The sequence below is a fragment of the Ictidomys tridecemlineatus genome, chromosome 1 (genome assembly GCF_052094955.1).
Source record: "Ictidomys tridecemlineatus isolate mIctTri1 chromosome 1, mIctTri1.hap1, whole genome shotgun sequence".
Taxonomy (NCBI): domain Eukaryota; kingdom Metazoa; phylum Chordata; class Mammalia; order Rodentia; family Sciuridae; genus Ictidomys; species Ictidomys tridecemlineatus.
In genome coordinates, this window is record NC_135477.1 from 132,585,768 (window position 1) to 133,162,483 (window position 576,716).

The 576,716-nt window shown below is 36.3% G+C and overlaps 3 protein-coding genes and 2 long non-coding RNA genes across 8 annotated transcripts; 2 read left to right on the plus strand and 3 right to left on the minus strand.

Moving 5' to 3' along the window:
* Nucleotides 1–40,118: 40,118 nt before the first annotated feature.
* Nucleotides 40,119–41,513, plus strand: LOC144367135 (sperm motility kinase-like). Its single transcript, XM_078022434.1, has one exon. It carries the CDS (start codon nt 40,119–40,121, stop codon nt 41,511–41,513), a length of 1,395 nt encoding a protein of 464 aa, XP_077878560.1.
* A 38,522-nt stretch (nt 41,514–80,035) lies between these two features.
* On the minus strand, nt 80,036–96,169 carry LOC110598042 (uncharacterized). The gene is made up of 3 exons (XR_002483831.3): nt 96,106–96,169; nt 93,386–93,489; nt 80,036–80,255 (listed from the first exon to the last, which is right to left on the minus strand). It is a non-coding gene; the product is annotated as an uncharacterized LOC110598042 (long non-coding RNA).
* A 132-nt stretch (nt 96,170–96,301) lies between these two features.
* Nucleotides 96,302–318,072, plus strand: Fbn2 (fibrillin 2). Of its 2 annotated transcripts, XM_005324144.4 has the most exons (65): nt 96,302–97,343; nt 98,123–98,205; nt 102,251–102,349; nt 105,235–105,330; nt 113,563–113,658; nt 159,604–159,801; nt 170,971–171,096; nt 199,678–199,803; nt 208,568–208,720; nt 210,139–210,372; nt 211,322–211,459; nt 219,762–219,881; nt 220,807–220,932; nt 221,764–221,886; nt 223,683–223,805; nt 230,008–230,160; nt 232,427–232,480; nt 234,168–234,293; nt 237,479–237,604; nt 242,314–242,433; nt 247,687–247,824; nt 248,356–248,406; nt 248,877–249,002; nt 252,116–252,343; nt 252,850–252,975; nt 256,488–256,616; nt 257,683–257,808; nt 259,683–259,808; nt 260,249–260,371; nt 260,483–260,608; nt 261,089–261,214; nt 263,050–263,172; nt 265,397–265,519; nt 267,439–267,564; nt 271,461–271,583; nt 272,136–272,258; nt 274,413–274,574; nt 275,272–275,340; nt 275,782–275,907; nt 277,633–277,758; nt 278,336–278,488; nt 279,623–279,691; nt 280,197–280,322; nt 280,510–280,635; nt 281,241–281,366; nt 283,059–283,175; nt 284,690–284,818; nt 285,307–285,426; nt 288,399–288,524; nt 289,058–289,210; nt 290,085–290,150; nt 290,446–290,571; nt 291,125–291,244; nt 292,198–292,320; nt 292,780–292,911; nt 299,938–300,063; nt 301,442–301,648; nt 302,615–302,740; nt 303,937–304,059; nt 305,615–305,731; nt 306,343–306,471; nt 308,721–308,840; nt 312,655–312,886; nt 314,072–314,243; nt 316,137–318,072. In XM_005324144.4, the coding sequence occupies exons 1-65, from the start codon at nt 97,090–97,092 to the stop codon at nt 316,509–316,511; spliced, it is 8,739 nt and encodes a 2,912-aa protein (XP_005324201.2). In that variant the 5' UTR covers nt 96,302–97,089; the 3' UTR covers nt 316,512–318,072. The 2 variants fall into 2 exon arrangements, with proteins under 2 accessions (XP_005324201.2, XP_077904122.1); XM_078047996.1 differs by lacking the exons at nt 96,302–97,343; nt 98,123–98,205; nt 102,251–102,349; ... (6 more) ...; nt 210,139–210,372; nt 211,322–211,459 and adding exons at nt 211,487–211,816; nt 218,466–218,494.
* Nucleotides 318,073–359,251: 41,179 nt separating this feature from the next.
* On the minus strand, nt 359,252–364,894 carry LOC144377341 (uncharacterized). Its single transcript, XR_013438252.1, has 2 exons — nt 364,441–364,894; nt 359,252–363,626 (listed from the first exon to the last, which is right to left on the minus strand). It is a non-coding gene; the product is annotated as an uncharacterized LOC144377341 (long non-coding RNA).
* A 30,342-nt stretch (nt 364,895–395,236) lies between these two features.
* Slc12a2 (solute carrier family 12 member 2) lies at nt 395,237–482,166 on the minus strand. 3 transcript variants are annotated; one of them, XM_021725649.2, is made up of 27 exons: nt 481,287–482,166; nt 458,738–458,857; nt 457,950–458,025; nt 457,548–457,643; nt 447,334–447,473; nt 444,661–444,771; nt 442,617–442,725; nt 437,394–437,521; nt 437,214–437,298; nt 434,866–435,017; nt 430,512–430,619; nt 429,270–429,393; nt 428,359–428,460; nt 427,194–427,349; nt 425,797–425,896; nt 422,484–422,595; nt 421,101–421,241; nt 413,727–413,833; nt 411,396–411,475; nt 408,903–409,028; nt 406,438–406,485; nt 404,916–405,038; nt 403,426–403,537; nt 401,462–401,548; nt 400,243–400,378; nt 399,726–399,793; nt 395,237–398,090 (listed from the first exon to the last, which is right to left on the minus strand). In XM_021725649.2, the coding sequence occupies exons 1-27, from the start codon at nt 482,019–482,021 to the stop codon at nt 397,955–397,957; spliced, it is 3,618 nt and encodes a 1,205-aa protein (XP_021581324.2). In that variant the 5' UTR covers nt 482,022–482,166; the 3' UTR covers nt 395,237–397,954. The 3 variants fall into 3 exon arrangements, with proteins under 3 accessions (XP_021581324.2, XP_077904146.1, XP_077904156.1); XM_078048020.1 differs by lacking the exon at nt 406,438–406,485; XM_078048030.1 differs by lacking the exons at nt 395,237–398,090; nt 399,726–399,793; nt 400,243–400,378; nt 401,462–401,548; nt 403,426–403,537 and adding an exon at nt 405,943–406,006 and having other exon boundaries at nt 404,954–405,038.
* Nucleotides 482,167–576,716: the final 94,550 nt, after the last annotated feature.

The window sequence follows — 576,716 nt, forward strand, 5'->3', positions numbered from 1 at the left end:
CTCATAAATTCAAAATATGAAGAACATTGTAATTGCAATAGCTTATAAAATGTTGTTGGTGTAATTATAAGTAATAACAAACCCTACATTTTTCTTATATACATGTCAAAACATGTAGTTTTTGTATATGTTACCTGTTCTTCAAAAGGCCTTACTAAAAACACTGTTCTCTCAGGGTTCTTAACCATTTTTAGTGACAGGTAAGGTCCTATGTGGACATGCAATTTTGCATGTTTTTTTAGAAACAAAAAATCCATCTGATTTAAAGGAATATATGCTTTTTGGAAATTGAGGATAATGCCAAAAGAGAAATAAAAAGTGCAACATAGGCAGTATGACTTAAATGCCTCAGTTTCTGAATCAGATTTGGATTTAAGTCTTGACCCAGCACCCAGTAGCTAGATGTTGTTGGGTAAATTACTTAGCCTAAGCATATTCATACAGAGAATATAATTGAAGTAACGGTTAAATTAGAAAGTAAAACATATGACCAATACATACATATAATCAATGTTTGTTTCAAATATTAGGGAAACAATTTCAATTAAATATCTTTAAAAGACATGAAGTTTTTCACTTTGATTTTGCTTTCTATGTCAAAATCCAGAAAGTTTTTGTTGAGAAACAAACAAACAAAAAAAGATAATCCAAAGATCTGACTTTTAATTGTTGAGTTTGATAGAAGCAATGTTACTGTGTTTGGATACACACTGCTCAGGCAGAGCCCAGCTCTTGTGGGGGGGATGATCTTCTAAGCATCATTTCTTTACCTCATGTCAAGACAGCAATATGTTAACAGGCACAGTTCTCTACATTTTAAATATCTCATGGAGTAGCATGCATTTTATAAGGTTGTTGCCAATATTAGTGGATTTAAGATAGCTAATCTGAATAGATGTTTAACATTGCCAAATACACACTTGCATATGTGAACTCACACACACACACACACACACATTGCATAGACAAGAATAATTGTGATAATTTTATCAAAATTATCTCCATCCTATGTGTCAATTCATTAAAGGTAATGTTCTTTGAATATAATAAAATAGGTAATAATTCTAGATTTTAAAACATATTATCAGGCTACAAGTTGAACACTGGTTTTGAAGGCTGTTCATCTGGCTGGTGTTGACATATTTGGCCTCCTGAAACGCTGCTCTCCCCAAAAGTCCTACTCTCAGACACAGCCACACTAAAGAGGGTGAGGTTTTAATTTGAATTTCCTTGTCTCTTCTCTTATTTCAACCAACTAGCAGTATCCTAGGGCTGTGTGCTGACCTCGGAACATAAGTCTAGACAGAACACTAAAAATTGCCTTTGAAAGGTGCCATGAACAGTATCCAAAATATCATCCTTCGAATGGGTTAGACAGTTTACTGTGCCAAAATCCTTCTATGCGTGGTTGCACCCAAAGCAGGTGCTTCTATGGAAAATAAATCCAAGGCCATTTCTGTCTCATTTTACTTTGAGCAAAGCCAGTTTTTAATTTAAAAAGTACATGCTTAGATGCCTCTAAGATGTTTTACTGACATAGTGATCCAAGGAACTTTGACTGAGGCTACGAGAAGGAATCTTTCTCTAAGGCTCCTTGTGAGAGAGTAAGAGCTTTGAAAGTGTTTTAAGAAAGCTATGCCCTTCTAAAATTGAATGTCATTCAGGATATTGAGATTTTTTTGAGAACATTTTGCCCTCTCACAAATTTTATTGTGCCACTAGTTTTTTATTTAAACTACAGATTCTTTTTTGTTTTTCTCTGCAAGAGGCTGGCATCAGATCACCTCCTGAGTAGAACAGACATTCCGAGGGATGTCCTGCCAACAATAATGGAAAGCTGGATAGAATTGAATGTATAAAATGGTACCTGAGATGCTTAGCAAATTGTAAAGTTTAATACTGCACATCCAGAGCAGATGCCAGTGGCTACAGCTGCTGATTCTTCATGAAGAGTTTGTGTGCATCTGTATAGACACACTTTTAACTCATGGCTTTTTTTTTTCTTTTGTGCTTATTAATGTCTGAACATCTGTGTTTTAAAATACCTTATTTGTAGGGTCAAAATTGTATGTTTAATGAGATGGACCAATAAGACCCATAACCATTCCCAGACTCAAGGAAAATGATGTCTGTCCCAAATAAAAGATTTAGCAGGAATTAGGTCTAAAATACTTTAAAAGTTCTCCAATAACATTTGCCAAACATAATTTTCAATATGTATTGAAGCTTTTTTTTTCACCCTGGGAGTTCTCCACTCATTTAAAATAAATAATACATCTTTGATGCCTTTTGGAATCTCAAAATGTTAAGATGTCTTTTCTAAATTCCAAAATTATTATATGGAAAAAAATTAAGAATCTATATTCTAGGGCTGGGGTTGTGGCTCAGTGGTAGAGTGCTTGCCTAGGATGTGTGAGGCTCTGGGTTTGATCTCGGCACCACATAAAAATAAATAAATAAAATAAATGTCTATCAACAATTAAAAAAGAGTCTATATTCTAAATTTAAACAAATGGCATTATACAGTCATATAACATTCATCCACCATAATCCGTAATCAACATTTGGAATACTAAGAACACATAATTGAAATGAAGTAAAATCCTACTTTCTCAGAAAAATCTGTGTTTCACAACAGAAGACATTTGGCCTTTCTGGAAGCTCAGGTTGTTGTGCTTTTAAAGGTGGTTCTTTTATTCAACCTTGACCTACAACACAAGACTCTGGTGAAGAATAACTTCAAAAATAAAATATATATATATTTTTAAAGTATAAAAATTACTAGAGACAAATATATGTCATGTAATTTCATTATTGAGGATTCTTCACATTAACATCGGATGCAAAAATAGTAATTGAACAGAAACAAAGACATAAATTGACTACACTTTAAGAAAGCCATCTTTTTAAATGAGTCTGAATTGGCAACAAAGACCTTGATACTGGGGGACCTGCTATAGTGTAGCTGATTTGAAACACCAGGGGTTTAAATGGTGGTCACAATATATTATTTTCGGTAAGTACACTTCTGGAATGTTTCAGTTTGGATTATGCATCCTGGAAACATGGATTTAATTAAAGGAGCCCTTCAGATAATTATGGGACTGATTTTCAAAGGCGTGCTAGATGATTCAAATTCCTAGCAACGTTCTGACTGCATCATTGCAGCCTGGTCTTGGAAAGGCCATCCTCTGAGAATTTACCATTTTCCAAGAACTAAAGAAATTTCCTGGCAGAACATCCAGAAGTCAAAAATTGAGATCTGGAGAATCTTTATCTTAAATACTATCAACTTTGGACAACTCTTAAAGGCCGCTCAGGTCTCAAAAGATCTAGCTGGAATTTATCAGGACAAGGCAGCATGTGATTGTCCAAATCCTAGCCAGGAATCTGGGACCCCTCTCAAAATATTGATCAGTGAAAAGATCCATGTGGGTATTTAAATATCTCTGCTCAAGGATACAAAACAACAGTGATCTCTAAAATTGAAGTTTATATACCCCCAAGAATTGAACAAACAATTTATTTGGGTCTGGTGAGAAAAAAAAATTAAAATTTCCACCTATATTTACTATTTTTAAACCCTTTTAAAAAATTTTTTATACATACATTTAGAATGTAACTAATACATAGGAATGGTAGTATATGTTACATAAGACATAAATAAATAGGTCTATTTACTTGCAGACACATGATCAACAACATGTCTAAGTGGATAACCCAAATTCTGAGACAGAACCACATTCTGGGACCTCTCAGCTTTCTCTCAGTAGGGTTCAGGATCACTGGCTCTGCTATCTGACATCAGCTCATGGCAAGCTGTGGAGGTCAGTTGTTCCACTTTATTCTAGAAAATCCTAGTTGAGTTTGTATTCATCCACCCACTCAATAAACATTTTCTAATCACTTGTCAGATTTGGTGCTGAAAGAGTAAACAAAGGAGACATAGAGTTTTCATGGAACTTACATTCTAACAGGAGAAAGAAGATAAACAAGCTAGAAAATGAGAAAAAATGCAACATCACATATGTCTGACATGAAAAAACCACATTATCTATTTAGTATTGCTGCCTAAAGTGTTTAACTAGACTCTAATCATGAGGGAATAAACATAGTAAAATTAAAAGATATTCCTCAAAGTTGTTAATAATGTGAAAGAGAATTGATCTAGATGAAAGGAGGCTGAAAAGATCGCTAAAAAGCAATGCATGATCTATGACAGGGAGCTAGATTAGAAAAAAAAATACAGGCATAAATAGCATTGTTGGGACAATTGAATAAGTATGGGTTAAAAATTAGATAATAGAATTGGTCTAATACAATGTTTCCTGATGTGACCATTTTATTGTGATTTATTTGAAAGGAATGTCCTTGTTCTTAGAAAATACACACTGATGTGGATAAAATCAGGTGATTGGTATAAAGTGTTCGTTAACTGTTCTTGATTCTTAGCATTTTAACTTTTCCAAATGATGATTTGTGGCATAATAAACAAACACTCTGTGTGTGTGTGTGTGTGTGTGTGTGTGTGTGTATGTATGTGTGTGATGTGTGTGCTCAGGTGCACGTATGTTTACAATATAAGGGGATAAGGAACAATGAGGACTGAAGGGGGGTATTATTTTGTGTTGATGAGAGAAATCCTGTTTAATACACACATTGACCTTTGAGTAGAGACATAGTAGCAGAGAGAAGTGAGGGAGTGGGCCATGCAAGGCTGCAAGCAGCACACCTGACATATTTGAGGAACAGAAAAGATGCCAACTGGTCTCAAAGTGAACAAGAGGGACAGAGGAAGGAGATGAGGTCAGACAAGCAGCTTAGAGTAATATCACTGAGCCTTACAAGGCATAATAAGTTTTTTTAGAAAGTTAATCTAAGAAGGAAAATCACTGGAGGTTTTGAACTATGATGTTATCTATGAAGATCCTACTGTAATGGGAATTTTTTGCTCAATTTTATTTTAGGATTATTTGTAGTATATAAAAATACCATTGATTTTTGTGCATTGATCTTATATCCTGCAAACTTTTTTTTTCTTTAACACTGATTAACATTTCATTGTGTGGATTTATCACTTTTTTTAACCATATGATTTATTTTTATTTTTTTTAGTCATACATGACAGCAGAATGCATTTTGACATATAATACATACATGGAATGTACATACATCAATCATAATGTCTATTCTATTCTGCTGCCCTTCCTATCCCCCCTACTCCTCCCGTCCTCTCCCATCCTTTCTCTCTATCCAATCTAATGTGACACACTTTTTTTTTCTTTTTCACATCACAACATCATTTATGTATTCTGTATAACAATGAGGTTCTCCTTCCATCTTCCATGCAACTCCCCTTCTCTCTCTTTTTCCCTCCCACGGATTTATCACTTTTTATCTGTTTACCTACTGAAGGACAGCTTGATTGTTTCCAAGTTTTGGCAATAATAACTTTTCTATGAAAAGTCATGTTTTGGTTTTTTGTATGGACATAATTTTCAGTTCATTTGGGTTAATACCAAAGAGCATGACTTCAGAATCCTATGGTAAGAATATATTTAATTTTCACCTCCAGAATGAATCCCAAAGTGGCTTTACCATTTTGCATTCGTATCAGCAATGAATGAGTTACTGATATTCCACATTCTTATCAGCATTTCATATTTTCAGTGCTTTTAATTTTATCTTTTCTAATGGATATGTAATAGAAATTACTTTTTTAGCCTCTGTAAACACGCACACACACACCACGAATTTAAAGCCAAATATAAAATATCAAGTCATTACTTTTTGGACTCAATATGAAATTCTTTTCCATAGAGGAATTTGTGCTAAGCTTGAATCTCACCACACTGTGTAGGAATAAAACATTGTAAGATTTTTCTGCTTTCATGACTACAAATGATAGATTATGCCACATTCATATCTTGTACAAACAGTTGGACACAAATGATGTACATAGTCTGAATAAAGTACCATGTACACATGCTCTTTAATTGGACTCCTTTTATTTTAACATTCTTAAAGAACATCTTGTAAGTGTGCAGCAAAATCTTTGACAACAATCTGCCATCATTTCTTATAAAACTTCAAATATTATTTTTCTTGATTTTTTTTAGTACTAGGTTATGAACCTAGGGTTGCTACACCCACAGTCCTTTTTTATTTTTTGAAAAAGGGGTCTCACTAATTTGCTGAGGCTGACCTGAGACTTGTAGTCCTTCTGCCTCAACCTCCTGAATTGTTGGGATTACAGGATTGCCCCATAGAACCAGCTTTTATTGAATCTTAAATGCCGAGAAAGACTTTAAAGATTATTTAGGCCAAATCTTTCATTTTCTACATGAGGCAACGGAGGCCCAGAAAGTTAAGTAATTTACCCAACTCATGTTTGAGGTCTCCTGTGAAGGAGCAGCTACAGAATCCTATTCCATATCCTTTCCATATACCATTGTGCCCCTTGAAAGTGACTGTGAAGAATGCTCATCTAGCTACAAATTCTGTTTGCCTGTCTTTCCTAAGCAATTATAGCTCACCCATAGTCTCCTATTCTGTTCAGTAAAAGCTCTCTTTTTGAAATGAAAATATTCTACTTATAACATTAGAATTGTTGACAGTGATAATTCTAAAACCATGACTCCTCCCATATTTTCACAAATACAACTTACCTTAAATTTCAAATCCTATAATCTATATATTTGAATAATTCAAGATTCCCAATACTTCTTTTCCTGTCATCTTTCTTTCTTAAAAGCTGTAAGCTTTCCCTGTCCTAGACTGTGCCCTGTTTTCTTTCTGTTTGTCCTGTACTTTGGGATCTCTTTCTTCCTAAGAGGCCTCTCTTCTAAATTTATGAAGTCACATAGCCTAATGGTCTCTTAAATATCTACCATTCACTTTTCTTTTGCAGACTTGTAGATTTTACTTCCTCTGTGAAAATCCTTAGATTCTAATCTGGAGATAACAGTGCATGGAAAATGTTCTTCCAAGTCGGTTATAAAACAACAGAGAATTATATCAGCAAAAAGAACAACAGCAATTTGTTTCCTGGTTACCTGAATTGAGGAAAACAGCATCTGAATGAACATAAAGAATATACCATTGGGCTGGGGATGTGGCTCAAGTGGTAACGCGCTCGCCTGGCATGCGCAGGGTGCTGGGTTCGATCCTCAGCATCACATAAAAATAAAGATGTTGTGTCCACCGAAAACTGAAAAATAAATATTAAAATAAATTCTCTCTCTCTTTAAAAAATATATATACCATTAATAATAAATCTCTTAAAGATGTAATTAATATGCTCAAATGAGAGGTTGTTGAAATATTGGGATTTATCACTAGAAAAATATAAAGGAAGTGCCATGGATGTCCTCTGGAAAAATTAAATATGATAAATAAATAAAGGGCCAGTAAGTAACTGTGAAAGAGAAGATGCAGATGTGTCATAGAAATAAAACATTGCCTTAATATTGTTATGACTGTATTTAAATATAAGAAGTCTACATAATGACAGATTGTCCCAAGACACTTAATGGAAAAGAGGTTATCATTATGAGACATTCATAATAGCTGGATTCTACTTCAATGTCTAATTGAAATATCAGACAAATAATACATGCTCAGCAGACATAATTATGCTAAAATGTGATCTATATACTAAAAGCATATGATGCTACGGGGTTGTATGAAGTTATGGAAGAAAGTTGAATTAGAAATGGAAAATATGGGGCTGTGGAAGTCATTCAGTGGTAGAACATTTATCTAGTAGTACAAGACCCAGCATCACCAAAAGGACAGAAAAAGGAAAAGAAATTAGTTCTCTTAAACATTAGTCTTTGCAATATTTAATTCAGTTTTATTTTATTAGTCTATTTAGACTAGTCACTTAGACTATTATTTTCTTTATGCAACATTTAATGATCTCAGCATTTGGACTTGTAAGAAAGTATAACAATTAAACCTTGAAACTATAATGGTTCTGTTAAGTCTTTTCCTATGATAAACTTCAAAGCATCTATTACTCTTCTACATAATTGCACTTGATTATTTAAAGCTGGTATTCCATGTTGCATTGCATAAGGTAATATTGAATAATTTTGGCAAATACAACTTATTCTTATTATGTAGTCTTAAAACATTTTTGTCCCCCACTGTCTGTTAATTTTATTTGGTGGGATTAGATTTGCCCTATCTTTGAAAGTAAAATATAGACAGTAAAATGTCCCAATATAAATGGTAAAATTCCAGAACCATGTAATTAAAGCTCTGAATTTGCTTTAAAGTTGAGGCCTCTCCAATCCTTTAGCATAGCTCATATAATCCTCTCTCAGCTCACAGGAATATGTTATTAGTTTCTCTAAGGTCCCTTCATCCCTCAGTCTAGGCTGCCCTCTTAGAACCTTACCCAATTTGATTTCCATTTCTACACCTGATTCACAGGTTAAACATGTATGCATCTCCTGACCCCAATAAAATGAAAGTGAAGACCACCCAGTGAGACCACTTACCCCTTGCTGTTGCTAACACTTGCATAACTTACCATCCCTCATCCTAGAGACTTCATAAGTGGGAGTAAATCCCCACTTTTGGAGTTGTCTCATTAAAACTTCCTTTGTGCATGTGAACCTAAGAGTAACACAATTCCAACCCTACACATTTGAGGAGAGACCTGGCTATCCACAGCACCCAGGGCTCTCTGCTTAGAAATTGTTGCTGTCCTCTAGTTAAGGGATGTTTTCCTAAGCTTAATGTTAAGAGATAGCACTTTCTCGCCAATTGGTTGCTCTAAAAGAAATTCTATCCAGATCCATTTTGAACTCCACACAAAATGTCCTTTTACTCTGTAAGTGTAGATGAAGGTTCTAAGAGACTCTATCTAGTTTTCTGTTCTTCCCTGAAGTATTTACATTTGTACTGGTACTTCTCTTTGCCATGTGTTCTCAGCTCCTCAGTTTAAATTACCAACTCATTAGCAATTCAGTAATGTCACTACAGTCCATAAAGTAAGATTAAATAATAAGACACTAAGTATTGATGGTGTGAATAATTTAAGAAATATATGCATTTCTTAAAAATTGACTTGACTAAGTTTGTATAAATATATCAGAATGGTTTCTACTGTCATATATAAATAAAAAGAACAAATAAATTTTTTAAAGCTTACTTGAGCCATTTAACATTTATAAATTAAATGGTCTACCTTCATGAAGCTACTAGATGATTGCCACTAGATGATATACATTCTTACATCAAAACTAGGTCCAGTGGACTTTGTGAAAATAAACCAAATAAATGCTCATAAGTAAAAGATGCAAGATGACCCACAGAACATTCTCCATCTGGGCCCTATTGCCCTTTGCATGTGGCCTGGTTGAAGTCATTAGGGATTCATAGGGTTTATGTCCAGAATAACTATAATGTTTAATCAGTCTGTCCACAGTAGTCTGTGATTACAGAACAAATTAGCAAGACCATCATTCCGACTTTTCAGTGTTTCAGGATCACTAGCGGTGAAACCATTATTACATCTGTGTTTGTTTGTGTGTCTGGTCCAGTGGACCATGTGCCTAAAGTTGTTAGTTTATTCACACCACCAGTCTCTTCAGAATGGACAATGTTGAAGAGCTAGTTTTGGCCACATACTTTATATCCAATTCTTATAGATCTGAAAGATGTCAGTGCTCTAGCTGAGAATGCATAAAGTTGGTGGAATGGATCTTTCACTAGTTCTCATCAAGACTGGGTCACTGTTGCCTTCCAACCTAATCACTAGCCCCCTTAGAAATGTTGACTCAAGTACCCTTGTATTGAATCTTCACCCGCCATCACCACCCCATTAACTCTAGGGTCCTGCACTGTTCCCTACAAGCAAAATACTCCACAAAGTTGGGTACAGGACTAGCCTTAAGTAATTCCTACTCTCCCCCAGTTTCTATGTGTCCTAAGGCAAGTCAACTGAGCTCTCTGGGATTTTGTTTCTCCCTCTCTAAAATTCCAGCAACAATCATACTTACCTCAGGGGTTCTTGAGAAGATTTAATGAGCTCATTTATACAACAACTCTAAGACATCAATCAATATTTTCAGTAGATACCAGAGATTTTATTGATTGAAGGGATCATATAAAAACTTCTTGTAACCAAACATGACACACCTAAGATATATATCATATAAACACATAATATAGTATAAACATATGGGCACAAATTTTGTACACTGACAAGTATTTAATATACTTCACCACATGCTTTAAAATATTCTGCTGTGATTATAGAATGACATTTCAAAAAATACACATAATGGTGAAAATATTTTGTTCATAATTCTAAGTAATTATTTCTGAAACATTACTTTATATATTTTGAAATTTGATATTAAATATCCATTTCTATTAAGGAACAGAAAGGGATAAGTTTATGTGTCGGGTCCAGAAGCAAATCTTTGCCAAGACCTGTTAAGTAAGTTTCCATCTTACAAAAAAAATGCTTTCTCCATATTAGTAAAACATGAAGGGGCAAGAAGAAGTGTTTCTTCCTTTCTTCTGTGGACCTTCAGGATTATATCAGAGAAATGAGGTTCTAGTTCTAACCCAGTTATTGGCTGTATTTAATGATAGAAAAATTTAATATCTGTGAACCTTAGTTTTCTCAGTGAAGGGTTTGGTAGTTGTATGTTGGGCTACAGTCACCAGAAAACCCTTAACTGTCATGTGGAATAATGAGACACCTCAAGAGCAAGACTTCCATAGTCTGAAAAATTTTGATGCACAGTAGCCCATGATCATTGTAATCCTCTCTGTGATTCTCTGGGCTGCATTCTTGACCATGTGTAAGCTTCAGCCCCACTGATTTTTCTCATAGTCACAAGATTGGGGTGACATAAGAAAAGTGTTGCTGTTTTAGGTCACCAAGTTTTGGGCTGATTCTTTAAATAAGAAGAAATAACTGAACATTATCTTTTTTAGACCTGGCATGATTTAGAACTATTTACTCTATAACAAAGCTTATATTTGGTTTCCAGTCCTCGTCCTGAGTTTAAAGTGTTTTTTCCATCCTGTCTGAATCTAACTTCATTTACATTAAAAACTGAGTAGATTCCTATAAAATGAGTAATAAAAGACCAGAGTCTTGCAAATAATACCGACCCACTCTACTCATGCATGCATAGGCTTTTTTGAAAATTTTGTTTTAATTAGTTATACATGACAATAGAATGCATTTTTACTTTTAACTTCCCATTCTTCTGATGCATAGGCTTTTGTATAATGCCTGCTATCTATCTTTCTACCTAGCCTCTCTTAAATTAGTGCCTAATCCTTAGGTATACAGAGATGAGTTTGCCATAGGCGAGAGGTCTCTTGAGGAAAAAAAAAAGATTACTATAATCAAAGCCTGTATTATCTCCACTAATTTCCATAATATATTGAATACAAAAATCTTACCAGTATTCTTTGCTACAGAGCATAGATATGATAGCCATAAAGTCTCTCAGCACATGAGAGGAGTAGTGCCCAACAGCAAGGGACTATCTTCAGAAAAGAAGCAGTAGTAATATCTGTTGGGAATGGCAGAACTTAGCAGATGCCAAATTGACGCCCATTGTCTCAACTGTGACTGGCTTGGTAGAATCCAGCAAAAATGATCGGGAAAAGAGGAATCAAACAGGAGTTTCACATGGTGATCACAGGTGAGCAGGTTAACAACCTCTCAGATTTTCAGAGGAAAACATTCAGGGAGCTGAGATCCTGCCAGTAGAGTGAGATCTATCAAAATGTGAAAATGTGTTCTCTTAACTCTGTTCCTCCTCATTCACTAACTTTCAGCATTCCCTATGTCAAACCATATAAATATGTTTGTGGTGTGCTCACTGCTCATTGCTAGAAAGCCAATTTATGGCTATGGCTTAGTTATTGTAATCGTTAATTTGAATTGTCAACTTGATTGGATTAAGAGATGTCAATGATTGAGGCTTCTGGATGTGTCAGTGAGGGTGTATCTAGGAATGATGGCATGTGGGATAGCCAAATGAAGTGGAGACCCTTCCTAAGGTGGGCAGCATCATCCAATAAGATGATGGCTTGGATGAAATAAAAGTTGGAAGAACAAGGAAGCAGTAGCAGGTGCAAGCTGGATTTTTCTTGACCAGGTTTTTGATGGCTGCTATGATCCTGTGAGGATATCAGTCTCTTGCTTCTTCACTCTTGCAAAGTGGACTCGCCAGTGATTCTCCATGGAGTTTCCAGAAATCTTTGGTTCCAGACTAAGGTAACACCATTGATCCCTCTTGTTCTGGGTCTTCAGCCTCTTAGACTGTGCAGCTACTGGTTCTCCCAGCTCTCTAGCCTACAGACGGCCATTGTGGATTATCCAGCTTCTGGCCATGTAAGCTAACCTAATAAATCCTCTTTTTATAATTATACCTCCTGTTCTGTTCCTCTAAAGAACTCTGACAAATACAGTTGTTATCAAGAATCAATCACTCTTCTACAAAATCTATACCAGCATATTTATTACCACAAAACAAATTTCTCTTCAGTGTTATGTAGAACAATGAAAAATGTGTGCAAAATTATTGTTTCTTTGAAACTTAGTTAAATAATTTTTCAATTTTCAAGTCACTATTAAAAAATTTTAATTTAAGCATCGATAATAAAAGATTGGAACAAAAATATAGAAAGATTCTGCACATATTTTTTTTTTACAACTTTAGATTCTTGTCAGTTTTGAAAGAAACCAAACCTGGAACTTATAGGGGGGAAATGTCTTGATATCTTCCAGGGCCATCCAAAATGAGCATCACTTCTCTTGCTTTTTTCTGGTTGCCTTTGAGAATCAAATGGCATTCTATACATCTACAGTAAACCAAAAGTAGAGAGACAGTGGATTTAGGCTAATATTCCTTTGTACACAACATACTAAATTTTTTAAATTTTTATAATCATTGATTTAACTTATTTTGTTGTTTCTTCTTTTCCTAGATGATTCTTGACCTTGATTTAAATCCAATATATATTTTCTATATTTTTAAATTTTCATTGCCTGTCAATATTAGAATTTTTCATTGGTCTAAATGTTATAGCTTTCATAATTTTGTTTGGAAGGAAGTTTCCCATACTCTTGTAGAAACCTGATTTCTTTAACTTTGATGTAGCATTATTGAGAAAATAAGGTTCATGATTTCAAAACTGCCCAGGAAACATTCTAAACCTTGGTTTTAAGTTGTATTCGTTATGATAAGAAAACTACCCTTCATACAAATAATCGCTCAGATCTCCATCACATACACAATATAAATTCACCTCTAATTTACACAAAGTCTTAATTCTGAGTTCCTTGTGGTTCACTCAAGAACCAAGATATTTTCCATTATGTGGTTCAATTATTCCTTCAGACCTAAAGGTACTCTGTTAGATTTTGAATATAAGCTCCAAAAACATAGAGAATAAATGTGGGAAATAGTACAGAAATTTTTAGTGGATCAGGCTTGACAGAGACATACATTAATTATATCTACATTGTATCAGACAATATTCCTTTGCTCAGCAACATAAACTGCAAAGGACACCAGAATATGTGATCTGTGTCTGCAAGAAGAAACTTTGAATGAGTATACAGCAGTCTATGTAAAGAATCCACTGCATCTAATATTTCCAAGACATAATGATAAATGAATCCTGTGTTCTAAAATTATTTTTAAAGGTAAACATAATAGGTTAGAGTAAATTTTATTCCTTCCAAATAGTTATTGCCTCTTTACCATAATCAAGAACTAAATTAAATTTTTAGAATAATAAACTATAATATACTCTGAATAACTGCCATCAATAAACAACCTACTTCACTATTATGTGCATTATAAATTGCCTTATGTAGTATTACACATGTTTTTTAAAATGTAATATTAATATTATAGTCATAAAAAGAAATGCTCAGAAAATATGATTTTTAAGAGAAATAAGCCCAAATTAAAGATAATTTTAAAAGAAAATTTTATTGTTATTTTATTTTCAACTGATGAAATATAGTTAGTTGTTTGACTGACTTGTTTGATTTTTAAAACTAATGATAAACAAACAGGATTTAATTATACAAAGACAATATTACAGATTACAGAAACTTGATCTGTGTTCATTTTACACTCTGGGATGCTGTATGAAAACCAAATGTGATATGAAAATAGAATAATAATTAAAAATCTGGACAATATATGTCATGGAGTTTTATTCCAAGGAAAACCAAGCTAGAATTACATAAATTAAAGTTCTAAAAACATTCTTCTTAATTTACAATTTAAAATAACCAAATCCAATTTAGAAGAAATATTTGAAATAATTATTTTAAGATGTTTAACCAAAAAATTCTTTAGATCTCCCAAGGGAACATAATGTTCTTAAACTATAATCCAGAAAACCTTTAACTAGGACAGAAAATATTTCAGTTGTGTATTTCTAATACTTTTGGTTAATATCCGGAATTAAGACATCATATGTCATGTAGCTATAATAACTGTCTTTATAAAACACCCCTTCTGCATTCCCTCTAGAAGAAAGATAGTCTGCTTGTCTTTCTGTCTTCTCTGAATGACCTTCTGGGAAAAAAGAAAACGATGCCTCCGTGGTACATTTAAAAAATCATTTTCCAGTCAGCAGAGCTTAATTTTCCTCATCCATTTATTCATCCAAGTACAGGCCAAGAATATTCTGGCATACTTCAAAGCGAGAGGATTGAATGGGTGGTGTCTGATAGTTGGTTCTTTGGAACAGTTATCATCACTGGTGGAATAATGATTTATTTAACTGAAATGTCAGAGGAACAAATTGGAGAGGCCTGGGAAGCAGAACTGCATGCAAGCAAAACAGTGGAGTAAGTAAGATTTATGCTCAGCATTCTTGATCACTTCACTTTGGTTAATTTCCCCTCTTTAAGTTCCTCACTGCACAGCTCAACTTGGACACAACCCTAGGCAGTGGACTGCAATCTGGGCCTTTTCTTCTCTTTGTTCTTTCATCTTGGATTCCATTTCCTTCAGACCCCCTCATTATCCCAGATGACATGTCCTGATAGAGTCCATTAATCTCCAGTGCACTCTACTGCCTTGATGTGCTACTCCCTCTACATACCCCTAGAGCTTTAACACAGACCTGTGAGACATGGGAAGCTTTGATTTCTCTCTTGGCAACTGATAGAGATTCTTAAGGCATAGGGATAAGAGGATCATTCCACAGCCTTCAAATATGAACCATATCTGTACTAGATTTGTAGCCTTCTCCTTTTTCAATGAGCCATTATTTTTATTTCCTCCCTAATATATAATGGGATAATGAGTTTGTATGAAAAGAACAGTCTCCTGTTAGATAGTTATATAATCCGTGTTCTAAGAAGACTGGTTATTGTGTTATTTTACACTAACATTATCTCTTTAACATAATGCTCACACTCTCAAATACCCATAGGATATAAGTAAGTAAAGTAGATATATGAATCTGGCAGCACATACTCTTACCTATAAGTATTTATCTTCAATTGTCTTAAACTTCATTGCGGCAAAATTAAATGTGCGTGCACTCTTTGTGGTTAAGCAGAGAAAGCCACACATTATTTTAAGAGACAGGAGCCTTAACAGAAGGACAAAGCAATGCCCTGGGAATAGAGAAGGGAGGACAGGCAAGCCCTCTGTCTACCAGGCCTTACCAAATACTTCCCACTAATTCTCTTAAACCACCCCAGTGGTTTACCTTTATAATTTTTCTTACTTTCTTTTTTAAAAATCTGATATGCTTTTTTTTCCCTCTTTGTATTCCTGGGCACCAAATCATTTATCTAAAGTCTCCCTGATAGCTCAAGGTCAGCTTCAAAAATCTTCCATCCTGAGTCATTTCCAGTGGGATACAGACCTCCTTTTATCATCCACAAAGAACAATGTAATATTTCTCTTGATGCCAACTAAGTTTTCCACTTTATTCTTTGTGTGTGGGACCTATTCAATGTTAGATGCCTGAAAGGCTATGACTGTGTCCCCATCTTTTGAGTTTAGTGGCACCTAGGATGACCTTCCCTACAAAGCAGTGCTACTCAAAGTCTGTCCACAGACCTGTGCCAGCCCACAAAATATTTGTTGCCTGCTCATGGTGAGTACAAAGTGATACTTAGAAAATTTTTATGGCAGTTTGATGTTAACATGTTATAAAAAAAGACATGGTTGTTTTTCTAAAAAATTGTTTCCATTATATAAAAAGCATTTTTTGTGATAGATGAGAAAATAGCTGATACTTTACTCCCAAATAATTTAAGACACACACTATTAGAGAAGGCACTGAGACTTCGTATTAGGTACACATTGATTTTCCCACATACTAGGTCCAATTCCCTCACTCATACAAGGTTCTCTATTCAAAGAGCACAGCATTTATTCTAAAAGGTTAGATAAATTTGGAACTAATTATCTATGCTTTAAAGGTCGATGATGATTGTTACTAAAATACACTGAAGTTAATTCTGTACTCACCTTACAAATCACAGCATTAGTAGCTATCATCAACAAATCGATGAATGACACACTTTGCACTTTCTGGAATTTCCCTAAAGAAAAGTGCTATCTTTCAATATGGGAGTTCTTTTAGGAGTTCTTTTAACTACTTTTAACTACTGTTAACAAGAAGGTCCACCAGCATAGGGCAGTACAAGTCTCCTGCATCTAAACAAGCTAAGGGTGCATTTCAGAAGGTCTGAGGTTTTCTCTAACCAAATGCATTGAATAAAGCAGAGCTTAGCTTTTCTCTTTCAACTTCAACCACAAATTGGGATGACCCACAGGCCTGGGCAGGGTTGCATGCTCAGAACTTTGTTTCACTTTAACCAAGCGGAACATTATTATTTGCTTGTTTAGGAGATATTTATTGAGGGCCTACCATGTGCTGAGAAATCTTCTCACATGGAGGTAAAGTAGCAGACCAAGTGCAAATCCCTGATCTCATGAAATACACCCAAGTGGAGAGCTATCATTCTGCAGGAGTAGGTCTGGGGATTGTGCATTTTCTTTATCCTTCTCTTTCATGGTGCATTCTCTTTGTCAATCCATTCCTTGCAACTCACTTAACTGAAACATTGTTTTTTTTAAAAAAAAATATACAAAACTGTGAGGCATACGAAGATCCAGTTCTGGAATTCTCTATAAAATTCCAGGTCCCTAAAATTTAGGCCCCTAAAAATACCTGGAGATATGGTTTTGGAGGGAAGAAAGCTAAGGTCCTGTGTCATAAGAGTGACAACTCTAATGCAATGAATTTAGGAAATGACGTGTTTGTGACTCTGTTTTTTCTAATAGGTGAAACCTTGGTTATATGCTTATGGCCCAATGACCCAATCTATTCTATCATCTTTCCTCACTTATAATGATTTATAATGTGAGTATTTAATAGAATGTATATTAATGATTAATTTTAATGATCCATATCTTCTACAGAGATAAAAATTTTGACCCTTATTTGGAATAGATGAAAACTTAGTTCTATAGGAAAACCATGTAAAAATCCATGATAGGAAAGTTGTTTGAAGAAGAGCAAAGGTACCTTCCAACAGAGGAGGACTAACTACATATTTCTTTATTCACAGATAAGTTATTGTCCAGATACAACCTCTTCTTGATCTACATCAAATAAGAAGTTTCCAGAGGGTAAATCATAGAAGAATATCTCTCTTTTAACCTTACTATGGCTATGATTATGATGTCTTTATTAGTTTCATGGTAATGGTTTAATTTCAGTTCAGTGTGGGTCCACTAATGTATATTTATGGCCTGCACTTAATAGAGTAATTTTCATTACAGAGGACTTACTTTTGAAAATGCTTTCTGCAATTGAAATGTGTGCATAAAATGTAGGCCTCAACTCATTTATTTACTGTTTGCACAGACTGTTAATAAATGTGCTTCTCAGAAACTTTTGTCTTGCATTAGTATTCACTAAGCATATTTATTCCATCTGGGCTTATGTAAAACAAAGATTCTTTACAAGTTTACACAGTGACAGATTGAACTATATAGCTTAGAGATATGTTCTTCTAGTTAACAGGAACAGAAAGCGTTAGATCCCCACTGAACTGAAGATAATGTAAATAGTTTGACCATATATAAAATGGTCTCCTCCCACACATATGCTATAAAAAAAGAGAAAGACAAAGAGAGATCAAGAAACAGAGAGAGAACATGAACTCTCAAGCAAGGTAGAAAGAGTTTTAACCAAAGCTTCAAAATTTCCCTCACTTTCACTTATATGTATCTCAATTCTCATGTACTGTGTGCTCTGTTATATACTCATGATGCCACCAAGGGCACAAGAAACAATTTAATCCAATGCTTTTTGCTTTATCCATGCATCTAGAAAGCAGGTGACTTCTCTAAAATAATATGGCTAACTAACATCAGAACATAGGCCTCAATTCTCAATTCCTAGAGCTTTCCAGAAAACGACATCCGAGTTATCATCACTGTAAGATTACTCTTCACCCTTCAGTTGTGACCAGTTAAATTAGCATGAACTTGACACTGTAGTCATTTAAAAGGAAGATTTGATTCCTACCTCCAAGGGGACAGTGGCTTGAACTGGCATGTAGATCCTCCTGATTTGCTCTGTGAGTGCCTCTGTGCATCACTTTCTTATCACTAACCATATGGCAGTGAGATTACCTTTGTGCATCGCCATCTCTAACACTGAACTCCTGGAAGACAGGGACTCTGCTTCATACATTCATTCATTTGGCACATGTTATTTCGTGCATTCTTGTGCATTCAGGACTCTATAACAAAATACCACAAACTGGGTGGCTTATAAACAACAGAAATTTATTTTTCACCGTTCTTGAGGCTACAAGTCCAAGACAAAGACACCTGCAGATTCTGTAACTGGTGAGAGCCAGCTTCCTAGTGCATAGGTGGAGCCTTCTCACGGTGTCCTCACATAGCAGAAGGAGCAAGGCAACTCTCTGAGGCCTCTTTTAAAATAACCTCCCAAAGGATCCACTTCAAAATACCTCACATTTAGGATTCAGTTTCAACGTATGAATTTGGTGGAGTGGGTAGGAGGAGACATGAGGGGATGCACACACCAAGGTTATAATACTCTTGGGGGCCTTGTGCCACAGATAGAGATACCATGGTAAAACAAACAAAAAAAAAAGTAGACACTATGGGATATGCAGTCTGATGGGCAGAGCAGATTTTAGGAAAATAATCACAGGGGGAAAAAAAGTAATTACAAAGTACAGTAAGGAATCAGAAGGAAAAGAGAAGAGTAGGCGATAAGAGAGAACAACAAGGAGCCTCAGTAAGGTAGAAGGGCAAGTGATGGTTTGCTTGTAGAAATAATATTTAACCTGAAACCTAAAAGAAGAAGAGGAGCTTTTCAGGAATAAACTTGGATGAGAATGATCCACACAATGGCAATATAAGTACAAGAGATGATGTGAACTTAAGCCAGAGAAGAAGACACGGGGAAATACGTCGAGGTGAGACCTCTTAGGGAAATGTTGAGGTTAGACCTCATGAGGCATGTTCACATTGCTGGATTTTTAAGTGCCATTACAAATATTAAAAGTTAAAAGAAGCAATGTGGTTAGAATAAATTTGAAAAAGTAATATCGGATATCTTGATTTCCACTGGGTAGAGAGATTCCTATGTCAAAATATTCACTTTAGTTTTAAAGACCTTAAAAATGCTATCAGATCATATTTTTTCTGGAAAATCAAAGAATGTCTCTTTCACTATAGATTGTCTTATTTGTAATGCTTAAATGGCTTAATTAAATACCATGCCTAAAATACTCACCCGCATCAACTGGGTCACTCTGGGTGATCAGAAAAATAATTCCCTTTTTCCTTTTCTTTATCTGTTTGGCTCCACAACACAGCATCATATGTGTGACACTCTGTTTAAACTATCATCTTTTCATCAAAAACCCAATACCATATAATATCCAAATGTTCTAATAATTCCATTACCAAAAATTTTTCCAAAGGACATTAAAGCTATATACTATTCACTCATACATGTAAAAGTACTGTATACAACAACACAAATCACCAAACAACTATTGGCTACATGATTCCTGAAAAAGATAAAGCTTTAGGAACATTCTTCTGAACTTCTTATTCCACTACTTCAAATTCAGCACCAATAAGACAGAAGTGATAAATGCGTTAGCATGACCCAGTACCAATAAATACTCTTCACATGGGTTTTATCCAAGGCAGTTCAAAATTTTTGAGGAGGAATAAATAGACCAGTGGCAGAGATCCTGGAAAACTAGAATATTTGGGGAAAATTTGGGAGACCTATAATCAGAATAACATCTAAAAAAGAATAAAGTAGATGAGATTAGGGAGACTGAACTATAAAAGTGTGAAGAAAATCAGTATGATTGACACACTGAATAAATTATTATTAAAATAAGGGGGTAAAACTTTCACTGATGATCACAAATGTGAGATTTAATGGACTTATATATTGATGCAGTTATTTGTTAATAACTAATATCACATTATATTTCAATTCTTCTGTTGTGCCAGAAATGTTTCACTTGTTCATAACCCTCCAAATTCCCTCTCCACCATTTTTACCTGGCTAACTATCCAGAGAGGCTGACTTGCCTGAGGTACACCAATGACTTCCCTGTGCCTTTGGCTCACACAAAGAAAGTGGGTGGAAATTGAGCACACTTGGGCTTCCTGTGTCCCTTAACAGAAGGTCACTTTTCCATTGAATGTTTGCTTTTTGAGAAATCCTTTCCTTCTGGGATATGATAATGTCTCCCTTTCTGCTTGAAGGTTTTGGATATATTATCTCTTCTCTTTCACCGTCACCCACACACACACCTTTGCAATTAGTCCTGTTTAGAAATAATCTCTCCCTGAATTATTCTAATTTTAGTGTGGTATCTGTTCCTTGGAGATCCTGCTTGCTGTCCCTTGTTCCTCATGAACTATGTTTCCAGATCCTCAGTTATTTATATATGGATCTAATAGCCAAAGAACTCTGAGTAACTGATCTTTGTTCTCATGCCATAGCACTGAGTTCAGAAATGTCTTTGGACCATATTTGGCCAGCCCAGGGTGGGATAAGGTGATAGATGGGGTCTGTGTTCCTGGCCTGAGTGTTCTGTACCAAAAAGTACTTTGTGGTCATACTGTATATTGTGTAACACTGAGACTGATGAGGTACACCTGCCAAGATAAAGGGGTCTCCAGCAAACAGCCAAAATAGCCTATCTGCAAAGGGCTTGAGCCTTATTTATTTAACTTTAACTTGGAGGGGACAAGTGAGCTTCCAGAAACACCAGTGTTAACTTTAGTGACGTGCTATTATCTGAAATTGTGTGACGCCTGAGGAATATTCTTAGGTTCCGAAGTCTGTATATCTGCCTGTCCTGAGAAATGTAGCTGATCTTGCTATGATAAATTGTGGCTGCTCTGGCCTCATTCCCCAACCATTGACTATGCAAACTTTGTCTAACACACTCCAGTAGCCTGTGTTTACTCTCACCATCAATTCAAGCCTACTTTTGAAATTTGTCAATACAGTAGTCATGGAGCATTCTGTCTTCATGATTTATGCTTAATCTGTTGGCCACTTTTTAATCAATTCTAAATCCACTTCTGATTTTAATATTACATTATGCAGAATATGAGAAAAAAATCAGAGACAAGCCTCAAGGCCCCCATCAAAAGGGAGAATCTAGGCAGGGAGTGACTTGGACTGTCAAGTTTTATGCTGCTTAAGGGTAAGTTGAAACACACTTCCCTCAAGGTTGATGAAAGAATATCAACTGTCCAGTACTTAGACACTGTGAGAAAAAACAAACATTGCTGATCATCAAAACCTAGAAACCATCCTTCTTTAGACTGAAACTTTATTACCTAGGCAGATTAAAATAATTCAATTTATAAATGTAACTAGAATGGTCAAAAAAAGTATAATATTCCCACATGGTTCCTTGAAGCAAATACAATCCTATTAGACAATGAGCTAAAGATATTTTCAGGTAAATGAACATTGAGTGAGTTTGTCACCTAATTTCAGGTCTCAAAGTCTTTCTGGAAATAAACTGACATGAATAATTAGAAAAATCATAAAATCACCTGAATTTCAGGTCTCAAAGTCTTTCTGGAAATAAACTGACATGAATAATTAGAAAAATCATAAAAATAAAATTATATTAATAAAAGACAAAGATAATTTTTTTGGTACCAGAGACTGAAACCAGGAGTGCTTATCCACTGAGCAACATCCAAGCACTTTTTTATATTTTATTTAGAGACAAGGTCTTACTGAGTTGCTTAGGGCCTCGCTAAGTTGCTGAAGCTGACTTTGAGCCCGAGATCCTCTTGCCTCAGCCTCCAGAGCCACCAGGATTACAGGTGTACACCACTGCACCCAGTAAGGTAAAAATAATTAATTACATATACAAAGAAGTAAAGCTCCCTGCAAAAGAATAACCAAAGAACAGATGATAGATACAGAAAGAAAGAAATTTCAGTCACTGAAAATATTAGGACAAAGATTATGAAAACAAAATGCTTTTCATGGTTCAAGAAATAGATAGCATAAAAAAATATATGTAGGTAGCAAGAAGTTATGAGGAAAGGCCAAACATTTCTAAGAATTAAACTTTCAGTAGGGAGTGGTGGTGCATGCCTATAATCCCAGAGGCTCTGGAAGCTGAGACAGAAGGATTGCAAGTTCAAAGCCAGCCTCAGCAGATTGGCAAGGCCCTAAGAACTTAGCAAGACTCAAAAAAAAAAAAAAAAAGAAAAGAAAAATGGGTTCGGGAGGTAGACTAGTGTTAAGTACTCCTGGTTCAATTCCAGATACAATATATATAATAAAATTATATGTGTATAATATATAATTTTAACAGCTGTTTGAACATATCTGAAAAGATAATGAGCTAATTGGAAGATAAATCTGAATCTCCCATGATGGCATCAGAAAAAGGCAAAAAGAAAATAAGACACATGAACCAAGTAAGCCTAACATATTGAGACACAGTTCCTTGTGGAAGAATGAATAAGACAGAAATAATTATTTGTCTATAATAATATTTGACAATACTCCAGAACTGATGAAAAACATAAACCTTTTTCAAAAAATAAACTTTATTCCAACAAACATTCAGCAGGAAAAATAAAAAGAAATCTTTTTCTAGATTTATTATAATAAAATTTCAAACACTAAAGAAAAAGTGAAAATCTTAAGAATAACCAGAATTTTTTTTTAAAAAAGTATTTTCAAGTGAACAAATGTTATATTCATAACTGATTGGCAGAGTGAAAATAAGTAGCTGGGATCATAAAACCAATCAATTATCTTTTAAGAATGACAATGAGCTAAAGATATTTTCAGGTAAATGAACATTGAGTGAGTTTGTCACCTAAAGATCCTTATTAAAAGAAATTTCTGACACATATTTAGCACGTAGAAAAATATCTGAAAACAGTTCAATTATAATAATTCATGTAACAAGTAAATCTTTGACATGATTGATCAGATAAAATAGAAAATTCTAAAACAACACAATGGAAAGGATAAATGCAGAGAAAAGAGACATTAAAAAATAAACTAAAGGAGCAGACCATGAATTATTTTAAGCTAATAAATTAAAAGCTTGAATAAAATAATAACTTTTCCAAAACATATTTACATAAAGAAATTGGCTCAAAAACTGGAAGTACTTAAATTAGCCTTTAAACATTAAAGAAATGGTACTGGAGGTATAAAATCTTTCAAATGCTAAAAAGGAATCCCTACTAAGACCATGTGGACAGACATATTCTAACTTATTTTCAGGGAAAAGATGATCATTCTTATACTTCTTCAGAGGATTAAGACATGGGGAAAGTTCCCCAAATTACTATATGCAATAACTATAATCTCACAAACTGAACCTGTCATGGTCAGTATAAGAACAGAAAAACTCAGAGCAAATTTAATTAGGATCATAGAAATAAAGAGTTCCAACAATATATTAGCATATTGAATCTAGTGAGTATACCTTACTCAAGTCATCACCAAGTAAGGCTCAGTACTGCAATGCAAGTCTGATGTAGTATTGTAAAATATATCGTGATAGTCACCACTACAATAGATTAAAGGAGTTATGTCATACAATGATCCTGGTAACCATAGAAATGCAATCAAAACCACTAGAGTTTGTTCTGTCTTGCTTCAATCACTGTTTTAGAGAAAAGCATTTTCTTTTAGAATTCAAAAAATTAGTGGAATTCAGAAACAATGAACACGGTATTGTGGTGGACCTAGTACACTTTATATCATTTCCAATGATATCAATGACAAGCCACATTTGATAAAATATAACCTCTATTCAACTAGACCAACTACAAATAATGGAAAAATCCCTTAACCTGTTAATGCTTATATACCAAAAATCACAGTGCCAGCCAGAAATCAAGCTGTTCTAACCCATTTTTTCTTGACAACAACCCTATGGCTTGAGTAATGTTGCTCTTGTCTTATAGATAAAACACCAAGTAAAAGAAGGGCTAAGTCACTGGCCTAAGGTAATATAGATAATAATTGGCAAAAATAACTGTAGTAATTTAGTTTTTTTAAAAAGAACCACTGTGCTAAGTCTCCAGAAGTATCATAGTTTCTATGTTTTCTTTAAATAAAGTACTCCTTGAGTCCCCACATGAAAGGTGGGGGGTGGGGGAGGGACTCAGACAATATTGGGGCACCAAATCAAATATTCCAGTTCTACAGGTTGTAAACCAACCCTGATGCAATCCTAGGTGAGTGCTTATGTGCAGTGGCTCTGAATTTTACTAAAAAATATCACAAATTAGGATGTGTCTCTAAAACAGGATTTTTTCCAAAGGACTAACTACTACAGAATTCCCAAAGGCCAGCCTACTATCATAGAAAGTTTATTATTCAAGTTTGTAAGACCTTTGTCTTCTCTATGGAAGAATCACAGAGGTACTATATAGGCCAGGACATTTGAGAAGGGTCCCCCTTGGTCTCTAAGTCCCCTTGGTCTTTAATTCAAACTGTTCACAGTGGAAATATGGATCATCAATCCTGCATAGTCCCTGGAACTCCAGGGTTCCAGGATGGAACATCACAATGACTGGTACCCAGTTTCAGAAGACCATTACTCAACCAGAACTATGGAAGTCTTGACCATCCCTGGAGTCCTAGGAGACAGCAGAGTACAAAAGTTCTCAGACATCTCCTACATATCCAGTCCTGGGAGAAGCTCCCCAAAACTTTCTCCTTCTGAGCTTTACCCAGTTCCTGGAGTACTTTCTCTCCTTAAACAATCTGATTCAATAGCTCCACAAACCTACTTTTAGTTAAAAAAAAAAAAAAAACTCAGTAGATATTATCATTTCTTTGCTTGGCAACATTTACTTCTGGCTCTGCCACACAAAAGTCATTATTAATTTACTTCAGTAAGGAAAATAAATGACTTGGCCACTCTCTTGGAATGTAGAAGGGAAAATTACCTTCAACAAGAGAACAAAAGGCAAATTAGTATCTCAATAAATTATCCTACCAATATATACATATTTTTTATTTTTAAATAATCCTGATGGATAGATTCCAAAATTAATCATGAGTATCATGAGATTTTTGTCTTTTTCTTTCTTTTATCATATTTTTCAACTTTCCTGTAATGAATGTAGATTCATGAATTTTTTTTAAAGTTGATCTCTTATTTATTTATTTTGGGGTTTTTAAAAACTAATCTCAAAATAATTTTTTGCCCTTACTTAAGAATGCCAAGAAAATTTTGCAGTTTGCAATCAGTCAAGTATGTCCCTATAGTGTATATGGTATGTGATTTCAATGGGTGATTACATGCATCAGATTCTTTTTTAACTCAAAAAATTAGGAAAAAATGCTAAAAGTGCTGTTTGGTTCCTGGGAAAAAAAGAGAATGAAATGACCACCCACTCACTGAGAAGGGGTAAAATGGAAGTCACATCAATCAAATCTTCATTCGCATGCAATCAAAACCACTAGAGTTTGTTCTGTCTTGCTTCAATCACTGTTTTAGAGAAAAGCATTTTCTTTTAGAATTCAAAAAATTAGTGGAATTCAGAAACAATGAACACGGTATTGTGGTGGACCTAGTACACTTTATATCATTTCCAATGATATCAATGACAAGCCACAGTTTGACAGGTGAGATTAAAATGTATCTCACAGCTATTCAATGCCAGTATATCTGGGGTTTTATAACCAGTTTCCCAATGTCATTTATCCTAACTGACACTGAAGGTCAGACAATTTTGAGTGTATGTGTACATGTGTGTATTTTTACAGAAGGGAAAACAGACCACCCCAGAAGTCAAGATTATTGCTAATATATTTTGTGGGCATGAATAGTTTTTCCAGAAGTTGGTTATAAGAATTATAAGTACTAGAATTTTCCATATTCTGATGTTTTTCCTAAAAAAGACTAAAAAACCAAGGATCTTAAGAATTACATTGCATTCCTAAGAAAGTTTTTAATTATCTGGCTTCCATATATAGCCTAGCAGTGAGGCACCAATTATATAAATTAAAATTCTTACACATTTTTTAGAAGGATGGCTTGCCAGCAGTGCATCCTTCCTATTGAGTTGAGTTAAAATAACCGAGTCTACCCTTGGTTTTCAATTATAATTAACTGTTAATTTAACTTCAATTTTACTATCTAGTTTGTTAAAGACTGTAGTGACTCATGTTTAAATATTTTCTTTTAGGGATGGGGAAGTAAGACTATCCAATAAGTTATACTCAAAAATATATATCCTGTGGCCAGGCATGGTGGTGCATGCCTATAATCCCAGAAGCTCAAGAGGCTAAGGATGGGGGGAAATCACACATTCAAGGTCAGCCAATAGCACAGACCACATTGCCTGCTGCCCTTCTGGATCCACCTTTGTGTTTGGTCCCTCCTCATGGATGGCTAAACATGGCTGTGCTACAATAATGGAGACTTGGCAACAACCATAACAAGCAACAGTGGCTTGAGGATACCCAGCTGGCCTGCCTCGGACTTTCTCAGAGCTTCTCTGAAGTCCTTGAATCTTCTTACTCGGTCCTTTGGTCTCCCTCTCCTTTGTAGGATTCACTCCCATAGGGCAATCTGAAGCTTCTCCCTGCCTACTCTGACTTTCTTCCCTTTTCCTTATGGGTATTTCTCTCAACAAATCTTTTATACATCTAGTCCTACCTTAATTACTTTTCAGAGGAACCAGACTTAGTGATAAAATGAAATGAGGAATATATTAAAGAAAATTTTCCAAAAAAAAATGTAGATTGAAAAAATTCAGTCACAAAAGAATAAATAGTATATAATTTCATTTACATGAATTTCTAAGGCATGTAAAACTAGTCTGGGATGAAACAAAATCAGAACCATAGTTGCCTCCAAAAGTCGAAGGATAGGCATGACTGGTAAGAGATATGAAAAGCCAAAGCAAAATCTTTTGATAGAAACAAAGAAGGATAATAGGTGAATAGATGCATGATAATAAGTATAGTAAAGTATTAAATTAGGATCTAGTGAAGAAGAATATAGGTGTTTACCATAAAATTCTATGAACTTTTCTATGACTAAAAATTTTCATAGAAAATTCCAAAATATTGGGTACTAAAAAGAGAAAATCCCATGGACTTCAAGAGGTCAAAACAAACAAACAAAAAAAAAGATGAAAAAAACATAATGGCTTCAGACTAGAAGCTAGAATATAATTTTGTTAGCCAACTTTCAATTACTATAATGAAATACTTGACATAATAAGTCTATAAAGGGAAAAAGATTATTTTGGCATATAATTTGGGAGATTTCATACATAATCAATTGACTCTATTGTTTTGGGCCTGCAGTGAGGTACATATCATGACAGGAGTACTCAGTGGAGCAAAATTAGTTAACTCATATACCAAAAGAAAAAGGAAATGAGGAGGGGGCCTGGATTCCACAATCTCCTTCAAGGGCACACACCAATGACCTTAAGAGTCTAGCCCCTGGCCTCCCAGTAGCACCACCAATAGCAAGCTTTTAAATACATGGATCTTTGGGGGACACTCAAGATCCATTCCATAGCAATAATATAAGAGTAAAACACAAAGGATCTCAGGAAATTTGCTAATAAGTAGTTTCTTAGTAGGATGTGCTTCATAAAAGGAAAAGTGTAAAGTCATTAAACAGAAGGATGCAGCAGCCAACAGAAAGAGATTCAATATAGAGAATTCCCAACTTTCCTGGGACAAGTAGCTACAGAACAACAGCCATTCAGTTGGTGTAGACAGCATATGTTGTAGGACAAAGAGATCAATGAATGCCCCTTGGGGAAAAAAATGAGATGTGATTTTTTACTACTTAATTTATGTCTTTATTGTAAAGAGTTTCTCATATCAATAGAATAATTTGTCAATTATTAGTATTAAGTATTTAAAATAAACAAACATGCAAAAAGAATTCATTATCAAACTTAAGAAAAACAAAAGTCTTTATAACGTTATAGTTAAAGCTTTGTCCCAGGGTTTCATAAACTGACTTCCAGACCACTCACGTGTAATCGAATCAAGCCTTTATTGAAGCACACCGGTGGCAGCTGACCAGAACATAAAGCTGTTTCCCTGATCAGCCCCGAACAATTGCAAGGGCACTCCTTATAATCCTGAAAACCGCAAAAGGGACGTTCGAGGGGTCTAGCCAATGCAAGCAAGCCAGGTTACAGAAGCAGGACAGTGCAGTCAAGCGGAGGGAAGCCTAACCAATCACAGTTAGCCCAGTCACCCCAGTTCCAGAAACAGAGCCCTATTACCCTAGTTACAGAAACAATGCCCCATTAGGTAGTTCCGTGTTCTTAAAGGAAAAGAACATCTTGCTCCAGGCATGGTTGTTTTACAGGATGAAGTCATAAAACAAAATGGAGTCACATTTGCTCCTACTATCACAATAAGAAGTAGATTATCACCATAATACAGCTCAGCTATTGACGATATTAATGTACTCAAAGGAACATAGACATTCGATATTGATTAAACCTAAAAATATTCTTTAACTATATTGAAAGTGATGAGAGATAGAAATTATGGGCACTGATAGTAAATAGTAGTAAAAAGAAAATTAATTACCATTCATAGCTGGAAATCAACAGATAATACTGAAATCTGAAAAATCAAGAAAGGAGAAAAAGAAGATTATCTAAAAATTCATCATAATAAAGATTTAAGAATTCACAGTCATCATCCCTGAGAGAAGAAATTGAGGGCAGAGGTATGTACAGGGTTGTGCTATTTCTTGTTATATTCCTGTTGTCTTATGTGGCTTCTAAAAGTATGTACATGAATAGGCTGGAAAGTTCTAGGCCAGCCTCAGCAATTCAGTGAAGCAACTTAGAGAGACCCTGTGTCAAAAATTTAAAAACAAATAAAGTAAAAAGGGCTGGGGATGTTGCTCAATGATAAAATACCCCTGGGTTCAATCTCCAGTAACCTAAATAAACGAATAAATAAATAAATAAATAAAGGCCACCAAAGTACAAATTAAATTCTTGACCTCTCACCCAATTCTTAGAACAAAATCATTTAGAAAGATTGAAGAGATGCCTTTAATAAAGAAGAATCTAATGACCATGAACAATAAAATCAGAAGTGACAAATGTGGAGAAAAGATGAATTGCATAGGGATAAGATTTTATGTCCTGAAGTTTAAATTGGGCCTCAACACTTGCTAGCAGTGTGACTTTTGGCATTTACCAAGGTAACTGTACTATAGGGAAAGAAAAATACCCAGATGTTTAGAGAAATACATAACAGTGCCCAAGAGCCAACACTAATTCCTAAGAATGTAAGATACCAGTACTATCTGTGGAATGATGTCCAATTGGCATTTTGTCTACCTCACATTAAGCTGACCATACAATCCTATACACCATTGCTCCTGACCAAGGCATTTACTTTACATTGGACATGACCAGGGGATATAATGGTTTTACCATGTGCCATCATGGTTTTATCAGGTTTTACAAAGAGGTAGCAAGTAGTGATTAGATTGAAAGCATCATGTGGAATAAATATCTGGGAAAGTGAGGGTACAGATCAATAATGTAGTTAACTGTGCTAAACCAGCCAGAAGAAGTAATTCTGCTTTTCCCAAGGCTCAATTGTATCAGCTGAGGAACCAATGGCTAGAAAGATGGTACTATTAACCCAGTTATAGATGGTATTTTCCATTCAATTGTCTTCAGGCTTTGTGGCAATTACAGAGAAAAGAGGAATGCTTTCAGTACTTGGTGGGACTAGTAGTACTTCGACTGGGCTACTTCAAAGTCTTTATGCCACTATGAAGACAGCAGGATAGGGAGAGGCACGAGGATTATTTTAGTCTGGCTCCATTGATTCTAATATTCAAGAAAAGAGGATTTTTGCTACACAAAGGGGCAGGGAGGGGAATAACTAGAGCAGCACTTTCTCACATTTCCATGTCCAGTACTGAAAGTTAATCAAAGACTCTGGCAATCTATTCAAGTAGAACCACTGAAAGCTTAGGTGCCACTGGAAAGAAGTTTTGAGTGGCTCCAGTGGCTAATGAATCCCAGCCAGCTGAAGTGCTCTCAGAGGGCAAGCAAACAGAGAGGCTTGATGGAGGAAGAAAGTCATAAACACCAGTGACAGCCTCATGGTCAGTTGAAGAAACAAAGACTAAAGATTCTATTTGTTTTTTCCTTATTGAGTCATGGCTGTATTTACCCATGTAAATTAAATTCCCTTTTCTTGGAGAAGTTATTAGTAGTAATTAAGATACAATGTATGCCATTCGTAGCCAAATCTGAAGTGAAATTGTATAGAACTAAATCAAAGGAACATCCTCAGAGATTCTGTACATCGGGCCTGACTCACTTGGGATTTTCTTTCTATTGAAAGAGAAAGGACACATTGCAAGTTGAGTGAGAGATTATTATTATATTATGCTAGGTGAAGGCATTTTGTAAACAGGTATAGAAGGTCACATATAGGTAGCCAAAAGGGTAAATTAAGGTGAATGCTTGTCATTTGCTGGCTGCACAAATCCCATCCTAGTGGGGAGCAATCTCCATTTTTGTGAGCCCTACAGGCACAGCCCTGCATACAAAGATCAAAGAAGGCTAAGTATGCCTTCTCATATCAAAAGCACAGTGCCTCAGATCACACAGGTCCTATCCCCAGCTTTTGTGCCATCAGTGAGTGATGCAGTGATAAAGGGACAGTGTATGGTGCAGTGTTAAGCAGCAAGGATGGGTAGTGAGAGTGTTATGGTTTGGATGTGAGGTATCCCCTAAAAGTTCATGTGTGAGACAATGCAAGAAGATTCAGAAGAGAAATGATTGAGTTGTAAAAGCCTTACCCCAATCAGTGGTTTACTCCCCTGATAGGAATTAACTGAATGATAAATGAGGTGATAGGGTGTGGTTGGAGAAGGTGGGGACTGGCATGTGGCTTTGGGTATATATTGGTATCTGGCAAGTTCTCTCTCTGTTCCTAATCACCATGTAAGCTGCACTCTTCCACTGTGATGTTGTGCCTCACCTCAAGACTGGAGAAATGGAGCCAGCCCTCTATGGACCTCTGAAACTGTGAACCCTCAAAAAGATTCTTCCTCCTCTACAGTTAGGTTATTTAGTCACAGCAGTGAAAAAGCTGACTTAAAACACAAATTGGTACTGAGGAGAGGGGTCATTGATGTGGCTATACTCATCATGTGGTTCAAAAGCTTTTTGAGTTTTTTTGGAATTGGTGGGAGGAATTTTGAGATGTTTAGCAGTGTAATCCGGAAATGCTTTGGATTGTTGTAAATTGAGAGTAATGACCATTTCTGGTGGTAGCTCAGAAGACCAGAATGGCAACAGGACCATGCTCAGTGAAGACAGGCCTCAAGAAGGTTCAAAAAAGGAGGACTCCATTGGAATTTGCAGCAGAGGCCATTCATGTTATGTTCTATTGAAAAGTTGCCTGCGTTTTGCCCACATCCTGAGACTTTCTGTGAGGCTGATTTTAAAAACAAGGATCTTCTTAATCTGGTAGAAGAAATTTCTAGGCAGCATAGCATTCAGGCAGGGGCATGGATATTGCTGGTGGCTTTTAGCCAAATTGAATCTGATAGTCAGGAGCAAAAAGAATAGCAGAAAGATTTGGAAAAAGTGAACTTGAAAGTTGGGAGTAAAACTGGGGCTAAGGAAGTTGTAGTTGTTAAAGACATTACCACCACTAAAGAAATACTAAAGACTTTGCCCAGAGACAATAATAAAAATGGCTTGAGGGCCACTCAGGAGCTGGCAAGAACACACACCATTTCAAGCTCAAGGGAAAAGATAAAAATTATCTTGAGAAGAGACCAGTGCAGAACTCTTCTAGTACAAAGGGGACTAGGAAAGTTTTCGACATGCTCAGCTACACAGGCACTCAGAGGCCACTTCAGCCAGGGTCTGTGGAGGCTTGGAAACTGCTGGAGATGGTGACAGACCTTAGCATCAACTATGTGGTTCTCATTGTTCGGGAATGCAGGATGCTGGCTGAGTTTGGGTGTCATGGAAATTAACCAGGATTACAAAAGAAAGCCTTGGAAGCCAGCAAAAATCCATCAGGGTTGGAGTCCTTGTGGGAATTCCCTGAGAAGGTAAAAGTATGGAGATTTGAGGAGGAAGCCAAAGCTTCATTGTAGACCCTCAGGATTAAGAAATGCCAATAACTTGGGGTATTGTCCTAAGGAAAGCTGCAGTAATTGAGCAGAGACAATCCAACCTAAAGGCCACTTGTGCTGCAACCAAAAAGGCCACAGGGATATAGGTATGCAAGCCCTTTGGAGCTACTTCATGATGCCATGTGCCAAGATGTGGGACATAGAGATACAAGACTTCTTTGCACAAATGAATTTTGGTCTTTATTTAGTCATATCCCTTCTTTCTATGCCCCTAATTTTATAAATGGAAATGTTTACTCCATACTTTTATGTCATGGATATTGGTAAACTGCTTTTATTACAGGAGCTAACAATGCAAGATCGTCCTGAGCTTCAGAGAAGACTTTGGACTTGAACTTTAAGCAATCTTGGACCTGTTGAGACTGTGAAAACTCTTGGGAATGGACTAAATGTATTTTGCATTGTGATATGGTTGTGAACTTTTGGGAGCTGGGGCAGAATGCTATGGTTTAGATGTGGTGTCCCCCAAAAGCTCACGTTTAAGACAATGCAAGGTTCAGAGAAGAAATAATGGGTTGTGATAATCTTAACCCAATCAATGATTGAATCCCCTGATAGGGAGTAACTTGTAAGGAGTTTGGTAGGGTGTAGTTGGAGTAGGTGGTGCATTGGGGGAATGATTTGGGTGTATATATTTTACATCTGGTGAGGAAAGTTGTCTCTCTGTTTGTTGATCATCATGTGAGCTGCTTCCTCTGTCATACTCTTCTCCCATGATATTCTGCCTCACCTCGAGCCCAGAGGAATGGACTAAGACCTCTGAAACACTGAGCCTTCAAGTAAACTTTTCCTCCTCTACAGTTGTGGTGATCAAGTCATTAATCATAGCAATGAAAAAGCTGATTAAAACAATTCCCTATCAACTTTATTTTGCCATGTGATTCAGCAAACTCAAAGGAGAAGCAACTTAAGTCCCCCTGGGTGCAATCTTCTCTATACCTGCTTCATTCACCTTCTGCTAGGTACACCCCAGGCCACAAGGGAGGGACTTGCCTGGACAGTGTGGAAGTGTTTGCTTTGATCTCCAGTCTCCAGCATCAACTGCAACTGTGACTCCCTCAAGAGGACTCCTTCTCACATTTCCACTGCCAGTTGAGAGACAGAGAGTACTTTTCAAGCATCGGTGCTACCATGCAGGCTCTGGATCAGCTAAGATCAAGCTGATTTTCTGATTTCATTTTTTCCATAGCAAATCTGTCATGTTTTTCTGTTTTTTCCCTCCCTCTATGGAGAACCAGCCCCTCTCCCTCTGCTGCTGCCACAACTGCCTTGGCTCTGATGTAGTCTTTCTACTTTGTTTAACATACCCACATTTCTGAGTCTCTATGAAACTCTGGCTATCCAATATTGAAGTTAGTGAAATCCCTCTTTCACCCACCTCATTGAGAAACAGTAATCCTGCTGCTTGAATCCTGAGCCTTGGAGTGACTAGGAATGCAGCCATCCATAATCTGCCATCTTCAGTCCTTCCCTAAAAGGAAATTAAGAGTATAATTTTTATTGGTAATAATATCATAAAGAATAAAATGCTTGGAATAAATTTAATCAAGGGGATGCAAGACTTATACACTAAAAAAAGCACAAAACATGACTGAAAGAAATTAAGATCTTAATTATGAAGACATTTTGTTTTTATAAATTGGAAGATTTAGATGGCAATACTCCCAAAGTGATCTACAGATTGAAAGCAATTCCTATCAAAATCACACCAGTCATTTTTCGCTCAAATAGAAATCGGAGTGACTGGGGAAGCTGATGCCAAATTTGAGACCAGCCTCAGCAATGTACTAAACCCTGTCTCAAAATAAACCCTAAAATATGCTGGGGTTGTAGCTCAGTATTAGAGCACCCCAGGTTTAATCACCAGTACCACAACAAACAAACAGATAAAAAGAAACTTTCAGAAACAGATGGCTTTGCTGGCAAATTCTACCAACAAGTAAGAATTAGGTAATGTGAATTCCACACAAATTGTTCAGAATAAAGAATAGGAAAGAATACTTCCCGACTCATTGTATGTTATAGGAACTGTCCTGATATGACCACAAAAGAACATTAGAAGAAAATAAAGTTAGAGGCTAATATCGTTCACGAACATAGCTGCAAATATTCTGAACAAAATGTTAACAAATCCAATCCAAGAATATAGGAAAAGGTCAATACAACAGGTCCAAGTGCCATTTATTACAGGAATTAAATGTTGATTCAACATGCAAAAATCAAGGAATGTAATTTACCATATCAGCAGGTTAAAGAAAAAAACATATGAGCATCACAATATATGCAGAAAAAATATTTTGATAATATTCAACATCTGTTGTTGTTTGCATCTGGATTGTGCCCCAAAGTCTCATGTTGTGAAAACTTGGTTCCCAATGCAGCGAAGTTCAGAAGTATGGGCTATAAGAGGTAATCTCTTCTTGAAAGGAGTAGATACTTAAAAGCATGCCCTTGGGGTCTTCACCTAGTCCCTAGCCCCTTCCTCTCTCTCTCTTTGCTTCCTGCCCTCAAAGAGATGAGCAATTCTGCCCCACCATGTCCTCTCTGCCATCAAGCTCTGCCTCTTCACAGACTCACAGCAGTGGAGCCAGCAGACCATCCACTGAGAACTCGGAGCTGATGAGCCCAGGTCTCTCCTCCTCTTAAGTTGTTCATGTCACGTAATTTTGTCCCAGTGATGAAAACATGACTGACACATGTTTATTTCTGATAAAAACTCCCAGAAAACCAGAAGTTGTAGGAAATAAGCTCAATGAATAAAGGGCATCTGCAAAAAGCTTACAGCTAGAGTCGTATTTGATGGCAAAATATTAAATTCTTTCCTCCTGAGAAACATGGAAAGAATGTCCATTCTCCTCTTCATCGTTATACTGGGAATCTTAGATACCACAGTAAGGCAAGAAAAAGAAATAAAAAACATACAGATGTTAAAAGAAGGGAAAAAATATCCATATTTGGAGATAAAATTGTTGTCTTTATAGAAAATGCCAAAGAGAAAAAACCTACACTAAATTACTTGAACTAAAAAACAAGTTTTGAAAGATCATAGGATACAGGACCAATACAAAAATAAATAAATTAATTAAAGCTGAAATTTACCTTTGTAAAAGTACTCTTTTCAATAAAGACCTAGTGGCACATGACTGTAATCCCATCAGCTCAAGGAAGAATAGCAAGTTCAAGGCCAGACTTGACAACTTAGCAGCACCTTGTCTCAAAATAAAGAACAAAAGGGCTCAGATGTAGCTCAGTATTAAAACACTACTGGGTTCAAGACCCCTTGTTCATCCCCCCCTCAAAAAAAGTGTTGTTTATAACAGCAATAAAAATTCCATGAAATACTTAGACGTGAATCTTAATTAAATATGTATGAGATCTGCATATATTCTACAAAACATTGAGGAAATTAATTAAAGAATAAAAAATAATACATGAGGATTATGGACTAGAAGTCTTGCTATTGTTAAGTATGTCAATTTTTTGGACATTTATCTATGAATACAACAAAATTCTAATCAGTATTCCCAGAGAAAATAAAAATTTTGTGTTGTAGCAATTAACAAGTTGGTTTACTTATTTTTTCCCTTTAGGAACATGAAAGAACAAGAATAGCTAAAACAGTTTTGGAAGGGGAGAACAAAATTGAAAGACTGATATTATTTGGTTACAGAATCCTAGAAAACTGCTGCATGGTACTGGAGAAAGGACACACACATATACAGCAATAGAGCCTAGGAATAGACCCACATGTGTGGTGTTAATTGCTTCTAAGCTAGAGATGTAAAGATAATTCAGTGAAGAAAATATACTGGGAGCTATCTAACTATTCCTTTGAAGTATAAATACCCTGTGGAGGTTCCAGGCCTAAGGCTAAAGATTTATCCAAGGCCTTGAAAGAGGAGCCAGTCCTTCCCCTTATCACACTCTGCTTCTAGAGACATGCTTCCTGCTAGACACCTTGTGCAAAACCGTATATCTTTTAGACTAGAAAAGAATGTGGGAATGATTAAATATCTATGTTCAAAAGAAAAATATCCAACAAGCATGAAAATCTATGATCTGTACACTAAACCCTATTCAAGAATTATCTCTAAGTGGGTTCATGTAAAATTATACAAATATTATAGGACGTAGAGAAAAACTTTGTTACCTTGTGATCTTGAGAATTAGAGTAAGAGTTGTTAAACATATGCTAAAGAAGATCCTTATCTGCTTACTGATCATCATGTGAGCCATTTCCTTCTGCAATACTCTTCTACCATGATTTCCTGCCTCACCTCAGGCCCCAAGCAATAGAGCTAGCTGACCATGTACTGAGATCTCTGAAACTTGCTTCTAATGAGAAATCAGATGAGGACCATATTGGGAAATTAAGGAAAAACCTTCCTCCCTCCCAACATCATAGGTGTTAAGAATGTGCTCTTGAACATCTTAAGGAACAGAAAATTTTGATATATTATCACTATGTGAGTGAGGTGATCCTTTTGACACCAATTATTTGCAAGAACAAGGAATTGAATACCCCAAGCACAGATATGATTAAGTCTTCCAAAGCCCAAATTTATTAAAAAATTTTTAGGCTTTTGATGACAAATTACTTTATGACTGAATTACTTTACAAATTTTAATTTTTAAACAAGTAAATAATAGTCTCCATAGCCCACTGAAACAAAAAATATGTCACTATAAACAATATCCAACAAAAAAATATGTCAATATAAACAATATCCCTTGCCATGAAGCAAAGTTACCAAATTGCAAAGAACTAAAATTATACTCAGGGTATTCTTTCACTTATTATAAAATTATACTCAGGGTATTCTTTATTCTTATTACACTCAGGGTATTCTTTCACTACAAAGAACTGAAACTTTAGAAATCAGTAAGAAAGATAAAATTTCCAAACCTTAGGAGGAAAAGCACACTTCTAAATAATCTATAGGTCAAGAAAGTTCCCAGAGAATAAAAATATACACTTAACCTAGTGAAAAATGATATTTAAAAATTTGTGGAACACATTTAAAGCAGTACTTGAAAATCGATAGCATTAAAAACACATTACAAATAAGGAATAGTCACAATTTAATAATGTAACTGGGAAATCTTGGTGTTGAGGGCAGGGTGTTTGAAGGGCAAATAAACCAAAATCAAGCAGAAGAAAGAATTAATGAAGATCAGAGATTAATTAAAGTAGAGACAATGGAAGAAATCAGGGAGATAAAGAGCTGCTTGCTTGAAATGATTAATAAAATTTACAAATTATAATAACATTGATGAAGAAAAGAAGAGACAAATTTTCAACATCGAGTATTAAATGGAATATTAATTATGACAGACCCTGAAGACATCAACAGCTTTTTAAGGAAATAGTGTCCCCTCTTTTCCCCACAGAGGGTTCATGTGTTGGCAGCTTTGTCCTCAGGGTGCTGATGTTGGTTGGTAGAATTGTTAAGAGGTGGAACAAGTGAAGGGTTACTGGGTCATGGGCATCAGGACTTGGCAAGACCATACCCACTAAAGATATGCACTTCATTCATGAGCCCAGGATGTCAGATGATTGAGTGGGTAGATGCAGAAGCGTCATAAGACAAAATTCCACACCTATGGATAAAAGCTCTTAGAAAAACAGGAATGGAGCAAATTATGCTTTAATTATATCTCTCAGAGCCGTTGTATAGGTTCTAATCCTGCACCTAGGAATAGGTCCTTTTTTCAGAAATAGCAATATTATGATGTAATTACCTAAGATGGGGTCATAAGGGAGTAGGGCAAGCTGTTGTTTCAGTGAGACGTGTGACCTTATAAGGAGAGCAGGGCAGGCTACTGATTCACTGTGCCTTATATCCTGATTATCTTCTTTCCTATCTAATAGATTTTTTATGTAAAATATTTGAATATCCATCCCTTTGGTTTTATGTATGTCCTAGGGGTACCTCTGTACAGTGTCCCTGGTGAGAACCTATATAGATAGCATCATAGCTTCAGGGTGATGACAAAACCAGACCTATTTGGGAAATGAAATTATAAAAATGTTATGGTGAGAAACTCATTCCTGGGGAAGGGGTCAGTTCCCTTTCCCTTGCTCAGAAAACCTGATGGACCATGGGTCCCCACCTTCTGGATTGTAAATAACTTCCCTTGGGAGTCTGACTCCTCCCCTTTGATCTGTAAATGTGGAAGCTCTGGGCCCAAGGAAAAAGATGTATCAAAGGCCTTGTAAGAGGAGCCACTTCTTCTCCATATCACACTCTGCTTCTGTAAACATGCTACCTCTAGAAACCACTTGCACAATTCTATGTCAAGTAGACTAGAAAATTTGACACTAGATACCTATAAATATTGTTAAAAACTGGACATAGGAGCTCAGAATTTGTTTTGTTTTCCTCTGGGCCCGCTGGTGTAAAATAAAATTTGAAGTTCTTTCCCTTGACTGCTGCTTGATGCTTCTGGACCAATCAGTTTCCCTCAGCATCAGTACCACAAAATGCTGATCTTTTGCATCTCTACCAATCTCCATCAATTACTAGTGTCACCTTGGAACACATACGCATTGTGTGTAGGACTGCATGGAGAAATTATGAGAAACTTTTCCCCATCTAACCCCCATAGGTGTTAATACTGTGCTCTGTGGTGTCTGAGGGAACAGAGAATCTTAATACTGTGCTCTGTGGTGTCTAAGGGAACAGAGAATCTTATCACAGTATCACATGTGACCGAGGCGCTACCATCCTTTAAATACCAGTTATTAGAAGTTGGAAGAAAAAAGGAATTGAATACCTTGAGCATAGATACATTCTGGTCTTACAAAGCCAAAAGTTATTACAGATTTTTAGAGTGAAAATGAAAAGGACATTGAAATTATATACAAATATTAATTCTTTAAAAATTAAATATCATCCTAAAAACTACTAAAGCAAAAAAAAAAAATGTCTGGAGTACTTTCTTATTTCTATTCCGAAATGGAAGCAGTTCTGGAGGCCCAAAAGGGAGATGACCACTGGGAGTTATGGCCAGGCATGCCTGGGCCACTGCTTGCTCTGATGTCACAAAGATCCACTGTGAGCAAGTGTCAAAGTACAGGTATATAAGAGAGTGGCTTTGGCTGAGTTTTTGTCCACAAGTACAGGAAGCTCTTGGTGGTGACCTGTCGGACTCCCAGATAGTTAGTGCGTTTGGTGGTTGGTGGTTGGCGGTTGTTGGTGGTGGTCTTTGGATATTGGTTCTTTGATTTGGGTTTGTTGTTTTGTCTTGTATTTGTTTTTCATTTGGGTTTGTTGTTTTGTCCTGTTTTTGTTTTTGATTTGGGTTTGTTGTTTTAGTCTGTTATTTTTTTTTAAGCTAGAATCCTTAGTTGGTGTTCCTGCTTAGGATGGATAGCCAGAGTAGTGAGAGTAGTGTAGTGGGGCAGGGGCCTAGCTCCTGCAAGTCTACAGTCCTGAGGGACCAGTATGAGGTCCTGAGGGACATTGGGCATGGTGGGTTTGGCCAGATCAAACTAGCCCGCCATTGCCTCACTGGGGCACAGGTGGCAGTGAAAGTTCTGCAGAAGAAAGGGCAGAAACTCCAGCTCCTCTCTGAACCGGATATGATGAGGAGCCTGGAGCATCCCAACATTATCCAGTTATTTCAGGTCATTGAGACCCGCGAAAATATCTACCTGGTGATGGAGCACGCAGGTGGGGGCCAGCTATTGGACCAAGTCCCTCCGGGTGGCATGCAGGAGGAAGAGGCGCGCAGACTGTTCCGGGAGGTGGTGTGTGCCGTAGCCTACTGCCATGACAAGGGCATGGTGCACCGAGACCTGAAGCCAAAGAACATCATGCTGGATGACAGGGGTCACATTAAACTTATCGATTTTGGCTTCAGCACCTGGGTCACACCAGGCCAGAAACTGAAGGAGTCCTGGGGCACTCTCTCACACATTGCCCCTGAAATTATCCAGAGGCAAGCATATGAGGGCCCCCCAGTGGACATCTGGAGCCTGGGCGTCACTCTGTATTTTATGTTGACAGGGAAGCTCCCATTTATGGGATCCACCCGTAAGGAGACGATGCGGCAGATCGTGCTGGGATTGTACCGTGACCCTCCCCATGTTTCTCTGGCAGCACGGATGCTCATTTACCAAATGCTGACCCTGGATCCCAGTAAGCGGCCCACAGCCAAGCAGATCCTTCGGCACATATGGCTGATGCAGGGTGAGCGGCATTTACCCCCTCATTATCAGGAGGCACTCCTCAAACAGCCAGACCTCGAAATACTGACCATAATGTTTGATATGGGTTATGATCTACACGAGACCTGGGTGTCCCTGGCCAAGAGAAAGTACAATGGAGCCATGGCTACCTACCTTTTACTTCAGCACCAGAAAAGCCATGGGCAGGGCTTCATGTTCCAGGGGAAGCCTGTGCCTCCCATGGTTCAGCCTCAGCCATGCCCCCTGGATTCTTCCCATTCCCCTGTCCCCTCAATAAGGAGCCCCAGTGAGCCTGCCCTGCGCACCTTCTCCTTGCCCTGTGAGCTTCCTCTGCCTGAGGAGGCCAAACACTCAGGGCAGAAGCACATTAGGACAGCCAGCCAGCCGCCTATTCACTTCCACTTTCCGCCTGCAAGAACCCCCACACCTGGGTTAGCTTCCCAGTCTGACTCTGGGCAACTCCACGCCAGCAGAAAGCTCTGGAAGAGGGTAACTAGGGGGATTGCTACCTGTGTCCGACAACTGTGCTGTTGCATACCACGTGTCAGCAATGGGGTGGCTCCAATGTAAGAGCAGAAACCTGCCAGATTCATGAAGTGAGGCTCCAATGAAGGGGAGAGCTGACCAGACAACACCAGGGGGCAGCCAGAGGACCCTGTTCTCTGTGGATCCTGACACCTTGCCTGGGCCTCAGTCATGTGGACTCTGAACAGCTGCAGGAGAAGATGTGCCAATCACCTCAGGTGTCTCTGCATGGGTTCCAGCCCAGAGCACTTCTGCATCCACCTGGACATCAGGAGTCTCCTCTGCCCCCACCTGCAGAAGACATCAGAGATGGCTTCCCCGGGACACTCCCCCTGCCCTGCTCCTCTGTCCTTTCTCCCATTCTCCTGAGGCATTTCTTAATATTTTTCAAATTTTGTAATAAAAGTATTGCTCAAAATGTTTATAGTTGCTTTATTTGTAATCACCTCAATCTGGAAACAATTCAATTGTCATTTAGGTGACGAACGGATAAGCAAACCATGGTATGTCCATACTGTAAAATGCTTCTCACCAATAACATGAATAAGTCTTGATTTAAAAAAAAATGGATGAAAATCAAATACTTTAAAAAAGAAACCAGATTCAAAAGGCTATGAAGTACATGATTCTATTCACATGGCTTTTGGAAAAGACAGGCCATTGGATGCCAGGGGCTGGAGGTAGAGAGAAGGGGTGGATTTCAGAGAACCCCAGGGGAATTGTTTCTTTGCAGTACTGGTACATTGAACCCAGGCCCTTGGGAAGGATAGGCAAGCTCTCTACCACTTAGCTGCAGCCCCAGCACAAAGGGGGGACTGTTTTAATTAGGGAACTGTGTCTGGATTGTGATAACATATGTGACTGTATATATTTGTCAAAAGCAGAACCAATACCCAGGTGTAGAGGTGCACATCTGTTACCTCAGAAACTTGGGAGGCTGAGGCAGTAGGATTACTAATTCAAGGCCAGTCTTGGCAACTTTGGCCCTAAGCATCTTAGTAAGACCCTGTCTCAAAATTTAAAAAAGGCCTGGGATGTAGGTCCATGGTAGTGCAATCCTTGGTTCCATTCCCAGTAAAAACAAAAACAAAAACAAATATACAGTACTAAAGATGAAAAGGGTGAATTTTGTAGTGTGTAAATAAAATGGAAAAATGTAAAGAGCCAAGAACAACCAAGAAAATTTTGAAGAAAACCAAAAAATTGAAAGTATTTATTAGATATCAAGAAATATAACAATTATACCATTAAAATAATTTATATTGGTTCATAGAAAAATGGAATGTTGATGCAAAATAAAGAACTTGGAAACATCTATGTATATGGAATCTTGATAAATGCTAATAGAGGGTGGGGCAGGTCTGTCTTTGCAATAAGAGGATACGGGATCATTAGTTTATTATGCAATTTTTTTAAAGTACAACTTATTTTCTGCATAACAACCTATACAGAAATCAACTCGCTTACCAAACGTTGTCTGGAATGTGGAACAACAGGAAATCTCATACGCTGCTGGTGAGAGAGTATAAAATGATCCAAGCATTTGGGGAAAGAGTTTAGCATTATTTTCATAACGTGAAAATGTGCATACCCCATAGTCCAACCAATTCCACTCCCTGGTAGGCACATATGCAACAGAAATATGTGCCCACACGTATCAAGACACATGGCAGCATTGGTCATTGTAGCCCCAAACTAGAAACAACCTGAATATTCATTAATAATGAAATGGATCAGTAAAAGTAGTGTTTTCTACAAGAGTGTAGCATAAAACAAAGGAAGGAGTAAAATATAAAATGGGTGCTATGGTTCATGATGGGAAACCTGTCCCTTTCTCTGGGTTGTCTTTTTCCTCTTTATGGTGATTGAAGAAATTTGCATTCATGGCCCCAGTTTTTCACTCTTTCCAGCAGTCAAGCACTTGGCATGTGACTTTGTAGTTCCCTTAGAATAAAAGGTGGAATCATCTCTCTGCCTCTTGATTCTGGGTTTCTTTGGCCAACAGAATGAGATGCAAATGAGAAGGATCCAGTTCTGCATGTGTCCTCAAGAGACACTGCATGGTTTTCCTTCCTTTCTTCCCCTATCCGCCCCCCCCAACTTCTTTGGCTTCTTATTTTTCTAACTTCACTATGAGAAAGACACATCAAGGGGTTTTCCTTTCATCCTATCCCTTTTTCCTATGCCCCTAATTCCTTTTTATATTGGATATATTTGTAAATGGCTTTTAATTTTATAGAAGCTCACAATGAGAGATTGCCTTGAGCTTCAGAGAGCACATTGGACTTGAACTTTGATCAATCTCAGAACTGTTGAGGCTGGGAGGACTCTTGGGAACAGACTAAATGTATTTTGCATTGTGAGATGGTTGTTAGCTTTTGGGGGTCAGGGGCAGAATGTTATGGTTTAGATGTGGTTTTCCCCAAAATTACATGTGTTGGACAATGCAAGAGGGTTCAGAGAAATGATTGGGTTGTGAGAGCCTTAACCCAATCCGTGATTTAATCCCCTTAGAGGAATTAGCTGAATGGTAACTGAAGTGGGAGGGTGTTGCTGGAGGAGGTGGGAACTGTGTGGCTTTGGATATGTACCTGTATTTGGTGTGTGGATTCTCTCCGTCTCCTGATCACCAGGTAGGCTGCTTCCCTCTGCCACACTCTTCCACCGTGATGTTCTGCCTCACCTCGAGACTGGACGAATGGCACCAGCCCTCCATGGGCCTCTGAAACCGTGAGCCCTCAAACTTTTCCTCCTCTACCGTTGTTCTGGTTAAATCTTTTGGTCACAGCAGCAAAAAAAAAAAAAAAAAAAAAAAGCTGACTAAAATAGTGGAGCGACAGTTACTGTCCTGGCTGCCACCAACAGAGGCAGGCCCCGTGGTGGTGTCCAAACCAGACCATTTTTAAAGCAGGAGTTTGCCTATGTTCCCACCACCTGGTCTCTTCTTTCCTACTTTATATTGTTCCAATTTCTTCTTAAATTAGATTCATGTCTCATTGTTTATAATACAGAGCCAGGTAAGGCAAAACTGTTTTCAGTACTTTAGCAGAAAGGCAGCCACTTTGTTGAGACAAGACCACCTGAAAGCACAAGGGAAGGATATATGGCTTTGCTAAAGGAGGCTCTTTCTGCCTACAGCCAGGAACCAGATATGTCAGAAAGTCAGATGATATTAAGTCAAAGTCTCTGCCTGCTTTAATTAGTTTTTGTGCTGCTGTGGCCAAAAGACTTGACCAGATCAATTGAGGGCAGGAAAAGTTTGTTTGAGGGATCCTGGTTTCTGAGTCCCAGTCCTGACTGACTCCATGGCTCTGAGCCCAAGATGTGACAGAACATCATGGCAGAAGAGTGTAGTGGAGAAAAGCACCTCAGGACATGGCCACCAGGAAGCACAGAAAGAGACTCTGAAGACCAGGGACAAAATAAATACCAAAAGGCACACCCCCAATGACCCTTCTCCTCCAATCATATCCTACCTGCCTAACAGTTACCACCCAGTTAGTTGATTCTAGTGGATTAAGCGTCTCAAAACCCAATCATTTTACCTCTAAACTTTCTTGAATTTTCACACATATGAGTTTTGGGGAGCTACCTCTTACCTAAACCATAACACTGCCCCAAGTTGCCATAAGTGAAAGAGCAGGAAGAGGACGTAAATATCACAGTATTTACAACAGAGATACGGGAAAGCCTGGCCCCAACCCCACCAAGCACTAACTCCAGGAAACTCTTTGACAAAGGTATCAACTGCTTATGCACAAACTTTTGTATGTAATGTCTGGGGTTCACGGATCCCCAAAGAATATTCCTGCCTCAGATACCTGAAAATGAATGTCATTCAAAAAATAATAATCAAGCACAGAAATGTAGCCACCAATGGGTTTGCCCAATTGGTTACTAAAGATTAAACTATTGATTCATTTAAAAAAAATACAGAACTGATCCTTACACTTAGCAGGAAAATGGAAAAACAAATCTACAGAGTGTACTTTTCAAATTCAAGAACAGTACAAACTTTTCACATAACTATCTTTTCTTTGGTATTCAGTAACTACACATAAAAGGGAGTTTTGCTATACAGTATATTAACTCCTCTTTATTTGGTCAATTTAAAAATTCCTCTTTCCCTTCAACAATATCCAAATGAAGATTTTTGTCTTTTCCTCTTCCAACTTTTGTTTTTCCAAATGGACCAGAGCCCAGTAATACTAAAGGAAGAGTTTTTCCTCCGGGCTCAGTGAGTCCATGGAGGACAATAATTCAGGTTTTCTCTGTTAATCTAAATCTAGCACCAGAAATAAAGCTTTGTTCCTGGCCTGTAATCCTCTCCAAAGCAGATTCAACTGAATTTGTTTGAAGTTGTACTGCTAAAGTAAAGACAACATGGTACCTAGAGGTAATCCCCATTCTTCCATACTTCCAGTAAGAAGCAGGATAATCAGCCAGCCTCCTCAAATGAAATGTATGTATTGAATTGAATTTCTACCTTTGCCCTCTTTGTCAGAGTTATCCATTACTCTCCATTCCCTTGAGAATATTCTTATCACATCACACAGGGATTACAACATCCTCTTAGAAGCTTGACCTACTCTTTTCCCACTCCCAACAGATTCTACATAGTACATCAAAATGACTTCTCTAAAACCAATCATTTTTCTTCTTCATTTTATTCAGTGGATACCCACTGCCTTACAAAGAAGTCTACACACCATAGCATTCCTGCAAGGCCATTCAGAATTTAATTCTCTCCTGACAGCAGAGTCTCTTTGGCACTTCTTCTCCTTCAGTTCCATTTACATTTCCCCAAATGCATTTTCTTTTTCTTGTGTCTGAGGCTTTGCCAGGGGAAGAGAAAGAGACTATGGTTGAATGTCTTTCTTTTCTGTTATTTCTTTCTCCTCCACCTCTTTCTTTCTTTCTTGTTCTCCTAGTGAAATCTGCTTCTCCTTCAGCCTCAGCTCACATGTTCCCTTCACTGGAAGTCTTGCAGACTGCCCAAACCTTAGCTCTGCATGTTGCTCCTTAAAGGCTATCACCATGTCGTATTTTCCTTTATGTCTGTATTCCCAACATAGACAACTGTGTGCTCTGCAGTCAGGCCTAGCGCTCAGCAAGCAATAGACATTGAACAAGTGATTTACAAACTTCTATGCTTTTTCTATTAATTCTTTATTTTTCTTCCGTAAGTGCACATTTGCGGATGACAAGACAAAATCTTGTGTTTTGATTCCTGATGCCATGTTAACCACCACTCTGCTCTTGATTTCTGAGATCAACCTTTTAAGATTCCTCAAAGATCACGTGCCTCTTGTCTCTCTGTGCCTAGTTTATTTCATTTAACAGAACTCCAGTTTCATCCATGTTGCTGAAAATGACAAGATGTCATTCTTTTTATGGCTTAATAGCATTCCATTGTTACATGTACCACTTTTCTTTCTTCCACTCATCAGTGGATAGAAGCTTAAGCTGCTTCCACTCCTTGGCTCTTGGCTCTTGTGGACAGTGCTGCAGTGAACATGGGAGTGCAAATATCTCTCAGACACAATGATGTTATTTCCTTTGGATATATACCCAGAGTGCAATTGCTGGACCATCGTTTGATTTTTAATTCTCTGAAAAATGCCACACTGTTTCCTTGAAGGATTGTACTTCCTACCAACCGATTGTGAGGGTCCTCTACTCTCACCATCCTCACAGCACATGTAATTGATAATTGCCATTCTTACTGGTGTAAGGTGATATCCGATGGTTTTGATTTGCATTTACCTGATGATTAGGCATGTAGAGTATATTTTATGTGACTGTTGGCCATTTTTATCCCCTTTTAAGAAATATCTATTTAGATCTATCGCCCATGTTTAATTGGGTTATTGTGGTTTTTGAGTTTTTGGAGTTACTTATATTTTCTGGATATCAATCCCTTGTCAGATGTATTATTCGCAAATATTTTCTTCCATTCTGTAAGTAGTCTCTAGATAAGGATTTGTCAGTTTTGTTTATATTTCCAAAGAGCCAGCCCTTTTGGGGGGTTAATTTTTTGTATTTTTTTTTCAGCCTTTACTTCACTTATTCTTGCTCTGATCTTTGTTATTTTTTCCATCTACTAATTTTTTCTTTGATTCATTACTGTTCTTCTAGTTTCATGTAATGCAGCAACAGGTTGTTATTTGAGATCTACATTTTTGAAGTGGACATCGATGACTATGAACTTCTCCCTTTTTATTGCTTTGGCCATAGTTTTTGGTATTGTATTTCTATTTTTATTTGCTTCCATACTTTTTCAATTTCCTTCTTGATTCTTTTTTTTTTTTTTTTTTGGTCCATGGCTTGTTCAAAAATAGGTTGTTTGATTTCCATGCATTTGTATAGTTTCTAAAGTTTTTCTTGTTATTAATTTCTAGTTTTATTACATTGTGGTCAAAAAAGATACCTGATGCAATTTCAATCTTTTTGTTAAAACATGTTTTGTGGGCTATCATGTGATTTATCCTGGAGAATGTTCCATGTGCTGATAAGAAATATGGGCATTCAGAAGCTGTATGGAATTTTCTTAGATGTCTACTAGGTTCATTTGGCCTAGGATACAGTGTAATTCTAATGTTTCTTTGTGATGTTATGGTTTGTATATGAGGTGTCCCCCAAAAGATCCTGTGTTAATGTAGGAGGTGAAATGCTTAGATTATAAGAGCTATAACCTAATCGATAGATTGATCCTTTGATGGATTAATAATTTGAAAGGACTGCTGTAGTGGGTGGTAGCTATAGGCAGATAGGGTGTGACTGGAAGAGGTGAATCACTGGGGCCATGTCCTTGGGGATTATGGGATTATATTTTGCTCCTCTGGCTCCTCCCCCCCACCCTCTCTCTATATATATATATCTATATTTTTTTTTCTATCTCTATCTTTATCTCTCTCTGCGCTTCCTAGCTGCCATATAGTGAGTGGCTTTCCTGAGCCTTGCACCTTTGGCTGTGATGTTCTCCCTCACCTTGAATCCAAAGTAATGGAGTCAGTCAACCATGGACTGAACCTCTGAAACCATGAGCTCAAATTAAACATTTCCTCTCTAAGTTTTTCTTGTCAGGTGTTTTGATTACAGTGATGTAAAGCTGACTCACAAAGATGATTTCTTATCTCACCAATTTTTGAATGTTAAAGTCCCCAAATTATACTGTACTAGATAGAGAGTCTACCTTCCCTATAGCTGTATTAATATTTGCCTTACATATTTGGAAGTTCTGATATTGGATGCTCTAAAATATATATATTTAGAGTTCTTATTTCTACTTCTTAGGATTACGGGATGTGGGGATCTGCTCGGTATTAGATTTCACCAGCCTAGTATTGAGTTCTAGTACAAAGGCTTGTGCTTACTAATGTTTCCTTCCCAAGTGAATGGGGTCTTGTACCACGTTTGCTACCTGAGGTTGAGGTAATATTGATGAAAGCAATCACTTAACTTCCTAGGCTGACACTAAGCTGAATCATATTGGAGTTTCACAGCTTCAAGAAACTGCACAGCCTCAGGGATGCACGAAGGCTCATGCTGCAGCTGTTAGTGATGCAGGCTAAAACACACTGTCCCACTAGGGCACAGGTCTGTCTGGTGCCTGGTTGGTTCTAGAATCTCATCTGCAAAAACTGGCCTGGTGATATTTGGGCTGTTTGAGATTAGGGAACAGGTGGAAGAGACAGTCCCTTAGCCAACAAGACTGAATCAGGTATCTGAGATCTGCACAGTCTCAGGAAAAGAATTATTAGGACTCAGGTCTACCCCAAGTTTGGAAATTCTGTAGGCAGAAATTAAAGTCTACTCCACTGGTGCATAAGCCTCTGCCTGATGCTGGCTGGGGTCAGTATAGAGGCTCTGCTGGGATCTCTGGTCTGTTTATTGGGCCTTCAGTGTTTGTAGTGCTGGGTCTCACTGTGGTGAACTTTGCACTGCAAGACAACCCCCTGTGCTGGCTTTCATGGCCTACTCCCCAGCAAGTGCAGTCTTGTTCTCGGTTCTTCTGTCAGAGGTTGGAGGAGGGTCGTGAATGCAATCATCTGACTGGCCTACAACAGTTTCAGCTACATAGTCCTTAGGTTTGGGGTTGCAGAGCTTTGCCCAGTACTGGGTTTCACTGTGGTGGGCCTGGTACTGGGTTTCAAGTCTAAGACATGGCCTAAATTCTCTCTCCCTTACTCAAGTGGGAAGCATCTCACTGCACAGTGGTCTGCCTAGAGTTGGGGAAGGTGTAACAGGGTCAACTTTCTTTCCTGACTTTTTCAATTTCATTTTGTTATGCTAAAAGCAGGCAGGATAGTCTCTCACCTGATTTCCATAGCTCTCTTGAGTGTAGATAGTTGTTCAAGTTGGTGTGTCTATAGGGAGACAACCACCAGAGGATCTTAGCCACTATCTTGCTCCAAATTCTATAGTAGAGTTTATACACAAAATTTAGTCTATTTTTTGTCGAAAAATTTGTTGTTTGCTTCCCCCCCCTGAAAATTCACATTTTTTAACCCCTAAATGGTCAAACACTTCAAGTTTGCATCACACTTCTAAAAGTTTCTGCTTAAAATAGAAGCCTGCCATTGTACACTATCCCCAAAGAGAAATGTACATTTGAATTAAAAATGAAGTCTCCAAGCCTATCTTCTCTGGCTATTCTTCTGCAACACAGGTAGAAATGAAAAAGTGGTAGTTTCCTGAGGTCTGGGTGAGACAATTTTTATGCTATGGAAGAATATGTGAGTACAACACCAAATTCCATTTTATAAGATGGATATTTCCACTCACAAACCTGATAACCTGTCTTTAAATTAAGTAAATTTATCCATATATCTAATTTAGGAAAATATATTTCAGAATTATTACTTTTTCAGTATGTTTAAAAGACATGGAAGGGAAAGAATATTAATGGTGCTAAATAAAACCATACTAGAGCAGTTGTGATAAAAGTCAAAAGATACACTAAGATTGTTGGAATTCTGGATTCATTTCTTTTTATTAAGGAGATAAAAGGTATTTGGAGTTCCCTGTCAAAATTGTCAAAATGCTATACCATTATAGCAACAGAAGTTCTACTAATAATTAGTTTTTTTAACAGCATATTTTTCTCTCTTCCATATTTTGTGAACTATGAGGAAGTAAGTGAAAGCTGAGGATTCAGAAAGGTTATGTATTCATGTGCCTCAAGGAAGTCTTACATTTTAATTTTGTAAAGCTTTTTAACAATAAAGAAAGATGTGTTCTTAGGAAAATATTTTTCCAACTTAACAAAATATTAATGAAAGTTAGAAAATTATGAATAAAAACATTTGAATCACAATGTTATGAAAACCTTTTTATGATCTAATCTTACAGTTGGAAATTCATTTCCAAAGAAGGATTAAAAGCTCCATTTATCTTTCAAAGTCCAGTAGTTGCAAACTTTCCATGAGTGTTAATATGAGTTAAGAGCAGATCTTTAGAATAAGTTTCCTAAATTGTTTTTATTATTTATATTTCATTTGAGACCAGAAGGAAAGTAGTATTCCCCATGAGCCAATGAGCAATGGTTAAAGTGTTTAAATGGGAAATGGGAAATCCATTAGTTATTAATATTTTGGAGTCCTAAATTCTAATTTTGCCCTTATCTCTCAGTTATGATCTTATTATTCAAACCTGGGAAGGGAATTTTGATTGAAAAAAGCCTTTATGAAATCACTGAGCAGTAGTAAGCAGGATGTGAGGATGTGCTGTGATTTCCCTAGTGCCCACATTATAACCCCTTTATTATAATACCAGATTGGTATCAAATGTGAGAGTGCAGTTGCATGTGATGTTTATGCATTTTGATACCATTAGTGCATTAAAAGACACTGTGGTTTGCCCCATCTGGGGGAAGTTAACAGTTCACACAGAAGTTTCATATTACACATCTTAGGGGCTGATCACTCTTAGGGACTCAGAGAGTGCTGGAGTTTTTATACAAATCTGAGCTGCCTTGAGTTACGTGTAAAAAGAGGATTCAAAGACTACTTCCATATTTGGACCATTGAATAAACCTTTTCTATAAGAAAAGACAATGATAATCATTCAAATTTCATTGTTCTGGCCAGCTTCACTGGGAGAAAAATAATACAGTGTAGTTGATCCTCCAATTCAGGTATTATGTCAAAAAAGCAATGAGAGTTGTTAATCTTGTGTGAGTTAGTATTGTATGACAACTTCCATTTCCTATCCAGGGTGGAAGGATTATCCTACTAAAGATATGATACCAAGTGCTTTTTTTTTTCCCAACTTCATTGAAAAACTGGTATTTTAACTATAGAAAAAAATTTCAATACTAGGAAAACTCACCCTTTTGCCTTTCCTTGGAGTATCAGATGAAATTATAGTATTTCTTCCACTCTCACATAGCACTAGAGAAAAGTGAACAGGATTTGTGCTGTTGCACATTGCACTGGTATGTGCTGTGCACGACGAGATCTATGCAAGGCCCCTGTGACATTTTACTTTCAGTACTGCATCCAGTGAGCACTTCTTTCCACCTCCTTCCTCTACCTCATTGCTTCCTTTAATTATTCAATGAAAAAGAGTGTTCATTCAAATTCCACCTCACAGATCCTTCTAAACACCTGGATTCCACATTGTTTTATTTACTTAAGTGGTGTCAAGAGCTACAAAAATTACTGGTGGCAAGCAGCATGGCATAGAAGAAGGAGCACAGATTTCATGGAGATTTCACTACCATTCTAGTCAAGTTCATCCTTTCTTAACTGTGTGGAAAGTGAAGGTTATTGCAATTTTATAGTCATCGTCAATTTCCCAGATTTACTATTACAATCATTTACCACTCTCTTCACGCTCGTTATTCTTCCCCCACCTGTTGACTCTCAACATATGATAATGTCCTGGTTTGACTGCATACAACAGAAAAAAAAAATGAGAGGCAGTAAGAGGGACCTCAGCTCCTTTTTACTGAACCTCCAACTGTGTCTATAACCTATGCATCTCATCCTAAGGGATCTGTGTATGTGGAGGTGTGAGAGAGTGCTTGGTTTATTGCCTCTTAGAATATTAGGTTTTACTTAAAGATATAGAATTTGAATTCTTTAACTTCTAAAATTTACTTACTATGTAACTAACATAAGCTAAATTAATTTTATTCTTGTCAGCTAATTTTACATATTTTTAGGAGGATGAAATGTAGATAGATTTTATTAGTAGCATTTAATTGAAAAACCTGGTTTAAAAATATTTAATAAACTTTAAATTATTATAGTAGATAATAATTTTAAATGGTTTCAAAAAGATATTAGAAATGTAATTTTATTTTACTCTATAGATAGATATTTCTATAAACATTTGTCAAATAATTTGATAAATATTCCCATAAAGTTCACAAACTTCATAATTGGATTTTCTAATATCAGTAGACATGAAAGAAACTCTGGGCTTGCCAAATCCAGATGATGGCATAAATGCAACATCCATTTTTGTTATCAGGGAATAAATTTATGAAATGAATGACCAGTAGAACATAGATACCAACCAATGAATCAAAAAGAATACTGGCTGTTACAAAATGCCAGTATGCACTAGCTAAATATCATGCATGGTTTTCATATTAAGCAATAGATTCAGCAAGGTTAGCAAGTTCCAGGAATATTAGACACATAGAAACCTCTAGCTGAAGCTTATTAATCATGGATCAAGAGAAATATCATTATTGGATGATGAGGATTTACTAGCTGTGTATAGCCAGTCATACTCTAGACACCTAACTTGAGACATCCACACTACAGAATCATGCTTCTGAGCCATTCCGCATACTTAGAAGTCCTTGAATGGAGACAAAGCCGTATATCTTGAGAAAGAATATATCGTAACACTTCACATAGATTCATTACTCCTTCTTCCCTGCGTTCCCCAAAGGAGCAGTTTTACACTATGAAAAGCAAGGAAAAGAATACCAAAATCTTTCAGGTAGGATTGGATACTGAATCTAACTAACCTTAATTCCAGCAACACACAAAATCAGTATTGTGATAGAGTGAGGCTTCTGGGATCATATAGCACAATGAAGAACTTGCCCAAGGTCAATGAAAAAACAAACCCATCCAATTTTATTTTTACAACTTATCACTATATTCTCCAATGATTGTTTTTGGCCACTGGAATAATCCTCACACTGACTCACTGACCCATGATGTAAAAGATATTTTAGGAGGAAGGGCCAAATGAAAGACATCGGTGTTCTTCTATCTGAAGCCTAATATACCCCAAGGTTTCAGGCATTTAAGCAACAGATGTAGATTTCTTTCTCATGTGATAGTTCAGTATGGGTGTTCCAAGAAGATGACTTTCATCCACACAGTGGTTCAGAGATCTATGAACTTTTCTTCTTAAATCTCTGCAACTCCCTAGGCATTCACACTTTCTACACTCACATGGGGGGCGGGCAGTGAGGAAGAGATTGCAAAAGAAGCACAAACACTTTGAAATGTCTTCATCTGAGGATGGCAGCCATCAGCTCTACTTAAGTAACATTTGCTAAAATACCGTGATATGATCACATCTAATTCCAAGAGAAGCTGGTAGATAGAGCCTAGAGGTGATTTCAGGAAGAATATTGATTTGGGTGAATAGACACTAGTCTGCCAAACAGAAGTTCTTGAGAGATTTATCTCGTGACTAACACTTAAAAGATGTACGTCCTAAACCCATGCCAATGGCTGCATTGGCAATTTCTTTTCACTAGATAGTTGAGGATGAAAAACTTGCTTGGTTTTCAGAGAGGTGGCTCCAAGAGCTAGTAGAGACTGCTATTGAATTACACTACTATTCAGGTATGGTCCTAAAAATGGTGAAAAAAGACAATCCTTCCCAGTAGGCACACTTTCAGGTTGCATCCCTCCCTATCTGCCAATTCTTTAAAGAAAAATAACCTGAGAAGAGTTTCTATACTGATGCATAGGCACTGGATAATGGTTTGCCCAAATGGAACTCTCAAAACAGACCAAAGCTAGTACTATTTATGTCCCATGTAAATGTTCACCAGAAAGCCATCCTTGCCTAAGAGATGTTTAGAAAAACAACAATGACAGCAGCAACAGAAACACATATAAAGAGTTCTGAAGGGAAGACATAAATTGTTGGTTAGGCTTTATGACCAGCTATAGAAACAAGGCAATATCATCTGGAGGTTTCAAACTTGAAGCTGAATGTGTTAAATAGGCATCATGAAGTTAGTAGGCTTCATGATGCTGAGATAATTTTTCTATTTGTGATAGATTTAATTATGTCAACTGGGGATGTTTTTACACATAAAGGAAAATGTGTGTGTGTGTGTGTGTGTGTGTGTGTTTGTACATACCTATGCTTATAGACTCTTGATAGAATCTGGTGGGCACATGTTGTTTTTCCTGTAGAGAGCACCCTCCTCATTTTTATGATTAATAAAAGCTCCACTTTTCTTTGGCGAAACTATCTCTCATTCATAGTAGTTACTGAAATGTATGAATAACCCAGTACATGCCTAATAGATAGCTCTTCTTGGAATTTGAATTTAATGCAGAGATGGAGAAGAATGTCAACACATGTTTTTAAAATGACCCTAAATATCTGGCCACTGAGATCAACAGTGACCCTCCTCTTTTGCTTATGGACTGATTATTTGGTACTTTCTTTGAAGAAATAACCAATAAAAAAAATTTCAGAATAAAACATTGTCTCTCTCTCTAACTGTTGTTTGTGCATCCATGGATTCAAACATAGATGAAAAATATTTGAAAAAATATTTAAACATGTATAGAAATTTTTCTTGTTATTATTCCCCAAACAATATAGTACACCAACAATTTACATTCTCTTCACATTGTGGATATGAGAGGATGTGTGAGGGCAATATGCAAATACTACACTATTTCATACAAGTGACTTGAGCATTATGATTTGGTATCTGCAGGGAGTCCTGGAACCAATTCCCCATGGATGCTGAGAGGCGGCTTTATCTGTTTTTGTTTGAAGTTGGATCTTTTTATGCAAATCAAAGAAGAGCAAGCATTAATTTAGTTTCTTAAATTAATGATGCTCTTACAAATAAGGTTTTATATAGAATCCAAATGTATCTGTTCCTTTTGTAACGATCATAACAATCCTGGAAAACCAGGTTACTAAGTAAAAATTATTAAATTAAAAAATGTGTCTGTGTCTATGTTGATCTAAGATGTGCAATAGTTTTCTCACATATGTAATGTATTAACAGAATCATCAAACATATTTATAAAAGAAAGTCAATTTGAAAGTGAATAGGTACAGCTTGTACATAAAAAGCAATGTCATGATGTTTCATTATATTTCCAAAGATGGAAGAGAAAGCTTGATAGAGGATGGGGCTGGAGGAGGAGGGCGAGAGATCACTCTTTGAAAGGTAGTGGAAAGTTAGTTTTTCTGAATATTTGACAGACATGCAATATTAGAAACATATGGGGTTAACAATTTCCTTTGCCTTGAGGCTTTAACCCTAAAATAACTGCCTGATATGGAGAGCTTTGATATAGAGGGAAAAAGAGTGAGGTCCAAAAATGTGTACTTCAAAACACGAACATACAGGTAGAAGAATGAAATGTAATAGAAGAAAATTCCCCTGTATCCCTCTTGCTTGCCATTCATAGTCAAAGCAAACCTTTGGGCCCATCCAAATATCATGCATTTCAAATCTGTTCCATGTAATATCGTTTGACTAGAAACTATTATATGAAATATATATAATAGTGAGTGTGCTTTTTGCTTGAAACACTAATGTTGAAATATAACTTTGTACAGCATGTTGATTTAATGGATTTTAAAGCAAAAAAAATCATTATCCTGGAAAAAACAAGTATCATTGTCTAAAAAGTGGTATAAATTTTCAAGAGCTATTATGGTAAGAAGTCTTTAAGGGAAAAAGTGATATATAAGATTGGACAGCATACAACACCAATAAAAACAACTTGTGGGGAGTGAGCTATACTTCCTTTTCTCTCCTCTCAGTTGCCACCTATGGCAACCACTTCCAGAATTCTGGCCAACTCATCTTCTGAGGTTTGTACAATATCTTTTCTTTTCCTGATTCTTGTCATCCACTGCCCACATCCAAACTGCCCTTCTTGTTAATCTTCAATCTGCTATGAACTTCCAGGCCTTCAAGGAATTGTTCATGTTCCCTTTTCACCAAATACCTTCACTTTCCTCTTAAACTTCAAGAAAAGCCTACTCATTTTTCAATTCCCAGCATATGTCACCCTTCATGAGCCCCACCTAAAGCAAAAATAAATACTTTGTCATGTATATTCTTATAGCTTATGATTGTTCTTCCAAGTCAGTACTTATCACATTTCATTATAATTAGCTGTTTATGTGGTTAATTCCCTTGTAAGTTCCTCAGACAGAGGAATTCTGCCTTATTTGTTTTTATACGCCCTATATCTAGCACAGTGTCTTGCTCATCAAAAAGTCAATCAATAAATACATGGTAAATTCTGGGTAAATAGAACAAGAGAAAAGAGTTTAGTGGTCAAATGTAGAAGATGAACAGAATTAAAAGTCTGGGAATGTTGAAGCTCATGTTTTACAAATGTTCTCTACTTGATTATGAAACAGTTAAGATTATATACAAAAGAAGCAACTTTAAGATAACCATGTTCAAGGTAACAAAACCAAAATAAAACAAAGCAAAACCTGATGTGGTAAGTATAGCTGAGGGCACAGGCTTCATGTTGTTGGCAAGCACAGATGGCCAGTTTATATCATGCATGATATTGGTGACTGTAAACTCTCTGTACGAGGAAATAAGTGGGAGCTGAACATACTTAGTGCCAGTGAGAATATGGAGAGGCATTTGAACATGGTAAAATGCTTGCACCTTATAATCCAACAAGAAAACCTTACACATGTGCACAGAGATTATCCCAAGGCAGTGAAGTGCATGTTGTTGGGACCAGATTTCTGGGCTCAAACCCTAGCTCTGCTGCTTTGAGTTATAGGACCTTAGACAATTATTTAACCACTCAATTCTTTGATTTTCTTGTCTTAAAAATGTAATAATACCTTCCTCTCAGTTTGGGGAGGATAAAAATGTGTTAAACATTTGTATAACTCTTAGGATAATGTCTGGCACATACTAAGCACTCAAATTTCAGCCATAAACATTATTATAGCAACATTGGTTCTAACAAGAAAAAATTCCAGCCAAAGGAAAATTCCATCACCAATTGAATAGTTAAATAAAATGCCATGTATTCATGCACCAAATTAACCACCATATTTAAAGTGTGCATACTAGATTTGCCTGTGTTCATATGGACAAATCTTAAGAACATAGCGTTTAAAAAATAAATAAAATACCTGAATATATATAGCATGATTTAAAAAATACAAAATAGCAGTGTTGTTACATATGCATGCATATGGTAAATGTTAAAAAAATGAGTAGGAAAGTCACAGAACAGCTTATATTAAAAATTGCCTCTGAAGGAATGATTAAAATAATAAGATTATGAGGTGGAACAAAGGAGTTTCAGTGTTTCATTATTTTTTCACTTTTCCAAAAGAATATTCAACAAAACCATAAAAAAGGAAGGAAATAATTATGCATAGGGTCAATCACTTTCTTCTTCTTTTGTATCGGTAGAAAGTGTATCTATGTTAAAGTGACATTCTCTAAAAATATGACTCCTATATTCTAATAAAATAAAACATTGTTTTTACAGAGCTTATCCTCCATATTAAGCTTATTTTTTAGAATTTCTAAATGTTAAATTTTCCTTTAGTAACTTAGAAGTGTGTTATTTCTTTGAAAGCCAAAAATAACAAAAATGAAGAAACTCAAATATGGCCCAAAATGATGTAATGCTAGCGTTACTTGACATAGGTATTTCAAAGGTGAACCACATTGATGGAGAACCCCCTAAGCTCATATTCAGTAGGGGAAAGGAAATTTCCCCAAAGAATATCAGGCTATTTCTGTTAGCCGAAGAATTTGAAGTGGTTATTAGATCTTCTGATTTCTCAAGAAAAATACTGTAATTTTTTTAATGTTTCTGAGACCAAGACCACCCTCAAACTCAGGGATTCTTAGGCAGACTTATGGGACTGAAGAAAGCTGTTATACTCAGGGTTAGGATTTGTTACAGCAAAAGAACAGAGTTCAGAACCTGTGTGGGGAGAAGGCATATAGGACACAGTCCAGAAGAAGCTAAGTGCAGGTTTCCAACTGTCTTGTTCCTGTGGAGGCACATGGAGAGGACTTAACGCTTCCAGTAATGATCTGTGACAACAAATGGAAAGTACTGCCAATCTGAGAGGTTCATTTGCGTGTTGGTCCCCAGGGTTTTACTGGGAGTCAGAGTGTAAGCATACAGCACATGACTGACTCCAGCCACTCAGTCTCCGGCTCCTCAGAAGCCAAATTGGTACAATCTGACTCAAGCCTTAAGTGTAATAAAAGAGGTGTCCACCACAAATCGTATTGCCTCCCTTCTCCTTATTTTAGTAATAGAATCTTCTTTTTCCTTTGGATAGTCTTTCTTTTCTCTCTTGACCTAGTGATTCAGGGTGAACTCTCCCAAGTTGGGCCACATGGCCTGTGCCTGGCTAAGGGAACACTGGACTAAACTCAGGGGTTGACTTACAGAAAACAAGAGATCCAAGTTGAGCAAATACAATCTCTCTTTGGGAATCCTTTCATTCCAGGTTGATAAAGTCTACAGAACCATGCAAACCTTGTTCTGGTACTGTCATCTTTACCAGCACGTAGTGATGCCCTGCCTAAGAATGAAACCAAGTAAGAAGACAGAGATGGGGGCAGAGAAAGAGAATCTAATTCCTGATGTTAATGGTGAAAAGTTCCTAGGTTCAGTCATAGTTGAAGTCACCAGGCTTCAACATTCCAGGAATCAACTAGTTTTGTCAGAACCAGATTAAGTGCATATCCATCATTTACAACACAGGGAATCCTTACATAAGGCAAGGCTATGGCCCACAGGAAGATACTGTAGGAAGGGAGAGGTGTTAGGATGTGAAAACTTACTAATGGGCACTGAAACATGTGCCTAAGCTAAACATGTGCTCCACATGCAATTCTAGTTATCAATATCTTACATTATTACAATGGATGAGTCAATACTGAAGTCAATACTGATGCTTTATTAATTGAAGTCCTGGTTTAATGCATGTCCCTTTCCTGTTGTAGGACCCCCATCCCAACATACCAAATTACACTTAATTGTTATGTCTCCTCAGACAACTCTTGTCTGTGAGAGTTTCTCAGAATTTTCTTATTTTTGATGACTAACAGTTTTAAGAAATACTGATAATTTATACCCCAGGATGCTCTGTTATTATGATTTCATGTTGTTGTTGTTGTTGTTGTTGTTTTTCATCCAACTGGAGTTGGTTATGAGTTTAGGGAGCAAATTCACAAAGGTTGAATATCATTTTCATCATATCTTATCAAGATTACATAATATGGACATGATTTATATTTATGAACGCTGAGCTTGATTGTCTGGTTGAAATCGTGTTTGTCAGGTTTCTCCACTGTAAAGTTAGTCTTGTTAGTCCATTTTTTAACTGCACTCTTTGGAAGTAGATAACTACATACAGCCCGAACTATAATGAATAATGAATTATTCATTGACATTCTGTTGCTGGGGAGAATGATGATCTCTCTCTTCTTTATTACTTTATTCAATATTTATATAAGTATGGATTCATGGGTGTTTATTTTATAATTTGGGTTACAATCTTATACTATATTTTTACTTTGTTGCTCCAATTTCTCAGGCCTGACTATTGGAAGTTCTTTCAGTTGGCTCCTGTGCCCTTTGGAACACTCGATTGATAGGAAGGGGTTTGAGGTTATTTATTTGTTTTGAGCACTTCAAGATGCTTCAGCCTCATCTTCTATAGTTCCTGTCCTACTCCTAGAAACAGTCATTTCTCCAAGGGATATTATCTCTTTTAATTAGACAGTGGTACTAGAAAACAAGCTCTGGTTCTAGGTGTGCTTATTGTTTACTATGATGTCTTCTTGAGGCCCTTTCAGGTAACAGAGCAAAGTAATATATGTATGAGTATGAACTCATGTTATGCACATGACTATAAGTGTTTCTGTGTATAATCATCTTTATCTATGTTATATTAAACAAATTCTTCCTGATGTTTCCATTGCTCAGTTATTAACATAAGAACTATTCTAGATGTCTCCCCTTGTTTACTTGTACATTTCCACTCCAACAATAAGAAAGTTAACTGACCACCATCATCTACTATTCATTTATGATTTGTTCAATTCTAATACATGGATAGCAATACTAGAATTTTCAACCTATATCCTTGATAAAGTAGAATTCACTTAATGAACTAGAATACAGTGCTTTTGTGTAGTTCTTTTGTCTTTAATCAGACTCTGTTTATTTCAAAGTTACTTAAGTCAGCACTGCCACACACATTCCAGCGAGATTGCTTCACACATTTGTGATACAATTGGATTCTCTTGTCATCATTTGCATTCAACATTGGGATCCCTGAACCCTTAAAAGATTTTTAAAATTTAAACTCATTAAACTTCATTCTTTGTGCTGCAAATTTCTAAGGGCTTCAATGAATGTATAATGTCATGCATCTACCATAACAGCATTTTACAAAATAGTTTTACCAATCCCCTGTTCTTCATCTATTCGTCCCCAACCTCCTTATATCATAAGATGGGTATGATACAGTATTCAACTTTTACTATTATTTTCTTTCACTTCATAATATTCATTTAAGTTTCCTCCATATCTTTTGTGACTTAATGGCTCCTTTCTTTACATACTGAATAACACCCCTTATCGTGATGTACTACTATTTGTTTATCCTTTCATCTACTGGAAGACAATTGGGGAGCTTATAGTTTTGGGGATGGTTATTAAAAAGCCTCTATAAATATCCATGTGCAAGTTTTTGCATAGATATATCTTCAACCAATTAAATTTATATCTGGGAACAAGATTGCTGGGTCATATGCTAAAATTATGTTTGGCTTTATAAGAAATTGCCAAACTGTCTCCCAAAGTGGCTATTACAGTTTGTTAAAATTCATGTGTGAGACAATGCAGGAATGTTCTGAATGTTCAGAGAAGACAGCTGTAATCTAATCAGTGGATGACCTAATCTATTTAAGGGGTTATCTATATAACCTAATCCATTTGATGGATTAATAATTTGAATGGTTTCATGGGTGGTAACTGTAGGCATGTAGGCTGTAGCTAGAGAAAATAGGTCACTGGGGGTATGGCCTTGGGGATTGTATCATCCCTGGCTTCTTACGCTCAAACTCTCTCTGCTTCCTGGCTGCCATGTCCCGAGCTGCTCTCCTCTGCCATGCCCTTCTGCATTGATAATCTGCCTAATCTTGGGCCAAAAGCAATGGAGTTAGTTGACCATGGACTGAACCTCTGAAATTATAGCCAAAATAAACTTTTCTTCATCTAAGTTGTTCTTGACAGATATATTAGTCACAGTGGCATAAAGCTGACTAATATAGTGACTGTGCCATTTTGCATTCCTACCATAGAATGAGAATTCCTGCTGCTCTACACATTCACCAACATTTAGTATTGTCAAATTTGGGGAATTTTAGCCATCTAGTAAGTGTGTAGTCTCATGTACACAGAATAAGAATGGATCACCTTAATTTCATTGCTGGTATCTATGATATATGTTTTCTTTCTTTTTGTCAGCTTAGGTATAAATTTATAAATTATATTGATCTCTTCAAAGAATTTGCTTTGGGTTTCATGGATTTTTCTCTGTTTATTTCCTATTTTAAATTTTATTGACTTTTTGGGGGGGTTACCAGGGATTAAACCCAGAGGTGCTCAACTACTGAGCCATATTCCAGTCCTTTCTTTATATATATATACATATACATATATATGTACACATAAATTATATATTTTCTTTATATATATTCATACATGTACACATAAATTGTATATAAACATATTTAATTAATACATATATATTATTATTTATATATATTATTTATAGACAGGCTCATACTAATTTACTTAAAGCCTTGCAAAGTTGCTGAGACTGGCTTTGAACTCATGATTTTCCTGCCTCAGCCTCCCAAGCTGCTCAGATTGCAGGTGTGCACCACTGTGCCCGGCATTTATATTGATTTTTTTCCTACTTTTATTATCTTTTATACTTGTCTTATGTTGAAGGACTTTTCTTTAGTTTTCTAATATGGAAGTATTAACTATTGATTTTATACTTCCTTTTTTTCTAATATATACATTCAATTCTGTACATTTCCCTTAATACGCTATAATCACTCTATCTTTTAAATTTTGATAAATTCTATTTTCTTTTTCCTTTTTAGATTTAGTTCCAAATAGTTTTTACTATCTCTTGAGATCTCTTTTTCAACTCATGTGTTATTTAAAATTATGTTGCCTCATCTCCAAACATCCTCAGACTTTTCCAGTGATCTTTTTGTTATGGATTTCTAAGTTAATTCTTTTGTGATCTTTGAACCAACTTTTATGATTCCAGTTGTTTTACATTTTTTAATTCCTTTGGGATCTTTGAATCAACAAAGTCTTTATGACTCCAATTGTTTCACATTTTAATTACTTTGTGTATTTGAACCAACTTTGCATGATTCCAATTGCTTTACATTTTTTAAGGTATGGTTTATGGTCTAGAATCTTGTCTGTTTTGCTAAATGTTCCAAGTTTGGGGGGAAAAAAAGTGTTGTCCTGTTATTAAGTGATTTATTCTATAAATGTCAATTAGATACAGTTGATTAATGGTGCCATTCAATGAACTATATCCTTATTTATATTCTGGTTGCTGAAAAGAAGTGTTGAAATATCCAACCAGAGTAATGGATTAGTCTATTTTCTTTGTAGCTTTATCAGTTTTTATGTCATATGTTTTGATGCCCTGGAGCCCTGTTAATGTGATAGAGGCTAAGGAAGGGGAAGTGTTCTATGATCTTCTGATTGCATTTCATTCCTTGAGTTGGCCTGAGTTCCTGGGCTGTGATCTTCCAAAGTGCTTGTTAGCCTTTTCCTTTTTCCCCTGAAGTAACAAAAGCAAGCCAGAGTGAGTTGGTGTTAGTTAATCATCCTTCCAGGGTCAGATAATGGTCTAGGTAAGTCCATTACAAAACAGGCCTTTGCCTTATAGAACACTAATCATACTTCAAAATGGTTACTCAACTCCTTCTGTCACAAACATGAAAAGATTTTTTTTTTAATCTTCCCCATGAGAACCTAGTGGGGTTGCTGGAGGCAAAACCCACAAATGTATGGAGATACCTTGAGAATAGGATCTTAAAAATTATTTACTCTCAAATTAGTCTACCGCTTAGCCTCCATCAATCCATTAAAATTATCATTTATGTGTTGCTATCAGTTTGCAGCTCCAGCAGCTTCTGTTCCAACTAAGCTAATCTTGATTGCAATTTTCTGTACTCATAGTCTCTTTAGATTTCTCCATGACAGTTTTCCCTTTGACCTTGATTCTCTGATGAGTCTAAGGAAATTCTGTTATTCAATTTATTGAGCATATTTCTTTTTGTGAGAAGGTTTTCATGGATGAGAACTGAAATGTCCTATCACTATGTAATTTGGAAAGGCACTCTGAGGTATAATCACTAGTAATTCAGTCAGATCAAGAGGACAATTTTATATTTTCTTTGGGCCAAGTGGAGTTGTACAAATGATAGGGAAACCTGAGGCTTTGAGTCCCTTATTCTGATGAAGCGGGTGAGCTTGTTACTTTTCTAGGATGGGTAGTTAGGGAAAATGGTTAGAGATGAAAATATGGCATTATTTGGGGAGGATTGGAGCCCCTACAGATGTGTCCATGCAGGTAAGTCACAGAAAGTGGATGTAAGGGGTACAGATTAATAAAATGAAAAATATTTATGTAAACAAAATTTTGACTATTTGCTCTAATATTAATAGTATAATTAAAGAATGTCTGAAAATAAGTTGCAACATTGCAAGAGAATGGAAGAGAATGGCATGCTTCTAGAGATGAATACAAACCGATCACAGAATTAGAATCAGTAGCATTATCTAGTAAGTCAGTCAGAGGGACAAGCATACTTGAAAAATTAGTCCTTAAACAAAGATACATGAAGTCTTCATGATTCATGGGAGGAAAGGAATAGGGTGTTTGTAGATTGTATAATATATTCACTTAGGTTGATTTACTGCTTCATAAAGTATTTGACAAAAAGATAAAAGGAGAAGGCATTTTTAAGTTTTAAACACGAACTGGCAAAAATATAGCAACATATATATTGTTGATGAAAAAGCAATGGCAGAAAAAAACACAGAAATAGTAGAAAAGCTGTTGCCAAAGTTCCTCCAAAGACTCAGCAGGTTTGATAGACAAGCACTGGCTGTTAAGAAAATGTAACATTATTGGAAATAGCAATAAATAAGACAAACTTGCTGTATTCAAAAGCAGTCTCCACATTGCAGAATTATCAGATTGAAGAACAATGATATGACAGTAAAATTAGAATACAGCAAAGTCTTCATGAAGCCTCCTTTGCTCTCCACCCTGTAATAATTAAAAGTCTCCTTCCTTTTGGTACAATTAGTGAGTTGGCAAGGGTACAACTTCATTTTCATTCTTGTTTTCACTTTGTGGAGGGGTAGAATAATGGATGGTAGGTGGTTGAGTTCTTTGTGGGTCTCTCAAGGGAGAAACAGCTAGTTTTCCCAACAATGAGACACATTTCCATAGACCTTTGTAGTTCAAGAAGGATGACCCTCTCCTGCATGTTTCTGGCTGGACTCATGGTGGCTAAGCTAGACCTCCCTTCTCTCCAAAAGGTAGAACCAGATATACAAGAAGGAACAGCAAGAGAAAGAAAGCCCTCTGCTTCTGGATAGGGCGTTTTACTCCCTCTGGCTTATCATGTAAGAAGCAGTCTTGACTGGCTTGAGTCAAGAATCTTTTAATCCATTCCTGCAGTCATATATTTGGTTAAGTTCAACAAATTGAGTACCTATTAAGTGCAATGAATTATCTTAGGTGCTGGGATCTAGCTATAAAGCACTCTAATCATGAATCCAAGAACCAACCCAGCCCAAGAGCCCCCAAATTAATGCTTTGTCTTAATCTTACCTGAGAGGGAGAAAGTTCTAGGATTTTTATTATACCAAGTTTCTTTAAGAATAAAAAGAATTCCCTGTTAATTCTTGAAAAAAATACTGTTATCTAAAAGTCTCTCAATGTAACTAAATTCAAATGAGTTTTATTAACGAAATCTCATACAACACCTGCCTGAAAGTTAGGCTCATAAAACACTAGGGGAAGGTAAGTACGCCTGCCATGAAGGTACAGTTGATAGCATGTGGATTTAAGGGGGAGGAGAAGGGCAGGGTTTGGAATCAGGTTCCCTGTCTCATTTCTTCTGCCTGATACATGAGTGCCTTCCCAATGCTTCCATCTAGTCCCCACATACAGCATCTCAGGAGTACCAGACTTATGACTCATGTGAGTGCAGAAAAATGGGAAGTGTAAGAAATGAAGCAAACAAACAAAGCAGTGTACCCTCAGAGCACCCTGTCATACAAATGCATCATGCCTTCATCCTAACTTCTTGCTGAAACCAAGACACACAATAGAACACATCAAAGTCCATTTCAAAGTATGCTTCAGTTTGATTAGGCATATGTCCTATCCACACTACTTCTTCTACATGTATGTTCTTCCCAAGAGCTCAACAGTATCAAGTCAGGGTGTGGTCTCTAGCAGGGGCCTTGGGCTGGCTGTGTGGAGTCAGTCAATGTGGAGTCTTTTCCAGCATCCTGCTTGCTTCCCAGGAGGTCCAATGGTAAGATGCTGAGTCATGTACCCAGCTTCAGGGAAGCCTCAGCTTTCCAGGATCAGCTAAGAAGCTACTAATAACTGAGAGTTCTTTTGGCTGGTCACATTTGTCTGGGGTTTACAAGCAATGCTTAGGCACAAGTCATCCACATACTAAAGTGCTCTAAGTAAATTCAGCTTCTAAAGCAATGTTCCTAACACCTTGCTACCAGGCTTGCTGCCAGCATCTCTCCAGTCTAAACCTAAGTGCACCATGGATCTCTGCTTCCTATTGACAGGCTCTCAAACAAACTACACAATGGAAACAAACTCTCCCCACTCCGTGGCACAACCACAAGCTCTTAACACAAGTTCTAAAACCATCACTTCCCTTCATTTGTCCTCTGCCAAGACTTGCCACCTTTGTCCCAGAAAGGTTAGACCATGACTCAGAGCCATCTGCCCTTGCAAGAATTATACTTCTTGAAAGCTGTTCTAGTTTCCGATAGTAGGTCCTGATTTCATGGTTCTTTTCAAGGTTGCAAATCTAGCTTGATGGTTTTCTCCACAGCAGGAAAAGCTGGGTCTCAGTGGCCTTCAGATGTTAGTTGACTAATAAATTATTATTAGAGAAATCTTATTATCTTACCCACTGCAGCACTATTAACATGTAAATTAAGTGATTTCTGACCTGTTTCTTAGTTTTTCTAGCCCTCAGTTTATTCATCACAAGACAGGAGGGCTAGACTAACTCAGAGAAGACAAACTTTCTTCACACCATGTGCCATTTCTGTTAGAGTAATAATAGTTACCCACTGAGAAAGATTTGAGAGTCAAGTTCAGGTGCAGAAGGAAGAAGACTGTTAGAGGTTTCAGAAAGGTCAGCAGCCAGTTATGTGTCTGTCTCTTCTGATGGTGTTAAAGATTTCTTCATTACCTGATCAAAACCACTGGTCTACTGGTCCACCTGCAGATGGGCCCACTAGCTAGCAAGCCATTTTGAATGTACTGGTCTGGAAAACAGAGACACCAGCCAAGGATCCAAATAATGCGGTAGGTGCTATCCCAGGCACTGTGAAATACCTTCTGGTAGTGTCTTTAGCTTGTCAATATCTACGAAGAACAATCACATCCATCTTCCTGTGGTTACTGTAAACATAACCACATGACAACTGTATTATCTGGCATGTTAGAAATGAATTTAAATTTCCTTCAATACTTTGTTTCCCTTAATCACTATTTAAAACTACAAATCACACTTTTATACTTCAAAATATGGGGATTGATGTCTGCAAAAGCTGATGTGCTGTGCTTTAAGTACACTTGCTCTTTTATGTCAATAGTAAAATACAAAGCCCCAAATGACCATTACTTAATTTTTTTTTTGTAAGACATATGTACAATATGTGAAGTATTTTACCCTGGGCTGTGGAAGGGAAGGGTGTAACTAACATTTCCTTTTCAGGCTGAACATTTACAGGAATGCACTAAGACATCTGTATGGAATTAACAGAGCTGATTCTATAGATTCATGTGACGCCCCAGTTCTAGTTTCTGTGCTTCCGAGACAAGCTTTTTTCCTTAATAAAAATATGACTTGTGTACATTATGAGTAACATAATTAAACCAAGATAATACAAACTTGTTTAAATATAAACTCCAGAACATCAAGTTGCTTCATATGTTTGCATTCACTTGTAAAATATGATCTCCTGAGATATCTTTCATTGGGCCAAGCACCAAAACAAGCACATGGATCCTGAAAAATAAAAAGACAGTATTCTGGGATTTTGAAGTTGATAAATTAAACTTTCCTATGTAATAAAATGATTTCATCTTGGAATCCTCTTTGGCTATTTAATTTATGGACTCCACATGATCCAAGCTTACATTTCTTAAACGTGTAAATATATTTAAGACAAATCACACTTGCTTCATTACTCATGCCATTAGACTTTCAACTCTTAACTGTAGGTCTTTCTTTTGTGGCTCCACTGGGGAATCCCTCTTGGTGTTAATATTTTTGACTCTCAAGGGATTATTTACTTCATTTTCTCTAAAAAAAATTAAAGTTCGAGTTCTTCACACCAGGAAGCAACTGAAAAGACTGATACAATTTAGCCACAGTGCATATCAGAAGCCAAAAGAAAAAGAATACTAGATTGCTTTTTTATTTTTCATACTATCAGTCCAAATTGCCAAATGAGCTCTCTTCCATCAATTAAATATATATATGATCACATAAATGTCATTTAAGAAGGAAATAAGCAAGTAAAAACTAACTTCAATTCTATGGAAGAATTTATGGTAAATTATGGTAAAAAGGAGTTAACCTAAAAAAGCAGTGTAGATCCTGTGTATTTTTAGATCCATTTTTTTAAATAAAAAGGGAAAGTTATATTCTAGATAAAGTGACACAGGTAGAAGTTTTCAGGTGGAATAACAGTGTAACTATAAAATTTCATGCTAGTGATTAATGATGATAATGACTATAATTGAACAACAGAGAGCAAGACCAGAGAAAAATCTCATTGGTTTGATAAGTATCAGGAATTTTGGAACATTAAAATGGAATTTTTTTGTATCCTGGAATACACTCTGAGAAGTTAAATTTTGTTTTAGAAGCTGTCAAAGGGGGCATATCATTTCTGAGCTGGGAATAAGGAAGGTGATTTGTTTAATCTCATTCTATATAATATACATCCATATAAGGTGGTATTTACCATGGCATGATGTTGCCAGGGAGGATAAGTAGAATATTTTGTTTTAGGGGAAAGTGAATTTGAAACAAGGCCAAAAACATAGAGAAGTAAAAAATCTGAAACTTTGTAAAGCAATATTCAGGCTGGAGAGAAACAAGATAGAGAAGTACTAAGGTTGTGACTCCAGGGAAATCAAAGTTGGCCTGTTTTTACAACAATCTCAAGACCATTGTGAAAAGTCAGTACATGAAGGAAGTGAAAATGTTCCAGGACCATTTTTTCAAAGAAGAAATAAACAAATCTAGTAAACACTAAAGGTAGCCACCAAATCTATGTTGTTCTTTTAAAATACTAAGAGGAGTGAACTTTAAAATTTTTTCAATAAAATTTTTAAAGTATCAATTAAAAAAATTTGTAGTTGTAGATGGAGAGAAAGGCTTTATTTTATTTGCTTTTTTTTTTTGTATGTAGTGCTAAGAATCAAACCCAGTGCCTCACATGTGCTACGCAAGCACTCTGCCACTGAGCCACAGCCACAGCCCCTAAAATATCAATTTAGTTATTAAGTCATTAAAAAGGTGTTCATATAAATAGAAGGAATTTAAAGAAAACAGAATTTTATTTCCCCCTGCCCTTGTTTTCATATTGGGGAATTGAATCCAAAGGCTTTACCACTGACCTACATCCTCAGCCCCTTTATTTTGCAGGGGGCTGGGGGGGGTGGTAACAGGGACTGAACTTAGGGGCACTTGACCATTGAGCCACATCCCCAGCTCTGTTTTGCATTTTATTTAGAGACAGGGTCTCACTGAGTTGCTTAGCACCTCACTTTTGCTGAGGCTGGCTTTGAATTTGTGATCCTCCTCCTCAACTTCCCAAACCACTGTGATTACAGGTGTGCAACACTGCGCCAGACCTCAACCCCTTCTATGTTTTTTTTTTTTTCTATTTTGCGACAGGATTTCACTAAATTGCTAAGTGTATCGATAAGTTACCCAGGCTAGCCTTGAACTTGTGATCCTCCTGCTTCAGCCTCCTGAGTCTCTGAGATTACAGGCATGTGCCATGGTGCCAGGTCTACGTGTTTTTACATATTCAGAAAAGGTGGACTTTTGAGAAATAATCCTCTTTAGAATGAACATGTATTAAAAGAGTAGCTTAACTTCCTCTTCATAGTAAGCAGGGACACATTCTACATTTGAGCAGGAAAATCTTATTTATAAAGGGTTGCCTCATCCAAGAATCTTAATGTACTATTACAGTTGGCTTCAAAAATTGATCCCATAAATTGCCTAATATAGTTTAAAGATGGGAAACTTGAAACTGCAGGACTTTATTTTCACAAGAAAGTTTCACTATTTCAGAGGGATGAAGGGAAAAAGAACCAAAATAACACAAAATGGAAGTTGTGAAGGAGAAATCTAAACAAGTCCATAATAAGTTTAAAATTTAAGGAAAAGATTAAAGACAAATTTGTTAGTGACATCCCATTACTTGTATATACTTTAAGGTTTCCAAAGGAAATACTTGTAATTGAGTAATCAGAAACACCTTTGTGAGATGTTGGGGTAAAAGCAAAAACTTGCATATTAGTTGTTTCTTTTTAAGTATAGCAAATAGAATTTGTGAAAATAAGGGGGTTTTATTGATAATAGGTCTGGAGAAAATTAAATCAAATTCCTGCATATTCTGCCAATGTAAAAGCCAAAGACTGATGTGGAAAAGGCATATAAAGATAAAAAGAATATAAAAGTATTTTAAAGTTTTTTTTTTAATAAGACAAAAGTTTGGGTTTTTTAAAATAAATTGGATGACTCAGAAAGTGGAAATATGCATTTTCATGATGAATGTTTTAGTAATAAAATGTTAAAACTACACTGCATGCCAATATTAAAGCAAATTAATGTATTCTTAAAAATATTGGTTTTGTTTCTACCAGTTGTAGGGAGAGATTCAGAAAAAAAGTCTCATGTATTTCCTTTAAAAATTAAAACTATCCAACAGGTAATGATTTAGAGAGTGACAGCAATGACTATTTTCACATTTAATATAATAATTTAAATTCTTTAGGATTACTTCATATTAATATCACTTATCAAATAGATAAAATTTAGAAGATCGCATACTTTACTTTAATGATAACTGCTTATTTTTAAAGTACTCTTAAAAATGTAGAAGTATATCAGTATGACTAAATTAAAAATAACGCTATAATGCCTGCTATATATTTATTCTAGCAATTAGTGTCATTTTAATAATGAAAATTGAAATATTTACTTTCAAAACCTAAATAAAAAAATTTTGTCCATATGAACAACACAATGCAAATTTTACACTATTGTGCTAGGATATTTTATAAAATCTTTTGTAAATAAAATATTATTTGATTTAGTAAACACAAATTTGTAACAATTGTGCAAATTAAAAAGAAATATTTTTAGAAAATTGTTTTCACCATCACAACAAAGCAGAAATTACCTTATAAAAGTCTTTCCAGAAAATGTACCTTAAGATTTCTATGAGCAATAAAGAGTAACAAGTGAAGATGTATTTCCCATTCCTGAATTTTTACTGAAATAATAAAATTTTCCATTCTAATTTTTACTAAAATAATACAATTTCTGTAGATGTCAACTGATATGGTTTGGATATTTTGTGTTCCCAAAGGTTGATGTGTTAGAAGCTTGGTCCTCAGAGGTGCTGGGACCTTGAAGAGGTAGAACCTAATTGGAGGTCACAGAATGGGCCCATTCCTCCCCCATCTCTGGGTTCCTATCTTGCGATTTGATCTCTTACTACATCATTGGGATCTAATCCTCCATAAGGCATAGAGCCAGGAAGGGCTTCGCCAGAGCCAGTGTCATTCTGTTTGTGCCAACAACCTCTATGAGCTAAACAAATATTTTCTTTCTAATTATCTAGTCTCAGACATTTTATGATAGTAACAGAAAAGACTAATATACTTCTGTGATTCTCAAGTTCATCTAGAATGATAGAATAAGTGCAATGGATATTTATTCTTTGGGATCCCCAACATTCATTTCCTATGTGTTGTTTTCTTGTTTTCACTCTTTTCACAAATGTCTTAAGTGCTACAAAAGAATTTCACTTCAACCAGGTCAGCAATGGCTCATGAGTGTTTCAAATCAATCCAGAGTTACTGTTTTAGGAAAAGTCCTGTGGCCTACTTCAGAGGATGCATATTTTGCTAGGAGCTTCAGAGGCAGAAAAGTCCTTGCTCTTCCCTAGAAGTTGCCTGAGACAAGTTTCCCTTGACTCTGTGTTGAAAAAACAATGCTTAAAACCAAGTGGACTTTCAAAACATTGTTGATTCAACTGATTAGAACACCATATTGCTCCTACAGAAGAAATCAAAAAGAAAATGCAGGGACCTACAGGAGAAAGCCAATTGAAACTGTAGGAAATGAAAAACCTAGGCAAAAAAAAAAAAATTTTTAAAAATGATTCAGCTCCTCTAGAGCGGATGCAGGCCATTTGTGACTGCCCAATATATTGTAAACTCCTTTAGACTTTGATGGTACTCTACATATATGAATCTTTTTTCACCGATATAGAAACAAAATTACCTTTCTCGGGTTCCTTTTCCTCAAATGTGAAGAAATAGGACTTCATTTCTGCAATCAAATGTACCAGTAGGAGAACTAAGTTACAATAAAACCACGTAAGGAACAGGTAGCATGGAGATCTCTTCTGGAGGTAGCAGTAGAGGTAACATGTTCTGAAGGTGGTGATGGTAGAGAAACCTAGCAGCTTTAACGAATGAGTCTGGGAGTTTTTCTGAGCACTGAGCCTCTTTTAACCCAATCTTTCCAGTTATTCCATGTGCTTTTTCTAATCCTTTGATAAACATCTTTTTATTAAAATAGGCACTGCACTGTAAATTCTTTTGTCTTCCCCTAAGAAGCGTGACCAATACCAAATCCCTCTTCTGTGTTCTCTTATTTTTTAATCCACTATTGGCTGCAAGTTCTGTTATACAGAATTCATCTCAAGGTAGCAAAGACAACCCAGAAGAAAGGATTAAGGAAAAGTAACATTAGTGCTAGAAGAGATTATTAATATCTGAAAATATCACCCGGGAAGGGATTTGTTTTGTTAGTTTTGTGTTACCGTGACTAATATACCAGATAAGAACAATTTAGTGGAATAAACATTCATTTTGTCTCATGGTTTCAGAGGTTTCGTCTATGGCTGTCTAACTCCCTGCTCTGGGCCCAAGATGAGGAGAACATCATGGTGAAAGGGCATGTCAGAGCAAAGAAGCTCAGGACATGGCAGCCAGGAAGCAGAGAGAGCTTGAAAGCAAGAATCCAGTGATAATATAATTCCCAACGCATACCCCCCGTGACCTACTTCCTCCAATCACACCCTACCTGCTCATAGTTAGCCTAGATTAAATCATTCAAATTATTAACCTATCAAATCCATTACGCTACTAATTAGATTCTAGTTTTTATGATCTAATCATTGAATTTCTGAATATTCCTGCACTATCTCACACGGGAGCTTTCAGGAGATACCTCATATTCAAACTATAAGAGTAATCAAAGAAAGTTAGTTGCCAGGTCCATTTAGAGGCTTGGAACAGGAAAAAAAAAGCCAACAAGAAGCTAAAATTGTTAAGTAATAAGGCTGGAGGAAAGGGAGAATGGCATGTTATAGGAGCAAAATCATCAAGAGCATTTCTCAAGGAAAAGGGGAATGGTAATTATTTCAAAGAGTCAGTAGAGTAAAATACAATGATGAAGTGAGGATGAGTTAAATAAACACTGGATTACAACCATTGGATTTAGCAACTTAGCATTCATTTGATGATCTTGAGAATGAGTAGTTTGTGTCCAGCAGAAACCTTAACTGGTATGGTTTTAAAATAATAGGTGTCCTCTGAGGAGGTTGCAGCTTTTCAGCAAAGCTAGGGTCCTCCTGACCCACAGCTGCTCACTCTCCCCAAGGTACAGGTTGGTTAGAAAGCAGTACCTTACTGTGGCTTTAAAAGATACTAGAAAGATTTCCATGGAAACAGAAATGCTGATTTGCCCAACTAGAATTGCCCCAGCCAGTGGTTATGTAAAATTCCCAGAGACGGTGCATGGTGATTTGATTAGAGGTACAAAGGAAAGGAATCTCAATGTGAAGAGACAGGTTTGCATGCTTACCAGAACTCTATGACACTCTGCAAGAAAAAATTCCTTGTGGTGAAGGTTCTAACCATTGGAATGGTCCCCAGATAAGAATCCTTAAGTGACGCATTGGCTTGAATGGTCCTTCAGAGATTAAGCAGATTACTTTCATCCATGAATTCCAGAAGTGAGCCAGGAATATAGGCTGAGGTCATCATTGAAGACACTTAAGTTGACTATTTTAATAAATTGATTATCAGTTGTTAAACAAATAAATAAATGGGGATAGAGAAGTAGGGACAGCAATGAAGCATCACAAAGAAATCTCACAGTAATTGGGATGAGGCATGAAGACAAAAAAGAATTACTTTTTTTAAAAGATGAAGAATGTTGGCATACTGATGCAGAAAAGAAGAAGAGCTGCAAGAGCCATGTTTTCCATTAAGCTAGAGGATATGGTGGAAAGTATTTAATGGAGGATTTAGCCTCAGGTCCTCTTTCAATATCAGATGAGATGAGGCAAGAAGGTTTAGATGCGGATACTATATTAGGTAGTAGAGAAATGTAAGTGTTCTTATTTTATCATCAGCTGACAGAGGGAGAAGCATGGAGAGAATAAAGGAAACATTAAATATTTGTGCTGACAAAAAGCAAATGAACCTATGCGGACATAGAACATTTCATCATTGCACAAACTTCTGCAGGACTGCACTGCTCCAGAATGACATATAACAATAAAAGTGGGTAGCTGACGTGGGGTGGAGAGAGTAACTGGAAATGAGGAAGTCCAGGAACCAGAACTCTAGGACTCCGGACTTATATTGGCCAAAGTCCATATGTTATTGACGTGAATGTTGTTCCATTAGAATTATGGCATCAGTGGAACTGGAGAAGATGAGATTAATCTAGGAAAGTTCAAGTACATGACAGGGAGTGATGAGGAATTGGAGCATATTGAGGAAGAACTTTTGAAGTTAAGGTCCAAAGGATCTGGGGCTTTGCAGACTGAAGAAAAGCTGTTTTGAGAGCCATAATGTGACACTAGGAGGACATTCATTTAAATACTCCCCTAAGGGACATGAGATATGGAAAAAAAATCAATAGCTTGGGCTGGGATGGTGGCTCAGTGGTAGAGCGCTCCCCTAGCATGGGTGGGGTCCAGGTTCGATCCTCGGCACCACATAAAAATAAAGGCATTGTGTTGTGTCCATCTACACCTAAAAATAAATATTTTTAAAAAATCAATAGCTAGTCTTCACTAAAGAGCAGTGCAAAGGAATTCTGAGTCAGGGGCATCTCCTCATTTTTCTTTTAAATCTAAAGGAATATAACATTATAGAGTTGTGATAAAAATACACAGAGAATGAAATAGAAGAGATAGAAAGGAATTATACCCTACTGTGTGCGTATGTGTGTATGTAGGTATATATGATATGTATGTAGGATATGCATGTATGTATGATATATGATATGTATTATATCTATAACAATTTATATATATATATATATATATATACAAAAATTGTTAAGAAGGGATTGTGTTTCTAATAATTAGTGCTGGCTACCCAGCCAACCAACTATCAGAATGATTATCACATACAGAATGCAAAACATTAGAAGATAATAAAAATAAATATATATATAAGGAAATGCTTTCTAATTTTTGAAAAAAAAGTGACACAAAAAATAGCCAAAAATTGTCAAATTAAAAAAAAATCTTTTGTAAGTAAAAATAGCATAATTTAAAAATAAAAAGATAGGTCAAACAGGAAAAATATTTCCAACAAATACTAAATAAAGTATTAACATTATTACATTTACAACTTTTTATGGGAATATCATGAATAAAATTTGCTTCTCATCCTTTCCTTGATTTGACTGGAAAAAAAAAAAAAGAAGAAACTCACAACAGTGAAAAGAACAGTAAGAGACACTGAAGAGTGGACTGAACCAGTTTAAATGAGGACCTTCCAAAATATACAATATTTGACTACGAGGAGTTTGAGAAAAGCAGAATGAAAAAGACGAAAGTGAATAATCAGAGAACTGAAGAACTCCATCACTCTTGAGAGTAGACTCCATGAGGAGTGATAAAAACCTTTCCTTTATCAGGAAATGAAATTTCAGAACCTCAGGGAATACGAAAAATCATCACATTTTGTAGAAAGAAAGGAAAAAGTCAGTTTCCTGAAGGAGGCACGAGAATCTTTTTGGCAATAGTCTTCATCAGTACACTGACTAGTAGAAAACAAAAGGGTAATTTAAGAAATAAAGACTCAGGGTGACAAAAAAAAACAAGATGTCTTACCCAGAAAATATACCAAATGAATTCAGGTCACAGCATCAAGTTTTTGAATTATTTAAAATTTTTTCGGTCATTTCATTTGGGTTGTTCATTTTACAACACATGGAGGGGAAGTTCTCATTTTACGCAGTATTGCAGGGACTCAGTTTTGTACCTTCAAATATGGAGGATAGATGAATAAACACTTCCTAGATTTTTTTTTTTGGATTGTTCCACTGAACACTGTTGTCCAGAAGTTGAATCAGAAATGAATGATGTAAGGAGAGGCAGAAATAATTCACTAGGGTAGCTGCAATAAAGTCTGGTGGTGACAACAAGTTTTCTCTCCTTTTAAAAACTAGTGACCGTTCTTCCAGCTTAAGTTGGCTTGCCTCCTGAACCTTGTTCTATATTCTTACCAAATTTGTAAGCTCTCCAAGCTCTTTATAATAGATTCTCTTCCTGCTACATAGAGATATTCAGTTTTTTTTCTGCCCACAACCAAGAATCCTAGCTTATTCTATAACTAAATCGGATTCCAGGTAACAACTTCAAAAGGGAAACAAACCTTCTGCTGGGAAATCGGCCTTCATGGTACTGAAGGCAAAGATCTGATTTCCATACTGCCTACTTGCTACTACCTTTTAAAGGAAGGTTTTAGTGGAATTCATTGGCTCTGCATATAAACATGATGAGGGGCATGAAGAATTCTAAGACTACTAAATAGTGTAGTTTCTTCAGACGGCCTCACATATGTTAAAAGCAAGGCTTATCTTGATCAAATCCCTAAGTTCTGAGTCAGACAAAAATAAAACCTAAGGAATGTCTATAACATTGCTAAAAATCATCTCATATCTCTTAAAGCCATAGAGTGAGCTGTCACAGAGCAAGATCAAATTTGAGATTTGACCATGAAGATTGCTAATATACAATGCCAATTAAATTTACCACCTAATCATGTCTTGATAAGGTACATGAACCACAGAAATGGAACTCATTTTTCACTTTGGAAAAGATAAATGAAGCTCTAGCTGCTTTCTTTATTGGTAAACAAAAATCATAGATTCATAGATTCCCAACGGTAGTCATCACTAAACAAAGTTTAGATGCCAGAAATTCCTTGCTATAATACAGAAGAATTCAGACACAGAGATATGGAAGTGCCGCAGTGCATTTATGAGAAGTGCATCATGCCTCCCAAAGTAACACTATGTCCCCAGAAAGATCCCAGAAAGCACTCCTTTCTGGCTTTTGATTGTTTTTGTTTAGGTTTGAACCATTCTACAGTGAGAAGAACAAGAACACATGAAAAATGAAGAAACAACAAGGTATAGTGGTGCACACTTGTGATCTCAGAAACTTGAGAGGCTGAGGCAGGAGGATCACAAGTTTGAGGCCAGTATCAGTGACTTAGTGGGAACCTGTCTCAAAATAACAAAATAAAAAGGACTCAGTGGTAGAGTGCCCCTGGGCTCAATCCACAATACAGGGGGAAAGAAAAACAAAAGAATGAAGAAACAGTAAATATGTGAGTAAACATAAAATGTTTTTATGTATCTTAGTTTTCAAGTGATAACTTAAATGTTTAAATAAAAATAATAACAATGTACTGAGTGCTTTATAACCTATGTAGAAGACAAATATATATCAAGAATAACACAAAGGACAGTAGAAAATGAATGGAATCACACACTGGGTCAGGAACTGTGAAGGGTATGAGATTCTAACCCATGGAAAGCTAATAAAGAAGCATATTACATGAATGTTGGTAGAAGGCATGAAACTCCTAGATAAAAGTCTTCATTCATCAGAGGATGAACAAAACAAATAAGTCAGACAGATGCTGTTCAGTGAGCTGATTGGTGACACAGTTATGTCAGAGAACTGGGGGGTATCTGATGTTTTATAGCATTCAGAAGCAAGCCTACTCATTCTTGGGAGGAAAAGAAAATATTCTTATCCCTCAATGTTGCTTACTGCAAATATGACCCTAAAAAATGGCCCAGAGGGCTGGGGATGTGGCTCAAGCTGCAGCACGCTCGCCTGGCATGCGCGGGGCGCCGGGTTCGATCCTCAGCACCACATAAAAAATAAAATAAAGATGTTGTGTCCACCGAAAGCTAAAAAATAAACACTAAAAAATTCTCTCTCTTTCTCTTTAAAAAAAAAAATGGCCCAGAAAGAGCATACAGGGGTTAAATCCTTACATTCTTGCATACTTAGCAAAAATGTGCAGGACACCTTTGACAAACTGCCATTTGCAACAAACTATTATGGTCTGAATGTTTGTGTCCCTCCAAAATTCATGGCAAAAGTTAGTTCCCATTATGGTATTGAGAGGTGGGACCTTTGGGAAGAGATTAAGTCATGAGGACTCCACTTTTATGTACAGGATTCATACCCTTATAAAGGAGGCCTTGGAGAACTGTCTGACCCTTCCAGCTCTTCTGCCATGCAATGACACGTGGTCCTTGCTCTTTCTGCCATGAAAGGACAAAGCAAGAGGTGCCGCATATGAAGTGGGAAACGTGTTCAGGAGATACCAAATCTTCTGAGTCTTCATCTTGGACTTTCCAGTTTGTACAACTATAATATATAAATATATATATTTCAACTGAGCCAAATCCTCAGCCTTTTTTTCTGTGATTTTTTTTTTTTTTAATTTTGAGACAGAGTCTTGCAAAGTTGTTAAGGCTGGCTTTGAACTTACAACCCTCCTGCCTCAGCTTCCTGAGCTGCTGGGATTCCAGGTGTGCACCACAACACCTGGCTGATATGTAATGTTTTGTTGTTTATAAATCATAGTCTCTATTATTTTTTATAGTAGCCTGAACTGACAAAGACACATTTGTAAGATTCTTATGTTTTATATAAAGTAAAACAAATTATATAAAGTTAGATTATAATAAGTTAAAGATGCATTTTGTAAAATCTATAGTAATGATCCAAAATAAATATAAAAAGAATGGCTAATAAGTTACTATATAAATGAAACATAATACTAAAATATATTAAAATAATTTGAGAAAAACAAAAGTAATAATAAAGAAATGAAATGAAAATAAAATACACAATATATTTGAAACATAAACCTTACTATGTCAAACAGTTATAGTAAATGCTTATAGAAAATGAAAATGTATTAATCACTTCAACTAAAAACAGTGACTGGTTTAAAAAGAAAAACAAGAACTAGTTATATACTATGTATATAAAATAAATATTATACATAAAGATCCAAATAGTTTAAAAATTGCAGATTGGAAAAAGATATATGACATATAAATTAATCTTAATAAAGTCAAAGTGGCTTTATTAATACTAGACAAAGTTGACTCCCAGACAAAAATAACTACCAGACATAAAGAAGATATTTAATCTGATTATACAAAAGACAGAAAATAAAGAAAAACCATCAGATTGGAAGGAAGAAATGAAACTTTCCTTTGCTATTGGTCATGTGGTTGTAAAGGTAAAAAAAAATCATATCTACAAAAAACTACTACAACTATTAAATTAAAACAGGAAGTTTGCAGGATCCATATTTCCTTATTTTAAGATCTGAGGGTTCCACCAGAGAAACAGCAGGGAGTAAGATACACGTAAATAAATTTATTGCAAGGAAGTGGCTTACATGATAGTTCGGGCTGGGTATTAAATCCAAAAATCTATTTGGTAGGCTGTCAGGAAGGCAGGCTGGAAACTCAGGCAGAAGCGAAGCTGCAGTCCACAGGAGGAATTTCTTCTTACTCAGAGAACCTCAGTTCTACTCTTCAAACTCACACAGATTAGCAAGGATAATCTTCTTTACTGAAAACTGACAGAATAGGATGTTGAATCTACAAAGTACCTCCACAGCAACACCTAGGTTAGTGATTGATTTAGTAAAAATCATAGCCAAATTAACATACAAAATTGACCATAACCTTAAACAACAAATACTGGAAAATAAAATTTAAAATACCATCTTCAATAGCATTGAAAATCATAAAATACTTAAGGTAAAGTTAATAAAATTACATTCAGGAGCTCTATAATGAAAATTATATGGTTAAGAAAATTAAAGAAGACTTAAATAAATAAACATTCTATGTCCATGGTTTGTTGACTCAAAGACTCGATACTAACACAATGTTCATTCCTCTAATCTTGATTTACAAATTTCCTGCAATCTCAGTCAAAATCACAGAATACCTTCAAAAAGAACTTGATAAAACTGATTCTAAAATGTATACAAAATGTAAAAGACCTAGGGTAGCCAAGAGAGTTTTGAAAGAACAAAGTTAGAAAACACAAATTCTTCCAAGACATAGTATCAGGTTACAGTAATCAAGACAATGTGGTACTGACCTCTGACAAAGGTGTCAAAGCCATTGAGTGGGGATAAGAAGGTCTTACCAAGAAACAGTGCTGGAGCAGAATGTATGTGTGTGCATCTGTCTGTCTATATATATACACACACACATACATACATACATACATACATACTCATTCCTTATAGTCTAAATAAAATTAATTCATAGGCATAATTATAGAAGAAAAAACCTTCAGGAGAAAATATGGGTTAGCTGGTAAGTTTTTAGCTAAGATTCACTATCCACAAAATAACAAAGAAAAGATAAATGTATACCTCATCAAAAGTTAAGTTTTCTACCCATCCAAAGTTACCATTAAGAAAACATATGGCAGCTGCATTCTGGGGAAAAATATTTACAATACCTATATCTAATAAAGGACTTGTGTCCAGAATAATAAACAATTTCTACAATTGAATAATAAAAGTAACCCACTAAAAAAAACAGCTAATTGGCCAGTGTGATGGATGGCATATGCCTATAATTCCAGAGACTTGGGAGGCTGAGACAGGAGAATCATAAGTTCAAGGCCAGTTTTAGCAATTAAGTGAGGCCCTGTCTCAAAATTAAAAACAAAATAAATCAGCTTAAAAAATACCCTGAAATGGCATTTCATGAAGAGAGTTATAGAAATAGTTAATGATCATGTAAAAAAAAAGTGTTTAACATCAATTATTTGTCATCAGAGAAACACATTAGAACCGCAATAGCACATACCACATAATCCTTAAAATGGTAAAGATGAAAAAGACTACCAAACGTTGTTGAAGATATGTAACAATCAAAACTCCCACACATTGCTGGGGTTAATATTAAATGATACAATCAGTTTGGAAATTTAAAGAAAAGTACACCTATTTTATGTCCCCAAATTCCACCTTTAGGTATTTCCTCAAGAGAAATGAAACTATAAGTATGTAGAAACATATGTATAAGAGTGTTCATAGTTTTATTCAAAGCAGCTCTAAGCTAGAAGCAACATAAATGTTTATCACCAAGAGAATGGATAAATAAATTAAATAGTTGAAATGCTACAACTGTACCCCATAAATATGTATAATTACTATGTGTCAAATTAAAAAATATATATTAATAACAAACAAATAAGGGAAGACATATAAAATTACCATGTGTCAGTTAGAATATATATTAGTAGAAACAGATAATGAGATACTTCACAGCAATGAAAAGCAATAGACCGGGTTAGAGTTGTAGCTCAGTGGTAGAGCGCTTGCCTTGCAAGTGTGAGGCACTGAGTTCAATGCTAGCATAGAACAAATAAAAACAAATAAAGGCATTGAGTCAATTTACAACTAAAAAAAATTAAAAAATAAAATAAAACAAAGAAAAAGTAATAGACTGTTTATACATGCTACATTATAAATGAAGTGCAAAAATTGTATGCCAAGTGAAAGAAGCTAGAAGAGTACACACTGTATGATTCAATTTATATGAAGTCTACAGTAGACACACTAATTTATAGTGAAAGAAAATCATGGTGATTTCCTCTGAGATGGGGGTAGGATTAACTGGGAATTGCAAAAGTGATCTTTCTCTGGTGATGAAAATGTTCTATATTTAAAATAAGGGGTTATAGGGGTCTGAGAAATTGTCACAACTCATCAAACTACACATTTCATCTATGTGCATTTTACAGTATGTAAATTTTTCCTCCATTTATAAAGAAAAAGAAAAAAAATCTCTGGGGAGTAATGTTTGCATTAAGCCACCCTGGAGCTGAGCTCAGTTGTTTCTTAACACAATATTTTTGCATGATTTGATTTGTGACCATTTGTTTATATTACTTTGATTGAAATTTATTTAAAGTACTCATACAGACTTCCAAGTTAAGATGGTAGAAGAAAAACATCTGAAACTCTCCCTTTCCCCAAACCTAATGATTGAATAACAAATAAGACCAGAGCAGTCAAAATACCTTAGACTCAAACAAAGGGAAAGGCAGAAATTTATGTCATACAATTAAAATATGCAACTCAAAGTGAGAGAAAGATTTCCTTGAATCCATTCATCTTGACTTCATTGCAGTAAAATATAATTTCTAATTCAAACCTCCTAATGCACATATATAGTGTGCAAAAATCTGAATAAAAAGTTTTAAAAATATATATTTTGTAACTGAGGATTGAACCCATGGGCACTTGACTCGCTAAGCCACACCCTCAGCCCTTTTTGTATTTTATTTTGAGACAGGATCTCACTAAGTTATTTAGGGCCTGGCTAAGTTGCTAAGGCTAGCTATGAACTTGCAGTCCTCCTGTCTCAGCTTCCTAAGCTACTGGGATTACAGATGTGTGCCACTGCGCCTGAGAAAAAGTTTTTAAAATGTTTATTAAGACCTTCAATGTGGCAAAGGGTGAGTCAACCCTTGATATTTGCACCTGCACAAGGAAAAGTATGAAGAAGGACATTTAATTTAAATGTCCTTGTGCCATTAGGAAGCTAAGAAGAAGAGCATCAGCCACTATTAGCTTATAAGAATCTGGGAAATGTTCCCTTTTAGCTGGGAACATTATTGTACTGAATAAAATGAATGGTCAGAACGTAAGTCAATTGAGAAGAATGGATATTGAGTAAGCTAATAGTGACATATGCTACAGACGACAAAGCTTAATGAGAAGAAAAATAACTGAACAGAAGAAAATTGCCATAGGAATTTTTTATGTTATAGAGCATATATGTGAGAATACATGTGAAACTAATAGAGACAGAATATTTTTTAAAAATAGAGATGATAACAACAGAGTTAAATGAAAACTTCAGACCTAAGAACTTCAGATATAAATTAAGAATTGAAATCAAACCAAACAAAAACATTGACTACATTTAAGAAGTAGAGAATTAGTTGAGAATCAAATTATTGACAAAGAAAAGAAAGTATAAGATAACCACAACAAAGGCAGAGGGGAACTAAAGCAAGCAAGCGGGTAGCAGACGACAGACCAAACCAAAGACAAATTGTGTCATGGAAATAAGGAACCCAAAACACAGAATTGTGAAAGATATTCATAGGCAGAACAAAAAAAAAAACCTTTTTTTTCCTTGTAAAAAGTATGAACTGAGGGGCTGGGGATGTTGCTCAAGCAGTAGCACGCTTGCCTGGCATACTCGGGGCACTGGGTTCGATCCTCAGCACCACATACAAATAAAAATGTTGTGTCCGCTGAAAACTAAAAAATAAATATTAAAAAATTTCTCTCTCTCTCTCTCTTTAAAAAAGGTAAGAACTGAATCTGTATGTAGATCAAACATTCTAATATATTCCAGGCATAAAAACATAATTGATGATATACACTGAAACATGTCTTAGGTAAGTTCATAAAACTTCAAAATTAGCAGACGCATTTCCCAAGGGAAAAAAATCAGGTTGAATGTGGCAGGGTGGTGGGAGAAGCAAATCAGGTTGGCCCCATACTGACCCACACCATGCTCAGTGCCATTAGGCAGGTGGTAATACTCTTGAGAGAACCAAGGAAAAGCACAGTAATATTACTCTTTACACCCAGCTCAGCAACTATTCAGCAATTATATAAAGTCAATAGGCACACATTTTTTTTAAGCAAGAGGCATTCTCAAATAACAAGCATTTAAAATAATCTTTAAGTTAGAATCAGATCATGAATATATAACAATTAATCATTCTTGGGGATAGGAGGAAGGGAAGCAATAATATCAAAATATTTTCCCAAGTAAGAAATGAAAGGAGAAAGCATAGAAACATGGGATTAATTTAAAGATATAAAGAGGGGCTGGAGTGTAGTTCAGTGGTAGAGAGAGATCATGGTTTTGTATGCACGCAGCATTGGGTTTGAGCCACTATACTGAAAAAATAAATATATATACACATATGTATATATGCACACACATATATAGACAATGAATAAAAACTGTTATAGAATGTACAATTAGAGAAAGGAAATGTTGCATAGGTAATTTTTTTTAGTTGTCAATGAACCTTTATTTTATTCGTTGATATGTGATGCTGGGGATTAAATCTACACAAGCATTCGGCCACTGAGCCACCACCCAAGCCCAGTAAATTATAACTTGTTAAAATAATAAGGAAAGAAGCCAAAATTTGGGAGAATTCACTTTGTGTTTCTTTAACAAATCAATAGCCATTTAAAGATAAGTAAATTGACAAATGATAATCTAAAGTGCATTGTGTATTATAATGATCATCACTAGAACTAAAAGTCATACTATAAAAAAATAATTAGAGGAATAAAGAGAAAAAAGTACAAAGTACAGTGTGCTCATTATCTGATCTTTCAAGAGGACATCAACAGATACTGTCTAAATCTGTTATTACAAGAGGTTGTGGATAGATAAAATCTACATACTGATAAATATTTCTACAGCAGCATCTAAAAAGAAGAAATAAACCTTTCAAACTACAAGAAGAGAAGAACACACTACATATGCTAAACCATGGTAACAGGAGGAAAATCCATTTACAGAAAGACAGGGGGTGGGGAGGAGCATTTAAAACAAACAAAAAACCCCATAAAATTGGATAAAAAATTAAAAAGAATCATAATTTGAAACCTAATGTAAATGGAATATATTCACACAAAGATTATAAGTTTGAATAAAAAACAGGCTGAAATATGTCATGTGCACAAAAAGAACCCAGTACTAAGAGACACATAATGGGTGGGGGGGGATACTAGTACCAAAAAGAAATCTGAGATATAAATTTAAAGGCTAAATTTAAAGCAAATGTAATAAAATTGATAGAAGTCCATTTTATGAATACAAGGTCTACAATTTACTATGAGGATAGAGTTGCCATAAGTGTATACATTTGTGGTAAAAGATAAAACACAGACTGCAGGTAAAATAAAAAAGAAGAAGGAGGAAGAAGAGGAGGAGGAGGAGGAGGAGGAGGAGGAGGAGGAGGAGGAGGAGGAGGAGGAGGAGGAGGAGGAGCAGAAACAGTATTAACAGCAGATTCTAACTGCCTTATTAACTTCGTAAATGGTTTAAATGGTTAGCTATACAACAGAAGAAAAAGAGGATTTAAATAATATAATTATTTTACTTCAGCTAATAGGTATGTCTCAAACTTTATAACATTAAAAAGTATTCCCTTTTTCCCCAAGCCCCTCTGGAACATCTACAAAAATTTATGCCATGTAAAGAATCATATAGTTTTCAAATATACATACAAATACAGAGTAAACAGGCCATATTCCCTGAATATACTTCAAGAAAATCAGAAATTAGTAATCTTAAATAGAAAAATGCCTAATCACAGGGAAATTGCACATATTTCCCTCAAACAGTTCAAATTCAAAACAAAAAATGAAGAAAATTTATAGGATAAAGATAACGAACACATCACATATCAAAAAAATTAAGAAGTACATAAAGCTCAGAAAGCAATGCACAGATTTATACTGGTAAGTGATTAAAGAGGAATCTAAACAATTAAAGTAAGCTATTGATTTAAAAAGTTAGAAATCAAACCATGTGTTCCCAAGGAAAACAGAAGGAATAAATGACTAAAGCAGAAATAACTGATTTCGGAAAACAGAAAAATCACTAAAATTAATAAAACCTATTTTGGGAATAAAGATTGGGGTTATCAATGGAAGGGAGAAAATAAGGAGCAGTGCACGGTTGAAGAAAGTCCCAAAGAAATCTTTTCATTATAAAAAACTTCAAATTACAAAAAATTAAAGAGAAGAGTATAATAAATACCCATGTACTCAATACCACGTTGTGTCCATTACTTCAGCTTTTGTAGTGAGTCTTGAAGTTGAATAATGTCAATCTTCTGGCTTCGCTCTTCTTCAGTGTTGAGGTGACTATTCTGTGTCTTTTGTTCTTCCATAAAAACTTTAGAATCAGTATATTAATAGGCACAAAATAACTTGCTGGGATTTTAGTTGGTATTGGGAAGAATAAACAAAGAAGTCAGGAAGAACTGACATATTGGCAATAATCCTACGGGTGGATGGAATATATCTTCACTTAGTTAAATCTTATTCCTCTCTTCAGAGCTCTGTCGTTTTCCTCAAATAGATATTGCACTTTTTTTTTTTAAATTTATACCAAAGTATTTCTTTTCCTAATTAATTCATTGGTGGTATATAGGAAGACAATTGACCTTTCTAAACTGATCTTGAATCCTGAAAAATTACTTTAATCAGTTATTAATTCCAGGGTTACTTCTGGGTTTTTTTAGAATTTCTACATATACAATCATGTCATCTGCAAATGTAATTTTAGTCTCCCCTTCCCAATGTACATAATTTTGTTTCCTTTTCTTGTTTTATTTTAGTGCAATGTTGAAGAGGAGTGGTGAGAGATGACATGCTTACTTATTTTCAATTGTGAAATAATCCCAGTCCAAATGTTTCCAAATTGGAAAGCATTCAGTTTCTCATCAGGTATGATGTTAGCTGAGGAGTTCTGTACATGTACTTTATCAATTTCAGGACAATTCCCTCTATTTCAGTGTGTTGAGAGCTGAGGTTTTTTTTTTTTTTAATCATGCATATTGGATTTTTGTCAAACACTTTTTTATTATGAGTGGGTATTAGTTGATAAAAGCATAAGATTTTTCTTCTTGATGTGACAGATTATGTTAATTAATTTTTAAATGCTAAACCTAGAATAAACACTCCTGGGTCGGAGTATGTAACTATTTTTATAAGTTGCTGGATTTGAATTGCTACTATTGCATTGAGGGTTTTGGCATCTATGTTCATGAGAAATACTGGTCTGTAATTTTCTTTTATGTTTCTGGTTTTGATATTAGAGGAATGTTGGCCTCAGAGAGATGAGTTTTAAAATGTTCTGCTTCTATTTTCTAGATAAGATTGTAGAGTAACAATATGGTTTGTTCCCTAAATGTTTGGTAAAATTCCAATGAATTTGTAGACAATACTACTGAAACCATATAGGCCTGGAGCTTTCTTCTTTAGAGAATTGCTAATTATTGATTCAACATCTTTAATAGACATGGGACAATTCAGATAACCTATTTACCTTACTGAGAGTTCTCAAATCAATATCATGCAAGGTATTAGTTCATTTCATTTAGATTATCAAATCTGTACCATACAGTGGTTCATACTATTCCTTAATTATCCTCTTTATATCCATGAGATAAAAGAAATGATGGTTCTTTGATTAAAATATTAGTATTGTTTGTCTTCTCTCTTTTCCCCTTGGTAGTGTGGCCAGAAGCTTATCAATTTTAATGGTTGTTATGGTTTAATATCAGGCATCCCCCAAAAGCTCACATGTGAGACAATGCAAGATGGTTTAGAGGTGAAATGATTGGATTATGGAAGCCTCAACCTAATTGGTGCATTGATCCACTTAAATGGATTAACTGAGTGGTAACTGTGGGCAGGTAGTGTGTGGCTGGAGGAGGCAAATCACTGGGAACATGCATTTGAGGTTTATATTTTGTCCCTGGTGAGCAAAGCTAGCCCTCTGTTTCCATGTTCTCAGCTGCTTTCTTTCTCCACACTCAATCTCAGGATGAAGGCTGCTAGCCTCTCTGGTTCTGAGGCTTCTGGATTCCTAGACTGAGCCCTGCTGTTGACTTCTTTGGCTCTCCAGCTTGCAGACAGTCTAATGTGATTTTCAGCCTCTGTGATCCTGTGAGTCACTCCTCCATTAAATCCCCTCATACAGAGATAAATATATGAACCTGATTACCATGGAGTGGAAGTCCATGTTCTCCACTGACATCCTGGGGAAGGAGTGGCTCGTTATTGTGCAGCAGAGATGAAAATCTGAGCTCTCATTTGAAGATGAGGGGCACCTTGTTACAGCCCAGTGCGGTTGAAAGTCTAGGCTCCCCACTTGGCCTTTGCTGGTGGGGGTGACCCAGTTCTCTCTGTGGTGTCCGACTGTCTGTACAGCACTTATTATCTAAAACTTTCCTGTCTTGTGAGGCTCCCCTTTCTTGTCCTTGTGCTGGAGATAGGAGACTTTTCTTCGGAGTTTCTATAAACTGTATCAGCACCTAGTTAGGGATATAGAAGGTACTCACTGCCCTGTTGTTCCTTGGGTTCCAAGATCACTGTCAGTTTTTCTTCTTCTTGCCACCATTGAGTGTCTTCCTATGTATGTTAATTGTCTTCTTTCTCTAAGGTTTTACCTAAGTATATTTAGCAAGAGTTATAAGGAAAAGTTCATCTAATCCATCTTTTCAGATCCCAGCCTTTGTTTTTCTTTCACTATTTAAATCAAATCCAGTTCTCATATTTCGTCCATAAAAACTTTAGTGGATATAATGTTAGTAGGTATATTATTTTAAAATAAAACCATATCATTTTACCCTCAAAAATTAAAAACAAAACTTTAATACCTAATGATTATCCTTTAATCTCCTCCTGGTCACATTAAAATGCCATTTTATACTTGCTATGTTCATATCAAAATTCCAGATAAGATACAAACATTTGGGGGTTGTCAGCCAAAACAATTCTCTCCCTTTCCTCTACTCCTGTCACTTATTTGAAGAAACCTGGTCTTGTGATATATCCCACATTCTAAATCTGGTTGACTAGATTTATGATCCCTCCTTACCATACTTCCTAAACTGGAATTAAAATGTAGAGGTGTTATTACATTCAGGTTCAACTGTTTTGTTAGAGATAATTCATAGATGGTTCCATATCCCTACTGTTGCACCACATCATAGATACATAATGTCTGGTTTTATTCCTCTTTTTAATGTTAAATTTGAACATTTAAAAAATTATATTTTTTAAAAAATTTTATTTATTTTAATTACACATGACAGTAGAATGCATTTATGCCCTTTTATATATCATACACAGATGGGGTATAATTTCTCATTTTTCTGAGTGTACATGTTGTAGAATCAATCACATTGGTCATGTGATGCTAAGCCAATCCCCATATCTTATCCCCTCCCCACCTTTTACTCCCCTCTACCTAATTTAAGATAATGCTATTCTTCCCTAGTGTCCCCTTTATTTGTAATTAGCATCTACATATTAGAGAAAACATTCGGCCTTTGGTTTCCTGGCTTATTTTGCTTAGCATGGTATTCTCCAACTCCAGCCATTTACCTGCAAATGCCATAATTTCATTCTTCTTTAAAGCCAAGTAATATCCCATTGAATCTATATACCACATTTTCTTTATCCATTGGCACCAAAACAGACACATAGATCAATGGTACAGAATAGAAGACACAGAGACAAACCCACACAAATACAATTATCTCATACTAGACAAAGGTGCCAAAAACATTCACTGGAGAAAAGATAACCTATTCAAAAATGATGCTATTAAAACTGAAAATCCATATGTAGCAAATTTTTAAAAATATTTTTATTTTTAGTTATAAATGACAATAGAATGTATTTTGGCAGAATACATGTACATAAAATATAACTTATTCTATTTAAGATCCCATTCTTAAATATCATGTGGAATTACCCTGGTTGTGTATACAACAAATACAAGGCTAGGAAAGTTATGTCCAATTAATTCTACTGTCTTTCCTACTCCTATCCCACCTCCCTTCCCTTCACTTCCCTTTGTCTATACTAATGGATTTCTACTATTTCCCTCCCCATCCCACCTTATTTTGGGTTAGCATCCACAAATCAGAAAAAAAATTCAGCCTTTGGTTTTGGAGATTATTTCATTTAACATTATATTCTTCAGCTCCATCCATTTACTGGCAAATGCCATAATTTTATTTTTCTTTATGGCTGATTAATATTCCATTGTGTATATATACCACATTTTATTTATCCATTCATCTAGGTTGTTTCCATAGTTTGTGAGTTGAAATGCTATAAACATGGATGTGGCTGCGTCACTGTATTATACTGTTTTTAAGTCTTTTGAGTATAAATTGAGGACGGGGATAACTGGATCAAATGACAATTCCATTTCAAGTTTTCTAAGGCAGCTCCTTATTGCTTTCCATAATGATTGCACCAATTTGTAGTCCCACCAACAGTATATGAGAATATCTTTCTCCCCAGATCTTAGCCAACATTTACTGTTACTTGTATTCTTTATAACTGCCATTCTGACTGGAGTGAGATGGAATCTCAGAGTAGTTTTAATTTGCATTTCTCTAATTGCTAGAGATGTTGAACTTTTTTTCACATACTTGTTGATCAATTGTGTATATTCTTCTGTGAAGTGCTTGTTCAGTTCTTTTGTCCATTTATTGATTGGGTTATTTATTTTTCTGGTGTTAAGTTTTTTGAGTTCTTTGTATATCCTGGAAATTGATGTTTCATCTGAAGTACTGAAGGTTAAGATTTTCTCCCAATCTGTAGGATCTCTGTACACATTCTTGATTTTTTCCTTAGCTGTGAAGAAGCTTTTCAGTTTGATACCATCCTATTTATTGATTCTTTATTTTACTTCTTGTATTTTAGAAGTCTTGTTGAGGAATTTGGTTCCCAAGCTGACATGTTGATATGAGAGTTGAGCCTACTTTTTCTTCTAGTAAGTACAGGGTCTCTGGTTTGATGCCTAGGTCTTTAATCCACTTAGAGTTGAGTTTTGTGCAGAGTGAGATGTAAGTGCTCAATTTCATTCTATTACACATAGATTTACAGTTTTCCCAGCACCATTTGTTGAAGAGGCTACCTGTCCTCCAATATACATTTATGGTGTCTTTGTTTAGAATGAGATAACTGTATTTATGTGGATATGTCTCTGTGTCTTTTATTGTGTTCCATTAATCTTCATGTTCATTTGTTGCCAATACCACGCTGTTTTTGTTACTATAGCTCTGTAGTATAATTTAAAGTTTGGTATTGTGATACCTCCTGCATCACTTTTCATGCTAAGGATTACTTTGGCTATTCTAGGCCTCTTACTTTTCCAAATGAATTTCATGATTGCTTTTTCTATTTCTGTGAAGAATGTCATTGGGATCTTTATAGGAATTACATTAAATCTGTATAATGCTTTTAGTAGTAAGGTCATTTTGATAATATTGATCCTGTCTATCCAGGAACATGAAAGATATTTCCATTTTCTGAGATCTTCTTCAATTTCTTTCTTTAGTGTTCTGTTTTCCTTATAGAGGTCTTTCACCTCTTTTATTGGGTTGATTTCCAATATTTTCTTTTTTTGAGGATACTGTGAAAGGGATAGTTTTCCTGATTTCCCTTTCTGCTGATATATACTTGGTGTATAGACATGCAATTGATTTATTGGTATTGATTTTAAAATCCTGCTACTTTGCTGAATTTGTTTATGAGTTCTAGGAGCTTTCTAGTAGAGTTTTTTAGTTCTTCTAAATAAAGAATCATGTCATCAGCAAATAAAGAGAGTTTGAACTCTTTTTTTCCTACTCATATAGCTTTAATTTCTTTCTTTTGTCTGGTTGCTCTGACTAGGGTTTCAAGGACTATGCTGAATAGTAGTGGTGAAAAAGGATGTCCCTGTCTTGTCCCATCTTAGAGGGAATGCTTTGAGTTTTTCTCCACTTAGAATGATGTAGCCTTGGGTTTAGCATAATAGCTTTTTAAATGTTGAGGTATGTTCCTACTATCCCTAGTTTTTCCAGTATTTTGAGCATGAATGGATGCTGAATTTGGTCTTGTTCCTTTTCAGAAGTTACTAATTTATCAATAGGTTCTGGTGATAATAGTTTCAATTATTCACTAAAACGTTCCCCAAAGACTTTTCACATAATTCACCACTTCTTAAAGAAATTGCTATTTTAGAACTGATATTGGTAGTACTTTGTAATGGGAGACTGCCCTGTGCATTAGAGGATGTTTACAAGCATTCCTCATATTCTCACCACTCTATTAGAATTGTCTTATGACAATAAAAAAAATGCCTCTGGATGAATAGCACCAACTGTCCATGGGGAGAAATTCACCACCACTAAGAATCTCTGACCTAGGGCTGGGGTTGTGGCTCAGTGGTAGAGCACTTGTCTGGCATGATTTTCAGCACCACATAGAAATAAATAAATAAAATAAAGGTCCACTGACTATACACACACACACACACACACACACACACACACACACACACACACATACACACACACAAAAGAATCTCTGACCTAGTGATTTTAAATCCTGCTACTTTGCTGAATTTGTTTATGAGTTTATTATGTCGAGTAGGGTTGGTAAAGAAGTGATTTTCCCCCCTACTTTTATCTTTCCTGACTTTACAGTCTGATTTTTTTTTCCAAAAATACTTTCTATGAGTCTTTCCAGTAAAGGCAGAATAATTGTTTGATTGTTTTATTTGTCAGTGTTTTAAATTTCATGTGTTGTACCTCAACAACCTCCACAGGAGACCAATTCACTGAAATATCATTTGGAAATATTGAATATTTACACGAATCACATATTTCAATTTCAATCCTTTGCAGTCATCTGTGTTGATGTTCAAGTTTCCTCATCTTTAGACAAAGTGATCTCTTTCAAGTTAGCTTTGGTTTCCTTTAAATGCGGCCCTAACAGTCTGATAATTTCCTTGATTTCAGGCATGACAAGATAGGCCAGACTCACCTCAAACATTCCTATTCCAGACCTGGCTGGAATCAGTCATTTACCCAAGGTGCCCCAATTCCTTTTACCTGGAAATGGTCTTTAGGAGCCATAATCTGGTAACAGTTGGTGTTTTTGGCTATTGTGTTGTCAGTGCTTCTGGATTTTTCAGTAGACAGAGTTAAGAAATGCACTTAAAAAATAGAGATAAAAGTTAAATTGGCATTTTAATTCAATTTAAATTTTAAAAGTTTTTATTTTTGCTTTATATTTAATCTTTCTTATTCTGAAATCATTGTAATGACATCAACACAATTCTATATTTGCTTTTTCTTTCTCTCTTTCCTACATTCATTACTACCACTGAAAGCAATTTCAGATTTTTTTGTGTTCTTTCATTCTTAAGTTACATTTCACCAAAGATGTCTAGTCCAAATATCATGTTTAAATGTCATTTTGAGTAATTATTTATTCTATGGCTATTCTATCAATGTGACAGTTTCATTTGTTATATTTTTATTTCAGTTCAGCATTGTTCTTTTAACATTAAATATTCTTTTTTAAGTATATAAAATATACACACGGTTTCAAAGTTAGAACTATAAAACTATAAATATTTAGAAGGGCTTCTAACTTCCCTTATTGTCTCTTACCATGTTCTCTTCTTTTCCTACAGATTAACCATTATTACTATATTTGGTTTATTCTTCTCATTAAAAATGCTTAACACGATAACATAATATATACAAAATTCTACACTTTGCATTTAAAAGTTGAAAAAAACCCCACAAAACAGAAAATTCACCATTTTAACCATGTTAAGTATATAACTCAGCAGCATTAAACATATCCACATTATCATGCAACCACTACCACTATCCATTTCCAGAACTTTTTCATCATCCTAAACAGAAACTCTGCCCCTAAAATAACAACTCACCCTTTTCTCCTCTAGCACCTGTTAAACTTTATTCTACTGACTCAATGAATTTCAGCACCTATTTTTTTAAATTGTCTACGCTAAAAATCATTTCATAAACGCATAAGAGTCTCACCCATTCATTTTTTTCATAGTTGTAAGGTGTTCCATAGAATGGACTAAACCATATTCAATGGTTTCCTTACTGATGGAATGTTTGTCTTTAGTCTTCTCCTACTGTAAACAATGCTGTAATAATCACACTAATGCATCCATCATTTCATGTTTTTCTCACTTATTTTCATGTGTATTCCTAAAACTGTTATTGCTAGGTCAAAGGGTTAAGGTGTATTTGATTTTAGAACATTAGATTTAACGTGATAGGTAGAAATGAACCATGAAGTTATTTAGGTATTAAATGAAAAATCACAGACAGGATGTTTCAAACCATTATTGTTAAAGCATTTTAGGTGCTTTAACCCAAGAGATAGTTTACTGCTAAAATGTTTAAAGAAAAATACCCTTATTGCTCTAATTTTATTTGATTTTAAGAAATAAATGCACCACCTGAAATTATGTACTTTTTTTTTTGGCTTTTGGAGACTAATGTTAAGAAAGGCTTTGAGTCTTTTGCTGATACATTGGGGTAATAAAGGAATGAGTTGTGCCAATTCTCAGAGAAGTTTGACTGTCAAATAGCACATCTGGGCAATTTGGGAGAATACAGAATTAATATATACGCATATATAGGTTTTATATATATAAAATCATACACATATGCTTTTTTTCCCTTTTAATGTAAGGTTCTCTAGGGTAGAATAATCCAGACATCGTTCTGCACCATTTCCCAAACTGCGTTCAGATGTTCATTCCTAGTCTTCAAGGGTGTTCATTTTTTCCAGTTATGAAATTCAATTGATTGAGAGATGACAAGGTCTTCAAAAAGACCTGATGAAAGCAAGGCCGCAAAAGACGACCCCACAGTCAAGCGGGCACAGAGGCACCCTAAAGGTACAGAGGAGTTACATCAACTGCCAGGATTTAATCATTAATAAGAAGGTGTCCAAGTCAGGAACTAAGGATATGGCACCAAGCCCTATTTACCTGCTGTGCCCCTACTCCAATCCCCCCAACAAAACTTCAGGATCTCTAACTCCTCCCTGGATGCAGACCCCGGCAGAGCTCTGCCTGCCAGGGGTCGCACCTGAGCACGTCCCTGCGCGAAATCTGCCAACCCGCGCCGGCGCGCAGCCACCGTCCCCCGCTGCCGCGTGAGCTCCCTCTTGGCGGCCGAGGACGCATTTCAATCTGGAAACTCCCAGCCCCTCTGAGGGTCCTACAAGACTGACGCTGTTCCCCGTGAGGTGATGGGGGTAGGAGAGATGGAGAGGCCCTGGCCTTCTCAGTTTAAAGCTACAATCCACTGAGCTCGAGCCTCTTTTCTGGCTGGCTGTGAATCCCCCCGACCTCGGGTCAGGGTCCTGGTCTTTGCAGGAGGATCCGTTCTCATCTTAAAATTTGAGGCCTGTGTCCGGCGGGGAAGTTCGGCTGTGCATCCAGAGGAATCAGAGCGCTTAGAGACCTCATCCCCAGTCCGCAGGACCCGCTAAGGCGGAGGAGAAGGGGAAGGGGGTTGCTGCCTCTTCTCCCAAATCCGGTCCCTAACCGCCCCCTCCCCCGCCGTCTGGTCGCTTTGTACAGGCAGTCAAAACAGAGCTAGCGGCCAATTGAGGGGGACGGGAAGCAAAGCCGCCTAGCGCCTCGCCCCCTCCAGCCGGCCCCCAGCCCCCTCCTCCTAACCCCCCCTGCTCCGCTTTCCCACTTCTCTCCTCGCCCCAACCTTCCCCCCCCATCCCCCGCTCATTTCCTCTCGCACCCGGGCTCGCCAACCTCGCTTTCCAAGTCCTTCTCTTCCAACCTCGGCTTTCCACTCAGGCTCGCCCCCTCCTTTTCCCCAATCTCTATCCTCTCCCCTCCCTTTGCCCTGCCCCCCCTTCCTTCCTTTTCCCCTCCCCCAGTCCTTCATTCCCCTGGTTCCTCCCCAACCGATCGCCCCTTTACTCTGTCCCCGCCCACTCTGCGCCGCCGGCCCCTAGGTTCGGGCTGCTCTCCACGTGTGGACGGCTGCGCCCCGGCCCCCACTGACAGCCGCCGCCCGCAGGCCCGCCCCGCGCCCCGCCGGGCCTCTAAAACCCCCGTGCCGCGCCCTCCTCCGCCGCATCTTCCCCGGCGTCCAGCCTCCTGCCCTCTCTCCGGCCGCTCGCTCCGGCCCCGCGCACCTCCGCCGGGCTCCACAGCCGCCGCCCGCGCGTCGCTGCCCCGTGGGACTCCAAGAGATCCCCGAGGAGACCTTGCTCTTCTTTGGGGGCAACTTTTGTTTGCTTGCCTGCTTTTTTCTGGTGACTTCTGCAGCTTTCCAAGATCTGTGCCCGGAGCGCACAGGAATCCGCTGAGCCGCTACGTGCAGGCCCCCCTTTTTTTTTTCTTGTGAGGTCCGCTTTCTTTGTAACTTTACCCCGCGGCTGCTCGGGTTACTTTTGTAATTTCCCGCCCCCACCCGCTGGCGGTCCTGGAGTCGCTCGGGGCCGTGGCCCGGGGGATGCAACGTGGACCGCGCGGGGCTGCGGGCTGCTTTGCCACCGCGCCTCGCCGCCCACTGCGCTAGATCCCGCGTCCTGTGCCCCACGCCGCCGGCAGCCAAGGGGCCAGCGCTCGGTCCCGGGCTCCCGCTAAGAGCAGGGAGCCCGAGCCCAAGGGAGTCCCGGCAGCTGACGAAGGGCTTAGTTAGACCCTGACTTTTTAAGGCCCGCGTGGATTTTGTCTTTGATCGCTCGCTCTTCGCGGGCCTTGGTCCGCGCGCTCTCGGCGCCGGCGATGGAGAGACGGAGGCGGTTGTGTCTCCAGCCCTACTTGGTGTGGCTGGGCTGCGTGGCGCTCTGGGCGCAGGGTACAGCCGGCCAGCCCCAGCCTCCACCGCCTAAGCCACTCCGGCCTCAGCCGCAGCCGCAACAGGTCCGGCCGGCTACTGCGGGCTCCGAAGGCGGGTTTGTGGCACCCGAGTACCGGGAAGAGGGCACCTCAGCGGCGAGCCGCGTCCGCAGGCGAGGACAGCAGGACGTGCTCCGAGGGTAGGTGGGCAGGCGGCCTTGTGCCTGGGGTGGCGGGTTTGTTGGGATCCTCAGCTTGGCGGCTTTCCATCCTACCCAATCTCTCAGTGAATCTTGTGCTGGCGGCTAGCGTTTCACTCCACTGTGCCAGAAGACCCCCAGGAGCGCCTCCCCCTTTTCCTTCCCAACCCCAAAGCTCGGCCAGCGGAAAGACCTCCCTCTGGGGGTTGGGCAAGGGGTGAGTTGGGGTCCCCCAGGTGCGGATCGCAGAGCGTTCCAGGCCTGCGGTGCTGGAACAGGTTCCGAATGTCTGGCAGAAGGCGGGCTTGGGTCCTCCCTGCGCTGGGGCCGGCGGAGCCTGCCTGCTCCCACCGTCGGGGGCGCCGCTCCGGAGCCTTTTGTTTGAGGACGAGTGCGGGGTTTACAACTCATTCTCTAATCATCAACCCGAGCGCTCCACCTTCTGACGCGCCTTCCTTGACACGTCCGGGCCGAAGTAACAGTAGATCAAGGAAGAATGGATTTGGGAACGAGAGAAAGGATTTTAGAAATGGAATGTCCCCTTTGTTCTCTACATCCGGAGGCTAGAATAGTAGCAAATTATATGTTTCCCTGTCTCCTTTCGCCCTTTAAAGGCAAGCAAAAGGGAACAGATGAAAGGGACGCTTTAGAGATTTCGGACCCTCCCCATTCCAACGTCTAGAGCATTTACCTCTATGTCTGCCCTCCATTCCTAAATTTCAGGAATTTAAAATGTGTTCCTACACCTACGTTTCTGACAAGGTGCTTGTCCCTTGCAGGCCAAACGTGTGCGGCTCCAGGTTCCACTCCTTTTGCTGCCCAGGATGGAAGACGCTCCCTGGAGGAAACCAGTGCATTGTCCGTGAGTGCTTGGTTGGGCCCACAGCTTGGGGCAGAACCCTCAGACCTATCTTTGGGTCAACCTAATGTTCTATCTTTTAGACACACAATTGCATGTAAAAATCCATTGCCCACAGAGCAGTGATAATGGGGATGAAGCCCCATGTGAATGGTGGCAAAGAAGTGGCCAGTTTTTCAGATCAGACTTCACTTATGGAATCTCTTGAAGAGTATTCATGACAAAGGTTTTAAAGGTGCCCGGAAGTTTTCTTTTTATGTCAATACAAAGAGAAGAGGGGTTGTGTTGGAGCAATTCCCTAGATAACTCAAAACCATTTTTCCTTTAAAACTCCAGATAAGACCACAGTGTTAATTATGTAAAGTATCTGGTTTTAGACTCTGCTGAGATTTAGGCCTTATGAAGATCAAGCATTCTTAGGCCTTTATACAAAACCACAGTTATTATCTCTGGTTTCATCTCAACAGCCTCATAACAGAGATGTGAAAGGAGCACACTCATGGTACTTTGAATGGACCTAGATTAACAAAATTTGTAGAGAGAACTCTTTCTAGTGGCTTGAACTTTGGGGGGGGATATGGTGGAGGAGACATTTAAATTTTGCATTTACAGATCCTAAATCCCATAGAGTACAGTTTTTCACAATTTGAATCTTAGAACTTGAAAATTTTGTGTTTCTGACCTAAAAGTTTGGTTATTTTATTCACTTTCCAACGTGTGTATGTAGGTCTCCCAAGTTCTAATTGGAGAACTCATTAGTCATCAGCCTCCTAGTCCAGTACTCTGCAGTGTCTTATTTTGCATGCCTGTGAATTTGTGACTTGAACTGTAGTGGACTTCTCCTGTGTGTTTGTTCAGAGGAGAGCCAGGTATCATATATAGACAACACATTCATTTGGAGGCAATCTTGACTTTGAATTGACCTCAGTGTTCTCCATGATTATGCAACTGTGAACAAAGAAAAAGGGCAAGCCACACTAGACCAGGGATAATATGGATGTAGTGGCATCTCCAACTCTATATTTATGGGTTTTGTGGCCCAAGATAGACCCTTAATGCTATTCCTAGGCATTTTTTTTAAAGGAACAAAATCTCAAGTACCGTGAAGACTAGTTTCTTCTTATTTTTCTGCCCTAAAGTCCCACAATATCTAATAATGATGCAAAAAGGAAACAGCAACTATATTCATAAATATTTTAAATAAACTCTCTGCTTATAAGCTTTCACTTTTATTAAAAAAGAGAAAAGGTGTTGCTTTCTTTTCTCTCTAGCAAAGAAAGTCATATGTGAGGCTTTTAGGGAAGATGCATTTACTCTTTCAGGCCAGTAGGGCATTACCAGGGCTGCTTTACACTTACATGGTTTCCTAGAATCCTGAAACAGCTAACGTCACTCACCACACACCTGCCATACTAGTCGTGAGTGACTTAGGCACTGCGGAAAGTCTGACTCACTAAATGTAATGAATGTGAATGCCATTATTGAGTTGGAAAACAGCCGAGGAGAAGGGATTGGTTTATGGTACGTGTTGAAAATCTGTAAAGTCAGGTTTTATTGGATCAGTGTGAAATGGGAATTCCAGAGAGCAGAGCCTTCCAGAATATTTGCAGTAGAAGTATATGCATGACCCCTTGAGTGTCAGCTTTAAATACTTTTGGTCTTTGAGTAACATTGTGCCCTTTAGTTGTTTAGAAGATCAGCTTTGAAAACCTGAGTAACACTAACTATTGTAGCTTATGCTTCTACTACTTGAAAAAAATGGGTGCTTGTGAGAAACACTGGGATTTGCCTGTATCAGTAATCCAGGCAAAAGCATACACCTTGAAATAGTATCTCCAAGAAATATTTATATTTGTGTCAAGAGAATATCTATGAAAATAGTTATTAAAAACATAAATTTAATTTTCTGAGTGTAAAATATAATGCAGAATAAAAGGAGAATATAATGCCTTTATAGCCTAATGCATGGGTCTCATCTAACTTTTAGCTTTAGTAGACTTCATTAAATTCAGCAATTCAATTATTTTGACATTTAAAAAAATAACATGTAGGGAAAATCACAAAATTAAAACTATTATAAACTTAAAGTCAATAATTTGAATTGTGGAATTAGACTGCAAACAGTATTTTGATCAGAGAAGAAACAGTTTGGGATAGGCTTGGTCCAGATTCATAGCATTTTGGGATCTGAAGACACATCAACACACTCCAATATAATCCCTCTATTTTATGTTACTAATATGAAAACTGAACCCAGAGAACATGTGGGTTTTTCTTGAGCTCACAGCAGGTCAGTGATAGAGTGAGAAATTGGCCTCTTCTGTGCCATGTATACTTGGTCCTGTCATTTCTCCTAGTACCACTGAAGCCCTAACACCTAGATCCTCTGTTCCTCTCCATCTAGTATTTATACATCTCACGGTTTTAATGTTTGTAGGAGGCACTCATATTTAGGTGAGGCAAACCATAGTCTGAGGCAGGTGCAGGAAGAAAGGGCCTGAGAGCTCTTGTTTGTCTCTGGCTCACAGATACACACTACACTCACTTTCTGAAGATTTCCAACTCTTCATACCTTCACTGGGTTTATGATCTGGATGAATGTGGACTCTTTGGATCTCCCCTAAACCTAGACTGTATATTTCCTGGGGAGTAGAGGGACTTAGAAATGTTTTAATGAGCACTGGAGAGTTATTGATGATCTGAAACTCTAGTACATTGCAGGAAGTATCAGTCAACTGTGTGGTGGGAATCATATTCTGGCCTAATATATTTTTAACTTCACACAATGATATTTAACACTGTTTTCATTTATAAGGAATTCTAATGGAGATGCTGGCCATATTATATGAATGTCAAAAGGCAATTTGAAGAAGGAAAACATTTATTGAATTAGTTTGCTTCTGTAGAACATGTCCTTTAAGTTATGAGGAGTACAAGATCTCTTTGAATGTTGTGTGCCTCCTCCCTAGGAAAAGATATACATGTATATTGCTGTAAATATTTACAGCTAGTTTCAGGGCATTCCCAGACTCCTCTTTTTGTCTTCATGATCCAGGCATGGAGCATGAATGCATGCAGACTTTGTGCTCAAAGAGAGAATTCAATTGTGGATATAGAGATAAATCTTTCAGCTCTTCAGTGAACTGACTCTAAATTTGGGAAAGACTTCCCACTTGAAAGCACTGGACTACAGGTTTTGAGTGTCTGTGGTATGTGTGGCGTCAGTGAGCCAAACATTCTTGGCTGTGATGACCTTCATACCTTTGTGTTTTGAGGTCACAGCTGCAGGAGGCTTTGATTCTCTCCCCATCTAAATGTCTCAGTGGCTTTTCTGAGCAGCAGGAATAGGCCGAGTTCTGGAGATAATATGGAGGAAGAAAGGCAAGAGGAAGGAGAGAGGGAATTATTAAGGGGAACAAAGATTGATGATGGGGCAGGTCAGATACCAGCCGGGAAGGAATGTGCATGGAACCCCTGAGGTTTGGCCAAGTCATTAGGGCCTGGAGTCTCTGGCTCAGCCATTTTCACATTCACTGTCCTGCAAAAGTTTTTTGGACAGAGGGCTGTGTTCTCTAAGGCTGTTTAGGATCTCTGTTTCCTTAATACAGCTTGCTAGGGGGATAAAGATTGCTTCTCAATGAACTCTGCATTTATGTACTTATTTATTTTGTTTGTTTATTTTTTGAACTCTGCATTTAAACTCAGTCTTGGATAAGAAAAAACACAACTTGTTCTAATAGGCAAATTAAGTAATTAGTATTATGGAATTTGAAATAACTTCCTTTATAGGGGCTGAGAACATAGCTCAGTTGGTAGAGTGTGTGTCTCATAAGATATTTGTAAAACTTATTCCCATGTTTTTAATGGGTAATTTCATTACATATCTAACATGAGACATTTTATATAACATGTTTATATCTTACATTTTTCTTTATGTTTTAAAAATTTAGATTTTTATTTTGCATCTTTATCTTATTTTTTATTTTGTGTATTTATTTTGTTTTTATCAGATAATTGTTCATTCACTTTTCTCTTGTGTTTTCTACAGCAATTTGTAGAAATAGTTGTGGAGATGGATTTTGCTCCCGTCCTAACATGTGTACATGTTCCAGTGGCCAAATATCACCGACTTGTGGAGCAAAATCAAGTATGTTTCTTATATGTGACCTTGTTTACTGTATTTTCATGAAGTTTTTGAGTAAATGATAAATGTCCTTTATAAGAAGTTATAAATCTGTGATTATTTCACTTGCCAAGTAGATTGATATTAATTTTTGGAGTAAGAACTTTTAGTGGCTTAGTTATTACTTCAAGTGGGTAATGGTTTTCAGTAAGAAAAAATGTTTTCATTGTGGCCCAGGAGCTGTATGTCTCAGCAATAGAAAAGCCAGAATTCAGTGATTCTTTGTGAATAATAGCTACAACTTAGTAGGTTGTTATTATGGGAAAGTTACAGTTTTAGATGTTTGACTACATTACTTTAGAGAGTCTTCACATCAACATTTTGGGATATTGTTATGTACTCATTTCACAGAGTAGGAAAGTAAGATGGACATAACTAACTGACCCAAGGTAATACAGACTTGAATCTGTGTTCTGATGCCTAAGCCTATAGACTCAAATATTAAGACTGTATTTATTGCCTCTGGGTAGCTACTGCAGCCCATATCCTGTTTTGTGGGTTAGCTGCAAGGGAAGGAGAACAGGATTAGAAAGACAACAGATAACTTATAGAGTTATGGTTTATACAGATTACCTTATTCTGCTTTACACACCAATTCTCAACACTATGAGATAACTGTAACAGTGGACTAAGATCATGTTATTCACCACCCAATTAAAAGTTGTTAGAACATTAAGGTCCAAGATGAATCTTTTAGGCAGATATTGGAGAAAATATTATAACAATGTGGAAACAGGTATTGTTTACTTAATCGCTCAGTATTTACACAAATGCTTGAGTCTGTTTCAAGTGAGTGTGAAGTTGTCATATTTTAATAGTTTCCTCCAGAATTTTCATTAAACTGACTCAATCTGGAGTCTGTCTGACTCAAGAATGAAGATTCAAGATTCATATAAGACATGTCCTTGTTTTCTGATGAAATTTCTTACGAAAAACTCAAGTTTCACTCTTTGAATGTAAAATGCATTTTCTAATTTGGACTAGTAAGTTTCCTTTTTTTTTTTGAAACCTTTCATTCAAATGCATCCAGACCTTCTTGATCATCTTGATCAGCACATTTTCTGTACAACTTATCTGAACCTTTCACCCTTGCCTGATTGTCTGCAAGATACCCCTGCAAATATCTTTATTATTCTGCTCTTGGTTTTCTTGGCAAAAAAAAATAACAAAACAAAAAACAAACAAACAAAAAAACATGAGTCTGGAGAAAGTTTAATTTCTTAAGTCATCTTCTTGGGCAGCTGAATACCCTCTGGCCCATTCTAAGCTCACAGTATATGCTTTAGCAGGGAATCCATGCACTTATTTGGCCTTGTAAATACTGAATTCCTTTCTACCAAGAGCTTTTCTGACCTCAGTTCTCAACCTTCTCGACTTTGCTAAAGTTTTTTTTACCAACACTCATCACTACTTACTTGAAATACTTGTTTCTTTGTAGTGTCCCTAATTTCTATTAATACCTCTAACCTGTATAACATATCTTGATTTTTATTTTTTTAGTCTTTTTTCTCTGTCTTCATCAGCCTTCCATTTAAAGTATGGTATTCTCAAGAGTTATGTCCTCCATAGAGGAACTTATTAGCATAGGTGTCTTCAACTCCTAATATTCTTCTTTTACTCATTATTTCCAGAGTAGATCCTTTCACTGAGCTTTACTCCTCATGTACCATTTCCTATTTGATGTCTCTGCTTAAACATATAGAAAGCATCTAAAACTCAGTAGCAAGTCTAAATTGGAGCTCTTCGTTCATTGTGGATCCCAGTGTACTTCCGCAGTTCCTCTTGCCCCAGCCAGTGGCAATGCCATCCACCCAGTGCTTAAGCAATTGCTTATTTTCTTTCTCCACTCAACTTTTTCAATCAGACCTATAAGGTTCTACTAGAAAATACATCTCTGCTCATTCTTTTCTTACCACTTCCACTGCTACCATGTAATTCAAACCATCCTCATTTCTTACCTGGACTCATGTAAACCTGCCCTCTTCAAATCCATTCTCTGCAGAGCAGCTAGAGTTATCTTTTAAAAACATAAAATACATAACTTCTCTTGATTTTTGAAATCTTTTCAATGACAACCATTTTGCCTTGGGGATATAGTTAAAGCCCTCTGTGGCTGAGGGGGCCCTTCATCCTCTGCTTGACCTCTGCCTGGCTCTCCAAAATCTCTCTCCATTTGCCTTTCTTTTTAATCCACACAACATTTTAGTCCTTCAGAAGAAACCCTTCATCATCGTAAGGTCTGTTGGTTTGCTGGTTCTTCTCCCTCGGAAATTCCTCCATGGTACTTCCCATGCCTGGCTCATTCTCATCCTTTGAAGCTCAGCATAAATGTCCCATCAAAATGGTCTTGTCTGATTCCTTTACCCAAGTTCCTCCTCAACTCTAGGTTATTCCCTTTCATATTAGTTTCTTTCAGATAGTTTATCACAGTCTATAATGACTTTGTGATATTGTTTACTGGAGTCTGATCTGTCTGCCTGTGGAATGCAGACTCTGTGAGGACCAATCCCAGATCCATCACGATAGCTGACATGTAACCCCTGTAGTCTGAATGGATGCGAGTGCCTCCTGTGTAGGCTGACACAGATGCTATTGGGAACTTTATAGTGATTTTCTCTAATGCTGGAAGTGTAATGTATTTTAAGTACATACCAAATAACATGTTCTAACATATATGCCTGTGTATGCACATATGAAAAATAATAAATAAAAATTTGTTGGATGGTAACGTTTAGTTCTGTAGAGTATATTTGTCATCGAATTGAACATGTAGTGTTTAGTTTTATAAGCTTTCAATACTATAATTTGGTAACAAATATGTGCATATTATTTGTTGCTCTCATTTGCAGTTCAGCAGTGCAGTGTGAGGTGCATGAATGGTGGGACCTGTGCAGATGACCATTGCCAGTGCCAGAAGGGATTTATTGGAACTTACTGTGGACAACGTAAGGAACCTTGGTGTAGACTTTACTATAAATAATTTAATTTAGTGGGTATTTCATATTAAGTTATAATTGAAGGTCTTATAAAGCCTCTGATACTTTGAGAAAGCAGATTTATGTATACTTAACAATTTCTAATATGTAACCTATAAGAATTTTTAATGTTTAGAATTTTTCTGTTAAAGTATTGATGTTATTGAATAGCATTAGTACTTTCTCAGATTATTCCTTATTTTCTTTTCGCTAGCTGCATAAAACACATACTTTTCTGAAAAACGGTGAGGTATGCTGGAAAACACTCCAACTTTCACTTGCCCAAATATATGATTTTTTTAGGAGATTCCAACATTAGCCCCAGGAGAGCCAATCTCATAATTTGTTCTTTGCTTAAATGTGTTTAATACCACGATACAAAAGTGGTTTTCAAAAATTAGATGTCATTATGAAAAAGGGAGCTTTAATCCAGCAAAGCTATCTTCATGGGATCCTATCCCACAGCAACTGAGAAAGCTTTGTAACAAGGATAGAAAGACTGTGGTTCCTGGATTGTGACACATCACTGGGGAATGCTTTTAGTTAATGCTTCCCAAATTGGGACTTTATGGGAATTCACATATTTTCAAGTATGGATGAGAAGAAATGCATGGCACTAAAGACAGTGGAATCACATGTAGTATGATGGTCTCTCTTTACTTTATTTGTATTTCATCAGAGACAGCATCTAGGTAGGATGCTAAATTTCATGGCTTCCCTAAGAAATATTGATCTCCTTTCTCAACAAGTCCTAGGTGTTCAGGAACATCTACCTTGCTTTGGATTAATATTATTGCATCTTTGTTGCAGCTTTAAATTTTTCTTAGTTGTAATAAAAGATGCATAACATATAATATACCATTTTAACCATTTTAAGCGTACAGTTCAGTGGTGTTAAATACGCTCACAGTATAGTGCAACATACCCATTAACCACCTCCAGAACCTTTTTCATGTTGTAAAACTGAAATTCTGTACCCACTAAACAACCCCTCATTTCTCATTCTGGGATGAGAATCCCAGCCCCTGGCAACCACCATTCTGCTTTCTATGTGTTATGAATTTGACTACTCTAGGCACTTCATTATGCACATCATAGAAATGTAATCTTATTGTATATGTCCTTTTGTGGTTTATTTAACTTAATACAATGTGTTCAAGGTCCATCAATGTTGTAGCCAGTGCCAGAATTTTCCTCCTTTTAAAGGCTGAATAATATTCCATCGTCAGTATATACACACTTTGTTTATTCATGTATCTGTTGATGGATATTTGAGCTGCTTCACCTTTTGGCTCTTGTGGGTAATCTGTGACAAATATGGCTTTGAAAATATCTACTTTCAGTACTTATGTAGATATATCCAGAAGTGGAGTTGCTGGTTTGAATGGTAATTCTAATTTTTAACTTTTTGAGGGACAACTATTCTGTTTTCCACATCAGTTGTATCATTTTTCATTCTCCTCAGTAGTACACAAGGAGTCCAATTTATCTGTATCCTTGTAAACACTTATTTTTTTCTCGTTTTTATTTTATATCCATCTTAAGGTGTGAATGGTATTTCTTTGTGATTGTTGCAGTTATTTTTATGATTCCTTTCTGGTTAGGGTAATTATAGCTTTCCATTTATAAGTGTTATGCAGTTTTCCTTCAAAATAGTTTTAAGCTATTCACTGATGTAGCTCAGTGAAAGAGTGCCTACTATGCATGTGCAAGACCCTAAGTTCTATCCACAGCCCCACCACAAGAAAAATAAATGAAACAATTGGAAGTAAAATAGGTGGATCAATTTAAGGAAAAATATTTCATTAAGATCAATAGTCAGCCAACTTCTTCTGTAAGGTCCAGGTAGTATATGGTTAAGACTTTGCATTTTCTGATGTGAGTACTGTGTGTATTCTGTCCTTGTAGTGCAAGTGACCATAGACAATGTACAATTGAAAGAGCTTGGTGTATTTCAGCAAAATTTTATTGCTGAAACAATTTATAGTCACTGAACTCGACAGTTTTCTCTTGTCATGGCATAGTATTCTTTTCATTTTTAACCATTTAAAAATGTGAAAACTTCATCTTAGCTCATGGGCAGCACAAAAGCAGGCAGTCAACTAGGCCATAGTCTGCAGACCCTTATGTGAGTGGTTCTCAGGTGTGACAGAAGTTGTCAGGGTAATCTGAGATGGACAGACGGTTAGAAATGCAACGTTAAAGTGCTTAAGAGAACAGGTTGCATTGAGGCCAGTTTTCTAGCAAGAATAGGAGGGGCCAGTCTAATAGTTTCTCTAAGCTAGTGTTGACCAGGGGAGAAGAAGACGGGTTTGGACGATGGTGAGGCAGAAAATCTCAACAAAATTTCTTTTTTATTTTTTTAACATATGATTCTTTTTCTATATTTTCTTTGTACATTAAGGTATTGCCTCAATTTTATACAACGGATTCCAGTTTATAACCAGAAAAAAAAACAAGATTGTTTTAGGAATGCAATACTGATAAGGAAGCGGATTTGTAATTTTTTTTAAATGCCTATTGAAAACTTAGGAGATCTAGTTGTAACTTGTAGAGAGTTCAGTAGCCATAGAAAAGACATGTTTATCCTTCTCAAAATTCAATCTTTGGCTCTATGGAAGAGAAAATGATAATTATTTGAGAATCCCAAGGGGGACAGCCTTGTGTCAACTGATACTTCAGAGTTGTTTCAGATCTATCCTGAAACTCAATATTTTCAGCCTGAATTCAGCTGATGAATTTGGATCCTGGGTATCCATGAAATGTATTTCCTGTCTATTTTGCAGAACAAGCTCTGGTAGGCACGTCCCGTCCCTTCTCTGCTTGTGAAACGTAAGAGGGAAGCCAGGGAATAGAAAGTACTTTCTCTTCATGAAGAGTGCTTTGAGGACCTTTTGCTCCTGTGTAAAACCATGTCAGTGCTACCACAGTCTCCAGTCAGATGAACATGTGTTCTCTGGATGTCTCATGGAATGAAGCTTCCCAAGTCTAATTTCATCTAGGTCAGAAAAACACAGGTGCAAGCAAAATATGTACCTAGCAAAACTTATTAATAAGCAAATATGATGAAAGTGTGATCACCAGTAGATAACAGCTCAAGAAATGGCTGAAGGATGACACTTTCTAAGTTGTCTAATATAGAAAAGGTGATACAATATTTAAAGTGAATATTGGATTCAGCTTGTGAATCCAGAAAAGCCCTGGAAATATGATGTTTGCTAAAATGAGTATGACAAAAACATTTAAACTGCTTAGCTGCTTTCCCAGAAATATAGAGAGCACTCTTTAGAAAGCATTCTTTCAATTTATTCAACAATGTGGAGTGTCTGCTGTTCCCTGACCCTTGCATGGTGCTGGGAGTGTGATAATGAATAAGCACAATGATGCCCTCGTAGAGAAGATGATTGACAAGTAAATGAAAAGGTAAACAGCCAGTGCAAATTCAGGCAATGAGAGGGTCTAGGATAAGAAGGAAACAGGGCCGAAGAGAGAGAGTGTGAGTCAGATTAGCAGTTCTCTGCTGTTTTACATTGTGGGTGTCTGAGAAGATGACATTTACACACAGACCTGAGTCTGTGCTTTTTGGTTCTATGAGAAAAGTGCTCTAGGCATAGGGGAAAGCAAATTCAAGGGCCTGCAACAGAAATCAGACTCCAGGCATTTCGGAAGCAATAAGAAAACCCCTATGGCTGGAATAAAGTGAGGACAAAGGATAATGGTAAGAGAGAAAGAGGTGTAGGGCCTCTGCGGTCAATGATGTTTATACCCTGAATATGATGGGAAGCCACTAGAGCATTTTGAGTCGTCATGTGAGGTGGTCATGTCATTTCCTGATTTGGGAATGAGTGAATGGAGAGTGAGTTGGGCAAGGGGTGGTGGGGCTGAAGACGAGAGTTTGGCTTTGTATTTTTTGGTTGGAGAAGTTTGTTAGACTTCCAAGGGAATGGCAATCTCTGTGAATTCAGATCTTAGGACAGAGGTCAGAGATAGAGAGACACAAATTAGGAATAGACTGATAATTTTTCAATCTTGGGCCAAAGTGAAGATCACTAGAAAGTTGTTATAGACAGAGGAGGAGAGGGTGGAAGCTAGATCCTTTGAATCAGCCCTGCATTTTGAGGTCTGGAGGAGAAAGCAAAGCCAGCAAAGAGGAGTAAAAGAGTGAACCACAGGAAAGGAGGAAAGCTGGGAGGGGGACTCTGGGAAGAAAGGACGAAGGCAGCACCCGTAGTGACCAGTCAGTCACACTGTCCTGCATCCAAGCCATGGACTTTTGTTTCTTTTTTAACGTTCGAACCTGTTTTAGAATGCTTTTCTTATGTGCTTGTGTTGAAGTCACAACCATAATTTGAAATTGGACTTATGCCTCAGTGTTGGCACTCTGCGGAGTAGCACAGGAGTGTGTGTAATAAATACGTGTGTGCCTGTCACATCACCCTGCACGGGGTAAGTGCTCAGGAAGCGTCTGTTGATAGAGTGTTCTTTACATACCTGGCTTATATAGTACTTAAGCAGTGTCCTGTTTCACAAGCTGAGGTTGCTGAACAACACCCCTTCCCCCTCACTGAGATTGTGGCAGCAGGGAACAGACCCTGAGCTCACATTTCCATCTCAGGGTCTTCTTCTCCCCAGCCTTCTTCTTACTGTCATGTTAGGGGTAAGTGTTTTTTTTTTTTTTTTTTTTTTTGTGGGTGGCCAGCATTCTTTTCCCAGAGGAAACTGTGGCATGTTGAATTTCTTTCCAACTCCAATCAAATGTAAATTATTATTTCCAATATGTTTTGTTAAAAAAATACTGTTTTATAAAATACCTTTTATTCTAACTCATTTGAAAGATGAAAATTCATGGGGTTTTTGTTTGTGGTTTTTTTTTTTTTTCTTCTACTTCTAACTATTTCCTGCTTTTCTTCTTTTGCTATTGCTCTTTCATCTTTCTCCTGGAGAACAAGTCTCCTTTTCATAGAAGTATTTGTTCTGTAGTTAAAAAAAAAAAAAAGAAAGGGAATTAATTGAGCATGCAGAAGAACACCTACAATACATAGCCACTGTACGGTTTGTCTTGTTTAATTTTATTTAGTTATCACACCATTTGTGAGGTAGGAGTGATTAACCATGTTTTACAACAGGAAAGCTGAGAATCAGAAAATTGATGTGATGATGGGAGTTCTAGGAACAACAGAGCAGAACTTGTCTATCCACTCCACTGATCTGCCTTGCAAAATAGTGGGCAAAGTGAAATTTTGTCAAGGTGCAGAATTTCATTGTGTTCCTACAGCATATTGAACACATTGATCGGAGTTTTAGAGCAACTCTGGTTCCTATGCTGGGAGAGCCTATTCTCAGATGAGTGATGAGATTACAGCCAAATGACTGTATTAGTGTACCTCAACCTTTCTGTTCACAGAACCCCTTATCAATATTTACAATATTCAAATATAAAATGATAAGTTTAAGAAATCGATATGTATTAATTAATTTAAAAGTGATAATAAACCCATGTTACATGTTAACAAAAATATTTTTATGAGCAATAGCTTGTTTTCCCAATTCCCAGAAAACAAATTTAACAAGAAGGAAAGCAAGGTCAGCTTAAACCAGAAAGGTTAAATTAGGTCTAACCTGTAATGGGCCAGATTTTTCTAGGAGAAGCCCAAAGTTTACCAGCCATGCCCTCCTTCTCGGGGTTTGGAAGCTCTGTCTTGAAAAACCCTGATGGAAGCCTGCCCTTCTTCCATTTCCCCATGTGAGTGTCTCCATCAGTGGTGGACATCTGCCTTTGCCTCGTTCTGTTTTAAAGGTTACTATAGCGATGAGAGAATATGCCTGGATAGATGACTTGCAACTTGATAACATTCAAAGAAAATTCCACACATTTTCATTAATCTCATTAGATTAGAGTTACCACTTTACAATTGGAATCTTCAAATCTTGGCAGTTACTTTTGTGGAACCACACTAATGTAGATTTTTCTGGTAGGTTTTGTTCTCTTTCACATTCCTATCCACCCCCATCTTTCTCATGCTCCTTGGGACCTTTAATCCTTTTCCCCTGTCTTTTATAATTACTCCTCTAATTTTCTTCCTGCCCCATGTTCCAAGGCAGTGATGAGTCGGAAGTGCCACAGTTGGGTCAGTCAGAGAAGGTGTGTTGTGGGGGAGATGAACTTGTGCAGAGGCATGCACAAGTGATCAAAGCATGACTGCAGACAAGCCACTGGCACAGAGACGCCTTACCATGAAGATACCTTTTGTTTCCCAGTCTGTTTTGGTCTTGCTCCCATCAGCAGCACAAGAATGCTGTCTGTGCACTTTGCATGGTATAGGCAATCCAGTTCACCAGTGCAGAGGAAGAATCAGCAGGATTGCACTGCACTTTGGGTGTCACTGTGCTTGTTGGACTGTACATGTTGACATTGTGTTCCTACAGCATATTGAACACACTTGAAGTGCCGATAAATATGTCTAGCCCCTCACTTCCTTTAAAACCAGTGTTCTTAAAGAGCATCATTTTTTGTACCCAGGTCATAAGATATATCCCTTGTTTCTTCTGTAAGGGCAGAGTGTCTGTTCAACAGGGCAGGCGGTTTGAGAGACAAGCTCTTGGTCTCAGTAGCAGACGTGGTTCTTGAATTGAGCTGCCCTTCCTCAGTACGGAGGCAGGATTACGTGTCTTCAAGAGTGTCAGGCTGTGGGTCTTGGGGAAACTTCCTTATTCCATATCCAGGCTGCTGAGCTGAGTTACATCGCAGAGCCTCATCGTGAGGAGAAGGGAATCTGGTTAGCTTCCCCTGGGCCCACTGAGCCCCAAATCCTGGTCTCCCACGTTACGATTATGCAGGAGTGAAACAGTGTGTATGATGCACATCTGCCACCAATAGAGTTAGCCCTCTGTATCCCTGGGTTATGGATCCAGGGATTCAACCAACCACAAACTAGAAAAACTATTTTTTTAAAAAAAATTGTGCTGGTACTGAACATAGATTTCTTCCCCTCCTCTTATTCGCTAAATAGTACAGTATAAAACTATTTGTGTAGCTTGTAAATTATATTAGTATTACAAGTAATCTAGTGCCGCAGTCCAGCTGTAGCAAAATAACCCTGGGGGGGGGGGCGGGTGGTGATGAGCAACTTGTGTAGATTGATACAGATGGAGTGGGAGCCCTTTATTGTAGGACAGGAGGGGTATTTATACATTCCACACAGCTTATCTTAATTAATATAAACTAGATACAGCAGTCAACCAATAAGGAATCTCCACACTTAATGGCTCGCTGGCGCCACCTCACAAATCACTCCCTCTGGCAAAATGCCAGGCACCATCCCGACTTGTTTACAGACCCTAACAAGCTAGAGATGATTTAATGTGTATGGAATATGTGTAGGTTATGTGCAAATATTACACCACTTTATCGAAGGGGCTTGAATGTCCTTGAATGTTGGTATCCGTGTGGGGTTCTAGAACCAAACCCCCATAAACACAAAGGGACAATTGTACCTGAAATAATTGGGATGCGGTTTAATTTTGTGTAAAATAACCCATCATATTAACAGGATTTTACTTTCTATTATTCTATGACCTGAACATACTTTCTACAGATTGGTTACTTCTCCTGACATTTTATAGCTAAAGTTGATGGTAATTTCTCCTTTTCATGATAGTTTTGCCTTTCCTCCCTTTTGCTTTTTTCCCTGGCTCCTTTCTCTGATTTTTTTTTTTTTTTTTTTTTTGCTTTTCCCATTTCATGTTACATCCCTTTATTTTTCCACATCACATTTTGTCTTCCTTTTCTCTCTCCTTGCTCCCTGGAGACTGCCTCTTTTTCCACTTTTTCTCATTATTTTATTTACTTTCTTATCTCTGAGAAGAATGATAACAGTGGTAGTAAAAGAAGAAAATTAGGTCAAATAGTGATATTCTTACTCTGAGCATCAAGAACCAGCCAATCCTTTTGATTATGATTAAAAAATAAAAAGCCTTTTTGCTAAATGCTTGCTTAACAATGAGATTTACATGAATTATGCAGGGTTTTGCTTTAATATGCAGTTAGATGCATTTACTTAACTGGATAAGGCCAATCGTGACTTGTGTTTTAGAGGCATAATTTCAAGGTATGACCCTTTGCTGGCACCGTCACCACACTATTACACTGAGCCTGGGAATTTGCTTCTCTAATGAGCTGCTTCTTTGTGTTTTCATGTGCAGCTGTCTGTGAAAACGGGTGCCAGAATGGTGGGCGTTGTATCGGACCCAACCGTTGTGCTTGCGTTTATGGATTCACCGGTCCACAGTGTGAAAGAGGTAAGAAGAGACAAGAAAAATGAGAACTTTTCTTTGAGGATGTCTGTTTTATTGTAAAATGTTTATGTTTTGTTATTCAGTGAAAATTCTTCTAGTGAAATGATATGATTGTGTCCATAACTTTGATTGTGTCCATAATGCCAACGGTATGATTGTGGGACCTAACAACAACAACAGAAACATCTCAGTTTTTCCTCCAGGGTGACTTCAGTTTGTGAGGCCAGCTCAGGGGCAGTAGCTGTAGGATGCTTTCAAGTGATTGACTTATGGCAAATTCTAATCATGTCTTTAATTCGTATTAGAGTACCTATTGAGAATATTACCTTTGTTTAAAAAAAATAGTTCTGGGATGTTCTTGGCTACAAAACCTACAAAATCTGACACAAATTTGCCCTCATCAATAAGGAAATGTATTACATTTCATAATTTAAAATTCAAGAGTTCCTGGGCTTCAGGTAGAATGTGATCAAGGCTGTCCCTGTGTTACTCTTATTCTCGTGCGCTCTGTTCTCCTTTTTGTTTCAGCTTTACCCTGTCTGGAGTTTTTTGTCTTTGTAAGATTGCCTTCAGCAGTTACTGAGGCAGGTTTTCTCAGTAATCATCTGTACAGAGAAAAGCTCTCCTGTAACCATGGGTCAGTAATAGCCCAGAGACATATTCATGCTAATTGGGATTAGCTTGGGATTTTTAAATGATCAAAGGCAAGCAATGGTGTTACTATGTTTGATGTAGACTTTTCAGGACCCATCTTTGCAACAGAGGATGATAAAAGCTTTTCCAAAGCCATCTGGGAGGGAAGGCTGAGTATATGAACACAGTAGGGTTTCATTTGGGCAAAGGAATGGATGGTTGGAGGTATGCACCCAGTGCTGTCCACGATATCCATGTAGATGGTTAGTCAAGCCAGTGTGAAACCAGCTTACCATGATTTGAATAGCAATTCCATCTCATGACCTACTGGCTGCTGGAAATTATTAGTGACCTAATAATTATGTCCTGATGTATGTGTTACCATGGCACATCAAAGAAGTTAAACTTTATAAAATATAATAAATAACTACTTAGCATTCAAGTAAAGATTAGAATGAGCTTAAACTAAAACAGATATGTAATCATTCATTATTACATATATCCTCAAATTTGTCTTCCCAAGGCTTATCATACCATCTAAAGTTATGTAGCACTTCATTGTGAAACTGCAGTCTATGGAGTTATGTCAGTGAAATAAGACAGTAAGTGGAAATGATGGTTTACATATGAAGAGAGACTTCGAACTGCAAAGAAACCTTATTTTAAAAATTGTAGTCATTATTCTGACCAAAATTTCATCTCAGTATTCAGGTTAAATCTCAAGAAGAAATTGAGAAATTAGAATTATATGGTGAATTTGAAAAGTGAGATGTGTGCAGCCTTTTAACATACATTTGCACATATATACATATCAAGATATTTATATTATTCCTAACTTAATTGATGTTTCTTGGGACTACAGTACATTCCACAAATGACAGAGTTTATAGTTAAAGCTTAGGATGAATTTAATGTCTTTACCAGATGTTTTTATTTGAGGAAGAAAAATTAATTATGAAATGTTAGCATAAAAAGATAAATTGTTCAGAATGGAATAAAACAAATTTCTTAAATGATGTTAAGTTTATTTAAATGCCATAGGCAGGAGAAGAGTTACATTTAAAATTTCAAACATATTCATAACTGGAGGAGATGATGTTCATTTTTCTGAAAATTAATGTAAACTTTGCAGTGCCTTAATCCTGAAGCAGATTTCAAGGTCAGTTCCTAATTGGCAGAGAAGTTGGGTAGCTAGTTTCAACTCAGAGGCTTCCAGGCATTACATCATTATTCTTCAACAGTTATTCATTCATTAGATTTGTTAGTTCTTACTAAATTTATGGGAATCCAATAAAGACTTACATGCATTTTACATGCACAGTAGCATGTTTTTAGAAGAAATTATAAAACTAATTAGTTAATGAATTGACCTTAAGGATATTTTTTTAAAATATGTGTTTGTTTCTTAAGTCTTTTTAAGTGTTGCCCTTCAGGTGAAAGTTCTAAAACTTCATTTCTTCCAAAAGATGCAGTTAGTAACTTCCGCACTTAGATCACAGCAGTGAACCTTAACATCTTTAAGAGACAAATTCAGTTCAGTGTTTTGTTTTTTTTTTAGAGAGAGAGAGAGAATTTTTTAATATTTATTTTTCAGTTTTCGGTGGACACAACATCTTTATTTTATTTTTATGTGGTACTGAGGATCGAACCCAGAGCCCTGCGCATGCTAGGCGAGCGCGTTATGGGAGCGCGTAACCACTTGAGCCACATCCCCAGCCCCAGTTCAATGCTTTCAATGTGTAGCAGCTAATTCCATTCGAGTTCATAATGATTCTTAAGAAATATTGTATCTACATAAATACAAAAGAATACTCATTTATAGTGAGGTTACTGAGTAGGCTCATGTGCCATGTTAACATTTAACATTCATTTATTTTAATTACTGAATTTCAAAATACATATTCTTTATTTTCTAAAGAAAAGGGGAGCTTTATAAAACTAGGGCTATCTTCCCTCTGTAATGTAGAGTACATGTAATTTTCCCTTAAACTGGCCTCTTGGGATCAGTTCTTTGATAAAGCATGGCTGCTTTTCAGGCTATCTGGGTTCTGGCAGACTGGTTTCCGGGATGGAGACAGAGGCTGAGTAGTAACTAATGACTGGCATGATTATGGTATTTAACTCAAGTCTTGGAGCTGGGTAAGCTGAGCCTCTTTGGAGTTCCCTTCTCACTCTTGCTGATATACACAATGACCTTTTATACTAAAAAAAAAAAAAAGAAAAAAAAGTTCTTGTGGCCACATGCTGATTATAAAATGCAAACAACTCAGCTACATCCAAAGCACATGAAAGTATTCAATTCTTACTTCTTTCTCCAAACACATGGTGGTTGAGGAAAAAATGAATTTCATATAGATCTGAGAATAAGTAGAAATACAATCATAATTATATAGCAAGATTAATTTTTTTCCCCTAATACTTAACATGTACCTCAGTATTTTGTCAACAAAAACTTGGAGGGGCAGGCAGGCAATAAGTGAGTTTACCTAAGGGATTTCTGGACTAAATAAATTGACTATTTGATTACTAATGTGGCCTTCTTAGAATCCTTTTTTCAAACTTCTCTGACTTAAATGATGGTTGAACTTTTATTTCATAATTGAATTTTCCTTGAAGCTTCTATAAAACATTTTATAAATATGTCCTAGACTCTTTTATTAGTTACACACAAATTACCACTACAAGTTGTTTTTATCATGTAAATATATCTTCCTTAGTGTGGAAATTCTGTAATATTTTGACTGATACCTAGTGGCATTTCCTTTAAAATGTACATCTTTCAGTGAAAAGAACCTTTCTTTAAAAAAGTGGACTAAAAAATTACATTTTGATCTATTGACATTTTAATTTTTCTTTTGTTAATCTGCATCTGCAACAAAGGAAATTATAAGATCAAATTGAAAAAGAGTTTATAAAATCTAAACTTTCAGACTTTTAGGTAAAATGTTAAGGGATTGATTTTATTTTGGAGCAATTTTATGATTTTCACAAAATCATCCAGGTATGGAGACCCATGGGTGAACTCAATGTCTAAAAGTGTCCTGAGAAGGGAACACAAGGGTCTCAAGAGACCTCCAGTCACTGGACACTCACTCACTCTATCATGCAGCAGGTTTATTGTCAGTCTTGTTTGTTGGAGCTCTGCATCATGATGCTGCTGCCCAGTCTTGGCATTTAACAGATGCACATAGCACCTGCCTCCTTGTCTAATTCAATAGCAACATTATGGTAGCAACCTCTCTAAAATAAGTCATCTACAATCTACCACTTAGGGTGTGTGATGGCAGCTGGAAGTCCCATTACAACGTTTAAATGATTCAACATATTTTTGCTCATCCATCCACATTTCAGGAGGTTAACCCACCACTCACCCTACTCGGGTGGAATCTAGATTCTCTAAGAACAGAAGTGGACATGGGAAAATTGGGGTTTTCCTAAATAGTGTGAATCATGTAGACCATAATGGGAATTATGTTTAGAAATAACTGATTCAGAAATTTTCATAAATAACTTGTTATATTAATTCTATGGACTTGGAATTTATTATAGAGTATGGAGGGGGAGTTTGTACAGTTTAGGGATATTCCAATAACAGAGCAGATCAGTAGTATGAAAATATGATGAAGAGAACAAGCTGGGCTTGTGAAGAATTCTGTACAATAGATTTTAATACCTTCAAGAAATATGTAAGCAATATTTTAATAAAAACTTTCATTATAATTGCCTTATTTGAAAGTAGTACATGTTTATTATAAATTAATTTAGAAAATAAGTCAAAAAGAGAAAATGCAGTTATTCATAAATCCTCCACTCAGGATCATTATGGACATTTTGGAGAATATTCTGTTTATTTTACGGAATGGATAATGTTTACAAAAAATGAGATCTTTCTATTTGAATTCTACTTTTTAAAAGTAATATGAAGTTACATCTTGCTTCTCCTTTTGTGTTGTTAAATGTGTGTGCATTGTAATGGTGTGCTTCATACTGTAATAATGAGGAATCTGCGTACTTTGCAACAACCTCATCAGGGTTATAAAGATATCTGCTCAGTCTCACAGATGAGGAGGATTTGCCCAGGTCAAACTTCTAGCACTGAGGATATGAAAAGAAGAGTACAATATTATTCAGTCTTATTCAAGATCTTAATTACTGTATCATTGTTGTCTGAAAGAGCTAAATTTCCTATGATTTGACATTTACAGTCATTTCCAAGTTTCCTTTTTTGTTTTGTTTGTTGTTTAGCTATGTGCAATCAAATTTTCTGTAGATAATCTGTGCACTGGGTTGTATACTCAGAATACAACCTAGAAATGTAATTTCTGAGCCATTGGGTATATGGAAATTTAGAGTCTTAGATACATTCTGTTCATTTTCCTCTAGAAAGACTTTTATGATTTGTTCCTTTGGTATCATGCTTAGAAAGTTCCTCTCTATTCCCAAATACTATAAACATCTGTAGTTTTCCCTAGTGCTTTTAATATTTTATTTCCATTTACCTTTATAACAATAAATTAGAATATACATAAGGAGCTAAACTAAACTTTTTATAGATATTTAATACTTATTCACCCAATATTTGTTAAGTAATTATTAAATATTAAGTTAGGTACTTGGAACTTGAGGCATAAAGAAAAATAATATATATTCCCTGTTGACGAGAAGTAAATTTAAAGACTAGAATTCATCATCTATTTTAAACATGAAGTTGCAAACTGACATAGTAAATATCATAATGGGAACAGAAATAAGCAGAGATCTTAGATATGGGATGAAGTAGAACAATCTTCTTATCAGTTAAATGAATGTAGAATGAAACAAAAGACATAGTTCATTAGAGTAGAGAAACAGTGTCAAACTAATTCCTGTATTGATATTATAAGATGTATTATGACTGAATCTTAAGCTAAGGTTATTTAAATTTCATAATTAATTACCAATTACTGTAGTCACTAAGACAGTATTTATTTAATAGAAATAAAATGTCTCCATTTACTTTGCACTCTGAAGATTTAACACAATGAAAGATTTAGTAGAACGGAAGTTACAAGGAACAGTGAGAGATATTACCAGCTACAAATGTCAAGCTCCCATGTGCCCACGAGCGCGCACACATTTCTGCACTTGTGAGGCCGTTAAGAACATTTTATAACCTTGCACTCTCTAAGCTAAACTTAGCCTTAAATGGGCATCAGAGAAGCACCAGAAGATTTGTGGGAACTTAACTTTTTGGCACTAGCTCAGATGACATCCTTATCTTGAATGCCATTAAGACGACAAGGGAAAGAAAACGAGAGAAGGAAAAGCAGACAGTGGAGTGGAGGAAAAAGAGAAGAAAACAAAGGTTGATAAAACAAAGGGAGACAGACAGACAGTGCTAAACCAGGAGTGAGGACAGGGAGGTTTTGTTGTATGAGGGGAGTGCTTAACTTTAGGAAGAAATCAGTTTCTTGATTGATCCAAGGCTTCCCCTTCTCAGTCCTTGGTTTAAGCCACTCAGTGTAGCTCTTCAGGGTAAGATTGAATATTTTGGCAGCCCATTAGAGTATGATTTTTTTTCTTCCTTTGAACAAAAGTAATGAGTATTTTCATTTATTCCATTATAAATGTGTGTTTGCATATGTATGTATGTATGAATATAAATATATCTATGTGTCCTTGTCTTGGATTCATCTACCTAGAGGTAGAAAAACATGCAATATAAAATAAAAAAATCTTTAAATATTTTATATTCATGTAACTCCCCAAATATTTTCGTATTTACCTATTTAAATGTCAAATAAGAAGGTATTTAGAGGTTAACTTCTATGGAAACTAGGCCAAGCTACCACACATACACACACACACACACACACACACACACACACACACACACACACATGCAAGTTAAGTATAATGAAATGCTATATACTATTTAGTTGAAAGTAATTCAATAAATGTGTTATATAATATATACCATATATTTCAAAAATCCTGAAAGTCATAAATTCCTCAAGAATACCTGTTTCCAGGAATTTCGGGTAAAGAATTGTGGACCTGTAATCACCTCATAGGTCACTGAGAGGGTCACAAGCAGTAATGTGTTTAGCACCCGACACATAATAAGCAGTGTGCCTGCCACAGGATAGGCTTCCACTAAGTGTTATTTGTTGTGTTTTAGAAACATGATATATAGTCAAAATCAGAGCTTAATATTAAGATCCATGTGATCTTGAAATCATGTTACCCTCTCTAACACCTAATCTGTACACAGATAATATATGTTATGTTAAACTTTGAATAATTTTAATGAGAATTAAATAATAATAGTACTGTGCCTTTCGCCCAGTAAGTGAGGATTGGTGATGCTTTGGAACAGCACTCCCCATTTATCAAAAGGATAGATGTGATGGTTGGCTGTTCAAAATCAAATATTCAAAAATGTAAGAAAGAAGGTTTTTGTGAACTGAGTCATAGAAGCAAAGTCAAAAGCTGTTACTATTTTTTTCCTTCATGATCAAGATGACCGGAAGGGTTGTATAAAACTAAAATGCACGTAGCTTAAGATGTTATAAGTTATTTGCAAATCAACTCGTTTCAGAAGTGAAAGATTCCTTGGGTCATTTCTTAATATCAGAATAAATGCAAGCTTCCCTTTTGAATGTTTTGGATGCTGTAAAGAGTAAATTGTACAGTCTTCTATTTTCTATTTTGTTTTGTTCAATTCTCAGTGGAAGGGAAGCTAGTGCAATACCATTATCCTGGACAAAGAGCATTGGATTTTATCTTTCCATCTCTTCTTTAATTTCTGTAGTAGCAGAGTTTCTTCCACATCTCTCCATATTATATTTAAATGCTGATCATAAGCAGTGATCTTCCTCAAAGCTCTTGTTCATTTCTCATCTTCATGTAGATTTCCTTATTGAAACTGAGCCTCATGTGATCCAGGGGCCCCTCTATGGTATTAGTAGTTTTTTGCTGTTCCGTGTCATCCACCATGTTTCAAATCTTGTGTCTTTTCTCCTAAAGTTGTTTTGGTTAAGAGTTGAGGGACTTGGACTAAATTGGATATTTTAAGAGGAGCTTCCATTTCCAATATGAGAAATAAATGAGAAATAAAATGCTTTCCCAGCATCTGGAACAGGGTGAAATGCTCAGTAAAAGGTAAGTCAAAATCATAAAAAAATAAATAAATTCAGGAAATAATATGCTGTGTTAGATAAAATTATCTTGGTGGGTGGGGGAGAGATTATCTCAGGATCACTGGGACTATTTCAGTTCAGGGTTCATGAGTTGTAAACGATGTCAGTTTTATTGTTTTCACTTTTGTGGAGTTTCTGAGAGCAATATGGGTTTACCAAAAATTATCATCTATCATTTTCACTACCTTACTTGTTATGCAGTTAAATTACTAGAATCTGCTCGTCCTGTTCTGATGTTTTTATCCTCTCAGTAGTTCCCATTTAACTGGCCTCTCTGATGTGTCTTAGCCCCTTCCTGATGCACAAGGTATGGTTCTTAGCATTGTACTGTGTAACTGTATTTGTAAAGTAAATTTCACACAAGACTTGCCTATTGCTAGACCTAATAGAAGAAGTAGTCAGAGGGGTCTTTGAACAATTCAGAGATAAGTTCTTCTGTGAAGCCCTCCCCACCCCCACCCTACTCATCTGGCAAAAGTTAGGCATACTCCCCTTTTATTTTCTCCATCATGTGTTCCATTCCTTTAAAACATCTCTCTTCATCTTTGTGATATGACTGCTTGTATATTTGGCTGGGAACTCCATGAGAGAGCGATTGCCTTTTTGCATCCTGTACTCCACCTGGTGCCATGCCACGGAAGCCATGCCATACATACAGATGGTGCACATAGGGACTCCATTGAGAAGAATCAAGATTAAAAATGGTGCAATAATAGTAAAGGTCCTTGAGTGTTCATGCAGCCTATTCATCAGGTATGGCCATAATGCACAGTTACTGAGAAGGAAGAGTAGAGGACAAGGCTGGAAAAATAAACTTGGACCTTCACATACAAAAGTCTAGAACGTCATAATCAAGAGGTTGCCCTCTCTTCAGGCTGCATTGGGGAGAGGTACTGTGAATGACTTCTGGACTTCAAAATAGTTGTCTACAGGGGTTAATTGGGATTGACAAGACAGAATGGAAAGCTGAAGGTAGAGAGGCCACTTCAGGGAATTCATTTATGTCACTGGAGCTTAACAGTGCATATTAAGTTTGTATGATGTATTAAATGAGATTATAATTTATATGTGAGTAAATTCGATTACTAGCATAAATGCAAAAAATGGAAAACTATGCAATTTTGACAAATAACAGTGAGTATTTACTATGATGAATGCTTCAGATGAATTCTTATACCAAACCAATGGTAGCATTTTTAAAAAATATCACATTACAAATAAGAAATTTGGGCAATAAGGAAGTTAAGCATTCAGCTAACAAATGAAGACAGTAGGATTTGAACACAGGAGGTATATCCTCAGAATCATATACTTAACCACAATCCCAAATGAAACAATACAGCAAAATAATGTATTTACTTTGTTTCAAACAACAGTGTGCCAGTTGTTCAGTATAAATAAGAATAACTGAAGGAAAAGGCTGACTTGCTTGTTTTGAATTCTGTTGTTAGCTTCCATAGATAAATCTTTTTATTATGTAAATTTCAGACTAGTCCCCCACATTCATACATCTAGAATTTGTTTTAATATGTGATTTGAAATATTTATTCAAAACTAATAATATTTAAAACAAAATTGTTATTTCCATTTCCAGTTAAGTTAGACTAACAAAACCCAGATTAACTCTCTTGCCTGAAAAGACAGAAAAACAGGACAAAATACATGAAGCCACAGGTTTTTTGTCTTGTTGTGTTTGGTACTGGGGATTGAACCCAGGGGTGCTTAAGCACTGAGCCACATCTCCAGTCCATTTGACTAACTTTTTATTTTAAGACAGGATCTCATTAAGTTTCTTATGGCCTCACTCATTTGCTGAGGTTGGCTTTGAACTTGGCATTCTTTTGCCTCAGCCTCACAAGCCATGGGATAATAGTTTTTAATATATTGGACACCAAGCAACAAAGGAGAGTAATCCCTGAGAGGAAGGAGACCAATGATGTGAACTATTTCGCTTTTACAGCTTGCTGCTGGAGATTTTTCCAGGTCCCACTATAATGAGAACCCAGACACAGTTTAATAGCTCTCCCAAGTTGAGAAGATGGAGTTGAGGCTCTTGGGAGAATGTGGTGGCTAAAGATCTCAGGGAAGAATTTTCGAGAGCAGTCAGGAGTAGGTAGAGAACCAGGTATAATACACAGAGGGTCTCCCTCAAGTTATCTGCAGAACTCTGCACTTACGTGTGAGGAACCTATCTGAGGCTGAGGAAGAAACTACCCAAAAGAACTAGAAGGACCAGTCCTCTGAGTGTACACAAGTCCGAATACTATTTTTTCTTCACACCAAACTGGAGAGTCACATAATTTGTGACGCATTGGTTTGAACAAATTAGAATAAATAATTTAATAAAAAAATAAAAATAAAGAAAATACTGTGTCATATAGGGTGTGTAAAAGATATGGTGATAAAATAGAATTTTAAAATAGCACAAATGCTGAGGAGTCTTACACTGTTTGTCAAATAGTATCATTACCTGAAGATTGACTCTGGTAAGTGGAAGGCATGTATACCAAATTCTAGAGCAACCCCCCAAAAATACAGAATTGTAACTAAAAGCCAACAAAATGTGATAAAATGAAATAACAATTTGAAAAAACGGCAGCAAAAGAATATAAAGAGAACTAGTAATATATAATAAGAAAATAAATAGAAATTGTAGATTTCAGCCTAGCCTTACTGATGACATCAAAGATAAATGGTCTCAACATTCTAATGAAAAGGCATAGTTTGTTAAATAAGATAAAAAAGCAAGATCCAGTTGTGTGTTGCTTATAATATATCAATTTTAACTGAAATACACTGTTAGATTAAAATTAAAAGGTGGAAAAGAGAAATAACTGCCTAATTCTAATTAAAAGGAGGATGGAGTGGCCAGATTAATAACAGAGTAGACTTCAGAGTAGTGAATAAAATCTGGCATAAAGATTTTATCATTTTATTATGATAAAGCAGATGCAACAATTCTGACTATTCACTTAACTTAAATGTAGCTTCAAAATGCATAGAGTAAAAATCAAGCTACAAGGAGGAATAGACCAATCACAATTACGGATATTTCGGGACCCTATCCTTAAGAATTGATAGAAGTCGACAAAAAGTCAATAAAATTTTAGAAACAGTTCTACTTGACCTGTTTGACCAATTCTTTGGAAACTTTTCTAGAAAATTGGAAAGAAGTTAAAACTTATCAACTCATTCTATAAGACCAAGTGACCTTGATACCAAAAACCAGAAAGACATTTCAAGAAAAAATGCAAATAATGCTCACGATGCAACATTTTTCAACAAAATTTTATCAAAATGAATCAACCATGTTAGAATCATAATATGGCTAGGCTCAGTGGCACATGCCTCTAATCCCAGTGGCTTGGGAGGCTGAGGCAGGTGGATCAAGAATTCAAAGCCAGACTCAGTAAAAGTGTGGCACTAAGCAACTCAGTGAGACCCTGTCTCTAAATAAAATACAAAATATGGCTGGTGTTGTGGCTCAGTGATGGATTACCCCTGAGTTCAATCACCAGTACCTCCCTGAAAAAAACCCAAACAAAAAATCATAATACATTTTAACTTATTGTGGTTTGTCCCATGACATTAAAAAATCAGTGTAATTTTGAATTATATCAAATTAAAATAATTAAGTGATCATTCAAATCGATACAGAAAAAAGCATTTGACAATATATGAAAATCTATTATTCAGTCAACAAACTAGGGAATAAAGGAAAACTTTCTCAGCATGACAAAAGAGCATTTCTGAAAGACCTGTAACCGACATCACTCTCCATGATGAAAAGCTGATTGCTTAGTCGTTAATATCAGATTGCTATCTCCTTAATATAGTCACTCATCACTGTTATTGAACATTGCACTCTGCATCTAATTAGGCAATAAGATGACAAAAAGAAATAAGAGTAAAAACATATTGGAAAGAAAGAAGTGAAACTGTCTTACTTGCAGCTGACATTTTTTTTCTATGTAGGAAATCTGATGGTCTTTGTAAAATAATTAGAACAAATAAGTTGATTTGACTGGGTGGTAAAATACAAGTGCAGTGCAGGATATCTGTTGTGTTTCTAAATAGCAGTGATCAGTCTAAGAATTGTGAAATTCTTGGGGATCATTCTGACAAAAGATAAGCAAGACCCATGTGCTGAAAACTACATTTTTTTTTTTTTTTGGTGTCAGGGATTGAACTCAGGAGCACTCGGCCACTGAGACACATCCCCAGCCCTATCTTTTGTAGTTTATTTAGAGACAGGGTCTCACTGAATTGCTCAGTGCCTCACTTTTGCTGAGTCTGGCTTTGAACTCTCAATCCTCTTGCCTCAACCTCCTGAGCTGCTGGGATTACAGGTGTGTGCCACCATGCCTGGCTGAAAACTACAGAATTTTGCTGGGCAAAATGAAGAAAATCTAATAAATGGAGATATGTATTTTGTACAATGGTTGGAAGCCTCAATTTTGCCTATTCTTCCCATATTGACTCACCATACTCCTTAACAAAATCACAGCAAAGTTTTGGAGAAATTGATGTAAAATGAAAATTTAGAGGATCTAGAGTAGCCAAAGTAGATTTGAAAAAGAACAAAATTGAAGGATTTACACTACCTGATTTAAAGACTTATTATCAAGCTTTAGTAACCCCGAGAGTTTGGCATAAAGATATACAAGTAAATAGAGAGCCCAGAAAGCAAGCCCATATATATATGTATATACATATATATATATATATACATATATATATATATACATATATATATATATGAACCACCAATTACCAATAGATGCATAAAGGTAATTCAATGAATTATATAATGATCTGTGGCTAATTCAGAAGATCTTTATGATCTTGGTTTAGACACAGATCATTACATATTATACCAAAAACATGACCACATTAAAATATTGATAAACTGTATTTTATCAAAATGAAAAATATCTGGTCTTTGAAAGGTAAGAGACTAAAAGACTAGGCATGTACCTCATTGGTAAAGTGCTTGCCTTGTTTGTATGAAGGCCTGGGTTTGAACCCCAGCACTGGAAAAAAAAAAGTCGAGCAATGAACTTGTGAAAATATTTGCAATATGTACATCTGATTGAGGATTTGTATTCGGTATATAAAGAAATATCAAAAATAAGTAGTTAAAAACCACACCACCCAGTTAAAAACAGGCACAGATTTATACAAACACTTCACCAAAGAAGATAGATAAATGGCAAATAAGTGCATAAAAATGTGTTCAACATCATTAGGCATTACAAAAAAAAATGCAAATTAAAATCACCATGTGATACCAACACAATGACAACGGACATTTCTGGTAAGAATGTAAATAATATAACCACTTTGAAAAACAGTTTTTTCTGTTTCTTAAAAAAAGCTAAATCATTACACTGCTAATTATTTGTCTAGTTATTGCTTTATGAAAGCATTTGTTTGTACAAGAGCTTGTGCTCAAGTGTTCTTGGCATCTTTATTGGTAATAGCCTTAAACTGTCAACCCAAATGTCTATCAGAAGGCAGATGGATAGACAAATCAGATGTTCATACAAATGGAATACTTCTTGCTCATAAAAAGTAATGAAATATTCATGCAATAATAATTGCATGCAGTATGGAAGACCTCAAAATATTTGTGCTGAATGAAAAAAGTAGATAAAAAGAATATATGTATTATGATTTCAATTTTGTAAAATTCTATATAACTCAAACTACTATATTATGAGGACTGGTGAATCAGTGGTTGTGTAGGGGTGGAAAAGTATGGACAGGCAGCATAGAGCAGTTACAAAGTGTCAATTGGATACTTTTGGGGGTGATGAATGTTCTTTATTTAGGTTGTAGTGATGATTTAATGGGTTTATAAATATACAAAAATGCCATATACCTTAATTATGTGCACTTTATTGTATGACAATTGTACCTCAGTAGAGCTCTTAAAAATTGAATAATGAAATTTCCCCCACTTTTTGTGAAAGTTGATTTAGGTTTTCAGATTACTGCCCCTGACTATATGTTTTTATCTGTTCAAGAAAACAAAACAACATCAACAACAACAACAACAACAAAAACAAACATTGCATGCTGGCTAAGCAGGGTAATGCACACGAGTAATCCCAGAGACTGAGGAGGCTGAAGCAGGAGAATCACAAGTTGGAGGCTATCCTCAGCAATTTAGTGAGGCCCTAAGCAACTTAGCAAGACTGTTTCTCAAAGTAAAAAATTAAAAGGACTGTGGATGTGACTTGGTGGTAAAGTGCCCCTGATTTCAATCCCCAGTGCCTAATAATAGTAATAATAATAATAATGCATGTATATTATCTGAATCTAACATTGATAGAAATAGTTGATGGCTGCACACTAATATGAAACGAATTCCAGTGCTTAACTCCCTGGAAGAAATATTTAATGTGTGGTAGGTGAAGTGGAAGAGTCTTAGGGGAATGGAAATTATAAATCTCTGAAGAAGTATATTAATATTATAATAAATATAATACAATCAGTTCTTCCCTAGAAAAATACAGTACTCCTTTATGCTTTCTTGATGTGCTCGAATTTGATCCATATTCACTTGCAACTAGGGAAAAGCAATTTCCTGATTCATTGGGCCCATTCTTTGGGGAACTTTTATTTGGGGACTTGAGAAAGCAATGTCACTGTTCATTGTCTGTGTAATCAGTGAAAGTTTGTCAAGGGACAGATGGCCAGGGAGCCAGGAAAGATGACTAGAAAAATCATAGGAATATATTTTTATTAGTTCCTGTCATACCAGGCACTTGCTCTTGAAGAGCCAAAAACTAAAAATATGTTGAACAAAGTGTTACATCAGTTAGGAAAGTGAAATTTTCTGACCAAATATTTTTCTTTACTGGGAGCTTCTGTCTTTATAAAATTAGTGCAAATTTGTAAAAATATTTTATTTTAGACTCACTTTCAATATTACACAAACTTCTTCCTAAGCTTATTATTTTGATTTAAAACTGTAAGATCTAATGAATATACGTAGGCCACACTATTTCTTGATTTATCAACACACGAGTAGGCAATTTCTGTTACCTCACCATCGTGAGGGGAGTTAAGTATTTTATTCATTATTATTGCTTTTTTTTTTCCACCCATATCCTTGGTTGATTAGATTCTATCATCAAGTAGATTTTCTAGGATTTGCTTGTGAGTACTTTCTTATTGTGGAGAATTTTGACATACATGAATTCCAAGTTAGATAGGTTTAGTTTAGTGGATTTATATTTTTTCCCATTCATATTTCCATGATTGGTATAATCCAATTATTTCTTGATATTTTATGCTATGAAGTCTGAATTTATACTTATTTTTAGTTCTCTCAAGTCAATTTTCCTGGGTGCCTGAACAATTTTAACTTGATAATTATGTAAATCATTTTTTCATTACACGTTTTATTGAAAATGATGTCATCATTTTATCTAAAATGATAGTTTTCTTTCTAAACTTACAGATGTTTTCTTCTATTCTATTATTGAGCACTTTTTTCGCTTTCTATATAGGTCCTCCATATCAAGTACCTTGACTTTTGTTGTTGTTGTTATTAGATTTATTTGATATCTTCTCTATAATTGTTTTGATCTTTGTCAGTAATTCTTTCTTAGGTATGTCTGTTCTCTTGTGTTTTCCTAATTCATGTACTGATTTTATAATTATGAGAGGTGTTTTGTTTTGTTTTCAGTTTTTTTCCTTAATTTAAAAGTTTCTATTTTATTTCACTCCTTTGTTTTTTCACTGTGGTTTTGTTGAACCCTTTTACTGTAAATTAATTTTCTTATGTAGTTCTCAGTAAATACTTCTGTGATGTAAAAAAAAAATGGTGCATTTCCTTTGTTTCCTGATTATGTTTTCTTTTTTTTCTTTATGGTGGATTTTGTTTCTTAGGATAAAGCAGTTACATCATTATGTTACATAGTTCCTATTTCAGTCCTCTTTGACTTCTGCTTGCTTTAAATAGGCAGCCCTGTCCCACACTTCTATTTGCACTAATGAGTGTAGTTGAATCTCTCTTTCTCCATTCAGATTTTGCCTAAGCATCATTTTCCTTCCTAGCTCCTGTTTGAGACCCAGATATTTCAGATAGTTCATATTCTGAGTTTGCAAAAGGCATGACACACCTCAACTAAGGTTTGGGCAGCATTCATGATGGAAACTAAGCTTTGAACTTCCTGTCTTTTGCCTTCCCTATGGGAGGATGATTCCATCTTGGAGATATTCTCTTTTCAATGAAAAGATTCGTGAATTTTGATGATTCCTCCCATTTTAAGGTGCAGTGGTAACAGCTCTGTTGTCAGAAAATGGTGCCTGTTTAGTTTTTCCCATTTGCCCCATCATCCCCCAGGATGAGTGCCTCTTCCCCATTGTGGTTTTAAGGGGCTTCAGCCCAGCTTCCTGCTCCCTAAGAATACTTTTTCCTTATGTTCCTTGTTTGTCCTCTTCTGTTTAATGCTGGGGATAACTGACCCTCTGTGGTGATGATCGGTCTGTCTTCACTGTCTGACTTCCTCCATCTGGTAGAGATCACAATGGCGGGGATTTTCTGGGGTTTTGCTTCTGATGAGATGCTGTGTTGGTAGGCAGGGACTTGTTCACCACAAGACTTTCCTCATTTCATAAGCTAAAGTCAAACTCAGCTTTGCAGGGAGGATTAATGAGATTTCTCAGGATTCTGAATAATTCATTCATTTCCTGTATGATTTGAGGGTTTGTGATGCTGTATTCTGTTCATTCCGTGGCTACTGTTTTTCAACTGTTATGAAAGTACTATGTTTCCTTCTGTAGGTGCTGACAGTAAATATTTTGTCATTTTTAGCTTGTTGTTACTGGTGTGTTCCTCTTAACTGTGAGAATGGAAAAGTCTGTGATATAGTTTCTATTTATTGCATTCTCCAGGAACTCAATATTACATTTGAAATTTTTGACTTGGATAATTATCTATAAAGTCACACAGAAATCCAGGTGAAATTACTTCTAATAGAGTATGATATAATTTGTGATCCTATAGCTGATATTTACAAATAAGATTATGGTAGTTTATTAAGTGCACATCATTGAACCAAGATACACTAATTCTATGGGTGCCTCATGTTCTGTGGATTAAAAATTATGTTTCCCATGACCATACTTAATGTCATGGTTTAATGCATGCAAACTTCTTCCATATGGGCAAAGCTGCATGTTTGTGAATGTCTTCATCTGATTTAGAAATAGCATGCAAGGCACATTCCAATCTTGAACAAGATTGTTTTCATCTTTTTTAAAAAAATTAAGTTCTGAATGTCATAGAAGGGACTTTAATTAGAATTTAACAGATTACTATGTTCCTGAGCAAGTCAACTCTTAAGTAATTTTTTGCCTTAAAAATGAAGACCTTGGGCTATGTGAGTGGTTATTCATCTTTCTTGGTCATAAGAGTCATAATTTCTATCTTTCTTTCTTTTTGGTAAAAAAAACATTGATTCCTATGCCTGAGTCCTAGAGATCGAGTGCTCAAATGCAATGATTTTCCAACCTTGGTTACATGTGATCACCACCAGGGAGATTTAAAAAAACAAAACAACAACAACAAAAAAACCCCGTAAAGCTCAGTGTACATTCCAGACCAATCATAAGAATTTCTGGAGCACTGGGACCTAAGCCTACCCACCCATCAGCACTTTTAAAGCCTTTTAAGTAATTTTCACTATAAAGTTAAGTAAGTTTGTAAAATACTGGCCTAGCATGAGGTCCTTCCAAAATATCCCAGGATGTTCTTATAATTGGGTAAGTTTAAGACATCATTTATAAAAATATCTCCAAGACTTTATCTAAGAATCAATTTTCTCATTAGATCCCCAAATGGAATCACACTGGATAAAATTTACTCCTGGATTATCTTGAATAGATTGATAATGTCTTAAAATTCTGCTATTAGAATAGTTTTTGCTTCCCTCTGGTATGACAAAATTGGATTTGAAAAAAGTCTTCTTTGTCTTAAAGTTTTCTCCCTATCTCCTATTTTTAAATTTCAATGACCTCAATCAGGAGGAGTACATACTCAAAATTGAGCCAACAATGTTTATGATGGCTTCCAATCCTGGCTTGGTTACTATGTGGTGGTAAAATAAGAAATCATCCAAATATGCTTTATAAATCTTATGTAGAAAGTGGAAAATTTTATCTAGTTTTTAAAAAGGGGAATCCTGCTTGTTTGAAGAAAATTTATGACATCATATCTTGCTAAAATTAAGCCCCATATCTTCTTCAGTAATTTCATTATAGATTTGTAGAGTAGTCTAAGATTGTAGTGTGTACATTGTAGTAAGATATATTAAAGGAATATACCATTTCAGACTTGTAGTTTTCATATTATACTTTGTAATACTTTACTTTTCTTTTTCTTTTGGTACTGGGAATTGAACCCAGGGCCGCTTAACCACTGAGCCACATGCCTAGCCCTTTTTATTTTGTATTTTGAGAGAATGTCTTGCTAAGTTACTTAGGATCTTCTAAGTCGTGAGGCTGGCTTTGAATTATGATCCTCCCGCTCTTGTCTCCAGAGCTGCTGGGATTACAGATGTGTGCCACCATATCCAGCCATACTTTCTCTTTTTAAAGATAATTTTTGGTTTTATTATTTATTTCTTACTATAGAATTATGTATTTCTCATTGTTTATGACTTTGCAAAATTAAATAAGTGTGGTTTGAGTGAGGGTAGAGGATTTTGATCCTTCCTGTGGTTGAGTCAGGTAGAGATGGTGTCTGAAGAACAATTGGAAAAAAGGACAGTTTGGAGGGCATGGCTGGTGCTGGGGAACACCAAGCATCATTTTTCAGACACATAGCACTTGAGGGAAAATCCTAGAGCCAGGACAGGGTAACATAGAACAGCTGAGCTCATAATGGAGGAGTTGAGAGAGTAAGGGAGTTACTTGGGGGAATCCCAGTGAAAAGTCTTCTGTTCGTTAGTTAAAAGTGTCACTCTTTGTTAAGATATTTAAGAGGTTCTTTACTTTTTTTTAAATTAATATGATGAAGAGAATATATAGGATTTGATAACAGTCCTAACCAGACTCTCCAGTAACTTCCAGGTCCCTGTGAGCGATGCAAGAATCCCTTTGATGGAGTTACCTCCATATTGGTTTGAGTTTGTGAGGTGATGCTTTTCAGAGACCCCTTGGGAGGCAGATAAGCCCTACCCTCTGCATCCACACTAAAGTATCTGTGCCAGGCCTATTTTACTTCCCTCTGACTTCCCATAGTGTCCCTCAGCACAAAGGGGCTGCCTGCCTCCCTCTTTTTCTCTTCCTTTCTCCCTCTGTCCCTCCCTTCTTCCTCCCTCCCTCCCTCTCTTTCTCCTCCTCCTCCTCCTCCTCCTTCCCGATTCCCTCTTCTCCCTTCTCTCCTTCTTTTCATCTTCTTAGTGCCAGATGGGTGCCAGAGAAGGGAAGGTCAGCCCAAGGATAAGGGGCTCTACGTTGGAAGTTATTTCACAATGTATACCGTAACATAAAGACTCTGGTGCCTTTCATGATATAATTGCCTAATAAATTATTTATCATTTAATTACTAAAATTATGAAGTAAGTTCATCCCATGATTCAATTAAATGCTATTTGGAGATTGTTAATTACTGCAAAGAATTTTGAAATATGGATCCAACCCTCTCTTTAGCCCAAAGACACCAGTCTGAAATAAAAGAATTTTTTTTTGGACACTGTACTGCTCAAAATTTGTCATAATGAACAGAAACTGAGATGACTGCATTATGATTCATCCCTGCCCTGAGACAGCAGTAACCTCTTGGTTTTATCAATTTGTTCTGGACGGGTCACACTACACTGTTGTCTGCTAGAATGACACTAAAGCAAATTCCACTTTGTAATTATCTAAATGCTGTGTAGACGTTCAGAATGGACTGTGGTCCCTGTCATTTCACCCCTCATTCATTTGGAATTAAACTGATGGGGACTACCAGACCAGGTCTAGGAAACTGAGCTGGCAATTAATTCATAGTAGTCCAGGGAAGTGTGGTCCACAAATCTCTGAGGATCTGGGGTTTCTTGAGTGCACTCATTCACAGTTCCACGTTATCGTGTGTTAAGTCATCCATGGTGCACATATGGCACATATGGAGGAGTAGTGCTTGGCATTCCAGGTGTTGATGGATCATTAAGCTGTCCTGGAACTCCTGAGCATCCATTTGGCAGTCAGCATACCTAGAGCAAGAGTCCTCCTTCCCCACTCACTCGCATTTGTGGAAAGAATACTCCATGGTCTTAAGTGACTGTTTCATCTGTGCTTTTTCTGTTTCTTTCTTTCAGTGACTGTCTTCTCATTTATTTACATTTACATTCTTTTCAGCGGTGATTTGTACACTTCAAAGTATACATTTTGTACTTCTTTTGTCAAAGTATTTCTGAATATTTTACTCTTTTTCATACTGTGGTAAATAGAATTGTGTTCTGAATTTAATCTTTAGTCATTTATTTCTAGGGCATAGACACATATTATGTGTATTAATTCATAGAAGTCCAAGGATATCTATCTCTCTATGCATATAAAATCAGGTCATCTACATAGTTTTATTTCTTTTATTCTAGTATGAATGTGTTCCCTTTTTTTGCATCATTCTTCTACTTAAAAAGCCTCCATGATAATGTTGAATAAAAAATGGCAAGAATAGATATGTTCTCCTTTTCCTGATCTTAGGGAGAAAGGATCCAATCTTTCACCATTATCTATGATATTTTCTGTGTGATTTCGTTTTTGGAAATGTCCTTCATCAAGTTGAGGAAATTTCTTTCTATTCCTAGCTTTAAAATATTTTTACTATGAAAGGTGTTGGATTTTGTTAAATGTTTTTTCTTTGTCTATCGAGATGATCATATAATTTTTTCTCTGTTATTGATATGGTGTATTATATTAATTGATTTCCACATGATGGGTCAACATTAGATTCCTTGTATTAACCCCATTTGGTCATGACATATAATCTTTTGTAAATGTTACTTGATTTGGTTTGCCATATCTTGTTGAGAAATTTTACATATATATTTACAAGGAATGTCCATCTGTAGTTTTCTTTCCTTGTAACATCTTGGTCTGTATTGGTATTAATGTAATTGTTACCTCATAGAATGATTGGAAAAGTATTTCTTACTCATAATTTTTGTAAAAGTTTGTTCAAAATTGGTATTGATTCTTATTTAAATGTTTGATTAAATTCACCAGTGAAGCCATCTGGGCTTGGGTCTGTCTTTTTGGACAGTTTTTGGATTCCTAAGTCAATGTCTTTACTTATTTCCATCTGATTTTCTAATTACTACAGAGCCAGTTTGGTTACTTTGAATCTTTCTAAAATTTGTCCTTTCCTCTAACTTATTGCTGTGCTGTTGTTCATGTTCATAGTTACTTATGATCATTTTTATTTCAACAAAATCAGTAATGACATCCCCTCTTTCACTTCCGATGTCAGCAAGTTGAGTGCTCTCTCTGTCTTGGTCAGTTCCCCTAAAGGTTTGCCAGTTTTTATCTGTCAAAAAACTAACTTTGGTTTCGCTGTTTTTTGTCTTATTTTTCTATTTATTGATTCACTAATTTCTGCTCCAATCTTCTTTATTTCCTTATTCCTACTTGCTTTGGGTTTAGCTTGGGTTTTGTTGTTGTTTATTTATTTTCACTGTCTTAAGGTCTTCTGTTCTCAGATTTTCTAATAAGTCAGCTGCTAAATGTATTGAGGTTCTTATGTATGTGAGGAATTATTTTCCTGTAGCCGCTGTAAAGTTTCTTTCTTGTTTTTTGACATTCTTACTAGGATAGACTAACAGTAAACAAAGACGAATGGGGGGAGAGAAAGGGAGAGAGAAGGGAAAGCATATGGAAATGGTAGGAGACCTTCAATGATACACAAAATTATAAGAGGTTATGAGGGGCAAGGGGGAGGGGAAAAAAGGGAGAGAATTGAACAACAGAATTTCTACTTTTTAAGAAATAATTTCTTATAATTATTGATAGTATCCTCACTTTGATTAAACATTGTCACATACTTGCTTTCTCAGCAAATTTCCTTTAGTTTGGTATGTATTCATGAGGCTGCTGTGAAGTCTGTGTCTGTCAAAGGGAAATGAAGGGAAGGGAGGGGGAATGGGAATAAGAAAGGTAGTAGAATGAATCAGACATTAATTACTTTCCAATGTGCATATATGATTACACGACCAATGTAATTCTGCATCATGTACAACTAGAAGAATGAGAAGTTATACTCCATATAAGTATAATATATCAAAATGCATTCTACTATCATGTATAACTAATAAGAACAACAACAAAAAAAGTGTGTGTCTGTTAAGTCTGGTCCTCTGTGTTGCCACCCAAGCCATATCTATTGCTTGCCTTTTCTCCTGTGTGCTGTGGTCACACTTTCCTGTTTCTTCATGTCTTTTTGGGGGGTGGGAAGGCTGGGTAGCAGGGATTGAACTCAGGGGCACTCAGTCACTGAGCCACACCCCCAACCTTATTCTGTATTTTATTAGAGACAGGGTCTCACTGAGTTGCTTAGCACCTCACTTTTGCTGAGGCTGACTTTGAACTCACGATCCTCCTGCCTCAGCCTCCTGAGCCACTGGGATTATAGGCATGTGCCACCATGCTCAGCTCTTAACATGTCTTTTAACAGTAAACAGTCATTGTGCAAGCAATATTTTAGGGATGCTGGGTGATCACTTGTCAGGCACTGTGCCACTGACACTCCACAACTTTCCTGATGCTCGTTGGCCACACTTAGGGTCTAAGGTTAGAAACGTAGGGGGTACATTTACTCAAGGAGGGTATTCTATATCAGGGAAGAAATGAGGAGTTTACCAGATCTACTGAGAGGAAGCCAACAAAAGTATTTTTTCAAGGAGAAAGCCAACAGAATGAACATCATACATTAACATTGCTTTCACTAAATGAATGCAGCTAAATCTGAACATTTCTAACTTAGTGAGATGGAGGGAAAACATAAGTTTTTAAGGCATGAATCTCAATATCTTTTGATTCTAGAAGAAGAGAAACTTTTCAGATTATAGTGTAATAAATTGAAGAGAACTTGTAGGTCATCAATCAAAATCACAAAAAAATGATTATGCTATTAATTAGAGGGAGTTGTGAAAGAGAAAATAGCTCAAAAAAGCAACTTTAAAAAAATCTCTCATTAATTCCCTCTATATAATATAAATATTTAAATATTTTTGGTTTTGGTTAAAAATATGACTGGTTTTGCACTTTTAAATTTGGTGGCATTTTTCCTTTCTTCATCAGGGTGGGCTTTTTCTTGGTTAGCTGCGATTGCTTTTGTTTTATTTTTCTCCCTATGCTTTACATTAGAGAGTGCCCTCTTCCGACCTTGGAGCAGCTATGGAAGAATAAGCTTAATGTTATTAAAGAGTAAAAAGGATTGTCTATCCAGTAAATGATAGCATTGTGCCAAAGCCGTCGGGCTCCTGGCTTGTACTGGGCTGTGGTAGCATTAATGACGGGGTAGCCCTGGCGGTCTTTGGTTGCTTCTAGTTCCTGTGCGGATGAAATGCAATTACTCCCTGTGCTCTGTAACCACCCCATTCTGCAAGGAAACATGCCAGAGGTGCCTTTGCCAATAACCTGCTTTAGTTCTCAGTAAATTGCAGAATCTCAAGGTCTATCAGTGCCTGGAGAATAGTTTACAGGGTTTTAAGAACACTTGATTGCATTGCAGAAAAATTAAATGTCTTATCAAGAAAATTTCAGTTATCCTTTGGAAAGTAAATGACTTACTGTCCTTTTCAAAGGTTATTCAAAGTTTTAAAGGACAGTTTTAAAACTTGTACAGTCTGTCTGTACTCAATCTTAATTCATAAAAGAAGTTCATGCCTCTTTCTGAAAATTATTTTTTCCTTCTGTTTTCAAGATCTGTAATACAAAATTATCTTTGCTCACCTTGTGTTTCTGTTTTCTCTGAAACTGAGGTGCTGGCCTCAGGTATTTGAAGAAATGACATGTGATGAAGGTTTTTATGAGATTTGGCTTAGATAACAATTGTGAAATTAGATCAGAACAAACTCAGAAGCATTCTGTACTTGAAAGGAAAAAAAAAACGCATTTCAAGATTTCTGCATCACTAGTGGTTAAGAAATTGATGAGTATGGGGCTGGGGATGTGGCTCAAGCTTACCTGGCATGCGTGCAGCCCGGGTTCGATCCTCAGCACCACAAACAAACAAAGATGTTGTGTCTGCCAAAAACTGAAAAATAAATATTGAAATTCTCTCTCTCTCCTCTCCCTCTCTTTAAAAAAAAAATTAAAAAAAAGAAATTGATGAGTAGCCTGTATAATCTTCATAGAAACCAGCAATCAGTAAAGTAGAAATTTTGCTCTTTATTGTCCATGTATTTATTACCACTAGCAAAAATAAAAAAATAATTTATTTTGCACTTATTTTTCAACAATAAAATTTTGTTGAACTTATACTATGTGCCAGACACAGTGTTAGTCTCAATATTTTTCTTATTCAAAATTTTAAAAATTTAAAATGACCATATACCTGGATATCAGTGAGTACATTGATATATGAAGTGTATTCCCTAGGAACACAGATCCATGTGAACACACGTGCATAATTGTTTGTACTTTATATTTCATGTGGACATTAATGTTGATGTTTACACTTCCTGGCACCTAAATCATTTTTAATTATGAAGGTGGAACATTGACCCCCCCACACCAGTCTTCACTTAAGAGAAAAAGTTGTGCAATTTTGAGAGACAAATTGGAGTCTATTATTATATTATTATCTTGGTTCATTTTACACTGTCTTCTTCTGCACCCATTGACCATAATTATACCTTCCTCACCATAAGGGTAAATAAGTTATTTTTCACAAAGCAGATAAAACAGTGCCCAGTATATGTAAGTACTTTGTGATTGCTTGTTAATATTTTGCTATTGTAAGGTAAAATAATTTTACTCTTTTTTATTTTTATAGAATAACGAATTCCTTCAGGAATTCATGTTATGTATACAATCATATTAATCAGAAAACCAGAGTTTTTAACTTAATTTAGAAGCATTCATTGCTTGAATATATGATAATTTCTAAATAGAATAAAAAGAAAATATCTTAAATGAGAGAACATAAAAATATAAAACTCAAATACATAAGAGAGGAAAACTCACCACCAGTCCATAGTCAATAGATATATTCATTGGCAAAGGTGTGGCTCCTGACAGAGACCTTTAGTATAGAGCAAGCCTCAGTTTCTACACCCTGACAGCTGAGCCAGAAAATTTAGGGCTTTAGTGAATGCCAACTTAAAATTCATTTGTGTAGAAGATTCTTGAGTCTGGACTTATTGAAGCATGAACTCCTAAGGTTTTATCCTGGCAACAAAATAAATGTGGGAAATGAAATAGTCATAAATATGACTGAAACGTTTATTAAATCACCAGCAGGAAAGTAAGGATCCTCACTTAGAATATGTATTCTTTACAACTTCAATAAAATATCATTTGTACAACTCCTGTTTCTTTAATGTTGGGTAACTTAAAGTCTACAGTGTTTACATGAACTGTCTGAGTTTATCTAAAATTATTTTTTATGATAAATCAAGAAATCTGCTCTCACAGTGTTCTCTAAATTGAAGTGGTTATATCCCGGGTATAAAAATCCATAATTTATATATCATATGGACGTTCCAATGTGAAACTTTTACATGTGTTGTGTGAAGTTATTGTGCATTTTTATACTTTGTTGTCATTGGAATTTCTTTGCCTAAGCATATTTGACTATGTGTAAAGATTTATAAGGCATTTAACATTAAACTGAAGTGACACATTTGTTAATTTTGCAAATGTTTACTAAGAATCCATCATCTGGGGCTGTGGTTGTAGCTTAGTGGTAGAACACTTGCGTAGCATGTGTGAGGCACTGGGTTCAAGCCTCAGAACCACAAGAATGTAAATAATTATATAAATAAAATAAAGGTATTGTGCCATCTACAACTAATAGTGTTAAAAAAAAAAAAAGAATCTGTCATCTGCTGGTTACTATGCTGGGTACTAGGGAAACCATTGGACCCAAGATATTTACAGTCTTTTATGTATGGTATTAGCAATCCATTTGGAAAAATTTAAAATAAGTGCATTTAAAACTTTTTACTCTGATAAATTCTCTGAAAGAAAAAAAGAGGTTTCTGAGATAGTGACTTAAAGGTATTTCAAATTATTGTACAGGAAATTGTGCTCTGAAGATTCTGTTTAATCTAAAACTTTGTATTAGTCAGCATGTAACAACCAGCCACAAATTTTCTGTGGTTCATTTTCTTACTAACAAAGGTTAATTGCAGTTAACCCTATATAAGAAAGTATCCAGTATGAATTAGTAGGGGAGCATTGGATATCATAGTTACTCAGGAAGGAAAACTCAATCTCAGCACATGCCTTCTACTAGGTTTATAAAAACAACTGTATTTTGTTTCTTCTGTGTTTGCATTTTCTATGAAAGAAAGAAGTCTAAAGATTAAAATTGTTGGGTAAGAGAATACAGGGAAGATATATCAATGTTTATAGCAGCTCAGTTCACAGTAGGGTAAGTTATGGCACCAACCTAAGTGCCCTTCAACAGATGAATAGATAAAGAAATTATGGTGTATATACACAAAGGAATATTATTCACGCATAAAAAGAATGACTTATGAATTTTGTTGGTAAAAGGAAGGATGTGGAGACAATAGTGCTAAGTGAAATAAGCCAATCTCCCCAAACCAAAGTTCAAATGTTCTCTAATATGCAGATGCTAACATACAACAAGGGGGTGGGGGAGGGAAGAATAGAAGTTCAGCAGATTAGACAAAGGGGAATGAAGGGAAGGGAGGGGGAATGGGAATAGGAAAGAAGGTAGGATGAATTGGACATTACTTTTCTGTGTTTATATATGAATACAGGACCAGCATAACTCCACATCACATACAACCACAAGAATGGGAAGTTATGCTCCATGTATGTATAGTATGTCAAAATACAGTCTACTGTCATGTATACTAAAAAGAACAAATAAAAAAAGAATATAGAGCAGATAACATGACATTAACACATCAAGTTCTTTATGTTTGTTTGTTTGTTTGGTACCAGTGATTGAACCCAGGGGCACTTAACCACTGAGCCACATCCCCAGCCTTTTTTTATATTTTATTTTGAGACAGGATTTTGCTAAGCTGCTTAGGGCCTCGGCTAAGTTGCTAAAGCTGACCTTAAACCTGTGATCCTCCTGCTTCGGCCTCCTGAGCCACTGGGATTACAGATGTGCGCTACCACACCTACCACAAGTTCTTTTTATATATGGGCATTAGTGAGATATGTCTAATCTCTTGCAGTCAAACGCTGAGAAATGCCTCCAAATAAATCCCATGCTTAAACGATAAGTTTGATTTGCTCCTGGAAAATCAGGCAGAATTTTTCCTGATGAGTTATTTAGGAAGGTTCTGTTCTTGATTAAGAAAGTAGTCTTAAGGATAATGCTTTGGGATAACTTTAAAAATCTGGCATACAACAAAGGACATTTTAAGAAATCTTTCAGATCACTTCTGGTCTTCTTCCCCCTTTTAGAAGAAATAAAGCTTTACAGATAAAATAAAAATTCTCACATTCCTTTCATTCCTCCTTTCCCCTCCTATACCCGAGGTAGCCACTATTAAGAATTTATGGCATATTTAATCTGTTCCTTTTTTGTTTGTTGGTGCAGTGCTGGCTGTCCACTGCAGCGCCTCACACATGCTAGGCAAGCACTCTAATGCTGGGCTGGAGCCTCAGCCCTTCAATGTTAAGATTGAAAGAGATATGAAAAAAGGAATATGAATGAGAATAAATGCACTCAAGTATGAATAATACAAGAGTGTGAAAAAAATCTGTAAAAATAAAAATGTAAAAAATCGAATGGACTTCTACACTAAACAATTACTTTTTCTGCCTTCCCTGCCCTTTGCCCATTCCATATGTAATTTCGTTTATGGAAGTGTGTTAGACAGCCCAATCCATCACAGGCTTCCATCACATATGTGGTGGAAAATGTTACATCATAGCACTCAAGTCAGACATGATTGCAGAATTGAAATGCTGTTAAGTAGCCTCTACTGGCAACCAGATTTGTCTACTCTATAAAAGAAGATTATGTTTTTGAAAAGAATTACTACATACTTTAAAATTTTTCCAGCTATTATCGCTTAAGATGTTTTAAGAACCATCACTTCCTATGAAATATTAAAATTCCCTGACATTTCCCCCTAAGACAACCCATTTTTTAATGCTTGGGGTATGTTTATAGATTCAGCGATATTACATTTTATGTATCCCGCAGACTTACCTGTCCTGAATATTTCATTAAAGTTTTAACATAGACTTAGTGGAAATTCAGAATTAAAAAATGGGCAGACCTTAAGCTTTCTTGAGTCTGCTGCCCCAAATGTAACAGACTGCTTTCGGACTGTGAGCCTGTTCCAAGATAACTTAGGAAGTCAGCCAACCTCAGGTGGTTTTCCAAAGGGCTGTCTCTCATTTTCAGCTAGTATGCATTCTCTCTGCGACTTTTTTGGATGTCACCTCTTATGAAGTACTTTTTATTCATAACCCAAAATCAGTGGAGCCCATCAAATTCTTTATTTTTATCTTTTGGAAATGTGATGGCTGGTCTCATCCTGGCTAGTAAGTTTAAAGGGGATGAGAGCAGTATTTCGCCTTATAATTATTACCAAGAGTCTTAGCTAAAACAAATATGCATACCATTGTAAGGGTTAAAATGAGATTTTTTTTGGGAGGGGTGGTACTGGGGATTGGACTCAGGGGCACTTGACCACTGAGCCACATCCCCAGCCCTGTTTTGTATTTTATTTAGAGACAGGGTCTCACTGAGTTGCTTAGCACCTCACTTTTGCTGAGGTTGGCTTTAAACTCACAATTCTCCTTCTCAGCTTCCTGAGCTGCTGGGGTTACAGGTGTGCGCCACCATACCTGGCTAGGGTTAAGCCTTATTTAAACACCTCAATATTGCAGGTGACAAGGGAGAGATTAAAAAATCGAGACTGTAGGGGAGAAAACTATTCATGTAATCAATGCTGTAAAATTTTAATCTAAATACACATGCAAAGAGTAATCATTGCCCAAGAACTTCACCCCCTACCTGCAAAGCATACAAATGAAAAAAATTATGTAGAATCCTTAAGTTATAACTAACACTTCAAACTTTAAAAAAATATATATCCATTGTGAATAGGGTACTACCTGCTTCAATTAGGGATCCATGTTGCCAAGCAAGCAGAAACCAAATCTGGCTCATTGAACTAAAAAATAGTAACAAAAAGAATGTGATGAAAAGGTATTGAGAGGAAGAGCATGGGAAGAAGATTACCTCTACATAGAGAAGAGCGGTGGAAGGGAAAGGGAGGGAGAAAGGGAATTGCATGGAAGGTGGAAGGAGACCCTCATTGTTATACAAAATAGATGTATGAAGATGTGAGGGGTAAAAAAAGAATAGCATTACCCTAGATTAGGTAGAGAGAAGTGATGGGAGGGGAGGGGAGGGTTTGGGGAGATAGAAAGGACAGTAGAATGAAGCAGACATTATTATTACTGTGTGTATATATGTGAATGCATGACCAATGTGATTCTGCAACCTGTACTCTCAGAAAAATGAGATATTATTTCCCATCTGATTCAAATGTATGATATGTCAAGGTCATTGCACTGTCATGTGTAACTAATTAAAACAAAATTTTTTAAAAAAGAAAAGGTATTGTGTAGACTGTAGGATCTTCACTCAGTCTATAGACGAACTTTGAGAATACGTGAGAGACACTGCCAACAGAAAATAGGCTGAGGTTCCTCTGGTTAGTCCCCTGTTTGTCCTTTGCTTCCTCCATTATCTTTAGTGCTGGGGAAAATTTCCAAATGTGTGTCTTTGATGAATTCCTCCCGCTGAAACTCACACAATGGAAATTTCCCTCAAATAGGAAGGAGGTTTGGATGCAGAACAGACCAAGTATATCTACATTTTCTCTACATACTCCATGATATATTTTGAGTATGACTTCCATGAGCTTTATAAATCCATTTTTGTGAGGAGTCCAGCTTTAGAATGACACTATATTGGGGGGGGGGGAAGTTAGAATAATTTTGGGAGGCTCAAATACTCAAACTTTCCAGCAATTAAAATAGAGCCTTTTTTGGTACATAACTTTTTGAGTTTACCCCTAAAATGTATGAAGGAAATCCACCCTATAGGATTTACTGTTTCCTTTCTCTATATTGACATAACCTGTCTGCAGTTACCTGGGAATTGGAAAAACTTGCTTACTGAGTAAAAACATGATCGGGACTACCCTTAGATAAAAAGTGTCCACATTGGATGTGTGAGTATACTGACAGAAATTTAAGGAAGGCATTTTTTTTTTTTAGTAGAAATTTTAAAGTTTTGTTTCTTTTACTAATTAAGGACATAGGGTGATACTATAAAATAGTAAGAATCACACTCCTCCAATTTCTGTGGTCAAGCAGAGACATGTACTCAACCTAGTAAACATCTGGTTAGAAATTTTAAAATGTTGGTTGACTCTCAGGCTGTTTGTGTGTATCTGGGACATCAGGGAAGTCTGGAAACACGTGGACGCAGCCAGGTTTCCCCTGATGCTCATCTGTAGGCAGTGAGAGCCTCGCCCATAAGCTCAGACCTGGACAATCGCTGTCTTCTGCACCCTGAATTCCTTCCTACGAGGGGCCTGCTCTTGGTGGCGCGAGGCAGAGTCTCCTGCCAAGGAGATGGAAGCTGCAGGTAGATGATCTGAAAACCAGATAACATCACAGCCAATCAGAAACCGACGGCGATGCTTTTGCTGTCAGGACAGAGCGGTACTGCTGGAAGGGAGACTTAAATCATGAATCAAAAGAGGTGCTCTCTTTTACAGACCACAGAAATGGATAAGTGCTGTGCTTTTATATTTGTTCATTGTACTTTCTGGCAAGGTAAAAAGGGAGTTTTTTTTTTTTTTTCCCTGAGTAAAAATTATGTGGGTCTGGTATTTCTCTTTGCAAAATAATTTATTTCTGGCTGCATAGTATTAATTTTCAGGCTGTGAAACCTGGCTTTGATTCCAAACAGATCTTTGGGAAAGAGGGAGCCTGAATAATAGAGAAAATAACTCCATAAGGAAGTATATTATTTCTTGGAAGGATCCTACTATTCATTTAAGTGGTTTCTTCCAGCTTTCACATCCAAGAAAATTTTATCCATATATTATGAGTAGGATCAAAGCCACCGTGATGTTTACGTAGACTTTCCTGCCTCCCTCGTCCTTCATCTTGCAATGTTCCTGTAATGGCATAATGAAATAAAGCACAGGAAGGTGTTGTGTCAACTGGAGGGCTCTGTAAGTTAGTTTGTAATGGCCACATACATAGCATAGCAGCCAGGAGTTGATCATTTATTAAGAGCCAGACCCGGTGCTGGGCACTGGAGGTTTTTATCTCTTCCCGTGCACACATCCACCATCATGTGCCATGAAGTGTTCTTATTACACCGTACTCCGCTTCCACAATGAGTGAAGGAAACTACTCAAGATCACAGGAAAGTAGTGGGTGAAGCTAGAGTTCGGTTTGAGTCCAGAGCTGTCTGGCTGCCACCCCTGATCTCAGTCACTGTGCTTCTATTCAGAGACACAGAAGATGGCACCTGATCTGTTGAAACTCCCAGTAGCAGAAAAACTGCTTGAAAATCTCAGTATCATGTGGAGTAAACCTCCCTCATGGTCATTAACAGCTTCCCTCATCTCTTTATCATTAATGCTCATTCTGTGAGTCAGCCATTTTTAATGATATTAGTACTTTATTATTAAATCATTACTTAGCTATAATTAACCTTATTTTTAACTCCATGACCAAAGCATATTAAGAAATAAGAATAAAGACACAATCTTGCATGTGTTCTTAATCCTCTTCCCATATATGACTATTTTTTTATTTGTTCTAATTAGTTATACTATGATAGTAGTATGCATTTTGACAAATCGTACATAGACGGAGTATAACTTCTCATTCTTCTGGTTGTGCATATGTAGAGTTGCACCGGTCCTGTAATCATATATGTACATAGGGTAACAATGTCTGATTCATTCTACTATCATTCCTACCCCTATGTCCTTTCTGCTCCCTTCACTCCCCTCTGTCTAGTCCGAAATACCTCTATTCTTCCCCTTCCCCTATTGTGAATCCACATATCAGAAAACATTTGGCCTTTGGTTCTTTGGGATTTGCTTATTTCACTTAGCATAATATTCTCCAGTTCCATCCATTTACTAGCAAATGACATAATTTCATTCTTCTTTAAGGCTGAGTAATATTCCATTGTGTATATATACCACAGTTTCTTTATGCATTCATCTGTTAAAGGGCACCTAGGTATGCTGGTGCTCACTTTCTGTTCAGTTATCGATTCCTGATTTTCTTCTTGTGCTTTCAGAGTCTTGTTAAGGAAGTCAGTTCCTAAGCTGACATGGTAGAGACTTGGGCCTACTTTTTCTTCTGTTAGGTGCAGGGTCTCTGTTCTAGTGCCTAAGTCTTTTATCCATTTTGATTGTGTTTCATTCAGGGTGAGAGAGAGAGGTTAAATTTCATTTGTCTAAATATGGATTTCCAGTTTTCCCAGCACCATTTGTTGCAGAGGCTGTCTTTTCTTCAATGTATGTTTTTGGCACCTTTGTCTAGTATGAGATAACTATTTATGTGGATTTGTCTCTGTGTCTTCTCTTCTGTTACCATTGATCTACAGGTCTGTTTGGTGACAGTTCCATGCTGTATTTGTTACTGTGGCTCTGTAGTAGAACTTAAAGTCTAGTATTGTGATGCCTCCTGCTTTGTTTTTCTTGCTAAGGACTGTTTTGTTGAATTATCCATTTTTTACTAATCTCACCACTTTTAGATTTTGGCCAGTATTTACATTTGTAACCTTGGGCAAGTTATCTATCTCAATGTGCTTGAATTTCCTTATCTGTGAAACAGGCATAATACTTGTATCTATTTCATAGTGTTTTTCTGATGATTAGAAAAGAAAAAAAATATGTAATGTGGGGCTGGGGTTGTGGCTCAGTGGCAGAGCACTTACCTCGCACATGTGAGGCACTGGGTTCAATTCTCAGCACCACATAAAAATAAATAAACAAAATAAAGATATTGTGTCCATGTATAACTAAAAAAGTATTTTAAAAATATATAATTTATTTACAGTCAACGTATAATATCACTATAGGTAGATAGATTGATTGACTGATTGATTGATTTGCCACTTTGTCCCATTACACATGCCACTGTCACCTGAGACCAGTGTTACTGACAAAATCCCGTTCAGGAATATGAAGCCACATGCTTTCCATTGCCAATTGTGGATGTCAGATTTTAGGCCCTAAAAGAGTATATGTAAAATGATGTAAGGAAACAGAGAAGCTTCTAAAGTATAATTAATTGTTAGTATTTTCAGTTATTAGCGGTTTAGGCAACAGCTTGGGAACTTTAGGAAGCTTGAGTGCCTCAGGCACGTCACAAGGTTCTCATGTCCTCTGTGGTGTTGAGGGGGTTTCATCTGGAGGAAAGCAGATTGCACAAGAGGTGTTATTGCATCAGATCTCTTTAGAGCAGCCACACGTTTGAGACCACAAGGGACTCACATGCTGATAAAGTCAGATAAGTGTCTGCCAAAGGGTGTTTCATCCCACACTGGTCTTTAGGAATGCTATTGAATAAAAATATTTTATGAGCAAAAAAATTTTGAATACTGCCTACTGGAGTCTCCTCTTGGCAGCTAATAATGCACATCGTATGTTAAGGGCCCCTGAAGGTACTATAGGTTTACACATACCCCTCCTCCCCCCAATTCTTTGTTGTACTTTATTTTCTAAAATATTTGACCACAGAATCCTTTTTAATATAATATTCCTAGTATTCTGTGGTCTTCCACTAGCCATATTTTAGGAAATACTGACTTAGACCATATTCCTGGATCCCAACGCAGCAGGTCTATTTTGTAGTGAAATGCTCTTGACATCCTAGCATCTGTCAGTTGTAGACTTCCAATTTCCAGGCAGTGCTGGACTTGGGAGAACAAGTCAGGAGGCCTAAGCTATGATGTCACATCATTTTGACTTAGAACCCGTAGCTGAAGCTTTCTGGATTTTTATTACCTTATCTGCCAACTGCGTGATTAGGTCTCATGATTTCTAAGGGTGTTCTGTCTCTGAAAGTTATTATTGATAAATAATTAAAATTTAAATAATCCTTTACAATTCTCAAAATTCTTTTATATGTCTTTCCTTGGATGAGTAATATATATTTTGGGAAGCAGGCAGCAAAGTCCAGCATCTACCTAACACTGCAGGCTAACTGGAGGCTAACTGAGCCGTGCACATTTACCTTTTGTAAATAGTGTGCCTGGCTTCTTAAAAAATTGGCCAGAATTTTCTGTAATCAAACACCAGTAAGGTAACCTTATTCATATCCCACTCTCTCAGAGAACAGAATCGCAAATGCTAATGTGAAACTCTTTTTTTGTTTTTTTTAATCTTAACTACCTCATAATTCCATAATGTACTTAAATTTTATTGCATTTTCTCCAAGTCCACCTAGTTTTAAACATAAAGCATTGAAACTACAGAATGCTGTTTTGTTCTCCATTTCTCTGTGATCTTGGGAGATGACTACTTCAATGTATGTCAATAAAACTTTCTGGACTGATGGAAATAATCTTCATGCTGTCCAATACAGTAGCCACTAACCACCATGTGGCTTCTGAGCATTTGATGTGTGGCTAGCGTGACCGAGGAACTGAATATTTATTTCGTGTAATTTAAAATTTAAGTTTAAATTGAGAAAGCCACATGTGGCTTAGTGGCTACCATTTGAATCACACAGCTATACATGATAAAAAAACACACTAGTGTGAAATTTTATAAACTCCATATTTCTAAAATAGTCAATTTCATGTCACAGATTCTACAGCTAAAAAAACTGATCCTTCTGTATAAATAGCACAACGTGTCATTTTCTGGTGATCAGTCAGGAGCCACGTTTACCTAAAGGCTTTCTAGGCTAGGAGTATAGAAATTTTAGAATTGCACACAGTAGAACACAAAATAAGCAGCACAAACCTCTAGCTCTGTTGAACCTAGTTGAAATAATGGTGTGCTTAGACCATGTATTTGATCACCTTGATAAATGGGCCATGGAAGCCAAAGAACATGCATGCTCTGTTTTATCTGGTGCAGAATTGGAAATACACTTATTAAGGCAGTTTGATTGTGTTCTCTATTTCTGTTTTTACTGATTTACTTCATTAAATCAAGAACAAAAATTCCCTTATGTTCTGAGAAGTTTTTTTTTTTTGCTGTTTATATTTACTGTACTTTTTAGTGTATAGATTTTAAACATGCTTAAGGAATTTTAGTTTTTATACTCATATAATATTGATTTTTGACTCAGTTAAGGTGCCTGTTTTTGAATTTCAACTTCTCTGATACTGATTGTTGCTACTTGTGCTTCATTATTATTTTCCCTAATTTTTCTTGGCTCTTTTGTTTATTTTTCACTCTTGTCATTTCATCTTGCTGATTTTCATATTGATAGACTATAGCTGAGTTTTATTACTTTAATCCAATCTATCCAGGACTTCCTTGTTTGATTAAAAACTAAGCTTATTCATATTTATTATGATGTCAGTATATTTGGGTTAATTTTCATCCTTTTGTTTTATACACTGAAGTCATTATATCTTGTGGTTTTTCACCTTTTCACCTTTGCTGGCATTTTGGTTTATTCTCATCTATTTCATTCCTCTACTTTTGCTGCCCTTCTTCCTTACTGAAAAATTTCGCTCTGCTCTTTATTAAACTAATGGGGACATTCCTATCTTTCACCATTGTATTGAAACCTCAGCTCCTGTCTTAGGGCTTTTATATAATACCTTAACGAAGTAAAGTTATTCCTCTCACCTCAGGACATTTTACCTATTCAGTACTCCTGGTCCAAAACTGAGATAATAAGAATCATTTATTTCCAAGACCTCATTATGGAAGATACCTCCCCTACCTCACAACTCCTGATGATATTATTATTCAAGTTAATCTTATTTTATGTTAATCTTAATTTTATGTTATCCTGTGACTCTCTTTTCTTCCTCAAAATTTATAAATTTACAATCTAACTATTGTTTTCACTGTCTATGCTACAAATAAGAATAATGCTATTCTGTTTCATCTCCTTCAAAGATAGCCTGCTCTTTCTCTGTGGAAATGGAAAGGTTTTTTATTTTGTTGTTTGTTTTGTTTTGTTATTTTCTTTTAGTCTCAGAGATGCAGGGTTTGGAGATTTCATGAGGTTTTTTTCTTGGGTATATTTTTTAGCCACCCATGAATCATTGTAACCTGAAGATTTAAAGATATTTTTAAGTCCAGAATTTTTTTCCTGATATTTCCTTATTATTTTTCTATTTGTGTTTTTATTTTTAAGTCATATTTTGTACTTCATATTATTCACATCCTAGGCTGCATACTCTCATTTGTTACTTAGAGTATTCATCTCTTAAAATTTTGCCCCCTTGTGAGCTTTTCCTGACATCTGATCTTCCAGACAATTAGTTTAACTAGAAGTAATGACCATCCCTATTTCTGTACTTTTTTTTTTGAGACTGAATATTAAAAGGGTTCACTTTACTGAACCTCAGAGAGAACCCTTTAATCTTTCATTTTGTATTTATTTTTTCATGAGTTTCTCACTACCAATACTAGTCAGGCTATATAGGTTTTCGTGTGAATTGCAGATTTGCAAGGTTGTGCGAGATGGGATACTGTTTTTAAATACTGAGCTGGTATTGCAGTACTGTGACATTTTTGTTAAGAAGTTACAAGGGGATCTCTTTGCTCTTAGCCTCCTCTGGTGCTTTTGTTTATGGAACGTTTATAAGGTTCCAATCACAAGAGCCAGGAATGATTCATTTCACCAGTACAGATGACCACCAGTGCCAACAGGATCCATTGACCATCTGCTGTTCCTCTTGTAGTTACAAGGACAGGGCTTCTCATAATCTTACTTGTTCCATATGGGGCAGACCACTCAGAAAACACACCAAGTCCCAGTTTTGTCCAAATTGGACAGTCTTCGTTAGCTGGCCAGCGACTGCTCTCTGCAGGACCCAAAACTATCTCTGCAAGGAACAGCCCCGAGCCTGAGCATTGTAAGACATTTAAAGGCAAAACCCACATCCAGTTTGACGTAGCAGCAAATAAGCAGGAGTACAGAAGCTGAATTGAGTAATTAGTGAGACAATGCAATGTCCATATTCATATTTTCATTCTGGGTGTACCATTTGATATTTCCCACAGGACTTACCATAATCATAAGCAGAAGGGAAGTGGATTAAGAATTATCCTAGTTGAGTACAAGTTTAAAAAGAATGGTTACTAACATCTAGACAATCATTCTCTGACAAGGTACATTGTTCAAGAAAAAATGGGAACCAAAAAGAGAACAATTTTACATTGTATAAGAATTGCCATTTTGTGTTGCCAAACATGCTATGCTAAGCAACTATTGATAGGTATAGAGGTGGGGTGTTCCCATGGGAGAAGCCTTTCTTATATGACATGGAGTCTGAGGGTAAAACGGAGTCTGTTTGGTCATTACCCATATAGCCTGGCCCATAACAGTTCTTCAGCATTTCCTGAAACTCCTGAATAATGGAAACCCCAGTAATGAATCACATGGCATTTGCTCTTGTCTTAGATTTCAGCTCATCTAGTAAAATGTTATATTGGAAGTCTTGTGTTGGGATAGACAGGGAGAGGGGTTTGTTCAACAGTTCCCTGGGACAGGTGTGATTTATTAGGTTTGATTGACACAGTCTCATGTTACTCATTGATTAGGGAAGACATTTCAATAAGAATAGTGCATTGAATCCACATTATTATATAACATCCCCCCCAGCAAATTGTGTGTGACACTTTATTCATAATCACCCTAATCCATCTTGTGATCTAATTGTGTCTGATCAAATGGTATATAAAATCTTTTCAAACACTTTGCTTCCATTTGTTGTTTCTGGATTTTATAATGGATTAATGTTTGGTAAATACTTATCCCCTTTCTCTGAAATACATTGGGGACTACTTAGCTATTGAAGATTTTTCTTAGATACTATAAAATTTGTACTCCATTGATTTGACTTTCATATGATCCATTTTTTGTGTTAATCATTTACATCTCTGGACCCTTAATAAATCATGTCAAAATATTTTTGTCTCTTTAACTTTCTTTTGCAAAAGTGACAATATCCCTCTGCTTTTAAATAATCTTCTTTAGTTTTTAATCTTCAGCATTTTTTTGTTGTCCTTAAAAGTAAGTTAATTGGGTTTGCTCTTGGGAAAGTGAGCTTCAAGTAGGCCATGAATTTTAGGACTACATCTTTGATGGCCTTCATCCTTATGAAACATGACATCAAAGATAGCAATTTTGTTTGCACCATTGGCCAGCACCTAATTATCCTTCCTACCTCTTCATTCTTTAAGTGCCCTTTGATGTCAGATGTAGCCTTGTGCTTTGAAAGACTGTGGAGAAAGGTGAAAGCAGTCCTTCTTTTTGCCAAGTGCACATTCCAATGAAGTATTAAATAATGGCATTATGTTAGAAATAAAATGCAATACAACTGTGGTTATTAAAGTAATTATTCATCTATTTGCAGAAGCAAGTCTTTAATATTTCTCTTTGTATACAGAGAGATCAGTTCTCCTGATCTATCCAGCTGGATGGAGAATCATCTTTGGGAGAAACCAGAAGAAAAGCAAAACTGGGTTTGCTAGTTGGGAGTTAGGAAGTTATATTTGGAGTCAGGATAACGCATCTGTGGGGTTGTGACTATGCTCATTAGAATGTACAGAGCTTTGGTCGCTTAGGAGAAGGCAAAGTTACCCAAACCTGACAGTGCAGAAAATTTGTGCATGGGACGGAATGAACACAGGATGAGTGGTGTAGGAGTATATGCACTCAGTTGCTTTTGAGTGAAATGAATTTCGGATTTGAATCTCTGATTCACCCTTTTCTAGCTCTTTCATGTTCCCATATTACTTAATCTCTGACCTTTAATTTCTTCATTTGTGCAGATGGCAAAAATATTTTTAGCATTTAGGAAAAGTTATATAATTAATAAAGAGGAATACTACAAAAAGTACCTGACACGGAGTTATTTTTTCCCTTAATATTCAAGATATTCACACAATGAGTTAATGTCAAGTCAGCAATGCAGATATCATTTTTCAACCATTAAAGGAATAAAAGTTAGGCTGCTTGTGTCTGTTCATTGTTGGAGATGATGTGAGGAAGCCAAATGCTTTCACACGACTGTAGAGAGTGTGAATTGGTGCCACCTGTTCAGAGAGCAGTTCTGCAGAATTTGTCCAAATGAACACTTGATGCAGCAATTCCAGTTCTGGGAGTTGAATTCACAGAAGAACTTAAGAGTGTGCTCAGGAATGCCTATGAAGCACCGTGGGCACTTGTAATAACAGCATATATATCCATCACAAGGGAGTGCTCAGTGCTGCATGTGGTTGTTTTAGTGCCCTCAATGGTGATTGTATAAGAAAAGGACCCAAAATTTATTGTGCTGTTTAAAATGCAGGCTTGCCAATCCCCCCCCCCAAAAAAAAATGCTGAATGTTTTCTCTGATATAGGAGACTGACTCATAGGGGACTAGGGAGGGGGAACATGAGAGGAATAAATGAATTCTAGATAGGGAAGAGGGGTTGGAGGAAAAGGGAGGGGCAGGGGATTATCAAGGATGGTGGAATGTGATGGACATCATTATACAAAGTACATGTATGAAGACACAAATTGGGTGTCAACATACTTTATATACAAATAGAGATATGAAAAATTTTGGTATATATGTGTAATAAGAATTCTAATGCAAAAAAACACAAAGTACATGTATAAAGACATGAATTGGTGTGAACATACTTTATATACAAAGATATGAAAAATTGTGCTCTATATGTGTAATAACAATTGTAATGCGTTCTACAGTCATGTATTTTAAAAAATAAAATCAATTAAATGAAAACAATGCAGGCTTGCTTAATTCAAATGTAACTTCACACTCATCCCTTCAGCATTTTATTTTTATTAATAAATATTTAAATTGTGATAAAATTATAGGTAAATGAAACTTAACATCATAACCACTGTTAAGTTTGGGGCATAAAGTACATCCACATTGTTGGGCATCCATGGCCACCCTCCCGCCACAGAACCCTTTTATCGTATAAAACTGAAATCCCCTTCCTGTTAAACAGTAACTCCATACTCCCTTCTTTGAGCACCTAGCAGGCACAATTCTTTCTGTCTATGAATTTGACTACTCTAAGGCCTTGTGCAAGTGGAATCATATGGTATTTGTCCTTTTATAACTGGCTTATTTCATTTAGCATAATGTCGGCAAGGTTCACCAACATTGCAGCATGCATCTGAATTTCCTCCACATTTAAGCTTGCATAATACTGCATTATATATATTTACCACATCTTTCTGCTGATGGACACTTTCATTGCTCCTAACTTTGGGTTTTTGCAAATAGTGCTGATGCCTGAACCTGGGTGTACAGATGCCTCTTGAGTTTCTAAAGTCTAACAAATTTTAGTAGTCATTTTAACACCATTAGATAGTATTTTGTTCTATTTTCATACATACTTCAAGAAACACCTACACTTTTTGAGCTGTTTTATACATTGAATATATCTGATACCTTTCATAAGTACTTCATGGTGCACCTTCAGAATCTTCACAAGTACTCAAATATTCCTTATAAGCTAGTAAATTTAAAGCTACATATATAAATACTCAAATATAAAAAACTGAAGTTCACTGAAGTAATGTAGTTCTGTGTATAAACATAGTGGCATGTTAGCTTAAAAATCACTACATTAAGTTACTTATTTATTTTAACTTGTGGTTAAAAGGAAGTCTTATGGAATGCCTTATAGGTACATAATGTCTGCAGATTACTTAAAGCATAGATATTAATTCAGTAATCTTAATTCTCTTAAACATTTCTTTACTTAATTCTACAATTTCCTGAAGTTGAAAGATGCTTATCTATCAAGGAAGACAATTACTTTATCAGTCATTTGAGTTTATTTAACACTATAAAGATTTATACCCAGCATGAAGCTGTCAGTACAGACATCCAGGGCACGTCTTACTGAAACTAAGGAAATTCTTATGTCATCCCATATAATTTTGGGCCTTTCCTTCTCTGCGTGATCTGTTTATATCAGTGTTCAGAGATTTCAGTTGGCACACTATCTAGGATTCTTAGCTATAACCATAATGGTATTCATGGAACTTTATTTATAATTGCTTTGTCAAAAACTCCATTACTCAAAGGAGACAGGAAAGTGGCCAGGATCCTTAAACTCAAGCCATATACGTTACACAGTTCTTCTTGTACATGTCTGAAGCTCCTATACCAAATGATGACTTGTTTGTGTATTGCATTTTTTTGGTTCCCCAGAATGGAAATAACTGATTGCTTAAGTCTAAATATCTTACATGATATGAGAAATCTGACATTTTTTGTTCATATACTTTTTAGGATTAGACAATTCTTTATTAAAGTAATAATGGATATCTTAGAGCCTTATCTGACTTGCAGTTACAGCATGTAAGATCTCTAACAGGGTCACCCCATTGAACAGCTGCAAGGAATGACGTTTACATTACGGTATACGTGGGAAGCTTTCCTAAATTATACAGCACAACCTAAGTTGCTGCATGCCATGATTTCATTTCTCTTAGTTAAGTAAATGCTATTACAGCCTCATGGGCAGCTGATGCATTGCTGCCTCTGCTTTCCTGTCTCATCTAGGACCTCACTGGGAACACCTAAGTCATCCATCTCACTGCTTTATTCCACTTCCACTTCCATCTTGCATTTCTTTCCTTTTTTTCACTTTCTATCTCATCCAGTGTGCATCCCATGGTCTGTAACACTTTCAAAATATGTTAACATCACCCTAACTCCCTCCTCTGAGTGAATTCAGTTGCCCAGAAAAAGTCACCAAATGAGCCAACTGGTATGGTGATAAAGTCATATTGTTTCTCCACCATAGCAAGGTGCTGGGTGTCACCTGTGCATTGGCTAGATTTTCGGGTCAACTCACTCTTCTGTTATCTTCAGTGCCATCTCAGTGAACCTCCAAGACCTGACACCCCACTCAACCCCACCAAAGACCTCTTACCACCTCCTATTTCATAGAAAAAAAAATAGAAGGTATCAGAATATCACTCATTTTCCTCCACCATGTAAACTCATCTACATCCCTGGGCTTCCTGCCCTTCTTCCCGAAGTTTGCAAAAGAAGCTTTTCTTCTCCTTTCTGAGGGAAACTCCTCACAGTGGCTGGCTTCACACTCAGCTTGACGTAGTATATGATTTCTTTTATACGAATTGTCCAGAAAAGGCAAATTTATAGCAGCAGAAACCAGGTTCGTAGTTGACTGAGACCACGGATAAGAATGGGCACCAGGAATCTTTTGGAGGTGATGAAAATGTTCTGAAACTGAACTGTGGTGATGGTTGAACAATGAAAAATACTTACCCCAAATCACTGAATTTCACTGGTGCACTTAGGTTATTTGAAGTACACCTTAATCAAGCTCTTTTTGGGGGGTGGGGGTGGGAGGAATAATCAGCACCCAAAGTTTTTTTATGAACTTGTTGATTGACCAATTGTTAATGTAAATAAAAAGTGAAATGGTATTAAACAAGTCCAAATGCTGCATTTCACTCAGATGTTAGGAAATCAAAATATATTTAAGTGACACAGACTTATTTTAAACAATATATTCTTGGTCGTATAAGGAAGGATATATCTATTTCCAGTCCAGTGGCTCCAAGATACCAAGTACATGAGAAGTTCTTGCCTTTCATTCTTTGCTAACACCCCTGACTACAAAGGATTAGCTTGGTATACAGTAATAGTTTGCCCATGGTGAGACTCAGAGGAAAACAATGCATGACCAATAACAACCAATTAAGGTATTTTTAGGAGTATTTTGTGTTCATAGTTAAAATACAAGTAGAGTTTGGAATGAGATGTTTTCATCTGATCAGGAAATTTAAATTCCTTTTTTATATTCTAGCATTTGTTCTTACACGTTACCACTTCTTGAATAAGCAGGTATAGTTGTAAATTTAAACTTCAGAGTAATTAGGCAGGCACAGTGGTGCATATCTATAATCCCACTGCTTAGGGAGGCCGTGGCGGAAGTATCTCAAGTTTGAGGCCAGCCTCCACAATTTAGCAACTTAAAGAGATTATGTCTTAAACTCAAAAATAAAAAGACCTGGGGATATATTTCACTGGTAAAGTACCCGGTACCTAAAAAATAAAAAATAAATAAAGTAATTAATTGCTAACCAGAAAACAAAATATCATCATTTAAGAAAATAGATTCATTTTTAAGGAGGAAAATGTAAGCAAAGAAAAACTAAGAAGTGGTAAACTCTATTTCTGGGATGGGAGTCTGGTGCTACCTTAATCAGTGCCTTCAATACCAGAGGTCATTTGCGGAGGACAATCAGCTGTCTGTGTCCACATATTTCCCTTCTCCACAGAGACCATGCTAAGAGGATATAATTTTAAGAAGGTACAATAGTTAGAAGAAAGAATGTGTCTCCTAGAAAGTTGATTTCCTGAAGAGAGGGGTTAGAGGGAGGTTTGTAGACTTCTCTCTGGGAATCCAAGAAGTGTAAGAAGAATATGAGCCTAGTATTTATGCATGAATATAAAATTTTAAAAAAATATTTTTGTGAAAATATAGACTTTCCCCCATATATTCAGAATTTAATACAATATGTAATTTAATATTTATTTTAAATGACCAAACAGTTATTGCCTGAAGGACAATAGAATAGATTATTAAAAATGTATGACCCGGCAATCTGTGGTATGGGAAGCGTGCTTATTTATAAGTTGACATATCTTCACGTATATGCCAGAGATCATCTTTTTCAAAAATATGATTTGCAGCCAGCACATCTGCTGTTCTTATGCAGGGGATTAAAATGAGCTATTTTTGTTGAAGTTCAGCTGCAGAGTAAAAGAACATTAAACCAATTGCCAAAAAAAGTTACCTATTCTTGATTTTGTTTCTTTATATTGAGCTTTGAAAATATTCTTTTCCTCTAAGAAAAAGCTTCATTATCCATCAAAAAATAAGTTTTTCACTGCTTTACATTGTGTTTTTATCATACAGCAGCATTTTATATGCTGTCTTCACCTTCCTAACTTAGGGTTTTGAGTGTAAAATTATTACCCAAGATTGGTTTTCCCAGTAACAATTTTTCAGGAAAATCATATGAATATTATTGACTCTTCTTTTGAATATGAACTTGTTTTGTTCTTACAAAAATATGGAATAAACTTGTTCTAGCTTTCCTCTTTAAATGGAATAATGTCTCTAGTATTCCCTATATCATAGCCATGCCTACAGTTTTTGTAAGAAAGGTTAGGGGTGGGGGTGCTTTATCCCCACATTTCTGTTGTACCTAAAAATCCCTGGTACCTAAAAAGTAAAAAGCAAAGCAAATGTAGCAAATGTTAAGGTCAGTCCTCAAGAAACTGACCTTTGTGTGATTTCTTGTGTCTTTCAAAACAGCAACAACAGAACTCAAATTAAAAACTATTTAGTTCATTATTGAGTTTTGTTTAATGAATGCTTATTGATCATCCTAAAGGTTAATTGGAATAAATGATAGCAGGAAGAAGAGCAGAGTAAAAATAGTCAACACCAGTCTCAGAGTTGCTTGCATTCTAAATCAGTCCTTAAACTTTAAGATGCACATGGATCTTCTGAATAGCTTGTTAAAAGTGCACATTCTGGATTATGAGACCTGGAGCTGGGCCCAAGTCTGCATTTCTAGCCAGCTCTTCAGAGATACAGAGGCTGCTGGTCCTGTGACCACACTTGGAGATGCAAGGACTAAATGGACCATCTTCACTATTTACAGGAGAGTCTATTTATGTATCACACATAACATCTACTAAGGTTTTAATCATTGTCATAACAGAGCAGAACATTGATAGTCATCTGCTAGAGAACAGAGATTATATAAGATTAACTTGACTATGAAGAATCCATGAGCATGAGTCTCATTAGTACTGTCTTCCTCATTGAGTTAACCATAGAACTAAACAGACTGACACACAAACAGAAATCATCTTGTTAGAACCCAATATTTATAGGCAATTTAGACTGCCAGAATATATTTGTGCTATGGAAATGCCTATTTTTGTTGGTTTGTTTTGATTTTCTAAACTCTTATCCCCTAATCTGAAACTAAAGTCTTTGCTAGATAGAGAAGAGTCACTCATGCAGTTGCCCCCCGGGCCCAGGTGGGGCATCTCAATAAGTAAAGACGTTTGTCCGTAGGAATTATAGGGAGGGCTGCAATGGAAAAACACATAGATTGGTGGACCTAGTGTGGCTAGAACCTCCAATTTTACAAGAAAAGCCAGAAATACAAATTTTGTGTGAAATTTCTTAGCTTTACAATGTTGGCTACTAATTTATATTCTTTTTTTTTTAAGAGAGAGAGTGGGGGGAGAGAGAGAGAGAGAGAGAGAGAGAGAGAGAGAATTTTTTTTTAATATTTATTTTTTAGTTCTCGGCGGACACAACATCTTTGTTGGTATGTGGTGCTGAGGATCGAACCCGGGCCGCACGCATGCCAGGCGAGCGCGCTACCGCTTGAGCCACATCCCCAGCCCCTAATTTATATTCTTTAAAAACATTATACAAGTCATTAAGACACATCTGTTTGCCAGATTCAGCCCACGAGCACCTATTTACAGTGTCCAGTGTAGAATACATTGAAGTCTCTTAATGCACTTCTCATGGTGGAAAAATTATGAATTTTCAAAATGCAACTCTCTTACCTTTTGTTGTTAAGTTTGGTCAGAAGAAATAGTCTCTGTTCTATCTTACAAGATTAGTGTATAATCATAAAACCTGTCTTCCCATCTTTTTTTTTACATTCCAGATTACAGGACCGGCCCCTGTTTCACTCAGGTCAACAACCAGATGTGCCAAGGGCAGCTGACAGGCATAGTCTGCACAAAGACTCTGTGCTGTGCTACCATCGGGCGGGCATGGGGTCATCCTTGTGAGATGTGTCCAGCCCAGCCACAGCCCTGCCGGCGGGGCTTCATCCCCAACATTCGCACAGGAGCTTGCCAAGGTGAGTCAGTCTCTTCCTATCTGCACAATCACCCACGTCTCACCTCTCCTTTGACTGGGTTGGAGAACTTGGCACCGCAGGTGATAATCCTTAACACAATTCCTATTTCCAAGAGAGGTCTCCTTAGCAAGCCTACTAGAGATGGTTTGTCTTTTTGCTACTTAGTAACTGTTTCAGGTCTTGACATGAATAAAGAAGAGAGGGAGATAGGAAAAATTGAGGGAAATTAAAAACAACAATTTAAAATATTTCATACAATCAAAGGATCAGCCACTCTGTATCCTCATCCAGAAGGTTTAACTCTTACCCCACAGCGAAACACATGCAAATGTCCAGGATAAACACATTTTCTCTTCTCTTAATTTCTTTCAAGTTATGAGAACCTGACCACAGGTATCAGGAGAAGAGAATCACCATAAATTGGCCTCATATTGTTATCAGTAGTGTCTTAAAAAACAAAGAGCAAATTCATTCCATGACTGCAGCCATTTCAGACCTTGTGACCTGGCTCAGTTGCAATCTTCTTTCCAGCTCATCTGGAACTCCACAGCCACATCCATGACCTGGTGTCTCTATCAAGCCCAGATCAGGGACCTGATGATGTTATAGGAGTTGATTCCAATTAGCCAGAAATTGTTACCTATTTACTTGTAATAATAATTTTAATCAGTTTCCATCCATGTTTTATATACTAAATCAGCTTTTGAAGCTTGGGATTATTTTCTCTAGTGAGCTCTCCAATGGCAGTTACCTTCACATCATATAGCAGTAGGATGACAGAAAATGGAAATGACTTTTTTGTATTATTCCAAGAAATGATATTACTCATATTTGAGACATGGGGAGTTAGGTTTATTTGTTATTATTAAATCACATACAAATATAGACCTGAAGTCTTTCAAGTTGATGCTAATAAGCAATGTCAGAAGCAAAAATGATGTCAACCCCATCCACTTAAATGGCATATTATTGAAAGCAATTCAGCTTTCTAAACCCCCAAATAAAAATTGCAGTTTGGAGAGCTCAGTAATAAAGTGTGAGTACTCTCCATAGTTTGGTAAATGTATCCCTCATGGTAGCCTCTAATGTTAGCTTTATAGTTTTATAATAGGTTTAGCATCCCTAATCTGAAAATCTGATATCCAAAATAATCCAAAATTCAAAACTTTCTGAGAATTGACATGACATCACTAGTAGAAAATTCCACACCTGGCCTCATCTTTCAATAGTCAAATGCACGAAATTCTTTAAAATGTTGTATAAAATTACCTTTAAGTTGTGATATAAGGTGTGTGGGAAACAATGAATTTTGTGTTTAGACTTGAGTCCTATCCCTAAGGCAGATCTCATTATGGAAAGACAAGTATTCCCAAATCTGAAAAAAATCTAAAATCTGAACTCTTCTAGTTTGTTTCATGTCTTTTAGCTAAAGGATGTTCAGCCTGTATTTAAATAGTTGTTTATATGAAAGTTCTTTTCAAATCAGAACTACAGGGATGCCTAGGGGATGATCGATAACTCAGCAGATTGGAAACTGTAATTTCCTCACATATAATATCCACGTCATCTGTGACTTGTAATATTTGTTTGATAACCATCACATGTAAGACCTTGATAAAGAAAATTGGGTTAAATGGCAATATTGTTCACTAGGGACAATAAAATTCTGTATTTGTCATGTGAATACAAAGTCTCATTATGCAACTAAAGAATGCAACAATTTCTCCTATAGGAAGATGCACTATAGTATATTCTGAATAGTGTATTCTATTATTTGTAGATTCCCCCAGATTAATGTATAGAATACCATGTAAATTTTATAGATTAATAATAAAAATAATTATAAAATACTGCTTATATTTCTACATTAATATTGATGGGATTTAATAGAATAATACTTTCTTAAATAGTATTTCTCACCTTCTAAGATACCTATTTATTATTTTCATTGTTTTTATTTTCCCTAGCTTGAATGTAGGTTTTCAGAAGGCAGAAATCTTTTTGTACATTTGTGCCTGAGACATATAGAACAGTGCCTGGCACGTAGTGAATACTTAGGAAATACCTTTTGGATTGATAAATGCTATTAATATTGAAATACTTCGAAATCTCTCTATTTCAAAGGAAGAAATAGTTCATTTCAGACCAAGAAAAGACCTTAACTTTAACCGAAACATCCCCAGATTATTTACTTTCCTCATTTGTATTTATACTTAAGCTTCTTTACTCTGATATTTTGTCAGAGGGACCTGGGTTTACAGAAAACTGTTATTTTTTAAAAAAAATAAGTTTTGTCTTCTGATTTCAAATTTTGTGAATGTTCTTCCAGAATTAGTAACGTCTGAAGACTTACTTATTTGATTTTGTTTATATAGCAAAGATAACTTTTGGACTCTCCTTGCCTTAAAATCTAATGGATTAACAGAGTAATGGGAGTAAAGTGAAATTTGCCATATGGTTAAAATGTCTGGAAAAGTTCTGCTTTATTTCAAAATCATGGCATCATCAGAAAGTTTTCAATTAAATAATAATCTTTAATTCAGGCTATTTTTAGACTGCATCTTATGGTGATTTCATTTTTCTCTTTAAATTCCTAGACTGCTTCTCAAATACTTGAGCCAAATTAATTTGGAAGAGATAGGGCATGAAAAAATAACACATTAACACAGTTTATGTATGTCATGATTCTCTTATAATAATGATCATTTTATAGGATAACTGAAAAGTTTTATAAAGTTAAAACTAAATCTGAGCTATGTGGACAGTAACTGTAAGTTACTTAACATTGGCTCTCAAACACGGTTCATTTTATCCAAGCGAAGTCATTTCCAAAGTCTTGAACATAATGATACCATCGCTGATGCAGTCATAATGACTTCATGACTTAAGAGGGATTGAAACATAATTTGTTATAAACGGGATAACTGTGGGAAATGAAGGTGTACTTCCTGGGGTGCCATGAGGTCAGCCACATGGCTCTTGAGTGCTGTAATTTTGAGAATCTTGTGATTTCTAGCTCTTATCCTTTATCCACATTTAGCCTTACACTTTCCTCCATTTTACCTTACAAAGGCCAAAGTCATCTCATATAGGCCTTAAAATTTAAGCAATAAGTGAATGAAAGATTTTTTTAGAGTGTCATACGTCCTTCCAAGAATATGTTGAAGCTTAAACATGTTATAACTGTCACGTGCATATGACGTATTATTTTCTTACACATAGTTTTTTTTTTCCTATCTTTAGTTGCATAAGTCTATTGTAATTAGAAGTGATATTTTATTTAAGATTAGTATTTGGCTTTCTGTATTTGATGTTTTCAGATGAACTGATTGTTCTTAAAATCTTTAAAGATGTTAAAAAACAATTCACATAATTATTAATTTATGCTATTTGCTATGTAGGGATTAGTTCTTTTAAACTATCCTGTATATTTCAAAACTGAAAATACAGCTGAAGGAATTTGCTTATTAAAATCCATCTCTTCTATCATTGACAGTAATAACAGATTGACACTAAGCTCCTTACTGCAGGTAACTTGACAGGTGCAGGATTCACAGACTCCACACAGATTGTAGGTAGGATCCAGAACATAGACTTGAACAAAGAAGTATGTTCTTGAGCTGGGAATGTGGCTCAGTGGTAGAGTGTGTGCAAGGCACTGGTTTCAATCCGCAGTACCACATAAAAATAAACACGTAAAATAAAGGTATTGAGTCCAACTATAAATAAAAAAAAATATATATATATATATATATATACATAAAGAAGTGTGTTCTTTTTTATGGTATTTGGACACAAAACTAATTAGTCTAATTGCACAAGAAAAGAGCAGAGTTTAATCTCAGCTGAAACCCAGCAGCAATGGCTAGCCTCCTGTGTTTTAGAATGAGAAGAGGATGCCCTGAGTAGAAAGTTGTCCCGACCTTCCATTATAGCACAAAGTAAAAAGGAGATATATCTTTTGTCCAATTCATTCAATTCATGTAATTTATTCAAAGTACGTACAGCCCAAGCAAATTTATCTTGACTGTCTTCAAGGCCCAATGAACAAAATCATGATAAAGTCCAACTTCATATGATACTATCAGACAAGCCACTACTTGTAAGATCTAGAAATGTGACTTAAAACGTACCATATTAAGGGCAGCAGTTTTAACTGAACAAAAACTGCCATGGAAATGAATAACAAAGAACAATCCAGCATTCTCAAATATCATTCTGTAAGGCTCCATTAAAATCAATGATGATCCCAGGTACTTGGTGGGAGAAGTTTCTAAACATTGACTTAAAGTATCATTACTCTGATAGGCCATTTGGTGGGTGATAATTTGTTCCTACTAACAGAGAGAGCTAGGGTTGTTGGTGTTCTGTTGGAGAGGGGGGGAATGTTCCTGGAAGAGTTGGGTTGACTTCAGATCCTCACTGTAACAGTAGGATTGCAGAAGGAGAACCTCAAAAGGGGGAGGCAATCCACTTCTGAATATTCTCCTTCCATCCCAGAAGCACTCCTGGAATAAAGCAGACAGGGGGAGAAAGCACTAGCAAGCACTCAGTATCTCAAAAAGGTGGAAGGTGGGAGCTCATCACCCACTGAAAGTTGAGAGCAAGAAAAGAAAATGTAGGGGGCTGGGACAGTTTCTGGCTGTATGCCCTATGGAAGTTTTCAAACCAGTTCATTTCTTCTTGACTCTTGCCACCTGGCTTCAGCAGGAAATGTCCCATTGCAAGATAATGGCAAAAAATTTAAAAGCCCTCCTTAGAAAAATTGGGAGGAAAAAGAAAGAAAAAGAGCATACAGAAAATGCAGGTGAAGAACACACTTCTAAGTACAACCCCCAACAGGCCATCTCTTCTTCTGGAGATGGCTCTCATTCTCCTGGAATGTGTGTCTGCTTCCCTAAGTAAATCTTTGTGTCTCTGGGGAAGAAAAAAAAATCACTACCCTAAATAAATGCAAAGGTCTTATACTTCTGTTATCTCAAGAAAGTTAAAAATAATATGTTCTTTCTTTTAAAAAGATGCTCAAAGAAGAATTAGGTAAAGACAATCAAATGAGATAAAAAGTGAACTGATAGTACTAAAGCAAGACATTGAAGAAGAATTTAAAACTGTACCCAATGAGAAAAGCAATACTATATGCATACATACAAATGAAAAAAAAAATTAGTGACACCAGGAAATCACACAAATAAAAATGTCAGAGAACAATAAATGATTATAGAAAATCTGCCACACATTGAAGCCAGACTAAAGATATGAACAGAGCTGAACAACAACAACAAAACATGTTTACAAATGACAAAAAAACTATCTAAAGTAGATAATGGCTTGTCTTCTCACTGGAAAACACAAACCTTCACTAAAAGCAGAAGATAATGAGAACACTGTGGACATATTAAGGCACAATAAGCAAGGTTTTTTTTTTTTTTTTTTTTGGTTTGAGTGTTTCTAATAAGGGAATGTCCCAACTCATCTCAGACTTCTTCAGAACAACACAGAACAGAAAACAGCTGCCAGTATCTGTAAACTGCAGAAGTAACAACATGTGCTTGCTTGATTTGATTAAAGCATAAAAACATGCTTCAGCTTCTCTGCAGAGAACTCAGTATGGGGCTGAGAGAAGAAGCCCAGAAACCAGGTGCAAGGTTCCTGCAGTAGTGCAGGGAATATAGGATAGAGGCTAAGACAAGTATAGTAACAGAGGGAAGATCTGAGATATGTATGGGAAGTAGGCACTTTTTGCTGACAAAATGGTATATGAGAATTGACAGGGAAATGGCAGGTTTGTCACCATTTGACTCTAGTAGCTGAAGATGGATGGTGGCATTTGTTAAGATAAGGAGCATTGAGTTAAAAACAGGCTCTGTTCTTTTGATGGTTTAGAATTCATCAGGTACTAAGTTACCAATATTTCTTTGTTGTGATGATCCTTTATTCAATGTTGAATTTTGTGTATCACACATTGGGTGTTCTGGATAAACTAGTGGTTGCAGGATATCACATATTTCTCAGATTCCAGAGATTGACCTATTCTTCAGTTGTATTTTCTGACATTTGTTTTTATGGAAGTAAAAGTAGTATGCATGAACATTTATAAAGCATAAAAATAAGAACTCCCATTCAAAAAATACCTTTAACTTGGTGACAAGAAACATTTAAGAAACACATACTATCAAACATGTTAATTATTTCTGTAGTCCTTGGTTCCCACACGTACAGATTAAATAAACCATTTTTATGTGTCTGTGCCACTGCACATATTTTTCCATGTTTGGACATGAACTAAAAATAATATACTATCTAATATTAATTGATATAATAAAATGAGTTTAATCTTTTAAGGCAAGATACTTGGGGAAGTCGGAGAATAAATGAGTTCATGAACTGGAATTATTATTCTTTCACACCATTATTTAAACCTCAATAGACTTATTCTAAAGTGATTGTATAAGGTTTAAGTTTTGAAAGAATTTTGTTCTATAAAATTCTTCCATGTGATTTGAAATAATTCAGCATTTAAAGAAATTCTTAATATGTGCCTGAATTAAAGAGATAGACAGAAATACATCAGCACAATCTGAGCAGTGGAAAATTAATTAGTAGTTGCTTGTGCTAAAGACTGAAAATGTGTAAACTTGCATGGTTTGAAGGTCAGAGTCTTGCTTTTTTTGTTGTTGATTTTAGAGAAAGCATTGGGTAAGCTTTTACGTCTAACTTCATTATTCTTATATGATTTCTTTGAAATGTCCTTTTTCCTTTCCACTACTAACTTTATCTACATAAAAGAAACTAATTCTGTAGAGCTGCATAGCCCAGGAGACTTCAGAAATAAATGACTTTTTTTTTTACTTCTAGGAAAATACTTTTTAGGCAATTATAAAATAAACCCTGTAATGTCAGATTACTTTTTCCTTTGAAAAATTACTGAGTCTACTAAGTATGTAGTCTAAGATTTTATGAGTAGTATTAAGGGATTTATAAGTTTGGCCTCATTTTTCAGCTTATATCATAATATTCTTTCTCTGATTTATCTGCCAGAAAGTTTCTAGGGACATTTTATACCACACTGTAATGAGGGTGGGAATGTAGTGCATTTTAAAATAATGAGGTTTAAAATGTTCTGAATTAAACTGTCCAATATATAAACTTCCTGCCATATATTTCATTCCAGTGGACTTTTGTGTGGATCAGCTATCCTTTAATAAGACACTGAAATTTACTTTAATTTTAGTACCAAAATAGTTTGGACTATTGTAATTAACTTTATAGACACAGCTAAAACTAGGAAAAAATAATAAGGATGCTAAGTTCTTTTGTAGGCTTGAATTATTTAATTTATACACTAACATGTACCAACTTATGGGCTTACCAAAAATAATAGAGTAAATCTATAGATATGACACAGAGACAGATCTACAGCATGTTTTTAATGAAAAAAAAAGTGCAGAACAACACATATAGTAGGATTCCATCCTTGTTAAATATATATACCATTACTCTCATTGTGAGTGTGAACAAAAGTCTAAAAGGACCGACTGTTAAGTGACATCAATGGGTCATTTATTTTTTTTCTTTATTTTTAATATTTTTCTGTACTTTAACATCTAATACAAAATGGATTATTTTGTAATTAAATATACATTAGGAAATCTGTCATATTAGCCTGTTGATTGGAATAGACTACTTGCATAACCTTCCATATTTTATTTATTTTATGGACAGTGTTTACCATAAAAACCTACTGAATTATAATACCATTTCTGACAAAGAAATCGAGGCAAATTTACATAGATACAAATACTCTAAAACAGAAGGCTCACAAATATTTATAATATATTAGCTGTAGTATTTTTGTGCATGCCCTTTATCAGACTGAGAAGTTCCCTTATAGTCATGGTTTACTGAGATTTTTAAAATCATGATTGAGAGTTGAATCTAGTCACTTGATTTTGCTACATCTATGAGTTAATCATATGCTCTTTGCCATCTGTTAACGACCTATATTGATCAATGTTTCAGGGTTTAACAAAATCTTCAATTTCAGGAATAAACCTCTCGTGATGATGCTAAAGATTGACTTATTTAGATTTTACAAGGATTTTGGGGCATCTCTCCCAGGGAGAGATTATTGTATTTTTTTTTTCTCATAATGTCTTTGGGTTTGGCGTTAGAGTGATATGAGTACAATAAAATGGGTCGGGCAATGTCCTCTCTTCTTTTTTCTGTAAGAATCTTGTACAATTGGCATTGTTTGTTCCTTAAATGTTTGAAAGAATGCACGAGTGAAACCACTTACACATGAACTTTTCTTTGTGTAAAGATTTTAAAGTGTGAGTTAAATACTTTAATAGATGTACTTACATTCAGAATATCCATTTGTTCTTGAGTGAACCTTGGTATTTGTGCTGTTCAAGGAATATATAATCTTCATCTTAGTAACTGAATTTCGTGCCATAAGTAGGATGAATTTAGTTTACCCTATTTCTTTTGGCTTTCTAATCTTTAAAGAATTTGTAGCGGTAGTTCATTTCTCATTCTTTGTATTTGTAGTTCATTTCTTTTCTTTCTTTTATTCTTTGATCAGTCTTGATAGAGATCTATCAGTTTTACTTATATTTCCAGAAGGCCACACTTCAGAGGTATTGATTATTTCCATTGTTTGTTTTGTGTTTTATCATTATTACTTTATTACTTCTATTTACTTTAATTTGTACCTCTTTGTAAATTTATTAATATCAAAACTTTGGTCATTGATTTTAGAATTCTCTTTTTGTAATATAAGCATTTAATGCTATGTATTTACCTCTACGTACCACTTTAGTTATATCTGATAAATTTTGATATAGTGTATTTTAATTTTTGTTTAATTCAAAATATGTTCTGATTTTTCATGTGACTTTGCCTTTGACCCAGATATTATTTCAAAGTATATTGCTAAAAGTCAAATTTGAGGCTATTTCAGATATTTTCCTTTATTAACTTCTAGTTTAATTCTGTTGTGTCTAGAGAACATATTTTGGGTGAGTTTAATCCTCTTTTATATATAACAAGTTTTTAATATGGTCTCAGAATGTAGTCTGCCTGGGGAGATAGTCTTACACACTTGATAAGAATATTCTTTGCTCAAGCATGGAGTGTTGTATAAATACTAATTTTTACCAGTTATTTGAAAGTACAGTTCAAGTCTTATATGTCTTTGCTGATTTTTAGTTTACTTGTTCTATTAGTCAACTAAGTGGAAAGTAGAAATTTACAGGGTAATTATGGATTTGTCTTTTCCTTTTAAGTTCTATCTGCAAAAGTTTTATTTACTCTAGGTATTTAACATTTCCTAATCAGTGCATATACATTTAACATTCTTAGTGAATCAAGCCCTTGTTTGTTGTGACGTGTCAATGTTTATCAGTGGTTAAGTTTCTTGTCCCGATAAGCAAAATATTAGATAATCACTTTACTTTCTTTTAAGTACTATTTAATATATCCTTTTCATCTTTTTTACTTTTTAATCTATCAAAGTAGGTTTCTGGTAAGCAACAGAGATTTGAGTCCTGATGTTTTAAAATAAAATTTGACAATCTCAGCCTTTTTCATTGTATTATCTGTACCATTTGCATTGCATATAATTTTTTAATGTTATTGAATTTAAATTTGCATTTTGCTATTTCTTGTCTGTTGGTCTCCTGTTTTGTTCTTTTCACTTCTATTTAGATTAATTGCATATATATTTACACTGAATTTTATCTTCTCAATTGTATTATTTGCTATATCTAATTACTTTTAGTGTTTTTCTACACATATCTTACTGCAGTCTATTTCAAATGCTTTTATGCCATTTTGCTTATAATAATTTCATAATCATATACCTCCATCTCTCTCCTTAATGCTCCACACTGTTATCATTGCTTTTTACTTCTATATATTTTATAACCTCAAAAATACCTATTATTGTCATCACTTATAGCAATCAGTTATCTATAAGTTCATTAAAAATAAAAAAAATACATATTTTATATTTTTAGCATATTTCCTATTTTCAGTGTTTTTCACTCTTGATGTAGACTTTAATTTCTATCTTGCTTATATTTGACCTGAAGTATTTCCTACGACATTTCTTGGAAACTTTTAGCTTTCATGTGTCAAAATAATCTTTATTACAACTTCATTGATTCACTAATGATTTTTTTGCTAAGCAGATGAAATTAATAAACATAATAAAAGATGAAGAAAATAATTGCAATGTATAAAACGGTCAAATATTTAAAATTCTAAATTTTAAAAATTTACCATAAGAGGACAATAATCCCAATATAATAGTGTTTAAGATGTATAAAAAAGCAACTTTCAGATGAGGAGATAAAAAAAAATCTAATAAGCTACTAATAATAACTAGTAATTGGAGAAACAACTAAAATAATAATATCATCCCTTTACAAATTTTAGCTCAAAGAAAATTATTATACTGGATAGTAATATCATTTGCTGGCAGGATAGAGGAAACACAGGAATTCTCATAAACAGCAGAGGGGTGTAGACTGCTTCAGGCATTCTGAAGAACCATTGAACCCTCTCCATACTAGATACATCCATATCCTATGATCCAGTAATTCTGCTCTGAGTCTACAGCAGAGTGATATAGAATCTGTGAGTCTTCAAAGTGCATGGTCAGTTCAACTTCATAATGAAACAGGAGCTAGTCATGATATTGCTCATTGGTAGCCCAGGAGGATTACAAGGAAGGCTGAAAGAGGAGGAACACAAAGCTCAAGGTCAGCCTGGGAAACACAGTGAGATCCTGTCACAAGGAACAAAAACAAAACCAAAACAAAAGAAACAATGGGGACATTCATCTTATAACACATTGAGGTGCTAAGAAGTTAAAGGTGCCCATCACCCGGAGAATGAACACATTAAGAAGTGTTCTGTAACAAATCAAAGCAACAGATTCTCCACATAACAACACAGATGGATCTTAGAAACAAAATCTCCAAAGAAAAGTAAAGAAAAAATATCAGACTTATAATACTATTTACATAAATTAAACATACGTACATACCTACCCTTGTACCCCATTCTCATAAGAACAATGAATTTCTTTTATACACTGAAGAACTATGTATAGATATTTTGAAAACCAGTGATATCTATATTAAAAATATTTTCTCCCTGCAGATGTTGATGAATGCCAGGCTATTCCAGGAATATGCCAGGGAGGAAACTGCATCAATACAGTGGGCTCTTTTGAATGCAGGTGCCCTGCTGGTCACAAGCAGAGTGAAACTACTCAGAAATGTGAAGGTGAGTGTCTCCCCTTTGGAGAACAAGCTTTGTTGTTGAATTTGAATCCAAGAAAAAATATGACTTGGAGTTTTGAAGACTGTTTATCTCTTTATTTTAATATGCATATGTGGGTATATAACCTACACTATTTTGGTATTGGTTTGCGTACCATAGCCTTAAAGGGTTTGATTTGGAAAGAACCAATGAATGTTTTGCATCTAGTGTGTTATCTCAGTTGCTATGCTGTAATGAGAAAATGGGAGTAATTCAGCCATTTTATTTTTCCTTAATGAAGATCTTTTATATTTCACTTAAAAATTTTTGCCAAAAATTGAAATTGGGTGAAACTTAGTCCAAGTGAAATATAACATCATGTGTAAAGTTACATTAGTAGTTGGCACTGTATCATGTATTAAAAAATAAAATCTTTTTATGTCCGATAATGATATTGTTTCTTGCCTACCCATCAAATTAAAAAAATATAAATAACTCAGGAAGGACTATGAAAGACTACCTATGAAAGACTACCTAGTTCAAATAGATATAAATTAATAATTTTCTAGAATACAAAATATGGATTAGGATATCAAAGGTAAGTTCTACCAGCATTCTTCCAGTAAAATAAATTTATTTGCTTGTTATATTTGAATATTTAGAATAGTTTTGATGCTTCTAATAGTATCAAAAGTACTTTTCAGTTATTATACTAGCTAAATCAATTTACTTCTTTTAAGTTAGTTTTCTGAAGACAAACTGAAATATATCCTTGTTTTCTTGAATCATAAGTACTCTGGTGAACTCAAATATATTTCCCATTTCTAAAAGGCGGTATTTAGGGTTATTTTTTGTAGCTTGGTTATAGAGTTCTGCCCATCTCTGTGGATTAAAAGAAAAGGATGGGTAAGGCAAAACCTAGAGTTTAATCATGCAAGGTAAACAGGAGAGTGAACTATGTCATTAGAGAGAGAGTTGTGAGGGGGTCATACACATGCTATTGCTTCAATACTAGGAGTCATAATTCCATAGACCCATTGGTTATGTTTTATCCTATATATTCCAAATGCTCCATTTCATTTTTTGTCAGCTCCAAATTAATATTTATAGTTGTATACATTTTATATTATTACAAGTTAATTTCATGCTCCACATTAAAAAAAGTGATAAAAATGTAGTTGATCAAATAAATTCTCTCTGAAACTCTTTGCAAGAATACCTAAAATTGTTCTACCCCAATACAGTGTTGATCGCTAAGGTCCATCTATAATTGAAAGTTTAAGAAAAATACTTTAAAGATGGGGAAATGATGTGAATTACCTGAATTAGCGCAAGAATCGGACCAGAAATTAGGGATCTGCAGAAAATGTGCTACTGTTTCCTTGTTTTTCCTTGCTATGTTTTCTTCGTCTCTTGGCTTTTTTGGGGTTGATTTTGTTGCTCAACTGTTATTACTCCCCTTCACTTTTTATTTCTGAATAACCTCCAGACTAGATCCAAGGGTAGTGTATTTAGGAACAAAAACAGTATTGGATCATAGGCGAGAAGGCATAGCCACTGACTGAATAGTGGTTGTGACATTTCCATTATACATCAAACAATGAATTTCTTCTTAGTTGAAAATGGAATAAGCCTTTTCTACATGACATTTCATCAAAACAACATTCGGAGCCAAGCCAGAGTTTGGAGAAAGACAGTGCAACTCTTTATTTGCACTTGTCCATATTCTTTAGGAATGGGGGCTATTGATGTAATGTAGGCACCACCCAGAGCCCTGGATCCAGTCATGTCTTTCCTTACTTCCTGCCCAGGCAGCCAAATCCATTTAACCATTGCCCAGAAAGAATTATGTGACTTAATAGTCGGAATTTGCAGGGAATAGCAGAATTGGGAAAAGTGGTGATTAGAATTTGAAATCAAAAGGTTATGTGAAGGCTTTATTTGTATATAAGTCATATTTATTTAGATATATCTTAAAAATTGTTATTATCAACTTTCTTTGGATACCTTTGTTCTTTTCTATAAAAGAGTAAATGATATTTATGTATGAAATTACATAATGTAATCTGTTTCTATACTTGGTGACAGCTTTTAAATTGTAGTCAGTTTATGCACAGTTTGGTGACAGTGTAAAATTGTTGCCATAAATTTAAAGTTAGTGTTGGGTGCAGTGGTGCACACCTGTAATCCCTGTGATTCAGGAGGCTGAGGTACACGGATTATAAATTCAAGGCCAGCCTGGGCAACTTAACGAGACCCTCAGCAATTTAGACCCTGTCTCAAAATAAAAAATATAAAAAGGACTAAAAGTGTAACTCAGTAATAAAGCACCTCAGGATCAATCACCAGCACCAAAATAAATAAATTTAAAATGTAATGCTTGCTCTGAATAAAAATATAACTGTAGCAATGACTTTTGACTGTCAAGGGGTAAGGCTTTTTAATTTCTTATGTGAATTATGATGTGAATACAAAATATACTATTACTGGGAGAGTCATTTTTAAATGATGCCTTCTCTACTTTTACTAGATTATATTTCATGTTTTGTTCACACAGCAATGAAATTCTCTAAAGAAAATGTTTTTAGTCTTTAAATTAGTGTATCTGTTCAAATCTAAAAAGGAAAGTCTAGCATTTGGGATCTAATTAACAAAGAAAATGGCATTCTTAATAAGAAAATGCAAATTAGTTCATTACTTTTTCCCCATTTTTTTATTAGTACACAATAGTTATAAGTAATATTTGGGTTCATTTGGACATGATTATACAACTATGGAATATTATTTGCTCCAATTCAGTCTCTGGCACTTCCCATTTTCCTCCCCTCATCCCTATCCTGTTCCCTTTCCTCTATTCTACTGGTCTTTCCTCTCTGTATTTATAGTTCTTTAACAGTTATGTTATGTTATTGATATCTCATGTGTTCTTGTTTGTTGACTCTTTCACTCCAATCCACTTGAATAAGATCCTTGAGGAAATGGACTGTCTCATTGAGTGTCATATCCCAGTGCCTACAACAGTGTGCAGTATATAGCATACAGGGGACACTTCACAAATATATGCGGATGAATTGGGAATAGCATGTAAATAAGTTAATTTATTTGTCTTGGGCAGAATATCCAAAAGGATATCCTGTCTTGGAAGGCAAAATGTGGGCTCAGGATTAAAATTGTATTTGGAAAGAGAATAATGGCCTTCAGCAAGGGAATTTTTCCTTCAGCTGACAATTTTTTCATTATCTTAATAATTTTATTTTGCTCTGGCTGCCATTGAGAGACCAAGAGCAAAAATATGAAATACAGTTTTATGTTTTTAGATCTTCTTATCATTGTTCCTTTTTGGTCCTCTGTAGACACTACTTATTTCTAAGAGGAGAACTGTCTCCTCCTTGTTGATTGGAGTGACTTCTTAACGGAAATCTTATGGTGAAAGGCTTGATATGATGAAAATTTGTTTCAGCATATATCGTTTATTAAACCTTTAAGAAATGGTGTGGGTGGCATTTATCTCCTAATTTAATGTTTGAAACATATAGGTTGATACCTGTTATGGGGCCTTAATGTATTCTGTATCACTGATCTGGTAGATTCTCCCATAAAACTGTTTCCCTCCATGGTCAGATAAAGACTATAGTGCAAGCTGTAAATTTGAGACCAAAGCTGAAAGGAGTATACGCACCCCCCACCTTTCTGTATGTGTGTGTGTGTTTGTGTGTGTGAAGGAAAATCTGGGGGTTTCCCCCTTCACTCAGTCAGGCCCAAATTCCATGAAACCTCTCATGATACCCACTAAAATCATGTCTTATTTCTCTTGGGCCAGTTTGGTTCCGATAATCCCATCTCCTAATTCTGTCATAACAGTAGGCAAAATGATTCTTGGTGGAATCAACCATGTCTTCACATCCAGAAAGAAGTTTACCTTACTTAGATATGTATTAGTCTAAAAATTCACTTAATCTAAATGAAGAAGAGAAGAAAAAACACATCAAAACGAAATGAAACAATACTTCTAAAGACTGTCCTGCATTATTCTCTTTGAAAATAAAATCTGTTAATTTCAAGTTGGGTCCACATGGATAAAGCACAGGTATGTGCCGATGTCCTTCATGATCCCTTTTTCCAGACTGTATCTTTTTTGACATTCCTTAAGCTAATTTTTCTTTCCTGGCTTATATGAGAGACAGGAAGAGAGCCTCAAGGTATTAGAAAATTTCCTTCAGTGGCTCTTACTGTGTCAGATGGTTGTTTTAAATTTATTCTGAAGAGTCTTAAGCTTTGTTCTCCCAACACAACATTTTGTTGTTGGAGATTTGTGACAAGTGCATTTGTTTGTTTATGTTCCTGAAGCTCACAGAACTTGTTGGCAGAGTCTCTTTTGCTGCAGTTGCAACTCTGCCCTCTACCTGATTGAGGCACACCTATCTAGCTGGTTCAAGCCTCCTACATAGCTGGTTTAAGCCAATCCGCCTAGCCTAGCTGACTTAAGCCTCCTACTGAGCTAGTTTCCATAGAGCCTTTGGGAGATTAGCCCAGGAGAACCAATTCTTTTAAAAGTTAAACCTTTCTTTCCGAAGTGTGCTCTGCTGTCTCTCTGGCTGATGTATTGGATATTCACTAAATAGATTTTTGACATATTTTCTGTTAATTACAATGAAAATTTATTCTGTATCTCTGTGCTAAAGTAGTCCATTCTGTGTAACTTTAGAATTTAGTTACAGGTTTAAGAAAATGAGAGTAAGGGTAAGGAAATAGAAACTGACCTAATTTCATCTCTGTTTGCAGTAGGGAATCAATAGCAATAATCTAAAAAAAATGGTTTCAGAGTAGCCAAGTATATTCTATCACTCCTATGGAAAGATACAACAGCACTTTAAAAAAATAGGAAACTAGCTGTTCTAGATGCTAAAACATCTTTAAAAGCAAAATAGTTGAATTACTATGGTACTAATATGTAAATAGCACAAAAGCACAAAGTAGAAATAAAAGTAAAAGAATATAAATATGTGGTATTTAAATCAATAAGGGAAAAGAGTATGAAATGAGTGATAACATAATTATACAACCATGGATGACTACATGGCTTTTTTTGTTGTTATTTTTTTGTTTTGTTTTTGGTAATGGGATTGAACCCAGGGTACTCAACCACTGAGTTACATTCTTAATTCTTTTTATTTTTGAGACAGGGTCTCACTAAATTGCTTAGGGTCTCACAAAACTGCCAAGACTGTGCTTGAACTTTGGATCCTCCTGCCTCAGCTTCCCAAGTTGCTGGGACTAAAGGCATGCACCACCATACCTATCTCTAGATGTTTTTTTAAATCATTTATTTATTCTAATTTGTTATATATGACAGCAGAATGTAATTCATTTCATATTACACATATTGAGCACAAATTTTCAAGTCTCTGGTTGTTCACAAAGTATTTACACACCATTCATGTCTTCACACATGTACTTAAGGTAATGGTGTCCAACTCATTCCATGTCTTTCTTAACCCCATGCTTCCTCCCTTCTGCTCCCTCCCCTTTCCCCTATCTAAAGTTCCTTCATTCTTCCATGCTCCCACCCCCCATCACCATTATGAGTTAGTATCCTCGTAGCAAAGAAAATATTTGGCCTTTGGTTTTTTGGGATTGGCTTACTTCATTAGCATTATATTCTCCAACTCTATCCATTTACCTGCAAATGCCAAGATTTTATGTTCTTTTAATGCTGAATAGTATTCCCTTGTGTAAATATACCAAAATTTCCCTTTCCATTCATCTACTGAAGCGCATCTGGGTTGGTTCCACAATTTAGCTATTGTGAATTGTGCTGTTATAAACATTGATGTGGTTGTGTCCCTGTAGTATGCTGTTTTTAAGTCGTTTGGGTATAAACTAAGGAGTGGTTATAGCTGGGTCAAATGATGGTTTCATTCCAAGTTTTCCAAGAAATCTCCATATTGTTTTCCATATTGGCTGCATCAATTTGCAGTCCCACCAGCAATGTATGAGCGTGCCTTTTCCCCACATCCTTGTCAACACTTATCATTGTTTATATTCTTGATAGCTGCCATTCTGACTGGAATGAGATGAATCTTAGGGAAGTTTTGAATTTCATTTCTCTAATTGCTAGAGATGTTGAACATTTTTTCATATATTCATTGATTGATTGTATATCCCCTTTTAAAAAGTGTCTTGGCCCATTTATTAATTGGGTTATTTGATTTTTTGGTGTTAAGGTTTTTGAGTACTTTATATATCCTAGAGATTAGTGCTCTATCTGATGTGCTTATGGTAAAGATTTGCTCCCATTCTGAGGCTCTCTATTCACCTCACTGATTGTTTCTTTTGCTGAGAAGAAATTTTTTAGTTTGAATCCAACCCATTTATTGATTTTTTATTTTAATTCTTGTGCTATAGGAGTCTTATTAAGGAAATTGGGACCTCATCCGATATGATGAAGATTTGGTCCTACTTTTTATTCCTTTCGTTTAATTTCTAGGTCCTTGATCCACTTTGAGTTGAGTTTTGTACATGGTAAGAGATTGAGGTTTAATTTCATTTTGTTACATATGGATTTCCAATTTTCCCAGCACCATCTGTTGAAGAGGCTGTCTTTTTGGTGCCCATTCTAAAGGAAGAAAAATTGAAAGCATTTTCTCTAGATGTTGTGTTTCAAAATCCTAATATCGTCTTTCTGTCAGCTTCAGCTGCTGCTGGCTGTCCCTCTGGAGTCTCCATCACTCCACCCTGCTGGTCTCTCCTTCTTAGATGTGACATTTCCATTTAGGAGACACAACTGTTAGTAAGCCCCACCCAATTGTTTTACAGAGGTCTACTCTAGATGTGTTTTTTAAATTTGGATCTATATGTCACATGTTATATCAAAATAAATTTTAAATGAATCAAAGATGTAAACATCAATTTAAAAAGTGATGTTAAAAGTAATAATTAAAATATTTATATGGTCCTAGATCTGAGAAAGCATACCTTAATGTTTTGCTGACCTAAAAGCTATGGAGTGGAATGGATTTGTAAATTCAACTCTATAAAATAAATTCTGTGGTAATCAAAGAAAAAAAAACAAGCACTACTAGGAAGGACAAAAAAATAATGAACTGGGATAAATATTTTCAGCCCCTAACACAAATCAGGACAGATATTTCATATGTGAAGAAATTCTACAAATTGGGCTGGTATTGTGGCTCAGCGGTAGAGCGCTCGCCTAGCACGGGCGGGATGCAGGTTCCATCCTCAGCACCACATAAAACTAAAGGCATTGTGTTGTGTCCATCTACACCTAAAAAAAAAAAAATTCTACAAATCAATAGGAAAATATCTAATAAAAATAATCAAGGATGTAAAGTGACAACATTGACAACAAGGGAAATACCAAGGACTACTGGATATACTAAAGCATGTTTATCCTACATACAACAAGAAGTATGAAAACAGAATTGAGATTTCTTTCTTTACCTCTGATAAAAATAAAAATTCTAATGACAAACTATTGGTAAGGGTTTGAACAGTAGTTTAGGAATATAATTTTATTTTATCTATCAAAATTACAAATATAAATGCCATTTAATTTATTAATTTTAATTCTGGGAGTGCATCCTGCTCACACTAAATTAATAAATGATGGACTTAAAAGATTATTCCTTTGGTCCTTTTTATTGTTGTTGTAATAGCAAAATACAGTGAACAACATATATAGGATAATAGACTGTACTGTGATTAAATTACAAAACATGCACACAGTGGGAAACTGTTCATCCTTTTAAAAAGATTGTGGAGATTTTATGTATTTATATAAAAGTATGTTTGAGATATAACTTTACAAAAGTAAGTTGTAAGACATTTTTATAAAAAGATAAAAGTGTGTATTTTTCTTTTTATATTTGCTCATTTATGCATAGAATTTTTTTTTTTTGTAAAAACCACTAGAAAAATCTGTCATTTGGTACCATGGAAGGTGGAAAAATGGTTGATTAGGACTTTCTCACTTAAAGCCCCAGCCTAATTTTCTTACTTTGTATCCTGCAAATATATTACCAAATCAAAAAAATGAAAAACAATGACTTGTAGTCAGATGAATGGATAGTAAAAATTCTTTGCATTAAAGAATGTGATTTTTATGATGTAGAGAATCATTTTTATGATAGGCAGCAAAGTATTAAGTAATTTTAGGAATTTAGTGCAAATTCATTGGAAGTTTGTATTGAATCCAAAATGGAAATTGGATAATATGTCAGGATACACTCTACTATCATGTATAGCTAAATAAATAAATAAATAGAAATACCAAAAAGAAAAAAATTGGAAGCATTTTGACCTCTATAAACCAATTAGGCAAGGCTTAGTAACAGTTGTGTCATATAGCTGACATTTAGATGCCCCCTCTGTATCTCCTAAATGGAACTGTCACATCTAAGAAGGAAAGACCAGCAGGGTGGAGTGATGGAGACTCCAGAGGGACAGCCAGCAGCAGCCGGAGCTGACAGAAAAGCAAAATGAGCATTTATCACTTTGTAGCATACTTATCAGAAATTTCCAATCTAAACATTTTTAGTTTCTTCCCACAAATGACTTCCACTATTGAAACACATGTGTTAAGTAACTTAGACACCACCTGGACAGTTCTAGTCAACCGACAGCAATATTTCATGGGGAGTTCTAAAATAACATCATTCCTTTAATTTCAACCTAAACAAAATGGAAAGTTGCACACATAGTTTCCTGTGGAAGCCTAGAGGAGAAAGAGTTCTTTATTTGAGGAACAGTGGGTAATATCACCAATATGACCATGAAGTCCTTGAAAAAACACATATTCAAAAAAAAATCATTCAACAAAAAGAAAAAGGAAGGCTTTGATCTAGGTCAGGAATTAAAACTTGAAACATCCAGGTCACATTTTAACTTTCTTTTTGTACGAATTAATTTTTTATAGTTTTAACCTATAAGAGAAAATTTGTAGAGAGAAGTGACAATTTAAGTTTATATAGTTCAGAAAGTATGACAGGGAAGAGAGCAGTGTGTCCACAGCCCCAGTGGGATGCTCATCAGGACTGGTGCTCAGCTACACCCCTGAGAGCTGTCATTGTCAGCAGCTGCACCTTCAGAGGAGGCACAAGAAAGGTGATTTCTGCCTGAGGTTTTCATGCATATTAGATACGATAAAGCATTTAACACTTTGTGTATTTGTTAGACAAAGATGCCACAGAAAAAATTGAAAGTTCTTACAGATCATTTCAATGAGGAAAAGTAGTTTCCAAGTTACAGTTTTTTAAAGAACTAACAAAAAATTGAATAACAAGATTTACCTGCCAGAGCGCCTATTTTGATAAAAGCATCAACAGGCAATGACAAATTATCCATCATGTTGATGAGGGGAAGTAGAACTAGGAATTTTAGATTATCCATTAATTCCTGACTGGTCTCAGCCTGTTTTGACTCCTTCTGCCCCAGTTCCACACAAATTATATAGCAAGGGACATTTGAGACCCAGAGGACTTGATTCATTTAGCATAAGACAGTGGTCAGGAAATTGCACTTTACTAGATTCAGGGAAATTTTCCCAAATGTTGGGAGCCAGTGTTGTTTCCGCAGTGCCATTGTATGTTTAAATCCCTTTAAAAAAATACGAAAGAAAAAAGCATGGTAAAGTAATTCACATGATTCTTGCAATTCAGTTTCTGCTGAAAGTCATCGGAAAAATTGAGAGTCTCCAAAACACCTTTCTCAGAGAAATAGAACTAGGTGTGTTAATGATAGAAAAACTTATTCCAGCCTGGAATGAAAGGATCAGATGGCCATTTTGAACTTTGCTATTAAGGGAAGAATAAGATATGAACTTAAATGTGTCTCCACTATTTACTGATGAATGGCTTTATTTTGCTGGCTACATAATTGTTCACTAAATTTTAATTTTGCTTGCCAAATAATTGCTGTTTCATAGTGAAAATGAAAAGAAAACTAGTATAGGCAAGATAAAATAACAAAATGAATTGCTGATATATGTGTGTATACTTTACATATATAGTTTTTGTAGTATTAATATATTTAAATATATAAATATGTATCTAGAAAGACAAGACAGATACATATGTAGATACATATTGTATATGTGTTGTGTGTGTTGTGTGTGTGTGTGTACACATGTATATATGTATATCTTTAACTTTTCTTGACTAAAAAATAAAAGAAAGAGAGAGGGAAAAGAAAAAAGAGAGATGGGAGGGGCTGTCTCACAAATTACCATGGCTCACTGCCTGAAGGAAATTAGTCTGCTCTAAAGAAATATCCTGCTGTAGTCAAGTAAAAATGTAACAAAACTGGAAATATAATACCTTGATCCAGGATTGCATTTCTTGAAAGTATGGTCACCTACAGCCTTGCATATGCTTAATTCACTACTAGGCATTGAGAATTCTGTGAAGGTCTGTGGGCTGCTGATTTACTCTGATGCAGCCTTAGGAGTATGGTGGGGACCTGTATGGTTGTCTTAAGTACAGAAGACATCTATTTTAAATAACCCTTATTTCAGATAATAAAAAATTTAGATAAATTAGTTTCATTATAGGAAATTTTTAAAATGTCATATAGATGCTAATTAAATGAGTTACTGTGTTTTTATATAAGCTTCAATTATCCTAGAGGGCTGTGGTTTCATATTTTACACGTTAACGTGGTTTTTTTTTGTTGTTGTTTAATTATGAAAACTATCCAAGGATTATTTTTCCCTAACACCTAGTAATAGCAAATATAGGACAAATGAAAGGCTGAGCTGTAGCTTTGTCTAGCGTGGCTGAAATTCTGGTGAGTGGCAGAGGAGAATTGGGGCACTATTTACCAATATGCTGTTATATTAAGTTTGGTGTGACTTAATTTAACTAGTTATAGCTCATGCTAATCTGAAGCACAAACATATTTTTCAGCTATAGTCTCATCTTCTGAATTCTTAGAAATGCTACCAACCATGTGATTACAAATGTGACTATAATTCCCCTCTCCTGCTTGGGCTTCAAAACCTTGAAAGTTCTGTCACACAGAAGTGAAACAACTTTTCATTGTATTCTCATCCATTTTAAAAATCGCAGTAAATTTTCGTTTATATCTAAGTCATTATTATGTGGTAGTTACAAGAAGTCTTATGAAAGAAAGGACCATAACCTGGTATATCCTTCAGTGTTTTAGTTTCACCTAAGATTTGCACAAGGATATATATACCTTTTCCAGTCCTCTATTGGAGCAAGTAGGCTTCCTTTTAAAACATTATTTTCTAGGTGACATCTGAATTCACCCAAGTGCTGAGCTCTGGGTTTCATTTCTTGAAAGTGAAATGAATTCTCAGAATCCTTGTGAGCACATTAAGTGCAGAGCCCCTCTAGATCTGAACCAGATAGTAAGCATTTTTGGCTTTCTACATTGTCTTTATCACAGATTGGTTCTGCTACTGTATTCCAGCACCCACCATAGACAATACGTGAACAAATGAGGGAGGACGCATTCCAGTAAAACTTCTAAGAAAAAGGCAGTGAGCTCATGGTTTTCACTATTCTTACACTATATTTTCAGTGGTCCCACCTCAGTCTAGTCCTACTGCAGTTTTCCTAGTAACTGCAATTAAGTTGATCCATGGACAAATAATTTTCAATAGTTTATAATCCATTTGAATGTTTTAAGGAAAAATACTAGTGTATCAAAACTGTGCATGTGTGTCTTTCCTGAAAATATTATTGATTAGAACAAAATTTACATTAAAATAAAACAATGAATATATAGAGAGAAGTGTATTAAGTAAAAAGTAATATAGATAATCAAGAATTTAGCAAGAAGTAGGGAAATGTGACTGGATTTTAGGAAATTACGTTATAAAATTTACTATTACTTGTCATTATTATTATTAGATAGCTACTCAACTTCTAAAAATAAGTGTTGCCAAATAGGACCTCAGGATCCCTATTAAGTTTGCTAGAGAGCTCCAAAGACAAAGGAATTGTTTGTGAAGATCATAATAAATTGAGCTTTATTAGTCTTTTAAGGTCTTCCTTTTACTTCTATTCTTTCTATTTGTATTATTGCTCTTTCTATTTTGTTTATTTATTTCTTTACGTGGTGCTGAGGATCGAACCCAGTGCCTCATACATGCTAGGCGGGCGCTCTACCACTGAGCCACAACCCCGTCCCTATTATTGCTTTTTCTAATCTTCTCTACCACCATCTAGACTTCCATTGGAACCCTAGTCATTCTTGAATTCAGAAGACAGGAAACTCTCTCAACAACATTAATATTGTTCCAGGCTGTTCTACTTTTATGTGTCTATCTGTATACTGTGTGGGGCAGAAGTCAACAAGGCACTTAAAGAAAAAAGATGTTCATGCTATCACAATTAGTATTGTATTCTTAAAATACAATTTTACAAAAGAAACAAAAATATAACAACTTCTTTCTGAAACTATGGCTCTAGGCTTAGAAATAAAGAAATTCAGTTTTAAACATAGACAAATAAGAAAGTGCTTTAAAATCAATGTTATGTTTAATAAGTGAATATAATACATGATAAAGAAGTAAGCTGATTATAACAAATAAGACTCACTTTTAAAAATGAAATAGTAAATGTACTATGATAAAACATAAGAATATTTTTTGTATTAAAAATCCAGAATTCATGAAGAAAATCATTGATATATTTAACTACTTAAAAGTCTGAAAATGCTGCATATGGTGGTACACTCTTGTAATCTCAGTGATTTGCAAGACTGAGGGAGGAGGATTTGAGGCCAGCCTCAGCAAATTAGTGAGGCCCACCCTACACAATTTAGCAAGACCCTGTCTCAAAATACAAAATGAAAAACAAAGCAGAGGGCTGGCGATGTGGCTCTGTGGTAATGCACCCCTGGGTTTCAATACTCAGTACCAAAAAGAAAAAAAAAAAGGAGAGAGATAGATAGGAAGGAGAAGAAGAGGAAAAAAGAAGGAGGAAAGAAAATGAAAGGAAAAAATTAAAAAGAAAAGAAAACCACTTTTACATTGCAAAGATATCAAAAGGAATATCAAAAGAAAAATGGGAAAAAGCAAAAAATATTTGCAATGCATATTAAAGACAAAAGGATAAAATAAGGAACCCTTAGAAATATATTTTTTTAAAAAAAAAGGCTAACAGTAGAAAAACAGCGAAAATGTCTTAATAGGTAATTCAAAGAAAAGGAGTTTTTTGAAAAAGAAATGCTTCAAATGGTATTTGGGAATAAATACGATAGGTTGCTTTCTTGTTTTATTTAATTTTTAAGCATGACAGATTTGAAGTCCTTAAAGATGTTTTGCAATACAAAACATTTGAAGTTTACTAAAAAAAAAAAAAAAAAAAAGTTCTCATCCAATACTTTAGTAAAACCATACTGTGAAAATTTAGTTGGAGGCTTAGAAAATTAATTCAATGTAATAAACTCATAGGATACAGCAATTTGCAAATTAGATTATCATAAGTTTTCTTCTCATATGGAATCTTTTTCTTAATTTACCATGATAGGGAAAAAAACATTTTCATAATTGAATAGTAAAGAAAAACAGGAAGTGTAACTTTTTTATGTTTACTTATAATTAGATTTAAAATCTTAAAATATTTCTTCTTCTTGTCTTCAGAATGAAATATTGGTATTTTTAATCAAACATTTTTTTCAGAGAGTGTAATATTGTATTAAATAAATCCTGTGTACTAGTACACATGAACACTTTATTTTGTAGTGGCTAGTTGATTGGTAGTATTTCTACCTGAAATCAAGAAAGTGTGTGGGTCTCATGAATAGATTGTATTCTAGATCCTATTCCCATTTAAGACAATAATTTATGATTGTGTTATTCCTTTAGGAATGTTACTATCCTATATGTATTGCTATCTTTAACATCTATAACTGGTGAGCAGTATGTATGAGAAGAAGAGGAAAAAGGAGCAGAAAGATTGTTCTGCTTCAGTGACCTGTTACCACCAACCTATGTAAAAATACAAATCTTAGAAAGAATTACAAAACAGGTCAGGTAGAGCAGGTACATATAGTATATTCGTGAGAGGCGAGTGCTCTCAGAGTTGGGAAGTTTCCTAAAAGTTTTAATACTATACATTTTGAACCTTCCACACAAGAGACTATTGATGCCAGAATCTTTGAGAAATATACTTACTGAGTTCCTGGCATACTTCTAGACCATCAGGATAGAGCAATGAACAAAACAAAACAAAATCCTTGCTCTCATGAAGGCTGACTTATAGAGACAAGGAAAAATGAACAAGTAAAATCTATTCTATGTCAGAAGTGATAAAACATCAGAAAAATAAATCAGGGTGAGAGCCTATAAAATGCTGATACACGTATGAAATTATAAATTAGGCACCAAAGAAAGTCATTGACATGGTGGTATTCAAATGAAGAACTGAAGGAGGTGAAAGAATAAACTCTGGGGAGAGAATTCCAAATGTGGACCAGCAAATGCAGGGGTCCTTGGGCAAAGGTGTGCCTAGGTGTTAAGGAGACATTAGAAGGTCTATGGGATTGGAGAAGAAGGTGAGGAGACTAAAAGATGGAATTGGAGATGCAGCCAGGGGCTAGGTCTTGTGAGTTTTGCAGGACATGATAAGTACTTTGGGCTATAGTTTGAGCTCTTGAGATGGGAGCCATTGGAGGTTTTGAACAGTGGAGTAAAGTATTCTTTTTTTTTTTTTTTTTTTGTCAATGGTTTACTCTAGCTGTTGGATAGTAAAAACGGATAAATCAGCAGACACATGTGGAAGCATGGAGACCAATTAGCAGGGTGCTATAGTGATCCAAGTGAGTTCCGATAGTAGCTCAGACCACAGAGTTTTCCATAAAAGTGATGAGAAGTGATTGAATTTTGAAGGTTGAGCCAGCAGAATTTGTTGACAGATCAATCGTGAGGAAGAGAGGAAAAGAAATAGTAATTTCAAAGTTTTGGAACCAGAATGTTGAAGTTGCCGTTAACTGAGATGGAGAACATCTGTGGTGAGCTGACAGAGCGGAGGACAGAGTTATCAGGAGCTCAATTTTTGTTAGTTAATGTGCAACACTTATTAAACAATCAGATAGACATTTGTAGTTGTATGTTTAAATCAAGTTCAAGAGCAAGGTCAAGGATGGCAATACATACTTAGGAATGTTACTATACTATATGTACGGCTTATAGTTGATAGTTAAAGCCTTGAGGCTAGACAAGATCAATGGAGGGAGCCATTTTAACAGAGAAGTCCAAGTGCTCAGCCTTAGAACATCATCATTTAGAGGTCCAGGACATGAAAAAGAACCAGCAAAGGAGAAAAAGAAAAGATCCATGGCATTACACCTTGACCCACCCACTTAGATCTTTGTTACTAGTCCTGTCCTCTTCCCTCCTCACTGCAACCTAGAATGTGCTCATAGTATCTTCTAGCTAGGGAGGGAGAAAGATAGAGAAAAGAAGTCAGCCATTCCCCTCCTTCACTGAGGGCATTCATGCCTGAGGGAGTCCCTGCTGGGAAGAGGAAATGCTTTAACTGAATGGAAGATGAGAGCTTTGGGATTTTTGGATTTGAGTGGGTCTTCTGTTCATCTGAAAAAGCTGGGAAAAATCTATTGGAATTTCCTGAGAGTTCCTAAGCTCAGTAAAGAACTTGTCAAGAGAGGTGTGAAGAAGCCGTGGGAGAAATAAAGTTGCTTTCTGTCTGCACCCTGGCAGTTTAAAATACCTGTCTCCATAGAGTCCTTTGGTTAATCTGAAACTATTGAGTGTACAGGCAAAAGTTTCACTTTTGCATAAATTATCAAACAGAAGGCCAGAGTAATTTTAAAAACGGGGAATTAAAAAAAAAAAAGAATAGGGAATTTCAAACGACAGACAGGTCTTCAGTGAAGATTGCTGAATTGTGTTAATACCCATGAGATCTGTGAGATGACTTAGTTATAGATAAGCAACAACTGGGTGTACCATAAAGCAGTTATTCAATACAGAGGGCAAATATGTCTACAGTAACCCAGTTCAAGTCCTAATGGAGGTGGTCCTGATGAGCTTCACTCACAGAATTGATAGGCTATTCACTCTGAATTGATTGATTGATTGATGGATGGATGGATTGATTGCAGAGAATGCTAGTAAATGGCTTTGGATTGATGTAGTTCCATCACCTCCTTGAGAATATCAAAGTATATATTTTGCAGGCTGAGACTTAGGAGTGACCTCTCCATACTCGTAACAGCATATACACCCCCATTTTATACATATGCACACTGTGTCTCTGTGGTTCAGTGTATTTGCAGCTACTTTTTAAATTTAAGCTGGACTTTGTAAAATGTTGCCTGTCGTGGCAATTCTTTTTTTAAAAAATCAACAAAAACTAAGAAAAATACAATTGTGCTAATTTAAAAATTAACTTTCTTCATAAAAATTCCACATGTATGAATGTTAGTGACTGATTATAACATTTTCACTGAGTTTATTTCCTTTTATGGTAGTAAGTATAAAAAACACAGAATTTAATAATCATTTGTATAGTAATTTTTAGTGGAATGTGGAACAGATTTCTTTTTCACTTGATGCCATTTATTTAGAAGACAAAATAAATGACTTTAATGCACCATTTATATTAATAAAATAACAAGTATTCTTAAATTAATTTTCTTATTGAATTATGCCAAAATACATTTAAAAATCCTCAAGGTTTTATGTTTATACCTTAATATTCTGGTGCTTAATGAGAAAAATGGGAACAAAAAGTACTAAATTCTTGCAATTTTGCCAAGTTCAAATGGTTATAGTAAGTTTAACTTTGGAATTTCCTGACTTTCATGTTGCTGAAATTTTAGGTTTTACCCAACATTAAGGGAGACTTTCAAATTACTTTTTCTGGATTTATTTAAAAATTTTAAGACAATTATGATAGGCAGGGAGGATTGGGGGAAAGACTTTGAAAGACGCGGTTTTAACAGCTTCACTCAGTTGTTAGAAGTATCCTCCTACAAAAGCTTAGCATCAACCATGTTGTCTTCAGAATTTTAGAATTTGTAAATAATTTAGTCTTGCTTGTCTTGACAGTCTGTGTTCTAAGTTTAAAGTTTATCTTCATGTATCCTAAGTTTGGATTAACAAAGGGTACCAGCATGTTCCCACCCTGAGTAAAACACATAGATGGGTCTGGGGTGCAGGAAGGCACACAGAAAGAAAAACCATATAGTGGCTATACTTCCCTCAAAATATCATTTTGGGATGTAGATCGAAAATGGAAGCGCATTTTACTCGGCCATGTTATCAATAAATTTTATGCTTTTATGTATTTTGAAGTGGAAATAGCTTTGACACTGTTGTAATGTTAAAAAGCACTGTGATGGAACTGCCTCTTGCCACCATTGCTTCATGCCTGAGTTACTCCAAATTAGTGTTTAGAAAGATACAGTATTGATTTCAGGCCCAAAGGGAACCATTCATTACCTTACTAGAGTAGTAACACTTTAAAAAATGGAATTATTCAGCCTAAGTAGACAAAGCCTCTTAATTAAAAATTCCTTCAGTGTCTATTAATGTTAACACAGAGATATTATTTTAAATGTTACTTCCCTAGACAGATACTAATAGGAAAGAGGAGCCAAGAAATAATATGTAATCATACTATAGTAAAATGCTGAAATGACACCAAAATATTGATATAACATGACAGACCCCAGGCTCCCATCCTCTATATAATCTCCTAAAATATGTTCTTCCCTTTCCATCATCCCTTTGTGTGACTGCTCTCACTCTGCCTGTTCATATAAAAATGTGATATTGACGATAGTTTTTTACTTCTTGCGTTCTTCTGATTTACCTTAGAGCCCACTATAATCTAGGGAATATGCTCACAGTCAAATGAAACTTGACTTTCCTCAGAATCACTAGGAGGTACTATTTTAGTCACTTTTTAAGTGCTGTGACCAAAAGACCTGACAAGAAAAAACTTCAGCTGGAAAAGTTTCTTTGGGGCTCACAGTTTCAGAGGTCTCAGTTCATAAACAGTCGGCTCCATTGCTCTGTGACTGAGATGAAGCAAAACATCAATCACAGCAGAAGAGTGTGTTAAAGGAACACAGCTCAGCGCATCATACCAGGAAGCAGAGAGAGAGAGAAACTGCAGACCAGCAACAAAAAATATACCCCAAAGACCCACCTCATCCAGCAACACCCTACCTACCTATAGTTACCACCCAGTTAATCCCCCTCAGTGGATTAATGCTCTAATTAGGTCATAACTCATAACTCAATCATTTCACCTCTAAACTTTCTTTTTTTAAAAGCATCCCCTTTTTTAACCTTTATTTTATTTATTTATTTATTTTATGTGGTACTGAGGATCAAACCCAGTGCCTCAGACACGCTAGGCAAGTGCTCTACTACTGAGCCACAACTCTGGTCCCCTAAACTTTCTTGCATTGTCTCATACATGAGACACCTCACACCAAGACTGTAACAAGTAACTTTCTCGTACCTAATTTTGCCTAACATCCCTGAAGAGTCTGTCATCCATGTGCAGTTGGCTTCCCAACATGGAAGACCTGCCTTTGTATGCATCCACTTGCCAGGCAGTTATACTGTAAACACCCCATGGTTATCTCAGCAGGCACAGGCTCAGTTCCTGGTTCTACTACACTCACCCCGTGGGTAACTTACCATCATTCTCATGATCTCCAGTGCAGGGAATGGCACCATTAATTCTTTTGCCCAACTCATAAACCTAGGTCCAGCTCAACCCTTTTATCACCAAAATGTTTGAATGGATTCTACTTCCTAAATCTGTTTTGAATTCATTTACTTCTCTGCCTTTATCATTATTGTCTCTCTTTTGCATGACTAAGATAGGCTTTCTTTAGGGTCGCCTACGTCTTTCTCTGCAACCGCTTCTCCACAAGGCAACCACTGTGATCTTTCTGGGTTGTAAGTTTGGTCATGCCACTCCTGTTTGGATCCCCTTTTCTCAGGATAAAGATCCTACATGATTCATTCTCTGCTTCCCTCTCTAACTCACTTCTTTCCACTCACTTTTTCCACACAGTAACACTTACTTAGTTCATCAGCTAGAGAACTCTTGCCTTGCCTTTGTGCCGCCTCTTTCCTTTGCCTGGAAATCACTATTCCATTTCATTTTCCTGGCTTGTTGTAAGCCTGTTTATCTGTTTCAGTTTAACTGTCACTTTGCCTTGGAAGTCTTTCCTGGCCCTCTTCCCTTCCTTCCCCCTGCACCCTGCACTGTTCCTGCTGTGGCTCTCTCACTCCATATTGTCATCAGGTACAGTCGTGGATGCTAGCCACCACTGCCAGCTTCTGGGGAAAGAGGGCAGCTGCCTTGCAATCTTAATTTCTGGACCAAGAAAATTTTTTTCTTGTATTTTGAAATTAGTTGGCTCTCCCTCCTCCCATTAAAAAAAAATATCTAATTTTTAGTTGTAGTTGGACACAATACCTTCATTTATTTATTTTTATGTGGTGCTGAGGATGGAACCCAGGGCCTTGCACGCGCTAGGCCAGCGCTCTACCGCTGAGCCACAACCCCAGCCCCTCCCCTCCCGTTTAAAAAAAAATTGATTCAGTTGATGAAGCTTTATATTTTTTCCTTGTGATGCTAGAGATAGAACCCAGGACCTTGTGCATGTGAGGCAAGTACTCTACCACTGAGCTACAGCCCCAACTCTCTTGTTCATGTAATCTGTCAGTGCTGTGTGTTTGGAACAGAATGGGAATAGTAAAGCATCTTGATTGAAACTCAAAATCTACATTTTTAATACCTGCCCAGGTGATTCTTTAACACATTAAGGTTTTGTAACATCTGTTCTATTTTTGACTCTATTGGAAAGACTGAAGGTATCTGATATGGACTTACACAGCTCAAATTTCCTCTGTTGCTATGTCTTCATTTCCGCTTTTTCCTATATTTGATGAATATCTTCCAATTTTTTTCAGAGATACCTGCTCTAGCTTTTTGCTTAATCCCATCATCTCTCTATGCAGCTTTGAAATTTGCCATTATTAGTTCATAGCTTGTGTCTCTTCCTCTTTACCTGTAGCCAAGGTCATCCTTGGACACGTCAGCACAAATCCTCTTCTCCATATCTTTAACCATCTCTCATTATATTATTATTCTCTGACTCTCTTCACTGTAAAGTTTCCTAAAAACCTATTCTGTACCAGTCATCTCAAGTTCCTCAAGATGTACTGATTTTTCTTTCTTAACATTGCCTTTGTTTTCTAGAATCTGATGGCATTTTCTCTTAGAGATTACCCTATTTCTTTTTAAATATATTTCCTTAGCATATTAGTTTTCTATTGCTGCCTGAACTTGTTACCACAAATTTAATGACTAAAAATGACATAGACTTGTGCTCTTCTAGTTCTAGAAGTCTGAAGTCAGACATGGGTCTCACTGGGCTGAAATCAAGGCATCTGCAGGCCTATGTGCCTTCTGAACTTAGGAAATATACAATTTTTTTTCTCCCAGCTTCTAGAAGCAGCTCTCATTCCTTAGCTTGTGGCCCTTCCATCTTTGCAGCTAGCAGTGCAGCATCTACAAATCTCCCTCTGAATCTGGCACTTGTGATTACATTGGAGTTGGCAATAGGGTCATCTCCACATCTGGAGATTAGCTGAATAGCAACTGAAATCCCGTTGGATCATGTAAACTGACATATTCCCAGGTCGCAGGAATGACATCCTGGGTGCTCATTATTCTGCCTGTCACTATTTGACTTCCTTAAAATTTGAATAGCTTTTCAGCAATCCTGGTGACCTCTCTAAACCCCCTCTTTATCTTCACTTCTCTTTTCTCAAATGAATACATCCTCATAGTAATTGTTTGTAAAATTTTCTCTTCTGTTGTGATCTCTGCTTCTCATCACTTTATATTCTCATCCTACTGATTTTATCCACAATGATGGTTTCAACTGTTTGTATCCATAGATGTCAGTCACCTTCCAGGGATCTACCCTAGACTTTCAGCTGTTTTTAGATATTAATAACTCAAGATGTTAATGATGAAGCTATGAATTTTCTGGAAAATTTTTTAACTTTTCTAATTTTATCAATATTAGCTTATAATGGAGTCTTACTGTCCCTTTCTCTTACTCTTGCTTTTGCTTTTGCTTTTGCTTTTGGGGTATTCTTGTATCATCCATTTTTCTCATACTCCTTCCTATCTTCATTAACCAAGACCTTAGATGATGTCATTGCCTCTCCTGTCCCCTGTTCTTAACTCAGCCCTGTTTTTCTTTATCACCATTGACTGATGTCTTTGCCAGAAGTAAAATTATTACTTCTCTTTATTTAAGCCAAATTATTTGAGAAATTACACCTTTAAAAGCTAGTTATCATCAATAAGCTAAATTTTCCATGTTTATTTAAATTTTGTCTGATTCCACATTTAAAAAAATACATATTATAGAATAGCAGATAAAGCCCATATTATCAATTAAAACTGAAGGTAAAACAGTGTCCTTCTAACTTACAGTGTCCTTCCAATTTTATGTGTATGCATATTCTACTGGAAAAAAAATGCACACAAAGATTCTAAGGATTGTATTTGTCCCCCTTCCCACAAATAAATGTATATAAGGAAAAAAATTTTATGCTAATTGGTCAGCTAGACTAAGGAAGTTAATATATCAGATTTCTTGGTTGCAATAACAATGTAATCAGTAAGATCTTTAATGATTAATGGTTCAGAGAACCTGAATTCAGTTTAAAAAGTCACAGCTTGAAGGGCTGGGCTTCCTGAATGTAAATAAAAGTCTCATTAGAGCTTGACCTAGCCACACAAGAATTTAACTGGTAAAATACATTTTTAAAAAGTTTTAAAAATGCATTATTTAAAATCTCTGGAAATTAAAAGAAATGCATCCCCATGTAAAAAAATATATATTATATGTCATTGTCAGTTGTCAAATCTGGCTCCATAAAAAAGGATTTACCCTTCATTATCAGTTGAAATCTATGCCAGGAATGCAAAATTGGCTCAGCATCTGTAACTCAATCAATATAATGTGTAGGTAAGAATAAAGAGCAAAAGCCAGGATCATGTCAATAAATGCAGGAAACCATGTGAAACAAATGCCATCCTTTAATAGTTAAAATGATCCAAAAATTAGGAAGAGAAAGGAACTTCCTCACCTTAATAAAGAGCAACTATGAAAAACTACAGCCAACATCATACTTCATAGCAAAAGAATGAATAGTGTCTCTAAGATCAGAAACAAAACAAGATGTCTGTCCATGCTCTGCGATTCAGCATTGGGCTAGAGGTTCCAGTTAGGTAAGAGAAGGAAGTACATTTTATCCAGACTGGAAAGGAAGAAGTGAACCTAAAGAGTCTCCCCTTATCTTCAAGACATATACTCCAAGTCTGCAGTGAAAGCATGAAACCATAGTTAATAACTGTGATGGAATCCAATTTATAAATTAGGCATAGCTATTAGGTGCACTACTCATTCACTTGGGGCCATTAAGTAAAATAGGGGCTACTTAAACACAGGGCTAATAAATGATTAACAGATCAGGACCGTATACAGCATGGATACACTGATCAAAGGTATGATTCATATCCCAAGTGGGGTGCAAGATTTTCTCGTGCTACTGAGAATGGCAAACACTTCAAAACTTATTAATGACTTATTTCTGGAATTCTCCATTTTACATTTTTGGGATTTTTTTTTTTATTGAGCATGGGTTACTAAAACCACAGAAGGCATAAACCCAGATAAAAGGGGACTACTATATCTCTATTTACAGATAACATACAGTTAGTGGATAAAATATCAACTGAAGAAAAGTGAACAGACTATAAAATGGTATTAGAACCAATAAGTGAGTTTAACAAGGCTGCACTTCAACATCAGTATACAAAATGAATTTCACTTTTTATGCACCAAGTGAACATTCTGAAAATGAAAATAAGAAAAGAATTTAATTTATAAGAATTTCATTTAAAGAACAAAGAATAAATAAACACTTTAAAGAAAAAAGTGCTTAAAATAAATTTTAACACTAATTAAAAGATTGATACGCTGAAAGCTAGAAATATTGCTAAAAGAAATTAAAGGAAGTCTATTAGAAGGAAAAATAGCCTATCTTTATAGATGGGAAGTCATAATATTGTTAAGATGACAGTTTTATCCATATTGATCTTTAGATGCAACACAGTTCCTGTCAAACTCCCAGATTTCATTTTCGCAAAGATTGTAAACCTAGTTCTACAGCTCATATACAAATAAAACATAATTTAAGCGACATGAATAAGGAGCTCTTAAAAGACCAAATAACTAAAAAATAAAGTGGGAAAAGGAAATGAGTGGATACTTCTCTCCAAAGACTCTACAGAAGGCTAATAGTTGTGCTACATATCATTAGTCATGAGGAAGATGAAAACCAAAGAACAATGTGGTACCACTTTCACACTCAACTAAAATTAAAAAAAAGAAAAGAGAGCAAATATAATAAGGAATGTTCTTTTGGACCCTCATACATTCATTGCTGGTGGAAATAAAACAGTACAGCTAATTTGAAAATAGTTTCTCAGTTCCTCAACAAGCTAAACAGACTGACTATATGACTCAAAAGTTCCACACTAAGTGTACAACCTGATAGAGATAAGCATAAGACAACACAGAACTAGTACTTGAAATTTCATGGTGACTGTTTATAATAGCTAAAAATGGAAATACTTAAGTATTCATCAAATGACAAAGGATAAATAAACTGTAGTAAATCCATACAGCAGAATATTATTCACTAGTGAAAGGATTGAAGTACTTTTCACACCATATCATGGATGAACCTTACAAACATGCTAAATGGAAGCACCCAGTCACAAAAGACTGCCTGTGTTATGATATCATAGATAGGAAATGCACAGAATTGACAAATGTACAGCATCAGACTTGGAGGAGGATAAGAAGAGTGATTACTAATGGGGTAAAATTTCTTTTGGAGTGATGAAAAATGTTCCAAAATTATGTTATAGCGATGATTGTACAATCCTGTGAGTATATTAAAAAACTGAATTGTGCACTTCAAGTCAGTGAATTATATAGTATACACATTTTATCCCAATAAAGTTCTTTACAGATATACAGCAAAATTCTGAAGATACATCATACATTCAGATCTGAAAAGGGGAAATCAAACCTCACTGTTCCACATAACTTACCGTATCATATGGATATTGCCTGTTGTCCATAGAAAAGCTTAAAATAGCAATTCATTGCATTCAGCACTTTATTCATGAATTTTCCTAATGTCAAAACAGCAAATATGTTATTAAGTATAAATCCAAGATATAACAGATATATTACTTCTTACTACACACACTGCGTGTGACGTGAACCTGTTAGAATTGATAGCATCTCTAGAGTAGTGTTGTTAGAATTGAGTGACATCTGATATCACACTACTACCAAATTATTTGTTATATCCTGCTTAGAGTAAGATTTGCAATCATTGTAAATGTTGGTTGACAAATATGAGGTTATGTGGTTTGGCAGTCAGAAATCCGTCAGATGGTTTTGTTCAGATCTAGCTTTCTTTTTCTAAAAACCTGTGTTTCAATTCTTCAGATCTCCAGACGCTTTACAGCCCCTCTGTGCCTTCACCCTTCCATGGCACACCTGGCAACCCTCTCCTTTTCACAGTGCTCTTCCTTGTCTCCATTCGTATGCTCTTCCCTGCACATTTCTTTCCTTCCCAGTCTCCAATGCTCTATTTTCTTCCTGTGATTTTCCTTAAATATTGATGGTCCTCATGGCCTCTTCTTAAATTCAGCTATCTTCTTGGAAATCTCATCGATTACTGCAATATCAAATGCGATCCCTATACTCTGTGATAAACCACACAAGTACATTTTTAGAATTTACCTCTTTGCTGAGTTCATACCCAGGTGTTTGACTGTACAGATTAGATTTTTGCCTGTTTCTCTCAAACATTTCAAGTTCAAAAATGTCCAACTCAGTTTAACATCAAAATTGGATTTTTCCTCCATGTCCCATTCTCTGTTCATAGCACTCCATCAGGTACTTTGTTGATCAAGCTACATGTCTGAGTCCAGTGACAAAGTCCTGTTGATTTCTCTAATGATCTTTTTCAATGTGTTCTCTTCCTTATTGTGAAGCTTAACTTCAGGTCTCAGTATTCATCCCTAAACTGTCATCATTCTATTAAACACAGAGATTGTCTTCTTATGATATCGATTTGCTTATGTAATAATTTGTTCATTTAAAGTTCCTTCCAAGCCAGCATCCATCTCTTCAGAATATAAGCCACAGTCCTTGGAATAGCTCTTCAGGATATGGCAAATGCTTAAGAAGCTATGCTTATTGTCCATCGTTTTCCACCATTCTGTACTTCCCGTTCTTCAATTCTGCCATATTTTCAGAATCACTGGTCTCTGGTCACTGTTTTTTGTTATAATTTACTTGTCTAAAGCTAACTACTTTCCACTTGCCACAGTACTTGGTCCATGTCTCTGGGACCCTGACAAGCAGTACATTCTCCTGGCTGAGGAATCATTTAGAAATTGGCATGTGTCCCAGTACAAGACATTGGGACAAAAAGGAAGATTTGCTGGGGACTTCTGGGAGAAAGTTTTCTTCCTCTTAGGAGAGAGCCACTAGAAAGACAACCTCTCCTCCTCTAAAATGTGCCAGTCTCAGGTCCAGCCTAATCTACTTTGGCCATTTTGTCTCCATTGAGAAAAGCAGCCTAAAGATAAAGTCAGAACATAGCAGGGTACTACTGAGGATTTTTCAGAGAAACTGAGCAGGACCCATTGGTTTAAACCAGTCCTGAAATCCATGCTGCTTCTGGACTTCGAGATGTGAAAACTATTTAAATTTCTGGTTTATGTCAGCTTGGATCCATTTTTTCTGATATTTACAGACCAAAGTTCCAAACCAATGAAATTTCAGACAAGTTCCAGAGGAAGTGAATGGAAACACATTATGTGTACAGAACACAGATAACAACCGATTCCAGCATTAAGACTTCACTGAACTTTTCCCACGAATACCCTTGTCATCATTAGGCACACTTGTCTATACCTAGACAATATGTGCTTCATATTTGTGAAGATAGTAGTTCCAAATCTGATTATGACATGTGCTCTTGAAGAACTAATATACAAAAGAGCTAAGTGCTCACATCCTTCTGAACAGAAGTGTTAATGCTAAATTTAAATTGATGGACAAATACTGGGCATAACTTCATTGAGGTATAGGGGATTTGATCAGGTTTTTAGAGCACCTACCTTTTTAATTCTTAAAATTTGAGGGGCATCTAGCGCAAAAATAATTGAAAAGCATCCATATTTTTTATATAGGATTCTGACATTCTTTTCTGAGAGCCTTTTATATCAGTTATTTTAAAGTAAACCTTTTAAGGTTCCTACTTCATTGTAAGGAGAATCATGAAAAACACAGAGATTTTTAACAATAAAACATTTAACAGCAAGACTACAAATTTAATATCATTTCATGTGTTGTTCTATGAACCAGGTATTTTTCCCAGAAATGTAAACTGTCAAATGTCTTTCCATTTTCTCCTCTTCTTGTTGTCAGGGAGGATATTTAAGATTAGTGCACAAAGAAATTCTTTATTCTGAAAAGAAAGGTCTGGAAATTATAGTTAACATATAAACAAAGGACTTGTGTTCTCCTAATTTTTAAGAATTTGCCTCAATCAGCCATACACAGTGTCTCACACCTGTACTACCAGCAGCTTGGGAGAGTGAGGCAGGAGGATCAGAAGTTCAGAGCCAGCCTCAGTAACTGAGCAAGGCCTTAAGCAATTAAGTGAGACTCTGTCTCTAAATAAAATATTTTTAAAAAGAGCTGGAGATGTGGCTCAAGGGTTACATGCCCCTGGTCCAAAAAAAAAAAAAAAAAAAAATTATCAATCCTGGAGGCTTAAGAGACTAAAAAGGCAAATTTTGGTCCTTCACTTTTGTGGGACTTGCTGTTTTGTGCTATTTTCTTTTTTTGGCCTTCCTTATCCCCAGGTGATTGATGTGCTTATTTGGTGACTACAGTATAGTTGTTCTAGTGTCATTGCTGCTGGATCCATGTTCAGTTGCATTAAACTCTGCTGCACTGAGACAGCAGCACAGGATGCAGTAGGTCCTAATTTCGCACACATGGTTTCATTTTGTTGGATTAAGTCTGATGGTAACTTTTTCACCACATTATATATTTGCTTCTCATGTAGTCAATTCATGTTGGAATTTTGATCTCTCTTGAGCATTGATTTTGATTTGTACCTCTCTGCCTTCAGCAGCTAACTGTTAAGCCTCAAATGAAGATATTATTTCAGAGAATGTCTGAACCTGGTAAAATTTTTAAAAGAATATGCCAAGAAGACACATGCATGTAGTTAATTCACAGCTTGTAGGCAAGAGTGACTTGTGAGTATAAATAGGGGAAAAAAATGAATAGAGGGATGTAAGAATGGCATTGCCAAACCCCCCACAACTCTATGTTGTTTAATCATAGAGTTTAAGTTTCTTTCCTTGCATTTACAATAAAAATGTAATTATTTTTCCTGCCTTTTAAGTTTATACATTCTCAATGAAAATACAACAGAAAGGGAAAAAACTGAAAAGAAACTTGGAGTTTTAAGTAATTATCTATGTTTATGGCTTTTATAATTGTTCCTTCTATTCATTGGTCTTTGCTACCTCTGTTTCTTAAAAAAGACTGCCAACAATCCAGCAGCCCTGGCTGGATTTTCCTCACAATGGCTCATTTCCTTTTAAAATGTATTAGCAATTAGCTCCCAGTGTACTTAATTGCAGCTTTGTTTGACTTTCCACCTCCCTCTGCTCACTGGATTAGAAGAGAAGTACATTAAAGCTTATATAAATGGTCAGGTTTTCTCCTTTAGGGAAAATTTAAAAGAAAGCAGACCTTTCATTAATGTGAAAGGAAATAGACTATTCTGAACATTGAGTAAGCTAAATGGATAAGTGCAGGGAGGTACAATAGGAAAACTGGACCCTTCCCAGAGCCTCCCAAGTTTTCCCCTTGCCATGTTCCTGTATTACTTTAGATTGAAGTTATTCCCAGAATGTCAGAGATACCCCTATTCAAATGGAAGTACATATTCCAAAGCCAAATAGGAAAAAAAAATCAGCTACTCTCTATTGGTTCAAATAATGAGTGTGAACATCAGCTATAAATTTTCAAATGTAATTATTCCATATTTTAAAATGTAATTGTGTATGTGTTTTTCAAAGGGCTCTAGTAGGATAATTCCCTAGTTGACATAGAATAGAAATGAAAACATTGACATCTTTACTTATTTCCAATTTAAATTGCATTTGGGGGGAGAAAAAGGATATAGAGTTTTGCTTTAGTTGGCCTTGTTTTACTGCCATGGGAGTTGACTTTCATCTGAGTTCCCATAGATATCTGTGAGAAATTCTTTAGGGCCTGAAATAAGAGTATCTTCAGGGTTATGTGATCTGACCTAATCACCCATGAGTGCTCTCATACTCTTTTTTCTTTCTTTAAAAAAAAAAAAATCCCTTATTTCGTGAAGCCCTTTCTCAATTATCTTCTCCTTCTTCCCTTGATTAGACATTGATGAGTGCAGCGTCATTCCTGGGATATGTGAAACTGGTGAATGTTCCAACACCGTGGGAAGCTACTTTTGTGTTTGTCCACGTGGATACGTAACATCAACAGATGGCTCTCGGTGCATCGGTAAGCCTGGAATTTTGAAGGCACAATACACTGCTCCTTTATAATGACAGAACAGCTCAAACAGGTGTGCCCATGGCAAGATATCAACCCATTGAGGAAATGGCTGAAAGAGCTGTTTAAAGTAAACGGTACCACTATTAAAGGACTGATAGACCAGGTACTCTTTGCAAAGACTTTTCAGTTTTAGAAGGGTTTGGGTTGTCAAAATCATTTGGGGAATAAAGACAGACTTCCTCAAGTCATTGCTGTTTCCCAGTATTACAGACACAAAAGCATGAGAAACATTTTCAAAATCTGCTTTGGGAGACAGAATATAGTAATTAAAGGTTCTTTTGTTGGTATGAATCATGAATACAGTCAACATCTATTTACTTAGAGCTTGTTTATTCTAGTAAAAATAGTGATTATAAAAAAAGAAATTGACACCTCTAATTTTGTGTTTTAAGCATATTCAGATTAAAGCCAAATACATTTGTCTGCTCTCCTTTGTTCAGAAAAATCAAACAGTACTTAGTCATAGTGTGGTCCATTCATCATTGAGCAAGCCTTAGACTTCTGTATTTTTCTTCTTTTTGTATTGGTAAATTGAACTGGGAGGCACTTACCACTGAACTAAGAGGCACTTAACCACTGAGTACCACATCCCCAACCCCCTTTTTTTTTTTTAATTTGAGACAGGGTCTTGGTAGGTTGCTTGGGACTTCGCCAAGTTGCTGAGGCTGGTTTTGAACTTGTGATCCCCCTGTCTCAGCTTCCTGAGTCACTGGGATTTACAGGCATGAGCCACAGCATCTGCCTACACTTTGTTTTATTGTGAGCACAGAGACTGAAAGTCCTTTGGTGATCATGGCACAGTGAGCTGCTGCTCTCACATTTCTCTTCCTTAGCATTCAGACTAGTCAATTATAATTTTAGGCTGAGAGTAGTTAGAAAGAGAAGAAGAGAAATGCACAGTTGTCTTTAGAGGACCTGAAGATTCACATAGTGGAGAAATTAGAGAATTTATTTAGTACCCAAAGAATGGACTTGCTTGGTCCACTAGAAGACCTGTGCCACCAGTACAAGGACTGTGACCTGAATTGGTTCAATAAAATGTACTGATATGCCAGGCATTATGCTAGGGATGACCATCCAACAATGAACACGAGAGATGTAGGTGAGGCCTTCAGAATACCATACTGTCATCAAAAGTAATACTGGAAGAGTAGCAATGGCAGTAATAAAGGAAACAACAGTAGTGATAGTAAAAATAACAGCTATCGTTTATAAAGACAGTGTATGTATCAGACACTGGATATCTTCATTCTTTCATTATCTCAGAGCTCTGTGTCCTCAGGAAAGCTACTGATCTCTTTCTCTTGGAGTTTCTCCTAATTGAGTGTTCAATAAGATATTCCACATTATTATTAAGAGGAGGAGGAAAAGAATATGTCTACATTAGACCCAAGATATTCTGAAATTTTTTTATACAATATCATTTGTTTGTCTCACAAAGTTATGATAAACTCCTTTTTTCTCTTGCCTCTGTAAAGTCCTGAGTTCACCTAGACATTCACAATCCTTCATAACCAAGCCCAGCCTCAGGACTCATTTCTACACTTGGGACCTCACACTCCCATCTCTCATACTGCACAAGCCCATACCTCCATGCCTTTTCCCACAAGGCCCCTTCTGCCTGAAGCATCATGGTTCTCTCCTTCTATGCTCATTAAAATCCAACTCATTCTTTAAATCTCCAATTGGTATAACTTTTTTTTTATAGATATTCCTACCTAATCCAGATTTTCTTCTTAGGCAAAATGAGCCAGGCCCTGCCATGATGTTTTTGACCCCTCTCATTTCAGGACATTTTGTAGCATCACACACACTTGTGTTTTTCTCACTGGCCAGACTGAGACCATTGTATCCTGCCTCACACAGCTTAGTGCATTCTGGGCCTCATGTCACATCTTGAATGAATTTTGTGCTCAGTACATTTTTTTCTGAATGAATAGGAAAACCAACAAATGAATGAATTAGATGATATTGAATGCAGGACCTCCTTGTTTATTAATAACTGCTTGCATCATTTGGCATCCAGTTGGACATGACAGTGTGGCACTGAGTTATGGTCCTGTTTGCTCAGAAGGCAGCACCTGGCTGGAGCTTCAGAAACTGAGTCCTGAACTAGTCAGAGTCTCATTCATCTCATGTCAACATCATACTATTAGGAACAGAGTTAAATCCCTGAGAATGACTAAAAATCTAGAAAGCCAATGTTGAAATTAAGCAGCTTCAATGTTTTTGGAATAACTATGTTACACTTGGAATAAGTATATTTTCCATGTGTGAGGAAAAACATAAATACCATGTTTTAATGTGTAAAAGATTTTTGCCTTTGATTCTCAAAATTTTGAGTCTGTTTTCTTAGATGGAATTATTTATGATTAAGTTATATGTTATAGATATTTCCAGAGGATTTATTTTGTAACTATATATTGTACATGGTACACATAATGAGGTTTTTTTAAAGTATGAAACTACCTTCTATCTGCAGCTGTATTAGTGAGTGAGATTAGTGAATGCTGAATATGCCCTAATTTATTATACTATTTAGTACAAATATCCTGAGTCCATAGTACATTGCAAAGCATCAATAACTTAGCCCTGTTTCTTTCAAATGTGGAAAAACAGCTTTACATGATAAAAAAAGTTTTATACATTTTAATTTTAAAATAGGATAATTTTCCCATTTTATTATATGCTGAGTACAAAAGACAAATTCCTGATTTAATTTTATCTAATGTGTGCATCAAGTTGGTAAATATCCAGTAAAGAGCAATTTTTAACATAGAATACTAACATATGCCAGTTCTAAAAGGACTTGAAGCATAACTAATATTCTTTTCCTTAAAAGCATTTTAATAACATCACTTAACGAGTCTCTGTCATTTTGGAATTCACTGTAGTTGGCATTATTAATACCTAATTTCCACATTGTAATATAGGCAGAGAAGAATGAATGACAGCCAGCAGTAAGTAAATAATGAATTGACAAGAAGCAGTGAGCAAACCAGCAAGCAGGATAATGTCCCTGCTGCTCTCGTGCACACAGAGCTATCACTGACCCTCAGCAAGGGGACTGCAGAGTGCCAGTCAGCAGCAAGTTCAGAAAATGAGATCAAGCATTTAGAAATTCTTGCACGACGTTGCCACCACAACCTAAGGCACTTCTTTGACTTTTACAAAAGTTTTAGAGCACAACATCACCTTGGAGTGTTCTTGAGAAAACAAAATCTAAAAACATCATGTGTGGTTTAGTCAACGTTTTTGCTGCTGTGACTAAAAAATGTGACAAGAACAACTTTAGAGAAAGAAAAGTTTATTTAGGGACCTCACAGTTTTAGAGGTCTCAGTCCATAGACAACCCTAAGGGGTTGAGGTGAGGCAAAATATCACAGTGGAAGTATGGGCAGAGGAAAGCAGGTCAGGACATGGCCACCAAGAAGCAGAGGGTGGGGAGGAGGAGGAGGAGGAGGAGGAGGAGGAGGAGGAGAGACACTTCCCTCACCAGTAACAAAATATATACCTCGAAGGCCCCATCTCCTCTAACCACACCCTACCTGCATTCAGTTACCACCCAGTTAATTCTTATCAGGGAAATTAATTCATTGATTGGGTTAAGGGTCTTATAACCCAATTATTTCACCTCTAAACATTGCATTGCCTCACATGAGCTTTGGGGGTTCATCTCACATCTAAACCATAACAGTGTGAAAAAACATATACCTAAGATCAAGTCTGAAGCAGTTTTTTATTAATTGCTGAATGATTTTATATAATATCTGTCAAAACAAAACCCAGGCACAGTGGCACATGCAGCTTGGGAGGCAAAGGCAAGAGGATCAAAGTTTGAGGCCAGCTTCAACTACTTATTGAGACCCTAAACAACTTTTTTGTTAAGACTCTCTCCCAAAATAAAAATATATAAAGGGTGCCAGGGGACCAGAGATGTAGCTTAGCGGTAAAATACCCTTGGGTTCAAGCCCCGGTACCAAATAAATAAATATAAAAAATAAAATGATTATTATAGTTAAAATTCTTGAGGAGATGAGCACTGACATAGATCTTGAAAGCAATGAGTAGGAGCTAGACAAACAGAAGGATTAAGGGTGAGTCAAGCAAAGGAGAATGGTGTGAGGTAGATTAGAGATGCTGTGGGCTGGGGAGATAGTGCAGGGAGTCTGGGAAAGGGAAGTAAGAGAGGGATGATTGAGATTAAATTCTTCTGCCAAGGGTATTGACTGGCACATGAAGGGATCTAGGTTGATCCTGGGAACAGTGAGAGCTCATGATGATTTTTGAGAAGAACAAAGGTGAAAATCATTAGGGCCTGATGTGCCCTTAGGAAGCAGAGTGACAGGGGGACTGTTTTCAAGATAAAAGGAGAAAGATCATCATATTGGGACATAGAATGAAAGCAGGATGTGATTTTAAAATCAATTCATAAGATTATATGGCTGAGGCAAGAGGATCGTGAGTTCCAAGTCAGCCTCAGCAATGCTGAGGTGCTAAGCAACTCAGTGAGACCCTGTCTCTAAAAAAAAAAATAAGAAATAGGGCTGGGGATGTGGCTCAGTGGTCATGTGCCCCTGAGTTCAATCCTCGATATTCGCCTCCCCCCCACCAAAAGATTATATAAATCAAGGATAGTTTATATAGTAAGCATTACTCTATGCAACCCCGGGGTGTTGATTATATTATATTCATGTGTACATCTGCAATGAACACTTGAAGGAGAACCCAAAATACCGAAAATGTCTTGACTAAAATCTAAAAGGACAAAGATGAAATAATGTGCTGGACAGTATTCTAGTTTTAATTAGAATCACATAAACAGTGACTGGTGGAACAGGGATACTAGTTTTAATTAAAGAAGACAACATTTCCTAGAAAGGGAACTTGATATGGTGAGGAAACATTTGCCTGCTTTGAAGGAAGAAGTCGGCCTGATAACCACCACAGTTCTGTTCCTTTCATTGTTCCTAGTTTGCTATTTTAGAAATAGTAAGAATCTGCAGAAGTAATCAAGGGGAACCCAGGATGGAACCTGCCAGAGAGAAGGTGCAGGCATTCAGCGTCCAGAGTCAATAGCTGCTCTCTGTGGAACACGCACCGCCACCAATGTTCTGACCTAGGCTAAGCTCCTCTGTATTTTCTAGCTGAATTTTTTCTTTTTATTTCCTTTTAATTTTAATTTTATTTATTTATAGTTTTAGATGGACACAATACCTTTATTTTATTTATTTATTTTTATGTGGTGCTGAGGATCAAACCCAGTGCCTCATACATGCCAGGCAGAGCTCTCTACCACTGAGCCACAACCCCAGCCCCTTTATGTCTTTCTAATGAGAAAAAAAATTATAGAATATTCGGGTTTATTTCAGCATACAGTCCCCCACTTTTACCAAGGTTTCATCACATTGTATAATTAAACACTAGCTCTCTTCAATCAAGTTTAGACTAAATGTCAAGTAAGGAAACACGCTCTGATAAGTGTACCATGATTTTGTTTCAAAGTAGAGTTATATTTTAATCAGAGGAGATGAATTGCTTCCTGTTTTCTCAGGGTGGCTGTAAGAAAGACTCTTGAAAGCCTTGTTCAGGGTGTGTTGTGAGCACAACAGGAGATGAGAGGAACAGACTCAATTTCTTTACTTAGGACTTATCAGTCCAACCGATAAACATATACCCAGTGGTAGAATAATTTTTCTACAGTTTTTCATCTGCTTTTTTCTCTCTTAACTCCTTGTTTCAAAGGATAGTGGTTCTGGACAACTTTTATGTTTATCAGGTACTCATTTTTTATCCCAAATACTTTTTCCAAATGATAACATTTTTTAACTCAGTGTTGTTTTTTTACCCCCCATAAGGACCATAAAAATTCAGACACACCAAGGAAAGAACAGTAACATAGGAAAAAGCAGTGCCTTTACTGTGTTGGTTTGCTTTGAATATACCTTTCTGGGGACCTTAACCATAAGACACTATACTGGACTGAATCTCATCCTGTTACACTTCAACTCAAAGGATTAGAAATAGGTTGCCTGCCTGTGTTGTTATTGGATGATTCTAATTGTGGAATTTATGAAAGACATTTATGATTTTCTTTCTAATCCTCTCTTACTGGCTTCACCCTGTCACTCATGACAGTTTTCTGCAGTATATATTATAAAACTGACCTAAAGTTTCCAAACTATAGAACAATGGCTATTCTATATTTTTTTAATTTAACATCAAAAATGTTTTTTTAGATCCCACGTGATGGCAATTTTATACCTCAAGAAAATACATAATGACAAAGCTATTCGGTGTTTGGTAAATGTTTTAAGTGAATTTGCATTTTGTTGGTCAGAGTAGTGTACCTGTCAGTGTGAACTGTCCTGGTGCCCACATGCTGATAAGCATCATCCACTCCCACTGCAGTATCCGGTGTAAAAACAGATTTGTGAACTCCTCCCCATTTCAGTGCAGACTCCCAAAGTTGGGAGAATGGTATAGAATGGATTCCCAATGAACACCGGCTATGTTGTATTTGGCATTTTGAAATATATTACCTTATTTCCAATGTTTATTTGATCCATAAGGTGTTTAGAAGTATAGGACATTTTCTTAGTTCCAAATTGATTTCCTACTTCGTTACATCCCCTGTGGTCAGAGAAATATTCTGGTATTTGCTTATGGCTTAACAAAAAAATTGTAATAAATCATCAATATAAACTTGAAAAGGATGGGTTTCTACAATTGGTGGATGCTAGATTCTAGATATATCCCCAGATCAAACTCAGAGACCTGAAGGTGAAATCTAATTGCACACTGACCTACTAAGAAACACATTTTCACCTCATTTGAGAGCTCTATTTTATTCTTCTTTGGGGGCCAGTTTCTACATTTTTTCATATTTTGTCCAGCATATTTTGATTTAGAGGACATTCAAGATACCTAAATCACCATTCTACTAGAAACAGGACTATATTGTTTTATTTCATTTTTCCACCAAGTCTGTTACACAAAGAAGAAGAATTAAATATAGTTGTAAAATCAAGCAACTGTATTTGTATATAATCTAGGTTCATACACAAATGTTATTTATATATAAGCCCAGGTCTCCTGGATCAAAGTTATGGTTTTGTTTCTCAAAATTTATGCTACAACCTCCTCCTTGAAGAATCCTTATATTTTACGTTGGTTAGAATAAAGAAACATGTTTTAAAGAAGAGTCTGGTCTTGTGTCCCCCAATTTCAGTTATAAAAACACATTCAGCTGATATTGATATCATATACCCATGCAATTTTATCTTTTATGGTCTTCTGTAATTATCATAACTTGTCTTCAAGCCTTTATCTGCTATTCTGACCCATTTGGTAGAGTGACCTCTATCACTGTCATATTTGATCACGCTGTTTCTCTATCCTGAATCTTGCAGGGTAGTGCCAATTCCTGACCATAGCAAAACTCACTGCCAAACTCACTGTTCCTTGAGTTTTTACCCTGCTTTACCTCATCCACATTTGAACTACTGGTACCCCAGTTCTCAAAAACATCTCATCCACCCTCATAGCTTAGAATAGCATATACACTGACAACTCACAGATACATAACTTCCACCTGACTATTCCTCTGGGTTTCAGGTTCATTTATTTGACATCCCGAAAGAAACATGTTTTAAAGAAGAGTCTGGTCTTGTGTCCCCCAATCTTATCTCTCGTGTTCATCACTGTCTGAGATGTGAAGGTCAGAAACTGGGGAAGTCCCCAAGACTACCTTCCCTCATACCCCACAGCCATGCAAGTTTCCATTGACTCTGCCTTCAGTGAGGTCCACCATCTGCTCACTTCAGCATGTTCTCTGAGACTACCCTCATCACAATCACCATCGTCTCTCACCTGAATATCTACACTGTGATCTTCATTAGTTTTCTTGCTCTCACTACAGCCAGTTCTCATAGCAGCCAGAGATCTTCTTAAAAATATCAACCAGTATCTTTTCTCTATTGAAACCATTCAAAAACTCTCATAACCTCCATTAAATCCAAAAGACATTCCCCAATGGCTGCAGAACTATATGAGAGAGCCTCTCTGAGCTGTTCCTTCCACTCTCCTTTGTGCATGCTCTTCTCTAGTCATATTTGACCTCTTGTTCTTCACACACTTGAAACTCAGCCTATTCTTGATGAGCCACTTTTCCTTCACATACCTTTCATGGCTTTTGCCCTCATTTGAGTCAAGTCTCTGCTCAGATGTTCTGTCTCCAGCAGCTTCTGACCAGCCTTTCTAAATCAACACATGTATCAGTCAGGTGTTGCTGCAAAACAAACAGCTAACTGAAAAATCTCAGTGGCAGACAGCAGGACTGATTTCGCAATTCATCTGGGGATTGGGATTGGGGTTGGGTGATTGCTTCCCTTCAAGCTCTAGATCTGTCTGAGTTTGACTTCTCATTGCGGTTTGCCTTCGTCTTTGCCCAACGACTTTCACTTTTGTATTCCTGAAATAGGCCATAGAATAGGTGCTCAATGAATGTTTGCTGAATAATGAGTAAATCAATGCATAAATATATAGAAATTAAGAGAAGGAAAGCATGAATACTACAATAGAGGTTAAGAGAAATCAAGTAAAATAGTAATAATGAATAGCTCACTTCATCTACACTCTCCTAATGTGTGAAATGTTAAGAATCTGAAGTAATTCTGCCATATCTTTTATTTTTATTGCGTATATTCAGATCAGAGAACAGGCACATGTTTCTCAGGCCTGGTGAATGGTCGCTGTGCACAAGAACTCCCAGGCAGGATGACAAAAACGCAGTGCTGCTGTGAGCCCGGCCGCTGCTGGGGCATGGGAACCATCCCTGAAGCCTGTCCCGTCAGAGGTTCTGGTGAGTGGAGGGCCCCTGGCCTCCTTAGGACGGATGGTGTTAGGAGAATCAGGAAGAGTGATGGGCTGGCTGGGCTCTTGTCTTTAAGGTCAATTTCTGCTTCTATTCACATCTTCAGTGACTTGGATGTTTGTGTTGGATCAGTTTTGATCATTCCCAGTTTAGTAATATCAGACAAATTTCTGAAAACTGACTTGTTTTGTGCAGATACGTTTTTAAAAAATTATTTTGAATGTCAGTAGTTCAATTTGGCTTTCAATCTCCTGATCTTTAGTTTCAGATCTTTAATAACAAGATTTTACCTTCATTGAATAACAAGATTTTACCTTCATTTATATTTTCTTTCAGGAATACCAGCCTTTTGTATCCCAGTCCTTGAAAATGTTTTCTTTCCTAACTCATGACCTTTAAAATAATCTCTCCTTCACTTTGCTATATTAACTGCCTTATAAATAAGTCTGTATTGGAAAATCACCTTAGAACGAATGAGAAGTAGTTCCTCTTATTATACATAACATGAGCAGTAAAGGACAGTTAATGTTTATCACAAAAGATATATTGATATGTTATCTTTTTCATATTGAATTATAAAATCATGAAAAATAAAAATTTTGAAATATAAAGGTATAACCTCTATATGCTATTATGGAAAAAATATCAAGACACATTCTTCATTCTTTCAAAATCACTGACATAAAACCCAAATCTATTCCTCAAAGTGGGGTGGGGTGGGAATCAAAGTTAATGTCTAGTAATACATTTTGGAATTTTATAGCTCCTTTAGTAACACATAATTAATAATTCTTATTTATTCTAATCTAGTGTTTAAATTCTCTGAATAGTTAAGGAAATAAGATGGTTGCTATATTCCTGGCCTCTCTTCACTCAACTTTGACACTTGTACACTAAGTAGCAGATTTTAATACTTATTAAATATTGTCTACAGTTAAGATCCATATTATAAAAATATTATTCTGGAGCCATATTAAAACCTAATCCCCTAAAGAAGAAAAGAGTCAGGAAAAAAAGTATAGGTGTAATACTGATGAGTATTCAAGTAAAACCAAACACTTAAACCTTTAGTTTTCACCTGTTCAAGTAGATTTCTTGCATTCATAGTCGTGTCTGGAATTTTATGAGTTGTACTTAGAGGCATAAAATAAAAATACACATATAAATGATTCTTTGTGTAACTTACATAGTTAAAATTATGTGGCATAGAGGTTTTGAATAGTTTCTGAAACACCTAAACTGTTTCTCTGCTACAGACACCTACTAAAAACATTTATGAAGATCATAACCTCTTGATTCATATTGTATAGAATAGTAAACTAAAATGATCGATTCCAACACGCCAACTGCATTTATTACGTAGAAAGACATCCATCTGTGTTTCACTAAACTTTCTTTTCTTCTAGAGGAATTTCGCAGACTTTGCATGGATGGACTTCCAATGGGAGGGATTCCAGGGAGTGCTGGAGCCAGACCTGGAGGCACTGGGGGGAATGGCTTTGTCCCAAATGGCAATGGCAATGGCTATGGCCCAGGAGGGACAGGCTTCCTTCCGATTCCTGGAGGCAATGGCTTTTCTCCTGGCGTTGGGGGAGCTGGTGTTGGAGCCGGGGGACAGGGTCCCATCATCACTGGACTAAGTAAGTGGTCATGTTTCCCGTGGATCCTCTAGTTTTCTACCTCGTGTATTATTATAATATCTAACATATATTTTATTTTTCAAAAGTGTGAGTTGTGTGTGTGTTTGTGTGTTTGTGCGTAAACTCACTTCAGGGTCTAAAATATAGTGATACTAAATTTAGGAAACTGTAGTAAAAAAATATTATTCTGTGTTGTAAACTTTCAATTTAATTGGGAAAAATATGTGTGATCTAGGTTCCCTGAAAATATAAACCAGAGCCCTGTAATTCTCTGATCTAAATGATATGACCAAAAACCATGTTTTTGTTCCAGTGTATTTCATTTGGCCTATTTCAGCTGCCCTATTCATGCACTCCTTGAATTATTTTTCAAAACCATTTCTCAACTGAGATAAACTAAGTCCTGCTCTGTGCCTATCCAAATATTGTAATACATATATTCGACTTTCCCTCGCCCTTTTATTGTTAAATTGCTTAAGAAATCGAGAACGTGAGCGTCAGACCAGAATTGGCATTCATGTACTTGACATTTAAGATCACTCTCTTTAAAAGCACTGCTCTTGCTAATAATATTTAATGATGTCCCACGGTGTTATGTTTATTCTTTTTGGCATACTGCCTGTTTACTATATCTAAATATTCAGCAGACTTCCAGAAAGAAATGGAAAGCACTCAAATATATGGTAGAACATTCTTGAAATTTTAAAAAGACATCATTATGGGCAGAGTTTCCAGATGTGTAACTTAACAAATCCAAGTTGCAGCCATGTGTCTCAAAAGAGTATGATTTTTTTTTTAGATTCTCCACATTAAAATTGAATAAAACATAGAATAATGTGGGCTTTTCATATGTATTTGACTAATTTACTAATAATAACATTTTAGAAGTCCACTCTAAGTACTCCATGTCATAATGATTAAATATTACTTGTGCTTCAATTTTCCATAGCAATTCTGAACCAGACAATAGATATCTGTAAGCACCATGCTAATCTTTGTTTAAATGGACGCTGCATACCTACTGTTTCTAGCTACCGGTGTGAATGCAACATGGGCTATAAGCAGGATGCAAATGGGGACTGCATAGGTAAGTTCATGATTCTTCTAATTTTTTTAGTTTTCAGTAGCTGTTGGGCTCTAAGAAGTTGGACTGAATATAACTAAAAAAAAAAAAAAGCCTTTTGAAGCCAAGCTCATTTCCAAGCTATGTCTCCCGCATGCTGGCTCTTCCATGTGCCCATCTCCCTTAATGTACTAGGTGGCTTTAAGAATTTCCTACCCCTTCAGCTCTCAAATGTGATTTCTATCTCTGATTCTCCCTTTACTTCCTTCTGAGAATTGCTTACAAACAAAAAGGTATCTACATAAGAATGAATATATTTTGAAAACAGAATCCATTCTTAAGACACAACAAGATGATGGACTACTAAAATCTGATGCTCAGGTATTTTAATATTAAGCCCATTAAACTCTCAAAAATTATTGTTTATAATCTACTGATAATTACTTTGTTAGCAATAAAAGATGAAAACTTTAAACATTTATTTATTCATTTAAAAGTAACAATGATATACTCCTTGCATGCTAAAATAAGTAACATTTTTATGAAAAACTAGATTTTCTACAACAGAAAGAATAGAAATGAATGTCATTGTTTATGTTTCTGTAAATCTGTTCAGTAACTGTATTCATAGAACCCAGCTGAATTTGAATATCTGCATCTGTATTTAATCTGTTGAGATTTTGGTTGAAGAATACACTGAAATCCATCTGCAGATATGTATTTGGAAAACAGGAAGAGATTCCTAGGTTTTTCAAATAACTGAGAATTCTAGGATAATACACTAAAAATCTAAAAGGAGGTACTCATAAATCTTATTTTTCAATTTATAATCTGAAACCATATTAATGAATGTTATATTAAGTCCATTGGTCCGTCTTGTGCTTTGAATGGATTTTTGTAACATGCAGTGGTCATTGGATATATTGATTAATTGTATAATACATATTTCTCTATTCAATATTGAAAAAAACACATGAGATAATATCACAGACTCATTAGAAATGCTTTTATGTGTTGAGAAATTGCCAAAAACACATAGTAAATAAATACTCTAATTATTTCACTTTTAAGGTTGAATTTTAACTTTAGCATCAAATATAACACTCTTTTCCATAAAGTGACAGCCTCATTTTGTGATTTTTAAAAAGATGCCAAATTCACAAGTCTGAATAACTATAATTTGTATGCCAGTTATTCTTCAAGTAAAAATCGTACTCTGTGGAAACCCTTCTAATTTAGCACACAATGCAAACAGATGCTCAGTTTTTTTTTTCCTTGAGATTCTCATGGTGCTTAAGTCAGCACGTATAAAGTGTAATACTGATTTTATCACAGAGATAATTTTTGAACGTTGTATTCCTGTGCCAAGATTTAATGTAACTAGTTTTCCCTGATTCATTCATGATCTTCTTAACTGAAAATATGTTTTTCCTAATTCACTCTGAGTTCTTGGTGGTGATTATGGGGATACGTTGGTGCTGCTGCCTTAATTTGTGCTGGGGCAACCCATTGCCTTTGCACCATCAGTGCACTCATAAACTGACTCATACAGCAGCAGCCTAGCAAGAAGGAGGTGGTGAGAAACATCTAATCCGGCAGCAGGGTCTGCAGTAGTCAGGGGTTACATTGTTATCCTGGTAGAATAATTCCACCCAAAAGAGTAAAAGAGAATAAAAAATAAATTTTAAAAATCCATCTAGTACTCTCTTTTTCCCTTCTTGAGTTATGAACCAATTAAGAAATGGGCAAAGATCATTCCATATGGAGTTCTAAAGACTGTAAAAGTGATAGCTCCAACTCCTTAGGTTCTCAGTTTGAACTTGCTTAGTTTGAAGTCTTGAAGAAGTTGATTGTGATTCCTGCAGGTAGCCCACGTTGCAGACACCAATCAAAGTTGTTACTGATTCTCCCATCTTTAGACCCATGCCATCTATAAATTCTCCAAGAGCCTTGGTTTCTTCAAGTGGAATTTAGGTCCTGAAATGTCCCTCCTTGAATATTTGCTCAAGTTTTCCCAGCCGATGTACCCAGGTGTTGAAGAATAGAGGGATCATATTACCCTTAATGTGGTGTATCCTGGTAAATGTTTCATTTCCAATTGTTGAATTAGCGTTTTCAAGTCCTCTTAATCTGTCCTCATTGATAATTTATCTGGTATTAATGCCATTTAATTTTTTTATTTCTAGTTGAGTTTTTTTAAAATATATTTCATGTCTCAGTTCTTTGTAATCTTTCTCCAGCTTTTGAAAGTATGGAATGCAGTTATAATAATCATTTCCTATCTTTCTCTGCTTATCCTAACATCTGTGCCATTTTTCTGGTATGATTTACAATTATCTGACTCATCTCCTCCATATACATCTCTTTTCCTTTTTTTTTTAAACATGCCTTTTAACTTTGAATGGACATTATTGTGAATTTCACTTTGCTGAATCCTTAATATCTTTGTATTCCTATCCTCATTCGAGAGCTTTATTCTGAGATATGTTGTTACTTAGAAATGATTTGATTCTTTCTGGTCTTGCTTGAACATTTTTAGGTGAGCCTAGAGCAGCATGTAGTCCATATCCACCAGTTCCCAGGAGGAGGTGTGATCCCTTTGTGTACTTGCTCCCCAGCACCCCTGGGGGTTTAACCTATGGGGAAGAAGCACAAGTTGTAGCCCTCTGTGGTGGCCAGGCAATCTCACTTCTCATCCTTTCCACAATTCTTCTTTTGGCTTTTAGTTGCTTCCACACATGCATGTGCTAGTCTGTGTTCTGCTGAATGCATGAGGAGGACTCCCTGCATCCTCCAAGTCCTCTTTCTATGCAGTTCCCCCTCTCCAATATGAATTTATAAACAGCAGGTGACTTGTGTTTGACTTAGCTCCGTCTTCTCTGCCCTGGGAGCTTACTACACTCTGCCTGGGTTCCTTCTGCCTGGGCCGTGTCTGAACAGTACTAAACCATAGATGGATAGTCGATGTGTCCCCCATGTGTGTTTCCTATCTCTCAGGGATTTCTCTTCTTTGTTTTCTGATACTACGGTTCTTGAAACCCTTACTTTATATACATTGTCCATTTGTATATTTCAGGAAGAAAGGTAAGTCTATCTTAGATAGAGCAAAAGTCCTTCCCATTTTTTCAGTATAAAGATTTTAATAGTGAAAGAGGAGGAAATAAAGAGATCAGTTAGGAAAATTTTTGTTATAATCTCAGGCAAAAAATTATGATGACAGTGATTGGGACAGACTTCAGGACAATAGAATGATCCTACATATTTAGGGAGTTAATCGTGAATCTGATGACAGATTAATCATGAGGAGTTAGAGAGTAGGAAACTACAGTGACACGCAAGTTCTGACTCAGTGAGCAAAACCGAGTGCATGGTGGTATCATTGGCATCTGGGAAAAGGTGCAGTCTGGTAGAAAATGGTCCAAGAGTCTCTTTTAGACATGTTGAGTTTTAGGCATCTAAGGAGTTTGATTATACAGGTTTAATACTAAGAGCAATTTCATAGCAGGAGTTATAGAGTTAGGAGTCAGACTATTAGAACCATCAGGATAGTCATTGTCCTGCAGGCTGAACAGCAAGAAAAGGGAAAACATCTCAGTAGTACTGAAACTGGAATCCTGAGAAATAGCAACACTCAAGACATAAAGAAAACTTGGTAATACTGTTGGAGAAATAGAAACTTTCTAGAATATTTTGCTATCTCTGAAGCTATCTATGAGTACACTTTCAAGAGAAAAATAGTGACAGGTGTTAAATGCAGCCAAAAAATCAAGCACAGCAAGGACAAAAATCTATATAGGATTTGGTAATTTAAAAAATCTGATAATCTTTAAAAAGTGGTTTTAGGAAGATTGTAATTGAACCATTTTGAGGTCATTCCTTTATTTATTCATAGTACTTTCAAATGATCATATATGTGTTTCATAAGTAGCACAATCCTACATTTCAGATTTGGATTCAGGTATTCTGTTAAAAATAGAGATGAGGAGACTGGGGTTGTGGCTCAGTGGTAGAGCACTTGCCTGGCATGTGTGAGGCCCTGGATTCGATCGTCAGCACCACATATAAATTTTTTTTAAAAAAGTAAAAAATGCACTGGCAACTAAAAATATTTTTTAAAAAATAAAGATGAGAAGCCCAATACAAGAAGAGTTAATATCATGGCTTTTCCAACTTTATAAATTATAAAGATCTGAGTGTGCTATGGTTAGAAAGGAAAATGTAAGCAGATATTATGGTTGAGGAAAATCAGTATTCTAAACTATGTACAAGACTATGAGAGTGATTAAACAAGGCTCAGCTCAGGATCCCCTATGTACAGTTGCACAGGTTTGCACTGCACAAACCTCTACAAGGTACCATTCACATAATCTATATAAATGGCCCACCCTTGGATTGTGCAATGAAAAACCATATGCAGCAGCCCTAGCTTAGCTGGTACTACTGATACTTGTTTAAATGACAGACCACCTGAGATGTGATGTTATTTTTGGAACACCATGAAACATTGGTGTATTTATTCTTTATTATATGATTTGAAAATCCTTTTTCCTACCAGAAAATATTATAAGTGTATAACATACAAAGTATGTACTATATAAAGTATCTCCTCTTGCATGTACATACATAATTAAAATTTATCAATCTGAAAATTTTTTTAGAATTTAGCCTTTATTTATTTATTGTTGTTTCATTTTGTTTTCATGTGGTGCTGACGACCAAACCCAGGGCCTCACTTGTCCTAGGCAAGTGCTCTACCACTGAACCACAACCCCAGCCCTATCAAGCTGAAATTTGATTGACTATTTGTATTTTCCTATTCATATCAGTCATTTATGTGTCACTGTATGATACACTAACAAGAAAATATGAGTCCAAATTTTAATATATTCTGTAAATTAGTCAGAGATAATGTTTCATGTTTCCATCCAGGCAAACCTTATTCTGTCCCCTAAAAACCCTTGTGTCCTGAAGAATGTGTTTACGAACGTGTGGAATAACAAAGATGATGTCCTTAAAGGATCAGAAGCTCCTTTCTGTAGTCAGGTTGCTGTGTCAGCCCAGGGCTCTGCTAGAGAATTAAACTCTGCAGGCAATTATTTGAATGATTGCTTTCTAAGTCACCCAAAGGTGATATGTAGTTAGTACCACTCGAGGGGAGGGGAATTGATCACACTTAGTGGACGTCTTAAGATTCCAGGACCTGATTTTTCTCAGAAGCCAGTGGATATGGTTGCTGCCGCGGTGTTTATCAACCCCGTCTGATGTGGCATTGGGATTATGTGCCTGCACAATTAATATGTCAATATAAATATTAAATTTCTGCTTGACCCAAACATCATTACAGATGGTCCCATTCCAGATAGACGCCCATCGTTCGGGTATTCTTGGAGGAGAATTAAAACTCCATCAGTGAGACCTCTATAACTACTATAATTCATAAAGTAGAGTAGCACATTTTCAGAACATGAGTTCTTAATATTTTTGCTTCTATTCTCGTCAGCTTTTAATCATTTGGGTTTATAAGGAACAAATGTGTATCAGAAAAAAAACCAAGAGGGTAGTTTACATAATAGTGGCACAGGATAAGAATCCTAGCTATCTCGTTTGTGCCAGTGTTTTCAAGGTTAATAAACTTCCACTGCTACTTTGGAAACTTCATTGGACACCTGCATCATTCAAAAGACAATGTGTAAAAGAATCAAACACAAAGGAGATAGGATCGCATACATTTTGCTGTTATGAGAATTACTCCTAAGACCTGAAAAGAGTTATATTATCACATTTTTCTCTCACATTCCTGTGGATTCTACTTCCAAAATGAAATTCTGTGCCTTTCTTCCTGTCTATATAAGTCAATCTGTTTTTACCGATAGTTTTAACGCTACTCAAATCATTTTATTTTGGAGTAGTAGGAAAGAATGTTTGTTTCTCTTAGACTACAGGTGTTCTTGAAACCCTTGCAAATCACAAAGAGTCTTCTAAGTTAGTATATGTTTTTCAAGAGGAAATATTCTTTTACCCTAATATTGTTTGGCAATTTAACTATTTAATAATGTTTTACATAATTCCTTCATTTATTCATAACTTTAAAATACCATGAAATTTGCTTAAAAATACTTAGTCCCCAGTGAGAACATAGAAAGAAGTCAAAGTGGGGCTGGGGATGTGGCTCAAGCGGTAGCGCGCTCGCCTGGCATGCGTGCGGCCCGGGTTCGATCCTCAGCACCACATACCAACAAAGATGTTGTGTCCGCCGAGAACTAAAAAATAAATATTAAAAATTCTCTCTAAAAAAAAAAAAAAAAAAAGAAAGAAGTCAAAGTGCTCTGACCACAGTAGGTATGCACTTCTATTCCTGTAAATAAGACAAAACAAATAGGATTACTTGGGGAACTAGAACGGGACATTGGACAAAAGAGGAGGCATAAAATGTCCATTTCAGAAGATAGCCATGGCCATTCATGATTAGTCTAAAGCCGAGTCCTGGGAGGGAAAAAGCCATAATAATGGGGTTTTAATATCATCTGGAATTGTAAGTCACTAATAGTGAAGAAATAAGTAAGTGAACACTTACCATCTTCTATGTGAACTGGACTGTTGATGGGGTCCCTAAGGGGCTACAGAGACAGAAATGAATTGTAGCTGTAATGGCAAAATAAGGAGCAGAGCTGTCATAGCAACCAGGAGCCTGGGGAACAGGTTCTCAAGGGGGAGAAAAAGGTCCGGAAAAAATGACACGGCTTCCTGGATAGTTGCCCTGAAAAGAGGGGATTGGACACATGGCCTCTCGTGTTCCTCACTAGAACAGAGCTCTGCACTGAGGCGCCCATCAAGAACACCTACAGCACATTTGTAATTGTTGCATTTCAATTAAGCACACACAGAAAACTTAAGTGATCTTTAGCCATGCAAACTGAAGGTGCTCTTCCTATTGAAAAGTCCCATTAATCATACATTATGTGCTGCTAATGTGCTTGCTCTAAACTCTCTCTCTCTCCTCTCATTTTGCTTCATTCCTTTGGCTCCCTAGAATTGATGTTATCAACAGAAAGTTTAAATGTAAGTGAGTCTAAATGGGCTGAAAGGGTCTTTGAATGAATTGGAAAAGCATTTAATCCTATTACTCTTTGTTGTTTTTATTTTATTTGCCATGAGGTTTTGTTTTCTTTTTTTTTTCTTCCCCTTTACCAGAGAGAGCTTAATTGCACTCAGCGTGAGTGTTTATATAAATGAGTTTGGTGAGTTTGATTGAGCACAGTTCCTTTTTTAAGAACATCTGTGAAAGAAGTAATCTGTTTATTAAAATGGTAAACCTGTGAGCTGACTTTATTGTGCTCTTCAGTTTAGCTCAATTGTATTTGTTAATGGCTTCTAAATGTAGATGAAATGGCAAATCATTGCTCTGACTAGCTGGCCAGGATTTTAATTTTCCAGCATTCAAAATAATATTTAGTAGGCATTGCTAAGAGAAGACAAATTAAACTTACATTGGCACTAGTGCTTTCTCTGGGCTTTGTCTGTCATTGGGTTTTGTGGTCCCTGGATTTGGTAATAGGTTTGCATTTAATCAAGCCTCAAGAGACCTTAAATGAAAAGACTTTCTCACATTTCAGATCAGAACCATGCATAAAGCTTCATTTTATTTTAAAAAGATTCCCTAAGTCAATTTTAAGACCCTAAAGAAAAACAAAACTCACGAAAAAAAAAATTGGCTTTGTTTTAATTAATTTTCATTTTCTGCCCCTCCCTCATGTGTTTGACTATAAAATAAAACCTCAGTGACTGCTAAATTGTATATATAGATGAGTCCACAAAAAGTAATAACAAGGAAGTCCCATAATCCATCAATCTCTTTCTTTAAAACCAAGAGCATTGCAATGACAACATATATCGTGCAATATAAATATACATATTTTTAAGCCTTTCATTGTTTCATTGTTCTTCTGACACTGTGCTAAGCCTTAGAGAGGCATTCCTTTGCCCAGATTGCTGTAGACATAAACGTCACCATTTATTGGAACTCATGCTTGTCTCTTCTCAGAGCCCATGTTTTTAATCACTGGGCATTATTCCAATTGAAAAATCATTACTTCTTGATTAAAGCAAATTCCCTGGTGTTCTCAAATAGGCAATATTTTTGTAAACCTTCAGACTGGCCTCTGTATGTATTTGAAGAAAGGAATTTTCATTCATTTATAAATACTCGGCTATTTAGACTATTACCACTGACTGGCCTTCTCTCAAATTTGGGAGAGCTAAATGTACTTTAAACAAACATTTCTACAGATGGAGTGAAGTCTATAATGGTTTCTTTTGGTGCTCACAGATGTTGATGAATGCACATCAAATCCCTGCACTAATGGAGATTGTGTTAACACACCTGGATCCTATTACTGTAAATGTCACGCTGGATTCCAGAGGACTCCTACGAAGCAAGCATGCATTGGTAAGGAAGCCTGCCGTCACATATGAAAATGTTCCATGAAATATCGTGACCGAGACTGCTGAGGTGAAAAGCATATTTATTAAAATATGACATAGGATGGGCGTTGTTGCATTATTACAGATTTATTCTTACATATCCACAGAGGTGCTCCCTTTAAATATAAATACTCTATGCCTATGTCATCCAGGCAGTGTGGCATCTGGCTGCAAAAAATACTTCACTTCATCCTCCTTCCCTGCGTCACAGCTTCCTTTCTCTGAGTAAGGTCAGCGTTCTCGTCTCTGATGAACTGAGCTTAAGATTTATAGTCATTTTCAACTACTGTTTTCTTTGAACCCCACACACAGTCCCACACCAAATCATGCCTGGTCTGTATTCAGAGTTTCATTGCTACACCCACAGCTATCGTCCAAGCTCTCTACCTCACTGCTGATTCATCCCAGAAGTCTTTTACCAGATGACTCTGCTGGTCTTCTTTTTCATTTCCTATTCATCCATGAGTAGTTGCTTGAATCCATTTTTTCCAGCAGTTTTCATCATATTGCTTCTTATCCAGAAATTCTGCAGTTACTTTTCACTTACCCAACATCTCATTCTGACTTTTAAGGTCTTTAACCACTATGTCAAAAACAGCTGCAGCCGTAATTCCAGCTGCACTGCCCACCCTCTTTCAGGCTCAGTGCACACCCCATTTCCTTTTCTCTTTCTTTCCCTCTTCAGCCACTATATTGGCTGTAAAACTGCTTATGTCTACCTATCCAAGAAGAAAAAGCTGGTGAGAGATGGAAATGTTGCTGAAGCAGCAATACGATCTGGATGGTACATGTACAGATAAACCAGATATTTAAAATATGTTGACTGCGTTACCGTTTTCCTCTATAAGAATTGTAAGAGAATAATGTTTGGCAATTCTTATTCTTGCCAGATATTGATGAGTGCATCCAGAATGGGGTTCTTTGTAAAAACGGTCGATGTGTGAACACAGATGGAAGTTTCCAGTGCATTTGCAATGCCGGCTTTGAATTAACTACAGATGGAAAAAACTGTGTTGGTATGGAAATATTTGCTCCCTTGAAAAAAGATTTTAAGGGATATACATTTTTTACTTAGAAACATATATACACAATGCTTCCATGTATCATACTTGAATTCCTCACATAGATAGGCAAAATATAAATGCAATTGACATTATTAAAGCAAAGGAACAGGATTTTGGAGAGATGTTATAATCATGAATAATTGACTGCTTATGAAAATTTCTGGTATGGTACACATTTAGTTATAAGTAGCAGCTATTCCTCTTTAATGCAAATACTCATTAACACCTACTGTATTTTAGATGTTGGGATTTCAACACTGACAAGATAGAGATTTTCTCCTCCTCCCCAATCCGGGAGAATGTAGAAACATTTGGCATATATGATAATCGAACCTCTATAAATTTGTGTCCATGCCGATGTCCAGAAGGGCAGTAGACTACAATGCATAGAAATATTCTGTTCTCACAGTAATATTTCATTCACTAATGAAAGCTCAGATCATTTTATTTACAATTAAAGTTTACCACTGCTTTATTCTTTCTTTTAAAAGAATACCCACTGGAATCATGTTACTTTTGGGGGGTTCAAAATAAAATACTACTCATGGTTATGGTGTATGTGGGTTTAACAGCAGCTAAGCACAAGATTTATTTAATTTTTTCCTTTGTTCCTTATATAAAAGCCCTTCACGTTTTCCATACTATTTGCTCAGTTGACATTCTTACTTAAAATAAAATTCATGAGCATATGGCTCGTTTTTGCAGTGGAATTTGACTGGAGATTATGGAAGGAGAGGAAATTGGTTCCCTTAAGGCCAGTGGTTACTCTCTCTTCTTCTGCAGATCACGATGAATGTACAACTACCAACATGTGTTTGAATGGGATGTGCATCAATGAAGATGGCAGCTTCAAGTGCATCTGCAAACCAGGATTTGTCTTAGCTCCTAACGGGCGTTACTGTACTGGTATGTATGGCTTTGAGATAAGAAGGAAACCATGATTGAAACCATCCTTTTATGTGAATGAGCCATGCAAGTATTACTTTAATTTCTCCATGTGCATTTTATATTATTCACATCTTTTGCTAATTCAGTAAGGCAGGTGCCTAAAGGTTCCCAGAAAAACATACTGTGGTCTAAGAAACAGTAACATCTTTACAAAAATGAGAATGCTCTAGGAACAATTGCAGGCATGACTGGTTGGTTTTAACAAGTTCAAAGAGACGATGTAGAAATAATTTCTTTGCTGGATAAAAGAAATAATCTCCTTTGCTGGATAAAAAAGAAGAAAAAAATCTTGCAAGGTTTTCATTTTTATGTGTTCTCAGAACCATATTTTCCACTATCATTCATTGTTGATATACCATTACATTTTTTTCATAAAGCTGATTTACAGATAATTTGCAATCACATCATTGTCTTTAAAATAAAGTATTCAAATTATGTTTTCACATTGATTTTGTGAAAACATAATTTGAATACTTTATTTGTTTTGTTTACAAAGTCTTTTGAAAACAAAGTTCTAGTGGTAACCTTTATAAGTAAGAGATACACCACTTGGAAATAAATAAGATTATATTATATTTATACACACAAGTGAACTTTAGTAAGATAGAATATATTTTGTAAGTCCTACTTTTTCTTTCAGTTCCTCCTTTTAGAAAAATTTGCTCAGTGAACATTTTCTATCTTCATTTGAACAAACTTATCTGAATACAAAAAAAGACTCATAACTAATCCCTATAATTTCAATGAAATTTCAGGGATAGTAGATAGTAAAAACTGGGACTGATTCTCATTCAGGAAAGGGGAGTACAATACTGGAGCTTTGGAATGAATGTCATCTCAAAGTTAGCTGCCTTGAACTTACCACAGATATGAGCTTGGCATTGGTCTTTAGTATGTAACATTATGTGAAAGTAAGGAGCTTCATTCCAACATTTTTGAAGACACTTAAATGCAATACACAAAGGTCTCACTTAGACTTACGTCTCACCAGTTTCTACCTTCTGGAAATTATTTTTTATTTTCTTATTATAAATGTTGCAGTCCATAAATTCTAAAATGTTAATAATTTGGTGTCTCTGTTTAAATTTTGTTTCAACTTTTGGGGAAATCATTTAATATTGGGTTCCATTTGACAAATGCAAGTGAATTGAAAATTACAAAAGATAACTCAAATATTTCATTGTGAAATGATTGAATAACTATCAAAACAACTTCCATCTCTAAAGATTTCTGTGTGAAAAAATTTTTAAAGTTTATCTTAGTTTTTTAAAGACTTTATTTTCCTTACCTAATTTGAATTAAATATTATTTAACATGAAATAACGTTGTCATATAAATAATTAAAAAGGATTTTTTTCTTTTTTAAATCTTTTATTTGTGCATTGTAGATATATATATATATATATATATATATATATATATATATATATATATAAAATAATAGAGAGTTCATTTGGACATAATTATACATGCATAGAATATAACTTCCTCCATTTTAGTCCCCAGGATTTTTTCTTTCTCCTCCTTCTCTTGAGCCCCTTTGTCTTTTCTAAATGGGTGAAATAAGACAACTTTTACTCTAACACTCTTTCTAAATATGTGCTTGAAAGTCTTGTACTTTTGTACAAGATCTGTTGTAATATTTGTGTGTTCTTCTACAAGTTTCAAAGTTCAAAGGTTGATATAACAGAGCAGTGGCAACACATAAACTCTGGTACTCAGTAATGGCTGGGCTTCTGTCCCCCTCTGTGCAGACGTTGATGAATGCCAGACCCCAGGAATCTGCATGAATGGGCACTGCATCAATAACGAAGGATCCTTCCGCTGTGATTGTCCCCCAGGCCTGGCTGTGGGTGTGGACGGACGCGTGTGTGTTGGTAAGTTAAATTTTTCATGGTGGCCCTGCTGCCTAAAATGGTCTTTGAAAACATGGATACAGATCAACACTATACAATGGAATAATGTACAGCCATAAAAAAAAAAAACCATACTGAAATATGGACAAGCCCTGAAAACATCATGCTAAGTGAGAAAAAGTCAGTCAAAAAAGTCTGCATAGTCTATGATTCCATTTGTATGAAATGACCAGAACAGGCTAATATCAATAAATTTGTTTTCTTTTAAATGGACAGAGAATCCATAGAGCCTCCTTCAAAAGGTTCTGAGGAGAGGCAAGACAGAAATCTGAAAGAGGAAAAAAAAATCTGTTTTTATATCAAAATCTCTGATAATATTAAATAACCAAATTCTAAATACAATGGATTTTAGTTTTGTATTTAATAGCCAATAAGACAAAAAAAAACAGATTATTTAAGTAAATTCTTATCTTCACTGCATTAGTCAGCTTTTTGTCTTTGTAACCAAAATACCTGACAAGAATAACTGAGACGAAGAGGAAATGAGATTTATTCTGACTAGTGTTTTCAGAGAATTCAGTCCATGGTCAGCTGGCTCCAAGGAAAAAACATCATGGCAGAAGGGAGTTGCAGAGGAAACCTGCTCAGTGCATTGCAGCTGGGAAGCAGAGACAGAGGCAGAAACAGAAAGGAGCCAGGGCCACACCCTCAGTGACCTACCTCCTCCAAGAACACCCTTCCTACCCACAGGCACCACCCTGTTGTTCATTCAAATTACTAAACCATGAGATGGATTAATTCACAGATGAGGTTACAGCCCTCATGGTTGAATTATTGCCTAAAATCTCTACCTCTGTTCCTTGTTGCATTGGGAACCATGAGATTTAGAGGAGAAATTCCAGAATCAACCATAACATTTTACACCCCCCAAAAAAAAAATTTGAAATGTAAATGCCCAGAACTTGGATTTAGATCAAAAGCTAAAAATGTCTTTAGTTATTCTTCACCCCCATGCCACTATTATAGAACATAGAAGAGACTAAGGGATGTAAGTCATTCAGGACTCCTATTGGAAATGTTTGTTAAAGTGTCATTGGCATTTCAAAACCCAAACAATACGTTGTAATGATAACAGAGTGAGCTGGAAAAACACATTCATGAAATTTTCTCTCTGAAGTGTTTCATGAGACTTAAAGCATGAATTAGCCATTGTGCTCACTATTTTTCAGGTTGTACAGTAAAACCTATAAATACTTACTGATTTGAAAGTAGTTTAGAGAGAAATGGCATTCTTAGCAACAATTGTTAATATTTGACTCTTACAGATGTAAATCAAGATATTTGGATCCCAAGGATGGTGGGGGACAAGGAGGGATCAACAGATAGAACTATCCCATTGACTCAGATTCACCCACTCTATCTAATCCAGTCCACAAGGTTGAACATTTTCAGGGATATTTCATATTCAGAAGCTAGAAGATTATAGTCCCTTCCTGCTTAGAGAGTTTAAGATTTTCAGTTGCTTTAATATACTTGGTTACTTTTTCCTTCATCTGAATGATTCTCTTGAAATCTACAGTGCATACAAAGCCAGTTAGGGAGGGAGAAAGTATTGTCTGTTCAAGAAACCAACATGTGAGCAGTCATTAGGAATTCAGTGTTTAAACACAAAAATTCATCCTCTTGTCCACATACAGGAAACACATCTGAAACTCTTGGAAAGCTCTCCCCAGTTTTCCGTCATTGTGGTTACTTAAACTTTTTAACATAAAGCCACCATTTGTTATGTGTGTAAAATTATATACTGCTATTCCTATAACATGCTAGATGTGATTTTTTGACATGCCTTCTGCCTTTGATATCATTTTTGAGACCCATTGGTTAAGTTAGAAAATAAATACTTACGAATTTTTAGGATTAGAATTTAAATATTAGAACATTTTTTGTTTATTCCTTTGTTTGTACTTTTTTCTCTAGAAAATTGAGCCATGATTTTAACTAGCATATTAAAGAAATATGACGCACAAGCCGAGTGTAAACAAAAGACAACTGTATTTTTGTGTCTCCCATTTTTTAAATTTAATTTTAAAAATTATTCAGGGGGCAATTGGTTCCAATAAGTAAGAAGGAAAAGTCAGGGTATTTCATAACTTTTTGAATATTTTTCATTAGCAAGAAAATTCTGCAATGACCTTAGGTAAGGAAGACAATCTGAATTTACATATTAGAATGCCCATGATCAGATAATAATTAGTACTCTGAACTGGGCTGTAAGTAACAATTCCAGTTCCAAGCTCAGATCTTCAATGATAATGTTCATGACTCTCTGAAGGGCAGATTGGGGCAGGAGAGGTTAGCAGCGAAATAAGGAAGTGTTTATGTTACTGACACTGTTCTGCTACAGCTTTGAGATGTTCCGTCTTTGCAGAGAGTTAAAGCCAACTTCTTCCTTGCATAGCTCTCGGGAGGTACTTCAAGTCATTCAGCTGCTATCGTGCAATGGAGGCACGTTTGCCTGCCAGTACCCAGTCCCTATCCAGTATCCAGTCCTGCATCAGGCCACTGTCATCAGACCTTCTCAGATGCTGTCTCAGCATCCTCCACATGGGACCTCCTCTTTTTTTTTTTTTATAGATTATGTAGCAATTTTTCACATACTTCCTATGCAGCTGGGATGTTCAAAGACTGCAAGTGCCTGGAAAATTCAAACACTATGCCTTAGGAATTCTCTTATCACTAAATTTTATCTAGTTGATCATAAATATTCAGTATGGTTCAGAGAATAATCCAAAAAAGACAAATATCAGAGTTTAGTTTGACTTTGTGCGTTGTATTCAGTCTCCTTCAGCTTGGACCTCCTCTTAATGTTCTTCAATTCCAATCCATAGGACACACCCACCCCCCTGTCTGTGAACTGCAAATAGAGATCGATGTCCTGCACCACCTCTGCCTGGTCCCTGTAGTGGTAATAGTCACTGGCTTGCCTGTGAAGCCTTCTAGGCAGGAGCTGTTGTGAAAAAGAGCCTGTGGGGCTCTTTTTAATCTGACCACATGCAAGGAGGGAAGCTACTCATAACCCAGCTTCCCCCCTATGCCCCACTCCCCAAATCCTTTCTTAATCACCACTCTCTTGAACTACTGGTGTCCTCGAATATTGAGAGGAGTTTAAAGATCAGGTAACTAGCTTTCCAGTATCTAGTTCCTTCAGGATGGGATGTCATAATTCACCTTGTTACCTGATATTTAGTGTCAAAGGCTTCTAGTTTAAGTTCCCTTTTTTAGCATCCTATTATATTAACTTAAGAACATTTCAACATTTTTATGAACACTAGCATTTTTTGCCAACTAAAAGATTAATTTTTCTTTATGAACTGTGTTACCCTGCACAAGATACGTTACCTCTCCGAGCTTCCTTCATTAGGTTGCTTTGAGGATTAAATATGTTAATATTAAGTATTTTCTTTGTGCAAATCTTTGGTGGTGGTGTGCATATAGCAAATGCCCAGTAAGTAAACTATTATGATTATTATTGTCTTCTTAAATTAAAATAGTGACATCCTGTATAGGACATAGCCTTGAAGGGTGCTTCTTTAAATAAGAAAGAAAAGTTAGTATTAAAGAAAAAAATAACATTTACTTCTGCCCATATTTTATTAATGATATATAAAATTTGATAATGACCTGGAAAATTTCTCCAAAAATCCTCATTTTTTAAAAAAAAGAAAAAGCATGTAGAAATTTGTTAACATATGTAAAAGATATAGCTTAGCACTTCAGTTCAACTTCCCACTAAAGCGTTCCAGTGAGCACATTCTGGTAGTTTTCCTGGTACAGTCTTCTTATCCTGTCCATCTGTGGACAGTGGCTTGATTATATTTGATAGTAAAATAGGAACTAGTTTCTCATTCCAGGGTCCTAGAACAGGGAAAGACTAACTGTTCTCATTAAAGATTAAAAATGGAAATAAGATATCTATCATTTTTGTGTGTGTGTTTCAGGCATAGATGTTAAGAAATATACTCTGGTTTATTATATAAACTATATTTAATGGGTAATGACAGAGTCTAGTAATCTATGTAAGATCATCTCATGGAGATCAGAGCTTAGGACAATTTGTGTCCTCAAACCTGCACATGAATTATACTTACAGTCTTTTTTTTTTTTGAAATACAAACTAGTATGTGATGGCCTTACTCCTCCAGTGAGCTCCATAGACTTCTTATCTTCTTGCTTCTAAAACTTGTGAATGGCAGTTTTCCCCATTCTTTTTAGTTATACATAACAGAAGAATATAATTTGACTTATTTACACAAACATGGAGTACATTTTATTCTAATTAGGATCCCAGTCTTGTGGTTGTACACCATGTTGAGATTCACTGTGGTATTTTCATACATGTACATAGGAAAATTATGTCAGATTCATTCCACTGTATTTCCTATTCTGTGCCCCGCTCTGTTACCTCCATTCCCCTTTGTCAAATCTATTGAACTTCTATTCTTCTTCCCCTACCCCTTGTTATGTGTTAGAATTTACATATTATAAAGAGCATTTGACTTTGGTTTATTGGGATTAGCTTATTTCTCTTAGCATAATATACACTGAGATTTCACCTCACTTCAGTCAGAATGGCAATAATCAAGAATACAAGCAGTAATAAATATTGGCAAGGATATGTGGAAAAGGGTACACTCATACATTGCTGGTAAAACTGCAAATTGGTGCAACCACTTTGGAAGCAGTATGGAGATTCCTCAAAACACTTGGAATGGAACCACCATTTGACCCAGTTATCCCACATCCCAGTATACACCCAAAGGACTTAAAAATAGCATAACACATTTTCTTGACATGGAAACAGAAATAATGTAACCATCTCTTGATGCCTTCCAAGATAATTGGTAAGGGCCAAAGCATTCACAAGGGCAATATTGGAAATCAATCGTGTCATAGTTGTGCTGATACTTCTTTGTGTTAGGCTGTGCATTTATGGGTAACTTGGAGCAGACTCGCAAACTCAACCACAGCAGAAGCAGAAAAGCTGTAAGAGTTGACTTCTTGGTGGTGAATCTCACCACCCTCTTTCCACTTGTTTAACACAGCCAGAAATCTCATATTATAAGAAATCATTAGATGACTCATTTCATAAACGCTAGATATAATTATTTCAACAAGTTATAAATAATTATATATATGTGTGTGTGTATATATATATAAATCAGTTGTTATCTTTTTGGTGAAATACCTTTGTCAATGTACTACTAGGAGACTGTACTACTTCTCTAGCATTTTTTTATTAAGTGGGATAATGACTACTTGTGTAGCACAGAGAATTCTTTAGAAAAAAATAGTTGATATTCATTCCATATTTCTCACACTCAACAAACATTTGTTGCACCATTAATGTTCTGAAATATTTTATAATTGAGAGCAAGAGGAATAATCAGTAAGTGCTTCTTTGGGATGTGGCATGACCTACTGGAAAGAGGGAGCACTCTAGAAGCTACGCAGCTTAGTCTGAATCCCATCCTGGGTAGTCTAAGATTTCATGCTACTTATATAATCATCTTTCTCATCTATAAAATGTGGGCAATGACCTCTATCTTGTAAAGTTGATGACTCAGCCATCCCATGAGGTTAGGTCTGCAGAATTAACCAGTACAATGCCCAGGAGGTATAGTGGTAGTTGTTTTTATAACTGGATTTACTGAGTATTGTATATTAAAACATAGACACCGCAATATCAGGCTTGAAAATTCAGAAAGTTGAAGCAAGAACTCTCATGGCCAAGTAGTGTCACCTCAAGGTAGGTGAATTTTGCTGCACTTCATTATGCAAGAGAACTTCTCAAATGGAAACAATAGTAAATGCCAACTTGAGCATAAGGTAGCCAGTGATTAGAGCGCAAAGTGCTGTTTATTACTATGGACATAACCTTGGCTCAATGACAGGCCTGAGGATAAGTGGGATAATGACTACTTGTGTAGCACAGAGAACTCTTGAGAAAAAAAGTAGCTGATATTCATTCCGTCTTTCTGTCACTCAACAAACATTTGTTGGTTTCCTAACACGTTTAGATGCTGAAGATGCAAGTTAAGAGAAAATGGCAGATGCCTTCTAAAAACCCCCAGCTTAGGGGCCACTTAGCCTAAAGAAGCCTTTAGTTTTGAAGTCCCTTTGCCTCTCTCACTTTCTCAAGCCTCTGTCCTTTTACCTCTTCTAGATACTCACATGCGCAGTACCTGCTATGGTGGCATCAAGAAGGGAGTGTGTGTGCGTCCTTTCCCCGGAGCCGTAACCAAATCTGAATGCTGCTGTGCCAATCCCGACTATGGTTTTGGAGAGCCCTGCCAGCCCTGCCCTGCCAAAAATTCAGGTAATAACATGTGCCGGTTTTATAACTACCAAAGAATCGAGAAATGTAACATTAGATATTTGGCTGAAGAGTACATCAGTTTTGAAGTATTTTGTCATCATATTGGATTGAAGAAAATAAATCCAATTCTTTGCTGATATAGTAAGATTCGTCTTAGGTTTTACATATGATCTTTAGGCAGACAGCATGGTGACTAGAAAGATCTATTGTTATTGATATTGTGATTGTTACACAGATTTTTTTATGAGTTTGTTAGCTTCTATTTCTTTGATCCCTGATGATATTGTGAAGATAAATAGCATAAAATTTACTTACCTCTTTCACAGTTGTTGATACATAAGAACCCAATTTTATTTTTTAAATCTTGACACTATAGGTTTCAGACCACTGCTTTTTGGTTGTTCCAGACCCTCAAATAGATAAGGTTGACTCTTGTTCATTTATGCTTTCACTAAACCTCTATTGAATATCATAAGCACAATGGGGATTCAAAAACAGACTTCATCGCTTTTTAGTAAAGGACTGTTCAGAATACAGGCAGACGATCTACAAATTACAATTTAGTCTGATTAGTGCCCTACAGGGACATAAACAAAGAACTGGGAGAGCACAAAGGAAGGAGCAATCTGCTGCCTGAGGCAGCTGGGAAAGACTTCACAGAGGGGGCTTAGTTTGGCCTTGAAAAATAAATAAGAACTTTCCTTGTGGACAATGGTAGAACAGCATTTCCACAAAGTAGATGGCTTGTAATTCCATTAAAAACAAAGTGGAGGTTTGTAATTCCCAACTGATTGCTCAAACCTCGAAAAAATTATTTGATGCATCTAGAAGAATTAGCGAATATGACTTTTTTAATAAAAAGAAAAGCAATGAAGAGGATCTTTTTATAAAATAAACCAAACTGAAAAAGGCATATTATGATTATGATACAAGAAAATATATTGGTACAAGACTGGATAAAATATAAGTGAAATAATAAAATAAATGTAGGCACAGACCTAGATATAAATAGGAAAATAAAAAATAATAAAGAAAGCATTTTAGATCAGTGAGGGGGGAAAATGGGCTAAGTAATAAATATTGTTAAAAACTTTTTAAAAAATAACTTAGTTCATGATAATAAACATTAAAAAATAATTTTCACATGAAGTATTTAATTTTTTATTATGGTGAGGCTCTTTCAAAGCAGAGACCAAAGACCAAAATATACGTGTAAACTGGGAAAATATTTTAATGCATCATTTCTTAATCTTTAAGCAATTTGTATTAATCAATAAGGAAATTTGAAGCCTCTATGATAAAAAGTATAAGGTACTCAAACAGGATTTTATAAAACACAGATACAAATGGTGGATTTCTGTATAAAAAGATTTCCACTCTCTCTAAACAAATAAATAGATAATGTAAAGTGACTTTTTTTTTAACCACAGTGTTGAAGTTATAGGTAATTGGTGTGTTCTGTGATAGAGAGGGTAGCCAGAAGGGATACTGTTGAGGGGAAGGTAGTCTGAGAAAAGAAGCAAGGGCTATCAGAATCCTCAAGAGAGGCACATAGACCTTAACTTTTACTTCAAAGGGATTATCCTAGTGACTTTGAACTTTCCATTATTTGTTATATTTGTTCAAGGCTAGATGAACCTAATTTCCTCAGGAAGAGGTTGAAGGAAATCGGCACCACCACATAACTGAGAATAAAATATTAAATGGATTCTTAAATGGGGCTTTGATACGACCTCTTTGTGATAGGATGCCCAGGAGCCAAGCCTGCTGGCCTAAAATCTCTGTGACCTGGTCAAGTTGCTGCATATCTCTCTATCCCAGTTATCCCCATTGTAAGACAGAGAAAACAACAGCATCTTATTTGTAGTTTTGGGAAGATTCACTAAATTGTTAGATGTGAAATGTTAGAAAAAGATCATGCACTTGGTAAATATTAAATAAGTTTTGACTTATTATTTTATTGAGAAGAAAACAAAGCAATCTCTATAATGTATTTTACATTTTTTTAAAGTTTCCATATATAGAAATCATTGGTAACATTTATCAATATATTAATGATACTCAGGATGATTACAAGTGATTTTTATTTTTTATACTCACCTGTGATTTGAGGATTCTTATAATAATGATGTGCTAAAAATAATAAAATTTATTTCATTTTAAAAACTAATCTACATAATTCTTCCAAGTAGTTTCCAAATGGTAAATGACTTGTATATATAACAGGTATAGAGTTTTTAATTTTTCTATTTTTTTTATTATATAGCTGAATTCCATGGCCTTTGTAGTAGCGGAGTAGGAATCACTGTGGATGGAAGAGGTAATTTTATTCATTTTCAACTTTGTAACTAATATAATTACATAGATTTTAATTATAGTATGAATATGATTATATTTACTATGTAAACATTCCCTTAAAATAATAAGGCAAGGAGCTGGTGCAGTGGCACACTCAGTGTCTCTAAATCAAAATAATTGTAGTGACTCAGAAGCCTACGGCAATAAGGTCTCAAGTTTAGGACCAGCCTAAGCAACTTAAGGACATCCTCTCTCAATCTAAAAAATAAAAAGGGCCAAGAATATACTCAATAATAAAGCATTCCTGAGTCCAATACCTAAGACCAAATAAAACAAAAAATAAAAAATGAATAGATAAATTATATCCAGATAAATGGTTAATGATATTAAGTGGTATTTTCCACTAGACCAGCTTTCATCTTGGATAAATATTTATCTAGGAAATAAGCTTATGTTACTAACAAACCTCATTCATGATTTTATAGATACAATCACTTAAGAGGAAGCAATAGTGAGTCAACTTTAAGAGAAAATATTAAATTCATGATGCAGATACAGTTAAGAGGTATTTGATATGAATCAAGTTTGGGATATACTGTCCTAAAATAATTGAAGACTATTTACATCTAAGAATACTAAAATGTTTTTCAAAAACTACAGAACTAAAGTTTATTGATGTTTTCTTATTTTAAATTTCCAGTATGAAATCTTGAGCATTTAAGCACTTATGTGTTTATGACTTTAAAGTTCTTTTACATTTTAGTATACATATAGATCGTGTATTTTAAGCAAAACTACAAGGTTCTATTATTCTTCCCTTCATATATATTCTTCTACTTTCATGTTTCATGTATAGGAAAACATAGATTAGTCGACAGTAATGGTGAATCTTTAAATGAATATCCAAAACCAGAGTAAAGAAGCAAACTCTTACAAGGATATTTTTTTCCAAATATAAAAAGAAAAGGGTCTATAGAAAGTACATAAGAAGGTCTTCCAAGTTCTTGAAAATAATAATCACCAAAATTTGAGCACAGTGAACAAAATTTGATTTGGGGTATCTCTTTTGGTTTTTGCTTGTTTGTTTTTTAATGCCCTGTCAGTATGGCCTCCCCAGCAGAACTATCCTCCTATTGGAAAATTACTTGAGCAGTGGTCATGGCCGTAGCTTATTAAAAGCATTGTATGCTAAGGCAGCCATGTTTAAAGTGATCTGTCCATTCATTTCAATTTATCAACAGTGAGAAAATTTATTAAGTATCTTATCACTTAGTAAACTGTAAAAAAAAAAGATAATAAAACAGAAATATTCTGCCTTTGGAGATCATTAACTTATAGAGACCACCCTAATACATCTTTGTCTTTTAATTGGATGGTGATAATACGTAACAAGATGAGTTTTCCTTTGGATTTTGAGCCAACAGCCTATAAATTTCATTTATTATAATTTTATCATAAATATGGACACATTACATGGTTTTATTCTTAGAATTTCTGTCTCCTTTAATTTTTCTTCTGATTTACTAGTAAAGTATCCTGGATCCCTCAAAGTTATTTTCTTACCAATTATTTTATTTCTTTTTTCTTTCTGAAAGGCGGATGAATTGTGGGTTTGCAGAGTTCATCTGTTGAAGGATCTTCATTAGATCTGAATTTATCAATCAATAATAAAATGTCTATGATTATTGTGCTTTCTATATTTAATGCAGATATCAATGAATGTGCCTTGGATCCTGATATATGTGCCAATGGAATTTGTGAAAACTTACGTGGCAGTTACCGTTGTAATTGCAACAGTGGCTATGAACCAGATGCCTCTGGACGAAACTGCATTGGTAAGGGTTTTTTTTATATATATACATGAGCCTTTCATATATTTTGATCCCATGAATGAGAAGAGAAATGAAAGTACAACTAACAGGTGTTTAAAACTAGACATGTTACAGTTTTTCTTGTTTCCATTATGGTATACATTGATGTAAAAATACCAGAATCCAACAAGTTTTGTTACCCAGTAGCAACATCTTAGTGGTACTTAAAGTATTTAAAATATTTTTTTCTAAATGAATGAATACATGAGTAATGGCTTGTAGTTTTTCTATAAATCCTGTAAATTTTCCTACAATCCTATAAATTTTCACTAAGTACTTCAAAATTTAACAGACGCTCTATATGTATAATATGAATTGTAATGCATTCTGTTGTCATATATAACAGATTAAAATTTTTAAATAAATAAACAAATAGATAAAAATTAACAGGCATATGGGTAATAATAAGAAAATGAAGTGTCACAGACAAAGAGTACTTTATAAAGAAATAACTAGTAACAATAACATAAGTAGACATGATAACTGCCATAAAGGTGTTTCCTTTTTTAATTTGAACAGAACATTTGAAAAAGCTCAAGTTTGTAATATATGTTTAACATAAAGGAATGAGAAGGAGGTTGAGGTTGTTTCATTGTTTTCTATTAGTTTAGATAGTCAAGAATTTGCAGAGAATCTAGATTTTCCCATATATCACTTAAATCTATTTTTGCAATATGAACGTTATTTGATCCATTACTATGCATGGTAATTTTTACAACTAGTCCTTGATGACTTTTAAAGCCAAGTTATAGATTAAAAAGAAATACATTTTTTTCTGCATTTTTGGTAATCATTTTTATTACTGAGCATATACATTTAGTTTTGAGTTGAAGACATACATACAGATAGATTTATAGATTTATAAAAATATACTTGATACCTACAGGGAAGAGTACCAACCAAAAATTATCGAACTTTTCTAAAAATGTGCACACCAAGTTAGCTTTTATAAACCAGAAGCATTCACTTCCTGGTCAGCTTCCAGGTGCAGTTGAGAAGATGGGTACATTACTAAATATAGGAAGTTCAGAGGGATTCACATACTAAAGAGGTTTTACAACTACTGAACTCTTTAAAGTAGGTATATACATAATTTTGGAAAATTAAAACTAGAATTTGAAAATAAAATAAAGCCTAAATCTAGTAATAGTGTTTCAGTTTGCTGGGGTTGCAGTACCAAACTACCGCAAACTAGGTTGCTTTTAAAATTTATTTTCTCATGGTTTAAGAGGCTGGAAGCCCAAAGTGAAATGAAGGTGTCAGCAGAGCCATGCTCTCTGATGGCTGTAGGAAGGATCCTTCCTTCCCTCCTCTAGCTTCTGCTCTTTGCCAGCAATCCTTAGAGTTCCTTGGCTTGTAGATGTATCACACCAGCCATGGTGGTCCTCTCCCTGTGTTCTTCCCTCATCTTCCCTCTGTGTTGCTCTCTCCATCCACACTTCCCCTTTCTTATAAGGACACCAGTCATGATGAATTGCAACCTATGCCAATTTGTTTTAACTTTATTATATCTATAAAAGTTCTAATTCCAAATCAGTTCACAGTCTGAGATGTTGGGGGTTAGGAGTTCAACATTGCTCTATGAGGGACTCAGTTCAGTCCACGAGCATGGAGAAATGAGTAAAAAACCATTACTTGATAAAACATCACACAGTAATGGGAAATCTTATACAAATCCTTAAAATAAAATGTTAATTTTTGAAGTTCATATCAAGATTCAGAAGTGAAGTAAAAACATAGTGTCCAAAAGCAAAAAGATCAGATCAAACATAAAACCTGATTTTACCATGGTGATGGGATTATAGGAGATGGGGGGGGGGCGGTTTCTGATCTGTTTTCCATGTCTTCACAGTGTCAGCATACTGTCTGTAAGGAGACAATTGTTATTTGCAAGACAAAACATATAATTTTAAGTAAAAGGAAGTCTTTACCCCAAACACAGTTTTTATTTCTATCATTAACTGCACTTGTAAAAATGAGAATGAGGTTATGAAGATAAAGGTGAATATGAGTTTCTTAAATTCAAGATTTGGACAGTCTTTGCTAGGCTGTTCTAGAATACTGTAGGAAACCATAAAGTTCATCACTAGTGTTTCAGTAGTAACCAGTTGTTTCTGAGGTAAAAGAGCATAGCGGGAGGGCTGGGGATGTGATCAAGCAGTAGCGCGCTCGCCTGGCATGCGTGAGGCCCGGGGTTTGATCCTTAGCACCACATACAAAGATGTGTCCACCGAAAACTAAAAAATAAATATTAAAAAATTCTCTCTCTCTCTCTCAACCTTAAAAAAAAAAAAAGCATAGCGGGAAATTAAGGAAAACTTTTCAAAAACTGTTGTTAAAAGCATTCTTTTCAAATTTTAATTAGAAAAAATGCCATCTGTCATTTTAATTGTATATTGATAAGCATATAGGCAAATGAGTTAGCCTATATGTATATTTTTGTATTTTTTTGTATATTTCATTAGTGCTTTAAAATATTAAATGAAGGGCTGGGGTTGTAGCTCAGCAGTAGAGCACTTTTCTGGCACGTGTGAGGTGCTGGGTATGATTCTCAGCACCACATAAAAATAAATAAAATAAAAGTAGTGTGTCCATCTTCAATTTTAAAAAATATATTTTAAAAAATATTTAATGAAGCCCAGTATAGTAGCACACACCTTGTAACCCTAGCTACCCAGAAGGCTGGGGCAGGAGGATCACAAGTTTGAAGCCAACCCCGGGGAACTTAGTGAGACCCTGTCTCAAAATAAAAAGTGAAAATGAGCTAGGGATATAGTTCAGTGGTAAAGTACCACTGGATTCCATCCCCAGAACTGTAAATTTTATAATAATAATAAATGAAATAAATAAACCTATTATAGTCCTATTGTGGAACAAAAAGTAAATGAAGAACAAAGTAATAGTGATGAAGCCTTTGCAACCGCACATATTTTTCAAGGCCTCCAAAAGATCTTAGAAGTATCCTCTAGCATCAGAACGTCCCACTTGAATAAAACTGAATATATTTTGCTTAAGATTAAAGTATGTGCTGTGGTACAGGGAGACTAAGTCAAAGGAGGAAGAGAGAAAAAACAAAAATAAAATATCGTTGATCACTGTGATACACCTTTTAATGTGTATATCTCCTGTCTTCCAATGATTGCTTTCAGACATCGATGAGTGCTTGGTGAACAGACTGCTTTGTGATAATGGACTGTGCAGAAATACGCCAGGAAGTTACAGCTGCACGTGCCCCCCTGGCTATGTGTTCCGGACAGAGACGGAGACATGTGAAGGTAGGAGCTGTTTCTTTACCTTAGCTGTGACAAGAAAGTACCTAGAGATGGACACCTGTCAATCACACTGACAATGATGAAATAGTATACTCAAAAAAGGCTTGTGTGAATTTTTTAGAAAATGATCTCTTTCAGCTAATCCAGTAGTTTCAGAAATAGCATGCATCTAACCCAGTGTATAAACACAGTTTTATTTCATTCAGATAAAATATCATCAACACTTGAAACAATCATTTTGAAGTGGGGGGAAAAAAGAGTGGAAGGAACCATATTGTTTCACATGCTGAAATAAAATGGCAGATTTTTGTGTGATTACTTTGTTTTCCCTTTTTTAAACCACTGTGACATGTTAACGTAGGAACTTGAATTGCAATGGACAAGTCAGCTCTTGCACATTTTATTTGTGAAATAGGCGATTTACCCAAGAGATTGGCCCAGAGAACATTTGAGACCTAAGTAAAAATCATCACTTTCATGAAATTTATAGTCTAAGAAAATTGTCATTTCCAATTAATAATTAAATAGATATTATTTGAACTTACAGTTCATAAACCAATGTTTAAAAAACCCTTTCTTTGAACCACATTTTTCTGCACTGGAAGTTATGTGAATGAGTTGGACACTTAGGGAAGTCCTTGTTTCATTGAAACACTGGCCAAGTGAAAATGCATTCAATTATATTTTTGTGTCCCCATCAAAGTTATATTTCAGAATCCTCTGTGGCATGACTACTAGTCATTGTCCTTGTTTAATTCTTGATGTATGAGCCTACTTAATGCTTCCAGAACCTTCTCATATATAATTACTGCTTCAGAACAGACACTTGTTTTAAAAGATTTCATCTTTAATTATTATGGAATAGCCCTTTCCTTATCTGTTAAAGTATTTGTTTCTTAGTGGCTCCATAGCCAAGAAAACTGCAATAGCAATATTATGTGAAAAAGATGTTAGCATTCTCTCTTCTTCTTCCTGTTTAACTTCAAAGCATTCTTGTGAACAGAAGCAGGTTAGGACTATAGAGTGAGATGCCAAAACCAAATGACTCGGCTCAAGTCAACAAAATGCAATTACATAGTGCAATTCTAAGTTTGGATTGAATTGGAAGGGCCACTGAAAAACAGTAATTAGCCGGAAGAAAGAAAAAAAAAACAGAGAAGAAAAAGAAAATCTCAGCATAAAGTCTTCTTTCTCTAAACTTAGTGGTGGTAACTATTTCCCCACTTTTCGACAGCTTGGTGAAAACTGCTCAGAGCGGATCAGTCATCCATTCCTAGTGGAAGGATTTGAAGTTCTCTGGTCTGCTGAGCAGGAGGCCCCTTAAGAGTTGGGAGTTTCTGAAGGTTATTAGGGTCTCTTTTTAAACCAGCTTGGACTTCTTGAATATACTTAACTACAGGGTCTCTTCCTCTTCTGATACCTATTACCCTTCAGAATTGCTCTGAAAAAGGGACTTTGTGAAGACGTATCTCCTCTACACATTTTTAGGGAGGTGTGGGAGAAGGGACTTCTAAAAGTTTTTCCCAACTTTTACCCTTCCTGCCCACTGCCCTTAATTTGTTTTATCCATTGTCTACTCAAGGGTAAGCTGTTAAATCTTGGGAAATTTTGAGAGCAAGAGCACCTTAGGATATCATCTTAAGCTGTTGATTATTACAACTAGATCTCCCATCCATAGTGATGATACCCTCTGATGAGCTTGTGAGAGAGACATAGTGTGCAACTAAATGGATGGTGTCTGATTCTGAGTTGTACTCACACGGAACTGTCAAGGATTATGAATTATATATTCTTTCCACTGTAACAAGTAAGATGAGAGCTTAATACCAAGGAAGTAAAAGTCAGACACTCGTCTGCTTACATGAGCAAGTAAGAAGAGTAGGAGCCAATGGTGTTTAATAGTGTAATCGTGGGCATTTACATTAATGTTGACACTTAGGGAGCAAACCAGGCAGCAGGGAGGGTTAGAAAGAGGGATCTGTGCTTATTCTGTTCAAAGCATACTTGCTCTTGATACTCTGAGCCTTTTCTTTAATATAAAAACAAATTTTATCTGTTATTCATAGAAAAGATGTTCATGTTACATAAATACAGAAGAAATGACAGAGAAATTCTTTGCTGTAGCTTTCTGACATTGACAGAAATAAAAATGATTTATCATGGGAAACCTATCCAAATAACTTATTTCTACACTTTTTACCCACTAAGTTATTTGCATTTTCATTTTATTATAAGTGTTTTGCAGAAAAAAACAAATAGACCCACAGGCCTCTAATCTCTTTTTCCTTTGGGTCTCCTGATTTCCACTATTGCATGCGAACAGTGAATTCTCTGCCTGAAGCAGTTCTCTTCATTCTATTCCCCCTTAACTAATTTCCAAGGACTAAACAGGGAATTATTATTATTAGCAGATTCCTTGAAGATTCTAGCTTTCTCTGTATATATTTGCCTTCTTCATGAACTTTTTCATTCATGTTTTCAACAAGCTATTTTAAATATATAATAAATTGGAGTAATCAGAGAGAGGAAAGGTGCTCTACATTTCAGACTGAAGTTACAAAATCTTTATTTTACTTTTTTTGTTTGAGCTTTGAGGGTCTGTGAAAGTTAAAATTTTTACAGCAAGTACTGTGGTTTAGATTGTGTTTCCAGTGACATAACTAGTTAAATGTAAACCAGATGTGCTTTGAAGTTTATTTCCAGGAATGTACAGTGAACTGTTTCAATTCCTGGTTCCATGACATTTATAACATAAAAACATTGTATTTAAACTAAAACTAAATAGTTGATATTTGTAGTTGTCATTGCATATGTTTGCAGTTTTTGAGTTTGTCATTGCTTAATGTAAAATAGAGATTTTAAAAATTTGTGACATTTACCTTTTTCTTTTGGGGGGGACTTCTCACAAGTGAAATTAATAGGAGATTTATATGATATATTCTCAGATTAGTTATCTGCTTCCCTTTTTTAGGTTGTATTTGTATGAAAGAATTTCAGTACTCTGGAATATGTTTTTTATTTTAAATCTGTGCTATAATAATATAACCTGCTCTTATATTTTGCATTAAGACAACAAACAATCTGAAAGCAAAATGCATTTATGTTTCATCAATTTGTATTTTCATAATTAAATTTGTATCTGGGTACTTCTTCAGTAATCTTGAAGTAACAGTACTTGTTTTCTACATCAGTTTTTTAAATTTGCATTGCAGGCTCACTGACTTAAAAATCAACTGTGAGCCCTGCCCTGTTAGTTTATATTTGACTCCAGACATTCAAGAATAATAAGCATTTGCATCTTCCAGTTATTTGTTTATATTTTCTTCAGTTTAGCAAAGTACTTTGTATTAAATTCAAAGTAATCTTTTTGGGGGAAAAAAAGTATTCTGGTGAACTCAAAAGCCCTTCTATTCATCATAAAAAGGCTTGAAGTATTTCAACCTGTTTCAGATAATTCACCAAGTAGAGAAAGAAATGTCTGAGCCACTTCTTCAAATTCAAACGGTTGAATTTATGCTGGAAGTGTCTTTCATTTGTTTCTATTATTGAACTGAAGCTTGCATTTCTTCTGTCATTAACTTATGTTAAGCTATTTTACTTTATAGGCTGAAAAGTTTCTTTAGTCACCTCTTGAGAACATAGGCATACTGTCATTACTTTGAATCATCAGCAAGAATTAGCTTGTGGATATATGATATGCTTAAATCAGATTAATGATTATAGAGTCATATTGAATGCAATTACTTACACTTTATCAATTTTTTCTGTTTTTCTATTTTGTATATTTTTGTTCCTGGGGATTGAACTCATGGCCTTGCACATGCTAAATACTTGCCAAGCACTGAGCTATACTCCCAACCATAGTTTTTCTTTTTTTCCTTTTTTCCCTTTTTTTTTGGGGGGGGGGGGGTCGTAGGGTGGGGGCAATGGATACCAGGGTTTGAATCCAAGGGCATTTAACCACTCAGCCATACCCCAGCCCTTTTTATTTTTTATTGTGAGACAAGTTCTTACTAAGTTGCTGAGGGTCTAAGTTGCCGAAGCTGGCTTTGAACTTACAGTCCTCCTAGCTCAGCCTCCCAAGTTGCTTGGATTACAGGCATGCAACAAAGCACCCAGCTGCAACTATAGTTTTTTCTGATTTTTATTTGGCCAAAATTAGTTGTTTGAAAAACTCACCAGATTAAACTTATAAATGTGAAAGAACCAAAAAAAGAGAAAGGTGGATAAGAACTAGAGGAAAATTCTGAATCCAGTATGAAAGTTTCAGCCCTTACTTCCTGATTCATACCCAGGGGTTTGAAATCAAAGCCACTATTGTTACATTTTGTCTTCAACGCCTCACAGAACCATAAATGACAGAAATGATTGACATTTGTTTGTGCACAGCATGTTGCACCTGGAATTACATTCTCTTACAGGGGAAACTAATCCAATTTATATAGTTGGAGTAATGTATTGAAAGAGCACATACTGAACCCTTTCCAAATAGGCTGTTCCCTGTAGTCCTACTGAGTCCCCAGTCATGTAGATGTGTATTTACACTGTAAAATGCATGTCTCCATTCCCCATTCACTTTATGCCTTGTAGATCCATATTAAAATTACAAGAGCCAAGTTTACCAGACATTCTGGCATAGCATGACTTGTTGGAATAATATTTTCCAGAAACACATGGCAGTTCTAACAGAATCTTTTCCTTCTGGATTGCAGATATAAATGAATGTGAAAGCAACCCATGTGTCAATGGAGCCTGCAGGAACAACCTTGGATCTTTCAATTGTGAATGTTCGCCTGGCAGCAAACTCAGCTCCACAGGATTGATCTGTATCGGTAAGATTCATACATGGTATTGAAGTTTCGGTTTCACTGCAAAGATAAGCACATACCTCTTAGCAAGAACATAACGTGATTCGAGAAAAGCATATTTGTATAAACTAGGCATCCTTTTAAATTTTGTTAGATTCTACAAAGTATTCCTTTCATATAAGTAGATATGCTATAAGTTATAAGCATTTCCATACCACAGACATATGTATACACATTACCCTAAAAACGCCTTAGGCAACAATACAATCAAATCCCTACTGCATACTTTCTGTAAACAACCTTCTATCATGAACAAAAATGTTATGGAATTTGGATTTAGTTAACAGGACAAGAATTTGAAGATTTTAAACTTGAAATATATATAGGGAATTTACTATGTTTTCCTTTTTTTCATCAATCATAAATCTATGAATTCCAATGAAAGGAAGATAAGTGTTTTCTTAGTTTTGGAAATCTTTAAGGAGAAAGATTCCAAAACTCCTAAACTAGCTTCTTTTAATACATCTCAAAGAGAAAGGTTGTTTCCAGATAAGGACATAAGATATTTGTAGAACAAGATTGTCTGACATATTACTACTTGAAAAAATACAGCATGTTTAAAGGAAACGACTATTGGTGATTTTTCCCTGCTACTAGGGGCAATGCCTCCATTCTTCAATCATGCCACAATTCATATTATTGGCTAGCATCTACCTTTAAAGTGAAGTAAATATATATTCCAGATAGGAAGCTATTTTATTTTTACATAGTGCCCAATGATTTGGGAATATTTTGTTTGTTACTTAGCCAAAATGAATTTTCAATTTAATACTTGCTAAAGATAATGGCATTTTAATGATGTTAATCATTGGATGGCAGGATACCTGTTTGTGAAATGACTAGAAATGACCCAAGTTCAAAATTATCAGTGAAACCTTCTCTTTGGAAGTATGGATTTCTCCATCTCCCAGTGGGGTACAGCTGCTGAAATCTGAGCCTTCCTCAGGTCTCTATATTAGTGCCTGAGGCACTACTTTCTTATAGAATTCCTGGTGGGAGTTAGGGCACAGATTGGATGGGTAAGGCAGAAATATTTTTGCTAAGGCACAATTTCCAACTGAGTGGAGTCATTATATTATGCCAAGGAAATAATTTCAGCATTAGTAGATTAGTGTGTCAGAAATCTTAAGTCTGTATGCCACTTGAGCATCAAAGTTTTATCTTGGTTTTTGCTTCATTGTATAGACTTCTATTATTTTGGCCTTTTGGCCTTAGAGTTGTTAATGAAACAGAGACTTTTAATTCCCAAGTCATTATGTCATTCTTCCCCTTGCCAACAACTAAGCACCACCATATTTTCTTCCCAGCCAGTGCCGTTCTTTCATTCATTATGATGGAATTTGAATATCCCAGCCTAAAACTACTCAGAGAGAAATCTACCTAGTATATTAAAATTTTAGACATGATCTTATCAACTTTCCTTTAAAAAAGCACATCCTAGGGGGAAAAAATTGAATAGAAAATAGTAAAATATACAGAGGAAAGTTATGTATGTGTTTTTAGAGGACCATCAGGGACTCGTGTTGATGATTACCCTAGAGCTTTCTTTCACAGGGTTCAGGTCTCTACATTTCGAAAGGAACAAAAACTTAATGATATGGTCACTAAAGTTAAATTAGATCACATATGAGGTGTTTGAATACTAGAAATATGTAAGGATATTCTTCAAACTTCCAAATTAAAAATTCATTTTAAATTATTCTGAAATACTTCAAAGACTTATTTTGTATTACAGTTGATATCATTAAATATAGAACAATAACCGTGACTGATACTACCTTTGTGCATTACACTACTTTGGTTTGATGGCTCTGTATAACCCACACTCCCTCATCTTTGGGGTCTGCACTCTGTCCTCCACTTGTATGGAATAACCACCCTGTGATCAAACCCAACAGCTTGTTCTCCACGTTAAACTATTAGCCGAGTTTGGCCGTCCAGCATTTGCTTTCTCAGGAAGTGCTTCATTTTTTGGCCTCCGAAGCACAGCTTTCTTCTTATCCTTTCACTTTTCTGGCTCATTTTTTCCATTTCCTTTGATGAGCCTCCCCTCCAACCTGACAGGTTCCACCGGTCAGTCCACAGACCTTTTTGCTTCTCGGCAGGTGCTCATCCTTAGATGGCCTCTACCTTGACTCTCAAACTGATCACCCCACCTCTCCACTAATTCCAGCTGTTTGAGACATCCAAGTGCAGACGACTGCTTAGACATCTCAAACATAACACGTCCAAACCCAAATTCCTATCTTTTGGCGTGAACCTGTGTTTCCTAGAAACAGTTCTGTCTTGGCAAATGGCAACTCCATTCTTCCAACTCCCACACCCCAAATCCTTGGCATCATCCTCAATTTCTTCTTCTCAAACTGTCCATCAAATCCATCAGCAAAACCTATTGATTATACTTGAAGTTGATGGCTATTCCAACCACTTGCTACCAGCAACCCTGATTATTACTGTAACCTCTACCTCGTACGTCCCTCCTCCCCCACCCATGCTTGCTACCCTAGAGTCTATTTTCCACATAGCCACTGGGTAATTCTTTTAAATCATCAGTCAGCACATGTCATTCCTTGTCTGGAAACCCTGACTATAAAAACCTTGGCTTCTCCACTCACTCAGAGCAAAAGCTCAGATCTTTGCCAAAGTCTGTGTTACCCTCATGATCTCACGCTGTCTCTGTCTCCCATTGCTCTGCCTTCCACCCCTCCACCTGAGCCACCCCAGCCTACTTCTTGCTCACACCCATCCAGCATGAGCCCATGTGAAACTTGCTGTATTTAATCTCTGTGGCTGGTTGCCACAAATTTTTATTCTTTTTATTTTTCTATTTATATGTTACATTATAAGTCAGGACTTCTCTGACCATCTCAGTTAAAGTAACAGTGTCTCTCCAACTACTACTGGTTTATTTGGTTTTCAGAGTTTTTGTTTGTTTGTTTGGTTTGGTTTGTTTTTGTACTGGGGATTGGACTGAGGGGCACTCGACCACTGAGCCACATCCCCAGCCCTATTTTTGTATTTTATTTAGAGACAGGGTCTCACTGAATTGCTTAGCACCTGGCTTTTCCTGAGCTGACTTTGAACTCACAATCCTCCTACCTCAGCCTCCCGAGCCCCTGGGATAACAGGCAGGAACCATCATGCCCAGTTCTTTTTTGAGAGTTTTTAACCAAACTCTGGCCATACATATGTATCTATCCTGTGTATGTGTGTAAAAGAGAGTCAGATAGAGACGGGAAAGAAGGAGAAAGAGAAATGAGAGGGAGGTTTCCAATGACTTGTAACTTTCAAGTGTTGATTCAGTACCAATAGGTGGGGTGCTACAGAACAGAGCTTGCAAATTCAAATCTTGATTCTGATCCTATACTAGCTGAGTGACCTTGAGTAAATGAGTTGACTTCTCTGTCCCTCTGTTTCCTCATCTGCAAATTGCACATACCTCATATGGCTGTTTTAATAAATAAACAAATAGATGGAAAGCCTTTAGAATAGTGCCTTTGTCAATATTAGCAGTTCCTATTATTGTATCTTACTTAAAATGATCACACCCAAGGTCACCAATTAGTTTGGAGAATTCAGTAACTAATTTGGATCAGTGAAAGACCTCTGAAGTTTGCGGTGGTCTTCCACGAGCACCTGCTTCCTCTGTGCTACAGAATACACAGGTGTGAGCTGGTAAAGAGCCTGGAGCTGGGACTTGACACAAGCATTATCAGGCAAACCTTTTTCACTTGTGTACAATTGTACACCAAAGTGAATGTTCCAGCCAGAAAGAAGGCAAAGTGACCGTCCAACTCTTTGCATACCCTTGTCCCATAACTTCTCATATCCAGTCAAGACGAGAGTTGTTTCATTTCAACCTCTGCTCCCGAGGGTTTAGGCTGTGGCAGCCTCCTCCTGGCTGCAGTGCCGGTCTCATCAAGACCTGCCACTTTCATCACAACTCCCTTTCTGGGTTTGTGAGAGTTATTATTTGTTTTTATTATTGAATGTAGAAGTAAACTTTATCTGAACCTATTATTAAACTTAGTTTTAGAGTAAATGCTATAGAAATACACCTTGTTATTTTCCTCATCTGTGTACCATAGTACACTCTTAAGATCAAAACCTGAAATTGTGTTTTCTGCGTGACCTGCATCAGGATCACCTGAGGAGCTTGTCAAAATGCAGGTGTCTGGGCTGCATATCTGGAGACGTGGATCTGCATTTTAACAAGAGCCTTAAACACTTAATGGAGAACCACAGTTCTATAAAGAAAGCTTCATGTGTGTGTATCCAGTTGGTGTTTTGTCATGTCAACTTTGATTGGGTTACTTATCACTGCTTCAAAATCAGTTACTTAACAGTATTTTAATATTTGTTTGAAATACTATTACGACACCTGCAGGTTTACTAACTGCTCGTAATGCACCTGGAGTAAAATTTCAAAGTAAGGTTGTATTTTACTAGATCACTCTACATTCAAAAGCAAGAACTTACATTTGATACGGAGACACCCTTAAGTTAGGGTGGTTATATCTAAAATGGTTGGTTGCCAGGTAATTCTTGATCTTCTTTATACTTCTCTCTTTCCTCCGAAGATTTACCATAAACATATATTACTTTTTGAACTAAAGGTTATATACACATGCATAGGAAAATGCCTAAAAGAAAATACATCAGGTATTAGCCCTGAGGATGTCTTCGTGGTAGATTTATAGGTGATGCTTATTTATTTCCTTCTTTATTTCTTAGGGTTTTTTTCTTTCAAGTTTTTCAGTTTCAAGAAATATTGGTTTCTCTAATACAGAACGTATGTAGTTAATTTGGTGGGAAATTAGGAGAGGAGATCATTTGAGGAATTTTATTTAATAAAATTTTAAATATCAAAGCATTTATCACAAAGGATAAATCTTATGAATATTTTTCACTCAAGTGATGATGTCTTCATGGCAGTGAACTATGTTTCTTGGGTGACAATGACTCCTCGATAGGCTGTCCGAAGACATAATTGTATTATTGCCATATTGTGAGATGTGTGGAGTATAGTCATTTACATGTATGTAAAATGCCATATTTAAATGCTTGTTCATGTGTTTCAAGGGACACGTTAGTAAAGCCTTAAAAATTGATTTCCTTATGTTTTTTTAACACTGTAACACACGCCTTTGGTGTACTCGGTGGAATTGCATTTGCTTTGGAGGTACAAGTTCTCCGACCTTTCCTACTCCTTTTCAGACAGCCTGAAAGGGACCTGTTGGCTCAACATCCAGGACAACCGCTGTGAAGTGAACATTAACGGAGCCACTCTGAAATCTGAATGCTGTGCTACCCTGGGAGCTGCCTGGGGGAGCCCCTGTGAGCGCTGTGAATTAGGTAGGTGGCAGACTAGGGGCTTCTGGGCTTCTAAATTTGTCACTGTGTGCTTCTTACCGGGGCAGACCAAGAGCTCATCTATCTGCCTACATTGTTGTCTTTCCTAGCTAAAGATATTCACCTCCTGAAACATGCATTTGGTTTTTCCTCATAGTAGAAGCAGATCTTTCAGTTCTTTTAGACAAGGAAGGGAATTGGTTTGAATCCAGGTGCTAAGTAGCTGCTTGTATCCTTCACTATCCTTTCTTTGCACGTATCCCAGTAGAATATGATGACTCTGGCTCTCCTGAGTCCTTTACTTACTTGTCATTCAGTTGTCCATACGAGGAAAGAGGAATTGTAGGGAACATCTTGATACAGTATAGTTACCACTCAAGTCCTGTTCCACTGAATTGAAGAAAGAGAGAGCTGGAGTCTTCAGCCTTTAAAGCTCCACCTTCAATTTAAAATTCTGTCATATTGTTTCTTGAGCTTAGAACAGTTGTATTTCCTTTTATAATGAAGTAAAAGTCTGTCCTATTGTTCTTACAGATACAGCTTGTGCAAGAGGATTTGCTAGGATTAAAGGTGTCACTTGTGAAGGTGAGTGAAATCTTAGATGATGTAAATCTTCAGAGCAGTATCATAAAGTTGATATTCACTCTCATGCTTTGGAAATATTTTTTACCTTCAGAAATCTTGAAATTTCAATGAAAATAGTCAGTGTAATCAACAAACGCTTTAGCACAGTACTTGGGGGAAGCAGCTTGGGGTTTCCCATTTCTCCTCTTTATGCAGTTGGTAAGTTTCCTGAGGACATCACCAGCCTCCAAGGCACAGAACAGCTGGCAGAGGAGCATGTCTGGGCTGTTTTATGGTTAGGCAAGGCTGAGGTCGTTTTTCACAGCTGGTGCCTAGGAGAGCTGGTGGCTGGGTTGTGGAATATTTCTGCTTAACTCAAGTAATAATCCACATTGTATTGCAGATTGAATATGTTATACAGGAAGTGCAACTGCACCTGTTTTTCCTATTTGTGACTTCTTTACCCCTCTGCTCACTCCATTTCCCTGCAGACGTTAATGAATGTGAGGTGTTTCCTGGCGTTTGTCCAAATGGACGCTGTGTCAATAGCAAAGGGTCTTTTCATTGTGAGTGCCCAGAAGGCCTTACATTGGATGGAACTGGACGTGTGTGTTTGGGTAAGACTCCTGCCCTCATGTATTTTATGCATGAAACTAGCCCTGAATTTTCTTGTCCTTTGGTTAGTGGCCCGTCCAAAACCACTGAGTCTGGTGAAAGTTGCTTCAAATAAGATATTTGGGAGAAAAATCACTTCAGGATATTTTTTAAATGAATGTATTTAAGTAAAATATTTTCTGCTTAATACCTAAAGTTGGTACTACTCAAAAATCTATCTTGGGGCTGGGGATATAGCTCAGTTGATAGAGCGCTTGCCTCGAATGCACAAAGCCCTGGGTTCCATCCCCAGCACCACAAGAAAAAAAAAACTATCTTTTAAATTTGTTTCTTTAATCAGATACTTCAGGCAAGTTCAGTCTTTCATACTGAGTTAATAGAAAACTATGTATGTTTGTAACACAGAAGAATAAATGTAGACCAGCACTTTAAAAAGTCAGCAGTTACCAGCTAACTGCAGCTGTACCCTTTGGACAATGGGGAAATTTGTTATTTGTTTCTGTTTGAAAACAATGAAAGGTCCTGGTTCTTCCTTTCCCCACTTCAGAGTTTAAATTTTCTTAATGCTTTATATTATAAAGATCTAAACTGAGAATCTTTTTCAACACCATATTATATGTATCGAAATTTGACCTTATTCTTTATCAGTGTCATTACTAAACTTGAATTTCATGATGGAAAAATAAACCTATTAATTTTCATATTGTTTGTAAACAACAGTTTTTCATTTGAAGGGATTTTTTCCCATGAGCTATGAAACAATAAATTTTTCATTTCAAAACATCTTTATGTAGGTTCATTTTTGACATTTAAGAGTGTAGGCAGAGTATTAGCAATGGTAATATTAATATTTAACAGTTTCATATCAGTGTTTTTTTAAAATCAGTAGTAAGAAAAGAAAGTTTGTAGTACCATACTATCTGGTTACTGTAGTTAACACACATTTCACTTTAATTTTTGATAGCATATTTAAATTTGGGTGGAAAACATGGTATACATTAATGTGAAATTATTTAGAAAGCATTGATTGCAAAGTAGAAGAATAAAATATACTTTTCCAATTTTTAAATATTTTAAATTAGGTACCATGTTTAAAAAAAAGGCATCTTTTGAAGATGACAAAATAATTGTATTTGCATGGTCAAATGAAATCACGCTGCCTTTAGAAACTCAGGATTAGAGTATATGAAGATATGTTGATTGTAAACTATCACTCAGTAAAATCAGTTTCCAGTGACATCACTCAAAACCAGAGCCTTTATAATATTTTAAATCGATATACACGATTTTTTTATCCTTATGCTTGTTTTTGTCACTACTGGGATTAAGCTACATTTACTATTCTGTCTGTGGATGTGAGGAAGTTTCAACATATTGGCATATGGAAATGTCATATATCTAAGAATAAAAGTAGTGGTAAATTACTCTGACTGAGCATCTTTTAAATCAGTGATCCCAAATGCCTGGGGACGCCAGGCAGGTAACATAAATGACTGAAGTGCTGATTTAAAAGAGCAGTGGAGACTGAAGCAGATGGTGGCACACATACCATCCAAAGATTTCCAAGCTGACATTTTAATTTCTGTGTAAGCCAGAGCTTATGAGGCCCATCTTCTGTCTCTTCTGATTCTTGATGTAAATATCAATATGAATCTTTGTAGTAAAGACCTAGGATTGCTCTTCCAGGCTCTCATAACTTTTTTCATACTTAAATTCAAATATCTACCTCTCCCCAATTTAATCCCAGAATGGCTTCTTGAGAAAAATCACTTTAATGACCTTAGAAACAGTAAGTCTCAGGCTGCAGTTCTCAGGATACTGGTACTTTTATGAAACTTTCCCATCTTGTGAAGAGCCTGACTTCCTGAGTGACAGTGTTGAATGGAGCTCGCTGTAACTGAGACCCGGAGCCTTGTGGGAATATGACTCACTGGATTATTGTCACTCTTTATACTGGTAGAGAATGTGATTCTTGATTAGTTTAATGTTGATATATAAGGCAGAATTACCTGCTGTGAATGCTTATGTCTAGTCTACAGAATCAAAATAAAACTTTATCACAGTTACTTTTTTAAAATAGGACTTTTTAATTATAATAATTAGAAGTGTATAACTTTACGTTAAAGACAGTTGCTCAAGTGGATGTTACCTTTGGTTGAGGACTTGAAGGAATTATTGACATTAACTAAAATGGCAAACATTAATTTATTTGTCTAAATTTCCATCAGGAATCTCTTTTCCTCTGCTAAACAGGTTTTTGGGGGTTCAAAAATCGATTTAATATTTAGAAATTCTCTTATCAAATAAATTGTGTTATTTAATTAAGAATGACCTTTTCTAAACTCATAACCTTATCATTCTGATCTATATTTGGGATTAAACAGCTGAATGTTTGGTTGTAGCTTTACCACCAATTCAGTTGGCTAACAGATGAACTTTAAAGTGTTAACACACCATACTGACCCTGTTGGCTATTTACTGATATCCTCTCATCCTGGCTAGCACAGACTAAACGCTGAAACATTGGTATGTTTTGAAATTGATGGGAAAATGTGACATTTAAGCAAATTGTTTGATTCCTTAATACAGAAGATTTACATAATCTAGGGCAAAAACCATGCTGCACAAAGTAGATTGGGCAGGGGGAAAATAACCCTGTAAATTGTATTTTTTTCTTTTAAACAGCAATTTTAATAGTTGTATGAAATTAGAAAATAGATTGCAACTGAGCATTTGCTGTTTTATGACTAGGATCGGTCAAGACGGCTTAAAAGCCACTTTGAGCAATTCACTGAACAAGAGGAATCTGGCATTAAAATTACTCTTTCTGATGTGAGCAATACAAAAGGGGGGTTATAGGAGACAACAAAAAGAGTCATGTCCTTAGGAGACCTTTTCTGTTGCAAGTTTTCTTGTAAGAAAGCTGAAGAGGAACCCAATTTTGCTCTCCTAAGTGACTCTCATTATGGAGTCCCTTGTAGGAGCTCAAGGACTACATGTCTCGCCCACCAGTGCATCTCCAGGGCCCAGTCTCATGCCTGGTGCTGAGTGGACACTAGGTATGTGAGCGTTTGGTGAGGTGTCAGCACTCTCAAGTTCTGATCTCTCTGCGTAGATATCCGTATGGAGCAGTGCTACTTGAAGTGGGATGAAGATGAATGCATCCACCCAGTTCCTGGAAAGTTCCGCATGGATGCCTGCTGCTGTGCTGTGGGGGCAGCCTGGGGCACTGAGTGTGAAGAATGTCCCAAACCTGGGACCAAGGAGTTTGAGGCCCTATGTCCCCGAGGACCTGGCTTTGCTAACCGAGGGGATGTTCTCACTGGGAGGCCATTTTACAAAGGTAACTGCCAGCGGTGCCCTGGTTCCTCTGCACTAGCAGGACACCCTCTACACCCTCTGAGAATTGGTTTTGCTTTAGAGACATGATTTCTGGGCACCCAATGGTATCAATTACTCCTGTAAGATGGACCTGAAGAAAAGCTAGAAATAGACTTCTCATCTTGCTCTTTTCATTCCTTCTGCGATCCCTCTGCCTTCCTTCACATGACCTTTGGAGAAGTGACCCTGACAGCTACTTCAGTAGCAGAAAGATCTGTATCCCCTCCTTACTACATAAAACAGTCAGAAATAAAGGGATCAGAATTCTGTTAAAAATAGAGGATCTTTTTCACATAAGAAACTTTTACATTGGTTATCAATGAGATAGATCATTTCAAAGTTTGATGGCCCTCGTTTTTTACTTAGGTACATTATTATTATTTTCCATCATGATGAATTTTTAACTTAAATGATGAACCTCCTTGTGTATATCAGCCAGCTCCAAATTTGGCTTCCTTCTTCTTTTAGATATCAATGAATGCAAAGCCTTTCCTGGGATGTGCACCTATGGAAAATGCAGAAATACAATTGGAAGTTTCAAGTGCCGTTGCAATAGTGGCTTTGCTCTAGACATGGAGGAAAGGAACTGCACAGGTGAGATTGTTCTTTTGTGTTATTTGGCAATCCCTGGCCTTCTGTCTTTTGCTGTGTTTGAAAATACTGCCTTCAAAAGCCCATTCCCTGGGAACTTGTAGCTTTTTATTTTTCTTTTCCCATAAGTCAGTTCTCCAAATAAACTTGTGAGACATCTGCAAACTAGCACCAAAATGCTGTTTGTTTTATATGCAGGAATAAGATTTTCAAAATATATGAGGACTAAAGAATGTAGTCATTAAATCCACAATAATTACATAATCTTGAAGGGCATACTATTAAAAGTTTTAAAGTTGATGGTGGAGCAATTGTGACTTACCTTACTCATCTGTGAATAGTACTCTTACTAATTAGACGTCAGTCACTATCCATAATCATCCATTCCCATTCCCTTTAATTTGAAAGCTATGAAGCTCAAAATTTCTGTATTAGATAATATTACAAATTGTTGTTTTTTTCCCCAAGATCTTATTTTCAGAACTCTCTTCATTCATAGTCTCTGAAATTTTCCCTTTTCTCCCACCTTCCCTCCTGATGTCCATTGGAATGTCCCCTTTAGCTCCTTCCTGTACCCACCCAGGCTAGGTGACTCCTGAGTATTCCACAGCTGTCCACTGGGTCCTCTCAAGTTCTGCTTGTCTTCTTGCTTTACCCAATGCCACATCCCTAATTCCCTCACTGTGGATTTTTCCACTCTGGGCTGCTGAACTTTTGCTGGGAGAGTGTGAGGAGAGCTGCCTGAGATTCCTACTTGTGCCTTCAGCCAAGTCCTCATAGGCGCTCAGCAATGCACCTGTGCACCTCTTAAAGCTGCTTCCCGTATCTCTCGGCACTTCTAAAACGTCACTTGACCTGCATGCCTCTCATCACCCTTCAAGTCTGATTGCCAGTTCTGTACTCATAGAGCCTCCTAATAAAACTTTTCTTTCCTCCCGTCTTCCCTCCTCCTGTTTCAGAGAATGAGATGCTCTTCCTGGATTTGCAGTTCAGTCCTTCACCCTCACTCTCCTTCCTGCTCCTGCTTAAGGCTCAACTCCTCTGGCTCTAGCATCTCCTCCTCTTCACAGTCCCTTTTGCTCAACCTATAAACAGTTCAGAACTTTTCTTCAGTCTTTCTGTTTTCCCTCCAACATGTGCCAACCTCTTTTCCTATTTTACCTCTCACCCCTCTTTTAAGTAGCCATTTCTTTTACAGTTTTGACTTCTGCTCTCTCGTTTAGAAGAGCCACATATGTAAATTTCTTTTAAATCTTTCCCTTGGTGCATATTCTCCTTGGCTTCTCAGCTAGAGCTGCTAAGAGAAGGTGTGACTGTGAGAAACAGGTCTTAGCTGAAGCATTGCCTGTCTTAGAGGAGAGCTTTCTACTAGCACATTTCCCACAGCTGAGAGAGGGGGGAAAGTAGGTCCTTGTTTCTAGAAAGGGGACGTGGGTGACATATCACATTATCTACTATAGAACATGCTCCTCCAAGTTCTTCTACATTTGAGTTACCACAATTAAAGCCCTCATTTTCACAATCCCTGGGTTTATCATCCTCATACAGGACTTAGATTGTGTAACTGCTGGCAAAACAACTTCCATTAACTCAGGCAACTTTGGACCCTGGGTTTTACCCAGAAGCTTTGAGTTCTTCCAGTTCTGATCCCAACATCTTGTTTTTGTTGGGACATTAACCAAGTGAATTTATTAATCTCAAGCATTTTTTTTCTTCAGTAGGATACAGAGATTTTTTTGTTAATAACACTGCCTTGTTTGGGGATATAATGTGAAATTCCATAGAAAATTATTGACCCATTCTTCACAAGATGTAAAGTGATCCTAGGTGATCCCACCCATCCTGCTTGTGCTTACACCCATGACTACCCTCAAAAACAGCTACTCTATATAACTTCCTGTTCCCCAAGGTGCATTAATGTCATTCACAGGTGCACTGTGTCTCTTGCCTCTCTACTTTAAAGTTGGAACAACATTTTCAAGGATCAGTTCACAAGTCACCCCCAAAATGCCAGCTCTGAGCAGAGAATAGCTTACACGTTTGCAGCACTTTCTATGAGAAATACAGTTTTTAGCGTTTAACGAATATAAATCTGCAGGTGGGTTCTTCTTCAGATAAGAAACAAATTGAGGCCTAGAGAAGTTAGATGATTTTTTTCAAGGCCCCAAACACAGTGACAGATGAGGTTTCTAACCAGACACTTAATTTCAGAGTTCACACTCTTACACAGTGAAGCTCCCACCACAGTATGTTAGTCAAACAATGCTCCTGCTCCATCAAAGGATGTGTCATAGGCCCCTCTTAGGCTCAGCACCAATCACCAGATATGACAGATAAAAGTAGGAGAATTAATTTGCATACTGTTAGGTGCTTCATCAAATATGTGTGACTTCTATTTAAAAGAAAGTACTTGCATTTTTTTTCAATATGGCTGGTAATTGGGGAATTAAAACCTGGGAGAAAGCAGAGGCTGAGACACCCCCACCCAAGAGGACACACATGAGTCATCCACTGACTAAATCCTTAAATCCTATGACAAAAAACTTCAAAATTAAATTCACTGAAAACTATAGTGGCAAAAGCATTTTTTCTATTGTGACAAATTTTTTTTTAAATGTCACATTTTCTTGGAAACATTTTAGTTATGGATATGGGAGATTTCTCAGAAAACTATTTTTTTGTAAAGTACAGTTGTTGCTATTGAAGATTTTTATACAATATATGTAAAGTAGCAAACACACAAACACCATTTTTCTCCATTTTTTGAAAACTGAATCAGGAAAGATCTTCACATCTGACTGTGACACAGAAAAACACAAAGTGGGCCATCCTCCAAGGCCTTCCTGTGTCTGTGCATGTACCTGCATGCCTCTCATCACCCTTCAAGTCTGATTGCCAGTTCTGTACTCATAGAGCCTCCTAATAAAACTTTCCTTTCCTCCCGTCTTCCCTCCTCCTGTTTCAGAGAATGAGATGCTCTTCCTGGATTGGCAGTTCAGTCTGACTTGAGGTTAATGTGTTGCATCTGCCTCTCTGTTCCGCTGGCCACCCCTGCTCAGAGGCAGTGGCTCTGTCTTTATATGCTCCCTGTGGGCTAATGCACTGGAACCAGCAGTGCCTTCAAGTCACTTGTGGGGTTTCACTCCACATGGGAAGTGTCTCTCCTCATTTACCATGTGCCTCATTCAACTACTAGCACAGTTGCTTGGTTCACTCTTCTATTACTGTGTCTCAGCCACAAAGAGAAACCTACAACTCCAGAACTCTTAAAGGCAAAAAGGCACCACCACCTGCCCGTTGGCGGTGACAGTTTTGGCAGTTGGGAAAAGGAATGTGCCTAGGGCCCTGTCTGCCTCTGATCTCCTGGAAACATATCCTCCTCTTAGCCATTGATTTCCCCAGTATGTCCAGTGTGCAGTACCTTCCTATGGAAAGGCAAATCCCTCTCGCTGGCCTTTAACACCGTCTCATCTCATTCTCTCTTTTTTTTATTTCTTTCAAACCGTGTGGATTAGACATCGACGAGTGCAGGATCTCTCCTGACCTCTGTGGCAGTGGGATCTGTGTCAATACTCCGGGCAGCTTTGAGTGCGAGTGCTTCGAAGGCTACGAAAGTGGCTTCATGATGATGAAGAACTGCATGGGTAAGCATGGCCTCTCTTCCCGGCCGATCTTGAAACCAGTCTAGCACCGCTTACTTGCTGCACTCTGGCTTACCTCTTGGAGCATCAGGCAGCAGGCTTGTCAAGGAGCTCTGATGGGAGAGAAGAGATTTCAGTGTCAGACAGAAAATCTGCCCTGTATAGCTTTTGGGAGCCCCAACCTTTGGCACCTTCAGGGCAGTGAGATGTGGAGACCAGATTCTGTTTATTCATAGAATCAGCACAGGGAATGATTACTCAGGAGAGATTCCTTTAAAATGGATGTCATTGTCACCAATTAAAATAATCATAATAGTAGAAGGGGATCAGTAGGAAATCATAGCATAGAGCAAGCATATTCAGAGAGGGAGGAGGAAAGGAAAAGGGAAGGTACTGGGGAATGAGACTGATCAAATTATGTGCATGTACAAATATGGCATAATGAATGCCACTGTTGCGAATAATAGTAATGCAGAAGTAACAGATAAAATAAAATAAAAATGTTGACAGATTTCCTTAAAATTCCTCTGTGGTTTCAAAATAATAAATAAAATGAAATGGATGACATAGTATGGTAACCCCAAAAGTTGTATTCTGTCATGCTAATCCCGGACTATTTCTTCATGTGTGCAATGCTGCAAACCCATGTGATATTCCCAGCCTTTTGAAGTCACAGTTTCATTTTCAAAATGACATGCAGGATTTAGAAGATAGTCATGAGTTTAAGATTTTTCTTTCACTTTGATGAAAGGCACATACACCAGAATAACTGACAATATCGGATGATACCCTGAACCTGTGGTGATGTAAAGCAAATATTGTTTATTTTTAGCCTTGGAAATCTCATTTTGTATGAGTAAATTTACTGATAGCTTACTATCTTTAAGAACAGAATTTTTAGTTTTCACACTGATGGCAGAAAAAGTGAGAAGAGTTTCCCCCTCCTGTCAAGCATAGCTCATACATTGGAGCCAACACTTACCTCAGATAATATCCTTCCTCCCGTGCTTTATGCGTGAACATTTTTTCCTCAGAGTTCTTTAATGGATCTCACGTTTTTACCTTTCAGACATTGACGAATGTGAACGTAACCCTCTCCTTTGTAGGGGTGGCACCTGTGTGAACACTGAGGGCAGCTTTCAGTGTGACTGTCCCCTGGGACACGAGCTGTCACCATCACGCGAGGACTGTGTGGGTGAGTTTGTCCCCTCTCTCATAAATCCACCCAGCACAAAGGGCAATGATCAGGAATCACTTCTACCAAACTTGTCCTAGGGCATGTGAAATCTAGCTTATTTACAAGTTGGAAATCCAGATTCCTTATATCTGGCTTCAGGCTGTGTCTTTACAGGCTGCTTCCGTGATGTGCTTGGTGGGCTGACATTGTTCTGGTTTGCCTCTTTTTCATTACAAACTCACCTGGCTGATGTGAGGGACCCTGTGCAAGACCCAATCCTCTCTGCAGGATGGAATGGGTGGTGGCCAGGGGATACTCCCTGATTGTTCATCTGTGTACAAACCTGTGCAAGGTGCACCCTCTACCCAACATCTTGTCCATGCATGTAGGCAAGAGTCCACTCAGCATCCATGAGTATACACAGGGGTCACTCATGTGTGTCCATGTGAGTTTCATTTACTCCCACTTCTTGTTCTTGAGGAACACCTCGGTCTCTTCACAGCCCAGAGATCAGCAGGGAGAACAGAGGGCACAGGAGAGCACTAATCGATGGTCTTTGAACATTCCAAATGTTGTTTTCATAAACATAGCATGGCCTCTGGCCTTGCTGTGATCTTTTATACTGGCTTTCAAACTTGGACTTAACCAGGAAGTATTTTCTTGTCAGGAACTTTTTTTTTGAAACTATAAGCAAATAAAAGATTAAAATAGAGCAGTTTATGTATCACATTTTAAAAATAATTTGTGTACATCTCCCCAGTATACATATATTTACTTGTAAGCCATATAAATTGCTCTGCTAATAAACAAGATGATTCTTAAGTCATGGACTAAACAGACATTTTTAAAAGGTGAATTTAAAAGTTTTAAATATTTTTATTTAAAATAAAAGTACAAAAAGTTTTTTTTTCACTGCCAATTATAGGACATTTACTCATGGATGAACATATTGTGATATAGAAATTCAGAATCTTAAATTCAGTTTATTTTGTAATTTAGTTTTCATGAATCTTAGAGCTTAAAATTATACCCCTTTACAGTATAATGTTCAATATAAAATATGTGTTTCTATAAAATACAAAATATACACTTAATGATCATAAGCATAAGCCCATGTCATACTGTCTGAGTAATTTTGAGAACTTGAAATTCATCTTTTGTTATATCTGATTACTGTACTTTATCACTGTTTTTAATGTATAGTGTACCTTGGATAAGGAAGTTTTCTTGCCATTTTCTTGTGATTGCAGTATTAGTACTATTTTATTTCACAGATCTTTGCATGAGTTTTTTAGGCACTTGCCCATCTTATATGGGTTAGTTTATTTTTAAAAAGACAATATAATCTATAAATCCTTCTATACATAATGTGATGTAAACAATCACATTGAGGGCTCACTGTCATGCTTGTGTTGTGTGGAACTAGTGGCTGCCCTCAGGATAGTTTAAGTTTTGTAGGCAACACTTGACCAGCTAATGAAGACCAAAATGGATGTGCCAGTACATAGTAGTAAGCTTCATTTCTAGCATGTGCTAAATGATCTAATGTGGTAGTCTGTGTGGCTATTTACTTTTAATTGAAATTAAATAACATTAACTCTTCTTTAGTCATACTGTCCACATTTCATGTGCTCAATAATACATTCAGCTATGTATCAGACAGCATAGCTAGGGCATGATTTATCATTGTGCAAAGTAATACTAGGTGGCACTTTTATAGTTAGGAATACATAGAAGTAGTGATTCTGATATTTTCTTGAAGTACCCTAGATCATATCACTTCCTCCTGAAATACACACCCCCTAGGAGATTACTTCTCCAGTGATGCACATTTGATATTTTTGAGTGATTTGGCTTTCACACAAAACATTAATTCTGTTCATCTTTTATAGATATCAATGAGTGTTCCTTGAGTGACAATCTCTGCAGAAATGGAAAATGTGTGAACATGATTGGAACCTATCAGTGCTCTTGCAATCCTGGATATCAGGCCACCCCAGACCGCCAGGGCTGTACAGGTAAGATGAAGCCACACAGGTCTGAAACTCACATTTCCAAGTCGTGTAGGAAAAGTTTTTCAGTGAATATGTATTAAAGCCTGTGGGAATCCTTTGTCCTGAAAGTGAGTCTAAAAACGGGGGCAGCTTCCCAGGGCACCATTGGAGAGGTCTTGCTGATGTTACAGAAAATGCCCAAAACTCCATGGTTGCTGTATTTCTGAGTTCTTTATCCTTCACATACTGGACTTAAATAGAGCCTTGTCTAAAAGGAAGTAAAAGAACTGAGAAAGACTAACAGCATAGGCTCATAGTGCTAGACTAATACAAATGGGGGGGGGGAGGGTCCAAAGCCATTTCATCATTTTCTGTTTAAAAAGGAGAAAATCTTGACTTTTTTTTTTTTTTTTTACTTAAGGAAGCAGAGCTCACTAGTAATGTGGTTGCGTGTTATCTTGCAGATATCGACGAGTGCATGATAATGAATGGGGGCTGTGACACCCAGTGCACTAATTCAGAAGGCAGTTACGAGTGCAGCTGCAGCGAGGGCTACGCCCTGATGCCGGACGGGAGGTCCTGTGCAGGTAGAGAACGTGGCTCCAGATACTGCTGAATAACAGGAATGAAGGGAAAAGACTTCAGATTGGGGCCAGCCATTCCTTGTTTTCATTTGATGTTTTCCTTTGTGTCCCTAGATATTGATGAATGTGAAAACAATCCTGACATCTGTGACGGTGGTCAGTGTACCAACATTCCTGGAGAGTATCGCTGTCTCTGTTACGATGGATTCATGGCTTCCATGGACATGAAAACCTGCATCGGTGGGTGTCATCAGCAAAGAACACATGTTTACGGACACATTGGCACACACGTATATGCACACATAAACACAAGAACAGGAAGGGTTCTTTGTTACTTTAAGAACTCAAATTATTTGGGGTTGGGGTTGTGGCTCAGTGGTAGAGCTCTCGCCTAGCACATTCGAGGCCCTGGGTTCGACTGATTCTCAGCACCACATAAAAAAATAAAGGTATTGACAACTACAAACAAAAAATAAATATTAAAAAATTCAAATTATTTTACTAGAACTATAGAATCTGAAAAGGGAAAATTAGTTAGAGAAAAAAAAAAAAACCCTTCAAAGACAGAGGGTAATTTGTAATACTGTATCTTGCAAAGGGGTTACACTGTAAATTTTGTCTTTCTGTTTTACCATTATGCTGTTTAATTTAAAGCATAGTTTTTAAATTATGCTGATGAGTAATTATACTAACCAAAGTATTGAAAAATGCATTTTCCAGATGTGAATGAATGTGACCTAAATTCAAACATCTGCATGTTTGGGGAGTGTGAGAACACCAAGGGATCCTTCATTTGCCACTGTCAGCTGGGTTATTCAGTGAAGAAGGGAACCACGGGATGCACAGGTGGGTTCCAAGCTTCCTGGGTTTCAAAGGCCAATCTTCAACATCGTTGTTCCCTCACATTTCTTAGACCTGTTTCCCACAGCCAGGCTGCAACTGTGTGTGTGATGAGTGGCCAAGCTGGGGCATGCAGGAGGCGTTTAGCACTTATCTGGCAGCACACTGGCTGAGCCAAGCACCTGGGAGCTGGCCATGTGTCCTGTCACAGGGCAGGAGAGTGGAGGGAGTCTGGGTCTGCTGTGCTTCCCGAGGCCCTCAGGGCAGCATTTGCTCCCTTGGCATGACTGCTCCCTGGTGGAAGACACATAAAGAAGGGACACAGAAAGACCTGGAGGAATCCCAGTTTTCATTCATTTTTGTAGTTCTAAGCTACTTAAAAATTGAGTTCTATTTAAGCAGTTTCCCTTTCTGTTTTACCCCATATTTTCTTCCTTTTGTTTCACTTCTCTTTACACTCACTTTTGTCTTTTCTCTGTGCCCAAATTATATTTCTTTTTTCTCTCTTCCTCTTCTTTGTTCCCCCCTTCACTTTATCTCCTGTTTGTTTTCTTCGCTAATTAGCTTTAGTCCTTTGTATAGAGGACCAAAGTCAAAGTTTTGGACCAGATGTCCCTCAGTACTTGATTTAAGGCCCTATGTGGTATTTTGCTCAAGGCAGGTGGTGAAGGGCTTTGGCTACAACCAAGGCAGACGCCTCTAGGAAGGGACACAAAATTAATAAGAAGAGTACTATGCATGCTCACCACTAGCTGAGTTGATACAAGCCAACAGTGTACGTATGTTGCTTGTGGGTGACACATACATATATGATTTCAGCACCTACATTGTGTAATCAGTGAACTGGATAGAACCAATCATTTCTTGTATTCTAGAAAGTTTTAGGCAACCAAATGTATACAGTTCATACATACACACACACACACATCACACACATATGTATGTGTGCATATACACGGACTTATGTGTCTCAATGATGAGATTTTATTCTTAAAAGTGTATCATTAGGCAATTTCATCATTATGAGAATATCATAGGCAATTTCATCATTATGAGAACATCATAGAGTATAGTTACACAAACTAAGACAGCTACATCACTAGGCATCATCATCTTATGAACCACTTTCATAGGTATATCTGTTGTTGGTGGCACATGACTGGATATGTGTTTGTAAATGTACGTATAAATGTAATATGTGCACATACACACACATGTACACACACACACACACACACACTGATAAAAATATCTGGTCACATTCCAAATAGCATTTCCGGGGAACATTTTTCTGTATTCTCAAGTAAATACAAGAAGTAAACATATGCACCAAATGATAGTTTCCAAAATCTCTATAAATCAATAAATAACCAACTATTATGTATTTTTCAAAAAGAATTGATTGTTCCTTTAGGAAAATGTCAGCCTTGTTCTTATCTTCATGAAAAATATGTATAAATATTCACAGAAAGGAATAGCAGAGTCTCTTTTGGGAAATAAGGTTTGTGTTGACATCTATAACCTGATGTAATCTGTCCTCTGCATGAAGTGTTGTCTGGGCCTCTGCATATTGTGGAGGATGGCTGTCATACCCACCAAGGGCAGCAGCTGCTGCGTGTCACTCCTACTAGGAAGTTGGCAATGTCTTCTAGGAACAGGCCTGTTTGATTTGCTCAGGAACCTCAGATCTTATTGGATTCCAAAACAATTTAAAGTGATATAATGTTTTCTCTGTTTAGTTCTATCTTTACTTTAAAATTGTACCTACACAGAAATGCACTTGGAAGTAGAAATAATTAGCTTTGTCTAATCTTTTTTTCTTACTAATTATGGCTTCTCAGACGTGGACGAGTGTGAAATTGGTGCCCACAACTGTGACATGCATGCCTCTTGTCTGAATGTCCCAGGAAGCTTCAAATGCAGCTGCAGAGAAGGCTGGGTGGGGAATGGCATCAAATGTATTGGTGAGTTTGCAAACGTAAATATCTTTGCCAAAGCTCAGTGTTCTTAAAGGCCCTTTGTACAGTTGTTAATTCACATACTTGAATAGGAACGTGTTCTTCACTTTTAATTTATTCTCTTGTAAATCAAAGTCTGTCTTTTGTTGCAGGGATAATTCCTGCCTAAGAGTTTCCTTCAGCCTTAACATAAATGGTCAAATTACAACAGGATGCCTTGGCATCTGCTTTTTCACACATATTGTTCAGTAAAAATTACTTGATGTGCAGCCGGTGATCCAAACAGCTGTATGATGAAAAATGACTAATATGTTCTCCCTAGCCTTTTCATAGAGTAATCAGCACGATTTAAAACCCAGTGAAATAAATGGAGGAAATGAAAAGTTTTTGTATTTTTTTTTTAGAGATCCTTAAGTCTGTAATAAGTAGTCGATCCCAGCTCCTTACTAGAAAACAGAATTCTTCTTCCAGGCAAATCTAAGGATTTGTTGGATTCCAAGAGGTCTGATTCAAAGAAAGGAGAATGGGGAAGGCCATTTTTCCCAAGTTTTATAGCTCCTGAGCTGGAATCTAATAATAAGTCTTTTATAGCTGTGAGGCAGGGGACTGGATTATACCCTTGGTGTCATTCACAGTGCTGTTTTAATATGCTCAATGTTTTACATGCCTTAACAATAAAGCATTTTTCCAGCTGGTAAGAATTATCCAGGTCAATTTAAAATAGAAAAGAAAGTAAGCTGAACTGACCTCCCCATGATGATTTCTCATTAAAAGCTTATAGGCCTGCAGTAAGGATTAAAGAATAGCCCTAACACTTCTCACAAATAATATAAGTTAATTTGAGTCTACTTTCTATCCATCCAAATGCTTTATATGTGTCAAATGTTTACGAGCCAACTACAGAAGGTAAATTATCATAGTTTCCAGATAACTTTGTGGCATTAACATCCTATGATAGCTTCATTAAGTTTACAAGAAACCTACTTCTAGTCTAGCCATCTCTCACAGCTCTTCAGCCATATCCTCATCCCACTTGTCTGGTCCCATGTGTCTAATGGTTTTCTCCCCTGCAGCCTCCCGTTTATGTGCTTCTTGTCTGTTAGTCTGGCCAATTATCACAAGTCAGCCTGTCTCCAATACAAGTGATTTGACGATGTCCAGGCACCTGTGTGCCCAAATGCCATCCATACCCATCCTTTCCATCTTCATTTCCCTGGCTATTCTGAGTCTCTCTGTCCCTGTCCATGTCTTTCTGTCCCCTTCACTCCCCACCATGCTGAAAGACCACCCCCCACCCCTGATATGTTCATTTGTTCTCTCTGTGTCTTCCTGAAATCTATTTTTCACACAGCATCAGCAGAACATGTATACCTCAAAATTGACCTTTCCACGGTCATCATTTCAACCCACTGAAGTTAGGATAAACCCCAGCTTCCTTCCCATGGCTCACAAGACCCTGCAAATGCCTCCACTCTTCTCTAGCTTACTGTCCCCTGCCCTCTGTCCTCTGCACTGTGCTTTGCCACTCTGACCTCCCTGAATTTCTGGGTCACACCAAACGCTTACTCTTTGATTTCTTTGTATATGCTATTCTCTTTGCAAAAAAAAAAAAAAAAAAACACTCCTGCTTACTTCTATTCAGTGGGCTAACTCTTCCTTATTCTTTAGAGCTGAATTAATTAAAAGTTACTTCCTCAGCAAGGCCTTCATTGTTCCTGTAGTCCAAATTAGATGCCCTTTTTATTCTCTTATTGTACCTTTTAATGCTTTTTATGATGCATATAAAAATGTGATTTTTTTTCTGTGCTTAACATCTGTGGTTTGCACTATTTGCACATATTTTTGCTTCCTCATCTATAAAATCAACTTGAACACTCAATGCAAGCTTTCCCTGCTCGGTAGTACCTTCCAAATGGTCCCTTTTTAGTAATAAAGGAAACAGCAGTAAAGTTCACTCTCAGTTGAAGTCAGAATGAAGTCTGACACTGGTTTTATTTTAATTGTTAGTCAATTAGATATCTACAAAATCCTTCAATTGGTAGTTCTGGCCCATACCTGTGGCATGGTTATTTTGTATTATAGGTATGAGATTTTAGTGAATTGGAGCCGTGACCCTATAGATATGCTAGGACTCCATTTGGCCAGTTTCTATTTAAATTAAAACCTTTCTAGGTATTTGTTTGTTTTCATTTCTGACCTTTGTTGCTACCTTTTTCTTTTTGGCATACAGATCTAGACGAATGTTCTAATGGAACCCACCAGTGTAGCATAAATGCCCAGTGTGTAAACACCCCAGGCTCGTACCGATGTGCCTGCTCCGAAGGGTTCACTGGAGATGGCTTTACCTGCTCAGGTGAGTGATGGGCCTCAGAATGCTTGGATGTGTCTGTCATGGAATACTATATGTGCTTTCCTTCCATGAAGAAGACTACAATTAAAGAAGGCTAAATGATGATCGTTCTCTCTTACTCATTTCTAGTACAGTGGTGAAGAAGCACAGGCTTTGTCCAGACCTTACCATCTCAACTGAAATCTTTGCTGTACCACTTATTACCAGTATAACCCTAAGTCATCACTTAACCTGTCTGACCTTAGTTTTCCTATTGCTGTTTTAAAATGAGCATAGTAATAATAGTGACATTTCCTTTTTTCTTTTTTTAACCACTATAAACAGATGATACAGAATGACTGTTCAGCTTTTTTAAGATAATCACTACTATTTAATGTGTTTATGAAGAGTCTTAATAGCTTATCACATTTGGACTAAGTGGAATAATACATGTAGGGGACATAGAAAAGCAACTTCATAAGAGCCCAATATAAGTTTCCAAACTGACGTTTTAACTTCTGTTCCATTTAGCTTCTATTTATTCTACACTCTTTGAGAATAAAACATTGTCTCACCTGCATATATAAGACTAGATCATCTTGCTGGACAAAAGTTGAATAAATAAAGATTGCCAGGTGCTATGGCACATGCCTGTTATCTGAGGAGCTCAGGAGGCTGAGGCAGGAGGATTGCAAGTTTAAATCCATCCTAAACAACTTAGCAAAAGCCCTGTCTCAAAAAATCAAAAGGGGTGGGGGTGTGACTCAGTTAAGCACCCCTGGGTTCAATCTCTGGTACCAAATAAATAAATAAATAGTTTTAGTTTGTAAGGTAGGTGCTTCTCATCATTGATAGCAAAAATGCAGACTCATCATTGTCAAATGTCTCTTTATTTTTTTTTATTGGTTGTTCACAACATTACAAAGCTCTTGACATATCATATTTCATACATTAGATTGAAGTGGGTTATGAACTCCCAATTTTACCCCAAATGCAGATTGCAGAATCATCAAATGTCTCTTTAAGAAAACATGTTTATTCAGTCTTGAAGCTTTCTTTTTGCTTTTAGACCTTAGCTAGTACATTTTTCCTAGTTTTTTTTTGTGTGTGGGGGGGGTTGTTGTTTTGGTTTTTGGTTGTTTTAGTTTTTGGTTTGGATTTTTTTTTCCTGGTGGTATCAAGGTAAGAACATGATGGCTTTGGTGTTAGACATTGCAGACAGAGCTAGGCTCACGCAACACACTAGCTCAGTGTCACCCTCACAACTCCCTTGACTGCCCTGACCCTTGGGGTTTTCCTCCTCTTCACTTCATGGAACTGCTGGCTAAACTCAATGAAAAACGTATGTCAGGCCCTGGAACACTACTTGGCGCTCACTGCGTGTTTGTTTCTGCCCATCTCCTCTTTTCTGCTTCATAGAATTAAATAAATCGTCTTTAAAATCCATGAGTAATGCATGACTGTTTACATAATTAAGATGAGAGTATTTTTATAAGATTGTAATGACATGAAAGAAACTTTCCCCATTCCCATAATGTCTCTAATTGGCTTTAGAGTACTTGGATCAGTGAAAGCACACGTTGCTTATTCTCATAATACTATAATGTTTTCAAATGAATGAATACCATTTTAAAGTTGCCTCCAACATTTTTTGTCATATCTAATAATGTTCTTATAATACAAATGCATCAGATTGGCATTAAAGAGAAGTAAGACAATTACATGGGAGAGGCATCTGTGTTAATCACATTGAATGTTAAGGGTAGGTTAAATAGCTCTACTATCAAGTTGTACACCCTTATTTGTGTGAATGTGATTAATTGCGGTTTCATGTTAATGAGCACTAAGTCAAGCCAATAAAATTGATTTAGTTATAGAGCAAGGAAAAACGTGTCATGAAATTTAAAGCTTAATAGAGATGTTGTAATTTACTTCTTCCACAGATGTTGATGAGTGTGCAGAAAACATAAATCTCTGTGAGAATGGACAGTGCCTCAATGTCCCGGGTGCATATCGCTGCGAGTGTGAGATGGGCTTCACTCCAGCCTCAGACAGCAGATCCTGCCAAGGTAGGTCACCAGGATTCCAACTCATTTTCAAGTTGGATCAACTACAGCATATGAAACCACAAAAAGGGCTGGAACAGGCTCCACCTGGAAGCAAAATACATAGCACATGCTGCACATATAAAAGTCATTCGTTTAAGCGTGGATTATTTTGCAAAATGAATAATGATGAAGGCAGCTTTCATCTCTTATGAAGTTTTCCTGGCCAAGGGCCAATAGTTGGAAGTTTGGCTCACTCTTTTTTTAACCACTTCTTCTTCTCTTTTTTTTTTTTGTCTCTTTTCTTTTTTTATCACTAAATGAATGACATGTGGCAAAACTATTCAGCTCTTAAGATATGATCTATTACTTACCCAAATCACCATTACTTATTGTGTTTATCAACATTTAAAGAACTCATTTTTTGGCATTGACCTTTCTATTTGAATCTGCCATCTGTATGTCTGGGACTAGAAGCCTACTTCAGGGATTCATTAGGGACTTTTTTTTTTCTTAATAGCAATGTCTCTTTCCTCAAAGTTATGATGTTATTATCCCCCTTTCATAGAAATGGGACTTTATGTCTAGTATGATATCTTTCCAAGAAAAAGAATTTGGATTTTCTTTTAAATTAAGAGATTTAATGCACATTACACATAGTCCAGGCCATCAGCATGTTATAGGGAGTGCAAAATAAATGAATAAAGAAAAGAGATTGCAAATGATTCACATATTATAGGGCTTCAACAAAATTTGCGATTCACAGAAAACCTTAAAAAAAGGAAAAACTCATACCAACTCCTAGGGAAAGATGATAAAATGAAAACTGAGTAGTCTTTCCCCCTACTCTAGTGCCTCATCAAATGAATAGAAATATTAAGTACCAGTATGTTCCCACCACCCAGCCATGTGGGCATGTGTGCGCGTGCACACACATACACGCACACGCACACACACACACACACACACACACACACACATTCACACCAGCAGCAGCAACAACCAAGCACAAACCGTACATTCTAGGGAAGTTCAAGTTCAGTGTAGATCCTGGGTTGGCTCCATCACTGACAGTGGCACCTAAAGAAAATAAGTGCCTAAAAGATCATGAGTTTTCATGAACCTCCACCAGTATTGGTTGACTCAGAATGAGGGGGTGAATAGTAACCCCTGGGGAAGAGAGCATAGATACTGAAAGCCTTCCTGCTAAACTAGAAAGAGCTTCATTTTTTTCCCCAGTCCTGGTTTCTTCTTAGCACTGAAGCCAATTAGTAGAAAATGTGAGTCGATGTGGGTAGTGAATTACATGATTTATCATTAGTTTCAGCTTGACAGGGAGCTGGAAAAGGAGCAAGTCAGCAGTAGCCAAACACTGCTGCCAGCAGGAATTCTTTATACGTAGACAGACTTTCCCCTCCATAAATTTGTTCCTCTATCTATGGCGTAAGCCCTTCCATAGCTTCTCCCCCAGACCCTTCCCCCCCAAGGTGGGGCTAAATAGTTAACAGTTTACTTCCTTCACTTGAGTTTTCTCATATGTCACTACCATGGAAAGAAATTAACAAGGCAACTGAGGGTGGCACATGTGTAGTTCACCCTCACATAGACCCTCTCTGCCATTTGGCCAAGCACCAGCCTTTCCAGTCCCAGAAATGTAATTCCATGGCTCTGCCAGTTTTTCTTTGCTTTTGTCTTATCTCTTCCACAAGATGTGGTCATCTGGACAGTTTCTCCTGAATTCCCTGATTGAGTTCCTCAATAATAAAATGATTTCCCATCTTATTATAAATATATGCTGCTCTGAATTTACCTTCTGATCAAAATTTTCCACTCAGCATCTACTTCTCACCACAAATACTCAGAATTTCGATGGAGTCCCCCAAATTACTGGAGTTGGCCACTTCTTAGTATTCTCCGCCAAAATGAGGGAATATAAAACCTAGAGGAAGCACAATGGGACAATCGAGGATTCATTAGACTCATTAGACACAGACCATTTATCATACTGTCTGAAGACAGAACAAAGGCCGGTTCATCCACAAAGAGCACATGGAGTCTGTTAGAGCTCCTCTTGTGCACATTCCCCTCTTCCTCCATCTCTAGAACCTTAGGGTTGCTAAATAACAGCTTTCATAAAATCCAGACCCCACGCTATCTTCCAAAGAGAGCCCTGATCAAGAAGGACAGATATCAAGAGAGTCATCTGAGCTGCATCAAAGTGAACAGTAATGTGTAAAGAAGCTAAAAATAAACAATAGAAATTTCCAGGCATCCTATGGAAACAAAAGATCATAAAAAAAAATGAATAACCAACCCACAATGAAACATGCACTATCAAGAAATTAACTCGTATGTGTTTGTTGGAGTGAACCCAACTACTATGTATAACTATAAATCTCTAATAAAATATTTAAAAAGAAAAATAAATAAAATGTAAATTATTATGATCAGAAAAAAAAAAAGAATCACACAGAAGGTGGACTAAAATGGCTATTGCTCCCTGTAAGAATTAACACTGAACAGTGTTGAATAATGGAAAATGGCCATAAACATTGAAAATGTGAACATAATATAAATGACAAAAATAAAGAGTTGAAGGAACATACAAGTGGTAATTTTCTTATTGTTCATTACATGCAGTCTGGTACTATCTAAAAACTTGCATTTGGACTTTGGCATCAAGATAAAACATGATAAATTTTTAGTATTTTTCATTCTTGGATATTAGAAAAGTATTCTAAAACTTGATATGATGAAAAATGGATCTGATGCATACAAACTGTTTTAGTTTCTATGAGTATGCATATGGAAATTCTGGGATGATGTTCATCATGAGTAGAAACATTTTTCAGTGATTTGTAGTTTTGCTATTTTGTTTTCTATATTGTTTGCTACCTTTTCTGTTTTGTTATCAATGCTTTCCTGTGTCATTTGAATTTTTGAGTGTCATTTAAAAGTAGTATGCATACTTAAGAGAGATAATGCTATTAACTTTCACTTATAGATTAATACAACTCAGTTATGATCCAGCTAAATGAATCTTTGCTTATTCTCTTTAGAGAATAACTTTATTACCACCACCACCCCCACTAAAAAAGAAAAATCACCTTTACACATCAGTTGAACTTTTAAACAGAATTTGAATCATACTTTAAATCTAAAATAGTTTAAACAAATAAATTTTAACTATTATGAATGAACAGAAGACCATTTTAGACTTAAGATATACTATCTTAAGACAGCAATTAAGAATGACTTGTCGAGTCTAGCCTAAAATGACATGTGTGGTCTACATTCTTGGAATATCAGGCAATTGATGTATAAAAATGTACATCTTTTTTATGAGTAGAAATATAGATTATTCCAACAGCCATTACATACACCTGGATGCCATCATTTTCGTGAATAATGAGCACTAATATATCACATTGATTGACCTTGGGTTAAACCCTCATGGAAGAGTTTTATAAATTGAATTTCTAATTTTTATAGCTATTTTAATGAAATTTGAAAGAAATGTATGGGCAGTGGATCATCATCTTACACGGTATTAAGAACAAAACCATTTCCCTGTTTATAACTGATTTTATGATAGCATCAGATTGTAGAATAAAAAAGAAGTACAATTTAAAAGACAGACTTAAATTTTATTATCTTTAATATTTTAAATTGTTTTTATTTTAATTTACCAATTACAAAACATATAAAAAACTTAACAATTAGAAAAAATGTTTTTTTATATATCTTCTATAGATAAACATTAGTTTTTTGCCATTTACACTACCTATTGAGCCAAAGAAAAAGAAAATATCTTTACTGCATTCAAACATCTGTAGAGTTAGGAAACTCACTAATGTTATACTTTAAATCAAAATTTTAAAAGTGTTTGTAAGTAAGAGATGATATTTTTTAATCTTCAGATATTGATGAATGCTCCTTCCAAAATATTTGTGTCTTTGGAACATGTAATAATTTGCCTGGAATGTTCCACTGCATCTGTGATGATGGCTATGAACTGGACAGAACAGGAGGGAACTGCACAGGTATGGCCAGTCAAGGGTTCCAGTTGTGTTCCAGTTAGCCAAAGTGAATATTGGGTGCTATATAGAAAAGTTTCTCAGATTTCTGCTTAGATAATCTATTGCATTGTGTTTTGCAGTTTTCTGAAAAAGAAAATTATATTTTTTATTTTAAAACTATGGAATTAGTCATTTTTAAAGAAATAACTTAAATATCTAACATGAAGGTGGTAAAATATATCTGTATAGATGTAAGTGAATGTGTATGTTAATATATACATATATACAATTTTAGTTAGGCAAATAGTTGCATAATTTTTTTCTTCCTCAGAATTGCAATACTTTATTACTATTTAATTATTAAGGATGTTAAATGGTATCATAAATACCAAGGGCCTTATACCATTTTTGGTATACAAAGGGATTTAAGATTTTTTTATTTCATTGTGCTGAGGAGTCCTTCCTAATCTTTAATCCACATATTTAAAAAAAATCCACCAGATTCTTAGGAACAACAATATACATGAAGAAAGTAATGCTATTAATTAACATGGGCATTTTAAAATATGTTTTTAGATATTGATGAATGTGCAGATCCCATAAATTGTGTCAATGGTCTGTGTGTCAACACACCTGGTCGCTATGAGTGTAACTGTCCACCTGATTTTCAACTAAACCCCACTGGTGTGGGTTGTGTTGGTAAGTAAAAGCTTTAGAAATGAAATGAGCAAATAGAATTACATAGAGGGAAATACCTAAATTCTTTTGGCTAGGAACTGTGATGCATATTTGTTACAATTAATTTAAAACCAAAATAATCCCTCCCCTTTAAAATCTCCACTTTATTCCATGTTTTTGAATGACAGCTGATTAGCAGAAGACCATTTTGGGCACAGTATCTTCAAAACCAAGAAAATGTGCAATGGAAATTTGAGTTATTATTAAAATTATTGATAAAGTTGTGTTGCTATACCTTTTCCATCATGTAAATTATTTTTCAAATTACTTTAAACATTTTTAAAGAATCCATTAGATGCATATGATAAATGATGAATATGCATATGATAAATTTTTTACTGAAAGGCTAAGTATAAGCAAACTATGTGCCAGCTGTGCCTCTCCAGGTTTTATGTCAAAGATATTAACTCTCAAACCTATACTCAGACATTCATAAGACATTCATTGAAGTATTATTTGCAGAGACTAAGATTTAGATACTGTTTTTGGAAAGTACATGGATTTAAAAAAGAAAAAGGCAGTTGTATGCCATGAAGTCCACAGACTAAATATTCACAAAGCAAGCATGATGGGGAAAATTTATAAAAATGAGATGAAAATAGAAGAGCCCAGTAGAGGAAGGGGTGGGGGGAGGTATTGGGGAATTAAATGATCCAAATTATGTTATAGATATATGAATATATAAATATATTAATGTTACAGTGAATCCCACTATTATGTGTAATTATTATGTCCCATTAAAATTAAACAAAAAACTAAATGAAATATATGATAAAAATAACCTTATATAAATTTTAAATTATATTTATTTTGCAAAAATACATGTAAAAAACTACCAACATTAAATACATGTGGATGATTGAGTAATAGAAGCAGAAATGGAGAATAGGGATAAAAGAGAGAGGAAGGGAGAGAAGAAAGGATGAATAACTTCAAACCTAGTAGGAGAGGGACCAACTTGCCTTTCTGTATCCAAGATTTAGCACCAAAACCAAAATGAGAAAAGGAGAAATAAGTAAAACAATAAGAAAAGTGGCCCAAATAATTCTAAAGTGCAGCCAGACATGAAAATTACTTTATAGACTGGTAAGAACTTTGTGCTTTACTCTGATTGAGAAGAGAAGCTATTGAAGGTGATTTACAGTAGTGTTTCTGAGAGTTCAGTCTAGCTACAGAGGGAAAAATAGGGTTAAGGATGAAAATTGGCAGATGAGTTAGGAAACCATTGCAGTAATCCAGGGAAGAGACTGGAATTCAGTGGTAGAGACAGTGTGATTAGTCGGATTCCAGATATATTTTGAAGGTATTACCAGACTGAATAAGGATTGAGAGAGGAAGTCAAAGGTGACATCATAGTTATTGAAAATGCATAGCACATTTTCTATGTGGAGTATGAATATCAAAGAGTTTTATTTTTAGAAATGTTAACTATGAAATAAGCAATAGACATTTAAGACGAGAAATCAAGCAGTTTGCCGAAGGGTCAGGGGAGAGAAAAGAGATAGAATTCTAAATTTGAGACTTCTGAGCACAAAAGTAGTGTTTAGAGCCATAGAATCAAAATGGTAACAAATTGAGACCAGTCTGAGATTCATTAATCCTTTACATAGAGAAGTCTAAATTTTTAACAGACTGACCTTCTAAAAACCTGCAAGGTTTGTTATGAAGATTGATACTAAATCACGAGAGAATGGAGATAAGGAGGAAAGGAACAAGATGGGGTTATCAATATTTCCTCGATATGATAACATAACCTTAGATTAACTTATCCTGGTGTTTTTCTATTATTCATAAATCCCTGATACAGATTGATTGTACTAGAATTTTCTTGCATTCACATTATTGAAATGCCCAGAATGTCCCAAATGAGAAATATCTTTTTCAGTTCCATAAGTATCTGAGAATATGATGCACATAAGTTTCTAAATACTGGAGAGTCTGTCACAATTTGCTATGTATGATTCAATCTTGAAAAGGTTCAAGGCAAGAGATTGTTTTGTGCCAAACATTAAAACAAACCTTTTATTATTATTGTACAGAATTTGAATTTCATCCTTGGAGTGTCTTTTGCTAACCCCAGCAAGGGCAATTTTAAGCTCTTTTGTTGCTCTACAGACAATCGTGTGGGCAACTGCTACCTGAAGTTTGGTCCTCGAGGAGACGGGAGTCTGTCCTGCAACACGGAGATTGGGGTGGGTGTCAGCCGCTCCTCCTGCTGCTGCTCTTTGGGAAAGGCCTGGGGAAACCCCTGTGAGACATGCCCACCTGTCAATAGCAGTAAGTACAGGGCTGGAGAAGAGGGGACCAAACAGCCCACTTTATTCTTGGGCTGGGGGGCTGTGGAAGTAGTGAGGAGAAAAAAAATGGATTTGTACTAATTAGATTATGCTGAAACTAGCCAAGAGTGTTTTATATAAAAGAAATTTTAATTCCTCTCTTTCTGCTATTTTTTCATGATATGTTTTTTAAAAAGAAAAACAGTTTTAACCATAGTCCAATATGAATGGTAATAATATCAATTCTCCATAGTATCACAGATGAAGGCCATTCCCGGTTCTTCTCAGAGGTGATTAGTTCAGGTTCATAGGTGGGTCGTATTTTCAAAGTCAGTCATAGAATACCTTAAATTGAAACATATGTTCTGATAGGCAAATGAACTCAAATTTTTGTACTGAAGAGTCTTGGTTTTACCTACTAGCCAACTCTACCTATAGAGTTGTGATATAAATTGTCTGCAAAGGAATTTTTTTCTTCAAAAACAAACGTTTTTGTTGTTCTACTGTATCTAACACTTATGAAGTAGTGATCTTTGCTCATGTAAAATATAACTTTAAATGTATTTGATAGAACACTAAGGGTGGACACCCACCCCCCTTAAAGTATGTCCTGAGCCCAGCAGTTGCTGAATGCTTGCTTGCTCATTGTCTCAGCCACTTGGACACAGGTATCAAATCTGTTTTCTGTTATTTTCTAGCTGAATATTACACCCTGTGTCCCGGAGGTGAAGGCTTTAGACCTAACCCCATCACAATCATCTTGGAAGGTAAGTTCATGGGTAGATTCAAATAAGCTGCAGAGTTTACTTTAGAGAAAAACTGGTACAAGAATTTGTGAAGAGCAAACACGACAAGATTAATTAGCAAAATTACAGATGGGCATTCCGTTACAAGAATGTTAAATAACTACTTTTCTCAATATGTAATAATCCACTGCAGGGATATGATGTCTGATTGTTCTGCATAGAAACTACCATTGTCCTCCAGCTTGAACCATTCCCCACTTGGTTGTATCAGTCTTCACAGAATGGCAAAGTTCTCCCACAAAGCCCAGAAAATCCATGGTCAAAATAAAACCCCCACTTAAGTGCTCATTTAGATGCAAGCAAGTCTGTGGGTCTAACAAAATTACACGTGGAAAGCCCTGACATTAACACTGGTCTTTCGCCATGGCATTGTTGCTAGTGAACTGTCGCTCTTTTTTGTAGACATTGATGAATGCCAGGAGTTACCAGGCCTCTGCCAGGGTGGAAACTGCATTAACACTTTTGGGAGCTTCCAGTGCGAGTGTCCACAAGGCTACTATCTGAGTGAGGAAACCCGCATCTGTGAAGGTGAGGTGAAGGGACACCTGTTTACAACAAAACCACTGCTCAGGATGAGGGCTAACCCCCAAGTTCTACCAGAGGATCTGTCAGGACTGGTTCATAGCGTTTTCTTTTCATATCAATGTTGCTAAGTTGTATGATGACAGATAATTTTAATCTATAGCTCATTTGCTATAACTTACTATGATTTTTCTGAGTAAGAGGACCATTTAAATATAAATTGGGATGCTGGGGTTGTGGCTCAGTGGCAGAGATCTTGCCTTGCACACTTGTGGCCCTGGGTCATGAAGATATTGTGTTCATCTATACGTTTTTTAAAATATATTTTAAATAAAATGGAAAAATAGAGTATGAAAACATACAGTATTAAATACATAGTTAATGAAAATATTAATAATATATAACTATGTATTAAATACATAGTTAATGAAAATATTAATAATGTATTCTATATAAGAAAAATAGGTCAGCATAAATGTAATGCGACTATTAAGTTAATATTTTTCAGTTTTAATCTTGGTTTGGTTGTTGTTGTTGTTGTTGTTGTTGTTGTTGTTGTTGTTTGCACCTGGGATTGAACCCAGGAACATTCTAGCACTGAGCCACACCCCCAACCCTTTTTATTTTCCATTTTGAGACAAGGTCTTGCTAAATTACTGGGGCATGGAACTTGTGATCCTCCTGCCTCAGCTTCCCAGGCCTCTGAGATTACAAGCATGGTCCCTTGCACCTGGCTATTCAGTCATTTTTAAACATTGGATAGGATGCAAAGAAGTTCAGAGGTTATGTGGACCCCTTCTTGCTTCGTTCCCTCACATGGCATTATAATTAACCTTTTTAGATACCTTTATTGTTACTAGACTGGAGTTTCTTTAACCAAAGTCCACACTTTATTTATATTTATCACTACAGTAGAATCTCAGTATTTATTTGTTGAATAAACGCTGCTTCTAAAAATGAACATTAAACATGTAACATAATTCTTTTGGTTATAACCTTTCTTTTGAAACATGTTAGGTAAATGATCTGGAAGAAATGTGATTTAATAAGAAAAAAAATATGCAGCTACTCTGCTTCTAGAATCTCTCAATAGGTGTTGATTTAAAAGGAGCTATAAAATTTCTCATAACCTGCATTTAATTGAAAGTTGAAATAAAAAGCAGGCTTTAAAGAAATTATATTTGGAGAGTGTGAATTTCAATTTAAAAATATATAGGTACCAAGTAAATTAATTTTTACCACCTTAAAGTAATTTCTTTATAAGATTTATATTTCTGTTTTAATATTAGGGAGTTTTTTTATTTTGAAGGAAGATATACCTGTGTCATCTAAATGCGTATCTTGAATATTTTCTTTATTTCTAAATTTTGTATAAATATGGAATTAGGGAATCATCTATGCTTCTGTTCAGTAATCTAAATAACATGAATTTATGAAAAGTATATTTATTAGCCAGGTACTATGATGCACACCCATAATCCCAGCAATTTGGGAGGCTAAGGCTGGAGAGTCACAAATTTGAGGCCAACTTCAGCAGCTTAATGAGACCCTCAGCAACTTAGTGAGAACCTGTCTTGACATTAAAAAAAAAAGTATGAAAAAATTATGGTTACAGCTCAGTGGTATAAAGCACCTGGGTTCAATCTTCAGTAAAGAAAAAATAATTTTATTTATAATTTATATATATATATATATGTCTTTACTGATTTGTGGATATTTTGACTGTTCAAGATATTGATGAGTGTTTTGCACATCCCGGTGTGTGTGGGCCTGGAACCTGCTACAATACCCTGGGAAATTACACCTGCATTTGCCCACCTGAGTACATGCAGGTCAATGGAGGCCACAATTGCATGGGTAAGTACAGGCTGCTGAGATTAATTAATTAAGCCACAGTTGTTGACTACACACGTAAGGCACTTCTCTCTCAGAATTATTGTTCAGAATGCTTGGAAATTAAATTTTCATGAATACTGAAGTATTTAAGAATCTCATAGACTACTTTGCCTTTTGGCTATATAGTTACATTTTTAAAAAAATCTAAAATAAAAATTTTTATCAAGTTTTGCAGCTATGTATTCTAAAAATAATTTTAATTCTCCATTTATATAAACAATACTGTTATAAAAATAAAAGAACATGCAAAATTTAATACTTAACTCTTTTAAAATTAAGTAAATGTGTTTGAGCAGAGATACAGATATATATTAACATGGTATCCCAAGAAAATTAAAAATGAAATCCCTTATCTAAAAAAGGGAGATGTTACTATAAAAATGACTTACTAATTTAAAAGGTTATTTTAGGATACCTAAAATGATACAAAGAAAATTTGTTTTCAGTTGGGTTAATCAAGAAAGCATGATGTTGCAGGTGTGAGGACTTCATGAAGTGCTAGCTGATATGAATAGCTAGTTTATTTTTCTCTGTGTAGACATGAGAAAAAGCTTTTGCTACCGAAGCTACAATGGAACCACTTGTGAAAATGAGTTGCCTTTTAATGTGACAAAGAGGATGTGCTGCTGCACATACAATGTTGGCAAAGCCTGGAACAAACCTTGTGAACCTTGCCCAACACCAGGAACAGGTAAGCATGCAGCCCACACTTGTACTGAAGGCTGAGTTAGTGATGCACACATAGGTGTAACACTTCACTAAAAATCAGCATGTACTATAACCAGAGAAGCTCGGTTCTGACAATATCCAGGAGCATCATCTGGGCTTAGCTTCCCAAGTGGTCCTCTTTGGAAGTCAAAACACTAATTTCTGCCACTTACTATTCGACCTTGTAGAAAATTTATCCTTTCTGAAACTAATTCCTCATATGTAAAATAAAGATTACTAATAAATAGTGACAGGGAATAATTCATATGGTTGTAATAATGATTAATGAGATGATGTATATAAATTCTAATTTTCATATTGCCAGGCAATTGGAAATCATTAAATTGAGAATCTGGATGCTCAGTGTGTATTGGTGGTGTATATACCAAAGATGTATATACAAAACCCTTGCCTTAATAAAAAGTGTACATTACAAGTTTTAGCTAGTGCTCTTTTCAAGAACTTAATCACTTGTGTAACAATGGGCATCAGAAGCATTTTGCTTCATAAAAATTAATACTCTTTTAAGTTTCCATTGGTTTGGTGAATTATATATAGGAAAAGCTGTCACAGTCTCTGTTCTATTTCATAATGAATCATTCTTTACTCCTCAACATTACAACAAATAGATGCTTTTGATTTTAAAAAAAAAGACAAAATTCACATCTCATTCATTATTGGTTGTTAACCTGTTTCTCCACTACAAAACCATTTTTCCTATCTGTGTCCTTGTGTGATCATAATCCTTTGTTAAATTCATGCTGTAATCTGTTTTTCCAATTTATGTGTATTGGATAATTTTTAAAGTTCTGTATATCATAAGAAAATAAATTTAAATGCCCTAAGAAGATGTTTTGAATCTCATAATGATATACTTACCATCTAATATTAGAGCAGTAAAAAGTTACTTGATAGAAATAACAATAATGGTAGAGAATACCTAGATCTACTATTTTCAGAAGTACTCAGTCACCAAATAAATATAATTGAAATTAAAATGTCTGGTTGTGAATAATATAAAATATATTTGTAAAAGTAATACTATTAAATAAAATGTTAATTTGAATGAATGAGCTTCAGAATGTTAAGAGTACATCCTTTTATTTATATTTTAAAGCCGATTTTAAAACCATATGTGGAAATATTCCTGGATTCACCTTTGACATTCACACAGGAAAAGCCGTTGGTGAGTTTTTCCAGATTATGTTTATATATATATATATTATATATATGTTCTACTAAAATATACTCAGTTTTTTTAAAGGTACTACAAAATACAATAATCTGAATTCCAGAGAGGAAAAAACATGCTTACTGACTAACCAAGTGTTAATAGTGGTATTATTTCATCAGCAGAGTCTGGTGATTGATTCCTGATAGTTCTTTAATAGTTATACAGTAGTGGAAGTTAGGATGACCTGATACACAATTTGAAGAGGGGGCTTGATTCCCCAGGAAGTTGTGTATTTTATCAGTCACTTACATTTTTCCATTGCTATTTAGAGGAATTCATCCATTTTATGGTTTGTGTGTTTTCATAAACCACAAAGCCATTTCTGCTATTATGGACATTGATGTTTATGACACTGAATGTGCATTCTCATTCCAGGTATGCATAGCATTATTTCAGGTTATATGGCAAATACATTAAGCAGAATCACATATACCTTACCAAATCTGTTCAATTTCAGACATTGATGAATGTAAAGAGATTCCAGGCATTTGTGCAAATGGTGTGTGCATTAACCAGATTGGCAGTTTCCGCTGTGAATGCCCTACAGGATTCAGTTACAATGACCTGCTCTTGGTCTGTGAAGGTAATTCTGAATAATATATGTCCTTAACCAAAAAGAGTTTGGTGTACATAAATGGCATGTAAACTGTAGTCTGATTTTCATTATTTCTTCTGAAGTCCTTTAAGACTTGATCATCAAAGTGGTGGCATGCCTGTTACCCTAAGGCAATGATGAATGCCTCTTTACCTTGGAACTGTTGCTCTTTCAGACATTGATGAGTGCAGTAATGGCGACAACCTCTGCCAGAGAAACGCAGACTGCATCAACAGTCCTGGCAGCTACCGCTGCGAATGCGCTGCAGGCTTCAAACTCTCACCCAATGGGGCCTGTGTAGGTAAGAAAGAGGCCCACAAGCACCACACACAAGAGCCTTTGCATTTCCTACACTAAAAGGGAGTACAAAGCTGGGCTCAGTGGTGCACGCCGGGAATCCCAGTGGCTTGGGAGACTGAGGGAAGGATCGGAAGTTCAAGGCCAGCCTGGGCAATTTAGCAATGTAGCTCAGTAGTAGAGCGCTCCTGGTTTAATTCCCAGTACTACAAAAAGGAAAAGAGGGGAGGGTAGTCCAAACTTTTCTAACAAAATATAACTTCAAGAATAATTTTGAAAAGATTTTCTAACTTAGTCTGTTTATTTACAGAGAACCTATTTCACCATATATTTTAGATGATTTTATTAAGAAAAGATGTCCCTTTAATAGATTTCCCTGGGATAAAATAGTATCCTTGATACCAATCAACCTAAAAAATTTCATGATTAAAAAAGAGGCTTGGATACTTTGAAAGCCCTGCTTATTTTGATTCAGCTATTGTTATGGTTCATTTTCAGCCTGTCTGTAATAATTAATAGCAGGTTAGAAAAAATGCATCTGTGAAAAATGAAGGAATCTTAATAAAAATCAGATATGTGTAATATATGGGGGTTTTTTGTTTGTTATAGATCGCAACGAATGTTTAGAAATTCCTAACGTTTGCAGTCATGGCCTGTGTGTTGATTTGCAAGGAAGTTACCAGTGCATCTGCCACAATGGCTTTAAGGCTTCTCAAGACCAGACCATGTGCATGGGTAAGAACATTTAGTTCCAGGGAGCAAAGTGAGGCTGAGAGTCCAAGATAGATTACAGTTGTCATGTGCCATCAGTGACTACCATGTCGCTACCATTTTAAACAGTTTAAGCCTTTCTTTATTCAGAGCACAGTTTGCAGGCAGGGACTTAACACAGTATTCCTTGGTTCAGTGATTCTCAACTTTTTCTCCTCTGAAGACATGTGGCCGGACACGCACTCTGAGATGCTGGAGGTTGTGTAAAGTTCACAGTACAGGCTCCTTTTTACCCCACTGGATTCCCCCTCAAAAGAGAGTTTAGGAATGCCAAGGAGTAGTAAGAGTGACAGTATTAAATGGTTATAGGGCACAACATTACACACTCCTTTTGCACAAATTATTGAATAATTCAGAATTTATCTGCATCTTGTGTATTTTATCACTTAAAAGAGTTGTAGAAGCAAATATAACCAAACTCTGAAAATTCCCAGTAGCTAATATAATGGTTAGTTAAGTGATAATAGTGTTCAGTTAAGCACTTGCTGAGCTGATGATTAATAAGCTTTCAAAGGCAGATGGGCTGGTTGCCTTGAGGCTGGGACTGAGCGTAACTCCTTGAATCTGATGTCAGCGATTGGCTCTGCCTCTGCCAGAGCACGCTCTCTGTGCTTTGCCCTTGAAGGAGCAAAATTAAATTTAAAACTTGGCTATTTATAATTAGCATGTTCTCAGTGTGGAAAAACCGAGGGTTATGCATCTACTCTTTTGGTATTCAAGATACTATCTAGGTGCATATTAAAATCAGGTTTTGGTATTCCTGAATTCATTTCCTTCATGGTATATCCATGCAACAAGGAACACCTGGAGAACTTCTCAGCTCATCCATTGCCTCCTAAGACACCCCCCCACTACTCCCACCCCCACTAGCCACCCCCAACCTCTGCCACTCTGACAGGGAAAATTGTACAAAGGAGAACAGGCTCTGATTCTATTTGCATGGAACTTTTTGTACTTCCTATATGCCCAGAGAGTATGATTTGCCTAAAAATATATGAGATTTATGATTTGGAAATCCACACGAGGGACATCTGCCCCGACTCTTAGCAGTTCTTCCGTGATTAAACTCCATCAGTCCCCTCAGTCAGAGCTTCCTTCCTAAAGAGCAGTGCCCTGTTTTTTGCATGGTACAGTTTCAGCAGCCTGGAATTCGCAGTCCCAGGAGTACACTCTCTTTTATGATGGATGGCCTGAGTATTTTGACTTCAGTCTTTCGGAAGGTTAATGATAATGAATTCTAAATAAACTCCAAATTGGAGTTTGAAGTTTAACATTAATAAAAACTAAAGTTTATCTTTGTTTTCTCAAATTAAGGTCTAAACTTTTGAACAAGTGTTTGTCATGTTTAAATAGAACAAATTATTTTATTATTTCAAAAGGTCAGTTTACTTGTAATTGATAAATAGACCTATTTATTTAAAGAATCTCTGCTAATTAGCTTGATTAGGCTGGATCTGAGTGCTGTATGAGCCTATACATCATTAAAGTGTTATTTTTGTGATATAATTTTATGATTTTGACTTTTTTCTACCTCTTACTTATTTTTCTCAAATCAATATGGATCCCTAGTACTATACTGAGAAAATCTGCACAAAGTGAATACTCTTTTTTCCCTAATTAAAAGTTGAATTCCTTTAAGCCAGTGTTTCTTGGCAGATGTCGATGAGTGTGAGCGGCACCCCTGTGGAAACGGAACTTGCAAAAACACCGTGGGATCCTATAACTGTCTGTGCTACCCAGGCTTCGAACTCACTCACAATAATGACTGCCTAGGTGAGTCCATTGGCCAGTCCGTTATTGCTTCTGCTTCATTTCTACGGACTACACTGAAACAAATAATAAAACTATTCAGTTATAAAAATGGAAAACTTGTCAAAAGATATGTAATAACATTGACCAATTTCTCGTTAACTAAAATCATTTTTTGGCCTAAATAATCATGAGACAATATACTGTTTTTAACACTTTTTGTCAGTTGACTAATCAGGAGAAAAAGGCATTGAGATGGTGGTAAACATTTTGGAACTGATTTAGGGTTTAGATTGCTCTCACCTCTTAAATGAGATTGAAAATAGACATTTTTTTTTATTTCAATGCTACTACAAGCATTTTATACAGGTCTACTCTTGATTTGCATTCAAACGTCAGCAGCCTCCTACTTACAATACATGTACTGTGTTTAAATTTCCTTTTCCCTCAACTTTTGAAGACTGGATACCTTTCCCCAGGAAAGTAGTGCATGGTGACTAGGTTTCCAGATCAACCCTCAGAAACCTCTCCTATACATAGTACATAGGTGTATAGCCTTTGGTGCACTCTAACATAACAAATGTGACCTGGGAATTAATACTGAGTGGGAGAGGTTCCTAAAGTGAGTTAGAGGAGCAATAAAAAAAATGACAACACATGTGTGTCCCACCTGCCAAGCACTATGCCAGTACCTTGCAGCCTACCTTGTTTAAATTCCATGACCCTGCAAGGTGTGTGGAAGTAACTCAGAATTTCTAGAGCAAGAGATCGTCACAGCTTAACCCCATCCACTTCCTGAACTAACCAGACTCACATTCCTGTTGGCTTTATTTTTTCGAAATTTTGCAATTGTGAAAATGTCTTTGCAACCAATTGGACATTTTTTCAACTCCCATCTCTTTGACTGTAGTTTCTTAAGCACTATACAGGCAGAGTGAACTAGAAGACACAGGCATGGCTCTGACCAAGGTACAGTCCTCCAGCAACCCAGGAAATCACTCACATGTAATCATCTTGAAATTTCACTAAACACGTAACATTTAGTGTCCTTTTATTTTCTTAATTCTGTATTATGTTTGCAATTCTGAATGTTTTTAAACTAACTGATTTTTCTGTATTTAGTTTTGATAAATTATTTCTGTATGTTCTGTGGTTAACATACTTAATCTCCAGATAATGGATCTACAGATTGGACCATTACATTAAATCCCAGATAATCCCTTGCATTCAGAAAAAGAAATACATTTTAGTTGGACAAACATAGAAAGCTTCACCTTAAACCTTCAACATTTATCTGGTTATAAATTCATGAGTTAGATTCATACCAAAGACACACCCTTGTGGTTGAAATACAGTAGGACTATATGTCACCTTATTACTTACATGATTCTTATGTGTCATTTTTTTCTGTGCGATGAGGAATTGTAAAGTAGGGTTTTTGAAGATATATGATAATGAATGTGTTTTTAAGTTTCTTCTAATGACACTGTATGCATGTGAGAGCTGTCTCTGAAAAGCTAACTCCTATTTATTTACAGACATAGATGAGTGCAGCTCCTTTTTCGGTCAGGTATGCAGAAATGGACGGTGTTTCAATGAAATTGGCTCCTTCAAGTGTTTATGTAATGAAGGTTATGAACTTACTCCAGATGGCAAAAACTGTATAGGTAAGCCTCTAAACAACATATGGTCTTCACGTATTTGGTTTTGTGCAAAAATGTGAATCCCAGACTCCACCCCCACTCTGACATCACACACACATACACTTAGGGAATCTCATTCACATTTCATCTGATCATTAGATAACATGAACAAGATAACCTGTGGTAGAGTAATTTTGGTCTAAGTTGTTAGCCGACAGTTGGGAATGTGTCTTAGGCAATGTTTTTATTGGGAACAGAGCTGGAGGCTGTCTGTGGCTCAATAAAACTGGGCAAAAAAAAAAAAAATCAAGATAATTAACAACTTACCAAAAAAGTACTACTCAGGATGTCAGAAAAGTATCACAAGTGTATTTGTCTATGGTGCCCCAGCATTTGCCCTACCACTGAATTACATTCCCAGCTCTGAATTCTGTTATTATCATTCAGCAGATAAATTTGTGTAACAATCATCTTGTATTTTAATTATTTTTTTCTCTTCTTTCTCTTTAAAGATACTAATGAGTGTGTTGCCCTCCCTGGCTCTTGTTCTCCTGGGACCTGTCAGAATTTGGAGGGATCCTTCAGATGCATCTGTCCCCCGGGGTATGAAGTAAAAAGCGAGAACTGCATTGGTAAGACTAGCAATCATTCTGAGGTCAACGGCTTGTGAAGTATTAATAAGGCTTTGTAGAGAGCTGGTGGAAATAGATTGAATCTCAGTCACTGCAAGCATGCAGAGCTAAGGAATTAAATATAGAGCTGCCTACATCTGTTTTATTGAACCATCAGAAATGATTTGATGCTAGGAATAAAAAACTTACGGACGTGGGATTTTTCATTAACAGAAATTTTATGCTACTCAAGGAATTTTCATCATACTCTAATCTTTTTTCCAAACGTCAACAGAGACTTTCTACTGAATTTAAAGAGTGTCTACAAAATTGTAATCTTTGGCACCCAACTTTAAAACAGTTATTAAAGGTGTCTAGGGTCCTAGAAATGTGAAGCAGAAAATCTTCACAATTCTGCTGAGACATTTTTTTTCCTTGGGAGGGCCTCATGTCAAAACAGAAAATATTAATCCACTTGTCATAACAGATGTTTTTCTGTTGAAACTCTTCCAGCACACAAGAACACTGTAACCACATCAAAAGTGGGTCCCAGACTTGCCTGGTGGACATGATGAAGGTCGACCTTTTTACAGTTCACTTTATTTCACTTTTATCCAGATTATTTTTTACAGCCTTGTTGAAATTCAGGAGCACCAACATCTTAGTGTGGTTTTCCTAACGTGAAAGAATTGCTAAAGATTTCTATTGCCTATTTTTAAAATTCTATCACTTTTGGCAAGATTCCATATAAAGATATGTAGCTCTACTGTTTACATTAAGGGGTTTTTGAAGCTGAAAGGAGCCATTTATTTACTGCATAGAATTTAATTATTTCAGACTATTTAATTACACAATATGAGTGTATCATGCTGATTTTCTGATTTTTATAGTTTATTGTCAGGTTGTCCAGTTAAATAGTAATAAATAGTTATACTAGAATCCTTTTAGTAAAAACTTATCTTATTTTTTTAAAATGTATTTCTTTAGTTGTAGGTGGACATGGTAGTCCCATTTTATTTTTATGTAGTGCTGAGGATCTAACCCAGTGCCTCACATGTGCCAGGCGAGTGCTCTACCTCTCAGCCACAGTCACAGCCCTTCTTTTTTTTCATATTCAATCTTGATTCTTCGTGTGTCTATGATCCATCTCTTCATGGAGATGTCTATGATCCATCTCTTCATGGAGCAATAATAGCAGCTATAGCCACCATATTTTACATATATATGTAAAATATATATATATATTTATATATATATATATGTAAAATATATATATATATACATGCTTCTTTGTTTCACATAACCTTGGCTACCTTTTCTCTTTGTTTCATATAATCTTGGCTACCTTTTCTCTTAGTGAAAAATATAGATATCTATGATTTAGTTAACAGCTTATTGAACTTCAGAAATATTTTTCTTTCTGTAAACATTCTTAGTCATGCCACTATTTTGCATCTCTGAAAATCTGGCTTTTAAACTCTCTTCACTATAAGAATATTTCCTTTAGGCTAGTGTCTCTTCTACAGTTTTTCTGAGAAGATTCTTCCTAACATGAGCACACATGCTTCCACATGTGTAAATAGCCATGTGTGTACACACACATAAATCCATTCCTATGTTCCACAGGCATTACAGTGAACACATGGCACCTTTCTAGGTGGTAAAAACACAAAAAATACACACAAAAAAAATGGCTTTGGGGAACTTGCTGCCTAATGGGAGAGATGTATTTTTGTAAGCAACTCTGTTTTGTATGGTCATGACAAATACTACTCTGGAGGCATGTCTGGGATGTGGGAGTACAGTATGAGCTTGTGAGTAATCTTGATAATGGTGAGACAGAGGAGGGTCAAGAAAGTCCATCACAAAGAATCCACCACATTCTGGGTTGGGTGGGAATTTACTAATGAAAGAGGGAAAGAAAACAGAAGAGGCTATTTGAAAACAGGCAGCACAAGCATGGTAAAGGACATCATGGGGCTGACTCAGAAGATTGAACTTAATCTTCCAGGCCATGTGGAGGCATTACAAGGATTCTTGGTTTTTTGGTTTTAGAAGGGCTGTGATATGACTCATTCACTAAAATTCTGCTGATATGAATTGAGGCATTAGTATTTGCCAGACACCATGCCCTAGGGGCTGAGGATGCAACGTAAGCTAAAGCAACATGGCGTGTCCCCATGGAGCTCACGTTCGGATGTGCCTGAAGTTATGTAATATTGATTCAGTCAGTTAAAGTAACCCATGGAATGTGCACTTTCCATGAAAAAAGTGTCCAAACACCATTGCTGGGATATCCATATTTATTTTAAGGAACCATTCTGGGACCAGGGGGAAATGATAACATTCTCAATGTATCTGGGTCCTCCTACTTCCTTAGGCACAAATTTTCAAAGTTATCAGATGGGTTCTTTAGAAAGGCAACCAATCCTGGTGGCAGTGAGGGAAGAGAGGAAAGGTGCAGAAATCCAAGAGACTTGCAATGATACAAGTGGCAACTGAAGATGGGTTGAGGAGCACTGAGAAGGAAGAATGGAAGGCCATGTGCAAATAGCAAATAGCATATGGGGCTATTTAAGGTCAAAGGGAGAAATAAGGTTGATTTCATGCTCCCCATTTGGATTATTGAGAAAAGGATCAGGAAGTGGATCAGTCAGTAGCTATGTTGAGTGATGCATGAGATGTTGAATTGGCCACATAAGTAGGCATATGGCTGAACACACTCCTTGAGGACCAAGTATAAGGAGCTGGTGATGACTTAGGACTTCTCACATATAGTTGGTTGAAATTGGATGTAATGTTTGACTTTCGAAGCATTAAATGGTTTATTTTAAAAGCATAATTTAAGCATATACATAATGTAATCTCTTATTTCATACTTAACCTCCATTGGCTAGTAGTCTCCTATTGTGGTGTGGACAAATAACGTATTTTCAGATATTAAACAGTGTATGGATTTGAATAAACTAACAAATTCTCCCTCTGCTCTGTAGATATAAATGAGTGTGATGAAGATCCCAACATCTGTCTTTTTGGTTCCTGCACCAATACCCCAGGAAGCTTCCAGTGCATCTGCCCCCCTGGCTTCGTACTGTCTGATAATGGACGGAGATGCTTTGGTAAGTTTTGGAATGACTTTTCAGTCATAATTCACCCTTAGAAACTCAGAGCTAGATGGCAAACCATCATGCTAGTGTTTTCTCCTAACAAAATACATGTTTATGGTAATATATATTATATATATATATATAATATATATATATATGTAATTTTAAAATGTAAGTCTCAAAACTATGTGTGACAGACAATTTTTCAGGCCCTACATGTTCTGCCTGTGAGAAATGTTCTGTCAGAAAGATATATATATAGCTGAGCGCAATGGCGCATGCCTGTAATCCCAGAGGCTCCGAAGGCCGAGGCAGGAAGATCATGAGTTCAAAGTCAGCCTCACCAAAAGTGAGGCACTAAGCAGCTCAGTGAGACCCTATCTGGAAATAAAATACAAAACAGGGCTGGGGGTGTGGTTCAGTGGTTAAGTGCCCCTGAGTTCAATCCTTGGTACCCAAGATAAAAAAGCAGAGTTATATACAAATTGATCCATCTGTTTAAATGACCAGTAAGGAGCTCTGTTATGTTTGATTTCTTGATTAAGATACTCGCCAGAGTTTCTGCTTCACGAATTTTGAGAATGGCAAGTGTTCAGTACCCAAAGCTTTCAACACCACCAAAGCAAAATGCTGCTGCAGTAAGATGCCAGGAGAGGGCTGGGGCGACCCCTGTGAACTGTGTCCCAAGGATGATGAGGGTAAGAGTGACGGCATAAACACATTTGCACCAGAGTTTCAATGTCTGTTGAGTCGGTGTGACATGTAATTTGTGAATTTTTTGAGGGTGACATGGTCCCCTCATGGATAGATTTTGATGGTTCAGTGAGCATCCTCATCTGGGAGACTTCTTTCAACATTTGTGTACAACATGTGTAAGCACAGGGAGACCTGCCCATGTATTTCATTTTTCCTCCCAATAGCTGGTATTACTTGCTTTCAGAAGAATGAATTTGAGAGATTCATGGAAGGAGATGCAAGAAGAAAATGGAAATTATATTCCAGATGGTTACAGAAGTTTGGTGTCGGGAGTTTGGGGGTTGCACGCACAAGCCCCTGGGTTAGATCCCCAGAACCTCACACACAAAAAGTCCCATGTTGGCGTAGTATCACAAGCTGTAGTTCTCAGAATATTATGTAGATTCTGAGAGTTGAATCGCACAATAACTCTTCGCTGGTAGAAACCAGCAGCCTCCTATCCTAAGTCTTGTGAGCATCAGCGAATTGTAGAATAATTCCCTGCAGGATCAAACAGGCCTGGTCTCCAGGTTAGAGGTGGCTTCTGTGTGTAAAGGGCAGGGGAGGTCTTTTTGGTGGCTCATTGTTAAATGAACCAAAACCAGAAAGAACAAGGAGACCTAGGTGGGTGGCACCCTGGAAGGCCAAGCTCAAGTGGCCTTCTATAAATATACTCGGTGTTGCTTTTGATATAAATCATGAAAATAGAAGACTCTTGTTAAGGACACCTGGGTATAAGAAAAATAAGTACAATTTCATGTATATTGTTAATTGGTTCTTAAGTTCTCTGATGGTTGAGGCTCTTGAATGATGGGGAATTTATGTATTTCTCTGCAGTTGCGTTCCAGGATTTGTGTCCATATGGCCATGGAACTGTCCCCAGTCTTCATGACACACGTGAAGGTGTGCTTTCTTATATATTTTATTCCTATATTCACATTTTATACAATATATTTTTTCATTTACTATATAAGCCATGCTAATTGTACTATGTAACACATAGTATATTTATCTAATGTACATTTATAATATTTTTGTATCATTTGCATTGTATATGAGCTTGTCATGATATATGAAATATGTGTTTCTCTGATGAAAGAAATATCATTTTATTAATTTTAATCTATGTTGGACAGATATAAACAGTATTGGCATGTCTTTTTATATGAGGAAGTTCATGAGCAGTTGTGTGTTTCAGATGTCAATGAATGTCTTGAGAGCCCAGGAATTTGTTCAAATGGTCAGTGTATCAACACGGACGGATCTTTTCGCTGTGAATGTCCAATGGGCTACAACCTTGACTACACTGGAGTGCGCTGTGTGGGTGAGTTGGCTCCACATAATTTGAAAGTTCTGTTTTGTTGCTCAGATTCAGCAAAGAGTGTCTCAGGTACCCTGGGTGGTAGTGGGATTTACAAAGTCAGGATAAGTAACCAGTAACAGTTCTTTCTTTACCCACCTTACTTTACCCAGACTGATTTGGTTTATGTGATGATAGAGAGAGTTGCCTAACCTCTTGTCTTCAGTCAAGTATATAATTTCTCTAGCAACATAAAATGGCCAAAACTTATAACTAGGAATGAGATCCACTTTACTTTGTCTTATCATATCTTCTCTTAAAGCTGAGGACCATATCTCTCTTTTGGATTTATGATATTTAGAAAAAGCTTTGCAGTTTGGGGGTCAGACCTTGCATACCAATACTTCATAAAGTATTGGCATAAAGAGCAGCCAGCTAAAGCCAGGGGGTGCAAGGGTCATTGTGCACTTCAAAGATCCTGGGAATGTGTGAGGGCCAGTGGGGATCTTCTTGGACATGCTTCTTTGAACTAAAAGTTCTCCAAGCCTTGTGGCACTTTCTTACTCTTCTCTTTCAGATACTGATGAGTGTTCAATCGGCAACCCATGTGGAAATGGTACATGTACCAATGTTATTGGGAGTTTCGAATGCAATTGTAATGAAGGCTTTGAGCCAGGGCCCATGATGAATTGTGAAGGCAAGTGGTTCTTGTCTGAGCATGATTTCATCTTGATATATAAAATGTGTTTTAATGTTTTAGTCTTTATGTTGTTAGGATACTCTGCTGAAGTTCACATTCACCTCAAGTATATTTTCCTTTACCTTGGTGAGCAGACAGTAGCTGCTCTAAAAAATCTTACTTGATAATTCTAGATCATCTGGGGTTGGCATCTGCTGATTTTCTTTTTGCTTGAAATTGGATCATATTTCCCTGGCTCTTCAGTATATTGTTAAATTTGAATTTATACTCCAGATATTGTGAATGATATAGTCTGAAATCAGTTCTGTTGCTCTGAAGGATGTTGATGCTTTTGTCCTCGGCAGTTAATGTGGGTGGACACTGTAGACAGCTATTGTCTGGCAGGCCTGTGGAGGGTAAAGGCTCAGATTTTGTTTCTGCTCTTTAAGCCTTCCTGGCCAGCTTCCTTGGTTTTGCCCCACAAATTCATGGTACAGTCAGCAACTTAGGCTGAGCATGTGGAAAACAGTATTGTTTCTCTCCAGTGCTTCCCTCACTCTTTAGCTGCATTAGTTGTTCCCACATTCCCTCTCCTGGTTCATGTGGACAAGATCTCAGGAAGTTTCTGTTGGACATTGAGCTACCAGGTGCAGCCACTGCCAGGACTATGGCCATCTGCAGGGTAATTTCAGGGGGGAAAAAAAGTGGAAATTACTCCCTGCTGGTTGTTTGCGCTGAGTTTCAAACTCACCACTAAAAACTTCAAGTTGCTTTTATATTTTTTTCCCGAGAGTTTATAGCTGTTATTTATTGAGGAAGAGTTTACCCAGTACCGATATCTACATACCAGAAGTGGAAGTTTTATTATCTTATTGCTTTTTATATGGCCTTCGAGTAAATACATTTGAATTTCTTTAAACAAACAATTAGCGCTCTAGGCTAAGCACATGCCTCTCCATCTCTTTGATCAGATATCAACGAATGTGCCCAGAATCCGTTGCTATGTGCTTTCCGTTGCATGAACACCTTTGGATCCTATGAATGCACGTGCCCGGTTGGCTATGCCCTCAGGGAGGACCAGAAGATGTGCAAAGGTAAGGCCACAGACAGGGGTGTCATTAGAACTTTATTTGCCTTGCTTGAATACAATTTAGTAATTTTATAGTTCTCAGCGGGCTTCTTCTAGAGCTTTACAGAAATAAATACGACAGCATTTTGCTGGTACAGTTTCATACCTACATAACGAGACATCTGATGGTTTGTGCAATTAAGCTGAAGAAGGAAAGAGGGGTTAAGGAGCCACCATGTTACAGTCTTGAGTTCTTAAGCAAATATTGCCCTTCCCTGGAATTATTGTTAGGATTAGTGCTGGAATGGTTGTGAATCCGGAGTATAGCCAACACTTGAAGAGACCATGATCCACCTTTCTGTCTCATACCATAAAATAACATGTTTAGAGCCAAAGACCAAAAAATGTGACTTAAAATTACTGAAGTATAGCCTGCTTCAGACCATTTCCTATTTTTCTTTTTCCTATTAAAAATGCTATATAGATCTGGATGAGTGTGCTGAAGGGCTACACGACTGTGAATCCAGAGGCATGATGTGCAAGAATCTGATTGGCACCTTCATGTGCATCTGCCCCCCTGGAATGGCCCGCAGGCCTGATGGAGAAGGCTGTGTAGGTAAGCTTTGAAGGATGATTCTGTGTATGTAACGTGCCTGCTCCAAGCCACTTGGGTGTCGCTGTTCCCAAATCTTCCTCACTGCAAGCCACTTATTTTTCCAGCTGTGTGAAAGCTCAGTGTGCCACAGTAAGCTTTCGACTGTATCAGGGTCCACACCAATGTAAGAGGTTCTGGATCATTCAGTGGTGAGTATGCGGCCTGAGAACATATGCCCTTTGGTTTTTCATGATCTTCTGTGTCCTGAAACTCTGAAACTCTAGATTTAGAAAAGGGTTAATTCCTGAATGACATGTGCAATATAAAATTAATTTTTTTAAATGTTTGAAATAATCCATCAGATTATGAGTGGATTTGTCACTATAGTGAAATACCTGAGATAATTAACATAGAAAGGTTTATTTTGGTTCGTAGTTTTGGAGGTTCCAAGCCATGGCCAATGGCCCTGGGTTTTGGTTCTTTGGTGAGGCAGCACCATCATGGCAGGAACACATGGCAGAGCAAAACTGCTCACCTCATCAGCCAGGAAGCAAAAGGGTGAGAGGAAGGGGCTAGGGCTCTACATTCCCCTTTGGGATATGCACCTAATGGACCTCATTTCTGTGTTAGTCTCCTATCACTGTAAAATAATACCTGAGAAAAACGACTTACCGGAGGATAGATTTATTTTGGCCCAAGCTTCAGAGGTTCAGCCCATGGTCTGCTGGCTCCATTGCTGTGGGCCTGTGGTGAGGCAGAGCATCATGACTGAGAGGCGTGGTGGAGCAGAGCTGCTCACCTCATGGAGGCCAAGAAGCAGAAGGGGCTGGGTTCGAGACCTACTTTGTTCATTGTGCCCCCACCTCCTACAGCTTACACCACTTCCTAGTCATCCATTCAGTTATGAACCAATCAGTGGATTAACCAATTAATGTAATCAGAGCCCCGCCTATGAACATTGCTGCTTTGGGGACCAAACACATGAGCTTCATGTGACACCAGTTCCAGGTGTCAGGTCCTGGAACTGCCCTAAGTAAGCTGTGTGCCTTCAGAGTGATTTAATTCTCAGTCCTTCCTCAGTTTCCTCACTGTACTCAGTGAGCAGGATTGGTGGAAGGAGTGGAGTAGAGGGGTGTTTGCTCTGCCCCTAATAGTCCATGATCATGTGAACTTTATTTTACAAAGAAAAGATCCAGGGCCACATTTTACATGTGTATCTTTTCTTGTTAAATGACAAGATGTAGGTTCTGGAACTTTTCTGATCCTCAAACTCTTCATTATACTACACTGATAGCTGAAATGTTTGCAAAGTTTATTTTTGACCATGAGGAAACTTTTCATTTTATGCAGACAATGTTTTCATGACTGGAAATTCCATAAAAATAGCCAAAATATTGTAAAGTGTTTACAAAACTCAGGATGAAAGATAGAGCCCCTACAAATAATTTTCAAAAATGTTAAGTACATGAAATTGAAATCCAACAAAATTACTCAAAAAGGTCAACTGCAATAATAAAATATTGCAAGCTACGGAAGTTACACAGGAATTCTAAAACCTTTTGTAAAGAAAACTGTAAACTTAATCAGAGGTGGAAACTTGACTATGCAATATAATATAGCCCAGTAATTATTTCTTAAATAAATGAATAAAGATCTCTAATAAAAATGTACCAATATTATTAAATTTTAATGAAAATGACAGCAGAATAACTTTTGAATTCATTAACATTTTGAAATATAATCTAGGGGAAGGAAGGTTTTATTTTTAAGTTGATAGAATAGAGGAGTTTCTTCTATCTCATTTTCAAACCTGGAAGATTTTAGAATCATGACAGGTGAGGGAGAATACAGGACTGTCTTGATCAAAAGAGAAATGGTCACCACTGCAGCTTCCAAGAACGCCTTCTAACGATGTAAAATTTCAAACAAAAACATGGAAGATGTTTGGTAGCATAATCTTCTTTAGATGTTGGTGGATTGCCCTAATTTTTAAAGTTCCTCCAGCAATCTTTGATTAGAAGGTTAGGGACAAAAGTGGGGGACAGCAGTGAAAGTGTCTACCCACCAAAGTATCAAGAGAGGTGGAAATGAAGGAGAAGCTGGTAGCATGATGTTTAATTATCCACAAACTCATCTAGACGTGGAGGCTTCTAGAGGTAAGGCAGGAAGAAGAAGAGGAAAAGCATCAGAAGTAAGGCAAGAAGAAGAAGAGGAAAAGCATCAGACTCTAAGACTTAAGTGTGCCTGTGAGTACAGATCTTTATCTCCTTAATTATCTGAAAGCCTGAGTGTAATGCCAGGACAGAAAGCATGACCGATTGGCAAGGAAATGTTCCTACAAAAACTGCAAATTGACACTGTGGAAGTGTACTGGTTGTGACCTGCTCTGCTGTTGTTTTCAGCAAGTAGCTGAACTGGAGAAAATGGTCCAAAGATGAATTAATTGTACAACTCTGCAGCTAATGTTTACATATTGGAGAAAAAGAGAAGAAAGGAAAATAAACAGACTCAAGAACCTCAGGAAACCAAGAGTTAGAAAAGTCACTCTAATACTCTGTAAGAGATATTATTAAGTAAAAAATGTAAATAGATTTTAAAAAAGATTGGGAAAGAGAAGACAAGACAAAATTAAGAATTGAGGATCTCGTAAAGCCCTGGGAAGAAATAAAACTCCACAGAAATTAAAGTCACATGAGAAGTCATAAAACACATGAAGACTGAAAACACAATCAGGAATGTGGATTTGCAAGGGATCAATAGAAAGACCAAACAAGGGGAAGACAAATAAATCCCTAATGCATGCATCATAGAAATCCTTTAAAAAAGAAAATAAACAAAACAGGAAAAATATTCAAAAATGTTTGAGTATTTGGGGAAAAGTTTCTTGTACATCATAAAAGGCATACTGACTCGTGAAAAGCTGGTGCAGAGCAGTTGTTCATTGCTTCGGTTGTATCTGTTGAACACTTATGATGTTTGGGGTGCTGGGGATACAGTAATGAACTAGAGGACAGTTCCCCTACTCTCCAGGAGTTTATGTCCTGATCTAGAAGAGACAGGCATGGAATAAATAAGGACATCAACATGATCATTTCATAGAGTGGCAAGTCTTTTTAAGAAAATAACATTCCATGACTGACTCGGAGCTCCTGTCATTTGGAAGACAGCTTCTCTGATGAAGCTGCAACCAAGAAGTGAAACAAGAAATGCCAAGAGCAAAGCACGTGTGGCAGAAGTGAGGCAAGCAGAGCTGAGTTTGTGTAGGAGAGCGGCGAGAGCGCTGTGGCCACCATGAAGAGCTTGGCTTGATGCAGAGCACACTGTGGAGGAGTGGTTTGTGGGCCCCAGGGATGAAGGGTGAATAGGAAAATCTGGTTTCTTTTCCACCAGGTCTGTGACCTTGGGCAACTTGGCTTACCTTTGTACCTCAAATTCCTCCTGTAAAAATAAATAGGAATAATGAGAGCACTTACCTCATAGGGTTGTTGGCTTGATTAAAGAATTATTGAACCCTTAGTTCAGTGCTTGGCAGATGGTAAAATTTCAATTGTTACTTGTTGTTATTGACTAGTTTGCATTTTTAGAGATTTCTGGCTGCCTTAGGTAATGCATTTTAAGGAGGGATGATTTCATTTAGGTGGTTTTAAAAATTATCCAGATGAAAGGATAAAGATGGTACCATAAAGAGTCTAGAAAGGGAGTGAAGTGGACTGGAGTTCAGCAACAGATGGTTCTGCTGATGGATTGGTTGGATATGGTAGACAAAGGAAAAGAGGCATTAAAAAAAATGAGTCCTGGGATTTTTACTTGAATAACTGACTGGATGATGCTACCTTGGAAAAGCCAGAGGACCAGAATTTGTGAGAACACAAAAGAATAAAAGTTCTGTATACTGTCAAGTGGGCAGAGGGCAGAGATATAAATTGCTGGCCTATACATCGTGCTTAAAACACACACACACACACACACACACACACACACACACACACACACACACACATGGGATTGATGAGAACACCAGCCAGCAAGACAGGAAGCTCTCCAGGTTGGTATGGTGTCTCAAGAACTAAAAAAAGTACATGATGCAAGTGTCAGGGAGTAATAACCTTAAGATAACACTATTGAGAGGAAGAATAAGAAGCTTTGATGAGCTGCTTCAATGGACAGAGCATGTGAGTTAAGAAAGAATCAGATGTTGGAGCTGGGGTTGTGGCTCGGCGGTAGAGTGCTTGCCTAGCACATGTGAGGCCCTGGGTTCAATCCTCAGCACCACATAAAAATAAATAAATAAAGGCATATAAAAAAAAAGAAAAGAAAAGAAAGTATCAGATGAGGAAGTAGACAGGACTACCGTAGATTTTTTTTTTTTCAGGAAGTTTTATCCTAAAGGAAAATAAAGAAACGTGGCAGCAAACTAGAGGGGTAAAATGTGATTGAGAGAGTGTTTGTTAGAATGTAGTTTCTAGAGAATGCATGCTGAGGGGTTCAGTCCTTGAAATGTTGAAATGCAACCCCAGACTGCCAGTGCAGGGCTGGCCTTAGGAAAACCAAAGACACTTCATTGTGGGCAAAGGACAGAAGGCCACATCCTGGTAGCTCACAGTGAAGTGAGAGCATATGCATTTCAGTGTCAAGGGAATCATTTTAGAAAATAGGAGCATGAACATTCTGAGAAACAATGATCATTGAGGAAGAACCAAATAGCCATTGGCAACTTGAATGTGAAAATGAGGCATGTCTGAGACTGTTTTCCTCAAGCCTGTTGTGCTGCACTGGGTCAGGCAGGTGAGCATGCACAGGAGTGATGGAAAATGAAAATGTCAATTACTAGCAATGCTGATATGGTCCAGAAATTGGCAAAGGATTGAAAGTGAATGCTGGAAATGAAAATTTTATAAATGGCACATCAAACCAAAGTATACCTTCTAAAGTTACAAATGCCAACAACAGCAACCCCTGCTTTTTGGTAATTCTCAAAATGAGTGGCAGTAAAGCAAAAGTAATCTAAGAATTTGGGACATATTAAGTTATCTTTCAAGTACAAATGCTCTATTATATATCTGAGCTCAGGCAGTATATTTAGCAAGAGCCCTTTTTGAAAAACACAATTCAGACGACTAAAATGTTAATTAGAACAAAGGTGGGATGACATTAGGGAAAAGATTAGATCAAGGTGGCAGACCTTGCACCCTCAGATTCTAGAAATAATAATTAGGCAATTTTTAAAATTCAGAGATTAGCTCAGTACTTTATATATTTTTAAATGGTTGTAATATTATTTTTCCTAAAAGGGAAATGATATTTACCTCAAGACACAACGTGGTGAATTTCAAAACACTAAGAGCAAAGTTAAAATCCTTAGAGCTTCCAGAAAGAAAAGCTAGATTCCCTACAAGTGAACAGTAATGCTGAGTAAAAGAAAATAATTTTTAACTAAAATTCTAAAATCAAGTATGGAAATAATCAAAATAAGACCTTGTCAGAAATCTGTTTTAGAATGTATTTACCACTCAAATACCCTCTCTGAAATAATTCCTGAACTGTATACTTTAATATAATTTTTTAAAATTAATCCAAGAGAAAGTGATTGTATATGTGATGTGGTGGAGAGCCAATAAGCCAGTAAGTAGATGTTTATTTAAGTAGATGCTGATGGATAGAACATTACAAATGTAACAAGACAAAGTTTCTAGATCATATTAACATGGTTGTTGGCACTGGCAGAGAGCAAAGAGAAGTAAATACTCACAAAGGTACTTGTTACAGAAGCTTTTGGAACAAAAAATATATGTATTTAAACTTTTGACACTGGTAGAAAATATATGCACTAAAATCCATTATGTTTCAATGCCCCATATATAGGACACCTACAAATTGAGTAACAAAGATTTAATTCAAACTGCTAGAACATAATGGGTAATTTTGAAGCATGCATTGAAATTGTTTGTTACCACTAGAAGAATAAACAGTACACTGTAATTTCTAAATATGAGTTGGGAGCAAGAAGAAGGAATAGAAAACTAGACTAATCTAATAGCTGAGAAAAGGAGGAAATAGCACAGTACATGTAAAAAAATAAAATGGCAGGTGAAAATTGAGACATGACAGTCATGATAGATGTTGGCTAAATTGCTGGTTTAAAGATAAATGTAATTTAAAAATTGTTTAAAATGCAGCAAGGTGCTTTTTTTTATTAGCTACACATGACAGTACAATGATCTTGACAATTCATACATTTGAATCAAATGGGGTATAATTTAGCAAGGTGCTTTTTACAAGAAATGTACCTTAATCAAATGTGAGATAGGTTGAAAAGAAAGCAATAGAGCAAGATATTCAAGGCAAGCGCTGATAAAGAGAAACACCCGGGGAAAAAGACTGAAAATTAAAATTTGGTAAAGATGAAAGGAGCAATTTATCCAAAAGATAAGATTGCCATGAGCTACCTTACACTCCTAACACCATAGCTTTGACAAAAAATAACTAAATAATATTTAAGAAATATGAAATAAATACAATAAGTACTTACATGGGAAACTTTGATAAAATAATTTTGTTCTAATAGATTGATTTCTTTATCAAAGGGCAGTACTCCCCTATTGCCTGTCTCACTAACTGCCCTCACAGAGGACAGCTTCTGTGGTATTCCCCAGAGCCTTCCTGCCTGGCCTGGGAGGCCTTTCCCTCCTCCCACCCTGCAGCCTTTATCTCCTGTCACATAAACTCACAGCTTCTTACCCAAAGTTCTTCCCCTTCGGGTCTGGTGTCTTGGGGCAAGCCCATCCCTTCCAAAAGCCAGCTTTTCCATTCTGAATAGAAGCCCATCCATCTTCCCCAGAGGGAGGTGAGTGGGAAGAAAATGTTCCCTAAGAAAGAACCACCTGGAAGAATGAGGTAAAGATTAATTACTGTGTTTAATCCCATCTTGGTATTTTGATAAAAGAAGTTCCAAAAAGAAAAAAAAAAAAGATATAACTCACCGGAAGACAATGGGTAATTTATGATTTTACAAGCCACTCATTTTTCATATTATTTGTTTTTCTAAAGATGAAAATGAATGCAGGACCAAACCAGGAATCTGTGAAAACGGGCGTTGTATTAACATAATTGGAAGCTACAGGTGTGAGTGTAATGAAGGATTCCAGTCAAGTTCCTCAGGCACTGAATGTCTTGGTAAGTTGATACATGAATTATGTTTTACTTGGTAAATAAGACATCTGTTTTATGATGTCATCACAGAAGAGTGCCACATATATATATTCTTGTCTGCTAAACCAATGTTCCAATCTGAGTAATCCACATACTTCTTCCTCAAAGTACACATCTATTAAAATGCCGTATTTGTACACGTGTGTCTTGTGGTGCACATCTATGTGTAATATAAATAACAATCTTAAATAGACTTTACAAAATTAAGATTAATTAAGTTCTATGGAAAATGTGACCTTAGTAAAACTTACATCAGGGGATGATTTAATTCCAAAAGAAAATATTTGCAATGTGAGGTAAGCTCTGCTGATATTAATGCAAAGTAAATGCCACATTTCAAAAATGAAGGTTGATTTTTATATTAATGGTACATAAAATGTTTTACAAAATATTCTCCTGTGACATTGTGTTGTATCTTAATGCAAAATACAATGTTTTACAAAATATTCTCCTGTGACATTGTGTTGTATCTTTAATGCAAAAAAATGTGCATACATTATAACCTTTGCAGCTGATTATGGCAACTGGAAAAGTATGGTATATTAAGATTTAAAGCAAACAAAGAATATCATCATTTGATGTGGCATAAAAAGACCATGTTTCGACTATGTGCAGTCCTTCTCAGAATGAGGTCAGCTGCTTCAAATCCCAGGACATTTTTTAGTCAGGAAAAAAGTTTTGTTTATTGCTGTCTCCAGTCTGAATCTTTATTAATAATCAATCTTTTAGGAAATTGAAAAGATAACCTACAAGGAAAGTGTAATTTTCTGCTCATATTACAAACAGTTTCACTATGGTGGTTTATAAAACCATATTATAGATTTCCCTCAGAGAGATTCCTTTATTTACACTAAAAAACAAAAATTGCTCAGTCCAGATTTTTAAATAATATTTTAGAAGAGAATAACAAGAGATTTGACTGAATATGTACCAAGCTCATAACATAGTCTAGAAGTTGCTTTTCAAAAATAAATCATGTTGCTCCTTTGCTTATTGAGAGAGAAAATTTTAATTTTCCTTTCATTTGGATTCTATGGGAATGGTGGTTCATTATCCTTTAGTTGCTCATGGATTGAAGGAAAAAGATACATCTGTTTGTATAGTATCACTTTTTGTCAAATTTAATGAGTTGTCTGTAGTGAAGAAAACCCTGTGAACTTAACCATCACCAAAACTTTACAGTTAAGCTGTCTTATGCAATGTGGATTATTCATATAAAAGAACACTTATCTTTAAAACAAATATTGCTGAGGGAAAGCATTGATTGTCCTATTTAATTTGAAACCCAATATAATGAAGTGTAAGTTCTCTAGCCTTAACTCTTACTACTTTGCTGTTTCAGACAATCGACAGGGACTCTGCTTTGCAGAGGTATTACAGACAATGTGTCAGATGGCATCCAGCAGTCGCAATCTTGTCACAAAGTCAGAATGCTGCTGTGATGGCGGGCGAGGTTGGGGCCACCAGTGTGAGCTTTGCCCACTTCCTGGAACTGCCCAGTACAAAAAGATTTGTCCTCATGGCCCAGGATATACCACAGATGGAAGAGGTGAGGAGTTGAAAAACATCATTTATCTTATCAATATAGTGAATTTCATTAATTTGGATTAATTTGAAAGAAGAGTGAAAATTGATGTAATGATAATAGCTTAAATATTTGCATGTTTCTGTTTACATATGTGTGTGTATTATATACACAAATAGACAGGATGTTCTTGTCTAAGTTGGAGAAATTTTAAAATATTTTTCTTCATATCAAACCTCTAGAAGGTAGAATTTATTATTCCAATATTAATGAATTAGAAACTGAAACACAAATCTAATATAACAATAAATAATGTTTCCAAGATCATGCTCATTTTAAGGGACTATAATTCCAGGGATGGAACAAATCTGTCTGACCCCAAAGTGCATTCTTGTAACCTCCAAACTACACTTGCCTTACTTAAGTAAATATTGTTTATTTGTATATAGGAATTTCTTCTATTTGTAGCATAGTCTCAAAATAACAGTCTCCTGATTGGTTGGTGGTTTCCATTCTTTGGTACACCCAGTTAAGAAACCAATGTTCTGCAAATGGCCATTTTCCTCCATTATTACACAGATTCCCAATTCTTTGCCTGACTACTACCAAAAATTATTTATTCAGAGTCTAATAGAAATGTTAATTTGAGGCCAAAATATGGGAAATCATCTCAAATCCAAATTAGTTGGATTTCAGAGAGGTAGCCCTCTAGATGACAGGGGGGAAAAAAAAGAAGATTGATACTTAGATAACAAAATGGGTATTCCTAGAAAGCAATTTCAGCACACATCCTCTTTTGCTTATGTCTTTGTATCACTTCTTTTCCTTCCATGTTTCTATTCTTTGAATAATGAAAAGATTCTCCTGAAGTACTAGGGGTATTTGCTGTCGGTTTTCTCATTTCAGTTCCTAAGTTTCTCTTCACTTCAAATAATTTTCACTTTGCATACATACTGACCTCTGTTTATTGTTGGTTTTCTTGGTCCACAGATATTGATGAATGTAAGGTAATGCCAAACCTCTGCACCAACGGCCAGTGCATCAACACCATGGGCTCCTTCCGATGCTTCTGCAAAGTTGGCTACACCACAGACATCAGTGGAACATCTTGTGTAGGTGAGTGTTTTAGTTAGCTTTTTCACTGCTGTGACAAAAGATCTGACCAGAACAACTATAGAGGAGGAAAAGTTTATTTGAGGGCTCATGGTTTCAGAGGTCAACAGAGGGCTCTATTCCCCCAGGCTCTAGGTGAGGCAGGACATCATGGCTAGAGAGTGTAGTGGAGGGAAGCAGCTCACATCATAGTGTTCAGAAAGCAGAGAGAGAGACTCCACTCACCAGATACAAATATATACACCAAAGCCATTCCACCTCCCCCACCCACACCCTAACACTTCAGTTACCACTCAGTTAATCCTTGTCAAGGAATTAAATCACTGATTCAGTTAAGGCTCTTACAACCTAGTCGTTTCTCCTCTTAACCTTCTTGCATTGTGTCACGCATGAGGTTTTGGGGGACATCCAAACCATAACAATGAGGCTGGGCACCTCTGTATCTGGGACTTGTCTACTACGGTGTCTTACAAATTGCTTACTGTCAGTATAGGATCTTTGTCAAGGAGCTTCAGAACACACATTTTATGAAAACAATGCCACTCCTCTCAATAATGTGGTTCCTGACAGCACCATTTCAGCTACTTGTTTGACCATGTGGGCTGCAGAAATGCTCAATTCATCAAAAAATGTCTATTCAACCTCAGGGAAACCTAAAAATTATGAAATATTCTTTCAATATTTTATCTTTTAATTTACAAATACCCACTTGTCATTCTTTTGATGAAAGAAAAATGCCTTTATTGTGAGTTTGCATGTTTTGAATATACAAAGAATGCCTTTTTTACTATTCTCTGCATAAAAATAAGCATCATCTGAAATTTCTATTGCTAAGCAGTCTCAGTAGAGAATCCTTTGACTGTTTTATTGTTTTTTTTTATTTTTTTATTATCTCATTCTGACATTTGGAGGTGAGGGGACTGCCCTTTATTGAATTTTTACAAAATAATCGATTTAGTTTTCACTAAAGAAAAAAAAATATTTCCTCCATATTTCATCAGCTTATGTGATATCCCAATAGATTACCCATTTCAGTATTACCTTAAGGAAAATCTTCCTGTGTCTCATTTCTGTCTGGCTGTATTTCATTTTAAGTGCCAGAGGAAAAGCAAAAAGAGTAATATGAGAATATGGAGGGAGGAGAGAAGCTGGTTGTTTCTTTTAACCAGGACTTTAATCTTCACATCACTTTTACTTAGACCTTGATGAATGTTCCCAGTCCCCGAAACCATGCAACTTTATCTGCAAGAACACTGAAGGGAGTTATCAGTGCTCCTGTCCACGGGGTTACGTCCTGCAAGAGGATGGGAAGACGTGCAAAGGTGAGCAAAGAGTCTCCAGAAATTATGAGTCTTTTCTCTCTCTCTACTTTCAGATTCTGATATTAGGTAATCAGGGATTATACCATGTGCATCATCATCTTCATAACAATGCACCTTCTCAGTGGCTATTTTATTAGTCATAGAAACTTCTATCAAAAGGCCCATTAATGGAAGCAGAGAAAATGTTTTAAAGTCCAAGAGTTGGCTCCTTAGAGCAAACCACACACATTTTTTAAAAATTAAAACAAAGCAAAATGAAATGTTGGCAGGGGAAGAGTTGAAACAAATCACTAAAAGATTTTCTATTGTTACTTACCTAAGATTTCATTCCTCTAAGCTATCTTTATTACACATCTGTTGCAGAAAAGTGAAAATTAATGGGTAAATTATATTAAAAGTAAGTTGTATTAAAAGTAATTATTTTTAAGCTAAGTTTAATTATTAAAATAGTTTCAATAGTATACTCATATTTGATTTTGTAGGAAACTTCACCCGTGTGGAATAAAAGGACTAAGAAAAATTTTAAATATAGATTATCCTCAGTAAAATGAGATTTATTTCCAAAACATACCAAAAACAAACTAAGAGCAAGACCTAATATTATCTTGAACATGTTTGGAGAGCCAATATGGGTGAATTTAATTTTGCAGTGTTTATAATATGAGTGCAACTGAAATATTTTAAGCCATAAAATAATGAATCAGTCTTGTCTACATCTTATATTATGTAGTGAATGTATTTTAAATGTATTTTCCTAATTTTTCAGACTAACCAATACCAAATGTTGAGTTTTCTTTTATATAAGTCCAAATATTAATACCATGGTGGGGGTATACTAGGGATTAAACCCAGGAGTGCTTAACCACTTAGTCACATCCACAGCCCTTATTTTATTTAGAGACATCGTCTTGCTAGATTGCTTAGGGCCTCATTAAATTGCTGAGGCTGGCTTTGAACCTACTATCCTTTTGCCTCATCCTCCTGAGCCTCTGGGATTATAGATGTGCACCCCCCTGCCAAGTTATGAATATTATTTGTGACTAAAATTACAGAACCTGTTTTTGCTTTTTGCTTTCTGGTATTGATGGTGTTTTTATTTGATCTGGAGAATCCAGCTGGATGCTTGTGTTAGGACCTTCATCATTTTCGAAATTCAGCTTTATTTTTATTTGATCCCTCCTTTACTAGGAACAATCTGAACATACTAAAGTGCATTAAATGCAAGAATTATAACCTTTGAATATTAGTTTTGAGAATAGTTCATGGAACCTATTGTGATCTGGTTAGTTACTTTTAGATACTTATTTTAAGAAAACTGTGTTCGGATTGCCTTTGTCATCCTGTCATAGTAGCCCATGATATTGATGCCATTCAAATACTGGGAGAGAAAGTGCTTGTTGTCATATGCATATGGAAGCCCACAAAGATCCCAGCAAAAAAAAAGAAATTGCACAAAATACTCCCAATGAAACATGCATGCCTCCTGCGGTTTCATGAGAAAGGATGCGTAGCCAGATCACTGCTCTGATTTCCATGGGACTGTCTTTAATTTCAGACCTCGATGAATGTCAGACCAAACAACACAACTGCCAGTTCCTCTGTGTCAACACCCTGGGGGGCTTTACCTGTAAATGTCCACCTGGTTTCACCCAGCACCACACTGCTTGCATTGGTAAGGCAAAATTACAGTCGGGAACTTTCACACACTTTTGGTAGGTACATGAAAGTTGTATTTTAAATGATTACTAAATCGTGTCTTCATACTTCTATTTAGAACAGGCCCCTTGTAATTAGTGGTCTAAAGAAGTTGCTAATGGTACAGACATTTTTTCACAAGAACAATATCCTGAGAAAGAAAGGCCTGAACAGTCCAAGCACATGTGCACCGTATATTCCAGGCAATGCCTCTACATCATGTTCTGAAAATAGCTATGGTGTCCAGATAAAATGTGTACAGGCTCGTGGTAATTTAGAGCATGCTAATGAATACAGGGCATTTTTTTTTTTTTTTTTACATTTTAGAAAGCACATGCTAAAAGATGTTCCGTCTGTATTCTCTAAAATTATTCCTGCAGTGGCCCTAAAATACACCCTAGTTTCAAACCTCTCAGAAATACAGTTTTTCTTACCATGTTTGCCTTTAATATAACAGTGAATGCAGGCTTAGGTTTTTACATAGTGAAGATTAAGCTTTCATCCATCACTTTTTACTTCATGTAGTAAAATGTAAGTCATGTGTGAATAACTGGGATGTCTGACACCTCCTTCTTGGTGCTTTGCTAGACAACAATGAGTGTGGGTCTCAGCCTTCACTCTGCGGGGCAAAGGGAATCTGTCAGAACACCCCTGGAAGTTTCAACTGCGAATGCCAGAGAGGGTTCTCTCTTGATGCCACTGGATTGAACTGTGAAGGTGAGTTTATTTGCTTAAAAATCCTTTATCTCATAACAGCAAACTACATATTTCGCTCAACCTCCAAGCCATTAGATGATAAATTGCAGTCATCTCAAAAGAGAAAATGATGGTTTAGCAAAATAGAATCTGGCAATTGAATTTTGTCCATAAGTTTTAGTGATCTTTTTGAGAGCAGAGGAAAATGTGAATGTGATAAAACAAAAATTCTGGAATTACAAATTAACTTTTAAAAATAAGCTGTTTGAACGCCAAATGTTCTCTTTGATATGTGGATGCTAACACATGGAGTGGTGGAGGTAGGCGAAGAATAGAAGTTTTTTGGGTTAGACAAAGGGGAATGAAGGATAGGGAGGGTGGATGAAAATAGGAAAGACAGTAGAATGAATCAGACACTATTTTCCTGTGTTCATATATGCATATATCACCAGTGTAACTCCACCATCATGGACAACCACAAGAATGGGACTTTATACTCCTTGTATGAATAATATGTCAAAATACATTCTACTGTCATGTATAACTAAAAAGAACAAGTAAATGTTTTTTTTTAAAAAAAAAAACCTGTTTACCTAATCATTGATCTGAGAAATAATTGATTTGAAAAAGAAATCTGTGCTCAACATGGTTTACGGTGGCATACAAATATACCACAAATTAACAATAATTGGGCTTTTGTTCCATGATGGTTCAAAGTGTAAAAAGTTAAATGGAAAAAGAGAACCTGTTACCACAGGGAATTAGAGAAATGTATTGAAAGCACTGGGGAAAACTGATGGCTATTTCTTCTATCTTACATGGGCTGAGACTCCTGCCATATTGTCTTTTTCTACAATGAGTTTTCTCTATAAAGTCTCCCCAGCAATAGGTATTTCCTCTAATAAAATCCAAAGGAACAGTTCAATGGTGACAAAATAAGAATCTGCCTGCAGTCGATAAAATACCATCCAGGTCTTCAGTGTTTATATTGCAAGATCTAGTATATTATAGGACAGATGTATTAGGATTGGTCTCTTCTATGGGATAAACCATGACCAAGATCATGAGCTGCATACATTTCCTTCTACATTCTTATGTAACCTTACAATGTATATTTTATTGATTTAATTATCCATTTTAAATAAATTATTCCTAGAAATATGATTTTGAACTCTTTCTATATATGTTCAAAGTATTTAATGAGTTCTTTATAAGACTTATAGGATTTTTATGTCTTTCAGCCAAAAACTTATTTTAAAACTTTTGAATTTTAACTGGGCACGGTGGTGCACACCTATAATCCCAGCAGCCCCAAAGGCTGAGGCTGGAAGATTGCAAGTTCAAAGCCAGCAATTTAGCGAGGTGTGCTAAGCAACTTAGTGAGAACCTGTCTCAAAATAAAAAATAAAAAGGTGCTAGGGATGTGGCTCAGTTCCCCTGTATTCAATCCCTAGTACCAAAAAAAATTTTTTTCGATTTTATATTTGAAGTCACTGACACACTGAAAGTGTTCTGAACTTACAGCTGCTTGCCATGTGTGAGTCCAGCTCATGACCATGCACATAAGATACCACTTATTAATTATCCATGTAAATTTGTTACACATACATCAGACATGCCGATTTTATTTCACTCTTTCTGGGTAGATTTCAAAGCCTCAGTTGTCATTCCAAAAGAGTATGCATATATGAACAAAGAAATTACTCCATATGTATAATAATACCACATCTTGTCTAAAAATAACAGTCAAATACTTAAAAGGGATTTGCATCTAATTAACCTTAAATGGTAATAAAAGTGTTCGCTTCCAAAACCATTATACTTTTTAGGTATCTCTTAGTGCTTGTATCTTCCACAAAATGAGAATTACATGTGAATCACTTTGGAATCTACTAGAATATGTAATGTGTGTATCTTTATCTATATATAGATATGTATATAATTTACCAGATAAATCATACCATATGTAGTTAATCAATCCAAAATGCACAACATTTGTGGTTGCTATGGTTGATTTGCTGAAATTAAGCTGTTATTCAGAGCACTGATATACCATGGTCTGGTGGAGAGCATAGAATGAGCTGGTTTCTTATCTCTGAACCATGCTTTGTGCCACCACTGACTAATAACCATGTGACTTGGAAAGAAATCATAGCTTCTCTGGGCACCATGTCTTGTTTATTTGTTCCCCTGAAGGTTGTGTTTAGAATGCATTCAAGAAGAGTAGAGGAAAGGGGGACCTAAAGATTTTGCTGGGGTTGTTTTTGCAGATGTTGATGAATGCGATGGAAACCACAGGTGCCAGCATGGCTGCCAGAACATCCTGGGAGGCTACAGGTGTGGCTGCCCACAAGGATATATTCAGCATTACCAGTGGAACCAGTGTGTTGGTGAGCGCTCATTGATTACATAACCCCTGCTTTATTCGCCTTAAAGTATCTCTACATAAAGTGAACAAATAATAAAGGTTCAAAGTCTCAAAATAGCCTTTGAATTCTAGAACTTAAAAACTAGTACTTAAGACCGACGTATGGGAATTCATTCTACTGCATGTCTGAAAATATCTATGATAAAAACGCTTTTGAGTACCCAATGGTAACTCAACAGTAATCTTATTTTAAATTGCCACTAGAAGTAATCTTAAGTTTCTGAAGATAGGGTGAAGAATTATCATCATCATCATCATTTGCCCTAGTCAGCTGCTTTTTATCAGGAATTTGATGGCTTTAGATTTGGGACTTAAAGGCTAACCCATCCATTCCCCTCCTATAAATCTAAAAGAATTCAGATCAACTTAATGAGGAAAGTCCATCTGTGCTGTCCTGTCACAGAAATTTAATGAAGGATGCAAAGTATTTTAAAGTAGAAAAAGTAACCTGTAACAACAAGCACTGTTGACAACTCCAGACAAAGTGTTGATAAAATATGTAGGCACTCAACTCTGTTTCTTGCATTGATAATCACGGAAATTCTTCAGTGACAGAGCAAGCGATCAAGGAGAACGTTATTCTATTTGAATAACCAGCTGACTGACTTAGCATATGCCTAATTTCTTGGCTCCATTTGAGTGCACTTCATAGACACACCATCCAACAAATTTTGACATTAGAAGCCGATGTTGCTGAGCTGAAGGGAAACAATAGTCCTGCAAAGAATGATGGATGCTTCCTGTTTGTAATGATTTAAATTACTCAATGCATTATTCAAATATAGTGCCATAGTGAGCCACTAAATAAATTAATCTCATTTTACCCTTTGTGATCCTCTCCAAAGAAATTTCAATGACAGTTTGGTGAATTGAGAAGATCGTGTATGAAGTGTCAATTCAATCTCTTTATGTTTTTTGAAGTTCCTGACTGTAAACATTTAGAGCAAAATTAGCTGCACAAGTTTTTTATGAATTTACGAGCACTGTTTGAAATGACCTAAGAATCAAGGTGGTGTGGTATATCCCAGTTTCCCTTTATGAGATTCTCAGAGTGGGTACTTCCACAAAGGCATCAACCAAGAAGAGCTTACACTAGAGTTCAGCCAGAAGCCTGTGTGCCTTCTAATCAGAGGAATAGTGGTTTCAAAGATGAGACCAAAACTAAAAGTACGTGAGGCAGATATCCTCAGTTTAACAAATTTTAATTTGTGAGCTCACTTTTTTTAAATGGCCAACTCTAAGCAACAGGCTCCTGTGTCTCTAACTCACAGCAAGAATTTTATTTCAGAAGGTTCTAGTTCTGTGCAAAGTTAAGAAATCCAGCTAGTCTCTTAAAAAAAAAATGGCTGCCTTTCTTTCCTTAAATCCATACAACACAGTTGGAATTTTAATTCAAATATGTGGCAGAAATAGAATGAAATCACCCACCAGAAACTAATACCAGCAACAAGTTAGCAGAATAAGAATTGTGACAAAATTCAAATTGAAAGGCCATAAACATTCTTTATCTGTGACTTTGAAATATTTTCAGTCATTCGTACAATTGATGGGAGAATATAGAAAAGAAGTATCTCAGACAGATTTATCTGGGTCTTTTAGTAAATGACCAGAACTGTCAGTCAATGCACTAGACACTTTAAATTGATAAAATTTTAAATTTATGATGTTATTAATACCACCACCAATTCAAGAAAAATAGAATTCTTTGAAAGTGTTACTATTTTTAAAAGCTTTCACGTCAAACTAACAGTTACCATAGAGAATTTAAAACATTCCAGTATCTAAGATTATACTGATGGTAACATTCTCACCTATTTACAAGTACTGTAATTATTCAAAATTGAAGATGTGTAAATATTATTAACTTTTGCTCATGAAAAAAATGCTATCTTAGTATGTGAAGCCTTTATTATTTAGTTAGTGCCTGTAGTTTTCAGTTGCTTTCATAGACTTTCCAAAATAATTCAAGCATAGCTTAGAAAGGTTCAAGTCAATTCAAAGTATGTTTCAAACAAGGCCATATTTTTGTAAGACTATAAAATTTTATCATGCTATACATTATGGCCTATAAATATGAGGTATATCATGGGGCTTCCAAAAATATTAATGTATTTGAAAACATTCTTGTGACTGGTATGTTTAAATGCAATTTATTCAATTTAATTGGTTTTGCCTGGTACTTTTTCTACCTGTGTCTGAATATATTAATGTCGAGATCATATCATTAAATTATAATCTAATTTAGAATCCCTGTTAGGAAAGAAATACTGCATATGAATGTCAGATCTATTTATAAAAGTAGATGAGCCTTCCTGGCAGAATTCCAAAACTTTCATATATAGAAATAAAATAGCCATTATATTTATGTCACATGTAGCCAAGTTATTGAAAATTTATAGACTTTCTCCTTAAGTAATAAAAGTTAAGAATTTTCACATATTAGGTAATCAAGTATATTTTATATTCAGTGACTGAGAGTTCTGCATTTAGTGGTCTTAGTTAATTCCAAAACTAGACTCATCATGTGAAAATGTGCCTAATAACATTTACCCTTCCAATAACCTCTGTGCTGTCCTTAACGAAGTTTAATTTCCTGTCTGAGAACTGTCTTCACTGAGCCCCCATCTGCATCTCCCATAATCTCACTGAGCTCTGCAAGATCTGCTCCTCCCTCCTAGCTGTCAGGGCTCTGGGGCACACCTCCTTGCAATGGGCCTGTTTCCCCACAAGGATTGAAATACACACTTGTCATATATTAGGTAAACAGACACTCTGTGTTCCATCTGTAGTCACAAGAATTGAAAGAATTCCATGGAGCAGATGTGATTTGTGCCCAGGGTGAAATTTGGATTATAATAAAGTCTAAAGGAGTCAAACCACATGCTATACATCAACCAGACGGCTAAGAGCAAAATTATAACCTCCAAAGTTAAAAGCACAATCGGGCTTTGAATTTGTGATTTGTGATAATAGCAACTGAAAGTATAACCTATAATTATCCTGTCAGGCATGTATAGTACAATGCTAGTCATTAAACGCTGCACCTCGGCAGAGGGCAGGATGCAAACCTACCTCCGGAGGCACCGTCTGCACTGCGTGGCGTGGGTTCTCAGGCACTCCAAAGGTTGTTTGTTCAGTAGATATAAATAGTGTGTTTCCATTTAATTATTTTACATACTTGTTCCCATATACAGAGGAGATTTGGGGAATTGCTGGGAGAGTAGATATAAATGCAGATAGATAGGCTTTTTTGAAAATTGAGATACACATACCATAATCCTCACCATTTTAAAATTTATGGTTAAATGGTTTTTAATGTAGTCTCACAAGGCATGCAGACCATCAACACTACTAATTCCCAACACTACTAATTCCCAACACTACTAATTCATTATCCCAAAAAAGAAAACCCATACCTAATAGTAGTCATTCTCCAGCCCCTGGCAACTACTCCTCTACTCTCTGTAGATTTGTTTGACATATAGCCTTTTGATTACTTAAGCAAGCTATGAATATCTGTCCCCCAAGGACTGCTAATGTATTCAAAAACAGTGTGAACAGAAAATAAAAGGGCAAAGCAAGGTTTTTTAAAAAAGACATAAGTTAAGGGGCATTTTTTCATTTCATATGCTTTGCAAATCAACTACCAGAGTAATATATACAGTTCTAAAGTTATCTTCCCCATAAAATCATAGGTACTTTGAGACTCCTGCTCTTTTCCATATTAACTGCCCCTTCTTGTATATATGTAAGAGTTTCTTTCTTTGTTTTCACAGATGAGAATGAATGCTCCAACCCCAATGCCTGTGGCTCTGCTTCCTGCTACAATACCCTAGGAAGCTACAAGTGTGCCTGCCCCTCCGGGTTCTCCTTTGACCAGTTCTCCAGTGCCTGCCATGATGTGAATGAGTGCTCATCCTCTAAGAACCCCTGTAATTATGGCTGCTCCAACACGGAAGGGGGCTACCTCTGTGGCTGCCCACCAGGCTACTACAGAGTGGGACAGGGGTAAGATGGCCCACCAGCGTCCCCAAACAGCAAACAGTGGCCCAGCAAGGCAGCCATTCCTCCCATCCTTGAGTGCAGGCCACCTGGCTACCTACCACTTCTAAGAAGGGTACAGCTTTTAAAAGCCACCAAGAGGTGGAAATGGTGCTCGGTGCTCTTAAGGCACAGGAACAAGTACCAAGAAGGCACCCAAACTGTGTTTATGGCATAGGATTAACCCCCTTTAGAGTGAGCTGAAGACTTGAACTTTAATGCAGTTATCACTTTTTGTTCCTCATAATGGCCTGAATTGGTTCAGTCAGACCCCAAGTCCAGAGACAAGGTAGATGTTTAAAACTGCAGCTCTCATGTTGCCATAGATACCTGGGCTAAGAGAGAGATGTGGAAATGGCCTCAACCCAAATTCTTCTACAGACTTCTGCAGGTGCTAATTAATCCCTGAGGAAGGAGTCTTCTTTGTTTGCTCATCTGGTTTTTTTTTTTTATTGTATGAAGAAAGGCTGGTTCCTAGTGAATGTGGTTCTGCTCGGCACACACCATCTCCACCAGGCTGGCTTTCCCTTCAGCTAATTGCACTTGCTCAAGACTTGTCAGCTGTGGCTGATTAGATTGATTGATTGCCCCAGTGCATCCTTCCCTCAGGACAGCAGTGCTCGTTAGCACACAAGCTGGGAATTAAGGAGTCAGTCAGGGTCATCTTCCTGGGAGGGAGGGGTGAGTGAAGCAGGCACTGACGGGGTGTGGACCAGTGTGTCCAACACTGGTTTATAATAGTATTTAAAACCAAGACTTGGTCTAGATGAGGGTCATCTCAAACTAATTCATTGGTTCTTTTATTAACAAAAATATAAGAATTCAGAAATCTCACTTATTAGAGCAATTTACACCTGCTTCTACCTCCTTGAGTAAGCTACCCTCCAAGTGCTTCAGTCTAATTAGATTGGGAATTAAAGAAGCCTTGGGCTCACCTGAAAAGAAATTTTGCTGTTTCAAAACCAGGGGAAATCTTCTGATGTTGCGTGTGAAGAAAAGAACTAGGAAGAATTTTCGGGTGATTTTTGTTATGAGCTTAGCTTTAGCATTTGCTTTGTTGGTTTCGTGTTCTTGAAAAGTCAGCTCTTCCACTGGAAAAGTGTTGTTCGAGTCAACAGTAAATCCTAATAATGCTTCATCTCTTGTAAATAGCCACTGTGTCTCAGGAATGGGATTCAACAAAGGGCAGTACCTGACTCTGGACTCAGAAGTGGATGAAGAAAACGCTCTGTCTCCAGAAACGTGCTACGAGTGCAAGATCAATGGCTACTCCAAGAAAGATGGCAGGCAGAAGAGAAGTGTCCAGGACCCCACACCCAGTGCTGTGAGTGGATCTCACTGTTTTCCCACAAAATTTTATCCACATGAAGGTCTTTCACATAGTGCAGTTATGGAGTTTCAGCCTCGGTATAGTTAAACCTGTCTGGAAATAAGGGATACATTAATAGACCCAATAAAGACAAGTAAATTAAAATAAGTTGAATTCACAGCTCAAAACAAAGACTTGGGGGAAAGACCTTAAGTTTCACAGTTTCAGATCGTTTTCTTTTGTTTTAGTTTTTGATTTGTGCCAGAAAATATAAGATTTACATTTAGGAATAAAAGTGCTTTGAAATGATTCCAAAACATGACATTCTATTTTGAATTTTTCCGATTCTAGTTGGTACGTATGTAACAGTCATATAAACATTCTAGGCTGATTTTAATTTTCCATAGGTCCCCCAACTAGATCTCATATTCTGTGCTTTATTGATAAAATATATGTTCCTGCCATAAAAAAATGTTGTCTTCAGTAGGGTTTGAATTTTCTGCCTCTGGTATGTCTTCTCCATTAATGGCATATTAGCAACATAGTTAAGGGCCATAGACAGCCTGGTTTTGAATATATTCCTTGACCCTCCCCAATGAGTACCTGTGTTACATGGGCCATGTTTATTTAAACTCTCTACTTTGGTTTCTTTACCTGTAAAATGAAAATTAAAATACCCAACCTTTGAGGGTTGATGGGAGGGTTAGTTGAGTTTAAACACATGAAGTGCACAGAACAGTGCCTAACACATATGTCACACATGTTCTGTCCTTCTTACAGTAATTAATATCCCATATCTGGAGACGTTGATGATTTCCCTAAAGATCAGAGACAATATGAGGTCACCACTCACCACTCTTTTCAGTTATCATTCCAGAGAAATTACTCAACCAAAAAACCTAGTCAGCAACTAACTGGCAGTGTGAACTGGTAACTTGCATCAGTTTTCAGGGCCTGAGGAACTTATCTATATGATGAGACTTCTTTAGGCAAAAAGGCTTTGATTGTATTTTATAAAAATAAGTCAATGTTACATTTACCTTAAGTGTAGACTAAGGTGTCCAGTTGATGTTGAAATGTGACAAGTGAGTTATTCATCAAGTCCCACAAACTATAAATGCAGATATTCTGTTTATCAAGACCTTCCCATTATGAGACTAGGAACATCTTTCTGCCTTATTACTGATGGACACTTCTGAGCCACCATAGTGATATCCTTGCTTAATGAGTACCAATTCAAAACAAGGTTTTTTTGCCCTTCATATCTTACATAAGCAGCATTCTTGCACCTTGCAACCCTCTGACCATATCACGCTCTGCCTGTCTGGATTTTACTAAAGCTGATTCAGACTGTAGCCCTGGGGACTCTGCAGATCATTCACTCTGCATGGTACAGATGGCTTCCAGTAAACTCACTCATCATTCCTCCCTTGCAAATCAGAGCTGAGCTTTGAACCTTCAGCATGAGGATTCCTCTGGGTACAAGCCCTTCTAATGAACAAATAGCAGCACTTCTCGTTGTGACTCCAGGAGAAAAAAAAATTATACTCATTTCCTAAATTGCCTTTTTAAAAAAATATTAATAAGCATGATATTCCATAAACGCATCAAAAAACTTGAAATGTGAATGTTCTTTGTAGTCTCAGTCTGTAACTTTAATGACCTCATTAAGGCTGAGTGAGAAGTCGTAAAGATTTACAGAGCATCCTCTGTGGAGTAGACCTTTCCTCCCAGCTGTCAGGAATTTTCAATAGCCTCTTTCATAACCACTATTAGTGCAGAAAGGGAGAGTGGGAAGCCACAACCTGTCACTGTGGCTGCTGTAACTCCTGAGGCCATAGATCCCTTTTGAGCCTGCTGCTAGTGTGGTTGAAACTTGTCCCAAATGGTTTTCTGCTCTTTCCCCAGGTTGAACCCATCAGCCTAGAGAGTGTCGACATGGACAGCCCCATCAACATGAAGTTCAATCTCTCTGGCTTTGGCTCTAAGGAGCACATCCTGGAACTCATGCCCGCCATTGAGCCCCTCAACAACCACATCCGCTATGTCATCTCCCAAGGGAATGATGACGGCATCTTCCGCATCCACCAAAGGAATGGGCTCAGCTACTTGCACACAGCCAAGAAGAAGCTCACGCCCGGCACATACACACTGGAAATCACAAGCATCCCTCTCTACAGGAAGAAGGAGCTTAAGAAACTGGAAGAGAGCAATGAGGATGACTACCTCCTAGGGGAGCTCGGGGAGGCTCTCAGAATGAGGCTGCAGATTCAACTCTATTAACCCTTCACAGACTTGGTTCCAGGCTCAAATCCCAGCACAGCCAGCCTTCAAAAACGTTTGAAAAGACAATGACTAATTTTAAAGAGGAAAAAAAAAATGACTTTTGTTTCTTTCCTCCCTGTCTCAGACTTTTGGAATGTTGACCCTCAACAGGGAGGGATAATTTAGACTCTGGTGTGGCCAAAGATTTGAGTACAAAGGCAACCGTGGTTACTGTATTTTTTATATAACTTCATTTTAAAATATATTAAAAAAAAGCTAAATGTTCAAGAGATCAGCATATGGCACTAAATGCACAAAAATAATGTGAGCTTTTTTTTTTCTGTTAGCAGTCTGTAACACTTTGGGTATTTTGCTATAGTTGCTAATTAAAAAAAATATAGATGTTTATTTATTTTTAATGCAGTAATATATGGAGAAATGAACAAACTATGTAAACAAAAAGGGAAACTCGCTTGTGTTTTCTTTAGATTTATAAATTTGAGCTATTTCTTTTAGAGGTGCTTTTAAAAAAATTCAATAGATTCAAGAGATGTTTCCTTTGGTTTTCTGCCAGTCATCCAACTGGTACACACACCTGATTATTTTAAAGAAAAGCCTCAGAGAGCTGAATGGGCAGTGTAATCAATAATTTAGAAGACATGAATGTCATTTGATTCTTTATAAAGGAGATCAAAGCCAGAGCAGCTCATTGTGACAATATTTCACATCAACAGATATACCAGGCAATGGAAGTTGAAGCACAACCACTGTAGCAAAATACCTTGACTGCTTGTGAGACCGTTAGCGTTGCAGGCCAAACCGTACTGTATTTCCTTCTCATAACCTCAAGGAACCACATGTGCTACCCACAACACCTCATTCCTACCCAGGGTGCGCTGCGTACTTGTGGTCCCGTAGGCAGCTGAAGAACTGCCGTTCCTTTGAATAGGAACACCTGGCGTTCTGTAGTGTTTGGTGCTGTCTTAGATTAATGGTGCATTTATTATGTTCAAGTTGTTTCAGGATTGCCATATGTGCAAACAAATCATGCAGTGCAGCCAAGGAATATATGTTGTTGTTTTTTTTTAAGTCCATTTTTTTTTTTAGAATTTTCATTAATACTGTAGTTATACACCATATGCCTCGTTTTATCATAGCTTATTGTATATGAAAGATGTTTGTACAATGAATTGATGTTTAGTTTGCTTTAGTCATTTAAAAAGATTTTTGTACCAGGAGGTGCTAATAAGAGTATGTCTCCGTATTCTCTACCCAAGAACCTGTCCCTGGACCAATGACCAAACCTCATATGTGAAATGGCCAAAGCACATGCAGACTTCCAGTTTGTTCCTCTCACACCTGTGTTGACCAAAGATTAGTAAGCAGTTATATCCCTGTTTGGGGTTTTTTGTTTTGTTTCATTTTTAATAACTAAAAATAAATAAATAAAAAGAGAGAAACTGTAAATTTGTAATCAAGTGTTTGTGAGGAAAAACTTATGGTTTTGGGTTTTGTTTGTTTTTGTAGGTCTGTGTATCAAATATGACACTTTTCTCGCAATAAAGCTTATTTTGGGGTAGTTTTCTGGCTGAGAGTTTTATGGAACTACAACCCCTGTTGCACTTGTGGGAGGGGCCAGAGCTTTGCTTGTGAGGACATTACTAAAGTTCCAGATGGAGAAGCAGTCACACTAACAGGAAGGCAAAGGAATGTGGTCAAATATGCGAAACAGAGTCATCGGGACTGTTCAACTGATGATTGCAATTTAAACTTACATTCAAATTGAAGGACGAGATCAAGGTAGTGAGTTTTTCTAAGCTTCCTGGGACCCATTTTCCTAGCCACCTCAAAAAAATTCTTCACTTCCTCCACAGGCATCCATGAGGAAGTGAAGTGTTCTTTAAGGTAGAAATTTCCCTGAACCCGAATATTTAAGCAAAAGTAACAGCAGGCATAGCCCAGGTCAAAGGGCACCTTCACCAGAAATCACCCAAAGCTGCTTAGCTACATTCTACTCCATGGAGAAGTGGATAGATGTAACAAGTTTTTTTTTAATGTGAGTTCTCTTTTGATTCATGGCTGAAATGAGCACAAAAGTCTTACAAAGTTAATTCAATACATGGTTTAAGAATTTGTGTGTTTCAATTTTTTGTCCATGGAATAAGAAAACAAGGAAATATTATGACTGATCTTAATGTTGTTCTTTGCCAATCAGAAATTAGCTGCATGGAATAAGAAAAGTATTTGCCTCGGGGCATCCTTTAAAACTTAACATGCATATTCAGTTTCATCTGGCATCTATTATTGGTACAGCATGAGCACTGTAATGTGAAATTACCTGGAACCACATTTGACTCTAGCTTTGAATATTGAGCAACAGCATTCTTAGTTTAGCTTTGACCTGCCCATGAGGAAGTTGAGAATCCACACCACTAGGTTATTTACACAGAAGATAAAAGACGCTTAGGGGTATTCCACAGAAGAATGTGCTAGAAGGAAATGACTAAACCAAAAGAATGGATCCTAATTAGAATAAGATATACTCCATGTATGTATAATACATCAAAATATATACTACTGTCACATGTCTCTAAAAAGAATAATTTTTTTAAAAAAAAAAAAAAATGCCTTTTCCAGGAGGACCCTTCAGAAGGCACCTCTGGTAGCTCTAGTATATGACTCCCTTATTGTGAACAGTGACAGCCACAATGTATGCCTCTCTGGTAACTAACTGCTAACAATATTTTCTGTACCATTTGTCTTTCCCATTAACTTCACATGTGTCTCAGAAATTACCTTAGTTTAGTTATAGACAACTTTATAGAAAAGTAAAGCGTATTGTAAGCCCAGACATACAAACCAAATCCATCTATTATATGTATTAATGATAATGGTCTTCAAATGACTTGAATCCTCTTTCCACTCACATTTAGATGTGGAGCTTTTAAAACTTTAGTCCTACTTAGTACCTTTGGATTTTGCTTGTAGTAGATTAGCTTTAGTCATTTTTATACATGAACGTTGGAGATCATTTATGATAACAAACGAAATTTATACTAAATTAAACATCTGCCTCTTTCATGGTCTAGGAATATCAAACAGGTTTATTCATATAGTCTTTCCCTTCTAAATAAGGTCTATTTTGCATTAATTGCCTTCTTAGTTCTAAGAATAAATGCTTGGGACTGAGGGTAAGGAATACCTGAAAAGTATGAAGCATGAGTCTATTCTAGTCCTTCAAAACTTTAGGAAACAAGTTAATTTTGAATAGCAAACTGAAGCATGTGAATATGTCGATATTTGAGCAGGTATGATCTACAAAATGACAGTTTCGTATTGTTAACAATACAGTTAACAGTTCAGCAATATTCATGTTCCTCAAGGAGAGACTAAAAATCTAAAAATCCCCCTTCTCTTCAAAAGACAATAAATTGCATTCGCTCCTTTCGAAGCTGCTGGTGGCTCATTTGTACTTCTAATTGCTCACAGAGAATTACATAATTTATTCAAATAACCACTTTTTATTTTTATTTATTTATTTTTGGCACCAGGGATTGAACCCAGGGGCCCTAAACCACTGAGCCACATCCCCATTGTTTTTGTTTTTGAGACAGGGTCTCACTAAATTGCTTAGGGCTCATTAACCTGCTGAGGCTGGCTTTGAACTTGCAATCCTCCTGCCTCAGCCTCCCAAGCCACTGAAATTACAGGCATACACCACTGCACCAAGCTCAAATAACCACTTTCTTTCTGAAGTCATTGGAAAGAATCTAAATCATACATCTTTGGAATCTTGATAAGATTACTAGAAACTGTTTAGAGACAAATCCATAAGGGGAAAATTAGGATATAGCATTTATTAAAAAAAAAAAAAAAAAAGTAAAGGAACTTCTAAGGAGACACAGGGAAAGATGGAGATCCATGGCCACCCTACAGGAAATAAGGGTGTCCACCATGTTTGCCATCTCAGCCCAGTCTACATTTGACATCTGACTACTGGTTCATTTTTAATTTTGTAAAGTATACTTGCTTTCTCAAAGATAAATCTATGGTTTCTTTGCTTAATAAGACTTATGTTTCTGCCCTTAATTTTCCTTGAAAACCTTTTCAGTATACAGAGTAATGGAATCCTGAAACACAATGTAGTCCTCATTATGTTCAGCAATTCAACCATGGCGGCAGTTTGATCTTGTGGTTAAAAGAAACAAGACTGTTGAAGCAGGCAGACGTGAACTTCAATTCCATCTGCTTGAACAATCTACATAATCTCTCTGAGCCTTGGTTTCTTTCCTCAGATGATCTTTCCTTACAATGTGACCGAAAGTACTGAACAAGAGGACAGACAGCCCTGCCAGCAGAGGGCCCAGCTTGCAGATAGCAAGCACTCAGTAGCAGTCAGTTGTTTTTTTCTTCCTCCTCCTCCTCCCACTAGTAGTTTAATCACCACTAGGAACATGGGACCACACATTGCACAAGGCTCCTTCCTATGCATGGCTCTGAAGCTCCTGCCCTCCCCCTGAATCATAGGCCCACACCTAGATACACAGCATCAGGATGAGTCTCCTAAGTAGCCTGCACCTCTAGGAGACCTTTAGAAGTCTTACAGTTATCACTGGTGTGGACAATCTCCACCCTGCTCCTCACTTAACTAAAATTGTGGGCTACCACCCTGGAAATCTAAACCACAAACCAGCCAGAGCACTCACATCTACAGAACCATTAGAAAACTGAACAAAAATAAAACGTGGACATCTAATAATCCCTTTCAAGATGATTTAGTGTCAGAGGAAGTCAGAACTAGAAAGGCCTTTAGAAATCTATTCATATTTGCAAATGAGAAAACTGAGTCCGAGATTTGTTAAGAGTTGAGTGCAGTGCTAGTTTCTTCCCAAGTGAGACCAGAACCCTAGTTGTCTGGTTGCAGTCTGGAGATATTCATACTTCCAGTACATGGTAAGCCTATTTGGATCTCTTTTAAGCCCTAAGGATATAGGCCAGTTCCCATGGTTTTGGCTCCTATTGAATCCAAAAACATTTTCCAAGCACAATTTAAGCACTGCTTTTTGTTTTGTCTACCCCACCCTCTGTGTAACTGCTCCCAACCTCTCATAAACCAGAGATTTGTATATGTACTGAAATACCAAGATATTGGCTGCTAGAGTAGACCCCACCCAAATCCTGCAGTCTTGTAACTACACACTAGAGTCCTGGCTTTAAAGGGTTAAACATTTTATTTAAACCAGACCTTTAAAACTTTAAAACACACACACACACACACACACACACACACATTTGTATAACCAAGAATGCTGAAGGAAAATACACTAGTTGCTTGTGTTGCTTAATTGTCTTCCCCCCAACCCCTGCGCCTTTTCCTGTGAGCCTAAAAAAGATATTACTAGATTAAGTTGGCTTTCTTTCGAAATAGCCAAGAACCTACAGCTCACATTAGTCACCCCCATTAGGGCTGCAGATTAAATGTCAGGATGTAGTGTAGACACTTTCCAAAGGAAAACAGGAAAACACTTCACATGACTTTTAGAGGTAACTATAAGGAAAGTTAACATTAATCGCCTTCCCCAGACAACTACTGCTTCATGTATAAGTTCCATAGTAGAAGCTGTGAAAAGCCAATTCCTGAAATGGTGTCCAAAAAGCAAGCTCTTGGCCTTCATAAGCTGCCCAGGTTTCCCCCATAGGGCTTCTTCCTGCCTCCTGCTCCACCTGACCCCAGTCCCTTTAGAGCTGGATTTGAGTCTGAGGCCTGTGTATCTTTGAACATCAGGCCTAGGGTAGGGTCCTAAGACCCATGGCCTTGTCCTAGCACTGGGAGGTCAACCTGCAGTGAAGCTGTGTCTAGTAAACCTCTCAGAGCCGGCACAGGAAAATGCTCAGTGAGTGAGTGAATGAAGGAAGGGAGAAGATTCTGACTCCGCACAAATTAAGGCACAAGGCCCACTGTGGGGACTTGGACCTCATCCAAGAAGTGGGAAGTTTCATGGTGAGGATTTTACTGGAAATCCTCTAAACAGACTTCTGGAGAACATTCTGGAGGTACCTTCCTTTATTTTAGAAGAACTTTCTTGATTTTTGCTGCTCTTCTGTACATTTCTAGAAAACCCATGGGTCTCACCAAGGATGGAAAGTAGATTGAAGAGGCAATGGGGGCAGCCTAGCTGCAATGTGGATTTGTGCTATGAGGGTACCCTGAGCCAAACCACTTTTGTAGTATTGTAAGTAGGGGAGGAGACACAAGAATCTCTCTCCCAAGAGAGACATTATATGTCTCTTATTTTTTTTTAAACAAATAGATTAAATGAATATTTGTTGGATCTATTTTATCTAGACCTAAAAAGATTTCTCCTCCAAAAGTCTACAAAATTTAGAGAAATAAGATAATCACATAAGGTTATGAAATGATACATACTTACAGGCCATAGTGGATTCTCCAAAAATGGCCTAGACTTTTGGAAAAGGGAGTGGTACAGCTACTAGACAAGATCTTCTGGAAATTATGGGAATTAAGCTGGATCTTGGAGAAACAGGCAGATTTTGATATATGATGGAGAGTGGAAGGAAATGTCCTGTAACATGCTATGGACATTCCATGCAATGTCTGCAGAAACGAACAAAGAAAATCAGAATATGGATAGCATATTAGAACACAAAGAAGAGATAAGCCAATGGGGACTTGCATAATGGTGCCATGAAAAACAAAATAGAAGTTCTTTGCTCACCACAAAAAAATGGTAAGTGTTTGAGGTGATAGGTATGTTAATTTTTCAAAATCAGTAATTACACATCATTTGCATGTACCAAAATGTCACACTGACCTCCATAAATATGTAAATTATTACATGTCAATTAAAAAGGTTGAACATTTTAAAAAATTTAAAGTATCATAAATAACTTTTTTTAAAAAAACATTTTTTGTTGTAAATGGACACAATACCTTTGTTTTATTTATTTATATGTGGTGCCACGGATCAAACCCAAAGACTCACAAGTGCTAGGCAAGCACTGTACCACTGAGCTACAGCTTCAGCCTTAAATAACTTTTTTTAAAATGTAAAATTACGCCAGGCACAGTAGCACATGCCTGTAATCCCAGTGGCCAGAGAGGCTAAGATGGGAGAATCACAAGTTCAAACCAGCCTCAGCATTGGAGAGGCACTTAGGAACTCAGTGAGACCCTATCTCTAAATAAAATACAAAATGCGGCTGGGGATGTCGTTCAGTGTTTGAGTGGCCCTGAGTTCAGTATCCTTCCACACACAAAAAAGGTAGATTTATTGGAGAGTGGAACCCATGTATAAAGAGTCCCAAAGGCCATGCTGAGCCATCTAGATGTCATCCTGTGTTGATCATTGGTATATAGTTGAAAGTTGAGGAAGAAAAGAAGGCTTAGGATCAAATCCTGAGATGTTCCTCCTTCCAAAAATAGAAAAGGAGGATCTGTAAGAGTATGTGAGAGAAAGAGTATGTGGGGAAGAAGTAAATCCAGAACAACTGGAAGGAGGGGAAAGTTGCCTAGGTAAAATTTTATTTGAGAAAAGTATCATGAGATTTGTTTGCTAGTAACATAAAATCTCCTTTCCCATCTATATCTACTCCCCACACCTTCCAATTTTCATCTCTTTCTGGACTTTAGTCACTTTGTTGGAAACAGTGAGAGAATAAACAGTTTGTATGATCCTTGCCCATAAATAGACTGAAAGCTGAGAGGTAGCATGGCAGAAAAGGAAGAGGGCCTTTGAGATATTAAAAAAAAAAAATGGTGTGGGGGGTTGAATCTTGGCTGTCACCATTCACATGCTATGTGAAGTTTCTCGAGTAATGGTATGCTTTCTAAATGTCTATTTGGGGCACATCTGTTTCTCTTTTGTTTTCCTTTTTTTTTAATTTGGGGGTTTCTGTTTTTGTTTTTCAGCATTTGCATATCCTTTCCTTTCCCCCAGTTCTTTTTGTAACATACCAATTTTGCTTTTGCTTTGGGTAACTACCAACCACCATGGCATACAGTCGTTACAGGGTTTCTACTCAGCCTTGTTGGATTCTGTCTCCTTGGAATTTGAATTTTCAGCAGAATCGATAATAGCCCTTGCTTTCATCCAAGTAGCAAGCACCCCATTCAAACTGAGTCAGCTCCTGCAATCTAGATCTCAGGACCTATCCCATTCTCTCTTCTTTCTAAACCTGGCTCTTCAGTTGTCTCAAAATTCTCTGAGCTACCCCACATCCTAGCAATCAGCTGTTATTGTCAGAATAAATTGTTGCTTACATCCAAAGAACTGTAACCAATATCTTTCCCACTCCAGGACTGTTAGGAGGGTTCAAAGGGTGGAATTCTCTAAGCCCAGGGCCTAGACTATATGGCAGTTGACCAAAAACTGCTTCAATGATGTCAAGGAGAACAAACCAAGTTGTCTCCAGTCTCATTTCCTGTGCCCTCTGCTTCCACAAATAACTCAGCTGGGACAGGACCACAGTTCACAAGAGTTTTGCCACTTTGTTTCCCTGTTTCTTGCATCCTCCCCATCTCTAGTTTGGCAGGATGGAGTTGGGCAGGGCTGCACGGGGCTCAGTCCCAGCACAGGTAAACCTCAGCCAAGTCTGTTTCTGGAGCATGTGCTAAACAAGTCCACTCCACCCAGGAGTTAGTTCTTTACATTTCACAAAGGACCAAGAGAGGGACCTTTCACAAGCCCTGAGAGAGATGTCCAAAACCCCAGGAAGGTTGAAATAACTTAGCAAAGTAGGAGAGAAAAAAAATTAAATGCTGCGCCCATATGTCAGCACTTTAATTAACTGAGTTTCTTTCCATGCTGTCATCCTTTGCTTTTCCTGTAATATTCTGGTAAACCAACTGTTGCATGGGCTGACTGAGTATATGCCTGTGGAGTTTCGTATAGGATAAATAATTACACAAGACATTTTTGAAGGAATAAACGCATTTGGCCTAACAAAACCAATTCCCATCTTAAAGAGGCAGCTCCTCTATATGCCAGTTTTGTCCGTTAGCTATTTATCCAGCAACCTGGCAGTTTAATTCTTCTCCCTTGTTTCCTTGGCCACACTACATACAAATGGTTTTCAGAGTGGGGAAAAATATAAACGCTTTCTGGTGTGTTTTAAATTCGGTTTTATCTACATTTTGTGTCTAACTTTATCCCCCTCTAAAATTTGTTTTACAACAAAAACAAAACAGAGGAATGATATCAGCCCTGTCCCTAAAAGTTTATATAAGTTCCTTTTTGCTGTTGATAATAAAAGGGATTCTGTTTTATGGCGTAGATCGTGTCCAAATACTACAAACATCCACTGTGCACACTTCCTTCAGTCTCTTGAGAGCTGATGAAGGGTTAGTGGGTGACATGTAGGTGTCCCTCCAGGGTCCTCCAACAGCTGCACACTATACAGTCTATCTATGTGACCACAGAGACTGTGAGGAATCTAGTCACCCTCTCACCCTTTAAAAGAGTCACCCTTTAAATGAGGATGAGGAGTTAGGTTTCCTACTCGATGGTCCCAACTCCATCCTGTATCTGCTGCCTTGCAAGCCCTCAAAGAAATCCTGCCTCTATGTGTCACATCTACCTGAAGAAGAGACAACCTCAAGCCCAAGATAAGCTTCATTAGTCCCAGCTGAGACTCTTAAAAAGGAAGAGAGACAAATGGAAACTACAAAATTTTTAGAAACTGTATAAAAATAACAATTTTTCACTTTATCAATGTAGTTACATACCTAGTTTAAAATGCCATCATCTCTAAAACACTAATTTTATTTTTGTTTATTTTTCACATTCATTTAACCAACCAACTTTATTTAAATTCTTTGCATGTATCTCAGACTTTTTATACGTTCTGCACTTTTTAAATCATTTAAGAAAGATTTCTAAACATGCTTCTCTATTGTGAGCTAAATTGGTGGTACTGGGGATTGAATGAAGGGATGTTCTACCACTGAGCTACATCCCTAGCCATATTTATTTATTTGTTTGTTTGTTTGTTTAATATGGAGGACAGAGTCTCATTTAGTTGCCAAGGCTGGCCTCAAACTTGTGATCCTCCTGCCTTAGACTCCTGAGAAGTTGGGATTACAGGCCTGCACCACTATGCCCAACAGATATAACACTTTTCAAGTAGTCCATACTGCAGTTTTTTCCCCTAATACACAAGAACTCATTATATTAACATGGCATTAAGTTGATTAATTATTTTCACTCATCTTTGAGATGTCTATTAAAAATCTTCACAAAGAAACTACTCATTTTGCTTTTTAAGATGATCACCAAAATGATTGTCTTTGAAGGACAATCTGAGACTTGGAATTTTTGTATTCTACTGTGGGAATAATTATTAAATCTGTGATAAATTTACATGCTTTACAATAAAAAAACAAGTCTATCAAGCTGACTTTTATAAAAATCCAAAAAGTTAACATCAATTGAAGTCACTTTGGGATAAAGTGTGTTGTACTTCAGCACCTCATAAAATACAGAACTTTGTAAAATCAACACATAAAGCAACAACCTTCAGTACATGCTCAGATAAATACAATAATTATCATAAACTTAACGTTTATATGCATTAACAAGAAAACCCAAGAATAGCAATTAAGCTGAATGTTTATATACACTAACAGGTTAGAAAAGAAACAACTGTTTCATGGTTAAACCTATATTATATTTTTCACTTTATTTTTCATTGGTATTTTTTTAGTTATACATAACAATAGAATTTATTTTGACGTAATTATAGAAATATGGAATATAATTTACTAATTCAGTCCCAGTACTTCCCTTTCTTCTCCCCTCCTCCCACCCCCTATTCCTTTCCCTCTACTGATCTTTCTGCTATTTTCCTGTAAGTATAATGATTTATGAGAAGACAGGGGGTTTTTTTAAACTTCTTTTTGTAAAATATTTTTTTTTTAGTTGTAGATGGGCACAATATCTTTATTTTTATTTATTTATTTTTATGTGGTGCTGAGGATCAAACCCAGGGCCTTGACACATAGAGGCAGGATTTCTTTGAGGACTTGCAAGGCATCAGATACAGGATGGAGTCGGGACCTTAGAGTAGAAAACGTAACTCCTCATCCTCACTCTTTCCCAGTCCAGTGTAATTTCCATATCCTAAAGGGTGAGAGGGTGAGTAGACTCACATGGACTCACATGAGTTCTTTAAAAAGAGAACACTTCCTGTCTATGGTCAGAGAGAGATGGGAGCACAGGAGGATCAGAGAAATGCAGAAATGTGACATGAAAAGGATTTAACCTGCCATTGCTTTTTCTGAAGATGGAAAGAGAAAGCTGTAGCGGTTCCCAGGGCCACTGGAACAAAGCCCCTCAAATGGAGTGGCTTGAAATAACACAAGTTTGCTGTCTCACAGTTTCCATAGTCCAAAATCAAAGTATTGGCTATAGGGAAAAATCCCCACCCCACTTCCTGACCTCTGGTTGTCCTTGGCATCAAGGGCTCCAAATTGCAGCACTCCAGGGTCAAGGTGTCCTTCCTTCATGAGTCTATCTCTACACCTCTTCTCTTTTTATAAGGACACCAATCACATTGCATGAAGGGTCCATTCTAGTCCAGCACGTCTTCATTTCAACTTATACTTAATTACTTTTGCAAAGATTTTATTTTCCAATAAGGTCATGTTCACAGGCATCAGGATTTAGGAGTTCAACATATCTTTTGGGAGGATACAATTCAACCCATAAAAGGGGACATGAGCTAAGGAACATAGGAGGTCTCAAAAAGCTAAAAACAACCCGCAGAAAATAATTCAGGCTTGGTAACACCTTGATTTTGCCCCAAGAGTCCCATGTCAGACTTCTGACCTATAGAACTTCAAGATAAAAATTTTTGTTTTTACTCCACCAGGTTTGTCATGATTTGTTACAGCAGCAATAGAGCAATACATAAGTACTCACAAAATTTTTATAAGTAATCTTTATGAGATAAAGACAATGTCTTTAGCAGATAGCACCGTGATAATTAGCTATCCATATTAAAATATAAACTTCAGACTGGGGATGTGGCTCAGTAGCCGAGCTACCTAGGATGCATGAAGCTCTGAGTTCAATCCCTAGTACCACAAATAAATAAATAAATAAAGATATATAACAGCGCTTTCTGCTTCATGTGGGTACTGCCAGTAAACAAGCAAAACCAAATTTTAAAAATAAATAAAACATAACGTTATTCATAATATACACAAAAATTAACTATATAAGACCCATAGGTCTAAATGTAAAAGCTACAATAATAAAACAAGATTATAAAAGAAAAAATTCAGAAAAATTAGACCTTGCCAAAGTTTATAACTCTTTTCACCAAAATATATCATTAGACTATATATAGACAAAATATATATTAGACTATATATAGTCATTTATAATGAATAAATGAATACAAAGGAAAAAGGTGGCGGGAAAAAGGATACCATTAGGAAAATGAATAGGAACTCTACAATCTGGAAGAAAATATCCATAAAACATATATTTGACAGATAAAACAATTTTGCTTATAGGCATTTACCCAAGAAAAGTGAATGTGCATATCAAAAAAAAAAAAACTTGTACAAGCTTTATTCATAATAGCTCCAAATTGGAGAAACCCAATATGTTTCTGGTATAGTCATGCAATGGAATAAAAAAAAAAGTACAATTGATAAACAAAACAACATGAATGGATCCCAGAAGTATTATGCTCAATGAAAGAACGTTATGGAAAATGGTATACACAGTATGGTTCCATTTCTATAATAAATAAGAGGGAAGAAATCAGAACACTGGTTATTTTGGAGTTAGAAGCAAGGATGGACCCAGAAGAGTCATAAGGGAGCCTTTTGACTCTTTTCAACACCAAAATTCAATGTCTTGATAGAATTTAAACAGGCATGTAAATTTGTCAAAATTCAGTAAATGTACAGTTAAGATTTAGGCATTTCATTGTATGTAAACTTTACATTAAAACTGTGAATACATTTTTAAGTATTTAGGAGAGAGTGTAATAAAGACTGCAATTTAGGGGCTGGGATCGTGGCTCAGTGACAGAGCACTTGCCTAGCACATGTGAGGCATGGGTTTGATCCTCAGCACCACATAAAAAAGAGATAAATAAATAAAATATTGTGTCCATTTACAACTAAAAAAAAATATTTTAAAAAGACTACCATTTATCTTGTGATGCATCAAAAATTTTAAAAGGTCCCAAGGTCTTTTCTAATCCAACTTTGAAAATCATGTAGCATCACTCAAACTGCATTCTATTTATGGTGGCTGTCACAAAGTTGTACCCAGGCTCAAGAGGAAGAGACACAGACTATATCTTTTGATAGGGGTATTGTAGGAATTTTAGGTATATTTTAACACCACATCTTGCAATACACCTGGGAGAAGGCAGTATCTGCAAAGACAGCATAGAGCATAGAAAACAAACACTAGGGATCCAAATGGCATCAGTGTGGGGCAGAGCAGAACACAGCCTGGGAGCTCTGCAACTACTCAGCAATGTGGACTTGGACCAGTCACAGAGCATCTCTGAGCCTAAGTTTCTCTATCCATCCCTCCATCGTTCCTTCCTTCCTCCAATCATTTTTAGTGGATATTTGAAGGGTTGTTTTTGTTACTGAGCATCTGAATGCTTTTCTTGATTAGGCATTCCCCCAACATATGTGTCCCAGTGGGAGGCAGAGTATCACCTTCTACTGGAAAAGGTTGCTATTCACACACAATAAGCTCAGCCAAGCAGCTGCACCCACCAGACAATACAGAACTCACTCTAAGAGTGAGTACAGGTCTGGTTCCCAGAGCTGCAGCGATCATTGTGCAAACTGTAATGTCCTGATCAAGGGTGATGGGATTGCTCCTCACAGTTGTTCTGTGGCATGATCTGGCCTGAAATTCTTGTGTTCTGGCTATCCTATCTTCCTGATTATTTTCCAAGCCTGGTCTCCATACTTTCTAGTAACTGTAAACTACTTTATATACTTTCAATAAAGTTTTTTTAAACATAATTCTATGGGTGAATACAGTGATGGATAGATTGATAGATAAGTAACAGTGAGTAAAGGTAAAATTTAGGTATTGTGTAAAGAGTTGCTCCACTTCTCACTCAAATTGTGTTAACTGTACCTCTTGCCCTTGAGTTTTCAAACTAAACAGCCCTTCTCATATCTGTGAGCTACTTCAAAGAAAGTTCCTCTCTGGTAATCAGTGGGAGGCAAGGGACACAGTTTTATCCCCAATCTCCAAACTCCATTTTTGTTCCCATAGCTTGACCTACTCTGCTCTGATCCAAATCCTGTTATTTATTTATGGGTGCATTATAATTATGGATAATAGTGGGAATCACTATGCCACGCACATAACATAATTCAATCAATCTCATTTCTCTATCCCTCTCTTTTCCTTTCTTCCTCCCTTCCCTTGATCTGCTTGCTATACTCTACTGATCTCCCTCCTATTATTATTGTTATAATTTAGTGCATTATAGTTTTATACACACGTGTGTGTGTGTGTGTGTGTGTGTGTATAGAGAGAGAGAGGAGAGAGAGAGAAAGAGAGAGAGAGAGAGAGAGAGAGAGAGAGAGAGAGAGAGAGAATTCATTGCAGGATATTCACACATGAATACAGCATACTTTGGTAGATTTTGTCCCCTGGTACTTCTCCATTCCACCATCTCTTCTCTCCCCTTAGTATGGTCTCCTCTCTATTTTTTGAGGCTCCCTTTTTTATTCTCTCTCTCTCTCTCTCTCTCTCTCTCTCTCTCTCTCTCTCTCTCTTTCTCTTCTCTCTCTCTCTCTCTCTCTCTCTCTCTCTCTCTCTCTCTCTCTCTCTCGCGCGCGCGCGCTTCTGCATATGAAAGAAAACCTTGGACCTCTGACTTTCTGAGTCTGGCTTATTTCATGTAGCATGATGTAATCCAGTTCCATCCACTTACCAGTAAATGACATAGTTTCATTCTTCTTTATAGCTGAATAGAGTTCCATCGTGCATACATACCACAGTTTTTTGTGTTCACTTGTCTGTTGCTGGGTACCTAGGATAGTTTCATAACTTCAAATTCTGTCATTTTTAATATAGTAGATTTTTTAAAATAAAAAATATTTAAATATTTAAAGGAAGAACTCTTTTCAGAATTCCCATGTCCAGGGAAGCCAGTTGAGTCCTGGGCAACTGGTCTTCAGCAACACAACAGCTCTCCTTGGATTTAACTTGATAACTGGGCATAAGGAAGGCTAGTGAGAAGCCCTCAGAGGCACTTGGTCATGATCCATCATCTTGCAACTGGGGAGAACATCAATGCTCATTTTTAGAATTGAATCTGTTTCCATCTCCAGTTACTAGGAAGAAGAAACAAATCACAAAGAAAGATGCAATTTCTTCCAAAATCCTCTAGCTGTAGGGTTTTCATTTCTCTCCAACGGATTGGTCTCAAGTTCACCAACTCACAAAGATGAAAGTACAATAGAGTGTTCCCACAGTGTACCCTGAGGCCATTCTTATAACTTGTCACTCTTAACATGCTAGAGTGTCTTCTTTACATTGAATAAAAATAAAGGAAGTCTCGGGAGAGAGGTCTTGCCAGGCATAGATGGGGAACATGAATTTCTTCAAATATCTGATAACTAACTTTGAGTTCATATAAAGTTATCAGATTCTACAGAAATTCACACAAAGCTTTCAAGAAAGGCATCCCTGATAGCAGGGTGAAAAAAAAATTCAATCGTAAATTACATTATGGTGTAACAGATAAACAGTATTAAAGATAGTTTTGTGATGTGCAGAAGGGACAAGTACAAACAAGCCTGGGGAGGTCAGCAGAGGCCAGGACTGAAGCTAGTACAGAATTTGTCATCCATCTCTGGATACCTTCTCTGGGCCACAAATTCTTTGTAGTTCTTCCTATCAAAGCAACCTTGATGGTCTACCATATGCCTCATTTTGAACAACAGAAAGTTGCAAGTATGACTTTGTGCAATTTCTGAAGGTGTAGACCTCAAGATACCTTTTGGATTCTGCTCGCTGTCAATTGGATCCCAACCTTTATGTCATGAATCTCAGGCAAGGCTGCTGCAGAACATTGGCCCAGCCAACAGTCAGTGACAACTGAGCCACCAGATGACTGTAGCCACATAAGTAAACCAGACAAGAAAAACCATTCAGCGGAACCCAGTACAAATAGCCGAACAAGTAAATTGTTATTAAAATGTTTGCTGTTTGGGAGGATTTGTCATATAGCAAAGACTAACTAAATATAGCATTAGACTTTTCAGTAACCAACACAAAAAGGAAGTCTAGTCATTTACAAACTCAAAAACAGTTGTTGGAGAGAACCACACTGGGTGTGACATCTTGGGCTTCTCAAGCTAAACTCTGTGGTCTAGATGGGTAAACTTGCTTACCATTGCTGGTGCCTACTTCATTTTTCATGAATCTTTGCTATGTCTACATCTCAAATACAGAACAACAGTCTGCTACTTAGTTCTATTTCATACCATATACAAATGAAAACTTCATGCTACATGGGGCCTCTAAAACCATTCAGTCTAAACTCAAGGGCTCAACCCAACTCCTCTTTTCTCATACTCTACATCAAATCCTGTGGACACTGCCTTCATTATACCTGAACATGAGGCCACTTCCCATCTCTTTCACGGCCAATGTTGTAAGACCACTGTCACTCAAACTATTGCAATAGCCTTACAATTGGCTTTCCTGTTTCCACCCTTGCCACACCATCCCGCGTTGTTCATCTCCTAGTTGACAAAGTGATCCATTTAAAACATAAGTCTGATCGCTCCTCTGCTCCAAACCTTCCAGCAACTTCCCAGGTTATAGCATAAGAACTGAAGAGGACATGATCCACCCCCAATGCCCAGTTCTCTAACTTCCCTTCTATTACTCTTCTTCTTACTCCATTTCTGTTCCCACTGCTCTTCTTACTGTTTCTGGAATATAATACCAGGCTGATTTCTGCCCCCATGATGTATGGTTATGCCCTACCTGGCACCGTCTTTCCCATGAAAGCCCCCTGTCTTATTCTATTCAAAGTTCACCTTGCATGTGTGCATATATGCATATATAACAACAAATCCCACCATTATGTACAACTATAATGAACCAATAAAATAATTTGTGAAATAAATATTGTCTTGTGAGAAGTCTTTCCTGATGATCCTGTATTTTAAAATAGCAACTTCTCAACTTGGCCTCACTCTTCCTATTCACTTACTCTTCACTGAACCTATATAACCCATCTGACATCTCTAATCTGAATCCTCACTGTGAAATGTCATGTCCTTGAGGACAGAGGCCTTCTTGATTTGTGCTCTAATATCACCTAGAACATTGCCTAGCACACAGTAAGCAACTAAATATTTCTTAAATGTATATATTAATGAAGATTGAGGAGGGAATGCAGCATGACTAGGCAGTAAGACCTTTCTGTTCAGTTTGCCACTTTCAGTATTCACTATTAAGTATGAGTTCTTTCTCACTTTCTTCATTTTACTCAAAAATTTACTTCATTTTCTGTATTAAGAGCCAGGTGCTGTGGCACACACCTGTAATCCCAGCGGCTGGACAGGCTGAAGTAGGAGGATTGCAAGTTCAACTCCAGCCTCAGCAATTTAGCAAGACCCTAAACAACTTAGGGAGACCCTGTCTCTAAATGAAATACAAAAAAGGACTGGGGATGTGGCTTAGTGGTTAAGTGCCCCTGGGTTCAATCCCCAGTACAAAACTACAACAACAACAAAAAATCCTTTACTATACTAAGGATCTATAAGCAACAGTTATAATGTAAATCCTTAGCATCCACTAGTAAAAAGAAAAAGAAAAAAAAAGGAAGAAAGAAAGAAAGAAAAATTGAAGGTCACAATGTTGTATGATATATGCGCTAGAAGGGAGAAAGAAAATAAGAAGAGTAAATAAGAAAATGTCTGCTAGTGGCAAGGATTACAAAGACAGGAAATGCAATGAGGGTCCTAGAGGATCCTCTGGGGCAGGGCTGATTTGCAAATGCTCAGCAAGTTCACATTCCAGTTGAGACCTGAATGACAAAAAAGTCAGCCTTGCAAAAATCTGGGCAAAGAATTTTCAGGCATGGAGAACAGCAAGAGCAAAGGACTCAAGGTAAGATTGAACTTGGAATGCTCACGGGAACAAAATGTTAAGGTGAGGAGAAGCAGAGAGCAGGGGGCTAGAGCACTGGGAATGGCTGAGCAAGGACCAAAGATGGTGAAGGGACTGGAGCCCTGCATAAAGAGATTGAATTTTATTAGAGTTAACTTTTTTTTTAATCTTTTTTTTTATTTAGTTTTGATTTTTTTTTTTTTTAATGTGGTGCCAGGGATTGAACCCAGTGCTTCACGAATGCTAGGCAAGTAACCTCCTACTGAGCCACAATCCCGGCCCTTAGAGTTAACTTTTATTTTGAATAAAATGAAAAGCTGTTACAGGCCTTAAGTGGAAAATGGGATGATCTGATCCAGGTATCTAAGGAGCCCTCTTGCTGGCTCTGTGGTAAGTACCTATGGAAAGGCAAGGGCAAGTCTGAGAACCAAGAGGAAGATATCTCTGCAATGCAGGAGAGGCAGGGGGGAAGGAGTTGCCTCTGGGTGTATCTGAGGGAGAGCCCACCCATTTTACTGATGGGTAGGTCTGGATATAAAAGGAAAAGTGAAGGAATAAAGGAGGATATTGGGATAATGAGCTTCCCTGAATGGTGGTGACTGAGACTGCCAAAGACTACCACTATTGTCTTCAGCCAGGAGCAGGACAGATTTTTCTGTGAGGAGAGTCCTTGCTGTCATGTAATGAATGACATTGTGAATTTCAGAGTGTCCCTTTTTTGTTGCCCTCCTAGGAGTGCCACAAATGGTAAAGTCTCCAAATGATTGTTCTGAACCACCATGCATTTATTCCATGCTGGAGACCTAAATTGTCCCTTCCTCAGGTTGCTATGAATTGCATAGCATGTATTTGCCCACTAAGGTCTTACACTAGAGCATAGCATAAGGCAACAATAAAATTAAATAAATTATCAGATAAATGCATAGAAAAACATACATTTTCTCTCAACTTCAATCCCCAATGACAATTCATAATATTTAGAAGTTATCAAGCAAAAAAAAAAAAAATCATTCCCCACTATATACTCAGAGTCTTTCTCTGCTCCATATGCCCACTACACAGGCAGAATGTAAGTCAGGCCCTTGGAAACAAAAGTGTCAGATCTTACCTCATATCCTGTGGATATGTACAAGGAGAAAAAACAATATTTAAGACATGTGGGTCACCATCATGTGTTTGTCCCTTCACAAAGAAAAAAGAAAAAAAGCAAATAGGAAGATATGGTAATAGGCAAAGTAAGTTAGATGACTTAAGGAAGAAGCAAAAGACATGAATTGGGAAGCAAGTGAATGATTCAGCAGTTAGTACCGTCTCAATACCACACAGTTCCCAGTGTCTATCACTTTCCCCAATTCTAGCTCTTAAACCAGTAGCAAACGGAGCCCTTTTCCAACCTGCTGCCAACCAAAGAGGCCTTTCTTTCAAAAACAGGTGGTAAGAAATCCCCTCCTTTTTTGATACTCATGAATCAGAACTGCTACACAGGGATGGTTCAGAAAAAAACAAAGATATTCGAAAACTTTTCCGACGGAAATGCTGAGTGGAACAAATGCATCTCAGAATCTCTACTGGAAAACCTAACGCCCTCTGGACTCGTGCTCCAAGCCCAGACCAGCACCATGCCAAACAGCACTTGAACTTCAGCAGTCGGGCTGAGAACCCACACAACCCCCATTCAGAGCACACTGAAGGGGATCGTGGGTGAAAACGTATGGAAAACCACAGCAACAACCCTCCAGCCATAAAGACCAGACTCTAAAAATAAAACTGTACCTATCAACATGAAGGATGAGAAACAGATAAGAAAATAACCAAAAACAGATGGCAAAGGTATTTTCCAATGTGGTGTTGCCCTTTTTCCTTGTTTTTTTTTTTTTTTTTTTTTTTTTTTGAGTTTTTCTGTTCTGAAAAGATTTTTACATGGGGGTTTCTGGACACGTCCCTGTGCATTCTGCCTCTGCAAAAGAAGGCAGAAATCATTTGTGAAACTCTGAAACACTTGGCTTATGTTAATCAGCAGTGAAAAGCTGATTAACACACTAAGTAAAGAAATGACTATGCCCTGGACATGGTTATAAAAGAATCTGACCATCTGACATCATTAGGGGCTCATCAATGAGAGATTCTCTCAAAAGCATGGGAAGGCACGTTGGGGAAGGGCCAGAGGGAGGCTCTTTGCTAAAGCTTTGGCAATTATAGTCCTTGAATAAAATAGTGGACACCTGCCACAGAACCTCTGAATGGTTTTATGGTCTTTCTTCCCTCAACATTAAATTTAAAAACTGGTGCACAAACATATTAACACTCCTTACCAGCGCAAGAAGTCCCTGTTAAGACCTAAATGTAACTGCCCTTTGGCCTCTCACAAGATCTAAAGGAGAGTTCTCTCCTGGTTGGCAGAGTAAGATAAAATTTATGTTTGTGGTTTTGGAAGAGGTAAGGGTGAAAACTGTTTATGAAATAGTCTATTTAAATTCTGGAGGAAAATGGTTTGGCTGTGTGGGTTTCGTGTGGGCAAATTCCAGGCATTCAAAAAATAAGAAAATAAATAACTGAGTTCCAGATGGCCTTTATCACTTAGTGCTATGGTTTTTATCTTTCATCCACAATGTTCCCAAAAGTCTCATTGGGTAGAGTTGGGGCACTTAGGCAATGACTGCGTCAATGAGGGCTCTGACCTCTGACCTCCTACTGAGAGATAGGACCTGGTGGGAGGAAGTATGACATTGGGGGCTTGCCCTGGAAGGGTTTAACTTCTCTCAAGTTCTCCTGTTCTCTCTCTCTCTCCCTCCCCCCCCCTCTCTCTCCCCCTTGCCCTTGCCAGCTGCCAGGGACTGAGCAGCTTTCCTCCTCCATATATGCTCCACCACGATATTCTATATCACCTCTGGCCCAAAGCAATAGAGCCAGCTGACCATAGGCTGAATCCTCTGAGATCATGAACCAAAGTAAATCTTTCCTCCTCTATGTTGTTCTTGTCAGGTATTTTAATACAGCAGTGAAAAGCTGATTAACACACTAAGTAAAGAATGACTATGCCCTGGACATGAAGAAACCTTTCCTGTTCCACGACAGGGCTAGTCTAGTGGTGTAGGAAGCTCAGAGGTAAGAAAGGACAGTGTAAGAAAGGACTTTGGGGTTCAGGATTGAATTAAGGATGGAGGTCTAGGTCTTACATGTACAATCTCCATGATTTTAGTCAATTATTTCACTTCCGTAGCAAAGAAGGGATCACACCATATACTCCCCCAAACTGCTGTGAGCTTAAATGAAGTAGGGCATTCAGAACTCCTGGCACAGAATCAGGCATAGAGAAGGTGCTGGGCATAGGTTTCCCTCCATTCCCTGCTCAATCTCCTCTGGTTTCCTGTATGGAACCGTCTCCCATTCTCGGGGCACTGGAATGACTGGCTGTCTCCTTCACTTCTCTCCATATGGACAAAGTCTAGGCTAGAGCATGTGGAGCAGATTCTTTAAGTGTGTCCTCCAGTGGTCTCTAGTGTTATATGTCAAGATGAATTTATTCAGTGATTTGGCTGATTTTTTTCCTACACCTCAGTTATCAGGTAGCTGCCAAACAGCACTTAATCTCCCCAAGCTAGAAATGTCAGCTCCCTTCTTGAGTCACACCAATCGAAGCCTTCTTGAGCCCTCCAGAAGAAAAGCTTTCAGGGATGTGCACAAATTATACCTTGAAGAAAACCAAAGTGTTGAGTCTGTGGAGCTGGAAGTCTCTGCTCTGATAAGAGTGGGTTTAGGCTGCCTTCTGGGTAACTTTTCAAAAATATGAATTTTTTTTCTCTTGAAATCCTTGGTATAGAAAAAAATGAACATGTAATAAGAAGCCAAATATAATACCTGAGTAGCATAGTTGGCTTGGAGTCTGAGGCATATTTGGATGAAGCCAGTCAATAAAAAGAATATTGGTATGTACACATGAGCTGAAGTCAGAAAACCTCCCTGGTTGCAAACAAAATACAAAGAGTAGGGTGATACTTTGCTTCAGTGGGATTAACTTATACAAACTCATCTCTAAAAGATAATGTGGCAAAATCATCAATATTGAGAACTACGATAATGTGTTCTTTGGGAAGTACAGAAAGTATTTATGTGGGACTCCAGCAATAAACTGTGGGATAACATGAGATTTAAATAGTTAGCATTTCTAGCATTATCTACAAGTACCCACAAGTTCGCCCTGCCTGTGAGATGCTTGTGTCCCCTTGGCATTCTTTGTGGTATGTAGGTTGCTGCCCTCAGTGCACACTGGGGAGACCACCGTGCCCAACTAAAAGTACCCATTGTGGGTAGCATTAGTCACCCTTCAGCTTTTACCAGCCCCCATTTATAAGCAGGCCCAGAGGGAGCCAAGATGTTTCAAAAAATTTTAGGGACTATTAATTGTTCCTGGGAAAATTTCATTTGTTGATTAAGAGGGATTGGAACAATGCCACCTATAACAGATGCTTTAGCAAAGAGGGACAGTCGAACAAATGATGGCTTGATCTTTTATAGAGTCTGTGGAGAATCTGGGTAAGAATTACTGGTATTTAATGACCTAATCCTGGTAGGGTCAGCCAATAGCACAATTTGGAAAGAATCAAATGCCAATTCCTTGGTGGAAACGAAGCATAATTAAGACAGAATAGAGAAGTCCCCGCACAAGTTAATTGTCCCAGGATTGGCATTAATAGCCCTAATAAATGTTCATAGGATATTTTTTTTAATTATGTATTTAAAGAGCATAGGTAATTAGTGTTAACTAGAAAGCTACTCTCTCATCTTTCCCCATGCTGACAGACATGGATGGACAACAGGGATTCAGAAAGATACAACCCTACTCAGAGCAAGAATTTGCATTCACAATAGGCCCAAAGTTACGGAAAGACTGGGTCCCTCCTAATAAAAACCAAGGAGACAGTGTAAGTGAACCATGCCCTGAGATAGCCAACAGCTGTGCATCAGCTTCACCAAGCAAATGAGAGTGTAGGCGTAGGTGCTTGTCCATCACCAGTCGGGCTAGGGGTACGTGTATGTTGTGAAGTCACAGAGTGCACCAAGTGTGGCATGCTAATAATTAGTATAGGTCAGCCCAGAAATATGCATGTGGGTGAGTGTGGGCCCTAGAATACCACCTCTGGCGCACACACACACACACACACAATCACACACACATAGTTGGATGGCCCTAGTGCTAAAAGAGCTTAGCAAAGACTGAATTATACAGATTTGGCAATTGCTAAGCCCGAATTCTTCTTCTTTTTCTATTTTGATGATGTGACCCAGGCATGAAACTGTTTGTTGGTGTTTTGTTTCCTCATCTGTAAAACAAACGCCTCTATCCAGATCATTCCTATGATCCCTACTAACTTGAGCCCGAGTTTGAGTCTACTCCTTGTCCTGCTCATCTTTTAACCTTAAAACTCCTTAACTGAGAAGCTTACAACTTCTTAGACCTCCCTTCACCCAGGTGGGTTTCACACTCTGGCATTCAGAGTGAGCACGAGAGGAAGGATAAAGCTGGGCACATGGGCACATGGTGTATGATTCTTCAAGGGGCTGCAGCTCTTCTCAAGGAGCGCTTGGCCGGAGGTAGAAATCACAGAGTAGGCAGAGGCATGATCCAGGGCAACCATTCAAGCTGTGTCCAGTTCCCTAGAATACTTCTCTCCTTCCTTTAAATAAGCCTGTCTGCCTCTTCTAGGGCAATTACCCTTTTCTAAAAGAGTGTCTTCCCTGCTTCCTGAAAGGCTAAGACATCCAGCAATACCAACGGCTTAGAGCCTGTCCCCTTGCCAGGCCCAGCACCACTCTCCAAAATACCTTTCTACCAACAGGCCAGAGCAGAACACTAGGAAGTCTCTGTTCCCTTATTTTTCCTTTGAGGACTTTTAATAATTAGGGTTGGTACCATACCCATCTGGCTACTGAAAAGAGAAAAGCAAAGTCTTTCTTTTCCTTTCCATAGTTGAATATCCAACTCTCTCTTTGCGACCTTCCTGCTGCTTCCTCTTGATTCCACCATCCCTGGCACTGGCTTCTTTCAGTTTAAAGCCCAGCCACTCACGATGGCCTGTAATCCCAGGAAGCTGAGGTAGGAGATCTCAAATTGGAGACGAGTCTCAGCAATTTAGTGAGACCCTAAGCAACTTAAAATTTTTAAAAAAAGAATAAATAATAAAAATAATAGTAGTAGCAATAATAATAAAAAGAACTGGGGGTGTAGTTCAGTGGTAGAGTGGCCCTGGCTTCCATCTCCAATACCAAAACGAAACAAAACAACAACAACAACAACAACAAAAAAGACAATATGTTTTTCTACCTGAATTTCCAGACTCATCCCAGCTACACAATTCATACTGTTATGCTCTTTAAAGTTGTTCGGAATCTCAGTAATCTGGGAGCTCTGTCAAAGCAGTGACAAACTTGGGACCAGAGGGAAGGTCAAACTGACAATGGATGGTAACTAATGCCCAGGCCTGGGGCTGCCACTTCCAAGGGCTTCCTTTGTTCCCCTTGCCAAGGAGCCTTAGGTTTTCAAGAGTCTAAGCTGTATTTATGACATATTATCTGGAGAGTCGATGAAGAGGCCAAACTGAATAAAAATTTGTGGATTTATACCAAAACCCAAAATGATATCTTGTAAGAATGCCAATCAGCCTCTCAGGGGGACCAGAGCCATCAGTCTAAAGGCAAGCAGCAGTTGGGCCTTGACCTTGACATGGGGACAGTAACTGATGCTGTCACTGGACTTCTTGGTATTTCCCTCCCCTGGAGTCTCCCCGATCCCTTCTGGTGACATGAACTTGATTTGTAGTTTGGGGTGCAGCAAGAAGCTGTAGTGCAGGGGTACTGCCGGCTGAGGCTATTGTACAAACCCACACGGTGTGAGTCACTTGGCCGCTATTCCCTTCGTTCCCTTTCATTCTTGGACAGAGCCACAGAGGTTCTTATCTGCTGCAATGGAGCGTTTTTTCTAGTGAACACACAATTAAAAGATGCATTCAGGTGGAACGCAGTGTTAGAACTTTATAACACTAACATTGTCTTTGTTCTCTCTTTCATAAAATGAGGCTTTGAAGCCACATTATGTCATAATGTGCATGAAAGGGGGCTGTGTTCAAAAAGGGAATTTCATTATTAACATCACCATGGTTAACCCAAGTGCCAAGACTAACAAACCAGCCTAACCCTCTGGCAACTCACTGTCCTTTCATATATACATACTTAGAGCCCACCCTGTGTGAAGAAATGGAGAGAACACACACGAGGCCCCTTCCCAACTGGACGTCACAATCCAAAAAGGCGAGGTCCACATCTGGCATATCTTTTCCATAGAATCATAAAAATGCCACACAGGCGTGGACCAATCGTTTTAGGATCCTATAAACCCTAGTGTTTGATAGGTGTAAACGCTCTCTGTCTCTTTCTACTCCACTTCAAAAGACTTTTTATGGAAATATGGAAAGAAATAACACTATTCTTCTTTCTGTTTCTTTGACACTCAACTCACTGCTATTCCCCCAAATTCTATTTCTTAACAGGTACTCTGCTAGGGCCGGGAATACGGAACTGAGACATTTTTGGAAGGAGCTCTGAAAATGCTCAGAGCAGAAAGGGAGATGAGGAATGAGGTCCAAGACTGGATGTCCATGAGTCAGATAGAAAAGGGAGAAACAAGTGTTTTGATACTGTAGCTAAAGGAGTTTCAGGTAAGAGATGGGAGAGGAGGGGAGGATTTGGGCAGTGGTCTTTATAAAGCCAAGGAGGAAAATAGACCAGCTTGACTGCAAGAGAAGAGCTTTATGGTTGGGGAGAGGATGGATTGGAGGGACTAAAATGGAAGCAAGGAGCACAAGGATGGAAGATGTTGGAATATTCCAGGTTGGGATGGGGAAGGCAGAACTCCAAGGCAGTAGCTGTATGAGCCTCACAATCTTCAGCCTCTATACACTGTCCTTCCTTAACCTGGTCAGCTGCAGGCCTCATCCTCCTTACACAAGCTCCCTTCCCCCACTTTGTAAGAGAAAGGCATGACTCTTCCCCAGTGAAGTCTAACCAAGGTGCCACTGCCAATGAAAAATACCTAGGGAGGGGAAGATATGTAGGCTTTTAATCCCAGTGGCTCCAGAGGCTGACGGGAGGATCACAAGTTCAAAGCCAGCCTCAGCCAAAGTCAGGCACTAAGCAACTCAGTTCAGGTTCTAAATTGAGGTCTATCATAATTCTTGTGTGAAATAATGGTATGGGTTGAGTTTCAAATGTTTTCTCAAGGATGTCCAATTGTACCAACATTACTGGTAGAAACATATATTTCTTTCTAATCAACAGTAATGGATACCAACACTAGTATTTTGATTTTACTGGATTCATTTTAGAGCATAATGAGCATTGAAATGTTGTTTTTTTTAAATGTCAGTGTTCATAACACTCTGGAAATTGCATCCTTTGCAAACACTTGAATTATTATGGGACACTTTAGAGAAAACTTTGGTAATGTGTAGGGGTTACATCATTTGTCATAATTATTTTAGGGGACATTTAAGCAAAAAAATCCGAAGACCACTTTTAAGTATTGGCAGAATAAATAGATAAAAAGAAAAGAATTTATTGATAATAAAGAATTGACTGCTAATAGCTTGGCACTGGCATTGAAGAGGATTAGAAAGAAAGAAGAAAAAAAAGATTACTCTATAATCTCTAATTTGGGGGACATTGGATGGTATGACCATCAAGCCAGTTCGGGAACAGGAAGAAGAGCAGAGTGTGATTGGGGAAGGAAATAAACTAAGGGTCAGATATGTTGTAACTGGGTGTCGATGGATAAAAACATTGAAAGAAGCATTTGTTATTTTATGGGTCTTGAGTTTTGTTTTGTTTGTAATTGGTGGCTTTATTTTTCTTCCATTCTGTTCTTTCTTTTCTTTTTTTGCATGTATATGTGCTGAAAGTTCACTTTGTGATTGGATATTTTGGTCAAGTACTCAGACTGGAACTGAATTTTCTGTGGTGCAATGGAAAAGCAATGGCAAAGGTCAGGGTGTGGATTCCACCTCTGCTACCCATCAACTATGTGTTGGGCAGGTATTTTCTTTCCTATATCTCAGTATCTTCATTGGTAAAATGGTAATAATAATAGTTACTTAAAATAGGTTATTAAGTTGTACTTTTTCCTCTCTTGGGATTTCAACCAAGGACAGAGGGTGACAAGTATCCACACACACATTTTAATAAAAAGAGCTAGTCAATCCAAATTATTTATTTATTCAGGCATGCATGCCAAATGAGTTATTAGATGTGGGAGAGGAGTTGGAATGATGCTAAAGTATAATTTTCAAAATCTTAATGAAACAAACAAAATGTTGCATAATAAACATGTCAAAGACTTTATTCAACTTGGTAATTAATGAGAGAGCCAGTAAGATGTTACCACTTGTACAAAGAGCATATGAGAACATAGATATTTATAGGTAACTTAGAAGAGGAACATCAGGATAAGATGATTCATTCAACACAAAACCAGTTAGCACTACACCTCTGAAAACTTTCTCGTTACTTTTCCCACCAGACAATAACTATTTGTATCTATACCAGATAAAAATCTATGTGTTAATCATCAGTGAGAAATCAAATTTGCAAACCCAGTATTACACTGAAAGAATATTCTTTCATGTCTTTTTCCTATTTCAAAGTTTCAGATAATTTTTCTGACAAAGAGGAAAAGAAAATCAAACCAGTTTAAGAGAAACCAGGGAGGGGTTCTTTATATGATTGAAAGTACAGCTAAAAATGTACTCATGTAGGCAAAAAAAAATATTTATTTTTCTTCAAATTTAATTTCCATCTTGAAGTATTGTTCTGTGAGATGTTAAAAGTAAAAAAAAAAAAAAAAAAAAAAAATTTTAAAAATCCATCCAGTCACTTCCAGGAATAGTCAGTCACTTTTATGATTTTTCTTAAGTTTCAGGTTTAAATTTAATCAAATAGCTAGGCATGGTGTTGCACACCTATAGTCTCAGTGGCCCAGGAGGCTGAGACAGGAGGATTGCAAGTTCAAGATCAGCCTCAGCACTTAACAAGGCCCCAAGCAACTTAGTGAGACCCTGTCTCACAAAAAAAAAAAAAAAAAAATAGGCTGGGGATATAACTCAGTGGTATAGTGCCCCTGGGTTAAATCTCTAGTACCTAAACAAGCAAATAAATGAATAAATAAATAAATTTGATCAAATACAAGATTACACAACAAACTTGCCACCAGCACCTGGGTCTGAGAGAGACAAGTGCTCAGGAGTGTGCCCATGGCTCTGGTAAAGTGGAACAGAGCCCCACTTCTCTACCTTGAGCCAATAGCTGATTTTCATCAACACCTTCAGTCCTCCTACCCTTCCCCATGGCTACCATCCTTCCTCCTTAGGGATATGAGCATCTCCATGTCACATGGGTTACTCGTGTCTTTCCTATCTGCCAACCATGCCCCACAGAGTTGTAGGCTCTCCCTTTCTGATATTTTCTACGCCCTAATCAAAGGGTCCCCCAAAACTTTGCTTTCTCACCTTGGGGGATGGGTTGGGCCTGCTGGAGCCTCCAAGAACTTCCTAGGCCTATTTACCTCAGAGTATATATTCATTTTCTTGCTAAGGCTGCACTCAGAAAATAAGTCACAGGGCAACTTTGCTCTTGGACCACCAAACGCATTGAGAACATTACTATTCCCTCCTAAAACAGGACTGGCAAGGACATGGCTGTGGAGGGAGGTGGGAAATCCCAGTTAATAGTTCCAATATCCTCCTGCCGTATTAGTTTTACAAGACGTACATTTTAGGTGTGAACTGGCCCAGAAATACAAGGACAGATTCCGGGTTCAGAGTCCCCCTTTCCCTTCAAACACCACCACATACACACTCCATTCATTTTTTTTATTAGTGTATTTTAATTATACAGTATAATGGGTTTCCTTGTGTCATATCATTCAGCATGTAACATACTTTAATCATATCCAGCCCTCCATGACTCTCCTTTATCTTTCCCTCTATTCCCCCTATTCCCCCTTTTTTTCTCTGATATTCTACCTGCTATTTTCATGTTGCCTTACTCCCCACCAGATTCCACAAATGAGGGAAAATGTGAGACTTCTCTTTCTGAGTCTGACTTCATGTAACATTATGATCTCCAGTTCCATCCATTTCCTGCAAATGGCATGATTCCATTCTTCTTTATAATTGAATAATACTCTTTTGTGTATATATAACAAAAAAAGTGTGGTATTTATCCATTCATCTGTTGTCAGGTACTTAGGCTGATTTCATAACTTGGTTATTGTGAATTGTGTCATCAATAAATATTGGAATACCAGTATCTCTGTAGTATACTAACTTTAATTCTTTTGGGTATACACCAAGGAATGGGATAGCTGGATCATATGATAAGTTTCATTTTTAGTTTTTGGAGGAACCTCCATACTGATTTCCACACTATGGAAAATTAGCTGTACTAATACTCACTCGAATCATCGGTATATAAGAGTTCTTTTTCCCCCATATTCTTGCAGCATTTATTGTTATTTGGGTTTGTGATGATAGCCGTTCTGACGGGGGTGAGATGGACTCTCAATGTACTTCTTATTATGCACACTCAATTCTAACTCATTTCTTTTCTCTCCTTCCTTTTTCCACTCAGCCCCAATCTCAGCATAAGGCACCTTTATCTGATGGGGGTGGGAGGTGGGGTGAATACCAGTTATAGCGGATTGCAACAATCTCTTAAAATTCCTAACTATATTTGAAAGATCACAAGGCTTTGAGATTTAAACTCAAACTTCCCTGTCTTTGCTCCTCTGCTCCATCTTGACACCCCTCCGTATCCTGAGGAAAAATGCCAGGCTCTGGTCTCAGCCCAACTGGCAAGAACATGGCAGTAGAGGGAGGTGGGAAATCCCAGTTAATATTTTGAATGTCCTCCTGCCACATTAGCTTTATATGACGTACACTCTAGGTGTGACCTGCAATATTCCAGTTTCCATTAAAACTTGACTGGCCCACAGTCTGATTACATCTGGCCCTGAATCCTCTTCCAGCCATGGATTTGTGGGCACAAACTCATCTGAGCACATTAAAACTGGCTCAGGAAGTAATGGGCACAGGCCGCAAATCCCTGGCTGAGGCAAGCTGCTTGGCTCCCGTGGGGAGTCTCAGAAACCCAGGCCTTCCTGCACAGCAGGGGAGCAGGAACAGGGAGTGAGAGCAAGAGGAGGTTGATCTCCCCATGCCCTGTCCACATCAGGGCAGAAACCCTGCCAGGATCAACAACGTGGCTCCTGGCAAAGCCCCTTTCCTGGTTCCCTCAATGCTGTGGTCACCAAGGGCCTGTGTTTTTCCGAGATGTGGGTTTTGAAAATGACCTCCTGAGGTCTGGCACACAGCGGAGTTCTTAGAGGAGAGAGGATGGGAAGCTGACGCCTCTCTGCCAGGGGGTTATGAAAACGGGGCAGGCTGTTACTCCTGGGAATGGACCTACGACGGCATCAGCAAACACTGAGCATGAGACCTCATAAGACGACTCCCCAGCCAGCGGCATGAAGTCATGCCGTGGAAATGCGGTCCCCAGGAGGGCCTGAGAACCATCTGATCCAACCCCCCATTTCACAGGGCAGGAAACCAAAGCCTGTCACTGTCAAATCATCAGCCATGGCAATGCCACCCTTGTGTTCCATCATTCCTTTGTGTGGTTTCTCAGCTATGAAGACACCATGGACAAGATTTGTCTCAGCTTAGAAAATCAGTACAGCACTGGCCTTCATGACCCACTGGCCCTAGGTCTGGACATTCCCTTGTGTAGCCGACCTTGGAAAAGAAGCTGCACCATGAATCAGGTCAGGCTTGCATTAAGTGGTCAGTCATCCCAGCCCTGGTGCCCTCGAAGTGCCACTCATAGCCATCTCTGAAGCAGGGTGCTGGGAGGTTTTAACAAGATTATGTGTCCCAATACTGGGTTTCATGAGAGATAATGACAGTCCTACTAGATTCTTGTTCAGAAGGGTTTGTCTATGAGCCACAGTGGGAGTAGAAGTAGAACATGATAGAAGAAAGATGCTGAGTCCTAAGAGTAAATGGGCAATAGCCGTCTGATTAGGAGTAAAGACCATAGGTGTCTTGGGTCCAGCTGACTGGCTAAGACCAGGAAACCTCACTGTGTCATTGTCTAGGTGGTTCCCAACTTTCTTCCTGCCACACATAACTGAGAGACCCCACCACCACCACAGAATGTCTCCACCCCTCACAAGTTCAAATAGCAGCACATTGTAATCTGTGTTTCCAGTAACCCAATATGTTAACTCTTAGAGCACTGGACTTTATGTCAATGTTAACTTTTCTGAAAAAAACAAAACAAAACAAAACAAAAAACTGCACACACTTTTCTAACTTCTAAAAGTACTAGACCCACAGTTCAGAGGGTAACACTGTCCAGGCTGCTTGGCTCCCTCCTGGTATCTTCCACCTGGCCCCTGGATGGCCTTTATGTCCCCATATCCCCACCACACTTCTGCTCAGAGATGCTCTCTTAACCCTTCTCTCTGCATTCCTTCATTTTCTTCCTTCTACCACCTGATATGATCTCCTTTTCCTCAGAGAAGCTAAACTTTTATAGACACTTTTGAACTTTTATAGACATTTTGATCCTGCAAAAGAGGATACTAACCAGGTCCTGTTATTTGTGCTCTGCCCTGGTCATCTTCTGCTGTCTCCCTCTCCATTTCAGTAGAAAGTCTGCAGGCTCAAAAGAATGTTTCTGGCCACTGACACCTCAGACATGACCCTGCTATTCCTCCCTCCAATGGCCTCCATACCAATTTGTAGGGTCAGTACTGGCTTCTTCATCGAGTCCTTCAGAGGGCACCTTCCAAGGCTGATATGTGCATCCCGAGGCCCAGGGGTGAAGGAAAGAGCAGCTGTTTGTGAGTTGTTGGACAGGACATGGGCATGTGGACCCTGGTGCCCACACACATGAACATAAGTCCTCTTGAGCAGCCAAGACTCATTTTTTTTCTGTGTGTCTGTGTTCTGGGGTAAACCTTGAAGCTGTGAGAATCCAGATTTCTTCCAGGCCGTCAGGAAGGTATATTTATCAACCTGGGAGGATGGAGCATATTTCATTCAACAGTTTTTAGCTTGATTTATAATTTTAAAATGAGGAAATATGGTACAGGGACTCCATTTGTAATTCTTGTCCCAGACCCTAAAAATATGACAGGGTAGGCCTGGAGTCAAGAATCAGGTTTGGGTTTAATTCACCTAGATTTGTCCTCCCTTTTCCCATAAAGACTTATGAAACATCCTGAAATAAATTAAAGGAGATGTGGAGTGGTTTGGATGGCCTGAACTTGAGATTAAAAGGCATACGCAAACCTCAACTTGAAATTAAACCTGCAGATTTCTTTCTGGCTCTCCTATTTATCAAACTTAAGTTCTCAAAAATCAAGATGTTTGCAGAGTTTTTCTATATCTCTAATCCATCAAACCTTCATTCTCAAAGCCAAGATATTCCAAAAGCAACTTTTAAAGGACTTCTTGATGCTTTGATCAATGTGCTTATCTGAAGTGAACTGAGTTCACAAGTACAAGTATGTACTCAAGGAATTGCTAGCCTGCTGACAATTTGGAAAGATTGGATTGGCTTCCTCGAGTTTTCCTTGACCTTACAAAGAAGGTTCCAGATTCTGTACCACACAGGCTCTGGTTGAGTTTCCTTGTATCAGCTGTGAGTTTATCCGTAGTAACCCTATCTTTCCCCACAGAAAGGAAACCTGGTAGTTTCTAATGCCAATCGTTATTATCGCGACTCACCATAAATAACAATTTACCAGTAAGAAAAAGGTTTTCCTAAGAATCACTATGGGAAAAGTGTTTCCGTGACACGAATTTACCTTTAAAAGTAGAATAGTTAAGAAAAATATCATTGATTTCTGAGAAGAAAGTTTATGAAAACTAGTTTTCCTGCTATAGAACTCCTTTGAATGTACAATGACTTCATCAAAAGATAGGCAGACAGACCTCTGCAGTTTGTGTTTTTTAAATTATATACACATACTGATATACAAGTATTTGATCCTACATAATAGGTATAGGAAGCTCACTCCAAACAAAACAAAAAAACCCTACTATTTCCTCTGATTCCAGAAGATTCTTTCTTCTTCTTTATGTCTGAGATTTATATGTCTCATACCTAAATGTTGAAGTTCACTCCCAAAACAGTGAACTTGCCTTTATCCTGACTGACTTTAGGAAAATGAGATAACTTCTTTTTATTGTGTGGGGGGAGACAGTAAAAAGTTAAGCAAGCAGGCTTGAAGTTGAATGCTGGCCAAACCAATGACTAATAAAAACCTCAAGATAAGTACTAAAACTTTCAGAAAAATCAGTGATCTCATCTGTAAAATGGGGTAGGGATATTTTCCTCCCATGCATGTAAAATGCTGAGCACAGTGCCTGGCTCACAGTGAACACTTCTGAGTGGTAGATGTACCTGTGTGTGGTATGATTACAATTGCCCTTTTATTATTAGTTTCCAAATTTGCTATTGTTGGAGCATATCCACTCTGCAATTTGTCATTTCTTTCGAATAAAAATACATGTAGTAATTTTTTTCAAAACTGGTAAGTTGATAGATTTCTGTCTGTTTCTGCGTACCTCCTCTGATCTGTTTATGAGGAGGACAAAGCAAATGACTTTGGGTTAGTAGAAATTCCTTGCCCGTACTTAGCGCAATGGCTGAAGAGCCCAACACTTTAGAAAGGTAGGAAGAAGCAAAAGCTCATGGAAAGTTGAGGGAAATGCTTCCTTTTCTGCTGGGATGCAATACCTACGTTTCCAGCACAACTCATTCACCATTTTAACCCAGTGCTCAGTGTGCCTGCCTCTGTTCTCCAGATGCTGGTTAACTGTTCTCCCAAAGACAAGACCAACACCGCCATCTACTGTTACCATTTCACAATCAACAAAGAAAACTGTCCTCAACCAAGTAAAGAAACGGGGGCAACTTTTTCTGTTTTACTTTATAAAACAAATAATTCGATTTCTGTTTCCATTTCCAGAATCAGCCTTGTTTTATGAAGTCTCACGGTATGAAAACTCTTGTTGGGGTCCTAGGTTAGCTCCAGACTGAATTTGGGCCCTGGCAACATTGTCACTTTTCTTATCCCAAATTTTTGATCATGGGTATCTGACATCAAGTTTTTAGCCTCAATTTAGTTAGACTTGAAAAGGACCTAAAGTGGCCGTTTGTGTGAGCTTTGGTCTTGCCACACTGAAAATCAGACAGGGGATCAGGGAGGTTGGGAGGAGAAATATTGAGAAACCAACATTTGCAGTTGCTGTTCAAAAAGTGACCATCTTCATTTGACACAAACATATGGAAGCTTACAAGAGTAGAGTCTCTGGGTTGGATCAGCTCCATGAGGCTCCAGCACCAGATCTGAAACTTGCACCCCCCGACCATATATAGTTGACATCAGTATCATCTCCTGAATTTAATGTTTTCCTCCACCCTTATGGTGATTTATTATTGCATGCTAACAAAGGGCGAATACTGGGCTTTTTATTAACTGTAAAGTGGTTTTGGAAGCAGTTCGTATGAAAGGCACTTTGGAAAAGCAAGCCCTGAGCAGTGCCCTGAGTTGGAGAAGAGGCACCCTTTCTCCATCATTCGTGTGTGCATACTTGTCTGGCGTTTTATTTTTCCATCACCTCACTCGGCACAGGAAAACATCTTTCATCTCCTTATGGCTCCCTTCCACACTTCAGTGTTAGCTGGGTCTCTGGTGGACTGTTCTGGCCCCTGGGTGTGTTCCTCAGACGTGAAGTAAAACTGTAAGTCTCCTGTGTAATAATAATGTGGGAGGTGACAGTTCGTTTTGCACAGAGAATAAAATAATGTAAAGTGCCTTTACCTCATGCAAGAAAAAAAAAACTGCAGCACCCCACAAAAAGAACAAGGCCCCCTTTTCACGTCCAGGTAGGGAGCAAAGTGACTTAGAATAAGTGGGATTTTTCACATCTTTGAGAAGTGTGTTTGTCTCCACCACAGGATCGGATGCCAGCCCTTAGATTCCAGCTCCTTTTGGGGTCATTTCCCTCCTGGAATCAGGATCAAAGTGGATAGAGCCCAGGACCAGGCTTGGGTACACTCTCAGGAGACACGGCTTAGTTTATTTTAGACCAGCACAAGGGACTTTCCAAAACCAAAGTTATTAGGAAAAGCAGGAAGGAGAATGTTTGGAAAAAATGCTGTTAACACCTGATCCACACATTTTTTCCCCTTCTTTGCTGGTCATAATCACTCACAGACGCCAGGGTGTGTGGGAACAGATAGGCACCCTTGATTTGCAGAGTTCCCCCAGACACAAAGCCGCAAAAGCCTCGCCTCAGTCCTGTTTCTTGTTCAACTGTAATTATGCATTTAAATTCGGGGAAACAATTTAAGAATTAAATGTGAACAGAGCCCCACCAGTATTTTCTTCTTTGCATGTTTCCTAGTAATTTTCTGCTCTTTATACTAATAACAGAAAGAGGCCTATTAAAATCTACTACTATGATTTTGGATTTATCTCTTTCTTTCTCCCTAGTTTTAGGTCTGTTAACTGGTACTTTATTCTGAGGCTATGTTACTAAATGCATATAAATTCTATTTATTTACTTCTTAATTTATTGGGAGGTGAATTATTTATTTTCAAGTTTTAATGAGGTATCAATGAGGAAACTGGGTTATTTAAGGTTCACAATGTGATGAACTGACCATTTGTACCTATTGTGAAATGATTACCACAATCGAGTTAACAATTGTCAACGTTAGGAATTGCTAACGCATCTGTCATCTTACCTCATGGCCATTGTTGTGTGAGTATGGTGAGAACATTCAAGATTCACTCTCATAGCAAATCTTAAGCACTTTAATATGGCTTTGTTAACTATAGTTAGCACCTTGTACACTAGATTGCCAGTATTTATTCATTGTGTAAAAAAGATTTGTACTCTTTGCCCAACATATTTCCCCCATTTCCCAGCTTCTTGAAACAGCCATTCTCATTGGTTTCTATGAGTTTGACTTGTTTTTATAGTTCCACACATGAGAGAGATCATACATAATTTGTCTTCTTCTACTTTATTTTACCTAGCATAAGGCTCTCAAGTTTCATCCATGTAGTCACAAATAGCAGGACTTCCTTCTTTTTGTGGCTGAATAATATTCTGTTGTAAATGCCACAAGTTTCTTCACCAATGGATGCATAGGTTGTTCTGTGTTGTGGCTATTATAAATGATGCTGCGATGAAGATGGAGTGCAGACACCTCTTGAAGATGCTGATTTTGTTCCCCTTTGGGGATATATGTAAATACACACTTCAATTTTTATATCTGTTTTACAAATTGAGCCTTCTAGCATTCAAGAGCCAATTGCTTATTTTTTAGTAATGCTTTATGTCTGAATATTTCTTTCATCTGATGTCAGTATTCTTTCTAGCACCTCAGGTGTCACTATTCTGGGACAACTATAAATTAAATTCATAGGTAGAATTTTTGCATCACATAGATCATATAAGTTTGAGCTAAAAATCATTATAAAGATGAATTTCTGATTGTTAGGGGTTTTTTATTATTTTGTTCATTGCATTCCCCTAGACAGGTTAACTTAGACAGGTTAACTAGACAGGTTAACCTAGACAGGTTAACTTCTACATTGCTCTTAACTGAGAGTGCACCCCTCTGAGGTCTCAGCATTTTCTGATAAAGACTTCTACAGACTAACCCCAAGTGTGCCCTGATCTGTGTCTGCTGTCTCATGTGCTCTTTGTTGCTCTAGAAACCAAAGCTCCCGTTGAGTTGACTTTATAGTTTTTATATAAATGTCTGCATCAATAAACAACATGTACTCTTGCCTAACATTTACATTTTTTCCTAAATGTCATCCGATTACATGTGTGACTTTTTGTTGACATGATAAATGTTTTAAAAAATTTAGTCCTGTTGACCCATATGACTTTAATTAATTTATTGTCATTTATAAGTATTACATTTTATCTGTTAATAGAAGAAAGGTTTTCAGATAAGCATGATTATAATATCACCAGCAATAGAACTCCTCAACATCTTCACATACAGTTTTTAACTTATTTTGCTTTTGTCCTTCAGGAAAAATATCTCAGGAGCAAAAATTATAAAATAATAACACTTTCATTCACGGCATCAATATTTACATGGTGGGATTGTTTCCACTAAGAATCTTTTGGTAGATATTGATTAGTTATAGTCATGTTTCCTCCCAAGGCAGCTGTAAAAGTAAACCCGATTCACTACAAACACATTAGCAGATATTATTTTCAAGTTAAGTTATTTCTGAATTTGGTTGTAAATAGCACTTGTTTTAATTTGCATCTCTTTGAATTTTTGTAGTGAGTACATTCTTTTCTGGGATAAATATATTTACATTTGCTTATTCATATAAACTGGTATTTAAACTTTTAAAGGAATCTTTAAATTGACTTAGCCTTTCATAATTTCTCAAGAAAATAGTCATTCTAACAGGTAATGAACATTTTTCCATAGCCAAATAAGCTCCTAATGAGAACTAAGGGCTTCAGCATGAGCAGGCAAGAAAGAAGTTTTTCCTCATCTTCAGAAAGAAAAACAGAGATGTAGACACTTAAATGAAAAGTCACCACAAAAATGCACCATCAATATTATTAAACAGAAACACCATTAATGCAGTAAGTTTTGTAATCAAATCATTCAACTCATTTTGGTAAAATTAAGGAACTCTCTTAATGCAATTGGGGAAACAAGGAATTCACACTCCTGGATGTCTGGCAGGAGAAATGAGAGGACCTACCTAAGAAAAACAGAGTTTGTCCCTGGTTCTTCCAACCCTGTGGGACTAAAGATGGTAGGAAGGATCCAGTACAAGACCAGGTATTTGCTGACATGAGGCTGGCTGCCTTCCCTGGTGGACGAGGGAGTTCCCCATTGGTGGCCATGGAGTCCAGTTGTTCTGGGCCTTTGGACTCTACTCAGGAGTAGGGCTGTCCTCCCCAGAATGTCTGATGAAAGCAGGCTGTGAGAACATTTCAGGTCGAGGGGACTTGCTCTTGAGATTTTACCTACTGGAGGGTCACCGTGACCTGGACAGTTGTAGTTGAGAGTATGTACAATATTGGACAGCTTTGGGACCTAGAGTGACCATCTCTGCTACCTCACCCTTCTGCTCTGAATTCTGAACCTCCTCACTTAGTAGAGAGTTCTCCTTAATCCTGCTGGTTTTTGTCCTCTGAACACCAGCGGAGTGGTTTAACATTTCATGGTTTAATATTTGAATCTGTTCCTCTTTGCCATCATGGTAGGTGGCTTACAGAGGTGAATGTATGGGCTCACACTTCTAGCTAATACAAAAAACTTTGTTCAATAAAAAGGAAAAAAAATTTTGCTTCTTTTTAATCTTTATGTGTAACAATTCTAGTTCTCACATAAACACGGAATCATTATTAAATGTTGTTAATTGTAGCTGTAGTGACATGGGGCCTCTAACTAAACCCTGCCTAGTACATCTCTATAAATAGCATGCCTCCACCTTCCTTAGTAACCCTTTTCCCTTGGGTGAACCACCAGAGACTGATGTTCCAGTGAGGCCTGACCTTCACAGGAGACTGGAAAACAAAAGACTAGTTCTGTTGATTCTGCCTACTTGATGTCTATCCCTAGTCACCATGAGCAAATAACTAAAAACAAAATGCATTTATTTTCCACTTTGAAGTGGGGCTGACTATTTGGATCTGCTTCCATTAAGCATAAGATGGAGAATTTTATAACCATTCTTCCTTTTAAGTTAACAGACAATATTAATACCTACAACTAACTACATTTGTTGCCTGGGAAGTGTGAAAATATGGCAGAAATAGTTTTAAATTTTTTAAAAATGATGACCTACAGCAGAGGGTAATTACCAAGACGTATTTCAACACTCAAGCCAAGTAATGGACCTCCCTCCCTGGCCTTAACTCCTGTGTTTAGAACTATGCCAAGTACAGCACATATTGTAACTGAATTTCCTTTGACTCAGCTTTCATTATAATTAAGTTTAGTAAAATATGCAGTGCCAGATTGGGCTCCTAGAGTTTGTAAGATAGCATAAATTATCCACCATAGATACTCCTTTTGGGGCTGGGGTGGGTGAGGTCTTAGTTTTCATACTGTTTAGAATAAGAATTCTTTAAAAAGTTTCTCTAGTTGGTAAGTATTCATTTTTCCTTAAGATGAACCTTAGAATTTAATACATAGGGTTTCTCCTATTGTTATGACTCATTCCCTGAGACCTTGATTCTTTATCATTATTTGGGGTGACATTTTCCTTCCCTGCACTTGCTCCCTGGGGGGCACTTCAGAACAGTACCTCTGCCAGACCCGGCAACACCCGCAGGAAGAGACCACATAAAAGTCTTTGGACTAGGGGGTCAGAAGATGCAGGTTACAAAGAACCACTTGTTAAGTTGAGGCCTGGGTTAGCCATTTAGTCTCCTAAGCCTCAGTTTCCTCATCTTCAAAATGCTGGTAAACATAGTTTTCACACTTCCCGAAGTAATAGAGTGTCAAATAAGATCATATGAACGCTCTTTATTACACTGTTTGAGTATTTCTACATCCCCAACTTTGGAGGAGGTAGTTACGGTGCAGTCCAGCATTGGTTAGCTTTCTTTTGATTCCTAAGACACAAAAAAAATAACAATTCAAGCAGAATTAATATAAGCAAAACTACATTGACTCAATATACAAAAATTGTAGTTCTATCCACTGGTAATGAGCCACCAGAAATAAAATTAAGAAAAAAAAAAACATTTCATTCAACATGAACAAATACTTAGGAATCACTTTAACCAAAAAAAAAAAAAAAAAAAAAAAAAAAAAAAAACCAAAGCCAAACTTATACTCTGAAAATCACAACACAATGTTGAAAAAATCAAAGAGGATCTATATATATATATATATGGAAACCCATGTCCGTGGATGAGCAAAAATTAACATAATTAAGATGGCAATAATGTGTGCTGGGTTGTGGCTGAGTGGTAGAGCACTTGCCCAGCACATGAGAAGCACTGGGTTTGATCCTCAACACCATATAAATATAAGTAAATAAAATGTATTTGCAAAAAAAAAAAAAATCACTTCTATATATTTTTTTAAAAGTCAATACTCCCCAAATTGGTCTATAGGTAAAAACAATCTATCAGAATCCTAGAGGGCTTCTTTGTAGAAACTGACAAAGTGATTCTGATACCCATCTTGGAGATCAGGGATCGGGTCCTTGTTCTCCCTGGTGTTGAAGACTGAACATTTGAGAAACACCAAAGCAAGCACAGAAAGCTAGTTTTATTTTAAAAGAGATGGAGGACAGAGGTAGCGAACTTCTCTGAAAAGAAAGGGGACCATAGTTGGGTGTTAGTGGGAGGAGGTGGTCTTGTCTCTTTAGAGATCCCAGCATCCCCCGCCTCCCTTTCTTCTCTGTGTATGTGCCCAAGGGCAGAAAGGAGCAAGAGCACAGAGGGTAATCCAATGTGTTTGTAAGTGCCCCAGGTTGTTAGCAACCCATGGAGCAGGAATCCTTGATCCCCTCCCCAGAAATGTCAACAACCCATTTCCTTTTCTTGGGTAATTGGCCCTCATCTTTCCAACCCAATCACTTATCTACACTGACTATGTGTCCTTCACCTATCTCAATCCCATGACTCATATGGAGTTACAAATCACCTGGAATGGCCTAAACAGTTCTGGAAAAGAACAGAGTAGGAGCACTCATACTGACATCAAAACTTATACAGAACAACAGTAATCAAAACATTGTGCTACTGACACAATGATAAATATACCGATCCGATCCGTGGAATAGACTAAGAGCCCAGAAATAAACCCATGTGTTTATGGTCAACTCATTCTGCTTTTCAAGAAGGGTGCCAAGACCATTCAATAATATGTGGACAAAACAAACTGTTTTTCCTCTGCTCCCACAAAACAAACAAACAAAAAGACTTCCATAATCTCAAAAGATGCAGTGTTGAGAGCCACAACCAAGTCAGGATGGCGCCTGGCATTTTGCCAGAAGGAGTGGTTGAGGGGTAGTGCTAGCAAGCCATTAGGATGATGCTGGTTAAGTTAAGCTGTGTATAATTATTGGGATGATGGCTGATTGCTGTAACCGGATGATGCTGGATTGGGGCAGGCTGTGTATTCAGTTGTGTATATGGACCTCTGCTGTCCGGCAATAGGGCGGCTCCTGCTACCTCGGGTGCCCGCTACTTTTGAGTTCTAGCGGAGTTCCCAGAGTTCCCGTGGAGTTCACATGGAGTTCGCATGGGTTCTCGAATAAAGTTCGTTCCTGCTTGAATCTACAAGTGGCTTGTGACCTCACGGTTATTTGTGCCCAGCCAGACTGCGGCAGTGCAGGGATTCTCCCCACTTGTGAGCAAGCAATCAGTTCTGCAGTAGGTACCAGGTGGTTGTTCTCTAATTCAATTCATTCAGAGACATTTGGCAGAGAGCACCAAATCCCACAGGCTGAAGGTTCAGTCCCCAAGACTGCCTGCCCCCACTTTGCATGCCAATAGCAAGTCCCAGTTTGTCTTATCTGTGCTCTGACTGACTGGCTAAAAATTAGGATTCACAAACCCCTTCCCTCCTTGGTTTTGATTAATTTACTAAAGTGGCTCACAGAACACAGTGCAATATATTTACCAATGTATTGCACAGGATATCACACGGGATGCAGATGAAGCGATGCACCAGGTAAGTTATGAAAGAAAGGATGAGGAGATTCCACGACCTGCCTCAGTGTGCCACCCCCCCAACCCCAGGAATCTCCAGGTGTTTAGCTATGCAAAAGTTCTTTGAACTCTGTCTTTTCGGGTTTTTGTGGAGGATTTGCAATGAATCATTGCAAAGGCAGGTTTGATTAGCCTTCAGTAACTTTACCCTCTCCAGTGGTTGGAAGGTAGGGCTTCAAGTCTAAGGATTTGCTTTTTGCTTTCTGGGTACCAGCCATCATCCTGAAGCTCCCCTGGGACTGCCATCCCTAAACCAACTCATTAGCATACAAAAAGATACTTATCGATTCAGAGACTCCCAGGATTTCTGCCTGGAAGGAAGAGGATCAAATATGTATTTTACAATGTCACTTGAGGAAAGGATGGGATTTTCAACAAATGGTGCTGGGAGATCTGAATGGCTACATGCAAAAGAATGAATCTGGATTCTTATCATACACTATGTTCAAAAGTTAATCAAAATGGTCAAAGATCTAAATATAAAATCTAAAACTATAAAATTATTCAAAGAAAACAGGGGTGAATCTTCATGACCTCAGGTTTGGCAATAGATTTTTAGATTTGACATTAAAAGTACAAGCAATGAAAACAACAACAAAAGATAAATTGGATTTCATCAAAATAAAAAATTCTGTATATAAAAGGACACTATAAAGAAAGTGAAAAGAGCCGATGGTGTGTGTGTGTGGGGGTAATATTTGTGAATTATATATCTGATAAAGGGCTTACATCTACTATATATAAAGCACTCTTAAAATGCAATAATAAAAGGACAATCCAAATTTTTTAATAGGCAGAAATCTGAATATATATTTCTCCAAGGAAGATATACAATAATCAAGCAATACACGAAAAGATACTTCACATCATTATTTACTGAGGAAATGCCAACTTAAACTACAATGAAATACCATCACACCAACAAGAATAAAAATGATGTGGCAAAATCAGAACCTATCAGGCATTGCTGGTGGGAATGTAAAATGGTATAGCCACTTGGAAAACAACCTGGCAGTTTCTCAAACAAAGTTATCGTATGACCCAGCAAGTCCACTCCTAGGAACATAGTCAAGAGAAATTAAAACATGCCTACACCAAAACTTGAGCACAAATATTTATAGTAGCATTATCCATAATAGTCAAAAGATTGAAATAACCCAAATGCCCATCAACTGCTGAATGGCTAACAAAACATGGTATATCCCTGCAATGGAACATTCTTTAACCAGAGAAAGGAATGAGGTGCTGATGGAGGCCATAACATAGATGAACCTTGAAAACCTGTTAAGTGAAAGCAAGCAGATACAAGACACCAAGTATGATATGATTCCATTTATATGAAACATCCAGACTAGTAAAATTTTATAGAGACAGCAATTATATTCATGTTGTTAAGGGAGTAATAAGTAGAAGGGATGGGGTTTCTTTCTTTATGGTCTTAGGACTAAACCCAAGGATGCTCAACCACTGGCCTATACACCCAGCCTGCCACTGCCCCCGACCCCATATTAAATTGTGAGACAGGATCTCACTAAGTTGCCCAGGTTGGCCTTGAATTTGGGATCCTCCTGCCTCAGCCTCCTGAGTAACTATGATTAAAAGCATATGCCACAGTGCCCAGTATCTTTTTATATTTTACTATTTATTATTATTTTTTGGTACTGGGATTGAACCCAGGGGTGCTTTACCACTGAGGTACATCCCCAATCTTTTTTATTTTTTGAGATAGGGTCTTACCAAATTACTGAGGCTGGCCTTGAACTTGGATCCTCCAGAGTAACTGGGATTACAGGCACGCACCATTATGCCCAGAAATTTTACTTTATTTTTAATTGATCACAATAATTGCATGCATTTATGGGGTACAATGTAATGCCCTATTTGAAAAAAGAGATTCATTCATTATTTAAAAACAGGGGTGTGGAGTGGCCTGGCAGAAGTCACTACACTAGGGCATTTGGAGCAAAGGATATGATTTTATATTCCACATTAAATGTATTTTATTTCTTTAAAATTCAATGTGCTGGGGAAGTACTAGGGGCTGAATTGGGGAAAACAATCATTTACCATGCTTATATAATTATGTCAAAATGAACACCAATAATATGTCTATCTATAATGAACTAATTAAAAAATTAAAAAGTCATGTGCTGTATTATTTTATAGTATAACAATGTATGATTATTTCTTCCTCAATTTTAATGATTTAAGCAATTTATGCTTTTTAGAATTTTAGAGATAAATGGAACATTAAGACTTCTAGAATCAGAAAATCTTTGATCTTTAACTAGATAGTTTAAATTAAACCTTTTGGGGCTGGAGTTGTGGCTCAGTGGTAGAGTGCTCACTTAGCATGTTGCAAGGCCGTGGGTTCGATCCTCAGCACCACCACATAAAAAAATAAATAAAATAAAAAGGCATAAAAATATTTTTTAAAATAAATTTAAACCTTTTGCCTAAAATTTTTAGAATTTTTGTGTTCAATGATCTCTTTCTGCTATGTTAATCTTATATTTTATTTCATTTTAGAGAAAGTACATAAAAACATGTTCTGTATTTGGCCAGACATAGTGGTGCATGCCTATAATCCCAGCAGCTCAAGAGGCTGAGGCAGGATGATGGTGAGTTCAAAGCCAGCCTCAGCAAAAATGAGGCTGCTGAGCACTCAGTGAGACCCTGTCTCTAAATAAAATACAAAATAGGGCTGAGGATGTGGCTTAGTGGTCGAGTGCCCCTGAGTTCAATCCCTGGTACAAAAAAAATAAAAATAAAAATGCCCCATGTTTTGTGTTTCTTCCCCTTCCTGGTTACATTTTATCTTGAGTAGATTTAAAACCATATTGACTGTTAAAGATTCTAAGATGTGGGTGGCTTCTTTCTGAAGTGATAAGAATATTCTAAGATTGACCCTGGTGATAATTGCACAGAATCTGTGAATATACTAAACTCCATCAAATTATACACTCAAAATGAGTGAGCCACATCCTAATCAAAGTGTTTTTTAAAACTCTGGAGGTCTAGCTCTCCCTCCCTCTACTGACTTTCTCACTTGGTAGCTCACAGTTGACCTTTTACCACTTATTAGTCAGTTCAAGCTGCTATAACAAAATACCATAAACTGGGTGGCTTAAGTGACAGAAATTTATTTCTCAAAATTTCAGAGTCTAAAATATCCAAGATCAAGGCACTAACATGGTTTGGCTCCTGGATTCTCTTTCTGAGTTGCAGACCGTCACCTATGTCACCACATGGTCTTCCCTCAGTGCATCCAAATGGGGGGAGAGAGTTCTGATTATTATTATTATTATTATCATCATCATCATCATCATCATCATCATCCTTCTTTAAGGATGCTAATCCTATGGGATCTAGGTCCTATCCTTATGAACTAATTTAATTGTAATTCTGTAAAAGTCCTGCATCACTTAATTTCTTGTCCTATAATGAAATGCCTGAGGCAGGCTACTTTATAAAGAAAAGAGGTTTATTTTGGCTAAGATTCTATAGGTACAAGGTCTTCATGCCTCATCCCTGATGGCCTTCTTGCTAGCAAATCCTGAGGTGAGGCAGAGCATCATATGGCAAGAGACAGGGAGCATATACACCTGTCTATATATTTGTCTGTCTGGTCTCTATCTTACTTCTTATAATGCCAATAGGATTCAACCATGGTGGCTCTACCTAATGATGTTATCTAATCCTAATCCCTTCCCAAAGTTCCTACCACTAAAATCTATAGTATGATTTTTACCCTCTTAATACCCCTCAATGGAGATTACATTCCAACACAGCAGGCCCCCATCTCCAAATATAGTTGAATGGGAGACTGGAGTGTCAAGATATGGGTGAGGAGGATCACAAATATTCAGTCCATAGAACCCCTTAGAAAATGCAGTTGAAAGCTCATTTCTCTCCCAAAGGGGCTGCAAGACCTACAGATCCCTGTCATTGGCCCAGTTTAGGCCATGATCCTTGGGTGGACCCATGACTTTGACTAGTCAGGTGAATCATGTAACCTCTTGCAAAGCCCGGGGTGAGTCAGCCCTACCCTAACCTGAGAGGAACAACCTTGTCCCAAAGGGACAGGGTGGGGCAGAAGTGAAAATACCTAGCCTACAGTGAAACTGCACCCCCGGCTTGGGTGGGGCTGAGATGCCTGTGAGATCAAGAGTCCATCTTTAAACCTCTAGGTGGCCCTGGCCTTTCCTGACCAGGGCACCAGGAAGATGAGGGGACACTCATCTGTGGAAACACTCGAGGACCAGAACAAATAAAACTCAGATGCCAGAAGGGGACTTTAGGATCACCTGATCCCTTCATCTGACAGATTTAAAAAAACTGGTCTACAAAGATAGTAAGACAGTTTGATACAAGAATCAAAATGGATTTTACATTACTAGGCCTGGGAAAGATCCCATTGGTTAGTCATAATTTTAAGCATATGACTTCATGTTCCTCATAGGAATAGTGAAACTATTCAGACTCAAAAGGCAATATCCTGCAAGATTCTCCCCTTCCACAGGGGGGTCTCTCTTGTGTCAAGCTTATGAGCTCTGGAGTCAGGTAGGTAGCAGTTCCAACCCTGGGGTCATCCTTTGGAGACCTTGGGCCTCTGAGAATCTGTTTCCTGTTTTGTAAAAAGGGAATGGCAATTCCTCCTTAGATTCTTGTAAGATTATCTAACATATGTAGTGTGCCTGGCACCTAGTGGGTGTCCAACTCATCCATGTCTCCCCCCCACCCCCCACCCCACATTTGCATGGCAAGAATAGTCTGGGGCATCCTGCAATGATTCTACTGAAAACTATCTCCCAGGCCGAAGTTTGGTCCCTTGAAACTGGACATCATTAAATTCTCCTGCCAGGATCCACATCGCCCTGGGAACAATTAGAAACTTTTTCTACCCTGAGGAAGACACAAAAGTGCCTTCTTCCATTGAGACATGGAGTGAATATCCACTTGAGCCACACGGGGGCGCTCCTGGAAGGGCGAACACGATTGCCGCCAAGGGGCAGACGGAGCAGTAGTGCCTGGCTGCGGTGATTGCCAGGTGCAGGCAGCATTCCCCCACAGAGAACTTGCAAGGCCGGCTCCTCATCGAGTCCTTGCTCTGCGAGTTGCACTCAATAAAACTGAAATCAAAATAAGTAAGAAATATTTTCCAAAATTGAAATGATTTTCAAGTCACACGCTTGACTTCAAAACACACCCGTCCCCTAAATCGTGAAAGTTGAGACATGTCAAATGGAGGGCAGAAGGGAATGAAATAAGTCAGCATTACAGTTATACAAACTTGAAGAAAGGAGGCGAAAGAAGGAAAGAGGGAGGGAGAAAGAAAGGATGGAGGAGGAAGGAATCCAGCTTCCCTCTTTGCGGGGTGAACCTCAGTTTGGGTGTGACCCGGGTGAGGCACAAGTCCCCCGCTCCGCATGGAAGCATGGGGTTGTGTCAAACCTTAGAGTCACCTGTCTTGGAAAAGGACCTCCCCAAAGACTGGAGGTGTCAACAGTAGAGAAGGACTCGCTTCCAGTCGCGTACTTTTCTGCACCAAGTTTTCTCAAAACCGCGGACAATTCACCTAGGGGGCTGCACTGCTCCAATCCTCAAAGAACAGAAGAGACCGGGAAGCTTAGAAAGGGCCGTTAAGATCACCTCCGGCTGCTGGACTGGGACAAGCAGGAGGTTAATTCCTTAAGCAAATACTTAAGACAACTAAGTGCGGCTCTCTTTGAATCAAGCTTCATCGCCTCCCCGGCAGGGGCCGCGCTCCACTCCCTTCCGGAGTTGGGTTTTGCAGCTCTCCTCGCGTTTGGTGTTAAAGACGCCTTAAAGAGTGGCCTTCTAGCCCCTATTCTCCGCCCCTCTTCTCAGCTGCTGTCCCCCAGCTGCTGACTCTCCTCCCCTGGGTCGGCCCACCCAGCTCCCCTCTCCCCGCCGTCTTCTGACCCGTCAATCCTGCAGACGTTCTCCCGGCAGCCGCACCCTCCTCCAGGTTCCCTTCATCAGCTCCCTTCCCCAGTGTCTTTCTCGCACACCCTTCCCCGCCGCCATTCCTTTCTGGTTCTCATCTCCACCCTCTCCAGCAGGGAAAGGGCTCGAGGCCACACCCAGCTCCTCAAGCTTAGCTTCCGAAGTACTTGGCTTAGCCCAGTGGGTGTCAAGGTCCGGACCTGGGTCTTCCTGCACTCTCATCCTGGGGCTCTTTTTCCAATTTCAGGTCTCCTAATTTTTTTTTTTTTTTCTGAGGTCGAGTCCTTGGCAAGCATATCACAAATCCTGAAAGCCTTGATTTCTCTAAGGTGAAACGGGGAAAGTAATAGAAACTGCCTTATTGGAGATTTGGGGATTAAAGGCGATAATCATGGAAAGAGCTGCTTGTTGTTACTGTGATTTCCCTGAGTGAGTCAGTGACCCACAATCCCCTTACTGCTTTGCAGCCCGGGATCATGGGCTTTACAAATGGAAATGGTAACCTGGGTTCCTGAAGTCCATGTGTGCTTCTCAAAGAGTTCTGACCTTTGCCTCCAGAGTGTTTTTCTAGAGTGTTTTGTTGTTGTTGTTGTTGTTGTTGTTTTGTTTTTTAATCTACTTTGCTGTGCTTGGATTTTAGCATTGCTTGCAACTACTTATTTGCAAGTTGTGACTTTCTCAAGGACAGGGATAGTCTAATTCCTTTTTATGTCTCTGGTACCTGGCTCAGTGTTTGGGATGTGGCAGCTCAATAAGTCTTTGAGGTATTAATTAAATTATTTGTTTTCTTAGGTCACTTATAAGTGGAAATGGTCAAATAGCCTCTAAACAGAGTGAGGAGCTACAGGTGCAGTCTGAAAGGACATTAGCAGAATGCAAGGGCCTAGGCCTTTCACATCATCTCTCCTGGCTTTTGTCTTAACTGGAACAAGCAAGGAAAAGTGACTAAAATGACAATTTCCCAGCCTGGGGTGTTTATTGCCTTTGTACAAATTCACTTGAAACTTAAAGTGGAAAATCAGCTCCAATTTTTAAATGAATTGGTTGTATTTGTTTACTCTATAAATATTTACTGAGGCCTACTGTGTAGCGGACACTGAATTAACGATACAAACACTGGTAATATTCATTGGATCCATCAATTAACAGTTTGTTAAATAACCCCTTCCTCAAAAATGGCACCCTAACAAGGAAACAAAATAAAGTGAAGTGATGGAGTAATGTCATGGAAAGTTAAATCTTAAGAATTCAAGCGCTGTCTGAGCCATCTTACAACATTAGTGTGTAGTTGTTACAATTTCAGCACTACACTAAATCATGTTTCTAAAAACTTCAGTCCCGATGAGGTTCCATGTTTATAACTCTCTTCATCTCTTCCCTATCAGCAGCAGCCTTCCCCTTTATATAATTACTTTTTTCATTCATTCCATCATCAAAACATCCTGTACTGAAAACTCCTAGCTACTTGTAACTAAGCCACTGAAAAATATGAAAGTGATTACATTAGTTGTTCAATGTAATTGGGAAAATCAAGTAAATACAGGTTGAACATCCTAATCTGAAAATCTGAAATCCAGAAGTGCTCCAAAATCTGAAATCATTTGAATGTCCATATGATGCCACAAATAGAAAATTCCAGAGCTGACCTCAGAGGTCCCCCCCAACCTCTCTCTCTCTTTCTCTCATATTTCTTTTCCCCCTGCCTCAAAAAATAAAATAAAATAAAAAGTGATAGTTCAATAGCTTATAATACAAGTAAAGGTGGGACCATTTGTTGACCTTAACCTTCTTTTTTGAGCACTGAAATGTGACAAAGAGTGTTTTAGGGGTCCCATCCTTTCCAGGGACATCCTGGATAAGGGTTTAAAATATCTTCCACTGAGCTCCGGCACATGTGATGGGGAGCAATAACGTCTGCATAGCCTATGGACTCCCATAACTCTTCACTCAGTTAATCCCTAGGGGCTTTCTAGAGGTAGTCAAAGGGTCTGAGGGATGGTGACTTCCTTCAGCAAGCCAGATGAAGCCAACCCCGCCTACAGGTAGAATATACAAGAGGACCAGGTCTGGCCCCGTCCCGTCTTGGGGAGACCTCAGGAGCCATGCTGTGGGATGGTATTTCCACGACCCAGTGCATGTTGGGCAGCTGGGACTGGAGAGTCACGTGTCCAGAATCCATGAAAGCTTTGGTTTTGAGGTAGTGAGTCGTGTTTTTGTTTTATGGTGTATAGCCCAAGGGCAAAAACCTCAGAATCAGCAGCCATAGGGCAATGAATGGTCATGGTAAGAGATGTGGGAGACTCTAGGAGGCAGGGGAAGAGGTTGCCAAAGCCTCTATAGTGAAGGAGGTTTTCTGAAGTCACTAGCAGGAGTGCATGTTGATTTCAACTTGTAAGAAAGCTTCATAAGTGAGGAACATGTGCCATCAGAACCTAAATCTTACAACCTAAAACGAGCTTATAGACATTGGACTTCATGTGTCAAATGAAGCTCTTTGGAAAATGATGTCATCAATGTAATGTCACACCTGTGCTCATGGAGAGGGTACATCCTTAAGGCTTTGTCTTCAAGTTTGTGTTTGATGACAAAGCTATTGATGTACAGCACAGTAGCCTGGAAAAGGTATTTTGTGTCCCTTCAGAGGTGGCAGCAATTTGCAGGTGAGACTTTTGAAATAGGCACTGAACTGAATATCCTAGCTAATCTAGAAGAACAAAATATATACTGGTGGTTGGTTGAATAGAATCATAATTTTAGTAATATTAGGTTTTGGTATGGGTACCTGGGGGGATGGAAACAGGGCTAAATCTGCCTAAGTCACCCTTAATATTCCCAGATTTAAAAATACATAAAATCCAGCTAAGAATAGTGGGGGCAACCATCCCTTTATTAGTTAGGTTTTATTTTATAAGTTTTAGTCCTTGAAAACTCTGTTTTAATTTACATTGGGTCATATTAACTATTTTAAGTGGAGGCTACTTCGATCTCGTCTTATCAAAAGTCAATTTGAATGCCAAAATCCTACTTTAATTTTATTATTCATTATGTTAGAACATCTGTTCCCAACATGTAATATTTTAGGGTAATGGGTACTATTGACTATGGCAAATTTAGGCAAAGCCACAGTTGAAGGGAGATGTACTCATTTCTTTCTAGTTTATATTTAGTGAACATTGTAAGATTTTAAGCACAGAGCACTTAAATTTAGTTGGATCCCCAGGTATAAGTTGAGACCCAGTATTGATTAAGCCCATGAAGTTTTATCAATTGGTACATTTTACCAAATGTTGAGCTTAAGTTAAAGAGGCATGGAAGCCTTTAAATTTTATTGTTATTTAAATACTGTAATACATAAAATTAGTATAAAAATTTTTTATGGGGCTGGGGTTGTGGCTCAGCGGTAGAGTGCTCGCCTAGCATGTGCTAGGTGCTGGGTTCGATCCTAAGCACCACATAAAAAATAAACAAATAAAATAAAGGTATTGTGCCCAACTATAACTAAAAAATATATATTTTAAAAAAAATTTATTTCCAGCTGGATCAAATTATGAAAATGCCTTAATTTAATTATACATTACAAATGCACTTATGCTTTATCTATAATATATCTATATTACATTATTAATGTGTATTCATAATTTACTTGTTTATCATTTCTTTTTCTCCCTATACCCAGTGGTTTGTTTATAAGTCAGTAGGTAACCTAGAGCTAGCTTTGTGTCTACTAGACCTAGTATTTGTTTAGCAGAGGAAGCTGAAAGTTCTTCCCTCTTCCCCACCCCCAATTCGTAAGCAGTCTTTTTTTAATCCTCCTGAAGCTGGGGTTCTTATTTCTGTCCCTTTCTTTTTTTTTGTATCAGGGATCAAATGCAACCATGCCTAACCACTGAGCCACATCCCTGGCCCCTTTACATTTGAAATAGGATTTTGTTAAGTTGATTAGGGCCTCAATAAGTTGCTGAGGCTGATTTGAACTTGACATCCTTCTGCTTCAACCTCCAGAATTTCTGGGATTACAGGCGTGCTCCACACACACCAGGCTTCTGTCTCTAATTGATAAGAAGAGGGCCAGTGCCTCTGCGAAGTTGTCTTTCTCTGAAGATGCTCCCTCACCGCAAGATAATAGACTCTTTTCCTCCTTTTATTTTTGTTTTTAAGAAAGATTGTTTGAATGGCCTCTATTTCTAGGTGGTCTTTTCGATGCTCTCTTTCGATGCTCATGCTACTTGCTCTTAGTAGTCCTGAGTGGGCCCTTCATTGTGAGTGGCGGCCTCCGTTTGCGGTTCCTGGACGCCGCGCCCTCCTTCCACATGTAGTCACCTCCCTCTCCATGGTGTCTCTGTCAACCTCATTAAGGTTGGAAAAAAAAAAAAAACAGCAACAGAAGCCAGGGGAGGAGTCTACTACACAAGGATGGCAGAGCTCTGCAGCATGGCGAAGTGGGCGCCCCTCCTGTCCACCAGGAAGTCCAGCCTCGGATCCTGCCTCACCAATTCTCACAGCCCCTAATCTTCACATTGGTCCAGGGTCTACTTGACAACCCCTGGATGGAGGTCCCCTCTTCTGCCCCTCATCAACAAGCATTTGGAGTGAGTAAAGCCCTTGACCACAGTCCCCTTCAGGGGAGGGATAGCCACCAAGATTGCCCCTTTGGCGCTAAGGCTGGACCCAGAGCAAAAGGACCCAGCTGATGGGTCCCAGGGAGGACTGAGACTTCTAGAACTCCCAACTTAGTCAGGCAGTTTGGGCAGCTCTCCACAGCAGACAGTGACCAGGACACAAAAGCCTTCCCAGACGGCATCGACCAGGTGGGAGGGCCAGTTATCGAGCCCATAGCAGGGTAAGTGCATGGTGTTGTTCCCTCACACTCTGCTCACTGCATGAGGGTTGGACTTTAATTTGATCTTGAAGGTCCTCTCTAGAGTGTGGCTATAAAATCTAGTCCTGCCTTGACGGGGCTCCAGGGGAGGTGGCCGTGGCCTCTTACAGGAGTCTTTATTCTGGCAGATGGCTTAGTGCCTCAGTGTCTGACCAGAAAATTTGTCTACATTGACAGAAACCCTTGTGGCTCGTCTTGCCTGTGCCTGGTTTATCCTTATCACCAGAGCCACTCTCTAGGACAGCCCTGACGGGAGGAGAATTAGGGTCAGGTGTGTCCGTCAGAGGAGACACAGAGGAGGAGTCCAGCACAGCACGTGAGCTCATAGAAGCAGTGTCACATATAGGTCCCAGTGAGGAGCACACCTTGCAGGCCCAAGAGGAAGGAGGAAGCATCCAGGCACATGTGCTCAACCAGGGGTAGGGAGGAGGAGAGAGGGGAGAGAGAGACTCTGTGGGACTAAAGCCTTTCTTGGGGTCCAGGATGTGACCCAAGCCGTTTCCCAAGGGTCGTTCTCATGGATGGGTGCGGAGCAAGCAGGCATGACTTCCATGTGGTCCCGCAGTGCCTGAGAGGAGGTACTGAAGCCACCTGTGCAGTATGTGTGGGGCACGGGGTGGGGGTGGGGTGGGGTGAGGCAGGTCAAGAAGATGATGGTAACCCCACCCCCAGGGAGGGGGTCAGCAAGAGGCCATTGTGTAAGGCAAATATCTGGACCGACTACATTGAGGAACTGGGAAGAGGCAGAGAACTGGAAACTGTCAGGTGACTGAGCCTTGCTTCTGGTATGGAAATGTTTAATGTATTTTCAAAAAAGATGCAGAGGCAACATAAAATTATGAATCTACTATATGGCAGAAGGTCAAAGGCAGACCAGCTAATGAGAATTGCCTGTTTAGCTGCCCGGAGGCAAAGAGCAGTGCTGGGCAGCAGCTGGTCAGGTTGGAGTCCAGAGTTCAAGGCAGGACAGGGAGTGACCTACAGACCAGTATGGGGGACCCAGAAGCTGCTGAAGGATTTGGAACACATCCAGGCAAAACAGAAATGGCTTTAAGCAGGAGGGTGATACAATAAAATCTTTGCTTTAAAAACTGTAGCCTGGCTTTAGTGTGGAGATGGGTCAAGCTGGTGTAACATGGGAGGCAGACATATATTAGAAACCTTTTGCAAAAATGCAAGGAAGGAGAAAAGTACAATTGAAACTGGCCAATCAACAAAGTCCTAGGCTGAATTAGAGGACTACAGAGAATGATGAGAGACTTAATTGAGGTCTTTGCTTCAGTTTGCTGAAACACTAGCAAAGAAACAGTGCCAAAGAGACACAGTAGATACAACCCCGACCTTCTCAGGAATCACCTGCCATGTTCTGAGGAGGTGGAAGGAGGCCTCTGAGGAAAGGGCAGGAAGAACCCAGAAACATGATTCAAATCAACTCTTACCACCCCACATAATGTGGGAAGCCTCCTGTGCCCTGGCTGTGTACTCCTGGAGACTGTTTACTGCCATCACATTACATGTGGAGCAGGCTGGCCTGGCCAGTCTTAATGACAAAAACCTGATTTGACAATGCAGGGAAGTAGAAAGTGTTAGAGTCTGTAAACAAGTCAAAATAACACCTGGCATTTTGCCAGGGGAATGTTAGAGTTCGTAAACAAGTCTGGATGGTGCCTGGCAAAATGCCAGAGGAAGTGGTTTGAGAAGTAACAAAAGCCATTAATTGTGGAGATTCCTTGTTGGTTGACTGATGTATCTAGTTTATGCTAATTAAGATAAGCTGTGCAAAATGTATAAATAGCTCTGTTGCCCTACAATAAACGGCTCCTACTCCTGCTGTATCAACATACACAAGTTATTCGTCACCCCCCCCCCCCCCCCCCCCCCCCCCCCGGTTATTTTGCTGCAGCCGGACCACAGCAGATGATGGCCCATACGGGGAGCCCCGGGACACTCAGGGGTAAGTGACGAAAAAAAGCTGCCCGTCCATAGATAGGACAGGAGCAATCTGCTCATCCCTAGGCAGATAGGCGAGAGGAAAAATGGCCATTTTGAGAAAATGGAGAAGATTGATACAGTATGTTTGTGTCTTGTTTTGTCTCAGTGTATTGTATTGTCTTTGTGATGAAAATATGGAAGGGGGGAGAAGTAAATTGATAAGGGAAAGAGGCACCCCAATGGAACCAAGAGCAGTTAGGGCATGTGTTGATGGAAGCCCAGGAACTCTAGTCAGAAAGAAAAAGAAAGTTCAGAAGAAGAAGGATTATCAGGAAAAAAGTTGCAGCAAAAGGCTATTACTAAATACTTTTTGTTACCGGAGGGTACGTGAATCAGTGCAGCGGCGGCTGCCACGTGCGCAAACAGGTCACGGTGCAGCAAGTACATTCCAAGCGTCGGAAACCGCTCTTCCACTGCTGGGAGCCCAAATCTAGACCTGAGCTGGAGGCACAGTCTCGCAGGCTCTTGCTCCCTGTGCCCGGTGGCAGTTTGAGTCCCGGACACTCCCCGTCTGGGGCTGTCCGGGGACACTGCAGCTGGGCAGAAGACACTACCAGCGTCCCTGATGTTTGATCATTTTCAATGCGAATAACAGCTACAATGGTTCTCCCACACCTGGAAGCTAATGAGTAATGAGCACTATTAAGGCTTATTTCAAATGTAAAAAACCTTGAGATAATGTACTAAATTGTTCAGAAGGTTGTTTTCTTAGTGGAATGCTACAGGATTTTCTTTAGCCATCCCGAGTTCCTGCCTTCATTCCAGTGTCGGTGAGGACAAGGATAAAAGAATTTCCAGTGTTGCTGAAAACCTGAAAACCGGAGGAGACTTCGGCTGAGAACCGGACGAGACTTCGGATCAAGCTAGCTGCCTGCAGAACTTACCTGGACTGTGATTTAAGCTAGCTACCTGCAGACCTGGACTGTGATTTACCTGGACTATGAGTTAATCTATTTAGACACTGCTTTACCTGGACTGAGATAACAGCTGTAATCTACAACAAATTGTAACTCAGTATCTTTGCTAAGGGTGTCATTGCTGGTGTAATTTTTCCAAGGGCTTCTTGCATGGAGCCATCAATTGGCTTGGTATTGTGACATTTTGTATCCTCCCTTTCTGTTTGTAGCAGGTTATTTATGGTGTTTCTGTAAAAACCACCATGGTCGTTATTTAAATTAAACAAAATGGGGAAATGTTAAGGTCTGTAAACAAGTCAAAATAACACCTGGTATTTTGCCAGGGGAATGTTAGAGTTTGTAAACAAGTCTGATTGGTGCCTGGCAAAATGCCAGAGGGAGTAGTTTGAGAAGTAACAAAAGCGAGCCATTAAGTGTGGAGATTCCTTATTGGTTGACTGATGTATCTAGTTTATGCTAATTAAGATAAACTGTGCAAAATGTATAAATGCCTCTGTTGTACTACAATAAACGGCTCCTACTCCTGCTGTATCAACGTACACAAGTTATTCGTCACCCCCGGTTATTTTGCTGCAGCCGGACTGCGGCAAGAAAGATTGAAGACGTTTAGGAGAAAAACATCCATAGGACAGGGTGAAGGATTGCACCTGGGCAATGAGTGAGGGGACCGAGTCCACAGGGAGCCTGGTTGTTTGAGGACTGTCTTCTGACTCCTTGTAATTCCGGAGAGATGGAGGAGGAGAGCTTGCAGCCATGAACACTGACCCATGTCAGCCGCCTGGCATGGGAACCCATCAACACCCCACAATGACTTCTGAAGAGGGGGCCATTGTCCTCACCCTAAAGTCGAGGAGCAAGGCTCACAAGGTCCATGGAGAGTGTCCCCAACCATGGGGAACTGCAGAGCCAGCATGAAGGCCACACCAACTCATCTCTCTGTCACAGGTGGGCTTTAGAGTAGCTTAATGCTTAATTTCTTGGAAGAGAAAATGGCCTCTAGTAGAGAGCACAAAGTAACACTGCTTACCAGATGAGGCTGGCAACTCTTTCTACTCCACTCTTCAAATGTTCAGGAGCCAGCTGTTTATCGATTAGTCTAGTATGTCAAGTACATCCAATAGAACATGTCAGCTCTCTGCCAAGGAGCTGATTTTGTGCCATGATTTTAGAAATAGAGTTATTTTGATGTTTAAGAATAGTTAAGCCTGCTGGAGGCTCAAGGATGACTTTTATCTACAAACTGATTTTCAGAATAGTGGGAACGTTGGTAAGCCAATGAATGTCCTCATAGCTTTGTATCTAGTGTACTTTTCTGGAACCGAGCTTAAAACAAAAACATGTTTCATGGGATTTATGTCAGATATAATAAGGTGGAAAACCCAAACAGGACATTGCTTCCTTGCCTTGGGTTTTTTAACCATGACACCTAGGACATGGAGTGATCAATAAATCCAAAGTGTGTGTCTTTCAGAGGACAAACAAATACAATCAAAAAATGTAAAACAATGATATATTAGGTATATAATACCTGAAATTATAATATCACGGTCTAACTGATTGCTTCATTGGAAAATTATAGTTTGACACTGAAGTTGAGCATTGAGAACAGATCTCATGCAAACACCTTATTTAACCTCATCTGCCCCTGGTCTTCCACAATAACCATGAGTTCAGTGGTCAGCAGGAGAGCTTCAGGGCAGCTACCCCTCTCTAGACAGTTATTGTGTAATGTCAGGAAATGCAGATGGGTGATTTAGTGATAAGAGTAACCCAACCCAGGTTTGTGTCATTTAACCATAAACCTCTACCCATCTAGTATTCGATCGCCCATTGAATAGATCTCATGCAAACACCTTATTTAACCTCATCTGCCCATTCTAAATAAACCATCCCTACGCCAACCTCACAGAAAGAAGGCTGTTTTGGGCTGAGACCTCAATTAATTGATTTCCTTCATCCTTCAGACAGAAGGAGCCATCACATGGCAACAATGTGCTCTTGGCTTTTGTGGAGACTCAGCAATTTTTTTTTTTAATAAGAAAAGGCTAAACTTCCAGCCAGGCTGGCCTTTTTAAAGTACAAAGAGATAATAGGTGGTCTTTCTCGGGCAGCTAGCAAACACACCTGGATAAGATTCAACTATCAGAGGCTTCTTGGTATTTCAAGATCCAAATTTTCAGTCCTGTTCCAAAGAAGTAAAGGGTGGATGCCAACACACAGACAGGACTGGGACCCCTGGCCATCTCCCCCTAAGCACCTCCCATTCTGCCTACCTTTTTGGCAAAGGCCACCTGGTGGAGTTGCAGCACACATGAACTGGAATGAATTGTACACATTATGTTGGAAGGAGATAATGGGTAACAAGATTGAGAAGAAAAATGACAATTAAAATCTTCCAGTGATTCCATTTGTCCTGAAGGAGAAAATGATACGAGGGATCATCTGCTGTGCCTACCCCTGATATGGGGTCTCTTGTTGTGAAAACTTAGTGCTTATTAATCACAAGCCAACTATTTCAGCTGGTACAAGAAGGATGGCTGGGAAAACTGTTGGTGTGAGATACAGAACTGTGTAGTTTGGGGATGACATAAGGGATTTTCAAATGCAGTGTTGACTTCCTGTGCTGCTGTAGAATGTAAGTCGGCCTCAAAGACAATGCCAGTGGAAATCGGAGCACCTTAAAGCACGAGGCTGCAATGCAGCCTCAGGCAAGGAAGAGAATCTCTGTCAGCTGTTTTCAGCCAGTGCCTGGAGGGTTAGAGAATGGGCTGTGTTGTTGCTAAGAAAATATAAGATTGTTAAGTTAGATTTGGGGACTAGTTTTAGTTCAAAGAAGTCAAGTTTATGTGAACTCCTTCAGGTGTAAACCGGGTGGTTTAGTTGAGGCCACATTTTGATTAATCCAGGCACACTTTCTACTCCCTCTGATGATCTGTCTCCTCTTAAAATTTGTATAGACTGTGAATTTCAGTTTGAAAGATATTTGAGGAGATTGACAGGGGGTGTGTGCATGCTTCATAGCTCTATTCAGCTAAGTTCTGTTTTCTTAATTTACTTCTAAATCTTCCTTTGAGTTGGGTTCATGAGACATTGGGGGGAGTCTTCTAGCGGTAGAAAATATAGTCCACTTCTTTCCGTGTTGCGAGCTGCATCTTGACCTAACATTTTTATGTTCTTGCTTGTGCTTATTCTAATACCTTACTAGGGTTTGCTGAAGATGGCGACACCAAGGCTGAGTTGGCAAGAGATGGCGAGATTCACTGGGGTTTACTGTTTATAAGACGGGCTCCTTTAGGGGGATATAAAGCAACTCCAAGTTCTTTGAGTTTAAAGCCACTGCTCATAGTAATCTGGTGAATGATTTTGTTCATACTATTATGGGAATTGCAGGTTCTGCTCACCACTCAGTCTTAAAACTATTTGGTAAACATGGAAGTTGGTGGAAGAAAACAAGTTTATTTAAAGCAACACTAAGGAAGACAAATCTCCATATTGGGGGAGCTCAGGCATGAAGAGCTTTTATTCAAAGAAAGGGGATACAGTGCGACAGGCAGGAAACATACGTATATAGATTTAACCAGGCTGTGTTAGCCAAATTATATGTCACAATTCCAGTTTTTCAACCCCTGCTGGCCCCTGCCCAGACTTTAGGGCCAGTTCTTCAGTTTCCATTTTTGTTATGAGGGAAGCTCAGTTGCAGGAAACCAATTCATCAGGATTGTGACCTTTTCATTTTAAAGGAGTTTCTGTTATAATTATTTAAGTTTAGGCCAAAGCACAGTGGGTACCCATTTAGGGTCTTAGCTATTGTGTATTTCTGGCTGGGCACAGTGGCACATGCCTGTAATCCCAGCAGCTCAGGAGGCTGAGTCAGGAAGACCACAGGTTCAAAGCCAGCCTCAGCAACTAATGAGGCACTAAGCTTTGCCACTCGACCAGCGCTGGCTTCATGAAAGAAGGTTCAGTTCATAAGAAATTGCAAGTGAATTTTAAATTAAAGAGACAGACTCTCATTATCTTTAATACCAGCTCAGAGACGGCTTCTCCTAGCTCCCGCCTCCAGCCACCTAATGCGGTGGGTAGGTTTACAGAAGAGACTAGCAAGAGAGGGAGAGAGCTTTTATTGGAGAACAAAAAAATTCAAGGAAAAATCCCATCCAATGAAGGTTAAGGGGGGGCAGTTTCCCAAGGTCAGGGGTGGCGATTGGGTCTTCAGGTGAGTGGCCAGACATGCCTCTGCACGGACAAGCCCTCGAACCTGGGAAAGGGTGGGGAAGGCTCTAACATAGCTGTGTCTGATTGCCTCTCACCCAGCCAGGGAGGTAACTCAAATCACATGCGAGGATGGCCTCCCACACCAAGCAACTCAGAGTCTGTCTCTAAATCAAATACAAAAAAAGGCTAGGGTAGTGGCTCAATGGTTTAGTGCCCCTGAGAAAATGCCTGTTACTAAGTAAGTAAATAAATAAATTTACTTTTGTAGTCTTTTACTTTATCTGTAACCTTTTTGTTTTTTTTTTTTTACAGCTTAAACTTTTTTTTAAATTTTTTTATTTATTGGTACTGGGGATTGAACTGAGGAGCATTTTACCACTGAGTTATTTCTCCAATCTTTTACTTTTTGAGATAGGGTCTCACTAAGTTGCTTAGGGCCTTGCTAAGTTGCCAAGACTGATCAGCACTTGGTACCCTCCTGCCTGATTTTCCCAAGTTGCTGAGATTACAGTCATGTGTCACCATGCCTGGATCTTGTTTGTTTGTTTGTTTGTTGGCTTTAATTCTTAAAGAGACTTTTTATAATTTGGGTTAATAGTATGACCTTAGCAACTGGCATGACATTTACCAACCCTGATAGTAGTGTAACTTGGTTGAACTTTCATCATTGCTTAGTCTTTACCACTGCTGTTTCCTGTGAGGATGTGGTCAAACAAGGCATTGTGAACTACTAGGTCATGTGCTTAATGCCTGCTCCTTTTGATCTTTGTGATTGAGAGGACATTTCCATTGAAATATGGATACTTGCATGGGTACATTTACTAGACTTTAATAAAAGGCCAAGACCAAACCCACAGGATCATGAAGTTATAAAACCAATGGAAGTATTTTCAGAGCCTGCCTTTATGTATTAAACAACATTAACTATACAGAGAAAGTTAATGTTAATCTTTTCCTCCTGCTCTTCCTCCCTGCTCTGTTCTTAGTTGCTCTCATTATATCAAAGAAGACATTTGGCATTTGTTTTTTTAGGGATAGGCTAGCTTCACTTAGCATAATCTGCTCTAATGCCATCCATTTCCCTGCAAATTCCATGATTTTGTCATTTTTTAGTGCAGAGTAATACTCCATTGTGTATAAATGCCACATTTTTTTTTTTATCCATTCATCTATTGAAAGGCATCTGGGTTGGTTCCACAGTCTAGCTATTGTGAATTGTGCTGCTATGAACATCAATGTGGCAGTATCCCTGTAGTATGCTCTTTTAAGGTCTTCAGGGAATAGTCCGAGAAGGGCAATAGCTGGGTCAAATGGTGGTTCCATTCCCAGCTTTCCCAGGAATCTCCATACTGCTTTCCAAATTGGCCACACCAATTTGCAGTCCCACCAGCAATGTACAAGAGTACCCCACAGCCTTGACAGCACTTGTTGTTTGACTTCAAAATGGCTGCCAATCTTACTGGAGAAAGTTAAATATACTTAATAGGAATTGAGCTAGAACTTGACTCTAGTGGAAGTGGTAATTACATTAATTGAATCTAGAGATATCCCCCTTACAGAAAAAATGTTAAGTTTATGTGCTATGTTAGTATTGGGTAACTTTTTAGTAATCTTATAAACAAAAAAAAATTAACCTTGATAAGCCTGAAAGTTTGCAAAAATTGCCAAAATTGTTTTAATTAGGAGTCGCACTAAAATTTGCTTCTAGTTGAAGTTGTAATTTAGTGATTAATTTATTTTCAACCAGTGAATATTTCATACTTATATTAGAGGTTAAGAATAAAAACTTATATAGTATGTTAATAATGAGTATATTAGGATATAAATTTAGAGATTTGAGCAATCCAGTTTGGGGAGTTTGTGGAATTAATCACTTATGTAATGAAAAGTATGTTTCATGTATATAAACATGGTATTCATGTTTAGGGGTGTATCATAAAATGTTCAGCATAAATGGACTAACACCTTCTGGGTTATATTTAAATAAATAATATTCAGTTACAGTCAGCTACAAAGTTAATGACTGTGTCAAAGCTTCGATGGTTATGCTAGATCACAGCATCCCCAAATTTAAAAATCCCAAATGTATGACAGTGGTTACAGTGAATTTGAGCTAATTAGTCATCCATCCATCTAAGAGAAATGAGTGAGTGATCTTAGTTGTGATGGCCCTGAAGAAGGAACCAATCCCAGAAATAGTTTTGGTATAGAAAACCCCAAATGTTATGGGCCTGGAGAGGAAAAGGGTACTCTCTAAGAGGGTCATTGGTTTCATGGAGTATGACAGATTGAGAGACCCCCATTGGAGGTGATAAACATGTTGATAAGAATTGATTTGACTTAATTTTCAGGTATAATTAATAACATTGCCACATGTAATAATTAAAATGGACTATAATAATTATATGGAAAATGAGTATATGTGATTCAATAATGTATTATGTACTTTTATGTAAGCTTATGCATGGAGAGTATATCTTAATTTTCAATTAAGCATGCACATATGTAGTAGCAGTACATTATTAGTGGGGTAAAGTATATAATGTTATAAAGCATGCTATACATAAGATTTAGAATTTATATTATAATTTATTAATACATAGTATTTTAAATGATTTATGTGCTTTATGTAGAAGAATGAAGAAATAGTTTTAGTAGAATTTCAGCTTTGGGTACTAATGGTGAGGCTGTAGGTTTGTTCCTTGATTGCCCTGGAGAGATTATGGCTCCATTTTTGGCTTACAAAACCAAAGTAAAAGACTCTTCCTCTTCATTTAAGGAACTTATTCTTGAATCGACTTGTGAATAGTATAAGAATGATGATATTAGTTGGGCACAGTGCTGCACACCTATGATCCCAGAGACTTGGGAGGCTGAGGCAGGAGAATTGCACGTTCAAAGCCAGCCTAAGCAACTTAGTGAGACCCTGAGCAACTTAGCAAGAACTTATCTTAAAAGAGAAACCTAAATATGGGACTGGAGACATGGCCATGATTAAGTGCCCCTGAGTTTCAATCCCAGGTTAAAAATAAAAAAGAATGAGGATAATAAGAAAATATAGATGTTATTTGTCTGATAATTGTAAAAGGATGTTCTACTGATTGACCTCTTATTCATTTAAGGGTTCATGTGGTAGTTCATTGGCTTAATGGATGGAATGTCATACTGATTGTCTGGATAGTTGGAGAATAATAACAATTGCTAAAATGAGGATTGAATTCAAAGTATAAAGTTTATTAGGGAATTAGAGACTGTTATGATTTGGATATGAGGTATCCCCTGAAAAGTTTATGTGGAAATTCGGGAATGTCAGAAGTACAATGATTAGATTTTTAAGAGCCATAACCTAATCAGTATATTAATCCATTTGGATCAATAATTTGAATGGATTAATGGGTTGTAAATTAGGCAGGTAGGGTGTCTCTAGAGGAAATAGGTAATTAGGGGCTTGCCTTTGGGAATTGTCTTTTGTCTCTGGCTCTAGTTCTCTTCTTTACTTCCTGGCTGCCAGGAGCTGAGGAGCTTTCCTCTGCCACACCCTCTGCCACGCCCTTCCATCATAATGATCTACTTCACCTCAGGCCCAGAGCAATGGACTCAGCCAACCATGAACAGAATCTCTGAAACCAGGAGCCCAAATAAACTTTTCCTCCTCTAAATTATTCTTGTCAGGTATTTTAGTCACAGTGACCAAAAGCTGACTAACACAGGAATGAATCATAAAATTGCATAAGCAAATAGGAAATATTATTCTGGTTTAATATGGTGAGGTGTGTTGAGGGGATTTGCAGGTGTATGTTATCTGGGTCTCCCAGAAGATCAGGGGAAAATAAGACTCGCATTTCTACTATTAGGATTAGGAAAAGAAAGCCAAAAAAATATCCTTAATTGTACAGTAGGTGTAGAATAGAATTTTATCTGAGTCGGAAATTATTTCTGGTGGATATTTTATCCTGTTTCATGTAGGAATAGAAGGTGAATTATCGCTAGACTTGAGATAATAAATGGAAAGAAGGATTGGAAAGCACAGATCTTTGTTGAATGAAAGTCCTCTCAGATTCATTCTACCAGATTAGTATTAATGTAAGGAATAGCTGCAAGAAGATTAGTAATGACAGTTACTCCTCAGAAAGATACTTGTTCTCATGGTAGGACGTAACTTATAAATACTGTGGGTATAATTGCAAATTGTAGGATGATTCCAATATTTGAGGCTTCTAGAAAAGTATACAATCCATTATAGAGGCCTCTGCCTGTGTGTAAATATAAGCAGGCGAATAATATGAAGGCTCTGTTTGCATGAAGATATCCAGTACTTCCACTGTAATTTATGGCTCAACAGGTAAGAATGCAATTATTGTGTCTGATGCATAGTATGTAGCTAGGAATAACCCAGCAATGATTTGTAAAACTAGGCATGCTCCTAATAGCCCAAATCTCTCTGTACTGGATGGAATATTTCCTAGGTCTGGTAGGTCAATGATGAATTGTTAATAATTTTAATCAGCGGATGGGTTTTTCAGATGTTGGTCACTAAAATTTCTGTAGTTGAAATACAATAGCGATTTTTCATGTGTTTAGTCATGGTTTAATTCCATGTAGAAATTTTATACTGTATTTTTATTAAGTATTATTTTTGCTCCAAGTTTGGTACGAATTTTTTTCAAAACCTTCACTTATGAATTGGGCTTATTAGTAGTTGGATTGGTTATGAGATTGTATTCAATTTTGGTGGGTTGTTTTTAGTTTTAATGATGTTTTAGATTTATTTAAGAGGAATAAATAGCTGTGGTGTTTGAATATACCATGGAAATAGTTACTGAAGAGTATCCTGAGACTGGGGGTCTAGTGCAGTAATTTGGGGTACATTAATTTTGGATTTTTCCAAGGAATTATTTATGATTATATGGATAATGAATTATGATGAAGTAGAAATTCTTGTTAATTCTAAGAATTTGGAGGATTGTTTTTGTGGGTGAAAAGGTAAATCATCTTTGTGAATTTTCCATAGATGTGGCTATGTTATACAGTTATGGAAGTTGATTAGTGGCTGTATGGATAGATTTTTTGTTAGTAGTTTGTTATAATTAAAATCACTCATAGCTAGGAGGAGTGAAATTAAGACAGGGAAGAAATAAACTGGGCACAGTGGCACACTCCTGTGATTTCAGAGACTTTGGCAGGAGGATTGTAAGTTCAAAGCCAGCCTCAGCAACTTAGTTACACCCTGTCTCAAAATAAAAAATAAAAGAAGTGGATGGTAATGTGACTCAGTGGTTTAGTACCCTTGGTATCAAAAAACAACAACAAAAAAAAAAGAACAAAGAAAAGAAAGAAAGAAAGAAAAAGAAATAGGGCAGTGGTGCTCACCTATAATCCTAGCTACCTGGAAGGTTGAGATAGGAGGATCTCAAGTTTGAGGCCAGCTTGGGCAATTTAGTGAGACCCTGTCTCAAAAGTATTACTACTACCACTGATGAAGTAAAGCGCTAAGGGAGTAGCTCAGTGTATGGTAGCACACCTATAGGTTGAATACCTAGTATGTCCCTCACTGCCTCCACCCAACACACACAAAGTAATGTAGTTTGACTAATCTCTTTAGGTCAGAAATAGTTGTCAAAACTGTTATTTGAAGATGGGAAATAATTTTCAAGGCTTTTTCTAATCAGATTAGATCTAAAAGAGTGTTGTGTATTTTGAGTTGCTGATAATTTTGTGAATAGCAATAAGTGGGGAACATGGTTAGGAACAATTTTAAGAGCATTGAGAATTTACATTTATTTTTTTATTTTTTGGGGGGGTGAGTACCAGGGATTGGACTCAGGGGCACTTGACCACTGAGCCACATCCCCAGCCCTATTTTGTATTTTATTTAGAGACACAATTTCACTGAGTTGCTTAGCACCTCGCCATTGCTGGGGCTGGTTTTGAGCTTGTGATTCTCCTGCCTCAGCCACCAGCGCTGCTGGGATTATAGGCGTGCACCACCGTGCCCAGCTGAGACTTGAGAATTTAGAGGTGAGGAGTATAAACTTTAAAGTTAGGCATTGCTAGGTTGGTACAATTGCTAAAGGGAAGCCTAAATTAGTTACAGCAAAGGCTGATATTTTTAGGTAAAATGGTACAGTTAATTGGGGCTTGTTTATAGGAATAAAATTATTGGAAATGAAAAATTCAGCAAAAGTGCTATCAATTACAAGATATTTGATTTAACTTACTGGGGCAGGAGCTCGTTCATGTTAACTAAATATAGAAATCAGGGTTGTCCTAAAAGTACAAATAGAATGTTTGTGCCATAGACATCTCTTAGGGAAATAGCAGTGAGGGTCATTAATAGGGTTCAGGTGTTGCTTACAACATAGTTGAAGACTCAGTGATTATATCTTTGGAATAAAAACCTGTAAGGGTATACCTGTAAGTGCTAGGCTTTCAAATTAATGAGGAAGTGAAAAATGGTATGTCTTTAAAGAGATCTATTTTTGGAATATCTTGTTTGTTGTTAAGGTTATGGATAATAGAACCTGAGCATACAAGTAGTATAGCTTTAAAAAATATTTGTGTGCAGTTATGGAGAAATGCTGTATGTGGTTGATTAGTACCAATTATTAATCATAGTTGACTTCAGGTAGAAAATGTGAGCTTTTTTATGTCATTCTGTTGAAGTGCAGGTGACTAGCATGGTAATAGTGCATATTTTATTCATGTTTGGATTGTTTTCTTATCTTTAATTAATGGGTAGAAGCAGGTTAAAAAAAAATCCTGCTACTTCTGTAGTTCTGGAATGAAGTACAGCTGATAACCAGCATAGGCTCTTGCATTGCTGAGGGAAATAATAGGTGGAGGCAAAATTGGGCTGATTTACCAGTTGCTATAGTATTCATAGTCCAACTAGAAGAAAAAGATCAGGCTCATGGGTGAATATATTTGTTGAAGTTCTAATGTATTTTCGAGTACATTTAAAATCTTGCTATGGACAGAATGAATCCAGTATCTCCAATATAAAATACAAAATTGCTCAAAGAGCTGTTGTATTTGTATCTGTTTGGTCATCTAATTTGGTGATGACCCATTTGATTTCATGACTTGAATGAACAAACAAATTAAGAGTTGGAATTAGGCTAAAGATAAAAAGCATGAGACAGAGATTTTTATGTAAAGAGGGTAAGAATTATCTTTATAGTTATAATAGGTAATGTTAGAATAATAAATGACAGTATAATAGAATAAGTTAATTACTTCTATTTGGAGCTAACTGATGTTTTGGTTCCTAAAGCCAACAAATTACTTCTATTCTTTAGGAAAGCCATATTATTTTACATGGAGACATGAGTTAACAGTTCTTGTATCTTTTCTCAGTAAATAAGGAGTTTTTAGCTTCTATTGTTAGATTTACAATCTAATGTTATGTTTAAAGTATATTTATAGTATATGGCCCTAAAATAATTTTTGGATTAACTGATGGGGGGACACATAAAGATATTTTATTGTGAGAAGGATGAAATATTGTTAATGTGATATGTAAAATTTCCATCTTGTGTTATAATTGTATATAGTGTGTATAATTCTGTAATAAACATGTTAAGTCCTGTAAGAATAATTTCGAGGTTAGAATGTAGATCAAGGATCAGGCTTCCAAAATTGTGGAGTTGCATATTAGTCCTAAAACATCCAAGCAAGCTGACAGCTGATTAGTTGAGCCTTTGTTTAGCAGACAAAACTCTAGCTTGGAGGGAACAAGATTCTGGGACTTCTTGAGTAGTCATGATACCTCTGGACCATAGTAACAGCCAGTGTGAAGCTCAGGGACAGAATCCTTCCTACAACACACAGCCGTAGAAGACGATGATGAGGGCTGACCAGAGAGCCAACTCTGCATAGGCAGTGACTGACCATGAACTCATGTTAAGGTCAGGTCTCATCTTTCCTGCTGAGTGTTCTTATAATGACTCTCACTTGTTGTGCTCCATAATTCTAGGTAAGCTGGGAGCAGTCTAGCTGAGTAGTTAAGAGCACAGGGCCTAGCTACACTCTCTGAACTCTGAATCTGGATACTAGAGCTTTGCACTATGATCTAGTTTCACAGAATCTACCTCATAGCTAAATTAAATGCCAAATATCTGGTACTCAGAGACATTTTATAATTATGTCATTGTAAGTTGTATTGAGGTGAAAATACTCAGCCATTCATAGGATTATGAAGAGCTATATTTGGGCTTGAACATCATAAATATTCTGGATTCAGACAAGAATGTAACTATATTTCCAAGGAGATAGACAACTGAAATTTTCTCCTATATTCAGTTGAACATGGAGCAGATTATTTAGAGCAATCCCAGGTGTAACAAGTCACAGGTGTCTATTAAGTTTAATCTTCCCAGTCTCTTCCTTCTTTTCAATAATTAAATCCTCATTTTTTAATATATACTTATTTTTTAGTTGTAAGTGGATACAATACTTTATTATTTTTATGTGGTGCTGAGGATTGAACCCAGGGCTTAGCATATGCTAGGCAATCACTCTACTGCTGAGCCACAACCCCAGCCCCCAAATCCTAATTTTTATAGAGAATCCACTCTATGTCAAGTGGGCACAAGATTCGTGCCTAATCAATTACATGACTGAATCAGAGGGATCATAATTCCTAAACTGAATCCGCTGGGGTCCTTCCCTAGTCTTATCCTGCCAAAGCTTATTGAGGCACATCAACTTTTTACTTCAGTTGTTGCTAAACTCCTGGGACTGAGTTTGGTTCAGAAACCATTAAGCAAGCGTGTGGTGACAGTTCATTTTGAAAATTAAGTCAAGCCTTGAGGGGCAAATTAGAGAAGGAAAGTAGACACAGAGCCCTAGTGATGTGGTGCTGGGTCCCTTCTCCTACTAGCTAAGTCCCTGGAGTCATTTGCCTCCCTGGACTTCATTGTTGTGTTAGCCTGCTTTGGGTTCTGTTCCTGCCATTAACTAAGACCTAACTAATAAAAAAATGAAAATAATGAGCATTAGAATTCACAGGTGCTGCTAAGGGAGATGGAAATAAGGTGTACCATGGAAAAAAAGGACAAAAGCAACCCCAAAGAAGGGGTTATATTGAAAAAACAGCAAAGGTGATGACTTTCATTTAGCACAGAGATTATGTGATAGAAAAAAAAAAAAAAAAGTTTGCTTTTTGCAATGCTGGGAGTTGAATCCAGTGTCTTGCACATGTAAAGCAGGCAATCTACCAAGACATACCACCAGCAATAAAGTATGTTTGAATATGCTTTCCAGTTGATTCTGTTATACACTAGTGTTTGAAAACCTTGTTCTAATCGATGTTTTAATACATAACACACCTGTGCTTCCTTACCATCACTTTTCAAAAAAAAACCACGATAAATTTATGTCAACAATGCTAATCTCACAGGTGCATAGAAAGTAAACAAGGGATTACCTTCACTGACAAAAAAAAAAACAAAAAAAATAGACTATTTTTAAGATACAGGTTATAGTTCTGAGATTGGGACATGTAGCTAATAAAAGATACTGATTGGGCCAACAGTTTTTAAAAATTCAAGAGAAAACAGTGACTTCAATTCTTCAATTTGCTGTTCCCCAAAAGGAAATTTGCCTGAGACTTTTATTTAAAGACAAATGTTTTTTACAATCCACGAATCTCTTCTTGGAGCATACATTTCCATCCCCTGCCACCAGCCTTCTCCCTCATTCCTAACATATTTTAGGAACTCAAAGCATTTTCATGGTTTAAGCAAAATTATCAGACTTAATCTGAAGCTTACTCTTTACTCAGAAAAACTCCTATGGATTGTTGCTTTCTAAGTTATTAGTACCTCTTTTTTTTTTTTTATTGGTTGTTCACAACATTACAAAGCTCTTGACATATCATACTTCGAACAATAGTTTCAAGTGAGTTATGAACTCCCATTTTTACCCCAAATACAGATTGCAGAATCACATAGGTTACACATTCACATTTTTACATAATGCCATACTCGTGACTGATGTATTCTGCTACCTCTCCTATCCTCTACTATCCCCCTCCCCCCCATCTTCTCTTTCTATCCCATCTACTGTAATTCATTTCTCTCCTTATTTTTCTTCCAATTCCCCTCACAACCTCTTTTATGTAGTTTTTTATAACAATGAGAGTCTCTTTCCATTTCCATGCAATTCCACTTTTCTCTCTCTTTCCCTCCCATCTCGTGCCTCTGTTTAATGTCAATCTTTTCTTCCTGCTCTTCCTCCCTACTCTATTCTTAGTTGCTCTCATTATATCAAAGAAGACATTTGGTATTTGTTTTTTAGGGATTGGCTAGCTTCACTGAGCATAATCTGCTCTAATGCCATCCATTTCCCTGCAAATTCCATGATTTTGTCATTTTTTAGTGCTGCGTAATACTCCATAGTGTATAAATGCCACATTTTTTTAATCCATTCATCCATTGAAGGGCATCTGGGTTGGTTCCACAGTCTAGCTATTGTGAATTGTGCTGCTATGAACATCGATGTGGCAGTATCCCTGTAGTATGCTCTTTTAAGGTCTTCAGGGAATAGACCAAGAAGGGCAATAACTGGGTCAAATGGTGGTTCCATTCCTAGCTTTCCCAGGAATCTCCATACTGCTTTCCAAATTGGTCGAACCAATTTGCAGTCCCACCAGCAATGTATAAGAGTACCCTTTTCCCCACATCCTCGCCAGCACTTGTTATTATTTGACTTCATAATGGCTGCCAATCTTACTGGAGTGAGATGGTATCTTAGGGTAGTTTTGATTTGCATTTCTCTGACTGCTAGAGATGGTGAGCATTTTTTCATGTATCTGTTGATTGATTGTATGTCCTCTTCTGAGAAGTGTCTGTTTAGGTCCTTGGCCCATTTGTTGATTGGGTTATTTGTTGTCTTATTGTCTAATTTTTTGAGTTCTTTGTAAACTCTGGATATTAAGGCTCTATCTGAAGTGTGGGGGGTAAAAATTTGTTCCCATGATGTAGGCTCCCGATTTACTTCTCTTATTGTTTCTCTTGCTGTGAAAAAACTTTTTAGTTTAAGTAAGTCCCATTTGTTGATTCTTGCTATTAACTCTTGTGCTATGGGTGTCCTGTTAAGGAATTTGGAGCCTGATCCCACACTATGTAGATCGTAGCCAACTTTTTCTTCTATCATATGCAGAGTTTCTGATTTGATATCAAGGTCCTTGATCCATTTTGAGCTAATTTTTGTGCATGGTGAGAGGAGGGGATTCAGTTTCATTTTGTTGCATATGGATTTCCAGTTTTCCCAACACCATTTGTTGAAAATGCTATCCTTCCTCCATTGCATACTTTTAGCCCCTTTATCGAATATAAGATAGTTGTAACTTTGTGGATTAGTCTCTGTATCCTCTATTCTGTACCATTGGTCTACCCGCCTGTTTTGGTACCAGTACCATGCTGTTTTTGTTACTATTGCTCTGTAGTATAGTTTGAAATCTGGTATTGCTATACCACCTGATTCACACTTCCTGCTTAGAATTGCTTTTGCTATTCTGGGTCTTTTATTTTTCCATATGAATTTCATGATTGCTTTATCTATTTCTACAAGCAATGCCATTGGAATTTTGATTGGCATTGCATTAAACTTATAGAGGACTTTTGGTAATAACGCCATTTTGATGATGTTAGTTCTGCCTATCCATGAACAGGGTATATCTTTCCATCTTCTAAGATCTTCTTCTACTTCTCTTTTTAGGGATCTGTAGTTTTCATTGTATAAATCTTTCACCTCTTTTGTTAGGTTGATTCCCAAGTATTTTATTTTTTTTGAGGATATTGTGAATGGAGTGGTTTTCCTTATTTCCATTTCAGAGGTTTTGTTGCTGATATACAGAAATGCCTTTGATTTGTGCGTGTTGATTTTATATCCTGCCACTTTGCTGAATTCCTTTATTAGTTCTAGTAGTTTTTTTGTAGACCATTTTGGGTCTTCTAGGTATAGAATCATGTCATCTGCAAATAGTGATAATTTAAGTTCTTCCTTTCCAATTTTTATGCCTTTAATTTCTTTCATTTGTCTAATTGCTCTGGCCAGTGTTTCGAGAACTATATTGAATAAAAGTGGTGATAGAGGGCATCCCTGTCTTGTTCCTGATTTTAAGGGGAATGCCTTCAATTTTTCTCCATTCAGAATGATGCTAGCCTGGGGCTTAGCGTAAATAGCTTTTACAATATCAAGGTAAGTTCCTGTTATCCCTAGTTTTTCTAATGTTTTGAACTTAAAAGGATGCTGTACTTTGTCGAATGCTTTTTCTGCGTCTATCGAGATGATCATATGGTTCTTATCTTTAAGTCTATTGATATGGTGAATTACATTTATTGATTTCCGTATATTGAACCATCCCTGCATCCCAGGGATGAATCCTACTTGATCATGGTGCACAATTTTTTTGATGTGTCTTTGTATCCGATTCGCCAGAATTTTATTGAGGATTTTTGCATCTAGGTTCATCAGAGATATTGGTCTGTAGTTTTCTTTCTTTGATGTGTCTTTGTCTGGTTTCGGAATCAATGTGATGTTGGCCTCATAGAATTAATTTGGAAGGACTCCCTCTTTTTCTATTTCCTGGAATAACTTGAAAAGTATTGGTATTAATTCTTCTTTAAAGGTTTTGTAAAACTCCGCTGTATACCCATCCGGTCCTGGGCTTTTCTTGGTTGGTAGTCTTTTGATTACTTCTTCAATTTCATCCATTGATAATGGTCTGTTCAAATCGTGTGTGTCCTCCTGACTCAGTCTGGGCAAATCATATGTCTTAAGAAATTTATTGATGTCTTCACTATCTTCTATTTTATTGGAATATAGGTTTTCAAAATAGTTTCTAATTGTCTTCTGTATTTCTGTGGCGTCTGTTGTGATATTGCCTTTTTCATCCCTTATGTTAGTAATTTGAGTTCTCTCTCTTCTTCTCTTCGTTAGCATGGCTAAAGGTTTGTCAATCTTGTTTATTTTTTCAAAGAACCAACTTTTAGCTTTGTTAATTTTTTCGATAGTTTCTTTTGTTTCAATTTCATTGATTTCCGCTCTGATTTTAATTATTTCTTGCTTTCTGCTGCATTTGCTATTGTTTTGCTCTTCCTTTTCTAGGGCTTTGAGATGAAGTGTGAGCTCATTTATTTGTTGGTTTTTCCTTTTTTTGAGGTATGACCTCCAGGCGATGAATTTCCCTCTTAAAACTGCTTTCATTGTGTCCCATAGATTCCGATAGGTTGTGTCTGCATTTTCATTTATCTCTAAGAATTTTTTGATTTCCTCCTTTATGTCTTCTGTAACCCTTTGATCATTCAGTAACATATTGTTCATTTTCCATGTGATATTGGATTTTCCCTTCCTTCTTTTATCATTAATTTCCAGTTTCAATCCATTATGATCGGATAAAATGCATGGTATAATCTCTACCCCTTTATATTTATTGAGGGTTGCCCTATGGCATAATATATGGTCTATTTTTGAGAAGGATCCATGTGCTGCTGAGAAAAAAGTATATCCATTCGATGATGGTTGGTATATTCTATATATGTCAGTTAAGTCTAGGTTATTGATTGTGTTATTGAGGTCTATAGTTTCTTTATTCAACTTTTGCTTGGAGGATCTGTCCAATGGTGAGAGAGGTGTGTTGAAGTCACCCATAATTATTGTGTTGTGGTCTATTTGATTCTTGAACTTGAGGAGAATTTGTTTTATAAACTTCGAAGCGCCATTATTTGGTGCATAAATATTGATAATTGTTATGTCTTGTTGTTTAATGGTTCCTTTTAACAGTATATAATGTCCTTCCTTATCCCTTTGGATTAACTTAGTCTTGAAGTCGATTTTATTCGATATGAGGATGGCCACCCCTGCTTGCTTGCGAGGAGCGTGTGCGTGGTATATTTTTTCCCACCTTTCACCTTCAGCCTGTGTATGTCTTTTCCAGTCAGGTGAGTCTCCTGGAGACAGCATATTGTTGGATTTGTTTTTTTGATCCATGTTACCAGCCTATGTCGCTTTATTGGAGTGTTTAAACCATTAATGTTTAGAGTTACTATTGATATATGGTTTGTACTTACAGCCATATTTGATTATTTATCTCATTTTTTTATTTTTATTTTTTTAATTGCGTTTGTTTCACCATGATTAGTTTTCCCCCCTCCGTCTGTCTTTACTGAGGTACTTCCCACTGTTGGCTTTGGTTATTGTTTTCCGTTTCTTCCTCGTGAAGTGTTTTGCTCAAGATGCTTTGCAACGCTGGTTTTCTGGCTGCAAATTCTTTTAGTTTTTGTTTATCGTGAAAGATTTTTATTTCATTGTCGTATCTGAAGCTTAATTTTGCTGGGTACAGAATTCTTGGTTGGCATCCATTGTCTTTCAGTGTTTGAAATACGTTATTCCAGGATCTTCTCGCTTTCAGCGTCTGAGTTGAGAAGTCCGTTGTTAACCTTATTGTTTTACCCCTGAATGTAATCTTTCTCTTTTCTCTTGTAGCTTTTAATATTTTCTCTTTGTTCTGTATATTGGATATCTTCATAACAATGTGTCTTGGCGTTGGTCTACTGTGATTTTGTATGTTCGGTGTCCTGTATGCATCTACAATTTGAATATCTGTTTCCTTTTTTAATTCTGGAAAGTTTTCTGTGATTATTTCATCTAGTAGATTACTCATTCCCCTTGTTTGAATCTCTATCCCTTCCTCTATCCCAATGACTCTTAAATTTGGTTTTTTTATATTATCACATATCTCTTGTATGCTTCTCTCATGATTTTTAACCAGCCTATCTGAGATGGCTAGCCTCTTTTCCAGATGATATATTTTGTCTTCATTATCTGATGTTCTAGCTTCTACTTGCTCCACTCTATTAATGATACTCTCATTTGAGTTTTTAATTTGGTTTATAGTTTCCTTCATTTCTAAGATTTTGGTTTGATTCTTTTTTATAGTCTCTATCTCCTGATAAAGATGCTTAACTTCTTCCTTTATCTGTTTGTGTAATACATTCTCAATGTGTTCTTTCGCTGCTTGAATTTGCTGTCTTGTATCCTCTTTAAGGTTCCGTTCCATCTGTCTCAGGTGTTCCATGAGTTCTTTATATGACCATTTTTCTGGTGGTTCTATATCCTCCTGAATATTTAGGCTGCCCTGCATTGTTTGCACTCCTTTTCTTCCTTGCTTTTTCATGCTGTTCATATTGTTTCTTGTTCTGTTTGACTGCTGAGTTACTGTTTACTCCTATAAATATATTTGAAGCTTGGGAGGAAAGGTATTAGAAGGGATGGGTAGAAGTCACTAAAGAGAATAAGAGTAAGCAGGTAGAATTCAAGGAAGGGGGAATAAGAAAATTAAAAAGAGATGTAAAGACAGGAGAAAAGAAGGATAGAAAAAAATAGAAGATTAAAAGGGATTTAAAGAAAAATAATAATAGTAGAAATGGAAAATGAGATTTAAAAAATAGAATAAAATAAAATAAGATGGATTAAAAAACATTTAAAAAGACAGCAAAAAAAAAAAAAAATTTATAAATGCAGTCCTAGAGTTCGATTAACTGCTCTTCCAGTGGGTGGAGCTGTGCCCACCGGGCCAAGTTTCTCCTCTCAGTAGGCGGGAGTCAATCACTGTGCAGCGGTACTTCCTCCAGGATTGGGCGGGTCTCCCTTCCTGCTGTTCGCTGTGTGGGCGGGGCCTTTTGCAGAGCTGGTCAGGGGTCGTTTGCAGCACTGGGTTGGCAGGTGGAGGGTGGTCGTCTGCAGCTCCAAACCACCAGAGGAGGTTCACAGAGTCGGGCCCTCGGGGCAGGGCAGGCAGCGCCTGCTCCCCCACTCACTGCAAGGGTGTAGGCAGCGGTTGCTTGGCGGTAGCCAGCGGCGGTTCACAGAGCTGGTCTGCGGGGGCCCAAGCAGCCAAGCAGACAGCGCCGGCTCCCAAGTTCACTGCGCCGTGTGAGCAGCGGCTGGTTGAGGTTCACCAAGCCAGCCCGGGGGAGGGGGGGGGGACAGGCAGACAGCCAGCAACTGCTTCCAAGTTTGATGTTACGTGTGGACGGTTCACAAAGCCAGGCTGCGGGGACCCAGGCAGGCCGCTCCTACTCCTAAACTCGCTGCAGCGTGTGGGCGGCGGTCGGCTTGGGTTTACAGGGCCCGCCCGCGGGGATCCAGGCGGGCAGCAATGGTTCCCAAGAACAATGCAGCGTGTGCCCTGCGCCGGCTGGGATTCACAGAGCCAGCTCGCGGGGACCCGGGGCAGGTCGCTCCTGCTCCTAAACTCGCTGCCGCTTGTGGGCGGCGGTCGGCTTGGGTTCACAGGGCCCGCCCGGGGGGATCCAGGCGGGCAGCAATGGTTCCCAAGAACAATGCAGCGTGTGCCCTGCGCCGGCTGGGATTCACAGAGCCAGCTCGCGGGGACCCAGGCAGGCAACGACCGTTCCCACGAATGCTGCAGCGTGTGGGCAGCGGTCGGCTTGGGTTCACAGAGCCCGCCCGCGGGGGTCCAGGCGGTTAGTGTCCGCTCCTACGCTCACTGCAATGTGTAGGCAGCGGCCATTCGGCGGCCCCTGGCGGGACTGTGCCCCTGCTCTGGGTTGCCGAGATTCAGTATTTTGTGACAATCTGACACCTCCTATTAAACTTACTAGTTCCAGGAAGGTCTCCTTTCAGAGGAAATTTGCTTGAAGTTTCCCAGCAGGACACATGTGGGTGTATTAATGAGTCTCTCTGATCCCCTTACCACGGAGGCATTGTATGTGCTGCCTCTTCGCTGGCAGCCATGTTCTCTCCTCCTGTTAGTACCTCTTTTAAAAATCCTTTACTTTTCATACACCTGTAAGTTTAGAAGTGTTGATGTAAATTTCACATGGTTTAATTGGAGCTTAATTTTAAAATTTAAGAACACAGGTAGTTAAAACTTACAGTAGTTACATGCTATTATATGTACCTATGTAAATATGAATATTGCCTTGTAATTTAAGACTATCTTTTTAAGGTATTATTTGATATTAAAGATCTGAATATAAAGTTACTTTATAAATTGCTTTTCTTTAACTCTTCTAGGACAAAAATCTCAATTCTCCATCATTTCAGCAGTATTCTATAAAATTCTGATAAGTACTGAGTTAAGTTTTTATATCCAGTATCCATGGGTCACTGACTCTATTTCTGGATTTAAAAATGTAAGTTTATTTTCACTTTGGCTCTGGTTAGAATATATTGGCAATTGTACTCATATCAATTGTGTAAAAAACTATATGCTGACACAATACTTTTTGGGGGCTGGGGTTGTGGCTCAGAGGTAGAGAGCTTGCCTAGGATGCACGAAGCACTGGGTTTGATCATCAGCACCACATAAATTAAAAAAAATAAATATATTGTGTCCACCTATAACTAAAAAATAAATATTAAAAATGATTATTTTGAAGGAATGAATGGGTTATTGATCTGTAAGGAACGCATGTGGGTGTATTAATGAGTCTCTCTGATCCCCTTACCACGCTAGAGGTAAGGCCACACATTCAGAGGCACTCACATTTTTCCTACAAGTTTCTAATCCTTTGTCTAACATAAAAATCAAGTTAGACATAAGGAGTGGGGAATAGGCTGAAGTTCTAAAGCTAGCATTTAATAGACTACCACACATTTGAAATGGGTCTGTGACCACTGCTACCAAATCTATAGAAGGCAATCAGCTAGATATTTGAGTACTCTCCCTCGACCCCAATATTAAACTGGTTAACACATCAACATGTTTTATATATTTACAATCTGAACTAAACTAAATCAAACTTCCTACTGAGTGTATCCCAGGACTTGTACTATCTTTACCCAAAGAGCTAAATATTACTATCTATTTCTTTTGACTCTACAAATATACTGTTAGTACAAAAACAGGGGGGAAAATAATTTTTTCTTCATAGTGAATGAATAACAAAAGCCTGTTGGCTCCAAGATGTATTCCTGTTTTGAAAATTGTTGGATGATCTGAAATTAGTAAATGTAAAATTCACAGTTGCCTTTGAATTCTTTCGGGTTCCCATAAAAGGGAGTAAACTGGCCTGAATAGAAGCTTATTTATTAAGAACAAAGATCATACAGTGGACTTTACATTTGGTTTCACATCTCTTAGGGCAGTCTGTAACCCATCTATATGTGCTGTTATTTGCACTACTTTAGCACCGAATTGCTGGGCAGATTGGGATAGATTACCCAATCATCTAACATAGATCAGGCAGCAGTGAAAGCATACTGGAAAAGCCCTGGAAATTAGAGTCTGGGTTCTAGGCAAATATCCTTTGCTGATTTACCATGGCCTAGGGATACTTCCTAAATTTCTCCAACCTGCTTTCTCCAGAGTTAAAGATGAATAACTATTCTGCATATGTAACATAATTATTGAAGGGTTCAAATGAAAAAGGGAAAATCAGCTTAGCAAAGAAATCTTAGGAAAAAAAGAATGAGATTAAATTCAAGGGCTCTGAATCCCTTTTAATCTTTTCGTTCCTCATTCATAAATGAGGGATTTGGCCCCAAAGCAGAATTAGAAAAGCTAAGTCATTTTTTAAAAACATCATAATATTACTGTACTGAAAACAGTTCAGTCACAGTATCAATACTGATTATTCCACAGGCATAAGGAGAGAGAATGAACACAAAAAACTTTTCTAAGGCATGAATAATAAGGTAAAAATCATTTTAAAAATTCAGATATTAATGAAATAAGATGAAATCAAAGCTGGCATAGATTTATAAAACTGGTAAAAATACAAGAGTAGACTTTAAATAGTTTTAATAAATCCACTTCCTTTATTGCAGTAACCTCTTTACAAAGCAGCACTGCAATACTCAAGGTTAAAACATTAGAAAAGCATTTGTGTGACAGTTATAGTACAGTGTTATCAAAATATTACATTTTTAAACTTAGTAGATAATCATCCACCAGAGCTCAAATCTTTAAATTATTTATTTCCATAGTCTTAAAAAACATGTAATGTCAGAAAGCAATATAAAAAGGTTGTAAAAGGAAATCTAAAATACAAAGGAAACAATGTAACAAATAAATATTTGATTTTAATTAACTGTTAATAAATCAGCTTAACACCAACATTCTCTCTAAACCCATTGCATTCTTACCTATGGGAATAATTAATTCCAATGCCCCTGTGTAATTATCACCAATGATTAGACTAAAAAAAAATTTTGGCATTCAAATAATCAAAATCAGCATAAATAAAGTAAAACAGTGTCAACACTAGTGAGCATCTCAAGAATTGCTAAAAAAATTTTTGAGCACTACAATAATTTTTGAAAGTTTTTGACCTGGTGTCTAGTGTTAAGTGAAAGCAATGATTTTTTTTTTAAGTGAAAAGCTTCTTACATTATTTCACAGACAATATTACCCTCCCCACATTATGCATATTTAGATATATTTTATGTACTTTATACACACATGTATGATGTATGACATTTGGTTCCTGTAGTACAGAGCACAATGTTGTTTTCCTGAATGGGAAAAACAAAACAAAACAAAACAAAATAAGTGTACCTGTGCATATTTCAAATTAGCAGCACTCAGGCCATGCCCTATTATCCATTTAAAAAGTTCACACATGATATTATTTACTGAACAATGTGACATTTCTACTGTTTCCCCCCAACACTGCAAAACCTACAATAAATTAAACAATGCTGGGAGTTATAATGTAGGAAATAATTTTTAGAAAATTGATTACTTCCTTTTCTTAATATTCTGAGTTTAAATTATCAGAGTTCCAATTTTTATTAATTCAGTTCATACTGATGCAGCAAAAATACTGCAGCACTGAAAATAATTTTATAGATTTCTAACAAGATTCACAAGAACCTGCATAAATTCCCCACCACTGAAACTCAACAATGAACCCACTGAAAAGTACTTTAGATGAAATGTTCACTATTTTCTAACTGGATGATAGTTGTGTGAAGTTACACTATGCCCTTCAAATGATCAGCTTTGTTCTCTATGAAACCTGTAATCTGTCAATTTGATTTTGAACATGTTTACTAAAACCAAAAAAGTTTAATACAATGAATCTTGATCACTTTAAAATGCAAAACACCAGCAATACAAATTTCATTACATATACACATATGTATCTGTGTATGCATATGCATATACATACACACATACAGATATGTAGACATAAATCCCTTGAAATGTTTTTAGGAAATCCTTCCTTGAATAAAAAAACAAAAACAAAAATAAAAAACCTTCACATTAATAACTATTTATAAAGCTTTTAGTAACAGTACATACGCACTGTCAACTTGTACTAGTAGACTATGATGTCAAGAGACATTTCAAACGCACAAACTGGCAGTTTTTCTTAACACAAAAGTTTTAAAGTATTAAGAATGGATTAAATTTTAATGTTCAGAATAATCTGTTCAAACCTGAGTGTATTAAGACTAAGTGTACTTGACAATCAAATGAATTAAGCCTAAAAACATTTCACTAATAAACCAGTGGTCCATTTAACCATTTGGTGAAACATTATTTTAATGGATTTATAAAGGATGATACAGTATAGTAAAATTCCATAGTGTTTATTGAAATATTCTATTAAATGACATTGTTTTGACTAAATTTCCTCCAGAAAAATCTGTAAGCATTTCTTAAAAGTCCCTCAGATTTGAGAGAAATTTTAAATTAGGACAGATCTCTCTTAAATACAAATGATCTTGAGGATTTTTATTTAAAGAATAACATGTGAATTTTCATCATGGTATATAGAAGTACTGGGTAAATCTTCAACCTTTTAAGGTTAAAAAAACACAAACAGTCAATTGGGAATTAAAGAAGGCATTTTGAGCCTTTTTCCCTAGCTCTACATTTATATATATTCTCATAAATCTAACATTGAGGTTTACTTTTTGGTTATTGACCCCACTTTTTTCCCATTTTTCATTAGCCTGCCCTAATTCTCACATTTAATATCTAACAGATACTTTTACAAAAGTAATAGAAAACATACAGTACTCAACATTAATTGGTCAATGGAAGATGAAAAGCAGTGTCCATTTTGTTTTACGGTGAGACTAGAAATAAAATAATATCCAAAGGCAAAGTTTGACATTCTATAAATTTATAAAAGAGGATATATATGGATGAAATTTGGTTAATTTCAGAAGGCACCTCAAGGCTAAAGGCTTTTTGTAACTCCTTTCATCAATCAAAAAATAACACACTTTTATTGCTATTCAAGTAGCAAGGGAAAACTTTACTTTCATATTAACTTCAGTCCAACAAGAATAATCATTAAGATTGAGATACAGAATTGACTACAACTGAAGTCTCCATACACTTATCACTGGAGCAACTTTCCTGTGTGCTTTCAAATTAATGAAATAGTGAAAGAAAAGTCACAGTTTGCCATTGTGATGTTAATGTGTCATTGAAGATTTCAGTCACTTCACTAGGCACTGAAGTACCATTCTAGGAGCAGTCCATTGTGTAGAACACTTAAGAATAGAAGGTAAGGACACTCTGATGATTCCCACGAACTAGGAGGATTGGTGGGAGGTCCTTCGACAGAGCTTCTAACCATGCCATGTAGAGGGCACTAGACACAGCACCTTTACGAGCAACTGGGAGACTCCTGGGATCAAAAAGAAAGAGGATGTTGAGTGATGCTTTTAAATTGAGGAGAAAATGTAACAAATATTATAAATTAACAATACTACAGTAACTAGAGCTGGGTGTGATGGTGCACACCTGTAATCTCAGTGACTATGAAGAATAGGCAAAAAAATGGCAAGTTTGAGGCCAGTCTTAGCAATTAAGCGACTTAGGGAGAACCTGTCTCAAAATAAAAACTAAAAAGGGCTGAGAGGTGTGGCTTAGGGGTTAAGTCCCCCTGGATTCAATTCCCAGTACCAAAAACAACAACAACAAAAATAGTAACTAGAAATTACTACAATTATAGAATAATTCTGAGTACAGGGAAATTCTGTACAGGGAATATCAACTACAATGTTTTCATGTCACTATTCTCATGTTTTCAGGTTTCAACAAAAGATTTTAAAATATCTATTCATAAGGATAGGGAATAATGATTTGCAGAAACAACTACTACTACTACTACTACTACTACATATAAACTGTCTCTGAATCTCAAATTTACCCCTTTTTTAAAAATAAGGATAACATTATTTTAGGAGAAATAGATGTTTCTATCAGAATTTAGAAAATGGAAGTTACTTATAGATAAAATTTAAACATCATTAATGCTACATATTTTTAACACGAGTTTTAATTTCTATTTATAGACTATATAGTAATGACCAGTTGACTTGTAAGTTTTTCTCTAAATTTCTGTTTTAGCATCCTCCAATATAGTATTTGATCATCATCATCAAAACCCAAACTTAATGGAATAATAAGTGTTACTTATTAATCAGACTAACATTCCTTTGGTACTACTTCATTTCATTTGGCATGATTTTTCCTTATGTCTACCCTCCCAGGTTCCAAGACTGAGACAATTCGGGTTCATTGTGATATCTCACTAACCTATTGCAGCAGAGATATCAAAGTAAGCATTAGCAGCTCTATTCAATGCAAAACAATGTGTCCATATGTAAAGTTTGTGTGTGAGATTTGTGGGTTTGGACAGGAACCACTATTCCAATTTAATCCTTAAAACAGTATGAAGTTATTTTCACAAGAAAGCTGTCTAGGTTCAAATTTTAGTGTGGGGCCATTCTATCCCAACATGTGTAATGGCTAGGCTATAATGTTTTCAAAACTAAAGAATTTTGAAAGAAAAAATTCCAGTTCTTCATGGTAGCACACAGGTGTAATCCCAGTGACTCAGAGGCTGACACAGGGGGGATCATAAATTTAAAGCCAGCCTCAGCAATGGTGAGGAGCTAAGTAACTCAGTGAGACCCTGTCTCTATATAAAATATAAAAATAAAGGTGGGGATATGGCTCAGTGGTTGAGTGCCCCCGAGTTCAATTCCTGATATCCCCTGCCCCCCCCAAAAAAATCCAGACTAGCTTATTATGATAAAGAATTACTTAAGATTTACATAAACTTAAATAAGGTTTTTGTCTTTTCTCCGAACTTAAATGATTTCTCAATTAAAACAAAGTATATTTAAAAGTTTGTTTTTCCTTTGTATAACTAGTATGTCTTGACAGAGCACTAAAAGTGCTTTTAATAGAAATTAATCAAATACATTATCATAAAATGAACAGCTAAGGAAATCTTAATACAAATATTACTTACATGACAATAATGTTAGCTGTGCTTGAATGTTCCTTTAATAGTTCATTTAACCTGATCTGCCGGTATGTCTGAAATAAAACAGGACAATCTAGCATAGTTTATAAAGTAATAAGAAAACAAAAACAAACCAAAGTGAACCATGGAGTGATAAAAATATCTTTTCCCTGTTTAGAAACAAAATTGATGCCTCCCACTATTCACACATAAATCCACTTAGATTTAATTTACACAACTGGTTTATCTCATATCAAAATGTAGGCCTTGGGCTGGGGATGTGGCTCAAGCGGTAGCGCGCTCGCCTGGTATGCGTGCGATCTGGGTTCGATCCTCAGCACCACATACCAACCAAGATGTTGTGTCTGCCGAGAACTAAAAAATAAATATTAAAAATTCTCTCTCTCTCTCTCTCCTCTCACTCTCTCTAAAAAAAAAAAAAAAAATGTAGGCCTTTATGTTTTAAGCATTTTTTTTAATTCACATGCAAAATTAATGAAGGAAAACAGAAGAGAAAGAATACCTTGGTCTTATAAAGCTCAAGCTCATTGTCTGTTATTCGCCATGGTTCATCTTCTTTCATTTTATCTGCAATATCTTGTTCTTTATCATCTTCATGAAGTCTGTATGGCTCAATCATTTCATCAAAAGCTACAATGCTTAAGAGAAAAGAATTTTAAATTACCAGAAAAATCTTAAACAGTAAATTATAACTTGTGAAGTTGGTGTTTATTTTTATGCTTCCCTCCATACCAACTATATTGATAGATAATTTATTTAGAAAATAGTTTTTGTCTCTAAAACTACACTGACAATAATAAAACTGCAGCTAAAGCTAATCTTTTGTCTCTGTGCCCGTGCTGCAACCTAAAATTCTACCACAGTAGCTGAAATGATTGTTTTGACTTAGAAGACAAATTGTTTTACTACTCTGCTCAAAACACCAAGGCTTTCCCAAGTACCAATGAATACAAGTAGTGTTAGAAAATATAGTAGAACATTCTGAAGGGAGGAAAGGGTAGATAGTAAAAATTTAAGAATTTCTAGATCCAATGATACTTAGTAGGGCAAAAGACAGTGAAAGACTATGAATGACATTTTAATAACTCATGAATATAAAAAATACTTTTCAGTATCAAATCTGGTGTATATTATTCTGTAAGAGGAAGCAATCTCTCCCTGATTAAAATCTATTTAAAATGAAATCTTTATACCAGCTTCATCATTTATTCAACATTTATCTAAGAATAATCTGGTGAAATAAACACAATCCTTATAACAACCTCTCTATATATCATTTCTAGGCAGAATATCCCAAGAATAGAAATTTTCTGTGCTAGAATTTTGAATCAACTATTATAAGCAAATCGTTAGATTCTCGTATTTAGCAAAAATATTAAACAGTGAAAACTAATAGGTATGAAGAGTGGGCACAAAATTGTTAAATGTGGGCAGGAAAAATGGAAATTTAAAGAACCACCTGGAATTTCTACGGCACTAACAATTTTCAGAAAGCATGTAAAGCAGTAATTGAAATCCTCTCTGAAAACTGAAAATTTTAAGATGTTACTTCAACATCTACTCTTGGCAAGCCAACTACCAGTTTGCTTTACATATAACTAACAGCAGGGAAAAATACTCAAATGTATCAACTACACAAATAATTCAAGTTGAATTATTTGTGTAGTTGATACATAAAAAGATTGGGTGTTTGTACAGATTAATTTATCCAATAAACTTACTTTTCTTTCTTTGGTTTGGTATTGATATCACCTAGGACCATGATATCGGAGAAGTCTATTCGGAACTTGCTGAGCAAAGTAGCCATCCTAGAACAAAAATGAATAGCATTCAGATATGTTAAGGATGTATATGTACTTTTAGTCTACATAGGGCTGAATTTATATTTGAACAGTATGACTTATAGAAGTTTTTCCGGTGGTTTTTTTTTAAAAAAAAAAAAAAAAAAAAAAAAAAACAACAACGACAACAACACAACAACAAAAACTCATCTAGCTGGGTGCAATAGCACACACCTAATAATCCCAATGGCTTGGAAGGCTGAGGCAGGATGATCGCTAGTTTGAGAGCAGCCTCAGCAACTAAGCAAGATCTTGTCTCAAAAAATAAAAATAGCAGGGATGTGGCTCAGTGGTTAAGCACTCTTGGGTTCACTCTCTAGTATCGCTCCCCAAATCTGAATTAATTCATATTATTCACCCCCCAAAAAAGATATCTAAATTACCTGAGTAGAGCCTACTGTTGTTATTTTTAAAAAAAACTTTCTCTTATTCTCTTTTTAGGACCTAAATATTAGGTGGACAGAGAAAAACATTAATAATGAAATCTGAATGGCAACTATTTTTTAAATGGTTAATTTTAGTTTAATTATATCAGAGTATATAGATTTAAGTAAAAAGTAGTGAACAGTTTAACAAGATCTTATGTCTAATAAAATAACAGTTTTAAAAATTAGGTTGAGATATTAGAAAACTGATGAGCTACAGGTTTAAGTAATAAATTCATTAACAGCATTTCTTGCATAATTCACTGTTCGAAATAAAGAAATACCTCACTGGATTTTGGTATTTCCTAAGTGCCTACTATTATACTATGTGCTAAATATTATAGGATCCACAAAACTCAAATTTAAGAAAATAAATACAAGCTGGAAAGTGATAAGCAGTATCAAGTGTACAGTGATTCAGGAAGAAAGCATAATAAGTTCCTACATTCTGAAGAACTGAACTGGGTTTTGAAGAATGGAGTAGTAAACAGAGAAGGGTAGTGGAAACAAGTGAAGAGCTATTTATAGTAGAGAAGTGACAGTAAGCAAAGCAGTAAAAGCTTGAAATCACAAATATGTCTGGCAAATGTGCAAGTGTACATCAAAGTACAGGGCCTATATGGAGGAATGGGAGGTAAGGACAAAAAAGAAACAATGGGCTGATCTCAAGGGCCTTGAATACCATGTTAAGATAATAATATATACTATGTTAGTTTATGGAAAAATTGTTAAAATATATTGGGTAGAGGAATCAGATGGTCAAAATTTTGCTTTCTACATAAACCTGGATGCTATGTGTGCAAAATATAGGAGAAAGGTTAACACAAAGGTACTAGAGTGCAGGAGAGAAGCAGTGAAACCAGAACCAGAACTATGGCAGTGCAGACAGAAGCAAATGAGTGATACTGGCAATCTGCATTTATTGTCTAGAAGTCTACAAAATATATCCCATATAGGAATAAGTAAATTTTGTGTACTTGTAACCCTGATTAAAAGAAAAAAATAAGCTATTTAACACCTTAATGTTGCAACTATTTAATAAAGACCTTCTAAAATGCCAATTTGTTAAAAAATACCACATCTAAGTAAAATTAAGCGTTTATAACTTAAATATGAAGGTCAAATTAAAGAGAATGAAATTTTAAATACTAGATTTTTAGGGACTGGGGATGTGGCTCAAGGGGTAGCGCGCTCGCCTGGCATGCGTGCGGCCCGGCCGGGGTTCGATCTTCAGCACCACATACAAAAAAACAAAGATGTTGTGTCTGCGAAAACTACTAGATTTTTAGCTTCAGTATAACAGCAATATTATGGATATGTTCTGGAATGTCTAATTTTTTATCCTATCAACTCTATCCTTATCAATTGTGGTAATGAGGTACTGTTAGAATAATTTCTTTTAATTTAAAATAAACTTACGCTCTCCGGTCATGGTCTATTCTGTTTATTTTTCCACCAATGAATACTCTGATCTTACAGTCTTTCCACTTTTTCTTGGTTGTCAGAAGATAAGGTATCAATAAGGTCAAACCTGAATTATAAAAAATAACATCACTTACTAAATGCTAATTTCTCAAAAACTTGTTAATACAACTTATTTTCTAAAGGGATTTTTATTCTCTTTTGAGTTGTATTTACTACCACTCAAAAATACTTCCTCTGTCCTTCTTTGATAATTCAATCAAAAAGCCATTAGGGAGGTCTCAGCAAGAAAGGAGGCCCAGCACTCATAGCTCTTTGAGTAAGGCAATCCAATGGGACAGTAGCTTGGCAGTCAGAAAAGTGGTCACATTCAGCAGGACTGAGGAATGAATATATTCATTAACCCTAATAGGACTCAGGTTTCATACAGAAATGAGAAATAAAGGATATGCTGGATTGGAGTGGGTTTTCAATCTCTACTTATACATACACAAATAAATACAAAAAAACATATATACTTCCAGCTCTTTCCACTGAGAGGGCCTGGGAGCAGTGACACCCTCACAGCCACAGGTATCTAATGCCCTTATTTTTTCTAAATACTATTTTCCACTCCAAGAAACCAGAGATACTTGGAGGTCCCATCTGTGGCTAGTATAGGGAATGTACAAAACTATAAAATTGAACCTGGAACATCATCTTATATCAGAAAGTGACTCCATGAATGCTGGGGCAGAACAAATGGCACAGAAATTAGTCTAAGAGAGCTCCTGCTGGCTATGAAAATAATAAATTATATCCCGTTTAATAAAATAAGAAATCAATTAACCCACATTGATAGAAATAAAAAAAGCTCATCCTTCAAGTAAAATGCCAACTAATAAACAAGGAAGAAATATGTAATTGGAAAATCGTCATTTGGCAATCACAACAAAAATAGCAAAAAAAAAAAAAAGAGAAAAATACGTGATAGCTAAAAATACTGATAAAAGGGACACAGTCTCAGAATAACCCTCTAATATCTGCAATTATAAAGTGAGGGGCAATTTTCCAGTGGATAAACCTGGTGGGAAACACTTTACTCAATGGTCAAAGTTCATTGCACCAGTGATGGGATAAATCAGTATCATGAGATGTAGTCAGAAGAACAATGGAGCAAGAAGAACAGAGTATCAAATCTGTGATATTTCTGCCAACATATAACTTCATACTAATTTTGAGGAAATATCAAATAGCATTCCAAACTGAATGGCATTATACAAAATGGCCTAATATAAAATAAATGTTAAGGTCATGAGGCTCAAGGAGGTACTGAGCACTTCTATAATGAAGAGACAAGACAACTAAGCCTGATTCTGAAATTAATCCTTTTGTTGTGTGAGAATGTTGGCAAAACTTGAGTGGGTGAAAAGTACATGCCATTTCTTGGTACTATCTTCTATCTTTAGTAAATTTTAAACGTTTAAAAAATATATTAATGATCTTACCTCCATCATCGAAAAGCCACCAGACATCAATAGTATTCTTTCCTTGTTTTTTCTGAAATTGTGTACTAGCTTCAAGCAGCTTTTGGTCAGCCACATTTAAAGGTGCAATAGGGCCTTTGGATTCTAAAGGATTAACGGTAAAAAAAAAAAAGTGTAAGGGAAGTAAATAAAGTTTCTTTAGGTGAGTTCCTATAATTTCCTTTTTTATAATCAAATAATGCAGATAGGGAATATATATGGTATTTATATCAGTTGTTTATAATTTAAATATAATTAAAAATGGCTACGAATAAGTACATTCTTTTAAAAATAACTCATCCAACTTTGCTTGTCTAATTTCTAATATTTTGAAGCATTCTGATGAATGTAAGAGAATCATAAGTATCAGTCAAAATATTCTTGAGTGATAGATTTTTTTTGTGTGTTTTTCTGGAAAACTATTTCAGGCTAACTGGACAAATCAAGTTTATACCTGTTCTGTGAAAATATTTCTTCTGTAATCAGGTAACTGAGTAATTTAAGGTCAAATTTTTTTAAAAAATAGAAATTATCTGTAACATAAATGACAGAGGGAGTTGAAGACATAACAATACAATCTTACAATTATCAGAATGAAACCTTAGTCTTAGGAAAATCCCTGATCTTTAATCTTTTGTCCTCTTTAATATATGATGCCCAGTTCTAAGGAACATCATATCTTTCTCTGTACCACACAAAGGGGTAGGAATTCCTTGGAAGGGCACCCATCTGCAATAGGTTTATAGGACAAGAAACCAAAGTAGTTCCCATTTTCTTTCCAGGAATTAAAAAAAATAATAAATCAGTACTGGCTCAGTGAACAAGCAGATGACTATTATGAAACTCCTATACTAAATTTTTAAAAGCAGAAATCCAGAAGAGGAAATCTGATCACTTCTGAAAAATGACTGTCACTCACTTTTCATGCTGCCATGATGTATGCAAACATGACAAATGATTCTGCATGATGAAATATGGCTACCAAACCACACTGCTCCATAACTCTCACCTCTATCTCCTCCTCATAAAATTCATGTATGTTGATATGACTGTATCTCCCAAACGCAGCACGACTGTGAGAAATATTGTAATTTTTAAAATGAAAAATATATTAGTATCAAAATTTAGGACCTGGTTGGGTACAACTGATGGTAAAGAATGCAAACGATACCATTTCAGTGTCCCTACATATCATCTAAACCATGCAGTTTAAAGAAAAAAAATACTGACTTTTTAGGTTTCAGTATTTTAGAAATGCTGAAATTATTTAAATTCTTATAATGATAAAAACTTATCTGTAATATTTCACCTTGTCCCAAAAAGATTTAACTCTTTAGTTGGACCAATCATAACTTCTAATCTGTGTTTAATAGATATCTGTAACATCACCTCACTATGGAAATAAAAGATAATGTTAAAAAAAAACAGAAAATAATAAGGTTGGAGTTAAAGAGTTAACAGTATGAAAAAAAGGGATTAAAATAAAATGATGAAAAATGCCTGCCTTTTTTCAACAGTGGTTGAGTTGGAGTCTTGCCATCCTCTTCCTCATCTAGATTATGTTTAAAAAACACAAAATATTAAGTTAATTGCTTTTATATCAATAAAATATAAATAGAGCACATTTTAAACAAAACAGTATGAAGCAACAGTCCATGAAAAATGATCAAGACTGAAGATTAATATTTTCTACACTAGTGTTCAGGTTTTTAATATGCCAACATATCTTAGACCCTACAGGGCAAATGATTAACACTTACCCTGAAATTTTATTCCTGTAAGTTTATCCAAAAAACCTTCGGCAGAATTTTTAAGCTTTTACGTTTGCAATCAGTTGAGAAGGTATAAAACTATAGCTTGTAGAGTAGAAATAAGATATTACAAAATTGGTTTGCAGATAATACATTTTAAATATGTCACTGCACAACTGTGCAAATAACTAAAAAGCAATTTTAGAAATATCTGATATTTCGTATATGTAAAAGTTAATCACTATTTGAAATATTAAGAAATTTGAGCAGTGGCAGGGGTCTTTGCTTTATATAAATGCTAAGTTATATAAGAATGGCTTTCTTCAAATAAATGTACATATAAATGCATGTACATGTGCATGTATTCATCCAGTTATATTTAAGTATTCACCAGATTTCCCCCACCCTGGGGTTAGTTTTGCTAACCCCACGTTTCTTCTAAATGTAAGCTTGTATTATTTGCTTGTTTAAGGCACATAAAATTTTGAACTTGGGCAGATAAGAGTATAGTGCACTGGGCTCTTGAGTTAGACTTCCAGGATTCCAGTATTACCTCTACTCCTTTCCTAGCTGTATGAGTTTGAGCTGATTACATAACTCTTTGATTTCATCATTTGTAGAAAGAGTTAGCAGCACCTACCTCTTAAGTTGTTATATTGCAAGTACTGATGCAATGAGCTCAGGGTTTGATACAAAGTAAGCTTTAAAGGAGTATTCTTTTTGTCTCCTTGCATACTGTATGCCTCAATAATCAAAAAAGATATAACCAAATGCTGTCACTACACAATAATTATACCAGAATGTTTCCAATTCTTAAGACTTTTTACATAAACTTCTTAGTAGTTTGCTGATGCTGAGACTTCACCAAATAGAAAGCAAACACAAAATAAAGCTAATATTGTATTTTTATGCATGTTATAGAAAAAACCAACTATTATATTTAATTTTATGGTACTAAATATTACTGTTCTCATAAAGTATATATTTAATATATCTACCTTTAATAATTAAAAAAAACTGTAACTATGGACATTCTGTATTCACTTATAATAGCTCAGAAATGTCAAGTAAATTATCGATATTTAAAAATGATTTAAACTAATTTAAAGGCATGTAGGTTTTAACAACAGAAAGATGGTTAGAGATGTTCTGACCCAGTTTCCTAGTCTACAAAAATAATGTGAGTTACAGTCTTATAAAATCATTAAGAAATTAATGCATGAATAGCAGATTAAAATGTGGGAGCACAGAGTAGCTGCTTGATAAAATTAGGTTTTCCCCTTCCAACAACTCATACATTAATTCCTAATAAACTGTAGAGAAAGGATCTATTTTATGCAAGAGAAATTAACAACAACAACAAAAATAAAAGTAGGAGGAAATTAAAGAATGTATACCATAAATTAAAATAAATGTAGGAGCAGAAGAATAGTTATCAGAATCAATTTATGGAGTTTTGAGGCAAAAAAGAAAACAATTATAATCAAGCCAGCAAAGAACTGAAAGGGAAAATAGGTTTTGACTGCACTTTCAACTGCTGTTCCTCTTAAGCAAACAAGGTACATAAGAAGGGATTAAAAAGCAACGCTAATACTTCTAAGGTAACCTAGAAGAAATAAACTGCATAGACACATAGTTTGTTTCTAATGTTTCAATTTCACAAAAGGTGACCATTTTATAGATATAGAAATCAAAAGTATGCTGTGGTTAGATGGTTTACAGTGCATTTTTTTTTCTTGTAGTATATTAGTTGGGAATAAACAGGACAGATGGAGATACTAGTCTGAAGAGAGGTAGGAGAATGAGGGTGGGAGAGTAAGATTTGGAAGTCATCCCTTGTCCCTTCTCATAAATGTGACATACAGATTTGTGAATGAAATTTTCTGAAAGTCTTCCCTGTTATTATAAAATTACCATGTTCCTTCAAAGTTCAGATTTAAACTATGCTTTAAATTAAAATGTTTTATTTAAAGCAAATATAAATAAAAACATACAAGACCATGTTCATTGGCATAGTTTTTGTTCTATGATCCTCTTTAATACTTTAAAACAGCTTGTCATTCTGTAGCCATTTTCAAAGTCATAAATTTTATCTAACTATAAATAAATGGTGACAAGTTTGAGAATAGGCTATTTTATAATATATATAACAAAAATCATTTCCTCCCCAGGTTGAAACATTAACATTAATAAATTTTCTTGTTCGATTGCAAATTACCTTTATGTGTAACAGATTTTTCACCAGATGTTTTGGAAGTATCTAAATCCGATTTTTTACTGTACTCCACATTTAGTACCACATCCTTGGCGCCAGGAGATTTCTCTTGGGATGACAATAATTCTTCTGTAAACATGAAAGCATTTAAAATAGTATCTAAAATCATTTTAACAGTTCAAGAAGGCATCGGGGTTTAATAATTAAATGATATTTTACAGCAAGGTTAATTATGGAATAGAAAATTAATTATAAATGATTCCTTATGTAAATGTGATGTTTTATGTGAGAGTCTGTTTGATTATTTAGTTAAATATGTTTTGAATATTCACTTAAATATAGAAGCCACAACCACATGGCTAAGATATCTGAATTAGGTGCTAGAGAACAAGTAATGAGTGAAATTCACTTAATAGTACAACCTACATGGAAAAAACAATGATATATAGTATATGAAACAAACCCTAGTTCCAATGTTACAAATATAAAAATGTAAAATGTAACCAACATTTATATGCAAGTAAGCAGAGAACACTGAAAAAATTATACCCAAACTATGAAGCTCAGACCACAGAATTTTTTCCTAACAAGCTCATGGTGAAAGTACCACTTCTTCACTTTTAAATATTTTTTTTTAAATGACTTTATTTATTTACTTGTATGTGGTGCTGAGGATTGAACCTCACATGCTGGGTGAGCGCTCTACTGCTGAGCCACAACCCCAGCCCCTTAAATCGTTTTTTTTTTTCTTTTTTTGGCAAGGAGTTAGTGAATATTTAATTCCTATAACACATTTATCATTCAAATATGAGATTGATAATCTGCCCATAATCATCATAACTTATTTTTATAAATGAAGAAAAGTAACAACAGAACTATGGAGTCCACTGACCAGCATTATGACAGGAACTTATAGGCCTTATCTATTCTTTAATCTTTATGACAGCCCTATGGGATAACTCTGCTCTAACAGACAAGGAAACAGAGTCCTGGAAGTCAATTAAGGCTGGGATTAAGAAATCTATTTGGTTCCAACACCTGTGCTCTTAATTCCTACACCAAATCATATTCCTATAAATTCTCAAAAAAATGTAAAAAGTATAAATCCATGAACAAATACTTTGAAAAAAAGTTTCTATAACATTCAAACCTCAGCAAATTATAGAACTATGCAAGCTATTAGCCAAATTGTGATATTTCTCAGTGAAAGGGAACAACACTACAGATAATTCTGCGAAGTTAACAGATGTAAATCAGGTATCCTAAAGTTCAATCATTGTTAGAATAAGAGAAAATTGAGGCAGTTATCTTTGCCAGGCCTTCCACAGAATAAAATATACTTTGTTACAAAGATAAAGACTTCAAAGTATTTCTTTCAAAACTGTAGAATACTCTTAAAGGGAAAAAAGGGAGGAAGATTAAAATAAATAATACATCTCTAATTTCAATATATAACAGATGACAACATTTCATTATATGCCTCTTGACTATTTAAAGTTAACTAATTCTGATTTAGTTACTTAATTTACAAAGGGGATATACATGTTATCTTAAGCTTATAATATCTTTTAAACTATGAAAAATTCAGGATATAGACATTTCCATAGTTTTAATAAAGTTGACAAAAGCAGCAATTACACCTTTGGTTTTAACCTTCACTTTAAAAATGCTATGAAAGTGACATTGTATTATATAGAGAGCATTTTAGACATGACCAAATTACTAGTAATGAGGGTCAGGGAAGAAGTGTGGTGAGAGCTATAAATAAGGAACGTGAAGGGGAATCTTTGTAGTGACATAATAGTTTGTATCCTAACTATGGTGGTAGTTGTACAAATAATGTGATAAATAAAACAGAATGACATACACATGCATCCAAGTGAATGTAAAACTGGTAAAACTGGAATAAAATCTGTAGACTGTTTCCTAGTTTGAGATAGTACTCTAGATATGCAAGATGTTACTAAAGGGGATGGAGTTAGATTAAGAATATAGAGGACATCTATGCACTACTTTATATGCATCTTAAATATTTTTAAATGACGTTTCTTTTTATAAAATGGGTCTTTTCTGAAGACAAAAAATTGTGACAACATTTAATCTTTATTACTGTGACTGTATAAAACATTACTTTTATAAGCATGAAAACAATGATTTAGTAATCATTTAAAAATTTTCTCACACACTATTATTTTACTTATGTACTTTCATAATTTTGTTCCTAGACAATTATAGCTAATATCTGCTTCTCTTAACATTATTTGAATCAAATTTAATCTCTTCATTAATAATCACTAAATATCATCCAAGCTGACACAAAGAAAAAACACACTTTGATGGATTCCAAATAGATATGATCTTAAAATGCCATATAACAGTCTATGAGAAAATAGATGGTAATCATGAAAGTTAATGAAGAATGTAAGAATCATATACAATTTTCTAACAAAGTAATTTATATATTTTAAATAAAAACTTATTTCAAATGATGTTTACCTTGTCCTTGAAGATGAGATATATCCAAACCTTCTTTTAGGCGGATAACCACTACTCCGTACTGTATGTCAAAGGCATCACTATAAAATTTAGAGATCACAACAATTTATGTTCTCCATAAAATGAACATAATCACATATCTCTAAAATCACTTTCAGACTTAAATATATGTTTTCTTTCATATGCTTAAAAAATTAGTTGGTAAGATATAAATGTTGCTTTCGAATCCTATACTTTCCCTTTCCCTTCTTACACAGTACTATCATGTGCCACACAACGCTTTGGTCAATGACAGAGTACAACTACATATACACCCACATATGCTAAGTAGTCTAAATGTGTAGTAAGCTATGCTATCTGGGTTTGTGTACATACATTCTATGGTGTCCACACAACAAAATCAGCTAACATTCTTCAGAATGTATCCCTGTCGTTGTGACACATATACTGAAATTCTACCTAAAGTAGCTGTTAAAAGCAGTAATAGTATTTTTATCCTACAAAGTAAAATTATGGAATTTCAGTAATCTTCCTCTACTTATATTCAGGTTCATACCCTTAACGTCAAGAGAAATATATGATACTTATAATCAGGCTCATACCCTTAACATCAAGAGAAATATATGAAGACAAAATATAGTCTACTGAGAATGACAGCAGATTGTAGGGTATGAAGAAATTTCTGAAAGAAGGGTATTTTAAAATAATTTCAAAAATTTTTACAAAATTGGTTTAAAAAGTAGTTCAAAGATTTTATATATACTAAAAACCTTGAAGGTGATTCTAAAAGCAGACAAAGTCTAGAAACTTGTTAAGACCATAAATCTTCTGTTCTGGCTCAAGTTTTCCCTTAAATTTTCTGAAAAGATAAATTTCAAAAGTTAAGTTTTTCTAAATGAGTGGTAATGGGATTAACTTTTATCTTTAATTGAGCCTTGAGAGAAAAAACCCAGCCCATAACTCATGGGATTTATGATTTATGGCCTACATAATTTATTCTTTGTTTCCACTGTATTTTCCTCTGTCCCCCTAAATACAGAGAACAGAATTATGAAGTTAGAATGAGATTTTACTTTTTAAAAAAGTAATAAACCCCAAGTCAAACAGCAGTCACAGCACAACAAAATTAGCAGAGCTTTAATCTTAACTAAAAACACTTAACAATTAGTTGAGAAATTTTGTTCATCATAAAATCAGTATAGAGATTAAAAAAAAATAGAGTGAAATCTGGATATTTCCTTAAAGACTCTTTAAATGCAGCTATAAAAAGAAAACTATATTCTATGTGAGAGAGGAAATAACCATGTTGTATCTATAGAAATAACAGGAGTTACAGTAAGGGAGATAATGCCAGTGAATTAAGGATAATCAGATCAAATTCATAGAAAAAACAGGACTTGACTTTGATCTTGGCTAAATACAAGGGTTATATTTATTTTTTTAATTTAAGGAAAACTGTTTGTATATAAAGACATACTTAACAAGAAGGAGAGGATAGCTCTAGGTCATCAGTAACTATGACATGAAAAAGACTATATTCTTCAACTCTGGCATATAGAGAGGATGCTTATCCTTAGGGATAAATAGATTTGATTAGCAAATCCTAGAGTACTAGAGAAAGGAAAGAAGTACTTTTCAATATTTAAGAAGTAAATTTGGCAAAAAGTTTTTTGATGCAATGACTTAGTTCCATAATCATAGGTAGCAGATTCCATAAAAAAGTATATACACAAAAATTCATGAACCCCAAGTAAAAACAAAGACAAAGAAACAAAAGAATTTTAAAAAACAAACAAACAAAAAAACCCTATCAGACAATTCATCAGAAGAAAGTTACAGTGATGGAAAATAAAACTAAGCTATATGATAAAGATCATTGAAAATATCACTGAAAAAGGAATAGTAAAATCAGAACTTAATGCTTCAAGGGGGTAAAAAAGGAAACATGTAAATAGGTTTAATAAAAAAATGTTTTAAATAACATCATGGATGAACCAAATGACTAACTGCAAAATTAGTTTGAAAGGAGAACACAACTAAACCCATGAGGCTGAGATAATGCTAAAATTCCCTTCCTCAGCATAGGACATTATAATGACATAATTTAGAAGGTGATTGTACTGAGAACATTTGAGAACTCTGCTCAGTAAGAGCTGAAGGGATAAAAAGTGGGAAGCCAGAATGACACACACACTCACTCTTGAGTATGTGTGCTTCCATACCCACATGTACATACATGTTTATGTATAATGTGTGTTAAAAAGGTAAAGATAAAATTGAAATAAAATTAGTATTTTTCTGAACTAAATTACTGAAATAAAAAATACTTACTGAAATAAGTTTATATACATATCCACATCCCTCATATCTGCTTGCAACCAATCTTTCTTAAATCCAAGAACAAGTGTGTTTGGTTTCATACGACCAAGACCAGCAGCCTAAAATATACAATAAATACAACTTCAAATATATACTACTCAACAAAATAGTTTTTTAAGAGATGAAAATCCTCCAAATTAACAGTCTCTAAATATTATATGGACTTATCAACAAAAACTCTTCAGCAGGCCATACATAGGTGCTGACTTATAAATTACATATAGTACATTGATCACATATTACACATATATATACTTCTCATAATTTACCAAAATTTCTGTGTATATTTATTGGCAAATATTAAATACACTTAATTTTCTAAAATCCTAATAATATAGGTGTATTCTCAGTTACTTTTTAAAAGTCCAAAGGGCTACAGTTTTAAATTACAATATTAAAATTTGAATTCTATCAATCATGCAAGTTTCTGCTGAAATTTGACTAATTTCTTTCCTCAACTTTTCAATTAATCACATTTTTTTGCAATTTCATCAGGAATTGCAATACGATATGTTAAACAAATTTGCCCAAAAGCCCAACAAAATCTCTTGATTGTAAAGCATACTGGAAAACTGTGAGATTGTGATTAAAAAGTTTTTAAAATATGCCATTTTAACCCTTTTGTTTTGTTTCGTACCAGGGATTAAACCAAGGGGTGTTTAACCTCTGAGCCAAATCCCTAGCCCATTTTTTATTTTTAGACAGAATATTGCCAAATTACTCAGGACCTCCATAAGTAACTGAGGCTGACTCTGAACTTTAAATTTGCCTGCCTCAGCCTCCCAAGCCATTGAGATTAACCTACAGCATCTGGCTTAAAGCATTTTCAACAGGTATTAATTACATTCAAAATCCTTTACATCTAATACCACTAATTACTTCCAAAATGTCTTCATCACCCCAGTAGGAATTCTGTAACCATTAAGTAATAACTACCTATTCACTCTTCTCCCCAGCCCCTGGCAACATTTAATCTACTTTTATCCCAGTTAACTTGCCTGTTCTAGATATTTTCTGAATTGAATTACAGAATTTGATCTTTTGTGCCTATTTTTTTTAATTTAACAGAATGTCTTCCCGTTTAATCCATACTATATCAAAATATCATTCCTTTTTATAACTGAATGAATTTTATCTTATATATACATATTTTATTTATGCATTATCACATGATGGGTAGTAGTTTCTAATTTTGGCTATTGTGATTAATGCTGCAAAAAACACTGGCATACAGATCTGACTCCTTTTAAAAATGTTTTTAGGTAAAGATCAAGATCATGGTAATTTTGGGTTTAGCTTTTTGAGAAACCATTCCTATGATGTATATATCATTTTATACTTACACCAACAATTCACAGATTCTCATTTTTCCACATTCTCAACAAAACATTTTCTAGTTTTTTTCAACTTTAACTACACTAGGTAGATTAAGTGGTATCTCACTGTGATTTTGATTTGCATTTTCCTAATAACTAAAGATGTTGAACATCATTTACTTACTGGCTATTTTTATATCTTTTGACAATTTTAAAATTCCATTCTTTTTTGTTACTATTTTAGACATTCTTTATATATTCTGTATATTAAGCCTTTATCAGAATGTTTGTGAATGAATATTCTCCCATTCTACAGGCTGGTTTTGACATCAACTTTTGTTGTTGTTGTTCATACATTTGGTGCTGAATTACAGAGTCCATTGCCAAATCCAAGGTCATGAAGATTTATCTCTGCTTTCTTCTAAAGTTTTATGGTTTTAACTCTCATATTTATGTTGCTGATCCATATAAGATATTTTTGTATATGATTCTAAAGGATATAATAATCAACATTTGCATTCTTAAAACAATCCGATTATTTATCAAAGGCTAAGTATGTGACACTGTCCCAAGTACTTGGAATAATTAAAGATCAGAAGAAAAACCTCTAATCCTATAAAGCTTCCAAATATACAATCCATGTACAAATTTCTTCAAAGAGCTTTTTTCTTCCTTCTCAATGCTAAAAACAACATCTTTGCCTTGAAGAAACAGCTAAAATTTTTTAAAAACTAATAACTGGCAATCACTACAAAATAGCACATTTTAAATTTGAAGTGAGGTGGAGGGCAAATGGAATATAAAAGAAAACCAAAAATTACTTTCAGATTTTATAGGTCTTTAAAGAACTAAGTCACAAGATAACCATTAACTCATTAGTTGTTCCTTTTAGTTATGCATGACAGTAGTGTATTCTGACATATTTATATAAACATGGGATTTATCTTATTCTAATTAAGATCTCACTCTTGTGGATGTACAAGATGTTAAGACTTACTGTGGTGTATTCACAGGAAAGTTATGTTAGATTCATTCCATTGTCTTTCCTAACCCTTCTCCCTTCCCTTCATTCCCTTTTGTCTAATCCACGGAACTTATATTCCCCCTTGGTTGTAGGTTTATATTCAAATATCAGAGACCATTTGACTTTTGGGGGCGGGATGGGTATTGGCTTATTTCATTTACCATAAATAATAGTCTCTAGATCCATTTACTAGCAAATGTCATAAATTCATTCTTCTTTTTTGCTAAGTAATATTCCATTGTGTATATACCACATTTTCTTTATCCATTCAACTTTTGTAGGGTACCTAGGTTGGTTCTATAGTTTAGCAACTGTGAACTGAGCTGCTATTGAGCATGCTGATTTTAACTCTTTGGATATATAGCTAGGAGTGACAATGGGGTCAAATGATGGTTCCATTCTAGGTTTTCTGAAAAATCTCCACATTGTTTTCTAGAAAGGTTGCACCAATTTGCAGTCCCACCAGTAATGCATAAGGTACTTTTTCCCCCACATCCCCATGAACATTTATTGTGACTCATATGACTGATAATTGCTATTCTGACTGGAGATGGAATCTCAGTGGTGTTTCAATTTGCGGTTCTCTAATTGCTACAGATGTTGACCATTTTTTCCATATATTTGTTGACCACTGTATTTCTTCTTTTGAGAAGTGTCTGTTCAGTTCCTTTGCCCTTTTATTAATTGGACTGGTTTATTTATTTATTTATTAGTGTTAAGATTTTGAGTTCTTTATATATCCTGGAGATTAATGCTCTGAAGTGTGGGTGGCAAAGTTTTTCTCCCATTCTGTAGGCGTTCTCTTCATGTTCTTGTTTCCTTTTCTCTGGAGAAGTTTTTTAGTTTGATATCATCCCATTTATTGATTTATTTTAGGTCTTGAACTTTAGGAGTTTGTTGAGTAAGTCAATTCCTAAGCCAACATGGTAGAAAGTTGGGCCTACATTTTCTTCTGGTAGTCACAGGGTCTCATAGGTCTAAAGCCTAGGTCTTTGATCCACTTTAAGTATTGTGTAGGATGAGAGATAGGAATTAAATTTCATTTTGCTATATTTGGATTTCCAATTCTCCCAGCACCATTTGTTGAAGGAGGCTCTTTTCTCTGATGTATGTTTATGGCACCTTGGTCTAGCCTAAGTAGGGGGTTTGCCTCGGCATCTCCTATTCTGTTCCATTTGATGCCAATACCATGCTGTTTTTGTTACTATTGCTCTGTAGTATATTTAAGGTCTGGAATTATGATACCTCCTGTTTTACTTTTCTCACTAATGATTGCTTTGGCTATTCTAGGCCTCTTATTTTTCCCAATGAATTTCATGATTGCTTTTTCCACTTCTATGAAGAATGTCATTTGAATTTTAATAGGAATGGCATTAAATATGTATAGTGCTTTTGGTAACATGGCCCTTTGACAATAGTAATCTGCCTGTCCAAGAACATTAGATATCTTTATCTTCAAAAGTCTTCTTCAATTTCTTTAGTGTTCTGTAGTTTTCACCTTTTTGTTAGATTGATTCCTAAATATTTTATTTTCTTTGAGGCTACTGTGAATAAGACAGCTTTCCTAATTTCTCTTTCAGTCATCACTGATGCATAGGAACACAAATGATTTATAGATGTTAATTTTATATCCTACTACTTTGCTGAATTCATTTGAGTTCTAGAAGATTTCTGGGTCTTCTAAATACAGAACCATGCTGTCGGTAAATAGAGACAATATGAGTTCTTCTTTTCCTATTATATCCCTTTAATTTCTTTCATCTGTCTACTTGCTCTAGCTGGAGTTTCCAAGACTGTTGAATAGAAGTGGTGAAAGAGGAAATCCCTGGCTTGTTCCAGTTTTTAGAGGTAATGCTTTCAATTTTTTCCCATTTAGAATGATGTTGGCCTTTCAGCATTAACTTCTTGGTGGGACAAAATATTGCCAGAGTAAACTCCTCCTCATCACAAATTTGCCATAATTCCATTATAATCAAAAGGTTTATTTGTGTGTGTATTTTTTTTTGGGGGGGGGGCGGGGGTTCCTGGGATTGAGCCCAGGGCCATGTACATGCTAGCCATACTCCAGTGTGTAGCTCATACTCCACCATTGAGCAACACACTGCTGGCTCCCTAAAGATCTTAACTTTATAAAATTAACAACAACAACAACAACAAAAATAACAACACAAAAAAAATAACAAAAAAAATTAACAATAACATCCTGTTATATACTCTGTGCACTTCTGCTTCCAACTTCATTACTGAGATAACTTTCCCCAGAATGACTGAATGAAGAAATCTCTAAATTCTTCAATCTCTAAATCCCTAAATTCTTCGTAAATTCTAATCAAAGTACTTATTTTGTTAGAGGGTCATGTTTTCAGTTTCCAACACAGTACATGATGTGTATTAGGGAAATAGTTTATTTCAGAAAACTTATCTACTCCAGAACATATTTCTCTAATGGCTGACAGAAAATCATTCTTCATGGATTCCATAATTGAAAATGACTTGGCAAAATGCAATCTTTTGAACCTTATTACAAACATTACTATCTTCAACTCACTAGCAATGTTTGTTTTCTGTGTGTCTCAGACTACAATTTGTAGTAAGAAATGCATTTGTTGTTATAATTTTCTTTGTAGTAAAAATTCTTGTTAATGATACAGCCAAAAGAACAACTGTTTTCCCAACTGTAGTTTTTCATTTTGTCTTTCACTACTAAGTAAAAACATTTTCTAATATCATAGTTGCCTATTTAAAATTTACTTGAGTTCTGATATGAGATTTGTATTACTTTAAAAATCACTGAAAAAAACACCAAGTTTTTGCTACATGATCTGGATAGTTAGTTTTGAAAAGTTCAGTCAAAAACGATGGCTTCAAGTTATAATTAGGTAATAACATCATGGCATCATTTATACCTAGATCCAAGCTATATGGATATAAATGTATACTTCAAAAATTTTATTGCCCATTTAGAATTTTTGATCCACTAATTTGAGAACATCTTTTTTTTAAAAAAAACATTGTTTATTTCAACATATGATAAAGAAATATCAGGAATACACAACACATACCACACAAGATAATTCTAGACCATTTTTCCTCCAGGAAAAAATAGTTTTGTCTACACTGAAATCCTACATGAGATTCATTTGCTTTAAAGGGCTATCATTATACAATCTGGAATTTTCTTTAAGAACAATGTCATTTTGCTATTTAAAATAAAGGTTTTAAATTGGGTTGATAATCAAGTGGCTGCTGTCTCAAAAAAAAAAAGAAAATGAAAAACCCAAATATACAAATGAAAAAATTAACATTGTTATGTCTCACTGCCTAAGGGGTTTTTATACAAACTACTGATAAGATTCTTTCTGAAAGTGAATCTTACTTTGTTGTGTAAGATGTATGTTCAAATGCTTGTTGAATGGTATTCTTATGATGGTATGCAGGGACAGAGAAACTACAGATACAAAGTTTAGTAAAATAAATAACAGAACCTATCTAAAAGACACCTCGAGGACTGTAGAATACTGCCCAGAGTGGTGGTGATTCACACCTGTAATCCCAGGGGCTTGGGAGGCTGAGGCAGGAGGATTGCAAGTTCAAAGCCAGCCTCAGCAAAAGCAAGGTGCTAATAAGCAACTCTGTGAGACCCTGTCTCTGAATAAAATACAAAATAGGGCTGGGGATGTGGCTCAGTGGTTGAGTGCCCCAAGTTCAATCCCCGGTACCTGGCCCCCACCCCCTCCAAAAAAACCCTGTAGACTACTGTTAACACACTAGAGACAAATTAATGTACATAAATATTTTCTGACAAAGATTACAAGGCAGGAAAATATTATGTGGGCATTTGTCACTTCACCTACTAGGGCTCCAGAAGGTACAAGGGAAAAATAAATACTTTCAGTGAAAATTTAGATTACAATATCTATTAGTCCTCTAGGGGCAAGCTGGCACCTACTAGTAAGGACATTTCATACTATTTCTCAGACAGCTTAGGGATCTTTGTAAAGGGCTTGAATTTGTCAGGTTTATAGGCAATGATGATACTGTTCTATTTATCCTACTTTGCCCATATTGATAAAATTTTCAGGATGCATGGGAGTATGTTAGGTTGATGAGAATGGATTGTCTCTTGCCAAATTCACAATATTTTCATATATACCACAGAAAACCTCTAGGTGAGTGTTGCAAATTAGCACAATGTTCTGACAGGTGAGTAGTTCTCTAAGTATGATCTCTGAACTGGACAACCACCAGTGGTGGTATCAGGAAATTTATTAGAGATTTAAATTCTTGAGACTTAGTGCAAACCACTTGACTCACTTGACCACTGCTTTAAGAAAGAATTTTCCTTCATAAAATGTATTACATACATAGTAATCATAATTTTTTAAACTTTTTAAAATTTTATTTTAAAATTTGTCCAAATTAATAATAAATTGTATAAAAGTAAGCAAGATTTATCCACTGTAAACAACCTTATGACAAGGGGTAGCATTATACCTGAAATATTTAACTATATCATGTACAAAAAGGTATTAGTATATAAAATCATGTATTCACCACTCAGCTAAGAAAAAAAAAATTAATAACACATGAAGTACTCATATCCACTTTTTAGTAGTGGGGATTGAACCCAGGATTGTTCTCCCATTGAGCTATATCCCCAGCTCTTTTTTAAAAATTATTTAAAAAATTAGATAAGGACTATATTAGTTACCATTTTTATTAAAAAAAAACCAGTAAAATGCAGGAGGAATAGATGGAAATATTTTATGTGAATAATAAGCTAACTTTCTAATAGGTTCTTGGCTACCAGCCAAGAATTTCTATAGTCCTTTTAGTTCAGAATTATAAAATGTAGTCTGTCATAATTAAGATATTTCAAAAGAGTTACCAATTGTATGACTACGAAGAAAGAAATCCAGAATGAAAATGTTCTAAGAAGCTTATATAAAACCAGAATTGAGACACCTGAGAGGCCGACACATTTACCTGCATCAAATACTGTGCACCCTCTCTCAAGTCATCTGCATGCACTGGAGCATAAAAAGCCTTCATTTTGTTTTTAATAAGCCATCGTTGATATTTGGCTTGATCAATGGACATCTCTTTCATGGCTTGTCTTCGAGGGCCCTTTAAATTAAAAAAAAAATCTTAACAATATATTTAATTAAAAGGTAATCCATTTTACATTTATAAAAACTATCCTATTATACAAGGTTGAAACAAGGTCTCTAAATATTGGTGTGGGAGAAGTCTAATAAAAGTATTTTATTTTCATGTAACTAAATTCTTCCTAATACTTAAGATTACAAAAAAAGCATACTCAATGGCACAAGAGTATGCTAGCAGAAGGCAGGAAGATAAGAGGAAGGAACAGACTTTAAAATAAACATATCAATCCATCATCAGAGAAGCTAGAAAATTATTTAAAATGAGGAAGAGATTATACAAAACAAAATAATAGCTTTCCACTTTTCTATAGAAAGTTTCCTAGTTTATTGTTTGTTTGGCCTAAATGTTATTAATTCTCAGTGACTGAAGAATATTACTGAAAATTAGAGTGAATTATGTATTAATACATTTTTCTTCACACTTCTGTTAAACATGAAATAAAAGAATCTGTGACCTTAAAGTTCGATTTTGATCCTTGTAAGCAACCCTAAAAACATGTTATATACAAATACACAAAGCAAATAGTTTAATTGTATATACCTCAATGAAGATTAAGGAAAAATATTTTCTGTTAGAGAAATTGCTTCATTTGTAATGTTTTGTGCTCAAGTCCCTGGCTTGAACTGACAATTTCAGACAAACTGGAAAACTCCACATGTTCCAAGTGAGATCACTGTTTCAATGTATCCTTCTACCAATCCTCACTAGAGCTCATGGGCAGCTGTGCCACCCCCCCTCCCTTGATTTTGCCACAAGTAAAAGAGCAACTCCGGTAGAAGCTGGGACATGGGGCATACAACACATATTTTCAGCACCAAAATAAGATTAACAACATAGCTTGGGAGAAAAGTGAATCTGACAAATATTCCAATTTCTTGTGCTGAACAAGTAAACCATCACCCAGTGATTGTTCTCAACATCCAAGATGCCAACAACAAAAAACTATTTTGGGCATGAACATTTACCACTATTTTAAATTATATTCTTACTTCTGGTAAGTATAACAGTGAAGATTCAAAATGTCAAAATCTTTCTAAAAATGTTATATTGATACTGTTTATAGGCAAAAATATTTTAAAGAAAACTACCTTAAAAAAAGTGACAATTTGTCAAGTTGCTTCCAACCCAGAAAGTGTTACAAATAACAAGTTACATAGAGTTAAAAATGCTTTAATCCAGAAAACAAAAATTGGTTCTTACCATATGAACATGGCCACAAATCATCAATCCAACATTTTTCGTGAAATCATGAACAAGGTGAAGTAAAGCTGGGCGTGAATTGGGAGAACCTGTCATAACAAGGCACTGTGGCCTAATTTAAGATTAAAAAGATAAAATTAGAAAAATTTGTGTTTTAGGCTATAAGAACATGATATTCAAGCTGTTTCTCTAAGAACAAAATATTACACTAGAACATTTATGTAATTGTCCTTAAGACACAGTCCATAGGAGTCTCTTAAAATGTAACTTTTATCTAGGCCTTTTTGGTACATGAAAAATGCAAAAACCAACACTTCTGAACAAACATTATGCCAAATGTTCTTCTAAAATAGGTAATATTATATATGAAGTTTCTGGTAGTACTATAGGAAGAAATTACATGGCTAGTTAAAACTCTTCATGTTCTAAAGGTAATAAATATCCTAGTTCCTTCATAGAACTTGGAAAACTTAAGAGCATGGCCTTGCCTTCAAATATAAAACATGTTTCCTTCTTAGCTTGATCTCATCATAATTACTTCTATTTTATACTATCAGCTCTCTCTAATCTAGCTTAATTTTAATGACTAGCCATGTAAAATCACCCATGGCAATTTGAAATAAAAGTTGTTAATTCTAATTAATGATGTCGTGAAGGCCAAAACTGAATTGAACTGCTTTTATAAACCTGAGATGGTGATATGACTTTCACATATTAACTATTAAATTTTCATTGACTAGAAGAGGGATTCAATCTCCGTTAACAACAACAAAAACAACAAAATTTTAGTTAACCATTTTGTAAGTCAAAAGAAATTAGCAAAAAATTCTCAAAATCCTTTTGTTATATATTTTTTAAAAGCACAAAACCACAAAGATAAAGAACAAAAGAAAAAACAGCATTGAAATATTGAAAGCTAAGCACAAATGGAAGAACAGTGAGGATAGATGGGTAAACCCCACATAAGCATGAGAAAATGTGAAAATCCCTGATTTTATATCTAAATATGATCAAAATGCGTAGGAATTGTAGTACTAGATACCTCTAGAAGTGGCAGGGACAGTGTGATAAAGAAACAAAAGTAAGGGGAACTGGTTTCAACTCTGTATAAGAAGCAACTAGAAAAACTCAAACATTTCCATCTGTATGATGGGCAATTGTCCTGTACCTCCTCAGTCCTAATTGGCATATTTGTTAGAACTTCTGGTCTGGAGACACCAGAAACAACCAAGAGCAGAAGCAGTCTGTTTGAAATAGAAGCTAGAACATTTATTTATTGAGCTGGGTGCAGTGGCCATGCTTTATGCATGGGAAGCTGAGGCAGGATAATCACAAATTCAAAGCCAGCCTCAGTAATTTAGTGAGGCCCTAAGCAACTTAGTGAGATGCTGTCACAAAATAAAAAATAAGAAAGGGCTAGAAATGTGGTTCAGTTGTTAAGCAACCCTGGGTTCAATCTCTAGTACCAAAAAAACAAAACAAGCCACATTTACATATTGAACCATGAGACACCCAAACTTCCTTCCCTATCTGGCCCTCAACAATTTTGGTGGTAAGAACTTTATGTACAAGCAAAAGATTAAAAGATTCATTTCTGGGAAAACTAATCAAATAAAAAAGAAAGCCTTTAAGATGACTTAAATTCCTCAAAGAACAAGCAAAGCCACCTTAATCTACATTAAAGTCTTTAACTGACAAGACCCACTCACCGATAGCAATAGAGCTTCCTTGCCAAGAATTACAAATACTTTACTTCAGACAAGGCTTAATTTCAAAATCCAACTTAAAGAAACAGAAAACAGTAAAAAAAAAACTTCAAGGAAATAGTAATTACAAGGTGAAGAAAACAAAATCATTAGGCAAGTTTGGTGAAGGCTGAGATAGATAAATACAGTTTAACAAGAAAAAATTATTAGCTTCAGGGAAAACAGAAAACCTGTGCAGCCAAGAAAAAGGTATCATAATACACTACATGGCTCAGCTGTGTCTCATGTTTAGAGCCCTTTCCCCCAAATATCTAAATGTGATCTAATCAAAATAATAACATAAAAATATACTGAAAGATGAGGTAAAGAGAAGTGAGCATGCATGTATTGGGCTCAGGTAGACAAAAAAAGACACTGATAAAGTCTAAAATTAAAAACATGGGATTTATTAAATAAATACTAAAACCCAAAATCTGCTTAAGTTGAAACTGGTTGTCAGTGATGTAAGAGAAACAGGGATACTAGGGGTGAAACAAGCACTAATTCTGAAGACAAATCTTATATCCCATTTCTTCTTTTAGTGTTCATATCAATTCTAATAAAAAATTAAGTAAAAATGTTCCCATTATTATAATTAGGCAAAGCAACAGGTATTTCTGATGGTAAATTAACTCTTGTTCATACCCTCAGTTATGAGATACAGCATTTTACATAAAAGAATAGTTTCTATTTTTCTGTCACAGTTGGCATCAACTATTCAAAATATGCTAACTAAACTTTTCTTTAAAAAGGTTCTCATTCCTGGTATTTTTCCATTGGTTTACTGACATACATGGAATAGATTTCTGTATTTATTATATAGAAGTCATTAAGAAGTGATTATTTATAACTGAAGAAAGTCACTTGTTCACAGCCAGACTTAATTTGAAGTATTTAAATACTACTGTCTAGTGTTCTACTTTTGAAAACCACAAACTTAGTTTTAGCCAAGTATACATATTAACCTGTAATTTCTAAGAATCCATTATAATAAACAATATTTCTAGATTTAAAGAAGTATATATCAATGGTTCTTTAGTAACCGAATCTGTCATCAATTACAAGAAATGTATTAAAGGATAGTTTTTATATTGATGACTGATACATGATTATAAAGATAAAAGTCTTATGAAGAAAAATAAGAGTTCTCTTTATTGTAAAGAATTGATTCTTTATTACAACTGGTTTTCAGTTAGTCACGAGTGAGAAAGTGAATAACAAATATATTTAGTGTTTCAGTGAAATTACAAAATAATGTCAAAAATCTTTATGAATTTTTATGTATAAAGTGATTTATAATATTAAAACGGCCACTGAGAGAAATATTTTTACTTTATGAAAACTATCACTTGGAAGTTTTCAAATAAGGAACTTCCAAAACTTTCATAACACTAAGGTAAATAACTTTTTTTCTTATACAAGTTGGTTTTAAATAATTAAGTTGCCCAAGTCCAAAAATAATACTCTATTCTTTTGGAGAAATTTTATGGAATAACAGAACATCTTGCTGAATTAAGATCGGGCTGGCTAGCCAACACAAAATGTTTCCATGTTAACGTGTCACCTACCTAAAGTTTTTCACATGGTCTTCCACTCCAGAAAGACGAATTGAATGCTGAAGTGCATTCAGATAAGTCAGGGCCTGTGTGGATGATCCCCAGTTTACATCTATAGGAAGACAATATTCATGTAACATAATGCCAATGATTACGTCTCAACAACCAATTTGAGACTCACACTAAAACATACTTTCATATTTTAAAAAGGCAATTGCTAAAATAAATTACTATACTTGACTTTAATATAGCATGACACTACTACTATAAGCATCTTAACTAGAACTGCATTTAAAGTATAATTTAGGAAAGACAGATGATAGTACTGTAGATATATTGTATACACAACTCAAACAGCCTTTTAAGAATAAAGAAATCAATTTAGAGTCAGGGACAGTGATGCTCGCTCAATGGTTTGTAGGGGAGGCTGAGGCAGGAGGATCATGAGTTCAAAGCCAACCTCAGTAATAGTAAGGGGTAAGCAACTCAGTGAGACCCTGTCTCTAAATAAAATACAAAATAGGTCTGGGGATGTGGCTCAGTAGTCAAATGCCCGTGTTCAATCCCTAGTACCAAACGAAACCAAACCAAACCAAACCAAAAAACAATTTAGAATAACTGTTTATATAGCTAAAGGTCTAAACTTTCCAAATTTTTCTTGCTAGATTTTCCGTCTATATTCTGGAGTAATTCCAATATATCCTAGACATCATCATCTTGTGCGTATATACATAACTATTACCAATATGGAAAACATGATCATTAAAGTATTTCCCCGTTAAAACATGTTTGTCCATTTTTCCTTGCCACATAGTAACCTACTGGGAAAGACAGCATGTCATCCAGTGTTTTGTGAATTCTGACCTACTTCCTATAGCTGTAAGATCAATACAGGAAATACATGTGCTTAATAGGCCAGAAGCTACCCAAACCTGATTCTTTCAAAGAGTAATTTTAGCATAGATAGAGTGCCACAGAATGTTAATGATATTAATTTATTATTTTTCTATAAATAGGATTAAATTTATAAGAATAAAACTGCAAAGAAATAGTCTAAGGTAATTATTCATTAAAACTCCATATGTATGTGCCTGCCTATACCCTAGATACTTTGGAGTCAGAGGTAGAAGGATTGTAAGTTCAAGGACTACATGAGCAACTTAGACCCTGTCTCAAAAAACAAAAGGGCTAGGAGAGTAGCTTGGTAGAGCAGCCTTGATTTCAATTCCTGGTTCAAACAAACACCTATACTAAAACAAAAACAAAAATCTCAAAACAGAACAAAACAAAAATTCCATGTATTTTAAAAATTACAACAAAAAACTATGTGTACTTAGAAATAAAGTATTTTAGTTTTTACTTGAAATACTTTCCAAATAAACAAATACTAAATAGAAAAGGTTACTAACCTGGTTTTTTGTAGGTAACATAAATATATAGTCCAAGGACTATCACATATGTTAGCAACGCAGCCCACCAGTTAATGACAAACATCACTATACAACAAAGAATTGCTCCAAGAAGTGATATCCACATATTGTAGTATTTGAATGCAGGACGCCATCCTAATGATAAATAGATAAATAAGTCATTTGAATTCCTCATCTACTTATATAAATGGCACATATGTATGTATACACAAAACGACTATAGCTTCCGCACTGAGAGCACTTTAAAGTGCCAGGAATTCAGAGGATATCTAATGAGAAATAGTATCTGTAGTATTTTATATATTCATTTTATTAGAAAGAAACTAATAGCATACCAAGCAAAGTAACATTTTGCTAATAATTTAATAATTCAATATTTAGAACTAATACTACAAATAGGCCAAGCTCTAAATTAACACATTTTTATTAAGGAGACTTAGATCCTCAGAAGGAACAACATTTTTGTTCTATCAGTTCTACCCCTGATTTCATGTCACAGTTTATAAAAGTTCCATATACTTTTCAGTTAATAAGGCTACCTTATGTTAGAATTCCACCAGACTCGAAAACATCTAGAGGGATGAGGATGAAGCTCAGGGGTAGAGTGCATGCTTGACATGTGTGAGGACTTAGGTTCAATCCCCAGTATTAAGAAAACCATTTTTTTTTTTTTGTAAAAGGTTAACTACATCATAACAATGTTCTTAGAACTGAAACAGAATCAACTAAACAGTACAAAAAGACTTGAAAAAATAGATAATTCACAACATATTTTAAATGCTTTGAAAATAATAAATAGAATATTATTAAGGGCTGGGGTTGTAGCCCAGTGGTAGAGTACTTATCTAGCATGTGTGAGGCACTGGGTTCAATCCTCAGCACCATAGAAAAATAAATAAATAAAGTAAAGGTATTGTGTCCAAATACAACCGCCCAAATTTTTTTTAAAAAGGAATATTACCAGTAAACTTCATGATAAAAGAGATCTTTGAAGCCTTAACTTGATTTAACTATAAATCACAACTGATTATTAATAAGCCCATTCCACACATGGCAACTTTATAACTATGTTTAACTTTTGATTTCTCTCAAATCAAAGACATTAATATATTTATAAAACATTTTTCAAAAACATAATTATCACCTGGAGATTTGGCAAGTGATGCATGGAATACTGAAAAATTGATCAATGCATATGATGCAAGGAAGAAGTTAGAGATAATTGGAGCAATAACATTCAATTCAGCTGTAAAAGAAACAGAATAACAGACATTTTTTAAATTCTTTAAGATCATGAAATATTTCAACATTTAGATAATAGCATAATGAACACCTCTATAGTCACTATCTAGATTTAACAGTATTTTTGCCATAAATGTAAAATAAACTTTACTTTCAGGAATTATATGTACACAGTTGAAACCCTCTTTATATCTCACTATTCCAAACTTGGCATATTCCTTCCAATCACATACATATGATAAAACCAATTCCACACATGCCAACTTTAAAACTATTTTTAAGTTTTGATTTCGCTGAAATCAAAGACAAATATATTTATAAACATTTTTCAAAAACATAATTATCACTTGGAGATTTTGCAAGTAATGTGTGGAATAATAAAAAATTGATCAATACATTGATCAGACATTTATAATATAGTTTTACTTCACATATATAGTCTTGCATTATAAAGTACTTTTGAGGTATTTTTAAAAGAATTTTACATAAATAATAAACTGTATCTATCATTCTTCAATCTGATCTTTTAGGAACCACATCCTCAGTCATATATTTTATTGCTTCTGGGAAAATCTAGGAGCTCCTTGTAGCCCTAGTGAGGACTTTTTACAGAAGGTAATAAATTCAGGAGTAATCTACTGAATAATAATATCTGTAGTACTTTATACATTATTTCATTTGATTAGAAAGAAATTAATAGTATGTACCAAGCAAAGTGATACTTTATTAATAATTTAATAATTCAATGTTAAGAGCTAATTCTACATACAAATGGGCCAAGCTCTATATTAACACATCATTTATATAACTAACCAATTAAAATGAATCCAAGTGCAATTAAAAATGTTAAGATGTAACCACGAAGAGGTTCATTATTTTTTCCATAACCTTTAGCAAACATCTGGAAAGCTGGGTAGATGTTGTCCTTACAAAGAGCCTGATTAAAAAGAAGCAAACATTAGAATATATCAAAATTATTTTCTTACAGTTTCAACAGGTTAATCAGGAAAGGAACCCAAGTTTCTAATCCCAATTCTCTCTCTACTTTCTCATGATGCTTTACCTACAAATTTTGAAAGTGATTAAGACATTTCAAATATTGGAATGGTAACTAGTTTAGACTACCTCTTAAGTTTTCTCTGTTTTACCCCCATTCCCATGTTGAAATTCTTCTATTTATGAATAAAGAATCAGACAAGCAGGTGTAAAAATAAAAATATAATAAAACGGAAGTTTTCCAACTTGATAAGGATGGCATAGGTTTAACAACTTTAAAAAAACCAAGACTAAATTCTAAACAAATAAAAATCCTCATAAAACTTAACCACTTTTCTTAAAATATCATTGAACTCTGTTTTAAGAAATATATTCTATATCTTTACTGTACCTACTGGTTATATTATAATATTAAGAACAAGGCTGTAAAATCAACAGTTAATTTTCATACATTCATAATAAAAAGTATTTCCTATTCCATGTTTAATGTCCATCAAAGGAAAATAGTATTCATCATATTTATCATTATAACCTTAGCAGTTAACTATGTGTGGCACATATTAAGCATTCAAATATTTGTAAAATAAATAATTTACATTGGTGTTGTCAACTTGGACATGACATTTCTCTATTATGTTTTTTTCCCCAATATGTTTGTAGTCTCAGGGATTGAACAGGCCTTGTATGTAGTAGGCAAGTACTCTACTATTGAGCCACTCCCCAAAGCCCTTTCCTTATACCACTGATTTATGGTTTAGATTACACTCCTAATTCTTGGTAAAGATTGTGAAAATTTATGCTAGGTTTGTCAAAAAGCAAATCCATCATCATTTCTAAAAGAACAATTCAAAGACTACTATACTATGATAGTGAATAAATGCAAAAAATGTATAAACATGTGCATCTTATACATAAAATGTACACTATGATATGTGCACATGTATGTATCATATACTTCAGGTTGACAGATGTAAATAATTTAAAAATATTAACAATCCCAAACTAAAAATTTTATCTTAGCTCCCTCTTCAATAAAGCTTGCAATATGAAAATACTTACCTGAAATATTTTGGGAGCACTTACAAGAGATGCTAATGCTGAAGAAAGAGTGGCGGAAAAGATACCTGCAGAAATTAATGGTGCAAATCCTGACACCATGCTCATTACCTTAAATAGAAGTGACCAGAAAAAAAAAAGAAAAATAAGTCTTAAAAATAATATGAAAAATGAAAATTATATTATAAACTTGACTATAATACTTTAAGATATGTAAAAATATGTAGTCACAATTTTATTACTCTAATAAATGAGACAATTCTAGGTATAATTTGATGATAGTAAACAATAACAATGTGCAATAATAATTTGCATTACAAATTTCTGAATTGGATTTACCACTAATCCTAAAATGTTTTCCTAAATTTTGTAAAATATCAAATACACATAATGACACAAAGAAGTTTATAATGAATCACCAATTATCCAGCACCAGGTTACAATCAATGTTCAATACAAAGTCAGTCTTTGAATTATTTTACAAAAAAATCCCAGATATTTAGTGCATAAATGTTTCAGTGTTCATCTCTAACAGGTAAAAATTTTTGAAAACTGCAATGACAATGTCACTGTCCTGGCTTAAAAAATTAATCTGTTAACAATAACATATCTGGTCAGCATTCACATTTCCTCGATCATCCCTTTTTTCTTGACCTTTTAAAAGTTTACTCAAATCAGGATCCAAAAAGGATTACATTTATTTGATTGATGTATCTCAGGTCTTTTTCAATCTACAGGTTCACACTCCATTTTCATTTTATTTATTTGTTTTTATGCCATATCTCCTCTAGAAAGCCTACACCCTGGAGTTTGCTGCCTACATTTCCATTAAGTTTAACCTGTATTTGTCATCTCTATATATTCAGTAAACTGGTTGTTAGATGTAGACAGTTATACTGAGGTATAAGAACTTCCATCAGAAAGATAATTTCTTTTTGTGATGTTAAGATAGTATTGTGGTTATTATTTAAAAAAAAAAAAGTCCTTAAGAGTTAAACATGGAAATATTCCAGCTGAACAGATATAAAGTCTTCAGTTTGCTCCCAAGTAAACTGACTGGGATGTAGATTTAAAAATAAACAAAAACTAGGCATCCATTAATAACTTTTGGACCTGGGCAATGTGTACATTAGGTTCATTATATTTCTTTCTCTGTGTTCAAATATTTCCTACTGAATACCTTTTTAAATTTCTTAAACAATGACAAAAAGGATTAATCCTTTAGATCAAGAGAAGACAACCACAGATAAATCCAAAATGAGGAATACAATGCAAAGCATCTTTGCCAGACTATTCAAAATGTAATGTCATAAAGATTAAGACAGGCTAAGAACTACCATAGACTAAGTAACACAACCAAATGTTGGAAAAAAAATAAATGATATTACTGGGACAAGTGAAATAAGAGTATATCATCAATGTTAAATTTCTCAAGTGGGAAAAATGTACTGTGCTTGCACAGAATGCCTTAATTTCAAGATTATTATGTTGTGATGTCTATAATTTATTCTCATAATTGAGAAGAAAAAATACACAGATAAAACATTTAGCAAAATATAAACATCTAGTAAATATAACTGAAAGACTGCTGTTTAAGTATTCAAGGTAGATTCAAGCATTGTTAGCCTGATCCATTCATTATAAAAATTTCTCAGCAGTGAATGGTGATCATCACTTAGATACATTACTTCATTAGTGGAGATCTACCTTTTGTTTACATGGACTAAGAATATGACAACTGAGGCCAAGGACATTAAGGAAAGCAGGTAATCAAGTTGAAGTTGTTTATGACTACCATAAACTTGACTATAATACTTTAAGAGATGTAAATTTGGCTATGAGCAGTTTCTGGTCATGAGGCATAACCCTGATTTCAGGTGTACATGAACCATCTTGTTTTACTTAAAATGTATTTCCCTGTATCTTCTAATAGACTTAAATATGAAGAATTCTTAACATATCAAGACACAGTTAGTACTGACTTCTCTGAGAAGAATGGTGAGGAAAAAATCTTGAAAAGATGATTTTCTGTTTTGTCCTCTAATAACAATTTAGCAGTTTCATATATGCCATCTATTTTGCGTAAGTACTACTTATCATAATAATTATTAAAGCTAGATTAGATAGCATTGTCAACTCTACCTTTAGGAGAGCCCTAACTTCAACTATATATACAAGATTCCACACATCTGTAAAGATCTCAAAGCTAAATTAAGTGCAAATAGAGGACATAAATAATGGAAAAAAATAACAGAGAATATGACACATACAATGCGGCTGGACTAAAACAAAACTGATACTACCAATATATCATAATAACCTTCCAGCTTTCAATGTGAAAGAAATTACATTTTCCCAGCTTTAAATTGAGGTAAATAATGTTATGCTATACAGCCAGCTAGGTTTCTGGTTTTCCAGTTAAATATTTACCCAATCCCCTCTGCATTGCCCAAAATTTAATGTTGAAAGATGAGTAGCAGGTATAATGATGTTGAAAGTAAATAATGTTATTATTTTTTTTTAATTTTTTTTTATTAGAGAGAGTGAGAGAGGAGAGAGAGAGAATTTTTAATATTTATTTTTTAGTTCTCGGCGGACACAACATCTTTGTTGGTATGTGGTGCTGAGGATCGAACCTGGGCCACACGCATACCAGGCGAGCGCGCTACCGCTTGAGCCACATCCCCAGCCCATAAATAATGTTATTATCAGTGTTGCCCACAATATATAATAGAATCAAAATGAAAAACAAGATTTTTTTTTGTCTCTAATAGGAGAAAAAAGACTAAAAGAATTTAAGGTGGAATGTAAAAAGAAAATGAATGACATAAATTGGGTGTATGTATTGATGCACGGCAAGTCAACTGAGGTACTGAACAAAGGAACAGAGTGTGGTAAGCCCTTGTGCATGCATATGTATACACACTCATACCATAACTGGAATTGACTAAACAAAAGGAAGTGGGACTTAGAAGATAAAGGGTTTTAACTGACAGAACAAAGAAGCTTACATACTGTTACTAGGCAATGGTAAGTAAAAGTTTTAGAGGACGTTAAAAAATGAAAATAGAATAAGAAACTTAAGACTACATATAAGATTAATAATTGAAGACAAACATTCCAATTTACTCCCTGGAGTATAAAAAGGCAATTACATGTAAAACGGTACTATAAAGTCTGGCCTGTATATATACTATGATGGAGACTCCAATTAACATACTCCTTTGTTATATTCTTCCACCACCTTCATTCTCTAAAAGACAAGTGATCTATATTTTCACAGGATTTTTTCCCCACCATTTTGTATCATTTTGCAAGGTACTTAAAAAAAATTATGGCTCTGGGTTTGTGGTTCAGTGGTAGAGCACTCAAGTAGCATGCCTGAGGTACTGGGTTCAATCCTCAGTACATAAAAATAAGATAAATTTATTGTGTTCTCATACAACTAAAAAAATATATATTTTTTTAAAATTACTTAAATTAAAAAGCGTGGGCTGGGGATGTAGTTTAGTGGCAGAGCACTTGAGCATGGGCAGGTCCCTGAGTTCAATCTCCACCACAACAAAAATAAAAAAACATATTAAAGAAATTAAAAAGCTTTACTTACATCAAACTCCTCATTTCTTGAATGAGTCCATACTAGATTTGATAAAGACAACACACTTTTGTATTTTAAGGCAACAATGCACAAATCTGACTGGCATTCTCACTGGGCAAAGACTAGCATTTGTGCCTTTCATACACAAGATCAATGTCAGAACTGGCTTGAATCATTAGTTGGACATGAATACTTTCTTTCATTCCTACAATTTTGCCTAGTCTTATGACTAGAAAACACAAACTATTACATAATTGGGTCCAATATTTATAACTACTGAAAGAGCAGTTAATTGCTTGAAACCATACAGTAAAATTTGCATATTCTACATAATACAGAGTTCTACATATATTCAGATTCTCAATTATTCTATTATATTTACATAATACTGGAAAAAAACTAGTGGACTGGATGGTACTGTTGGAAGGATAGACACAAAACTCAGTGGAACAGAATATGGAGAATCCAGAAACAGACTGCCCAAATACGACTATATGTGAGATGCTTCAGATGCTTGTTTTCTTATAAACTACATATAGACACACACTATAAATTATACTCTATTATAAAATTGTTATCCTCAAGGTCTTTTTCCTCACGAAGAGCCTAGATTTTTCACCTTTTCATATTTTTCTCTATGCCCAGTTAGTAATTTGGAGTATATAAGGTAACAACGTCCCTGCCTTGTAATTTATAGCTATATTATGAATAGTCAGATTTAACAGCAGTCTATCTGCATAATATAACTTCAATACTTACCTGAAAGTTGTTCATTAGTCCATAGGAACAAGAATTGATTTCACAAGATGAAAAGTCAAAGTTTAATTTGCACGCTGCAGAAGTACAGTTTGTCAGTTCTGTTACAATGGTGTCATTAATGTTTCCAGTGGCATCCCGAACAACACAGGAACCTGAAGTACCAGCGACAAGAGAATAATATAGCTAAAATCTATATGATTTTGGAATTACATCTACTCATAAAGAAATCAAAGTACTGACAAGATATATAGTATACACTGAATTTACAGTTAAGATAGCTTTACTTTGAACAAATCTGGAAAGTATCATGGTCTTCAGTGTACAAGTAATGAAACTGAACCTTTTAAAAATAGTATTTACACACAAATACTTAAAAATTGTATAAATTGAGTTGTGAAAATGGTACATTAGTAAAATTATCTCATGGCCTATTTGGTTAAGAAGTCTTTAAGTAAATATAAACAGACCAAATAGAAAAAAATATTTTCCTAAATTCCAAATATTTCACTTTTGAAGCACGATCAAAGGTGAGACCAATAATATCAATCTTCTGTGAGAGAAAAAATTTTGAATATTATTGAATGAAAATTTTATTTAAACATTTGTCTCAAATATGACTGCCCTGAGCTGGGTGTAGTGGCACACACCTATAATCCCAGTGGCATAGAAAACTGAGGCAGGAAGATGCAAGTTCAAAGCCAGCCTCAGCCATGTAGTGAGACCCTAAGCAACTTAATGAGACCCTAACTCAAAATAAAATATAAAAAGGGCTGGGGATGTAGCTCAGTGGGTAAGTACTCCTTGGTTCAATCAATCCCTGGTACAAGAAAACAACAACAACAAATCAAATATGATTAACCTTACAATAAGAAAATATATGTCATCTGAAGTTTGCTTTAAAATAACACATGAGACAGAGTGATAAAACAAGATTAACCATGTCCTAATAAGTTTTGCTAACTTTCTTGAAGTTGGTTGGTAGTTATACTGGACTTATTAGAGAATGCTGTCTACTTTTTTGTAAAATTGAGAACTTCCATAATAAAATATTTTAAAAGTTACCTTGATACACTTATTTGAATAACACATAATATATAGTTAATGGTAATCATCATTCCTTAGACTAGAATTTATTCTTTCTGAAGCATTTTATCAAGTATCATCATACATGAGATAAAAATTATAGGCATTTAGTAAGGACTAAACAGAAAACTAAGTTTGAGATGGAGAATATTTTAATGACTAAAAAGACTACATACTTCTTTATCCTTCAATTTCTTCTTCTACCTTTTGAACAAATTTGCAAACATGTTTCCCTAATGGTCCCTCTGAAACCACCAGGGGATGGGGAGAGTACAGAGCCCTGTGATATGTGTCAGCCTTATGGCAGCTATGTTTTCATGTGCTTCATGTTCCAAAGTTCTAAATCTGCAATTTGGGGGGTGAAAAATGTTCTTCTGCCTTAAACCAGTTATACAGTCAGTGATACAGAAGCTGTCTTTACTGGTCCAGCTACTGAACATCAGGGAAAAGGAACTACCCTTGTTCCAAGGGCTAATATATACAGTATGAAATAAATACAAGTGCTAGCAGTTTTAGGGGGTCAGATAAAAATAGAAAATATTCATCTGTAACAATAAAATTATTTAAAAAGTTGAAACATAATCAATTAAATCATTCTTTAAAGCTAAATTTTATTAAGCCAGCTTACATATAATGTATATAAGCATGCTGGGAACTTAAAGGAAAACACAAAGCTTGCTAAATCTCTCTCTGTGTGTGTGTGTGTGTGTACACACATGTCTTTCTATATATGAATATATGAATTCATTTTTTTCAAAATTAATGAGATTTATTTATGGATTGTTAATGATAAATGAAATCTAAAAATCCTTAAATGCCAATATAGCTTATCATGATGACTATTAGCATTTCTAACTTTTGTTTAGAGAAATTTCAAAGTTATACTGATGTAAATAACAAAGTTTACAAATATACTTCTGTTATTATGTCACAATAAATCAGTAATATGTGGAAAAGCTGAAATATGATGAAACCTTGATATCATAAAATCAGTGAGTTTGGAGTTTGTGTTGTTTTTATTCCCCATGATGCTGGGGATCGAACCCAAGACCTTATCCAAGCGAAGCATGTACTATACCACTGAGCCACACCAAGCCTGAGTATAAATGTCACCACTAGTTTTCTTAGAACTGCTTTAAAATTATAATAGGCAACTCTGTCTTTTTATGGAAATACTTTTGAACTAGAAGTTAGAAAATATTATGAGAATATTTATACTGTGTATTATGAAACTTAAGACACATAAAAATTGGAAGGCTATTTACCTACAGACACTGCAATTCCTATGTAAACCACCGTAGTAATTAAAATGGCTAAGAGTGTTCCTTTGGGAATGGCTGACTGAGGATCCTGGAAGACAATAATAATTTTTTTAAAAAATCTATCTTTTAAAATACATATACCACTTTTTAAAACCGTATGATATTATATTTTAAAGTACTTACTGCAAGGTCACCTGAGATGTTTGCTCCAGCTAAAATACCAGTTGCAGCAGGAAAGAAGATGGCAAATACAGAAAAGAAAGTCTCTTCATCTCGGAAATCTGGTCCAAAGTTTTCATTAAATATTTCAGCTATAGAGAACATTTATTTGGAAAATAAATGATAGCAGATTAGTCCATAATAATTTTATGGTCAAAAGTAATTGGCGCATATAATCCCCAACTTTTCTTCAAGAAATTGGCAAATTTATATATATTTCCTAATTCAAGTATTAGTATTCCTTTGTTCTTGTATGAGGGCATGTATAGTCAAAATGGTAATCTGACTTGGGTCATGTCCTACTTTTTTGTATCCCTTACCAATAATTTAAGAGCCTCTGATTTGTTGTCACTAGTCAAAATATAAAAATCAAAGTGTGAACAACCCCTCCTCCTTAGAGGTCAAAGAAACACAAAAGTAGGTAAGGAAACAAACTTCATACTAATCTGGAATCAGTCCCACTGCCCCTTACTTCTAACTATGTTACCATCTGTGTGGGTTTGGGTCCATAGCTTTATCTGTTTTATAGTGGTGACCCATGCCAGATAATTTTAGCTAAGGTACCCTAAGTAAAGATTCTTTTCATTTCAATAATAATGATAGTTTCAGCTAGACCTACTTTTTCTATTCTGAAAGGCATGCACTAACACTAAAATAACCATTTACTTGTCATTTTCATTATTTGAGTATCATGTGCCAGATTCTCTAAAGTTATTTAACACCTCAAAATGTTTATAGATATAATATGAATAAGCTATAAGCAGTGTGTGCATTCATGTCTTGAAGAGGAGGGACTACAAAATAAGAAACAGGTCATTATAGATGGCAATAAATATACTGATGGAAACAGGGTGCTATGATAAAGAATAAAACAGAGAACCTAATTCAGTTTAAATACAGAAGTCTAAAGGACATAATCAAGAAGATAATATTTAAACTGACAGTTTACTGAAGAAGAATCAGCAATGTGATCAATCATCAGGGAGAAGAGTACAGCTGAAATGAGAATCAACAAGTATAAACCCTAAGGGTTTTAGATATTCTGAGGAACTACAGAATAAAATACAGGTAAAGTTCTTATAGTAAAGGGAAAGATGAAATGAGATTGAAAACATCAGTAGGGATCAGATTATGCAAAATTTTATAAAAAAGTTTAAATTTTACCTTAAATAAAATGGAAAATCAGGGTAAGGCTAGAAGCACCCAAATGGCATAAGGTAGATTATGTTGTATAGATGCTGTGTGTCAACAATGGACTGAAGGGGTCAACTTCTGAAGCACAGAGACCAATTAGGAGGTTGCTTCAGTGGTTCAATCTACAGGTAGAATACTGCCTAATTAGAGGAATCAGAAATTAAGGGAGGCAGGTAGAAAACAGGAAGCACTGAGTTGTTAAGTTTCTTTCACTTGCTGACATAGGAAAGTGTGAGAAGGAATAAGTAGAAAATATACTGAATAAATATTTCAACATTATATGTGTGAATTTTACAGGAGAGAATCAGGAATAAGTTATTTTGAGTCCTGAAAATGAGTATCAGCAAAGGAAAGAGAGTGGTTGGAAGGCAAGGACCATAGCCTGTGCAACTCTGCATTTAAAGGATAGGAAGAACTAGGTTCAGTGGTGCTTGCCTGTAATCCCAGTAACTAGGGAGGCTAAAACTGGAAGATTGCAAATTTGAGACCGGCCTCAGTAGGAGACCCCATCTCAAAATAAAATATAAAAAGGGCTGCTGGGGATGTGGCTCAACGGGTAAGAGTCCCTGGGTTCACTCCCTGGTACAAACAAACAAAAGGACAGGAAGAAGAGGGGTAGTAATAGGAGGAGTAATAGATACACTGCCCAATGAGTTTTTGACACAAAATAAAACAAGAAAATGCTTTAAAAAGTTTATAGGGACTAGGCTAAGCACAGTCTCAAAATACCGCTATACAAACCACTTATTTGTTACAAAAATTTAAAAAAGATGACTTCACAACACAAAAACCTCCCAGATATCAACTTGACAGAGTAATCAAATACCACCAAAAATACGAAAAACTGAAAACATACACCCCTCCTGATGTGATGCACTGAGGAGAATGCATCATTCATCAGATGATCTATGAATGAATAAATAACCTGAATCCACTGAAATAAGCCAGACAAACCCAAATGAAATACAAATGTCCTGCTCTTGAAAATGTCAACACTACAAAAGACAAAGGCAGGCTAAGGAGACTGAACAGTATGTGAAGAACCATTGGGGTGGGAGTGGTGGAGAAAGTAAAAGGCACGCCCTCTGAATGCAACACAGAAACACATGATCTTGGAGGAAAAATAAAATTCTATAAAGATCTTTAGAGACATTTGGGAAAAAATCTGTATTAGCCCATATATGTCAAATATTATTAGTATTGTGCCAAAGTTAAATTTCCTGAATCACTCTTTTCCTTACTAGATATAAGCAGAAGTATTTAGAGGTAAGAAGCTATAATTACTGCAACTTCTCTCAAAAGAAAGCAATCATAATAATAATTTGATATATAATATACATAGTAAATTTGTTACTACATATTATATATATATATATATATATATATATATATATATATACATGAGATAAATGTGGGAAAAAAGATAAAAAATAAAAGGTTCATCATTGAATACAGGTAAAAAGTATAAAGAATTTATTTTACTATTTTTGCAAGTTTTCTACAGGCTTGTCTTTTTTTTTTTTTTTAAATTACAAGGAATAAGTGGGAGGTGAAGATCTGAGAAATTTATATATGAATGGTAACTAGAAAAGTGAAGTCATAACAAGGGGAATGAAAGACAGCATTTTCAAAGATGAGAATTATTAGAGCAAGCTTATTATGCAGAGGCAGACATTTTGATTAAGGGAAAAAAGTATGTTATGAAGAGAAGTGCCTTGGATAAAGTAAAAGAAACAGGATCCAGAAAAAGAAGAGGCACTATTCCTTGGCAAAAGGAGGACAGAAAGGAAAAGGGCAAGAGGATAACATGAATATCTCCACATCACCATTAGGAGGTCATGTGAACTCAAGAGTTCATTAGCATAAATTGTACACTGCCAAAATTATCATAGTATAATGAAGAGGAAAGCCAAAGCAGTATCAACTACCAAAAGGAAAACTCACATGCCAAAGCATTTAGATTTATTAACCTTGAACTAATGTAAGCCCAGATGTGCTACTTAAACACAGTATACACTGTTAATATACCATATAACTATATAACACCTTTATAAGATGTCAGAGATCTGAAAAAAAGGAAAAAAAATATGGCTTAGAAGGTATCTACAGATATTTTAAAATCAACTGGAGTCAAAAAAAAAAAGAAGAAAATGTATTTATTGGGGATATTTTTAGAAGTAACCATACACTGTAATTTTTTCCCTCCAGTTTTCAGTGGACACAACATCTTTATTTTATTTTTATGTGGTGCTGAGGATCGAACCCAGCGCCCCGCACATGCCAGGCAAGCGCGCTACCGATTGAGCCACATCCCCAGCCCACACTGTAATTTTTAATACTTTTTTTAGAAGAAAAAATGGCAAACAATTGTTCCCCCAAAATACATAATATTAAAAAATGAAGTGGAAAAAAAACTCATTACTAGGAAAAAATCTAATATATTCATAAGAGCACAAAATACAGAAAAGAAGGCAATCAAAGAAGGCTACTAACTTATTTCTGGCTTGCCTCTTCTCTAACTTAAGAAACAAATTTAAAGCCCAGTTGAATCAGTCATATACACTAGCAATCAGAATAGAAATCACAAATAGTCACAAATATTGGGTGTCCCTTGTTGAGGTAAAAGCCTTAAAACAATGTGTATCAGAAAACAGCTCAGCTAACTGAGTCAGTGTTAGGTACAAGCCACACCAGTGCTATGTTCCAGTCAGTAACAAGATTAAAGAGCTTACAATAGAACATAAACCAATGAGGTCTCTAGGCTCCAATTTAGTTCAGCTGATTTTATTTATTTATTTATTTATTTTTGGTTCCAGTAAGGCTTTCTGAAGGAAGAAGTGCATTGATCTACATTCTGTATCTTTTTACAGATCTGGGGAAAACAACTCAGGGAAACTAAACAAGATTTTTGTTTCTAGGGCTTAAAAATGTGGGTTTTAGCTAACTAGAGATAAGCCTCTCAGCAACTAATCTTTCCTACTATCTTAAAGACAGGTCCAGAGTTGCTTAATTAGGTCAATAGAGGATGGGGAGGACGCTGATATAATGTTAGGAAATAATGAAGTCCTAGACAAGTAAATGTCACCAGCAGTTAAAAATAAAAGATTATAAAATATAAAAACTAAGGAAAATTCTCACATAATTAATATAAATTGCAGAGTAACTTAAGTGGCACTACACCAAGAAACTAAAATATTTTAGTTGCACTCACAATCTCACCTTTAAACTGCTTTGTTTATAAATAGAGTCATGTACCAAATAATGAGATTTTAGTCAACAATGGAACACATATAGGACAGCAGTTCCATAAGATTATATTGCCTATTAACACTGTATGCACCTTAATTTGTGTTATATTTTGATATCTGCACAAAAATGAATTCAATGAATTCAATTCACAACAACTAATTGAATACATGCAGTTCATCCACTGAATTGCAAGTCAATGAATGTTTCTCACAGTGTTTCCATAGTTAAGGGATACATAAGTATACATCTAAAATAATAAAAAATGGGGTGGTGATATGGCTCAGTGGTAGAACACCTGGGTTTGATCCCCAGCACCACAGAAAAGGTCATGTTAGTTACAAACTGCCCCAAGAAGTAGAGATCAAAAGCACCTTTTCTCAGTATCACTGATTTCTGTAAATTCTATCACCTTTTGTTGCTAAGGCTGAAAAATAAAAGATGAAAATGAAGGTGACTTTTATTGCAAGTGTACAGACTATATAAAGGTGACAAAAACTGAAATAAGAATGAGTGTGGATCACCAGAACTAACTCAAGTTACATTACAAAATATCTAAAATGTATTAAATTTAGTTAGCAGTATAATGCTGTAATATACATTCTTTAAAAGGTATTTATTCGGGCTGGGAATGTAACTCAGTGGTATAGTACTTGTCTCGAATGCATGAGGCCCGGGGTTCGATCCTCAGTACTACATAAAAAATATAAATAAATTTTAAAAAGATATTTAATCTTCTTTACTTACATTTATAACCAAAGAAACCTTTGGGCTTCTTGCTCTCCAATGAGATAAATGTTCCTATGACGAAGTCAGCAATGGCAAGAAGTAGAATCACCAAAAGAACAATCTGAGCCTGTAGTTTTAAACATTAAAAATAAAATCAAGTGTACTGTGTCAATACTTTTATTTTATTTAATTTCACTAGAATGTAACTTTTGTTCTATTTTGTCTGCTTCCCCAAAGAGTGCCAAGCACAAAGCAGGTACTAGATAAGCTTTGGTTAAACAAAGAACTATTTTAGAATATTCAATATAATGGGGGTTAGTGGGTAGCAAAATTAGGATCATACCATATATATCAAACCCTAAAGCACTAAAAATTATATATACTGTAAGCTTTTCACCCTATGTAATTCGGTTTCCTTCAGCTTTCAGTGACATTCTTAACATTAAGAACAAATTTAACACATATGCAAGTTTTATACCAGATCCAAACATATGTTAAATATGTGACTTCTATATGAAAAGAAGAAAAAGTAGACAAAGTAGAGAATATGGAGGAGGAGAACTCAAGAGGCAATGAGATGGGAAGGAAAGAATTTTTCTCAAATTTTAACTCCCAATAAAAGGGAACAAATACTTATGAAAAAGTATGTTATCAGCTGGGCATGGTGGTGCACACCTATAATCCCAGGGGCTCGGGGAGCTGAGGCAGGAGGAACTCAAGTTTACAGCTAGCCTCTGCACCTTAGCAAGGTCCTAAGCAACTTATCGAGACTCTATCTCAAAAAAAAAATATAAAAAGGGTTAGGATGGCTGAGTGATGTGATGTACACCTATAATCCCAGTGGCTCAAGGAAGCTGAGGTAGGAGGATGGTGAGTTCTAAACCAGTTCTAAACCAGCCTCAGCATTGGAGAGGGGCTTAGCAACTCAGTGAGACCCTGTCTTTAAATAAAATATAAAATAGGGGTAGGAATGTGGCTCAGTGGTGAGTGCCCCAGAGCTCAATCCCCAGTACCAAAAGAAAAAAAGGGCGTGGGGGCTAGGGATGTGGCTCATTGATGAAGTGCGAATAGGTTCAATTCCCTGTACTAAAATCAGTGAGAAAAAAAAATACTTATAATGCTAATCACATCCCTTCAACAAAGTAAATGTGTTAAAAGAACAAATAAATGAGGGTTTGGGAGTATAGCTCAGTGATAGAGCATGTGGTTAGCCTGAACAAGGCCCTAGATTTGATTTCTAGCACTAAGATATGTAAATAATTAAATAGACAAGATTTAATTTTATTCTAATATGATTTTAAAAGCTTAGAAAAAGATTCTTTCTTCTAATTTTCAGTTCAGTAAATATTATCACTTATAGAACAAATATGTGAGTTTTACAGAACCTACAAAAGTAAACATGAAAAAACTTGGACCATCTGAGTTTCTGAACAGTATTTTTGTAGATATTCACTATTCAGGAAACTAGAATGGTGCTGTAACCTACTGTAATGCTCAAAGATCCAATAATATTTCTGCATGCTTTGCTGATCAGTGTGTGAATTCAGCAATTTTTTCAAGAAACACTAGCACTAATTGATTTCTGAAGATTTCAATATCAAGGGGTAAGAATAGCTTCTCTAACTTCAGGTGGACACTTTCAGTCATTGCCCCGGGTTTATTGTTAAACTGAATCTCTTTGAATAAATTATGAAACCATTTATTAAACTATGACTACCTAATATTGACCTGAATATTTCCATGTAAATACTGAAATATAGGGGAGGAAGTGAGAAGTTCAAAACTTAGGACAAAATGAAATAAAATATAAAAAGGGCTAAGGATGTAGCTCAGTGGTTGAGTGCATCACGCTTTGCATATATGAAGCACTGAATTCAATTTCCACCACCACAAACAAAAACAAACTCGTTGAAAGTATTGTGTTTAACTGGATCCTAGACTGGTTTTCTTCAAATATGCCCCACCTACATAAAGGAAATTAACAAACAAAAACAAAAACAAAAAAGACAACCTCTAAAAGTTTGCATATTAAACATATATAGATACTCCTAACATGACTTACTTTTGCTTCCCACTCCATTCCAGCTACTGAGATTCCTAAAAGAATCACTACTGTAATGGCTCCAATAATTCGGATATCATTGATTTCATCTATCATAAGTATAGAATGTTCCTAGAAAAGAGAATTATAAATATAATGACCAACAATGCCTTACATGTAGATGTTGAATAAATGCTTATTAAATGAACTGATGGGAAATCTAAGGAAAGGAATGAATTATTATTGAGATGTCATTCAAGCATCTGATGATCTAACATCAAATGTATGATTAAATTAATACTTGAATATCTGATAGATTCAATAATCAAAAAAACAAAAAAATGACTTTAGTCTGCTAATTAGATTTTTTTAAATGACAGAGCAGAGATATATTTCATATTAACCTGGCTAGAGAACTCATGTTTTTGATGGTCTTTTATGATGTGTGAGGAAGACATGAACAATCTCCTTCATGCAGTTGTCAAAACCACATATTATTTCCATTCTACAAACAAAAATTTCTTGAATTTAAGATTCATATTATAAAAGTTCCCCTGTAGATCAAAACTAAAAGCTCTGATACCTCAATCAACCTAAGTAAGTAGCTATGTATAAATTACACTGCTCAAATAAATTTATAAAAGGCTCAAAAACCTAAAATATCTATTTATTTTGATAACTTAGAATGACTGCATTATGATTGAAAAATTATAAAAGATCACAATTTTCCTATGCAGTTGCTTCTTTTTAAAAAAAAGCCTTCTTATTAAAGCTTTTTAAAAAACTCCTTCATAAAAGCAACAAGGAAAAAATCTTCTTTGAATTCCAATTAGATGAGCTTAATAAAAAAATTAAGGAGAAAAAAATCCAAAGACATTTTGCCAACCAAAGGCATAGTAAGTGTCAAAAAAACAGGAACAAATTCAACTTTTTTAAAGGATCCCATTTGATTTAATAAAATTATGTCTAAACTTTTAACTATATATTATTTTTAAATTTTAGTTTTATATCATTTGACATTTCCTATAGCATTTGGATAATCACACCTGATGATTACCTATAGAAGAAAAAAAAATGATGAGAGTGCAAATATATATCTATTGGATCTGTTTTTAAATTGAGATTCACTGGATCATAAGTACAACAGAACACCAAAGTTGTAGCTCAATATATTTTTTGGGCTGGGGATGTGGCTCAAGCGGTAGTGTGCTTGCCTGGCATGCGTGCGGCCCAGGTTCAATCCTCAGCACCACATACAAAAAAAGATGTTGTGTCTGCTGAAAACTAAAAAATAAATATTAAAATTCTCCCTCTCTCTCTCATATATATTTTTTTATATTAAATCAAGTATTTTAAGTATTTGTTTCAATTTTGGCTGGATCTAACTTTCCACAAAACAAAAACATTTTAAAGCTCTAAATATTCTGATGAGTTCACAAGCTTAATCTTAAACTGAGCAGAAAATAAGAACAAATACTAAAATAAAAATTAAAACTAAAACTAAACTAAAAGAATATGGACTTCAGTGACTATATCACTTGCTTACTTTATACATTTTCCTTTTCTTCATTTTGTTGGCCTACATAGGCAGAGGTCAAAGCAACATAGCGTCAGTCTTTTTCAGAGTTTACGCTTCCTAATTTGCCATAATCTACTATAGAAGAATGCCTACAACCTAACATGAACAACTTTCAGTTAATATGAAGGAATCTTACTCATTCTCACTTCTTTAATGGCACATATCTCCATAACTTTTCAAACAAATTCTCTTCTGAATCCAAGAGCAGTACTATTAAATGTCTTCTGAATAGTTCTTTCTGAATAGTTAGATACCAGCTCTATTTGGTTCTTCAAATTAGCACATCCAGAATTAGGCTGTTCTATATTCTCTGTCTCACAGTGAATGGCATTACCTTCCAACTAAATCGAATAGTCATAAATCTGTGTATAAACTTGAAATTCTCGTTTATCTTTCTTTAATTTCCCACATTACATTAATCATGAAGTCCTCATTCAACTTTATTAAAATATCTGAAGATCATCTCCATCTCTCCAACTCCACTGGTCATTATTGTAATAAAAGCCACCATCTCCACTTCCAGGATAGTTACAATAAACTTTGAAATGGTCTCCATCCCAACTTGTGATCCTTCAAATCCATTTTCCAGACTATGGTCAGATATTTCTCTAGGCCCCAATTCCAATATTAAAGCCCACTTTACTACAAACAAGACCTTTCTTGAATTGATGCTTTAAGACTCAAGTCTTGCCACTCTGTTTCAATCACAGTGAAATATTTATAGTTTGTTTAACATAACATACTCTACACTTTCCAGGCCTTTGTTTCCTTTTCTTTCCTGTTCCCTCATGCCTGACTATACCTTTCCTATTTGCCTGTAAATGCTAACTCCCTTACTTGAAGAACCTTCCTCAACATTCCTTCTACGCCGATTCCCAAAGAGGATCATGTAAACACCACCTCTCTGCCCCTAATTTGGGCTGCTAATGCCACCTACAGTATTCCACAGCTGGCATTCTAACATAATTTTCTTCTTTGTCTATCTCTTGTACTAAATTTCTTGAAGGGCAAGTTTCTAAGTTATCACATCACAACTTTACTAACTCCTAACATGATGAGGGCACAGAGCACTCAATAAACGTGGCAAATGGATGACCAAAAGAAAGGTAAATTACCTTGAGCAACTCCACCACAGTTTCTGCAAATCCAACCACATACATAGCAACTGCAACAGCATTGGCAAAAGCGAATATCAGGCCAATTGCACCACCGAACTCTGGCCCTAGACTTCTTGATATTAAATAATACGCTCCTCCTAAAGAAAAGAAAGAAAAAAAGAAAGTTAGGATTTAATACCGATCAAGCCTTTTAAATACATAAAGAATTCACAAAGCAGATGCCTTCAGTAAGCACAGCAATTAAATTAACAAAAGGTGAAAATATGTTCAGGAACATTAAAAAAAAAAGTCTTCACAGTCCAATGCACTCCATTAAAAATTCCCCCAAATTAGGAGAATTCTCCCACAAATATAAGCTCATCCTATTTTAAGTCCCCACTTTCTCTTTTATGCTTAGATTAAAATGGGCAGCCTCCTCCCCATATTCATAAATATCATGATCATTTCCAAATGATTTTCCAAGTAATATGTTAACTTTAAAATTCACAGTTGACCTGATTTCAATTGCTTAACTATTATGACAATTTGCAGGTGGTATGAATACCAAGGCAAAAATAAAACAATTCTCATGACAAACTGCAAAGAAAAGCATATAATGGCATCCCAAAGAAGTAATTTGTACTCTAGTAAATCCTGCCTAAAAGGCAGAATAAACAAGATACTACATGACATTATCACAAAGCAAGTATTTTTCTAACTTAAAAAATAAGTATGAAGATGTGAAAAAAAAATAAGCAATACTACTGGGCGCAGTGGCACACAACTGTGATCCCAGTGGCCTGGGAAACTAAGGCAGCAGGGTCACGAGTTTAAAGCCAGCCTAAGCAACAGCGAGGTGCTAAGCAACTCAGTGAGACCCTATCTCTAAATAAAATACAAAATAGGGCCGGGGATGTGGCTCAGTGGTTGAGTCCCCCCACCCAGAGTTCAATCCCCAGTACTAAATAAATAAATAAATTTAAAGCAGTATTATTTGATTTGAAGTCAATCTAACGTATTCCTGAAATCTAATACTTATAAAATTCTAGTTTAAATCTGGTTTCTACGTCATAACCAAATTATTAGTGTTAATAATATTGAAGCTACATAATATATATTTCTGTATACTAAAAAAATGCTTAATTTTAAGGCCATTTAGTGAAATGCTATTAAAACAGATGAATATTTGTTTCTATTATTCACCCAGTATAAAGATGATAAATAGAAACAACACAAAATTCTACCATTTGATAAAACACTAAACATGCAAATTTCATTTTGGAAATACCTGTAACACCAATTATTTATCACAGAAATCCTAAAGAAAAAAATGCAATCTTACAATTTAACATAAGTCTCATAATTTGGGATGAAAACGACTTAAAAAATTTCTCAGAAATATTTCTGAACACTAAAAAGTCCAATAAATTTTTATGTAATAATAATTTTGTAAGTCAAATAAAGATCTTAATAAAATCTCTTAAGACATTAAATCACATGAAAGTTAAATTACAAGAAAAATCCCTGGCATATACTATATCATAGCCTATAAACATGTATGCTTTCCAAATTAATATTTTTTCACTTACTCTTAATACCAACAATGAATTGACAACTATTATTTATCCTGATTTTATAAACAAGAAAATTAAGTCACAAAAAAAGGCTAATTGCAATCACAACCATTTATATGTTTTCATAGTTGAAAAATTAAACTTTAGAATAAGAACTATCACCAATAAGAATCCATTTGTTATGTGCTCTAGCATATTGATTATATAAAATGTCAATTTTGACATTCCAAATGATTTAAAAAATCTTCCACAAACCTAAACTTAAAACCCAGTTTGTTACTTTAGAGAGAGACAGAGAGAGAGAGAAAGAGAGAGAGAGAGAGAGAGAAAGAAATATATTTATATTCTGTTGTCAGGAAATTAATAAGTGACAGTGGATAATAAAGAAAATAAAAGCATCTATTTATCTTTAATTTTTACTCCTGATGATAAGCAAAAGTTCTATGCCCTATTCCCCCCCCCCCATTTCCATTCTTGCTTCCTAGAGGTAATGTGACTTAAAACCTGCTTCCTGGGGCTGGGAATGTGGCTCAAGTGGTAGCGCGCTCGCCTGGCATGTGTTCGGCCCGGGTTCAATCCTCAGCACCACATATAAACAAAGATATTGTGTCCGCCGAAAACTAAAAAATAAATATTAAAAAATTCTCTCTCTCTCTCTCTCATCTCTCTCTCTTTAAAAAAAAAATCAGTCCTAATATGGGCTGAGAAAAAAACTAAAAAAAAAAAAAAAAAAAAAAAACTGCTTCCTTCCTTCTTCTACTAGAATTACCCATTCTAGCAACACACTATTTTAATCTTCATTTTATCTATGAGAAATAAGGCTTAGAAAATTAAATAATTTGGTCAAGGTTGTGCAAATCTAGAAATGTACTTAAACTCAGATCTTTCTATCTTTGGATGTTTACCCAATATAAAATTTATAATAAAATCTTGATACTCAGTCTGTAATGGAAAATGCTTAAGAGTACAGTAAAAAACAAAAACAAAAACAAAAAAAACTATGCTCAATTAAAAGGCATCAAAACAAAAATTAACTACTTTCTTTCAAAAAATAATCTATTGTTCAAGCAAACACAGAAGTCAATATCAGGGAAAAATCCTCATGGAGGCTCATAATCCAGCCATAAACTACCCCAATTACTGAGTACAGGGAATGTATTCTTTTGCCAGGCACTATGGCGCACGTCTGCAATCTATGCAACACAGGAGACTGAAGCACGAGAATCTTGAGTTCAAGACCAGCTTCAGCAATTTAGCAAGGCCCTACGCATCTTAGTGAGCCCCTGTCTCCTAGTGAAATATAAAAAGGAACTAGTGATGTGATTCAATGGTTAAGTACAGAAAGAAAGGAAAGGAAGAAAAAAATAAAAAGTAAGATGCCAGAAATGACATGTAGTGATAAAACCACACTGGGTTCTCTTATTATTCCATGTGGATTCGCAGATTTGTAGTTCTTTCTAAATCTCAAATCAACCATAAATACAATTACATTTTGAAACCAAGTTAAAATATCATTAATTATTTAAGAAAATGCCCATGTCAAAAATTATTCACTTGCCAGGCATGGTGGTGCATGCCTCTAATCCCAGAGGCTCAGGCAGCTGAGGCAGGAGGATCATGAGTTCAAAGCCAGCCTCAGCAACTTAGTGAGGCCCTGAGTAACTCTGTGAGACCCTGTCTCTAAATGAAACACCAAAACACCAAAAAGTACAGTGGATGTGGCTCAGTGAATAAGTGCCCCTGGGTTTAAAATCTGCTACCAAAAAAAAAAAGAAAAAGAAAAAGAAAAAAAATAGAAAAAGCAATCATGAAATTCATTTGGAAAAATAAGAGAAGGAGAATTGCCAAAGCAATCTTTAATAAGATTGAAGCAGGAGGCATCACAATGCCAGATCTTAACTATACTACAGAGCTATAGTAACAAAAACAGCATGGTATTGGCCCCAAAATGACATGTAGACCAATGGTTCAGAACAGAGAACACAGAGACAAATCCACATAAATAGTTATCTCATACTAGATAAAGATGCCAAAAACATACATTGGAAAAAAGATAGCCTCTTCAACAATGGTGCTGGGAAAATTGGAAATCCATATGCAACAAAATGAAGCTAAACCCCTATCTTTCACTTTGCCCAAAACTCAAAGTGGATCCAGGACCTATGAATTAGACCAGAAACACTGCACCTAATAGAAGAAAAAGCAGGCCAAAATCTTCATCATGTTGGCTTAGGACCTAACTTCTTTTAAAAGAGTCTTAAAGCACAGAAATAAAATCAAGAAGCAATAAATGGGATGAATCCAAACTAAAAAGCTTCTTCTCAGCTAAAGAAAAAAACCAATAACCTGAAGAGAGAGCCAAAAAAATGGGAGAAAATTTTTGCCACACGCACATCAGATAGAGCACTATTCTCCAGGATATATTATAATATATATATATATATATAATATATATATATATATATTATATATATAATATATATAAAGAACTCAAAAAACTTAACACCAAAAAACCAAATAACCCAATCAATAAATGGGCTAAGGAAATGAGCAGACACTTCACAGAAGATACACAATTGATCAACAGATATATAAAATATATTCAACATCTCTTGCTATTAGAGAAATGCAAATCAAAACTACTCTAAGATTTAATCTCACTCCAGTCAAAATGGCAGCTATTAAGAATACAAACAACAATAAGTGTTAGGAAGGATGTGAAGGAAAAAGCACACTCATACATTGCTGGTGAAACTACAGATTGGTGCAGCCAATCCGGAAAGCACTACGGAGATTCCTTGGATAACTTGGAATGGAACCACCATTTGATCCAGCTATCACACTCATTGATATAGACCCACAGGACTTAAAATCAGTGTACTACAGTGATGCAGCCACCTCAATGTTTATAGAAGCTCAATTCAAAATAGCTAAACTGTGGAACCAACCTCAATACCCTTCAATAGATGAATGGATAAAGAAATGGTGGAATATATACACAATGGAAGATTATTCAGCCTTGAAGAATAGAATTATGGCATTTACAAGTAAATGGACACAGTTTGAGAATATCATGCTAAGCAAAGTAAGCCAATCCCAAAAAACCAATGGCTGAATGTTTTCTCTGATAAGTGGATGCTGACCAATAATGGGGGATTGGGGGGAAAGGGAAGAATGGAGGAACTTTGGATTGAGCAGAGAGGAGGGTGGGGTATATGTGAGAGGGGAAGTTGGCAGAATGAGATGAACATTATTACCCTATGTACAGGTATGATCGCATGAATGGTTGTACTCCATTCGTATAAAAAATAATATTAAAAAATATATTTATATATAAAATTATTCACTCACCAGATTTATATGAGTTACTTGTAACATACAAGTAGTGTTTTACTGAATCAAAAACATACTATATTTAAACCTAAGAAAATCTCATAAAACAACTGTTGCAGAACTGCCTTTTGCAGCTTTTTCAAACATTTCATTTACCTAAAAAGTCAGTTTCAAATAAATTAGTTACAAAGGAAAAGAAGTTTAAAAAAAAAAAAAAGAATAGAACTATGGAGTTGAATTATAACAGAGCTTCTTGCTTGGGAATGCTAGAAATGAGTAGTTAATATTCAATGATAACCTGTTTTTACCAATATAGTAAGCACTCTTTGTGAAAATGTGGAAAGTATTTTTCCTCTCTTCCAATATTTGGAACAAAAATTCAGAGGTCTTCAGTTAATTTTTAAGAAAGGAAAAAGATGTAGACATTTAAGAAGGATTCACAAGCAGAATCTGTATAACATTTCATTTTACTGGGAAAATAGGAATGTACCTAATTCATTTATACTCTCATTATCCATATATGTGATAACATTTATCAATGCAACACTGCATTAGACAAGTTACTATATGTCAAAACCATGGTATGATCCTAGCAGCTAGGTCTGAAAAAATAACAGTACTATTATTATCAGAACATAAGCTCCAAGAAAACTGGATCTTATTTGACTTACACTGTTATAAACCCAGTGTCTATCACAAAATACTCAGTAAAATTCACCTTAATCATGGACTAGGCAGGTTCATATTTATTGTGAATTTTTAGAACTACATGACTGAAATTTGATGTAACTTGGGTTTTTAATTGAAATGGCAATAACCTATTGTTAAATAAGTTAGTTAAGTGTACCAAAATAAAGTGGTTGAGAAATCTTTTCCTTCTATTACTAATTCTTTCATTCATTAACATAGTATAATTCAAAAACCAGAATTTATACATCGTATACTTGTTCAGATCCCTGAGGCTAGCCTCTAAGTGAGTCTATATGTACATTAGTTGAAGATGAGAGAGTATTGGTTTATGATATGAGTAAAGCCAACACCATCTAATTATAGAACTGTAACAGGATTCATGCAAATTATGTAAAACACAAGCTTTCAAGAACATTGATGTGATTTACAGAACAAGAGAAAGCTCTAGACACCCAGCAAACTGAAATAATTTTAAATGTAAGAATGTATCTTTCAGGCAGGAATTATGCCAGAGATGAAGGCAAACTTCATTAGTTAACTGGCACTATTCTTCTTTTCCTGGAGGAGGCAGAAAACCTAAGGGATGATGTTCTAACCTACTGCCAGTGGCTTTAAATAGTACTCCAAATGTCGTTTATAATCTAATCAGCATAAAACTAAGTATTTTTTATTTCCTCAATTTTTGCTTTTCCAGAAACCATGTTTCCTTATTAATTGAACATCATTATATTTGTTTGCAAGTTGGCAGTAAATTCATACTAGAGAAACAAAACTACAACTTTTCTAGATGTCTGTTTAAACTCTAAAATGTAATTTAAGCCAAAGTTAAAATACACCAAAAACATAAAATCTCTCCTAGGGCAAAAAGTATACAACTCTAGGAAAAGTAAAGACTTCACTTACTTCCACAAAGTTAGAAACATTCCTTTTACAACAAGAACAAAACATTCACTATTAATAAAATACAAATAGATGTTGTAATTCAGTTAAGAATCAAGGTTGGGTGTGTGGGAAACTCCCTGCTGAAGCTAAAGTTAAGTTTCCATCTGGCAAGAACATCACAGAATCTCTTATCCCTCCCCCTCCTCTCAGAAGGGCACCAAGCCAAAGAGCGCTAAATTCAAAAGTTTTCTCGACCAATCCCCACTGGACATAGTGTCCGCTTGCCTGTCCACTAGCCATTCCTGAGTCACCCTGCCAATCAGCATCCGGGACATCTACGCAAAACTTCTTAAGCCAAAGCTTGCAAGCTTAAGCTCTGCCCTCTTCCTATTCTTTCTCTCCTTTCTCTACTATCTTTCTCTTTTTCTCTGCTCTCTTCCTCTCTCCTCTCTGCCTCCTTTTCTTCCCCAATACATCTCTTGGTTGAATCTCCATCCTGGATGAGTCACTCACCTTTTCAATCAAGATAAGTAAAACAAATTTTTAGCACTGCCTCAAAATAGTTTCTTTATATAAAATTTTTTTTTAAAGTAAGTTATCAAGTTTAAAGGGGGATTCTTCAAATTTAATTTTTTTTAAAAGTAAGTTATCAAGTTTAAAGGGGGATTCTTCAAATTTAAGAGTAATAGTGTTCTCCAATCTTGGAATAATATTTTAGGTATAACATTTCCTTTTCAATCAACTTAAAATTTACAGAAAAGCTCAATGGGTCCCCAGATATCACTATTCCTATAGCATTCCTCCATTTTTTTCTTGACACTTTGATTTTTCTGTATAATTCCAGCTCTACCATCCTCCTCTCTTAGTAGCCCTTACAAAGTAGGCAGTCAAATCATAGCTGTAGAAGATCCATTCTAGGTACTCTTGATAATACCCTAAAGCACTGTTTATGGTTAATGGCCAAGAGAACTTAGAGTCTCTTCAGTTTTACACCTTAACACCTTCAATTTTTTGGTTCCTTGAAATTCTGTTGAACAAAAAGCATTCTTTTCCACAGATTCCCAGTCTAGACCTGTTATCAACTTCCTGTACTGTCATTTAACTCTCCTAAGTATTATACTAAATGCTCTTGGAGTTATCCTGTAATTCAGATTCAATTTGTTAGAAAATAATACTTAACAGGTACTCTTAACAAGTAAAGAGTTTACAGAGTTAAAATATTCTAATTCTCTTCCATTCTTCACTTGTTATTGTAGAATAATTATCTAATGAACAAATTTCTTATCAATTTCTTGGTTGGTTTATATTTTGGTAAGAAATCTTTCATCCAGTAAAGTTTGATCCAACACTAGATTGTTTAACTTTCTCAAATTTCAGGTTGGTTCCCTACCATTTCCCAAAGATTAGACATGAGTTTTTTTGTAATGTTTTACTGTGAACTTATGTATTTTTATCATATATTGTGCTTTTATCCAAATCGATTATTATCATTATTATTGTTCAAATTATCCAAACTTCAGCCAGTGTTAGGCTCTTAAGTTGGTTCCTTAAGTTGGTTCCTGGGTACTTTTGCTATAACTAGTAGCTTCTGTTATCTTCCTTACTTTTGGAAATGAAAAATGACTATGCACTATGTTTCCTGTCCAGATCTGAAATTAGTCATGCTTCATTCTTTTCAGTGGAAATTCACGACATGGGTACTTGCTGCTACCGGGTTAGTCATTTATTACAACAGGTCATTTTAATGGAGAGAGCTAAAATTATGTACTTTGAGGATAAAACGTATGATACTACATACATAGTATTTCCAATCATGCATATGGGGTATAGATCACCTTGGTTTTATATCTGTGTCTACTGTCTCCCATGTGGAGAATAATTTTTTTCATGATACAAAGATACTTTATTGGAGATCTACAAGTCCCTGAGTCAGAAACAGAGGGTCTTAAATTCACAAGAATCTTGAGGAAATACTACAGAGGAAGCAGCTCATTTCTATTTTGTAAAAATCAGTCAGGTGTCCAAAGTCACTAACACAAAGTGAAAAATAAATGCCTTCTAATGTGTCATAGCATTTGGTCCTTTCTTCAATCAACAACTTTCTCTTTTATCTTCTTTAGGATTATTTCAGCAAATGTGCTAAATTCTTATTTTTCTAAGTATCTTGTAACAGAAGAATTCCAAATTTTATGATATAATGGTCTTTCTCCCTAAAGGTTCTTCCTCTTTAACTTATCATTTTGAGGAGATATTAGCAAAATTACAAAACATGTGAATTTGTTGGAACAGAGCTTCATAGGTTCCAAGTTTTCACACTTTTCCCTGGCATCTAAGACAAGAGAAGATTGGATACAGTCCCCAAGGTAGACAGATTTGTGACTAGATAGATAGATAATCATATATATATATATATATATATATATATATATATATATATATGAAGTACTACTACTAAAGAAAAATGAAATGGCTTTTTGGGCATAATCCAAGAAAATCTATACTTTCCAAGATTCAGATTCAAATGTAAAATGGTCCAGGGTTCATGCTGCCTGTGGTTTCATGCCCCATTCTCATAGAGACTCACAATCTAGATGTTGAGGTTAGAGGGTAAGGAGAAATTCTTTGATGACTTGCTGATCCCCTGCAAATACCCAACACCGTTCCCTTGTCTCCTGTTAATTATTCCCAATGTCGGATAGAAATGAAGCATTTCAGTGTTGTCTGATTAACTTTGTTAGATATATCCATATTTTACACTCTAATAAAGTTCAAGAAGACGAATACAAATATAAAATTTCAGTAAACAATGATGCTTACTCAGTATACTGATAATCATATTGATACAAGCTACCAGTTTCCCAGGGCTTATTGATTTGAATCCTTTGGTGTCTAAGAAGGATAAAGATGTTGGTGAAAAATGAAAAGCTCAGTGTGGCTCTCTGTCTCCCTCATAGAAAACCTGACACAACTAAAGCAGAAATTTTATTCACATAATGTCAAATAGGTACATTCAAAATAAATAAGTTAGATGGAATAGGTGAATGCTATTCTAGGTCGATTTGCTATGGTGACTTCACAAGTGCTAGTTGACATTCTTTGCTCTTTCTCCAGGATTCCCCTCACTCCAACTGGATGAAAAGTTTTGATTTGGAAAAATGAATTATTTTATTTTCTCAGGGGTCTCAAGGTCATGCTCTTGTTTTCTTAAGTGCTTTCTCTGGGGAAGGCAAAAATCTCATAAGGCGCATCCTGTGGACTCCAATGAAAGAGGCCTCAGGGTGTTCAGAGAAGATAGCTAGACTTGAAGGTATAAATTCAGAGTCCCAGGTACAACTCTCATAAGGTGTTAGAACATGGGGAAATAATGAGTGGGAAAATGAAGTTATACTTGTACAATGTAGACCAAATGCCAGGATACATGTGACTGATACAAGGGATAAAGCTTACGAGGAAGTAACAAGGTACAGCCCAGTTTAAAAAAAAAAAAAAAAAAAAAAGACTAGTTAGAACCTCTACTCTTGCTACCAGACAGACTTAACATTTTAGATGTTTTAAAACATACATGGATTATATTAATATGAGTCAATATAAAACCTTACACTCAACCTAATAGTTTGGAAGTGCTTGGTTGCAACTTCCTTGCCTGTATACACCTGGTATATTCTATTAAGGCAAAAAATAATTAAAAACAAGATTTAAATATCAGTTTATTTAATAATTATAATATAATGAAGTGAAAAAGACTGAATTTACCTCCTCTTACAAATCCATTAGTAGCTATTGCTGATGTAGACAATCCTGTGATTGTTGTCACAATAGTGGCCATTGTTATTACTAGGACTGACAGACCTTTAGGGAGAAAGGAAAGAAATTGAGAATATATATATTCTTATTTAAACTTGCCATTATCTAGAACTGGTTGGTCTGAATACTTTGAATTTACAAGTTAAAATTAGCTACTTTTAATCCTATTTTTTTAAAAAACCAAATCAGAATTGTGAAAAAAGTAAAATTAATTTAAGAATCTTGATAATAAAGGAAAATATTGCTCAGAAGGACTCCCTTGACTGAGTTTTATGAGATTGAGAGCTCAAAGGCACATGCTATTTTATTTATTGATTATGTTCAAATCAATTAGTAAGGAAGTTCACTTACCTATTCCAGCTTGACCTACAATCCATGACAACCTAATAAAGAGCATCACACCCCAAATGTTCAACATACAACGTACCTGGGAGGAAAAAAGAGGCCATATCACAGATGAAGAAAGTAATCAAACATATATAGTAATAAATACTAAACTGGCCCAAAGTAGAAGAATATACTCTGGAAACTATAGAAGCGGTATAGTTTTTAAATCTAACTCCTCCTTTTTAAAAGAGTTTAATGTGAAAACTTACTGTTAAGCTAAATATAATGTAACATAAATACATGTGTATAAATAAATGTGCTCAATCACAGACATCAGAAGTAGGAGAAGCAACACAAAAAAGGTACAAAAAATATTGTAAGACTCCAGCACTTAAAAATAATTCACATGCCCTTTTTATCATGAGTTTAAATTTTGCTTGTTCTTTTACAACATTCTTATTTGAGTAGTTAGCAAATTAAACCATTACATATTTTTCAACATATCAATTGTTCATGTTTTTTAAAAATTTAAAGTTTAATAATCCTACCATACCTTAGGTGTTTCTTTCCTGTTTAAAATAAATTACTTCTGAAAGCTTCCCCAATTTATCAAGAAAAATTTGGTTAAATTAATAAATACCCTATCTCCTCTACTGAATATCCAAAAGAAAGGAAGCACATTAATTGGTCTTCTATAGACTCAGATACAGTTAAAACAGAAAAAAGAATTCTCGAGAATTGATGACAATATTAGGCAGCTTTTATAATCAACAGAAATGCTGTACTCTCAAATTAAGTCTATTAATACATACTAAAACACCCTTGATCCAACCAAACTTCACGACTCCTTTACTTTCTGCAGTGTATGTGACCACGGCATCTCTGGTTGGTGTACTTTCTTCCCCATTTGCAAAGCCATCCTCAAAAGGTTCCTAGTCATAAAAAGAAATGTACATTATACTTACGAATTATTAACTGTGAGTGATACATGCATACCCATGTTTACAGCAGCATAATTTACAATAGCCAAATTATGGAACCCATCTAGGTGTCCATCAAAAGATGAATGGATAAAGAAATGTGGTACATGTGCATGAATTTTATTCAGCCATAAAGAAAAATGAAATTATAGCATTTGCTGCAAAATGGATGGAGCTAGAGACTATCATGTTAAGTGGAATAAGTCTAACTCAGAAGGCAAAGAGTTGTTCTATGCTTTCTCTCATATGAGGAAGCTGGAGAGGAAAAAGGAAAAAAATGAGGGGGAGGGGTATCCTAAAAATTAAAGGGAGTGCAGGAGAGGAAAGGAGCCAAGGGGTGAGAGGTTGGGAGAAAAGAAGTAGTGCTGGGGAGTGATATTGGCCCAATTATATTGTTGTATTGTGTGCATGTACAAATACATAACAACAAATCCCACCATTAGGTACAACCATGATATACCAATTTAAAAAAAAGTGGGAGAAAAAAAAGAATTATTAACTGTGAGATAAAGAAACTTCTTTTCTTTCTAAGTAAGCTGTTCTAGGCATTTTGTTATGGTACTAAAAAAACTGATAAATACATAAAGGTTTCTGATACTTCACCTGAGAAAAATGTAAAGCAATAAACTCAAAGAAAACCTTAATCACTCAGATTTCTTAAAATTTAAGTCTCACCATTATGGTAAACCAATTTTAATAATTCTAAATTTTACAGTACTTAGTGAATACTGTCTGCAAAGTACAAGCTTCCTAGATCAATCAATTCAAACTTTGTATCTCAAGCCACAATTCATATTACCTAGTTGTCACCCTTCTTACATACAAAGTTCAACATCAACAATTTAAATTTCTTCATCACCTAGCATAGTCCATGACAGCAGGATTCTCAACATTCATTCATATCTTGGTGTTTTCCTTTGTTAATTGCTTAGTTTGAGACATGAACTGGTTGAAACAATACATTTTCCCAACCAATAGGTAAAGTTTCAGGTCTGATTCTGTAATTCCTAGTTTTTGTCCCCCTACCTTTTCTCTTTCTCTCTAGGTAGTTCTCAGTACACCAAAGAAATATGACAACTTTCCAAAGCAAAATACAAAGGGATTAGAAAGATGGCTTGGAAAACAGAAGATGTTCCAGATCTAGAATCATGTTCCAGATATTATTCTCATGATTCCTACTCTATCCACATTCTCAACAGAAAGGAACAAAATACAACTATACTTTGGGCTTTCTTTAAATATAAAAGAGTCAATCAAATTTTTAAAACCAATCCCTGAATGAATTCTGAATATAATTATTTAAAAGAAACGAACTACAGCAAGTTCTGTATTACCATAGACCAAAATTACCTTAGACCCAAATCTTTATAAACTTCCCTTTGTCTTTAGGTTGCCTATTGCTATTCCTTGCCCTGCGTAGAATATCCTATGAACAAGGTAATCACTAATCATTAAACTTTTAGAAGTATGTATATGTAGCCAGGTGGTGCATGCCTGTAAACCCAGCGGCTTGGGAGGCTGAGGAAGCAGGATCGCAAGGGAGTTCAAAGCCAGCCTCAGCAAAAGTGAAGCACTAAGCAACTCACTTAGAGACTGTCTCTAAATAAAATACAAAATAGGGCTGGGAATGTGGCTCAGTGGTCAAGTACCCCTGAGTTCAATCGCCAGTGCTAAAAGAAAGAAAGAAAGGAAAGAAAAGAAAAGAAAAAACAAAGGAAAAAAGAAATATGTATATGTAAAAACAAAAAAAAAAAATAATGATCATAGGTTTGTATAGCTCAATCACAAGAACAACCCTACTTTGGCTTTACTTAGATTGTAAAATGTGTTCCAGACCATAAATAGTCAATAATTATCGCAAATAGTACAAATGATTCCTAATACAGCCAGGACAGAAAAAGTTTGCCTGTTAATCAATTAACTTTAGACAAAAGTTTCCTAGTTTTTACTCTAGGATGTAGAGTTCTCTTTAATTAGTTTATGAAAGAAGACTTTAAAATATTATATAACTTCCAAGTGTTACAAGTAAATATAATATCTATAATATGCGTAGAAAAAATACCTCTTTCCAACTCTATTAAAAGAAAATTAAAGATGTGTGTAACCTTATGGGCTGCTGTTTCCAAGGCTAAGTATCAATGTGGGTGTCTTTTTAGCAATGCAAAAGTATGCAGGCATCCTAAAATTTCTGCTGTGGGTGTTTATCAGCATTCCACTTCAAAATGGAAGATCTAGCAATTCTGATAGTTTAACATACTATAAACAATTATGTTCAGAAACAGATTTTCCAGAGTATATGAAATAGTATATTACAATGAAGATGCAACCACACAAAATGAAAAAAAAATTCTAATCATATTCTGTTAGCTCTATTAATCTCTAAAATATAATTCAAAAGTTAAAATCAATTAAGTATGCTATTTGTTGTTCAATTAGCAAACTTAAATATAATGAAAGTGAGGTCATTATTAATTTCCTGAAATACCAGGAAACCAAAATGAATACCAATATTAATCTTTTTGTTGTTGTTTCTCATGTATTTTGTTGGTGCTGGGGATAGAATCCAGGGCCTCATACATGCTGGGCAAGCCATTCTATCACAGAAGTGCATGATATATCTCCAGCTGTTTCTTTAAATACATTAGCTTCAGAAAAATAAAAGAAATTATCCAATATATTCACTCCCACCCAAAAAAGAAACTATATAAAAATTTCATTATATAAGAAAAAGGTCAAATATACCAAATATTGTTGAATATTCACATATGAACTATAAATTAGGCTAATACAGAAGTACATAAATAAAAATCTTCAATTCACCTGCCATTTACCTAGAAATGATGGGTTTATGTTTTAAACTGTTTTCTACACTAAAACATAAAAAGCAAAAACATTAATGATTTTATGGATAACTCCATTTAAATGAAATAGACCATCTTGGGTATGGTGGTGCATGCCTGTAATACCAACAGCTTGGGAGGCTGAGGCAAGAAAATCTTAAGTTTGAAACCAGTCTCAACAAATCAGCGAGACTCTGTCTCCAAATAAAATATAAAAATGGGCTGGCAATGTGGCTCAGTGGTTAAGTGTCCCTGGACTCAATCCCTGGTACAAAAAAAAAAAAAAGAAGTGGACCAAATTAACTTAACATTATTCAGGAAAGTAACTTCCAAAAAGCACCCAGGGATTTTGAGTCTATGAAGTTGGAACTGAGGATGGGGATGACAACAGAACTGGAAAAGAGGGAGAGCAAGAAAATATGGAAGACCCAGGTAAAGTAGACCTTCAGTATTTAGAAAGATTTTTTTATAGAAGAAATACAGATACTTGTAAATTATGTCATCCTGAAAGGAATATTTCAGGAGCCAGAAGATAATTAAAGACTCTATAAAGTAGTTGCAAAATTCATGAGAGGAACTTAAGAGAGGGGCCAGGGATAAACAGCCAGTGGGTAAAACTATGGAAACAAAATTGAGAGAAACTTACAGAGAGATGCAACATTTTTCAGTATTATGCAAAATATAAGAAGGAAGAGAATTCTGGTTTCCATGGTCATTATTTCTTTATAAAGGGGTAAAGAAAAGGAAGAGTTTTTATACTGTGGATGATATCATCTCTCCCTTGCATATTCAAAGCACAACCTCAACTTGATTATTCTTTCTCCTTTGATCATGATCAACTTTTTATTGCTTCATGCCCCCAGCCAAAGTCACTAAATGACTAGTACAGCACAATCTTACATTAAATGCAGGTCAACCTGGTTTTGCCCCACTACCATATCAAAAGTTTTTTATTAAGACATCCAGTAACTTCTCTGCTGCCAAATCTAATATACATTTTTTAAAAATTACTTTATTTTTATGTATAGAAATGAGAATCGAACCCAGTGCTAGACAAGTACTCCATCACTGAGCTACAAGCCCAGCCCCCCCATATACATTTTTTAGGCTCTGTCTTGCTGGATTCCTCTAGCTGTATTTTATACTACAGTCCAGTGTATCTTTTATGAAATATCACTCTTTCCCAGTTGCTTATGATTACATATTGAGTCTTTTTTCAATGTTTAGTCCTAAACCTGTATCCTTTTCTTATGCTATATTTTCTTCCTATGGTTATCTCACTAGACACATACCTTAAATACCATCTATGTGTGACAAGTCACAGTGATGGATCAAATTCATTTCCAGATCAGACTACCCCTCTAAATTTCAACTCTCTGTGTAAATACTTATGATAGTACTTTGATGTTTCAACATTTACAAATTTTTTTAAACTGGATCTGGCAAGTGTTATATTTATTTATTTATTTGAAGATAAAGGCAAATTAGGAAGATGAAAATGTATGCTAACTTGATCAGCAAGTTAGTATAAGGATATGAAAATTCCCTTTCTGATATCCTCTAAGATTTGGACTCCATTTATATGCACCTTTTTTTTTTTTTAATAAATTTGGACATGTTTTTAAAAAAAAAAAAAAAAGTCTTGCATGGTTTACCTGTCACCAGTCTGTTCTGGCATGCTTCTTGATAATATCAGAATCATCTGGGTTTAATGATAGCCAAAGTGCAGAGTCTTTGGTATCTGACACATGCCAATTCAATATTACTGCCACCAGTGTCAGATACCAGTCTGTGCAACATGGCTATTCTATTTCATATTTTCTCAAAACTGAACAGTCATCAGGGTGAGCAATTTCATTTTGCCTCTCTAATCATCTTCAGAGTCTGCCTGTACTCCAGCACATACTTTCCACTTTTCAAAACAAGTTGGAGCCTAAAGCTGATCCACTCTAGACACTTAGTCTTTTTTGCAGTCATCATCTTCCTGCCTTAAATTTGGGATGGCTCCCAACAAAGAAAAACCAACCATCCACTCTGCTTACTATTCTAATCCTTACCAAATGAGAAAAAGAAATAGCCAACGTACTATAATAGTGACTTTCTTCTAAGTGAAAAGAGTTTCTTTTTTGGATATAATTTTTAGATCCTGAAAGGTTTCAGTGCAAACTGTCAAACCAAAACATACTTGACCAAAAAGACAGGAAGACTTAAATCCTTTATAATGTTTTAGGATGTAAATATATTTTAGATTTATTCCTACATTCAGGTGTCCTTTTTTTCTCAATTTCCAATATCTAAAACTTAACTTTTTCACTTTACTGATTTATATTTTACATATTAAAGATCATATTTTAATTCTGCTAGAGCTAAAACACTGCTCATGAAATACTTGGCTTATTAGCTTAAAAACAATTTTTTTTTTTTTTTTTTTTTTTTTTTTGGTACTGGGGATTGAATTCGGAGGTGCTTTACCACTGATCTACATCCTCAGTCCTTTTTGGTTTTTTATTTTAGAAACACGGTCTCACTAAGTTGCTTAGGTTCTTGCTAAATTGACAAGACTGATCTTGAATTTGCAATCCTGCCCAGCCTCCCAAGTTGCTGGGATTACAGGGTGCCACCATGCCCAGCTCAATGAAACAATTCTTAAAATATCAAGTTATTCATTCTTACCTAATACTAAAATTTTATTTGGTATTTTGGAGCAAACTCTTATGTAACCAGCTTTACTTCTAAAAACAATTACAAAATCAAGCTTTGAGGGAAAAAGTATTCTTTATTTTAAAAAAATTATAATAAAAAAACCTTAACATGGCTTTAACTTTCTGTAACAGAATGTAGGATTGTCTTCAATGTGTATCCTTATTAGTGCAAAACTATGCATATCAATGCACTTCACATTTTTAAATATACATGAATTAATGTATTATAGTTCTTCCTTTTTCTTTGGTTTTCACATCAAGTGTACAATATAACATACAATGTGGCATAGCTACTTCTTATGTTGTCACTGGATAAGGATGGTAATACCCAGAAAAGTGACTGTGCCAGAATGATTTTGGATCTTGTGTTTTTTTCTACAGTAGGCTGATAAAAAGATTTTTCACTGTGTGAAGAAAAATTGAGATTGTTTAGACAATCAAACTTCCCAGAACATACAAAAAAAACACATTTCTGGCAATGTATTACCATCTATCACTTTTAATACAAACTTATTCTTCTTTTACAGTTAAAAAGGCTTGGTAAAAGTGTCTTTGCTCAGTGATTTCAGGCATAATAGGCAAAACAACAGCCTACTAATGGTTTATTTCTTTTAATTTGGAAGGGGGGTATGTTTTGTTATTTTATTGGGATTTTAAAACACAAGTAAACAAAGTTGTACTAAAATTTCTCTTTAGGTTTTTCTAGGTTGACACAATGTTTTGTCCAGGGAGACTAAAGGATGCCCAAATATCATGTCTTTAAACAGGAAAATGTTCCAAAGCCCTTCAATCATATTTAATACATAAAAAAGTCTAAAGTAACTTCTAACGCTGTTCTATTATTTGGTGTAGATGGACACCATACCTTTTTATTTTATTTTATTTACTTATTTTCATGTGGTGCTGAGGTTGAACTCAGAGCCTCGCACGTGCTAGCACTCTACCGCTGAGCCACAACCCTAGCCCATTAAGTAAATATTTATTAACTAATTTTATCAAGTACCATGTTAGACACATTTCAGCCCTCTTAGAGTTGCTATTTTTTCAGTAGAGTCTAGACATAAAAGACAAATGTTCTACTATAAATCAGGACATTTTTCATTGTATAAAGCAGCCTCTATTGAATTTGATGTTCAATCCAGTCAAATGCTACATAAAAACTACTTCAGCTTGGTGTGGTAGCATGTACCTGCAGAACCAGCTGCTCAAGAATCTGAGGCAGGAAGATCACTAGATCCCAGGAGTTCAAGTACAGCCTGAGTAATAAATCAAGACCATCTCAAAGTAATGATGATAATAAAATAACAATAACACTCACTTTACTTTTCAAGTTACAATCCCACTCTGAGAAGCAGTTCCTCTTCTGTAAAATGGAGATAATCCCTGCTCACCAATATTATTCCCTTGGGACCTTAAGGTTCTCTAAATAAAGATCAGTTAGTAATAAAACAGCCATCTAAAGCAGTTGAGACTGCTATCTCTTGGCTATTAAGTTAACTGATACAACTAGATTATAAGACTTCAATTTAAGTGCCAATCCCAAATTTGGAATGAGACATTGACACACATATTCAAAATAATTAATGGGAAACTTTTACTCTATTGTGGCCTTACTTTTTAATTCCTGGACACTCTTTGGTAAGATCAAGATTTTTCCATCAGTAGATTCTCTAAGAGCAAGGGCAGCATATTCCTGAGACTGCATATGCATTCAGTACCTAGTCAATTCTGTACCTGTTCCACCTGTTCAGAAGCTCTGACCCATCACAGTATGGGATGACCAAGAACACACCCTTTTTTTTATATATATAAATATTTATTCTTGGGTTTTCCTTTCCTATGCAATTACTAGTTTACACCTTAGTTTTATTACTTTTTTTTTTAAGAGAGAGTGGGGGAGAGAGAGAAAGAAAATTTTTTTTAATATTTATTTTTTAGTTCTCGGCGGACACAACATCTTTGTTGGTATGTGGTGCTGAGGATCGAACCCAGGCCGCACGCATGCCAGGCGAGCGCGCTACCGCTTGAGCCACATCCCCAGCCCAAGAACACACCCTTAACTACTATTGCAACTGGGATCCTCTTACTTTAATACCCTCAAACAAGTATCTGAAATACACAGTGTAAAGGGTTTTTTTTTTCCCCCAACTTAAAATCACATATTGGTTTATTTCCTATCAGGCTTCATTCTATGCATATATTAAGATGTATTTATAAAAAAAATGTATACAAAAATACATAATTATTCAGCTCAATATCATACTGTATATACTATTATATGTATATTATTATACTACTTTTTTCAATTAAACATTTTCTTACCAATAAAAATTTTAAAGCTAAGGTTGTAAAGTGGTGGCAAATGAATAGGTGTGACTGGCTCAGGGTTCAATAGTTGTGAACCGGAGGAACAGGGGATCCTGTGATATAACCTGTGGTCAGTCTTCACATAGTATAAAGTTTTGACCATGTTTTATGAACCAGGTGCAAATCTGCTTTTATGTAAATGTCCATTCATTTAAGAGGAGCAAAATATGCTTTTAGCATCATTTCTGGAAAATGATTCTTAAATCATGCTGACTTACATGATTAATAAAGAAACCATATAAGGCATTCACTTATCAAAAAAAGCAAGAATACTGCCAGGCATGTGGCGCACACCTATAATCACAGCAGCTTGGTAGGCTGAGGCAGGAGGATCGTGAGTTCAAAGCCAGCCTCAGCAACTTAGCCAGACCCTGTCTCAAAATAAAAAAGAAAAATGAAAGAAAAGGCTAGGGATGTGGCTCAGTGGTTAAGCACCCCTGGGCTCAATCCTTGGTACCAAGAGTGAGGAAGGGAAAGCAAGGATACTTATTACAGATGAAGAAAGCCGAATATGAGTTTTTGTTTTACAATAAAACAGTTATGTGCACTGGAATGCACTGTCACAAAATGTGTCAAATATATCATTTACCCAGCAAAATGAAGACTGAAGAATTATAAATTAAAAATTAAAAAGACTTTCTCATATTTTGATCTATGAAATAAAAATTCTTCCCCAAACACAACTGATGCAGCTTTTTATATTGTAAACCAAACCTTAATAGCCTAATGGGCCAGAAAAGAAACATGAAGAGAGACAGAATGGAGGGAAGGGAGATACATCACTATAAAGCTTTTATTCATTTAATAAATTACTTCTTCAGATGATAGTGCTATGTACAGGGTAGTAGTTATGGCACAGAATATAGAAATTTTAAAGACAGAAAACTGTTTACCTGGATTCAGATTAACCACCTTCAAGTTATTCTGGCAGTCTATATTATTTAAATGTTAAAAATTTCTGGTAAATAAAAGCCACCCAAAAAGTCACAAGTCCAACATTAAAGGAGATCACACATAGATAAAACCAAAACAATAATTGTTCCAGGAGTTGAGTTTTAAATTATATCCAAAATTATAATGTATGCTAAAGAAAATGAGATGAAAATATTTTTGAGTAGCATAACAAGCTGACTTCTTAAATATTTTGTTTTCATGTTTCTGAAATATTCCTTTAATATTTCCTATAAACAAACAAATATTTGGAATAATATAACAGGAATAGGAATAAAATTTTCCCTATTAAAGTTTCCAATTCTAGATATGAATTTGTTTGTAGGGTGGAGAATAGCTCAGCTTCTCATATTTGTCTTAGGGTGAATCCTGGCATAGAATCCAACTGGGAAAAAAAAAATTGTGTTTACTGAGATATATACCAGCTTTTTGTGTGTGTTAAATAATACTGCAAAATACAAAGAAATAGCCTAAAAACAAGTTTCTTATAAAATATAGTTTTCATAACCTAGGTGATTACCTGTGATCTAAGAATTCTTAGCAGATGAGACTCTCATAATCTGGCTGGCTTACTTTAATGACAGCTACCATTTTCTGAATGCCTACTATGTGTCAGACACATCCCTAAGTGCTAAGTGTCCTATTTCCCTGAACTGACATATCTTAAGAGACAGAAATGATATTATCCCCGTTCACAAATGAGGGAACAGCCTTTTGAGAGGTTAACTTGCCCAAATCAAAAAGCTTATATTAACATGGCAGAGAAGATAATCTTTTAAATAGGAAAGAATTCCACATATTACAGGGAGTCATGGTAAATTACTTTAGGTATCTAATTTGGACATGGGAACCAAAGACAGGCAACTTGGAAAACTATCCTGCTCAAACTTCCCAATTCTCCAAATATTTTTGTTCTTCTACTTGCTTCATCTTTCTCTCATTCTTTTGTTCTATAGAAAGTCAGGGCTTCTAGTATGGTCCTCATAAAAAGGACAGCAGAAATCCTCCACTGGATGGCCCCACAGGAAGTTTTTTTTTTTTGCTTTTAACTTTTTGTGCTTTTTAGAAATGTTCACCAGGATATGGTACACAGTGTAGTCTATGAAATTTTTTCCCAGACACTGGTAGCGGACAGCTGTACTATATCACCTATGGAGGAGAAAAGTAGAAATCTACCTGAAAAGATATACAATATTTAAATATGAAATGGAGTTATATGTGTTATTATCTTTGGAAGTTTATTTGGAAGCTATTGTAATAAAGATGGTAGTTAAAATATACCAATCATTCAATTTCTGTTACCTAGAATTGTCTTTTCCCAATGAAAAATCTTCATTAGCACCTCAAGCCAATGTTTCAAGTCATCGGGCTCCCCATTGCAATCTCTGAAACCTTGGGCCCAACCACACACTCGTGCCTCTTTTAGGAAAACTTGAAAAATAAAATTATCCAGATAGGAATCTTTGGATTTGTTAGTGTTTTGTTATAGTAAATAATTAAGACTTGACAGGATTATAGAAAAGAAAAATACGAGTCTGCTTCTTCCAAATATAAAGTCCCTGTTTTTCCAACCATAGATCACTTTCCTATTTCTATTAATTTTTCTTAAAACTTCTTATGCACCCTCAAACTCATCCTTTAATTTGGAAAATCAATGAGTTCTAATTACAGTGTTCAATTTGGTATAGTTTTGCTTTTTTTTTTTGAAATACTGGTGTTTTTCTCCTGAAAAACTTTTGGCTTGCTATCCCCTTTGTAATGCACTTTGAAGACGGCTGACTTCTCCTCAACCTTCAGTCTTGGTGTAAATGTGGCCTCCTCCTTCTTACATCACCCTACACAGTTTCTTATCAGTGTCCTTTTTTCACCTTCATGGCATATATAGTTCTTTTTCATGTAGTTTTTAAAAACTTATTGGTAATCTACATACTCACCTCCACTCCTCTAATATATATTAAATGGAAGGTCTAAAGCAGCACAGACCTTTCCTTTCGCTTTTATCAAAAACATAGTAAATGGCTGGGTGTAGTGGCCCACACATGTAATCTAAGCAACTTGGGAGGCTGAGGCAAGAGGATCTTAAGTTCAAGGCCAGCCTCAGCAACTTAACACTTAGTGAGGCCCTGTGTAATAATAAAAATTAAAAATAAAAAGCAACTTAGCAAGTCCCTGTCTCAAAATAAAAAAGGCAGGAGATATGGATCCAATCCCTAGTACCCACCCCACTCCTCGAAAATGCAACAGAGGTATAATAAATGTGGTAAATGGATATTCAGTTTTTATTGTCACTTCTGTTTCTTACAGTAGAGTGAAATGAGAAGTGGCAGTTCCCAAGTCAGATCTAGGTACAAATCCCAGCTCTGCTATTCACTAAGCTAGTGATATAACTCCTCTGGCCCTCAGTTTCTAAAACCATGAAATGGAAATATTACTTACCCCATATTGTTTGAAAAGACAAAATAAGAAAATATGATGATTATATAGAACACACAAAAACCTTAAGTATTGCTGGCATGAATATCAATTGATAAAAAATTGGGGTGATGGACATTTTTTTCAACTTAAAAAGATGCATACCCTTTAACCCAGCAATTCTACTCACAGCTTCATTCTAGAGATATCCAATATTTCTACAAAGCAGCATACTTGCATAAATATACTCATATCAGCATTATTTATAATTACCCCAAACTAGGAACAATCTAAAGACCTACAACTGCAGAATAAAGAAAGTATATAGTATATTCATACAATGAAAGATAAATGGCCACAAAAATGAATTGAAGTACAAATACAGTATAAATGAATATCATAAGCTATGAGTGAATAAAATATAACAGTTGCCTGACATGCTGACACAGTAGCCCAAGGTATTTAGAGGCTGAGGCAGGAGGACTGCCTGAGCACATGAGTTCAATAACAACTGGGCAAAATAGCAAGAGGCTGTCTCAAAAAACAAATATTCCATTCATACAAAGTTTCAAAGGAAGACAAACTAAACTAATAGCCTCCAGGAATACACTCAAAAGTGTTTAAAAAAAAAAAAATCAAGGCCAAGACTCAAGGATGTGATCACCATTAAGTCACGGCAATGGCTACTTTGTGGGACAATTAGAAAGGGGTGCACAGAGTATTTCAGTGGTACCAGCAAGTGTAATTCTTGGTCTGGATGGTAATTACATGTTTCCATTAGAAAAGTTATATATTTATTCTTTATGTTCTTTTTTATATTTCACAATAGAAAAGATTAAAGATTAAGAAAGAATATGTATTAAATACATAGTATATTACCTGCCATTAACTGAGTAAGAGCTTGATAAACTTTGGCTATCACTATAAACAACTAATGAATGAATGATGAATTAGTGCCACTTGACCATTTGAGTTTAAAACTGGATGTTAAACAAATTTATAAAAACAAACACTGCAAAACATCATTAATAAGTTCATACTATTACATAGCTTGTACAGTATAATGCAAAATTGGCAAACTTTAAAATTTATCTCTGTATGAATAAAACAAAAGCACTGTTTTTCACATATAAATATGATGTCAACCTCTGCACGGCAGTAATAAAGGGTTTATCACTCGTGCCATCAGCAGGTTATTATAGCACAACGTGCATGGCTTTGAAAAACCAGTGATCACACAGCTAGAAATATTTTGCAAATTTTCTGGCACAAAAAATTTACTCAATAAATGACAAACTCCTTCCTTCCCGATTGACCTTAGTAGCAATGTCATCCACTTTACAAAGTCATCTACATTAATGCTAAATTTTAAGAATGTTTAAGAACAAGTGGTCAGACTTCTGGGACCAGCATTATTGAGGTAAATTAAATCACAGTTACTGATGGTGAGAAGGGTGGAAAGCTTTATTTCAGGGTACTGTTAATATACAAAAATGTATTACTATTTTTGGCTGGCAACTTATGGTTGATTTAAATAAACCCAAAATCATACATTAAAAAATGCCAAAGTTCATAAAAAAATCTATTTACATCCTAAAAGCAAACTTTTTGACTAAAATATTAATGCATACATATGCAAATGTGTATGACAAATTTGTATGACAAAGATGGTTTTATTCTAACAATTGTTCGAACCAACCTTTTTTTTTTTTTAAATCAAGTACTAGCAAATTGTATCATCCCCCAACTACCAACATTTCCTATCCGTGCTGTCGGTGATTGGTGTATTCAGTGTAATGGTCCCCATACAGACTACTCTTTCAAAACAAAGTATTGTTTTACAGGAATCCAATCTGCTCTGGTTAACAATGCTCTATTAATATCCAGTGGCATTAATGCAAAGCTCAAAACTCAAGTACCAGAGATAAAAGTGGATGGTGTGACCATGTGACTTTACAATGAACCAAGTCAGAACTGCTGACTGTAGTCAAAGAATTCAGTCCTCTACCTAGCCCATCATGTTCTTTACTAACCATTCAAGAATGAATTACAAAAGGACACGTAAGAATAACATAAATTGTGCTTTGCTTGAAACCTCACACAACTTGCTAATGCCAACAAAGAAAAAGTTTGAAACATTTTCATTCAAATTACCAGAAAATTTATATGTTCTGGTTCCAATTAATAATATAGCTGTGTGATTTACATTTCAAATTGTTGGTATTTAAAAAAAAAATAAGAACCAAAAGTGGGGAAAGAGAAATACATTACTAGCAACATCAGAAATAGAAGCATCATTTCTAGCATCAGTAATGGAAAAACAAGATGCATGGAAAAACTGTGTGATAACAAAAACTACATTTAGTATAAATCTAATACATAACTTGCACTTGGTATTTCATGCATTTCTGATAGGAATAGATAATATATCTCACCAAATATATCATCTTTCCTCTTTTCAATAAGGGAACTGAGAGTCAGGATGAGAAATCCTTTTCCTACATGTCACAGAACTATTAAATGGGAATAGACAAGTTTTAAATCCCTGGTTGACAGCTCAACTATATGTGCATGGACACTCAGGGCAAATGGAAAAACGCAAGACAACAGCCAAAGACAATGAGAAAATCTTGAAACAGAGGAAAAAGAACACACCATGTACAGTTGTCTAACTTCTTAAATGAGGGAGGTTAGAAAACACCAGAACAATATGCTTAAAGGGCTGAAAAGAAGGTTGTGGCTCAGTGGTAGAACGCTCACCTAGCACACATTAAGGCACTGGGTTCAAACCTCAGCACCACATAAAAATAAAATAAAGATACTGTGTTGACCTATAACTAAAAAATAAATTTTTTTAAAAACAGAAAACCCTGTCAACTAATAAGTTTATACACAGCAGAACTACCCTTCAAAACTCAAGTAAAAGTCAGTTGCAGACTTGTAATCCCAGTGACTCAGAAGGCTGAGGCAGGACAAATACAAAGCCAGCCTAGGCAACTTATTGAGGCCCTAATTAACTTACCAAGACCTTGTCTCAAAATAAAAGATAAAAAGGGCTGATGATGTGGCTCAGAGTTAAAACGCCCCCAAGTTTAATAGTTCAATTCCCAGTTAAAAACAAAAACTAACAAAAACTGAAGTAAAATAAAAACATGTTCAGATAAATAAGAATTAAAGAGAACTTGTTGGCACTCACCTCTATACAAGAAGTATCAAATGGATACATAAATCTCTAGGAAATGAAAAACAATGGAAATATGTGTGTATGCATGCATATAGACATTCATGTATTCTTTTCTCTCTTTTTAAAAGCTATACAACTGCTTACAAAAAGTACAAAAAACATATTACTGGATTTACCATTTATACAACAATAAGGATTCTGAGGAAAGTTTTCTACTTATTAGCTAAAGATATTCATTACACTTAGTAGAACAAGCACTAAAAAAAAATGCAGAGAGATCACTAGAAAGTCAATAGAACTAAATGGAATACTAAAAAATTTTTTAAAAAAATATCAGCATAAAAGATGGCAGGGAAAGGATTAGAGAAACAAAAAACAAATGAGATAGCCAACTTAATTATAAGTAAATCAAAACAAATGTAAATGGACTAAACAGTATACAGAGGAAAAGGCAAATTATGGTGTGAGGCGCCACTTTGAATGACTCGTGCCTTCCATCCTGGAGAGGCCTTGACCATCACTACATTTCATAGTGATCTGGGCGTTGTCCCAGTTCAGGAAGTTAAGGGCGGTTCAGGAAGTTGAATCTTCAGATGTAGGCAATGCCCCCTGGGTTGAATTACATTGGCCTGTCCCTTGTAACCCTGCCCCTTGTGGTCTTTTTTGGATGGAACTTTCTAAGAACAAGGGTCTCCCTCCCCCCAATAAAAACCTACTTTTTGCTCTTTCTTGCCAGCCTCTTGAGACTTTCTCTTGCTCTCCTATTTGGGGAGCCTGAGGCCAAGCAAAAAGCCATCCTGAAGCTTGTTTAAAGGTAAAGTGTGTGTGTGTGTTTGATTTGGTGTCCATGGAAATTCATGAGCGATCTTAAGTTCAGCTGCCCGCCCGGGTCAAGGGCAGCATTATGGTACATGTACCTGAGAGTATTTTATAAATATTCACCTAAATAGAAGATTAATTTAGGTGACATACAAAACTTTCATTCCCTATTTACTAATAAGTGCACATTTAGTGCTCGATGTAAAAAGTGGGATATAAAATTACAGTTTAAAATTATGCACAAAGGAGTTGGGGATGTAGTTCAGTGGTACAGTGCTTGCATTCACAAGGCCCTAAATTCTAGCCCTCAATCCACAAAAACAAACATACATAAAAATCCAAAAATGTTAAAGGTTTGATATTACTTTCTTTATCTTCCAAACTTGCTCAATTATTTTCTCTCCATAATAAAATAATAAATATTTTGTCATGGTTTGGATTCAGAATATCCCCCAAAGTCTCGTGTGTTATTAAAGGCTTGGTCCCCAATGCAGCAATGTTCAGAAGTGGAATTTGGGGGAAGGTACTAGATCATGAGTGCTCTAACTTCTCTAATCTCATCAATGGGTCATTCACTGACAAGATTTGGTGTTACCGGGAAGTGATGGAAAATGAAAGAGGTAGGACCTAGACAAAATGAGTGGGAACCACTTTGGGGGTATGCCTTTGGGGATTATATCTTATCCCTGGCTACTTCCCACCCACCACTTCAATACTCTTCTATCAAGTGTCTTACCACTTCAGTCTTGATTTCCTTTATCACAAACATATTCCCATCTCCGGGTCTTAGCATCTGCTGTTCCTGTGCGTAGAACGTTCTTCCTGATATTTGCATGTCATGGTTTAGATAGTTGTCCCCCAAAAACTCATGTGTGAGACTATACAAGAATAGTAAGAGGTAAAATGATCAAGTCTTACCTAATCAGTACATTAAACCACTTAAATGGAGTAACTGGGTGGTAACTGTAGGCAAGTAGGATGTGGCTGGAGATGGGTCACTGAGGATATGCCTTTGGGGCTCATATTGTTGAGTGTGTTGAGCTGAATGCTACTGTACTTCCCAATTGTTGTGTCCTGAGCTACCTCTATCTGCCACACCTTTCTGCCATAACATTCTACCTTTGCCTTAGGCTCAGAGAAATGATGTAGGTCATCTATGAACTGAGATTTCTGAAACTGTGAGCCCCAAATAGACTTTTCCTCTTCTAAAATTGTTCTTATCAGGTCTTTTGGTCAAAGTGATGAAAAAGCTGATTTATAAACACATGGGATGATCCCTCACTCCCTTCTAATATGTGCCCCCATATCAGAGAGATTTTCTTCAACTACTCTGAAATACCACGACTGCAGTCATTTCTATCTAGCCATCTTTTCTTTTATCCTGATTTAATTTCTTCACAGTACTACATCTGATCTATTTGTTTATTGTCTCCTACAACTAGAATGAAAGCCCCATGACTTTGTTTTGTTCACTGCTATATTCCCCCACTTTTAATGATGCTGTTGTTGATGCTCTGTAAGGATTTGATGAATAAGAGAATTCACATTCATCTCACTTCAGCATGGAGCCAACTTAATAAGTACTATGGACTTCTCAAACACATATATGAAACATAATTAAGAATCACTGAAAGCAAAGACACTAAATGTGTAAGAGCCAAAAAATTCAATTTTGTTGCTTTACGTTCCAGTCTCACAGGACTGAGAGTATTAACACAAATACATATCAAGAAGACATCAATTTTGATTAGACCCATAAATATATTTTTGCCATATTTTATATCCCCAAATTTATTTTTCCTTCTACCCAGGTAGTCATTTGGTATGTATTTAGGGAATGTATCCAGTTTGTGTAAGCCAGACTTCAGTGGCCACTGGCATGGATTTAGTAGCCCGTAACAAAATTGTGAAACAGGACAAATCTGACTTTTCCCCATATAAGGGTTCCAGCTTTACTAAATTCTGGAAATTACTCCTAGATACTTCCCCATGTGACATATCCTTATTCCTCCAGGGTGACCTTCAAGGAATCAAGCAATTCCTGAAGTAATTAGTAGGGTGTGGAATTTTTTCTCCAGAATCAATACCACCCACCCAAAGAAGCAGCTTAGTGTTAGAGGTGATATCACAATTGTTACTCAAAGTCTTTTATTAAGTGCTGATAAGAATAGCCCACCCTTATCCATTCAGTGAACAAATCTTTTTGGAAATAAATGAGGCATAAACTCAGATTCTAGTTAAGGAGTTAGTTGTAGTATCAATTACATCATCACAGGTATTCCTTGTTTCTATTCATTATGTAATCATTCAACTCTCGGGGTGTCAGTGTGGAGGGGTGATGGTGATCATATCTCCAACTCAACATCCCTGCTAGGCTTAGAACAAGTCTGGGTAATAGGCAGAAGATAAGAAAAGAAGAATCTGAAGACACAGGCTTCTGTCCAGCTCTACTTCTTTTAATGAATAGCTATTAAGCAATATCTTCAGTGTCCATGAGACCATTTTATCATAAGCAAAATGTGTAAAAACCTATTTTTTAGTAATTAAATGAAAAACTAACAAGTGCAGAGAAGCATTGAAAATAATATAGCTACCTTCTTTACCTTTCCTTTATTAAGGAGAAAGGCAAAAATAGGCCACATACAATGAATTCACACAACACTGGCAAAAGATTCCCAAGTCTAGGCCTAAGGACAAATGCAAAAGTAGTGCAACCCTTAAAGAAAAGAAAGCTTTAATAATGCTCTAGGGTAGGGGTATAGTTCATTGGTAGAGTCTTTTAAATCTAGTAAGAGCTAGTATAAATATTCACCACTCCATTTTTCCATCTTTGATAATCATGATTCCTATCATACATGTTAAAGTTGCCCTGCCCATCAAATACTTCACTGGTATTCCCCACTTTTTATTTCTTCCTATAGCAGAAGAAATCATTACTTTGGTTTTACTTTTTGCAGTTTTGAAGAATTTCTGCCTTTTTAAAAACTCTTTTCTCTCTGGGTATGGTAGTACATTCCTGTAATCCCAGCAGCTAGGGAGGTGAGGCAGGAGGATGGCAAGTTCGAGGCTAGCCTCAGCAATTTAGCAAAACCCTAGCAACTTTGTAAGACGTTGTCTCATAATAAAATTTTTAAAAAGGGACAAGGATGTGGCTCAGTGGTTAAGTGCCCCTACGTTCAATCTCTAGGCAGCTATCTGTCACTGGTCTGGCAGCTCAATCTCCAACATACCTTTAGGTGTTCTAAATGTCCAGTCCCTCTTCTCTTACTTACCCATTCCCCCTAATACTTTTGTCCATGTCTTTAAATCTATACACACGTGTACACATACACTCTCTAAGGATTTGATGAGTAAAAATATATATGGAAAGAAAAGAGAGAGGCAGATGTATATATGTATGTATATAATTTTTTTTGCCTTTCTCCTCCCAATGACTCTTTAATAAGATGTCTTAGAGGCTATTCAAACAATTCTTTCTGTCCATCACCCCAAATCTATTCTTCCTCTCATCTCTCCCACCTCAGGCAACAATGCCACTACCTATTTAGTTATTCAAGTTCAAAAAAATCTGAGAATCATCTTCTCTCTGTTCTGCATCCAAGCCAGCCATATCCAATCTGTTCTGTCACCAACCCTTATTATTTTTCAATTAGACCACTGTGACAGTTCGAGTCTCCCTGCTTTCATTTTTTACCCTTGCCAATCCACTCTACTCCCAGCAGCCAGCAAAATGGATCCTGTTGCTCCCTCATACATAATCCTTCATAGCTTCCCATTACATTTATAATTAGATATACCAGCCTCTCATTAGGTCTTTGAACATATCACAATTTTACATCTATCTTTTTATTTGCTCTTTTTTTGTCATCAGGTTCATTCAGGTTCAAGCATCAATGTCACACTTACACCTTCCCAAAACCCAATTAAAATTAGCTCCTATTACATCTTCACTAGCAAAGTTTACTTTTATTTCATGTAGCTCAGTGGTATTTCATTTATAACATAGTATTTCATTTATAACTATGTAATTTGTTCAACTATTTGGTTAATGTCTGTCTAGGCAGAAGCAGTATCTATTTTGCTAATCACTGCATCATCCTTCATCCCATGGTATCACAGTCATGTAGCCAACATCTAACACATCCCTTTCCCAAAATAATATTTGATAAAAGAGAGACCTCATGAGTCTTGTTTCTAGAATGGCTGCTTAACACAGCAAGCTACACCAAGGATATTTGTTCCTCTACAGTTGGACATTTGGGCAAAATACTTTTAAAAGGTCAGTGTTGAGTAATGAAAGAAATTCAAGTGAAAGGCAATATATTCTTTTTCCTAACAAGTTTTTGGAGCACTTACCTTTGACTTCTTTCATAGTTCCTAGCACAGAGTTAGACATGATAGATACTAAAGCATTTAATGACCAAAGTAGAGTATTAACAATCAATCAAAAGCTAGAATTAAATGTTATAGAAATTCTAAATATTATAGTTCACTAAGGAATGGAAACATTATAGATGGTTTTACAGAGATAGAAGTCAATCTAGACAGAGTAGAAACAACTTTTAGGAATCTAGCCAACCCAATTTATCACCGCTTCCTTGCCTGCCCCCCTTCAACAGTGGTGTATAGGCATATTTGTACTACCTAATATCACACCTATTTCTTTAACCCATCTGCTAAAATTCTAAGCAATTTATCTTCAATATGTGTTTAAGTTAACCCTACCAACTTCTTCCAGAGTCCAGAAAGAATCTTGATTGGGGACTGAGGATGTAGCTCAGTGGTAGAATGCTTGCCTAGCATATGCAAAAGAAAGTTTAAAAAAAAAACTAAAAAAGTTAGCCCAGGATGGTTTATGCTGTTAATTCCAGGGGATCTGGAGGCTGAGGTAGGAGGATCGCAAGTTTAAAGCCAGTCTCAGCAATTTAATGAAGCCCTAAGCAACTTGGCAAGATCCTGTTTCAAAACAAAAAAACAAAAAGAGCTGGTACCAAAAAAGAAAAGAAAGAAAACTAAAGAATTGATCATACTACCTGTTGCATAAAGCAAACGCTAATTTTAACATTTTATATAATATATTCATCCCAATGACTTGGAAGGCTAATCAGGAAGACTGCAAAGTTCAAGGCCAGTCCCAACTTACTGTCTCAAAAAAAAAAAAAAAAGAAAAAAAAATCTATGTGTGTGTGTGTGTGTGTATGTGTGTACGATATAAATATACATATTTATCTAAAAATGAAGTAATTAAGATAATATAATATTGATATATCAGACTTTAAATTTTGCCCTTTTTGAAGGGCCAATATGAGTGGAATAAATACTGCACTAGCTATTATTTTCAGGTGCTGAGTATGGCCCTCTATTTTTATTGCACTTTTTCCCTAGTTAAGGAATCCAAGGCTGAGGGGTTGGATAAATTTTTAAACTATCATACAGCTAACAGCACAAGTCTTCTCTTTTTTTAGATGAACAAAAATGCCAAAAACAAAAATGCAAATACAACTTCAAAATAAAACTAAAGTCTTGAAGAACCTAAAGTGCTTTGTTAGTGGCAGAGTTTTAAATTAAAAAAAAAAAAAAAAAAAAAAAACTTCCAATTTAAAGTCTTCCTAGAATTTATGGGTTAAATACAGATTGGCTTGACTGCTAAACTACTTGGACTTGATTAAATAAATCTGAAACATATTTGTATTATATTTTCAATAGCAAAAATGCTCTAAGAAAAGGAATATTACCAACCCCATATCTATTGTTATTAACACAGATTTGAAGTGCTGAAAAAAGATTTGAAAAAATAAACTCCAGAAGTTTAAACACTTAAAGAAGTGTTTTGCTTTTGATGACAAAATACCACAATGAAACAACAGAAATAGTATTATCTAAACCTAAATGATGTCAGGCTTTTAAATAATCAATAAGCTGTCAGAGATGGGACCTATGTAATTACATCAAATTGTGAATATTACTTTTACATTAGGACCAGTCCAGTCTTGTATGAAATAAATATATGCAATCAAATAATCATGTCAAAAAGAAATCACACACTTAACACACTAAATATATTTAAACTTTTCCACACAATGATCATTTCAATCTATGTGGTACCAACTCTGCCCACATCAAATTCCATCAATGTAGTCGTTATAGACTTGCATGGGCAGACAAAAAGTAATCCCCACCCATAAAAAATGTTAAATATTAACAGAGTGTCAAAAGCATCAATGTTATTTCAAAATAATGGTTTTGAACCCTGAAGAAACATGTCTAATGGGCTCTTAAAAATATAATTACTGAAGTCACTCACAAGTGTAAGGGGACAGTTTTCTCTTTACCAAAGTATGATCACTTGTGCAAACACTCCAGATGGTCTTTCTGAGCATTCTTCAGAGAAAAATCAATTCTCCTGTCCCAGCCATCACACCATCACACCCTCCCCCCCGCCTTTTTCTTTAATGACTTGCCTGTTTGTCAAAGTTTTCTGATATAGAGCACCCTTCCAAAAGGTTTACAAAAAAAAATTAATTTGTGCCATTATTAGGAATGTCATATCCCAAGATTCAAGATTCCTATAATCCTCTGAACTTTCAAGATTGCAAAATTTTGAGCTTAATAATTCATAGACCACAAACACACCCTATTAAGATTTTCCTTCAAACACCACCAGCTCATAGGCTCTCTAATGGGTGTACATAAGCCATAGGCTACAATCTAAAAAGACACAGATGGTAGGTGCTCTCCGCCCTCTCCCCAGAGAGGTCCTCACCTAAACCTCCTGCACACTCCCTTCGCAGGGCCCACAAACACAACTATAAACTCAGTGAGGTGGTAATTGTCAAGCATGGGTGAGAAAGACAGTGCACACGACGTAACTGGACGGGGAAGGTTGTTAAACTAAACGCAGCCCTCTCCAGTATCACGTAACCAGCCTAACCCGCTGCAAACTTTTAAGAGATTAAGTTACATTCCACTGCAATTCCACCCCTGACAGCTGAATCCAGAGATGCCAGCGAGCCAGGCTGTCCATTCCCGCCACCTCACCCGGGAGAGTCGGTGGCCACATCCTGCGGTCAGCACGCACCAGAGGATGGGAGGCGGGGAGAGCTCACCTTTTCCAGCTCGTCGTGGAGTTCTGCCAGGCTGGGCCTGAGCAGCTTCTCGCCCAGCTGCGCGGCTGTGTGCCGGTAGTGATCAATCCTGGGCACCGCGTCCATGGTGTTGTGGCCAAAGGTGCGCAGGTAGTAGGTGTTGGTGTGGGTATCATAGTAGTAGTGCTGGTGATGACCACTGCCGCCGCCCGAGTGCAGGCTGCTGCCCTCGCTCAGCACTGTATCCCCGCCGTTCTGGAAGCTCACGTTGGGCCCATCGCCTCCGACCCCCGCCGCATCCAGGCTGTCGTCCGCAGACGAGGAGGCAGCCGGATCCACGAAGTTCACACGGAAGCGGCCCTTGGCTTCCTCGCTAGCCTTGGCGGACCCGCTCTCACCGCTGGTTTTCCCGTCCGCTGGGGTCTCCTTGCTCCCTGCCTCTGCCCCTGTTCCAGCCGCTGCGGCTGCTGCGGCCGCCGCCGCCGCCGCGGCCCGCCCAGCGTTCTCAGAAACCAGGTCCACCTGGAAGCGGCTCTGGCTCGGGGTGGGCCCCAGGGGTCTCCCCAGCCCGTCCCCGGCCGCCGCAGCGCCCTCACCGAGAACTCTACCGCCGCCCCGGCTCGCAGCCGCAGCATCCTCCGGCACCGAGGGCACTGCCGTGCCGGGCAAGTCCACCTCGGCCGCGGCCAGCGGCGTCTCCACGACCCCGGCCAGCCTTGGGGCGCCGGGGGAGGGCGCCGTGGGCCCCGGCTCCATCGCCGCCCGACCCTCGGCGGACCTTAAGAATCTGGTGAACGTTGCGGGCTGCTGCGCGTCTCCGCGATCCCGGCTGGCAGTGGCTGTGGCTGCAAGGTAAGGCGAGGAAGCTGCTCTCCCTGCCACTCGCCCGGACGGGCACGTCAGCCGCCAGCACCCGAGCCAGGCGCGAGTGCTGTGGGCGCGGGGCGGTCCGCTGTTTAAAGGCTCGGCGGGGCCGCAGCGGCGGCTCCGGCTGCAGCACGCGGGAGGCGGGGCCCGCGGCTCCTCCGCCCCTCAGCCCGCCCACCCGCGGTCCCGCAGTGGCGCGCGGCGGACGCTCCCTTGGTACCGCGACCCTCCCGGGTTCCCGCACGACCCCACGCGAGAGCCGACCGCGCGAGGGTGGCTTTCGGCCCCTAGGCGTCAGGCCTCCGGCAGCGCCAGCAGCGCGACCAGGGAGCAGGCGTGGCTACACGCCGCCTCACCGCAGTGGCCGGGAATATATCCGCGCCGCTACCTCCTCTTCCGTCGCCCTCCTCCCACCTCTCCACCCTCCCCCGCCGCGCTCCGCGAGGAAGAGGAGCGGGGGCCCCCAGGCCGCCTCCCGGTCTCCCCGCCCCAAGGCGGCGCGTCAGCGGGCCGACTGCCCGCGCCGGGGGCCACGGACAGCGTGTGGGCGCTGGCACGCGGGTCACGGATGCTACCAAGGCAGCTGCCACCACAGCGACGGCTTTAGGGGTTCTTCTCGCTTTTTCTTTTTTCCTTTTTTTTTTTTTTAATTCTGAGCTCGCAGTGCTTGGGCTAGGCTGGCGAGATCTCGCGAGATGCTGCAGGGCGACTGAGCCGCTTCCCCTCAGGCGCGTGGTACCCGAGGCCCGGCCGCCGCTGCCGGCCGCCGCAGTTCCTACGGTGATGCTGGGGGCTCTCCTATGGGGCCCGCGGGCTGGTGCGTGTTCTGCAATGCCTTCTCGGGGTTCTGGCCGGCCGCCACGCCCCGCTCTGGTGGCCTGAACTTGAGGAGAGGCAGCTTCCCTCCTTGAGGCCTCTTAGTCTAACACTCAGGCAGCCAGGCAGTTAGATTTGCATAACTAGAATCAGTTCCAGTCGTGATGCAGCGGGTGTGTCCACATTTCCGACGACTTAACACTTTTATTTTAAAAGACTGATATCTGAAGGTGAGAACGGAGCTTAGTTGTGTATTGTTTAAAGGCGATATTTAGATGATAGGCGCTTAGCTCTCAGTACCTTGACTACAGTAACCTTCCTGTAAAGCACGTTTCTACATGGTTTGGGTTGTGAAGAATCAACTCAAGTTTTAACAAACATTATGGTACACTTCTGCTCTGGAATCCTTTTTTTTTTTTTTTCTTATGTTAAAAAATAGAGAAACTATTAGTACTAATAGTTACTAAAAGTAACTATTTTCCAACTTCTCTTAACATTGGAATCCATATTTAACCAATAGTTATACCCACGCCCCAAGTAAAAACAATAAGTGGCAAAATTGGCTTCCTCTGATCGCTTGTCTTTTTATTTATGTTTTTATTGTACTTCCATATTTTTAAATTTTAGTTATGGGGATAAATACCCATCTTGTTGAGCCCTTGAAGCTTGGACCTTTTTTAGTTTCAGAGTTTGTAAAACTGAAAAATACTGCTAATAAAAGCAACCAGGTAATTTTCAAAACATGGTCATGCCATGATCTTATTTGACCTTGATAACTTATCAAATCATTTTATTATCTGTATTTTAAAGAGGGAAAAAAAAAAAAAGCTCTTGGATTGTGGAGCCAGTGTTTCTAAAGCCCATCTTGAACTTTAGCAGGAACCGAGAAGAGGCCAAAGATCAGGGGGTCATTTTAGCTGTGCAGTTTTCTACTAGGGTACTTGTTGCCCTAGTAGTTGGTCTGTGTGGTAGCATTCAGCTCCAAAGGTGATTTGTGGCTGTTGGAATTCAGCATGAATTAAATTGAACAAAAGTTGAGCACCTACTAAGAGCTGCTCTGTGTTTGAGGGATTTGGAGTTAAGCAAAATAAGCAGTCCCTTCTCATGGAGCTCATTCCAGTGAGGGAGAACTAATAGATAAACTAACCTATATCAGAGGAATGAGTGCAAAGGAAATGGGATATTTGTGAGATAGAGAATGGTAAAATTTTACATAGAATGGCTTCATTGAGAAGGATTCATTTGAGTAAAGATGTGAATGATAATATTTGGGAAAGATTGTTCCAAGCAGAGGTAAAGTCCCAAATGCGGGAGCATGTCTGAAATGTTCATGAAATTGCATGTAGGCCAGCTTGACTAGAACTGCTTTAAAAAATGGGAAGAATCAAAGGCAGTTATGTCAGAGTTTGAGAATGTGGGACATGAGATGTGTAGGACCTCATTGGCTATTGGATATACTTTGGCTTTTCTCTGAGTGCAACAATGTGTTTGTCAACTCAGGCTTCCCTGACAAAAGACCAGAGACTGGGTCGCTTAAATAATAGAAATTTGTTTTCTCACAATTCTTGAGGTTGGAAGATCCAGCATTGGGATGCTACTATGATTGGCTTCAGGCTAGTTTCCTGGTTTGTAGACAGTCTTCTCAGGGTGTCTTTATCTAATGGAGAGAAAGCTCTGGTACCTCTTCCCTTTCACATAAGGACATTAGTTCCATTGGATCAGGGCTCCACCCTTATAACCTCATTCAACTTTAAAATTACCTTAAAATGGTTGCCTCCACCTGTCCTGTCTGTGGGTGTAGGGCTCCAATATGTTTGGAGTCCAGAGCACATGGCAAGTACAAGATTTTCAGTAAAAGAATGAAGTGAACTGACAAAGTGTTGTATTGAATGATGACACTTAGGAAGATATTGCCACAAAAACATAATAGGGTTTCAAAAAAAATTCCTGTCCTAATTTTTTAATGTATTTTTTCTATGTTTAGATATGTTTATGTACACAGATACTACTGTATTAATAATTGTCTAGAATATTCAGTACACTGATATGCTGTACAGGTTTTTAGCCTAGGAGCAAAAGGCTATTTCACATAGTCTAGATATGTAGCAAATATACCATCTAGGTTTTGGAAATTATACTTTGATGATTGACATAACAAAATAACCTAACAATGTATTTTGCCTAATGTATCTCTATAGGTAAGTGACACATGATTGTATTTAAAGGATCTGTCTAACTGCCATGTTGTAAGTAGGCAAGAAAGTAAGTGGTGAAGGCAAGAAAAGAAGCAAGATTTGCTAAGAGGTATTGGAATAATCCAGAAAGTGATGCTTATACTACAGAATGTCCAGTGGGAAGGGAAGTGAATGTTTGAATTCTGGGGAGACTAGAATTTGCTGATGGATGTGGAATGTGAAAGAATTCAAGGGAAGAATAGTATTGCTCTTTTCTGAGATGGAATAGAAGATAAGAGGAACATATTTGGGAAGGACAGGAACTCGGTTGGCAGTGTCTTTTGGTGGAAGCACACAAATGTATAATAATAGTAAATATTCATTCAAATAAATATGTAATTGCAAACTGAAAAATTCTAGGAGAGAGGAACATGGTACAAAGAGAATGCAAAATGGTCCAGACTTAGGAATGAAGTGACTTTTTGACAGAGGTCTGAAGGACACTTAGCACCAAACTGTAACTTGCAGGAGTTTTCAAACAAGGGAAATAGTGTGGACAAAAGCCCTCATGGAGTGAATATGGTGTATAAGCATCTTGAAGTCACTTTGGTTAAAGCATAGGAATTAGAGGGCAAATGTAGTAAGAGATAAATCTGTCTTTATTCTAAAAGCCCCATAAAACTATTAATGGGTTTCCAGGGAGATAGAGGGGCACATGTTCAGATTTACTTTTACTGAAACTCTCTATAAATTGTAGACTGAAGAGTGGAGGAGGAAGACTAAGCAAGATATGGCAGGACACAATTTTTGTTAATGTAGTCATAAAGTGATAATCATAGCAGCTAACATTTCTAGAGAATTTATGTCCTGAATACTGGGCAAAAGCATTGATTCATAATAATTTATAATAATTTTCATAACATTATGAAGAAAATCAGAGGATCCCATTTGAAAGATGGAAATCTTGGCTAAGTAAAAAAGTAATTCCAACATTTCTGGTTTAAGACCTGCAAAGGACAGACAAAAGTAACTGCCTTAAAAGATAAGAAAACCAGCTGGGTGTGGTGAGGCATGCCTGTAATCCAAGCAGCTCCAGAGACTGAGACAGGAAGATTGAAACTTTGAGACCAGCCTCAGCAATTTAGCAAGAACCTGTCTAAAAAATAAAAAGGCCTGGAAATGTAACTCAATGGTAAAGTGCCCCTGGGTTCAATTTCTGGTACCAAAAAAAAAAAAAAAAGAAGATAAGAAAACCATATTAAGGCACATGGAAATAGAATCAGCAGTGTTATATTAGGCCAAGAAGCATAAAAAGGTCAGCATTTGAAAGTATATGTATTGATGAACTTAGTACCATGTATTTAATATACTTAGATTTTAGTACTAGACAGGACTTAGGTAGTTGTTATTCTAAAGCTCTTATTTCACATGATAGAATATCCTAAAGATGTAATTTAACTTAATCTACAGATTCTCATATCTGCAGCATTAAAACATGTAAGGTTCAAAACCACATAGAACTTTTAAAATCAGGAGGGTGGTTGTTCTTTTTAGTTATATATGACAGTAGAATGTATTTTGACATATCATACATATATGAGGTATAATTTTCCATTTTTGAGGTAATGTAGATGTAGAATTACACTGGTCATGTATTCATATATGAACATATGAAAATTATGTCCAAATTCATTCTACTGTCTTTCCCATTCCCTCTTTTCCCCAACTCAGCCCTGTCCAATCTGATGTGCAGGGTTTTTGTTTTGTTTTGTTTTTGTTTAAGCGGTATGTTTTATTTAAGACACATAGTGCTGCCATTCTGCCTGGCTATGATTTTGTATTTATGTATTTATTTATTTATTTAGATACTGGGGATTGGACGCAGGGGTGCTTTACCACTGATCCACATCCCCAGGCCTTTTTATTTTCCATTTTAAGGTCTTGTAAGTTACCAAGGACCTTGCTAAATTGCTGCAGCTGGCCTGAAATTTAGGACTATCCTGCTTCAGCCTGCTGAGTCACTGAGATTAAGGCTCCTGCCACAGTGCTTAGCTAGTAACCATTTCCATTTTTACTAACTGGCTTTCAGCACAAATTAAATCAATTGTATTTCCCTTGAGAAATTAAGTGATCATCCTTATCGTGAAAAAAAGTTACTTTAGAGAAACTTGTCTTACCTGTCCCAGTTACATTCTTTAAATAAAAATCACAGATTTTAAGTCAGTCATGATATCAGTGATTAATCAAAACCTTACTATGCTTTTTTCTCTACACAATATGTAAACTCAACATTTGTAAATTATGTCTTTTAAAAAAGACAGCCTGAGTTTGTTTTTAATTCAAATTTGTCATGTATTGCTTATCCAAATTGTAAGTTCATGAAAATGCATTTAAAATAAGCATAGTTTCTTTCCTCATTCCCATTTCCACCTACACATGCATTTGTCACAGAGCTAGTCAAGGAAATCTCTTTCAACTTAAGTTCTGTATTTAGAAAGTTGTGTTCCTTCTGTACTGATTTATTTTTGTACTTCTAACTACAGGCTGTGAACATTTAGAAATTTTAGAGTTCACAATTTATCAAATATTAATATATAAAGTAAATACTTTTACATAGTAGCTGTTGGTTACAAACTTAAACTCAACCACCAGATTATTTAGATTTAAATCTCAGCTTCACTATTTACTAGTTCCATGACTGTGGTCTAATGTGATTTCTGTGCCTCAGTTCTTATAACTGTAAAATGGAGGACAATAACAGTAGGGGCCTTGTAAAGTTATAGGATTACATGATTATTATCCTCAAAATTTAGTGCCTGACACGTGGTAAGGCCTACTGTTCATAACATTAAATGAATATTCAAAACTTTAAATATTTAATTCACAAAAGAAATAGTGCTAAGACAAATCTTTTAAGTAGCTCAGCAATAGAGTGCCCCTCAGTTCAATCCCTAGTACCAAAAAAAGAATAGTTACTCTATTTTTGACACTTTTTTTTAAGAAAAGAAATTTTTTTCCCTGGTAATACTTTGATGGTTACATGTTTTTACATGCATAGCATTGGATATATAATTATCACTCAAATATTTACTTAAGAATGTGAAATTCTTCCTAATGGCTAACCTAAATCATTGCTAAAACAATTAAAATTTTCTTGCTTCTTATTCTTCAGAGATTATGGTAACCCATAAAACGTAAGGTAATTTTTAGTTTTCTCAATTATTTCTCTTGCATGTCATTATGGAGCCCAATTTCTAAGTACATAATTATTTTTATTACTTTGTTTTGAGCCCTTTCCAAGTAATTTAATCTTTCTTTAAATGTGGGCCAAAACTATTAGGTTCAATATTCCAGTTTAAAAAAAAACAAACAAACTAATGATTAAACAGGTAAAGACAAGTTTTCACAATTCAACCAGTTGTTTTTATTTAACACTGGGCTAACGGACCGGGGATATAGTTAAGTGGTAGAGCTGTTTTCCTGGCACATATGAGGCCCTAGATTCAATTCCAAATACCACATACCAAAATAAAACAAAACAAAAAAAAACCCTTAAATAAAACTTAAATATATCCCTGATTATTAGCTCTTCTGATACTCAAAGTTTTTTTGTATTAACAGGTTTTAATTAAAAGTCCACCTCTTATAACCAGTGTCTGAAAACAAAATTCTAAAATCTCTATAAAATTTTTTATATTTATACTTATAAGAAGTTAATCAGATATTTATTATTTATAATAATTTTTAATTATAAAAGTAATATATGTTTAATGTAGAAGTCAAGAAAAAAGCAAAGAGAAAAAAATAATGCTGTCGCCTCAAAATAACATCTACCTTTTGGTCTTGGTATTATAAAATTATTGTATGTTTTGTAATTTTTAAAACATCAATAACATGAATATCTTCATATATAATGTTAAATATCTTTTATATGCATGATTGTAATGGCTTCATAATATTGCTTCATGATTTAGAATTATCATAATTTACTGACTATATCACCTATTTTAAAATTTTTCTTTCCTTTACAAATAAAATCAAGAAATGCGCTGAATATCTTTGTGGATATACAGACTTTTGTTTATTTATTTATCTTTTTATTTATTGAGAGTGTTACTATGTTGCCCAACTGGTTTCAAACTCCTTGGCTCAAGTAATCCTTCTCTCTGAGCCTCCCCAATGCTAGAGTGGACATACACCACCATGCCTCATTCTTATGTCTTTCTTCTTAACTATTTTTCCTTAGAATGAATTCCTACAGGTGCAATTGCAGGGTATGTATGTTTTGAAACTTGGCATATGTTACAAACTGGATTTTCAGTAAAGTTTTATCAGTTTGACCTTCTATTGGCCTGTATTTTAAGTGTATTTAAAGTGCCTGTCTTCTACCCTCCTACAGATTTGAGTAAGATCTTTCTTACTCTTTCATCAGTTTTTTTTGGGGGGATGGGGGTGTTACCAGTGATTGAACTCAGGGGCCCTAAACCACTGAGCCACATCCCCAGCCCTATTTTGTATTTTATTTAGGGACAGGGTCTCACTGAATTGCTTAGCACATCACCATTGTTGAGACTGGCTTTGAACTCGGGGTCCTCCTATTTCAGTCTCCCTAGCAGCTGGAAATACAGGCCTGCACCACCATGCCTTACATTTTTTTTGGGGGGGGGGTCCTAGAGATTGAATCCAGTGAAACTGGAGTTTCTCTGCTTCTCCTGGCAGGTGGGGTCTGCACAAGCTGTTGGCTTTTGAAACCAAGAAGTGTGTTTTAGCTCTTAACACTTAGGCCATGCCCTCCAGTGTTGCAGCAAACCCTAGAAACTCACCATCAATTCCTTCTTTCTCTGTTCTTCAGTGAATTCAAAAGATGAAATCCAAAGACCTGGATGAGTGAGTATAAGAGTAGGATTTATTATATATTCAAAGAGAACTCCCACAAGGTGAGAGAGGACCCAAGAGAGGTTTTAGCTGAGTATGCTAGTCTAGGGGTTTATATACACATGGGTCAATGTTATTGGTCCAAATTTATGCTAATCAGGGTTTGAAAAAAGTAGCAATGCTGTTGATCCACAAATTTGCTTACTTAGTGTTTGTAAACATATACACACTATTAGCCCTAAATCCCATTCAAGTTTGCCTTCCATTTTCTCCTAGCTTCTTGGGAAAGTCGGTGAATCCTGCACGCTGGATTGAATGTCTGGAGCTGCAGCAGTGCAGCTGGGCCAAGCCCCTATGGCTGCATAACAGGTTGATGTGTCTTGGCTCAACTGCAGTGCTAGTCCAACATGCCTCAAGCCCACTGTGCCTCAGGCCTGCACTCCGGTTCGTACAGGTTGTTGCTCTGCTGCTTCACCAATTCACTCTGATGCCACTTCTTCACAGGGTCCATTGGACTGGTGGCGTAGGTTCTCGACCAGGGAGCCATGTTACCAGGCGTGTTTTACCACTGAGCTACATACATTCCAGTCTTTTTATTTATTTTTTTTTTTTGAGATATAACGTCACTAAGTTGAGGAGAATGACTTCAAACTTGAGATCCTCCTGCTTCAACTTCCCTAGTCACTGGGATTATAAGTATGTGTTACCACAACTGGCTGGTCCTTTTCAATTTTATTATCCAAAGATAGTTTCATTTTCAGATCTTTGCTAATGAAGACATACCTTTAAAAGTTTATTAGCCAAACTTAGTGGTGCACACTGTAGTCACAGCTATTCAAAAGGCTATCATGGGAAGATTGCTTGAGCCCAGGAGTTTGAAGCCAACCTGGGAAACAGAACTTGTCTCAAAAGTTATTATTCATTTATATATCTTTATTTCTGAATTGTCTGATGATGTTTATAGTAGACCTTTGCTGTATCATGGAAAGCTCACTTGTATCCTGTCTTGTTTTGGTAAGAATGTGCAATTTTCTTTTTTTAGTTATTGTTTTTTCAATAGGATAAAGAATTACCTCTCTGTAACTTGCCTGTTCCAGCCAGATTGTGAGCATGAAAAAATGAACCAATCTGGCTCTTTTAAACATTTTGAATTTCAGGTGTTAGAAACAAAGTCAGAAATCAAGTCTGTCTGTTGAGACTGTTAGCTCCTTTTATCTTGCTGCTTCTATCACAAAGGAACTGTCTGCCAGGTTGATGGTAAATACAAAGGGCCTCCACTCAATTTGGGACAACTCTAAAGGGCCATTCCAGCATAAGCACCTTATGAGAATGGATGAGGCTTTATTTGTATCCTGTGCGTCTGCTTTTCCCCCTACCCAGTCCTACTCTTCCTACTTTCCTTAGAGATATATCTCCTGGGAACACTTGCTAGCAAAGTTTCTGTTCATCATTGCCTTCCTCAGTCTATTTCCAAGGTACTGTCTATTTATTTTTAGTAACAACATTCAGAAAAGACTACACAGTTGTCTTGATACCAGGACCCTCTGAAACTACTTCTCTTATCTTTTCAGCATAAGGTTCTTCTTCCTTTTAGCTTTTCCATATTCTCCTAGTAATTCACTGTTTTACTTAAACTTTTGGGTTCTTTGGCTTATAATCAAAGATCAGTGTTAACACAAAATTCTTTACCATTTTTCTGGTGTTTTCTTTTTAACCATTTCTAGGACTATCTTATGTATTACAAACATAAACCTTACACTGAAATGGTTTTCTCCAGTTTGTTAGTTGCATTGTAAGTTTGTTCATCATAATATTGACATGCAATTATTTAGAAAATAAACTAGGTATTTTTCTTTATGATTCTTACTTTTCATAGCAATGCTTAGAGAGGCTTTTGTTATCACAAGATCATATAAGTAAATATCTATGTATTTTATGCTTTTATTTTTATCCCCTAATTTTTATGAAAAAATTAAAAAATTATGGAAGCCTTCATTTGTTGTTGTTTTCAAATCAGTGGGAAGGGGGAACTAGAGAGTAGAAAACAAGCAGCTTATGTCTCTCTCTTTCCCTCCCTCTCTTTTTCTTTCTCACACACTCACACACTAACAGATGTGCAATGACATTTTAATCGTATATGCCAAAAGTAAGACACTTGGGTATGCATACCATATTGGGAAATATAATATTTTGATTGTTGTTACTGCTGTTATTTTGGTGTTAAAGATTGAACCCGGGGCTTTGGACAGAAAATACAGCTTTCTACCTCACAATCCTGTGGCCAGCCATAACCCATAGAGTTCAGGAAGCCCCCATGGTCATATGAGAACTGCCAGTGGGTAGAAACCTCTATTTTAAAGGATTATAAAATATTTTAAAATGATAATTATGTTGCACATGGAATTAAAAATGTACCTACATAAGTTAAGGGAAAATTAATAGCTAACATTTTATAAGAATTTTCTCCTTACAAAATTAGGTGTATGTGTGGGGTGTGTGTGTGTGTGTGTGTGTGTGTGTGTGTGTGTGTGTTTGTGTACCCAATAATAATTCTAAAATTATATTCTACTCCACCAACACTACCATATTTGTTAAGGAGATGATTTTAATCCTCTTGATAGTCTTATACTTTTAAAAATCTCTTGTTCTTTCTGTATAGGCTACATAAATAGGAGTAATGATGATAGGATGTATAATATGATTGCTTAAGAGCATTTATAATTTATTAAATAAATTTATCATGAAATGTAATATCCTTGAAAAAGAATGACCCTTATCTAATTTAGGAATGAATGTTAAAGATCTCATAATGAAATAAGAATTAGAAATTCTATATTCTTACCTAAATATAAGAATAGGTTCCTGGGACTGGTACTTGATCTTAATCCATGATCATTTGGACAGAGTTCCATATTTAGTCTCCCTATACCTATTTTTGCATTATAAATGCCTAAATCTTAGAATTCATTCTGCAAGCCTATTAATGACTCTTTGGATGATTCCCTTGGAATTATAGAATATTTTCTTTGTGAACCATTCATATTGACTTTTTAATTTTTATTTTTATTGTTATATACATATATACACTATATATTTACATAAATATGTATTTATACTAGGCACATGCTCTACCACTGGGTTATTGTCCCCCTGCCCTATCTGGTATTATTTCTTATGATATGTAACATATATACAGAGACATGTTTAGAACAGATATGTACATTTTGGTGGAAATTATAAAGCAAACACCTATATAAGTCACCATCTAGGTCTTGAAACTCGTGAGGACTCCCAAAAGTCCCTACTTTTTCTCTACTCATGGAAAGTTTATGATGGTTGTGCCTTGATTTTACTGTTCATCCCAAAACACAGTAAATAAATGGATTCATATTGTATGTTTCTTCTTTTCAGCATATGTTTATGCCAATAACTCTGGCATTTGTGTTGTAGTGTATTTTCATGATATAGCCTTGTATTTCTATACCATAATTACTGTTAATCAATACTTTTATGGTTTCCAGGTACACTTTGTGTTTATTTTTATTTTATATTTTTGTAGGGATGGGTTCAAACCCAGGGCCTTTTACTTTACCACTGAGGTCTCATCTCCTGTGAGCTTTTGTTTTTGTTGTGAACACTGATGTGTGAACATTTTTATACAAGTGTCAGGGTAAATATGTTTCCATAGGATATGTATTTAGGAAGGAAGGCATTACTAGTTTTTAAGGCATGTATACCCCTTCAATAGACAGTGACACATTGTTTTCTTAAGTGATTGTACCAAGCATAATGTTATCTTTAAGGTTCTTTACCATGACTTCAAATATTTGCTAAAAGTTTCTTGAAAGTAAAACACAAAGTAGTTATATTATGGTATTGGATTTTATTTTAAAATTAATTTAAAACTTGCATCAGGAAATAAAGGATGAAAATCCATTCTTTTTTAATTATTGTTTTGAAATCATTGTTTCTTCTCTGTGGTGGATGATATGAATTATGTACCATACCTACTATTGAATGATTGAACTTATAAGCAATTATTCATGTGGTTTCATTTCTCCAAAATATCATTTGACTTTATCACAGAACTTTTTAAAGATATATGTTGTGGGGTAGAAGGTGTAGCTTGGTGGTAGAGGCTCTGGGTTCAAGTCTTCGCATCTCCCAAATATAGCCGGACCCTGTTTCAAAAACGGCTAGGGATATAACTCCATGGTAGAATGCCCCTGGGCTCAATCCCCAGAACCACAAATTTATTTTATTATTTAACTGTTAATAATATTTAGTCGGGCTGGGGATGAGGCTTAAGCGGTAGTGCGCTCACCTGGCATGCGTGCGGCCCGGGTTCGATCCTCAGCACCACATACAAACAAAGATGTTGTGTCCGCTGAAAACTAAAAAATAAATATTGAAATTCTCTCTCTATCTCTCTCTCCCTCTCTCTCTCTTTAAAATAAATAAATAAAGTTCTTCTTAAAAAAATAATAATAATATTTAGTCAATTTGGTATTTAATAATTTAAATAAAGTTTATAGGTATTTAAATCACCTTTTATTGTTATTACCAATGATTGATCATTAAGTATTTTGAACTTGCACCTTGTAATTTTTGAGGTAGATTCCAAGCTATAAAATTATATTTCCAAAATATGCAAGCATAAAGCTTGATAGTATTACAAAATTACCCTCCAAAAAGTTGTTTCAGTTAACATTCCTATCAAATGCTATTTTCCAACACTGTGTATTATCAGGATATTTTGTGTTTACCGTTCTCATAGTTGAAAAATAAGATTGTTTACATTTATTTAGTCATGAATAAAGGTAAGTATGATTCCATTTGTTTTTCTTTTTTTTTCAGAAAACTGCCTATTAATATTATTGGACCTATTTTTCTATTTGTATAATTTTCTTTTAATGATTTATAAAATTTATAAATTAAAGAACCTACCTTTTCTATTAAATGTTGCAAATATTTTTCCATTTTGTGGTTAATTTTTACACTTGGTTTATAACTTTTTGTACATAAGTTTTAATATTTGTTATCTTCAAATTGTACGTAATTTTAAATTTGCTTAGAAGATTATTTTGTGAGTTGCCATTTATCTTGTAAATTTATAATGACATATCATTTTAGTTCACATATTGAGTTCAGCATTTTTTTTTGCTTTTTCCCAAAGAAGTCTGAGAACATTCCTAGAAGAAACCATTAAAACCACTATAGACCCATGAATATGTGAGTTTGAGTTGTCAAAACAAAAATATATTTAACATTTAAATGATTTCTATTTCCTTCTTCCTTCAGTTATCCTGAAAGTCAATGGTGTGAAAATTTTATTAGTAAAAGATATTGTCTTTTCAAACATAAATATTATCTAAGAAGAGAGAGAATATATTCTCTTCAAACTTCTGTCCTCATTTTACCTGAAACACTAATTAAAGGTTAGCAGAATTTCTTAAAATTTTTTCCATAGCTAAATATTGCCCTACAATAAATTAAATTATCTATTTTTTCTACATAGTATATTTGCCTCAGAAAACTTAAAGTATATATATTTAAAGTATAGTTAAAATATGACTTTATCAAAACACTAAAAAATTATGTTTTCACCACTATAACCTAAAGACCTGACAAGATCAATTAAAGGAGGAAAAGTTTATTTGGAGGCTCAGTTTCAGAAGTCTCAATCCATAGATGGCCAACTCTATTCCCTGGGGCATGAGTTGAGGCAGAACTTTGCAGATGGGCTTTGTGGAGGAAAGCACTAGAAAGCAACACTTCCCTCACCAGTTGACAAAATATATACCCCAAAGGCATGCCCCCAGGAACCCACCTCCTGCAGCCAAGCTACTTGCCCATGGTTACCACCAAATTCCCTATCAGAGAATTAATGAACTGATTAGTCTCATTTTACCTCTAAGCTTTCTTGTGTTTTCTCACACATCAGTTTTTGGGAAATACCTAATATCTAAACTATACCAGTGTCTAAATGAATTAGTATTAAAATATATAAAAATATGGGAGGGGGGAGCATCTAGATAGGGCAGAGGGGTGGGAGGGGAAGGTAGGGGGCAAGGGGTTAACAATGATGGTGGAATGTGATAGACATCATTATCTAAAGTACATGTATGAAGACATGAATTGTGTGATCATACTTTATATACAAACGAGATATGAAAAATTGTGCTCTATATGTGTAATAAGAATTGTAATGCATTCTGCTGTTATGGATTTAAAAAATAAAATCAATTAAAAATAATAAAATCTAATTGATAAGGCAAAAGAAAATAGTGTGTGTGAACCAGGCTCATACTTGATTCTCAGCTAAAATGACAGAGTTTAACCCAAACTAAAAAGCCTAAGTTTGAAGAGCAATTAATCATGCAAGACTTTTCAGTTTATATTCTTCCTATATGTTGTAAAGCTATTTACAAATTAATTACAAGTTATTGAGTAAAATTAACTAGTGTAACAACAAACTTAATCTGTAGCTTTTGGGGGTGGGGGTGTAACCAGGGATTGAACCCAGGGGAGCTTAGTCACTGAGCCACATCCCCAGTCCTTTATTAAAATTTTTATCTTGAGAAAGGGTCTCACTAAGTTGTTTAGGGCCTTGTTAAATGGCTGTGGTTGGCATTGAATTTGGGATCCTCCTGCCACAATCTCTAAATCCCTGAGATTACAAGTATGCTTCACTGTGCCTAGTTTATCTGCAGTTTTTTTCAGTTACAACTCAAAAGCTACATACTTTGTTAGAGACACAAGAATCCGTATTGTGTAATCATGCTTTCTCCAGTTTTTCAACTCTGGCCTGATTTGATAGTAGGTAGCATAGGACCAGGTAGACTGGATCTCATATGTTATTGTTCTAGAATTAAGTTTTCATATTATACTGAATTCTAAGGGAATTCTGCTAACTGACCTATCTCTGATGTCTAGAGATGAAACAGATTTTCTAAAAGATTCCTAGTTTTATGAAGCTCATTGTTTTCAGCAAAAATAGCTTGTTAAATATTAAATATTTAGCTGTTTTGTTTGTTCCCTTAAAATTTTGTGTTATAAAAGATTTTTAAAACTATCTTCATTTTTAGAAGTACTGTTCAGATAATAAGGCTGTGAGAAAACTGCTTACCCTGTTCTAGAAATAAATAGCAATAAAATATATTAGATCAGTACATTAAAAAATATTCTTAGAGTAGAACTTTTTTTGGGGGGGGGTTCTTATTTATTTATTTTTTTGTTGTTGTTATTTTTTGTTTTTCAGTACTGGGGATTCAACCCAGGGCTCTTTACCACTGAGCCAGGTATCCAGCCCTTTTTATTTTTATTTTGACCCCAGGTCTTGCTAAGTCACTGAGGCTGGCTTTGAATTGAGATCCTCCTGTCTCAGCCTCCCAAATTCTTGGGATTACAGGCATGCACCACTCCACCCAGCTTGCATTTCTTTAAAATATGCATTTCTCATTACATTCTAAAATAACTTGAAAACAGCCATTTGGACTATTGTCAAGTGGAGCTTGGTATAGTGTTGTGTCTCCATTGAAGAAAATGTAGAAGAATGAGATAATAGCTCCCTGTGGTACAAAAAGCAGGTGTGTTTATTGCCCATTTTAAAAGATTCAGGCTCTCTGAGCTCAGGATTCTTCTTCTCTTATGAATATTACTATGCATGCAATTGTCACCTCGCTCTCTACATGTTGCCTTGTGGGAAATGGGATATAAGGAACTGGTACAAATGGCTGCTATAGCTGTGACAAAGCCTTTGATTCTGCTCTTGGAATCTTCTTTCTTCTACCAGCATCCATGTAACTGGTGGCTAACTTGTTAGCTTGCAAGTAGGGTTAAAATCTCAGAACCTTCTCTGTTTATTTTTTGTACTAGGGATTGAATACAAGGCACTTAACCACTGAGCCACATCCCCAGTCCCACTCTCCCCTTTTTAAAATTTTTTTTATTATTATTTTGAGACAAGGTCTTATTAAGTTGCTTAAGGTATTACTTTAAGTTGCTAAGGCTGGTTTTGAATTTCTATCCACCTGCCTCAACCTCCTGAGCCACTGCGATTACAGGTGTGTTTCACTGCACCCAACACCTTCTCTTTTTTTGACTAGATGACATAGAACAAAAGTCATCAAACTTTATGTAAAAGGCCAGACAGATAACACATAGTCTTTCACATATACTTCATAAGCTTCTTTGTTTCAACCCCCTAAAAATGTAAAAAAACATTCATAGCTTATAGGTTATACACAACTAATCTTTAAGCTAGATTTGATCCCTAGGTCATAGGTTGCTGGCATTTAATGTAGGTCATGCAATTAAATGACTATTCTTTTCCAACAAGTTCTCCAGAATTTCTCTCCAAGCCATGACAGCTTGCTTTTTCAAAAAGCTTTTCTCATGACTTTAGTAAAATGAAGCTTGTACTGTTGCATAGCTGCATGGAAATATAATATGACTGAAAAAATAGATGATAAAAAAGAAACAGTATTTCCTATATTGTCTTTTAGGAAATGTTTATCCTCACTATTACTCTTGGAAATCAGTTGATCTGAGGCAAATAGCTCTAATTCATTTGACACAGTAATAGGCAGCTTTTGTCTATGTATTCCTCCTTCATTTAGCAAACTGCTTACAGTGAAAACTTACATTGAGGTTTGGGGGAGGGACTAAAAAAATCTATAAGGTATTCCTCATACTTTATCCATAAGATTTGTCTTAAGGTTTGTGTGAACAGAATTTATCAAAGAATAAACACTGGGTCTAAATTGGTCATCTAGTATTGATGTATTAGATTTGTTTAATCAATGTTCCTTAAAATACCTTAAAAACTGCTTTCAAAAAATGTCAGGTGTGGGCTGGGGATGTGGCTCAAGCGGTAGCGCGCTCACCTGGCATGCGTGCGGCAGGGTTCGATCCTCAGCACCACATACAAACAAAGATGTTGTGTCCGCCGGAAACTAAAAAATAAATATTAAAAAAAAAATTCTCTCTCTCTCTCTCTCTCTCTCTCTCTCTCTCTCTCTCTCTCTCTCTCTCTCTCTCTCTCTCTTTAAAAAAAAAAAAAGTCAGGTGTGCTGGCACATTCCTGTAATCCCAGTGGCTCTGGAGGCTGAGGGAGGAGGACCACAAGTTCAAAGCCAGCCGCAAAATTTAGCAGACTGAGCAACTTGGCCAGACCCTATCTCAAAAAATAAAAAGGGCTGGGGATATAGCTCAGTGGTAAAGCTCCCCTGGGTTCAATATCTCAGTACCAAAACAATCAGCATTAAGGCATCTCACAGTTAAGAAGAATTATAGGTCAGGATTTGGAGGAGAGTGGAGAATGGAGGAAATGGAGACTGGTCCATGGTTTTCAGCCTGGAATAAACAGGAACAGAGAGGGTCCAGATTCCATCAATTAGTGATAACCAAGAACTATTTGTCCAAAATTGTAAGTTGGGAACTTAAGGGTTACATTTTAGAAGCAATGGAAAAACCTGGCACAATGGTGTATGCCTGTAGTCCTAGCCGCTTGGGAGCCTGAGGCAGGAGGATCTTTCAAAGTCCTGTCTCAGCCATTTAGGGAGACCCTGTCTCTAAAACAGACATAAAAAATGGCTGGGGATGTGACTCAGTGGTTAAGCATCTCTTGAGTTCCATCCCTGGTGCAAAGAACTGGAAGGACACACACTTTTAGGGACTGCCACCCAGCTTTAAATCATCTTAACCTCCTACTGTTTTGAAGTTATCCTAAGTTGTAGTACTGCCAGAAACTAGTATTAATTAATCTTAAATCTCCTCATGAGGAAGATAATAGCTTCCCATGCCTCAAATTATTTCTACAAGCAATTTTACATGATAAGGCAAGACAATGTGGTAATGTGTGTGTGTTTATATATATGTATATAAATATAATAAAAACAATGGAAAGAGTATAGACATGAGATCTTTAAATATTGGAGTTATCCAACATATAATATGTATATTAGATTATACTTTCAATTTTGAAGGGGTATAATAATGAGTGTTTTTCTTTTCTTTTTTTTTTTTTTAATTGATATCAGAGATTGAACCCAGGGGTGCTTAGCCACTGAGCCATATCCTCAGCCCTATTTATTTATTTATTTATGCTGTTGAAGATAGACACAATACCTTTATTTAATTTATTTATTTTTATGTGGTACTGAGGATTGAACTCAGTGCCTCACACATGCTAGGCAAGTGCTCTACCACTGAGCTACAATGCCAGCCCCCTTTTATTTTTTATTTTGAGACAGGGTCTCCCTAAGTTGCTTAGGTCCTTGCTAAACGTTGGCGTTGAGCATGTGATCATCCTGCCTCAGCTCCTGAGCCACTGGGATTACAAGTATGTGCCACTGCACCTGGCAAAATTTATATTTTTAAATTAAAATTTAAGGGAAAAATAACCATGGAAATTTTAGAATTGAAAATAAAATAGCTGAAGTTAATTAGGGCTGGGAATGTAGCTCAGTGGTAGAGCACTTACCCAACATGAACAATCCTGTATTCAATCTTGATACCACAAAAACAAACAAACAAACAAACAAACAAAAAACAATTTGACAGATACAGAAAAAATTAGTTAAGTGAAATAGAGGTCAAGGTACACAGAACAAAGCATGGAAAACTAAATACACTGAAGAGAAAATCAAAGAAAGTATCTAGAATAAATTTTAGATAGAAGAATGGAAAAAAGTAAGAGAAAGAGACTTAAAATCTATAGGTCTAAAATCCTTAGAGTCCCAAAAGAAAAGGAGAGGAAGAGTGGGGTAAAACAATGTTTAAAGAGATAATGATGGAGAACTTTTCTAAATTAATAAAGATAATGTTCCAATTTGAAAGGATGTGTAAATTCTAGGCAAGCTAAATAATCATAGGCCTATATCAATGCAAGATATTTATATATCATTGCTGAAAATCAAAACCAAAAATTTTAGAGTATTCAGGGGAAAAAAGTTATACTTAAAAATATAACAGTTGTCCAAGAGCTGACTTTTTATTGTAGTAAAATATACATAATATCAAATTAGTATTTTAACTACTTTTATGTATATAGTTCCATGGCATTAGCTACATTCACAGGGTTGTACAATTATTATTACTACTTTTTCCAAAACATTTTGGAAAAAGTAGTAATAATAATTCCATTTAGCAATAATGCCCCGTTTCTTCTTACTCCCTGTTCCTAGTATCCTCTATTCTACTTTCTGTCTATGAATTTACCTACTTTGGATGTTTCATATGAGTGAAATCATACAATATTTGTCCTTTTGTGACTGGCTTATTTCAATTAATATGCCAGTCTGTATTAATATGCTATAGCATGTATCAGAACATCATTCCTTTTGTGTCAGAATACATTTCATTTTATGTATATACCATATTTGGTTTATCTCTTCACTTTTTTTTTCTTTTTGCTCTTGGCGTTGAACCCAGGGCCACATGCAAGGTAGGCAAGTGCTCCACTGCTAAGTCTCTGTTCACTTTTGGATGGGCACTTTGGTACTTTCCATTTTTTGAACATCATGGGTAATGCTATTATGAACATTGATGTGTAAATATTTGTTTGAATTCTTTTTTCAGGTCTTTTTCGTATATACCTAGAAGTGAATTCTGATTTATAGGTAATTCCAGGTTTATCCTTCTGAAGACCTGCCAAACTGCTTTCCAAAAACTGACTTCTTAAAAAAAAAAAAGGAATACTATCTTCCAAAAGCTGAAGAAAAATAACTACAAAAGGAGAACTATAGGGCTAATGGGAGTTAGAGAAATTGCTTAATATGCATGATGTCCTGGGTTTCAGCCCCAGCACCATAAAAAGAAAAATGAAAAAGAAAGAGTAGAATTACATACCCAATTAGAATGCCCTTTTAAAATAATATTTTCAGACAAACAAAAATTGATATTTCATCACTGTCCAAGCTGAGCTAAAGGAAACACTAAAGGAAGTTTTTTAGAGTCTTGGATATAAGGTCAAAGACACAGGAAGGAAAGAAAAACAATGAAGTAAATGTGAGGGACAAATATAGTATTGACATTATAAAACAATAATAATAATGTTTTGGGATTAAATAAAGTGAGGACTAAAATACCTGAAAAGAATAGCATATAATTCAGGAAGATGGTAAAAGATTTCTAAGAATTTTGACTTCTCTGGGAAGAAAGTAATGCTACTAAATAATTAGACTTTGTAAATAAAAGTCTGTGGTGTTATCTTTAGGAAAACATTTAAAAGAATAGTAAGCTTGACAATAATTCATAGGGCAAAAAGCAATAAAAATTCTAATTGAAAAGAAAGAAAATGTAAGATAAATAGAAAGGACTTAATTAATGGTAGATTTAAACACAAATATATCATTACATTAAATATGAAACAACTAAATCCTTCATTAAACATCAACAAACTATTTACAAGAATAATATTTATCCATTTATTTTTTGAATGTTTAAGATTGAACCCATGGCCATGAACTCATGCATGCTAAGCCTGTACTGTCTGAGCTTCACCTTCATCCTACAGGCATGATATTAAAAATGTGAAGATGTAAAAAGAGAGAAAAATATATAAGCACTAACCAAAGAGATGGGAGTTATATCAATTAATAACAGATAAGACAAACTTTAAGGTGAAAAGCATTCGTAGAAATAAAACATATGGGGGCTGGGGATGTGGCTCAAGCAGTAGCGTGCTCGCCTGGCATGCGTGCAGCCCGGGTTCCATCCTCAGCACCACATACAAACAAAGATGTTGTGTCCGCCGAAAACTAAAAAAAATAAATAAATATTAAAATTCTCTCTCTCCCCTCTCTCTCTTAAAAAAAGAGAATATTAAAAAAAAATAAAACATATGATTCCTAATGATAAAAGTGTTAATCTGCCATGAAGATGTGTTTACATGTGTCTTATACATGTGTCTTATAGGGGTGAAGGGATATATTTCCCTTCTTCCTTCTGAAGGGTCACTAAAATACACTGAAAAACTTAAATAGGAAGAAAGGCATACAAGTATGTTGATGTACAAAAGGGGAGAAATTATGTAACATGATTATCCATTAGTCCAGCATCCTTCAGTAACTTATATAATCTTTTTTCTATAGGAGAGGAGAAAATAGGGGGTGTAAACAGTTTTGAGGGATTGTGAATGATGGCTGAGAGAAATAAGACAGAGTTCAACTTGTGTAAAGATTCTCTTTGGAATTTGAACCCAAGGGACAGATGTTATCTTGTAAGAAAAGTCAGCCCAGGTGTGGTTACATTCTTCAGTCTTTTTTCTGACATAGATAAAGGGATTTCAGTTGGGGGTGGAGGGCAGTTTTGTTCCCTTCTGCAGTTTAGTCTTAATGTAGATAAAGGAATTACAGAGCAATCTTTTCCCTTTACATAAAAATACTCAGAATATAAAATAACCCCTCCATACTTGGGAGGATATCATTCTGAGTTCCAACAGTATCTAATTATATATCATCAAAATATATAAAGCATAAATTGGTATAATACAGGAAAAACTGAGCAAATTTAAAATCATAGTAGAATATTTCATCTCCCCTCTCTCAGTAACAGAAAAAGCATATTTAAAACTGTGTGTGTGTGTGTGTGTGTGTGTGTGTGTGTGTGTGTGTGTGTGTTTAGCAAGGGTTTAGAAGATTTGAACAAGATTAGCAAACTTGACCTAATAGATATATATAGATCACTACACCCACTGACTGAAAAATTTTTAGGGCCAGATGACATATAACATACATTTAAAGATAAAAATAGGCTTACATAGGCTTTTTCGGAGAAGGAAAAAAGAAGAAACATTACTTAATTTGTTTTCTGAGACCAGCATAATCTTAGTATTTAAAACTGATAAGAAGTGGCTGGGTGTGGTGTCCCATCCTGTAATCCTAGCAGTCATCAAGGCTGAGGCCAGAGGATCACAAGTTCAAAGCCAGCCTCTGCAACTTAGTGAGGTCCTAAGCAATTTAGCAAGATCTGGTCTCAAAATAAAAAAGGGCTGGGAATGTGGCACAGTGGTAAAGCATCCCTATGTTCAGTCCCTGATAAAAAATAAAATAAATAAAAATTGATAAGAAGAAGGAACTAAAATTAATAAAATTAACTCATACATGAGTAATGTATAAATTTTATTTATTTTAATAAATAAGATTGTACATATTTGTAGTGTAAAATAATATATGTACATTAATGTAAAGGATTATATATGATGACAAAATTGGTTTTATTTCATGATTTAAAGATTGAGTTAGTATAAGAAACCCAATCAAGCATGACATACACATGTAATCCTAGCAACTCAGGAGTCTGAGACAGGAGGATCTCAAGTTTGAGGACTTCCTTAGCAATTTAGGGAGACTTTGTCTCAAAATTGAAAAAAAAAAAAAGAAAAAAGAAAAAGAAAAGAACTGGGGATGTAGTTTACTGGTAAAGCTCCCTTGGGTTCCATCCCTAGTACAGAAAGAAAAAAAGAGAAGAAAAGAGAAGAGAAGAGAAAAGAAGGAAAAAAGGTTAAGAATGTAACTCAGTGGTAGACCAACTTGCCTAGCATGCATGACATCTTGGATTCAATCCCTGTGCCATGTACAAAAAAATGAACAAATAACCCACGATCACTTACCACTTTAACAAGATAAGGAAAACAAAATTGAATAATAATCTCAATAGATCCTTAAAAAGGTGTTTGATGAATTTTTTCTAATTCTTTTTTAGATGTTGATGGACCTTTATTTTATTCATTTATTCATATGCAGTGCTGAGAATTGAACCCAGTAGCTCACCCATGCTAGGCAAGTGCTCTACCACTGAGTCACAACCCCAGCCCTATGGGTTGATGATGTTTAACATCCATTTCTGATTATAATGCCATAAACTACAAGTAGAAGAAACATCTTTCCCACATTAAAACATACATAAAACCCTGTATGTAGCAAACATAATTAAATACTATACATAAAGTTTTGAATGCTTTCCTTTTAAGTAAGGAAAGGAGATGAGAATATCACATCTTCTTATTGTATGATACTTCACTGAATTTTCACATGGAAAAGAAAGTAAATGATACTTGTCTTACATTGTACATAGACATCTCAGTTGCATATTAGATTTCAGTGTGAGTCATAACAGCTTCCAGAAGACAATAAAGGAAAATAATTTTATAAACTCATCTTAAGGAATGACTTCTTAAATAGGACTGAAAAAAAATTAATAGTAAACACATAGATTGGTAAAATTGACTACATTAAAATTAAGACCTTCTGTCCACTGTATGCAATGGCACATGCCTGTAATGCAGCTGCTTGGGAGGCTGAGGCAGGAGAATCTTGAGTTCAAAGCCAGCCTCAGCAACTTAGTGAGGCCCCAAACAACTTAGTGAGACCTTGTCTCTGAACAAAAAATATTTTAACAAGTGCTTGGGTTGTGGTTCAGTGGTTAAGCACCCCTGAGTTCCCCCAGTACAAAAAAAAATGTTGAGAATATTATGTTTTATGATCTGCAATTCTATTGCTAGATCAGTACTGGAGAAGTGATTGCAAATGTATACCAAGAGAAATGTCCATATCAATACATGCATAATAGTCAAAAACTAGAGACAATTCCCATGTCTATCAACAGTTACTTTTATATAATAAAATATTAAATGGAAAAGAAAATGAATTGAGCTACAGGTATCTGCAAGAACATGGATAGATATCACAAACACATTATGAGAAGCCAAACATTACACACATGCTAAGTGATTCTCATCCTCTAAAATTCAAAAACAGGCAAAATTTTCTAGTGGTTTAGGCATGCCTTTTAAAGTGGTAAAACCTTAAGGAAATATAAGAAATTGATTACTTAAAATGTCAGGACCGTAGTTACCTTCAGTGAACACAGAGAGATTAATAATCAGAAGACAACAGAAGCAGACCTTTGGGTTGCTAATAAATTGTATTTCATGGTTAGAACAGTGATTATACTTGTGTACTTTTCTGTGTGTTGTACTTAACAGTCACACACACACACACACACACAAGGTTTACACTCTGATTTGAAGATTGGGGTGGGAGAAGCAAGCTATTCCAGATTTTAAAAATTGGTTCTAGTATTTAAAAAGTTTTAAATGCTCATTAAACTAGTCAGGACATTTTGGCTGCAAGTAACTGAAGTCCAACTCAAACTGGCATGAAATAGTTTCTATAAAACATCTAATAGAAACTCCAGTGATCCAGGGGCTCAATACCACTTGTCTATTCTTAGCAAATATATAATAAGTAAACACTTATTAAATGAAAATCAAAGCTCTTTTCTTCAACTCTATCTAGATACTGTTTCTCCTTATATGTTAGCTACCTTTCTTCTAGTGAACAATTCCTTATTGCAGACATAACAAACTATAAATCATTCTTGACATTGTCCTTCAGCTTACAGTTATAGAAGAGGCTTTCCTTTGTGTTTATTGGCAGGAACTTCTCAGGGAGGGCTCCATCAGGCTCTGCTTGAATTACATGTCTATGCCTGAACTGATCTTTGTGAAGGTTTGTAGTACAAGATGAATTACTTTGAACTTAATCTAGTATATATACCTGGAACTGGCGAGGGATAGATAGAGGCAGGGTGGCTGAGGCTTCACCAGAAGAGAATGATTCTCCAACGGAATAGATCCTGGCAAACAAACAGGATCAGCTGCATCATGAAATTATTTTCATTTCAACTGTTGTTCTATAGTTGTGCATTTCAATTTAGGCCTTTCAAAAATACTGATGCAAATACCCATGTATATAATTTATAGTAAACAAATTATGGAACCAGCCTAAGTGTACAAAGTGGATGAATGTATAAAGGGAACATGGTGTATATAGACAATGAAGTTTAATTTCTCTATAAAGAAAAATGAAAATATTTCATTTGCAGGGAAATTAATGGAACTTGAGAGCATGTTAAGTGAAATAAACTAAAAAAGTCATATGTTAAAAAACATAAAAAAGCCATATGTTTTCTCTCATATGAGGAAGCAAGGGAGGAAAAAGGAAGAGAGAGGTTGGGGTGGGGGTCTCATGAAAATCAAAGGAAGACCAGTAGAAGAAAGGGACCAAGGGGGTGCTGGGGATGTGGCTCAAGCGGTAGCATGCTCGCCTGGCATGCGTGCCGCCCGGGTTTGATCCTCAGCACCACATACAAACAGAGATGTTGTGTCTGCCGAAAACTAAAATAAATAAATAAATAAATATTAAAAAATTCTCTCTCTCTCACTCGCTCTTTAAAAAAAAAAAAAAAAAAGGGACCAAGGGGGTTGGAGGAGAGGAAAAGGGGAAATAATGACAAATGATATTGACCAAGTTGCATTGTTATATCATGTGCATTTAAGAAAATGTAACAACAAATCCCAATATTATGTACAATTATAATGCACCAATAAAAACTGGAAAACATTTAACTCACTTATAACTCACTTATTCTTTTCTTTTAAAAAATTCATATAAATGTTTTTTAAATTTTTTATTCTAATTTTTTATATATGACAGCAGAATGCATTACAATTCATATTACACATATAGAGTACAATTTTTCATATCTCTGATTGTATACAAAGTATATTCAAACCATTCCTGTCTTCATACATGTACTTAAAGTAATGATATTCAACTCATTCCACCATTGTTTTTACACTGCTTGCTCCCTCCCTTACCCTGCCTCCCCTTTGTCCTTTCTAGAGTTCATCTAATCTTCCCATGTTCCCCCTCCCAATCCCACTATGAAGCAGCCTCCTTATATCAGAAAAAAACATTTGGCATTTGTTTTTTGGGGATTGGCTAATTTCACTTAGCATTATATTCTTCAGCTCCATCCATTTACCTGCAAATACCATGATTTTATTCCCTTTTTTTGCCGAGTAATATTCCATTGTATATATGTACCACATTTTCTTTATCCATTCATCTACTGATGGGCATCTAGGTTGGTTCCACAGTTTAGCTATTGTGAATTGTGCTGCAATAAACATTGATGTGGCTGTGTCCCTGTAGTATGCTGTTTTTAGGTGCTTTGGGTATAGACCAAGGTGTGGGATAGCTGGGTCAAATGGTGGTTCCATTCCAAGTTTTCCAAGAAATCTCCATATGCTTTCCATATTGGCTGCACCAATTTGCAGTCCCACTAGCAATGTATGAGTGAGTCTTTTCCCCACATCCTTGGTAACACTTATTGTTTTTTGTATTCTTAATAGCTGCTATTCTGATTGGAGAGAGATGAAATCTTACAGAAGTTTTGATCTGCATTTCTCTAATAGCTAGAGATGTTAAACATTTTTTTCATATGTTTGTTGATTGATTGTATATCCTCTTCTGAGAAGTGTCTTTTCAGTTCCTTGGCCATTTATTAATGGGGTTATTTGGGTTTTTTGCGGGTTAGCTTTTTGAGTTCTTTATATAGCCTAGAGATTAATGCTCTATCTGATGTGCGAGTGGTAAAATTTGCTCCCAAGCTGTAGGCTCTCTATTCACCTCACTGAGTGTTTCTTTTTCTTTCTTTCTTTCTTTTTTTTTTTAAGAGAGAGAGAGAGAGAGAGAGAGAGAGAGAGAGAGAGAGAGAGAATTTCAATATTTATTTTTCGGTTTTTGGCGGACACAACATCTTCGTTTGTATGTGGTGCTGAGGATCGAACCCCTGCCGCACACATGCCAGGCGAGCGCGCTACCGCTTGAGCCATATCCCCAGCCCCTGATTGTTTCTTTTGCTGAGAAGAAGCTTTTAGTTTGAATCCATCCAATTTATTGATTCTTGATCTTAATTCTTGCTCTACAGGAGTCTTATTAAGGAAGTTGGGTCCTAATCCTATCTGATGGAGATTTGGGTCTACTTTTTCTTCTATTAGACGCAGCGTCTCTGGTTTAATTCCTAGGTCCTTGATCCACTTTGAGCTGAGTTTTGTGCATGAAGAAAGACAGAGGTTTAATTTCATTTTGTTGCATATGGATTTTCAGTTTTCCCAGCACTATTTGTTGAAGAGGCTGTCTTTTCTCCAATGTATGTTTTTGGCACCTTTGTCTAATATAAGATAACTGTAATTTGGTAGGTTAGTCTCTGTGTCCTCTATTCTGTACCATTGTTCTACCAGTCTATTTTGGTGCCAATACCATGCTATTTTAGTTACTATTGCTCTGAGTATAGTTTAAGATCTGGTATAGTGATGCCACCTGCTTCACTCCTGCTAAGGATTGCTTTAGCTATTCTGGGTGTCTTATTTTTCCAGATGAATTTCATGACTGGTTTTTCTATTTCTATGAGGAATGGCATTGGGATTTTGACTGGAATTGCATTAAATCTGTATAGTGTTTTTGGTGGTATGGTCATTTTAACAATATTAATTCTGCCTATCCAAGAACAAGAGAGATCTTTCCATCTTCTAAGGTCTGCTTTGATTTCTTTCTTTAGTATATTATAGTTTTCATTGTAGAGGTCTTTCACCTCTTTTATTAGGTTGATTCTCAGTATTTTATTTTATTGATGCTATTGTAAATGGGGTAGTTTTCCTCATTTCCCTTTCAGAGGATTTGTCATTGTTATACAGAAATGCCTTTGATTTATGGGTGTTGATTTTGTATCCTGCTACTTTGTTGAATTCATTTACTAGTTCTAGAAGTTTTCTCGTGGAATTTTTTGGGTCTTCTAGGTATGGAATCATATTGTCAGCAAATAGTACTAATTTGAGTTCTTCTTTTCCTATCTGTATCCTTTTAATTTCTTTTTTTTTTTACAATATTCATTGCTTTATTATAGGTGAGGAAATTGATGCTTTGTCACGTTTTTTTTAAAGAGGGAGGGAGGAGAGAGAGAGAGAGAGAGAGAGAGAGAGAGAGAGAGAGAGAGAGAGAGAGAGGGGGAGAGAATTTTAATATTTTATTTTTTAGTTATCGGCGGACACAACATCTTTGTTTATATGTGGTGCTGAGGATCGAACCCGGGCCGCACGCATGCCAGGCGAGCAAGCTACTGCTTGAGCCACATCCCCAGCCCGTATCCTTTTAATTTCTTTTGTCTAATTGCTCCAGCCAGTGTTTGAAGAACTATGTTAAATAGAAGTGGTGAATGAGGGCATCACTATCTTGTTCCAGTTTTTTTTTTTTAATTTTTCTTCATTTAGAATCATGTTGGCCTGGGGCTTAGCATAGATAGTCTTTATGATGTTGAGATATATTCCTGTTATCCCTATTTTTTTCTAGTTTTTTGAACATGAAGGGGTGCTGTATTTTGTCAAATGCTTTTTCTGCATCCATTGAGATGATCATATGGTTCTTATCTTTAAGTCTATCGGTGTGATGAATTACATTTATTGATTTCATTTGTTGAACCAACCTTGAATCCCTGGGGTGAACCCCACTTGATCGTGGTGCACAATCTTTTTGATGTTTTTGTATTCTATTTGACAGAAATTTATTGAGAATGTTCATTTATACCAGTTACAAAAGATGAGCATAGATACTTTGGATGAACACAATAGTAACTTCTCTCTTTTAATGTTAGTATGATTATGCTTTTGGAAACATGGCATGATGAAAGGTAACAATTAGGATTTAATGTACCTGGAACTAAATTCTGTCTGCTATTATCAACTGTGTCCTTGAATAGGTTAACTTCTGAGTGATTCAGTTTCCTCAGCTGTAAAATAAGAATATGACCTATATTGAAATATTGTTATGAGGATTAGGAATGACGACTACCATCCTTCTGCCATTTTGCTTCAGAATTTTATAAAATTATGCAAGTAAAAAATTTTAAAATTAAAAAATAACAAATTTCACTTTTCTTTACATACCTTTTTCCACACATACCTTTTTCCACCTTGTCAATGATAACCACTAATATCAGTTTGGTGCATACTGAGAGATTAAGTATACAAACAAGGGACAGGACATACATGCCATATATTTGTATCAGAACTCTGATACAAAACCTCTGCAGCAACCAGCCTAGTAAAACAAATCACAAGCTCTGAAGCAATGGATCCACAAGTGCCAGAGCTCAGTCAGTGAGTGTCAGTCAGCTTCCAACTCAGGACCAACCAGAGAAAGCCAAGTATGGTCCTGAAACCAATTACATGAGATGCCCCACTTCTGGTCAGTCCACCTCTAGCTTCCTGTGCCAAGAATTTTCAATCACAGCATACCTGAAGCTTGGCTCTTTTTCATGATAAAGCTTCTTCTCACCACTCCACTGCCTGCCTTTGAGTGTCTGTCAAACACAAGTAATGGTGTCTCATTCCCTTGTTATGGAAAGCCATGAATAACTAGCCTCTGATTATTCTCATTTGGATGGTCTTTGTTTATTTTTTTAAAAAAGTTTATTTTTTGAGAGAGAGAGAGAGAGAGGGAGAGAGAGAGAGAGAGAGAGAGAGATTGATTTTTTAATTTATTATTCATTTTTTTTTTTTTTAGTTTTCTGCAGACACAACATCTTTGCCTGTATGTGGTGCTGAGGATAGAACCCGGGCCGCACGCATGCCAGGCAAGTGTGCTACCGCTTGAGCCACATCCCCAGCCCTGGTCTTTGTTTATTTCCATGATTTCCTTCCAGCATTTTGATTATACATAGACAGATAGACATTCATATATACCCTTGAGAAATATGTACCATTTGGTGACTTTTTCACTTTTTTTTTTTTTTTTTTTAACGTCTGGAAATTGAACTCAGGATCTTCTGAATGCTAGATAAGCACCTCTCAATGAGCTATACTGCCAGTCCCGTTTTGTGGATTTTTAAAAACAAAACTAGGTATATGTACTGTTCTGTATCTTGTTGTTTTCTTTTTTACCCTTAAAAGTGTCCTGGAAATATATCCTTGTTTGTTTATTGTATTTGTTTCCACTGGAGGATTGTGGTAATATTTTTCCTGGCTTCTTTGACACAGTCAGCTCTGTGATGCTACTATCTATTCTAGTGCTTTACAAGATACTTGCTTTCCTATGTCTACCATGGGGCTCTTCTCTCTTCCTTTGTAACTGAGTCTTACTTCCCTTTTACTCCCATTCCCAGAACTTTTCTCCTATAACCCTCATTTTCTGAGCTGAAGTTGAATCTTTACGACCCTGGCTAGTTCCCTTCCTTCAGGGCTGCTGATAATGCCTCTGCTAGAGCTGTTTTTGGGCCTTGTAAAGGTGGAGCATGCCTGAGACAGTTCAGAGGCTTAGTCTCCTGTTGATCTATGTCCTGTGTATTGTCTGTTCAGCTTCCTCATTACTAATGTGTAACAAAGTGCAAGTCTTACTCATGCTGGATTCTTTCACCTTGACTCAATTTTTCAATTGTATGTAAGGAATTTCTTTTTCCAATGAATTGAACATGCCAATCTTAGAAACCAGTTTGTGAAGGACCATACAATAAAGACAAATGCTTCATTTATCTTTGCTTTTACCAAATAATTTGGGTGAAACTTGCAGTCACTCACTTAATGTCCCTCCTAGTAAATATCAAAACAACTAGAATTATGACTCCTGACAGTAGGGTTTTTTTGTACATTTGTTTGCTTTTTGTGGTGCTGGGAATTGAACCCAGGGCCTCATGCATGCTAAGCACACATTCTACCACTGAGCTATATACCTCCAACCTCAGAAGATTTACCTTTAAGATGTGACAGTTTGCAGGAGCTATTAGAGCCTCTATACCTAATAAAAACAATTTAATGAAGTGATACTAGCATACTTTGGGGGGAAGTATAGATCCCTGAGTTTGAATCATAGCTCCTCTGCTTTGGTAAATTTGGGCAAAATTTCTAACTTCTATGAGTCTAACTTTTATGATGAAAATGAGATTACTCATAGGGTTTGTTCAGAAGGAAATATTTTACCTTCTTAGGTTCATTTTTTGGGGGCCTATGATTGAAACTGACAAAAGACAGGCTGGCAAGAGAAAAGGCAGTCTTTATTCACACAGGAACATAGAGAAAAATGTGATTCTCCATAATAGCTGAAGTTGGGAGTTTCTATGCCTAACTTAATAGGGAAGAAGGAGAGAAAATTTTCTGTAGAAGGAAACTTTTCTAGTTCCTAGGCGAACAAATAAGAGAAATGTTCCTTTATTCAGCTACAAGTTGTCTTCTCTACTTTCTTGCCAGCAATATTCCTAGAAAGGAATACACACACACACACACACACACACACACACACACACACACACACACACACACACACCAGAGATTGATCCCAGGCTTGCTTAACCACTGAGCCACTCTCCTGCCCCTTTTTAATTAATTAATTTATTTTTTTATTTTGAGACAAGATCTTGGTAAGTTGCTTAGGGTCTTGCTAAATTGCCTAGGGCCTTAACAAATTGCTGAGGCTGGCTTTGAATTTATGAAGCTACTGCCTCAGCCTCTCCCCAGTTGCTGGGATTAGGAAGCTGTGCCACCAGGACCAGCTCAGAAGGGATATTTTTAGCTATCTCATTCCCAGTAGTTTTTGCTGTTAGTCAGATCAGAAAGAAAGCTCTGAATAGGCTTTTTCTGTATCTGTTGACTCTCAAGTGTCTTTAGTTTATTTTTTGGTACTGGGAATTTAATCCAGGGACACTTTATATTGAGTTACATCCCCAGTCCTTTTTAGTGAGACAGGGTCTCACTAAAGGCTAAGTTGCTGGCCTACAACTTGAATTAACAGTGATGAACTTTACTGCTCTGCAAGATTACTTTTCTTCCCCACCCTAGGCAGAGTTATTTGTCCTTAAGCACACAATCACCTAAGGAACCAGAAGATCTCAGAAATGACTGTCTCCCAAATTAACAAATGAATTACAGCTCCAGATAGAGAACACACAGAATGCAGCTTTTGAATAACCTCTTAAAACCCACCCAGTTCCCCTTGATAGGTGAACCACAGGCTCTGGGACAGGAGTTCCTATATTTCTCCTTTGCTAGCAAAGCAATAAAATTTCTTTTTCCCTTTTTCTCAAAAACACGTCTCTATTATTGAATTGGCATTGGAGACAAAGACCAAGTTTTTAATAACACTTGAAATCCTCCTGTCTCAGCCTCTTGGGTCCCTGGGATTTCAGGCGAGCACTACTACGCCTGGCTTCAGCCTTCAAGTGTCTTTGGTTTAAAATAATATTGGCCAAGAGGGTCCAGGTCCACACAGGTGTCTGTGACAGTAATTAAAGTAATCTGGCAAAGTTCTTAGCACAGCACTCCATAAATAAGTACTTTTATGATTGAGATTTGAAAATTAGTCTTTCTACCTTGGCCCAATAGCAAATGGAAAATTAAAGTGATTTTTATTTCTCTCTCTCTCTCTCTCTCTCTCTTTTTTTTTTTTTTTTTACTGTACTAGGGATTGACCCCAGGGGTGTTCTACTAGTAAGCTACATTCCCAGTCCTTTAAAACTTTATTTATTTATTTATTTTTAAATTTTGAGACAGAATCTTCCTAAATTGCTGAGACTGGCCTCAAACTTCTGCCTCAGCCTCTCAAATCCCTGGGATCACAGGAATGCACCACTGTGCCCAGTGTGGTAATTTTATAAATATAGTAAACATAGTCAGCCAGTCTCCTTAATTCCTGGATCAGCATTTCCTACATAGCTATTCAATTGTTGATTTATCACTTTTTGCTCATATTCAATTAAACACAACCTAACTTTTACAAATTAATTTCATCCTGACTTACACTTCATTACAGTTGTCCTAAATAATTTGAGCCACTCAAGAAAATTGAAGGAAAGTGAAAATATTGTTTTATGACCCAAGGGTACAAGGATGGGGAGGGGGTGAGGGCTCTTTCCTATAGATTTATTAGAATCACCCTTTATTACTACAAATAAAAGAAGAACAAAATTCAATGTAAAATAGTTTAATTATTCATATTTGGCATATCCATAGCTACGGAAAGACAAATTTCTCTGAAGAAAAGTAATGTGAAATTCCCAAATAGAAAAATAATGGATTTTGTTCTCACTCTTTTTTTTTCACTGGTTAGTTTTGCTAATTACTTGGGCCTTTTGGCAGGAATTTTAAAATGAAATTTTATCAGTATAGTCACCTTTTGCCTTATGTGAAAAATGAGTCATTGACATGATAAATCACTTTTTTCTTTGCCTCACTTCTTTGATTGCCATTGTTAAATAAAAATTATAGGAGCCCATTGCTTCAGACTAAGCTCCTACACCAGGACCCAACACACCTGACTAAAAATCAAAGTGGAGGTCATTCATAGCAAAGTTCCACCAAGCTAAAACTAAGTTGTTTATCTGACCTTAATTAAGGATTAGAGAGAGAGAACCCACAAGTCAGTTGGTATGATAATGAAGTTTCCTTTTTCTTAATGATGGTAAAAAATAAAAACAAAGCCCTTAAACCCTGATATTAACTACTGAGTTATTTTCCTGTCTCCCAGTCCTCAACTTACCAGAAAAGTGACTTTGAAATTATCAGTATGAGTTTTTGTTTTTTGTTTCTGCTTTCTTCTGCTTTACCCAGCTTTTTAAATCAATCTCCTTTACTTGGTTCATTTGAGTAGTCATTCTGTTTTATGTAGTGAAGTGTCATCAGATCCTAAAATAAAAGATCAAGCCAATTAAGATCATTAAACCAAAGTTTTGGATTTTTTTTCCTTTGACAAAGTGAAACAAAGGAGTATAGAAATTCAAAACTCTTGCCACCACACGTGCTTCAAATGATACCACATTGGCAATTTTCGGTAGCCAGGATAAGTATGAACTTTTTGCTTGTACCACCAAATTCCATTTCTAATTAAACACCAAAGTTTATCCTCTTGTGGCGAATATAGAGAAATTCGTGTGTAAACATGTGTTACTGTTGACTGAGTTTTCTAACAAGGGTTCACTTGATGCTTTGACTATAAGCCCTTGTCACTTTGAAACTTACATGTTTTTTTCTCTTTTGGCCAACCTTCTTCTCCCTGACCTTCTCCTCCCTGATCTTCATTTCCCTGACCTTCCCCTTCCAGATCTCTACTCCTCCCTAATCTCATTTTCTCTGAATCAACCTTTTTAAAAATCCCTTGTTCCTGCTGATGGGCAGAATCACAGCCTTTGGGACTGGAGTCCCCTGTGTTTCTCCTTTGCTAGCAAAGTAATAAACCATCTTTTTCCTTTTTCTCAAAACCGTGTCTTTGTTATTGAATTGGTATCAGGAACAAGGACGAAACTTTCAGCAACAAATTCAGGGGCATTTTACGATTGAGCACTTTTTATTTTTTTATTTTGAGACAAGGTCTGTAAACTGTCCATGCTGTCCTGAAACTTAACAATATTTCTGTCTCAACATTTGTATTAGCTGGGATTATAGGTGGGTACCACTTTGCCTGGTTTGGTCAGTTTTTATAAGTTTTTGTTGTTGATTTTTGTTACTAGAGATTGAATCCAGGGGCACTCTGCCACTGAGCTCCATCCCAGCCTTTTTTTTTTTTATTTTTAAAATTTATATATGACAGTGGAATGCATTACAATTCTTATTACACATATAGAGCACAATTTTTTATATCTCTGGTTGTATACAAAGTATGTTCACACCAATTCGTGTCTTCGTACATGTACTTTGGATAATAATGACCATCACATTCCACCATCATTTCTAACCCCATACCCACTCCCTTCCCCTCCCACCCTTCAGCCCTATCTAGAGTTGCTCTTCCTTACATGCTCCCCTTCCCTACTCCACTATGAATCAGCCTCCTTATATCAGAGAAAGCATTCGGCATTTGTTTTTTTTTATCCCAGCCCTTTTTTACTTTTTATTTTGAGACAGAATCTTACTAAATTACTGAGGGTCTTGCTAAATTGTTGTTGCTGAAGCTGGCCTCAAACTTGCAATTCTTCTCCCTAAGACTCTTGAGTCACTGAGATTACAGGTTATGCCATCACACATGGCTTGGTTTAGTTTTTCAGTTTTTAGGGCCTAGTGGATTGCTCCCCTAACTATTTTTATTAATGTTGCTGAAAGCTTGGTTCTTTTCCCCAATGCCAATCTAATAATGTGGACACTATTTGGAAAAATGTAAAAAGAAGTTTTATTGCTTTGCTAGCAAAGGAAAAACACAGGAGATTCCTATCACAATCCATCAGGAGGATGAGGGGGCTTTTAAAGAGGTGAAACAGGATTAGCTTTCTTCCCCAAACTGGGCAGTTATCCATCTTTGGACACACACTCACTGTAGGAATAAAGTAATTCAGGCTTTGGGGATGGCACTGAAAGATCTCAGAAATGACTATATTCCCAAGAGGGGGAAAGAGTATAAAGGGGAGGAAGAAGAAGAGAAAGAGAAATAAACATGGTCCTTTGAAAAATAAATTGTAGTGGCACACTCCTGAAATCCCAGCAACTTGGGAGGCTGAGGCAGGAAGATTGCAAATTCAAAGCCAGCCTTAGCAATTTAGCAAGGCCCTACGCAATTTAGCAGGACTCTGTCTCTAAATAAAATATAAAAAGGGCTGGGGATGTGGCTCAGTGGTTAAGTGCCATTGAGTTTACGTATGTATGTATAAATAAATAAATAAACAGCAGTGGCAAAGCAGCAAGGACCATATTCAAAAAATAAAGTGGACCACTGTTACATTAGCACATAATATATGTCATTTCTCAGAGTAGATACCATGAAGAGTGAAAAAAGAGGAAAGTCTACCTGAATTAAGATTCTTTAATTTATTTTTTAACCTCCAATTTGTTCCCATGAAAGTATGTTTTTTTTTGTTGTTGTTGTTGTTGCTCTTTGGTTGTCAATGGACCTTTAATTTTGCTTATTTATAGGCAATGCTAGAATCAAACCCACACATGTTAGGCAACCGCTCTACCACTGAGCTATATAACCTCAGCCCTCCATGAAACATTTTTTTGAGGGAATTCTACAAAGAAACAATGGAGCCAGACACGGTGGCAAATGCCTGTAATCCCAGCATCTTGGGAGGCTGAGGCAGGAGGATCTTGAGTTCAAAGACAGCCTCAGCAATTTAGCGAGGCCCTAAGCAACTCAGTGAGACCTTGTCTCTAAATAAAATATAAAAAAGGGCTGGGGGTGTGGCTCAGTGATTAAGTGCCCCTTGGAGTTCTCCCCAGTACCAAAAAAACAAAACAAAACAAAACAAAAAAACAAAACAAAGCTTAAAAAAAAAAAAAAAAAGAAGCAATGGAGACATCCACTAAAGGTTAACAGTGTTTCTTCAAATGATGTGATAACAGGGGCTTTTTGGTTTTACAAATTTTCTATTTGTTTTGCAGAGAATATTTTTAATTTGTTGAAGAGGGAAAAAAGCTATTTTTAAAAAATAGTAAACAATTTCTTATAGTGCCTTTTCACATAGAGTGCTTAATGAATATTTGTTAAATGAATGAGTATATTCTTCCTTTTTTCTAGTATCTTTAAAAATATTAAGGACATTTGTTTCAGATCAAAATAACTTTCCAACTTTTCCTTTAGGGGAGATATTCTGTTAACTTTATTTTCAACATTTGAAAATTCCTGATGAGAAAGGAAAGAACTTTATTTTCTATGAATGTTATATTGTACACAAAGGATAAAGAAATTAATTTTGGGCTGGGAATGTGGCTCAGGCGGTAACGCGCTCGTCTGGCATGAGTGTGGCCCGAGTTCGATCCTCAGCACCACATACAAACAAAGATGTTGTGTCCGCCGAGAACTAAAAAATAAATATTAAAAATTCTCTCTCTCTCTCCTCTCTCACTCTCTCTTTAAAAAAAAAATTAAAAAAAAGAAAAAAAAGAAAATTAATTTGTCCCCTTCTTCTCATTTTTAGAACATTCTAAAAATCATATTTGTGGTAAGCAAATAAGCATTATTTGAATGTTATCATCTAACTTCTACTTAATAGCAATTTCAAGACTTTCAACCTCTGGTAATGGAGTAGATTACAGAAGAAAATGCAAAAAATGTTTATTTAAGCTATAGAATGTAAACCTAAATAAATGTGATTAGTATAAACCTTAGGTTCCTGGAACAATTTAATCTTGATATAGGGATAGAAGATTTTAAAATATGTCTGTAAATTTAGCTTAGTTGGCTGGACTGGAAAGGATAATGAAGTTGGTGTTCCAATCTTACATAGCCAACTTGCTTTAGCCAGTGATCCTATTGCTGAACTGGTCAGGTTTTTTGCTCTTAAAAGGAAAACAGATAATAGGAACTCAGCATCATCGGAAGAAAACAACTCAAGATACTATATTTAATATGAGTTTAAGGGGAATGTTTTTTCTTTTTAAGTATTTAATTTTTTTAGGTGTAGATGGACACAACACAATGCCTTTATTTTTATGTGGTGCTGAGGATAGAACCTGGGCCCTGACTGTGCTAGGCTAGCGCTCTACCGCTGAGCCACAATCCCAGTCCCAAAGGGAAATGTTTTGATGTTAGTATTAGGAGCAGAGTTGAAGGAGGGTGGCAATTGTTTGTAGAATTGCAGAGAAGTGAATATGTGGCACAAATTCCATAAATCAATCAATTTATTGGGAAAATAGAACTGAATTTAAACTTTTAGCATCATGAGAAAATTGAATGTGAATAAATGAATGTTTTTTAGCAAGTATTTTAATTATACTGAATTAAGACATTTAGAGACTACCAAAGAGACAAAACACTGCAAATTAAATAATAAGGTATAGCATATGCCTTTTATAAGACTTTCAAGTCCTTTTTGTATTATATCTTGCTCTGATAACAACTACAGTAAGTTGGGACCAGCACCTTGTACAGTCACTTTCTGCAGACCTTTTCTAATGTCATGGTGGAAGCTAGCAGAACTGCACAAACTCATGCATGTTCAATCAGGAAGCACAGGGAGTTCTTTTCAGTAGATCATCTATAATCAATGGGGGACAGGAGCTCATAAATAAATATTTTCTCCTTTTATCTCCCAGATATATTTTCTTTCATAAGGCTCATTTTAAGATCTTGGTAGGCATCAGTTACTTATAGTGGTAGCCATAAGCCATCTTTAAACTCATTCTCTTGCCCTTTCTTTCCCAGTCCCTTGGGCTCTCCATCATACTTCTTGAGAATCACTGCTCAAATAAACTACCAATATACAATCCTATGTCTTAGCTTTTCTTTTAAGAGACATGATGTTAGAGAAAGGCAGGGAAAGATCAATGTGATAACAAAGCCATAGTCAAAGAACCAAATTGCAAAGAGAAATTAAGAGATGAATGTGAGAGATACTCTAAAACTAAACTTATAAAATTTAATAATTAAACAATGCAGAAATACAATAGTAATATTGGAGAGCCAGATGAGAAGTTCTGTTCTAGATAAGGCCATAATTTCATGGTAAGTTTGGCATTTAGGAAAAAAATACAGGAATCAAGTGAGAGTTGAAATATGACAGTGAATGAGTCTAGGGCATGAATAAGGGCAGGTGAGTGGGAAGAATATGTAATTCAATTCCACCATCAAGTCAAGACTAGACTAAAGAGGCTCAAGACAGAAATAGATATTAGATATAATAGAGACAGAAACAGTGTATAGATGGGTCACTATACAAATTAATGTAGAGGAGCATTAATTACTAACAAGCAATACACATGCTATGAGCAAACAGAAGGAGAAAATTTTGAAACTTGTAGATTCCAAGTATGTAAATTTTTTTCCAGATCTAAAAACTGGGAGAAACCTAGTGGAAAGAAGATTCATTTAAAAAATTTTAAGTTTGTCCTATTTTTAAATAAAATTTATTGAAATTAATCACTGACTACATAGAAATCTGATAATATCTTACAGTTTTATTCATTTTAAATACTTGAGACCATTCTTAAAAAAAAAAAAAGGAACACATATTAGTACTTTCTTCTCTAAGATGTTGGTCCACAGAATGGCATTATTGAAAAGTACCTCTCTTCCAGAAAATATTGGAAGAATTTTACTTGAATAAATATTGCATAACTCAGTGCCTACTTTTACATACCCATATTTGTGGTAAGCTAATCCTAGTTTCCAAAAAAAGGTTTTTGTACTGTTGAAAAGCATTTCTGAAATACTGCCAACTCCATCTTGTGATTGAAGTTGTGTGGTATAAAATAGGTTGTTAGAAGGGGTGAGATGCCAAACAGGTATTTAGAGAAAGAGTTTAATTTTGAATTTTTGTATTGAATAAGTCATTGTTTAGATAATCTGTTTTTGCAAAAATATTTTCAAAACCCAATCTGATCATTTTCTGCTTTTCCATTGAATATTTTCTTTTTGGTACTTTTTAACCATTTGATTTAAATATAAATCACAGTCTCATAGTGTGCTTAGATTTTAGCAAACATCATCCCTTCAGGGTATGTTTGTTATCTGTTTGATTTGCACTTTGGATTAAACCATTACTATATGAGTGATATTTGAGACAGTGACTAGTTGCTGACAGAGAATGAGTGAACCCTTACAAACCACATCTTGTTTATCTAATTACTTGTTATAAGCCTGTTTATCTACTTAATATAACTGTGACAATCAAATTATAATTCATTGCAGGAGGTTTTTTTCTTGTTTCACATTCTCATGACCATCATACTATCTGGTTTCACTTGATGTGAAGTTATTGTTGAGCTCTTTCAATTTTCTTACTCAACTATGGACCAATCAATATTCCAACTATTATTTTAATGTTCATTTTGGTGTGAAAATTTGTTTTTTAATAATTAACAATGCATGTTAATTGTACAAAATAATGGGTTTCATAGTGATAATTTTATATATGCATATAATATACTTTGATCATAACCATCCTCCCTCATGCCCTCTGTCCCCTGAGTACCTTCCCCTTCCCTAATATTCCCCCTTTTACTTTCATGTAGCTTCCATTTTTTCTTTCTTTCTAGATTCTACATCTGAGAGTAAACATGTAATATCTGTCTTTTTTGAGTTTTATTTTGCTTGATGATATCTAATTCCTTCTATTTTCCTGCAAATGTCTTGATTTCATTCTTTTAAAATTTAAATATGGAATGCTTTACAAATTTGCATGTTATTCTTACACAGGAACCTGTTCATTTTTTTTGTGTGTGTGTGTGAGTCCAATTTTGCATATGTGCTGCTGAAGCAAACAAAATTTCATTCTTCTTTATAGCTAAAGAATACTCTGTTATGTATATATATGTGTCACATTTTTATTACACATTCATTGATTGACAGGCATCCAGGGCGAGTGCGCTACTGCTTGAGCCACATCCCCAGCCCCTGTTTTTATTTTTTAAAGAAACTTCCATACTGTTTTTCATAGTGTCTGTCCTAATTTATAATACTACTAGTAATATGTAAGGTTTCCTTTTGCCCTTTAATCTTTGGGTATTTTTGTTGTTGTTGTTGTCTGGTTGTCTGATAATAGCCATTCTGACTTGGGTGAGATGGAATCTGAATATAGTTTTTTTTTTTTTTTCCCCCGGTGGTGGTCCTGGGGATTGAACTCAGGGTTTTGTGTATGCTAGGCAAGCACTCTACCAACTGAATTATATTCCCACCCCTCTCAGTATAATTTGATTTTCATTTTCCTGATGGCTAAGATGTTGATCATTTTTTCACATTTTTATTAGCCATTCATGTTTCTTTTGAGAAGTATTGGTTTACACTCTTTTAAACATTAATTAATTGGTTGGCTTTTTAAAATTTTTATTTTATTTTTTATATTTTTTGAGACAGGGTCTTGAATAGTTGTTCAGGGCCTTGCTAAATTTCTGAGGCTGGCTTTGAACTTGTGATTCTCCTGCCTGAGCCTCCTGAGTTGCTGTATGATCAACTTAAAAAGGCGTGCATCATAATACCACTCTCCTTGATCCTTTTTTAAGTTGATATTTTTGGGGGGTGGCACCTGGAATTGAAAACAAGGGGCACTTTGCCACTGAGCTACATCCTCAGCCCTTTTTATTTTTAATTTGAGACAGGGTCTTACTAATTTGCTGAGGCTGGCCTCAAATTTGTGATCCTCCTGCCTCAGCCTGCCAAGTTGCTGGGATTTTTTGTATGTACCATCAGGCCTAGTTTAAGTTGATTTTTGGCAAGATGAGAGATAGGGATCTATTTTCAATCTTCTACATGTGGAAGTTCAACTTTTCCAGCATTATTTGCTGAAGAGGCTCTCTTTCCTTCAATATGTTTCTGGCTCCTTTGTTGAGAATCAGATGGCTATAGATGTATGGGTTTATTCCTGGGTCATCTATTATACTCTATTAGTCTATGTATTTATTTTTATGCCAATACCATGCTGTTTTTGTTACTCTGGTTCTGTAGTATATTATAAAGTCACATATTGTGATGCTTCTGGCCCTGTTGTTTTTGCTCAGAATTGCTTTGGCTTTTATGCTTCCATAGGAATTTTGAAATTGTTTTTTTAAGTTTTGTAAAGAATGTCATTGACATTCGTTGGGGGTTTCATTGAATCTATAGATTGCTTTCAGTAGTATGGTCATTTTATTTAATATTAATTCCTAATCCATGAATATAGAATGTCTTTCCATATTCTGGTGTCTTCTTCAATTTCTTTCTCTAGTATTGTATAATTTTTATTGTATAGTTCTTTTACTTCTATAGTTAGGTTTATTTCTAGGTTTCATTTGTTAGTTTACTTTGTTTTGTTTGAGGCTATTGTGAATGGGATTTTCCTAATTTCTTTTTCAACAAGTTCAAGCTCATTATTAGTGTACAGGAAAGCCACCATTTTTTTTTTTTTTTTTGTACCAGGAATTGAACCCAAGGGTGCTTAACCACTGAGTCACATCTTCAGCCCCCCCCCTTTTTTTTTGTTTTGTTTTTTTAGGGTTTTTTTTTTGAAACAAGGTCTCATTAAGTTGTTTAGAAACTACAAATTTTTGTATGCTGATTTTGTATTCTGCTATGTGCTGAATTTATTTATCAGTCTAAAATATTTTTGGTGAATTTGAGATTCTTCTAGGTATAAAATCATATCATCTATACACAAAAATAATTTGACTTCCTCCTTTCCTATTTGTATCCCTTTTATTTTTTTCTCTTGCCTGAATGCTGTAGCTAAAACTTTAAGTACTATATTGAATAAGAGAGGTGAGAATGGATACCCTTGGCCCACTCCAGATTTTAGAGAAAATGCTTTCATTTTTTTCTCATTCAGTATGTTGGCAGTATGTTTGTAATATATAATGTTTACTATGTTGAGGTATGATCCTTCCACACCTAGTTTATTTAGGGTTTTTGTCATGAAGTGATATTGGAGTTTACCAAAGACTTTTTCGGCATCTTTTGAAATGATCCTGTGATTTTTATTCTTTATTTATTTATGTGCTATATTACATTTATTGATTTGCATATATTGAACCAGACTTGCATGCTTGAAATGAAGCCAACTTGATCATGGTGCATGTTCTTTTTACTGTAATTTTATTTGCAGGCATTTTATTGAGGGTTTATTTATTAATTTGTTTTTAATTTTTGCAGTGCTTAAAATTGAAACAAGGGCTATACTATACCACTGAGCTACATTCCCAACTTTATTGAGGATTTTTTTGCATCTATCTTCATCAAGGATATTGATCTACAATTTTCCTCCTTTCTTTCCTTCCTCTTTCCTTCAGTTCTTCCTTCCTATCTTTTTTCTTTTTATTGTGTTGTTAGGTTTCAGTAGCAGGATAATACTGGCTTTTTAATATGAGTTTGGAAGGGTTAATTCCCTCTGTATTATATGGAATTGTTTGAAGAGTATTGGTATAAGTTCTTTAACAGTATGGTAAAAATCAGCTGTAAATCTATCCAGTCCTGAGCTTTTCTTGGTTGGGAGACTTTTATTACTGCTTTGCTCATTGTTTGTTATTAATATGTTCAGGCATTCTATATACTCTTGGTCCAATTTTTGTTAGGTCATATGTACACAGAAAATTTTACATTTCTTCTAGATTTTTCAATTAATTAGCATATAGTTTTTCAAAATATTCCCTAATTATCTTCTGGATTTCGGTGGTATCTGTTGTAATATCCCCTTTTTTGTCTCTAAATTTATGTATTTGGATCTTTTTTATCTTTTGATTAGTTTTACTAAGGGTTTGTCAATTTTATTAGTGTTCTCAAAGAATCAACTATTGACCTTTTAGTATCTATTTCATGTATTTCTGCTCTGATTTTTATTATTTCTTTCCTTCTATTGATTTGGGGTCTGGTTTGTTCCTGTTTTTCTAAGGCCTTGAGGTATATCATTAGGTTTTTTTTCCTTATATCTCTCTATTTTTTAAAATATAGGCACTTAAAGCTACAAACTCCCCTTTTATAATGTCTGGAAGATCTATCTACTGGTGACAATGGGGTACTGAAGTTACCCACTAGAACTGTATTGGGACTTATCTCTCCCTTTAAGTTCTGTAGTATTTGTTTTATAAAATTAGGTGCTTTGACATTCAATGCATATATATATTTTATATCATTTTATCTTCTTGATTGATTATTCCCTTCATTCATATGTAGTGACCTTCTTTGTCTCTTCTGACCAATTTTAACTTGAAGTCAACTTTGTTGAATATGAGTATAGCTTCTCCTGTTTGCTTTCAAATTCCATTTGATCAGAATATTATTCTCCCTCCTTTCAGTTTTAGTCTGTGTATGTGTTTGAAAGTGAAGTGAGTTTCCTGCAATCAGTAAACAGCTGGGTCTTTTTAAAAATTTTATATAATTATTATTTACTAAGGATTTAATTCAGGGATGAGTCACATTCCCAGCCTTTTTAATTTTGAGACAATGTCTTACTAAGTCATTTAGGCCTTGTTAATTTGCTTAGACTGCCTTTGAACTTGAGATACTCCTTCCTCAGCCTCCCAAATCACTAAGGTTATAGTTGGGTGCCAATGTGCCTGGTCTTGTTTTTAAATGTAATCAGCTATCTGCATTTTAACTGGAGAATTAAGAATATTTACATTTGGGGTTATTATTGAAAGGTATTTATTTGCTCCTGTCATTTGTTGTTTTTCTTTTGGTTGTTTTGATTATTCTGTTGCTTCCTTTCATTCATCTTAGAGGTTTGATATTTTTCTGTATTAATATGTTTGATTCTTTGCTAATTTGCATTTGCTTATCTATTCTTCTAGATTTATTCTTTTCTGTGCTCTTGACATCATGTTTATCTTTCTTCCTTTTCTGGGTGTAGAATTTCTTCAAGTATCTTCTATAAGGCCAGTTTAAGTGTCATGAATTCTACTTGTTTAAACTTATCATAGAAGGTCTTTATTTCTTCTTCAATTCTGAAGAGTATTTTGTTGGGTATAGTAATCTAGGTTGGCAATTATTTTCTTTTACGACTTGAAATACATCAATCCATATTCTCCATTTTATCCTTTTGATGAGTTCTATGGATTTAGTTATCTACGGTTATGAACTGTTGGAGGAGTCATGCTGCCTTATTTTTTCATGTTCAGAGTTTCTTCTAAGAAAGCTGCTGTGACTCTGGTGGGTTTGCATTTAAAAGTGACTTAGTACTCCTGCAGCTCCCCATCCTCCATATTGGGGATTGAATCCAGGGGCACTTTGTCACTGAACTAAATCTCCCACCATTTTTTATTTTTTAAATTTAAAAAATTTTAATGAGATAGGATCCTGCTAAGCTGCTGAGGATCTTGCTGAGTTGCTCAAGCTGGCCTAGAATTTGTGATCCTCCTTTCTCAGTCTCTGGAGTTACTGGTATTACAGGAATACACCATTTGCCCAGTTTTTAATATTTTTATTATTCTTTATTGCCAAAGGCCAATGTCTCGGCTTGGCACCAGAATCACGAGGCACTCACAGCTTTGTAGGTTCAAACAGCAATTCTTTATTCCAGCTCTCACACCACCTCCACACAGGTCCAGGGGCAAACGCGTTCTGCCGTCTCCCGCACCAACAACCTACTCCACGAGGCTCCCTCCAAATCCCATTTTTATCTCACGAGAACTCAATGGGAACAAGCAGCAGGAACACCCTAATCCCAGCAATAATCTTCAACTTCCAACTTCCTTAAAACCCATTATCTTAAACTGGCAACGCCTTAAACTCAAGGAGCCGGTTACTTCCTCAAACCTGATCAGCTCTAAACCCGGATCTGCCTTGGTCCTTGAGCAAGGTCACCTCATTAAAGCATGCATGCAATGTCCCATCAAATGTCCTCTAAGCAGCATGGGGTACGCTTGGCAAGGAAATTTCGATGCGTCATTCCTACTTGGTAGTGGCCCTCAGCATCTCCCCCCTTCTGATTAATTAAACAACAAGCAATGTGGCTTAGGACCGTGCCTGGTAGGTTGTCCAATTCAACATATGGTTCTTACCCGTCATCGGATGAACTGACCTCTAGGCGTCAGTCCCCTGTCTTAGGTTGAATCCACTGCAATCAGATCAACCCGTCGCTGACTACCGGTCCAGCATTCAGCCATGCTTGTGGATAGGCCTAAGCACCAGTGGGGGGGTGAGGTTCTTGCCTCACCTCTGTTGGCCCCCAAATTTAACCTTGGTGCCAGTGGGGGGGTGAGGTTCTTGCCTCACCTCTGTTGGCCCCCAAATTTTAGACCATCACTAGTAGAAGGGAGGAAGATACAGAAATGCCGCGACACCAAGCCAATTGACGGCTCCTTTGGAAAAATTGCATCACTGGTGACACCATCAGCAAAGATGTCAGCATTACCACAATTAACATGGGGTGCGCTGGCAAGGAAATTGCATCACTGGTGACACCATCAGCAAAAATATGCCAGCAGTACCACAATTCGCTGCACCAGACGATAGTTCACAATGCATGCAACTGATATATAGTCCAGGCAAGTTCTGCAGGCAGTTCAAATCGGAGGAGTCTATCAATATGTCCATTTCCTCCCAAAGTAAATCAAGTCCTTGATTGAGCATTACTTGTTGAGTTATATTCATTGATGCATCAGTTTATACAGTTTCCTGTGGTAGCTATCATAGAAGCTGTAGTTTGGTTTTCTTAGTCTTCACCGGCACTGGGATGGAGATGGGAATTCTGGCAATGATGTTAAAGAGACATTATCCTGAACAGAATTATTAAATATGATGAAAAGGAAAAGTGAAAGTAAACAAACAGATCTGTTAACCACCTTTAAAAACAATCCTTAACAGCTGTTTACCTAATTTAAATTAATAAGCAAACAGATCTGTTAACCACCTTTGAAAACAATCATTAACAGCTGTTTACCTAATTTAGATTAGACCACTTAAATCACGTGAATAAAAAAAAAAATTCGGATCCATTTTTTCATGAGCGCTCCTCATATGGACATACACACATACTGACATGCAACACAAAACAGTGCAGACATAACATACAACACATAAGACAATAATAACGGCCTTGTAGCTTTACCTAGGTAAAATCTCCATTGCAATGTTTAAAAACTCCACAGTCAAAAAATAAAAAACAGTCAAAAAACAAAACTGATCAGAAAAACATTAACCTAGGTTTGTATGAGCTCAAAAAATAAAATAGAACTTTATGATGTGGGAAAAAGCAATAATAAAATAGATATTGAAAAAAAGGTACCGTGGTTAATCACTGTCGCAGATGTAAGAATAGCCAAGCTGGAGCTCTGGATTTCAGCTGTTATGGATTTCAGTCAAATCATCTTCTTTTTCTGTAGAAATTGTTTTGGTTAACCTCTCTGGAATCCAAATCGGCTGCTGTTCTCCCTGTAGAAACGCAAAAACAGAACCCCGACTCCAGACAAACACTGGGTCAGAAGCTTTCCATTGTCCTGTTAGAATATCTTTCCAAAGTACCTTAGGCTTATGTACATTTTTCGGATACATACGTCTTTCCGCAGCACTAAGTCCTGATGAATCCAAATTTAGAAAGTTTAGAGTAAAAAGGGTTATTTTAAGTTTATCTTTGGGGGATAAATACCCCTTTAAGATCCTTTTAAATTTAAGTCTTTCAAAAGCATTCTGCCTTACTTTTTAGAATTATTTTAGTCCTTATAATTTTTAGATGTGGTTTTAAACCATAGTTGTCTTAGCCTTTTGCATTTTCTATCTGAAATACCTTTACTTGACATTTTCAACCATTTTTTTATCTTATTTCTATCTTCTACTTTTCTTCTAAGGTTTTTATATTTACCCTTAGTTGCCTTATTCTCTCCTAGTTTTCTTTTGTTTCCTATTTTGTGGGCTAAAAATTCTTGTTTTTCTACATCTTTTTTATCTTCCTATATCTTTTTTATCTTTCTACATCTTCTCTCTCTCTCTTTTTTTACCTTCCTGTACTTCTGTTTTTGAAGTTTTCCACTTCAAATTTTTAATCTTCTTTATCTAAATCTTTTATTATCTTCCCATTTTCATGGGTTATATATTTTTTTTCTCCGTCATGAAGGCATCTTAACCACCTTCAATTTGACCTTTTAAACCCTTTTGCAACTTATTTAGACATTTTACAACTTTTTACTTTACCACACAAAGATTATCTCATCTCCCTCTTTTTAGTTTAATAAGTATATTTTAATAGTTAATAGTTTGATGAGTAAAGCAATCTTTCCCGCCATGAAGGTATCTCAACAACCTTCAATTTAACTTTTTAAAGCATTTCATATATCATCTATACTGTACTTTTAAATGTACTTTTTCACCACCTACAGCTTCACTCTTTTAAACGAGGCTTAGATTTTGTTTAAATCGCTTAATATTAGTTTACATGGCTGCCCTTCAACCAAAGGCTCTTTTTTTTACTCCATTAAGAAGCTTTGTCTCAATCTGCCATGTACAAATATCTTTTTTCTTCTTTCTTCCTTTCTCAAGCTTTTAAAGTAAGTTTAGTTTCCTCAAAATCTTTTTAAATGGCATTTACAAATTTTTAATTTACCACACAGAGATTATCTCATCTAGAAACATTTATTTAACCTTTAACCTTTTATATTAAAATATATTTCCACATCTTGAACCTTTTTATATCCCTTTTTTAACCGTTAACCCTATTATAAATTCACATTCTGAAACAACCCTTATACAATTTTTGAATTTAGACAAATTACTCCACTTTAATAAGATGAAATATTTTTATGTTTTCTAAGGTACTATTATACTGTAATTGAAACCCAACTGAAACTTCTTATACTCTTTGTATATAAATTACACATGATAGAATCTTAACACTTAGTAACCTTGTTTAGCAAAGACACAGACCAAAGCAATATTAAACTTTTTTTCCATTCATCAATTTATGAAAACACACATAATGTTTAAATATATTACCTTATGGAACTTAATAAGTAAAGAGTACTTGATTTCATATCTAGTGGTTGATATTTTAACACTTTAGCTTTGTAAATTAATCAGATGTCTGTAAAAACCAAGATCTTAGACAAGTATAGTAAACAGAACTAGCCATCTCTTTCTTGTTGAAGAAAAATCCTTCTACAGGATACCATGATGGTCCCATTGATATACTTAATAACCCATCTTTAAAAAGCCATGGGCTACATATTTGTATAGTATCAACATATGCCCTAGCTGTTCTTGGTCTTACTGGGGTGCCTCCTTCCTCTAACAATTTCTCTTCCTCAGAGGCGAACAAATTCAAACCTTGAGTCAACCATTTTCCCCAGTTTGCCTGAGAAAGTTCTAGGAACAGGCAACTTGAAATAAAAACAAAATAAATCAAAACCAGAACACATTGTTTTTTGAAATGGTCACCCATTTTTTTTTCTTTTTTTTGCTCTCCTTCAGGAGCGAGCAAATTCACTTACCCCCAAGCTTCAGACATCCCACGTACAGGCCACCAAAATGCCAAAGGCCAATGTCTCGGCTTGGCACCAGAATCACGAGGCACTCACAGCTTTGTAGGTTCAAACAGCAATTCTTTATTCCAGCTCTCACACCACCTCCACACAGGTCCAGGGGCAAACGCGTTCTGCCGTCTCCCGCACCAACAACCTACTCCACGAGGCTCCCTCCAAATCCCATTTTTATCTCACGAGAACTCAATGGGAACAAGCAGCAGGAACACCCTAATCCCAGCAATAATCTTCAACTTCCAACTTCCTTAAAACCCATTATCTTAAACTGGCAACGCCTTAAACTCAAGGAGCCGGTTACTTCCTCAAACCTGATCAGCTCTAAACCCGGATCTGCCTTGGTCCTTGAGCAAGGTCACCTCATTAAAGCATGCATGCAATGTCCCATCAAATGTCCTCTAAGCAGCATGGGGTACGCTTGGCAAGGAAATTTCGATGCGTCATTCCTACTTGGTAGTGGCCCTCAGCACTTTATTTGAATAATAAAATTATAATATAATAATTAAGAATAATTTAATATTCTTTCTTTGTTCTGTACTAGTGGCAGTTTAGTGTGTTACAGAAAGTCTCTTTACTAGTCATGTCTATTTGGGGTTCTAAATACTTTTAGTACTTAGATGTCCACATCATTCCAAAGATTTGGGAAATTTTCTACTATTATTCACTGAATAGATTTTCTATGCTTTAGCCTTTTCCTCTGCTCCTTCTTCTACACCTATGATTAACATGATTGTTCTCTTCTTAATAACTCCCTTTGTTCTTGTTTGTGTTTTTCATTCTTTCTTTTTTTAATTACTGTCAGAATGTGCTACTTCATACATCTTGTCTTCAAGCACTGGTAATTTTTCTTCTTCATGGATAGTATATTGGTGAGGCATTCAAATGAGTTTTTTTACTTGATTTGTTGAGTTTTTTATTTATAAGGTTTGGTTTTTTCATAATCTCTTTTCATTGACCTTTCTTTTTTCTTTCTGCAGTACCATACCCAATGGTGCTTTTACCACTGATCTATATTCCAAGCCCTTTTTAATTTTTTGTCTTATGACAAGGTCTTGTGAAATTGTTGAGGCTGGCCTCAAACTTGCCATCCTCCTGACTCAGCCTCCCAAGTCACTGGGATTATAGGTGTTCATCACTGTGCTCAGTTTATTGACTTGTTCTTTAATATTCTGCATTTTCTTCCTTAACTTATTCAGCTGTTTATTTGTGTCTTCTTTGAATTCATTGATCACCTTGACAATCAAATTTTTCAATTCCTTTTCCAGCATTTTATCCCTTTGATGATTCAATGGATTCAGTTACATGAGAGTTATGAACTTTTGAAGGAGACATGCTGCCTTATTTTTTCATGTTTCTTGTGCTTCTATGTTGGGATTTGTGCATCTGTAGCAATGGATGTCTTTTCCGCTATTATGTGAGGGTCTTCTTAGTGAGTGCGCTTCTTTTGCTAATGTTCCCTGGAATATTGGTTTGTTGTGTAGAGTTGAGTTTAATTCTAGGTGGACTATATACTATAGTTCTCCTGTGGCTTCTTGAATTATGCTTAGTGGATTTTGACTCTCTGTTACCTGTGTCAGAACCTGAGGGACTTGTTTCCTCTGTAGGACTTGCATAAGTGGAGTCTTTTTGCTTGTTCAGGTAGGCATGACAGTGGAGTATACTATGTATACTCTCTGTGCTTATTCTCACAGTCTAGTTTTGTTAGCATTGTGCTGTCAGATAACTTGGGAGCAACCTATGCTAGGGCTCTTTGGGGACAACCGTTTTGTATTTTTCTCTGTTGTTGCTGAGAGGGGTGATTATCTGGTTGTGGATCTTTGAACCACATTTGTACCTACTTGGGTTGAGCCAACAGCTGGGATTTCCTTCCCTATTCTTTAAGCTAAGGTATCCATCAAAGTTTTATGTATGGAGTAAGGTACAGTTTCTCTTAAGTGGTTTGGAGATGGAGCTCAACATCAAACATTCAAAGTGCTGGGTTCAATTTCTAGCACCACTTTGAAAGGAGTCAATAGGCTACCAGTGATGGTAACAACTTCTAAACAAACCAGATATTGATGTATTATAAAAACCTACTTAAGAATGTACACAACATTATTGACCATAGAGATGAGAGAAGCAATAGTAACACAGAATAGACTGAAAAGTTAAATATTGCATTAAAAATTAAAATTAAAATTCCAGTAAAATTGAAAAAGGTAGAAGGGCAGAAAGTCATAAGAAGAAATGAAGAGATAAAGAAATAAAAGGAAATAAGAATGAGATAGTTGAAAAGAGAAAACCCAATTAAAGAATTGAAAAAAAAATAGATAAAATTATGGAAAAAATAATGGAAACAAAACAACATAGAACAAAAACAAAAACAAATGCAACAAAACAAAACAAAACAAAAACCCCAACAAAACCCCAAAAGTATTCTGTCTTGCTAAGATTTTTTAAATGGAAACATTTCTTTCCAGGACCTCCAATTTTACTTTTGAAATTCATTAGGTATTGGGAGTAGGGGGCAGTTTAGTCAGCCATAGCTGCAGTTGGTGTGTTCACTCTCAGCTCCAGGCCAAACGAGGTAGACCAGTCAGGGTAGTTTGTAGGCTGAATTCTGCCCTTCTTGCCCACCCATGTGGGCTGAAGCAAAAATGTCCACAGCTGGTGCAACCATTCTTGTACATGGGGGCAGGGCACAGTAAGAGTAGGAGCTGCCTGCCAGCCACTGTTTCCTACAGAGTCAGCAGACTGATCCAGTTTGTGCTCCCATGGTTCTGAGACCCTCAGTCAGTGTGTTTGGAGGTGTGGCAAATGTCCTAGCTACCCATGACAGGGCAGGGCAGCATATCCTGAATGAAGAGGGAGCAACTGAGCCAATGGGATCTGTGCTGGGATGGGGAGTAGGAACTAAGAGATCTGCTGGTCCCAGCCCTGTGCACCCAGCCCCAGCCCCCATGAGAATTCACACACAGCTGGTCTCTCTTCATCACCGAAGCCAAACCACTAATCTTAAATGGAAGCACCTTCCACTTCCTCTCTCTCCAGGACCAAACTTCTCACTGCCTAGACTACTGAATGGATTTGTGTTAGAGTCACTTCCTTGGGACCAAACTCATGTTGGGGTGAGTTTCTGCTAAGCCAGTGAAGAGAACAGGCCATTAAATCTTGGAAGTGTGTGTGTGTGTGTGTATACATATATATGTATGTATGTATGTGTGTGTGTATATATGTGTGTGTGTGTGTGTGTGTGTGTGTGTGTGTGTGTGTGTGTGTGTGTATCTCCCAAGCTGTAAGCTCATCTTAAGATGGCTCCCACCAGGGCATGTATGGATATAGTGGGAAGTGCTGAGAACTCTTCTCTTGCACAAAGCTTGCTATGCACCCAGATTTCCTTGTCTGTTCAGCCTGTACATTTGCCAGGTGACAGACTCTGCACTACTGGAGATCATAGGAATGAACTTTCAGCCAGCTGATGGGGAACTTCCTCTCCCCTGTAGAGCTGCCAAGTTAGTGTTGGTGTTCTATTTCTCCATTCACTCTAAAACCCAATATGTCTGGGTTTCTTTGGGTCATTAACTCTCTATGGTGGCATTCCAGCACTTTCCTATGACTCCAACTCCACCCACCTCAACATGCAGCTACACAGTTGTTGGTTCAGATTAGTGCTGAGAGCCTCTATTGGGCCATCTTCCTTCTCTTTACTCCCAAATATTGACGATATTCTTCATTTATTTTTAATGCACAAAAAGTGCAAATTCCTTATTGAGGACAGATTTATTTCTTTTTTTATTGGTTGTTCAAAACATTACAAAGCTCTTGACATATCATATTTCATACATTAGATTCAAGTGGGTTATGAACTCCCATTTTTACCCCAAATACAGATTGCAGAATCACATCGGTTACACATCCACATTTTTACATAATGCCCTATTAGTAACTGTTGTATTCTGCAGCCTTTCCTATCCTCAACTATCCCCCCTCCCCTCCCCTCCCATCTTCTCTCTCTACCCCATCTACTGAAATTCATTTCTCTCCTTGTTTATTTTCCCATTCACCTCACAACCTCTTATATGTAATTTTGTATAGCAATGAGGGTCTCCTTCCATTTCCATGCAATTTCCCTTTTCTCTCCCTTTCCCTCCCACCTCATGTGTCTGTTTAATGTTAATCTTTTCCTCCTGCTCTTCCTCCCTGCTCTGTTCTTAGTTGCTCTCATTATATCAAAGAAGACATTTGGCATTTGTTTTTTAGGGATTGGCTAGCTTCACTTAGCATAATCTGCTCTAGTGCCATCCATTTCCCTGCAAATTCCATGATTTTGTCATTTTTTAGTGCTGCGTAATACTCCATGGTGTATAAATGCCACATTTTTTTTTTTATCCATTCATCTATTGAAGGGCATCTGGGTTGGTTCCACAGTCTAGCTACTGTGAATTGTGCTGCTATGAACATCGATGTGGCAGTATCCCTGTAGTATGCTCTTTTAAGGTCTTCAGGGAATAGTCTGAGAAGGGCAATAGCAGAACTTCACACATGCCTGGCTAGCGCTTTGGCACTAAGCTGCATCCCCAGTCAATCCCTATTATTTCATTTGAGACAGGGACTCCCAAGTCAACCTGGAACTTGCAAACTTCCTGCCTCAGCCCCTGGAGTATCTATGATCATAGTGTAACATGGAGGGTGAAAGGGAGTACTTTGTTTCACAAATTCAAAGAATGAAATCCATGCACACAAAATTTTGAGGTCAAAGTAACGGAATTTATTAGAGTGACAGAAGCAGAGCTCCTGAAGAAGGAGGAGGGTTCCCAAGAGTAGGATGCCAACAGCTGCCTGTTGTCTAGGTTTTTATGGGCTTGCTCTGTCCCTATAGATGATTGTGGGTATAGGATTTAGAAAGGGGGCCAACCAACTCTCTATTTTGCTTTTTTCAACAAACTCGGAGAAAAATGATTTTTAAGCCTTAATCAGCGTAAGAGTCGGGGGTGAAGTTCTTTTGGTGCAAGAGAAGTACCTTTTGGGGATAGTTATGTCAGGGGCTGTTAAGGAATTGACCTTGTGGCTAGGAATAGCTGGGGTCATAAGTTTGATTTCCTAATCCACTTTTCCTAATTTTTTTCTTCAAGACCCTTTCCTTAGCTGCCTATGGGAGGTCTATCTTTTTTCTTAGTATGAATGTACCACCATGCCTGGTGAGACTTTTTTGTTTTTAAGGAGGAAATAAAAATTTTTACAATTCCATCATCCAGAAAGAACCACTGTTGACATTTTTGTTTATAGGATGTCATCATTGTTATGCCTATATATATATAATTTAAATACAAACGAATAGAACCTTCCTTGGGGAGTTTTGTTTTTGTTTTTTTCTGGGCTGGGCATGAACCTAGGATCTTGCATATGCTAGGTAAGTGCTCTACCACTAAGCTACATCTCCAACAGCACAGAACCATCCCAAACTTGCTTTTTCATTCACATGTATTATATACATATCTCTCTTCCTTTCTTCTCTCCTTCCTTCCCTCCCTCTCCCTCCCTCTCTCTTTCTCTGTCTCTTTCTTTCCTGGGATTTATGGATTTACTATTGAGCTACATCTCCATTCCTTTTTATTTTGAGATAGCATCTCATTAAATTGCAGAGGATCTCACAAACATGGAATTCTTCCCTAACATTCCTCTACAACATGATTTGTATTGGCTTTATAATGAATATATTAGTATTTTGTGGTTGAATGTTTAGTGTATCCAGTGCTGCGAAAAAGAGTTGTATACTTAAATCTTTCTCAATTTTCTTAATTAACCTTTTAGAATGTATTACTACATTATTTTTGTATTTAGCGTAACTCATTTTAAAGCTGAGATTCCAAGTGTGCACCAAGGCACCCCTTTAGCTTAACAAAACAAGAAGACTATGTTGGAGCACAGGAGTACCTTCAGGAACCTATAAACAAGGACAGAGCTGGAAACACTCTCTTGACTTCTTGTACATAAGAGTCAAGAAGAAGTCAAGAGACTTCTCTGCACTCCTGACTCATTTTCTCCCTCTCTCCCACAGTCTTTCTCTGATTCTTACTAAATGAATGAAAACAGTTACATACATCATCCAAATGTACATGTCACAGATGCAGCCATTCATAGCAAAATGAAATTAATCCCACTCCACCCACTCATTATTCCAGCTATTTAGGATTAGTAGATGTTCACCTCTTGATACAATCAACTGGGGGTAAAAGCTGATGTTCCTTGACTCCATAAGCCATTTAATCATAGGAAGAAGCTGTTCAGAAGGAAAATTATCTGTTATCAAATCATAATAAAAATCATGGAAAAAAATAAAAAAGGAAAATACTGTGAAGGAAAGAGGTCTTAAAATGTGTCAACTGCTCTCATCTGGACTTTCTTAGATGTAAAATTATGTTTTTCATACAATGAATTTCTTATAAAAAAAGTATTTCTTTTTTGGGGTGGGTACCAGGGATTGAACTCTGGGGCACTCACCACTGAGCCACATCCCCAGCCCTATTTTGTATTTTATTCAGAGACAGAGTCTCACTGAGTTGCTTGGTGCCTCGCTGGTGGTGAGGCTGGCTTTGAACTCGTAATCCTTTTGCCTCAGCCTACTGAGCCGCTGGATTACAGGCATACACCACCGTGCCAGGCCTTTATAAGAAAAGTATTTCTAGTGTTTAAGAATAAGACTTTAATATTTGTAGAGAAAAATCATAATCAGCTTAAATATAACTTTTCCACGAACTTTCATTATCGAATTAGAAACATGTTTCCACAGGAGAGTAAAATCTTTCAGTCAGACATATTGAAAACTTTTGGAAAGGAGGGGATTAATAAATGGGAGGGTCCAAGGCAAATTAGGTCTTATAGAATTTCATAAATTTTGTTTTCTCAAAATACCTGTAATATTATTCAAGTCTGGGATCTATCATACTACTTAATTATAATTGTGTAACAAATTACCCATCTTTAGAGTTAAAACTACAAATATTTACTATTGCACATAGCTTCTGATGGCCAGGAACCTAGGAGGAGCTTGGTTGGATGATTCTGGCAAATTCTCTCATGAACTTGCATTTAAGCTATCACATGGGGCTACTGTCATCTGAAGACTTGAGACTGAATTGAACATTCTTCCATTTTCACTCATGGGATTATCTCATGACAGGAGGCTTTATTTCCTCACTATACGAGCTCTCCAGAGGGATGCTGGCTTTTCCCAGAGAGAATTACCTGAGAAAGAAGGGGGAAGAGGGAATGGAACAGAAGCTATATTATTTTTAATGACTTAGTCTTAGAAGTGATAAACTATTACTTCTGTTCCATTCTACTGGTCACGGAAAATAATTCTATAATGTTGGAGGGAATTCTGTGTGACTTCCAGAAGGCAGTAGTCATTGGGGTCATCTTGGAAGCTGGCTACCCCATATACCATTCACAGATCTTAAAACTTGCCCTTATAATTTAATCTGTATTTACATATCTAGAAGTGTGTTTCCTTTCTTCATGTCCTCCTCCCCATCTTCTTTTGTTTGTGTGTGTGTGTTGGGGGGGATATTGGGGTTGAACCCATGGCCTCTACATGCTTTACCACCAGTGCTTTTTAAAATTTTATTTTGAGATAAGGTCTCATTAAGTTGTCCAGGCTGGCCTTGAACTTGTGATCTTCCTGCCTCAGCCTCTCAAGTAGCTGGGATTACAAATGTGTGCCACTGTGCCCAGTATGCTTTCTTTATTCTACCATGTAATCCTTGTGTTCTATCCTCTTACCTTTATTTTATCTTTTTTTTTTTTTTTTTTTGCAGTGCTGGGAATGGAGCTGAGGGCCTTGTACATGCTAGGCAAGTGCTCTATGACTGAGCTATATCCCTATCCCTATCTCCCTCTTAAAATTTTTTTTAAAAAAAGCTTTATTGAAATAAATTTTATAAATTCACTCATTTATAGTGTAAACTATTTTTTAAGAAAAATGTCCTCACAGTATCTAAATCTGGGAATTGTCCATATGAATCTAGATTTCTGACCACCCTTTATGTACTTTAATAAGAAGATTCAATGCTAAATATCTATGGGTATGTGTTCTTTTTCCAGAGCAAAAAGTAGATACAGGTGCTTCTTTTTTCTTTCTGTGTCTGTTCTGCAGAACTTCAAAAACCCAAAAGGTTGGTATCTGTGTAGCAAACAGAATCAAACAAACAAATTTGGTGGTCTGCAGACCAATTTACCCAGAATTAAGTTCTCAAGTTACAGCTGTGTCTTTTTATCCCCAAGCAAAGATTAAACAAGACCCAGTAGTAATTATCAAAGAATGTTTACCTAATTATTCATATACACCAAATGCTGCTGCTCTGGGTAATGAGTAGAGCTTTTATTTTAACTCATGATATTTCAAAATATATGGGACATTTACACTTTGTGTGTGTGTGTGTGTGTGTGTGTGTGTTTGTGTATGTGTGTGTTCCCAGAAATTGAACCCAGGGCTTTGTACATGCTAGGTAAGTGTTTTGCCAATAAGCTACATTTCCAGTCCTTTTTAAACTTTTACTTTGAGAGAAGTCTCATATAGTTGTGATCTTTCTGCCTCACCTTCTCAAGTAGCTGAGATTATAGGTGTGCACTACCACACATGGTTTACACATGTTTATATTTATAAAACAATCATATAAGAAGAAAGGAAGCAGATGTTGAACTTAAGGGAAATGCAGAATATACTCTTTTATCACTCTCTTTTGGAATAATTTGTTGGTGGTTGTGGTGCTGGGGATCAAATCCAGGCCCTTGTGCTTACTAGGCCAATATTCTACCACTGAGCTCTACCCCCAGTCATGGGATAATTTTTAATTATTTAAAAAATAATGCAACTAATATATTTATACCTCAGAAAAATTAGAAAAGACACAATGGCAAAAGAATAAGACTGGTTTTTTTTTTTTGGGGGGGGGTTGGGTACTGGGAATTGACCCAGGATCATTCTAACTCTGAGCTATATCCTCAGCCCTGAGAATAAAAATTATAAGCACTCATAATTCTGTTACCTAGAGATAGCCTGTATATAAGTTTTAGTGTTTGTCCTTCCAAAGAATTTTTTGCACATACTGATATAAATTGAAACCATGCTTTGAAGCTGCCAAGTATTTCATGGATCTCATTGCCATGTGCTGTGACGCTAAAGAAAACAGCTTCTTTAGCTTCTTGGATGTTGGCTCCCAACCTCCTGTCAGTAAGCCTGCAAAACACACATTCTCTTTTTTATTTTTATTTTTTTCACATACTCTTACCCTCAAAAATAAGTGACATTTTTAGGACAGGGAAATATTAAGCCAAACTTCTAAAACAAACTTCTATTTCTCTCAATAATATCTGTCACACAGTTAAAACACTTACTTTAACTATATAGATAGCCTCTTTGTACTAAAAATTTAAGTTTGGGGGGTTCCATTTCAAACACATATTCAGATGAGGGGTCAGTTCAATACTTGCATTAGAGATAGCCTCTTTAGAATGTTCAGTTCAAAGGAGCAATATGCCCTAAACGTAGATTCAATAACTGCCAAACAAACTTGTTGATAGTTTTGTAAGCAGGCTTTTATCTTCTCAATCCAGGTTTCAATTGCCAAATTTCAATAAACATACAAATTCAAGATTCTTGCTTCTTGATTATCAGTCTCAGCTCCTAATCTGGTTCCTCTGAGCAGTGTCTAGAGAACAGGAGAAGATGAAAAGAGGACTTTCCATTTTGTTCTTTTTTTTTTTCAAAAAGAGTACAGATTTATTGAAGGTGAAGACAGTACTCTGTTAGCTGAGTGAGAGAGAGAAGCTCAAGGGCCTCCATTTCATTCTTGAAACAATTATATAATTTCAAATTGTTGCAATAAGAATATATTCATATGTTAGTCACATAATTTTTAAAAACAAAAACTACCAACATCATTATCAGCAAAATGACAGTAGAGACCCTGTCACAAACATATTGAAGCATTTAGCACCAAAACTTTTGGTGACAGCATGGTCCAAAGGGAAGACTAACTCAGAAGTCAACACATCTAGATCTGTAACAACTGTGCGCTCTTGGGCCCATCATTAAATCTCTGTCTTTTCCATCCCATGTGGTATGGAACATGGAGCCATCTTGGAACTCTACCATTTGTAGACTATATACCTTTCACTTAAATGTTCTGATTGTAAGAATGTTATATTATTTTATTTCTCCAAATAAAATTTAATCTTCTCTGAGTTCCCTTTTACTGGGTAGAGGGAAAAGTCAATTGTCATTTTCATATTCTCCTTCCCTGCTTGAGGGTTTTATTATAATTCCAAGGACACTGTGTGGTCCAAACATGTAAGAACAGGCCCTCTGGTCTCTACTTGATACAAATCACTATTTACTTCCTCCTTGTTCAGTCCTCAAGGTTTTTTGAAGGGAGTTAGCTCAGCTTCTTTTACCTTATTTTAGCCATAGGAACCTTACCAGCCCTCCAAGTTACTCAAGTTCAATTTGAAAATGAATTCCCTTATAGTTCATTATTGCTTTTGCCTTTCTGTGCTCTGTTAATATTCTAAAGGCCCGAAAGCCTGTAAGTTCCAGTTTCTAGACTCTTTCTCCAGCAGGCTCCTGCTTAGGAACTAATAGGGCTAATGGGCACTGGCAGGACTTGGAGGATTGAAGTGGGGAAAGGGATTCACCTATGATTTCCAGTTTCTGACTGTCTTGGGCAATGATGACATTTGCTGCATTAACAGTGTTGCCAAAATTCTATCCCTATGTGGGGTGATAACTGATCAGCAGATCCAAAGCAGACTCTTATAATGTCTCTATCAGCACAGTGGCAGGTACAGGCTTGTGAACACCAGCTCAGAGGCATCAACAGTTTCTATTCTCTGGGTATCTCTCTTCTTGCTTTTTGTCATCTACCACCCTCTCCTTCCCTACTTTTCTTCTGTTACTTTCATAACCAAATCCTTGAATCAAATTTTCTTCAAATGACACACTTAGCATATTTTTTGACTGGATCCTAAGTTTCACCCTCCCCCTCATTTTCCCTTGCCCAGTATCCTTAAGCCACCACATCATAGGTCTGCTTACTACTTATGGGACCTTTGTAAGGATAAGATGCTATTCCTACTATTATCAGATCCTGTAAAATCTTAGGCAGTTAGGATTCTTGTGATTTCAAATACCAGAAATCTAATTGAGGATACATGACACAAATGGAAAATGTATTATCAGACTACAAATGTGAATCATGGAACCTTATGTCTGGGATGCATCTAGGCTTTCAGAACTATAAATGGGAACACTGTAGGTATCTATAACAATTAGCTAAATGTTGCATAGCAACCCACCCTTAAAATAACAAACATTTATTATTTTTCACAAGTCTATATGTTGGATGGGCAGTTCTGCTCATCTAGGCTAGGCTTGGATGATCTTCTTGTCCCTGGTCAGCTGGTAAATTGGCTAGGACTGGCTTTTTGAATGACTTTGGCTGGGACAACACAGCTATGCTCATATCTCTCCACCCAGCTAAGAAAGCATGATCACATGGAATGCATCCATCAAAAAGAAAAAGTGTGCATGTATGCTATAGATTGGAACATGAGTGTTCCCTACAGTCCTATGTGTTGAAGGCTTGGTCCACAGCTGATGGTACTGTTGGGCTGTGGTGGAACATTTAGGAGGTGAGGCATAGATCACTTGGGGCATGTCCTTGAAGAATATGTTGTCACCTTGGCCCCTCCTCTGTATTTTGCTTCCCAGCCACCATGAGGTAGCAACTTTCTTCGCAATGATCCCACCATGATGTACTGCCTCCCCACATACCCCAAAGCAATAGGCCAACCAATCATGGATTGAAACTCCCAGAACTGTAAACTGGAATAAAACTTTCTTCTTCTTAAGTTGTCTTAGGTATTTTGTTACAGTGATGGTAAGTTAACAGAAAATTGGTATCAGGATTAGGGTTATTACTGTGACTACACCTGAGATGATTGGAATTGGTTTGAGTTAGGAATTTGGAAAAGTTTGAAAGAATGAGCTAGAGAATACATAGAATATTATAAGCAGAGATCAATGGACAATTATGGTGAGGACTCAGGAGGCCAGAATGTTGTTTGAAATGCAGTAGTAAAGATTATGCTTATGAAGTTTCAAATGGAAATAAGAACTCTTGGGAATTTGACTGGAGGTCATCCATGTTACACTGTGGCAAAGAATTTGGCCTCCTTTCATCTATGTCCTGAGTCTTTGTGGAAGGCTGAATTTAAAAATGATATACTAGTTAATCCGTCAGAAGACATTTCAAGGCAGCACAGCATTCAGTCTACAGCATGGGCTTTTGATGGCTGTTTTTAATCTGTTTTATAATGAAAATCAGAAGCAAAATGTGGAGAAAGATTTGAAAAATTTGCAGCTTGGTAAGAAAAGGAATGTTTGAAGTTGAAGCTAGTGAAGGTACAGTTTTTGAAGAGATTATCACCATTAAACAGAAGCCAAGTATTTTGCTCTAAGGGCATAAGGTATTAAGGTATGAACTTGTTTCATATATTTTCATTTGTGAAGAGAGCCCTAGGCACTTGAGCTACCCATTGGGTGCCTCCATGTACAGTCATAAGGGCAATCAGAGGCCCCTGGTTCAAGCAGGCCCCAGTATAGCTTGTCCTGACAGCAGATATTGATGTCATCCAAGTGATGCTGATTTTGCAGGCATGCAAAATGCAAGAATTATAGGCTCATGGAAGCTTCCACTGAGCTATCACTGTCTGTATTTGTTTTTCCTTTTCAGTACTGAGGATTGAATCCAGGGTCTCACACATGCTAGGCAAGTGTTTTACTATCAAGCGATCTCTCTAGCCCTTTACACTGAGATTTCAAAAGAAAGTCTGGGAGGTCAGGAATTGTGTGGCAGGGTTGAGATACCTGCAAATATATCCCAACAGGGATGAAGTCTGAAGCTGCGGGGGTAAAGACTGAAGCTGCCAGAGTGAAGCTGAAGCAGCAGTAGAGACTCTAGGAGGTTAGAGATGCTTTCCCTTGTTGAGAAAAGACACATGCAGCTAGCAGAAGCAGCACAAAAGAGTGGCCAGGTGGACTACAACCAGCAAGGGTGTAGTGGATGCCCAAGACTTGGGAACCCTCTTTCCATTACAGTGTGCCCCGGATGCCTGACATAGAGCATTAGGATTTAATTCTTGCCCTGCCCTGCTTGGTTTCAGTCTTGTATTGGTCCTATCCTTCCTTTCAATGTCTCTATTCCTCAATTTTGGAATGGAAATGTTCATCCTGAAAATCATTGTATCTAGAAGTAGTGACTTATTATTTTTATTCTTGCTCATAGCTATGAGTTTGCTTTTAGTCTTAGAGGAGATTTTGAATTTGGACTTTTCAGCAATGTTAGAACTGTTAAAAGACTTTTGAGACTCTTTGAGATGGACTAAATGTATTTTGCATTCTAAGAGGGACATGAATCTTTAGAGACCAGGGATGAAATGTTATAAGTTTTGATTGTGAATGTCCCCCAAAGGTCCATGTGCAGACAGCTTAGTTCCCAGCCCATGATCTATTGGAACATGGTGGGACATTTTAGAAGTTAAGGCCTAGTGGGTTAGGTCATTTTGGGCATGTCCTTGAAGGGGATGTTAGGATGCTGGCGCCTCTACTTCTCTCTCTTTTGCTTCCCAGTCACTATGAGGTGAGCAACTTCTTTTGCCAGATGGTTCCACCATGATGTATTGCCTCACCACAGGCCCCAAAACAATGGGCCAACCAACCAAAGACTGCAAAACTGTGAGCTAAAATAAACCTTTCCTCTTTTTAAGTTACTTATCTCAGGTTTTTGTTATGGTAATATAAAACAAATAACACAATGTTCTAGGTTTCATGTGATCTAAAACTTAAAACTTGTTCTCTGTCACTTTTGTCAAGTCAGAAGACTACCCCAGGTCCAAGTGATAGGACATTCCACTTCATCTCTTGATGGGGAACAGCTACGAAGTCATATTGTAAAGAGAATGGCATATAAGAAGGAGAGTCAAGAAGTGGAGCCAGTTATACTATCTGTCTGCTATAGCATCACAGGAAATTGTTTATTCTCTTCTGGGAAACTTTGTTTTATGTTTCTTTCATTGAAGACACGTTTTCTCTCTTATCTGGTTCATGTGACAGAAAATGGCCATTGCTACTAGCTTCCAAGTTACATTTTCAGTGTTCAGAAAACTTGTCAGGCTAAAACTGGAACCTCAATCTGCTCCATATATACCGGATAGGGTCTTGGGTGGCTAATCTGGAGAAAGAATTGATCCATTTGTGGATCACTAAAATATGGTTTAGAGGACAGGGTCAAATTGATCTTTCCACTTTTGACACCTGGATGGAGTAGAGATTAGAGGGTGCCTATCAGAGAAACAGAAACACAAAATGTTATTCAGACACTGCTACAAAATTTATAAGCAGTTTCAGTGTGTCTCCAAATTTTTAGGAGACATATCCTTTTGTAGCTGTAGCTTAGGTAATGAGCAAAGGAGGAAGATTGGTTAACAAGAGCATGAGAACAAGACTGTTGTGTTGGTATCTTGCATGTGCCACATTCTGGCTGCTTGTGGTTCAGTTACCTTGTTAGTAAAAGTAGGAAGGAAAGGATTTTTACTTTGTAGATTGTTGTAAAGATTTAACTAGAAAAGACCTAAGGTGTGTGTGTGTGTGTGTGTGTGTGTGCACATATATAATGATATTCATACCTAGTAAATGTTTAAGTAGTAGTACTGTTTTTACCATTGAAGAAAAAAGTATAAACCATTGAGTTTAAAATTCAGTAATTACATAGAAAGCGCTTGTGATTTCTATTGATCCTCATTTTAGGTTTATTTGCTAGGTGATACTAGAGATCCCTGGTATGAAATTAGCTTGAAATTAAATTTACCACAGGCTGGGAGCAGTGACTCATGCCTGTAATTTTAGGGATCTAGAAGGCTGAGATAGGAGAATAACAAATTCGAGATCGGCCTTGGCAATTTAGGAATACCCTCAGGAATTTAGTGAGAACCTGCCTCAGAATCAAAAATAAAAGGGACTGAGGTATGGGGGTGTGGCTCAGTGGTAAAGCACCCCTGGGTTTAATCCCCAGTACTAACAACATCAACAAACAAACAAACTCCACAGGATACCCCCCTTTGGAAATTTAGTTACTTGTTTATCATTCTTATCACCTTTTCAAGACTTTCCCTTGGGTTTTTCTGTATGTTCACACACACACAAAAAAAATTTAACTCAAAGTATACAAAGACCAGAAAGGCCAATCTGTCAGGAGTAGGAAAATGAGGTCATCAAGCATCAGAAGGATTGGGACCAGAACATAACTCTACTGTAGGTATTATAAACCAGAAAACCAGAATATTACAGGAAAAAAGTTATATTTGTCGCTTAAATTGTTACACAAAGCCCAGAAAACTGGACAAGTTAGTAATAGTTCTTGCCAAAAAGGAAAAGAAAAACATTTAAATCTTGAAGGATTCATTATCACTAATTTAAGTCCTACTACATAGAATCCATATGGATAATAGTTTAGAGGATGCCAAATCAGGAACATATTTTAGAAAAAAAATAGAAAGAATTGTCTTTTAAAAATATTAAATGTTTAAAATTTTTGAGGGTCAGATTGTAGTAAACAGCTTAAAAGTACAAGTAAGATGTTATAAAAATGTATTAAAATAGCCTCTTCTGTTTTATTAACCACACCTACATTCTTTGTACATATTCACAAAGGAAGTAGCTAGAATTGAAGGCAGGCAATTCCCTTATAATTCTATCAAAAATAGAAGCCAATAATTGTAATGACTCACTTGTTTCCTTCTGCTTTCAATCCTTATCTTGGAACCACAGATTGCATTACAATTGCTAATTCATTGTACATCTTTTGTGAAGCACCTTGAATTGTTATGGTGTGATAATAAACTGGCCATGTTTGGAGTTCCTAATTAAAGCTAATTTTGACTGAGCCCTTTAATGTAACACTTCATATTACTGAGAACCTGCAATGGTCACTCAAAAAAAAAAATCAGAGCCAATCACTTAATAAAGAAAATTAATTAATTAATTTTATTTATTTATTTTTTAAAGAGAGACAGAGAGAGAGAGAAAGAGAATTTTTTTTTAATATTTATTTTTTCAGTTCTCGGCAGACACAACATCCTTGTTTGTATGTGGTGCTGAGGATCGAACCCGGGCCGCACGCATGCCAGGCAAGCGTGCTACCACTTGAGCCACATCCCCAGCCCCAGAAAATAAATTAATTTAAAGAAGTGATTTCCCTATAGTAAAATCTATTTGTGCCATCCTTTCCTTCACTATAAAACATAAGAGTTGGGAATGGTGTCATACACCTGAAATCCCAGTGGCTAGGTAGGCTGAGAGAGGAGGATTGCAAGTTCAAAGTCAGCTTCAGCAATTTAGTGAGACCTAAGCAATTTAGTGAGACCCTGTCTCAAAATAAAAAATAGTATGGGGATGTAGCTCAGTGGTTAAGTGCCCCCTGGATTCAATCCCTGGGACAAAAAAAGAAGAAGAAATTACTATGACTATATAAACTCTAGGTAAACCTGATGCTTAGAGATTATACTTTTATCTTCTATACTGTCCTTGATCCTGTTTTATTTTTTCTTTGCATGTAGTCTAGTGAGTGGTTTAAAACTATGAATAATGTTAGTATGGGTGTGGTTCCAATTGGGATTAACCCAGGCACAACTAATTTGATTATTAATACAATGTTAAAATGTGTGGAGTGGAGTGTGGCAGTAACTTATAGTTGTTCCCAAAATCTATTTTCCACTTAGTATATGTTAATAAAGCTAATAGTATTTGGGGTTGGAGTTGTAGCTTAGTGGTAGAGCACTTGCCTCATCCGTGTGAAGCACTGGGTTCGATTCCCAGCACCACATATAAATAAGCAAATGAAAGTCCTCAACAACTTAAAAAAATATTAAAAAAAAATTTCTAAAAACAAAAATGCAAATAGTATTCATCTGGGCACAGAGCTTCCCCAAATCAAGGCTATTTTTTTTTAGTCTCCCCTGAAGATGGGTATGGCTGAATAATACAGTTCTGGATGATAGGATTTAAGTAGAAGTTGTGTATGATTACCTCTAGATTTCCATGTGAGAGAAATAATCCTTATTACCTCCCAAATTTACCACCCACCTGTATCTTATTCAATAAAGGGCTACTAGGAGGGACAATAAAGTGATAATAAACAGGTATTCTATAATTAAAGGTCCATAACAGGGACCTGACCATATGTCAGTCTGTAATCAGAATGACAGTTCTGATTTATTAACCAGTAGCATACCTAATTTCAACAGAAACAAATTCATTCTTACAAGCACAAAACATGGTGCTGGCTCGTCTACTGGAGTTTCACATGTTAGGATCCCGTGTTCTACCTCCTTGAAGGTGAAAAATGAGAATGGAATCAAAAGCATGGTAAAAGAGATTTTTATTATAAGGAAAAATTTAAAGGTACTAAAAATGATAACAAGTGAAAAAATTTAAGTAAAAGAACTTACTTTGGGCTATATTTGGAGACAGAATAAACAGCTGATTTCTTCAATTCTCTTTCTGATTTAGAGTTAAAAGTTCCTACATATTGCTTCTTCAAAATTACAGAAGCACTTTTCTGTGGAAAAAAATGCAGTACTTTTTTCTTATTCTTATATCTCTCTAGGGAGCATGACTTGAAAAAATTGAATTCACAATCAGATGTAAGTAATTCTAAGGCAAGCTAAAAATAAAACCTACTGGTTTACGTTTTCATTTTTGTCATGTAAAAGATAGTTAACTAGATTTTTTGTGGGGGAAGGTACTAGGATTTGAACTCAGGGGCACTCGAACACTGAACCACATTCCCAGCCCTATTTTGTATTTTATTTAGAGACAGGGTCTCACTGAGTTGCTTAGCACCTTGCTAAATTGCTGAGGCTGGCTTTGAACTTGCAATCCTCCAGCCTCCACCTCCGGAACCTCTGAGATTACAGTTGTGTGCCACCGTGCTGGGCTTAGATGTATGTTTAATAATATCAAACCATCCAGATAAGCTATAATTTCTAAGTCATTTTATAGGTCATGTATAGGACAAATATTCTCCTTTGCATACTGCAAATATCTTGTTTAGATCATCATGTAAGATTGTCTATAATTATAGTTTTCTTCCTCAAATTTAGAAGGCTATCAACCATAACACATATTCACCCCACCAGTCACTTTAATCAAGTCCCAAAACCTCAGGACAAACATCATTGTAATCAGTTGTCATCTAGGCCTTGGGAACAAATATGCTTAAGCAAGTTTTAATTCTCTTGGATACTAGAAAAGAAACAATTAAGGCTTAGGCAAATTCTTGAATGTTGACCATCTTATTTCATTAGGAAAATAAAATGAGGCAGTTAATGAATTTCTGCTAATCCTGCTAATCTACAACAATAGCAAAACTTATCCTAAATTTTCTGCTATTGCCTGAAGTATTTATTTATAAAAAATATTTCCTGGTAAGGTGTGATGAAGCAGAAGGGAAGATAGGTAAGGGGTTAGGAGACATGGACTCAATTTCCGCCTTTGAATAATTTGCCATGACTTGGGTGATCCAGGGAATTAATACTCATCCCTTTCTCACCTGTGCCAAGAGAAGGCTTAGAGTAAAGATCTCTAGGATATTTTTCTCTAGATTACAAAATGCTAACATTATAATTTAAACAAACATTTAAAAATATTTATCTGGTATACTCAACTTATGTAAACATCCCTTTTCTTGCTTTAAAAACTATTAGAAATATTAGTACTTATGGGACATTTTTAGGGGGAATTTGAAGTAGATATTTGTTGCTGTTTAAAAAACAAAACTATATGTATATATAATTTCTCTAAAACGTACATTTGGATTGAGTGTTATTATTTTATACTTGATAATTTAAATATAGAATTGGTAATTATAATATATAATTACATGTGGAATAAATTAAGCAAGTCTATAAATTCATTTCTAAAACAAAATTTTTATGTGGTGTTTTGTGTGTTTCACAAACTTCACTAGTATGTCCTCTGATTTACTAATGCCTCAACTTTTAGAGAATAATTTATTTATTTATTTATTTATTTTAAAGAGAGAGAGTGAGAGAGAGGGGGGGACAGAGAGAGAGAGAATTTTAACATTTATTTATTTTTTTCTTAGTTCTCAGTGGACACAACATCTTCGTTTGTATGGGGTGCTGAGGATCGAACCCGGGCCCCACACACGCTAAGCGAGCGCGCTACCACTTGAGCCACATCCCCAGCCCCCTAGAGAATAATTTAGCATTATAAGAATCTTTATTTAATAGTAGAGGAAAGGAAAGGCAGCAGAATACAACAGACACGAGTATGGCAATATGTAAATCAATGGAAGTGTAACTGATGTGATTCTGCAATCTGTATACGGGGTAAAAATGGGAGTTCATAACCCACTTGAATCAAAGTGTGAAATATGATATATCAAGAACTATATAATGTTTTGAACAACCAATAATAAAAAAAAATTCAAGGGGGGAGATGGTAGAATGAGATGGACATTATTATCCCTATGTATGGATATGATTGCAAAAATGGTGTGACTTTACATCATGTACAACCAGAGAAATGAAAAGCTGTGCTCCATTTGTGTAAAAACTAAAATAAAATTAATTAAAAATAAAAAAAGAATCTTTATTTAGAGTATTGGAAGCTATAGAAATCAAAACATTATAAGGATGAGCCAGATTTCATCATAATAAAAATTTGGACATTAGTATGTTTGTAGCCCATGGTTTCATATTCAGAAACCATTAGTTTAACCTTCCCAGAACCACTCCCATTCTTTTTTTTAATTGAATTACTTATTTATTCTAATTTGTTATACGTGATGGCAGAATGCAATTCATTTCATAAATTACACACATAGAGCACAATTTTTTAAGTCACTGATTATACACAAAGTATTTTCACACCATTCGTGTCTTCATCCATGTATTTAGGGTAATGATGTCTAACTCATTCCACATCATTCCTACCCCCTTGCCCCCTCCTTTCCCCTTCCTCCCTTTTGACCTATCTAAGCTTCCTCTATTTCTCCCATGCACCCCCCCCACCCACCCTATCGCCATTATGAGTCTACAGCCTTATATCAAAGAAAACATTTGGCCTTTGGTTTTTTGGGATTGGCTTGTTTCACTTCGCATTATATTCTCCAACTCCATCCATTTACCTGCAAATGCCTTGATTTTATTCTCTTTTAATGCTGAGTAATGTTCCATTGTGTATATATACCAATGTTTCCTTTCATCCACTGAAGGGCATCTGGGTTGGTTCCATAATTTAGCTAATGTAAATTGTGCTGCTATAAACATTGATATGGCTGTGTCCCTGCAGTATACTGTTTTTAAGTCCTTTGGGTATAAATTGAGAGTGGGATAGCTGGGCCAAATGGTGGTTCGATTCCCAGTTTTCCAAGGAATCTCCAAACTGCTTTCCAGATTGGTTGCACCAATTTACAGTCTCTCCAGCAATGTGTTATTGTGCCTTTTCCCCCACATCCTTGCCAACACTTATTGTTTGTTTCCCTTAATAGCTGTCAATCTGACTGGAGTGAGATGAAATCATAGTGTAGTTTTGATTTTCATTTCTCTAATTGCTAGCAATGATGAACATTTTTTCATATTTGTTGATTGATTGTATATCCTCTTTTGAGAAGTGTCTGTTCAGTTCCTTGGCCCACTTATTGATTGGGTTATTTTTTTTTTTTTTTAGTGTTAATAGAACCACTCCCCTTCTAATTCCTACTATTAGGTCCCTCCCCTGCCTCACAAGCCACTCACCCTATCTCCATACCATTATTTAGTGGAGTAGTTGACCCTGACCTTTCTCCAGCTGCTATACTGAAACATCTCAAGGGAGCAGTCTGTCTTCCACAAAATTTCTCTCTTGTTTGGTTTTACTGCAGAGCATTCATCCTTTGTTTATGGTAGGTGTTGATGCCTATGTTGTATAATTAATATATTTAACAATTTATACCAGTTTCAAATTTTCACATATTTCACCCCAATCACGTCATCAATTCACATGGTTCCTCCCTGACCCTCAAATGAAAGCAGTTACCTAAAAGCTGACATAAATCAGAATCAGTTGTAAGAGACCTAATAATTCATTGAGTTTGCCTCAAGATTTTTATCAACACTTTCTTAAGTCTCAGCTGATTTTTATTGATTTTACAATTCTGCTGAGAAGTGCCAAATTATTTAGAAGAAAGAGTACGGTTTCATCAGCTGCTAAGTGAATATGAATAAGGAAAGGAAGAACTCTAATTTATGGAGAACCTGATTTTTATGCAGGAAGCAAATGCTTCAGACTGACCACCTAATAGCCTTCTTCACTATTCTGAGGAAAATCATAGGATCACAGTTGCCTGACTTTGGTTGATTGATATGGAAATCAGGGATAGGTAAACTTTAGGTAACCAAACACTGCAGAGGGCTAATAATCCAGGGCATTCTGAGTCATGTGTAGCTTGAAACTAGAAGCTTAGCAAAATTAAAATAAGCAAAATCTTTGTGATACAGAAAAATGTAGACAAGAAAGGAAAATTAGGTAAGCAGAAAACCCAAATGTGTAGACAAAATATTGTTAGAAAGCATGCCTGAACTGACATTGATTAGCTGTTTTTGTTCCTACAATTCCCAGATGTACTTGCAAAATATACTTACAATGGTTAAAAATCATATTTTAGGTGAGACAATCATAGTTAAAAACACTATCTTGATTTAATCACCTTCTTTTGGAGAAGCTGGAGAAAAATCTAATTTTGGAGTCTTTTTCTTAAAAAACAATGTCTAATCAATTCATAAAGAAGAGAATTCAAAAAGGTTGAAAATGATATAATATGAACCATCTAATTTATAGACTTACTTTAAAATTATTTGATCACTTTTTGTTAGCAAATGTATCACATTTAATTTTAAGGTAGATAGATTTTTTGACACAGTACAGCTATATTCTGCTAGTGAATGAAAATTATTTAATAACCTGGCACTAAATTCTTTAACCAATTCATTATTTTAAGATTAAAGTGCTAAATGCTCATTCTCTTGCTGGGTGGATTTTCTCTAATATAACATGAGAAATCTTACAGACAACAGACAAGGTTCTTCTATTTTTGTAAATGCGTCAGTGTGTTAGTATTAAAATTCCTCGCTTTTGTTGTATTATTCATATTACTGTCATCCAATTAACAATTCTGCCTTCACTTTGTTATATCAATCCATTTTTATGTAACATGAAAAAATTTGTAAAAAGGCACTTCAAATGGATTAATTTTTAGAGTGATGTTGGATTAATTTTTTCTTTAAGGTTCTTTGTAATACACAAGTTCTATAATAGAATATTAGCATTTAAAAAAAAACTAAAAACTTTGGTTGCCCACATCTTTTGTGGGGGGAGTACCACATCTCCAGCCCTTGTTATTTTTTATTTTGAAACAGGGATTCACAAAATTGCTTAGGACCACACTAAGTTGCTGAGGCTGGGCTTGAACTTGGGATTCTCTGCCTCAGCCTCCTTAGCCACTGGGATTATATTTGTATGCCACCATATTCTGCTTGTTGCTTGCATCTTAAAGGACATTGTTAATAATCATATACCTACAGGGACTATATTATTTTAATTCTTGTTACCATCTGGAATTTTTGATGTTTCGGATGCTGCTTGAAATGAAGGGACAGCTGGCCTGTTGCTTAGACATCCTTGAATTGCCCAGAATACTAATTAAAGAGGATTTTAAAAAATTCTTTACTAGATGGCCACAGCTCTTGAATCAAGTTTCTTTCTTTGCTTAACCTTTAACTATCAACCCTAATGCCTTTTATATCTACATTAATAACTTGAGGTGCCTTTAGTTTATAGTCTTCATTCACTTACTGGACATCGTCATCTTCCACATTTTCCATATATGGGCATGCAATTAGGCTAAATTTTATCATTATGACTTTGAAGAGAGTCACCATAGTTACCATCTTCTCTTCTCTTCCCTTTTTAGGCAACTGGTATCAGGCCATTGAAGTCTTCCTCAACCATCTTGAACTTATTCCTTGATTGATTGCCATTCTGACCTTTCCAACATTATAGATTACCTTCCACCTTAAACTATGTACAACCATGGCCCCATTTTCATAACCACACAGACTTCTTCTTTGTCACCTGTTCCTTATCAAAAGAACTCTGTTAAAAGATAGAAGACTCCCGGGGGCCAGGTCTTCTGCAATGCCAAATCCATCATTTTAAAAAAGATTACAGGTTCTATCCAAAGCCAGGCCAAAGTGTGAGAGGCATGCACTATCTAATCGAGAATCAAAGAATGCTGAAAGTTTCCAGATTTCTATCAGGCAGTAAAGAGATTAATGGAGTCAAGTCAAAGTGTGAAAAAGTTAATTGCAATCAGGGTAAGGATAGAGAACTTTAGCTACCCCCGTAAGGTGATTAAAATTGGTTTGCAAGCTACACAGACTTGTTAACAATGTTTTTATGAAAAAAGATTCAACAACCACAGATATGAAAAATCGTGCTCTATATGTGTAATATGAATTGTAATGCATTCTGCTGTCATATATAATAAATTAAAATTAAAAAAAGAAAAAAGATGCGATAAATTTTGTGATTCCAGCAGAATCTGTAGAATCTCAAGTCCCACTCTCTGGACTGATATTTCTGAATAATAAATAACCATCAAGATACTAGAATTTTGATTTAATAACTGCATTCTACCTGAGATTATAACTCTTCTTAACTAATTAAGTAAATGTCTGGATACTCAGAAAGGTGTAGGGCTAAATATGGATATCATAAAATAAATCAGGCTCATAGTACTTAAGCTTTGATACAAGAACATTTTACATAATCATTAGGAAAATGTGTTTGTTATTTAATGAGAGATTACATATGTGATTTTCATTTGAAATATGTATTTGGTTTAGATATGTGACATAAGTGGAAAAGTATAATAGAATTGAGTAATTATTATAATTATTTTGGAAATTTAAGAAAAATTATGGTTCACATTTTTATAGGTATAATGTATTAGATATACAAGAGTTATATGAGAACTGGGTTGTAAGTGTGTCTGTGCAAACACTTGAAATGTTTGCAAAAAAATTACTAAATTAAATTTAATATTTAAAATGTGGTAAAATGGATTTTTTTTTAAATACTGGGGATTGGACCCAAGTCCTTGTGTTTGCTAGGCAGGAGCTCTACCTTTGAGCTACATCCCAGCCCTATATATAACTAAATATTTAAATAGAAATATGTAAGTGATTTTAATCTGTTCAAAATAAGTTAGTTGGACTCATGTTCAATTAAAAGAACAAATAAAATAAAGTTAAAAAGTGAGTATTCTTTTCTTCTTGGTGCTGGTGATCAAACCCAGGGCTTTTTTGTGTGTATGTGTGCACATATGCTAAACATACTGAGCTATACCCCTGGCCAGTGATTATTTTTATTTTGTATAAAACAGTTATATTTTAGGTGGGAGACATGGATGTTGGACTCAAGAACTTAAAAAAAAAACTCTAAAAATGGGAATGTGGTTCAGTGATAGAGCACTTGCTTAGCATATATGGGTAGTTCAATCCCTACTACTGCAAGGGGGAAAAAAAAGTTAAAACTAAAACATTCAACCATCAACATTGCACATTTTTCCTTAAATTGTTCTTCCCCAAATCCTTCTGAGCCTGGTGAAATTTAGGATTATTTTCCCTAAATCCAGCTGTCAATAATTGGTTCTTTCTTTGAACTTTTAGGATACTTTTTCTTTGCTTTATTCCTTTTGGACTTAACTATAATAGTTTTTCAGTAGGAACAATATCTCTTTTCCCACCTGAAGGGAATATCTTTGCATCTTTATACCCTCTGGTATGGTACTAGGCAGACAGTTGTCTGCATCAAATCCTATACTAGGTAACTTAGTGTATTTTAATAACTCAATAAATTTTTAATTTTTAACAGCTTTATTGAGTTGTAGTTTTCAAGCCATAATTTTTTTCCCATTAAAAGAGCACAATGCAATATTTTTTTGTTAATTTATAGAGTTGTATAACCCATGCCATAATCCAGTTTCAAAACAGTTCAATCACTGCCCCAAATTCCCTTTAGCCTGTTTGCAGTCCAACTCCATTCCTGATTTTTTTTGTCTTTATACATTTGCCTATTCTGAACATTTTACATAATTGTAAGCCTACATGTCACACAATATGTAGTCTTTTGTGTCTGTTTTCTTTCACATAGTATGCTTTAAATTTTCATCTATGTTGTAGCATCAGTATATTATTCCTTTTTATTCTAAACAGTATTTCATTTTATGAATATTGCACCATATTGTTTAACCATTCACCAGATGAAGAGTATTTGGGTTGATTCCATTGTTGGCTATTATTAATGCTGCTAAGAGCATTTGTGTATACATGTGTGTGAATGTGTTTTCATTTTCTTGGATAGATTCTTACGAATGAAAATGTTGGGTATGTAGTAAGATTATGCTTAATTTTTAAAGAAAATGTCAAACGGTTCTCCCAAGTGTCCCTGCCATTATATTTCTACAATAGTAAATATTCTTTTTTTATTGGTTGTTCAAAACATTACAAAGCTCTCGACATATCATATTTCATACATTAGATTCAAGTGGGTTATGAACTCCCATTTTTACCCCAAATACAGATTGCAGAATCACATCGGTTATACATCCTACAATAGTAAATATTCTGAGGCTTACTTGTTTTTTCTCTGGACTGGGTTGGTTTTGAAATTTCAAATAAGCCATAGTCTTTGCTTTTTTTTTTTTTGTTACCAGATATTAAACCCAGTGGTACTTAACCACTGAGCTGCATTCCCAGCCCTTCTTATTTATATTTTAAATTTTGATACAGGTTCTCCCTAAGTTGCTTAGGGCCTTACTAAGTTGCTGAGGCTGGTTTTGAGCTTTCAATCCTCCTGCCTCAGCCTCCTGAGCCATTGGGATAATAGGTATGTGCCACTATACCTGGCTAGTCTTTGCATTCTTCAGAGCTCATAGTCCAATACAAATGTATTGATTGTCACAGACTTGTTTTCTTTTGCCCTATAGAAGATAAGAATTTATTGACTATAATTACACAATACTTAATTAATTATTATTGTTATTATCAATATTTTAATTTTAAGAGACAATTATCTCATATGATAAGAATTATAAATATAATTATTTCTACTTGGGAGGCATCAATTTAATGATATCATCAGTGACCATTGCTTTCTGCATCTTTCTCCTCTGCTATCTTTTCATTCAATTCTTCATTCTAAGGCTGGCCAAGGAAGTTTGCAACATAGCTGTTGTAGCTCCAGGAATTGCAACTTCAATCTATTGGCTTTACAGCCAGAGAACATGTAGTTCTTACTGTTTCTCTTTTCTCTACGGATCAAAATCCCTTCCCCAATATTTTCCTTTATATTTGGTTAACTGATACTGGGTCACATGCAAATTACTAACCCAATATGTACCAACACAGGTCGGTTACCAAGCTCACTTAGACCAATGATGCTCTATACCCAGACTTCAACAGTGTAGTTGGTTTGGAAATACAAGTCATATTATTTTGGATCTCACTATTATCATGATTCCTTTGATAATATTTAGAATCCATGTTGGGCATGTCAGTTGAACTCTCAATGCGTCAGTTTCCTGATCTGTAAAATAAGGGAACTAGAATTGGAATAAGGTCAGGAAAATCTCTGAAGAACTCTTTCAGTTCAAAAGGCCATCAAAACAGAGTTTCTCAAAATTATTTCTTTTCCATTCCACTGGACCTTTTCAATGGCCTTCGTGCCATTCTTACTTAATTCCTACAACTGCAACCCAAGTGTAGAAACAGAGAAGTGAAGAAGAAATTTTTCTTCTCCTTTATCTTCAGTCAAATTTACTTTTTTCTCCATCTGACTGTCCTTGGAATCAGGTTTCTATTATTTTGGATCTGAATATACTTCCAATAAGATAGCATTGGATTATAATGCACTAATTAAAATAATAATAATAATAATAATAATAATAATAATAATAGAAAAAATCAGTAGGGGATAGAGGAGGGGAGGGACAGGAAAAGTAAAGGTAAATGGGATTGATCAAATTGTTATCTGCATGTATGAATATGGCATAATGAATCCAACTATTATATGTTATTACAATGTACCAATTTAAAAAAATCACCTGCGTGTGATGGGGTACGGTGGAGTACAGGGGACCATAGTATTGAAAGAATTGGAATTATGGCCTTCAATACTAAAACCTCCAGGTTTAAAGTATCATTGTGGCTGGCTTATCTGCTATTTTTAAAGCACCACGATACTTAAATATTCCAGCTGCTAAATAGGACAGGTGTCTGATGATCCTCAGAACAGTCCTTTAAAAATAGAACTTCAGCCTGGAATGTATTCTCTCACACAGTCTCAGGCAATCACCACAATAATTAATGTAAACGGACACCAGATAGCCTTTTTTGGTACTGGACATTGAACCCAGGGTACTTATCTATTGAGCCACATCCTCAGCCTTTTTTATATTTTTAATTTAGAGACAGAGTTTTGCTGAGTTGCTTAGGGCTGTACTAAGTTGCTGAAGCTGGTTTTGAACTTGCAATGCTCCTGCCTCAACCTCCCAAGTTGCTAGGATTACAGGCATGTGCCATCATGCTTGGATAAAATAAAGTATTCTTTAAAAAAAAATAAAATAAATTTTTCACAATGCCTTTATTCTATTTATTTATTTTTATGTAGTGCTGAGGATCAAACCCAGGGCCTCACATGTGCTAGGCAAGCGTTGTGCCACTGAGCTACAGCCCCAGCCCTAAAATAAAGTATTCTTGAGTATATTATTTATCATTTTAATGTCAGAAAAGTGTAGTTAAGTTACTAATTGATGTGGTAAAATCATAAGGGAGATAATATATAAGGATTTAGAAAAGATTTAGAAATACTTTTGTTTGAACTGGGTGTGGTGGTGCCACCTGTCATCTCAGCTATTTGGGAGGCTAAGGCAAAAGGATGGCAAGTTTGCGGACAGTCTGGGAAACATAGTGAGATCCTGTCTCAAAATAAAATAAAAAGGATTGGGAATGTTGCTCAGTGGTAGAGTACCCCTGAGTTCAATTTCCAGTACCACAAGAACAAAACAAACAATTTCTTTTTGCAGTAAACATATCAAAATAGAAAAGTTAGTGCAGGGTATGGATCTCTTAGCAGGAATCTATTATTTTGAGAATGTATGGGAGGATGGGAAACTATATGGAAAGGGGAGATAATGTAGTATGGTTAGGTGAGAAAGGGAAGTCGGTAGAAGTTAAGATATCAGTGCAAAAAAGAGAAAGATACTTGAGGGGAATGATAAATGTGGTATGAAGAAGTCAAGATGGCAGATCAGAAATTTGGGACTACTGTAGTTATGGAAATAAAAGTAGTGTCTTAGCTGGAAACAAGTATTGGTACAAAGATGCAACTCCCTAATGTTAGAGCCAGAAATATTACCCAGGTAAATAAAGAAGTTGGGCTCCAACTTGGTCTAGAAGGAGCAGGAGGCTTGTGGAAAATATTATGTGCTGCCAGGCATGATCGTGTCTCCCTATAATCACAGCAATTTGGGAAGCTGAGACAGGATGATTGCAAGTTCAAGCAACTTGCTGAGACCTAAGAAATTTAGATATATCCTATCAAAAATTAAAAATAAATTAATTAATAAAAGGATTGGGGATTTAGCTTAGTGACAAAGTACCCATGGGTTCAATCTCAATCTCCAGTACTACTCCCCCCCCAAAATTATGTGGTACTTTTAAACATGAACTTCATCTGTAGCAAAAGCAGCATGCTTACACAGTTTAAAACTGAAACAGTGTTAAAACGTGCTATGGTTTTATGTCCATATGCACTTAATCTGTAGAGCTGTGAAAAATTATCAGTGGATGTGGATTTGGGTCAAATCTATATATATACACACACACACACACACACATTTAATATTTATTTATTTATTTTAGTTTTAGGTGGACACAATATCTTTATTTTATTTTTATGTGGTGCTAAGAATCAAGCCCAGTGCCTCACACATGCCAGGCGAGCACGCTACCACTTGAGCCACATCCCCAGATCGGATTTGGGTCAAATATTAGATAAACTATTTACTGTCTAGCTGTATGACCTTATGCAAGTTACTTCTTGTTCTTTATATTGAATGGGATGAGTTATATATAAGAGTTGAATGTATGATGATACCAAATTGTTTTCTATGCTATTATTTTAAAAGGATTTTGAATAAAAAAATGAACATAAAAGATTCAAAAAAGAATTAAAAAATATATGTATACAGTGAAAGCAGTTGTCCTTTCTGGCTGTAACACTAGTTGTCTTCCCCAGAGGCATTCACTATAATTATATCTCCTGTATCCCGTAAGAAATATTATATTCAAAATCTCCTCAAAGACTGGGGGTAGTGGCATATTCTGTACTCAGAGCTATTTGGGAGGCTGATGCAGGAGGATCACAAGTTGGATGCTAGCCTTGGCAACATAATCAAAACAGTAAGACACTGTCTCAAAAAAAAATTAAAAAACTCTCCTCATTTATTGTTTACATAAATAAGGTGTATTAGTCAGGATCCTCTAGAGTAAAAGAATCAACAGGAAGTATAATTATAAAAGAGGACTTATCAGGTTGGCTTATGTGACCAGAAGCTAGATAGTCCACAATGGCCATCTGCAGACTAGAGAGCTGAAAGAGCCAGTATCTGTGAAGTTCAAAAGGCTGAAGTCCCAGAACAAGAGGGATCAAAGGTGCTACTTTAGTCTGAGACCAAAGGTTCTGGAGAATCCACTTTGGAAGAGTGAAGAAGCCAGAGGAAAGTCTGATATCCTCAGACTATTGCAGCAGCAATAAAGTACCCTTTCAAGAAGAATGGAGATTTCATTGGCTGCTGCTTCCTTATTCTTCCAACTTTTATTCCATCCAAGCCATCATCCTATGGTGGGTGCTGTCCATTCTTAGGAAGGGTCTCCATTTCAGTTGGCCATCCCACATGCTAATCATTCCTAGCCACACCTCAAAGACACACCCATAACCCTAGAAATTTGGCATCTCTTAATCCAATCAAGTTTGACAATTCAAATTAACCATTACATAAGGGGATGCTACACCTTATTTTTCATTCATTAGTCAATTTTGGAGACAATTTTATAAAGCACATGTAAACATCTCTCATTAATAACATGATTTGAAAGAGACAATTTATTTTATTTATTTTTTTTTCATCGAAGGCCATTTTTTTATTGATTTTATTATTATTATTATTATTTTTATTGTTGGTCGTTCAAAACATTACACAGTTCTTAATACATCATATTTCACAGTTTGATTCAAGCGGGTTATGAACTCCCAACTTTACCCCATATACAGATTGCTGTATCACATCAGTTACCCTTCCATTGATTGACATATTGCCTTTCTAGTGTCTGATGTATTCTGCTGTCAGTCCTATTCTCTACTATCCCCACTCCCCTCTCCTCCCCTCCCCTTTTCTCTCTCTACTCCTTCTACTGTAAATCATTTCTTCCATTTGTATTATCTTGTCTTACCCCTCCTTAGGGATCATTTCAATAGTTCGTTACGAGACAATTTATTTAACCAAACCCATCTGTATGGACACTTGGGTTGTACTCAGCCTTTTGTTTCGTATCAAGCATTTTGCAGTGTGATGTTACACTGCAGTTTAGCAAAGCTTCAATATTTATGAGGTGTAGGTCTTTTTTTAGCATCATCAGATAAACTACATGTGTTTTTTCTGTCAAAGAACTCATCACCTTGGTAAGTGTAGCTGCTTGGTAGTGAGTTGTCTGCACACAAGAACCCAATGCAATTCTTTTTTTTTTGTGTGTGTGTGTGCTGCTGGGGCTTCAACCCAGGGCCTTCTGCATGCTCTACCACTGAGGCACATCTGCAGCCCCAACTTTTCCTATTTCCAAATTGCTACTTTGCTTAAAAATTCAATTGTGGGCTGGGGATGTGGCTCAAGCAGTAGCGCGCTCGCCTGGCATGTATGTGGCCCGGGTTCCATCCTCAGCACCACATACAAACAAAGATGTTGTGTCCACCGAGAACTAGAAAATAAATATTAAAAAATCCTCTCTCTCTCTCTCTCTCTCTCTCTCTCTCTCTCTCTCTCTTTCTCTCTCCTCTCTCACTCTCTCTTAAAAAAAAAATAAAAATTCAATTGTCTTTCTGATAGGTTGTGAATGATGATCCCTTTGGTGGTCCCTTTATATCTCTTTTTTTCCCCCTTAATATATATTTTTTCATCTGTAATTGATACATAATAATTGAACATAGTGTAGGATATGGTATGATATATAGACATACCTGTATGTCTGTATGCCATATATAGTGTTTTATGACCAGATGATAACTGCCATATCCATCATCTCAAACATTTATTATTTCTTTGTAATATTAGCATTCAAAATCCTCTCCTAGTTATTTTGAAGTATTCAATTAATCATCATAAACCATAGTTACTCTATTATGCAACTGGAGAGGATCTATGAACTCTACCACCCTTGAAATAATGTATCACTAGTATGAGGAAAAAATTGGAGGCACAAATACCATTATAATATGTAATTGGCAAATGAGTGAAGATATGCTCATGATTGAAAGTCCTGTAGTTATAAACCAAATGTAGGTAAATATAATACAATATATAAAAAATACAATCAAATAATGATTGATTTCAAATGTACTCACTAATATATTTTAATACATAGGATCCAATCTACTCAGATTATTGGATAAATAAATAATACTTTGGAAGCAAAACTTTGTCAGTGTAATTTTGAGGAAATGAAATAAACATGTTTTTAGAATCACAGAATTTTAGTGCTAGAGGAAATAGACTATTTGATCAAGTGATTATTAAAATTTATGGGTCTTAAATCCATTTGAGAATCTGGTAAAAGCAATAGTCCCTCTACATAGAATATAAATATTTATGATAGAATTTTGGGAGGGGCTACTGATGTCCTGAAGTAAAACAATATCTCTCTCAAGCAGCCTTTTGTTATCTTTCCAAGCAGCTTTATTGGGATATAAATTACATATACCATATAACTTTAATAAAATTTAACATTTATAAAATTTAGTATGTCCTCAGATTTATATAACCATCATCACAATCTAACTTTAGAATATTTCCATCACCCTAAAAACCAGTCTTAACACTATTTATAGTCACTCCTCATTGCTATCCTCAGCCTTTAGCAACCACTAGTTTACTTTCTGTCTCTCTATATTTGTAGGGTAGTTTTAAAAACATTTTTACTTCTATCCACAATGAAAAAATTATGTTAACACACAATTCATTAGGTGTATAACACAGCCTCAACAGAAGTTTACAGAACAATACTTTTGTTCTGTGTAATGTTCTTACACATTCCATTCCATTACAAAACTTGATTTTATGACTAACTAGTGGGTTACAACCCTAGTTTGAAAAACTGACCTACAGTGTCTACCCTAGATAAAAAACACACCAAACCCTAAAGTAGATGGCTTTTATTTAATGACTGACAAAAGAGATCCAGAAACATGACTAGTCCAAGAGAGATGCCAGGTAATAAGTCAGGATTAGAATTTAGTTCTGTTTTTTCCAGGGCAGTTCATTACTTATTCTATTTCTGATTTCCATAACCTAAGAACATGCACAAAATGCATTTACAAGAAATCACACACATAAAAAATGCCAAATGATAAGGAGAAAAATTATTCAATGTGTTATCTAGTTCCGGCAGGAGAGAGAAACTTGATTCTTCCTGGGGAAGGTGGGAGCATGGACATCCCAGTGTTGTGAGGTTGCTCTGGATCACAGTAGAAAGGCCTTCCTGTGCAAGGTGATCAAAAGCATGCTTTGAGCCACAGCCTGTGGCTAATTGCCCTTCACAGGGTTCAGGTTATTAGAGCTGAAGCCAAACAGCCTTTTCCTCGGAGACGTCTCCTGTGGCTCTGTTGCTCAGGAGGTTCTGGCATGAGCAAGGATGTTTATAATCTTCTGCAATGACTCTGCAGCCCAAGCTACAGCTCCTTCATTTGCTTTCCAGAGTGCCTGCAGACTGTCACCTCATCTGTATTCTGAGCACATGCCTACAAGTGCATTGTCATCCCTGGTTGCCTCTGCTGCAAATTGAAATGTTAGCGCTCCATTTAATGCTGAATATTCAGTGTTAAGACTTGAAACCTATTGCTTGCCATCCATACTTTGGGTAGCAAGTGGCAAGTTGGAAGGTGACAGTGGATACCAGCACTAAGAATTCAGATATTCAGCAGATGATCATAAATAATTGATGACAATAGAGAAGAGAATGATTCAGTCCCCACCCTACACTCCTGCTTGGAATCACTAAATGGGGGTACCTGGCCATTCCCTGTTGAATGATGAAATCCAAGCTTTTAATCATTATAGTTCACAAAATGAAAGCAAGAAAGGAATATTTTATATGTATGATGAGCCCCTAAATATCTTCCTCCTGAGCTTTAAATGTGGTTATCTTCCAAAAGTAGATATATGAAGTACAGTGGGAATTTTCAGAGCAGGTGTCTTTTTGCTGGCAGGGAAATGGGTGACTAACCATTTTGTCCACCAAGGCAGATAGGAGTCACAAAGGATGAGATTCCATTTCAAATTCCAATCCTAGAAGGAACAAAAAAGGAGCTAAGGGGGAGTAGGAACAAGTGTTCTTATCTACTTGCCAGAGTGTAGAACCAGACATTTTGGAAGTAAATGCAATCTAACTTGAGTGTGAAGGGACCTGGAGAATGGGGTTGGGGGAGCACGCAAAGCTCTTATAGAAAATTGAGTAAATGAGAAAACCAGGAAATATAGGATTGCAACAAGTGAAGGAAAATTGAAATGTGAGTCTGGGGAAACAAAGTAGAGGAATGTGATAAGAAGAAAGAGATGAAATATATTCAAAAGAGAGGCAAACATAATAAATGTGAGCCTCTTCTTTCAGAGAAGTGTATGATAGTTTGGGCTTCCTTGGAGAAGAAGTACTGTGCACACTCCTGAGAATAGCAGTGAGCTCCCCAAGAGAAACCAATATCTGCCTCATGAGAAAGGAGAGTGGAAGAATGCAACTTGGAGGAGAGAGAAAAGAAAACACATATGAGACAACAAGAAAAATGCTGACCTGGGGAGGTTTATGAGTCATCACAGAAGGATTTAAGTATCGGGTGAAATTAATCTTTTTTTCTTTCTTTTTCTCCAAAAAAAAAAGAGAGTTGTGATTCCCTGTGTGTGGCAATATGCAGATTCCATTTGGCCCCAGCATATAGTTGAAATGGAAAGCCTCAAAAATCTTAAGGCTATATATTGGGAAAGGAATGGGTTTGAAAGCATGCTGGGGAAACAATGATTTAGGGAAGAAAAACTAACACACTTGATTCATAAGAAATTGTCATATGCATTTTTTTTCTTTCAGTACTGGGTATTGAACCCAGAGGCACTCTACCACTGAGCTACATCCTTAGCCCTTTATTTATTTATTTATTTTTAATTTTCAGACAACCTCTTGATAAATTTCCCAGGCTTTCCTTGAACTTGTGATCATTCTCTCTCTGCTACTGAATAGCTGGGATTAAAGGCAGGCCTGCTGCACCTGGCTGTCACTCACTTTGTCCAATTAATTTCTGTAACTTTGGATTAGTGATTAGGATTTAAAACATAAATAGGGGTTACTAAGAGGAAATCTGAGAATGGGAAGTCTCGAAATTATAGTTATAATTAATAGGAAGATGAACTTTAGGCTAGGCATGGAGCTATCTTATTAAAACAGAAAAGAATGTATTTACATGATGTAGCATTGTATGATCTGAATATGTTGGTTATGAAGAGAGGATAAAGAGAAGCACCCAGATTCACCCTCTGGGGAAGAGTTTGGTGACATGAAGATTATGGGAACTTCTTAGGCTTTGACAAGTCAAAAACAGGGGAACTAAAAATAACACTTGAGGCTTTAAACAGTCGTTCTTTATGTGATGTGGATATAGAGAGTAACACCATGAGCCTACAATCATCAGTAAGCCTGAATTCAGGTGTATCACTCAGTTTGTGCTAGAGGCCCTAATTGGAGAAGAATACTGGCAGGGCAGAGAAGGAGAGATAATGTGTGTCAAGAAGCTACATATGTGGGAGGGAATCCTTCTTTCTGTTGGTGCAAGCACACTACAGAAGCAGGAGAGGGATGAAGAAAAAGAAAGGCATTCCATCATTTTACATGCAGAGTCAAAATCGTCTAGTGAGATGGATTAAATGAATAATGCATTCCAGATGCAGATTCTCAAGTTGTCACAGAGAAAATAGATGGTGGTACTGGAGAGTTTCAGCAAGCCAGTCATCACTCTGGATAAGTTGGTGGAGGTTAACCAAGTCCTTGTCCAGCTTTGTTGACAAAGGAACGATACAGTTGATTACATTCAACAAAGTCAGTTTCTACAAGTCAGTGGTACTGTTTTTCAGTCATCAAGGATAATTTGACGGCTTTGGCCCATTTGAACAGTATTTTCCAGGTGGAGAACCATGAATAATAAGAGATTGCAACTCACTCAGGTTTTAAATAAAACATATGTGATAGTTAGCTAAAACAATAGAAATAATCTAAAATGTTATTTTCCTAATTTAGTAAATTCTCTTCTGTCACTCAGCTTCTGGAGTCTGTCTTCCCCTTTTGCCCTTATAATAGAGGAAGAATTATGATCTTTTTATTCAGCATTATATGAAATGCAGAGGATGGATGGGAGGAAAGGCACTGCAGGAAGGGAAAGGGTGTAGGTGACATGGCTCTTCAAAACAATGTGATAATAAGGAGATGAAGTGCAGAGGTCAGTTTGGCTGTAATTGGCGCTAGGTTGCCTTAAGAAGAGAAGTAGTTGGAAGTCAAAATGTGGATGCCCTGAGCACAAAGCTAAGTTGTTTGAATCTTATATTCAAATGTTGGAAGTCTCAAAATATTTGGGGGAGGAAGTGTTAAATGAGAACAATTTTTGGAAGTCCAAATCAGGTTGCCATAGCTAGGGTCAATTAAAGGATTAAAGGATTCTGCAAACAGAAAAGCCAGGTATAAGTAATATAAGCACAAGATGAGAAAGGCCTAAGCTAGAGGGATGTTAGTGGTAATAGAAAATAGATTCTGCAAAGGGAGAATTGTTGGAGCATGGTAAAGGAGAAAAGGGAGAGGTGGTATGCTGATGTTTTGAACCTAGGTGATCGGGGTAGTGAAAGAAAAGATGACAAATGAAATTATTGATATACATTTTAATGGCAATGGCAGAAAATAGAAGTGTAGAAGTCCAGTAAACAATTTGAGATGAGGGAGAGCAGAAAGGACCAGAATTTGAAAGTAAAAATGTAAATTTAAAATTCATTTTCATAGAGTTGATAGATGACGCTACCTGAATATGAGTTTTTACTAAAATATTCTTGCTGTTAGAACTATTTTGCCATATTTTTTTTCATTCAGCAAATATGATTCAAAGTAATTTTCTTCATGTTCTCCAGGCCTTTATTATAAGTTGGGGTTCAATTGTAGTCAACCTGTTTAAGCAGAAATATAGTTGTCTAAATTATCAATCTGCCAAAAAATTATGGGGGAGAGAGCTAAAGGCTCTAGATTGAGCTATAAGGAATGACTCTTCTTAGGTGAGCTGTAGCAGCCCTTTCCACTAGGGTCAGGAAGTCCCAGATTAGGAGACACTGGTACAATGCTTCCTCTGACACAGACCTTGCAAGGAAAATGTATACTGAATTCTGCTTTTCTCTCCATGTGAATCATTCTTTTCTTTTATTTTTTAAAAATATATTTTAATTATTGATGTACCTTTATTATTTATTTATTTATATGTGGTGTTGAGGATTAAACCCAGTACCTTACACATGCTAGGCAAGTTCTCTGCCACTGAGCCACAACCCCTGTCCCTCCATATGAGTCATTCTGAATCAATCCAAACCCTTGAATTTAGGTAGATCAAGACACAAACACACACACACACACACACACACACACACACACACACATATGCATCTTCTAGCTTCCGCATGCTAGAAGGCATTTGGCATGAATGTTGAGTAAACTAATGCACAATGTCCCACATAGTGTCTCAGATCTATTTCACAGTAAATAGGTAGGAATCAAGTTGAACTTTCAATTTATATCATTTTATTAATTCCACCTATGAGATGGCAACCCTGATCTGTCTTACAATATTGTGTTCTTTGTTGCATTGTTAGTGTATTCTCTATAGAGTTGAAGGAAGACAGTGAAGGCTGAGATTCTGAGGTTGTGTCCAGGCTCAGTGGGAAAGCTTGCCATAATTGTCTAATGATTTCTACTTGGGTGGTGCACCGGAAGGGTACAATATGCCATCTCCATACTAGAGCATTGCTTCATAAGTGATAAATTTATTATTCTGTCACTACAGAATGTTTTCATTACATTTTAGAATAGACACTCCAACATTTTGGTGACTAGTTTTCTACCAGTAGATTTTTACTAGTAGAAAATGACTAGTAGGATGCATATGGAATCCTAAGTACCCTGAATATATTATGTTACCCTATTTTACTTTGTAACTCCAGGTTTATCTAGTAATTTCCCTAGTAACTTCCTCTATGACTCCTCTGCTGGTTTTACCCTTGCTTTTTCCTAATCTGCTGCTATGGGGGAATCGGGCTCCTTAGAACATACTTTTGGCAGTGGGAAGAAATGCCATCAGGACTGGCCTGTGTGTGTGTGTGTGTGTGTGTGTGTGTGTGTGTGTGTGTGTTTGTGTGTGTGTATGTGTTGGGTCTGGGGATTGAAGCTACAATGTCCTACACTGAGCAAATTCAAGTTTTTAAGAACAGGAGCATTTCTGGCCTGAGGGAATGAGCTTTTCTACTGTTATGGGGAGGGGTTTTTACTTTCCAGAGACCTGGTAGATCTTAGCTTTTCTGCATGCCTTTCCCTGTCTCTTTACATGCATCCTTCAAAGTCACTTTCTCTCTGACACTTCATTGATAACTTCTCCTAAGCCCCACTCCAGACAAAATTGACTACTCCTTGCTCTGTACTCTCATATTACATGGTACAAACTTTGTTATGGCAAATAAATTTCATTTTAGTTATCTATATACATGTTTATATATTCAAGGTGATGTACTCAAAGGCAGAGATTATCATTTAAAAATCAATTTATTGGATATAAAATGATTTATCGGATATTTTACATATATTATCTCATCCAGTTCTTAGAAAAAACTTAAGAGGAAACAGAGGCTCAGAGAAGTCAAATATCCTGTCCCATTGTAAAATAAATATTTGGCAGAAACAGACTACAAAATTTTATATCTATATCTAGCATGGTGCTTGTCAACAGGTGTGTGGGTCAATTAAATGAATAAACTGTATGCTACAAATTACAATAAATCCTTTTGGCCATTGGCTGCAGACAAGTCACATCAGTTACTCTCACAACTCTGAGCATGCTGCAGACTTTAATTCAAACCAGACTTTAATATCCAGTACAAGGATATATAACAAAACCAATTACCAAGAACAATGCAGTAAACAATTCACTTAAGATCATTCTCTGAGCCTAGCCTTCAAAAAGATGTGATTGATTCACATTTTATGATCTGAAAGTATAAAGGCATTTTACGGTTAGAATGGTTTTAGGTCAAGTGATTTTTGTCTCTAGCATTATTAATAAATGGCAGTCAGATGTCTTTTTTATTTTTTTTTCTGTCATTTTCTGCTCTGAAGTGGGTTTTTCCATCACGAGGTCTTCCTCCTCATTTACCTTCAATAGAAGTAGAGGCTGAGAGTAGCAAAGTGCTTTCAGGGTGCTGTATTGGGAATGCTGGGCTTTTTATTCCCCCGAGTCCATGAGCTCACCCTGTTTCCATGTGTCACCACACATGTGTTGGATCCTGATGGAAAAATAGTTGGGTTTAAGTGGAAATAGTAGGGAGTGGGACAGCTGCATTTCAAAGCTTTTCATTTCCTTTTCCTCCACATGCAGCAAGTGGCTCACAATAGGGTTACTGAGTATATAGTTCTGTATAATTTCCCCTTTCCTTTCCTTTCTTTCTTTTACTAATTTGCTGCACCATTCCTAAACTTAAAAGCCAAATAACATCCCAATGTCTATCTTTTGGGATTATTAGTTTTACTTTGTTTAAAACATTCTTTTTTAAAAATATAAGCTTAGAAATTCTATTTATATAGCCTTGGACTATTTTCTTTCTTTTTTAAAAATTACATTTAAAAAAAATGTGTCCTTTGGGATTATTTTCCAATGTGGTCATCCAATATGAAATTTATTTTCTTTATCAGTTTTGGGGCGAGAGTGGAGGACTTGGAAGCAGAATTGTAATATGTGATGGTCTTGTGGTAGTGGGAATAGAGAGATTTAGTTTCCGGTTCTAGCTCTGCTTCTAACTAAATGACTGTTTCAAAAACTTATTCAAACATCCAGAGTCTGTATAAAAAGAAAATTGCAGGCTAACTGGATGATCTTTAAAATTCCTCCCAGATTAAACAAAAAAATTCTGGAATTTTTATCCATCTAGTTTTAGAATTTTTTTCCTGGTTCCCCATAAATTGAGTGAAACAGAATTTGGAGGAGGTACAAAGTGTGAACAGAACTATTTTTATATGAGATTTTTTTTTTTTTTTTACCATAAACACATTCTCCATTGATTTGGGTTTCTGTACTTAGTCTGTGAATCAAATTCTTCAAAATTATCTATAGTTCACAATGTATTTAGAACCATTGGAATATAATTAGAGCCACTTAAATGACTCAGATACACCATTAAAATGTCTTTGGAATTCTATTAGTGTATTGAAAACAGGACCTTAGTGAATTCTTAAGAAGAAACAGAGTAACATATTTTAGGAAGTAACTTTTCTCTACTGGGTTAGTCTGAGAATTTGTGCTCAGGATTCTAGTTTGTACTCCATTTCTCTTTTATTTTTATACTTAATTTACTACTTACCTCCAACAAATTGGTTCATTTCCTTGGGCCACAGGTTGGCCAGCTAAAAGACAGTGATACTATTTCAGAATTACCTAGAATCTAAAGGTTACCAAGTTAAACTCTGAAACATGTTTTGAGGTAGTCTGATAAAAAGGGATAAGGATAATGTTATTTTACTCTCATTTTCCTCTTCATGCTATTAAAAACACTTAATATAAGCAATGGCAGATGGGGTAGAGAGAGAAGATGGGAGGGGAGGGGAGAGGGGATAGTAGGGGATAGGAAAGGTAGCAGAATACAACAGTTACTAATGTGGCATTATGTAAAAATGTGGATGTTAACGATGTGATTCTACAATCTGTATTTGGGGTAAAAATGGGAGTTCATAATCCACTTGAATCTAATGTATGAAATATGATATGTCAAGAGCTTTGTAATGTTTTGAACAACCAATAAAAAAAAAGAAATGGTATTTCTGTTTTCTATGTAGACCTTTTGAAGATCTTGATAGTAATAGCAATATTTTTAAAAAGAAAAATCCATCAGTCATTTATCAAGTAGGGGCATTAACATTATTTATTAAATTTCAAAATAATTAGCATTGTGGGTTTTTTCCCCCTTCTTCTAGGCACTATCTAATATCTTTTTGTATCTTAGTGATTAAAGGTATCCTATATCCACTAATAAGAGGGTGACTTCACTTGGTGCCAGATAGAAACTCTATTTCTCCCCAGAGAGTTTAGATTGTTTCATTTTTGTGTAGAGTGGATCAGAGGGACGCCTTTCTCAGTTTTATAAATGTCCTTTTACCCAAGGACCTTTATTCTCTGACTTAGCTGAGCCATAGGCGTCCTCTAAAGTTGAATAGTATCCATAATTGATAAATATAATCTGCATGCAGATATAACAAGTAATAATCTGGAGACTCTGTTCTTTACTTTTGGCAGTGGAATTTCAAATCCACGTGTCTTTGCAGATTAAATATCTCTTACAATGAATAATTTAAAACATCAAAAACTTATTTTGCTTGGCAATGGCTAGCATGTGAACTAACCACATTATTGTCATCTAGATTCATTGTTTCATTTTTTTCATATTTTTTATTGCTGCATAATTGTATAAAATGTTGGGATTCATTTTTACATATTTGTACATGCGCACAATATAACAATATAATTTGGCTAATATCATTCCTCATATTTCCCCTTGTTTCATTTTTTAAAATGTTTTCAAATGTTACATCAATGGAAGTTCTGCTAGGTCAGTAAGAAGGGCATTTTACCTGGTAATACATGCCAACACAAGGATGGATCTTGGTTTTAAGGGGTCAGCAGCTTACCTAACAGTATGTGTGTATGTGTATGTGTTTATGTGTGTGTATATGGAATTCTTTAAAGAACAGAAAGTAGGTATGATAGTGATATATACATTTAGAAAAAGAAATCACACACACACACACAAATTTGAAAGAGTTGACAATTGCCACAAATAAATTAATTAAATTAAGCTGCTTTTTTCTAGTATTTTTGGATGCATCTTCTTTGATTACCTCTTCATATACCAACAATTTTAAATTTTATGTCATTTTCTGTAGATATAATAAAATAAATCTCATTAGCATGACTGAAATTTGTTTTTATTGTTCATAGCTTACAAAAGTTCCTTTTATCCTTCAGCTCATTGTTGGTCCTATAAATTATAGATTGTTGTCAAATATGGGAAACATCTAAAAGTTTCATTCTCATATGAGCTTGCATATGTACTCTCTGTATTACTTCTCCAAACACAGAAATTGTAATACATTTTATTTGTTGCACTTGCAATGGAAAGAAAAAATTATAATGGGTTTCTAACTGTACATTAGAAACATTGTTGAGTGTATTCCTAACAGAAACACAACTTTTACTCTGACTATGTGTTTATGGAAACTGTATCATCTACTCACAATTTTACATGTCTGATGATTGGGAGAATTTTTTACAGATGAGCCTCTGATTCTCGGATTCTACCTTCGCCCTTCCTGTTGCCATAGGACAGGGTGCCATCGGACATATTCCTATCAAAATACATCCCCTAGTTCTATACATTCTTGATGCCAGCTGAATCAGCACAGAGGACATTGAGATATTCCTGAAAGCCATTCCTTATATCAGGGTGGCTAGAAATAATTTATTAATATGAGAAAGAGATTTTGAATCACATCAAGCCAAACTAAATGCTTACTCTATTCAATTTTTCCTTAATTGGAACTTAAAAGTACCTATAGGCTGTTTTTTTTTTTAAATTTACTCTTAAGTTTTAGGTGGACATAATATCTTTACTTTTATATTTATGGTGGTGCTGAGGATCGAACCCAGTGCATCTTGCATGCTAGGCGAGTGCTCTACCACTGAGCCACAACCCCAGCCTCCTTATAGGCTGTTTTCTACTACCAATAAGAAGGGATAACTAACAAAGCATAGAAGTGGAAAGAGACAGTGGTCTTGACTAATTGATGTTAAAACAGTTTGACTTTTTGTATATTTTACAGAAATACAGTATTCTCTGGACACATTGCTCATGTCCTGCTAGGGCTTTGGAAAGTGTCTGTAGATTCTAAACCTTAAGAATCCTTAACTTTACAGACTAGCTTCCTCCCACCAAGTGCCTAGTTTTGTTTTATTTTTTTGTTGTTTGATTTTTTTAATCCACAGGAATATTCCCCTTATTGATATTAATTACAGTTATGTGGTCTTATCTGGAAGAAAGAACAATTTGAATTATGCAGAACTATATACAAAGACATAAAAGTAAAACACACATACACCAACCACCACCAAACCAGCTAATCCCAACCAATCAAATCTCTGAATGTGTCTTCAATTTTGATCATTAGTGCTTTAGAAGAATATACACAGACCCAGTCAAAGGGTAATCTTTGGGGTCTTAGAGCATTCATGGAATGGGGTATTTGCTGTTGGAAACAATGGAATATGTAAACTCAGAGAACAGGAATTTGAGAGTATAGTGCCTAAATACTCAGCTCCTGGGCTGTGTGCCTTCTGGACAGAGGTCTTGTCATTCTTGGTCTTGTCATTGTGGTTATTTCAGAATGATAACTTGACCAGATTGTACTTTTCTTATCCCTTCTTCCTTTCCCATCCTAAGCCCCCCTAGCCTGACTCTGACAAAACTAGCTGTGGCTTTAGGGTTCTAAAGTTGGATAGTAAGTTACTAAATTGCCTGCGGAGAAGGAGCCATTGCAGGTCTGAATTGTCCCTCCTTTACTTAAGTGGCTCTCTTCATCCATAGATGAAGGGTTTGGGTTCTAGCACCTTGCTGGTATCCCCAAGGATCAGAAAGCTGAAGCTCATAAACTTATCAAATTAGTGCCCAGGATATTTGGGTACCATGGAAAACCACTCTGCTCTGGAAATCCACACTCTCCTCTACATAGGACTCACTGTTGAGTTCATAGTTGTCCTAATTCCTGAATTCCCTTAACTTAAAAAAATGCCAATTTTAGCCTTAAATTTAAAAAGAAAAAGACTAGTCAACTTCCTCTCTCGGTCTGTGTTCCCCTCCCATACAGGACTCCCTGGGGAGGTAGAAGAAGGTGGCTCCTCTCTGGGCTGGCTCAGCCTGGGAGAGCACGTTGCTGTGTTCACAATGCTCAGGTTCAGGTGTTCCTGATGTGCAGAGGACCCGCAACCAAGGAGCAGGAGGGGCGCCGGCCAATTGGCTCTGAGACCAGAGGCCAACTTGCTTAGGAGACTTCTCTTGGGCACTGGCTTCTGTGGGTGACCTTGAGGAGCTGCTGTTGGAGTGAAGGAGATTGAAGGAAGGAAAGCAGAGATTTCCTTGATCTGTATGTCCTTGACAATCCCACTGAGAAAAGATTCCATTCAGTAGCCAAAATAAGACTCCGTGATTCCATGACACTTTGAGATTCCAAAGAAAACCAATATCTCCCTCAAAAACAAAATAATGATATTTGTATTACAATTGGAGCTCATCCAGGTAGTGAGATAAGAGGAGAGAAAGGAGCAATGGTTTAAAGTGAAGAAAGCGGCTCGTGGTCCCTTCGAAGTCTGGCGCTGCGGTCCACTGCGTGTCCGCTACGTCTCTGAGCTAGCCCAGGCCCAAGTTCAAAGACGTCCTCATCACAAACCCCAGGGTGGAGGCCCCAGATGCCAGCTTCCCGTTAAGACTGATCTGTTTTTCAGGGATGGTGTTATCCATGACTACGCTGACCATGGAGCCAGCTGCAAAGGGCAGAGCGTAGGGCAGGAGGGGCTCGGCCAGCACCACTGCAAATGCACCAAAGACCCCGGCCAGGGGCTCCACCAACCTGCTCGGCTGCAGGTACCTGAAGGCTTACCAGGTGGAGAAGTCCACTCCTCTCAAGGGGAAGCCTTCTGACAGTTCCTCTGGGAAATTCAGGATCCTAATTCCAATGGCCAAATTCTTGGTCTCAAATTCTTGATTAGGGCCTCAATAAATTGTTGAGGCTGGCTTTGAACTGGCGATCCCCCAGGCCTCAGCCATATGAGCCACTGCCTATTATTATTATTATTCGTTATTATTTTTACTATTGTCTTGAACAGAACTCCTCCCAAGCTTTGATACTTTTTAATGATAAATGGAGCTAAAGTCTTGTTTCCTATCCTCATCAATGAGGACAGAAAAATAATCCTGTTGCAAATAAAACCTCTAGATCTTCCACAAACAGATTCCAAGATGGTTAAATGAAAATAAAATAGGAAAGAGAGCCAAGTATATAAAATTTTCCATTGGCTCATTAGCTAAACCTCTTTATTTAGGCTACCTTATTTCCTTGAAACTTTTTTTTTTTAATTTTAATATTTATTTTTTAGTTCTCGGCGGACACAACATCTTTGTTGGTATGTGGTGCTGAGGATCGAACCCGGGCCGCACGCATGCCAGGCGAGCGCGCTACCGCTTGAGCCACATCCCCAGCCCCTTCCTTGAAACTCTTTAAGAATCAATGCTTATTTTTATGATTTATTAAAAAATAAAGTTTTTTTTTCAAAATTTTAGAAATTACACTTACTCTCTTCTAAATTTCAATGGTTTAACAATTCTTCAAACCTTAAAAAAAGGTTGAATTACAATGTCGTGCCCTTTTCTTCATGAAAAATAGATTCCATGATTGCTGGTTCTTGGATAGGTATGAATGATAAGTTATATTCAGAGTTTAGGCATTATCAGCTTGGAATGAAAACGTGTGTTATTACTTTGAGAGGAAGCACTACTTAAACTATATGGAAAACCTCCATTTAACTCTCTTTTATTGTTGTTATTTAGTTTTGTTGTTTTTTGGCATTGGAAATTAAACCAATGGGAGTTTTACCACTGAGTTACATCTCTAGCACTACACCCCCCACCCTACCTTTTAAAATTTTAAGACAGGTTCTGACTAAGTTGCTGAGGCTGGCCTCAAACTTGTGATCTTCTTGACTCAGCCTCCCAAGTTGCTGAATTACAGGATCAACATACCTGGCATATTTAACCACTTTTAAGTGCTGTAATTGAAAAATATGATTCCATTTGTCTAGCTCTATTTGGGAAGAGTTATAGAAACACTACCTTCATGGGATTTTTTCCTGGGTCCTGCATGGTTATTACCTAGAACCTCCAGAAGTAGATGTAATTCAAGGAACCAAGAAAAAGTAATAACAAAAGGTTAGTGCCAAAGAGGTAACATAAACGTCAAGTTGGAAGCTGGTTTGAATTTTCAGAGAAGTAACAAAACCACAGTTCAGAAAGTTGGGGAGTAATATGGGACACAAGATGGTATGGGAAGTTGGCTTAAATGAAGAAAGAATGCTGGACCTTGTGTTTTCTGAATGTTGGAAGTATGCTGGATTGGAAATGGGCAGATCATATGGGGAAGGACTTAAGGACAATAGTTAGAGACAAG

Bases quoted from the DNA above. Each gene is read 5' to 3' on its own strand.
- LOC144367135 (XM_078022434.1), top strand. From the start codon at position 40,119: ATGGATAGCCAGAGTAGTGAGAGTAGTGTAGTGGGGCAGGGGCCTAGC.
- Slc12a2 (XM_021725649.2), bottom strand. From the start codon at position 482,021: ATGGAGCCGGGGCCCACGGCGCCCTCCCCCGGCGCCCCAAGGCTGGCC. The intron at 429,394-430,511 runs GTAAGTATTTTC...CTTTTTAATCAG, and splicing joins GTGCTCCCAAAATATTTCAG to GCTCTTTGTAAGGACAACAT. The intron at 427,350-428,358 runs GTGATAATTATG...ATTTATCATTAG, and splicing joins ATCACTTGCCAAATCTCCAG to GATGGCGTCCTGCATTCAAA.
- Fbn2 (XM_005324144.4), top strand. From the start codon at position 97,090: ATGGAGAGACGGAGGCGGTTGTGTCTCCAGCCCTACTTGGTGTGGCTG. The intron at 113,659-159,603 runs GTAAGAAGAGAC...TTTACATTCCAG, and splicing joins CGGTCCACAGTGTGAAAGAG to ATTACAGGACCGGCCCCTGT. The intron at 211,460-219,761 runs GTAAGTTCATGA...TGGTGCTCACAG, and splicing joins TGCAAATGGGGACTGCATAG to ATGTTGATGAATGCACATCA.